Genomic DNA, 404437 nt, shown 5'->3' with positions numbered 1-404437 from the left:
GACCACTTTCAAGTCGTCACTTTTATTGTCATTTCGACCATTACTGCTGGTACAGTGCATTGTAAAAATGAGACAACGTTTTTCAGGACCATGGTGTTACATAACACAGTACAAAAAACTAGACTGAACTACGTAAAAAAAAAACACAGAAAAAAACTACACTGGACTACAGACCTAACCAGGGCTGTATAAAGTGCACAAAACAGTGCAGGCATTACAATAAGTAATAAACAAAATAATGGGGCAGTAAGGTGTCAGTCCAGGCTCTGGGTATTGAGGAGTCTGATAGCTTGGGGGAAGAAACTCACACAGTCTGGTTGTGAGAGCCCGAATGCTTCGGAGCCTTTTCCCAGACGGCAGGAGGGAGAAGAGTTTGTATGAGGGGTGCGCGGGATCCTTCATAATGCTTTTTTTAAAATTTGCAAATGCTGATTTTTATTTCGTTCAAAGACTGGCCTTTCTGACGGTTTGACCTTTACCCTGGTACTAATTCGGGGTCAGGGCGAGGCTCCTCCCATCCCTTGCAATGAGCAGAATCGGTTTGTTTCCATTAAGTTATAGTTTGTGCAATCAATTGTGGAGCGAAGTACGCTTGCGCTGATAGAGTGTGTGTTCCGAGTTGAGTGGTGTTGCAAGTTCGGGGGGTTCAGCTATGTTTGGGATGATAAAAAACTCACTGTTCAGCCAGACTGAACACAGACCCTGTCACACTGTCAGCTCAGGCACCAAGGTAAGTCGCATCGACTGTCCTGCCGATGTTACTGACTTGCCCGCACAACAGCCGCCGGAGAATTGTTGTGCAGAATTAATGACCTCCCTTCCCCCTTTCTGCAGTCTCTTGTGCCCTCCACCCCACTGCTGACTGGGGGGGGGGGGGGGGGCTGGAGCGGTGACAAGGGGCCGAGCGGTCTTTCCGACCAGGAAGAGTGTGGGCAGGGGATCGCTTCGTTTTGCTGTGTGTGTGTGTGTGTGTGTGTGTGTGTATACCCCCTCACACGGCGAGAGGCTGGAATCCGCTTCACCTTCGCAGCCCTCTGGGGGAGCCAGGAATAAATTGGGTGGGGAGCAGGGACGGGAGGACGGACAAAAGCCCCCCGGTAAACCACAGCAAAAATAAAATGCTACCCACACCCAGCAGGTCTGTGGGGAGAAACAGGGTTAAAGTTTCGTAGAGGTCGCGGACATGAATCTTAGTTTTTCCTCTCTCCGCAGAGGCTGTTTTCCTGTCCTGGCATTTCCTTGTTCTATTCTTAGATTTACGGCATTTAAAAAAAAATTCCCTCTATTGTCCAACCCGTATTGCAAAATGAATCCGCGTGAACGAGCAGCTGCTGTTGGACTTTGTGTGTTCCCTGTGTCTGTGGCTGCGTGACCCGTGATCCGAAAGTGCAACACACGCAAAATGCCGGAGGAGCTCAGCAGGTCAGGCAGAATCTGTGGAAAAGGGTCCAGTCGGGCCGAGACCCTTTATCAGGATTCTGCTGGAGCGGAATTCCGGAGTAGAGCCAGACTTGCTGATGGTGCGTGAATTGGGCCTCTCCCTCGACCTGACCCGGACTCCGAAACACAGGAGGGGCAAAGTCTTTTGATTTGCCCTTAGTTCTGCCGCTTCCATCCACAGCACTTGAGGTGCCTTGACTTGATCCCCTGCCCACACTCTTCCTGGCCGGAAAGACCGCTCGGCCCCTTGTCGCCGCGCCAGCCCCTCCCCCCCAAGTCAGCAGTGGGGTGGAGGGCACAAGAGACTGCAGAAAGGGGGAAGGGAAGTCATTAATTCTGCACAACAATTCTCCGGCGGCTGTTGTGCGGGGAAGTCAGGCATAAAGTTGCATAAACTAATGATTAATTTGCGGGAGCTGGTATCCCGGGAAGTGTCGGCAGGAGGCGGTAGTGCGCCACACAATGGCAGAGAACTTTCTGCCCTGTCCCCTCGCTGGTTCGTTTTGTCCCTCCCAAACCCTCCATCGCATTCCTTCCAATCACGGGTACCCCCCCCCCGCTCTGTACCCCCTCCTCAACCACAGGCCCTCACCGGTCGGACCATCCCACTCCCGACTCCTCGGTGACTCACTACCCTGCCCCTTCCATTGGCAGTCTGGTCCGCTCACCCACCCGCTGGTTCTGACCCCTCTGTGACCGCCAGTCCCTCAGTCTTTACTGACCGGTCACCCAATCTGCCTGCCCCACCTGTTCCCCCACTCCGCCTTGACCTATCCCTGCCACCAAATCCAATACCCCTTTAAATGTACCTCCAGGACCAGGGAACCACCAGGTTCTAGAACAGTCTCTGCACCGCTCTTGAACAGACCTCCACTGGATGATCTCCCAGTCTAACTATCACTCTAATTGTCTACCTACTCTGCGCTCTCTCTGTAAATACAACAGTATGTTCTGTTTTCCTCTGTGTTTACTTCGTAAAGACAGCAGGTGCAGGAGTAGGCCATTCAGCCCTTCGAGCCAGCACCGCCATTCACTGTGATCATGGCTGATCATCCACAATCAGTACCCCGTTCCTGCCCTCTCCCCATCCCTTGATCCCGCTATCTTTAAGAGCTCTATCTAACTCTTTCTTGAAAGCATCCAGAGAATTGGCCTCCACTGCCTTCTGAGGCAGAGCATTCCACAGATCCACCACTCTCTGGGTGAAAAAGTTTTTCCTCAACTCCGTTCTAAATGGCCTACCCCTTATTCTTAAACTGTGGCCTCTGGTTCTGGACTCCCCCAACATTGGGAACAGGCTGGAGACTAGCCTCAGCCTCCACCAGCAGGCTGGCTTGCTGTGGTGTTTGGTAACTGAAAGTTGATCTTTACAAACAATTAAAGCTCCCCAACTTCATCGCATCATCATCCCCGAGGCCTGACATGGTCACTCTGTCAGAACCTTCGAAGCAGGAGGTCACAGTAAAACTGACAGTGCCTTGGGAAGACCGGATTGGGGAAGCATTTGAACGTTAAAAAAATCAAGTACCAGGAGCTGGCAGAGCAGGAGTGGAGGGCCTATAGAGGTGGGGTGTAGAGGTTCTGCTGGCTGCCCACTGTGCAGAACCTCCTCTCTCCTTGACATTTCAGGACTGTAAAGAGAACAGCCATCGGGAGCGTCACGGAGGCTGACGAGCGAGCCTCCAGATAGCCGTGAATCAAGAGGTGAGACCCATGGACCAGTGCTGCTGGGGAGATCTGACAGAGCTCTACAAGATTGTGAGAGGCACCAATAAAGAATAACTGTTGTGCAGGGTTGAAATGTCTAGTACAAGAGGGCATGGATTGAATGTTCAGAGGGATGTGAGAGGTTTTTCATAATTTTCTAATTACAATTTATAATTTAAATTTTTATTATATTTACTTCGATTTGTACTTCAGGGAGTGCGAAGCGCAGAATCAAATATCACTGTGATGATTGTGCGCTCTTGTATCAATTGTTTGGTGACAGACTAAAGGTAACTTCTTTTACTCAGAGAGTGGTGGGATCGCTACCTGGTACGGTGGTAGAAGCAAATACATTGGAGGCTTTCAAGACTCTGGTGAAGGGTCTCGGCCTGAAACGTCATCCGTTTACTCTTTTCCAGAGGTGCTGCCTGGCCTGCTGAGCTCCTCCAGCATCTGGTGTGTGTTGCTCAGATTTCCAGCATCTGCAGGTCTCCTCTTGTTTACGAAAGGCTTTTCAGAGACGTTTGGACAGGCACAAGGATGTGAGGAAGGTGGAGGGATAAGGACATTGTGTAGGGAGGAGGGATTAGTGTTTGGACAGGCACAAGGATGTGAGGAAGGTGGAGGGATAAGGACATTGTGTAGGGAGGAGGGATTAGTGTTTGGATAGGCACATGGATGTGAGGAAGGTGGAGGGATAAGGACATTGTGTAGGGAGGAGGGATTAGTGTTTGGGTTTTTTGATTTGTTTTTAAGCTGGTTCAGCACTACATTGTGGGCTGAATGGCCTGTCTTCCTGTACTGTTCTATGTTACCCCGGCTGGGTCACCCGGGTGAGGGTGTCTGATGTGGAAAGACCTGAAACACCCGATGACCCCAGGTTACATCATCGATGATGTGTCCCAGCGCATTCTGGGATGTATCTCAGCATCGTGTAGGGAGGGAATGGTCCATCTGATAGCCCACAAGCAAAAGGTTTTCAGACTCGGTGTGCTACGGTGATTCCCATCCAAGCGATGTGGGTTTCGCACGCTGAGCCAGTGTTTAATTGCTCAGTTGCCTGTGAGAAGATGGCGGGTGAGCTGCCTTCTTGATCTGCTGCAGTCCTTGAGGGGTGGATGTGGCCGTCGTTCTGTTAGAACACAGAACAGTACAGCACAGGAACAGGCCATTCGGCCCACAATGTTGTGCTGAACCAGCTAAAAGCAAATCAAAAACACCCAAACACTAATCCCTCCTACCTACACCATGTCCATATCACTCCATCCTCCTCATATCCACATGCCTACTCAGAACGTTGAGTGAATTTATCCCCTTTGGTTCAAAAGCCTGATGGTTGAGGGGTAATAACTGTTCCTGAACCTGGTGGGGTGAGTCCTGAGGCTCCTGTACCTTCTTCCTGGTGGCAGTAGCAGGAAGGGAGCATGGCCTGGGTGGGGGGTCCCCGATGACGGATGCTGCATGTAGATGTGCTCAATAGTGGGGAGGGCTTTACCCGTGATGGGCTGTGCCGTATCCACTACTTTTTTGTAGTATCTTCTGTGCACATACACAGACCAGGCCATGATCCACCTTGATAATATACTCTCACCACACATCTGTAGAAGTTTGGCAAAGTTATGCCAATTCTTCGCAAACTTCTAAGGAAGTAGAGGAATTGCCGTGCTTTTATCGTAATTTCACTTAGACTGTCCAGACAGGTCCGCTATATGTTAACACCGAGGAATTTCAAGTGGCTGACTCTCTCCACCCCTGCTCCCACAGTGAAGGCTGGCCTGTGGACTTCTGATTTCCTTCTCCTGAAGTCAATAATCAGCTCCTTGGTCTTGCTGACATTGAGTGAGTTGTTGAGTTGTTGAGATCCTCAGCCAGATCCTCACTCTCCCTCCTCTGGGATAGGATTTGAAGGTACTGAGGCAGAGCGTAGACTGGCTTTCATGTTAGATGCGTTGAAGCAAAGAGCTTTCCGATGATCGTGCGAAGGTAAACTCTGATGTCAGAGGAGATTTAAAGCCTGATACCCTTCCTAAGGAAAAGTCAATTAATAAAACAAATTATAGAGAGTAAGAGGCCTTTACAGTCCAAGGGTGACAAAGGGTAATAGAGTAATTGATAGTTAACAGAGTGTAATTACTGAGTTTATGGTCTTATTTGGAGATATCGCACTGTAACAGGTCCTTTGGGCCAACGAGCCTGCACCGTCCAATTACTCCCTTGTGACCAATTGGCTGAACATCTTTGGCAAGTGGGAAGAAACCAAAGCACCCGGTCACAGGGAGCACATGGTCACAGGGAGAGCGCGCAAACTCCACACAGACAGCGGCGCTGTAGTAGTGTTGTGCCAACAGCTTTGCTACAGTGCTGCCCCTAAGAGTTAATGGTGCAATGTAAAAACCAAAGGAAAATGTGTTCAAGTTCAATTGAAATCCTGTGAGGTGTCAAATTCACACGGGAATTACAAGCGTTCTGTTTTAATGAGTTGTTACGTGCTGTGTGAGAGCTGTAAAGATACGAGACAGACCAAAGATGACGGCAGAGATCGCCAGTTACTGTCTTTGAGTGTATGAATGTCTTGATCTGACCCTTTCCTGACTGAGTTTTATTCTGCCCTTCGACTTTCCCCACAGGGAGAGCTGGACTATGAGGAGAGGAGGTATGACCCTGGCAACTACGCCACTGTCACCATCACTGGAAAACCATTCGACGAGAGCTCGGGCGAAGGTGCGGTGAAGCTGCTCAAATACGTCGGAGGGAGCAATGAAGGAGGTATTGGGAGAATGGAACTTCGCCCTGTATTCGCCCCATCCCAGTGACTACAGCCACAAAACAGCAACTTCGACCCATCGAACAGTACCGACCCTTTGACCCACGAGGTGCTGACACTCCACCATCAATCTAACCCTTCCCTCCTACACAGCCCACAACCCACCAGTTTTCTTTCATCCATGTTCCTATCTGAGGGTCTCTTTAAGTGTCCCTGATGTAGCAAACTCTACCACCACCCCTGGCAGTATGTTGGGGGACGGAGGGGAGAGGGGTTCCTGGTGGGTCTAGGAGCGCAGGCCGGTAGAGGGGTGTGGAGGTTGGGGTTAAGGGTAAGGTTCAGGGATGGAGGTGAGGGCTTGGAAGGGATAAGGGGGCCCTGGCAGCATGGCTGGGCCAGAGTTTGTGGCAATATGAGTCAAAGTTTGTTGGGATATGCCCAACAGAGAGATGTGGAGGTTAGGGTTAGGAATAAGGGACCTCTGACATCTCTCCTAAACTTCCCTCCACTCAGAACGCCCTGTACGTAGAGGCAGATACATTAGGGGCATTTAAGAAACCCCTAGGCACGTGGATGATAGGAAAATGGAGGGCTACATGGGAGGAAAGGACTTGGTTGGTCTTAGAGTAGGTTAAAAGGTCGGCATAGCCTTGTGGGCTGAAGGGCCTGTACTGAGCCATGAGCCGTAGATACTGTGGCCAGTGATAAAATAAAGGCAGGGGAATCGGGGCTTCTGATCAGAGATGGAGGGACACTTCGAACTGGAGGCAAAGGAGGCCGCAGACGCTGGGATCTGGAGCGGGCAACTACAAGGCAGGCACAGGGATTTTTAGAAGCATGGTTCCCTTCTGATAACTCTGTAAACAAACTTATCATACAAACCCCTAAATGCCAAAGAAACGCAAGCCAATGGAACTCAAAGGCTAACTGAAGCAGTAGCAATCAGGACCGATATAAACGCGAGCACTCCCAGGGAGAAACACCAACGACTACGTACTGAGGACGTCACCTCGACTGGTGATGAAACGTCTGCCAGCCAGACCACCCCAACATCAAAATAAAAAATCTGCTGGAGGAACTCAGTGGGTCAGCTGATGTTTCAGGTCAGGATGTCTCTGTCGTTACACACCGTGTGATATTTAAAGGCAGAAGATAGGACAGGGAAGGAGGCAGAGACTGCTGGACACTGCACTCTGTGTTATTGCACTTAAACGTACAAATTCCTTTCTGTCTTCCCCCATTTCTTTTTTTTTTATTTTTTATTATTAGTTTTTCAAAACATTTTACAAATTAAAAACCCCAAATCCAAATGAGGAACATTAAAACAGTGCAAAATTAAGCATACAATAACAATATGTTACAAAGGAAGAGAATTTAGCAAAAAAAAAACACCTAAATTAAAGACAAGTAAGCTTAGTGTCCCCCCCAAGCCCCACAACACAAGAAAAAACAACAGCAACTCCAGACCAACCACAACACAATATAGAGAGTATAAGTCAGGACAGCCAAACTCCCAGACTGTGAATACACTCAGCAACAGAGGGTAATAATGCCTTCTAACAGAAAAAAAAAGGAGCTGAAAGCAAGGGACCGAAAAGAAAAAAAAAACCCTAGTCAAGAGGAAGGTTATGAAAGTACTCGATAAAAGGTCCCCAGACCTTATGGAACTTTAGATCTGAATTGAGAACTGAATAATGAATTTTTCGAGGTCCAAACAGGCCATGATGTCGTTAAGCCATTGAGCATGAGTGGGTGGGGCAGCATCTCTCCATCTGAGGAGGATCAAGCGTCTAGCCAGGAGAGAGGCAAAGGATAATATTCGGCATTTGGTCGGACCCAGACATAAATCTGTCTCGCCCCAAAAACCAAACAGAGCAATTAAGGGGTTTGGTTCTAGGTGCTGATTCAGAATACACGATAACGTAGTGAAGACATCTTTCCAGAATTTCTCCAAGCTAGGACAGAACCAGTACATATGGATGAGAGAGGCCACGCCCCTCTTGCATTTATCACAGAGCGGACTAACGCTAGGGTAGAATCGAGATAGTTTAGATTTAGACATATGGGCTCTGAACAATCTTAAACTGTAAAAGGCAGTGGCGAGCACAAAGAGAGGTTGAGTTAACCGATTTGAGAACTGAATCCCAGCTCTCCTCAGATAAGGAGATATTTAAATCCTGCTCCCAGGCCATTTTGATTTTATCCATGGGGGCCCGTCGTAAGGCCGCTAGTTTATCTCGGATGATTGATATTCCCCCATTTCTGGCCCTCTGATTTCCACCAGCCCCAAGTTTTTTTTTGACATCGGATGGTAGGACTGGAACAGATCAGTAGATTACGAGGGAGTGAAACTATGAACTCTTATCCAAGAGGGGCTAGACTGTTTGAGTCTGTATTTTGCAGGGGCTGGTAATCTGATGAGATCCTAATGGGGGGGGGGGCTGACAGGGCAGAGTTGAGATGATTCCCCCTTGTCACAAGTTCACAAGTCAGGGGTGAGGCTACAAAGTGAGATTTTGGTCATTTAAAACCGAGCTGTGTAGAAGTTTCTTTTCTCAGACAGTGGTGGGGGGCGTCACGTGATGACATAGGATCGAGACGTTGGGAATCCAGCTCCCTCGTAAAAAGTAATGAAATAGGGTTTAAATGAAGAAGAGTTAACAAATACCTATTAACTATTTATAAGCAACTCAGGATTATCTTTTGATATGGCTCCTAAACCGAAACAGAAGAAAGCTACTACTTCAAAGACTGCGCAAATTGGCGGGGAAAAAGGCCTAACCATCTTGGCAAAGCCTCGGACTCAAGTTGGATCTCCTCCCGGTGAAGTGCATGGCACTTCTGATGATGCGGGACAGGAAGTTGCAGCAATGTCGGCGGTCTCTAAGAAGAAACGGCAAGAACAACGCATGCGCGGAAGTATGCATAAACAGATATTAACAAAAATACAAATCCCAACTACGGCTGGAAGTGAAATTGGAAGTGAATCGGAAGTAGAAACAGATTCTTTGGGAAATTCAGTGGAAGATGAAGAGGAAAAGAAGGAAGAGATTAAAGGAGACATAAAAGATATCCTGATATATATGACGAATTAATTAAAAGCTGTAAGAACAGATATAAGAAGGATGCAGAATAAACTCGATAATGTGGTGGAAAAACAAAAGAAGATGGATAATAAAGTTAAAGAGATGGAAGTAAAAGTGGAAGAAAACACGGAAAGAATAGATAAGATAGAAGACAATAATCTTGCCTGGACAGCAGAAAGAAAAGGGATGTTGGAAAAAATAGATGCGCTTGAGTACTCTAGTAGACGAAATAATATTAAAATTGTTGGTCTTATGGAAGGTACAGAGGGAGAAAATCCAATAAAATTCTTTCAAGAATGGATTCTGAAAATTTTGGAAATGAAAGAAGGAAGTCAGGTAATTGAAATTGAAAGAGCACACAGAGCTTTAAGACCCTCAACAGGATCAAAATCCAAGATCAATTTTGATAAAATGCTTAAGGTACCAAGATAAAGAAATGATCTTGAAGGCAGCTACTCAAGGTGCTAAAAAGAGAAATGGGCCGTTGATAATAGAAGGGAAAAGAGTTTTTTTTTTAATCCAGACATAAGTTACAATCTTCTGAAGAGGTGGAAGGAATTTAATCCAGTGAAAAAATCTTTATGGGAAAAGGGCTATAAATTTTTATTGAGCTACCCAGCAAAATTGATCATTTTCCTGGATAACGAAGAAAGAAGTTTTTTTGTTGACTACCGGAAAGTGGAGAAATTTGTACAAGAATTACCTGATGTCCATGAAGAGCAGTAAAGAATTATAGAAATGAAATGGACTAATGATGAAGACTGAAACAAGGTTGGACTTGATGGACATTTATAAGGAAAAAAGAATAGTCAAGGAGTATTAATTGGGAATAGAGACAATAATTATTTTCTTTTTTTTCTTCACTAATTTTTTTTTTTGCAGGGGAGCTGGGGGAGCTCCTGATCGATAGCTGCGAGTTTCACATGTACAATCATGGCGATTGCCATGACCCGTAAAATGGGGGGGGGTAATGTTGTGTTCTTATTATTCGCAACATGGATAAGGAGGAATTGATTTATAGATGGAGATTTAATTCAATTTTATTAAAACGTCAAGATTTTTGTGATTTTATGAAAAAAATTCAATTTTTTTTGGATACAAATCTACATTCAGTTGAGGATAAAATTGTATTATGGGAAGTGATGAAAGCATATTTAAGGGGTCAGATTATGTTATACATCTAAAATTAAGAAGGAATAAGCAGTAGAAATAGATCAATTGGAAAAAGATATCATAAAGTTAGAAAAAGAATCTCAAAGATATATGACAGAAGAAAAACAAAGACAACTTGTTAATAAAAAACTACAATATAATACACTCCAGACATATCGTACAGAAAAAGTAATTATGAGAAAACAGAAATATTATGAATTAGGTGAAAGATCACATAAAATTCTTGCTTGGCAGTTGAAAACAGAACAGATTTCTAAAACAATAAATGCAATTAGAACAAGTGTAAATAAGGTTACTTATAAGCCTTTAGAAATTAATGAAACTTTAAAAAAAATTTATACTGAACTATTTCAATCAAAATCACAAAATAAGATTGCTGAGATAGATAAATTTTTATCACAAATAACCCTTCCAAAATTAAATTTGGAAGAACAGAAAGGATTAGATAGGCCCTTTACATTAAAAGAGGTTGAAGAAGCTTTAGGATCACTTCAGAGTAATAAATCCCCAGGAGAAGATGGTTTTCCTCCTGAATTTTATAAAAAATGTTAAAGATTTATTAATTCCTCCTTTTATGGAATTAATATACCAAGTGGAAAGAATGCATAAACTCCCACAATCTTTTTTATACAGCGATCATAACTGTATTGCCAAAAAAAGATAGAGATCCTTTAAAACCAACATCATATAGGCCTATTTCTTTGTTGAATACAAATTATAAAATACTAGCAAAAATTTTATCTAATAGAGTATCTAAATATTTACCAAAATTAATACATATGGATCAAACAGGTTTTATTAAAAACAATCAATGGATAATATAATCCGGTTACCTAGTATAATTAATTTGGCACAAAAAAGAGAGGAAATGAGTGCGGCAGTTGCTTTGGATGCAGAAAAAGCATTTGATAGATTGAAATGGGATTTTTTATTTAAGGTATTGGAAAAATATGAGTTAGGAAAATCTTTTATACAATGGATTAAAACTTTAAATACTAATCCTCAAGCTAAAGTAGTTACAAATAGTCAGATTTCAACACCATTTTGCTTAACCAGGTCAACTAGACAAGGCTGCCCATTATCACCTGCTTTATTTGTATTGGCAATAGAACCATTAGCTGAATTAATTAGAACAGATTCAGACATTGGGGGCTTTAGAGTTAATCAAGAAGAATATAGATTAATTTATTTGCTGATGATGTTTTGATTTATTTAACAAACCCATTGCAATCTTTGCAAAGATTATCTTTTAGATTGGAAGAATATGGGAAAGTATCAGGGTATAAAGTAAATTGGGATAAAAGTGAAATTTTACCCCTTACCAAAGGAAATTATAATCAATGTCGATTAGTAACTCAATTTCGATGGTCAATAAACGGGATAAAATATTTAGGTATTAGAGTTGATAATGATGTAAAAAATTTATATAAACAAAATTATTTGCCATTATTAAAATAAATAAAAGAGGATCTTGATAAATGGATGATGTTACCAATAACATTAATAGGTAGAGTTAATGCTGTAAAAATGAATATATTTCCTAGATTGCAATATTTATTTCAAACTTTACCAATACAATTACCTCAGAAGTTTTTTCAAGAACTGAATAAATATGTAAGGAAATTTCTTTGGAAAGGAAAAATGTCAAGAATATCATTGGAAAAATTGACATGGAAATTTGATTTAGGAGGGTTACAACTTCCAAATTTTAAGAATTATTATAAAGCAAATCAACTTAGATTTATTGCGTCTTTTTTTGAAGAAGAAAAACCGGCATGGATTAGAATAGAATTAGCTAAGATAGGAGAAAATATACCAGAAGATTTCATATATAAATGGGAATCCAAATGGATACGGGAAAAAAAGAATCTCCTATATTAAAACACTTGATTGATTTATGGAATAAGGTAAATATGGACGATGAGATAAAAAAATCTTTATTAGCAAAAAGAACTTTAATTCAAAATAGGCTTATTCCTTTTACAATGGATAATAAACTTTTACATAATTGGTTCCAAAATGGGATTAAATATATAGGTGATTGTTTTGAAAGAGGTATATTGATGTCGTTTGATCAATTAAAAAATAAATATAAAATATCAAGTAACACTCTTTTCTGTTATTTTCAATTAAAAGCCTATTTACGAGAAAAGCTGGGTCAAACAATGTTGATACCAAAACCTAGTGAAATAGAAATATTAATTCAGAAAGGAAAAATTAAAAAATTTACATCTTGTATGTATAATTTGATTCAAAATCAGACAATTAAATCAGGAATTCATAAATCAAGACAAAAATGGGAATCTGATTTGAATGTTAAAATTGATGGAAGAAACTGGTCGAGATTATGTTCTGATAGTATGAGAAATACAATAAATGTTCGACTTAGATTAATACAATATAATTTTTTACATCAATTATATATAACACCACAGAAAATAAATAGATTAAATTTAAATATGTCTGACCAATGTTTTTGATGTAATCAAGAAATTGGTACTTTTTTTCATTCTACTTGGTCTTGTTATAAAATTCAACCATTTTGGATAAATCTAAGACTTTTATTGGAACAAATTACTGGAGTACAACTCCCACATAATCCAATATTATTTTTATTAGGAGACATTGAAGGGACAATAAGAAACTTAAATTGAATACGTATCAGAAAAAACTTATAAAAATTGCATTGGCAGTAGCCAAAAAAGTTATCGCAGTTACTTGGAAATCTGATTTATATTTAACTATGGATCATTGGAATAATGAAATACATAATTGTATTCCACTTGAAAAAATTAAGTATAATCTAAGAAATGAATATGATATATTTTTGAAAATTTGGTTCCCATACTTACAAAAGATAGGATTAAATACATAGATCCTTTGAAGATAAAATTATAAAGTAATTGGGGAAAGTAAAAATAAATATCAAAATTATTTTGAACTCCATGGAGCATGTGGGGATCCTCCGATATCCAGGCACTCTTTCTTTTTTTTTTCTTTCTTTAGATAAGGGTTAAGGGGGGGGGAGGGTTAATATTATTTTTCTTACTATTTTATCATCACATTTATTCTTTGTAATCTCTAAAATTTAATAAATAAATAATTAATAATTGGGGGATAAAGACGGTGGTGAATCCCTGGAATTCTCTGCCTCGGAGATTTATTTAAGGTTGAGATCAATAAATATTTGGATCAAGGAGCTGAGGACCTTGGAAACTGCACAGAAGGGGAGTTCAAAGTAAAATTCATTATCACAGTACAGGAGTCTAAAGACTCACACTCAGCGATACAGGAACAGCTTCCTCCCCTTTACCATCCGATTACTGAAAGGACATTGAACCCATGAACAACACATCACTTTCTTTGCACTGTACTGCTGTGCAAAAACAGCAAATTGCACGATATTTGTCAGTGATATTTAACCTGAGCTGTATGCTGCCTTGAGATTCCTTTTCCTGCGGGCAAAATTCCAGAACAGAGTGTATGAGGAAAGTCTTACATAAACTGGCAAATAGCCAACGTGCAAAGGAAGGCAAACTGTGCTAATGAAAGATAATACTGAGAGCAGGAGTTGTAAAGAGTCTCAAAGTGGGTCTGTAGTTTTGTAGAATCAGTTTGGAATTGTGGTGACTGACGTTATCTCTCTGATGGTTGCACTTATGGAGTGTAACAGAGTTGTGACCAGAATAGATCGGCCAAGACCATATCAAAAGGCAGCGCAGTCTTGAGGAGCCGAGTGGCCTACTCCCCCCCGCCGCGTTTTCTTCTGTTCTTGCAATGGATTTGAAGAATTGTTCTGGTTTCTTTCCACGTCTCAAAGGTGAGCTGGTTGGTCACTGTAATTTCCCCCACCGCCAAGAGGACCACACAACCTTGTCGTTGGGTTTGGAGACAGTACGAAAACCGAGAGGAAGCTACTGACACGATGAAGGAAGCCATGGACACCGCCAGAGATAGAAGACCTTCATCGCTGTCCTAAGCTGCAGTGCGGTACTGGGCAGTGAGTAAGTAATTTTCCCAAGGAGGTAGGTAGGTAGGAGCATAAGGTGAGAGACAGTAGGTTACAGGTAAGTTACCCCAGTGGGAGAGAATATGTTCTGGGAGAATGGGGTTGGTGGGAATGCTCTGGGAGCCTGAATGGAAGATGTCCTTCTTCTGAGTTAGAAGGGAAGGTTCAGCCTCGAGCTGCCTGGGGTTAAGTGTCTAAACGTCCACTGCTCTTCCGTAGGTCTGCAGTTAGGAATGACTGCCCCGGTCAGCATGAAAGTCCACCCAAGTGAGGATGGCAGCCTGCAGCCCTCCATCGAGGTCCAAGTTCGCATCCCCAGCAAATTCCAGGAGAACGCTCCCAAGCCAACGGATGAGAGCATCGAGATCAAGCGGCTGGAGGAGTTCACGGTCTACTCAACGTGAGTAGGTGGGGATTATGGCTGAACAGGTCGGCGCCGTGACTGCTGGTCTCCAGTCCGACTGGCCTTGGGGGGGGGGGGGGGGGGGCTGGAATTCAGCCGGGGAGGGGGAGGGACTGGGTGGGATTTCTCACTTACCGAGGTCACCAGCATCTGTCGGTAAATGGGGACAGGCTTACACTTGTCTGTGATGCCAGGGATCTGGGTTTGAGGTGGCGGGCTGTTCGGCCATATCGCATGTGAGGAGTCCCTCCCTCAGTGCCAGAAGGCGAGGGACACCTACAGATGCTCTGCCTCCTCTGCCCCCCCCCCCCCACTCAGATGGCCCAGTTGGCTGGAGGAGGCTGCTTTGGCCCACCTCCTACCAGCCAGTGGTCAGAGCAGGAGGTGAAGTTTTTCCCGAGCAGGGCATGGAGGAGACCTGCGTTCCCATAGCACCTTTCACCACAGGATGTCCCAGTACCCTTAACAACCAATCAAGTAATCAAGTGGCATTAGAACCAACAGCCAGTTAATCTCCAGAAAGACTCCACAAGCATTAATGTGAAAGTGATGAGAACAGGCTGAGCAAACTCGGCCTTTTCTCCTTGGAGCGATGGAGGAAGAGAGGTGACCTGACAGAGGTGTACAAGATGATGAGGGGTATTGATCGTGTGGATAGCCAGAGGCTTTTTCCCAGGGCTGAAGTGGCAAACACGAGGGGGGGGGGGTTTAGTTTTCAGGTGCTTGGAAGTAGGCACAAGGGAGATGTTAGAAGTAAGTTTTTCACGCAGATGGTGGGTACATGGAATGCACTGCCAGTAACGGTGGTGAGGGTGGATACAATAGGACCTTTTGAGAGACTCTTAGATAGGTACACGGGGCTTAGAAAAACAGACGGCTATGTGGTAGGATGGTTCTAGGCAGTTTCTAGAATACGTTACCATATTGTGGGTCAAAGGGCCTGTAATGTGCTGTAAATGACCATGTTCTATGTTCTAAGCTGAGCTGTGGTAGGTTGATGAAATGAAATTAGCCCAGGATCTCAGAGACAGTTTCCCTCTAGAATAGTGTTGGAGGATTTAACACCTTCCTGGGTGAGAAGATGCGTGTCAGATATAGTTAATGTTTAAATGTTCAGGGAGAAACAAGTAATCTCTACAAAGGTTAATTACAGATATAAAGCACAAAATGATTGTTTGCATAATTACTCACCCCCTTCAAGTCAGTATTTAGCAGATGCACCTTTGGAAGCAATCACAGCCTTGACTCTGTGTGGATGGGTCTCCATCAGCTTTGCACATATAGACTCTGCAATTTTTCCACATTCTCCTTTACAAAACTGCTCAAGCTCTGTCAGATTGCATGTGGGGATGGTGAGTGAACAGCCCTTTTCAAGTCCAGCCACAAATTCTCAATTGGATTGAGGTCTGGACTGTGACTTGGCCACAACAGGAGATTAACTGTTGTTTTTAAGCCATTCCTGTGTAGCTTTGGCTTTATGCTTGGGGTCACTGTCTTGTTGGAAAACAAATCTTCTCCCAAGCCGCATTTCTCTTGCAGACTGCATCAGGTTTTCCTCTAGAATTTCCCTGTATTTTGCTGCATTGATTTTACCCTCTACCTTCACAAGCCTTCCAGGGCCTGCTGCAGTGAAGCATCCCCACAGCATGATGCAGCCACCACCATGCTTCATGGTAGGGATGGTGTGTTTTTGATGATGTGCGGTGTTTGGCTTACACCAAACATAGAGTTTAGTCTGATGGCCAGAAAGCTTAATTTTGGCTTCATCAGACCAGAGAACTTTCTTCCAGTTGACTTCAGAGTCTCCACATGCCTCCTGGCAAACTCTAGCTGAGATTTCATGTGAGCTTTTTTCAACAGTAGCTTTCTCTTTGCCACTCTCCCATAAAGCTGTGACTGGAGAAGCACCCAGGCAACATTTGTTGTATGCCCAGTCTCTCCCATCTCAGCCACTGAAGCTTGTGACTCCTCCAGAGTTGTCACAGGTCTCTTGGTGACCTCCTTAACTAGTCCCCTTCTTGCACGGTCACTCAGTTTTTGAGGACAGCCTGCTCTGGGCAGATTTACAGCTGTGCCATAACCTTTCCACTTCTTGATGATTGATTTAACTGTGTTCCAAGGGATATTCAGTGACTTGGAAATTCTCTTGTATTCATCTCCTGACTTTAAAATAACCTTTTCGTTGAGTTGCTTGGAGTGATCTTTTGTTTGCCTGGTGTAGCTTTCGCCAGGATACTGACTCACCAGCAGTTGGACCTTCCAGATACGGGTGTATTTTTACTACAATCAATTGATACACCTTGACTGCACACAGGTTTACATATAGCCAGTTAATACCTTAACTAATTATGTGACTTCTAAAAGCAATTGGCTGCACCAGTGATGTTTTGGTGCGTCATGTTGAAGGGGGTGGGTGGTGAATACTTAGCAATCAATTATTTTGTGTTTTACATTTCTAAATAATTTAGAATACTTTGTAGAGATTGGTTTTTGCTTTGACACAAAAGAGTCTTTTTCTGTTGATCAGTGTCAAAAAAGCCAAACTAAATCCACTGTGATTCAATGTTGTAAAACAATAAAACACGAAGACTTCCAAGGAGGTTGGATACTTTTTATAGGCACTGTAATCTGATCTGTGCCTGTGGAGAACTGTGACTGGCATGTACACCGCATGATGGGCGGTGTAGCGGAATAATCACTCTGTGGCTGACCCCGGGAGTGTTTGATGGTACCGTGTAGAGGAATAATCTCTCTGTGTCTGACCCCGGGAGTGTGTGATGTGACGGTGTGGAGGGAGATTCACTCTGTGTCTGACACAGGGAGTGTGTGTTGGGCGGTGTAGAGGAATAATCACTCCGTGTCTGACCCCGGGAGTTTGTGAAGGGTCCAGGAGCTTCTCGGTGGTAGACAGCTGCCCTCGGCTGCCGAGGCAACGGTATTTCACGGGTCTCGGCCTGAAATGGCGGCTGTTTATTCCTCTCCATAACCCGCTGAGCTCCTCGTGCGCAGGAGAGACTCCTCCCCTGTTGTTTGTCCCTGCAGGCAGTTCGGTGGCTACGCCAAAGAGGCCCAGTTCGTCGAGTGTGCGGCAAAGCTGCGGGCTGCGCTGGGCAATGCCGTGCCCTACCATCACGACTTCTACTACTGCGTCGGCTATGACCCTCCCATGAAGCCCATCGGCAGGAGGAATGAAGTGTGGTTTTTGAAGAGGGACGATGGGGGTTTGGGTGTGCAGCCGAATTCACAGTGAGTGGAGCTCCTGTGCCTTGAGATGTCCCGGGGGGGGGGGGGGGGTAAGCTGAGACAGATCATTGGTCACCGAATGGGGGGAGAGAAGTGTCTCACTGAATAGAGCTAATCCTCAGGGTTCATCAAGATGGCTGAGTTTGTCATCGAAACATCAGCTATAATCAATTCTTGTTACAATCGATACCTTTCCTTGGTGAAAGCCCAAGAAAAGTGTATTCTCTTCTCTGAAAGCACTAGATCCTTTTTATAATTAACTTTGTCGTGAGTAGCAAGAACACTGAAATGCAAACTGCCTTTCAAGCAGTAGTTATGTGAAATGTACTCACTTGCAAAGTTTTGTTGTGATCACTACTCCCCTTTTGAACTAATCCTCAGAATAAACTATTATCATAAGCATGGATGTGTTGTGGCTTCTGTTTGTATCGATTATGTTATCTTTGCAGTGTGTGAGGAGGCACATCTACCCCCTCACCGGAACGCTTTGGAAACGGAGCAGGAAGAGGGGAAGGGGATACAGTTAAAGTCAAGTTTATCATCACGTGCACGACCGTGTGTACCGTGCGCTGCAATGAAAAACTTACCTGAAGCAGCACCATGGTCATGTCGCAGCTCATAAGCAAAAAACGAATTAAACAAGCTGCTTCCAACACTACCTCTGTAAAGGTTTGTTAGGGGGGTTTGATGCCAAGCCGAACCTTGGACCAGAAAGAGCACAATCAGGACCAAAGTCCACTTTAGTGCAGAGTGATCAAAGTAGTCTTACAGTTGTGTCGGTTGATTCAAGAACCGGAAATAAATGTTCATGAACCTGGTGGTGTGGAGCTTCAGACTTAGTAACCTCCTGCACGATGGTAACTGTGTGTTAATGGCCTGGCCTGGGCAGTGGGGATCTTCGATGATGGACACTGTCTTCTTGAGGTAGTGCCTCCCGTAGATACTGTCAGTGGAAGGGAGGGATTTGCCTGTGATGATTCGAGCAGAGCCCACGGCTTCTTACATTCCTGCGCATTAGAATTGCTGTACCAGACCATGGTGTGGCCATTCAGGACCCTTCCAACACTACATCTGTAAGTTTGTTTGGACTGTCTGACGCCAAGCTGGGTCTCCTCAGTCTCCTGAGAAACTGATCGCGACTGTTTACAGACAGGTGATTAGATATTTTAACACCTCAGGATTTGAACCTGCCACTGCCAATCTGCTACTGCAGACTGGCAAATATTTGCCACCTTTCCCCTTCTGAGGAGTGTGGTTATACCCGACACCCATCGGGTGAGCAGAGCCAGTTAGACCGAGGGATACTCCCTCTTCACTCAATCGCACCTGCACACTCCCTTCTCCAGCACGTTGACTCACTCACCCACGTGTCAACGTTCTGGTCCGAACTACAACACGGAGAGGTTTCCTCAGGCTGTGACGAGCTTTCTCTCTCCCTCCTCCTTACTCTCTTCCCCCTCCCTCTCCCCTCTCCTTTTATCCATTTTCTCTCTCTTCCCTTCTCCTGTTCTCTTTCCCTCTCCTTTTCTCTCTCCACTGCCACTCTCACCCTCTCACTTTCCATTCTTCTCTCCCTGTCTTCTCTCCTCCTCTCCCCCTCTCTTTTTCTTCCCTTCCACTCTTTCCCTCTCCTTTTCTCTCTCCCTTCTCCTCACCTCTCCCCCTCACCCTCTTGCCCTCCACTCTGCTCTCCCCCCGGCCGCGAACCTTCATCACGTGCATCAGGCCACGATGACGACGGGCTTCGGCCATTGAGAGTTCTAGTTCGTCCCATTTGATGCCCACGGACTCAAAGTCCTTTCTAAAGCACGATCCCTGGGGTTTTCCCATCTTCATCTGCCAGTGAACCCACTCCCACTCCTGGATTGAACTGTTCTCCGCCAAGATTGCAAAGAGGTTTGGAAGGACCTGCGGACAGGCTGGTGGAAGAGTGGTCATCCCGCGCATCCTGCTGTCCCCTTGAGTGCGTTACTGACACCGCGGGCTGAGCCCACACCCGTGCAGCTAAGACAATCAGGATTCTCTTCGTTTAAAGCACGAGGGATTCTGCAGAAGCTGGAAATCCAGTAACACGCACAAAATGTTGGAGGAACTCAGCAGGCCTGGCAGTGTCTGTGGAAAGGAATAAAGAGTTGATGTTTCAGGCCGAGACCTTTCATCGGGATTGGAAAGAAAGGGGGGAAGAAGCCAGCATACGATGGGTGGGGGGGGGGGAGAGAACAGGGTAGAAGGTGACAGGTGAAGACGTGAGGGGGAAGGTAGGTGGGCGGAGGGGGGGTGTTGAAGTGAGGAGCAAGGTGGAAAGGATAAAAGGTTGAAGAAGGCATTTGGCAGGAGAGGAGAGTGGTTCATGGGAGATGGAGAGGAAGGACACAGGTAAGAAGAAGAAGAGAGATGAAAGGAGGAGACAGAATGAGGAATGGAAGAAGAGCGAAGGGGGATGGGGAGAAATTGATATTCACGCCGTCAGGCTGGAAGCTAAATCAGGTGCCCCTCCAAGCTTCAACCAGGTCAGGAATACGGGCCCATTGTGAGTGCTGCTCGCCCACAAAACACAACCCAGAAGCAACTAATCTTTTTATTATAAAATGGCACGTGCTGACATTTTTTTGGACTAGAGATGCAGAACAGCAGAAGGAGCAGCCAGGGTTACATTTGCACTTCAGGAGACAGTCAGGCCTTCACGGTCTGATTACGCAGCTGAGCTTCAAAAAAAAAATACCGCAGATGCTGGGAATCTGAGGGAAATTCTGGAAACGCTCAGCCGGCCAGGCAGGGTCTGTGCGAGGAGAAGCAAGAGCTGCAATTTCAGGTTGCCGATCCTTCGTTGGAACATTAACTGAACTCTTTGCCTGTCGTGCTGAGTGCCTGTCTCCTGGAGTTAGTGAATCCACGTTTCACTGGGGTTTTGCCCAGAGGAACCAGCAACACTGAAGATATTGCGTCACAACACAACAAATTGCATTTATAGAATGTCATATTGTCAGAACCGTGAAAACTCACACTCGTTTGTTGATCACTCTTTATTTTCTTTGTGCTCAAGGAGAATAATACAAGCCCTGAGAACCCAGGCGGTCACAGGGAGAATGTACAAACTCCTACAGGCAGTGGTGGGAATTGAACCCGGGTCAACTGTACTGTAAAGCCTCGTGCTAACCACTATGCTATGGTGGCACTCTTCTTCCCCCTCCCCCTTCAGCCAAGCTGTTCTGATGTTTGAACACAGGTACGTCATCTTTATACAGAAATTGACTCGTTGGATACGGGTACTGACCAATTGTTAACCTCGTGGATGTTCACGTTTTCCATTTGCATAATCAGTCACCAATCACTCTACAATGATCGTTCATTATGTGCCGCGCCGTATGACGTGGGCGATCATGGACCTTGATTGTTCTTGGTAAATCTTTCTACAGTTGTGGTCCGCCATCGCCTTCCTCTGGGCAGTTACAAAACGGGTGACCCCAGTCATTATCAATACTCTTCAGAGATTGTCTGCCTGGCGTCAGTAGTCGCACAACCAGGACTTGTGATATGCACCGGCTGCTCATATGACCATCCACCACTCCATGGCTTCACGTGACCCTGATTGGAAGGGGGTGGGAGGGCTAAACAGGTGCTACTTCTTGCCCAAGGGTGACCTGCAGGCTAGCTGAGGGAAGGAGCACCTCACACCTCCTTTGGTAGACACATTTCCTATTACAGTGGTACGAGTGTTAGTAGCCAACAGAATCTGCGTGTTTATGGTCAATAATACTTCAGAGTTACCGACCAATAGTAAATGTAATCCTAGAATCCTTTGTTTGCATCCTTAACTTGTCTGGGTTTCCCAAATGGATCCAAATCCCTGCTGTCCAAAGGGAAGCTGTACTCTCCTATGGTCCACTCTCCTCTCCTTTAAGGACCATTCATCTCCTGTCCTTGACCTTTCCCTCCCACCCGGTTTCACCTATCACCTTCTGGCTGCCCTTTCCCAACTCCACCCCTGCAGATCTTTTTATTCTGACGTCTTCCCCCCCTTCATTCCCAGTCCTGTAGAAGGATCTCGGTGCAAAACATTGTTTGTCCATTTCCATTGGCCTTGCCTGACCTACTGAGTTCCCCTGGAATTTTATGTATGTTACTGTGCAAAAGTCTTGGACACACATATATGATGCTTAAGACTGTAATATTTTTATGTATTGCACTGTACTGCAAAATAAAAACAAGTTTCATGACATGTGAGTGATGATAAACCTGATTCTGTTGTGGACTGAGAGTGGGAAGGGGGCAGGAAGAGGTAGAAAAAGGGGAAGGGAGAGGGGAGAGAGTGGGAAGCTCCAGAGAGACATTCTGTAATGATCTATAAACGAATTGTTTGGAATCAAATGATCTTGCCTGGTGGCTCAGGTCTGGGTGTGGCCTCAACCTGGGTACTCTTTCTCTGCCTCCTGTCCCAAACCCCTCCTATGGCACTCCATCCTCGCCATTCCCAACATCCTCTGCTCTCGCCAAATTTACAAACTCGCTTCACATTGACAAATACAGTACTGCACAGAAGTCTTGGCTATCTATATATGTGCCTCAGAGTTCTGCACAGTACTGCAGGTCACCTTTCTGCCTGGGTTGTCTGCACACACTGTCTGTAACCTATTCTTGTCTGGATGCTCTCTTCCCCCTTGATCTGCTGCAGTCTCTGTCACAATGTCACCTTGAACCATTAAGCAATGATTCACCATGAATTGTACTGACTACTGTAATGCAAACCATGGCTGATTTATTATACAGTGCAAGATTCCAATTGCACAGATGATTTGCTTTGCTGTGATGATATTGAGAGTAGTGGTCAGGACTTTCTATTCTTCCCACAATGCTCTGGGTCACCTTGTGTTCATCCAGTAGGGACTTGGTTTAACTCCCTGTGAGTAACATCATCCGAGACAAGGCAATACTCTACGAGTGGGTCTTGTAGATGGGCTCTTTCCCCAAAAGTGACTGCTTTCTAAACCACCAGACCATAGGTAACAGGTGCAGATCTAGGCCACTCGGCCCATCAAGTCTGCTCCACCATGGCTGATCCATTTCCCCCTCAACCCCATTCTCCCCGTAACAAGAACTCGTCAACCTCCGCCTTAAATACACCCAATGACCTGGCCTCTACAGCCACCTGTGGCAAAGAATTCCATAAATTCTCCACCCTCTGGCTAAAGAAATTAATCCTCATCTCAGTTCAAATGGTCTTCCTTCTATTCTGAGGTTGTGCCTTCTGGTCCTAGACTCCCCCGCCAAATGAAACATCCACTCCACAAGTAAGTCCTCCCTCATTCTTCTAAATTCCAGCAAGGCCCAGAGCCATCAATCGCACCTCATACAACAAGCCTTTCATTCCTTGAATCAATCAATGAACCCTCTCCAATGTCAGCACATCCTTTCTTAAATAATGGGCCCAAAACTGCTCTCAGTACTCCAAGTGAGGCCTCTTATGTTCTAGTCCTCTCGAAATGAATGCTAACATTGCATTTGCCTTCCTCACAGCCGACACAGCCTGCAAGTTAATCCTGCGCGAGGACTCACAAAGTCCCTTTGCACCTCAGATTTAAAAAATTTTCTCCCCGTTTAGAAAATAATCTGTGCTTTTATCCCTACTACCAAAAGAGCATTTCCTGACATTGTATTTGCCTGTTGTCCAAGACCTGATTCTGCATGCAATGCTTACCTGGGTGAGACTGGAGATGGTCTCACTGGGGCTCAGTGGAGATGACCCACAGACCCAGGGACTTCCAACCAACATTGTAGGCCCTCTGAGATTGGTTCTCTTCTTGATGTTGCTTTTCACTCTGCCTCTGGTGTCCCATCACGGATATATCCTAACCCTTTCCTGACATACCCTCACTCTTTCCTGTTTCTCTGTCCCACTCGTCGGTGAGTGCTGACGGCGCCCACTCCGGCAGGCCGCCGTTGTTCCTTCCTCCCCCTGCTTCTCCGTTTCCGAAGAGGGTTTGTGGAAGTTGCGGCAATGCAAGGGTTAACAACGTCCCGGCAAGGATGGTTTGCAGATAGAGCAAAGTCAGCCCAGGCAATAAGGGTCTTTGAGGAGCAAAGCCTCCCTCCGAGCAGCAGCGGACTGGAGCTATTTGGCTTCCTGAGATGAGATAGGGACACAATGGAAGGGGCAGACGCACCAGCGGAGGGATGATGACCAACTTCGGAGTCTCATCGGCGGTTAGCTCGTAGTTTCTGTTGACTTTTAGCGGCCGCATTGTGAAGTCAGTTAATTTTGAATAAGAATGAGATTTCTCAGTTCAGAATGGTTTGGCTACGCGGGGTGAGGGGGGGGGCACGAGTTGCTGTCCTTGTGCACAAGTAAATAAAATGTGATTGGCTAACGAGTGTGAGTCCAAGGTCTCCAAATAATTACCAGAAAAAGAGAAACCCTTGTCTCTCCTTTGGCCACTGAATGCTATTTACCGCAGTCTGAGAGGGAACTAAAATGTTTGTGCCGTGTGTAGCATTTTATTAAACCCTCGTCACAAATCCTCTCCCCTACCTCAGCCCAGTACCTGCTTTATCTCTGCCCCGCGCCATCTCAACCCGCTCTCCACACTCTCTCTGTCTGCACAATGCATGTGAACCCATTGGAAAATATCCCGTCCACAGCTGACTTGCAGCGTCCGAGTCCCCAAGGACCCTGTGCATACAGTCTACAATTAAACAACACCCTTATACCCCCCCACCCCCACCCCGCTTCACTTTACAACCTCGTCCTGCCCCGGAGCGGCAGCAGTCAATTCCCGCCAAGTATCCGCAAGTATTCTGGCTGTTCTCCCTGTGACTGCATGGGTTTCCTCTGGGTGCTGGCGGAGGACCCCCTCCACACCTACTGTGAGCACCTTTGGGCCCCTTATTCTTAGAAAGGGTGCGCTGAAACTGCAGAGGGTTCAATGGAGGCTCATGAAATGATTCCGGGATATTGGACTGCTTGTCACATGAAGAGTGTTTGACGGCTCTGGGCCTGTTTTCACTAGAATTCAGAAGTATGAGTGAGGGGTGACCTCATCGAAACCTATTGAATGGGGAGAGGCTTTGATAGAGTGGATGTTTCCTGTGGTGGGAGAGTCTAGGACTAGAGGGCACAGTCTCGGAATAGAGGGGTGTTGTACTAGGACGGAGATGAGGAGGAAACTCTTTAGGTGAATCTGTGGAATTTGTTGCCACAGGCGGCTGTGGAGGTCGTGTTGTAAATAAGGTCATAAGACATAGAACATATTTCATAGCTCAGTGGCCACTTTATTAGGTACCTCCTGTGATCTGCTGCTGTAGCCCCTCCACTGCAAGGTTCCACATGTTGCGCGTCCTTCTGCACACCCCGCTGTAACGCGTGGTCGTTTACGTTACTGTCGCCTTGAACCAGTCTGGACATTTGCCCCTGACCTCTCTCATCAGCGAGGGATTTTTGCCCACAGAACTGCTGCTCACCGGGTGCTTTTCTGTGCTTTGCACCATTCTCTGTAAAATCTAGAGACTAGTTGCGTGTGAAAATCAGCAGGTCAGCAGTTTCTGAGATATTCAATCCACCCCGTCTGGCACCAACGATCATTCCACAGTCAAAGTCACTTAGATTACATTTCTTTCTCATTCTCATGTTTGGTCTGAACAACACCTGGACCTCTTGACCATGTCTGCATGCTTTTACACATTGAGTTGCTGCCACTTGATTGGCTGATTAGATATTTGCACTAATGAGCAAGTGTACAGGTGTACCTAATAAAATGGCCACTGAGTGTAGATCACTACAGCACATGACCCATGATGTTGTGAAACCTTTTAAACTACTCCAAGACCAATCTAACCCTTCCCTCTCCCATAGTCATCCAATTTTCTATCATCCATCTGCCTATCTATGAATTCCTTATATGCCCTCTACCACCTACCCCAGCAGTGGGTTCCAATCACTCACCTCTCTGTGTAAAAAAAAAACTACCTTTGACATTCCCCCTTTACTTTCCTCCAATCACCTCAAATTTATATCCTTTTGTATTAGCCAATTCTACCCAGAGAAATAGTCTCTTGCTTTCCACTCGATCTGTGCCTCTTTTCATCTTGTATACCTCTATCAAACCACCTCCTGCAGCTCACTCCACCTATCCTCAAAAGGCATGCTCTCTAAACCAGGCAGCTTCCTGGTAAATCTCTTCTGTACTCTCTCTACTATCTTACAATGAGGCGACCAGAACTGAACACAATACTCCAAGTGTGGTCTAACCAGAGTTTTATAGAGCTGCAACGCTATCTTCAGGCTCTTGAACTCGATTCCCCCGACTAATGGAGGCCATCACCCCTCTGGTATTTTGCTGGTGTGAACGTTGCTCACATGTTGTCTGTTTTGTCACCCCTCTCGCTGTGAAACGGAGACATCTCTTTCTCCATTATTAGGGAGAGAGCCTATGGTGTGTCAAATACTGGGTGAAACGCAGTCTTTGGGGTAACTGCAAGTCTGTGTCTTTGCCGTTGCTTTGCTCACGCCTGAGTGCTCGGTGGCGGGGGCCGATGCTTTCTTTTGCCAGTGGGAGGAGGGGGGACTGTTGCTTGCCGCTGCTTACGTGCGGGAGGGAGGGGACTTTGGGGTTTTAATATTTAACTGTCGTTCATTCTTTGGGGGCGCTCCTGTGTTTTTGTGGATGGTTGCGAAGAAAAAGCATTTCAGGATGTATATCGTATACATTTCTCTGACACTAAATGTACCTTTGAAGCTATCAACCCACATCTGGTGGTCATCCAGAGCTTGCTGTACGGGGACGTGTGCTGCTTCATTCACTGAACGGAACTCAATCCTGTACAGTCATTAGCAAATGCCTCAGATCCTGAAGCAGCTGAAGGCGGTGGGCGGAGGACTGACCAGCCTTGAGAGCCTCCTGTATGGACGTCACCCCAGGAGAGGGGAGGGTAGCCATCGGCTAACGTCCATTCCCGCCACTACCACCAACGTAACTTAGCCGCAGAGTTCAACACCTACAAAACACACAGCAATCGTTTGCCCAGTTTCTACCCGCATGATAAAAAAAGTTCACCTCCCATCCCATTTTAAGTTGGACACAGAGTGCTCCAAGACAGACAGTGTCATATATCTATGATAAACTGAACCCCCAGAAATATATGCCCACGTCAGGAATGAAAGCCTGGGATAGGGACATATCTGAATTGGGACGAGACTTCGACTGGGATGCGATTTGGGATAATGCTGCCGGTGCTTCGAGAAACCCAAACCATTAGTATATACACTTGAAATGTTGTCATAGAGCATATCTAACACTGAGAATTAGACATCAAACGGGACTGGTTCCTGACCCACATTGCTCATTTTGCCCCCATTTTGCTCGTGTTGGCTCTTTTATACATGTTGTTTGGGAATGTCCAGGGCTTTTTGGTTTGTGGGGGGAGGTCATCAGTACTCTTACAGAACTAACGGGGGTACAATTACCAATGGCCCCCGCTGTGCATCTTCTAAATCATGACTCCCACCTTTTCCTTACGAGAAAAACACGGAAAGTCTGGCTGAGAAGATTGTAGCCCAGCGTTGGAAACCACCCCCCCCCCCCCCAATGATATTTCAAGTACTCACTGGCTTCAGAGCTTTTTGGACATTTCCTACCTGGAATTATCATCAGCGAGAGTAAATGATGCACGATCAAACATAACCTTAATGTGGACAAACTTGATATCTAACTTAAAAGATCTTCTGTTAAAATAGGAATGCTCTGTCTGTGTATGCACTACATTCAGTTGGTTGGTGGAGGGGAGAGGGGTGGGAGGGGAGAGAGAGGGGTGGAGAGGGGGATGGGGATGAGGGTTGGGGGGTGGCTGGGTTAAACAGTCATAATGTAATCGGCAACTGGTTGTATTGAATGTAATTTGTTGGTGTTGCAATAAAAATTAGTGATTTAAAAAAAAGTTGGCCTCCAATTCACACACTATCGTGAGCTGGTCATCCTGCACTGCGTTGAGCAGCGCAACTGGAGTACATCGCAGGGACGACAGTCCAGGGGAGGGGGGCAGCTCACCACAGTCTGGAGGGGCCATACACGCTGAGCTCACCTTGATGGCCTTGCCTACAACGGTTTGCGTCTGACGCTTGGAATTCCCTCCCTAACCCTTTCCAAATCTCCCTCCTGAAACGTCCCACTTCGGCTCGGTGTTGGATTTTGTTGACTGACTCTCCACTGAAGAGCAGAATATTACGCTTTGCAGTAACACGAAGGTGTCCTTGTCGATGATACTATTTAAATGAAGGTTGTTGTTCTTTAGGATGCGGATTGTTGTGTCAGGATTATAGCAATAGTTTTCAAATTCCCGCACGGGGTTGTGTTCTGGAATGGTGCATTTCACAGCGCCGGATCACACTTGTAACCCTTTGTCGACCACTCAACTCTTCACTGACCCTTGACCCTCGAACTCCTCCTTTTGCTGCCAACAGGTTGTCTCCTTCCCGCCGGTCTCCGGCGAGCAAGGGTCCGGGCCGAGGTCTGCGCTGAAGCGCGGCGGGAATTCTGGTCAGGGGACTGCTTCCCCGGCACCTTCTTCATCACCACGCGCTTGATCTTCACCGGTTTCCCGTATCCCACCTGGGCGACGGCCCGCTCCAGGCCCGACAGAGTCTCGGACAAAGCGCCAAGTCGCCTCTTCAGCACGTGAGCTTCTCGAAACAGATCATTGAGAGCTTCGGAGAAGGGCTGAATCCTGAAAGGAAGAGGCAGGAGACAGGATTAGTGCATGGGAAGGGGAAATACTGTGCCTGGCCCAGTAGCACGGTGGTCAGTTAACATTATTACAGCACCAGCGATCTGGGTTCAGTTCCTGCCGCTACCTGTGAGGAGTTTGTACATTCTTGGCATGAGTTTCCTCCGGGGTCTCCAGTTTCCTCCCACATTCCAAAGACGTACGAGTCGGGTTACCGCACTATGGGCATGGCCACACTTGCCGGCTGCCTCCAGCACATCCTTGGATTGTGTTAGCCGTTCACACAAGTGGCCCATTTCACAATATGCTCAGAGGCGCATGTAACAAATACAATCAATCTTGTCTTAGCTCTTGAGATTGGAAGCAATGGCTAGGTAGAGCGAGGAGGCTGGTTTATTATCCCAGATACACGTTAAGTGTGATATGTTACAGCCTGGGGTTCCCCTTGAAAACTCAGTTTCTTCAGCCAGAGTGTGGTGAAATTGTTCCCACAGAGGGCTGAGGCAGCCAAGTCATTGGGTGTATTTAAGGCAGAAGTTGATAGGTCCTTGATTAGTCGGGGTAAGGGTTATGGGGAGAGTGGGCTTTCTGAGGAATTTGTCGCCTCAAGCGGCTGTGGAGGGCAAGTCATTGGGTATATTTAAAGCAGAAGTTGATAGGTTTTTGATTAGTAAGGACATCAAAGTTTGTTTATTTATTGAAGTACAGCCCAGGGTAGGCCTTCTGGCCCTTCAACCTGCACTGCCCAGAAACCCCCAGTTTAACCCCAGCCTAATCACAGGACAATTTACATTGATCAATTAACCTTTGGATTGTGGGAGGTCTTTGGATTGTGGGAGGAAACCAGAGCTCCCGGAGGAAACCCACGTGGTCACGGGGAGCACGTACAAACTCCTCACAGGCAGGGGTGGGAATTGAACCTGGGTCACTGGTACTGTAAAGCGTATTATTAACCACAGTAATAGCACTGTGCCGCCAAAGGCAAGTGAGTGGGGTCGAGATGGATAAAAAATCTTCCATGATGGAATGGTGGAGCAGACTTGATGGGCTGAATGGCCTAATTCAACTCATATATCTCACAGTGGTGAGGGATCTGCCTCTAGCACCCTCTCAGAGAGAACTTAACCCCCTCTGGGTGTAAGAAAACCTTAACCCACCCACCAACTCTAATCTTCTTCAAGATGCTCTGCATCTACACCGCAGAGTGACTGACCCCTTTACAAGAGGAAACAGACCCTCACAGTAATTCCCAGGCCCCTTAATTCAATCTCCATCCAGCCTCCTACGTTCCAAAGAAAATAACCTCGGCCTGTCCAATGTTTCTTCGTAGCTCATATTTTCCAGTCCTGGCTACGTCCTTGTAAGTCTCCCAGGCTCTGGGAGATCTGTCCTTGAACCTGCGCCAGTTTATATCTGCTCCAAGAGTGGAGTCCACATCTGTAGAAACGGGGAGGGTCATTGGCTTCAAGTGAAAGGTACACAGATTGGTAGTTGTTATTTGTTAAGACAGTTTCAGTGACGTGAACTGAGTGTTAATATGTTGACATGCCCAACGCACAAAGAAAAAGGAACAAGTTTCATTTGCTTAATAACATATTTTTAAAACTTTTTTGCTCATCCCCTACAGTTACTGAGTAAATGCAAATGCCAGAAACACCCATGAATGTTTGGTGTCCACAGGTGATGAGGTGCAAGGTGAGGATGGTGTCAGTGGCAGGGCGAGTGGGGTTTGTGGACCGAGACCTCATTTGCTGTTGAAGAGGCTCTGTGAATACTTTGACCATCCATGCCCTAATATTTAGACATTTATGTCACAACAGTCGCAGGCTGGGCCATGTTCAAGAGCTGAGATCAGAGGGAGCGAGGTTATAGGAGGCTTCCTTCGCAGCACACAACATCCCAACTCCCCGATGTGTCACTGTGCCCTAGGTCTCCCCACTCAACCACACGATTGGAGTTCCTACATCAACGGGAGTTAGGTTCACCCCATCAGTTCAACAGGTAATAGCTACCAGCCTTGACACCAATGCCCACATCCCCCAAAAAAAGAATAAAGTACCGACTCTCTTTTCTTCTCACTTTCATCTCTCTCCCTCTGAACTGATTTCCCTTTTGCTCTCTCTCCCTTTCTTAGCTCACAACTTTCTGTACTTATCCATTTCTCCAACCTCTCTCCCCACTCTTCCATGTTTTCTCCGTCTATTTCCCCTTTGCACTCTCTCTTTCATTCTAACTCAAGTTCCCTACCAATCTCCAACATTTCTTCCTTCTCTCATCTCTTCTGCCTACCTGTCTCCCCCCCTCTCTGTCTCTCTCTCCCCCACTGTCTAATTTGCCTCTTTCTGTCTCCACAACATTACTTTCCCAATTTCTCCTGTGCCTGACTCTCTCCCCTCTCCCTCTCTCAATTTTTCTCCTTGACTCTCCCTCTATCCCCACTCCTTCCTCCTTTCTTTTACACTCTTCCCTCTCTCCCTTTAACCGCAATCTTGTCAGCCCCCCCAACCCCTCTCCCCCCATTTGTTTCTCTCTCCCTGTCGTTCTCGCACTCTCCTCCCCTCTCCCTACCTGGCGTAGTCCGGCAGCACCTCCTGCGGTTTGCTGAGCACAGTCTCCTTAACTTGCTTGAAGATCCGGTTTCCCCAGTGGTCCAGCAGACGGGTTACGCTGCGGACCCCATTAACGTTCACCATGTCGGCTGGGTGTAACAACACGTTACACAGTAAACATAATGAGCTACAACCTGGTAAAATTTCATCTGCCAATTCTCCATGCCACATTATACAGCCCAAAATTCACCACACCCCATTACACTAGCCCCCAAAGCCCCAGTAAACAGCCGGTAATCTCCACATTGGTGGCCATTTTGATCACTTTGTATTAAGGTAGTCTGCTTTTTGTTTTTAATGTTAAAAACGTGTATAATTTACTGTATGTTCCATTTGTATTTTATTTGTGGATGTTCTTATCTGATGCTATTTGCCTGTGATGCTATTTTGAGCTCATTACACCTCTGCAGACATGCATTTCAGCAAATGATAATATACTCATCTTTGATTTTGGCTTTAAGATTGACACCTCATTACACAACCCTACATCCCCACACCTCATTACACAACCCAGCATCCCCACACCTCATTACACAACCCAGCATCCCCACACCTCATTACACAACCCAACATTCTCTACACCCAATTACAAACACAACATTCTCCACATCTCATTACACAACCCAACACTCTCCACACTTCATTACACAACTGAACAGTATCCACACCTCATTACACAACCCGACAGTCTCCACATCACATTACACAACCAGTCTCCACATCTCATTACACAACCCAACATTCTCTATATCTCATGACACAACGCAACATTCTCCACACCACAGTACACTTCTCACCATATTCCACACATCACTATACATTCCAATAATCTTGGCTCCTCACTGTATTATCCAACATTTTGCAGATTAATTGATGCCAACAAATGTTGCCCACATCCGATTATACAACCAATTTATGCACTTATACGCCCTTCATACCCCATTATACATCCTGATGGTATCTGCACTTCGCTGTGTGTGTGTGATGTCTTGACCTCCTACCTCCTTCTCGGTAGTTCCATTTCCAGTGCTCACTGGCCGGCTGCTTCTGGCTCTGAGCCAACGCAAAGAACAGAACCAGGAATACGAGCTGCATAGTCATCCTGGACATAGATCACCCTGGAAGTGCGGAAACAAGTGCATGTTACGCCTGATTCCACCATTGAGAAGGAATATTGCAACTTGACTTCAGTCTCATGGGGAAGGGGTTGAGTACACACCTTGATGACATAATGGAGCCCAGCCATTCCATTGGGACCATGCTGACCCTCAAAGGACCAATCCTATCAATCTGCAGAATGATTTTAATAACTCATCTCCTTCTAACTTAGGCCACGAACTTATCAATCACCCTGGATGAGTTATTAACTGATGAGTTATTAACTTCGAACTTTCTACATAATCACTCAAAGAGTTGAACTGCATGTGCATGTAACGAGAGCTGTATAACTCATCTCCTTCTACCTTAGGCCATGAACTTATCAATCACCCCTCATACATTGACACTGTTGCCTGTAAATGGAGAGGCTGTGGGTGTTGGGGCTTGTTGAGAGGTTCCACACTGGGAAACGAAACCTTTCAGAGGGGCTACAACAGTTTCCACACTGAGTGTCTGAACGGTGCTGCGTGCCAGATTGAGGACGAACGGTCAGGTTGTGACACAAGTGTGAGTGAAAACCTGTGTGAGATGTTTACGGCTGAGATTGTGTCACGGTGGATGAATGGAGTCACTGAGATGCCGAGTCTGAATAGTGTCAGCAAGGCAGAGTGTGAATGGTGTCAGTCAGACTCGGGGTGTGCACCGAGTCAGTCAGACTCTGGTATCAGTGTGTGCGTGGTGTTGTAGAGACTTTGAGTGTGAATGGTGTCAGTCAGACACGGGGTGTGCACCGAGTCAGTCAGACTCTGGTATCAGTGTGTGCGTGGTGTTGTAGAGACTTTGAGTGTGAATGGTGTCAGTCAGACACGGGGTGTGCACCGAGTCAGTCAGACTCTGGTATCAGTGTGTGCGTGGTGTTGTAGAGACTTTGAGTGTGAATGGCGTCAGTGAGAAATAGTTGTGAATGAGTGTCAGAGAGTGTGTTACACTGTTGGTACTGAACTGCGCAATCTGGGATTTTCCACAGCACCGGGTCGTGCCTTTAAACGAAACAATCGCGCAGAAATATTTCTTAGAATAACGACTGCATCCGCAGATCTTACACACTCTAAACCCAGGCAACAAAACTCTCAAATAAAGTCACACTATAACGTTTTTGGACAAACCCTAACCCAAATACAAGCCCCACACCGCCGCCCAATTTCAATCTTTTGACCAGGTCGATTTTACCTTTAGCGCTTCGCCTCCGCGATGTGCTGAGCTGCGAGAAGGTGCCGGGAGCACGGACGGGGTCCAGGTTGTGTGGGGCCGGCGCCTCCCTCCTCTCCCTCTCCCTCTCCCTCTCTCTCTGTACCCCTGCGGTCTGTAATGTTGCCAGTGACGTGTCGGCAGCGGCTTCACTTTCAACTCCAGATGGTGAAAACGTGTGCTAGACACAGAACCGTGAGCCGGAAGGTGCCGACTCCGGTGGGTGAACAGTAACTTCTCTTTAGCTGATGATGGCCTATTGGCGCTGGTTACATCCACAATCCAAAAATACAGAGAAAATTTACAAGGATGTTGGTGGGACTGGATGAAAGCTTCCGTAGGTTAGGACTTTATTCCTTGGTAGGGAGAAAACTGGGATCTGATAGTGTTATACACCGGTATCAGGGGTACAGACAGGGTAAATACAAGCAGGCTTTTTCCACTGAGGTTGGGCAGGACAACAACCAGAGGTCATGGGTTAAGAGTGAAAGGTGAAAAGTCCAAGAGGAACATGAGGGGAGATTTCTTCTCTCGGAGGGTGGAGCGAGCTGCAAATGGTGCATGTAAGCCCGATTCCAAGGTTTAAGGGAAGTTTGGATAGTAGGGTTTTTTATTGGGGGGTACCGGGTGCTATGGTCCCGGTGCAGGTCCATGGGAGAGGTAGTTTAAATGGTTAGGCGTGGACTAGATGGGCTGAATGGCCTGTTCCTGTGTTGTATTTTTCTACGACTAACATTTATTGCCGTGGCACCAAATGGATTAAGACCATAAGGTCATTCCGAATAAAGACATTCCCCCTCACCTGTCTTTGTACTCTGAGGCTGTTCCCGCTGGCCCTTGACTCCCCCACTAGAGGAAATCTCCTGTCTGCATCCACTCTTTCTGGGCCATCCTGCCGTGCGTGTGTCCTACAGCCGTGTCTCTGGGAACGGGGAGGTGGGGGGGCTTCCCGCGGCCCCCGGACCAGAGGAGGAACCACAGCGGCTTTGTTTAGTCCCGGTTGTGACATGGGCCCAGATTTTGTGAGTTCAGATTAACCAACGGCTGGACAGATGCATGGCTATCTCTCGTCACCACGCCATTTTGGCCACCTGCATGGGGTAAAATTGTTATTTTTACACTTTGGGCACTTAATTTCAAGTTAGGCATAGACAGGACCAAGTTACACCACTGTTGTAAACGCCGTCCGTTCTGTCATAAAGTACTGGAAACACGTGGCAGGTCAGGCAGCATCTGTGGAAAGAGAAATTACTAACATTCCAGGCCGAAGATCCCTCATCGGGGCCATTTATAAACCGTTCAGTTGGGGATAATTTTGCTTGTCGTGGTTTCCACTTCTGAGAATCGATTTACCCTGTGAGTGTGGATCTATTTCACCGTGGGTAACATGGGCACCCCTCTGCAGTCAACATCAGCGGCGCGCAGGGATCTCTGTCAGTGTGAAGTTCTCCGCATCACATCATGTCAAGTCGTCACTTTTTATTGTCATTTCGACCATAACTGCTGGTACAGTACACAGTAAACACGAGAGAATGTTTTTCAGGACCATGGTGTTACATGGCACAGTACAAAAACTAGACTGAACTACGTAAAAACAACACAGAAAAAAACTACACTGGACTACAGACCTACCCAGGACTGCGTTAAGTGCACAAGATCACATCATTGCCCAGCCAGCAATGTGAGGGTCCATTCGCATTTGGCAAGAGACACTGAGTTATTTTTTAATTATTATTTATTTATTTACAGGACGAGGGCATTGCCAGCTAAGCCAGCATTTATTGCCCATCGCTAGTTGCCCTTGAGAAGGTGGTGACGAGCTGCAGTCCCAGAGGTGTCGGTACACCCACGGTGCTGTCAGGGAGGAAATTCCATGATTTTGACCCAGCGACGATGAAAGAACAGTGATATGTTTCCAAGTCAGGATGGTGAGTGACTTGGGAGGGGGATTTCCCAGTGGGGGTGTTCCCAGGTATCTGCTGGTCTCGTCCTTCCAGACGGTGGTGGTCGTGGGTCTGGAAGCTGCTGCCCAACTTCGGTGTGTTGTCGCAGCGCATCTCGTAGATGGTACACACGGTCGATGGTGGGGGGATTGGAGGCTGGTGGAAGGGGTACCAATCAAGTGGGCTGCCTTGTACTGGATGGTATCGAGCTTCTTAAGTGTTGATGGGGCTGCCCTCATCCAGGCGAGTGGCGAGTATTCCAGTACACTCCTGACCCGGGCCTTGTAGATGGTGGACAGGCTTAATATCGGCAATAGTTTTTCATTGGAACGCGGGATCAATTCTTCTCCTCCTCCCCGTATATCTATGTTATTTAATTGTTTTATTTATTTAGTGCTACAGCAACAGGCAATTCCAGCCCGCGGACCTTACACCAGGTGACCAATCAACCTAATTATTTATTTATCTGTCTATTGAGGTGCGGTGCAGACCTCCCGATCTTTCGAGCCAGGCTGCCAGGCAATCCCCGATTTAATCCCGGACAATTACAATGACCCATTAACCCATCTACTGGTACATCTTTGGGCTGTGGGAGGAAACCAGAGCACCCGGAGGAAACCCTTGTGGTCACAGGGAGAACGTACAAACTCCTTACAGGCAGCGGCCGGAATTGAACCCAGGTTGCTGGCGCTGTCCGCCTTTCTCCCATCTACCCAAAAGCCGATGACCTGGAGCTAGTTTCTCTGGATTGCATCTGGCTCCAGAGGTTTAGAAATTGCTCCCAGATGGGGTCTCAGCTCCACCTCAATTGCTGGCTGTAGTGAATCCTCTCCTGAAGGGGTATCACACCTCTCAGTGTCATATGTGAAGTATTTGACATGTGTTACACAGGTGTTGCTCTGGTTGGGTCTATGGGCTGACATTGCTGCCCGCTGGGGTTTGGAGCGGGGGATATCCGTGTGGTGTGAAGGCAACTCTCCCAGCTCATCCACATTTCCAGTGCCGAGCAATCTGGCCACCTCGCAACAAGTACTGGGCACTACCTCTGCCATCACCTCCTTCCCCTCCAATCCCTCACCTATTGTCTCCCTCAGTGAGACAGCCTCACCCATCATCGTGTTTCCCTCCCTCACCTTCTCCTCCCACAATGAGTGACTCCCTTACTACATGACAACCTTACCGACCAGCTCCCTCACTGTCCCAATGAGGAACTCCCTCACACACTAACTCTCTCACTGAGGGACTCCCTCACTCATTCATTCTCATTGAGAAGCTCCCTCACACTAATTCTCTTCACACAGTAACTCTCTCATTGAGAGGCTCCTCCATACCCTCTCCCTCCTACTGAGAGTTTCCTTCACACATTAATGCCCCCACTGAGAGGCCATCTCACACATTAACTCTCTTTGAGGCTCCCTCACTAAGGGGCTTCCTCACACATTAACTCTCTTTGAGGCTCCCTCACACACTAATCCCCTCACTGAGGCTCCCTCACACACTAATCCCCTCACTGAGGCTCCCTCACATGCTAACACCCTCACTGAGGGACTCCTTCATATCCTAACCCCCTCACACTCTAACTCCCTTACTGAGAGGCCCCCTCCTACCCAAACTCATTCAACACCTCCCTTTAATTGACTGATTCCTTCCGCCAAAGACTTGCTTGTCAACCTCTTCTTCCCCACCTCCCCCATCAAACCTCGATTTATCGTTTTGTAATATTTCTTATAAGTAAACCTCTTCTGTAAGTGTTTCAGCCTGTTAGATTTATATGGTTTGAAGCTGCTTTAGTTACAAGTAACCATACTTCGAACAGATGCCGGTTTACATAACCCAGACTTGACTCACTCACTGGCTTCCATTTGACACTGGGGCCAGCGGGAACTTCAAACAGCTCCCTTATGTAACATGGGCCATCAACATCAGGAAAGACTCACTCCGAGCAATATGCACCCATTCAGAACTTTTGCGATGATAGTCTGCATAAACTGGTCGAAATGTTTGCTCTTAATCCTTTGATGTTGCTCTTGTGGTGGATTGTTATTGGGATTCGCGTCTGGTTGCAATTATTTCACGGAAACAAGGCCAATATAACAGCTCTCAGGACCCATCAGCCTCATACAGAATGGAGAATGTTAATCAGAGACTGGAACAAGATGTGAGAGATGACAGAAGCTGGGATCTGGAGCCGCACTCAAAACAATGGAAGAACCCCATGGGTTGGGCAGCATCTGCGGAAGGAAACGGGCTGTCAACGCTTCATGTCCAGATCTTTTGTCTGGACTGAAAGCTGGAGGGGGGATGGCCAGTATAAAGAGGTGGAGGGAAGGGGTGGTGAGTAGTAGGAAGATCCAAGTGATGCGGGGGCGATAGGCAGCTGGGGTGGGTGGTGGGAAAGGCTGAACAAAAATCCGGTTCATTCTAAACAAGAGAAAATCTGCAGATGTTGGAAATCCAGAGAATCAGACACACAAAGTGCTGGAGGAACTCGGCAAGCCAGACAGCATCTATGGAAAAGAGTAAACAGTCGATATTTTGAGGCAAGGCCCTTCATCGGGATGACAGGAAGGGGAGAATTCAGAGGAAGAAGACGGGGAGAGGGGAGGAAGAAGTACATGGTGGCAGAAGATAGGTGAAACTGGGAGAGGGGGAGGGAGTGAAATAAAGAACTAGGAAGTTGCTGGAAGAGAAGAGGGCTGGAGAAGGGGAAATCTGGTGGGAGAGGACAGATCTGGTTTATTATCATTATTGGTTTGTTCTTTACGTGCTGTGTTGATGGATGTGGGCAATCACGATCTTTCCACGACCACGATTGTTCTTGGTAAATTTTTCTACAGAAGTGGTTTGCCATTGTCTTCTCTGGGCAGCGTCTTTACAAGACCAGGGACCCCACCCATTATCAACACTCTTCAGAGATTACCTGCCTGGCGTCAGTGGTCGTGTAAACAGGACTTGTGATGTGCACCGGCTGCTCATACGACCGTCCACCACCTGCTCCCACAGCTTCGCATGAGCCTGATCGGGGGGGCTAAGCAGGTGCTCCACCTTGCCCAAGGGTGACCTGCAGACTAGCGGAGAGAATGAGGGCAGAAGCTCCTTTGGTGGAGATGATTCTCCATCCCATCAGCCAATATTATCACTGACATGTTGTGCACTTTATTGTTTTGCATCAGCAGTACAGTGCAGAACATAAAAATTTACTATAAGTTACGATAAGAAATTATGTAAGGCCAGAGCGGGGTCTGTCAGAGACGAGGAGCAGCCCGTGAATCAGACCTGGTTTTATTATCACTGACGTGTGCTGTGAAATTTGTTCTGCGCCAGCAGCACAAGACATAAAAAGTTACAATAAAAATATAAATCGTGCAAAACAGGAATAGTGAGGTGGTGTTCACAGGTTCATGGACCATTCAGAAACCTGATGGCCGACATTAGAAGCTGTTACTAAAATGTTGAGTGTGTGTCTTCAGGCTCCTGTACCTCCTCCCTGATGGCAGAGGAGAAGAAGCTGTTCCTGAATCGCTGAGTGTGTGTCTTCAGGCTCCTGTACCTCCTCCCTGATGGCAGAGGAGAAGAAGCTGTTCCTGAATCGCTGAGTGTGTGTCTTCAGGCTCCTGTACCTCCTCCCTGATGGCAGAGGAGAAGAAGCTGTTCCTGAATCGCTGAGTGTGTGTCTTCAGGCTCCTGTACCTCCTCCCTGATGGCAGAGGAGAAGAAGCTGTTCCTGAATCGCTGAGTGTGTGTCTTCAGGCTCCTGTACCTCCTCCCTGATGGCCGACATTAGAAGCTGTTAGTAAAATGTTGAGTGTGTGTCTTCAGGCTCCTGTACCTCCTCCCTGCTGGTAGCAATGAGAAGAAGACACGCCCTGGATCTTCTCTGAGGGTTGTCCCCTTGTCGTGGTGGAGAGGCTTGTGAGTTCCTGAGACCCTGTGAGCTTAGCTCCTGGTAGAGTCACCCCATGTTGGTAAGGGAAAAGGGGAGGTTCCAGACAAAGAGTGACCCAGCCAAGACCTCGATGGTGGAGCTGGCGGGAGATGATGACGCATCACAACGGCGGTGAAGGTGGAGGGTCCCCGACCCCGATCTGTCAAAGACCGTGCGGTGGGCTGCCCGTGCATCAGCCTTCCCCACGTTAAAGAAAGTCACACACAGGCATTCTCCATCGCCCTAACATCCCGGTTTTGAGGTTCCCGGATCAGCCTCTACAGCTCCCTAGAGACCTAATAGGAGAACGTCATACTCGACTCGAGTGTTTGCACCACTCCTATGTACGCGAGGATCTTTACTGGTGGATGCCAGCCTTCTTGAGGCATTGCCTTTTGAAGATCTCCTCGGTGGAGCGAGTCCGCAACCTTCTGCAGCTTTTACCGCCTCTGCGCCGTGCTGCCTCCCCACCAGATGGCGATGTTCACCCCGGTCGGTACCCCTGTGGCGACCCATCAGCTCTCCTAATGAAATATAACCACGGTTGTGATGGGGTGAAGTTCAGAACCTGCCCTTTTGAAAGCTCATAAAAGCTCATGAACATCTGAAGAGAATACATTCTGATAAACTAAACAGGAACTCGGCTTATTTTCAGTCACGTCGCAAAAATGTTCAGAAATTGGAAGTACCATGGATTCCGGTTAATTTGGCCATCAGTTAAACTGGGCAGCTGCCTATTTGAGGCAACAGACACAAATCAAGCGAAAAGCTGACACCCCCATCGTTTATTTGGAACTCTATGCCATTTAATTGCGGCAGAAGACTGTGGCCAAACAGTTTCTAATTAGCAGCAGTCATGTGCATGTCATGGGGACATTATACATTATACTGTGCTTAGAGAAAACTGTTTTTAAATAGCGTGACCTGCATGTGTTTGTGTTTAAAAAGCAGAGATTTTTTTTCACTGATAGTTGGCAAGTAGCAAGCAGTAAGACAATCCGGAACTGTTTTGCTCACCGCAGTTTCAAGCATTCAGGCTTGGAGATGCCAGAAACGGCCGGGGATGAAAATGAAACAGCTTTTCTACTTAAATAAGTGAGGAACTATGAAGAATTTAAAGGCAGCAGCAATCATCGTGAATGTTACAATGGGAAGTGTAAACTTGAGCACCATCTTCCTGAGCATCCAGAGCACATTCAAGAGGTGATGGCACACAAAGGCAGCGTCCATTATGAAGGACCCCCATCACCCAGTCTTTTCATTACTACCATTAAGGAAGAGATTCAGAGCCTGAAGACACACCCTTAGCATTTCAAGAACAGCTTCTTCCCCTCCACCATCAGATACCTGGATGGACAATGAATCCATGTATATTTCTGCACAACTTATTTAATTTAATTTCTTTATATATATATATATATATATGTAGTACTTATTGTAATTTATAGTTGTTATTAGCATGGCTTATAATGTACTGCTGCGGCAAAACAACAAATTCTACAACATATCCCAGTGATATTAAAAGATATGTATATCTGATTCGGATTTTGTAACATTTGCAGGATGCAGTCTTCAAAAGTGTTGTCTGAAGGCAGTCCATTATCTGCATTAGGTACCTGCACTGATTTTGTTCATTTACAATCTATCAAAAGAACATACATTGGACACTGGATGAATCCCTTTGTTGATAACTATTACGTTTTATAATATTGTAGCAGTTTGCTCGTGTTCCAATATGTTCTACATTCATTTAAATACATAATCTGTTACTCAGTTTGTCTTTTTATACCTTTGTAACTATTGCCATGAAACTTTGTCTAACTGGGGCAGCCACTTAATTGGGCCAAAATGTACTGGTCCTGATATGTCCCAGTCAACTGGAATCCACTGTACTTCAAAACATGTTTGTCAGCACTTTACAAAAGAGTAGTGATTCATATAACATTTCATTGCAATTCATCAAACAAATGGGGCACCTTCAAAAACAGGGCACTGCTGTGGCATTATTACCTTCTTGAAAAAAGCTGTACCTATCATACTTACCATTCACTGTGTAATTCACAGACGTCTTGTTGCAAAAAAAACCAAGTGATCAGCTGCAGAAATCATTAAATACACAGCAGTAAATAAATCGAGTCCCACGCTCTCAATTCTCAACTATTTTGAGAGCTTTGTATTGAGAATGATGAGCAGTTTGAATCCATGCTGTTGCACACAGACGTCAAAAGGAAACCGTGAGACTCTTTTACGTGCTTTTTTAAAGCTGTTTTATAATTCATTGAAGACTCAAATGCTTCATTCAGTAATCACCCCAAGAATATTAGGCATGACATTGCTTATTTGCCAGAATTATTCACAAAGTTTAATGAAATCGTTCCAGGGAAATTATGTGAATCTTATCAAAGTTAAATCAGTCGTCTCCACATTTCTGTCTAATTTGAAGTGCAACATTGACCTTTTCCAATTTCTCTTTGAGTTTGGAAGAAAAGGAAAGAATGCCAGATGATGATCTTCAAGCATACTCTGCCCGCCTGGGTGAGCCGTGTAACGATATGTCAGAGAGATTTCAGAATCTTCTCTCAATCCAAATTCCAGATTGGGTTAGAAGTCTATTCCTGAACACTTGTAATGAGGAAATGGATGGAGGACGAACCAATCTCGCCACAAAATGACTTTGAGCTGAAGCCAACATTCAGAAAGTCACAGCAAGACTTTTGGTTGGAGAAAGAAGAGTCTGAACACTATCCTGTGCTGTAGAAAAAGGTCAAGATGTTCTTTCTTGTCTTTCCAACGCCATGTTTAGCAGATTGTGGTTTTAGTCACCCAACTTCAAAGACTCAAAGTACATTTATTATCAAAATATATCTACATAATACAACTTGGAGATCTGTCTTCCTGTAGGCAGTCACAAAACCCTGTGGAACCAGTTCAAGAAAACATCAAACGCACAGCGTTTGAGAAAAGCACCGATTTCGCAATGGTAAAAAGTGAGGGAACGACATGTGGAATATCAAGCATTCAAAGATTCAAGGTGCATTTATTATCAAATAATGTATCAGTCATACATTTTGAGATTTGTCTGCTTACAGGCAGCCACAAAGCAAGGAGCTCGAACAACCCAATAAACAGGACAAAAAAACCCCACAAAAAACTACTGCGCAGAGAAAGAGAAAAAAAACACACACACACGTTGTAGAAGCAAGTCAATAGCATTCTGGATCACACCGAGTCCAGATTCGCTCCCGGAGCAGCCTTGGCCCCTAGTTTTCACACCAGCAGGGCAGAAATACTGAGCGGCCAGATCAGTTCACAGGCTCTTTGCCGCGGAGAAAGTACTGAACATTCGCAGGAGAGTGAGTGATATCAGCCTGACACCCCCCACCTCCGTACCCAACATTTGGGCTCCCAGTCTATCCAAGCACCAAGCGGTGTCACGTTCCAGGTGCCCGAAGCTGTTCTCAACCTCACTGGATGGAACATCAAACTGGGAGTCCAGCAGTACGCAGTTTGGTTCAGTTCAGTGTTGTGCCGTTAGCTCACTGCAAGTCGCGGAGCATTCTCTGCTGAAGCACCCCAGTCTGCATCTATTGCCCTGATTGTAAACAGTTTTAAAAAAAAGAATAACCCGAATCCAGAAACAGATGCAACATGAACCTCAAATTTGCCCAAAATGAGTCCATAGCCTCGCCGATCAATCCTTGCAAGGTGGATCCCAGAACTCCTGTACTTTCCTCTGACAGCAGCTATCCATAGGGAGTGGAAGACCGGTCAAACCAGTGCCAAACACCCGCCCGTCCTACACTCTTATCCACGGCAACTTCAACCTTGCTCGACCGGAGAGGAGTAATGGAGTTAATCACGGTCACACGCTCCGTCTCCAGACTCTGGGCCGCACACTCTGCTCTAAACCTTGCCAAAGTTCCTCGAAGGCAGCAAAGCACCAGGTTGCTGAATTGGCCCAAAAAAACACACTAACAAAGTGTAGATCACAGGTTCCAGTTGCACGCAGCTCAGTAGCAGAACCATATTTGAAAGAATAAGTGATTTTGTCAACTGTCTGCAGGACATCGCTGTTAGTCGCATTGTTGGCTGGCACCATCTTGAAGTCACCTTCTTTCTCAACTTCTTTCAAAGCAACGAAACAGACTGCAAATTACTGAACGTGGGGATCTGAGACTCGTTCTGAGTGGTGTTTGGCCTGACGCTGAGAAGCTGCAATTACTGTACCAAGCCCATCCCTCTCACTGAAAGATAAAAAAGCAATGAAGTAGTAAGCAGTTGGAGTGCTAACGTACTGTCTAAAATTGTTAACGGAAATTGTTTTTACTGTAACTAAATGAAGAAATAATTTTATTTGTAGCTTTAAATAGATTTGAGTACTGTTTGCAATTATTTGTTACTGCTTTTCATTTGGAGTTTCTAATTTTTTTCATTGCGTTTAGTAAATCTTTTTATCGCTTTTATGTAATGGCTGGAAAGAGAGAGGGAGGTACTGGGGATGTGGTCTGGAAGCTATATTAAGAACAGTTAAGAAACTCATTGTGGACATTAACCATGTTTAAAGACACTGGGAGAGCACCAGGTAGGAAAGGTTTCGGGGATATGGATCAAACAAGGGCAAGTGGGATGAGATTAGATTGCATTCGTGGTTAGCATGGGCCAGTTGGGCTGAATGGCCGGTTTCTTCGCAGTATGACTCTATAACATGTGTTTAAGATTTTTACAGCTAATGTAGAGGGCATTTCATTTAGTAGCTTTCTGCAAATGCAATGTGTCCTGCTGATGGCATGTTTGGGTTTTGGCTAAAGATGAAGGGCTAATGATGTCCAACTTAGGAGCGTTGAGTTAGCCAGTCAGGCTGGTGGAATTGGGAGAACTGTGTGGAGCGAGATTTGTGATGGACAATGGTGGAGTTTGTGGTCTTTTGGCAGGAGATGGAGAGAGAAGATTGTGGGGGGGGGGGGATGGTTGTAGGACTCAGTCTGACGGGATGACACAATTGCAAGGAGTGCTTCGCGAGATGAGGGAGTCCAAGGTGGGAAGTTGGTGATGAGAAATCAGCGCCGTGAATAATGGTCCCACCCAGATTTTGGACAATACAAGCTCCAATGCAAGTCCGCCTTTAGACTGGTTTAATTGTAATGAGGCCTTTTATTTTTTTCCATTTCTTTTTTTCTCTCTTAATAACAGTTTGATAAAGCTGAAATTAGTAAATACACTTTCTTTATAACTGTGAATGACCTGTTATTTCTTGCTGATGGATAGTTGTGTATGGGCAGTACTTAAACAGCATTCACTCAAATCGTGGTTCCGTTAATCGAAACATCCTAACATCCTGTTTGGTTGAACCCATATCTTATCGACCCGAGACGTATATCGTTTAAGAAGGGTGGCCTTCTCGCTGCTGAGCCCCTGGTCATTAGCAGAGCTGGCTAACGAGCCAAATTTGCATACGAGCTCGGAGAGGGGGTTGCACACGGATGATAGAACAATGCAGGGCTATGGAGGAGGGAAGGGTTAGGTTGATATTGGAGTAGGTTAAAAGGACATCACATCATGGGCCAAAGGGCTGGAATGTTCTATGCTCTAAGGCAGAGATTGTCAACCTGATGATGACTGGGTGATTTAAGAGAAGAACTCAGAATAACGAAGGAAACCGATGATGGAATAATTTCCGCTGGAAGCTCGGGCGTCAAGTTCCTTGCTGAGCGGAGACACAAAAGACGCAGATACTGGAAGCAATAATAAACTGCTGGAAGAATTCGGAGGGTCAGGCAGCATCTGTGGAGGCAAAGGGGTTGTCGATGCCTCAGGTGTGAGAGTGTAGAAGGAATGTAACCAATACAGAACGCGAGGGAAGGGTGAGATCGGTGATAGGTGTAAGCAGATGAGGGGGGAGGGAGCTGATGGAAGGGGGAAGTGTTCCACATTTGACTTCACCTTGGCGACAGAGAAGGCCAAAGACAGACAGGCCTGTGTTGGAATGGGAGGGGGAGTTTCAATGACAGGAATCTGGACTATCATTGCAGACAGAGTACAAAATAACTGCCAGGTCCATGCTTGGTCTTGCCGATCTGGAGGAGGCCACATTGTGAGCGTTCAAAATAGTAGACCAGGTCGGAGGAAAAGTACGTGAAAGTCTGCCTCACCTGGAAGGATCTCCTGGTGGCACAGTATGTGCTGAGAAAAGGCTGGATGGAGGAATGGCAGACTCCCATGTACAGGCATAAATAAGAATTTATTCATAGGAGTTGATCTTATGGTCTTATGGAATTCTAACGGAACATTGGTGGCTTGAATGAGTGACACCATGAGCCAAATCATTCCCAAAACTGAAGGACCCTGCGATAAGCACTACTAGGGAGTCCGCTTTAACTAATCACAGTACGGGGAACACCCATGCCAGTCAAAATAAACTTGATGAGATTAAGCAGAAAGCACAAAGGCCTGACAAGATGACAATGAACAAATACAGGTGCACAGGTGTGGTGAACTACATATACCTGTCTGGACACGCCCCCCCGCTGACTGCTCCTGTGGCTCCTCCCACAGACCCCAGTATAAAGGCGATTGGGGACACCGCCCCGGTCTCAGTCTCCAGGATGTTGTGTGGTGGTCAATTGCTGCTTGTTCTTTCTTCCAGCCAATAAAAGCCTATATCTCGCCTCACATCTCCGAGAGTTATTGATGGTGCATCAGTTTTATTGGCTGGAAGTTTTAAAACATGGAGAGTATTTTACATCTGGAAAAATTAGACTTGGACCCTCAAGCTCCAGATGCAGCTCTTGCCTTTGAACTCTGGCTTGCATGCTTCCAATCATACTTGGAAGTGATTCCCGTGACTGAACTTGCCACAATGCACAAAATCCTCCTTTCCAGAGTCAGCCAGAAAGTATTCTCCCTTATCAGGGACCTGTTGACCTACCAAGGGGCACTGGACGCCCTCAAAAGACAGTACCTGCAGCCGGTGAACACCGTCTACGCAAGACATTGCTTAGTGACGCGGCAGTAGCGGACGGACGAGTCGAGCGCTGAGTTTGTCTGGGCCCTACGGACACTCGTGCGGGCCTGCGACTGCAGGGGACTGACGGCGGAACAGCATGCGGAGCTCCTGGTACGAGACGCCTTTGTTACGGGGATCAGGTCAGTGTACGTGCGCCAGCGGCTGCTGGAAAACGCCGACCTTACCTTACGCTGGGCGATCGAGCTGGCCGACACGCTGGAGGCTGCTCTGCATAACGCTGATGCTGTCCAGCCGCGCGATCCCCCGCCGGTTCCGTGGACGCTGCAGACCCCGCCACCCACGAGCAAATCGACCACAGCTGCTGCCAGTCGCAAGTCCGCGCAGTGTTACTTCTGTGGACTCGAAAAGCACCCCCGACAATGCTGCCCGGCCCGAGAAGCGACCTGCTCCAGCTGCGGAAAGAAGGGCCATTTCGCCAAGGTCTGTAAGTCTGAACCACGAGCCGGGTCGAGCAGCGCCGCGTGTCAGGCATGGGGGCCGCCATCTTGGTCGCCACCAGCTTGCCTGCCCGCCTCGTGCAAGACATGGGGGCGGCCATCTTTGTTGGTGCCACCTCGCCCCACCCCCGATCCGCCGGTGTTTACCGGGCACCAAGACGGCGATTCAACTCTGGCCTCTGTGACCCTCGACCAAAGCGCCCCACACCAGCTTGCGAGGTCAATGGTGGACATCCTGGTGGAGGGGCACAGGACTAGCTGCCTGTTTGACACGGGCAGCACTGAGAGTTTTATTCACCCGGACACGGTGCAACGCTGCGGACTCGTGACAGCCGGTAAGCCAGAGGGTCACCTTGGCTTCTGGGTCGCATTCCACAGACATCCGGGTGGGTTGTGTAGCGACATTGGTGGTGCAGGGCACAGAATATCAGGACTTTGCGCTACTGGTCATGCCTCAACTGTGCGACCTGTGCTATTGGGGCTGGACTCCCAGAGCCACCTCGAAATTGTGACTATGGCATATGATGGGCCCCTCCCACCACTCACTGTCAGGAATCCTCAGTTTTGTGGGACTTCATCATATATCCCGTTACTGACCACACACACACACCGACCCACACATCCCACCCAGCGCCATGCCGACAGCTGCGCTACTGACACCAATTGCAGCCTCTCCATCCTCAAGATCCCTCCCCCACCGCTGTTCGCCAACCTGACCCCCGACTGTAAACCTGTGGCAACTAAAAGCAGGAGGTACAGTGTGGGGGCAGGGCCTTCATTCAGTTGGAGGTGCAGCGGCTGCTCAGGGAGGGGATCATTGAGCCAAGCACAAGTCCTTGGAGGGCCCAGGTGGTTGTTGTTCGGACTGGGCAGAAAAATAGGATGGTTGTGGACTATAGCCAGATCATCAATACGTTCACGCAGCTTGACGCGTACCCCCTACCCCGCATCGTGGATATGGTCAACCAGATAGCTCAGTATAAGGTGTACTCGACAATAGATCTGAAATCCGCTTATCACCAGCTCCCCATCCGCCCAGAGGACTGCCCCTACACCACCTTCGAGGCGGGCGGCCCATTCCTGCGCGTCCCATTTGGTGTCACAAATGGTGTCTCTGTCTTCCAGAGCGAAATGGACCGGATGGTGGACCAGTGCCAACTGAAGGCCACATTTCCCTAACTGGATAACATCACCATTTGTGGTCACGACTGGCGGGATCACAACACCAACCTCCAACGATTTTTCCAAGTGGCCAAAGCCCTGAACCTTACTTATAACAGGGACAAGTATGTGTTCGGAACCACCCCACTCGCTATCCTTGGGTATGTCGTTGAAAACGGGGTCATTGGCCCTGATCCCGACCGTATGCGCCCCTGTTAGAACTCCCTCTTCCCACCACCCTCAAAGCCCTCAGACGGTGCCTGGGCTTCTTTTCCTATTATGCTCAATGGGTCCCCCATTACGCAGACAAGGCCCGCCCCCGGTCAAGTCTACCACTTTTCCCCTCTCTGCCGAGGCCTGCGCGGCCTTCAGCTGCATTAAAGGGGACATTGCCAAAGCAACGATGCATGCGATGGACGAGACCATTCCCTTCCAAGTAGAGAGTGACGCCTCCGACTTTGTGCTGGCTGCTACCCTCAATCAGGCAGGCAGGCCAGTAGCATTCTTCTCTTGTACCCTTCAGGGCCCTGAAATTCGGCACTCCGCGGTGGAGAAAGAAGCCCAGGCCATAGTGGAGGCTATTAGGCACTGGAGGCACTATCTCGCCGGCAAAAGGTTCACCTTGCTGACCGACCAGCGCTCAGTTGCGTTCATGTTCAGCAACCAACAGTGGGGGAAAATCAAAAATGATAAAATTTTGCGGTGGAGAATAGAACTCTCCACCTACAACTATGATATCCTGTACCGGCCTGGGAGGCTCAATGAGCCCCCTGATGCCCTATCCCGGGGAGCATGTGCTAGCGCACAGCTCGACCAGCTATACGCCCTCCACGCACATCTTTGCCACCTGGGGGTCACCCGATTTTACCATTTTGTGAAAGCCCAGAACCTGCCTTACTCCCTGGAGGACATCAGGACGATGACCAGGGACTGCCAAGTCTGCGCTGAGTGCAAACCGCACTTCTACCATCCTGAAAAGGCGCAACTTATCGAGGCCACATGCCCCTTTGAGTGACTGAGTGTTGACTTTAAGGGCCCCCTTCCCTCCACCAACCGCAATGTCTACTTTCTCAACATTATTGACGAGTACTCGCGGTTCCCCTTTGCCATCCCCTGCCCCGATACCACTGCCATGTCTGTCATAAAAGCCCTGCGCCAGCTCTTCACTCTGTTCGGATATCCTTGCTATATCCACAGTGATAGAGGGTCCTCCTTTATGAGTGAGGAGCTGCGCCAGTATCTGCTGGCTAGGGGCATTGCTACTAGTCGGACCACGAGCTATAATCCCCGGGGAAATGGACAGGTGGAGAGGGAGAATGCCACAGTGTGGAAGGCCACACTTTTAGCCCTTAAGTCAAAAGGGTTGCCGGTCTCTCGATGGCAGGAGGTCCTCCCTGAGGCACTGCACTCTATCCGCTCTCTGTTATGTACGTCCACCAATGCCACCCCTCACGAATGCCTATTCTCTTTTCCCAGGAAGTCTGCCACTGGGACCACCCTACCAGCTTGGCTGACGTCCCCGGGGCCTGTGCTGCTCCGGAAACATGTGAGGAGCAATAAATACTCCCCGCTGGTCAAGAGGGTTCACCTTCTACATGCGAACCCCCAGTATGCCTACGTGGTCTTACCTGATGGGCGGGAGGACACGGTCTCTGTCCGCGAGCTGGCACCCACAGGAGCAGCAGACCACTACCCCGAATACTCCACGGTAACTATGAACCCTGTACCCGAGGTGACACCGCGCACACCGAGCCCTACACAGACTCCTCACGACACTCCCATACCGGGCGTCTCACACGCGCATATACCAGGCGCCTCACACATACATGAGGGATCACTGACGCCTAGTGGGCTGACATCTCCAGTTAGGCTGGAACCAGCACAACCACCGTCTCCGGTGCAATCACCACCAGCACCTGTGCAATCACAGCCGGTGCTACGTAGATCGCAGCGACAGATTCGACCACCTGATAGACTTAACCTGTAAATATACTTGTAAGAAACTTCGCCCCATGGGGACTCTCTTTTAAAACAAATGGGGGGAGGGTGAATGTGGTGAACTACATATACCTGTCTAGACACGCCCCCCCCCCGACTGCTCCTGTGGCTCCTCCCACAGACCCCTGTATAAAGGCGATCGAGGCCTGAGCCCGGCCTCTCAGTCTCCAGGATGCAGTGTGGTGGTCAATTGCTGCTTGTTCTTTCTTCCAGCCAATTAGAGACTACATCTCGCCTCACGTCTCTGAGAGTTATTGATGGTGCATCACCAGGCCCGCAGGGCGCCTGACAACATGATGGTGCTGGTGGAGATATCTGGAGAGATGTTTCACCTTCTGCAACTGCAGGAGAGGGGAGAGGGGTGAGGGGACTAGGGAGTCCCAGACAGAGTGGTCCCTGTGGAAAGCGAAAAGGAAGGGGGAGGAGGTGGAGGGAAGACACGACCGGTGATGGTTTGTGTTGGAACTGGCAGGAGTGGTGGAGGATGATCGTAAGACATAGAGACAGAGTTAGGCCATTTGGCCCATCAGGTCCGCCATGTCATTCCTTCTTGACTGACTTATTTTCCCTCTCAACCCCACGTTGCTGCCTTCTCCCCATCACCTTCGTCCAATGGAAAGCATCCGGACGTTGCATTGTGGCTGAGTACGGAAACTCCCAAGTGCAGGAACACAGAAGGCAATATCTCGGGAAGCCAACATCCACCATTGATGCACCATCAATAACTCTCGGAGATGTGAGGCGAGATATAGGCTTTTATTGGCTGGAAGAAAGAACAAGCAGCAATTGACCACCACACTGCATCCTGGAGACTGAGGCCGGGGCGGTGTCCCCAATCGCCTTTATACCGGGGTCCGTGGGAGGAGCCATGGTCTGTGGGAGGGGCCACAGGAGCCGTCAGCAGGGGGGCATGTCCAGACAGGTATATGTAGTTCACCGCAACCATGTGGCGTGTCCAGGGCGAGGTAGCGCCCTTGGTCAGGGGGCTGTTCGTATCGATTCTTATCTTTGGTCCCTGCTGGAGACTTAACTCTCACCCGCAGCTTCAAGTAGCTGTTTGCGTGCGACAGCAGCCACTCCCCGATACACCTCTTCAGCAGGCGAGGGTAGCCGGCAGCCTCACACCCCAGTGAGATAGGGACATGCCTGTTCGAGCATGAGAAGTCAACCCTGGTGGGCTGGGCGGATAGATGGATACTCTATTGATCCCAAAGGGAAGTACAGAGTCACAGTAGCATTACAAGTGCACAGACACAAATGTACAATTATTCAAAGAGAAGTAAGAAAGAATAAAAAAAAAGTTACCTCAACCAGTCTAGCAGGAGGGGTCATCACTTCCCCAGCTATAGGTTGACTCATTATAGAGCCTAATGGCTGAGGGTAAGAATAACCTCATATCGCGCTCCTTGGAACAGCACAGTTGTCTCAGTCTATGACTAAAAGTGCTCCTCTGTTCAGCCAAAGTGGCATGCAGAGGGTGAGAAACATTGTCCAGAATTGCCAGGATTTTCCACAGGGTCCTTTGTTCTAGCACAGCCTCCAGTGTGTCCAGTCTGACTCCTGTAACAGAGCCAGCCTTCCTAATCAGTTTATCCAACCAGGATGTGATCTACAGTGAAATCCAACGGCCAGGAAGGTGGTATTGCAATGCTCCACAGCGAGCAAAGGGCACGCAAGGCACAGGAGATGCCATGGCCATCCAGTGCAGCCAAGGCAGACCTCTGTTGTGATGCTTGTTCATACCACCGGACCTGAACTTTCGAGGTCAAGAGAGTGAACTGCCCCACAGTGCAATGGCTTTTCCATTTTGAAAACTCCCCCACACAGGAGTTGGACAGGATGGACATCCATAATGGACTGTGTTGTTGCTACGAGGGGTGGCTTATTGCCCCTATCTCAGTGACCCTGATGTGCTACATGTGGAGGTTGGCGGTGTCCTGTCTGGGAAGGGGAAAGGAGTTTGGGCAGGTGTAGCTGATGGAGTCCTCACATGCATTTCCTCCATTTCCTGCACGTCTGCTCTCACCCGCAACAGACGTGCTGAGCTGTTGGTCGCATATCACTCCAGCTTCCCGTCCTTTGATCCGCAGCCACATGAGGCACAGAGAAAATAGAGAACATCTCTTCATCTTCCACTCAGGTGGCCTACAACCCAGCGCAGCGCATCGCAGGAAAAGCCCGCCCCCCCCGCCATTCCGCACATCTGCAAGGAGCTCTGCCACCAGAAAGCAACATCCATCATCAAGGACCCACTCCATCCGTTCTCTTCTCACTGCTGGCATCGAGAAGGAGGTACAGGAGCCTCAGGCCCCACACCAGCAGGTTCAGGAACAGTTCTTACCCCTCAGCCATCAGAGTGGATAACTTCACTCACCTCAACTCCGAACTGATTCCACAACTCATGGAGTCACTTTCAAGGACTTGACAACGGATGTTCTCAATATCTATTTATTAGCACAATTTGTCTTTTTTTGCACATTGGTTGTTTATCAGTCTTTGTTTATGTAAAGGCTTTCATAAATTCCACTGTATTATTTTCCTGCGAATGCCCACAAGAAAATGAATCTCCAGGTAGCATATGGCTACATAAATGTCCTAAACCAGATTGGATACCCCACTGACCCCAACTCTGAACTGTTTCTAAACCTACGGACTCACTCGCTCATTATGTATCTATCTGTCTATTTATATATGTATCTGCTTATTTATTTATTTATTTATTTATTTATTGTATTTTCACAGTTTGTCTTCTTTTGCACGTTGGTTGTATCTTTGTGTGTGGCTTTTCATTGATTCCATTGTATTTCTTTGTTCTACGGCGAACGCCCGCAGGAAAATGAATCTTAAGGTGACAGATCCGTGTTTTGATCGTGACTTGAGGAACTCAGTGGAGTGTGATAGGGGATCTTAGCGTGAAAAGTCAACTGTTTATTCATTTCACGGGAACATAGAAAACCTACAGCACTTTCTTGCTGGCGTTTGATGTTTATTTTTAAAAGCTTTTTGTATGATGCATGGGTTGTACTCCTAATGGTTTTTCTCCCCCCCCCCACTTTTTTGCTTCGTAGGGGTTTTTTTATTCACAAAATTTTCAATCTTTAAGATAATCTCTTTTTTTTCCTTGAGGCATTGTAAGTGTTGTTCCTTCTATGTACTTGTGTTATTTTGGAATAATATAATAATAATAAAAAGATTTGAAAAGAAAACCTACAGCACAATACAGGCCCTCCAGCCCACAAAGCTGTGCCTGCTTAATATTTTGTCTCCTTGCCCGGTTCCGCCCATCGCCTACCTGCCTCTCTCATCCCCCCCCCCCCTCACTTCGATATACTGCCTCCCTATCGTCCCTGCACCCTCATGCCCCTGAGGTAGGGTCTTGCCTTGAAATGCCAACCCCACCCTCAGCCTCCCTGCTCCCTTGGTGAGAGGCCCACTCAGGCGCCTACCTTCCACCGAGTGTCTCCTTCAGCCACAGAACTCCAGCCTTCCTGGAGTCCAGCACGTAAAAGAACGCAGTGGAATTGAAATTGGTCTATTATTATCACATTATCTAAATACAGTGAAGAGCTTGTCTCGGCTACTGCTCATGCAGATCAGGTCATTACACAGCACACAGGGTAAAACATCGGCAATCCAGAATAAAGTGTAAAAACTACCGATAAAGAGCAGTCACTAAATGATAGTGTAAAATCATAACAAAGTAGATTGTGAGGCCAAAATTCTATCTTATCACACGAGAGTCTGACAACAGTGTTGTAGAAGCTGCCTTTGCCTGTGGTGGCATAGTACTGTGCCAAAGTCTTAGGCACATGTATATAGCTCGGGTGCCTAAGACTTTTGCACAGCACTGTATTTGTCAACATGGGGCAGAGAGTGAGTCTGTAAATCCGGCAGGAGCAAAGGATGTAGGGAATGGCAAGGGTGAAGCACTGCGGGAGGGGTGTGGGACAAAGGAGGAGTACCAGGGATGTGGGGGGGGGGGGGTGGGTGATGGCGGGGGTGAAGACACACCCAGCCCTGAGACACTAGGCATTTGATTCCAAACAACTGGTTTATTGTTCATTACAGAGTGTCTCTCTAGTGCTTCCCACTCCCTCCCCTCTCCCCTTTTCCCTACCATGATTCCCCTCTCCCTGCCCCCTTCCCACTCTCAGTCCACAATAGAGACCCAAATCAGAATCAGGTTTATCATCACTCACACACGTCATGAAATTTGTTTTTTTTTTACTTACAGCATTACACTGCAATACATAAAATTACTACAGTACTGAGCAAAACTATTAGGTATCCTAGCGATACACGGTATGTGTGTGTATATATACACGGTATATGTGTGTGTATATATACACTGTATATGTGTGTGTATATATACACGGTATATGTGTGTGTATATATACGCTGTATATGTGTGTGTATATATACGCTGTATATGTGTGTGTATATATACACGGTATATGTGTGTGTATACAAACGCTGTATATGTGTGTGTGTATATATACACGGTATATGTGTGTGTATATATACGCTGTATATGTGTGTGTATATATACGCTGTATATGTGTGTGTATATATACACAGTATATGTGTGTGTATATATACACTGTATATGTGTGTGTATATATACACTGTATATGTGTGTGTATATATACACAGTATATGTGTGTGTATATATACACTGTATATGTGCCTAAGATGTTTGTACAGTATTTTACGGGCTTTCAGTCTTTTCTATCTTTTGTCTGATGGGAGAGAAGAGAGGACGTCTGGGGTGGGTGGGCGGTCTTTACTGAGGCAGTGAGAAGTACAGACATGGTCCATCGAGGGGAGTCTGGTGGCTGTGATTTGCTGAGCCGTGTCCACACCTCTCTGCGGTCTCCTGTGGTCACGTGCAGAGCAATCGTGACATCAAACCATAATGCATCCCAACAGAATGCTTTCTATGCTCAAGTGAAGTCACGTTTTATTGTCATTTCGACCATAACTGCTGGTACAGTTAAAACAAAACAACGTTTTTCAGGACCATGGTGTTACATGACACAGTACAAAAACTAGACTGAACTACGTAAAAAACAACACAGAAAAAAACTACACTAGACTACAGACCTACCCAGGACTGCATAAAGTGCACAAAACAGTGCAGGTATTACAATAAATAATAAACAGGACAATAGGGCAGTAAGGTGTCAGTCCAGGCTCTGGGTATTGAGGGGTCTGATAGCTTGGGGGAAGAAACTGTTGCATAGTCTGGTTGTGAGGGCCCAAATACTTCGGTGCCTTTTCCCAGATGGCAGGAGGGAGAAGAGTTTGTATGAGGGGTGCGTGGGGTCCTTCATATTGCAGTTTCCTTTGCAGATGCAGCGTGTGGTGTAAATGTCTATAATGGCGGGAAGAGAGACCCCGATGATCTTCTCAGCTGACCTCACTATCCGCTGCAGGGTCTTGCGATCCGAGATGGTGCAATTTCCGAACCAGGCAGTGATGCAGCTACTCAGGATGCTCTCAATACAACCCCTGTAGAATGTGTTGAGGATGGAGTTTGCTGCATTGATTTAAAAAAAAATGGTAAGAGTTGACAGGGACAGGGTGAATTTCTTTAGCTTCCTGAGGAAGGTGGGATTTCTTGGCCAAAAGTCTGCTGTCCTGACACCATGTCATAAAGTTCTCCATCTCCTTCCCGTGTTCTGACTCATCTCTACTTGATCACTACGGTGATACCATCTGCCAGCTTGCAAATGGGAGTCGGGGTAGAATCTGGCCGCACAGCCACGAGCATCTAGGCGGCAGAGTTGGGGGTGAGGACGCAGCCTTGTGGAGCATCGGTATTTAGAATTGTCTGAATACTGACTGGGCAGAAATGATTTCTCACAAGGCTTTTAAAACCCTGGCATACCCTAAATGTAAGGGTGGAGTCAGATAATCAGTTCTCTATTGAAGAGGACGTTGATAAGTCTACAGCAGGGGTTCCCAACCTTTTTTTATGCCAAGGACCAATACCATCAAGCAAGGGGTCCATGGACTCCAGGTTGGGGACCCCTGGTCTGAGGAAATCACGCCGGGGTGTGGGATCGAATAAAAGGGCCCTTTCCAATTACTAGTTTACATCTGGCTCACATTTGCAATATGGGATTCAATAATTACACTGGAATTAAAGAGTGCTGCCAGGCCCCTCAGGACGATAATGGGCCCTGCCAACATAATCAAAGACCCCTCCCACCCTGGGAGATTCACTCTCCTCTCCCTCTGCACAGTCGATATAAAAGCCGGTAGCTCATGGTTCCAGGCTCAAAGGCAGCTTCTGTAGTATGTAGGCCTCCATTAGTCTCAGACCCTGGATTTGCACCTTGGAGCATAAACCTGGGCAGGGTTTTGTTTTAATGGAAGACCGGCAGTTGCCCAAGCTGCAAGACTCCCCTCTCCACGCCACCGATGTTGTCCAAGGGAAGGGCAAGTTTCTATCCCGCTGTAGAATGGAGATCTGGTACAATAAGGTAGACTCTTGACCTCAGAATCCACCTTGTCATGAGCTTGCTCTCAGTGTTGTCCGTCAGCACTGCACTCTCTGCATGGTCGCTCTTTTCCCCAGTACTGACCTGATGAAGTTATCTCCCTGGATGGCACACAATACAGGTCAGATCTGCACCGGAGACGCCGGCTCTTCACTCGTTTCCAGAGCTGCTGCCTGACTTGCCGAGTCCGTCCAGCATTTCGCGTGTGTCGTTCAGGAACGGGACCCCGGTCCCGGTGCCACCGGGTGCGGGAGGCGCCTGTCACTGGTCACGGCGGCCGCGTGGAGTTGTCGCTCGTTTATGGTGGAGGTAGGCATAAGCACCCGGTCCCAGGGTAATGCAAAGAAAATCCGCTTTTATTTAACAGCAGCAACTCAGTACGTCCCAAAACGAGGACAAACAGATGCCAACAAAATTTGAAAACGTTAACATGCACATGGAAACTCCAAAAGAAAGGGGATTTTGTACTTAAACTGTCGTCCCCCCCCCCCCCCGCCGTCCGGAAACTCTAACGAGGAGCTTCTTCAGTGTAAAAAGTAACTGCACTGTGAGAACATGCAGGAACAAGACCTCGTTTACAAAGAGCACCAGAGACCCGTCCCCACAAGACGTTCCTCTATCTTTGCAGAGGAATAACTAGCTGACCCTTCAACTTTCTGAATACGTGTATCAGGACTCAACGCTGTCTTGATGAGGGTTCTCGACCCGAAACTTCGACATCTGATTCCCCTCCATAGATGCTGCCTGACCTGCTGAGTTCCTCTGCATTCGCGTCTGCATTTCCAGCAACTACAGAGTCTCCTGTGTTTAGGTGTTCCCCAGATTTTTTTGTTCTCTCTCTCTCTCGCTCCCTCCCTCCCTCCCTCTCTCTCGCTCCCTCCCTCCCTCTCTCTCGCTCCCTCCCTCCCTCTCTCTCTCGCTCCCTCCCTCCCTCCCTCTCTCTCGCTCCCTCCCTCCCTCCCTCTCTCTCGCTCCCTCCCTCCCTCTCTCTCTCTCGCTCCCTCCCTCCCTCTCTCTCGCTCCCTCCCTCCCTCTCTCTCTCCCTTTCTCTCTCTCTCCCTCTCCCTCCCTCCCCCCTCTCGCCCTCTCTCTCTCACTCACTTTCTCTCTCTCTCCCTCTCTCTCTCTCACTTTCTCTCTCTCCCTCCCTCCCCCCTCTCGCCCTCTCTCTCTCTCTCTCTCACTTTCTCTCTCTCTCACTCCCTCTCTCTCACTCACTTTCTCTCTCTCTCTCCCTCCCTCCCTCTCGCCCTCTCTCTCCCTCCCTCTCTCTCTCTCCCTCCCTCTCTCTCCCTCTCTCTCTCACTTTCTCTCTCCCTCCCTCTCGCCCTCTCTCTCACTCACTTTCTCTCTCTCTCCCTCCCTCCCTCTCGCCCTCTCTCACTTTCTCTCCCTCTCTCTCTCTCACTCACTTTCTCTCTCTCTCCCTCCCTCCCTCTCGCCCTCTCTCTCACACTCTCTCTCTCTCCCTCCCTCTCGCTCTCTCTCTCACTCACTTTCTCTCTCTCTCCCTCCCTCTCTCTCGCCCTCTCTCTCACTCACTTTCTCTCTCTCTCCCTCTCTCTCTCCCTCCCTCCCTCTCGCCCTCTCACTCACTTTCTCTCTCTCCCTCCCTCCCTCCCTCTCGCCCTCTCTCTCTCTCACTCACTTTCTCTCTCTCTCCCTCTCTCTCCCTCCCTCCCTCCCTCTCGCCCTCTCTCTCTCACTCACTCACTTTCTCTCTCTCTCCCTCTCTCTCCCTCCCTCCCTCTCGCCCTCTCTCTCTCACTCACTTTCTCTCTCTCTCTCCCTCTCTCTCCTGAGTTGCACTTACGATGCAATTAAGCATTATCCAGCAGAGGGGCTTTCTACAGCAATTTTTTTTCTCCGTCTTGTGACTTTTTTTTGCAAAATATTTACTTTCTTCTTAGTGGTCGTTAAGGCCTCTCTATGTAACGTATCAACAATATTGCCCGCTGTTTCGGGAAATGTGCCACGTGGCTCTCTGCGCCGCAGCGATGGTTTTAGCCAAGAGTTACTGTTAGCCACTCGGGAGGAGTTGAGACCAGGGAGGGGACAACCCGAGGATGGGAGCCTGCGCTGCTCTCGCCTGCCATCTACTGTTCACACCTGGAAACGTTTCGAAACCACCGACCATCGATCAGAACTTCATTCCTTGCAAAGTTCGGTTGGCCGAGGTCAATTTCCCCCGGAACGACACTCAAGAGAAATTTTCATCGCCTGCTATGAGTTTTTTTTTAATGGCCCTACCACTGTTTACTTGGCAGAGAATCCTCATCTTCTTGAAATGAACAGAATCCTCTATAAATCCCCCGCCCCCAACATTTTCTTGAATAATCATTTTCCTTCAAGCATCTCTGCTTCTCAGAAGTAGTCAATCAATGCTGTGTGTGTGTGTGTGTGTGTGTGTGTGGGAGGGGGGTGTTTGCCGGTCAATTGCCCGACAGAGAATAATAAATCAAGGGGGACAAATGGACTGCCCGATCAGCTCCGTTGACGTGTCACTTCCTCTCCCCTCTCCCCCTCTGCGACTGTCTGTCTGGATTGCAGTCGGCGTCTGGTTCCCTTTCCGCCGCGCTGTCAAGTGTCTGTCTCCTTTTCCCCTCCGAAACAAGTCATGGGATTTAAAAACAACAACTGTGCTTTATTTTAAAAAAAAGTGCAAAGGAATATTTATTACAGTGACTGATCGCCCCTGAAACGTTGTAGCAATATGAAACGCTTGGTTTTATTCCGCGTCTATTTACGACCTCGGTGTCTCCTCCCAGCGTTTTTTTTTGGGTGTGTTAATAGCTCTGATTTTTGAAGTAGTAATAATTCGACCTTATCGCTTTGCTCACTCGCTCTGCAGGTTGGCGCCAGATGTGCTGCCAGCGGTTAGAATCCGAATCGGGTGCGTTGCCACAGTACTGCCCTGGGATGGGATAGTATGAACATGTTGGGCTGAAGGGTCTGCTTCTGTGCTGTGCCATTCTATGATGCACAACGGTTCACAGTCCCTGTGACCCGGGTTCAATTCCCGCTGCTGCCTGTAAGGAGTTCGCGCGTCACTGCGTGCGTTCACACAGTCCAGTTGGTAGGTTAATTGGCCATTGTGAATTTCCCGTGGTCCGGCTAGGGTTAAATCGGAGATTACCGGGCAGCGTGGATCGAAGGACCAGGAAAACACCGATATCTCTCCGGCACCGTAGCATAGTGTTAGCACAACGGTTTACAGTACCTGCGCAGATCTCAGTAATTAAATCTATCTCTATATATCTCAATAAATAAATAATTAAATTGCACTGAATGATCTTTATTGTCATTACACATAGGTACAATGAAACTTTGTTTGGCTTCCTCTCAGGCAATCAAACAAAGCGGTAGATAAGAACAAGACAGTAATATAGAAAAACAGTATTAAATAGATAAGTAGCAGAAAATAAGTTGCAGCAGCACCAGAACGTCACAGTAAAGCACAAAGTGCCATTAGTGCAAGTATTCGAGTCCATGTGTGTGCTCACAGTTTCAGTCATTGTTCTGTGGGAGTGGTGTGATGGAAGCCACAGATCTGGGGTAGTATTGAGAAATATACCTGACATAATCACTATATATACCTGAAATATAATCACTATGTACTAGCTATTTACTATACTATGTAATCACTCCTATGTACTGAATATTACTATGTATTATTTTACTAGACACATTTTGCTATGTATTGTTTTACTAGATACCTTGTATTCTCTTAGCTACATACTGTGGCAGTTAAAGAAGACCTGTTTATCCTTAGCAGCACTAATTAGCTGAAATGTACTCCATATATTATACAACAGCATGGCTTATGAAGAGATAGTGGTGGCAGAGGGGATGGTATGAACAGGAAATGGAATGTGAGGGAGGTTAAGGGAGGCTGACTGAGAAACAACCGTGGCCAGGAATGAGGCCCAAGATGTGAACTGGAAAGAGATACTGGTGGCGCACCGAGAGCTAGGCAAGAACGATTGATTAGTTAATGTATAGATGATATGCAACTAAAAATTGATTGGTTATGCTGATAAAACCGAAATGTAACTGAGATAAGAAATTACTATAAAGAATGCTTTACACCGGAGCTCGGCGGGCTTTCGGTGACAAGTTCATTGATTGCCTCAGCCTTTGTTTGCAAATAAAGGTTTAAACTTCTCGAAGAATTGTCTGCGTCTCCTGGTCATTTCAAGTAACCATGACAGTAGAAGCTGTTCCTCAGTCTATTTGTTCTGGTTTTTAGTGTCCTGAACCTTTTGCTGGAGGGCAGCGGGTCAGACAGGGAGTGGCCGGGGTGTGTGGTGTCTCCGGTTACGCTGATTGCTTTCCCCCTGAGTCTGCCAGAATAGATAGTGTCCAGTCCTGGGAGATCCTTCCTGACAATTTGCTGGGTCACCTTCACCAGGCTACATAACCTCATATAGCCTGAATTTTGATATCTTAATTCAAGCGAGACTTCAGAAAAAGTTACAGAGAAGCAACAGTAGAGGAGGAAAAGGAGGAGGCGGGAATCTCTCTGTGTGGAGACTGACGTTCAACACAAGTTCTTCAAAAGAGCATATTATGAGCATAATTCCTACAATTGGCAACTTTGGAAGAAAGCAGAATATTTCCTCATCCATCTCTTTGTATTCCATCAAAAGAGTAATTTTAATGTTTTTACTTGGAGCGCTCTCCACGACACTGGAACACTCTTCCATGGAAAGAACTCAGAGGTACGTGGATGGTAGGGCTTTGCTGGTCGATGGGAGTAGGCAGTTTAAATGGTTTTGGCATGGACTAGATGGGCCAAAGGGCCTGCTTCTGAGCTGTACTTCTCTATGATTCTAAATCGACTCAGACAGTTTGAGCAACAGTTCCAAAGAGTAATAAACCACACCAGATGTACCAATATCATTTGCTGAAACAAAAGGCAATCATTAGCTGCAACCAGATCAAGTTAAGAAACTTAACAGGTTGGTGACAGAACCTTGGCCTCATTTTCAAGGCTGCAAGTTTGGAATGCAGCTTTGAATTCTTTTCACACTTGTTTCTAATCACTTTAAAACTTATGTCAACGTCTTTCATTGCAGGCATAATTCAACAGTTTTGCTTGCTCTTCCTCAGGTTACGTGAGGACAAGTTTTACATCCACCCAAATTGAGAGATGAACCAAACATTATTTGTCTGAAATGGGAGACAGTTTGTAGGGAGATGTCACTAAGAAACATCATGGAAATGTCTGGGCCTGGAAAAAGGAATAGGAGCAGGATTGTGGCTTTGATATTCGTGAAGATGTGGCTGAACGTGCCCCAGTATTGAGGATATCTTTATGAGATGGTGCTTCAAGAAGACAAGTCAAGTCAAGTCACTTTTATTGTCATTTCAACCATAGTTGCTGGTACAGTGCATAGTAAGAATGAAACAACGTTTTTCAGGACCATGGTTTACATGACACAGTACATGACTAGACTGAACTACGTAAAAAACAACACAGAAAAAAAACTACACTAGACTACAGACCTACCCAGGGCTGTGTAAAGTGCACAAAACAGTGCAGGCATTACGATAAATAATAAACAGGACAATGGGGTGTCAGTCCAGGCTCTGGGTATTGAGGAGTCTGATAGCTTGGGGGAAGAAACTGTTACATAGTCTGGTCGTGAGAGCCCGAATGCTTTGGAGCCTTTTCCCAGACGGCAGGAGGGAGAAGAGTTTGTATGAGGGGTGCGTGGGGTCCTTCATAATGCTATTTGCTCTGCGGATGCAGTGTGTAGTGTAAATGTCTGTGATGGCAGGAAGAGAGACCCCGATGATCTTCTCAGCTGACTTCACTATCTGCTGCAGGGTCTTGCGATCCGAGATGGTGCAATTTCCGAACCAGGCAGTGATGCAGCTGCTCAGGATGCTCTCAATACAACCCCTGTAGAATGTGATGAGGATGGGGGGTGGGAGATGGACTTTCTTAAGCCTTCGCAGAAAGTAGAGATGCTGCTGGGCTTTCTTTGCTATGGAGCTGGTGTTGAGGGACCAGGTGAGATTCTCCGTCAGGTGAACACCAAGAAATTTGGTGCTCTTAATGACCTCTACCGAGGAGCCGTCGATGTTCAGTGGGGAGTGGCTACTCCGTGCCCTCCTGAAGGCAGCATCAATCATTGAGGACTTTCACCACCTGGCACATGCCCTCTTCTCATTGCTGCCATCAGGGAGGAGGTACAGGAGCCTGAAGACCCGCCCTCAGTGTTTTAGGAACAGATTCTTCCTCTCTGGCTCTGCCATAAACTTACTGAACGGTCCATGAACCCATGGACACCGCCCCGTTAGTCGTCTTAGTTGATCTGCCTCTCTACCAGAAGACTTTAGGCTTAGATCAAAGGAAAAATTGTCAAACACAGCTTACTTAAGATTACATATTAGCAAGTTTGCGTCACTCAATTGATCTACAGTCCTGCTCTTCGAGCCTGGCTGAGCCCCGAGCACTGTCTGGGGCTGCTTGTTAAACATTCGTTATAGCTCTGATCATTGCCAGATATCCTTGATTAGTGGTTACACTAAGTAGCTGTCCCATGTAACAAGCACTCCTTTGTTCTTCGTGTCTGTGTCTCGAGCAGACTTAGCAGTTAGTAAGGCTCGATTAGTTATCTTGCATGCAACATATAATGTGACGGGTCACGCTGCAAACAAGTCAGTCAGGTTTTAACCCTTTTTATTCTAGATGTAATTCCTCTTTTGCACACTGTTTATTTTTTTTTGTTGCCATAAGGCATAGGAGCAAAATTAGGCCATTCAGCCCATCGAATCTGCTCCACCATCCAATCATGGTTGATCCTGGATCCCGGTCAACCCCATACACCTGCCTTCTTCCCATATCCTTTTTAGAAACATAGAAAACCTACAGCACAATACAGGCCCTGCAGCCCACAATGCTGTACCGAACAAGTACTTACTTAGAAATTACCTAAGGTTGCCCTCCAGCCCTTTTCACTTACAGTATTTTTAATGTCTTGTGTAATTACAACTGATCTCAGCTTTCTGCACATTTCCATATTCCTAGGCACCACTGTAAACCAGGAAACACTGAGTCCCAGGCTCGGGCGTACTGCACTGTTAAATTGGTAAACATAGTGAGTGTAGTGTCATGGGTTTGTAGTTGAGAGTCAGCTTGACTAGAATTGGATTAAGCTTAAAATCAAAGTACGTTTATTATCAAAGTATGTATACATTATACTTGAGTTTCGTCTCCTTACAGGCAGCCACAAAACAACCCAGGGAAAAAAGACCAACACCCAATGTGCAGAAAGAAAAAAAAAACAAATTGTGCCAACTGCAAGAGTAAGCAAATAGCATTCAGAACAAAAGTGAGTCCTTAGACATGAAGCCCAGAGCAGCCAGAGCAGGCCACAGCCTCAGTTCAGTGCAGAGTGGAGCAACCATCACAGAAGAGAGAGCAGGACCAACCTGACCCTCGGCTCTGGTCCAGACACCCTGCTTTTTCAAATCCAGGCCAAGTTAGATTTAAAGATCTGAGCTCTGACGTAAGTATAGGATTATCATTAGATTTAGGTTAGGTTTATGTTCGGGTAAGATCTCCCATGGTCCACTCTCCTCTCCTACCAGATTCCTTCTTCCTCCCTTTTCATCTTCCACCTTCCGCCTCTCGCTTCATTCCCCCACCCACCTGGCTTCACCTCTCATCTACCAGCTCATACTGCGTCCCCTACCCCCACCTCCTTATTCTGGCTTCTTCCTTTCCAGTCCTGAAGAAGGGTCCATAGATGCTGCCTGACTTACTGAGTTCCTCCTGCATTTTGTGTGTGTGTGTTGCTCTGGATTTCCAGCATCTGCAGAATCTCTCGTGTTTATGTTTAGGTCCAATGTGAAGAAGGGCTGATTATTCCTTGCACTTTCCAACAATGCAGGAGCTCAGATCATCTTAGAACAGAGAGCATTAGAACACAGCACTGGCCCACAATATCATGCCGAACTTTGAACTCTCCACTTTCAATCTAACCCTTCCCTCCGACACAACTCTCCACTAAGATCAATCTAACCCTTCCCTCCGACACAACTCTCCACTAAGATCAATCTAACCCTTCCCTCCGACACAACTCTCCACTAAGATCAATCTAACCCTTCCCTCCGACACAACTCTCCACTAAGATCAATCTAACCCTTCCCTCCGACACAACTCTCCACTAAGATCAATCTAACCCTTCCCTCCGACACAACTCTCCACTAAGATCAATCTAACCCTTCCCTCCGACACAACTCTCCACTAAGATCAATCTAACCCTTCCCTCCGACACAACTCTCCACTAAGATCAATCTAACCCTTCCCTCCGACACAACTCTCCACTAAGATCAATCTAACCCTTCCCTCCGACACAACTCTCCACTAAGATCAATCTAACCCTTCCCTCCGACACAACTCTCCACTAAGATCAATCTAACCCTTCCCTCCGACACAACTCTCCACTAAGATCAATCTAACCCTTCCCTCCGACACAACTCTCCACTAAGATCAATCTAACCCTTCCCTCCGACACAACTCTCCACTAAGATCAATCTAACCCTTCCCTCCGACACAACTCTCCACTAAGATCAATCTAACCCTTCCCTCCGACACAACTCTCCACTAAGATCAATCTAACCCTTCCCTCCGACACAACTCTCCACTAAGATCAATCTAACCCTTCCCTCCGACACAACTCTCCACTAAGATCAATCTAACCCTTCCCTCCGACACAACTCTCCACTAAGATCAATCTAACCCTTCCCTCCGACACAACTCTCCACTAAGATCAATCTAACCCTTCCCTCCGACACAACTCTCCACTAAGATCAATCTAACCCTTCCCTCCGACACAACTCTCCACTAAGATCAATCTAACCCTTCCCTCCGACACAACTCTCCACTAAGATCAATCTAACCCTTCCCTCCGACACAACTCTCCACTAAGATCAATCTAACCCTTCCCTCCGACACAACTCTCCACTAAGATCAATCTAACCCTTCCCTCCGACACAACTCTCCACTAAGATCAATCTAACCCTTCCCTCCGACACAACTCTCCACTAAGATCAATCTAACCCTTCCCTCCGACACAACTCTCCACTAAGATCAATCTAACCCTTCCCTCCGACACAACTCTCCACTAAGATCAATCTAATCCTTCCCTCCGACACAACTCTCCACTAAGATCAATCTAACCCTTCCCTCCAACACAACTTTCCACTTTCCTATCATCTATATGCCGATTTAAGAATTTCTTAAATGCCCTTAATGCATCTGCCTCTACCACCACCCCAGGCAGGGTGCTCTACCCATCCACCACTCACTGCGTAAAAAACTTACCCCTGAGATACCTCCTACACTTTCCTGCAATCACTTTAAAATTATGTCCTCTTGTATTAGCCATCTGGGAAAAAGCCCACTCTGTCCCTGCCTCTTTAATCATGTGCACCTCTATCAAGTCCAGAGCTTCTGCTTTCAATAGAGGCTGAGATATTTGTAGCAGATCCTGTGAGCAGTTCCTCATGGCTGTGGCCACATAAAAGAAACCTCAGGCAGCATGGGGGGGGGGGGGGGCGGTTGGAGTGGCGGGGAAGAGGCGCAAGGTGGGAAAAGTGGATGAGCCGGTTTAGAGCATGTTGGACAACAGCAGGGAGAGAGGCAAAATCAGAACCAGGTTTAATATCAGCACGTAGTCAAACTTGTTGTTTCACAGTAGCAATACACACACACACACACACACACACACACACACACACACACACACACACACACACACACACACACACACACACACACACACACACACACACACACACACACACACACATATATATATATATATAGATAGATAGATAGGCTGGATTTATATGTATAGTATATATGTGTGTATATACGTTTGTATATATAAAGTACACACACACACACACTCACACACATACATATATATATATAAATTCTGTCCATATGTTTAGGGTGGATTTATATTGTGTGTGTGTGCGTGTGTGTGTATTAAAATATACATACACACCTCCTATACCTTTTACCTCCTTTTGTAGAGACATATCTCCACCCTCCACCCTGCCACTATATATATGGTGGTGGGGGTGGAGATACGTCTCTATCCAAGGAGGTGTAAGGCGCTCCTTACCTCTGCTAGCCTGCGGGTCACCCTTGGGAAGGTGTAGCACCTGCTAAGCTCCCCCCCCCCACCCCCAATTAGGGTCACGTGAAGCCATAGGAACAGGCAGCGGACAATCGTATGAACAGCTGGTGCATATCCCAAGTCCTGGTAATGGGACCGCTGATGCCAGGCAGACAGTCTCTGGTGAGTGTTGATAATGGCTGGGGTCACCCGTCTTGTAAAGACACTGCCCAGAAGGCGGCAATGGCAAACCACTTCTGTAGAAAAATTTGACAAGACCATAATCATCCACGTCATACAACACGGCACATAATAGACAAACGTTACATATTCCTAAAACGTTGAGTGTCTGTCTACAGGCTCCTGTACCTCTTCCCTGATGGTAGTAATGAGAAGAGGGCATGTCCTGGGTGATGGGAATCCTGAAAGATGGATGCCACCTTTTTGAGTCTTTGCCTTTTGAAGATGCCCTTGATGTTGGGAGGCTGGTGCCCGTGGTGAAGGTGGCAGAGTTTGCAGCCCTCTGCAGCCCTTTCTGATCCTGCACAGTGGCCCCTCCATACTAGGTGGGGATAGACAATAGGTGCAGAAGTAGACCATTCGGCCCTTCGAGCCTGCACTGCCATTCTGAGATATTTCACCCAATTCATTCTTCAAGGGCCCAACATTATTCTTAACTATCTTCTTTCTCTTCACACACCTAAAAAAACTTTTGCTATCCTCCTTTATATTCCTGGCTAGCTTGCATTCTTACCTCATTTTTTCTCCCTGTATTGCTTTTTTAGTTAAGTTCTGTTGTTCCTTAAAAATTTCCCAGTCATCTGTCCTCCCACTCACCTTAGCTCTGTCATACTTCCTTTTTTTTAATGCTATGCAATCTCTGACTTCCTTTGTCAACCACTGTGGCCCCTTTCCCCCCTTTGAATCCTTCCTTCTCCGGGGGATGAACTGATTTTGCACCTTGTGCATTATTCCCAAGAATACCTGCCATTGCTGTTCCACTGTCTTTTCTGCTAGGCTATCTGTCCAGTCAACTTTGGCCAGCTCCTCCCTCATGGCTCCATAGTTTCCCCTGTTCAACTGCAACACTGACATCTCTGATCTGCCTTTATCCTTCTCAAATTGCAGATAAAAACTTATCATATTGTGATCACTACCTCCTAATGGCTCCTTTACTGCAAGATCGCTTATCAAATCCTGTTCATTACATAACACTAAATCCAGAATAGCCTTGTCCCTGGTCGGTTCTCGTACAAGCTGTTCCAAGAATGCATCCCGTAGGCACTCTACAAACTCCCTATCCTGTGGTCCAGCACCAACCTGATTCTCCCAGTTCACCTGCATGTTGAAACAAGAGTGTGGACAGACCACAGCCCTGGTACAGCTTCTCCTTGGTGTGGACCTGCACTCGATCCCCATACATTGCTCATAGATCTGAAGATGTTTCGAGCCTTGCTGACCTTGGTTCCACCATCCTGCTGAATGATGGTGCCCAGGTAGGTGAATCTGCAGGTGCTGGGTAAGTCGATGCCGCATGCCATTACAGGTGCATTGAGGTAGAACAAGGTAAAACAGTAACAATACAGATTAAAGTGTAACAGTTACAGAGAAAGTGCAGTGCAGGTATACAATAAGGTTCAAGACCAAGACAAGGTAGATCATTGGATCAAAAGTCCATCTTATCTACTAAAGGACCATTTAGTAGTCTTATAACAGCAAGGTGGGAACTGTCCTTGAGCCTGGTGGCAGATCACTACCAAATAAAAAGATTGAGATATGAAATAATATTTAGTTCACAAAATTTATGAGGAAAATTAATCAACAAACATAAAATGTATGCAGAGATCTGAACAACTTTATCAAAGGCAACCATTCAACCATTGCATGCTGCCAGCTGCCAGCAGAGGCCACTGAGGGAATTTGCTTTGGTCTCTGATGGCAGTCTACAGATTGCCAGGTATGATGCTGTGGCCATCACTGAATTGTGGCTGAAGGATGGTTGTATTTGGGAGCTGAATGTCCAAGGTTACACATTGTATCAGAGGGATAGGAAGGTTGACAGAGGGGGTGGTGTGGCTTTGCTGGTAAAGAATGGCCACATATCTGTAGAAAGATGTGACAGAGGATTGGAAGATGTAGAATCCTTGTGGGTTGAGTTAAGAAACTGCAAGGGTAAAAGGACCCTGATGGGAGTTATATACAGGCCTCCCAACAGTGGCTGGGAGGTATACCAGAGATTACAACAGGAAATAGAAAAGGCTTGTCAAAAGGGCAATGTTCTGATAGTCATATGGGAGATTTTATCATGCAGGTCAACTGGGAAAATCAAGCTGATAATGGATCTCGAGAGAGTGAGTTCATTCAATGCCTACGAGAGGGGTTTTTAGAGAAGTTTGTCATCGAGCCCACGAGGGGATCAGCTATACTGGATTGGATGTTATATAGTGAACCAGAAGTGATTAGGCAGCTTAAGATAAAAGAACCCTTTGGAACCTGTGATCACAATATGATTGAGTTCAACTCGAAATTTGATAAGGGAAAGTAAAATCTGACGTAGCAGTATTTCAGCAGAATAAGGGAAATTACAGTGGCATGAGAGAGGAGTTGGCTAAAGTAAGTTGGAAGGAGCTGCTGGCAGGGATGTCAGCAGAGCAGCAATGGTGTGAGTTTCTGGGAAAAATGAGGAAGGTGCAGGACATGTGTATTCCAAAAGTGAAGAAATACTCAAATTGTAAAATAGTGCAAGTATGGCTGACAAGGGAAGTCAAAGCCAATGTAAAAACCAAACGAGAGGGCAGACAACAAAGCAAAAATTAGTGGGAAGAAAGAGAAGTTTTTAAAAACCTACAGAGAGCAACTAAAAGAATCATTCGAAAGGAAAAGATGGCATGTGAAAGCAAGCGAGTAAACAATATCAAAGTGGATGTAAAAGCTTTTGCAACTACGTAAAAAATAAAAGAGAGATAAGAGTGAATACAGGGCCACTAGAAAATAAGGCAGGAGAAATAATAACGGGGGTGAAGGAGGTGGCAGATGAACTAAATGAGTATTTTCCATCAGCCTTCACTGTGGAAGACATTAGCAGTGTGCTAGATGTTGTAGTGTGTGAGGGAAGAGAAGTGGGTGCAGTTACTATTACAAGGGAGAAGGTGCTCAAAAAGCCGAAAGACCTAAAGGTAGATAGGTCACCGGACTAGATGAACTGCACCCTAGGGTTCTGAAACAGGTAGCATTAGAGATTGTGGCAGCATTAGAAATGATCTTTCAAAAATCATTGGACTCTGGCATGGTGCCAGAGGACTGGGAAACTGCAAATGTCACTCCACTCTTTAAGAAAGGAGGAAGGCAGCAGAACGTAAATTATAGACCAGCTAGCCTGACCTCAGTGGTTGGGAAGATGTTAGAATCAATTGCTAAGGATGAGGTGATGGAGTACTTGGACAAGATAGGACAAAGTCAGCATGGTTTCCTTCAGGGAAAATCCTGCCTGACGAACCTGTGGAATTATTTGAGGAAATTACAAGTAGGAGAGATAAAGGAGATGTAGTGGATGTTGTATATTTGGACTTTCAGAAGGCCTTTGACAAGGTGCCACACATGAGGCTGCTAAACAAGTTAAGAGCCCATGGTATTACAGGAAAAATTACTAACATGGTTAGAACATTGGCTGATTGGAAGAAGGCAGTGAGTGGGAATAAAAGGATCCTTTTCCGGTCGGCTGCCAGTGACTAGTGGTGTTCTGCAGGGGTCGATTTTGGGACCACTTCTTTTTATGCTGTATATAAATGATTTAGATGATGAATTATATGGCTTTGTATCCAAGTTTGCAGATGATACGAAGACTGGTGGAGGGGCCGGTATTGTTGAGGAATCAGGTAGGATGCATAAGGACTTAAACAGATTAGGATAATGGGCAAGAAGGTGGCAAATGAAATATAATGTTGGAAAACGCATGGTCATGCACTTTAGTAGTATTAATAAATTAGGAGACTATTTTCTAAAGTGAGAGAAAATCCAAAAATCTGAGATGCAAAGGGACTTGGGAGTCTTTGTGCAGAACACCCTAAAGGTTAACTTGCAGGTTGGGTTGGTGGTGAGGAAGGAGAATGCCATGTTAACATTCGTTTCAAGAGGTCTAGAATACAAGGATGTGATGCTGGGGCTGAGGCGCTGGTGAGGCCTCACCTTGAGTATTGTGAACAGCTTTGGGCCCCTCATCTTAGAAAGGATGTGCTGGCATTGGAGAAGGTCCAGAGGAGGTTCACGTGGATGATTCCAGGAATTAAAGGGTTATCATACAAGGAGCGTTTGATGTACTCACTGGAATTTAAAAGGATGAGGGGGGGGGGATCTCATTGAAACCTTTTGAATCTATAAAGAGTAGATGTAGAAAGGATGTTTCCCACGGTGGGAAAGACAAGAGGGCAAGAGGGCACAGCCTCAGGATAGAGGGGCATCCATTCAAACAGAAATGCAGAGGGATTTCTTTAGCCAGAGGGTGGTGAATTTGTGGAAGTTTTTGCCTTGTGCACCTGTGGAGGCCGGGTTGTTGGGTGTACTTCAGACAGAGATTGATAGGTTCTTGACTGGACACGGCATCAAAGGTTATGGGGAGAAGGCCGGTGAGTGGGGTTGAGGAGGAGAAAAAAGGATCAGCCATGGTGAAGTGGCGGAGCAGACTCGATGGGCCAAATGACCTAATTCTGCTCCTAAGTCTTATGCCGTACCTCATGCACCAATGTAAGCATCTTATTAATTAATAGCCCCTTATCGTCTCCCTCCAATGCAAACATAATTCCCTTTCCTATAGACGCAGGGGTTGGGGGCATTACTGTTTAAAAAAAATTCCGCCGGGACACATCTCCACTTTTCGGATGGATTCCTTTGGCAAGGGTTGTCGTTACAGAAAGTTGAGAACGCGGACTGTTTGCTGGAGTTGCAAACCCTCTGTATCCCGGGGGTTCACTACCCAGTTCCATTGGTCGGGAATCAAACTCTCCGAGTCCGGCCCGAAACATCGACTCTTTGCTCGTTTCCACAGATGCTGCCCGGCCTGCTGAGTTCCTCCATTTTGTGTGTATTACTTTGATTTTCAGCATCTATTGTTAAGTCTCCGGGCTCAGCCCTTTCGTTCACTAAATTATATTCGGTCCAATAGCCCGAAGGGGAACTGATTCACCTCCGGTTAGCGGAAGGACCAAGGTAACAGCTATTTATAGATATCTGAAATCACCGAGGATTCCGAGATGTGGTCACGCACTGTGGTCCATGCCCCGTCCTGCTCACAGCGCTGCGCACAGTCCCCTCTGGACAACGTCCGCTTGCAGGCTGAAGATCGGGAGAGAATCCCCGCAGAATGTTGCTCTTGGCTGTTTTATTAATTGGTGAGTGTGTACACCTCCATTGATAGCCTCGTCGAAGGCGATGGTTGCGGGGAAGAAGGTTCTCCTGTTGAACCACTCAGAACGGATGACAGTTCCTGAGACGCCAGCAGTAAGTTGGGGCAGTGAATGCCTGAGAGATAATTTATGGTCAAAGCAAGCAGTCCACCCACGGGCCTCTCCTCCGCAGTGTTACAGTTCCATAAATGCACTGGGACTGTTCAACAGGTATATGGTTTCCGCTGTCACCCCTAGAAACATTCGGTTAGTGTGGCTGAGGTGTCTGTAATTCCCTGATGGGGGAAAATGAGCGTCGCTTGTTTTTGAGGGGGCTCTAGTGGGGGGAGGGCATTCATGAATCCCCCAACGACCGAGCGCAACAACACCAGCGTCGGGAACGAACGGGACCCCTTCTTACAGGAACCGGAGCTCTTCGAGGGAAGTCCAAACAAGTCGCGGGGAGGACGTGTGAAATTCACACGTCCAGCACCCTGAGGTGCGGAGGAACCCGTGAGGCTGCGGCTCTATCCATCTGGGTGAGATCACCCAAGCCGCAGTTCCACCTGCTAGTAGGAAAGGGATTCTCTTCCCACTCCACCCGGATCTCCCTCAAGGATATTTTATTGCCCCCCCCCCCCACCCACCCCGTTCTCACCCACACGCAACCCGACAACCTGCTGATATTCCATTGACCCTATGCCGAGAATGCTCTTGAGAAGCTTTCGGAGTTCTGCTGTTTTAATCCAGATGGTTGGGTTGAGAGCAATTAGCACTAAACGCGGTTGTTCACATCCTCGTACGCGGCTCAGCTCCCGGTGGGTGCTCCGGTTTCCTGTCACGCCCGGTTTAGGGATGCGATCCAACGGCCGGGACGGCGGCACTGCAGCGCTCCGTGGAGAGCCAAGGGCATGAAGGGGCACTAGGACGTCGTGGTCACTCACTGTGACCCCAGTTTGTGACACCTGTTCGTACCACTGGACCCGGACTTCCGAGGTCGAGAGGGTGGAACCCGCTCTTTAAAAACTCTCCCGCGCAGGTTCCCCGTCGTTGTCGGACAAACACCGTGGGCTGCCGCCGACTGTGTTGGTCATTGACGCAAGCGGTGTACTTGTAACAAATAAAGCTGATATTGATTACTCGTAACCCTGACAAAATCTGCATGAAATCTCTCTTGTGTTGATACTTTTTTTGTGTGTGACTGAACTGTTCAGTTTATTATTTTCATTACAGCCCACGCGTCGGGATTCCGGGAGGCCGGAAACAACGGGTGAAGGAAGTATCTGTTCAGTTTCTCTAACTCCGAAATTTCTGTTTCAGTTCGGGGCACAGAACATCAGAGCGTGGGAGTTCTGGTTAAGCCGCAGTGGGAATATTGTGTTCTGTACTGCAGAGAGTGCCGGGGAGATTTACTGGGATGTTGGTTGTTTTAGGAAAGAATGGATTGTTTTCCTTACAGCAGGTTACTGATAAAATGTTTCAGGAACATAGATAGTGAGAACTTTTCCCTGCGATGCAGGCACCGAGAACCAGAGGGTGTAAGTTCAAGCAGAGGAGTGAGAAAGGAACAGCGGATCCAAGGAAAATCTTAGAATTCACTTAAAATGATTTGATTATCCTTCTGTGCTTTTTTTTTTGAAGAAGCTTTTAAGCCCTCGTTACACGTGATTCAGTCACCTCCTCGTTCAGCACTCGGAGACTCTGTCATATTCACCTGTATAGCTCCTGGACCACATCCACCCACGCACTTCATGCGGTACAAAGAAGGCTCGGATCTGCGATTCAGAAAAGAAGTGGGAAACAGTTCTGATGTGACCTTTGAGATCCAAATTGTAACCATCTACGATTCAGGCGTTTACTCCTGCCGGTATCAGATCTCTAAGTCTGTGCTGTCAAGCCACAGTGATTATGTGCATCTGACCATGACAGGTGAGTCCTTGTACTTAGTTACTGCTCTGACCAAGCTCAGTGTAATCTCCAGGGGAACAATCTCATTCTTCAGCTGGATATATCACAGCCATCCGGAATCAACATTCAACAATTTCAGACCCATTATTGCTGCTCCAAACAGCAAATGGGTTGAAAATTATTTATATTTATCACTTGTTCCGTCATTTCAAAGAGGCATAGTGTAATACAGCAGGAAGACGGGCCCTTTGGCCCAACTAGTTCAATTCGTTTAATTGTCATTCGACCATATATGAGTACAGCTAAATGAGACAGCATTACTCTGGGGTCAAGGTGCAAAACACAGTACCAACAGTCACACACAGCACAATGTACACACAATCAAACCTCCCGCCACCAATCCACAGTCAACCACAATAGAGCCTGTCTCCCTCCGAGTGAACACTGGGGGGCAGCACCAACCCCAGACTGGACGCTACACCACACTGCCCCCCAGTGGTGTGAACTGGCTCTGACACCCCACATCCCAGGTGACACCACTACTTGATGCCCAGTCCTTGCACATATAGAATATCAGCAAAATACAACAGCGCAGAATATACCCGTGTGTAGTCCAGACGCCCACAGTCATGACATCCCCCTGCTAGTCTCAGTTGGCACATGTTTAGCCCATAGCTCTCCTGGCATCCATCCAAATGCTTCTTAAACGTTTCAGTTGACCACTTCCTCTGGCAGTTCATTCCAGGTATTCACTACTCTCTGTGTAAAGTATTTGCCCTTTAGGTCTCTTAAGTCTCTCTCCTCTTGGATCTGTGCCCTCTGGTTTTGGGTGCCCAAACTTGGGGAAAAGACTATGACTATCCACCTTATCCATATCCTTCATAAACTTCCATAAGTTGGTCTACCTCATTCTCCTGTCCTCCAGGGAATAAAGATCCAGCAAGGAAAAACCCTCCTTGTAACCCAAATCCTGAAGTCCAGGTAGCATCCTCATGAATCTCTTCTGCACCCTCTCCAGCTTGGCATTGTCTTTCACAATTCCCTTCGGTTGTCTATCGATTTTCGATGATGACTGAGGCCTGGGCAAGGTTGTATGGGAGACGGGCAGTTACCCATGCTACGAGTCTCCCCTCTCCACGCCACTGATGTTGTCCAAGGGAAGGGCACTAGGTGTTGTCACAGATGGTTGATTGCCTTGCAACACAACACGCTGCCTCAGCTAAGGCTCGAACTAGCGACCTTCAGATCACTAGACTGACACCTTAACCACGCGCCACCTTTCACAATAGCAGGGTGATGGAAAATGTCGAAGTGTGGCCTGACCCACAGTTTTCTTAACTGCAACATAATGTCCTTAATCCCCAACCTGATGGTATTATTATCACAACCAGTTGAAGCCTCTTGTACTGATTGCAATGGACACTTTCCTATTGGTTCTGTATTTATTGAGATACAGAGTGGAATGGGCCCTTCCAGCCCTTTGAGCCTCGTTGCCCAGCAACCACCAGTTTAACCCTAGCCTAATCACAGGCCATTTTACAATGGCCAATTAACCTACCAACCGGTACGTCTTTGGACAGCAACCACTGACTTAACCCCAGCCTAATCATGGGACAACTTACAATGACCAATTATCCCAGCTGCTACATCTCTGGACCGTGGGAGGAAACCAGAGAACCTGGAAGAAACCCACACAGTCACTGGGAGAATGTACAAACTCCTTACAGACGGCAGCAGGAATTGAACCCTAGTTGCTGGTACTGTAAAATGTTAAGCTCACCACACTACCTTGCTGCCCCAATATTCTCCCCTTAACAGCAATGAAGAAAATTTAAATCGTTTGTTGGCGGTGATTCTTACAGACTTTACACCCGCCTCTGCTGTCATTGTTGGCTCTTGCCATTCGCACCTCCTCCGGAGATGGGCTCTGTTTCCTTACATGTCCCTTGCACCATCATCTCTAATGTCATTTCATAACTCCTCCCTTCCACTGATCCTCCCATCAAAAATTTTTCTCCTCTTTGTCACCCATCAACCTTCCCTGTCTCAATACTTGTCATGCCTGTAATTACAGTATATCTCAGATATATTTGTTTTCTGGATAATAGTCACTAACCTGGTCATATATTTGTGTTCTGAATATACTGCAAGTCATTAACCTGGAATATTAACCCCATTTCTCTCACTCTACAGATGCTACCCGGCCTGCTGAGTGTTTTCAACAGTTTCCGTTTTATTTCAGTTTTCCAGCACCCCTTGGTATTTTGCTGGCCTGCAGAGTTTATTTTTGCCTCTGCATGTTGGGTTGGGAATGACAGAATGCTTGTAAACTGAAATCTACTTGCTCTAATTTCTGAAATAATAGACTCTATATCATGAAATTGGCCGCAACTCACTGCAAACTCAGCAGAGGCTGTATGAGATGAAAGGCTGGCTTGAGCAGGTACCTCAGGAAAAATGCCCCTGGTTGAAAGACTTCGGTAATAGATCAAGGTGATTCAGGTAAAAGGGGGCAGCACGGTAGTGTAGCAGTTAGCACAATGGTTTGCAGTACCAATGATCTGGGTTCAATACCCACCACTGCCTGTAAGGAGTTTGTACGTTCTTCCGTGCGGCTTTCCTCCAGGTGTTCTGGTTTCCTCCCACAGTCCAAAGATGTACCAAATTGTAAATTGTCCTGTGATAGGCAAGGATTAAATAGGGGGATTGCTGGGCGGCATAGCTCAAAGGGCCAGAAGAGCTTATTCTGTTTCCCCCATAAATAAACAAACAGATAAAAGGATAGAATTAATCTGTGACCTAACTCACTTGGGAGAGCCTGATTGGATCATAAAAGCAATACAGGGTCCAGCTTTGAAATACAATTCACAACAGTCAAGGGGAGGAAGAATCCCATTCTTGTTTTAATTCCTGCATGTGTGTTAGCTGTCAGAGATTCTAGAGAGTACGTTTATTTATTGAATATGCCGGTAGAAAAGTTAGCTGGCTGCATCTGATTGCACAGCTCAGTGGTGTGATCAATTAGAACTAACAGGTTTCTTTGAGAACAGCATGTGCACTTCGATTGTGCCTTTCACCGGCTCAGGATGTTCCGAAGAGTTAGATACCCCGGGAAACACTTCTGTCACTGCAGTACAGTACTGTAATCGTTTCCGGACCGTGACTCAGATCGTTTAAAGCTGCCAACCCTGTAATCGTGGCTCGATTGAAAGGAGAGACACAAGACTCTGCGGCTGCTGGAATCGAGAGTAAATCAAAAAGTGGAGAGAGAGAGAGAGGGGGTGGAGAGTGAGAGAGGGGGTGGAGAGAGTGAGAGAGGGGATGGAGAGAGTGAGAGAGAACTGGAGAGAGTGAGTAATTTCAAGTTCCTGAAAGTCAATATCTCTGAGGATCTAACCTGGTCCCAATATATCGATGAGCCACAAAGAAGGCAAGACAGTGGCTATATTTCATTAGGAGTTCGAGGAGTTTTGGTATCTCGCCAAAGATACTCGCAAATTTCTACAGATGTTTTATGGAGAGCATTCTAACTGGCTGCATCACTATCTGGTATGGGGGGAGGGGGAAGTAAGCTGCAGAATTATAAAATTAGTCAGCTCTATTATGGACACTAGTCTGCGTAGTATCCAGGACATCTTCAAGGAGCAGTTCCTTATCCATCATTAAAGACCTTCATCACCCGGGACATGTCCTTTTCTCTTTGCTACCATCAGGAAGGAGGTACAGAAGCCTAAAAGCACACACTCAACGATTCAGAAGCAATTCCTTCCCCTCTGACATCTCATATCTGAATGGACATTACCTCACTACTTCTTAAACGTTTCTATTTTTGCACCACTTATTATATTTTTAAATATACATATACTTTCTGCAATTCACAGTATTAAATAATCTATTATTATGTATTGCATTGTACTTTTGCCACAAAGCCAACATATTTCACAGCATATGCCGGTGATATTAAACCTGATTCTGAAAAGGGCCAAATTGCTGGAGGAACTTAATGAATCAGGCAGCATCTGCAGGGGGAAATGGGCAGTCATTATCTCCCTTTATCTGGACTGAGAGGTAGAGGGAGAAAACCAGGGCTGGTGAGGATTTGAGGTGGAGCAAGAGCTATTAAGTTTTAGGTACATCTAGGTGAGGAGGGGTAAAGGCACATGGAGGAAGGAAGAGTGGAAATAGCGTCAGCGGCTGGAGAGTGAGGGGTGGAGACAACCAAAGGGCTGTGAATGATGGAATTACAGCAAAGGAAGGTGGAGCATGAACCTGAATAAGGGAGATGGGAACAGTAGGAGAAGGTTCCAGTGGGATTCAGTGTCGATGACGGGCAGACGGAGTGGGTGGAGGAGGGGAATGAAATGGTGCCGGGGGACTGGGAGTGGGTGTAGGAAGAACTGAGCGGATCAGAATATAGATGTAGGAAAATCAGCTGACCTGGAACTGGAGCATTGAAAGCATTCTCACCTCTGGGCCACTTGAATCTACCTGCACTTCAGGGCTGGCCTGGCATTTACAAGAATGCTGAGGGAACACAGCATTACTAGAGGTGTTGTCGTGTAGGAAATGCTGAGAGAAGTCCAGGGAACCTTTACTGCTGGTCAAAGTTGGCCTGGAAGATCATACAGAAGGAGGGGGGTCACAAATGTGTTGACACCAATTTCCTGGGAATCAAGATGAGACATTAACCATTACAAAATTTACAAAAGCAGGACGAGCTTCAAATGCCCAGCAGGTCAGGCAGCATCTTCAGAGAAAAATATATTGTTTAAGCTTGGTGAATTTTCATCAGAACTGGAAAATTTTATGATGTAGACATTGATCTCGGTGAAAGATAGTACTTTGAGGAGAACAACAGGGCAGATCTGTGGCAGAATAGATTGGAGTAACAATTAAATATCAGAAGGTCACAAATTTTATCTGTAGTCTTTGGGATTTTCCAGCTTTTATTCTTGGGCAGAGCAACAACGATTACTCTATAATTAGTCTTTTTTTAGAGCTCTTGACTTATGATAAGGATCAGAGACTCAGAAAAATAATTATCTCTTTTTTTCCCTTGAAATTGCAAGAAATTTGCCTTGCAAATCTGAATAACGACTAAATTATTTCAAATAGTGAATATTTTCTGTGGATGTTGCCTTCTTGTTCTGAAAGTTAATTATGTCTTTATTTCCCTCCACTAGAAATGCTCTGGTCAGTGGTGGTGGGTGTTCAACTGATGATTGTGTTTATCCTACACATGGTTGTCCTCATTACCTGGATATTATACCCCGACTATGGAGAAGATTCAAAGAAACACAAGGCAGAGATGGCAGTACAAGAAAATGTATAATGTTCACAGATAACTTTAAAATGAATGAATTATTAAATCCCTTAGTACGCTTCTCCAGCCTCTGGCTCTCTGGGCCAAAGTGCATCAAGCTCCAAGGTTTTTACAGCACCTGAATCGGTTAATCGTTGCTTAACAAGAGTCATTAGTCATTTTGAGTTTCTTGTGTTGTTCTCCACCGACTTGTTCTTTGTAATGCGGTCTCCTTGAGCTTTTTGTTTAAACTTGCTAAATTTATTTTGATAGGCTTGGGGATCCTGTGTTACTTGTATTATGTAAGCGGACGCCCTATTAGCGCTAATCGTGGGGTCCTAGTTTTGAGAGTGTTGCTTCTCGCGGTGTTGCCTGGCTGAGCCATCGAGGTTCTGTTGGAATTATTATTGAATAAACTCTGGTTGCCCTCTCTACATCGGAATCTGTCATTTGTTCACACTTGGGTTCTGATATTGCCAGCACACATCATGATACATATGGCAACCAAGCACAAGTTGTTCAAAGACATTGCAATGCTTGTTCATGGGAGTATCTTTAATTTTAATTAGAGGCTGGCAGGTGCTATGTGAGCAAGTCCCAATACTAGACACTTGTCTTTTTCAATCTTTTTATTAATATTAACATATTAAAAATACCAGATATTGATACATAATTATTGGGATTACATTGTTACTAGTTAACATACATGGATATATACACAATAAGTACAAGAGAATTAAGTCTCCCAAAATCATATATCATACAAATATGATGTACACAAAGCAAAACAAAACTGGAATAACAAGAAGAAAATAAAACAGAAAAAGAAAAAAATTTATACCCCCAAAAAACCAATCTATCCAAGGCTAACCACTAACTACAAAAATAGAAAAGGAAAAAGAAACATGGGCTGTTTATAATATCTAAGAAAGCAGACACTTGTCAGTAGCCTCTCCAATACAACTGCTTCTTTGGCCTAATAAGACCAAGAAATTGTCATTACTCAACCGTCATGTTATAGACAGCATTAAATTAATAGCATAAATTAACAGCATAAGTTAAATTATGTTAACTTATATCTGTGAAAACTTAAGACAAGTACAGTATACTGAGTTATCATTGCCTTTTATAGAAAAGTAAAGCACAGAAACAGGCCTTTGTCAGCCTCAGATCTATGGATAGTACACCTCAGAAAACTAGGTCAGTTATGCAGCCGAGAGGTTTTGGACTGAAGCCTGTTTGGGAATAGATCCAACTTTGTGGCTGCATTCAGGGATAGGTACGATGACAGAGTGCAGTGGGGAACGGGGCCAGACGTGTGTCTGGGAACCAAGGACTGGGGTGTGCCTGAGATTGAGAAATGACGACCAAAGCACGGTCAGGGAATTGGGCAGGTGCGCTGAGAGAGAATGAAGGGAGCCAGTCTGTGGGAGGAGGTCACAGGGCTGAAGGGACCAGCAAAATATTAGTGAAAGGGTTCTGAGACAGGCAATCTGTGGTGTGTCAAGGGCAGGATGAAGAGGTGGACTGGATGTGAGGGTGACACCTTTGCCCAAGACAACTGGTGCTTGTATGTAAGTAAAGATGGCGTAAGTGCACCACCTCAGGGAGCCAGGTGAGCGGCAACACTCCTATTGGTTTTACAGAATGTAATTAAAAAAAACTTCTTTATGCGTTGACCATGAATCTAAGAATGAAGAGGCATTGTACAGTTCATTCCTGTAAATATTTTTTATTATGGATCTGAGGCCCTTTGTTGATCAGGGTTGAGAGTGAACGTTGTGTTCCGGCTGTCTATGCGACTCTCGAGCCAGGGCCATGCGATGTTAAGAGCAAGCTGTTACCCATGTGGCAGGCTGATGAATCTAAAGTAACGGCAGAGTCCGATACAGTCTGGCACTAGCAGAATTGCCAGTTAGCGTTGAATAGGGACACCAGCTCCGGATATTTTCCCTCAGGGTTTACTCCTGAAATCTTCTGCATGAGTGAGATGGCTGCGAGGCAACGGAGGTTTGAGATCAGAGTTTTCCTTCTCCTAGATGAGCTGCCAATCACGGCTGATGAGCCCCGTTTACCCAAAGCAACTGGTATTAGGGCACCAGTAACTCGCTTTTGCCCCTTCTCCTGTCAGCAGAAATGGTTCTGCCGGGCTTAGTAACTAAACCACACACAAAGGCCAGGAGCTGGACTTGGTTGTCAGAGGCTATTGAGATGCACACCATTATCCCCACTACCTCCCCCAGCTATGACAACATTAAGGAACCTAATTATTATGAATAAAGTTTATTTTTATATAAAAATATGCATATCCAGTGACACCATCTACACTAATGTGCTATCAAATCTGTTGCATACTTTCTATCTCAATATATATTTTATTCAAAGTTTATTTGTACGGAACACAGAAGACCCAAAACTATGTTATTCCCATTCCCTAATGTTAGCATGGCACCATGCATGAAATGCATGAACAAACAGTTCATTAGGTTTTAGCAGATTACAACTGCTTCATGTGCAAAGGTGGGAGAACCTTAAATTGCAAAGCTTCCCACAAAACCATAACACTTGCTGCATCCAGCCTCAGAACGCAGTCCTGCACCCTATAGTGGACCAGTTTATAGCACTTGGTCATGGACTATACTCGCTGGAATTTAGAAGACTGAGGGGGGGATCTTATTGAAACATATAAAATTCTAAAGGGATTTGGACAGGCTAGATGCAGGAAGATTGTTTCCGATGTTGGGGGAGCCCAGAACAGGGGGTCACAGTTTAAGGATAAAGGGGGCAGCCTTTTAGGACCGAGATGAGGAAAAATTTCCTCATACAGAGAGTGGTGAATCTGTGGAATTCTCTGCCACAGGAAACAATTGAGGCCAGTTCATTGGCTATATTTAAGAGGAAGTTAGATATGGCCCTTGTGGCTAAAGGGATCGGGGGTATGGAGAGAAAGCAGGTACAGGGTTCTGAGTTGGATGATCAGCCATGATCATACTGAATGGCAGTGCAGGCTTGAAGGGCCAAATGGCCTACTCCTGCACCTATTTTCTATGTTACTATGGATAACACCTTGTTCTGGAAAAAAAATGTTGGTAAATCCCAGAAAATTTTTACTTTTACCACATATGACCTTGAGATTAATTTTCTTGCAGGCATTCACAGGAAAAAAAATAGAATTTGTGGAAAACTATAGATAAGAGACTGACAAACAACCAATATACAAAAAAAAAAATTGAAAACAGGAGCTGTAAAGTGCCCTTGAAAGTAGGTCATAGAATCAGTTCAGAGTAGTGGTGAATTAATTTATCCACTCTGGTTTAGGACCCTGATGGTTGTAGGGTAATAACTGTACCTAAACCTGATGACGTAGGATCTAAGGCTTTTGTACCCCCTGCTTGATGGTAATAGTGAGTAGAGGACATGACCTTGGATGTTGGGTCTTTGATAATGGATGTTTGTTTTTTCTTGTGCTAGTGTTTCATATAAATGTATTCAATGGCAGCATGGATGGGAAAAAAAACTTAGCGTTTCTGCTCAAATGCCCTTCAATAGTGTTAAGAGACATTAGGACCTGCTCTGGAAGACCTGAACTTTGGGCAGATTAGAGGGGGCTTTGAGACATTGGTTGACTGGTAACAATTCATACTGATTTCGCTGTGTGTGTTGTCCTTGAAAGCAGTCCGGATGAATCCCCCTGCATTTCCTCCGGATGAATCCCCCTGCATTTCCTCCTGTTACAGGCACAAGATGTGAAGTTTCACTTAACCACAGCCGCACTGAGGGCTGATGTCCATATACCTTGCAGGAATGATCAGATGGGCACTGGCCAAGCAAGTTCATGACACAAAAATACAACTGCAGATGCTGTGGATCAAAGAATACGTACATGACGCTGGAAGAGCTCAGCAGGTCAGGCAGCATCCGTGAGAAAAGAGTAGCCAACGTTTCGGGTCGAGACCCTTCATCAGGAATGGGGGGGAAGAGAGGGCCGAAGCCCAGTAATAGAGATGGGGAGGGGGAAGGGCTAGAGGCGCTTTCTTGATCTCTCTGTCTCCATCTCCAGAGACAGACTATACACTGACATCTTCTACAAACCCACTGACTCCCATAACTATCTTGACTATACCTCCTCCCACCCTGCCCAATGCAAAAATGCCATTCCCTATTCCCAGTTCCTCCGTCTCCACCACATCTGCTCCCAGGATGAGGCTTTCTGTTCCAGGACTTCTCAAATGTCCTCTTTCTTTCAGGATCATGGTTTCCCTTCTGGCGTCATCAAAGATGCCCTCACCCGCATCTCCTCCACCTCCCGCACTTCAGCCCTTAACCCACCTTCCCGTCACCATAACAGGGACCGGGTTCCCCTTGTCCTCACCTACCATCTCACCAGCCTCCGGATCCAACACATTATCCTCCGCAACTTCCACCATCTTCAACAGGACCCCACCACCCAGCACATCTTTCCCTCCCTACCCCTCTCAGCTTTTTGCAGGGATCGTTCCCTCCGCGACTACCTGGTCCACACATCCCTCCCCACAGAACTCCCACCCGGCACTTATCCCTGTAAGCGCAAATGCTACACCTGTCCCCACACCTCCCCCCTTACCACCATTCCAGGCCCCAGACAGTCCTTCCAGGTGAGGCAACACTTCACCTGCGAGTCTGCTGGAGTTGTCTATTGCATCCGGTGCTCCCGGTCCGGCCTCCTCTACATCGGCGAGACCCGACACAGATTGGGGGACCGCTTCGTCGAGCACCTCCGCTCCGTCCGTCACAACAGACAGTACCTCCCGGTTGCCACCCACTTCAACTCTGCCTCTCATTCCCATCTAGATATGTCCATAAATGGCCTCCTCTACTGCCATGATGAGGCCAAACTCAGGTTGGAGGAGCAACACTGGAATTTAGAAGGATGAGAGGGGATCTGATTGAAACATATAAGATCATTAAGGGATTGGACACGCTGGAGGCAGGAAGCATGTTCCCGCTGATGGGTGAGTCCAGAACTAGAGGCCACAGTTTAAGAATAAGGGGTAGGCCATTTAGAACAGAGATGCGGAAAAAGTTTTTCACCCAGAGAGTGGTGGATATGTGGAGTGCTCTGCCCCAGAAGGCAGTGGAGGCCAAGTCTCTGGATGCACTCAAGAGATAGAGCTCTTATAGATAGCGGGGTCAAGGGATACGGGGAGGGGGCAGGAACGGGGTACTGATTGTGGATGATCAGCCATGATCACAGTGAACGGCGGTGCTGGCTAGAAGGGCCGAACGGCCTCCTCCTGCACCTGCTTTCTATTGCCACCTGGGCAGCCTCCAGCCTGGTTTCTGCTCCTGCATCTCTGCAGGTGATACATGCTTATCCCCGCCCCCCCCTTATCCTTCCTCTGATTGGTTCTCCACCCTGACGCCCTCTCTCTCGGTCACGCGCCCGGCGGCTCTCTCGGTCACGCGCCCGGCGGCTCTCCACCTTGAGACCGCGCGTCGGACTCGAGCTCATTCGGAAGCGGAAACAGCGGCGAGTCGGGTTAAAGGTCGTTGCTAGGATGAAGATGGCGGACGGGCGCTGCGCCTGAATTTGCGGGACGTTCCTGAGTTGCGTTCGTTTTTATTTCGGCGGCGGCGGAGGAGGGGGAGAAGAGCGCCGCAAAGATGGGTCGGAGGTCGACCAGTTCCACCAAGAGTGGGAAGTTCATGAACCCCACTGACCAGGCCCGTAAGTTCGGGGAAGAGGGGGCGGGAGAACCGAGGCTATGGCTGGGCTTGGGGGCTGGGGCCTGGGGCCTGGGGCCTGGGCTGGTATATCGCGGATAAAATATCTTGGCTCCAAATTAACCTGTAATTAAACCAGTTTTCATTCTATACACAAGATTCCCAGCATTAAACTGGAGCATTATATGCTGCAGGCAGTCTCTCTAATTTTGCTGATCCGTTGTCCAGTGGGGAGCTTACTAGTCGTAGGTTCACGCAGAGACTTGAACACATTATCCAGGCTGAGACTTGTTTTTGATGAAAGGGGAGCGCCTGGCTCTCATAGGGATTGCGCCGAGGAGGTGCGTTGTTGTAGGTATTGTTGTTGTCTGGCTAGGACTTTAGACTGAATGCAAGGCATCTTCCTAATTTTCCTTAAGTCCAACAATGCGGATTGGGTAATTGACCAGTGGACCACTTGCATTCAGTCTGCAAGGGCTACCAGTAGCTCTGTCCTGGGGTTGGAGTACCACCTTTGTGCATGTGTTTGTGCGTGGGAGAGAGGAACAAAACTTGTTTTGCTGCCGTTGTTCTGTGGCTGTTTTGTTATTATCATTGCTTGTGTTGTTCTGTGAACATTGTAGACAGGCTTGTGGGCACATCATTAGGTTGTGATGGCTATTAACACAAACAGCATTTCACTATGTTTTGATGTACATGTGATAAATTAATGAATCTTAATCTCTTGCGTGCTACTTTAGTTCTCCATCCCACTCTCACTCTGCTCTCTCTGTCTGAGGCCTCTTACAATGAGGCCAAAGGCTTGAAGAATACTTCATCTACCACAAAAGCAACTTGGTGCATTTTGCTTTTAATACTGGGTAATAATTACATGTAACTGTTTCTTTCTGTCTTTCCTGTCAGTAATTAATTTGTGTTTTTTCACTCTCTATTCATCTAATCTGGCTTGCTGCATTTTCCCTGCTGTTAGCAACTTGTAACCCATACAATTTTTTTTTGATTTTAACCATTACTCTGACACATTAGCTTATTTGATCTCACCTTATCAAAGATATTCCCTTTGTTCCACCCACCCCTCCCAGCTGAAAACTAACTAGTTTCTCTCCTTATTCTGTTAAAGGGTCTTGGTCTTGAAATATTAACTATTTCTGTTTACACAGATGCGGCCTGTCCAGTTGATCATTTTCCAGTATTTTCTGTTTTTATGCCAGATTGCCAGCATCAGCAGCTCTGATTGAGGAGGTATAGATAATTGCTTCTCGGTGGCCTGACCATTATTTATTCCTCAATCACCATCACTAAAATAAATTAAGGAAAACTACTGCAGGTGCTAGAAATTAAAAATAAAACCAAAAATACTAGAATTACTGGGCGGTGAATAGGCTATTAAGTTCATGGTGTCAAACAGTTCTTTGCCAACTGGTCCATATCGAGTTGGACACCACCTAAGCTAATCCCATTGGTCCACATCCTTCTAAACCTTTTCAATCCATGTAGTTGTCCTTTAAATTGTGTTATTGTACCCACCACTACTTTGGTTGTTCCATGTCCAGATTGCCTCTGGGTGAAAAAGTTGCCCCTCTTGTTTCTCACCTGAAGCCTATGCCCTCAGGTTCTTGGTTCCTTATTTCTGGAGAGGGGTCAAAGCTGTGAATTCACTACCATCATAATTTTCCCTAACCACTGAGGAAACCAAATAGAAATTTGAAGAACTCCTGTCTCCTTGAATCTCCATTGCATTCCTACTCTGATTGCTTTGCTTTGGGTTGCTATACTGTTTCAGCAACAAGGTTCAGGACCAACATTTTAATGAAAGAAGGCAGGCTTGTGATGGTAGTTGGTTAGAAAGCATTTTCAAGTAAACGTCATTGACCTAGAACATCAGCTCCATTTCTACCTGACTTCCAGTGTATTTACAGATGGATACCTGTCATTTACTGTTTTAATTTCTCTGCTGTATCATTGTCACTCTTGTGGTTTTTGGTTCATACTTTATTATCTGTCCGTTAAACTTTCCCAGGATTGGAGAATCAAGAAGTAGAGGGCACAGATTTAAGGTTAGAGGGGAAAGAGTTGATGGGCTGATCTTGCCAGTTAATGCGTCGAGGAAGATTGAAAATCAGGTGTTCAGTGCCGGTTATCAGTCTCTCATATGCTGCTGCCGGAGGAAGATCTCTACTTGTGGTGGTCTCTCCCTCTCGCTCACTGCTTCCAAAGGAAGGACCCTGCATTCCAATGGTCTCTCCCTTTCCGTTGATGCTGTCATAGAAACATAGAAAATAGGTGCAGGAGTAGGCCATTTGGCCCTTCGAGCCTGCACTGCCATTCAGTATAATCATGGCTGATCATCCAACTCAGAACCCTGTACCTGCCTTCTCTCCATACCCCCTGATCCCTTTAGCCACAAGGGCCATATCTAACTGTCGGAGGATGGTGCCAGAGTTCTGGGTCTTGGGCAGGGTTAATCAATGTGCTTTGTGGATTAGATTCTAATTCACATTATGCTGTCTTTCTGGCCGCTCATTTTTTTTTCTCACTATTTTGGGTGATTTTTGAATCTGTGCGGCCTGCAGACGACAAACATTGAGCTGAACTGAATATGCCTGGAATCTTTTGTTTTATTTCTGTGTTTTTTGCGCTCTCCTTTTTGCCATTTGCGTGATTTTTTTTCCATGTGGGGTGGGGGTAGGGCAGAGTTTGATGTTCCGTGGTTTTCATTGTATCGTGACCATCTGTGGGAAAGGCAAATCTCAGGGTTGTATACTTCATACGGACTTCGATAATAAATGTACTTTGAATCTTTGGAACATGAGGCAACTTTCTTTTTACTCAAAAACTGGCACCTATGTGGAATGAGGTGCCGGAGGAAATGGTTGAGGCAGGTACCACAACAACTTTTAAAATATACTTGGACAGGTACATGGATTAAAAAGATTTAGAAAGTTATGGGAAAATGGAACTGGCTTGGATGGGCATCTTGGTTGGCATAGGAGTTGGGCCTATGGGTCTGTTTCCCTGCTGTTTATTCTGACTCTAAAGACAGCAAAAGCTACATACTTTGAGAAGTTGTTGTTGATTTTAAAGTATGTTAGATTGAAGTCTTGAGGTTGTGAAAGACTTGAATTTGTTATGGAAAACGTATGTGGAAGATTTTTCTTTTCCTTTTTTCTCTTGTTCCAATCTAATTCACAAATTTTCTTTATGAAACAGGAAAAGAAGCCAGGAAGCGGGAATTGAAAAAGGTAAGTCAGCTATCTTTACTGTTTATGTGGCATAGCAGGGCTCAAGAATAAACTTTTGTATGGTTCACCTGTGTCATGGAAGATAAAGGAACTATTACATTAAATATCAAACTGCATAAAACCATGGACTAATGAGCTAACCAGACCTTGCTGTAATGTTGCCTCCATCTTAATTTTCTTGCCTTGTTGTCGTATTTTTTCAACCTCTTCAATTCATTCAAGTTTTAAATATTCAAATGAATTCTGCATAATTGCAAACTAAATGTAAGGGAGTTTTGTCTGCCTTTCTAAATCTATTGCAATCTCAGCCTTTTCTTCACTGATCGCTTGATGGGTTTATGACCAACTTGTGAATATGAGCCATTCCCAGCAGAAGAACCCAGGGTTAATCCTTAGCTCTGCTGCTTTTGCTGATTTGAGCTGGATAGCAGTTACAGTCTGCAGTTAAGTTTAATGTTCCTGGTTTTGGAAGTTGATGGAGAAGAAGCATTTTGTCCTACTTTTCTCTTTGTAACTATCGATGTTACAGAGAAAAATGTTCAAAGAAGCAGCACCTATTGTAGCATGGAAAGAATAGAGAGCAAAAAGATTACAAATTGCAGTGAGAGGGATTGAGACTAGAAACATTTAAAAAAAAACACACACCCAGCTATCCTTCTTCCTCACACCCCCAGCTTTTTTTCTGGCATCTTCTGCCTTTCTTTAAAGTCCCGAAGAAGGGTTCTGGCCTGAAACTTTGACTGTTTGTTCATTTCCACGTATGTTGCCTGACCTGCTGAGTTCTTACAGCTTTTTGTGGACTAGTTGTCATGATCTGATCTGCATGGTACCTGAATTCACATTGTGTTAATCCCGTTGCATTTCTAGCAGTGTTCTTTAACTAATAAGCTGCAGATTATTCTTGTTTTAAATGTAAGTAGGAGTAAATTCCTTGGTGACCTGTGCTCTCTGTGCCTAACAGAACAAGAAGCAACGAATGATGGTGCGGGCAGCTGTGCTCAAAATGAAGGACCCCAAACAAATAATCAAAGACATGGAGAAACTGGATGAAATGGGTAAAGAACAATTAGAATGTTTCAGGAAGAATGACCTTATTTAAGAATGCATTTAAGATATTGGGCTAGCCACTGTGTTTGTGTTAGGAGAAAGCATTTTCGTTATATTTGAATTGTATTGCTGTTCACTTTCATGCTTGGAATAAATTTGTCAAGTGGTTGGTTATCTTTTGGCGTAAACCCCAATGTTCCAATCTCTACAGCGACCATTATGCCATTTAATTCCTATTTTATTTTGTGCATCCACCACTATTAATTTTAGATTACCCAGTGTAGTTAACATATACCTTACTGCTGCCACAAAAAAACCCAACAAATTTCATGACATATGTGAGTGAAGATGAACCTAATTCTAATATGGGTGTCTGTTGTAGACTGAGACTGAGAATGGGAAGGGGGCAGGGAAAGGGCAATCATAGTTGGGAAAAGGGAAAGGAGTGGGAAACACTAGAGAGAGATTGCGTAATCATCAGTAAACCTATAGTTTGGAATCAGATGACCTTGCCTGGTGACTCAGGGTTGCATGCGTCTGCATCTGCATCACCCCCTATCCCTGCTATTCCTCTGGCGGTGCTCCCCCCCCTTGTATTTCACAACATCCTTTGCTCCTGCCAGATTTACAGACTTGCTGTCTGCACCACATTGACAAATACTGTGCAAAGGTCTTAGCTACCCTAGCTATATATATGTGCCTAAGACTTTTGCACAGTACTATATTCAGAATGAATGACAGAAACCTTGAGCTTGGGATATTACAAAGTGTTTCAGAAAGTGTCTAACCTACCTGCTCATTGAAAGCCACTACCCTGTGGGGGGTATGTAAGGAAAGTTGTAGTCCCTCCCATACTTGCCATCTCACTGTGCAGTAGAGTTCAAATCTAGTGCGTGGTAACCACGTGACCTCTTTTACACTCTCTTGGTCACTGTAGACCAGGTATTTGAGGGTACATCTAAGGCTTACTGAATGCCTTGACTTGTAAATAAATAGTTAACGTATTGTACTTGGCAGTATTGAGTCTCGTCTGTCCCCCCTCACCTGACCCGCTAACCTGATTTCATACAACACATTGTGTTGGGGTTTGGCATATTTTCAAATGTTTGCACCGGGTTTTTGATGATATTTAATGTGCAACTTCAGTGTTTAATTCATCAAGGTGCACCATGCTGGATTGATATGACTGACTTTTTCCACAAATCTTCTGCAGAGTTCAATCCTGTTCAACAACCCCAGCTTAATGAGAAAGTATTGAAAGATAAGCGGAAGAAACTCCGAGAGACGTTTGAGCGAATCCTGCGTCTGTATGAGAAGGAAAATACTGATTTTTATAAGGAGCTGCGGAAACTTGAGACGGAATATGAACAGAAGCGATCGCAACTTTGCCAGTTCTTTGATGCTGTGAAGGTAAGGGATGGGGAGAAGCTGTTTCTGTGTTTAAGCTGTTTAATTTTGTTAACTAGAATTATCTTGTATTTGCTTCCATTGAAGGCTGTTGATTATAAAATGGTGTGGTTTTGGAGTGAATGACTATTTTGCTTTATATACCTTGTCATTCCCATGTTTAATTTCCTTTATTGGAAACACACCCTGCTCTGTGCATTTCTGCTTTGGCCTGTATCTCCCTATTGTGCATATGGAATTCAGCAATAAATGAAATGTGTATTTTGTTCAACTTTTAACAAGTTATTAGTGAGTTTGGAGACATTGGGGAATATTTTGCGAGCTGTTTCCTTATCTCTGAACATCATTTGCAAAGATCATGATCTGTCGAGGAATATTGTCACTTTGGTTCAGCGCTACCTCACTCATAGCATTGGGGCATGCTGCTCAGGCAGGGTATGAAGCGATTTGATCAGTAGTGAACTGTGTTGAACCTGACCTGCCAATTTTAATGTGTAACTGAGCTAACTAATCGATTTTAAGGAAATCATGCTCTGATTAGTTAATTTGTGTATAGTTTTGATTACTGTTATTTTTCATTGTTTATAAACTCAATGCTTTGTGTCTAATTATTCTCTGATTTAAATACATACAAAGCAACTCTGTTCATATCATCTGAATGAGATATCTAACTGTGGATTTCATTAATTTGATGCTAGTAAATCTCTAGCAAATTTTTTGTGCTGTCAGCTGTTCTTTTGTTGGCTTCACGATTTTGTAGTTCTCAGGGTAAACCACTAAATGCTCTCCAGGGTATATGGTGCTATGCTGTCTTCACTTTTTCTTTTGCTTCACACCCAATGCTAATGGATAAAATGTAAATTGTGAAACAGATGCTTTCTGTAAACAAGCATCCAATGGATAACTTCGACCTAAATCAGGAAGCAGCATTACTCTGCTGACCTTTTTAAAGGTGCTGTTTACCCACCTTTACTTCCCGTCTTCTGAAAGAAGGCTAATGCCTCAGAATGGAGACGAGGATTCCAACTTTTTCAGTAGAAAGGCACTAGCCCATGGTGAGACTCTCCATTGCAATTATTGCCAGATATTAATTTTGAAGAGACTTTCGCTTAGAACAGTGTTACAGATGGTGTTTTTCACACGGAGCTGTACTGAAATCAGCAGGATGAGTGTAGCTACTTTCTGCAGTCTGGCTATAGTCAAGGAGGTTCAAGGTCAAGGGAGAACTGAGAGCAGGCTCTGAGCACAGTACTTACTGCCCGTTACGGGGCTGGCATTTAGGGAGGCAGTGAAGGTTCTCCATCTCTAGTGGTGTTCAGAGTTTTCTTCATGTCAGTAACTTCCTCTTTGCTTTCACCACTCCCAGTCATGCAAGTCTTGGCTAGAGACTCGGGAATACTGTCACACTCAGAGGTAGAAGGATTCTTCATTGCTGTTTTGGCAACAATTTTGTTTTGCCAGTCAGGGTTGTTAGCTCTGAGCTGAACCCCTGAACTGGCAGGACCACTAAACCCCTCTACTGTTTGACATTTTTGGCATTGGTGACCCTACCAAAAGCCAAAACATGAAACCCTGACTCCAACCAGCATAGCTCTGTAGGTCGTTGTAGCATGCAAGCCTCCAAACCACAACAAGGCTATGGTTCTCTTAGAAGTCTGAGCCCAGTAGGAATGACAGATAGGAACAGTTATCAATGAGAAATATGTAACTAATGATTTCAACTAATATTAAGATAACTGGTATGCCTTTGCTAAGTATTGAGGAGTGCATGCATTTAAAGTAAGTACCTTGTACTGAAACAGTCCCTGATGATAACATTGCTCTCCTTTGGTTTCATTAGAACTTTTAAATATCAAGCCAGTTTTGTCATCCACTGTTTACCACCCTGATCAATGTAAGTGGTAATTATTCGGGAACCACTCAAACTGATCTCTGCTGTTGGAACGTTTGTAACTCCAGTGCAGTTGTTCTTAGATTTCTGCAGACCTCACCTTTGGGAAGCATCCAAAGCAAAGTACATGAATGATTGGAATAATATACATCAAAAGTCATTGTTGGTGCTGTAAGATTGTGATTTTTCCTTTTTTTTAAAAAAATTCTGTGGAGTATTATTTACAGTGTGGCTTGTTTGCTTGTTGTCTGAACAGAATGCCCAGCATGTGGAGGTGGAGAGTATTCCACTGCCAGATATGCCTCACGCACCGTCAAACATCATGATTCAGGACATACCCCTCCCGGGAGCTCAACCACCGTCGATATTGAAGAAAACATCAGCTTATGGGTGAGTAGTAATTAAATTGTACAAGCAGCTCCTTTGGCAAGAAATTGAGCAGGGAATACTTAAAGTTACAAGTATTATGTGTAACCCCCTGGGTCGCCTCAGGCTCGCTCAGCTCGTTCTTGTCTAGGGGGAGCAGCCTTCGGCCCCGCCAAAGTGGGTAATCAGCTGGTGTGGATGCTGTGTGATGTCCCCGCCTCGCCCAAAAACAGACAGTACACCATATGCGATTAAATGAGTACAATTTATAAAGGTTACTATAACTAAGTGATTAATAATGATACAGTATATATGAAGAGAAAATTAAAGAAAAGGCGCCAAACTTATCAAAGTCCAAACCACTTAGTGCACAACCGTTGGAGCTCAATTACTGAAGTCTTCTGGCCACCATTCGATCCCCTCCGAACTCCTCGACTCGCAGCTCAGGACCCTCCGAACCCCTCGACTCTCCAAACAGCTCAGGACCCTCCGAGTGGTCAACCAAGCACATCTAGCTTCATCCCCCCCCTCCTCGGAGAATCTCCCGGCCTCGGACCCCCCTTTGGGGTCCGATCCTCGCCCAGCTTAGAGCATTGCGTCCTCTCTCTCGACCCCCTCGCGCCGATCTGCCCAAAAGCCCGTCAACAAAAGCTTACAGACTCAGAAGAAAGAACATTAATCCCCATTTGGTTTACAAAGGAATACCATTCTCGTTATCAGTAAATTAGCATTCCTGCTAGTTAACAAAAAGAAGAAACCCTCTTTACATATGTTTAGGATATGAAACTCGTACTAGATCTTAAACATATCAAAGAAAAATTTATGGGCACATAATATTTCTTGCTACTTACACCAGGAAAATCCTGATTAAAATGGGTTTGTTAATTAGGACTTTTTGCTGCTTAAGCGTGAGAAGTGGAGTGATGTGAACAGTCAGCTTCTTGCTTATTGAAGCTGCCTGGTACAGATGTAGCATACGGGGTGGGGGGCAGTAGAGGTGCTGTAAGATTGGGGTTTGATACCTACTGCTGTCTCTAAGGAGTTTGTATGTTCTTCCTATGACTGCTTGGGTTTCCACTGGGTTTCTGGTTTCCTCCCACATTCAAAAGGCGCACTGTTAGGGTTAATGATTTTGTGGGCATACTGTGATGCTGCTGGAAGCGTGGCAACACTTACAGGCTGCCTGACACAATCCTCACTGATTGATGCAAATGAGGCATTTCGCTGTGACAAAGTTAGTCTTTAGATGAAAATAACTACTTTAATGGTTTATACCATCCTTTGATCACTGAGAGCAATTACAGGTGAGAGATGTACAATGGCATGAACATTTTGACTTGGATCTTAAGACTTTAGTATACAGTGTCTTTTCCATGTTTGATTGTACAATGAAATATAGTGGAAATGTTTATGATTTTCTTATCCATAACTAGTGATATTACACAGGTAAAATCCTATCTGTTGGTTAAGATGAAGTTGGATGTAATTCAGCCCTCATATTAAAGGCATTGCATTTGTCTATCAGTTCATTTTGGGACAAACTTATAGTAAGCGAGTGGCCAGAGTCTTTAATATTAATATCAATCTAGAAGTGAGAATAAATAAATTGTGTTTTATCATAACTGATACTGACTCCCCATGGTATGTTAGACTGAGTACCTGAGATTACAGACATGCGTGAATTTTAATTTTTAATTTGGACTTTATAGGAGGGGAGAAACTCATCATAAATAACTATTTTTGTTCTCCAGGCCACCCTCCAAACCTGTTACACTCATGCCACTTCCTTCTTATGGGGTTCCACGGTTGCCACCTGGTAAGAAGCCACCTGGTCCTCCACCAGGTCCTCCGCCACCACAGGTGTTAGCACTTTATGCCCGAAGGATGGGCCCTCCTCCAGGTTTACCTCTGAAAGGAAAGGATGACGATAATGTCTATGATCCTGAAACTGGTAAGACATCATCTTTAAGAGAGGCTCATTCAGATACTGAATGACTGTGCTCATATAGTTTGAGAGTGTAATTTTGGGAACGTTCATTCTGTAGTGCCTGTGGATACTGTATATGATTCCAACCTGATCTTTGCCTTTTAGCAATTCAGGATATGCAGGAGGATGAGGAGGAGGAAGACAGTGGAGATGATGATTACAACGATGTCATGGAGCAGGATCAAGATGGAGATCGAGAAGATCAAGACGAAGACAGTGATGATTCAAAGGATAAAGACAGTGATGACGATGATGATTTTCGGCACCGAGATGAAGATGATGACAGGCTGGACGATGATAAGCCAGGTACTTTCATGAGAGTGGCGATTGGTGGCACTTCCTCATGGCTTGACTGCTGTGTTCTTCATTTTATGTTGCTTTTAATAAGAACATTAAAATATTTCAATGCTCCCCCTCAGGACGTACTGTGCGGTTTGCAGATGTGCAGGACAAACACAAGAAGAAAAAGAAAAACATGAAGGAGCTGACTCCTCTGCAGGCCATGATGCTTAGAATGGCAGGTGAGTAATAATACCCCTCATTGAGAGAGCAGTGATCTACTAGGGAATGAAATTATGGTATTGATGCACTTTAAGAGATAGTATACAGATAACTTGTGCAAGCAGTCTAGGTAACTTCTTAAGTAGCTTTCCTATTGTTTCCTTTACCTGGCAAGCCCAGGAAAGTCCAAGCATTGATCTGCAGAAAACGCTGAGTTGGCTGATCATGGACAAAACATTTGTAAAAAGTCAACAGATAATAGGGGAAAGCAATACTACAGCACTACAGATTGGAAACATTTAACATCAGAAATTGAAGTAAACAAACAAAGGCATATTCCATTACGTCTGTGAACCAGTTATTGGATACATCTAAAGAGTGTGATGTAGGGTAAGAAATTAACATGTTATTTTTATTAAGTTGGAGATGTTAGGATCTAAAAGATCTTTATTAAAGTGGTGGTTGCTAAATCATCATCATCATTATCTGCTGTGTTGTATGATGTAGGCGATCATGATTGTTCTACGCAAAATTTTCTACAGAGGTGGTTTACAATTGCCTTCTTCTGGACAGTCTTTAGAAGATAGTGACCCCAGCCATTGTCAATTCTCTTCAGGGATTGTATGCCTGGTGTCAGTGATTATATAACCAGGACTTGTGGTATGCACCAGCTGCTCATATGACCACCCACCACCGTGGCTTCATGTGACTAGGGGGGATCAGGGGGATAAGCAGGTGCCACACTTTGCCCAAGGGTGTCCTGCAAGCTAGTAGAAGGAAGGAATGCTTATACCTCCTTTGGTAGCAACATATCTTCACCCTGCCACCCTTTAAGTAAATGATTTAAGTCATTATAAAAAGGTATTGTGCAAGAACCTGAATTTGCAGAATTAGGAAAAATAAGCAGGAATTGGCCACAGAGCCTTAAACCTGTTCTACCATTTGGTGCAAGAGCTGGCCAGACTAATTACTCTTTCAAAGAGATAGTACCGACCTGATGTTCTAATTATTCTCTTTCGTATTATCTTTTTTTATAAGGTAATTCTGTAATATTGAAATGTATAATTTATTAGCCCTCACATTGGTCTTGGTATTATCTCAGGGAAAATTCAGCTGCTCAGCAATAGCTAGAGATACCTTTACAGAGAAACCTATCACAGGTTTGTCCCACCATGTGAAATAACTACCTGCCAAGGATCACTTGAAGATTGCTCAGCTGTGGCAGATGGCAAAGGATTTGCCTTTGTAATTGAACTGGAATGATAATTGATGCAGTGGAAGATAATTAATTTGGATTGTTGGGGGACGGGATGGTGATGTGTAAAGGAAGTCCTGAAAGGTCAAATAGACATGAGTTAGAAAACACTTCTGTGAAGCAGAAGTGGGCCCTGAAATTCCATAGAGGTCCTCTTATTTAAATATATACATTTTGTATGTTTTCTCTTGAGTTCTTGTTTTCTGTTGATGTTGTAATTGGAGACTGATAGAGATCTCGTAGAATTTTGGAATCTAGTTTAATATCACCAGCATATGTCGTGAAATTTGTTGTCTTTGTAGCAGCAGCACAATGTAATACATAATAAGAAAAATCTTCATGGGTTCAACGTCCATTCAGAAATTGGATGGCACAGGAGAAGAAACTGTTCCCGAATTGTTGAGTGTGTGCTTTCAAGCTCCTGCACCTCCTTCCTGATAGCAATGAGAGCAAGGCATGACCTGGGAGATGGGGCTTCTTAATGGTGGACACCGCCTTTTTGAGGCATCGCTCCTTGAAGATGTCCTGGACACTACAGAGGCTAGTGCCCACGATGGAGCTGACTGAGTTCACAACTTCCTGCAGCTTCTTTCAATCCTGCGCAGTAGCTTCCCCCCCCCCCCCCCCCACAACTGTACCAGACGGTGTTAGAATGCTCTCCATGGTATAGCTATAGAAATTCAGGGCCACATATTTTTATAATTAATGTAAGTCAGCAAAATTTACCCAGGGTAGTGAGTACTTGGCTTAGTTGTGTATGTAATAATACAAACTCTCTCAAGGAATTGTTGCATGAGATTAGGATTCATTGAATTGGGATAATATATAACCACTGGTTGGGTGTTGGTTGATGGAGCAACAGGGTGTCACTGGGTTGAATTACTTCAGGATTACTACTTGCCCTCAGCTGTTTCCCATTCATGGTGATGACCCAAAATATGGAAATAAATGTATTTCTCACCAATACAAAGCTAGTTTGGAAATTAATCTAAAAGGATGCAGTGAAAGGTAGCATGTGTAGCTTCTAAGAAAATTTTAACTAGAAATTAAAATGCAGTATCTGCTTTCTAACAGGACAAGATTTCCCAGAGGAGGAGGAGGAGGAGGAAGAGGAGCCCACTCCTGAGGCAGCCGCTGAAGAAGAGAAGATGGATACAGAGGAACAGAGTCGTGAAAAGCGACAGCTGGAGGAAAGCCAGCCAGAAGGGCCACAGGTACCGCCGCCAACCCAGATGCCCCCCAGAGCACCGATGCAAGCTCCACCAATGCCTGGGCCTCCTCCACTTGGACCTCCACCTGCACCTCCACTAAGACCTCCAGGGCCACCATCTGGCCTACCACCAGGACCACCCCCAGGTAAGAAACAAGACTGAAGCTCCCAATGATGTGACTGTTTATGATGGAAACTGAACATTTGAAATTCCTGTTAATCGCAAATATATTTATATAAGCATCATGCTGTAGATGCTTTGAAGTAGATGTTTGAAGTTGCTCTGCCTAACTCGGGTAGATCTGAGCTAATACAGTTGAAGCACGATGGGGAACTGGAAGGTAAAATGAAACATGGGCTCCTCTTGCCACATCACAGAATTCAAACTTACTCGCAAGCAGTTTACTCTGTGATAACTAGCAGTGCAGTTGGAGTAATAATGCTTCTTTTAACTAACAGTTATGGATAGCTGTTTCTCAAATCTTGTCATTGGTGAAAGTCTGTGAAGGAAGAGTGGCGAAAGTCTTTGCTTTGTGTGCTTATAGATTTCTAAGCCTTGAACAGCTAACGAGCAGTGATGTTTGAGTTGGGATATAATATTACCTGTTAAAATAAAATACAAATAATTGAATGGAGGGAAGTAAATCCAACAGTTTAGTTTTTTTATTAATTGGATGTACATGTTGGCCTGAGGCATATTATTGGCAGTGTGGTGAGACCTGTACTCTGCACCTAACTTATGCTGAGTGTCCAAGTACTTTATTTATCTCACTTTGTGTCAAAAATAATTTCTCCTTTCTTCATTAGTGACAGTTCTCCCATTTATTAGTTTAATATTCAGCCGTGCTTGGTTCAGGGAAAAAAGATCTGCCATCCATAATAAATCTTTGACTCCTGTCCTTTCTCCGTGATTGTCCGGTTACTCAGCTTGCAGGTTGTTCCAGCATACTTGAGAGAGGCATTTAAGGAATGTCCCTTTAAATTAAATCAAGTATTTGAAAATCTAAAAAGCAAAGTGAGATCTTTATGGAACCCTGTAACATTGTAAATAGGAAGGAAAAATGTGTGTAGAAGTTTCATTATTTTGATTAGTTTTAAGAGCAGAGGCATTTGCCCATTTAACTTCTCCATTCACTAAGATCACATATGATCTTTTACCTCAGAGCTACTTTCTTGCACAAACCCCATAATCCATTGATTGCCTTAATATCAGGCGTTTAGATTTTAATATACTGTACTCATCAACAAGAATCAGCGGAGGATGAAGACCTGTGAACCACAAGTTCATGGACTGCATTCAGAGGATCGTGAGCATGAGGGTCAGTGATCCCTAGTAGGGGAGTAGAAAGGGGTTTGGTTTGCTGTATCTTGGCGTCAGTTTGTTTTGTTGGATGTTCTGTCTTACGCTGGCGTCGGAAGTGTGATGCCACTTGTGGGCTGCTCCCAGTACATCACTAGACCGTGTTGGTTGTTAATGCAAAGAATGCATATAACTCAATGTTTTAACTTATGTGTTTTAGAAATGTGGGTTATGACCAAAGTAAAAACTGATTGGAGTCGCCCAGCACTATAGTGCATGGGTGTTTATTAGGTGCGTCAAAAATCAAACTTGCAAAAATTAGTGAAAAGAAAAAAATAGAAGTATTTACAAAGTGATATCTACAAGTAAACACAATAAAGTTCTGTACTTATTCTTGTCCAGTGGTAACTCTTCGCAGCCCCTATCTCTCTCATACTGAGGGCAAAGAGTTTTTTTTAGGCATTGGGACGTATATAAGAGGAAATCTTCAGATGCTGGAAATCCAACCTATGCACACACTGTTGGAGAAACTCAGCAGGCCAGAAATGTCAACTGTACTCTTTTCCACAGATGCTGCCTGGCTTGCTGAGTTCCCCCAGCATTTTGCGTGTGTTGATTGGGACATATATCTTTAATTACCAACAAAGTTAAGACTACACACAAATAAGAATATGATGCACCCGCATGTAGTATTAAGAAATAAACAGATATCTACCTTAAATACGGCATACGAATAACATATACATATTTTCACATCCCCATTACTAAAGAAATGAATATTCCGCCATGTATGATTTCAGGTTTGTAGATAATTGGGCTTTGTTCCAGGGAAGGTGGGATCTGTTCCGAAGGGACGGTTTACACCTGAACTGGAGCAGTACTAACATTCTTGAAGGGAAGTTTGCTAGTGCTTCTTGGGAGGTGGCGGGGAGGTTTAAACTAAATTTGCAGGGGGTGGGGATCTAGAATGTGAGAGAGGATAGCGAGAGGAAGAATAAAAGATAGGTGGGGACAACACGGTTCCGGAATATTAAGTGTGTAGTAGAGAAAGGTGAGGCGGATCAAGTGATAAGGAGGACACATGTACAGAGGGATGGTCTGACAGAACATGGAGTTAAATGTGTTGAAAGATAAGTAAATTTAGGAAGGACAACAAAATTCTAGGGGTGTATAGCCCTATGGGAGTTCGGGGAGCTGGGTTAAGCACAATAGGCAGCGATTCAAACAGAGAGAGGAGAAATGGGCTAAAAATTCTATATCTGAATGCACGAATTGTCAGAAATAAGGCGGATGAGCTTGAAGCTCAGGTGCGAATGGGTAACTATGATGTTGTTGGGATAACGGAGACATGGCTGCAGGGAGATCAGACCTGGGAAATGAATGTACAAGGGTATATGTGCTATCGTAGGGACAGAAATGTGGGCAGAGGGGGTGGGGTGGACATAGGGTCAGGAGAAGTGGAGTCTATGTGGATAGAACTGAGGAACAGTAAGGGCAAAAGGACCCAAATGGGTGTTGTCTACAGGCCACCAAACAGTAGCATGGATATTGGGTGCAAGTTGAATAGGGAGTTAACATTGGCATGTGGCAAAGGTAATGTCGCAGTAGTTATGGGGGATTTCAACATGCAGGTGAACTGGGAGAATCAGGTTGGTGCTGGACCACAGGATAGGGAGTTTGTAGAGTGCCTACAGGATGCATTCTTGGAACAGCTTGTACGAGAGCCGACCAGGGACAAGACTATTCTGGATTTAGTGTTATGTAATGAACAGGATTTGATAAGCGATCTTGCAGTAAAGGAGCCATTAGGAGGTAGTGATCATAATATGATAAGTTTTTATCTGCAATTTGAGAAGGATAAGGGCAGCTCAGAGATGTCAGTGTTGCAGTTGAACAGGGGAAACTATGGAGCCATGCAGGAGGAGCTGGCCAAAGTTGACTGGACGGATAGCCTAGCAGAAAAGACAGTGGAACAGCAATGGCAGGTATTCTTGGGAATAATGCACAAGATGCAAAATCAGTTCATCCCCCAGAGAAGGAAGGATTCAAAGGGGGAAAAGGGTCCACAGTGGTTGACAGAGGAAGTCAGAGATTGCATAGCATTAAAAAAAAGGAAGTATGTCAGAGCTAAGGTGAGTGGGAGGACAGATGATTGGGAAGTTTTTAAGGAACAACAGAACTTAACTAAAAAGGCAATACGGGGAGAAAAAATGAGGTATGAACACAAGCTAGCCAGGAATATAAAGGAAGATAGCAAAAGCTTTTTTAGGTATGTGAAGAGAAAGAAGATAGTTAAGAACAATGATGGGCCCTTGAAGAATGAATTGGGTGAAATTGTTATGGGAAACAGAGAAATGGCAGAAAAATTTAATGAGTACTTCAGATCTGTTTTCATTAAGGAAGACACAAGCAATCTCCCAGATGTATGGATGGGCTAAGGACATAGGGTAACAGAGGAAATGAAACAGATTGACATTAGGAAGGAAACGGTGATGAGTTGACTGATGGGTGACAAATCCCCAGGTCCAGATGGTCAGCATCCTAGGGTACTAAAGGAGGTGGCCCTGGAAATTGCGGATGCATTGGTAATCATTTTCCAATGTTCCTTAGATTCAGGATCAGTTTCTGAGGATTGGAGAATGGCTAATGTTATCCCACTTTTTAAGAAAGGAGGGAGGGAGAAAACAGAGAACTATCGACTTGTCAGCCTGGCATCGGTGGTGGGGAAGATGCTAGAGTCCATTATTAAGGATGAAATAGTAGCATATCCAGATAGCAGTGATAGGATTGGGCTGAGCCAGCATGGATTTACCAAGGGTAAATCATGCTTGACTAATCTGTTGGAGTTTTTCGAGGATGTAACCAGGAAGTTAGACGGAGGGGATCCAGTGGATGTAGTGTACCTCGATTTTCAGAAGGCATTTGATAAGGTCCCACATAGGAGATTGGTGGGTAAAATCAAAGCTCAGGGCATTGGGGGGAAGACATTGACTTGGATAGAAAACTCGTTGGCAGATAGAAAGCAAAGGGTAGCGGTGAATGGGTGTTGCTCAGAATGGCAGGTGGTGACTAGTGGGGCGCCACAGGGCTCGGTATTGGGACCACAGCTGTTTACAATTTACGTCAATGATGTAGATGAAGGCGTTGAGAATAACATCAGCAAACTTGCTGATGATACTAAGCTGGGTGGCAGTGTGACATGTGATGAGGATGGTAGGAGAATTCAGGGTGACTTGGATAGGCTGGGTGAATGGGCAGGTACTTGGCAGATGACGTTTAATGTGAATAAGTGTGAGGTTATCCACTTTGGGAGTAAGAACAGGAAGGCAGATTATTATCTGAACAGTGTAGAGTTAGGTAAGGGAGAAATACAAAGAGATCTAGGAGTCCTTGTTCATCAGTCACTGAAGGTGAATAAGCAAGTGCAGCAGGCAGTGAAGAAGGCTAATGGAATGTTGGCCTTTATTACAAAGGGAATTGAGTACAAGAGCAAGGAAATCCTCTTGCATTTGTACAGAGCCCTGGTGAGACCACACTTGGAGTATTTTGTACAGTTTTGGTCTCTAGGGTTAAGGAAGGACATCCTGGCTGTAGAGGAAGTGCAGCGTAGATTCACAAGGTTAATTCCTGGGATGTCTGGACTGTCTTACGCAGAGATGTTAGAGAGACTGGGCTTGTACACACTGGAATTAAGGAGATTGAGAGGGGATCTGATTGAAACATATAAGATTATTAAGGGATTGGGCAAAATAGAGGCAGGAAATATGTTCCTGATGCTGGGAGAGTCCAGAGGGCATGGTTTGAGAATAAAGGGTAGGTCATTTAGAACAGAGTTAAGGAAAAACTTCTTCTCCCAGAGAGTTGTGGGGGTCTGGAATGCACTGCCTCAGAAGGTAGTGGAGGCCAATTCTCTGGATGCTTTCAAGAAGGAGCTAGATAGGTATCTTATGGATAGGGGAATCAAGGGATATGGGGACAAGGCAGGAACCGGGTATTGATAGTAGATGATCAGCCATGATCTCAAAATGGCAGTGCAGGCTCGAAGGGCTGAATGGTCTACTTCTGCACCTATTGTCTATTGTATGATGAGAAAGGTACCATAAAGCCAACCCCAGCGTATCAGCTCAGTTTAGAATTAAACTAAACCTCAAGACCTCAAGGGTGGTGTTCTCAGGATTGCTGCCAGTACTACGTGATAGTGATGGTAAGAATTGGAGGAGATGGCTGTTGAATGCGTGGCTGAAGAGTTGGTGCAGGGGGCAGGGTTTTGGATTTTTGGACCATTGGGATCTCTTCTGGGGAAGGTGGGACCTGTACAGATTGGATGGGTTGCACCTGAACTCGAGGGGGAGCAATATCCTTGCTGGTAGGTTTGCTAGCATGGTTTGGGAGGGTTTAAACTAATTTGCAAGGGGGATGGGAACCGGAGCGATAGAGCAGTGAAAGAAGTGCATGGAGTAAAGCCAGATCTAACATATAGAGAGGCTTTGAGGAAAGAAAAGCAGAATAAAGGTAGTAAGGTAGAAGGGCTAAAGTGTGTGTACTTCAATGCAAGAAGCATCAGGAACAAAGGTGGTGAACTGAGAGCTTGGATACATACATGGAATTATGATGTAGTGGCCATTACGGAGACTTGGCTGGCACCGGGGCAGGAATGGATTCTCAATATTCCTAGATTTCAGTGCTTTAAAGGGGATAGAGAGGGGGGGAAAGGGGAGGGGAGGTGTGGCATTACTGGTCAGGAATACTATTACAGCTGCAGAAAGGGTGGGTAATCTAGCAGGATCCTCTTTTGAGTCAGTATGGGTGGAAGTCAGGAACAGGAAGGGAGCAGTTACTCTACTGTGGGTATTCTATAGGCCTCCTGGTAGCAGCAGAGATACCGAGGAGCAGATTGGGAGACAGATTTTGGAAAGGTGCAAAAATAACAGGGTTGTTATCATGGTTGACTTTAACTTCCCTAATATTGATTGGCACTTGATTAGTTCCAAGGGTTTAGATGGGGCAGAGTTTGTTAAGTGTATCCAGGATGGATTCCTGTCACAGTATGTTGATAGGCTGACTAGGGGGAATGCCATACTAGATCTAGTATTAGGTAACGAACCGGGTCAGGTCACAGATCTCTCAGCGGGTGAGCATCTGGGGGACAGTGACCACCGCTCCCTGACCTTTAGCATTATCATGGAAAAGGATAGAATCAGAGAGGATAGGAAAATTTTTAATTGGGGACGTGCAAATTATGATGCTATAAGGCTAGAACTTGTGGGTGTGAATTGGGATGATGTTTTTAAAGGGAAATGTACTATAGACGTGGTTGATGTTTCGGGATATCTTGCCGGATGTTAGGGATAAATTTGTCCCAGTGAGGAAGATAAAGAATGGTAGGGTGAGGGAATCATGGGCGACAAGTGAAGTGGAAAACCTAGTCAGGTGGAAGAAGGCAGCATACACGAGGTTTAGAAAGCAAGGATCAGATGGGTCTATTGAGGAACATAGGGTAGCAAGAAAGGAGCTTAAGAAGAGGCTGAGAAGAGCAAGAAGGGGGCATGAGAAGGCCTTGGCGAGTAGGGTAAAGGAAAACCCCAAAGCATTCTTCAATTATGTGAAGAACGAAAGAATGACAGGAGTGAAGGTAGGACCAATTAGAGATAAAAGTGGGAAGATGTGCCTGGAGGCTGTGGAAGTGAGCGAGGTCCTCAATGAATACTTCTCTTCAGTATTCACCACTGAGAGGGAACTTGATGACAGTGAGGACAATATGAGTGAGGTTGATGTTCTGGAGCATGTTAATATTAAGGGAGAGGAGGTGTTGCTGTTGTTAAAATACATTAGGACAGATAAGTCCCCGAGGCCTGAAGGAATATTCCCCAGGCTGCTCTATGAGACAAGGGAAGAGATTGCTGAGCCTCTGGCTAGGATCTTTATGTCATCGTTGTCCACAGGAATGGAACTGGAAGATTGGAAGGAGACGTGTCCCCTTGTTCAAAAAAGGTAGTAGGGATAATCCAGGTAATTATAGACCAGTGAGCCTTCCGTCTGTGGTGGGAAAGCTGTTGGAAAAGATTCTTAGTTATAGGATCTATAGGCATTTAGAGAATCATGGTCTGATCAGGGACAGTCAGCATGGTTTTGTGAAGGGCAGATCGTGCCTAACAAGCCTGATAGAGTTCTTTGAGGAGGTGACCAGGCATATAGATGAGGGTAGTGCAGTGGATGTGATCTGCATGGATTTTAGTAAGGCATTTGACAAGGTTCTACATGGTAGGCTTATTCAGAAAGTCAGAAGGCATGGGATCCAGGGAAGTTTGGCCAGGTGGATTCAGAATTGGCTTGCCTGCAGAAGGCAGAGGGAGTACATTCAGATTGGAGGATTGTGACTATTGGTGTACCACAAGGATCTGTTCTGGAACCTCTACTTTTTGTGATTTTTATTAATGACCTGGATGTGGGGGTAGAAGGGTGGGTTGGCAAGTTTGCAGACGACACAAAGGTTGGTGGTGGTGTAGATAGTGTAGAGGATTGTCGAAGATTACAGAGAGACATTGATAGGATGCAGAAGTGGGCTGAGAAGTGGCAGATGGAGTTCAACCTGGAGAAGTGTGAGGTGGTACACTTTGGAAGGACAAACTCTAAGGCAGAGTACAAAGTAAATGGCAGGATACTTGGCAGTGTGGAGGAGCAGAGGGATCTGGGGATACATGTCCACAGATTCCTGAAAGTTGCCTCACAGGTAGATAGGGTAGTTAAGAAAGCTTATGGGGTGTTAGCTTTCATAAGTCGAGGGATAGAGTTTAAGAGTCACGAGGTAATGATGCAGCTCTATAAAACTCTAGTTAGGCCACACTTAGAGTACTGTGTCCAGTTCTGGTCACCTCAGTATAGGAAGGATGTGGAAGCATTGGAAAGGGTACAGAGGAGATTTACCAGGATGCTGCCTGGTTTAGAGAGTATGGATTATGATCAGAGGTTAAGGGAGCTAGGGCTTTACTCTTTGGGAGAGGAGGAGGATGAGAGAAGACATGATAGAGGTGTACAAGATATTAAGAAGAATAGACAGAGTGGACAGCCAGTGCACCACTGCTCAGTACAGGAGGACATGGCTTTAAGGTAAGGGGTGGGAAGTTCAAGGGGGATATTAGAGGAAGGTTTTTCACTCAGAGTGGTTGGTGCGTAGAATGCACTGCCTTAGTCAGTAGTGGAGGCATATACACTAGTGAAGTTTAAGAGACTACTAGACAGGTATATGGAGGAATTTAAGGTGGGGGGGGGTATATGGGAGGCAGGGTTTGAGGGTCAGCACAACATTGTGGGCCAAAGGGCCTGTAACCTGCTGTACTTTTCTATGTTCTAACCTTTGGTGTCTGATTCTAAATGTATGCAACAATGCAGAAGGAAAACAGTTGGTACACAGACAAAGACATTGAAATGTCCACACTCACCACAACAATAGCAGAATGACAAGCCGATGTTTGTGTGTATGCGAACGTGTGTATGTACAGAGTGCATTTACCAAGTGCTGTCCATCACAATATGACTAATAAACCCATTCTAATCTAATCTAATCACAATCCTCTTAGTTCAAGAATTCATTGTCTTCTAGGTAAGGAAATTTTCTATCCTGATTAGTCAATGATTTATTTTCAGATTGACCCCTAGTCTGGACACCAGGCTGGAGAAACATCATCCCAGCATTTTAACCTGTTAATCTCTCCTGTCTAACAAACTCACCGTTCCAAGAATTCATGGGGTGAACTTTAGCTTTCGTATCTCCATTGCAAGTCCTTTGTTCTGATATCAGACCTACTGTATTCACAATATTCAAAATGGATTTTCACCAGAGCCCTCAATAATTAGAGCAAGACGTCTCTACTTTGCTACTCAAATACTCTTGCAATAAAGGCCAGCATATAAATGCTTTCCAAATTGCTTCCTGTACCTGTAAATTAACTCTGAGTGATTCAGGTACCAGGACACTTTGAACCTTTCAATTTTTTTAATTAAAAAAAGATTCTCTGCCATTTTTCTTGCTCATTTTCATATTTATTCCATTTGCCACGTCCTTGCCTATTCACTTAACCTGTACATATTGCCCTTAGTTACCTTACATTTTCCTGAGGAGTAGGCCATCTACCCATTGAGCCTGCATCACTATTCAATAAGATGGTCAGGCCATGTACTCGTCTCCACCTAACTGCCTTTCCCCATTATGCTCAATTCCCCAACAATGCAAAAATCTATCCAATCCTGTCTTAAATATATTTACTGAGATAGCTTCATCGGGCAGAGAATTCCACAGATTCACCACTCTCTGGGAAAAGCAGTTCCTCCTTATCTCCGACCTAAATCTACTCCCTCGATTCTTGAGCCTATGTCCCCTAGTTGTAGTCTCACCATCCAGTGGAAACAGCTTTCTTGCCTCTATTTTACCTATCCCTTTCATAATTTTAAATGTTTCTATAAGGTCTCCTCGCATTCTTCTGAATTCTAGCGAGTACAGTCCCAGGCAACTCAATCTCTCCTCATAGTCTAACCCCCCTCATCCCTGGAATCAACCTGGTGAACCTCCTCTGCACCGCCTCCAAAGCCAGTCTATCCTTCCTCAAGTAAGGAGACCAGAACTGCATGCAGTACTCCAGGTGTGGCCTCAAATCCCAGCAAATCAGCAAACTTGTCTATATTATACTTGGTGCTGAATTGAAGTCATTGATCTAGCTTGTGAACGGCTAGGTCCCAGCACCACTCCGCAACCTGGTGGCTTGTAGCCTCCAAATCTGATTTATTCCTTTATTTCCTGTTTATTAGCCAACCCTCAATTGATACCAGTAAATTGCCCCCATTCCTGTGTGCTCCAATTTTGTTCAATAGTTTCTTGTGTGATTCCTTTCTCAAAAGCCAGCTGAAAATCCAAATATATCATATCAACTAGTTTTATTTATTCCACTAATCCATTCTTATGAAAAAACACTAACAGATTTGCAGATTCTGCAATCTATTATTTTTGAGCTCTGTTACTATAATAACAGATTGCAGCCTTTTACCCACCATTGATATTAAGCTAGTTTGTCTGTAGTTCCCTATTTTCATTCCTGTCTTTGATAGAGTAATGGTTGTTACATTGTAAATTACAGGATTAATTCACGTATTTGTTTATTCTGACTTAACTGTGTACTGTTTATCACAGGGGCACCTCCATTCATACGACCACCAGGGTTGCCTGGAATCAGAGGACCGATTCCACGCTTGCTTCCTCCTGGACCACCACCAGGGCGACCTCCAGGCCCACCACCAGGACCCCCGCCAGGCCTTCCTCCAGGCCCACCACCCCGCGGACCCCCTCCAAGATTGCCACCACCTGCACCCCCAGGTAAGTTCAAATAAATTGGAGTTGGCGGATGAGATATGCTTATGAACTGCGGTCAAAAGGCTGTTTCAGTTCAGGTGAAGATCCTTGATCCAAAACGTCAATTGTTTCCCTCCCCAGGTGACTTAATGTGTTCCCACAGCAGGTTTTTAGATCCAGATTCCAGCATTTGCAATGTCCTGTGTCTTCTCTGATTGTATCATACCTGTTAGTGGGTCATATATGTCCCACTTAATACAGTTCAAAGTAAATTTATTATCAAAGTACATATATGCCACCATATACAGCCCTGGGATTCATTTCCTTGCAGTCATACTCAATAAATCCATAGAGTACTAACCATAACAGAATCAGTGAAAGACCCTACCAGAATGCAGAAGACAACAAACTGTACAAATACAAAAAGAAAGAAATAATAATAAATAAATAAGCAATAAACGTGGAGATGAAGAGTCCTTGAAAGTGAGTCCATAGGTTGTGGGAACATTTTAGTTATGGAGCAAGTGAAGTTATCCCTTTTGTTTCAAGTGACTGATAGGACTGAGAGGGGTAATAACTACCTGAACTTGGTGGTATGAGTCCTGAAGCATTGTCCCACTCCCTTAACTCATCAGACTTTGAACTTGAGTTCGACATCTGTGCTGCCTAATGTGCAGTCACTTGGTATTCTCGCATCGCCTCCTTCCACATGCTGACTTTTGTGTTCAAGGCTACCTTTTATAGAGCAGATGAAGTAAATTATAAATGCTTGTAAGTGATATTTGTTGTTGCACAGAATCAGTACTTTAAAGAATATGATGTGGAAATAAAATGTATTTATTTGTGTAGTCTTATAGCAATTTCTGTGAGGTACAGTGGAAATAACGTACTAACTCTGAACAAGTTACAGTAAATCAAAAGTGGTATTTGAAGAGTCAGGTGAATCATAAGCACTCTATCTGGACGGTGAAACAAAAGGAAATTTGTATTTAATTATCATTGTTTAAGGAAATGTAATTGTTCATTGATTTTCTGGAGTTGTCTAAATTTCCCTTTCTGTTTTAAGGTATCCCACCTCCTCGGCCAGGTATGATACGCCCACCCTTGGCTCCTCCACTTGGTCCCGCGCCCCCAGGATTGTTTCCACCAGCCCCAGTGCCGAACCCCGGTGTCCTCAGTGCTCCTCCAAGTCTCATCCAGCGGCCGAAGATGGATGAGAACATCACCACCATCGAGAAGAAAGCTATCGCCACGATCAGTGCAAAGCCCCAAATCACCAATCCTAAGGCAGAGATCACCCGCTTTGTGCCTACCGCCTTGCGAGTCAAGCGAGAAAGTAAGAGTCAGGTGCCACTGAAGAAAGGAGAGGAAGAGGTTGTCGCTCCGACAAAGCCAGTACCAAAGGCTTCACCAGCTGTCTCAATTCAAACAAAGGATGACATATATGAGTCTTTCATGAAAGAAATGGAAGGTCTTTTATAACTAACTCAGACTTGGCCCCTCCTTGTCCTAGATTACCAACCTCTCAGCCGTGCTCTTTGAGATTCATGTCTAAATGCATCCCCAAATTTGCTTTTTTAAAATATAAATACATTTCTGTAACATGAATGTTTATGTGAAAACACTGATTTATAAAATTGTTATTCCTATGATGTAACTCAACCCTATAACCTGTGTGGTTAGGAATTTTGCAACTGAGAACAGACCCTTACTCGTGAGCTTTCAAACACTGTGGCTGAAGATTAGACTTGCTGCATGCTTGCAAGCATTATCAAAACCAGAATTAAAAGATAACTGCTTCAAGGATAAGGGGTAATGATTTACAGAGACATTTTGTAGGAAATGTTGGAGAAAATATCATTTTCATTTGTATAATTTAAACACAGGAGTCTCCAACAGTAAGAGTTTCAACCTTTAGCACTGACAGTTAGAGAAAATAGTTTTGGATTGGTGAATTTAAAAAAAGTTTGGGGCAAATTGGGTATCAGAGGTCATGCGTTAGCAGTTATAAAGTCCCTTTCGTATTCTTAGCTCAACTGAATTGCTAAGCTTGTGGCAGGGTGAGAGGGCTCATTCTCCCATTGATGTCTACTGAAACTATTGTCAAAAAATATTCCCTTTTTTTGTGTTGTGGGTGTCTGTACATATAGCCCTCGGTAGTATCTCTGCCCAGTCTTCCTTTAAGTGAATGCTTAACTTCCTATTTTACATGAATAATTTTGGTACTGTATCAGTACTGGTGTGTATACAGAGGCAGAACTTTGACAGGACTGATAATAAGTGGTTCCACTGATCACATCCCTTAATGAATTTCTTGGAAATAGATTGGAGACAAAAAGCTTGATAATTCATCTTTTTGCAAATGTGCAATGTAATGTTAAAAATGTTTGTTTTGTTTTATTAAGCTTTTCTGTGTAAAAGCTGGTAGTGTAGTGGCATCAGCACTGGACTTCGAGGCCAATGGTCTCCTTGCATGCTTTCCATCCTTGCTGGGTTGAGTGTTAAGGTAGCAACTCAGCCTCTTTTTTTTTAAAAAAAGACATGCTAAGGAAATGGAAAAGATTGCCACCCAAAGTGGCACAAGGTGCAAAAAGGAACAAGATCTAACTTTTATTGGCATATCTGTTACAATTGCTCTGGAGCTCATCCAAACTATAAAACCTTCTTTTTCCACACAATTTCACATCTGCATTGCATTAATGTAGGGCATGGATTTTTAAAGGCATCCCTGTACTTGTCTGTTGTCATTATCCATATCTAGTGTTCCAAGGCATACTAGGGTAAATTATTGAATGTTCATGAATGAATGCTATTCTTCTGTGCCACTGCAAGTATATCATCAACATCATGCAAGGGTAGATCTATAACCACCAGTATTTCAGCTTCCTGTGATAGCTTTCTAAACACTCTGTAGACATTACTTGCTTTATGCCAATGTTGCATAAAACTTCAATAAATTTCCTATTTACACATTTTGGAAATGGATGGCAACTCAATTTCAATCAAATAATCCAAGGACCTAATCAGAAAACACTGCAGTTTTAAGACTATTCATTGAGGTGAATTATTGTATTGTTTGATCCTTTTGTGTTACAAAGTAAATAGAATTGGTTCAATTAATAGATCTCTTGTTTTTATTTTGCTTAAAATGAAGACTATTGTACCAATTTTGCCACTTCACAGTACACATCTGTCATAAAGGAGAAGTGAGTGTTTGTTCATAACTCAAAGTTAAGTTATTACTATCTGTGTTGGGTACATTAATCAACATCTGAAGGGTTCAAGTTTCAATTCAGGGATAGAGAAACTCTAAACTGACAAAGTGAAATGGACTGTTGCCGGGACCATCCTTTAGATGAGATTTTGAACTGAGGCCTGTTCTAGGCTTGGCCAATATTTATTCTTCTCTCAATGCTACTAAAAATGATTAGTACAATCCTGCCTAATTGGCAGCCACATTTCCTACATGACAACAAAGACTTGCTTATAAAGTACTTTTTTCTTTTTACAATAAAAGATTTACAGAGTGCAACACATAGATACATCTCAACATAACTTGTGTATATTCATATATTGTAATAAAATTTATCAAAATGTTATAGCATAACACAAAGTTATACCACTCTGTAATCAAAAATTTAAAGATAGGTCATACATCATAAAAAATTTTATATATATATAACATGTATATATTAAAAAGTCAACCCCTTACCAACTACCTAAGAAAAAAGCTGTTGGATGACAATGGATAATTAGAAAAAAAACATGTTCACTTAAGAAGAGAATATGAAAATATGCATAAAAGTCTGTGCACTGTTAAACTTTATAAATTGGAAAAGTAATTTAGGAAAGGTCCCCAAATATCTTAAAAAGATTGTTTCGAATTTCAGTGAGCAGTGGATCTTTTCTAAATTTAAATACGACATAATATCATGTAGCCATTGAAGATGTGTAGGAGGGGTAGACTCCTTCCATTTAAGCAGGATTGCTCCTCTTGCTAAAAGAGAGGTAAAAACTAAAAGCTGTAGGTTAGGAGTATTTAAAGTTATATCTTCATTTGCAATAATACCAAACAAGGCAGTAAGGGGATTTGGGGCAAATTGGACCCTAAAAAGTTGAGAGAAGGTATGAAATACCTCCCGCCAAAGCTTTTCAATTTTAGGGCAAAACCAAAACATATGAATTAAAGAGGCATCAGCAGAGTTGCATTTATTACAAAGTGGAGAAACATTCGGGTAAAAACTGGAGAGCTTCTGTTTAGAAATGTAAACTCTATGAACCACTTTAAATTGTAGAAGAGAATGACGAGCACAGAAAGATGATATATTAACCCGTTTAAGAATTTTATTCCATCTATCATCAGAAATCTGACAGTTTAGGTCATCCTCCCAAGCTTTTTTTATTTTATCTAAAAAGTCTTATCTAGAATCGATCAACAAGTTATAGATACCGGTAATAGAACCATTAACAGAAGGTTTTAAATTTAAAAGATCGTCCAGTGAATTTTTATCAGGACCTATAGGAAAAGTAGCTAATTGGAAATGTAGAAAATCTCTAATTTGAAAGTATCTGTAAAAATGTGATTTTGGGAGTGCAAATTTATTTGACAATTGGTCAAATGAAACAAGAGATCCTGAGATAAACAGGTCCCAAAAACACTTACTACCTAATTCATCCCAATCTTTAAAGACTTTATCATTCATGGAAGGGATAAAAAAAAATTAAGGAGAATGGGAGATGATAATGAAAAATTCGCTAAACCAAAAAATTTTCTAAATTGAGACCAGATCCTTAAAGTTTGCTTAACAATTATGTTATCTGTTGTTTTATTTGCTGAAAAAGAGTATGATCCAAGAAGAGAGATAACAGAGGAATTTTTTACAGAATTAGCTTCTAAGGAGACCCATGATGGGCAATCTTTACGATAAATATAATAGGACCATAAAGTAATATTCCTTATATTGGCAGCCCAATAGTAAAACCTAAAATTGGGTAGGGCTAGACCACCCATCTCTTTATTTCTTTGTAAGTAAACTTTACATAAACGAGCTTGTTTATTATTCCAAATATAAGAGGTTAAAATTGAATCTAAAGAATCAAAGTACGTCTTAGAAATAAAAATAGGTAAGGCCTGAAAAGGATATAAAAATTTAGGAAGAATCTTCATTTTAATTGAATTAATTCAGCCAATTAGGGATAAAGAAAGAGGGGACCGTTTAGAAAGTGTCTTTTTCAAATAATTCAATAAGGGGTTTAAGTTTTCTTTAAATAAATTCTTGAAGTTTTTAGTAATTGTTACACCTAGATATGTAAATTGACTTGTAACAACTTTGAACGGAATTTTGGCATTTGATGACATTAGGTCATTTAAAGGAAATACCTCACTTTTATGTAGGTTCAGCTTATATCCTGAAAAAGAACTAAACTGGGAGATTAAAGAAAGAACCAAAGGTAAAGAAGTTTCAGTGAGATAAAAAGTAAAATATCATCAGCGTATAATGAAATTTTATGAGACGTACCTTCCCTTAGTATACCAGAAATGTCCTTAGATTCTCGAAATGCTATTGCTAAGGGTTCTATAGCTAAAGCAAAAAGTAAAGGACTAAGAGGACATCCTTGTCTAGTTCCCCGCTGTAATTTAAAGAGCTTAGAAATTTGGGAGTTGGTAATAACCTGAGCGGTAGGAGACAAGTAGATTAATTTAACCCAACGAATAAAATTAGGCCCAAAATTAAACTTTTCTAAGGTCTTACAAAGATAATTCCACTCAATCCTATCAAAGGCTTTTTCTGCAACTAAGGATAATATACACTCTGATATTTTTTGGATGGTTAATATATCACATTCAATAACTGACGTATATTAAATTTTAATAAATCCTGTCTGGTCATGTGATATAATAGATGGTAGAATATTTTCAAGTCTTCAAGCGAAGATTTTGGATAAAATGTTTGCATCAACATTTAATAAAGAAATTGGTCTGTGTGAAGAACATTCAGCTGGATTTTTTTTAAGAATAAGAGAAATAAAAGCTTCATAAAAAGATTGAGGGAGTTTAGCTGATTTAAAGGACTCTGATAAAACAGAGGATAAATAAGGTGTAAGTAAACTTATAAGTAAGCTTATAAAGTACTTAAGACCATAAGACATAGGAACAGAAATGGGCCATTTGGCCCATTGAATCTGCTGATCCTCCACAGCCCAGCCCCACTCACTGGCCTTCTCCCCGTAACCTTTGATGCCTTGTTCAATCAAGAAGCTATCAAGTACTGTCTTGTACACTCAATGACCTGGCCTCCACAGCTGCCTGTGGTAATAAATTCTACTAATTACTTGAGAGGCTGAAGTGCACTGGGATATCTTGGAAGAATTGTGAAAGGTTTATTTGAAATAGTAATCTGCCTTCCTTTACATCCAACTCGGGTGTTTTAACTGCTTTCAACAATTTATTTTGAAAATTGTGGAGCTTTGTTTAAATGCAGTATGCATCGTCTTGGCCTTGTATGAAAATCACACAAAATAAATACACATCAGGAAGACTAAGGAAATGGCTTCAGGAGGAGGAAATTGGAGGTCCATGAGCCAGTCCTCATCAGGGGATCAGAGGTTGAGAGTCAGCAACTTTAAATTCCATGCTGTTACCATTTCAGAGGATCTGTTCTGGGTCCAGCATGTACGTGCCATTACGAATGAAGAACAGCATCGGCTCTACTTAAAAGTTTGTGAAGATTCAGCATGACATCTTAAACTTTGATAAACTTCTATAGATGTGATGGACTATATGTTGACTGGTTGCATCATCATCTGTGGAAACACAAATGTCCTTGAACAGAAAATCCTACAAGAAGTAGTGGATACAGCCCATTCCATAACATTCACATCCCCCCCCCCCAATTGAGCACTGTCGCAAAAAAGCAGCATCAATCATCGAGGACCCCCACTATCCTGGCCATGCTCTCTTCTCACAGCTGTTTTTAGAAGAAGGTACAGGGGCCTCAGGACCCACACTTCCAGGTTCAGGAATAGTTATTCATAGTCAACCATCAGGCTCTTGAAATAGTGGTAACTTCGCTCACCCCATCACTGAACTGGACTCGCTTTCAAGGATTCTTCATCCCATGTTCTCAATATTTATTGCTTATTATTATCTTTTTCTTTTAGTATTTGCACAGTTTGTGTTTTTCTCACATTGGTTGTTGTCCTTGTTGGCTGTGGTCTTACATTGATTCATTAGTATTGACGAAGGGTTTTGGCCCAAAACATTGGGTGTTTACTCTTTTCCGTTGATGCTCCCCTGACCTGCTGAGTTCCCCCAGCATTCCGTGTGCGTTGCTTTCATTGATTCTCTTCTTTCTTGTATTTACTGTGATTGCCCACAAGAAAATAACTATCTGGGTTGTATATTGTGTCATATATGTACTTAGATTATAAATTTACTTAGAACTTTGAAAAGTTCGTCACCTTCTATATGAAGAAAATTCTTCCTGTCTCAGTCCAAATGGGCTTGACCCTTATTCTGAAATTGTCCCCTAGCCCTTAACTCCTCAGCCAGGGAAGAAACTTCCTTGCATTTCATCTCTATAGCCTTTTAAGAATACCATAATTTTGAAAGAGATTTCTCATTCTGAACTGTGCCTGTCTACTTAATCCTTCTGTATAGCACATTCATCATCATTATAATTAGTCTCGTGAATTAACATGTCTATGGCAAATATATCCTTGGGTAAGAAGAACAATTGTACACAAGGCTGGTCTCAACAAGGCCTTGTGCAATTGCAATAAGGTATCCTTACTTTTCTATTCAATTCCTTTAGTAATAAAGGTTAATATACCATTTGTGCTCTTAATCATAGTAACCGCATGTTAGTCTTTAGATTAGTCTTTTACCATGCAACGGTCCCCTTGAATATCAATACTACGTAATCTCTACCATTTCACAAATTCTCGTGTTTTTTATTATTTACAAAGCAGACTCCATAAACTTTTGCACATTATATTTGCCTGTCATGTTCTCACTCTCTCTGCTTGTCCACTCACTACTGAAGGGTCTTTAATTCTCTCCTTGGTTTATTATCATAAGCTAACTTGAAATATGACATAAAAATTTTTTTTAAAACAGAAGATGCTGAAAATCTGAACCTTACACTTTTATTGCAGATATGACATTTAATCCTTCATCCCAACTGTTGATAGAGACTGTGAATAACTGGGTCCCAAGTAATGATGCATGTGGCACCCCCTAGTCATAGCCTGCCAAGTTGGGAATCTGTTGATCCCTCATTTCGTTTTCTGATGACCAGTTCTTAATCCACATGATCTACCCTTGTTGAGCAATCTGTGTGAAACTTATTCTAACCTTTTTCCTAAAATCTAAATGCGTCACATCCACTTATTTCCCTTGGTCTGTTGGTTACATTTTTTCAATGAAATCCAGCAGGATAGAAAACATTTTCCTTACATTAATATATTATTCTATTGTTCTGAGGTATTCTGTTATAATATACTTTATTTTAGATTTCTAACACTAGTGGTAGGTTAACTGGTTGATAACTTCCTTCCCAGTGTTACGAATGTGCCACAACTCTGAGGGGCCGAAGGGTACAAAGTCGCCCCCCCCCCCTTTTGAGAATCGCAAGATTGCTATTAATTCGGGTCTGGGGCCTAGGAAATGAGAGAGAATCCACAAGGTTTGGAATGCGTCCTGGCCTCAGTGAAACACAGCCACTGATAACGGCCATTGTCTCTTGGAGACGGAATTGTGTACTGAGTACTGTACTATTCATTGAAGCCCTCAGGGGACAACCAGAGTGAGCTGGTTGAGGGATTGCATCAACCCAACCTGATTGACATCTGAGACCCCGTGAGTAAGGATAAAAGAGGGTCTAGGGAACAACCCCTTTGGAAGCGCCAGGAGAAACGCTGGAAATCCAGTGACAGTGTTTTATAGCAAAAGCCGGTGGGGCCCGTGTGCGTCCTCCCTTGCCTGGGTTGACGGGCTCGCCACAGAAGAACGGCTTAGCTAAAGGAGAGGCCACAAGTGAACTGCCACACCAACGGGACTCCCAACGGATCGAAATCATAACAGGAATCGGCAAGTTGTTCTCCAAATCTCTCTCTCTCCAACCAAAGGCTGCAGCCTGCATGAACTGAGTGACTTTTATATTTCCATCGGACAATACATTATCCCCTAGACAACGATAGAGCTTATTTCTTATTGATTATTATTATACCTGCACTTTTAGATTTAGTACTGACGACGTATATTATCTGTATGTTTGCATTGATATTATTTTTGAGTATCTTTACTAATAAATACTGTTAAAAATAGTACCATCAGATTTCGACGGACCTCTCTATCTTTGCTGGTAAGTGACCCAGTTACGGGGTTCGTAACACCAGCAATCGGTACTCCCCATGATACTTTGATTAGAAGTTCCTACAAAAAGTAGTGGATATGGCCCAGTCCATCACAGGTAACACATCTACAAAGAGCATTGTTGCAAGAAAGCAGCATTAATCATCAAGAACCCCACTCCACAACCACCACCTAGATCATACTCTTCTCACTGCTGCCATCAGGAAAAGAGGTACAGGAACCTCAGGACTCGTATAATCAGGTTCAGGAACAGTTATTGCCTCTCAACCATCAGGCTCTTGAAACAAAGGGGATAACTTTTCTCAACATCACTTGCCCCATCATTATAATGTTCCCACAACCTACGGACCTCACTTTTAAAGACCCTTCATCTCATGTTCTCGATATTTATTGTTTATTTATCTATCTATCTATTTATTTATTTATTTATTTATTTATTTATTTATTTATTTATTTATTTATTTATTTATTTATCTATTTATCTATTTATTTATTTATTTATCTATTTATCTATTTATTTATTTATTTATCTATTTATTTATTTATTTATCTATTTATTTATCTATTTATCTATTTATTTATTTATTTATTTATTTATTTATTTGTTGCTATTGTTTATTTTTATATTTGCACATTTTATTGTCTTTTGCGTACTGGCTGTACGCCCAGTTGGTGCGATCTTTCAATAATTCTATTATGGTTATTGGATTTATTGAGTATGTCCACAAGAAAATGAACTTCAGGATTATATATGGTGACATATCTGTACTTCGATAATAAATTTGCGTTGAACTTTTGAGAAAACCCTAGTGACGGTCCCTTTAAATCCAGGCTCGTAGTGCCGCGGTGACCGCTGGGATCACCATAGCAACTGAAACGCCAACATGGTGGAGTTAAGTGAGGTAAATATGAGTTGCGCGCAGTTTACTGAGTTTTAATCTCGACAGATCTTTCGGACGCAATCTAAAGTAGTTTCGATTACAAATTACAAATTAACGATTCCAACTTTTTATCTGAACTTCGATCTAACAGGTACACTGTACTGTAATCAAATCTGTCGCGTTGCGGGTTTCGACCCGAAACGTCGTCAAATCTCCTTCCCCCACAGATGCTATTCAACCCCCTTAGTACCCCTGGCAGGTTCTGCGTTGATCCGATTTCAGCACCTGGTGTCCACATAATCAAATCTGCGCCTTATTTACAAGCTTAACGAGACCCTGGTTGAGATCCCGCCCTAAGAACTCAGCTATTGGTTTATGAACATGTTAGTCAAAGTAATTCCCGCCCTTTCTGGATAGCCATTGGCTTTTAATTGTGACTGACATGAGATTTCGTACTCTGATTGGCGATCTGGACCAGTTCTATTTTATTTGGATAAGAGCGGAGAAACAGGAGCTTCGGTCTGATCATGGACTGATATCAGTTTATTTTACAAATATTCTTATTAATTCCTCTTGACTAAGAGACGGACCGGTATAAGTATATAAAATTATGAGGCATTGACGAGGGGGTAGTCAAATCACAAACTAAAGAAAATCTGCAGGCTCCTGATGAAGGGTTTCGGCCCGAAACGTCGTCACTACCTCCTCCCATAGATGCTGTCTGGCCTGCTGAGTTCTGTCAGCATTTTGTGTTTTTATTAAAATCTGTAGTTGCTGGAAATCCGGGGAATACACACAAAATGCCGGCAGAACTCGAAACATCGACAGGACTCTTTTCCATTGATGTTGCCTGACCTGCTTCTTGACAAATGCTTCTTGACCTGCTGAGTTTCTCCAGGAGTTTTCTTTCTGTTTTATAAATGCTAGATACCTTCAGAAGTGTTCTAAAGCTGAGACTGGCTATTGCAATGGTCAAGACATCAATGAACTTGAAGCTCTTTATAGCTATATTGTCCTAGTCTTTTGACATGTTAATTTTTTTCTCTCTAATAGCAGCAGACAGGAACAAACCAAACCTACTTGGATGAAGGTGAGTTTGCTGTCGGAACCCGGAGTGGTAAAAATGGGCTTGATAATTATATTTCTTTAAAGATTCAAGATTCACGATTGTTTAATGTCATTTCCAGTACACAAGTGTAAAGGAGAACAAAATCATTGCTACTCTGGATGTTCATGGATTCTTGTGGATAGTTTTCTCCCAGTAATATTCATGATATATCATTGTTGGAAACACAATTCCTGCTGGCAAATTGTCATATCCATCAATGGGTTTGTGCGTAACCTGTAACAAATGGAAAATTAATAATTAATAATCAAACTAAATGGTGATTATTTCAAGAAGGCCAACCATGCCACTAGGGATTTCTGCTCTTCAAGTAGTGCTGCTGGATCAAGGGACGTAGCATTTCAGTTTAGAACATCCAAAACCTGGCATCTTCATTCTCCAGCATCTGAATTAGATTCAACCCAAATTGCATTCTCAGCTATGATATAAATCTTCTGCAATTTTCTGTCCTCTCTTCTCTCATGACTATGAATCAAACTGCTGGAGGATCTTAGTGGATCAATCAGCATCTGTGGGGAGAGAGGAGTTGTCGATGTACTGGGTTGCCACCCTACATTGGGACTGACAGTAGGGTGGAAATGAAGCCAGCACAGAAAAGAAAAGGGGAAGGGGGTCAGTAGGTGATAGGCAGATCACAATAGAGGTGAAGAATGATGGACAGAAGGAAGCAGGTGAAGGGAGGGGTGAGGCTGAAGCAGAGATGCAAAGGCTGCATGCTGGAGTCTGATAGATACGGAGGTGATAATGGGACCCTTTGTGGGAGAGATGAACGGCAGATAGAACCAGGTAGGGAAGGGGATCTGATAATTCCTTTCCCCTCATGGATGCTGGTGTCATTCCAGCAGTTTGGTGTTTGCTCCAGGTTCCAAAATCTGCAGTCTCTTGTGTATCCAGGAAGGGATTTACTTTGTCCAATTAATGAGAAAGTCTGAATTTAACTATAGGACTGTATACGTTTCTTTTATTAATCATGGCAAGATCGGCATGTATTAACTGCCCTTGCAAAGGTGAGCTACCTTCTTGACCTACTGTAGTACTCCCATTGTACTTTTGGCTGGGAAGTTTCAGGATATGAACCAAGTGACAGTGCAGGAAGGATGATAGATTTTCAAATGAGGAGAGTAATGAGCAGGATTATTGCTGTTACTGTGAACCTGGCTTCCATTTCTTGGTGCTGACGGTCTTGGGTTGGCAAGATGCTGTGCAGAATAGCTGACCAAGTGGTTGTGGTAGCATTTGTGGGCAGGTTGGAAATTGGAAGCAAAGTTGGTGGGATTAACGAGATGGGTGGAGGAAGTAGCATCAATGCAGTCATGGGTGTGGCGGAGAAAGAGTTGGGGAGGATTACCAGTGTAGACTTGGAACATGGACTGGTTCACATAGATGACGAAGTGGCAGGCATAGCTGCAGCCCATGTGAGTGCCTATGGCTATGCCTTTAATTTGGAGAGAATGGGAGGAGCTGAAGGAGAAATTGTTGAGTGAGAACCAGCTCCACCAGATGGAGTAGGAGGGTGTTGGAAGGGAACTGTGTAGGTCTGATGTCCAGGAAGAAGTGGAGAACTCTGAGGCCTTGCTGGTGTATGGGGACTGAATGCCCATAGTGATCAGGACCAGGGAATTGAAAGTGATTGAAATAATAGTTAGTGAGTGTAATGCTGTAGGTGTGTTCCTGTAGGTGATTAAGTACTTTGCATTTTATGGACTTTGGCCAAAGACAGAGCAGACAAATATTTAGGGTGCTTGATGGTGTACTGATGAAATGGGCTGCTTTGTCCAGCCTGATGTGGAGTTTCTTGTTGAACTCGTCTTGTGACTCTATCACTGATAGTGATGACATTGGGGAATGCATGAAGTGTGAAAGTGTTCTGTAACAGTGTGATCTTTATTGATGATGCAATTTTTAAAATGTAATACATATTGATTCTGACTTATCCTGGTTTTAAAGCACACTGTAAAAAATGTTTTATTCTTGCTCACCTTAGACCAAGTTATTGAAGAAAACGAAGAGGAAACTGAGGCTGCTGGAGATTCACAGACACAAGAAATCCAGGCATCTGCTGCTGGACCTCTTGGGCAGAAGGATGAACAGGAAGGTGAGAAGGAGGGTGATCTTGGCTGAAAGTCATGATCTTTAAGACGTGAAAAGAACCTAGACGATCTGGAGTGACCCAAGAAGCCATAGGGAGAGCGTTCAGACTCCACACTGACAGCACCAGAGGTCAGGATTGAAACTGTTTGCTGGAATTGTGAATTGTGAAGCAACCCCCAATTTACCCCCGTTTGCCTAGGGTGAACCACTGTTGCCCGCCAACAGTGCAATACTTCGGTGTAAATACGGTGCAAAGCCCCCCCAGTACACGCGCGCAACACAAATACCAGACAACACACCAAATGTGAGTAAATAATTACAACTTTATAGTTATTTCTTAGTGATGGGTTGGTAGAAACAGATAACCTAAAGGTGCCAAATCAGTAAGTCTATCAGTTTGTGCTCATAACATTTTAATACGTCAGAGCTCATGCCTCCGGTTCCATCCACAGCAACCTTCTGAGCCTTCGGCCACCATCCGAACCGCCGATGTCCAGTATCCGTCACTCTGGAACTACTGTCCGCTCCTCACATATCCATCCTCCTTGCTTGCGTCCCGAAAAAGATCGCAAATTCCCGCTCAGCTGACAGATACAAGATAACATAACAATTCTCCATTGGTCAGTTCCCCCCTTATCTGCAGTTATAACCCAAACATTCCAGCTACAGAAACCCATTACAGCATTAAGTAACATTACAGAGAAACCATTTTGTTAGGCTGAGCACTTAACACCACAGTTAAAGGTACTGAGAGCCCTACACTAGTCATGGAGGAATTCTTGGTATATGCTTTATTTTTAAGCTGGTAATTATATTTTCAGCCCAGGTGCTATTGAATGCTGCTGGAAAGCATATAATGTTCTTTTTTTCATTTCAGAGATCCCACAAGAGGAGAAAAATCAAGAGGATATGGACAAAGTAATTGCTGATGATGAGGTGACGGAAGCCATTTTGAACCCTGGCAGTGAAGAAACTCCCCACGAGGTTCCAGAAATTAAAGGTGATGGACCATCGCTGTTAGGCAGAGAAAGTGAATTGAGCAGCTATGTGGGTATGTTTGCCTTTGTGAGTATGAATGGCAAAGCAATCAGAAACTTGGTTATCCCTAGGTGGTGCAGTAATCCGAGTGCCTGAGTGCATTACCTCCCGTGTGGGAGTTTTTGATCTCTGCCTTGGGTATCAAGTAAGCACCAGCATGGTATTTGTGTTTGGCAGGGGAAGAATGGAGTGACTCGAATTTGTTGTTTCTATTGAATACACTTGTTCTTTTTGAGAACAGACTGAAACCAGAGCTATAACAAATAAGGAATTATCCCAGAAATAGAGTGAATTGGCATCCTTAAAGGAAACAAAAATGGGATTGTGGCAAACCATGTATATCTGTCTGGACGCGCCCCTCTGCGGACTGCTCCTGTGGCTCCCCCCACAGACCCTTGGATAAAGGTGATTGTGTCACTGCTCCTCCCACAGTCATCCAACATGGACGTGCTCCGTTTTACTGCTAATAAAAGCCTTTCAGTATTTACTCTACTTCCAGTCTTTTGGAGTTATTGATAACGCATCAGGAATAGGAGCAGAAGCTTAAATATATGTAGAATTAGACAGCAGTTACTGCAGAAGGCATTTTTCGTTCATTTCGATTTTAGTTAATTTTAGCTCACAAATTGTTTAAGGTCCTAGGAGTACACAATGAATTAAACTTCAACATGTGAGAAAAAGACAAATTAAGAAACAATACTTGAAATTCAATGCTGATGGTTTTAACCTGTAAAGTTGTTAGCAAGGTTTAATTGATGTGGTTTGTGGATTGTGGACTGAAACACGTTACGATGTGTTCTGCTTTCTCGTCACTCCTTTCTTTGTTGCTAGTTTGGGTGACTTTGAATCGGGGCTGACTGTGGATAAGGAACACTGAGCTGAACTGAAATATGCCCCTTGATTTTGTGTTTTATATTCTGTTTTTCACTTGCTTTTTTTGTTGCTGTTTGTATGTGTGGGTAGTGTAGGTATTTGATTTTTTTTCTCTTTGTACGGGTTCCATGTTTCTTGTTTGGTGGCTGTCCGTGGGAATCTCAGGGCTGCATAATTAATCAGGGGTGATTAATAAGTTCATGGCCTAAGGTAGGAGTCAATTTTAGAAAACCTAGCACACATTTATTTTTCAACATAGTCCCCTCCTACATTTACACACTTAGTCCAGTGTGTAAATCTTGGACCTCCAGAAAGTGTCCACAGAAGGGGTGATTGATAAGTTTGTGGCGTAAGGTAGAAGGAGATGAGTTATTAATTTCAAACTTTCTGCATAATCACTCAAAGAGTTGAACTGCACGTGCATGTAACGAGAGCTGTATAACTCATCTCCTTCTACCTTAGGCCATGAACTTATTGAATCACCCTTGCTGTGGACTACTTCTGGAGTTCCAAGATGCCAACTTCTACAAAGAAGGGATCCGTATGCTCCACGACCGTTGGACTAAGTGTGTAAATGTAGGAGGGGACTATGTTGAAAAATAAATGTTCTAGGTTTTCTAAAATTGACTCCTTCTACCTTAGGCCACAAACTTATCAATCACCCCTTGTACTTTGAATCTTTACATTGGTGGAGGTTAAATAAGGTGATGAGTTCAGTAGAACAGAGTTGGATAGAAAAGCATGAGAGAATGGGGATGGTAGGGTGAGTCTTGATTTTGATTTAGTTCAATTGAACAAGGAAGTAAAATGTGTAGGGATGAGGAGGAGCAAATAAATTAACTTTGAATTGATTAACTTTTCATTGCTTGTGTTTTTGGAATATTTTATTTTTCTAAAAGCTGTAATCTTAATTGCCTGTTTTCAATTTAATAGAACAAGAGAAAACAGAACCCTTGCAACTGGCTGTTACAACAGTTCCTGTGAGTACCCATTCCTCACTTACAAAAATATTAAGGGAATTAAATTGTGGTAAATAAGGCTGGTGAACTGTAGACATGTTGCTGAGATACATTGTCAATGATGTAACCTAGGGTCATATGGTGGTTTGGGTCTTTCAATATCAGAAACCCTCGCTGAGGTGACCAGGGTTGATCAGGCCTTGGCTTGTTGTCCCAGTAGCACTGGTCCAACGGTTACACCTTTTCATCCACAGCCATCTGGAGGCTCCTCAGCAGCCTCTGTGATGGTCCTGATGACTCTTCTCTTTGCAGCCCCCGTAATTTCAAGGAGAGAGTAGATTCTGCACAGTGAGCAGCCAGCAAAGCCTCTACACCCCACTTCTATAGGCTCGTATTGTGCCCTCCACCCCTGTCTCTGCCACTGCTCTACCAGCTCCTGGTATTTGGCCTTTTTATTTTCAAATGCCTCCTCAATCCAGTCTTCCCAAGGCACTGTCAGTCTACCAGGACCACCTGCTTCGAGGTTTCTGACAGATGACCATGTCAGGCCTCAGTACTCAACTTCCCTCAGGATCAATAAAGTTTGTCTGTCTGTCTGTCTGTGTTGATGATGCGATGAAGTCAGGGAACTTTAATTGCTTACCAAGATCGACTTTCATTTACCAGTCAGGCACTGTGGTGAAAAAGCCTGCTGGTGATCTGGACTGAGGCTGTGGTTGATCTCTAGCTTGGACAAAGGTTTTCTGGAGATAAACCAGATTAGCAGAGGTGCCTACTGCTGTTAATGGCCGAGAAGCTACTTTCTGCCACTGCCCGTGGTAATGGCCTTCTCCCAGGGTTCTTGGGCAGCTGTATCGCAGTTGGATGCGTTGGTGATTGAAATACTTATGACAAGGGTGATGTTAAAATATCAGCAAACGTCAGGTTGAATAACAAACATTCAAAGGGGAGGTGAACGTTAAGTGAGATGAAGTGTGCGCGTGAGAATCAGAATCAGAATCTGGTTTGAGGTCACAGGCTTATGTTGCAAAATTTGTCGTCTTTGCAGCAGCATATTGCAATACTTAGAAAAAGTAGTGAGGTAGCATGCATGGATTCAGTATCCGTTCAGAAATCTAATGGCAGAGGGGAAGAAGCTGTTCCTGAATCACTGAGTGTGTGACTTCAGGCTCCTGTACCCCCTCCCCGATGGCAGACGGGAAGAAGCTGTTCCTGAATCGTTGAGTGTGTGTCTTCAGGCTCCTGTACCTCCTCCCTGATGGCAGAGGGGAAGAAACTGTTCCTGAATCGTTGAGTGTGTGTCTTCAGGCTCCTGTACCTCCTCCCTGATGGCAGAGGGGAAGAAGCTGTTCCTGAATCACTGAGTGTGTGTCTTCAGGCTCTTGTACCTCCTCCCTGATGGCAGAGGGGAAGAAGCTGTTCCTGAATCACTGAGTGTGTGACTTCAGGCTCCTGTACCCCCTCCCCGATGGCAGACGGGAAGAAGCTGTTCCTGAATCATTGAGTGTGTGACTTCAGGCTCCTGTACCTCCTCCCTGATGGCAGAGGGGAAGAAGCTGTTCCTGAATCATTGAGTGTGTGACTTTGAGCTCCTGTACCTCTGTGCTGATGGTAACAATGAGAACAAGGCATAACCTGGATGATGGGGGTCCTTAATGATGGATGCCGCCTTTTTAAAAGATTAGCTGCCAACATAAATGGGAATCCTAAAGTATTTCATTGGCATACAAAAGAGTATAATACAGAGTGGTAACGGTATATGGAAGTGTAGGGTCCATTAAAAAACAAAAACGAGAGCTTGCAGATAAGGAAGAGGTCATTGATAAGGATCTGAATGAGCATCGTCTTCACCAGGGAAGAGTGTGCTTCCAAAGTATCTTTGAAGGAGTAGATGGTCGAATCTCTAGATATATTAAAAATTGAATCCATGGAGGTATTGGAAAAGCCTTTCCTAGGATTCCTTTCCTTACTCTTGTTGAAAAGTAACTCAACAGGATCCTAGGATTCAAGGAGGAAATCATGTGGGCACTGATCGTAATCTTTTAATGCTCTTTGGATAAGTTGTGGTCCTAGATAACTGGGGAATAACAAATGTTCCTCCTTCAATCAGGAAAAAATAAGGAATAAGAATAAGCTCAACAACTAAACGCTAGCCTGCTTAGCCTCACAGTGTAAGGTTATAAGATAAGATAAGGTATTGGAGCAGAGTTAGGCCATTTGGCCCATCAAAGCTGCTTTGCCATTTGATCATGACTGATCCTTTCCCATCTCAGCCTCAATCTCTTGTCTTCTCCCCATAACCCCTCATGCCCTGACTAATCAAGGATCTGTTAGCCTCTCCCTTAAAAATACCCGATGACTTAGCCTCCACTCTGATCTGCGGCAATGAATTCCATAGATTCACCACCCTCCGGCAAAAGAAATTCCTCCTCCTCTCCATTCTAAATGGGCACCCCTTGTTTCCATGGGTGCTGCCTGGCCTGCTGAGGTCATAATTCATACTTTGGAAAACATAACAGAAAGAAAAATCACCAGGGATTTGTTCAGGGAAAACTGTGTTTAATCAATTTGACAGAAAATTTTGAAGAGAAGCAGAAAGAATTGAAGAAGGTAATGTAATCAATATGATGTACATGAACTTCAGGTTTTTAAAGGGCACCACATACCAGGTTCATCAGAAATTTAAAAGCTCATTGGCTGTGCCGTATTCTCTAGTCCTCAGAATCTTCATCAAAGATTCTGCCCATATCACACATCTTCATTGTATTTCTATCAGATCTTCCCTTAGACTCTTTGAGTTTAGAGTTGACTAAAGAGAAGTCAGCAGAGTGTATGGTGGTTAATAGTATTTTGGTCTGGACAAAAAAAAAGTGGCATTCCCCAGGGACTGATATTAGAGCCACTGGTATTTTTTGATCTCTATTAATGACCTAGACTTTGGCAGTGCTTGGCAAATGTTCTAAGTTTGCAGATGACTTGAAACTTAGCAGTGCAGGCTGGAGGAGCAAGTTCTGATGAACCTCCCTGAGTTAACAAATCTGTGATACTGGAGTTCAAGGCCAAATGTTTGGGGTCCCATCAACAGTGAGTCTAGAGATCCTAGTGCTTGGTGATCAGCTTGTCCTGGATTAATGCCATGGATTGAAGCCTAGAGGTCAAACCAGAAGTCCAGAAATCAATGCTCATTGTCTGCGAATCTTACTGAGTTCGCTGGGAAGTTGAATCCCAGTGCCCGTAGGTCCGAATCTGAGTCCGCTGGAGGTTAGGGCCTGGAGGCCAGCCCTGGGGGACAGGGGTTAAAAGACTGTATGTACATGGGTAGGAGGGAGGAACAGGGATCGTTTTGCTAATTTTGTTTTGTTGTTTGGTATATTTTGTGTTCTGTTGACCATGGTGGGCAGGCTATGTTGGAGCCGGAATATGTTGTGACACTTGCAAGCTACCCTCAGCACACCTCGGGTGCATTGATTGTTCATACAAATGACACATTTCACTGTATGTTTTCTTGTACATGTGATAAATAAACTTAGACAGATAAATACTTTATAGATCCCAAAGGAAATTACAATGCCACGGGAGCATTACAAGTGCACAAGTATACAGTATTAGAATAGATGTAAGATGAATAAATAAAAAATAAGTTATCTTAAACTGTTTAACAGGAGGGGGGTCATCACTTTCCTGGCTTTAGGTTGACTCATGGCTGAAGGTATAAATGACCTCATATAGCACTCTTTGGAGTAATGCAGTTGTCTCAGTCTATTACTGATAGTGCTCGTCTGTTCAGCCAAGGTGGCATGCAGAGGGTGAGAAACGTCCAGAATTGTCAGGATTTTCCGTAGGGTCCTTTGTTCTACCACAACCTCTAGTGTGTCCGGTTTGGTTCCTATGAACTTTCTAATCAGTTTATTGAGTCTGTTGGCATCACCCGTGTTGATGCCATTGTCCCAGCTCACCACCGCATAGAAGATTGTACTGGCGACAACAGACTGGTAGAACAAGTGAAGGAGAGGCCTGCATACGCCAAAGGACATCAGTTTCCTCAGGAAGTAGAGGCGACTCTGACCCTCCTTGTACACAGCCTCTGTGTTGTCTGTCATCCAGGTGCATCCCCAGGTACTTGTAGTCCTCAACACATCCACATCCACAGCATCAATAGGAACAGGGAGCAGTGCAGGCTTAGTCTTCCTAAAGTCCATCACCATCTCCTTTGTCTTGATTCTTGAACCTTGTACCTTGTTGTGTGAAGACAGTAGTGACAGGTTATGGCAACTATACAGGACTTCCCCAACCTATGTACAAACCATACATAGGCCACTAGTGGAATGGATTTCTCATCTGCTGGGTAGATGAGTGGCATTTTGGTAGAAAGGATGAGGAAAGGCAACATAGAATAAAAGATCCTGTTGAATTAGAAGGGAAGTTTGAGAGGGGCCTGGGGATACATGTGCATGTCACTGAAGGGCAGATTGAGCAAATGGTTAATGAGGTACGCACAATTTGGGTCATTACCAACAAAGGTGAAGAGTATAAAAGTGAAGAAGTAACGTCAAACTTTTATAGAACAGTGGTCTAGCTTCAGCTGGAGTTTTGTGTTCAATTCTAGTCTCATGTTATGTGAAAGCCTTGGAGAGTGTCCGGAAAAGAGTTTTGAGAATGATCCCTGGGATGAGGAACTGTGGTTACAAGGGTAGTTTAGAGAGTGTGGGACTGCTTTCTTTGCAGAAGAGGAGGCTAAGGGGAGATCTGTTTGAAGGACATAAAATGATGTAGGGTCTGGACAAGGTGGACAGTGGGAAATGCAGTTACTGGTATCTGGAGCTGGTGCAGGGAGAATCGGCTTGTATTTTGTAATTCTACAATCTAAACATATTAGTGTGTCTACGTTTATAATCAAATTTATAACGGAAGATGCTTCAGTAGAATCAGAGTTCCACAGTGTGGTGAAGGTCCTCCCACCCAACCCATCCATGTTGGTCTAGATACTCTCTTGATCCAGTCCTATTTACTTCCATTTAGACCAAATCTCTCTAAACCTTCCCTCCCAATGTGCATGCCCAGATATCTTTTAGTAATTGTACCCACTTCTACCCCTTCACCTGACAGCTCGTTCTATATACCCACTACCCTCTGTGTGGAAAACCTGTTTTTCAGGTCCCTTTTCAGTTTTGCTCCTCTCACCTTAAACCAGTGCCCTTTCGCGTTAGTCTTCGTTGCCCTGGGAAACAGGACTGTGACAATTCACCTTACCTATTCCTGTTATGATTTTTTGATCTCTATAAGGCTCCTTTGCTCCAGAGAAATCAGTCCCACTCTGTCCAGTCTCTCCTTAAAACTTAAGCTGTCAAGTACTTGCAACACCTGTGTAGACCTTTCCTGCACCCTCTATAGCTTAATCACATTTTTCTTTTAGTATTTCAATCAGAATTGCACAGAATACTATGATGTAGTCTCACTAATGTCTTCTACAGCTAATGTTCCAACACTAATACTTACTTACTGCCCATTATGCTGTTGGCATTTAAGGCAGCAATGAAGGTCATCCATCTCTGCCCGTCCATACCATTGCACACAGATATAGAAGGATTCTTCATTGCAGTTTCTGTAACAATTTATCTTTGTCCAGTCAGGGTTGGTCCTAGAGGACCAGTGAACACTTTTAGTCTGGCCTCTACCCTTTGACCTGTTTGGCATGGATGACCCTACCAAGAGCTAAAGCACAAGGCCCTGACTCCAGCCAACATAGCTCTCTGTGTCATTGAGGCACACACGCCTCCAAACTCTATGACAAGGTTGTGGTCCTCTTGGAGGAACATTGATACTTGTCATTCTATAATTACATACTGTATGGTTCTGCCAATTCTAATTCATCAAAATTAAATTTAACCAAAGGGACTTGTTCCTGGCCAGGATAGACTGGTCATAGTTATAGGAGTTATGATCATGAGCTCTTAATTAACCTGCTCTAATATGCCTGTAACCATGGTCATAAACAAGTCCCTTTGGTTAAATTTAATTTTAAAAATAAATTAAGTTAGAATTGGCAGAATTGTACAGGATATGAATATAGTATGGCAAGTATCAGTGTTGAAACATCAGTGATGCAGGAAGTTGGTGAGATTATGATCGCCATACCATAGGAAGAATGTGGTTAAGCTGGAGGGGGTGCAGCTTAACCACAAGGATGTTGCAAGGACTTGACAGCTTAAGTTAAAAGAGGAGACTGGATAGGGTGGGACTGTTGTCCCTGGATCAAAGGAGGCTGAAAATATAGAGTTCAATAGAAGCAACAATGGTTAACAAGGACACTATTCATAATCTTGTGACAAGGTTCCTTTAAACCGTGGAGACTTGACCCTGAGTAATTGAGAGGGATTATGAGGAAACTTCCTCAGACTTGGCTGACCTTAGGATTTCTTTACCTTTCTACATTTGCCATATGTGTAGAGCCATCATGCTTGTTATAAGCAAATATAGAGTCTTAATGAAAATCAGTAAATAGTCATTTGGAGTGGGTTAATGTTTCTCTTGCCTTAGTCTTAGTGCAGAAGTCACTTTGCTCCAGCTTACTGTTTCTGAACTGTGGATCGGACATGATACCAACTGCTCTGTGTTCCACTTTCACATTTACCAATCACCAGAAGAACTAATGAATGTCTTGCAATTGACTACGGAAATTTGAGCAGAATGTAAAATGAGATAGAGAACCAAATGGGCTGGAGAACCTAGTGTCCAGGTGACAAGGAGCAACCTTTCCTTAACGTCAGCTAACAAAAGAGCAGGTCATTGACATCAGGAAGCAGGGCAGAGTACATGCTCTTGTATGTATCAATGGTGGTGAGGTAGAGATGGTTGAGAGTTTCACGTGTGTAATTGTAAGTATCACTAGTAGCTTGCCCTGGTCCTACCACATAGACACTTTGGCCAAAAAAAGCTCATCAGCGCTGCTACTTCCTTAGAAGGCAAAAGAAATTTGAGACGTCCCTGTCTCCATTCACCTCTTGTTATAGATGCACCATAGAAAGCACCACAGCTTGGTATGACAACTGCTCTGTATGAAACTACAAGAAATTTCTGAGAGCAGATGGACTCAGTCTATTGGGAAAACCAGCCTCCCCTCTGTCAACTGTCTACAGTTCTTCCTGTCCCAGGAAAGCAGCAACGTAATCATCGACTCTTCCCAACACAGTTATTCTCTCTTCTCCCCTCTTCCATGGGGAAGAAGATACAAAAACTTGAAAACACACACTGCCAGGCTCAAGGACAGTTCTTATCCTGCTGTTATGAGCCCTTTTGAATGATAAAGGTGAATCCTTGACCTTTCAATACATAGTACCTTGCCATGGCCCTTGTACCTTGGTGACTACCATTACCCTCTCTCTGTAGCTGTAATACTATATTCTGCATTACTTATGTTTTGAAATATCTTTCTAGATGGCATGCAAAACAATGTTTTTCACTGTATCTCGGTACATGTGACAATACTAAAGCAATTCTATAGATGTGTAGTGGAAAGTGATTGACTGGCTGCACTACCGCCTGGTGTGGGAACTCCAACGCCTTTGAGCGGAAACTCCTATAAAAGGTACACCACAGATAACTCCCTCCCAACCATTTTCGTAGAAAAGCAGCATCCATCATCATAGATCCTCACCACCCAGGCTGTGCTCTTTTCTCGTTGCTGCCATCAGGTAGAAGGTACAAGCACTTCAAGATTCACACCAGGTTCAAGAACAGTTACTGCCCGTCAACCATCAGGCTCTTCAACAAAAGGGAATAATTATACTCATCTATTGTGATGTCCCCACAACCAATGATCTCACTTTAAGGCTTCTATCTCGTGATCTCATGTTCTCATTATTTATTGCTGTTTATTTATATTTGCATTTGCACTGTTTGTTGTCTTGTATGCTTTTGCTCGTTCATTGATCCTGCTCCAGATACTGTTCTATAGATTTGCTGAGTATGCCCACAGGAAGAAGATCTCAGGGTTATTTGTGGTGACATGTATGCACTCTGATAGTAAATTTTACTTTGAACTCTGATTACCAATGATCCTTTTTAAACATAAGCGTGATAATAATTGGTAACAAACTGGTAATATTTAAACAATTATATTTGTCATGTATATGACATGTACAAGGCAGTAAAAGAGGCATCAATGTCTATGTGGATGTAATGCAGCTGGGCAATGGCAAATATTTTTGAGGAAAATTACACTTCAACCCACATCCTATTTATTAATATTTTCTATTGCTTCAGTGATTCACCGGTTCTATTTATACGGTTTAATATTTAACCTTTGTCCACAATTAATCAGAGTGAAGAAACTAGTGAGACAGAGAGGCAAACGACTCCTGCTTTCCCTGATACTGAGAACTTTATAGAAGGAGATGACGAAGCTGTTCGTGAAGGTTTATCTCCTGCAAGTACTGAAGAGGGGGAGCTTGCAAATGCTCCATCAACCACGGAACCTGGGACACCAGAGAGTAGAGGTACTGTCACAAGCCTTGTGGATGGTACAGAATGAGACTCGAGATGTTACAGCTTCTGGTTGTGATGGATGATGTGGCTGTTAAGGAAAGAAAAAAACACTTTCATTGGGTCATGCTAGGTTGAAGAGAAAGGATATAGCTTCCATTAAAAGGCACATTATCTCAGGTAAAAAGGACTTGGAAAGAAGAAGGTAGTGGCTCATTGAAACTGGTGATGTAAACAGAACTTGAAAAAATATGCTGCTCTTTCAGCTGAGCAGTAATGTGGCATGGATATTAGCAGTTTGTACATTGGAAATTCTATGGTGATAGCTAACCATGTTAAAGAACAGAAATTTGGTTATTTGGGCACATTATGTAATATGACAATGAAATTCAGTTACAATCAAGTATTCGTTGTAGGTATGTTGTCCTGGTTATGTGATCCTCTCCATGGTAATTACGTTACAGCAAAGCCGAAGGCTTTCACAAAATCTTTTAGATGGTTAATTCAACGCTCGAGATTGCCGAAGGTGAAAAGAATGATCTATAGGACAAATGAGGTTCTAAGTTTTGATTTATATTATGGGATACAAAAGGAAGTAATGCCAAAGTTAGAAATCAAATACAGTTTTGCACTGTTATAGAATTATTAGAGAGACCATAAAAAATTGTGTAAAATATAGTTTAGGACTACGACTAGGTTGTTTGGTTGGTCGAGCCTGCTGTACCATTCGTCAAGATGAATGGCAGATCTGAATGTTCACTTTTACATTCTTCCCTACCTCTGTTAACCATTCCCCTCCTTGGTTATCAAGAGCCATGTAACATAAAAACAAGTCCTTTGGCCACCACGCTCATGCTCACTAAATATCTATCTACACTAATTACTTGGTCCACAGCTTTCCATTCCTTGGCCTGTCTAGCTACATCTTAAATATTGTGAGGGTACCTGCACCCTCCACCCTCTCAGGCTGTGTGCTTTAGGTTCCAATTTCTCAGGGTAAAAAGGTTTTTACTCTATAAACCTCCTACCCTTACCTAAACACATCATCTGCTTTTAGATACCCCTGCAATGGAACTGGTTTCCTTCTATCTTCCCTATCTATCAGTCTGTGTTGGCAGAAACATCGCTACCTCCATCATGCTGAGCACTGACATCTCCCAGGGATTTGTGTTCAGCCTGTTGCTGTGCATGCTGCTGACATGTGATCCAGTTCAACTAATGAGCTGGTGTACAGAGAGGAAGTAGAGTGGGTGGTAAAACAGTGCAAAGCCAACAACTTGTGCCTCAACATGAGCAAGACCAAAGAGATGGCTGTGGGCTTTAGGAAAGTGCAGGCTGACCACATAAACCGATCTTCCACGGAGAGAGTTGGGAGTGCCAACTTTCTGAGAGTGCACATAATGGATGATCTCACCTGGTCAACTCTACCTCTTTGGTCAAGACAGCACAGCAGCGCCTCCATGTCCTGAGGAGACTGAAGTGAGCATGCTAACTAATTTTTACAGGAGCGCCTTTGAGAGGGTCCTGACCAGCTGCATCGCCCTCTGGAACAGGGTTTGCAAGGCATCCGACCACAGGTCTTTACAGAGGGTTGCAAGAGCTGCTGAGAAGACCATCGGGGTCTATCTTCCACCCCTCAGAGGTACTTAGATGGAGCACTGCGTACGCAGAGCCTTTAGCATTGTCAATGATCCCTCTTATCTATTTGACACCCTCCTTGACACCCTACCATCATGCACAAAGTACTAAATCATTAAATAGCAGCTTCAACCCTCAGCCATAAAACTACTGATTTCCCTGCCGCCACCCAGATCTCATCATGTATGAAGTGTCAGTAGCATTATACCAGGGATTCCCAAACTTCTTGGTTTACCACCCCTTGATTCCCAGCACCCCCCCACATCCCCAGCACCCCCCCTCTCCCTTTCCAGCCATTACATAAAAGCTATAAAGAAGTTTGAAAGAACAGTGAAAGAAAATGGGAACTGCAAATCCAAAGCAGTGACAAGTAATTGCAAAAAAAATTCAAATCTATTTAAAGCTACAAATAAAATTATTTCTTTATTTAATTACAGTAACAACGATTTTAGAGCATACATTAGTAGTCCAACTATTTACTACTTCATTGCTTTTTCTACTTTCAGTGAGAGGGATAGGTTTGGTGCGGTGATATCAGGCAAATGTCACTCAGAACGAGTCTCAGATCCCCACGTTCAGTAATTTGCAGTCTGTTTCTTTGCTTTAAACGAAGTTGGGTGACTGCCCTGAAACTGCTCTACACTAAATAAGGAACACCTTGACCTTTTTTCACAGTTTAGGATAGTGTTCAGAGGTTTTCTTCTGCAGCCAAAAGTCTTGATATGATGTTTTGAACCTCAATTTTAGCTCAGAGTCATTTTGCAACGAGATCAGTTCTTCCTCCTGATGAAGCGTCTCAGCTCGAAACGTCGACTGTTTACTCTTTTCCATAGAAGCTGCCTGGCCTGCTGAGTCCCTCCGGCGTTCCGTGTGTGTTGCTTCCTCCATCCTTCCTGTCAATTCCTCATTACAAGTGTTCAGGAATGAATTTATTATCCGATCTGGAATATGGATCGAGAGAAGGTCCTGAAATCTTGCTGACATGTCTTTATGCAGCTCACCCAGGCGGGCACAAACTACTTGAAGATCATCATTTGGTATTCTTTCTTTCTCTTCCAACTCAGATAGGCTCAGAACTTGGAAAAGGTCATGATGGCCAATGTTGCACTTAAATGGGTTAACTTGAAGATTGATTTCATTAAACTTTGTGAATAATTCTGACAAATAAGTAAATTCATGCCTAATATTCTTGAATTGATTACTGACGGAATGAAGCATTTTAGCCTTCAAAGAACAATAACACAGTTTTGAAAAGTTCATCAAAGCATCTCAGGTAGTTTCCTTTTGAGTCATCTGATTTCTGTGTGCAACAGCAAGGTTTGAAACTGTTTATTCTCAATATAAAACTCTTGAAATAGTCGAGAATTGAGAAATGGAACTTGATTTTATTTATCGCTATGATTTTAGACCATAAGATATAGGAGCAGAATTAGGCCACTTGGCCCATTGAATCTGCTTTGACATGGTGTCCCTGTTCACAAGAGATCCCATTAAGGACAGCTTGGTTCTCCTGTGGTCAGGGTTTGATAAGGGGACCATTGATCTTTTTGTACATGCCCTTACCTTGCTGTATTTCCCCTATAAGGTGAACAAACAGATGTAGTGGCCATGGGATCGTGCTTGTCACTGGCTATTGTTAATTTCTACATAGAGGACTTTGAGGAGAGGGCTCTGAGTTCATTGCCCTTACACCTCAGCTGCTTCTTCAGATACGGAAAAATAAGCGATAGCACAACACTGCATTGATAATGGCCATTGGATTGACTTTGACGTCACAAAACTACTAAGCCTCGTCAATGACTTTTGGGATCACCTGGTAAAGGAAGCCATTGAGAGAAACCTAAAGGAAAAGATGATGGTCTCGTTCTAAGAAAGAACTGGAATTTGATTGTAAGCAAGGTGGGAGAGTGGAAACCTGATTGAGTACAGAGCTATAAATGCCACCAGTCTAGACATACCCAGGTATCATCCTTGAAGAAGATGACAGAGTTTGTAATCGGTTATAATCGATACCTGTACCTGACTGGAAGCACAAGAAGATTTTATTCATCATGTCTGCCAGGAAAGCTCTAGATCCTCTTTCATGATTTCTTCAGTCCAGATTTTTCATGATATGCCAAGTACAGAAGTATCACACTACTTTTCAGCAACTATAACACGCTTTGAGCAAAGTCTAAGAGAACGGTGGGTCAGCAAGAGACGAGGTGATTACAGGATCATTGTAATCAATTATGAGGCACCGAGGATTAAATAATAAGTATTTCATTTCTTAAAGTAAGCCTGCCATCCCTCAGTTGCTCCCACTTCCCTGTCAACCTCTTTATCTTCATTGCCCTATTAGAAACTCAAACTGCCTCCAGGGGGCGATATCACCCACTTTGGGAACTGTTGTGTTCTACAGATGACTTTTTAACTTGAGTTGTAAATGCACCTTATTATTCGTTAATTTATTTGTGCTAATGTTACTTTATGTGTTGAGTGTGTGAGTTATATGTACTGTATTGTGCACTTTGGTCCTGGGTAAGTTGTTTCCTTTGGCGGTAGACAACTATACATTTGAATGACAATAAATTGAACTTGAATTTATGAACTTGTGTACCACTGGCTGCTCCCTCCACCACTCCAAGGAAAAGAAACGATACCTATCTATTCTCTCATTGCTAAAATGGTTCCTGGTGAATCTCCTCTGCATCATCTTGTGCAATCATATCCTTCCACTGGTGTGGCAACCAGAAAGTATTCCAGCTATAGTCCTACTGACTGCCCATCATTCCGCCGGCATTTAGGACAACAATGAAGGTCCTCTGTCTCTATCTGTATAGTCTGGCCTCTACCCTTTGACCTGTTTGGCATGAATGACCCTACCAAGAGCCAAAGAACAAGGCCCTGGCTCCAGCCTACATAGCTCTCCGGGTCATTGAGGCACGCGAGCCTCCAAACCCTATGACAAGTTTATGGTCCTCTTGAAGGCCAGCTATAGTCTAAATAATGTTTTATAATGTTGTGCCTCCCAGCTCTTATGTTCTAAGTCCTGAGTAATGGACAAGTGTAGAATATGCTTTCTTCATCACCTTATCTACTTGTGCTGCCCTCTTTAAGGATCCTTGCACTTATACACTGCTTTCTCTGCTTCTCAATACTCTCTCAAGTCCTACCGTTCTCTGTAGAAACCGTTCTAGATTCTCTCACAAGAGGATTTATTGTTTCCACATCCACCCTAGAACTAACAAGTTGCAATCACACTAGCCCTCGCTCTCTAAACTGTGAAGTATACTCTGTACAGCCTCTCCTCATGAGACAACCTTCCCATTCCAGTTATTTAACTAGTAGACCTTACGGACCTGCACTAGAACACCCAGGTCGCTCTGCTTCTCAGACTGTAATAGAGTCATATTTATTTCCTTGTCAGAATGGACTATTTACTTTTCCCATATTTTACTCTACTTGTTAGATCCTCATCTGTTCTCTTAACCTATCTATGTTCCTCACTTAACTCATCGACATACAGTTTACTAGGTACATCTGCTTGTTAATGCAAATATCTCATCAACCAGTCATGTGACAGCAACTCAATGTATAAAAGCATGCAGACATGGTCAAGATGTTCAGTTGTTGTTCACATCAAACATCAGAATGGGGAAGAAATGTGATCTAAGTGACTTGGGCTGTGGAATGATTGTCGGTGTCAGATGGGGTGGTTTGAGTATCTCAGAAACTGCTGATCACCTGAGATTTTCATGCACAGCAGTCTTTAGAGTTTACAGAGAGTGGTGTGAGGAATGAAGCTGGTGGGCGAGAGCAGCAGAAGACCACAAACATGAACTAAGTAATAATGTGGCTGCTGAGTACAGTATGGTCCTGCATAGCCTCCTTATGCACTCTGCACAGCTTACTTTGCTACCTATCCAGCAAATTTAATGTCACTTATCTAAATTGTAACAAATTAAGACTCCTGCACCAATCCTATGGTAATTCTACCCTGCCAACACTCATTCTACCCTGCCAACCTTTATGCCTATTTTCTGTTGTTTATTAGCCAGCTAATCTATCCTCACCAATATGTTATGTTCTACACAATGAACTTTTATTTTCTGCAATAAGCTTTAATGCAAATCTTATCAAATGCCTTCTAGAAATTCTGCTCAATATGCTCACAACATGTTGCTTCTTTAAAATATCTTTAATAAATTAATCTCCATTATACAAAGCCATGTTGACTTTGCTTGATTTTTTTTCTGCTTCACATGTCTAATAATAGTTTCTAACACTCCTCTAGCCAGACATTAAAGTGACTGGCTTGTAGTTTCTTGCAGAATGTGAGGGAGGATAGTGAGAGGAAGAATAAAGGACAGGTGGGGACAACACGGTTCCGGAATATTAAGTGTGTAGTAGAGGAAGGTGGGGCGGAACAAGTGATAAGGAGGACTCATGTACAGAGGGATGGTCTGATTGAACATGGAGTTAAATGTGTTGAAAGAATAAGTAAATTTAGGAAGAACAACAAAATTCTAGGGGCGTATAGCCCGATGGGAGTTCAGGGAGCTGGGTTAAGCACAATAGGCAGCGATTCAAACAGAGAGAGGAGAATTGGGTTAAAAATTCTATATCTGAATGCACGAAGTGTCAGAAATAAGGCGGATAAGCTTGAAGCCCAAGTGCAAATGGGTAACTATGATGTTGTTGGGATAACGGAGACATGACTGCAGGGAGATCAGACCTGGGAAATGAATGTACAAGGGTATACGTTCTATCGTAGGGACAGAAATGTAGGCAGAGGGGGTGGGGTGGCCCTGTTAGTGAGGAATGAGATTCAGTCCTTTGCAAGGGGGGACACAGGGTCAGGAGAAGTAGAGTCTGTGTTGATAGAACTGAGGAACAGTAAGGGCAAAAGGACCCAAATGGGTGTTGTTTACAGGCCACCAAACAGTAGCATGGATATTGGGTGCAAGTTGAATAGGGAGTTAACATTGGCATGTGGCAAAGGTAATGTTGCAGTAGTTATGGGAGATTTCAACATGCAGGTGAACTGGGAGAATCAGGTTGGTGCTGGACCACAGGATAGGGAGTTTATAGAGTGCCTACGGGATGCATTCTTGGAACAGCTTGTACGAGAGCCGACCAGGGACAAGACTATTCTGGATTTAGTGTTATGGAATGAACAGGATTTGATAAGCGATCTCGCAGTAAAGGAGCCATTAGGAGGTAGTGATCATAATATGATGTTTTTATCTGCAATTTGAGAAGGATAAGGGCAGCTCGGAGGTGTCAGTGTTGCAGTTGAACAGGGGAAACTATGGAGCCATGAGGGAGGAGCTGGCCAAAGTTGACTGGACGGATAGCCTAGCAGAAAAGACAGTGGAACAGCAATGGCAGGTATTCTTGGGAATAATGCACAAGGTGCAAAATCAGTTCATCCCCCAGAGAAGGAAGGATTCAAAGGGGGAAAAGGGTCCACAGTGGTTGACAGAGGAAGTCAGAGATTGCATAGCATTAAAAAAAAGGAAGTATGTCAGAGCTAAGGTGAGTGGGAGGACAGCTGATTGGGAAGTTTTTAAGGAACAACAGAACTTAACTAAAAAGGCAATACGGGGAGAAAAAATGAGGTATGAACACAAGCTAGCCAGGAATATAAAGGAAGATAGCAAAAGCTTTTTTAGGTATGTGAAGAGAAAGAAGATAGTTAAGAACAATGATGGGCCCTTGAAGAATGAATTGGGTGAAATTGTTATGGGAAACAGAGAAATGGCAGAAGAATTTAATGAGTACTTTAGATCTGTTTTCACTAAGGAAGACACAAGCAATCTCCCAGATGTATGGATGGGCCAAGGACATAGGGTAACAGAGGAAATGAAACAGATTGACATTCGGAAGGAAACGGTGATGAGAAGACTGATGGGACTGAAGGCTGACAAATCCCCAGGTCCAGATGGTCTGCACCAGGGGTGGGCAAACTTTTTGACTTGTGGGCCACAAAGAGTTCTAAAATTTGACAGGGGGGCCGGACCAGGAGCAGATGGATGGAGTGCTTTGGTAATACACCTCATAAGAGAAAATAAAGTATCATGGGATATGTAAAAAACATGTGCTTTAATTTCAATTGAAAATGAACAAATGCATTACAACAAAATATCTGTCTTTGAAGTCCCAAGGTATTTAGCTATTTATTGAAATGACTTTTAAAACACTGAAAATTAAATGAATAAAATACAGCTTTTTTTAATAGTAACAGTTATTATTTTAAAGCACTGAAAATTCTGTTATCCTTCAAGATATTATCATCATCACTCTCCTCCTGACTGTCTTTATTTCAAAAACGGTAGGAGATGGAGGTCTACTTGTCCTGCTCCTTCTTATTCAATTGTCTCCTGTGCCAAAACTCAACAACGACCAGCACAAGGACAGATCAGTGACAGCGCGCCAGTATGCGGAGCGCGTTATTTGATCTGGAGCGCATTTTTATTTTGAGAACGTACGTGCACCTGCACACTACTCATGTCCATCACTTAACAGAAATGACATGTAACATGTAAGGCTTATTGAAAAAAATATTTTCAAATGCATTTTTTACATAGCACAACGAAGAAACTTATTTTTAATTTCAGTGTTGTTGGTCTCCCTTTTTAGCCAGTGCATCAAAGTCTGGATTTAGTTTTGTTGTGGCGATTCTCAGGATGGATCTGAGGTGTTGGTCAGTTAACTTGGATCTGTGGCTGGCTTTGTTGATGTTCATGATGCTGAACGCCTGTTTACACAAATAGGTCGAGCCGAACAAAGAGTAAAGCGCAAATGTGGAGTAATATGCTGCACCTCAACAAAGGTATATAGAGTGCGTCATCTATTGGGAAAACGCCAGAATTGCGGGGAAAAACGTTAACAAGGTTTATTAATATAATTTCATCAAGTTCTGCGGGCCGGATTAAAAAGCTTAATGGGCCGCATATGGCCCCCGGGCCGTAGTTTGCCCATGCCTGGTCTGCACTAGGGTACTAAAGGAGGTGGCCCTGGAAATTGCGGATGCATTGGTAATCATTTTCCAATGTTCCTTAGATTCAGGGTCAGTTCCTGAGGATTGGAGAATGGCTAATGTTATCCCACTTTTTAAAAAAAGGAGGGAGAGAGAAAACAGAGAACTATCGACCTGTCAGCCTGACATCGGTGGTGGGAAAGATGCTAGAGTCCATTATTAAGGATGAAATAGTGGCATTTTTAGATAGCAGTGATAGGATTGGGCTGAGCCGGCATGGATTTACCAAGGGTAAATCATGCTTGACTAATCTGTTGGAGTTTTTCGAGGATGTAACCAGGAAGTTAGACGGGGGAGATCCAGTGGATGTAGTGTACCTCGATTTTCAGAAGGCATTTGATAAGGTCCCACATAGAAGATTGGTGGGTAAAATCAAAGCTCAGGGCATCGGGGGGAGGGCATTGACATGGATAGAAAACTGGTTGGCAGATAGAAAGCAAAGGGTAGCAGTGAATGGGTGTTTCTCGGAATGGCAGGAGGTGACTAATGGGGTGCCACAGGGCTCAGTATTGGGACCACAGCTGTTTACCATTTACATTAACGATTTGGATGAAGGCATAAAAAATAACATCAGCAAATTTGCTGATGATACTAAGCTGGGTGGCAGTGTGACATGTGATGAGGATGTTAGGAGAATTCAGGGTGACTTGGATAGGCTGGGTGAGTGGGCAGATACTTGGCAGATGGCATTTAATGTGAATAAGTGTGAGGTTATCCACTTTGGGAGTAAGAACAGGAAGGCAGATTATTATCTGAACCGTGTAGAGTTGGGTAAGGGAGAAATACAAAGAGATCTCGGAGTCCTTGTTCATCAGTCACTGAAGGTGAATGAGCAAGTGCAGCAGGCAGTGAAGAAGGCTAATGGAATGTTGGCCTTTATTACAAAGGGAATTGAGTACAAGAGCAAGGAAATCCTCTTACATTTGTACAGGGCCCTGGTGAGACCACACCTGTAGTATTGTGTACAGTTTTGGTCTCCAGGGTTAAGGAAGGACATCCTGGCTGTAGAGGAAGTGCAGCATAGATTCACGAGGTTAATTCCTGGGATATCTGGACTATCTTACGCAGAGTTGTTAGAGAGACTGGGCTTGTACACGCTGGAATTAAGGAGATTGAGGGGATCTGATTGAAACATATAAGATTATTAAGGGATTGGACAAGATAGAGGCAGGAAACATGTTCCAGATGCTGGGAGAGTCAAGTACCAGAGGGCATGGTTTGAGAATAAGGGGTAGGTCATTTAGGACAGAGTTAAGGAAAAACTTCTTCTCCCAGAGAGTTGTGGGGGTCTGGAATGCACTGCCTCGGAAGTTAGTGGAGGCCAATTCTCTGGATGCTTTCAAGAAGGAGCTAGATAGGTATCTTATGGATAGGGGAATCAAGGGATATGGGGACTAGGCAGGAACCGGGTATTGATAGTAATTAATCAGCCATGATCTCAAGATGGCGGTGCAGGCTTGAAGGGCCGAATGGCCTACTTCTGCACCTATTGTCTATTGTTTCCCTCCCTTTTTGAATTAAGGAACAACATTTGCTATTTTCCAGTCTGATTAAGGATTGAATGGTCTGAGGAGCGTCAATTATTGATTGTAACCAGCAGCAGGATATTTGACTAACTAATGATTTCTCTATGCCAAATGATTTCTTTTTTACCGACTGTCAAGGTGGGGGAACTTGAAATAAGAGCGGCATTACATACTATAAGATTGAAACAGTGGATGTTTGCCTACTCATGCTGTGGATGGAGTGATAGCTCGCTCTCCTTTGTTTCTGAGAGAGATGAACACAAGTTTTTGATGGAATCTAGACCATAGTCTCTCTTTGGAGTTTTGCTGTTGCTTTAATTGTGGGTGTTGGGAGCGCTGATGCTTTATGCTAGAATAAATGGGGGGAGGGTTGATATTGCTTGTGTGTGGGAGGGAGGCAGGGGCTTTGCTGTTTTTATATTTTTTCTGTCATTCATTCTTTGGGGCTTTCTGTTTTGAGGCTGTCTGTGGAGAGTAAGAATTTCAGGTTGCATACTGTATACATTCAATGGAGCCACTGAACGATCACTGAGTTTCAGGAATCTACACCATTAAACTTCACAGTTCAGTGAAGTAGCTCCTAGTCCTTATTGGTTCAAAGTTTCATTTTATTATCAAAGTATGCATGTACAATACAATTCTGATATCTGTCTTCTCCAGATAATCATGAATACAGAAAGAATGTGGGAGTGATGAAAGAAAAGATATCAATTCTCCCCCCAACCCCGGCATGAAAACGAAAAAGAAACAAAACTCGCAAAACCCAAATCTTTCACCCCCTCCCCTGCAGAAAAAAAACAGCGACAAACACAATCCCTGACACCTCCCCAGTTGCAGAGACAAAAGCAGCAACAATAGCAGCAAACCCTCACTCCCTCCCCTGCAGAAAAAAACAGCATCAATAACAATCCCCGACCTTTTCACTTGCAGAGAAAGATACAGCGACAATAACAACAAATCCCCAATCTCTCCCCTGCTTCTTGCTCACTAGGCCGTATATACACAAAAAACAAACAGAATAATTCTTGTACTCCTTTCTTTGTTCAGAATGCAGCCCAGTAAAATCATTGAAGGGGTTTTAGCAAATTGCCATAGGTTATATTTTGCTGGCCTGTCCCTAATGTACCACATCTCCTGGATGTAACAAAATTCAGAAAAAGGATCTTGTGCTTTCCTGGTGTATATGACAAATAAACTCTTCTTGGACTTCCAACCGGTAACAGGTATTGATTTTAACCGATGCTTCAATGACAAACTCTGCCATCTTCATCAGGAATGATGCATGGACATGTCTAGTCTGGTGGTATACATATCCCCGTCATCTGTCCTTCTTGATTGGTTAGTCCTCAGCCAATCAAGTTTCCGCTGTCCCACCTTGTTTACAATCAAATTCCAGTTCTTACTTAGAGCAGGACCTTCATCTTTGTTAAAATTCTTTTCCTCTAGTTTTCTTTCAATGGCTTGCTTCACTAGGCGGCCCCAACAGCCATTGGCGCAGCACAGTACCTCGTGCTGTTGAAGTCAATCCTATGGCCATTGTGAACGCAGTGTTCTGTTACTGCTAATTTCTCCAAGTAGCCCAAACGACAGGGGTATGTTTACTGCCAGACTAGACACACCTAAGCATTATCATGTTGAAGATGGCAGAGTTTGTCATCACAAGATCTGTTAAAATTGATACCTGTACCTGGCTGAGAAGCCTGGGAAGAGTTTATTTGTCAAAATTGTACAGAGAGAGTCAAGCAAGGAATCTTGCTTGAGTTTCTTCCTGTTAAGTTTACTAGACAGGCTTCTCTACAATCATGCTTGTTATCCAGGCCAGTTCATCACAGAGAGGAGAATCTATCAGCTAGTTCACTGCAGCCAGGAGAATCTATGCATTATGCTTTGTCAGCCTCTAAGGCTGGGTCTGTCCACAATGCGCTGCACTCGGAAGAGTTGGAGTGAAGTAATTTTATAATTGGAGCACATGCTATTATTAAGGACTGCACATTATAGGTCAGAATTGTAACAATGAAATGCTCATACGTGCCTAGTACTCACTTTAAAGAGGGTTTTTTAAAATGTTTTATTAGTGACACAAGTGATAGAAGTAATCGATGACCAAGACAATGAAGATGACCAAGAACAGAAAAGACAGTATCGAGAAGAATTGGAGTTGAAGTATAAAGTAATTAACCTCTTGTTTGAATTCTTTGATTTTGCATTGCCTCCTTAGTCCCACTCAGTTATTTGGTTTTGTTAGTTACATTCGTTACCTCACATTCCTCTTCTTTTATCGTCTGTTCCTCTTGGTAATTGGATACTCATCTTGCTGCATCTCTTGGATCTTGTCCTCTGAAAGTTTGCTTGGACATCTTAAACCCCACCAGGGGATGAAACAGAAGAATACTGGAGCTGCTCAGCAGCTCTGGCAGGTTTGGCGGAAAGAGAAACTGAATTAGCATTTCAGATCAATGATCCCTCATTAGAGTTGGAAGAATATTGAGCCTACACATATTCCAGGCAGACGTTCGTAAGCCATAAGACATAGGAGCAGACTAGAACATCTGGCTCATCGAGTTTGCTCTACCATTTCATTATGGCTGATTGCATGTTAAGGTGTAAGACCATTTTCAGTTTATAGAACCGTACTGTGCAGAAGGAGGCTATTAGATTGGTGGGAAGTCCAGTTAGCCCAATTTCCTGCCCTTTCCCCAGATCCCAAAGAGAAAGCAATTTAATTTCTACTGAAATCAATTTCCCTGTATTTATTCTGTCTGAACCCTTCATGATTTTTTTTACACTACCAAATTTTCTCTTCACCTGCTCCATCTAAGCTGAACATGGTGAGGTTTTCAACTGTGATTTATAAAGGCACTTAAATTTATGTGATGTGATCTTTAGCTTTAAAGTTCAAAGTTCAACATAAACTTCTTATCAGAGCCCATACATATGTCTTTGCAGGCATTTACAGAACAATAAAGAGACACAATCGACTTTATGAAAGACAATATATAACAAAGACTGATAGATATCCATTGTGTAAAAGAGGACAAATGTACAAATAAATAAATAAATAAATAAATAAATAAAATGAAATAAAAGAGGACAAATAAATAAAAACAGTAAATAGATAATACTGAGAACATGAGTTGTACAGTTGTTGAATTATAGAGTCCATTGGGGCAGCACGGTAGCATAGTGGTTAGCACAACGCTTTAAAGTTCTTGCTGCTGAATGTAAGGGTTGTGTACATTCTCCCTCTGACCATGTGGGTTTCCTCTGGGTGCTCTGGTTTCTTCCCACAGTTCAAATGATCTGTCAGTTGGTAGGTTAATTGGTCAATGTAAATTGTGAGATTAAATCAGGGGTTTCTGTGCAGCATGGTTTGATGTTAAAAAAAAAGTTATCCATGCTGCTTCAGCACTAACAGTTTCTGAATCTGGTGGTTTCATACCTAAGGCTCCTGTACCTCCTGCCCGATGGTAGTAGCAAGAAGAGAGCATGGGCTGTTCTCTTCTCAACCGAAGGCTGCCCTTTGCCATTCTACCACTCAACAGCACTTTCCAGGGGCCAGAGTGAAGAAGAATAGTCCAATATCTAATCTGTTTTAACTTTTATGTAGTTTAAACTATGCACAATGCAAATCTCTTCCCATGACCTTTCAGATTTGTGAGGTTATTTGGAGGCAGATTCGCAATTGTAAAACATGCAGGAAATTGAAGTCCTTTTCTTCCTTCGTTATCCAGGATTTGATTGCAGAACGGGAGAGGTTGATGAAACACAACCAAAAAATAGAGAACAAGCTAGCTGAATATTATAAGAAGAAAGCAGAGGAATCAAAGATTGAGCAAAAGAAGCCCCACGCTGATTATGATCAACGATACTTGAAGTTCATGGGTAAGGCAAAAATTAGGATGTGGGAAGGATTATCTGACAAGGAAATGTCCTGTTAACTCTAGGGAATGAGGGAGTGAATACAATATCTAGGATAGTGGATGTAGATCCAGTCCAGCGGGCTTCTATGCCTTGGAAGCTTCTTCAATATTGTTGGAGCTATAAAGAGCAGTCTTTAAAAGCAAACACAAGGAAATCTGCAGATGCTGGAAATTCAAGCCACACACACAAAGTGCTGGGGGAATGCAGCATCTTTAGGAAGACGCACTGTCGACGTTTCGGGCCGAGACCCTTCGTCAGGACCAACCGAAAGTAAAGATAGTAAGAGATTTGAAACTGGGGGGGAGGGGGGAATCTAAAATGATAGGAGAAGACCAGGGGGAGGGGTGAAGCCAAGAGCTGGAAAGGTGATTGGCAAAAGGGATACAGAGCTGGAGAAGGTAAAGGATCATGGGACGGGAGGCCTCGGGAGAAAGAAAGGGGGAGGGGAGCACCAGAGGGAGATGGAGAACAGGCAGAGAGAGAGAGAAAAAAAGGGGGGGAATAAATAAATCAGGGATGGGGTAAGAAGGGGAGGAGGGGCATTAACAGGTTAGAGAAGTCAATGTTCATGCCATCAGGTTGGAGGCTACCCAGCCGGTATATAAGGTGTTGTTCCTCCAACCTGAGTGTGGCTTCATCTTGACAGTTGAGGAGGCCATGGATAGACATATCAGAATGGGAATGGGACGTGGAATTAAAATGTGTGGCCACTGGGACTTCAACAGCAAGAAATCAACTGGAGAAACACAATGAGTTAAGCAGCATCTGTGGAGAGAGGGTGAGAAGGAACTGTCGAGGTCTTGAGTCAAAACAATGCATCAGGACTGAGTGGAGAGCGAGATGGGTGGTATAAAGTGGGAAGGGGGAATGGTGAGAAAGGCATCCCAGGCGATTGATGGAGTGAAAAAGGGAGTAAAATGACAGGCGGATTGCATCAGGCAGGGGAGGTGAGTGGGCGTGGGAGAAAATGGCAGGAGGATGAGAGATGGAGGCAGACAACGAGAGAGAAAAAGACAGAATATAGAATGAACATATATTAGCGGTCCAGCATACAAGGATGGTGTTCCTTCATTAATTTTACACCCTCAGGAAAGGAGGGGAGAAAGATAGATCAGGACAGATGCCATTGACCCATGTTTGCTCGTCTCTCACAGACCTTCTGGCTAAGGAGCAGGGTATTTATAAGGAAGAGCTGGCATTGTACGAGGAACAGATCGGCCATCTCAATGCCAAGTGTGAGGAGCAACAGCAGCTAACAGATAATGAATGGAAGATGTTTCAGTCTAGGAAGAAAGCTATAGCAAAAACAGCAATAAATAAGCGGCCGGGAAGGCAAGTGGCTCTTCAGGTAAATTGATCCTTACTCAATACAGCTTCGAAGAGCGATAGAGCTTATATTGTGCTGCACAATGTGTTCCATTTATAACAGAACACAGTCTGAATTAACTATCACTGTCCTGTTAATGTCTCTCTTGTTGACCCCCCCTTCCCACAATGCTGGAAGAACTCAGCAGGCCAGGCAGGATCTATGGAAAAGATGCAACCCTTCATCAGGACTGGACAGGAAAGGAGAAGTCAGTGTAAGGAGTAGGAGGAGGAAGAGGGACAAGGTGGCAGGTGAAAACAGGAGAGGGAGAGGGGGTGAAGTAAAGAATTGAGAAGAGCTGACGGGCTGAAGAAAAGGGAGTCTGTTGTGGGAGGACTGAAAACCACGGAATGGGGAAGGGAGGAGCATCAGAGGGAGATGATGGGCAAGTAAGGACAGAATGTGAGAGAGGGAAACGAGAATGGGGTATGGTGCAGGAGAGGAAGGGGGGGGCAACTACCGGAAGTTCAAGAAATCAATGTTTATGCTATTAGATTGGAAGCTAAATTAACTGTCGCTCTCCTGTTAATGTCTCTCTTGTCGACTAATTTAAATAATTTTGTTATGTTTGTCCACAAAGCTTCAAGTTACTGTAAACTAGTGTTATGTAATTTGGTGTCTGAAACTGAAAAACTGAGGTGAAAAGTTAACGTCACCATTGAAGTTAGGAAAGTCAGAAGTCAGAAATAACAGAAGTCAGAAATGGCTGTGGATTTTAAATGTCTCTAGAAGAGAGGATGGAGAGATTTTATGAGACTCTACTACCTATCTGGCTGAGGGTTTGGTCAGAAAATTAAGAATAACAGGTGAAATTCTGGAGGACCCCACTGGTCAGGCAGCATCTATGGAAAGGAATAGAGTTGATGTTTCAGGCCGAGACACTTCATCACGACTGGAATGAAAGCGGGAAGCAGCCATAATAAGCTGATGGGGGAGGGGAAGGAATTACAAGCTATAAAGTGCTAGGTGAAACCCTGTGAGCGGGGAGGTAGGCGGGTGGGGAGGGCTAAATTAAGAAGCTGGGAGGTGATGGGGGCAAAAATCAAAGGGCTGAACAAGAAGGAATTGATAGAAAAAGGGGAGTGGACCTTGGGAGAAAGGAAAGGAGGAGGGACACCAGAGGGAATGGTAGGCAGGTAAGAAGAGATGAGGTGAAGGGGGAGCCATAATGTGGAATGGAAGATGAGAGAAATTGGGGGGAGAGGGGGAGGAGAAACAACCAGAAGCCATGCCATAAGGTTGGAGACTACACGTCAGAGGTGGACAGTGCTAATGCTCTTTTGCAAAAGTGGGTGGGGGTGGGGGGGGCCGTTGCTTTGGCTGCTGCTTGTGTGTGGGGGCGTGGGGGGTAGTAGGGGCAGCTTTGAAGTTATAACGTTTTATCTGTCACTCACTCTGGGGCCATGGATGTCTGCAAAGATCAAGAACTTCAGGGATTGAATTGACTTTACTTCTTATATCCTTCACATCCATGAGGAGTAAAAATCTTTACATTACATCTCCGTCTAAGTGTGCAATGTGCAGTTTATAGTAACTTGTAATAAATAGTATGTACAACAGGACAGTCAATATAGCATAGAAATACAGTAGTGTCAGCGTGAATTAATAATTCTGATGGCCTGGTGGAAGAAGCTGTCCCGGAGATGAGCATTGCCATACATTTCTCTGATGTTAAATGGAACGAGTGAATACGAGGTGATGCCCCTCCAACCTGAGAGTGGTCTCACCTCAGTAGCTGAGGAGGCCATGGACCAACCTGTTGGAGTGTGCATGGGTTTAAATTACTAACCTAACCTGCATTGTCAGTTGGTCCTTCTGTCTGCAATACTTAAACAAAAAACACTAATGGATGGCTATAAGGGGGACACAGTTGAACTCTGCATCCATGGGTGTGGACCTCGTTCAGACCTGCAATTTCACCCAGACCTGGAACTCCTCAGCGTAATTCTGTCAGGTCTGAGGAAGTCACCCCACCCTGCCATCTGCAATATGAAAGGAAAGATACATGTTTCCTATGATCAAGTGGATCTTTAGGACACTTTACTGTCACCACAGCTACTTGCTTTTTCTTGTGGACTGTGAAACTTTAAAAACAGCAGGTTTGTGTTTGCACACCCATACTGTCACAAGCCCCCTGAGCCAGTACTCAGACTGGCTACTACAGTCTTTGCTGCAAAAATTGGTGTTTTGGTACTAAGAAATTCTCAAATGAGGGAAAGGGGACCAGAGCAGTGTTAATCAAATGACAGAATAATTGAAATGGAGATAGAGAGAGACAAGGATTCCTAACCTTTTTATGCCATAGACTAATACTATTAACTGAGTGGTCTGTGGACCCCAGGTTAGGCACAAGAGTACATTCAGCCAGTGACTCATTCCACTGAGATGCAACACTGAGCATCATAGGAAGTCATTCCTACCTGTGGCCATCAAACTTTACAACTCCTCCCTCGGAATGTCAGACACCCTGAGCCAATAGGCTGGTCCTGGACTTATTTCCACTTGGCATGATTAAACTTATTATTTTTAAATTATTTATGGTTTTATATTGCTATATTTCTTCACTATTCTTCGTTGGTGCGGCTGTAACGAAACCCAATTTCCCTCGGGATCAATAAAGTACGTCTGTCTGTCTGTCTGTTGGGAACCCCTGGGCTAGAGGAAAGTAAATATGATTTTAGTTTAATTCTACTAAAGAGTTGAGTGAACTTCCCTTCGTAACGGAATAGTGGTAAAGGTGAATGCATACTCCCACTTTCAAAGGGAGCACAGGTTGGAATTAGAAGGGCAATGGATTCATATTTTCTTATCCAACTGCCTCTCCCTTTCCCCCTCACCAGGAGCACTAGATGATATGTCTCCCTTACTGGATTTTGACAGGAGTGAGCTTTATAGACAAAGATTTGCACGAAAAGAATCCTACACAAATGGTGGCTACAGCCCAGTCCATCACAGGAAAAGCTCTCCCCACCACTGAGCACATCCACAAAACGTGAAAGCACGGACATCATCAAGGGCTCTCACTACCCAGGCTGGGCCCTCACTACCCAGGCTGGGCCCTGACTACCCAGGCCGGGCCCTCATTACCCAGGCCGGGCCCTCACTACCCAGGCCAGACTCTCACTACCCAGGCCGGGCCCTCACTACCCAGGCTGGGCCTTCACTACCCAGGCCAGACTCTCACTACCCAGGCCAGGCTCTCACTACCCAGGCCAGGCTCTCACTACCCAGGCCAGGCCCTCACTACCCAGGCCGGGCCCTCACAACCCAGGCCAGGCTCTCACTACCCAGGCCGGGCCCTCACTACCCAGGCCGGGCCCTCACTACCCAGGCCAGACTCTCACTACCCAGGCCAGGCCCTCACTACCCAGGCCGGGCCTTCACTACCCAGGCCAGACTCTCACTACACAGGCCGGGCCTTCACTACCCAGGCCAGGCTCTCTTCCTCCTGCTGCCATTGGGAAGGAAGTACGGGAGCCTTCAGTCCCGCACTAACAAGTTCAGGAACAGTTGTTGCTATCAGGCTTATATATATTTCTAAAAATTATTTATTTATGTATATATATATATATATATATATATATATATATATTTATATATTTACTTATTTATCTATAACCTCTGTGTTTCTCCATTTATTTATTTATTTATTTATTTATTTATTTATTTGAACAGCTTGTCTTCTTTTGCAATTGGTTGCCTGTCAGTCATTATCTGTGTTTAGTTTTTAATTGATTCTATTGTATCTCACTGACATGAATGCCTGCAAGGAACTGAATCTCAGGATTGTAAATGGTGACAAATATGTACTTAGGTAACAAATTTAAACTTGTAGAAGTGACGAGCCAATTCAACGGGAACACTCTGATGTGAGAAGGCACTAAATGGACGCGTTGGCAGTTTGGAATTACTTCTGGGATTTGTAGAATGATTACCAACTTTTCCTATTAACTTCCCACATGCTTTACTTGTAGCCAGCAAATGAACACAAGAGCATTTAGAATCACAGCTCTTGAAACTCTGAACCTGTGTGCACATCTGTTAGTGAATCAAACACAAAATATTAGGGTTTGGGAATGGAACACATACTGTAACAGTGGGAGGTCCAGAGACAATACTATGGCCTCCCAAATCAAGTCTGGCTTGGTTTCAATACAGTGTAAAGGGTACACTCCATTGCACTATATTCATTGGTTCCAAACATACAACTCAAAACACAAATAAAGATAAATTAAAACAAAACAAAACAACTCATTATCTTATTTTGTGTGTGTGTGTGTGTGTGTGGGCATGTACGTGCAGGAACTAGAACAATTTCAGAATATCGAGGAGCAGAAGGAGAAGGAGTTGAGGCAGATTCGGTTCCTGACTATCAGGATGAAGAATAAGCTGAAGTATTATGAGCATCAACTGAAGGCGAAGGAGGAACTGGCAGGTGGGCTAAATCTGATCGACTATGAACAGCTGAAAATCGAGAACCAGTCTTACAGTGAAAAGATTGAGGAACGTATTGAGGTAAGCAGGGGTAAAGAGCTAGAGAGTGTAATCACACTTACTACGTAAATAGGCCATGTAAGTTACTATTGCAATAATTTGGTTCAACAGTGTTACATTATGCCAAATGAACATTGCAAGTAGTTGTCTGGACTGAAATGTCAGGTTAGCTCAACCTGAATGGTGAGAGGAATGAGTCATACTGAATTTACAGTATTTTGTAAATATAGAAAATTTACAAGGATGTTGCCGGGACTTAAGGATCTGAGTTATCAGGAAAGGTTGAATAGGTTAGGACTTTATTCCCCGGAGCGTAGGAGAATGAGGGAGACTTGACAGAGATACACAAAATTATAAGGGGTATAGATAGAGTTAATGCAAGCAGGCTTTTTTTTTACCACCAGAACTAATTGTAGGTTAAGGGTGAAAGGAGAAAGATTTGGGGGAACTTCTTCACTCACAGTGTGGAACAAGCAGTCAGCAGTACTGGTGGATATGGGTTCCATTGCAACACTTAAGGAAAGTATGGGTGGGGTTCTATGGTTCAGATGGGACTGGGCAGAATAATAGCTTGGTACAGACTAGGTGGGCTGAAGGGCCTGTTTCTGAGTTGTAGCACTGGGATATCCCAACAGCAAGAGGACCTGAACTTCTTTGAGATGGAATTCCCAGTGTAGAAGCAGCAATGTGATAAGCAGAACTGTAAACGTTGGAACTTCTGGAGCATCTGTAGCCAACTACTTCTTGATTTCTATTTCTTTCAAGGAGAGTTTACGTAATCTAGGATTTTATTTTCTGAAACATTGGAGATTGAGTGGCGATCTGCTTGGGATATGTAAGTTCATGAGGAGCATAGAGAGTGCTTCTTCACTTAGACTTCTTCCCAGGGAGGGGAACTAAAAGTGAGAGAGCATAGGTTGAAGGTCAGAGGTGAGAAATTTGACAAGTACATCAGGAACAGCTTCCTCATGCAAAGGGTGATGCCATTTTGGAATGAGCTGCCAGAAATACTGGTTGACACAGGCACCATCTAGATTTAAGAGCCATCTCAATAAGCACATAGAGATTGAAGGACCAAGCACGAGCTGATTGAATTAGTGTGCTGGGCATCACGTCAAGGGTGAGTTGTGCCGAAGGGCCTGTTTTGGTGCTCATTGACTATCACTATCCACAGATCAACGTTTGTGATATATGTGTGATGTTACTGCCTGTTTAGCCACTGGCATTTAAGGCAGTAACGAAGATCCTCCATTTTGGGCAGTGTTCAGGGCTTCCTTCAACATGTCAGTATCCTCCTCTTGGTTTTCACTAGTGTCAGTCATGCAGTTCCCTGGAGGAGACTCAGGAATACCGTCACACTCAGATGTGGAAGGATTCTTCATTGCTGTTTCCGTAACGGTTTTGTTTTACCAGCCGAGGTTGTTAGCCCTGAGCTGAAGCTCCAAACCTGGAGGACCGGTGGACCACTCTCAGTCTGACCTCTACCCTTTGACCTGTTTTGCATGGGTGACCCTACCAAGAGCCAAAGGATAAAGCCCTGACTCCAGCCAACATAGCTCTCTGGGTCATTGAGGCAGGTAAGCCTCCAAAACCAAAGAGAAGGTTGGAGGTTGGAGTGATGAGTGGATGCTAGTTCCCAATATCCTTGTGGTGTAAGGACTTACTTGAAAGTAGAGATACAATGGAAGAATATAACGATAGATAAGACAAGAAAACATTTGTACAGCAGCAGGACATTGAAGTTCAAAGTTTTGCACAAATGAGGTCCCTGCTTTTCATTTTACAGTCTTGGTTTAATTTTACAGGAAGTCACCAAATTGAAGAAGAAAATAGCAGCTACCATTGAAGTGCTGACTCACACCAAGGAAAAGCTGGAGTATGTGGAGAAAGAGAACGAGAAGAGGAAAACCGAACTCAGGGAGGTTGAGGCCACTGTGGCACAGGTAATGTTGATAGGGGGTGGCGATGAGAAGGGAAGTTGCTGGAGGTAGCAAGCACTGGAGGGAGAGAGTAGGACTGCAGGTGTGCTGAGGATAGGGGACATAGGCAGGGAGAGTCTTTTGTAGTGGGTTCAGGAAGTGGGATAGGTTGGAAGGGATGGGTAAGTAGGAGGTGTGAGTGTAGTAAGCTGAGGGAAAGGGCAGGTACTGGAGAGAGAATGGATGCAAGGAGAACATAGAGGTACTAGAAACAACGGGAGCAGAGTCATGTAGGGTTTTAGTGATTTAGAGGATCTTTGCTCCCTCGTGTTATACAGTGACAGAGCTGCCCTCTATTACACTATCCCAGTGTTATTACACTGAGAAACCTGTACGGTACTCCAATGTTATACAGTGACAGACCTGTACGGTACTCCAGTGTTATACAGTGAGAGACCAGCTCCCACCAGTGATACGGCACCCCAGTGTTACGAAGTGCCAGACCACCAACACTGTACCTCTGTGTGTAGAGGTACAGATCTATTCCCAGCAGTACTTCATCCCAATGTTACGCAATGACAGGCCTTTATCTACCAGTAACTGTGCCCTATTGTCATACAGTATTGGACCTGTGTCCACCATTGCTGTGTGTTGTGCTCAGAATGGATATGGTTGATACTGTACATGGAAATGAAAGGGTTAATGCTTAAGGAGTGTTTGATGACCTGAGCCTGTACTCACTGGAGTTTAGAAGAATGAGGGGGATCTTATTGAAACCTACCAAGTACTGAAAGGCCTAGATAAAGCAGACATGAAGAGGATGTTTCCAATAGTGGGAGAGTCTAGGACTAGAGGGGAGATTCTCAGAATAGAAGGACATCCCTTTACAGCAGAGAAGAGGAGTAATTTCTTTAGCCAGAGAATGGTGAATCTGTGGAATTCATTGGCACAGATGGCTGTGGAGGCCAGGTCATTGGGTATATTTAAAGTGGAGGTTGAGTGGTTCTTGATTAGTACGGGCATCAAAAGGTACAGGGAGGAAATAGAAGAATTGGGTTAAGAGGGAAAATAAATCATCCATAATCAAATGATGGAGCAGACACAATTGGTTGAATGGCCTAATTCTGCTCCTTAGGCCTGGATTCAGATTTATGCCTGAGATGGTCCATGCATCTCACCCATCCCAGTGTCTCCAATTGTGACATTAGGTGTGACATGGGAACTGGACTATCTGCAGTGGTGTTGTGATGTTCCTCTTGACTCCTACACAGATCTGCCTGGCAGACAACTTTTGAGGAACTGGAGTTGCCATGGTGATTCCAGGGAACTGTTGGCCATCCTACAGCTGGAGCAGCTGGCAAGGCTTTTGTCCAAGCCGGACATAAGTGAGCCATGTAGATCAGGTCCCTGACCCTGTAGACAGAGTTCTTGCAGAGAAACCGTTCCCGTTCATGAGGGAGAAACCAATTAATTCCTTTGGCATGAAAGTGAATGAAATGTTCTGTGAAAGTACAAAAAGTAAAGTGAGGTGAAGTTCTTTCTGCATCGTGATTGTAGACTGAAGACCCAGACTCAGTCTTAGGAACAGCTTCTTCCCCACCTCTATCAGATTTCTGAATGGCCCACGAATGCTTCTCCGTTATTTGTCCTTTGCATTATTTATTTATTTGTATGGCTTGTTGTAATTTTTATGCCTTGAACAGTACTACTGCCCACAAAGCAACACATTTCATTGCATATGTCAATGACGATAATGCTGTTTCTATAAAACTCTGTGGGGTTGGGTGGAGGAAATAGGTTCGTATTGTGACATCTGAAAGAGAAATTGATAAGTCTTTGAAAGAAGAAAGTGAAGGGCTGAGGAGAGTGCTCGGGGTGCAGTGGGTAATTAACATTGAATTGGCACAGACTCAATGGACTGAATGGTCTCCCTCCACGTTGGGATTTCTGATTGTGTAACCCAGCTTCCATTTGGTGTTGTTACAGAAGAGGGAGATCTTGACCAAGACAAAGCAGGCACGGGACAGGGTCCGGACTGCCAACGTCAAGCTGAAGGAGGAGTGTGGTTTGCTCTGCAACAAGCTGTTGCTTCGTGACCTCGAAGACAATGTGGACGCCAGCGAGAGACTGCGGCACAAGCTGGAGGAGCTCAAGAGGCGCCACACTGACTTAACTCTCAACTCCTACGGAATCAAGAGGAAAATTGAGTGGGTAAAGACGGGGCAGTTACAGGCTCAGTGAGTGTCCCTCAGGAGGCAGGGAGAGGAGCATTTTCACTGCATTCTGTTATGATAAATAATAAATAAGATGGTTTCTGACTTTACTCCGAATTCTTAGTTGTGACAAGCAGGCTTTCCCTACAGAAATGCAAGACATGAAATGAGTACAACAGTACTAGTTCCAACGAGACTTGGGGTAAAACACAAAAAAAAACTGGAGGAATTCAGCGGGTCAGTGACGGCTCAAAAGCCCAGTTACAGTCCGTTTCCCTCTTTGGATGCTGCCTAACCGGCTTTCCGTTGCTCCAGACAGGTTTCCAAGGGGAAACCAGATCTTCATCCATTGCATGATCCAATTTTTGTCCACTTCAAAGACAATAAAAGTTTAAAATCTTTTTTTTAACATTTTCATTCTCTACATGTTAGTGGACATTCCTATTTCACACAGCTTAGGCAGCTAAATGAATTCATTTGGAGGTGTGAGAGAAACCTTTCACAAACAAGAGAAAATCTGCAGATGCTGGAAATCCGAGCAACACACACAAAATGCTGGAGGAACTCAGCAGGCCAGGCATCATCTATAGAAAAGGGTACAGCCGATGTTTTGGGCCGAGACCCTTCGTCAGGACTGGGGATCTCGGCAGGCCAGGCAGCATCTATGAAAAAGAATACAGCCGATGTTTTGGGCCAAGACCAGGACTTTAGAAACTCAATTGAGTTCCTCCAGCATTTTGTGTTTGTTGCTGGGCGAAATCTTTCCGCACGTTTCTCCTGGAGAGAATCCAAACCGACTTTTTAATGAATGGAACAGAAAATGACCAATGCAATAATCAAAATTCTGTACTAAAAAGTAGAACTTTACAACTTTCCAGAAATCCACAAAAGCAATTAAACCCATGAATATGTATGGTGACTATACAGTGCCCTTCACAGTCGTTGTATGAAAACTGACAGCTACATTAATGTTCAGGCTTCAGATGGTGAACAGTAATGGTGAAGTACAGCACACAGTGGATTCTAATAGTAACTCTGCTCCTTCCGCCTCACTAGGATTAATGCTGCAGCAGAAACACCAGCTACTCCCTGAAGTTCGGTCTGCATTTCCCTGCCTGTGTCAGACGATTCCATATTGAGCCAGCTCGTGAAGCTCCAAGTGGCTGAAAGCTTCCCAGGGGCAAATCACAGTAATATCTGAAAGCAGAGTGAGAATTAATCAAAATTCCTTCCATGGATACAATCAAGAATTGTTATGAGGCCCCTCTGTTTCTCATGCACCCCACCATTCAGAGTATGTGTCCTGCACTTGTATATTGTAATCCCTCTATTCCTCAATACTCCCTACTAATTGTGGTGTTAGTCTTTCCCTTGTAAACTGACGTCCCCCTTTTCTTTGATACTCCCTACCATTCATTCACCAAGGTATCTCTCAACGTCAATGCTCAATATGGTGTGTGTCCTGCCCTAGAATGCTGAGGTCCCTTTGTTCCTCAATACTCCTCCCTGTTCACCATCTGTGCCCTACCCTTGTACACTGAGGTCACTCTGTTCCTCAATACTTACCATCATTCACAGTGTTGGTCCTACACTTGTATACCAAGGTCCTCTGTTGCTCACTAACACTCAACTTCCATGGTGTGTGTCCTACCCTCGTATGCCAAAGTCCTCGCTTTTCATGGTGTGTGTCCTACCCTCGTATGCCAAAGTCACCCCCGCCTTTCATGATGTGTGTCCTACCCTCGTACGCCAAAGTCACTCCCGCCTTTCATGATGTGTGTCCTACCCTCGTATGCCAAAGTCCTCGTCTTTCATGGTGTGTTTCCTACCCTTGTACAAAACAATTATGGTTATGCTGGATGCTCTCATATTCTGGACTGTTGTTTAGGAAGTTCAATATTCCACTCTGTATTACTAACTATGTATAGGAAGGATGTAGAAGCTTTAGAGAGGGTGCAGAGGAGAATTTATCAGGATGCTCCCTGGATTACAGAGCATATCTTATGAGAATAGTCTGAGTGAGCTAGGGGGAAGGAGGATGAGAGGTGACTTGATAAAGATGTACAAGATAATAAGAGGTTTAGATCTGGTGGGTAGCCAGAGAATTTTACCCAGGACAGAAATGGCTAACTTGAGGGAGTATAACTTTCAGGTGATTGGAGGAAAGTATGGGGGTTGTCAGAGGTATGATCTTTACACAAAAAATGGTGGGTGCGTGGGATGCACTGCCAGGGGTGGTGGTAGAGGCAGATATACATACTAGAGAGATTTAAAAACTTTTAGATTGGCATGTGGATGATAGAAAAATGGAGGGCTAGGCAGGAAGGAAGGGTTCAATTGATTTAGGGTAGGTTGTGGGTTGAAGGGTCTTTGTCTTTTGACCACTTGCACAGCATATTCTCCAGCTTTCAAAGGTTTATGCATTTAGTCAATCTAGGTCCTTTGTTCCAGCACACTGTTCAGAACTGTGCTACATAATTAATCTTGTATCTCCTCATCCTTCCTTCCAAAGTGCATCCATATCAGTTTTCTTTAAAGCACTGTGTCTTTTACCAGCGCCTTGGCCAGCTAGTCACGCTGAAGCAGCAGCAGTTTGTCTGACCATGGAGAGCCTCGTTCACCACTAAACAATGGAGGGTACGCGTGTGATACGTGTGTGTGTAGACTCCAGATGTTGTTAGAGAATGGCTAAGAATGATCTGCCCACGTACCTGTGCCGAGTCCCTCCATCCCAGGGATATCATCGCCAAACCTGCAGGAGAACAAGAATCAATGTCTGACGCCCCCAAAAAGTCAGCAGAATATCAGGAACTCAAAAGGAAAACTCCGATCATAGTTGACCAATGGAAGACAGAATCATGGAGTCCAGACTCGGGCACTTTGGGCCACTGCATCTGCACCGAACATCAAGCACCCTTTTACCCCACTGCTGTAAGTTCCCCTAGCGTATACACAAGTGACAGGATCTGGGGGAGTTAATGGGATTGTGGAGAGAATAATAAACCAATACCAACAGCAATTGATGATCAGCACAAATTCTGTGAAGAGTATGAATTTCAGGTTGTATACTGTATACGTCCTCTGATATTAGATGAACCTTTGAACCAATAGTAATTGATGATCAGCACATACTTAATGGCTAAGGGATCTGTTCCCGTGCTGTATGACTCTTTAATCCCAACTAAGAGGTGACACTTATAAAACTAAGTCTTACACAAAGTATTAACATGACTCTTTTTGCTCTAGCAGGTCATTTCACAATGTTGTTAAAACTGTAGTCAAAATTACATCATCTGGACACACTAAATCTTGGTCTACACATTTCTGACTCTTTTCATCATTACTTCACTAGCTCACAGGGTTTCAGCGGCATAGTCAAGTTACTGAATTAAAACAAATTGCTGGAGTTAAGCAGCATAAGGGTGGGGTGTGCAGGGAGGGAAGGGAAGGAATTCAGTCGATCTGCTGAATTCCTCCTGCAGTTTGTTTTTTTTTGGTCCTGATTCCAGCTTCTTGCAGTCTCTTATGTCTCCCTAAGTTACTGAAGTGGTATCCAGGGGTTAAAAGGTGGGAATTCTTAGCAGGTGACTCATCTCGTGATATCCTACCAAGCACAAGGCACATCAGGAGTACAATGGAATACTTGCCACCTGCTTGTATGAGTACAGCTTCAACATTCAAAAGAAGTCAACATAATCCAGGACAAAGCAATTCATCTCCTCAAATTATACCAGCGTGATTCAAACTTCAAAAGTTCAAAGTAAATTTTATTATTAATAACCATTTATTTATTTATCTATCTATCTATCTACCTATTTATTATTAATAATTATTGTTAAATTATTATTAATATATGTCACTGTATACCACCCTGAGATTCATTTTCCTGTGGGCATACTCAGCAAATCTATAGAACAGTAACTATAACAAAATCAATGAAAGATCAACTAGAGTGCAGATAACAACAAACTGTGCAAATTGGGGTAGCATAGTGGTTAGCACAACACGTTACAGTCCCAGTGACCTGTAAGGAGCCCCAGCTGTCTGTAAGGAGTTTGTACGTTCTCCCCATGACTGCGTGTGTTTCCTCCAAGTGCTCCGGTTTCCTCCCACAGTCCAAGTACATACCGATGGGTAGGTTAATTGGTAATAGTAAATTATCCTGTGACTAGGGTAGGGTTAAATCAGGGCATTGCTGGGTCGCACGGCTCAAAGGGCCAGAAGGGCCTATTCTGAACTGTATGTCAATAAATAAAAAAAAATGCGAACACAAATAAATAGCAATAAGTGAGATAATGAGATAAAGAGTCCTTAAAGTGAGACCATTGGTTGCGTGAGCATTTCAATGACGGCCAAGTGAGTGTAGTTATCTCCTTTTGTTTAAGAGCCTGATGCTTGAGGGGTGTGTTGGTTATAAATCACCCAGGTTGCTTTAGTAGCACCTCCTTAACCTGAAACCGCACCCTCCAGGAAGGACAATGGAAGCGGTGTCGAGGAACGGTATCAGATGCAGGCTCCTCTCTAAGCACACCCCGACTCATTTTGCCCTGCTTGTCCGAATGACCTCGCATTTAGTTCAAGGTCAACAAGCAGTAAGTGTTCACAGCCTTCAGCAAGCATTCACAAACCATGCACAGATAATGGAGCCAACACACACTTGGGTATGACTGCTTCTTTGTTAAAGGGACAGACATTCAGCCATGCACATAGCAGAATGAACACCGGAATGGGCAACATGCAGGGAATGGAGGAAGGAAATTCTGAAGCTGACTGTCTAACTACTGGGAGGCTACAGAATGAATGTTGCCGATCACTATGAGGTGAAGACCGTGTTTTAGTGTTGCTCCATTTGGCCGGGAAGTACAGAAGCCTTAGGTCCCACACAACCAGATTTAGGAACTGTTATTACCCTATAGCTGGCATGTGGCCAAGCGGTTAAGGCATTGGTCTAGTGATCTAGTTCGAGCCTCAGTTAAGATGGTGTGTTGTGCAAAGCACTTAACCACACATTGCTCTGTGATGACACCGGTGCCAAAAGCTGTATCGGCCCTTGCCCTTCCCTGTGGAGAGGGGAGACTTGCAGCAAGGGCAACTGCCAGTCTCCCATACAACCCTGCCCAGGCCTGTGCCCTGGAAACCATCCAGGCGCAGATCCATGTTCTCACCAAACTCCTGAACTGGCATGGATTACTTCATTCACCGTTCCTCTGAACTGATTTTATGATTTTATACACACTCAAGGACACTGTCCGCCGCTCATGTTTTCAGTATTATTTTAATTTTAATTTTCAAGTTTGTCTTCTTTTGCCACTGGTGTTTGTTAATGTACAGTTTTTGTAAAGATTTATTGTATTTTTTTCTCTGCAAATACTTGCAAGTAAATGAACCTCAGAGTCGTATATGATAATAAACACACACACTCACGCACACACGCGCGCACACACACACACACACACACACACACACACACACACACACACATATATATACTTAGATAATAAAAAAAATCACTTTGGACTTTGAGCATTCTGAAAACTGCACATAACTCATAACGTAACTTTGCCCAGGCTCTAATATACATATAAGATTCTAGTTCATACCCTTTCACGCCTGCCTTTGGGGGTTTGCTCTTGAACTGTCGGGTTGCTCGTTGTTTGAACTTCGGCGGTCCTTTCCTAGGGGATGTGGGGCCTCCAGCTGTTTTGGTTGGCGCGCTGATGGAGTTCATTCTGGTGAGGCAGAAAATTCTTCCCACAGAGCTCACTGGAAGAGAGAAAGAAAATCCTAGTTAGAGCAGAGGGGATGGCCAACTCCAATTCCCCAAATTTGGGACAAGTTACCTGAGTCTGGATAACAACTGCAAAACTGAGTAAATAGAAAGTTATTCCCATTGTGGCAGTGTGCAGTATATACCTGGGTTCTCATTTACCAGATTTGCTCTGTTTGGACAAGTGTAGAAAGCCCCCTTTGGTTTTCTTCTTAGAGCCATAGAAGTGTACAGCACAGAAGCAGACCCATCTTGTCCATGTAAGGAGAGATAGGAAGGAGCAAAGAGAGTAAGGAGGCAGAACAGATCAGGCAGGAAATTCCAGAGTTGAAGAAATAGTGCAAATGGTGGAAAAATTAAATTCTTTTTCTTCTTCCTCATCTTCTTCTTCTACTTCTTCCTCTTCTTCTCCTCTCCTTCTCCTTCTTCTTTCCCTCAGAATCGAGGGTGACTTATGTCCACTCTACTCTGTGGGTTCTAAGGTGCTGGATGAGGCCAACAGACTCTCCTACAGAGGGGCAGAAAATACCTGAAAGGGTTGAAGGGTAATTAGTTTGAGGGGTGTTGAACTCATTCTGCTCACCTACACAGAGATTTCTTCTGACCCCAGTGCATGGATTCAGGGATCTTGATGCCATCCCAAGTGCTTCTTTTCCATTTGAAGAGATCATGAGCCAGAGATTCAAAGATTGCTGTAACCTAATCTAACGAAAGTCACCAAACCCACAACAGAAATTTGAGTGTGGGATGAAGAAAAGGTAGCTGAAAGAGGTGGCAGTAAGGAAGAGGCAGCGAAGGAGAGAGAGTGAAATTTTTACTAGAATTTCAGATGGTGACGAGGAGGCATACAGGAATGAGATGGACCAGCCGGTTGAGTCACAGCAGCGACATTGAACACAATGTCAGTAAGACCAAGGAATGGACTGTGAACTTCAGGAACGGGAGGTTGAGGGAACACACACCAGGAATGGTAAGTTGAGGGAACACACACCAGTGCTCATTGAGGGATCAGCAGTGGAAAGGGTGAGCAGTTTCAAGTTCCTGGGAATCAACATCTCTGAAAATCTATCCTGGGCCCAACATATTACAAAGAAGGCATGACAGCAGCTATATTTCATTAAGAGTTTCAGGAAACTTGGCATGTCACCAAGGACTCTTTCAAGTTTCTATGGATGTACCGTAGAGAGCATTCTAACTGGATGCATCACTGTCTAGTATGGAGGATCAACTGCATAGGAGTGAAGATAGCTGCAGAAAGTTGCCAACTCAGTCAGAGTCATCATGGGCATTAGCCTCCCCCATCCTTAAGGGCATCCTCAAAAGATGATGCCTTAAAAAGATAGCCTCCATCATTAAGGACACCCATCAAGCAGGATATGCCCTCTTCTCATTGCTACCATCAAGGAGGAGGTACATGAACTTAAAGATACACATTCGACATTTTGGAACAACAACTTCCCCTCCGACATCAGATTTAGGAACAGATAACAAAGTCAAGTACCTTTTTTTCTGCTCTCTTTTTACACTTCTCATTTGTATTTAACGTATATACCGTGGAGTCCAGTTAATTGGGACACATCAGGACTAGTACATTTGGCTCAATTAAGTGGCTGCTCCAACTAGCCGAAATAATTAAAAAGGTATAAAAAAGAAAAATGATTAACTTTCAAATATTTGAATGAAAGACAGAATAAATTAGAACACCATCCAATAGTACAACAGTACTATAAAATTATATTATTTCCTAATGTTTATTGACAGAGGAATTCACCCAGTGTATACAATGATCAAAATCAGCTCAGACTCTGAGTGTAGATATCGGGCTGTCTTCATACAATGTTATTGACAATTGCAACCTCCAAATCTTCATTTTCTTTGTAATATGCAAGAGGATTTATTGATATCTTCAAATTCTTCATAGTTTTTCACTCCTGGCTGTTTCTGGCATCTCCAAGTATAAATGCTTGAAACTGCAGCAAGCAAAACAATTCGGAATTGTCTTATTGCTTATTTCTCACCAACAATCAGAGTCCAAAATCACAGTTTTTTGAACACGAACACATGTGACTGATGCTATTTAAAAACTGCTCGAAGCACGGTGTAATGGCTAATGGCCAAACAAGTGCATGTGACTGACACTAGTTAGAATCTGTTCGGCAACAGTTTCCTGCCCCAATTCAGCAGCAGAGTGTCCTAAATAAATGAAGGGAGTCCTGGCAATTTCCTTGAATAGTTTTTGTTCTTTAAGAGTTGTCCCAAATAAGCGGCCACCCCAATTAACCGAAATTTGCTGTATTTTTTATTGTAATTTGATAGTTTTTTATCGTTATTTAGTACAATGTACTGCTGCTGCAAAACAACAAATTTCACAGCATATGCCAGTTATTAAACCCGATTGTGTGTGTGTGTGTGTGTGTGTGTGAGAGAGAGAGAGAGAGAGAGAGAGAGACAGACAGACAGAGAGAAACAGAGACAGTGACAGAGAGCGAGAGAACAGAAAGAGAGAGAGAGAGAGAGAGGAATAGAGAGAGAGAAAGAGGGGGAGAGATGGAGAGAGAGTGAGAGAGGGGGAGAGAAAGAAGGGAAGAGAGAGAGAGAGACAGAGGGGTGAGAAAGAGGAGGAGAGAGAGTGAGAGAGAGGAGAGAGAGAGAGGAGGGAGTGTGTGTGTGTGTGTGTGTGTGTGTGTGTGTGTGTGTGTGTGTGTTCAGGGAGACATCTGCACCTAGACTCTTCCGCTAAGGAAAGAAGTGTCACTGTAGTATAGAATAGAATTTAAGAGTACATAAAAAAAAGGGAGTGTTTAGTAAAGTTAGCAATCACACAGATCCAATCTACAGCATATTAGTCAAAGAATTTTGAAAGTTCAATGTATGGCTACAGTGATGGTAAATTCTCAGCTCTGAGTTTTCTCAGCAGATGACAGGGGAGTTTATTCCTGTGGTGAACTACATATACCTGTCTGGACACGCCCCTCTGCTGACTGCTCCTGTGGCTCCTCCCACAGACCCCTGTATAAAGGCGATTGGAGGCACTGCTCCTCCCTCAATCTCCAGGATGTTGTGTGGTGGTCCCTTGCAGCTAATAAAAGCCTATCATTTGCCTCCCGTCTCCAAGAGTTATTGATAGTGCATCAATTCCTGAGAGGGTTTGAGGGATATTACAGACAATCTATCGCATAGGTGTTGAGACACATACTCTGAACCTGAGCAATAATAGTGCAGACAGGTACACTGAGTTTTGAAACACACTCAAACCTTCTGATTATGTAAAATTAACCTTTATCATAGCCTGCAAGTGTTGTGTTTATTTCGATTTTATTCCCCTTAATTTATTTAGTGTAATTTTGTGAGAGTTTGTACTCTGCTGGATTAACCTAATGCATATAAATTGGACTATTTACAGATTAATGCATGACATCTCTCTCACGCATGCTCTTGCCCATTCTCTCTCTCTCTCTCCTTAACAAGTATCTCAGCTAAAATTTGTCAAAGGCTGAAACTATAAGCAGATTTTCTGCAGGGGGAAAAATACCACATCAATGGAAAGGTAATTTAAACTGGAACACATGTGAAAATTTAAATGTCATTCGCCACAGATTTGTCTCACACTGAACACAAAAGCAAGGATTTTACAGAAAGTTCCACCGAGGGAATAACATAGCCAGACCATAAAATATGTTCTGGTGTTCCTCTCCATGTGAGCTATCTTGTTTAATCCCACTCTCTGCCACACCCCATCTTTTTAAATATCCTACTTAATTGAATGCTATTCCCCAATTCTCCATATTCTCTTTAGCATCCCATTGAGTCTAACCCACTCCGTCTTGTTTGCCATACCTTTCATACACGCACTCCTCTTCATACTCTTCTCCCACCTGCCATCTGGGAGAAAGCTCCGAAGCATTCGGGCTCTCACAACCAGACTATGTAACGGTTTCTTCCCCCAAGCTATCAGACTCCTCAATACCCAGAGCCTGGACTGACACCTTACTGCCCTTGTTTATTATTTATTGTAATGCCTGTACTGTTTTGTGCACTTTATGCAGCCCTGGGTAGGTCTGTAGTCTAGTGTAGTTTTTTTTTCCGTGTTGATTTTTACGTAGTTCAGTCTAGTTTTTGTACTGTGTCATGTAACACCATGGTCCTGAAAAACGTTGTCTCATTTTTACTGTGTACTGTACCAGCAATTATGGTCGAAATGACAATAAAAAGTGACTTGACTTGGCTTTAGTTACCAGCCCCTATATTACCACTCTTACTTCGTTGCCAATTCCCACTCAGTCTAACCATGTGAAACACTCTGCTTTCCTCGGCTGTGTAAGTCTGGGGAAGACAATCTCTGGCCCCTCCAAATGTGTGAGATTGAGGCACAAGCCCACCCCGAAACCCCTGTTTGGATAATAAGTTACCCTGAAACAAATGAGTGCCACAAAAAACAGACAGAACTCCGCATAAAATTAAAAGATTTAGCTTTATAATTCTTAATGCGACTAAAGGGTTAGTAAAAAAAAAAGAACCAAATTGAGAAAAGGGCCCATTTTAATGAATCAGTCAAACGTGCACAAGTTGGAGCTCACAGGTTTCCCGTTGCCGATCGTCCACAGATCTCATCCCCAGCTTCATCGAATCACAATGGACCTTACGATCTCTTCTCATCTTTCTCCAACAGAAAGCCCCGAGCCCAACCTTAGTGTCCCTCAGCAGAGAAACCTCCCCTTAATCTGGCCATCCTAACAGTTCTCCTATCTCTTACCTTCAACAGTAACCCCAACGCAAGCTGAAGAACCAGCAGCTCGCACAGAACAGCTCAAAATGAAACACAGTAAGAGCTTAACAGTAAAAAATATGAACCAGGGCATTACACTGGATTTTCCTCTCTCTCTTGAGTCCAATCCCTCAGTCTAATTCCATTCTCTTCTCAACATACAGTTTAACATTCCACACAGTCCAACCTCGTCTGTTCTCCGTATTTTGACCTTTATTATTTTTTTTATTATTTGTAGCGGACTTCATCCTAGTCTCATGTAAAATAAAGGAAATTGCGGGGCGCTGAGTCTCAATGTATGCCCCGTACCCTATCCAAGAATCAGCTTATATTAAACTGTTTAATATTTAACTTAATAATATCTCACCAGTTTAATTTAAATAACCAACAAATTTCCGTATGTTATTGCCTGGGTAATTCACAAAGGTTAGTGTAACGTCTGAAAAGGAGCGGAACTGGGATTATTGGATGCTGGTGGAAATTTTTTCCCTGGAACTAATTTGCATGTTACTATGGAATTGACAGAATTGGAGAAGTTTATGGTATTGAACAAGATCATTCAGATTATTGTGTTCATCTCTGCAAAAGATTAATGACTAATCCACCTCAGGTCTTGGTCTGTGATCCATCTGGTGCCTACGTAAACCTTATCTTCCCTTTTCCCCGACTGCATTCCAATCTACCTACTAATTAAACTAAAAACATTCATTGAGCCACGCTGCCCTGCAGTCCCACGATTTAATCCTAGCCTAAACACAGGACAATTTACAATGTCCTGGGGTAGTTGGGGGGGGGGGGGGGGGTGGCATGGGTGCAAACACACTCAGCCCTGAGATACCATTTGATTCCAAACAACTAGTTTATTGATCATTACAGAATGTCTCTCTGGTGCTTCCTGCACCCTCCCCTCTCCCTTCCCCTTTTCTCAACCAGGATTTCCTTCTCCCTGTCCCCTTCCCACTCAGTCCTCAATAGAGACCCATATCAGAATCAGGTTCAGGTTTATCATCAGAATTTATATCAGGTTTATATCAGAATCAGGTTTATCATCACTCACATATGTCATGAAATTTGTTTTTATTTGCGACAGCTATATAGTGCAATACATAAAATTATGACTACTGTGCAGAAATCTTAGACGCTTTAGCTGTATAAATGTGCCTAAGACTTTTGGTACTGAATGCATATGACTGCAGAATTCTGTACAAATCAGTTGAAACTTTCCTCAAGCATCTTTGTTTCATAATATAATGACCCCAGTCATAGCAGTCTGTTCCCCCCCCCCCCCATGACTATAATTCTCTACACTGGCAATATTCTTGCAGTCTTTAGCCCATTCTTCTAATGCTATAGAATTGTAACCCTGGTGCAATAATTAGGACTTTAACTATGGGTGAACTAATATTTAGTTCAGATCAAGCATTATTTTCCTATTATTGTATACCAAATCTTCTTTATCTTCAGCCTCATCTTCCTGCCCCCTCTGTTGTTGTCTATGGTCATTCACTTCAATTCCTCTACAATGTTCTGCATCTGACCATTCCCCATGTGTTCCCTCTCCAGGTGGATTTTCCATGTCTTCCAAAAGTTTTCCACCTACCTGACCAATCTCTTGGCATCTTCCTGCATCCTACAAATTATTTGTGGGAAGGGAGAGCTTCTGGGGCTTCAATGTTTCTATCATTCATTCTATGGGGGTGGTCTAGTCTATGCGGCAATGACTCTATGACTCTCTAACTCTTGTTTTGTGGACATCTGTGAAGAGTAAGAATTTCAGTTTGTATACTGAATACATTCTCTGATGTTAAAATGAACCTTTGAACCTCCTCAACATCATCCTCCCCGTCACACTTGGTATTATCTCAAACCCATACTCCTGCATTTAACTCATTTGTATATACCACGAAAGGTAAGTCCCATAACTTAATGATATGCCCGATTTGGAGACTGATGCAATTGCACGTTAGAATGTGAACTAAATCAGTGCTGATCAGTCCCATTTCAACCACTAGCTAATAGCATTTCAGGATTTAATTTCACTTAATGGATTTGACTAATCATCTTGCTGATCTGCCCATCCAGTACATGTACAGTGTTGATTCTGATTTCAGGTAATCCTTGTTTATCTAGCTAACTCACGTGGTAAAGGACTGAGTACTTCTTCGGAAGGCTATATCCCACTTACATGAAAGCAGAGAGTACTGGAAACACTCAGCATCTGTGGAGAGAGAAAACTGAGTCAAAATTTATAAACATAACAGATTCTGCAGATGCTGAAAGTCCAGAGCAACACACACTAAATGCTGAAGGAACTCAGCAGGTCAGGCAAGCAGAGGAATAAACAGTCAACGTTTTGTGCTGAGACCCTTCATCAGGATTTGGAAAAAACAGTCGATGTTTTGATCAGGACATCAAGTCCCAAAGAAGGGTCTTGTCCCTAAGCATTGTCTGTTTATTCCTTTTCATAAATGCAGCCTGACCTTCCGAGTTCCTCCAGCATTTTGTGTGTGTTGCACAGAATCAAAATTGCCATTTTTTTTGAACATCCCAGTTTCACCTGCTCCAATATTCCTCCAACAGAATTTGCCTACCAAGCATGGAAATAACTGTGGGTCCAGAGAGACACTGACAACTAAAATAACCAGGCAAGTTTAGTATGTCACCAATGACTCATAGCAGTGGGTGACCCCTCGCTTAATGGTATTGGTCCATGACATTAAAACATTGGGAACCCCTGTTCCAGAAAACTTATACAGATACACATGGAGAGCATTTTGACTGGATGCATCACCCAGCCAACTCTATCATGGGCACTAGCCTCCACCATCAATGACATCTTCTGAAGGCAATGCCTCAGAAAAGTGGCATCCATCATTAAAAAACACACAGGTCATGGCCTCTACCATCAGAGAGGAAGTACAGGAGCATGAAGACACAAAGACAATGTTTCTGGAACAGCTTCTTCCCCTCCACTATGAATGGTCCATGAACCCATGAACCATTTGCTGATGACATAAAGGTTGGAGGTGTTGTGGATAGTGTGGAGGGCTGTCAGAGGTTACAGTGGGACATTGACAGGATACTAAACTGGGCTGAGAAGTGGCAGATGGAGTTCAACTCAGATAAGTGTGAGGTGGTTCATTTTGGTAGGTCAAATATGATGGCAGAATATAGTATTAATGGCAGTGTGAAGGATCAGAGGAATCTTGGGGTCCAACTCCATAGGACACTCAAAGCTGCTACGTAGATTGACTCCATGGTTAAGAAGGCATACAGTGCATTGGCCTTCATCAATCGTGGGATTGAGTTTAAGAGCCGAGAAGTGATGTTGGAGTTGTATAGGACCCTGGTCAGACCACACTTGGAGTACTGTGTTCACTTCACTACAGGAAGGATGTGGAAACCATAGAAAGGGTGCAGAAGAGATTTACAAGGATGTTGCCTGGATTGGGGGAAGATACCTTATGAGAATAGGTTGAGTGAACTTGGCCTTTTCTCTTTGGAGGAAAGGAGGATGAGAGGTGACCTGATAGAGGTGTATAAGATGATGAGATGCATTGATTGTGTGGATAGTCAGAGGCTTTTTCTCCGGGCTGAAATGGCTAGCACAAGAAGACAGTTTTAAGGTCCTTGGAAGTAGGTACAGAGGAGATGTCAGGGGTAAGTTTTTTACGCTGAGAGTGGTGAGTGCATGGAATGGGCTGCTTGTGACGGTGGCGGAGGCAGATATGATGGGGTCTTTTAAAACTCTCTTAGATAGGTACATGGAGCTTAGGAAAATAGAGGGAAAATAAAGCCTAGGTAATTTCTAAGGTAGGGGCATGTTCAGCACAGCTTTGTGGGCCGAAGGGCCTGTATTGTGCTGTAGGTTTTCTATGTTTCTATGTTTTTAACGCTACCTCACTATTTTGCTCTCTTCTCGCCATACTTATCAATTTATCTTTTGTGTTTCTTATTGTCATTTTTTAATATATTGGACTGTACCGCTGCGGCAAATTGACAAATGTCATGACATATGTCAGTGACAATAGATTTTGATGCTGATTCTGCTGTTCTGTGTGAAGTGGGATCATAGAGATAATCTGAAGAGGATCTGATGGAGGCATACAAAGTTATGAGGGGCATCAGTAGATAGGGTGGATAGTGAGACACTATTCTCTGTAATAATGTTGTCAGAAAGAACACAGTTTTGAGGAGAGGGAGAGAGAGAAGGAGAAGGAGAGGGAAAGGGAGATGGAGAGGGAGAGATCTGAGGCAAGTTTTTTCACCCTGAGGTGAATGTATTCTCTGGGAAAGTAGTGGAATCAGGTACTTTCACAACTTTTAAAAAGTATCTTGATGGTCATCTGAATCACTGAGACATGGATGACCATGGATCGAGGTGCTGCTAACAAAACTATGAAAGGTATAGATTGCGTAAATGCAAGCAGGCTTTTTCCACTGAGATGGATGGGACCACAACCAGAGGTCATGGGCTAAAGGTGAAAGATGAGAAGTTTAAGGGGAAACTTCTTCACTCAGAGGGTCGTGAGGATGTGGAATGAGCTGCCAGCATGAGGGGTGCATGCAAGCTCGATTTCAACATTTAAGAGAAGTTCAGATAGGTACGTGGATGGTGGGGGTCTGGAGGGTGGTCCTGTTGTGGGTCGATGGGAGTAGACAGTTTAAATTGTTTTGGCATGGACTAGATGGGCCAAAGGGTCTGTTTCTGTGCTGTACTTCTTTATATCTCTAACTAGGAGTGGTATAATTGGGCATTTGATGGTCGGAATGTTCATTATGAGCCGAAGGGAGTTCTGTTATGTTGTAATACCCTGTGATCCCTGAGAGAAAATCCAAATAGTGAAGAAAAAAGTTTGTAATTTACTCAAAGTCTAGAGTCTGGGGCTCAGTTACATCGTGGCACACAGAGACCAAATGAACATTAACCTCAGTGTTACTGTTACACAGTGAGACCCATGACATTGCTGTTAAATTTACAGCACTGGCTGTAAGCATTTTAACTCTTAGTGAACCCCAGTGCTCTCCTGACTCTTAATTCTTGACTAGGTCTTACATCATTAAACCATCAAATGCAAGGGCTGCTGCAAGCGGTTCCGATTATTGAATCTGTTCTGTTATTTAGTCACAGCTAGTTCATATCTTCACTAACTAAAGTTCAATGGTGGAGGTATGTATCCACAGTGAATGGACAGTAACACCAAGGCTAGTCCTAACTGAGCTTGACTTGAAACATTAAATCAGTTTCTCTGCAGAAAACGCCTGATCTGCCAAATGTTCCCAAGATTTTCCATTTTGATCTCAGATGGGTTTATCCCGTTTAGAACGGCGATAATCCCTCACGATATGACATTGCTTTTTGTTTTCAATTTCTCCTGACGTGCAAGGAAACCGTTCATACCAGTGAGTCCATGTTGGCATTCAGAGCATTCCATACCCAGTCCTTTTCGCATGCCCATTAATACCACTTTGACTCTCCTAACACCCACTGAAGCTGGGAACAGTAACAGAATAAAAATAGAAAAAATAAACCATTGAGTCATAGAGAAGTACAACACAGAAACAGGCCACTCGGCCCATCTAGTCCATGCCAAAACCGTTTAAACTGTCTACTCCCATTGACCAGAACCGAAACTATAGCCCTCCATACCCCTACCATCCATGTACTTATCTAATTTTTCTTAAACATTGAAATCAAACTTGTGTGTAACACGTGCTGGCAGTTCATTCCGCACTCTCACGACCCTCTGAGTGAAGAGGTTTCCCCTCATGCTCCTCTTAAACTTTTCACCTTCCACCCTTAACTCATGAGCTCTGGCTGTAGTCCCACTCAACCTCAGTGGTAAAAAGCTGCTTGCATTTACCCTGTCTATACCCTTCATAATTTTGTATAACTCTATCAGATCTCCTCTCAATCTTCGACATTCAAAAGAATACATTCCTAACCTATTCAATCTCTCCTTTTAACTCAGATCCTCCAGACCCGGCAACATTCTTGTGAATTTTCTCCGAATGCTGGAAATCTAAAACAAGTCTGGTAAATGCTAGTGACATGTGCAGGCCTGGCCACTGTTGGTCCCATTGGAGAAACAGAGTTAACTTTCATATCGAAGAACTCTGTGTTCTGTTTCCAAAAACTCGGGATGGCAGTTTTGAGTCTGTGATTGAACACACATAGGGAGCTTGGTAAGCAGAGGTGGGAGGGAGCTGACTCCCGATCTGTACACCTTCTCCAGCATCGTATGGTTCCCACCTCCAGTCATCCAGACCTGGAGAATTAGCATGTAAACAGGTCATCCCCAATCCTGAGGGGCTGTTGGAGAAGAAGACTTAGCAGTCGCTGCACTATCATAGGGGATTGTTAAGGAGTGTTGTCAGAGCAATGCCTCCAGAAGGAATTATCCATCATTAAGGACCCTCACCACCCAGGACATGTTGCCTTCTCACTACTACCATCAGGGAGGAGGTGCAGGGGCCTGAAGACCCACACTCAACGTTTTAGGAACAGCTTCCTCCCCTCCTCTATCAGATATCTGATTGGATAATTTGCTTCTTTTTTATATTTCTTACAGTAAACTTTTAATGTACTGCACTGTACTGCAAAGCAACACATTTCACAATCTACGTCAGTGACAATAAACCTGATTTTGATAATGGTTCAGTGCTGTCGTGCAGAGGGCTGCAGTGTTGGACAGACAGTGCCAGAGAGCGTTGTAGACAGTACTGCAGAACGTTGCAGTATTGGAGTACTGCAGGTGTGTTGCACGGCTGCTGAAACAGTACAAAACCAATTCCCTGTGGACGGGCAATGCCGAAGGAACGTTGCATTGTCAGATACACCACCCTCTGTAATAAATTTCCATAATTTGGCACGTCCAGCCCATGCAGTTTAGACACTCCCCGGGTCCCCGATCTGTCTGCTTGAGAGAGATCAATAAATGAACAAGTGAATTACTTACAATAAAGTGATGTGGAGGCTGAAGGTCCCAAAGCGTCAGCTCTGTGCAGAGCTCAGAGAATGTCTGACTAATCTGTGGCCTCTCCTTTTAATACCCTCTCTCCTAATCCTGTTTATCTAACGGTGACACTGCTGCGGTTGGCAGTGCCAGCTCTTCACCTGTATTTCTCCTGTGGTCAGATGTAGAGGTTTGCTTTGGCAACCTGCCTTCTCCTTCCACCATCTGTCACTGAATAAAACACACAGACAGAAGGTGTCATTTACAAAGCTGCTATGTATCAAGAACAAGAGCTTCTCCATTTATAATCCCTCATCCTGGGAATTAATCACTAGTTCCATCTTGTAGCAAGTCAAGAAGTTCCCCTCTTCACTCTCTGGATGGTCAATTATCAGAGATGATCTAATCTGGGTTACGAAGGGTGGCACCAAGTTTAGATTTTGATCAGTGGCTACCTAACTCCACTGTGGACTGTCCAAAGCCCGGCTGCCAAAGGAGGAGAGCTGGGCAACCTCATCTCGTAAACATCCAGAGTCACAAAAACGCCAACAGAAGCTCATCCCTGGGAAAGGAAGGATCTTCTCCTGGAAGATTGTCTCTGATTTCCCCTCTGCCGGGGAAGGGGGGGTGATTTTGGGGTTTGCGAGTTCTAATTCTTTTTCCCAGGGTGGGGGGGGGGAGTTGATGTCTTTTCTTTCAACAACTTTCTGTATTTCATGACTATCGGACGAATGTCAGAGTTGTACATGCATACTGCGACAACAAAATGAAAATGAACTTTCAAGGTGAATGAGGCGAAGCCACATGGACAATCAACCTTCTATCAGCCCAGGATGGGGGACTCCCGGCAGCCTATGCCCCAGCGGGGGTGAAGGGCTTGAGAAGAAGAAGTGGCTCCCTGTACCTCGGGATCAGCCAAAAGTAATAAAGAATTGTATTAATGTAGCTTCTTCAGCATCCATTCATGAAGTGGTCACTCTTAACTCAGGATATCCAGCAGGCAGTGAGTCACCTCAACCACGTGTGGGTTCTGCTTTACAGATATCCATAAAACAATTTTGTCCAGGAGTTTAAAAATGCGCAAAAATCATTTTAGATAGTAACTACAACTCCAGATTGTTGTAATAAACGGTATCAAACGCACATAGGGCCGAAAAGGAGGAACAATTCCTCAATGTGGAGAAAGAAGGGAAGCAGGTTCTGCCATTTATAGGGACACATACTTGCAGGTATGGTCAATTTTGAATTTAATTTTATTTTGGGAGCTCATCTGTGGTGTCCATCAGTCAGGTGTTTGTAACCCGGGGATAGCCTGTATTTCTATTCCATGAGCACCAATATGGGTTAGATTTTGGCTTGGAATCCAGTATCCAACAGAGCTTTCCTTTTCATCTTTGGAATCTTTTAAGCCCACCTGAGGTCAAAAAAGATTTAGAGCAGCACTTGAAAGATGGTCCCCTTCACAGTGAGGCACTCCCTCAGTACTGTCCCTCTAACACTGTGACACTCCCTCAGTACTGTCCCTCTGACAGTGAGGCACTCCCTCAGTACTGTCCCTCTGCTGGTGTGACACTCCCTCAGTACTGTCCCTCTGATAGTGAGGCACTCCCTCAGTACTGTCCCTCTGACAGGGAGACACTCCCTCAGTACTGTCCCTCTGACAGTGTGACACTCCCTCAGTACTGTCCCTCTGATAGTGAGGCACTCCCTCAGTACTGTCCCTCTGACAGGGAGACACTCCCTCAGTACTGTCCCTCTGACAGTGTGACACTCCCTCAGTACTGTCCCTCTGACAGTGAGACACTCCCTCAGTACTGTCCCTCTGACAGTGAGGCACTCCCACAGTACTGTCCCTCTGTCGGTGTGACACTCCCTCAGTACTGTCCCTTTGACAGTGTGAAACTCCCTCAGTACTGTCCCTCTGACAGTGAGACACTCCCTCAGTACTGTCCCTCTGACAGTGAGGCACTCCCTCAGTACTGTCCCTTTGACAGTGTGAAACTCCCTCAGTACTGTCCCTCTGACAGTGAGACAGTACTGTCCCTCTGACAGTGAGACACTCCCTCAGTACTGACCCTCTGAGAGTGAGGCACTCCCTCAGTACTGTCCCTCTGACAGTGTGAAACTCCCTCAGTACTGTCCCTCTGACAGTGAGACACTCCCTCAGTACTGTCCCTCTGACAGTGAGGCACTCCCTTAGTACTGACCCTCTGACAGGGAGACACTCCCTCAGTACTGTCCCTCTGACAGTGAGACACTCCCTCAGTACTGTCCCTCTGACAGTGAGGCACTCCCTCAGTACTGTCCCTCTGACAGTGAGGCACTCCCTCAGTACTGTCCCTTTGACAGTGTGAAACTCCCTCAGTACTGTCCCTCTGACAGTGAGGCACTCCCTCAGTACTGTCCCTCTAATGGTGAGACACTCCCTCAGTACTGTCCCTCTGACAGTGAGGCACTCCCTCAGTACTGTCCCTTTGACAGTGTGAAACTCCCTCAGTACTGTCCCTCTGACAGTGAGACACTCCCTCAATACTGTCCCTCTGACAGTGAGGCACTCCCTCAGTACTGTCCCTTTGACAGTGTGAAACTCCCTCAGTACTGTCCCTCTGACAGTGAGACACTCCCTCAGTACTGTCCCTCTGACAGTGAGACACTCCCTCAGTACTGTCCCTCTGAGAGTGAGACACTCCCTCAGTACTGTCCCTCTGACAGTGAGACACTCCCTCAGTACTGTCCCTCTGACAGTGAGACACTCCCTCAGTACTGTCCCTCTGAGAGTGAGACACTCCCTCAGTACTGTCCCTCTGACAGTGAGACACTCCCTCAGTACTGTCCCTCTGACAGTGTGACACTCCCCCAGTACTGTCCATCTGACAGTGAGACACTCCCTCAGTACTGTCCCTCTGACAGTGAGACACTCCCTCAGTACTGTCCCTCTGACAGTGAGACACTCCCTCAGTACTGTCCCTCTGACAGTGAGGCACTCCCTCAGTACTGTCCCTCTGACAGTGAGGCACTCCCTCAGTACTGTCCCTTTGACAGTGTGAAACTCCCTCAGTACTGTCCCTCTGACAGTGAGGCACTCCCTCAGTACTGTCCCTCTAACGGTGAGACACTCCCTCAGTACTGTCCCTTTGACAGTGTGACACTCCCTCAGTACTGTCCCTCTGACAGTGAGGCACTCCCTCAGTACTGTCCCTCTGACAGTGAGGCACTCCCTCAGTACTGTCCCTTTGACAGTGTGAAACTCCCTCAGTACTGTCCCTCTGACAGTGAGGCACTCCCTCAGTACTGTCCCTTTGACAGTGTGAAACTCCCTCAGTACTGTCCCTCTGACAGTGAGGCACTCCCTCAGTACTGTCCCTCTAATGGTGAGACACTCCCTCAGTACTGTCCCTTTGACAGTGTGACACTCCCTCAGTACTGTCCCTCTGACAGTGAGGCACTCCCTCAGTACTGTCCCTTTGACAGTGTGAAACTCCCTCAGTACTGTCCCTCTGACAGTGAGACACTCCCTCAATACTGTCCCTCTGACAGTGAGGCACTCCCTCAGTACTGTCCCTTTGACAGTGTGAAACTCCCTCAGTACTGTCCCTCTGACAGTGAGACACTCCCTCAGTACTGTCCCTCTGACAGTGAGACACTCCCTCAGTACTGTCCCTCTGAGAGTGAGACACTCCCTCAGTACTGTCCCTCTGACAGTGAGACACTCCCTCAGTACTGTCCCTCTGACAGTGAGACACTCCCTCAGTACTGTCCCTCTGAGAGTGAGACACTCCCTCAGTACTGTCCCTCTGACAGTGAGACACTCCCTCAGTACTGTCCCTCTGACAGTGTGAAACTCCCTCAGTACTGTCCCTCTGACAGTGAGACACTCCCTCAGTACTGTCCCTCTGACAGTGAGACACTCCCTCGGTACTGTCCCTCTGACGGTGTGACACTCCCTCAGTACTGTCCCTCTGACAGTGAGACACTCCCTCAGTACTGTCCCTCTGACAGTGAGACACTCCCTCAGTACTGTCCCTCTGACGGTGTGACACTCCCTCAGTACTGTCCCTCTGACAGTGAGACACTCCCTCAGTACTGTCCCTGTGACAGTGAGGCACTCCCTCAGTACTGTCCCTCTGACAGTGAGACACTCCCTCAGTACTGTCACTCTGCCTGTGTGACACTCCCTCAGTACTGTCCTTCTGACATTGAGGTACTCCCTCAGTACCACCCCTCCAACCATCCTTGGAAAAGCAATGAGTTAACAGCCTGCTACATGTTGTATTGAGAACCTCCACCTGAGCAAGTTGTTCACAGAACACGTTGATTGCTATCTGTAGGTTTTCATTGATTCTACAGTCTTTTTCCGATCTACTGCGAATGTCTGCAAGAAAATGAACCTCGAGGTTGGATATGGGGACATGTAAGTACTTTGATGATAAATTAATTTTGAACTTTGAACTTTTAGGTGGAAGAGGTTAGCACTGGAGACTCACTGATGACAACAAGCCTGACTAGCAGGCAATGCAGTTGCTGTGTGTCAGGTGTGAATGTGACGCAGGTAGTAGGTGTGAAATTGGTGTGAAAGTGACTCACAGGCACTGGTGTGAAGTTGGCAGCCGTGCCTCCAGTCATATCCTGAGGTACTGTGATGCCATTTCTTCAAGGTGACCTTCCACCTAATTGAAGGAGATTAGGGGATGAAGTGGACGGGAGCAATTTACAGCACGAGGCCACTGAATTAGAAGGAACAATCTCAGAGGAAAACCCAGTACGGCTTAATTAAGCTTTCAGTACATTCGCTAAACCAGTCGCATACATTGTTCAAATGTGACAGAGGTTCGGATGACGTCCTTGTTAATCTCTTTACAGAGAATCTTTATGGGCTGATCACCTCTTGCTCGGGAGATTAGTGAGGTGAGGCCCAGGATGTTCTCTCGGTGATTTAGTGCTGATCTTTTCCACAGCTTGCAGGCCAAAAACCATCGCAAACATCAGGGGCCGTGCCGGTGAGACCGTTTCACTCGGATTGCACGATTCAATGTACGTCGGTAATCTGGAAGGTTCCAGAACCCACCTGATCAAAGCAGCTGACCTCGAGCACCGTCTATGGCCGCCACAGTGGCCTCCGCACCTCGAGCACCATGGTGATGCAGCCGGTAGAGATGCTGCCTCACAGGGGCCGTAGGACCATAAGATACGGGAGCAGATTTAGGCCGTTCGGCCCATTGAGTCTCCTCCGCCATTTCATCATGGCTGATCCATTTTTCCTCTCAGCGCCAATCTCCTGCTTTTCCCTCATATCCCTTCATGCCCTGACCAATCAAGAATCTGTCAATCCCTGCCTTAAATATACATAAAGACTTAACCTCCACAGCAAAGAATTCCACAGATCCACCACCCTCTGGCTAAAGAAATTCCTCGTCGTCTATGTTCTAGAAGGATGTCCCTCTATTTTGAGGCTGTGTCCGCTGTTCTTAGACTCCCCCACCAGAAGCAACGTCCTTTCCACATCCACTCTATCAAGGCCTTTCACCATTCGATAAGTTTCAGTGATGTCACCCCTCATTTTTTCCAATTCCAGTGAATAGAGGCCCAGAGCCATCAAAAGCTCTTCAAGCAATTTAACCCTGGAATCGTTTTCATGAACCTTCTTTGAAACCTCTTCAGTTTCAGCACATCCTTTTTAAGATAAGGGGCCCAAAACGGCTCAAAATACTCCAAGTGAGGCCTCACCAGTGCTTTCTAAAGTCTCAACATTACATCCTTGCTTTTAGATCCTAGTCCTCTGGAAATAAATGCTAACATCAATTTGCCTTCCTCACCACAGACTCAAGCTGCAAATTAACCTTTAGGGAATCCTGCACAAGGGCTCCAAAATTTGTTTGTGCCTCAGAGTTTTGTATTTTCTCTCCATTTAGAAAATAGTCAGCACTTTCAGTTAACACTTCCTGATACTGTGTTCCACCTGCTATTTCTTTGCCCATTCTCCTAATCTAAATCCTTCTGTAGCCTCCCTATTTCCTCAAAGCTGCCTGCTCCTCCTGTCTTGGTGTCCTTGGTAGACTTTGCAAAGAAGCCATCAATTCCATTATCCAAATCATTGGCACGAATCGGTCCCAACACATTCCCGTGTTGAACACCATGAGCCAGTCAGAAAAAGCTCCCTATATACCCAGTCTTTGCCTCCGGCTTTATCCATGCTAGAATCTTTCCTGGAACACCATGGGCTCGTAGCTTGTTAGACAGCCTCATGTGTGGCACCTTGTCTGAAAATCCAAGTACACAACAACGACCAATTCTCCAGAGGCCCTGATTCAATCCTGACCTCTGGTGTTGCCTGTGTGGAGACTTTAATTTCTCCTCATCCGCAGTAGGATGCGATGCCTCAAAAAGGCGGTATCCATCACTGACACGAGGAAATCTGCGGATGCTGGAAATTCAAGCAACACACACAAAATGCTGGTAGAACACAGCAGGCCGGGCAGCATCTATAGGGAGAAGCACTGTCGATGTTTCGGGCCGAGACCCTGCGTCAGGACTAACCGAAAGAAAAGATAGTAAGAGATTTGGAAGTAGGAGGGGGAGGGGAAAATGCAAAATGATAGGAGAAGACCAGAGAGGGTGGGGTGAAGCTGAGAGCCGGAAAGGTGATTGGCGAAAGGGATACAGAGCTGGAGAAGGGATCATGGGATGGGAGGCCTAGGGAGAAAGAAAGTGGGAGGGGAGCACCAGAGGGAGAACAGGCAGAGAGAGAGAGAGAGAGAGAGAGAGAGAGAGAGAATAAAAAGTCCATCACCGAGGGCCTCTATGCCTTATTCTTATTCCTACCTCCTCCAGGAATGAGATACAGAAGCCTGCAGGTATACGACAATTAGGATCATAACCCACGAACTCTACCTCACTAATTTTTTAATTTTTATTTTTGCACCTCTTATGTAATTTAACTATTTAATGTATCTGTGCTTCACATAATTCACAGTTTCTTTTCTCTGTTATTGTACTGCCGCTTGACAATAAATTTCACAACATACGCTGGAGTGAGTTTCCTTGAGGGCTCCAGTTTCCTCCCCATCCCTGAGACTGGTGCAGGACGGCGGGTTAATTGGTCAACGTGCTATGTTGCTAGTGTGTAGGTGAGTGGTGGAATCCAGGTGGTGGTGGAGAGGAGGTCAATGGAAATGTGTGGAGACTGGGACTAGCACAGGTGAGCTTCTTGTTCAGCATGGAGATGGGCCAAAGGGCCTGTTACTATCCCATATGAATCCAATGCAACAAGACTAATGTAGGATTGACGTAAGTGGGCGGTTTGTAGTGACGATGGACTTGTGGACCGAAAGGCCTAGCTTCTGTGCTGTATCTCTCCATGATATTGGAACCAGAATCAGATTTATTATCACAGACAGATGGTCTTTGTTGTTTTGTGGCAGCGGTACAGTGCAAACATAAAAAATGAAAAGAATTAGAAAAGAATATATATGTATATATATATATATATACAGAGAGAGAGAGAGGAAGAATAGAGAGAGACAGAGAGAGAGAGAAAGGGAGAGAGAGAGAGAGAGAGGCAGAGACAGAGATAGAGAGACAGAGAGAGAGAGAGAGACAGACAGGCAGAGACAGAGAGAGAGAGAGAGAGAGCGAGAGGGAGAGAGAGAGACAGGCAGAGACAGAGAGAGAGAGAGAGAGACAGACAGGCAGAGACAGAGAGATAGATAGAGAGAGAGAGGGAGAGGGAGAAAGAAAGACAGAGGGAGAGAGGGAGAGAGAGACAGAAAGAGATAGATAGACAGACAGAGAGAGAGAGGGAGAAAGAGAGAGAGAGACAGAGACAGACAGAGAGACAGAAACAGAGAGGGGGAGAGAGACAGACAGAGAAAGAGAGAGCGAGGAGACAGAAACAGAGAGAGAGAGAGAGAGAGAGAGAGTGAGAAGATACTGAGGTACTTTTGATGGATTCGTGGACTTCTCAGAAATCTGATGACATGGGGTATGAATTGTACCTAAAAAACTAAGTGTGGGTCTTCAGGTTCCTGTAACTCCTCCCTGATGAAAAGAGGGAATGTCCTGGATGGTGAGGGCCCTTAATGGTGGGTCTCTCCACTGGGTGCAATTAGTTCAGTCACAAGGTTCCAGCAACGGATGGCTGCCATTGCTTTGCTCTTTGCAGTGCATTATGGTTAGGATTCAGCTCCTGCACCTGAAGCACGGGATCAAGGTTCAAAATAAACTTCTTATCAAGGTACCATATACTATGCTGAAGTTCATTTTCTTGCAGGCATTCACAGTAAAATCAATACATACAATAGAATTTATGAAAAACTATAAATTACAAAGAGTGACAAACATCCAATGTGCAAAAGAGGACAAATTGTGCAAATAATAGATAAGAAGTAATAAATAATACCAGAAGAGTTACAGAGTCCTTGAAAGCAAGACTACACAGGGGTTCTCGACCTTTTTAATGCCATGGACCCCCACCATTAACCGAGGGGTCCGTGGAACCTCCCCCCCCCCACCAGACTGCAGGTTGTGGAGTCAGTTCAGCACGAGGTGAGCAAGAACAAACCTCTGGCACTGCAGACTCCCTCCAAACTGTACAAGGTGAGCCTGGATTGAATACTCAAAACTGTGAGGACACGGATGTCTACTGAGTCAGTAAGGAGTTACTTCCAATGAAGCTGCTTCCCTCTGATGTTCCCACAGGGGAATTAGAAAGTGTGCCCAGAGGGAACGGCCCACATCAGCCCACAGACGGGATTTGAGGAAATTTCAGGAAGTTTACACTATAGAGTAGCAGCAACGACAGAGACTCAGAGACGCAGGCTCAGGCAGAAACACATGTTGGTAGAGAGAGAGCCAGGTAGGGAGTCAGAAAGTATTAAACAGAAGCACAGAGAGAGAAAGAGAGAGAGAAATGGTGACACTAACAATTGCAGCAATGTAGGGAGAAGCATTCTCCTTTAAGTCCTTATTTTCCCTCATAGGCAAGTTTGCCTTATGTTGTATGTTTCCGTCTTGATCCGATCCCTTACACAGACATTTCCTCTGAGTGTGTGAGTGTGAGTGTGTGTGGGAAGTGCAATGTTTCAATAGACAATAGGTGCAGGAGTAGGCCATTCGGCCCTTTAAGCCAGCGCTGTCATTCAATGTGATCATGGCTGATCATCCACAATCAGTACCCCGTTCCTGCCTTCTCCCCATATCCCTTGACTCCGCTATCTTTAAGAGCTCTATCTAACTCTTTCTTGAAAATATCCAGAGAATTGGCCTCCACTGCCTTCTGAGGCAGAGCATTCCATAGATCCACAACTCTCTGGCTGAAAAAAGTTTTTCCTGAACTCCGTTCTAAATGGCCTACCCCTTATTCCTTAAGCTGTGGCCTCTGGTTCTGGACTCCCCTAACATCAGGAACATGTTTCCTGCCTCTAGTGTGTCCTGTCTCAAGATAGTAAGAGACTGGGGTAATGTCTTACTATCTTTTCTTTCAGTTAGTCCTGACGAAGGGTCTCGGCCTGAAACATCAACTGTACTTATTCCTATAGATGCCGCCTGGTCTGCTGCTGGCTGGACAGGCCGAATGGCCTACTCCTGTGTCTACTGTCTATTGTTCCACCAGCATTTTGTGTGCTCTGCCACCACAGCCAAGGCAATGAATTTCACAAATTCAACTAAATAAATTCCTCATTGGATTCCATGCCACTGGAAGATGCTTTATATGTAAAATCAAAAGGGGGAACAAACACAACCCAACGAATTTCCTTTCCAGAGAAGGCCAGGCTGCAGTTCCCGGTATGGCCGCAGGTGGCAGGGTGGAGCCGCTCTGCGTTTCCCGGTGTTGTCTGGCTGCAGTTCCTCGTGTGGCCGCAGGTGGCGGGGCGGAGCCGCTCTGCGTTTCCCGGTGTTGCCTGGCTGCAGTTCCTCGTGTGGCCGCAGGTGGCGGGGCGGAGCCGCTCTGCGTTTCCCGGTGTTGCCTGGCTGCAGTTCCTCGTGTGGCCGCAGGTGGCGGGGCGGAGCCGGCCTCCGTTTCCCGGAGTTGCCTGGCTGCAGTTCCTCGTGTGGCCGCAGGTGGCGGGGCGGAGCCGGCCTCCGTTTCCCGGTGTCGCCTGGCTGCAGTTCCTCGTGTGGCCGCGGGTGGTGTCGTGGAGCCGGGCTGTAGTCCCCAGCGCGGCCACAGACGGCGCCGTCGTCCGTTCCTTGTCGAGCTGCCGCCATTTTGTGACCGTGTCTCCGCTGTGGCCCCGGATCCGGCTTCTCTCGTACGGTGAGTCCCGCCACCGTCTCGCGTACCCACGCCTCGGCTGGCACGGTGCGCCGGGTGTCCTCCCGTGATACCTCCGGGGCGCTTTGCTGCTGGACTAGCGGCCTGGGCGGCGCAGATTGCGCTGGGCTGCATCGGGACTGGAAAGGCCGAGGCTGTGCGGCCTGGACCCGCTCCTGCATTCGGGGGGGGGGGGGGCGGTGTTGGTGGTGAGCAGAGAAAGGCCGAGGCCTGGTCTCCAGGTCCGGGCACTGTTTGTGATCCCTGCTGGACTCTGATCCAGAGGACGATTCGACCTGGGTGCTAGCGTGGGGAATGGTGCCCTCAGCTTTTTTTTTGGGGGGGGGGTGCACCGTTACCATGGGCAACGGCAGCGAGGGGACCCCGGTACTAGCTCACCGATGCCTCTGTGCTGCAAATGCAACACGGCAGTGTACAGAGAAGGTTCAGACTGCAACGCGATGTGAGAATACTCTGGGCTGCATCTCCAGCTACTACTTCTGTGCCAGGGCTTTCGGGGACCATTTATTTTATCCATAACTAAGGAAGAGGAACGGGGGTGTTTGTAAGAAGTGCACAGGCTCCATCCTGAGGGTCTTTGTGCACTTCACTGCACGCACGCTGATTGTTTCCGTGTGAAGTGGCTCTGGTGAGAGGGATGTTAGGCTTTGGAGAGATCACAATGAACTTCGAGTGAAGTGGTTCACTTCTAGCAGGGCAGCTCCTGTTGTATAGCTGGGAGCCCAAACATGTCAAAGTGAGGTCTTTGTTTGGGACCAGAGCAACATTCCGAGTAAGTTACGAACTACACAAGAGTAATTTGTAAGCAGAGGCAATAGGCGACGTGGAAGAAAGAGCAGTCTGCATTCCGATTGTTCTCCCAGTATGTTTTGGAACGAGAACATGAGCATAATAACATTCAGTAAAATGCACACACGTATTTACAAACAGCCCTACTGCACAAGCAGGATCTAGTAACAACAATAGACCAAGCACTGTACTTTTTTCTGTATGCTGATCAGTGTTGCTTCTGTGGCTATCGTCGAGTAAGGAAGTTCACACTCGAATACCCTCCCCCCCCATCCCCCGCTTGTGGGCAAATGCTATTGTTGGCAGCTCAGTAGTAACACTTTCCTCTTGTTTTGAAATAATGTTTTGTTTGGGGTTTTGACAGATTTCTACCCACAAAAGTTGGTTCTGTGCTGTTCATCCATCAGATGTAATGGACTGAGCCCACAAAAAAAGGTGGAGTGATTAGGTGAATGTTAAGTGTGATAGCATATTGATTTTTTTGTACTGTGGTAGAAAACATGAATGGTGACTTCTGTGTGAGTGCAGTCAGAAACAATGCACATTTAAATGGCCAGTAGGAACCACAGTGCAGAGGATGTAGCAGAGTCTTTAATGTCCAGTAACAGTTGACGTGATCCTCTTAGCCACCAGTCCCTTATTGTTTTTCAATCTACCTCATATTAGGACCAGCTTACTCTGTTGTCAAGGTATTCTTCAGAATAGACTTAAGATTTTGTCCTTCAGGGGCATTCAAGGATTCATTCAGTATCAGAGAATGTATACAGTATACAACCTGAAATTCATATTCTTCACAGACATCCACGAAACAAGCCCTATAGACTGAATGATAGAAATATTGAAGCCCCTCCCCCTTTGCACAAGCAGAGCAAAAGCTGCCTCAGTTACATTTATTAAGGCAGTTCAGACACGTACCGGTTGGCAGGTTAGTTGGTCATTGTAAGTTCTGTGATTAGGCTAGGGTTAAATCGAAGGATTGCTGGCCAGTGTGGCTCAAGGGGCCAGGAGTACCTGTTCCGTGCTGTATCTCAATAAATAAATACAATTTTCAGTGTCCATTATATGCTTCATTTCGGGGGATTTCACTGTTTTTAAATGTTCGATAAAATTAATTAATTTTGGTAACCAAGTCAAGCTGTATATCTGCAATAGTATGTCACATCACATGGACCGGTGCTGGCACCTTTGTTCTTATACACACATTGACAACATATGTAAATGAGTAGTAAGTTTACTGACGACACAGGAATTATTGATATTGATGAAGGTAATCTTGGGTTGCAGAATGATATAAATCAGCTGGTAAATTGAACAGATCACTGACAGGTTGATTTTACTCCTGATAAGTGCAAAGCAATGCATCGTAAAGGTGTTTGAATAACGAATAGCGGGGCCCTGGGGATTATTGTGGGGAAGGGGAACCTTGGTGGACAAATCCATACATCCCTGAAGGTAGAAACATAGATAAGGTGGTGAAGCAGATAAATTGCTCTTATTAGAATATAAGAGTATGGTGATCATGGTTTATAAGTTGCTGGTTTGGCCACAGCTTATGAATTGTGTGCATTTGGGCACACCATAGGAAAGAAATGATGAGTGTGTGGAGATTTTCCAGTGTGTTGTCTGGGTTGGAATGTTTCAGCTATGAGGAGAAGCTGTGTGAACCTGCTTTGTTTTTCTTGGAGCAGAGGAAAGATTGGATAGAGGTACAGATGGATCGTCTAGTTTTAGATCTTTCCATGACGGAGATATCTAAAGCCAGGGAGTCCAGATTCAAACTGATGGCTAAGATGTTCAGGGAGATCTGATGAAAAAGTTTTTTTTCACCCAGAGGATGGTTAAAATCTGGAACACGTTGTCCAAGAACATGGTAGGGGGAAGGTATTCTGACAATATCTAAGGTGTCAGGATGAGTGTGTGAATTTTGAGTATGTAGAAGGCAATGGACCAAGTGCTGGTAAATGGGACCAGTGTAAATGAATACTTGTATGATGGTTGACGTGAACCCAGTGGGCAATGGACCTATTTTAGCATTGTATACTGTCTGACTCTATTCAGTACCTGTGAATGCTCTGTGTTGATGCTTTTTCCAACTTGTCTTGTTAAATGTGCATCTTGCACTATTTCCAGGCTTGGCAATATTCCTGTAATATCAAAATCAGGTTTATTATCACCAGCATATGACGTGAAATTTGTTAACTTAGCAACAGTAGTTTAATGCAATACATAATCTAGAAAGGAAAAATAATAATAAATATACAAATAAATCAATCACTGTTACATATATTGAATAGATTTTTAAAAGAAGTTCAAAAAACAGAAATGCTATATATTAAACAAAGTGAGGTAGTGTCCAAGGGTTCAATGTCCATTTAGGAATCGGATGGCAGAGGGGAAGAAGCTGTTCCTGAATCGCTGAGTGTGTGTTCTTCAGGCTCCTGTACCTCCTACCTGATGGTAACAGTGAGAAAAGGGCATGCCCTGGGTGCTGGTGGTCCTTAATAGCGGACGCTGCCTGTCTGAGACACCGCTCCCTAAAGATGTCTGGGTACTTTGTAGGCTAGTACCCAAGATGGAGCTGACTGGATTTACAACCTTTCAGCTTCTTTTGGTCCTGTGCAGTAGCCCCTCCATACCAGACAGTGATGCAGCCTGTCAGAATGCTCTCCATGGTACAACTATAGAAGTTTTTTACTGTACTTGTTGACATGCCAAATCTCTTCAAACTCCTAATGAAGTATAGATAGATGCTGTCTTGCCTTCTTTATAACTATATCGATACGTTGGGACCGGGTTAGATCCTCAGAGATTTGACACCCAGGAACTTGAAACTGCTCACTCACTCCACTTCTGATCCCTCTGTGAGGATTGGTATCTGTTCTTTCATCTTACCCTTCCTGAAGTCCACAATCAGCTCTTTCGTCTTACTGACATTGAGTGCCAGGTTGTTGCTGTAGCACCACTGCACTAGTTGGCATATCTCACTCCTGTACGCCCTCTCATCACCACCTGAGATTCTACCAACAATGGTTGTACCATCAGCAAATTTATAGATGGTACTTGAGCTTTGCCTAGCCGCACAGTCGTGCTCTATAGAGAGTAGAGCACTCGTTGGCTAAGCACACACCCCTGAGGTGTGCCAGTGTTGATCATTAGTGTGGAGGATATGTTATCACCAATCCACACAGTTTGTGGTCTTCCAGTTAAGAAGTCGAGGATCCAATTGCAGATGGAGGTACAGAGGCCCAGGTTCTGCAACTTCTCAATCAGGACTGTGGGAATGATGATATTAAATGGTGAGCTATAGTCGATGAACAGCATCCTGACATAGGTGTTTGTGTTGTCTAGGTGGTCCAAAGCTGGATGGAGAGCCATTGAGATTGCGTCTACTGATGGCCTATTGTGGCAATAGGCAAATTGCAATGGGTCCAGGTCCTTGCTGAGGCAGGAGTTCAGTCTGGTCATGACCAACATCTCAAAAGCATTTTATCACTGACAATGTGAGTGCTACCGGGCGATAGTCATTAAGGCAGCCTATTTTTCTTAGGCACTGGTATAATTGTTGCCTTTTTGAAGCAAGTGGGAACTTCTGCCCATAGCAGTGAGAGGTTGAAAATGTACTTGAATATATTCCCACTATTTTGGTTGGCTCAAGTTTTCAGAGCCTTACCAGGTACTCCATCGGGACCTTCTGCCTTGTGAGGGTTCACTTTCTTTAAAGATAGCCTATCATTGGCCTCTGTGATGGAGATCACAAGGTCATCCAGTGCAGCAGGGCTCTTGGTAGCAGTAGTTGTGTTTTCCCTTTCAAAGCGGGCAAAGAAAGCATTGAGTTCATCTGGTAGTGAAGCATCGCTGCCATTCATGCTATTGGATTTCACTTTATAGGAAGTAATGTCTTGCAGTCCCTGCCACAGTTGCCATGGATCCAATGTCATCTCCAACCTCATTCGAAATTGTTCCTTTCCCTTGAAATAACCTTCTGCAAATCATACCTGGTTTTCTGGTAAAGGGCTTTTATTCTTTTGTCATAGAACATAAATACGACACACAGGATTGTTATGTATCTTAACAGCTTTCTTTTAATCATTTGTCATACTCACAGAATCATTTTCAAAAATCCCTGGCAAGTACTTGTAAAACTTAAGATAAGACAGAAAATACTGGCGGAATTCAGCAGGTCAGGCAGCATCTAAAGGGGGAAGACACCAGAGTAAATGGTGGGGGGGTGGGGAAGTTGGATAGCGGGAAGGTGATAGGTGAAGCCAGGTGGGTGGGAAAGAGAAAGGTCTGGAAAGAAGGAAACTAATAGTAGAGGAAAGAGAAAGGAAAGGAAAGGGGGGACCCGGGGGAGGTGATAGGCAGGTGAGAGGTAAAAGGTCAGAGTGGAGAATAGAAGAAGAGGGGAGGAGGAAGGAAATTTTTTTTACCAGAAGGAGAAATCGATATTCATGCCACCAGGTTGAAGGCTACCAACCTTGTAAAACTTGTTGCAGGGGGCTTCTTTGGGAAATAATTGCAAAGTATCCAGTTCCTTAATTCACTGTGGTTTCTGCTCAGCTAAATTCACGAGTGGCCTGCTCTTCCTGAGGCTTCCTTGTCCTTTTAGTTGTGGTAGTGTACAATTCTCTAAGTTGAGACTGAATTTAAAAAAAGCTCATACACACTCAGTTGTTATTCTGGAAACCTGGCAGTTGGTTTTGTTAGTGACCGCAGAAATGAGACTGATCAGCCTTTCCCATCAGCATTATTTCAGTAAAGTCCTCATTTTCGATTGTGTATTATTTGTCTCTTTTGCTTTTTGTCCCTTTTTTGTCTTGTGATTGTGTTCTGAAGTTTATTGCTACCATCAGGCGACTGATCAGCCCATTCCATAGACAAATGGGATTGGTTGGTATACTGTGAGTTATAAAAAAACATATGTGGCACTCTGAAAGAAAAAATGTGGGTATTTATCAGCACAGATAAATAAATAAACCTCTTTTCCAAATGCCTTTCTGAGATCAGGAAGCCCACTTTAATAAACTGAAGCTTGTTCTTTACACTCAGTGATGGGAGCTGTGATTTGATTGGAACTTTGTTTACTTACAAACCGAGTTAAATCTGGTTCACTAGAGCTGCAGAAACGTAGATGAATGATGTTCCTTCCTGCTTTATTATGGTTAAAATAAAAAACTTTTGGCTCAACCAATATTCATCAGAAAGATCCTAGACCAAATCCTAGTTTTGTACTCTGTTAATCCATAAAAAAGAAATTCTGGTTGTCTGGGTAGCATAAGTATCAATTTCTTAGTAAAAAAATATTTTTCCCTCTCCCTCCCCTCTTCTACTTACCCACTCTGGCCTCTTACCTCTTCTTACCTCCCTATTACTCTCCTCCTCCTTCCCTTTCTCCTATCTCCTCTTCTATCAGATACCTTCCTCTCCATCCCTTTATCTTTCCAACACACCTGGTTTCACCTATCACATTCCAGCTATCCTCCCTCCCCTCCCCCTACTATAAACATAACTTTCCAACTTATATACTCAGTGCCCTTATTTATGAAGGTCTGCATGCCAGAACCCTGTCTACCTGTGACAGTACTTCAGAGAACCATATACTTGTACCCCAAGTTTCCTCTACACTATCCAGGGTCCTGCTGTTCAGTGTGAAAGTCCTACCTAGATTTGATTTTCCAAAATGCAACATCTCACATTTATCTGAATTGAGCTCCATTTGCTATTCCTCAGCTGATGAAGATCCCCCTGTGGGTTTTGATAACCTTTGTCATTGTCTATGATTCCACTATTTTCGCCTAATCTGTAAACATTCATTGTGCCTTATACAGTGTTATTCAGATTGTAGATGAATTTCTATAGTTGATATAGAAAAATTTTCGATTTATTTCATTGACCTATGATTCAGAGGTGAAGCATATTAACAGGCCCTTGCAGCCCAATGAGCCCATAGCCAGTTATGTGACCAATTAACCTACGAATCTGTATGTCTTTGGACTGTGGGAGAAAACTGGATCACCTGGAGGAAACCTACACAGGTCATGGGGAGAATGTACAAACTCCTGGCGGGAATTGAACCCAGGTCACTGGCACTATAAAGTGTTATGCTAACCTCTGCTGCCAGTAAAGACTTCCAGTTCATGTTTAGTGAATACTTATGAAAGAGAAGGAACACATATACACCCGATGGCTGTGGTGGGATTTGAACCCAGGTGTCCATGGGGCCTGGAGCCTTCATCCAGAGCCTTAGACCACTTGGCCACACTACTGCATGGCATTCATGCTTTGAGTAAGAGACAACAGGTTCTCTGTCTGTCTGGCAAGGGAGAGGGAGGTGTCCCCCATTTTCACAGTGATCGGGAGACATAACAACAACCCACTGGTTTATGATGTTAAAAGTCTATTTCATCACTTTTTTTTGAGCTCTGTGTCCAAAGCTCACAAAGACCTCGGGTCTTTGGGCCCACAGCGAAAGATTTTCCGGCCTCCCCGATGACACGAGTCTCCTGCCGTGACACTGACCCTCGATCCACCCGACTCCAGAGCCCCGAGATCTCAGGCTTCTGAACACAATCGAGATACTCAGGCCTAACCCTTGGCATGTTGAATAGTGGCTAGTCGTGGAACCCCAAGAATGGGTCCCATTCCCGCAAAGAACTGAAGCCTGTGTGTAACTGCAAGTTAGGGTCTTCAAAAGAGGCCTGAAAGGGAAAAATAAGGATACTAAAGGTGGATCTAGACCTGTTTCTGAAGATGCAAGCAAAGGAGTCGCCGTTAGGTGCCATTAATCCTCCTAAGCTCCACCTTCATTAAAAATCAAGTGAGAAACTGTATTGTCTTCATTCCGGAACCAAGATTGCCCTAACTTTCCTCAACTAATGTATCGTAAATAGAAACTTTCATACTTGCACATTCAGAAGTTGCCCTAAGTCATTGTTGAATCCTTCATCAAAACATATAGAGAGTGGTTCGTGAACATTTGGAAGGCAACTGTTGTCTAAAGTCTACTTCTGCCGCACGGCATTGTCCCCTGACAAGCAGGTCCATGTTGAGACCTTCGAAATTGTAGATTGCTTCCCATTTCTTGCGAGCCGCCTTTCAGCAAAGAGAGACTTCTGTGGCAAAATTGACCATCACTTCCCTGCAGCAGCACAGCCTTTGGCCAGCTGAAGAAAAGGGTATTTTGAAGACCAACTGAGCACCAAGCTTGTAGTCTACCGAGCAGCAGTGATCTCTGCCTTTTCTATGCTTCAGAGACAGGGGAACTTAAAATATGAAGAAAGATCACCAGTGATGTCTCTGCAAAATCTTCCAGTCATTGGTATGTATAGTTGAGATAGTGTTAATATTCTCTTCCAGGTGGACAATCCACATAGAGCAAACACTGCATCACATAGACACTTGACCTCCAAAACAAGTGCTCTATTGAGGAGATCTCCAGGACAGAGAGGATATTTTAAGAGCATCCCCTGTGTCTCCTTGGAAAACTGTAGTATCTTCACTGATTCTTGAGGGATGCCTGACCATCCACTTGAGATGGAATTGGAGTTTGTGGGAAGGTACTATGCGTTTCAGCTCTGTACAGTGGGTTTGCTGAGAGGCCAAGCATGATTTATAGGCGGGTACAGCATCCCAAACATTCATTTCTCCTGACTACTTTCGTAGTTTTATTTGCAAAGGACTCTTCGGGCACACAGAAGTTCAAAGTAAATTTATTTTCCAAGTACATATGTGTCACTGTACACTACCCTGAGATTCATTTTCTTATGGGAATAGTCAATAGATCCAATAACCATAATAGGCTTCATGCAAGACTGTACCCAACAAGGTGAACAACTAGTGTGGAAATGATAACAAATTGTGCAATGCAAAAAATAAATAATCATAATAAACAATAAATATATATTGAGAACGTGAGATGAAGTCCTTGAAAGTGAACCCATATGCGAATGTGGGGATACATAGTAACCAGTTTTCTGCCCTGTTGCTGTCATTCACCTTTTGCATTTTTGTGACATGTATAGTGTAAAAACTGTCAAAAGGCTTCATAAAGCTATATTCTTAAGCTAAGAGGGAATATTGGGAACAACACAAAAGAAGTTGGAGAAACTTGGCAGGAATATGGAGGGAAATGGACAGTCAATCTGGGCTGAGACCCTTATAGACTGATGATGGGTCCAGATGAAGGGTCTCTTCCAGAATATGTAGCCTCTTGTTGTCTCCAGAAATGTAAAGAGGTGTTTGTGGTAAAGTCACCAACCTTCTGTTCACAATCTGGATTATTACAGATTATAGTATAGCTGAGAAAAAGGTTCTTCATCCCATTATGCGTCATGGAAGTGTAGAGCGATGCTGCTGTTGCTCAGGGTTTCAGAGTTCAATACTGACGTCATCTATAAGGGGTTTGTACCTCTTCCCCACAGAATGCGTGGGTTTCCTCTCGCAGTCCAAAGGCGTACTGCTTAGTAAGGTTAATTGGTCATTGTAAGTTGTCCTGTGATTAGGCTACGGTTAAATGGGTGGATTGCTCTAAGGGCCAGAAGGGCATATTCTGCACTGTGTCTCTAAATAAATACAATAAATATGTGTGCTGACCATGATTGCAACCTGCTTGCACACAGATTGTATCCTTCTCTTCCCTGCCTAAACGTGTGCTATCTAAATGCCTTTTAAACATTATTGTTGTATTGTAGTGGTGTGCAACATGCAGCGCTGAAATATTGACACGGAGTCAGTAAACTGCAGTTAAAGAAGATTTTATTCGAACTTCGCGGCTTCGCTTTAAAGCCTCCCTGATCCCGCCCTCCCCGGGCGTGGATGCTGTAGGAGGCACGTATTCACAGTCCCGCGCGAGCTTTTCCCTTTGTTAGTAAAGCAGACCTGGCCTTTATGCCGGCGCGCTGGCTATTTGTGAGCTGGTTCGAGTGCGCTAGGAAGTGGGTTGCCACAGTATCTCCTTTTCCTACTTCCCTGGTAGTATATTCCATGTAGCTATCATGAAGGGGAGGTGGGAAATATTTGACATGCAAATCTTCTTTACATATTCCCCTTCTCACCTTATATCAGCTCTTGTATTGATTTCCACCCTGAAGCAAAGGTTCTGGATCTGCCTCTCGTAATGTTACGTACTGCAATCAGTTTGTCTCTCAGCCTCCTGTGTCTGCCCACCTCTCCCTGCAGTTAATTTGCTTCAATCCAGACAGAATCCTTCTGCACCCCCTCCAGAGCATTCACATCCTTCCTGTAGTGTGGCTTAACTGAAGTTTTATACAGCTGCAATGTGATATTTTTATAACTTTTATAATCAACTTGACTAATTCAAGATTCAAAATTGTTCAATGTCATTTTCAGTTCTCAAGTGTATAGGAGAACAAAATTTTTAGTCTGATGCAGCAGAAAAAACACTTAAGATAAAGAACACAATAATAAAAACACAATCAATATGATTACATAAAGATAGCTTATATACATAGATTGTATGTTCATATAGTGACGCAGGAATCAGAATCAGGTTTTATATCACTGGCATACGTCATGAAATTTGTTAACTTTGTGGCAGCAGTACAATATAGATGATAATATAGGAAAAAACCTGTTAATTACAGTAAATATATATATTTTTTTGTGTGCCATACTCTGCCAGAGCCTCGGCAACTACTTTTTTCCCAAGTGGTTGTCTTGGAGGAAAGGTTCTGCGAATGTTCCCCCACGTCCTTCTCGCAGCACAGTTTTTTTTTACGAGGCCGAATTGTGAGCTGGATGCTCATGGATGGAAAGTGTGTCCTGGAGCGGCCTGACTGGATTTGAATTTGGGAACCTTTGATCTAGAGTCCGATGCTGATGTCACTGCGCCACCAGCCAATAACAGTGAATATATATAGTAGTTCAATAAGTAGTGCAGAAACAGAAATTAAAAAGTAGTGAGGTAGTTTCTGTAGGTTCAATGTCCATTCAGAAATCAGATGGCAGAGGGGAAGAAGCTGTTCCTGAGTTGCTGAGTGTGTACTTCCTTACATTTGGTAACAATGAGAAAAGGGCACGTCCTGGGTGGTGGGGTCCTTAATGATGGATGTCGCCTTTTTGAGGCACCACTCCTTGATGATGCTGTGGATACTATGGAGGCTAGTACCCTTGATGGAGCTGGCTAATTTTACAGATCCTTACAGCTTATTTAGATTGTATGCAGTAGCCCCCTCCCCTCACACACACAGTGATGCACCGGTTAGAATGCTCTCCACGGTACATCTATAGAAGTTTGCAAATGTTTTCAGTGACATACTGAATCTCCTCAAACTCCTAGTCAAATAGAGCTGCTGTCCTGCCTCCTTTATAGCTGCAATGCTATGTTGCCCTCAGAGATATTAACACTCAGGAACTTGAAATTGCTCACTCTCTACACTTCTGATCCCTCAATGAGGACTGGTGTGTGTTCTTTCTTCTTACCCTTTCTGAAGTCCATAATCAGCTCTTTGCTCCTGCTGATGTTGAGTGCAAGGTTGTTGATGCGACACCACTCAACTGGCTGATGTATCTTGCTTCTGTACACCCTCTCATCTCTCTCTGATATTTTGCCAACATTGGTCTCATCAGCAAATTTATGGATGGCATTTGAGCTGTGCCTAGCCACACAGTCATGGGTATAGAGAGAGCAGAGCACTGAGCTAAACTCACATCCCTGAGTGCGCTAGTGGATTGTCAGCGAGGTGAAGAAGTTATTTCCAATCTGCACAGATTGTGGTGTTCTGGTTAGGAAGTGAGGATCCAGTTGCAGAGAGAGGTACAGAAGCCCAGATTCTGTAGCTTTTTGATCAGGACTGTAGGAATGGTGGTATTAAACGCTGAGCTGTAGTCAGTAAACAGCAACCTGACATAGGTATTTGTATGCAGAGCCAATGAGATCATGTCCGCTGTAGACCTATTGTGGCGTTAGGCAAATTGCAGTGCGATACCTGTACATAAGATGACTCTGGCAGGAAATGATAAAGTTGTTGGGGGGGGGGGGAAGGGTGTTGACAGTTGGTTATTGGGTGCAGGTGTTGATCAGCTGATCAGCCATGCTGCTTGGGGAAGTAACTGCTTTTGAGTCTGGTGGTCCTGTTGTGGATGCTATGTAGCCTCCTCTCTAGTGGGAGCAAGCATGCTGTAAAACTCCTGGCGAAGTTTTTGGCCCAAAATGTCAACTGTACTCTTTTCCGTAGATGCTGCCTGGCCTGCAAAGTTTCTCCAGTATTTTGTGTGTGTTCCAGCATCTGCAGATTTTCTCGTCTGTGTATAACTTCTTTCTCACCTTATCCTCCTGTGCTGAGTGAACTATATTTACCCAGATGAACCGTGCTTTTTTTGCAAGGTCTTTGCTGCTGTCAGTAATTAATTGTTTCACCTCATAAAACAACAGGTGAGGCAAGCTGCGGTAAGACATACGATTGGTGTATGTTCCTAAGTTGATGTGCAAAATAAAATTTATTACCAGAGTACTTGCATGTCATCTTGAGATTCATTTTCTTGGAGGCGTTTACAGAAAAATAAAGAAAATGGTAAAATTCATGAAAAACTGTACATAAAGACGAACAACCAACCAACAAGCAAAAAAGGCCAATTGTTCAAATAAAAAAATAAAATTGAGAATGAGTTGTCAAAGTCCTTGAAAGTGAATTTGCAGGTTGTAGAATCAGTTCAGAGTTGTGGTGAGTGAAGTTATCCACACCAGTTCAGGAGCCTGATAGGTGTAGGGTGATAATTGTTGCTAAACCTGATGGCGTGGGTCTAAGGTTCCTGTACCTCCTTGCTGATGGAAGTAGCGAGCTTTCTTGTAAGTTTACTCGAGGGTAAGGCTTTGCCTGTGATGGACTTGGTTTTATTCACCATTTTCTGTAAATGTTTCCATTCCTCTGCATTGGTGTTTCCATATCAGGCTGTGATAGGATAGGATACTCTGTACTGTGCATCTATAGAAGTTCATGAGTGTTTTTGGTGACATACTAAATATATGCAAACTTTAAAAAAAAGTAGTGCTCTCATGCCTTCTTTCTGATGCTGGTCCAAAGACAGATCCTCTGATATGATAACACCAAGGAATTTAAAGCTACTGATCTTCTCCACTTAAGATACTCTACATGAACCTCATGCTGTATTACACATACAAAGTGCTGGAGAGACTCAGTAAGTCAGACAGCATCCACGGAGAGGAATAAAGAGCCGACATTTTGGGCTGAGACCCTTTGTCAGTCACGAAGAACTATGACTAGATTCAGGCAGAGTTCCATTAGATTGGAAATAGCAAGTGTAAGTCCTTTTGTTCAAAAAGACAAAGCAGGAAACTAGAGGCTGGTTAGTTCAATGTCTTAGAACCAATTATTTATTAAATTATTCCGATACATGAGCTGTGCTGCCCGGCAATCCACACATTTAACATTAGCCTAATCACAGGACAATTTACAATGACCTGTTAACCATCTTTAGACTGTGGGAAGAAACTGGAACACCTAGAGGAAACCCACATGGTCATGGAGAGAACGTGCAGACTATGGACTGTGCTAGAATTGAATTCCGAAATCTAACACTGTTGCAAAAGGGAATGTACAAGAAAAAAGATAATCAGGTAAAGTCAACATGGCTTTGTGAAGGAAAATCATGTTTGACCAATTAATTGGAGTTAGTTGAAGAAGTAATGTGCTGTAGTGGTGTGCTACATGCAGCGCTAAAATAACGACACGGAGTCGGTAAACTGCAGTCAAAGATAATTTTATTCGAACTTCACAGCCTTGCTTTAAAGCCTCCCTCATCCCGCCCTCCCTGGGCGCAGATGCTCCAAGAGACATGTACTCACAAACCCCCGCAGGCTTCCTCCATTTGTTGCGGACCTGGCCTTTGTGCCTGCATGCTGGCTATTTGTGAGCCGGTTCGAGTGTGCTAGGAAGTGGGTCGCCACATAACTCCCCCCCCCAGAACTGGCGATGCACCCCCCCCCCCCCCAATGTCCACAGTCTGGCCCGGACCCTGTTTGGGAGGTCGGCCTCTGCGCTGCGGTGCCGGAAACTCGACCGGTTGCTCCAGGTCCACATGGGCCGGTTTGAGTCGGTCCACCGTGAAAACCTCCTCTCTCCCCCCAACGTCCAGCATGAACGTGGACCTGTTGTTCCAGAGCACCGTAAACAGCCCCTTATAGGGCCATTGCAGCGGTGGCCGATGCCCGCCCCTTCGTACAAACACAAACTTACAGTTCTGCAGGTCTTTGGGTACGCAGGTCGGGTTCTGCCCACGCTGCGAAGTGGGTATGGGGGCCAGGTGACCAAGCCTCTCGCGTAGTCTGCCCAGGACTGCTGTGGGTTCTTACTCTTGCCCCCTTGGGGCTGGTATCCCCCGGGGACGACCAGGGGTGTGCCGTACACCAACTCGGCCGACAAGGCGTGCAGATCGTCTTTGGGCGAGTAGGACCCAGGGAAGCTCATCCGCCCAGTTAGCTCCTCGCAGGCGGGCCATGAGAGCCGAGTTAAGGTGACGGTGGAAACGCTCCACTAGTCCGTTCGACTGTGGGTGGTAGGCAGTGGTGTGGTGCAGCTGAGTCCCCAAAAGGCTGGCCATAGCTGACCACAGGCTGGAGGTGAACTGGGCGCCTCTGTCGGAGGTAATGTGGCCCGGTACACCAAAGCGGGACACCCAGGTGGCGATCAGTGCCCGGGCGCAAGATTCGGAGGTGGTGTCCGTGAGCGGGGTCGCCTCTGGCCATCTTGTGTCCACGATAGTCAGGACCGCCGGATGATCCCCAATTCCTCCATCCTCTTGAACTCCTCCTTTGCCAGTCGGAGCTTGTCCAGGAGAAGCCGCTGAGCACGGGCATGGAGGGGTGGTCCCTGGGTCGGGATGTGATGCTGTATGCGGTGTCGGGGCATGGCTGCCGTGAACTGCGGTGCCAGAACCGATGGGAAATCCGCCAGGACCCTGGTGAAGTCGTTGTCGGACAGCGTGATGGAGTCGAGATGAGGGGCTGGCAACTGGGCTGCACCCAGGGAGAATGTCTGAAAGGTCTCGGCGTGGACCAGTCTCTTCCTGGGCAGGTCAACCAGTAGGCTGTGAGACCGCAAAAAATCCGCACCCAGAAGCGGTTGGGCTACGGCGGCCAGTGTGAAGTCCCATGTGAACTGGCTGGAGCCGAACTGTAGCTGCACCTGACGGGTGCCATAGGTCCTTACTGTGCTGCCATCCACAGCCCTTGGGGGGGACCCAGTGCTCTGTTGCAGGTGTCATAACTCGTCGGAGGTAAGACGCTGATCTCGGCACCGGTGTCGACCAAAAAACGGCGTCCCAACCGCTGGTCCCACACATACAGGAGGCTATCCCGAAGGCCAGCCGCCGTAGCCATCAGGTGGCGGCTGTCCCTGGCGTTTCCCGGGAACTGGCAGGGCAGGCGACAACGGCGGGCTTCTGCGCCTCACCGCTGGTGGTAGAAACACCATTGTTCATTGGGCTCCCCACCCCGGCCTCTGGGGTTAGCGGGCTCTGCGACCGGGCCTGGACTGGTTTGCTGCTGGGAGCGTGGCCGGGTGATCTGTGTGATGGACGCCCCACTCACCTTCTTGGTGCTCCACAGCAAGTCCGCCTGGGCTGCCACCTTCCGGGGGTCGCTGAAATCCGCGTTGGACAGCAGCAGGCATATGTCCTTGGGCGGCTGCTCTAGGAATGCCTGCTCAAACATGAGGCAGGATGTGTGTCCGTCGGCCAGAGACAACATCTCATTCATTAAAGCCGATGGAGGTCTGTCTGCCAAGCCATCCAGGTGCAATAAACGGGGAGCTCGCTCGCGCCGTGAGAGTCCGAAAGTCCTTAGGAGCAGGGCTTTGAATTCCGTGAACTTGCCGTCTGCCGGGGGAGACTGTACGAACTCCGCAACCTGGGCCGCTGTGTCCTGGTTGAGGGAGCTCACCACATAGTAGTAATGGGTGTCCTCTGAGGTTATCTGCCGAACGTGGTATTGGGCTTCTGCTTCTGGAAGCATAGGTGAGGTCGTAGCGTCCAGAAGCTTGGCAGTTTCAACAAAACCGCATGAACAGATGCGGCGTCAGTCATCTCCGGTCCAAAATCGTTTGGACCGTTGGGGTCACCAATTGTAGCAAGAAAAAAGATAATCAGGTAAAGTCAACATGGCTTTGTGAAAATCATGTTTGACCAATTAATTGGAGTTAGTTGAAGAAGTAATGTGCTGTAGTGGTGTGCTACACGCAGCGCTAAAATAACGACACGGAGTCGGTAAACTGCAGTCAAAGATAATTTTATTCGAACTTCACAGCCTTGCTTTAAAGCCTCCCTCATCCCGCCCTCCCCGGGCGCGTATGCTCCAAGAGACACGTACTCACAAACCCCCGCAGGCTTCCTCCATTTGTTGCGGACCTGGCCTTTGTGCCTGCATGCTGGCTATTTGTGAGCCGGTTCGAGTGTGCTAGGAAGTGGGTCGCCACAGTGCTATCTTTAAAGGGAAGTTAGTGGGTATACTTTACTCAATAAGGCATTCAATTAGGTACTACATCGAAGATTATGGTAGTTAATACTCATGGTTTGCGAGTGAACACTGGCATAGATGAAGGATTAGATAGCTAAAGAAAGAGTTTAGATAAAATGCGCAATTTCCTTTCTGGTTGTCTGTATGGTTGAGATTGTGAACCACATCGAAAATAACAATAGGTAAAATAGGGATGGTCCTTCACCATGAATTTAGGGAAGTTTAGTTCACAGGTTAAAGAGCAGGATCTCTATGGTTGAGCAACAACACATACAAAATGCTGGTGGAACACAGCAGGCCAGGCAGTATTTATAGGGAGAAGCGCTGTCGACGTTTTGGGCCAAGATCCTTCCCAGCAGCATTTTGTGTGTGTTGTTTGAATTTCCAGCATCTGCAGATTTCCTCGTGTTTGATCTCTATGGTTGAGATTCTCTCTGGTCTATTTCTGGTGCCATATGCTAGTGAGTACAGGGGTAGCATATCAAGTCAAATAAATGTGTGATTGAAGGGAAGGCTTTAGATTTCCAGATCACTGGAACCATTTCTGGGAAAAATGGGATCACTGCACCTGACTGGAACAATGATTCTTTATTTCCCAAGAAGATTTAATTGACACTTAATTATAATTAAAATAAAAAAAAATTATTTAAGAAGAGTGACTTTAAAATACAAAAAGGAGTTAAAGCTCATTTTGTATTCTAGTTACTCTCTACCGTTTTAACACCAAAGACAATAGTTGGCTTACTGTGCAGCACCATGTATGTATGTATTTATTTATGGAGACAGGCCCTTTCGGCCCTTCGAGCTGCACTACCCCCTATCTAACCTTAGCTTAATCACAGGACAATTTAATATTACCAATTAACCTACCAACTGGTAGGTCTTTGGACTGTTGGAAAAAACCGGAGCACCCGGAGGAAACCCTTGCTGTCGCAGGGAGAACGTACAAACTTCTTAGAGGACAGTGGCGGGAATTGAACCCTGGTCATCTATTTTGTAAAGCGTTGTGCTAACCACTATGCTACGGTAGTTTATTAATAAACTGTGAGCAAGAATTGGCACCTTGTAGGATGTTCCAAAGCTTCAGATACTTTTGAAGTATAGTCAGTCATATTACTGGACAATATTCAGAAGCAACTCTAAAATAAATGACCAATTATTTTGATGCTGTTAAGTGCAGTGCTGAACAGGACATTAGGTAAATTCTGTGTATCTTTAAATAGCTTTGTGAGGTCATTTACTTTGCCTTTAGTCGTTGATCAGCTCCATTCTGGTCTCAATTCAAAATTTGATCAGCATTACTGCTTTGAAGAAAAATCAGTGAATGTTACTGTGTATTTTCTTACGGAATTTTGCCCAGTAGTTCCATGCCAACTCAGAGTAATGCCATAAATCTCATCGTCTGCAACCTGTTCCTGCAGATAGCTTTCCTTCTTTACCACCCATATGTGACAGAACTTAGCAACCAGAATGTCTTTGGGAAGTTGGAGGAAACTAGAGCTCTTGGGGAAATCCAGGCAGTTCCAGGGTGAATGTGCAAACTCTTCACGTATAGCATCCAGGAGGGTGGGGGTGGGGTGTGGGGGAAGGTACCTGCCTTATCACTGTGCTGCCATTAAGCCCTAGAATATTTGTTTATTTATATTCATTGTAACATGGTGTGGAACAGGTCCTTCTGGCCCTTCGAGTTGCACCACCCAGCAGTCTCTCGATTTTAATCCTAGCCTGGTCACAGGACCATTTGCTGTGTCCAATTAACCTACCAACTGTGTATCTTTGGACTGTGGGAGGAAACTGGAGCACCCAGAGGAAACTGACATGGTCACAGGGTGATTATTATGTATTTCCTTAATCATTCATTGTTGTTATTTATGTGGTAAATGTTACAGAATTCTCGGTAATTTTAGGGAATGGCTGAAATCCAGTTAAAAAAATATTATGTTTGTCCAAAACTAAGTATTAAGTTGTTCACAGACTAAACAGGAGATTTTTTGTTTGCATTTGTTTGTTTGTTAGATGGAAAGCAGCAGGACATAAGGATCACAGTTCTCACCTTCAACCTGATTTCACCCTTAATCACTTGGATCACTTGACTCCAACAATTATTACCTGAAACTTGTAAGAGCTGACCAGGCTGAGTAATCAACTTCTACAGAGTTCAAAACTCAGTCCTCTTTCCCATTTTAGTCCTAAATCCATTACTGCATCAGCCCAGAACCTCTCTTTACACTGTAAACCCTTGTTAGTTTATTCATTCCTTACGGCATCTGGTCACCCCAGTATAGGAAGACTGTTGAAGCTTTAAGAGGGTGCAGAAGAGGTTTACCAGAATGATGCCTGGTTTAGAGGGCATATGCTATCATGAGAGACTGGATAAACTTGGGTTGGTTTCTTTGGAGTGGCAGAGGCTGAGGGGAGATCTGATAGAGTAGACAGGGAGTATCTTTTTCCCATGGTAGAAATGTCTCATACCAGAGGCCATGCGTTGAAGGTGAGGGGGGGTAGGTTCAAAAGGGATGTGAGGGTTAAGTATTTACTCAGAGAGTGGTTGTTGCCAGGAGTTGCTGCCTGGTATGGTGGTAGAGGCAAATACATTAGAAGATTTTAAGAGATACTTAGATGGGCACATGAATATGAATTGTGTAGGTAGGAGGGATTAGTTTGTGGGATTTTTTGATTTACTTTTTAGCTGGTTCGGCACAGTGTTATGTATGGGGTGAAGGGCCTGTTCCTGTGTTGTACTGTTCTATGTTCAATCTGTAAGGATAACAATGCATTTGATACTCACGGATAGCCATCAATATCAACCTTGCTCTTTTTTTTGTGAATTCAAAAACTGAATTGTGAGACACATATCTTTCTCCTAATTATTTCACATTTTTTCTCATCGTGCTTAGTTGACCTTATGAGTATCCGTAAGTTTTCTGCTAATACAGATGTTCTTGCCTACCTCTCTTCTGTGCTATTTTGTAGCCTTAAAATATTTCCCTCCCTTACATATTGGAAGTTATTTGTGGCTATCTGTTTGCAGTTACTGTCTGTGCCTCCTTTCTTTGTACTTCATTATTGATTTGTGCATGACCTTTATACTTCTGCTTTCTTCCTGCTACATAGTTTTTTTAATTGAACCTAATTAGTTCCACACCTCCTTGACCTGCAAAGGTCACATACAGTTGGATTCTGTAACTAAAGGCTCCTTGTTAAATATCCTCCCTTTGATCGGTTACTTATATATGTTGCATTGTTTTCATGCCAAAGTTTTTTATTTGTCTAAATAAACATTCCAAATAACTGATTATGGTTAATGCTGTTATCTTTTTTTGAAATGGGGCAACCTGTAATGAACACTGAGCTGAACTGATCTGAAATATGTCTTTTGATTTTGTGTTTTATATTCTGTGTTTTCCCTTTTTTCTGTTGCTGTTTGCATGTTCTAGGGGGAGGAGAGTTTGATGTTTCTCTTTGAATGGCTTGGCTCTGCAGTTCTTTGTTTTGCCACTGTCTGTGGGGAAGACAAATTTTAGGATTGTATAGGGCATACATACTTTGATAATAATGTCCTTTGAGTCATTTAAGTGAAGTTTGGATAGATACACGGATAGTAAGTATATGGAGGACTATGGTCCAGTGCAGGTTGATGAGAGTAGGCAGTTTAAATAGTTTTGGCATTGGATAGATGGGCCAAAGGGCCTGTTTCTGTGTTGTACTTTTTATATGACTCTGAGTCTAACCTTTGAATCACTAATATGCTAAGTGGTATCATTAATATCTGTGACAATGCAAAGCTATGGATGAATTCTTACATTTTTTTCAGTTCTATAAATCATTCCACCATGAAGTGTCCTTATGTCCTTTACTTTTGCTCTGGACTTTTTCAGTCTGTAATATATTAAGATAAATTTTATGCACTTTGTTGAGTCAGATTTGGGTTTCATTTAGAAATGTGTGCAGAGATGTCTCAAACGGTGTAAGGTATTGATTTAGTTCAACTTTGATAGATTCCAAATGTTAATAACTATGACTGAGTGTGAATATCAGTCAGCTTTCTCTTTCCCAATCTTGCTAAGGCTTGTGTTTAGAGCAGGACATAGCTTTAGGTATATATTTTATGCTGTATTTCTTCTTTCCATCCCTTGTGGTGGCAGTATTCATTGATTGATCTGATTCAATGATACAATTAGTAGCTCTCAAATTAACTCGAGACTTCAGCACAGTATGGGTAGAATGGAACATACATGTTATGGTTTAGATTTGTTTTGATTAGGAATCTATTTTTCTACATGCCAAATGTTGTTACGTAGTGATTTCCAAGTCATACATTACCTTAAATTATCCCTATCAGTTGGGTTTCTGTCACCCGATAATCTTGTTGATCAGGGTCCATAATCGGTAGTCCTAACATGAATCTTACTTCCTACAGTACTTACCTTTATTACACCACACCTTTGCTCTTTGATGCCATCATTATCTGTAGATTGGTTATGTTCCATACATGTGCTTTCTTAACTCAGCTCTGTTTAACTGTACTAAATTCTTCTTCACCTTCTCTGTAATCCAATTCCTAAGTTCCCACACAACATTCTGCTTTCTTGATCTTTGTTATGTAAACAGTTTTAGTATATCCTATTGACTTTAATCAATGAATCTTACCAATGAATTAACAGACTATTGATTTAAATACTATACCCAGCTACTTTATTCATTACTTAATTAGTCTGCAATTGTTATCATTATCATTTATTCTAGTATGAATAAGATGGACTCTTGACCTCACAGTCTGTCTTGTTGTAAATCTTACATCTTACTGTCTTACCTACACTGCACTTTCTGTGGACTGTAATGTTTTATTGTACACTGGTATTATTTTACCTTCTACTTCTCAATGAATTGAATGGACAGTACGCAACACCTTTTTCCACTGCGTCTCGGTACATGTGACAATAATAAATTAATTCACTTCCTAGTTCTTTAACCATTTCCCCTATTGTGTGGTAATGTGTATATCATTAATATACAATCACCAGTATGACAAATAATAAAATATATTTCTTATCTAAGGATGTATATTAGTATTTATCCCTCAGTTTTTAAACTGCCCTTGTTTGTCTCCATTGATCCTTATTTCACTGGGGAGTTATTTTATGAGAGCTCTAGATTTATAAAGCCTGTGGAGGGAATGAGCTACAGAAACCGTATCTTTCGCTAGGATTTGTTCGTATATCATAATCAAGAGAAAATCTGCAGATGCTGGAAATCCGAGCAACACACAGAAAATGCTGGAGTAACTCAGCAGGCCAGGCAGCATCTACAGCAAAAGGTACAGTTGATGTTTTAGGCCGAGATCCTTTATCAGGACTGGAGGAAAAATGCTGAGGAGTAGATTTAACAGGTCAGAGGAGGGGGAGAGAGAAATATCAGGTGATAGGTGAAACCTGGAGGGGGAGGGATGAGGTAAAGAGCTGGGAAGTTGATGGGTGAAAGAGACAGAAGGCCAAGGAAGAAAGAAAAAGGGGTTAAGAGTACCAGAGGGAGGCGATAGGTGGGCAAGGAGATAAGGTGAGAGAGGGAAAAGGGGATGGGAAATGGTGAAGAGGGGGGATTGTGGGTATTTTATATGTTTATAAAAGACATTTTTTGTGAAGTTTTTTAAACTCCCAGTTGGTGTCTTTTTAAAAAAAAAATTTTATTAGTTTTTTTATACATTTTCTACATCGCTACAGATAAAAAAAACCGCAGATCGAAATGAAGAACATTAATACAGTGCAAAAATAAACATACAATAATAATATAATACAAAAAAGGATAATTGAGAAAGCACCCAAATTGAAGACATGTAAAATTAGTATCCTCCCCAAGCCCTGCAACAAAAAAAGAACTCCAGACCAACCACAACACAATATAGAGAATATAAATCAGGACAATCAAACCCCCAAAACTGTAAATACACTTAGCAACAGAAGATATTAATGCCTACTACAAAAAAAAAGGAGCTGAAAGCAAGGGACCGAAGAGAAAAAAAAAACCCTAGTCAAGAGGAAGGTTATGAAAGTACTCAATAAAAGGTCCCCAGACCTTATGGAACTTTATATCCGAATTAAGAACTGAATAATGAATTTTTTCAAGGTCTAAGCAGAACATAATATCGTTAAGCCATTGAGCATGCGTGGGCAGGGCAACATCTCTCCATCTAAGGAGGATTAAACGTCTAGCCAGGAGAGAGGCAAAAGATAATATTCGACACTTAGTTGAACTCAGGCGTAAATCTGTCTCACCCAAAAAACTGAACAAAGCAATTAAAGGGTTAGTTTCTAGGTGGTGATTCAGAATATACGATAATGTTATGAAGACATCTTTCCAAAATTTCTCCAAGCTAGGACAAAACCAGTACATATGAATGAGAGAGGCCTCGCCCCTTTTTCATTTATCACAGAGAGGACTAATATTAGGGTAAAATGGAGATAGTTTAGATTTAGACATATGGGCTCTATGAACAATCTTAAACTGTAAAGGGCAATGGCGAGTACAAAGAGAGGTTGAATTAACCGATTTGAGAATTGAGCCCCAAGTCTCATCAGATAAGGAGGTATTTAAATCATGCTCCCAAGCCATTTTAATTTTATCCACAGGGGCACGTCGTAAGGCTGCTAATTAATCACGAATAAATGATACTAAACCTTTACCTAGTGGATTAATAGAAAGAAATAAATCCATAACATTTTTCTCAGGCATTTCAGGGAAGTTAGGAATTAAAAGATTAATAAAGTGTCTAATTTGGAGATATCTAAAAAAATGAGCATTGGGCAGATTGAACTTAGCAGAGAGCTGCTGAAAAGATGTGAAGCGATTATCAATAAAAAGATCTTCAAAATGTCTAATGCCCTTCCTATACCAATCATGGAATGCTGAATCATACGTAGTAGGTAAAAAAAGGTGATTATGTAATATAGGGCTAGAAAAGGAAAAACCATGGAAACCATAAAATTTCCTAAACTGAGCCCATATACGCGGTACAGAGCCAAGAAGTGCAGAAATAGATAAATCTTTAGTGGAACTCAACTCCATTGTCACCCAATTTGGGCACTCGGGTTGGCCATGGAAAAAGACCAAAAGGTAGCACAACGTATATTGGCTGCCCAATAATATAAACAAAATTTAGGTAAAGCCATGCCACCCTCTTTTTTAGATTTTTGGAGATAAACTTTATTAATTCTAGAGCGCTTATTCTTCCACAGATATGACAAAATGATAGAGTCTAAGGAATCAAAAAAGATTTAGGAATAAAAATTGGGATTGATTGAAATAAATATAAAAGTTTAGGGAGAACATACATTTTAACAGCATTAATACAACCTACCAAAGACGTAGATAGAGGTGACCATTGTAACAGACTCTGTTTTATAGTATATGAAAGATTGGCAAAATTTTCACGAAAAAGATCTTTAAACTTCCTTGTGACTGTAATCCCAAGATAAGTAAATTGATTATGAACTACTTTAAAAGGGAGATCACGGAATGTTAATTCTTGTGCTTCTTTATTAATTGGGAAAAGTTCACTCTTATGTAAATTAAGTTTATAGCCAGAGATCTGGCTAAACTGATCAAGAAGTGAAAACATTGGAGGTAAGGATGTAAACGGATTTGAAAGAAAAAGTAATAAGTCATCAGCATAAAGAGAAACTTTATGCTCAACACCCCCTCTCCAAATCCCGGTCAATTCAGAACAATTTCAAAATGCTATCGCCAAAGGTTCTATAGCCAAATCAAAGAGAAAGGGACTTAAAGGGCATCCCTGATGGGTGCCGCATTTGAGGTTAAATAACTGGGATTTCTGAAAATTAGTCAAAACAGAGGCAGTAGGACACAGATACAGCAATTTGATCCAAGAGATAAAACTTCGACCGAGGTCAAATTTTTCTAAAACTGCAAAAAGGTAGTTCCACTCTATACGATCAAATGCTTTCTCTGCATCGAGGGAAATAACATATTCAGGAATCCAAGTTGGAGGTGAATATAAAATGTTAAATAAACGCCGAATGTTAAAAAAAGGAAGACGGTTTTTAATAAAACCAGTTTGATCCTCAGAAATAATAGAGGGAATAACAGTTTCCAATCTATAAGCCAAAACTTTGGCCAAGATTTTAACATCAACATTAAGCAAAGAAATCGGCCTATACAAGGAACACTCTGTTGGGTCTTTACCCTTTTTTAATAAAAGAATAATAGATGCCTCATTAAAAGAGGGTGGCAATTTACTGTAATTAAACAAATCATATAATACTGAGAATAACTGAGGAGAAAGAAGTGAAGAGAATGATTTATAAAATTCTACGGGGAACCCATCAGGTCCTGGAGATTTCCCTGAAGACAATGCAGAAATTGCAAAAGATATTTCTTCAGATGATATAGGCGCATTAAGTTTAGCTTTAAAATCAGATGAAAGCGAAGGAATATTCAGATTATTTAAAAAATGATCAACAGAGTTATTCTCATTCAGAGATTCAGAGGAATAAAGTCGAGAATAAAAAGTTTTTAAATGCGTCATTGATTTCTAAGTGATCCGACGTAAAGTCTCCATTCTCCTTCCGGATCTTTGTAATATGTTGTTTGGCTTTGGAACGCCTCAGCTGATTGGCTAGAAATTTACCAGATTTGTCACCATGAATTAAAAGCAACTCTTACTTTCAAGAAGTTGGCGTTCGACAGGTTGAGTAGACAGAAGATTAAATTTAGTTTGAAGTTCTACACGCTTCTTGTATAGTTCAGGATTCTTAGTTTGAGCATACAGTTGATCCAATCCTTTAATCTGATTAATGAGGTCTAACTGATCTGCACAGGACTTTCTATTAAGATTTGCTGTATAGGAGATTATTTGTCCCCTCAACTATGCTTTCATGGCATCCCAGACAATCTGGGATGACATTTCAGATGATGTATTGGTGTTAAAATAAAAGGTTATCTGATCCTTAATAAATTTTAGAAAATCATCATCCGATAATAAAGTCAAGTCAAACCGCCAGTGTTTATTCCTCTGAGGGAGACCAGGAAGATTTAAAGACAGAGTAATTGGGGCATGGTCAGAAATCGCCAATTGAAATCGCCACCCAATATAAGAGAGTATGAGTTTAAATCTGGTAGTGAGGAGAAAAAACGTTCAAAAAAATTAACATCATCAAAATTGGGAGCATACAGGTTTGCTAGTACAACTTTAGTATTATATAATTTACCGGAAACAATAATAAAACGGCCATTTGTATCAGATATCTTATTATGGAGTTCAAAAGGAATATTTGAGTTAATAAGGATGGAACCCCCCCCCCCCCCCCCGCCAGCTTTGGCGGCAAAGGATGAATGAAAATGCTGACCCGCCCACTTTGACAAGAGCCGAGAATTATCAAAACTACGAATATGAGTTTCTTGAAGGAAAGCAATGTCAGTTTTGAGTTGTTTAATATGTGAGAAGACCTTCCTTCTTTTAACAGGATGATTCAGTCCCTTTACATTCCAGCTCACAAGTTTAAGTGTCTTAACCATTATCAATTGTTAGTGCATAGAAGGCAGCAGGCATATAAAAAATCAAGCAGTACAGTAACAGTCTGGGAGCAAAAATGTAAACATAGATCCGTAGAATCAAAACAGAGACATGTCCTGAATAACAAAGGAAAACAAAAGAAACAGTGAATAGCGTTGGAACTGGAGAACCTATCGCACCCTTGCAACCCAAAACTAGATGGCTACCTAAAAAAGCAGCTAGCTCTACCAAAAAAATTAACCCAAGTATGACTTACAGTTCTGTGTCGTTAACAAAAGTTATGTATAAATACTATAGCATATAATAACTAATTTATGCACTAGATAACAGAATTACAAATAGGAACAACTTCAACAGAAGTATAAAACTTAATACAAAGAAAATCAGAAGAAAACTAAAACTAACCTACCCGCGAAAAATTATAAAAGATTAAAAGAAAAAAAAGGAGGGAGAAAAGGGGGAAATTATAAATTCAAAGAGAATACTTATCAACCATTTACAGAAAAAAAAACAAAACTTAAACTATGAATCAACCAGGAGGCCTTCAATAAAAACTCCAAACCTTCTAAACAAGTTAAAGTCAATTGTAGATCTCTACAGATAAAGTTATACAAAAATAAAATAGATTACACAAGTACAATCTAAAAGTTCACAGGGAAACATTAAACTTAGATTATCTATTTAGAAAAAATGCATCAAGTCCAGGGAGAGATTGACTACAGTCCTTAGAGTTTCAATAGATAATGTCTGAATTACTCAAGTAAAGTCTGAGTTCGGAAAAAATAGTTTTACTTCGAGAAGTACTTATCAACCATTTTAGAAGGTCAGGCCGGTTCTGAAGAAGATGGGGTGGCCGGAAGACTTCCAACAAATGCCTCAGCCTCCTTCACTGATTTAAACCACTTACAATCTCCGGCAGTAAGTGTAATTCGAAGATCGGCTGGATTTCGGAGAGAGGTTCTGAATCCGCGATCAAAAAGCACTTTCATTACACCTTTAAACTCAGCACGCATCTTCAGAACCTGGGGGGCATAATCCTCCACAAAACGAATGACCGTATTTTGAAAAGCCAATGTACTTCTGCGGCGTGCCTCCATAATCAAATGGTTTTTCACCTGGTATTGATGAAAGCACAAAATTACCGGCCGTGGATGGGAACCCAGAGTTGCACGAGGAACATACATCCTGTGAGCCCTTTCAAGCTCAGGTGGAGTCGGAAGAAATTCTTTCCCAAAAATCTCACAGAGAAAATCAGAAAAAAATTCAACGGGAGAGCCCTTTTCGGTGGCCTCTGGCAAACCAAGAATTCGTAGATTGCAACGTCTGCTCCGGTTTTCAAGATCCACCATTTTGGAAAAAAGTTTACTGTTCTCCTCTAGGTTGGAGTAGAGAGTTTCAAGATATTGAACATGGCGTTTTAAATCTTCAGAAGTTGAGTCAATGCGAGATAAATGTTCAGCATGTTCATCCACTCTAGCATTGATCTGATCCAATTTGAAATCCAGCTGGTTGAAAGAAGTTCTAACTTCATTTCTTTTTTTTGAAATTTTTTAAATTAGTTTTTCAAAACATTTTACAAATTAAAAACCCCAAATCCCAATGAGGAACATTAAAACAGTGCAAAATTAAGCATACAATAACAATATGTTACAAAGGAAGAGAATTTAGCAAAAAAAAACACCTAAATTAAAGACAAGTAAGCTTAGTGTCCTCCCCAAGCCCCACAACACAAGAAAAAACAACAGCAACTCCAGACCAACCACAACACAATATAGAGAGTATAAGTCAGGACAGCCAAGCTCCCAGACTGTGAATACACTCAGCAACAGAGGATAGTAATGCCTTCTACCAGAAAAAAAAGGAGCTGAAAGCAAGGGACCAAAGAGAAAAAAAAAACCCTAGTCAAGAGGAAGATTATGAAAGTACTCGATAAAAGGTCCCCAGACCTTATGGAACTTTAGATCCGAATTGAGAACTGAATAATGAATTTTTTTGAGGTCCAAACAGGCCATGATGTCGTTAAGCCATTGAGCATGAGTGGGCGGGGCAGCATCTCTCCATCTGAGGAGGATCAAGCGTCTAGCCAGAAGAGAGGCAAAGGATAATATTCGGCATTTGGTCGGACCCAGACGTAAATCTGTCTCGCCCCAAAAACTGAACAGAGCAATTAAGGGGTTTGGTTCTAGGTGCTGATTCAGAAAACACGATAACGTAGTGAAGACATCTTTCCAGAATTTCTCCAAGCTAGGACAGAACCAGTACATATGGATGAGAGAGGCCTCGCCCCTCTTGCATTTATCACAGAGCGGACTAACGCTAGGGTAGAATCGAGATAGTTTAGATTTAGACATATGGGCTCTGAACAATCTTAAACTGTAAAAGGCAGTGGCGAGCACAAAGAGAGGTTGAGTTAACCGATTTGAGAACTGAATCCCAGCTCTCCTCAGATAAGGAGATATTTAAATCCTGCTCCCAGGCCATTTTGATTTTATCCATGGGAGCCCGTTGTAAGGCCGCTAGTTTATCTCGGATGATTGATATTAAGCCTTTACTTAGTGGATTCATGGAAAGAAATAGGTCCATAGCATTTTTCACAGGCATTTCAGGGAAGTTAGGAATTAAAGGAGCAATAAAGTGTCGGATTTGGAGATATCTGAAAAAATGAGCTTTGGGCAGATTGAACTTAACAGAGAGCTGCTGAAAAGAAGCGAAGCGATTATCAATGAAAAGATCTTCAAAATGTCTAAAGCAGGCATGGGCAAACTACGGCCCGCTGGCCATAAGCTTTTTAATTCGGCCCGCAGAACTTGATGAAATTATATTAATAAACCTTGTTAACGTTTTTTCCCCACAATTCTGGCATTTTCCCAATAGATGACACACTCTATATACATTTGTGACGACCCATTTCCTGGCACATCCGAACCGGCTCACAATTAGCCAGCGTTCTGGCTAAGGGAGATAGCCTGCGGGGATTTGCGAGCACAGAGCTTTGGAGCCTCTGCGCTACGGGTGGCAGGTTGAGGGAGGCTTAAAAGTGAGGCTGGGGATTTCGAATAAATTTTTTTTCTTCGACTGCAGTTACCGACTCCGTGTCGTAATTTTAGCGCTGCATGTAGCACACCGCTACACATTGACCTTTGTTGAGGTGCAGCATATTACTCCACATTTGCGCTTCACTCTTTGTTCGGCTCGACCTATTTGTGTGAACAGGCATTCAGCGTCATGAACATCAACAAAGCCAGCCACAGATCCAAGTTAACTGACCAACACCTCAGATCCATCCTGAGAATTGCCACAACAAAACTAAATCCAGACTTTGATGCGCTGGCTAAAAAGGGAGACCAACAACACTGTTCCCACTGAAATTAAAAATAAGTTTCTTCGTTGTGTTATGTAAAAAATGCATTTGAAAATATTTTTCTCAATAAGCCTTACATGTTACATGTCATTTCTGTTAAGTGATGGACATGAGTAGTGTGCAGGTGCATGTACGTTCTCAAAATAAAAAATGACTCCAGATCAAATAACGCGCTCCGCATACTGGTGCACTGTCACTGTTCTGTCTTTGTGCTGGTCGTTGTTGAGTTTTGGCACAGGGGACAATTGAATAAGAAGGAGCAGGACAAGTAGACCTGCATCTCCTACTGTTTTTGAAATAAAGACAGTCAGGAGGAGAGTGATAATGATAATATCTTGAAGGATAACAGAATTTTCAGTGCTTTAAAATAATAACTGTTGCTATTAAAAAAAGCTGTATTTTATTCATTTAATTTTCAGTGTTTTAAAAGTCATTTCAATAAATAGCTAAATACCTTGGGACTTCAAAGACAGATATTCTGTTGTAATGCATTTGTTCATTTTCAATTGAAATTAAAGCACATGTTTTCTGCATATCCCATGATATTTTATTTTTTCTTATGAGGTGTATTAACAAAACACTCCGTCCATCTGCTCCTGGTCCGGCCCCCCTGTCAAATTTTAGAACCCTTTGTGGCCCACAAGTCAAAAAGTTTGCCCACCCCTGGTCTAATGCCCTTCCTATACCAAACCTGGAATGCTGAATCGTATGTAGTAGGTAAAAAAAGGTGATTATGAGCAATAGGGCTGGAAACGGAAAACCCCTGGAAACCATAGCATTTCCTGATCTGAGCCCATATACGCAAAGTGTGTCTAACAAGAGGATTAGCTATTGATCTGGGCAGACTACTAGGGAGTGCAGAGCCAAGAAGTGCAGAAATAGATAATTCTTTGGTGGAGCTCAGCTCCATCACCACCCAGTTAGGGCACTCGGGTTGGCCATGGAAGAAAGACCAGAAGGTAGCACAACGTATATTAGCTGCCCAATAATATAAACGAAAGTTAGGTAAAGCCATGCCACCCTCTTTTTTAGATTTTTGGAGATGGATTTTATTAATTCTAGAGCGCTTATTCTGCCACAGATATGACAAAATAATAGAGTCTAAGGAATCAAAAAAAGATTTAGGAATAAAAATTGGGATAGATTGAAATAGGTATAAAAATTTGGGGAGAACATACATTTTAACAACATTAATACTACCTACCAAAGACATAGATAGAGTTGACCGACCTACCAAAGACATAGTTAGAGGTGACCATTGGTAAATTCATTTCTAAAATCCATTAAAATATCTTGTCGATGTTGTTCCAAAACAGCGAGAATGTCAGCCGGCAAAGCCATAGAAGTTTCCTTTTTCCCTGTTTTAGTACTTTTGGTAGCCATTATAAGATAGATGTGTTCGCAGGCAGGTAAAAGAGAACTAATAAAATACCTAACTAAGGTTTAAGAAGGGAGACATATAGTGCAAAGATAGGAAGAATGACGGAGCAAAAGTTCGGAGCAACTAAACAATCGCCATCTTGACTCCCCTTTAGTTGGTGTCTTTTAAAATTGCTTTGAACATAGGCCCTGTTTCTCCATTCCTCCTCTAGCCAGATTAGTAATTCCACATCTCCTTGATATGGAGTGCATGGCACAATTTACTCTCCTCTCTAAGACAATGCTTCCCATTCCAAGTGATACACACACACACACAGAGTTGGCTCTCCTTATCCGTGGGGGATTGGGTCCGAGACCCCTCCGCGAATACCAAAAAATGCGGATGCTCAAGTCCCTTATTTAACCTGCCTCAGTGCGGTGGTTTTTAGGACCCAGCGGCGCAGCTCTGAATCCGCAGTGTTACTGTTCACGAAAATGATCATGATTGAAAATAAGGTGGAAATAATAAAGCGATCGGGAAGAGGTGAAATGCCATCAGTCATTGGAAAAGCGTTAGGCTACAGTCGGTCAACGATTGGAACAATTTTAATGGAGCATGTGAAAGGCCCTGCCCCGATGAAAGCTACAGTTATTACTAAGCAATGCAGTGGTTTAATTATTAAAGTACGTATGTTTCTTAAGTGTTTTATATGCGTAGAAAGGTAAAATATGTATTATATACTAAGAAAAACATTTGACTAACTGACGCTAAATAATACCGGATGTTACCTGTTCCGATTTCAAATCCGACTTAAAGATGGACTCAGGAATGGTACTCATTCATAACCCGGGGACTGCCTGTACTTTTAAGTCATTTCTAGATTACTTATAGTACCTAATACAATGTAAATGCTATGTAAATAGTTGTTATACTGTATTGTTTAGGAAATAATGACAGGAAAAACTAGTCTGTACGTGCTCAAACAACGAGTGCTGGGGAGAGAACTTCCAGGTTTTCCTGATCCGCGGTTGGTTGAATCCGCACATGCGGAATCCGCGGATAAGGAGGGCCGACTCTGTGTCTGTGTGTGTGTAGAGAGAAAGCACAGTACTATATTTATCAACATGGAGTGGAGAGTGAGTTTATAAATCTGGTTGGAGCAAAAGATGTTGGGAATAGCGAGGGTGGAGTGCTATTAGGTGCAGACCCATCCAACCTGAGATACGTGGCAAGATTATTTGATTCTAAACAATTGTCTTATTGATCATTTCTGAATGTCTGTCTGGTGCTTCCCGCTCTCTTCCCCTTTTCCCAACCATGATTCCCCTCTCGCTGCCCTTTCCCACTGTCAGTCTACAATAGAGACCCATATCAGAATCATGTTTATCATCACTCACATATGTCATGAACTTTGATTTTTTTTTGGTAAAATTATTAATCTACTGTGCAAAAGTCTTAGGCACCCTCACTATATATATGTGCATGAGACTTTTGCATAGTACTGTATATTGAAAATAGGATATCAAAACCCTGATAATCTAATATCCTCGTCTGTGAATCTGGTTACTCATGAGGTTGGCCAAATATTATTGTGTTTGTTGGCTAAATGTGGAGCCTGAACCAGTGGTTAGGAATGTGAATAGGTTTCTGGCCAGAGCTGGAATCCAAAATATGGGTTAGAAGTAGGATCTAGAGTGCTTCAACATTTCAGCTTGTGTGTTTGATAAACTGAAACTCAGTAGGTTTCTCTTTATTTTTTTCAACTACTGGATAGCATGTTTTAAAAAAAACTAAAAAGTGTGTTGGGGAGAAAAATGTTTAACATCGAATAGTTTGGAAAATTTGCTTGATCCAATGCCACCAAGGTCCTGAAGGTGCTGAGTTATCAGCTTTATTTTAATAAGCTTTGTGAAATGGTGAGTCATTACCAAGATTAACCATTATAAAATAAATATTCTCATTAAAGCAAAGATTTATGATTACAGTTAATTGAAAGTACTTACCAAGATGCGGGTAATTTTATATCTGGAAATAGAAATTCCTGCAAAATTCATAATATTAACTGGAATTGCACATAATTTCTGAATAGAAATAGCTGTAACTCCACAATTTTAATTTTTATTAATGTTTATATCAACTGAATGAAACACAACTAAGAGAAAAGCAAGGGATCTAGAGTGAAATGTTAAAAGGAGCACATGCTTAACACAGAGACAAACAAGTCACCGGCTTGTGTTTTCTTGCTTTTGAAACTTTTCAAATACCCGTTAAAAGAAGAAATTTGTAAATTAGAGCGTTACGCACACAAGAATAAACAAAAGTTGGTGGAGCTTTACAGATCTGTCATGTTCACACAGCTTTTTACTAGGATACTACTTATTTAATGGCTACCTGGCTATTTCTCTCTATTGAGCTACAATGATCATTTCATAATATGCTGTTCTTAAGTAACTGAATATTTATTTAGTGATAAAGAGCAGATTAGGCCCTTCCGTCCCTTTAAGCCGTGCTGTTTCAGCAACCTTGTTTGAACCCTAACCTAATCACAGGACAATTTACATTGATTAAACTGTTTTGTCCATCATTGGGTAGTGGGGGGAAATTGGAACGTCCGGGGAAAATGTATAATTTGTACCAACTTCTTGTGCACTTCAGTTTGCTGCCTCCTTCACAACCAGTCCAATGTTAAATGTGTTGCCAGATCCCAGCACTATGTCACAGGTGCCTTCCAATGCCGAAGTACATTGTGACTTTGTTCTCTTCCCATTTTAAAATTAGAAACAAATTCTATTGTTGAACTGGCAAATTTTGTCTTTTTCCCTGATTAAAGAATGAAGGAGCTGTCAAGTAGAAATTGTGCACATATCCATGCTGGCAGCATTTCAAATAATGTAAAAATGATAATATAAAATGTTTTTCCCCACTATCTTCTGAACACTGAAAATCTTTACAAAATCTGAGATCCAGCACAGAATAGAGCAATTAAAATTTAAAGCCATAGCTATCATCTTTAATTAATCAAATTCTTGGTTTCTTCTTTCCTGAGATTTTGGTTGCAGGAGAGGCAACCCCCAAAAAACTAGTTCTTGGACTTGCAGGAATTGAATTAAGTGTTTGATTGAATCAAAACTAAATATTGGCATTTATTTTAATTCAGGCAGGATGAAATTAAAAGAAATTCTTATTCTTAATTGAACTACAAAACTTTGTAAAATCTCCATTTCCAGACTTCATGGCCAAATTTTTTGATCTAAATCCTTGTAATTCTGTTTCACAGGTGATTATCCCTTCTAATTTCTCAAGTGTTTCCAGCCAAAATCTGTCAAAGTTGCCTTTTGCATGCACCTGAAAAATTGTAAAGCCAGATATAACATCTACCAATTTATTGTGCATTCATTTACTTCAAACCAAATATAACTTACTCTAAAAGCCAAGCCCAAGACAGTATAAAATGTTAACAGGCATCTCAGAAAGCTTTGAAGGCTTTAATGCACAAGAATGCTAGAACACATTGATCATATAAGGACACAGATTCAAACATATCCACATCAATCAGAATTCCAACTACAAATCCCCTGTAGCAGTTTTAAAAATTCCATTTGTTACAGGATAATATATCTATTAAAGTTTGCAATTCAAATTTGCAGGAAGAAGTTTGTAAACCCTTTGCAATTGCCTGGTTTTCTGCATTAATTACTCATAAAATGCGGTCTGGTCTTCTAAGTATCTCAGTCACAGTAATGGACAAACACAATCTATTTAAACTAATAACACACAAACAATTGTACTACCGTAGATTCCGGACTACAGAGCGCACCTGATTAAAAGCCGCATGCTCTAATTTTAGAAAGAAAATCAATTTTGTACTTGTACAGGCCGCACCGGATTTTAAGCCGCAGGTGTCCCACGTTGTAATATGAGATATTTACACAGAAAGATATTACACGTGAGGATTTTTTAACTTTTAATTAAATCCATATGGTAACATAAACAAATACATATTGCAAATGCTTTTTTTCGAACAGTGCCTGTAACACAGCTACTTTTAAATATACACACGTATCGGTAACACACAAATTACGATGCGTATACTTTTTTACTGAACAGTGCACGAACAACATTCCAATATCTCCTAACGTCTGGTAAAAAAATATATATACTGCAGCCTACCAGGAAAAGTTATTGATTGCCTTCTTCATCTTCCTCCTGCGCACTAAAACCATCAAAGTCCTCTTCTTCAGTGTCCGAATTGAACAATCTCAGGATCTCGTCACTCACTTCAGTCTCTTTGTTGTCGCTCTCACTTGAGCGCACGTGGTCCTCTTCATCACGCAGCAGTCCAGCCTTTCAAAACCCGTTGGTGATGGTGGATGTTGTGACACGGCTCCACGCATTTAGGATCCACTGCCAGACTTGAGTTAAAGATGCTCTTTGCATGCGCCCTGTTTTGGTAAAGGATTTCTCGCCGCTCGTCATCCAAGCCTCCCACTCAACGCGCAGCGCCACTTTAAATGCCCGGTTCACGCTGATGTCCAGTGGCTGCAAATACTTCGTGGTGCCCCCAGGAATCACAGCTGGAATTGAGTTTGTACTCTTGATGGCAGCTTTCACTGAATCTGTTATATGGGCCCTCATGCTGTCCATAACGAGCAATGCTTTTTTTCTGTGAAAAAATCCCCCTGGTCGCTTGGCGTAGCACTCTCTCAGCCAATCCTTCATTAGACTCTCCGTCATCCAACCTTTCTTATTGACTTTCACCATGATTTCTTTTGGGAATTTTTCCTTTGGCATTGTCAGCCGCTTAAAAATCACCATTGGTGGAAGCTTTAGTCTGGATGCTGCGCAGCTCAGAACACAAATAAAATGCGTTCTCTCATGGCCACTTATTTTCATTGTGATGGACGAGTCACCTTTTTTATCAACAATCCGAGTGAGAGGCAGGTCAAACGTCAAAGGTACTTCATCCATATTTACGATATCATCTGGCCCAATGGAATTCTCCGCTATCTTTGTTTGAGTGAATGTGCGGAAGTTAACAAGTTGTTCCTTGTGGTCGGGAGGGAGCTGCTGACACAGAGTCGTGCGTAACCTGACGGACAGGCCTTTTCGTCTCATAAATCTAAAACACCACGATGGCCCACCTCTAAAATCTTTGATTTTCATTTTGGTGGCGATTGCTTTAGCCTTCAGTCTGATCTGCACGGTGGAAACACCGCGGCCGCCTGCTCTCTGTGTGTTAACCCAGTCTTTAAGAAAGTTTTCAAGTTCGGGCCATCTGCTATGATTACCTCTGAAAGCTTTTGTCGTCTTTTTGCATTGACTCAGTTCTTCACGCTGGCGTCTCCACCATCTCACCTTCGATTCATTTATGCCAAGATTATGTGCAGCAGCTCGATTTCCTTCTTCAACCGCCAGATTGATCGCCTTTAACTTAAAAGCTGCATCATATGCTTTTCTTCGAGTGTTTTCCATGTTGATGAGGGTGAGTACAAATGACTGATTTACAATGATTTAATTGTGAAAGTGCGCTTGATTTATCGTACAATTTCATTGGACCTCTGTGAACTACTCATCAATTTTATTGGTCTTGCTATGATCCCAGCCCCCTCCTTTGTGAGAATCGCAAGAGCACCCGTTGGGGGGGGGTGTCAGTAGACCCAGTAGGAGAGAGAGAGAGAAACGTGCCAAATTGCACATTCCACCCGGGATACAGAATAAGACGACAGCGACTATTGTCTCATGGAGACCACGTGAAAAGCCCTCGGGCAAGGTGGGCTGGTTGAGAGAGAGATTGCATCATTCCAACCTGACTGACTCCTGCGACCCCGTGAGGAAGTACAAAGGAGAGTCTCAGGGGGGACAGCCCCCTCAGACGCACCAAGAAGACACGAGAGTGTTCCTGCAGCAGCGGGAAGCCATTTTGAAGGAAGCCACGTGCGTTAGATTCCGGGATTGGAATTTGTGGCTGGAATCACAGAAAACCGCTTTTAACTAACATCGGGGCGAGGAAACCAATGCTCCCCCGATTTCATGGAAGATTCATCAAGACTCGGCAAGTTCTTTCTCTTCTCCCCCAATCTCTCTCTCTCGGTTGTCCCACGTGAAACCCAGCAATTTTCAAAGGGCTGAGGCCTGCAGACTTTCTGAGTGAGTTTTGTATTTCCAACGGACAATCTATTAACCCCTAGACAACAGCAGAGCTCACTTCTTAATGATGATTATTACTATACCCGCGCTTTAGATTGAGTGTTGATGATGTTCACTATCTGAATGTATGTATTAACCCTACTTTTGTGTCCCTTTATAAATAAAACGTTTGAAAATAGTGACATCAGACTTCAACGGACCTCTCTATCTTTGCTGGTAGGTTCTCCAGTTATGGGATTCATAACAGTCTACTGTTACGAGGCAAAATGTTTTTGGCGGCATGAAAAAGAAACATGCATTAGCCGCACCATAGTATAGGCCGCAGTGTTGCTGCAGTGTTCAAAGCACGGGAAAAAAGTAGCGGCTTATAGTCTGGAATTTACGGTACTTCTTGTCAATACTGTGTGCATCATTTAAACAATCACAGGCAAGAAAATATATGAACCTCTGGTGTAATGTCTTCTACAAAAGCTATTTGGAGTAAGGTGTTCCAGTCAATGAGATGAGATTAAATGTGTGGGTTGTAGAGGTGCCCTGCCCTATAAAAAAGACACATAAAGTCAGGTTACTGACAGAGTCTGCTCTTCTCAAGAAAGATCTGTTTATTTCCACCATGCCTCGATCAAGACAACTTTCCGAGCAAATTAAAAGAAGCATTTTAGAGATGCACGAAGCTGGAAAAGGCTGCAAAAGCATTTCTAAAGACTTGAGTGTTTATCAGTCCACAGTAAGAGAAATTGTTTACAAATGGAGGAAATTCAGTACTGTTGCTATTCTCCCTAGGAGTGGAGTGGGCGTCATGCAAAGATCACACCAAGAGCACAATGTGCCATGCTGAAGGAAATGAAGAAGAACCCAAGGGTAACAGCAAAAGACCTGAAGAAATCCCTTGAACTTGCTAAAGTCTCTTCATGTGTCCACTATAAGAAAAACATTGAACAAGAACGGTGAACAAGAGAAAATTTGCGGATGCTGGAAATCCAAGCAACTTACATAAAACGCTGGAAGAACTCAGCAGGCCTGGCAGCACCTATGGAGAAGAGTAAACAGTCGACTTTTTGGGCTGAGACCCTTCATCAGGACTAAGTGTTCATGGAAGGACACCACAGAGGAATCAGAATCAAATTTATTATCGCTGGCATGTGTTGTGCAAACACTGCTCTCCAAAATAAAATATTGTTGCATGTCTCAGGTTTGTAAAAGACCACCTAGATGTTCCAGAATGCTTCTGAAACAATTTTCTGTGGACAGATGAGACAACAGTTGAACTTTTTAGCAGAAATGCACACCACTATGTTTGGAGGAAAAAGGGCACTGCACACCAAAACCAAAACCTCATCTCAGCTGTGAAGCATGGTGGAAGGAGCACCATGGTTTGGGGCTGCTTTGCTGCCTCATGGCCTGGACAGCTTGCAATTGTTGAGAAAACGATAAATTCTAAATTGTATCAAGACATTTTATAGTAGAATGTCAGGGAAGCAGTCAGGAAGCTTAATAGAAGTTGGAAGATGCAACAAGACAATGATCCGAAACAAGAGTAAAAAGAAGAAAATTTGTGTTTTGGAATGGCCAAGTCAGAGTCCTGACCTTAACCCACTTGAGATGCAGTGGCATGGCCTGAAGAGGACTGTTCATGTGAAGTATAACAAATGTGGGCTGATACTGTTCAGTGTCTTGAAGTGTTGTTGGAAAGAATGAAGCTCATAATTTTGTTGGCTGCTCAGGCGGGCGTTTACCTCAGATCCTAGTCGTTAACAGCATATCTATTGGGTTTGAAAAGGAAACCTCTAAAAGTTTGAATGAGAAGTCTTTAATCTGAAATGTTTACTGTTTCTCTTTTCACAGATGCTACCTGATCTGGTAGGTTTGCCAGCATTTTAAGTTTCCGTATCTGCAAATTTCATTGGCAGTTTAGTCCCAATTAATCTTATTTCTTCAATTATTTTCACTGCTCTGTCACCAGAGGTGCCCCTAGGCTGAAACCTGACACTACTTAGGTGATTTCCTGTTGACATTTTCTGTGATTGCACCTCTGTCTTTAATTGCCTTTGAAGCCTGTTTTGAAGGCCTAAAGATCTTTGTTCAGTCTTGAGACTGTAAATTGGCACATTCAGCCTTCTTTTCTATCTGTGTCTGGAATTGACTCATGCATAAAAAGTGAATAGTGCTGCTTTAAATTTTTATTTACTTTTGCCTTTTAATCTTTACTATTTTACCTTTTCTTTATTTCTGCCTCACTTGGTTATTCTCCTTTTGACATTTCTCTATTACTCAAAGATGAAGCAACTGTGGTACCTCTTTATTAAATCATATAGCTTCAAGCATGTACTTAAATTATATAACATTATTTAAATCATGTATGGGGTGACGGGGTAGATAAGAGGTTAGCGGAATCACTTTACAGTACAGGTGATCACTGATTGGGGGTTCAATTGCAGCCGCTGTCTGTTAGGAATTTTTATGTTCTCCCTGTGATCGTGTTGGCTTTCCTCTGGATGCTTCAGTTTCCTTGCACATTCCAATGATGTATGGTTAGGGTTACTAAGTTGTGGGCGTGCTATGTTGGCGCCAGAACTGTGGCAACACTTGTGGGGGCCCCAACACAATCCTCACAGATTTGATTTGATGCAAGCAACATATTTCACTGTATGTTTTGATGTACATGTGACAAAATAAAGTTAATCTTTAAAAAAAACTGTAGTTGCCAAGTCTTAGCATCCTTTAATTGTTATGTTCAGATGTTTGCTGGCTTGCATGATTTTTACAGTGAACTGAAGCCCAATTAACAATCTGTCTCCTACAGGGGTTCCCAACCTCGTTTGGGTCATAGACTTCTAACATTAACCGAGGGGTCCGTGGACTGCAGGTTGGGAACCCCTGTCTTACGTTGTTTTAGCACCACTTCACCTTCTGCTCATTTCTCCCATTATTAGCAAGAATTTGTCGCAATTTTCCAAAATCATGTTCTGACTTTATGCTGCATTTTAGTAGAGTAGACATAGAATGCTTGTTTGGTTTTTTATTAAAATATTTATTCCAGGAACAAGCAGTAAGTTTTCAGAATCTGTCCAACTCTTAGCTGTTCCTGGCATCTGTTGATCAAGCTGAGCCAGATCTGAATTCCAGACTTGGGATCCTGCCTTGTATGTTGGTCCTAGGTTTGTGGTACTGAACCAGCCGAGACCCTTGTTGCATATATATTGTTTAGTACTTCGTTTAGCCTGGTTTGGTTATACAGGTCCACAATCCCTTATCCGAAATTCTGAAATCCAAAAAGGTCCGGAAACCAAAGTTTTTTTCACCAACAGCTGACGTCACTCAGGTGTGACGTGGCAGCACTCGCAGAGGCCACCAAACGTCAGTTGTGGCTCAGCACTCATACTGGTTACATGTGCATTTGCTGTTCGCTGATATTTTGTGTTCACTGTTGACTTTGTGTTTAATTTTACTGTGAAAATGTCAAAAAGAGCTGCAGATACCCCTATGGGTAACAGTGAGAAAAAGAGAAGAAAGCACCTATTATTATCAATAATGCAGAAAGTGGAAATATTGCAGAAGTTTCATTGTGGTGTGTCTTACTGAAGAATATGGTGTCGGAACTACCACTGTATATGATTTAAAGAAACAGAAAGACAAGTTACTGAAGTTTTATAGCGACAGTGACGTTCTACATTTACTCCAATAAGTCATTTACCATGTGTTTGATTCAGTTCGTTTGAAGCTGTATATTTTTATGTTTTATTGAATGTTTTTTTCTTGTCATTATTCCCTAAGCAATACAGTATAACAATTATTTATATAGCTTTTACATTGTATTAAGTATTATAAGTAATCTAGAGATGATTTAAAATATACGGGAGGATGTGCGTAGGTCTGGTGGTCTTAAAGTCCACCCGCACTGAGGCAGGTTAAATAAGGGACTTGAGCATATGTGTTTTTTGGTATCCGCGGGGGGTCCCGGAACCAATAAGGAGGGATTCTGAAATCTGAAAAATTGTAAATTCTGAAATGCAACTGGCCCCAGGGATTTTGGATAAGAGATTGTGGACCTGTACTTATATATAATGTAACTCAGTCATCAGCCTTCAGGTAGTGTAGTGGCATCTGTACCAGACTTCAAGGCAAGGGGTCATGGGTTCGAATCTGGCTGGCTCTGTGCATGCTTTCCATTTGTGCTGGGTTGTGTGTTGAGCTAGCAACTCGGCCTCGTAAAAAAAGCAGACAAAAATAACCAATATGCTGCAAGGTGTGGAAAGAAGCAACTAAATTCTGAATTCAAACTCTGAATTGAAAGCTACATAGCTCCCTCATAACTGACCTCCATCTCATCATGTTTAATTATCAAATGTCCATGTAAAGTTTGGTTTTCTAGTGACAATGACCTTCTTGTCCATCTCTATTATTTTTCAGCCACAGGATCATTCCCAATTTCTTTGCCTCCCCTATGTATTAGAGTCTGTGTCTCCATTGTTCATTCATGCAGGTGGACCAGTCTGACCATCATACTTGGTTCCTGCTGTTTCCTATTACAGTTTTTATTACTGTACCTAATTAGATCCTGACACACTTGACTAACAAAGCTCACATACTGATTTTGCTGAATTCCTAAACTTTGCATATGCTTGCTATGTCCTAGTGGCTCCAGTGACTCCTGTGACCCATCATCCCAGTAGCCACTACAGCCTTGAGTCCCCAGTTATCACAATCCCTTTACTGCTTTATACCAGTGTCCAACAGGGTCTTGCAATCTCAATAAAAACATCTCAGATAATCACTTGCTTAGTTTGTTGGATTGTACACTATTTTGGTACAACCCTTCAACCATCAGGATCCTAAAGCAGCGTGGATAACTTCACTCACTCTGCACTGATTCCACAACCTATAGACCGACTTTCAAGGACTCTACAACTCATGTTTTCAGTATTTTTTCTCTCTCAACCCCATTCTCCTGCCTTCTACCCGTAATCTTTTAACATCCTTACTAATCAAGAGCCTATGAACTTCTGCTTTAAGTATACCCAATGACCTGGTCTCTACATCTATCTGTGGCAATTAATTCCATAGATTCACCACCCTCTGGCTAATTAAATTCCTCCTTATCTCTGTTCTAAAGGGACTTCCTTCTATTCTGAGACTGTGAACCTCTGGTCCTAGACTTCCCCCATTATAGCAAACACCCAGGTCCTCAATCTAGGGCTTTCAATGTTCGCTGGCTTTCATTGAGATTCCCCCCCACCCCCATTCTTCTAAACTCTAGGCCCAGGCCCAGAGCCATCAAATGCTCCTCAAAAACATTATCCCTTTGATTTGGGAATCATTCTGGTAAACCTTCTGTAAATCCTCTTCAATGCCAGCATATCCTTTCTTATCTAAGGGGCCAAGAACCGCTCACAGTACTCTACGTGTGGTCTGACCAGTGCCTTTTAAAACCTCTGCTTCATGTGACTCAGATCTGTTGTTACATTCCCCCCAACACTAACTCAACTCATGATACCCACAAGCCAATATACTCAAGTTAGGTAACCATGCTCTATCAGTGATCCACTTGTCTCTGCAGTCCCTGTTATCCGGGTAACCCACTCACCTGCTGCCTCCTTGGTCCTGATACCCTGGTATTTCCTTTGCCCTTTACAGTGTTCCACTGCAACACTCCACATCTCTGATGACTAGTTACCTTGTTACTTTAATCCTTTTGTCTAGTTTCTCTATGGCCCCTTCGCCAAATGCCCCTGTACTTGTAAGTTCCTCTTACCTGCAGTCTCTATAATCGCTGTTGCCTTGTGTACACCTAACAACTTTGCAGACTTCTGCTACCAGGTGGACCTGCATTATTCATCGTCTCTAAACCCCACTTTCCCGTCACCTCTACATTCCTTTGCGGACCCTGCTACCTCATTTTCTTCATTCCTGTAGTCCATTATCATGATAGTTTTTACAGTAAATAAACCAGCAATGGCGGCTGTTAGAAAACACCAAATACTGGCAGCATCAATTTAAAAAGGAGAATTGATTTTCAGATTCAAGATGTTTCTTCACTGATGTCGCCTGACCTGCTGAACATTTGCAACATTTAAAAATATTTCACATTTGTAGCTTCTACAGTTTAAAAAAATTTCATTGGTTTGTTGGTTTAATTGAACATTTGTTGAACATCAGTAGCACTTTATGCTGCTTGAGGAACTGCAACTAAATGTATTTGCATGTTACACCTTGATGTGTTCTTTTCACTGGGAAGCCAAGCGTTACCTGGTTTGCCCGTTTACTCTGCAGAAATACAAAACAGTTCCGGTCCACTTGAAAATGCAATGACTAATAGGTGATGAATTTCACCTTGAATATTTCCTTTGTTTTTTAAAATTGAAACTCTATGTTGGCAGGATGTGTCTGATTTTGTACCTCAGAGTGGGAAGCTCTTAGATAATTGTTGTGTAATTCAATCAGCCACAAGGTGGGAAAATTGGAGAAGTAGCAAGCTATTCAAGACTGAAATGAGCAGAAATTCAGCAGGCTATTCAGTCCCCTGAGTCTGTTCTGTCATTCAGCAAGGTCACGATAAACCTTCTATATCATGCCATTTGCCTGACCCCTCCACATATTCTTCGATTTCGTTAATTCTGACAGATGTATCTGTCTCAATCATTGACGAAGTATCTATGGTCAACCAAGGTAGAGGAATCCAGTGGATCAGCATCCTTTCAGTGATAAAATTTCTGTTCACTTCAATCTTGAATTACTTTAATGGCTTATTCAGGATGAGTGAATGGAAATGTATTTGAAACACATTTATCGTATTAATGCTGTTATAGCCGCAGTGACCAAGGTTCATTTCCCACTGCTTTCTAAGGAGTTTGCACATTTTCCCCATGACTGCATGGGTTTCCTCCAGGTGCTCCAGTTTCCTCCCACAGTACAAAGATGTATGGATTAGTAGATTAATTGGTCAATTAATGATTAATTGTAGTTGGGCAGTACAGGCTTTTTGGACCAGAAGGACCTGTTGCTGAGCTGTATCTCTAAATTAAATATTAAATGAACCAAATATAAGTTTGATTTGGGATACTTTTGGAACATTAATTTATTTTTATCACCTTATAGGGAGTGAATAGGACCATAATTGTGGTCATTTGTATGATTGGATTTGTAGAAAGGAGTATTGTGATTTTATGCAACTATGGGATCTCTCTATCTCTGTCTCTGGAGGTAAGCCGTCAACTGACATCTTTTACAAACCTACAGATTCCCATGGTTATCTCAGCTATGCTTCTTCCCACCTTGCCTCTTGTAAAAATGCTATTCCCTTTACTCAGTTTCTTCGCCCCTGCTGCATCTGTTCCAGGGCATCAGAGATATCCTCCTTTAAAGAACAGGCTTTCCTTCCCTCTACTATTGATGCTGCCCTCACCCACGTCTCCTCTATTTCCCATACATCTGCACTCACTGCATCTTACGCCTCCTAATTGTGATAGAGTCCCTCTTGTCCTTACCTACTACCACATCAGCCTTTGCATTCAACACATCCTCTGCAACTTCCGCCATCTGCACAGGCATCCCTCCCATCTCTAAACGTATCTTTACGACTCCCTTCCCTCCACTTTCCGTGGGGATCGCTCCCTCCATGAATCCCTTGTCCATTCATTCTTCCCCATTAATCTCCCTCCTGGCACTTAACCCTGCAAGCAGCCTCAGTGCTACACCTGCTCATACACCACCTTCCAGGTGAGGCAACATTTCACCTGTGAATCTGCTCCCAATGCAGTCTCCTCTCCATTTGAGGGACCAATTATAAATTGGGGGACTGCTTTGTTGAGCACCTCTGCACCATCCTCCACAAGTGTGACTTCCCAATGCCAAACATTTTAATTCCCATTCCCTTTCTGACATGTCGATTCATGGCCCCCTCTTGTGTCAGGGTGGAGCACTAACACCTTATGTTCCATCTGGGTACCCTCCAATCTGATGGCACCACCATTGATTCCTCCTTCTGGTTAAAAAAAATTCTACCCCCTTCCTCTATTCCCCACTCTGACTTTTACTTCTTCTCACCTGCCCATCACCTTCCCCTGGGACTTCTCCTCCTTCCCTTTCTCCTATGATCCACACTCCTATCAGATTCTTTCTTCTCCAGCCCTTTATCTTTCCCACCCACCTGGCGTCACCTGTCACCTTCCAGCTAACCTCCTTCCCCTCCTCTCACATTTTTATTCTGGCATCTTCCTCTTTCTTTCTCAGACTTGAAGAAGGGTCTTGGCTCAAAATGTTGACTGTTTATTCATTTCCATATACGTTGCCGGACCTGCTGAGTTCCTCCAGCATTTTGTGTGTGCGCTGTGGTTATTGGAGACTGGGAAGCGGAAGGGAAGTGAACGGGGAAGGGGGCAGAGAATACTGATGTGTGATATTCAGTGATATCTTTGCAGTTTGGCATAGCATTCTTACTTTGAATGCTCTGAATTGGTCAGTCAGGCTAGCAGTGGGAATGTGATTGGCATTGTGTGATTTCACCCCACACTGAGTCACTTTGTTCTCTAGTACCTGCACATTTAAGTGAAATTACTGCAAATTGACTTCTGTAGATTTAATGCTGATTGTGCTTTAGAGAGAAATTAGAAGGTAGATAACAGAACCCATGGAAGCAATAGAAAATGAAAGCAGGAGCTGATAGCGGCAAAGGTCATTTGTATGTGGTTTATGAAGGCCTCCCTGTTCTTCACGGTGTGAGGTATAACAGGTCCTCTGAAGCAAATAAAATAGAATTCAGGAGCTGCAAAGTGGAATGCACGTTTATAGATCATTCACAAATTAATTATTTATTCCCCCTTCCTTAACACGTTTGGTTAGTTGAACAATGTCTTGAACATGGAAATTTTGATTGTGACTAAGTTGATTAGTGCATTTGTGAGAGGCTTTGTTCTGAGGGCTGGGGTGGGTGGGGAAGAGGAGGGGCATCTGCCTGGGCCAAGGGCTTGTTTTCCTTTTTATTCCAAGCCTTCATTCTTTGTTGTAGGAACTGGCAGATAGAAGTCTGGAGCATGTGTTTTGTTTTTTTAGTCAACTTTCCTTTGGTGCTGTGTGAACTCAGAGACCAACATTGTGTTAATAGAAGAGGGATTGGTCTGTGATTTATTGTGACATAACATGAGTATTATTGACAGAACCAATAGATGCAGCATTGTTGATGACCACATTTGTGACAGATTAGCTTTGAAAGAGAAGCGTGTCTTCAAAGCACAGCCAAGATTTGCCACAAGCAGTGAAAGCTTCTTGACTAGGAATAGGGAATATACACTAACAAGGCTTGTTCACTAAACATACTCCTGTCTTTTATTTCTCTTTTCACTTTTATATTGTACAGGAGGGGTTTCAGGGTGGAGCCTACCAAAGAAGGTGTAAGGCCCCCCTCTGCTAGCCTGTAGGTCACCTTTGGGTAAGGAGCAGCACCTGAGCAGGGTCACATGAAGTCATGGGAGCAGGTGGTGGATGGTCGTATGAGCAACTGGTGCATATTACAAGTCCTGGTTATGTGACCACTGACACCAGGCAGACAATCTCTGAAGAGTATTGATCATGGCTGGCTGGGGGTCATCAGACTGCCCAGAAGTAGGCAATGGCAGACCACTTCTGTAGAAAAATTTGCTAAGAATAATTATGGTCATAGAAAGACCATGATCACCTTCGTCATACGACCTGGCACATAATGAATGAATTGTACAGGAGGCTAGAGTTACTGTAGGTCTGACAGAAGACATCAGGTGAGAACAGTTCTGTTATACTTCGTAAGGAAAAGATGTTGATATAAAATAGGAATAATGAGCAAATAGTGGACTGACAGGTAACTCCAAGGTAGTGTATGCTGCAAAGAGTCAATAACTAGGGAAGCAAGGAAGGCAAGAAAAATAAGAAAGGGCAGAGTTATTCAAATTCCACCACAGGTCTGAGCATACAGTAAATCAGATTCTAGGGATGGGCAGTGAAATAATCAGATTCCGAGATGGTATTGTGTATTTAATTGTGCTATAGTTCCATTGTAGGGTATTTGATGTTCAAGTTCCTGGATGTCAGTATGTCCCAACATATCAATGCAGCTACAAAGAAGGCACGCAGTGTCTATATTTCTTTAGGAGTTTGAGGAGATTTGGTACATTACCAGAGACACTCTCAAATTTCTACAGATGTACCGTGGAGAGCACTCTAATTGGCTACATCACCATCTAGTATGGGGGGGGGGAGCTACTCCACTGGATCAAAATAAGCTGCAGAGGGTTGTAAACTTAGTCAGCTGTATCATGGGTACTAGCCTCCATAGCATCCTGGACACCTTCAAGGAGCGATGTCTCAAATGACAGCATCCATCATTAGGGTCACCATCACCTAGGACATGCCCTGTTCTCATTGCTACCATCAGGAAGATGGTACAGGAGCCTGAAGACACATACTCAACAATTCAGGAACTTCTTCCCCTCTGCCATCCAATCTCTGAATGGACATTGAACCCATGAACACTACCTCACTACTTTTATTTTTGCCTTACTTAAGTAATTTAAATATTTTATTTTTATATACTGACTGTAATTTAATTTTTAAAAATATTATAAAGACAACAAATATCACAACATATGCTAGTGATATTAAACCTGATTCTGATTCCAAATGTAGGCTTTTCTCTATTTGTGGTCTAGTTCTAGAGATAGTGTTGAGTACTTGATCAGTCTAGACCAGGGGTTCCCAACCTGGTGTCCTTGGACACCTTGTTTAATGGTACTTGTCCATGACATAAAAATGTTGGGAACCTATGCTTTAGAGATGTTATAAGCTGGTTTGAGAGAAAGCTCAGATTCTAGAGATGGTGTTACGTATTTGATAAGAATCTAAAGAAGGTGTTGTAAATGTATTTATATTTTAGAGTTGTGGATGTGTATTTGGTATAAATCTAGAAATGGTGGTACAGGTTTCCCCAGCTATCCGAAAGTAGAGTGCTCCTATGAAATCTTTCATAAGCTGAAATGACATAAAGCGAAGAAGCAATTACCATTAATTTAAATGGGAAAAATTTTTGAGCATTCCCAGACCTAGAAAATAACCTACCAAATCATACCAAATAGCAGATAAAACCTAAAATAATACTAACACGTAGTAAAAGCAGGAATGATATGATAAATACACAGCCTATATAAAGTAGAAATAATGTATGTACAGTGTAGTTTTACTTACCAGAATCAGGAAGATTTGGCCAAAAACCGATTTGTAGAAAAAAAATCGGCATGTACATGTCATGCATGCGCACACACCTGCCTACACAAGGCTTCACAGTCATGGTAGTCTTTCTTGGGGTAAACACAAGTTTAAAGCGAGAATCCTCTTTGGATTTCTTTTGGTTAGTGAAAACAGGTACTAATGTAGGTCTTTCATAAAAGCGAAGTGGCGTAAAGCGGGGGACGCCTATATATTTTTAATCTGATTGTTGGCAGAGTATTCTGATTTTAGTTTAGTAGAGGCAAAGTTGTGAATTTATATTATTCTGGAGAGAGTACTGTATTTCGCCAGGTTTTGGAGATCATTTGGCCCATTTAATCATCTAATGATGGAGAATGCATTGTTTAGACCATTTTCTTAAATGGTATTGTGCATTTAATCAGAATTCAAAGATATGTGTTTAACCAGATTGAAAAGATGACATATGTAATCAAATTCCAGACCGGGTACTTGCTATTTGCAGATTTTTGGTGCAGATTTAATGCAATTTATTGAGTTAGATTCTGGCAATGGTATTGTGTACTCATTCAGATGCAAGAGACTGTGGTCCAGTTCCAGAGGAGATGCTGAGAATTTGTTAGAGAAAGTGCTGTCAATTTAATCAGAATCTAGAAATGATTCTATGCATTTAATAAGGTTCTGGAGAGGTTGCTGAATATTTAAGCGGATATGAAAGAGGTTGCAGTGCATTGAATAAAGCATCTGAGAAGTAGCGGAGTTGGTGTTTTACATTTATAAAGATTCCAGAAGCATTGCTTTTTATTGTAGTAGATTATATATGATGCTTTGTCATTTAATCTAATGTTGGCAAAAGATTTCAGGGCAGTACTATCAGATTCTAGAGGCATCTTTTTAATAAATCAGATTCTAAGGGATTCTGCTGTCATAACATCACCACTGTCACCTCTATTATAACACAAATTTCCTTGGGTTTTGGAGATGGTGCTGTGTATTTTGCATGAAATTGGAAATGGTACTAAGTAGTTAATCAGTTTCTAATGATAGTATATTGTAGGTTTTTAACTGGATTCTAGAATAATACTCTACCTTTAATCCGATTCTGGAAACAGTGCTGGTGTTTTGTCAGATTCTGGAGATAGTGTTATGGATTTCCAAGAACATTGCCACTTGGTGATTCTGAAAATAGTGCTCCAAGTTTAAGTAGTATCTTGAACAGACTTGTCTATTTAATTCCAGCAACAATACCATGTAATCAGTCAAATCTCAGAGGGGCTGTTGTGGATTTAATCAATTTCTATAGACATTTTTGCTCAGATGCTGTAGATTTATTTATTAACGTACTTATTTAGAGATACAGCGCAGAGTAGGTCCTTCAAGCCCTTCAAGTATGCTGCTCCAGCAACCCCACAATCCCGATTTACCCTAACCTAATAACGGGACAATGACCAATTAACTTAATTTCTTTGAACTGCTTGATGAAACCGGAGCACCTGGGGAATACCCATGCATTCCATGGAGAGGGCATACAGAGACTCCTTGCGCTACAGTGCTGGAATTGAACTCTGAACTCCGGAATGCCCTGAGCTGTAATAGTGTCGTGCTAACCATTACCATACTGTGGCGCCCAGAATGCTGCTTACTAGATTCTTTGGACAATATATATTAAATTTTTGGAGATGATATATTTTTAATCAGATTTTGGAAAGGTCGTGTGTGCTTAATTGAATGCTGAAGCCAGTATTTCGCATTTAATTAAATTATAAAGATTATAATCATATTCTGAAGGTAGTGCAGTGTTTTAAAATCAACCTTATGTTGCATATTTAAATGGATCCCCAAGTTTGTCTATTTATTTATTGAAATACAGTGTGGAATAGGCCCTCCTGGCTCTTCCAGCCGTGTTGCCCAGCAACCTCCAATTTAACCCTAGCCTAATCACAAGACACTTTACAGTGGCCAGTTGACCTACTAACCAAAATGTCTTTGGAATGTGGGAAGAAACTGGATCACCCAGAGAAAATCCACACATTCCATGGGGAGGATGTGCAGGTTCCTTAAAGATGGTGAAAGAATTAAAGAACAAACTCCTGACACCCCAAGCTTTAATAGCATCATGCAAACTACTACGCTACCATGGCACCTTATGCTGTGTATTCTGTCAAGTTTTAGAAAAGACCTTGTATTTAATCAAATTCCATTGACCTTGTTGCGTATCAGATCAGATTCTGGTATGGTGTAATGCTGTAAGAAATAAAAATTACAGTGGACGACATACTTGAGCCTGCCCTGGCATTCTATAAATCCATACTTGAAACAGTTTTCCTTATTTCTTTTTTTCTCTCCCTATCTTCATAGTCTCTGGTTTCCTAACTGAATAAAAAGATCTTATTTATAATATCAGCTTTAAATATGATCAAGGGTTCAGCTTCCTCAGCTTTCTGGGGTGAAGAATTCTAAAGACTCCCCTCTCACAAATCTTTTTGAAAAATTATTCTTCCTCACTTCTGTCTTAAATCAGTTCCTTATATCTCCATAATGATACTCTTTGGTCGTAGACTCTCCCACAAGGGAAACATCCTCCCAGCGTTAACTCTGTTAAGCTCCCTCAAAAAGCTTACATCTTCTGATAATTTTGCTTTTCATTTTTCTAATTTCCACTGAGTACAGATGCAAACTTTTCAACCTTTCATTATAGAACTTGGGATCATCTTGTGAACCTTATCTGACTAGCTTTCAGTGGTAATATATCTTTCCTTTAATAACTTTGTGGAAACTGTACTCTAGACATTGTCTCACTGGTGCTTTGTGTAGTTAGAGTGAGACTTGCACATTTTCATACCCAAATCACATACTCAAATCTACATGAAATAAAAAAACAGCAGTTTTTTTTTAGCTGATCTGACTAGTTGCTGCTGGTGTTCTGTGTTTTGTGTACAAGGATAGCCAAACTCTTTGTTCTGCAGTTTCCAGCGGTCTTTGTCCACATAAATAATAATCTGTTTTATCATTTTCCCATCTGATATGAATAGCTTCACTTTTTCCCTTATTGTATTAAGTTTCTGTAAACTGTTGAATCTTTCATATAGCTTTTCAGTGCTTTGGTATCATCTGTACATTTGCCAAATCATTGGTAGATATTGTAAACATGAAGCAGGATTGCCAACTTGGAAATGTCCCCTTTATCCCTACTTACTCATTAGCCAGTCCTCTACCCACAATCCCCTATCATGCAAGGTGCTTATTGTATGGCAACCTTGTCAAATCACTTATGAAAATCCAGCTTTATTACATGTAATAAATTTATTACATGTAATGAATCTGCTCGATTCATTACAATGATACTTCCTCAGACAACTGTAATTTTGTTTTGTCAGATGTGATTTCTCCTTCATGAAGCAATGCTGACTTCGGTGATCGTATTTTCATTTTCAAAATGCATTACTGTTACTTCCTTATTGTTTACAACATTTTTCCAAAATAAATGTTAGGTTGACTGGAGTATGGTTGCTTGCTTTTTGCTTTCCATACTTTTTGAGTAAAGACGTCACATTGGTATTTTTCTGATCCTATGGTTCTTTTTCCACAATGTAAGGATTTCTGGGAGATTACAACCAATACATGTGCTATCTCTGTAGTCACCTCCTTTAGGATGCAAAATGTCAGGCCTGGTACATTGTCAAGCTTTTAATTTGTCAGTTATATTAATTTGTTCAAAACTAATTTTCTAGTGGTGATAAAAGATTCATTTATTATCAAATAATGTATAAATTATACAGCCTTGAGATTTACTTGTTCCCAGGTGGCCACAAAGCAAGAAACCCAAAAGAACCCAATTAAAGAAGAAAAAAAGAAAAGAAAAATAAAAGGCCAACACCTGATGCGCAAGAGAAAGAAGAATAATTTTTAAAAACTCATGCAATTGAAATGAACAACAGCATTCCAAACCAAAAAATGAGTCCTCAGATCCAAACCCTGGAGCAGCCCAAATTAGGCCCAAAGCCTCTCTTATATTAGCAAACACAGAGTGCATCAGCCAGGGCAGTCTTCATAGCCTCAGCACCATGGAGATGACCATTACAGAGAGAGAGAGCGAAATCGGCTCTCATCCTGATCAACACCCTGTCTTTTCAGTCTGTCTGAGTGATATTGATACTAATTTCTTCCCCTGTAATATTTAACGTTATTGGGTGTTCGGGGCATCTTTCTTTTAAACCAGCAATGACACCAAGTTAATGTTTTAACCCCTCATCCATTTATTTGATTCCCATAACTATTAAAATGTACAAAGGGAGACAAATCTTTGAGGCCTGATCAACTCTATCTAATAATGCTCTGGGAAGCTAGAGAAGAAATTGCAGGAGTCCTGGCTGAGATAGGACAAGTGGGGTGCTGGAAGACTGGAAGGTAGCTAATCTCATGTCTTTATTTAAGAAGGGTTGCAAAGAGAAGCATCTGGGTAGATAAATTATTGGAGGGAATTTTGAGTGATAAGCTATGCATGCATTTGGAAAGACAGGAGTTGGTTGGGGATAGACAACATGACTTAACACAATGGAGATCATTTCTTTAAAATTAGATTGAGATTTTGAAGAACTTTGATGAAGGCAGGCTGGTAAAATGTAGTTTGTATGAACTTTATCAAGGCATCTGATAAGGTCCCATTTGTAATCTGCTTTGGAAAGCTAAAGCACATTGGATCCAGGAAGAGACATCTAGTTGCATGTAGAGTTGAAATGATGGTAGGAAGCAAAGGATTATGATAGGTTGTCTTTTGGACTGGAGGCTGTGACAAAGGTGCCTGAGAAGTTGTGCTGGGCTTATTGTTATTTATCATCTAAATCAGTGATTTGAATGAGAATGTATGAGGCATAGTTAGTAGTTGATGCACAGTTTCACATGACAGGAAAATAAATGGTGGCAGAGTGAAGAAGATTTTTTGGAACCATGGTAAGATCTTGATCAACTGGGTAAATGGGCTGTGCATTGGCAAATGGAGTGTAATTCAGGTAAGTGCAAGGTTTTTCAATTAGGAAGTCAAACCAGGATAGGATATTGACATTGAATAGTAATGCCCTAGGGAGTGTCATAGAACAGACACACCATGTGTACAAATATTAGTTCCTTGGAAGTGGTGTTACAGGCAGACAGGTGATAAAGAAGGATTTTGACATGCTGATTTTTATTAGGACATGATTTATTAGGAACCTGAGGGGCAACTTTTTCAAATAGATGAATCAAAGCTCAAAGTACATTTACAGTCGGCCCTCCTTATCCACGAATTCCGCATGCGCAAATTCAACCAAACACGAATTGCAAAAACCCGGAAGTGCTCTTCCAGCACTTCTTGTTCGAGCATGTACAGACTTTTTTTTATGTCATTATTCCCTAAACAATGCAGTATCACAACTATTTTACATTGCATTTACATTGTATTAGGTATTAAAAGTAATCTAGAGATGATTTAAAGTATACGTGAGGATGTGCGTGGGTTATCGTGGATTGGGATTGAAAAGAATCGGAAGTTCTCTTACTAATTAAATTGGAACAGGTACATCTGGTATTATTTAGCGTCAGTGTGTCAAGCGTTTGTCTTAGTATATAGTATATATTTGACCTTTCTATGCACATAAAATGCTTAAGAGCTTATGTTTCAGCGCCGGGCTTGGGAACGGAAGTTCTCGAGTTCGATCCAGTGACAGACTACTCCCGAGTACGCTCTCCACCGTGCCAGGTTGATGTGGAGGATCAAAAACCCAAAAACCCAAAACCCAATAAATAAAACTACTGTGTTGCTTAGTAATAATTGTAGCTTTCATCGGAGTAGAGCCTTTCTCACTTTATCCTTTAAAATTGTTCCGATCGTTGACCAACGTAACCTAACGCTTTTCCAATGACCGATGGCGTTTCACCTCTTTCTGATCACTTTATTATTTCCACTTTATTTTCAATCGTGATCATGATTATTTTCATGAACAGAAACACTGCGGATTCAGAGCTCTGACGCTGGGTCCTAATGTCTAACGCATTGAGACAAGTTAAATAAGGGACTTGAGCATCTGCGAATTTTGGTATCCATGAGGGGTCCCAGAACCAACCCCTCACAGATGAGGAGGGCCGACTATTATTTAACTGTCTGCTGTATACAATCTTGTGATTCATCTTCTTGCAGGCAGTCACAAAACAAAGAAACACAATAGACCTGTCTTAAAGAAAAAACCCAGACATCAAGACCATCAAATACCCAATGTGCATAAAAAGAACAAATTGTGTAAACAATAAAAAGTAAACAAATAGTAACTATGGAGCACAACAAAAGTGAGACGGTGGTATGTATATGGCCCAAGCTGTTGGAGGAACTGGTTGTTGCAGGAACAATAACAAAGTTTAAGTGATATTTGGACACGTACATGGATAAGACAGGATTAGAAGGATGTGGGTCAAATGCAAGCATATGGGATGAGCTTAGATGCCATCTTGGTTGGTATGGATGAGTTGGACCAATATTATATGATTATAAGTATCTTCCTAACCTTATTCTTTAAGAGGTTTTATGTTGGTATTGACTTAAAGAGTCAGTGTACATAAAGAGACTCTCAGTTTCAGATTTCTTGCTAGTTTGCTTGCATAGTTTATTTTATCTTGTTTTTTGTTTCATTCTGCTGGATTCTGAATTGTTCCTAGTCCTGTACAAGAGTGAGATTAATAGACTAGTTCAGTGGTTTTGCAGCAACCTTGCACTCAGTGACAGTAAGGCCAAGGAATTGGTTTTGGACTTCAGGATGGGGAAGTTGTACACACACCAGTTCATATCAATGGGCAGTGGAAATGGTGAGCAGTTTGAAGTTCAGTCCGAAATATCGACAGTACTTCTCCCTATAGATGCTGCCTGGCCTGCTGTGTTCCACCAGCATTTTGTGTGTGTTGCTTGAATTTCCAGCATCTGCAGATTTCCTCGTGTTAGCAGTTTGAAGTTTCTGGGTTCAACATATTTATGCATTTATAAAGAAGGCACGCCTGCAGCTTTATTTCATTATGAGTTTGAGGAGATTTGGTATGTCATCAAAGACTCTAGCATTTTCTACTGTTGTACTGTGGAGAATAGTCAAACTAGTTGCATCACAGTGTGGTATGGAGTGGCAACTACTCAGCATCAGAAAAGGCTGTGGGGGGTTTCAAGCTCAGCCAGCTCCATCATGCATCCCCAGCATTGAGGACATCTTCAAGAAGGCAGCATCCATCATTAAGGAACTCCATAACGCTGGATCTGCTCTCTTTTATTACTCTTATCAAGGAGGAGGTACAGGAGCCTTAAAACACACACTCAATGTTTTAGGAACAGCTTCTTCCCCTACACCATCATATTTCTGAACAGACAATGAACAAACCCATGATTGGGTGCCACAATAGCTTAACAGTTAGCTCGACGCTATTACAGCAAGGAGCATCGGAATTTGGAGTTCAATTCAGCCATCCTCTGTAAGGAGTTACAGAGTTACATCCTCCCTGTGGAATGCGTGGGTTTCTTCCGAGTGCTCTAGTTTTCACCCACAATCCAAGAATGTACTGTTTGATAGGTTAATTGGTCATTACAAGTTGTCCCATGATTAAGCCAGGGTTGAGTCGGGTTACTGAGGCAGTACAGCTCAGCTCAAAGGGCCAGAAGGGCCTACTCTGTGTTATATCTCAAAGAAAAATGAACACTACTTTTTTTGCTCTCGTTTTGCAAAACTTACTTAAATTTTTAATATACTATATATTTCTTGTAATTTGTAGTATTTCTCTGGCCACAAAACAGCAAACTTCACAACATATGTCAGTGATGATGAGCCTGATTCTGATTCATTGAGTTTACAAATAACTTTGTATATTTTCTCCTTCAACCTAATGCCCTCTGATTTCTTTCATTAGTCAAGGTTGTTTTATCCCCCTCTAAAGGGATACAAATGTTGCTTTTGTTCATCACTTGTTTTACCTGCTAATTAATTTGCCTATTCCACTTTAGGCAATTCCATCATTCCTGGAATCATGGCAGGGCTGTCTTACGCAGAGAGATTGGAGAGATTGGGCTTGTACACACTGGAATTGAGGGGATTGAGAGGGGATCTGATTGAAACGTTTAAGATAATTAAAGGATTTGATAGGATTGAGGCAGGAAATATGTTCCAGATGTTGGGAGAGTCCAGTACCAGAGGGCATGGATTGAGAATAAGAGGTCAGTTATTTAAAACAGAGTTGAGGAAGAACTTCTTCTCCCAGAGAGTTGTGGAGGTGTGGAATGCACTGCCTCGGAAGATGGTGGAGGCCAATTCTCTGGATGCTTTCAAGAAGAAGCTAGATAGATTTCTGATGGATAGGGGAATCAAGGGATATGGGGACAAGGCAGGGACTGGGTATTGATAGTGAATGATCAGCTATGATCTCAGAATGGCGGTGCAGACTCGAGGGGCCGAATGGTCTACTTCTGCACCTATTGTCTATTGTCCTTTTGTAACTCCCTCATTTAAATCTAACAGTTCTTTTCATACCCAAATTTCTCACTCCTAAGGGATCTTTTATCCTGACATCATTTCAGGCATCATTCCAGATGCAAGCTAGAAGTCCACTAGTTGGCTGGATAATATATTGTTCAATAAAACTAACCAATATATATACTCTGAATTCATTTTCAAGACTTCCATTACCGTTGGATTTATCCAGTATACTTGCAAATTAAAGATACCTACGATTAATGCATTACTGTTTTTACATGCACCCATGATTTCTTTATTTGTACCCTTTCCTATATCATGGCAAATGTTTAGGGACCTGTGCTTTCTGTCTGTGCTGCTACTTTTTATCTTTAACGTGTTGGAAAAGATTTGTAGCTCAGGTTGAGGATGTTGTTGTTGAGTGGCTCGCCGAGCTGGCCTTTTAGCTTGCAATCGTTTCGTTACCCAGTTAGACATCAACAGTGCAACTTCGAATAAAATGTAGGTGATCTACATTGTTTGTCTTTTGTGTGTCCTGTGATTAGTCCGTTTGTGTGTGTGTGTGTAGGTATATGTACCATTTCTATTGGTTACAGATGATCTAATCTGCGATTTGTTCTTAAAATCCGTATAGGTGATTTCTACGACCGTTTGACATCACAGTAGCACACAAACCTACAGCCACATACGCTAATGTATATCAAGAATAAAAGACCCCCTACCTATGATGCACAGAATGAACACCATATATAAAATTCCATGTGCCAACTGTGACAAACATTATATTGGACAGACTGGTAGGAAGCTGTCAACGAGGGTACATGAACACCAACTGCCTGTAAACCGTCATGATCACCTTTCCCTTACATTGTGACAACAGAGCACATCAATTCGACTGAAGCAATGTCACTATCCTAGGCCAAGTCCATCAACGACAATCCCACTTCAGGGACAAGTCCTCAGTCCAGAGCCAAGAACCAATTCACACCTGATTGCATGCCTCAATGAGGAGACACACAGCCCGGGACAATAATTATCACCTAATTGTATTTTAACAAACCAGTTGTGGATTACATAATTGGTAACCAATAGAAATGGCATGCACACAATGCATGCAGGGTCTAATCATAGGACACATTAAAAGACAAACAATGTCGATCATCAACATTTCATTTGAAGTTGCACTGACAATATTGCCTAGCTAGGTAATGAAATGTCTGCAAGCTAACAAGCTAGCTTCAAGCCACTCAACAACAAATTTTTATCTCTACCTAAATGGACTTTGCATCTTCTAGGCCCATATCTTCTCTCATGGCTATAGTTATAGTATTTCTCTTTTTAAGAGTCATTTATACAAATACAGTGCATTGAGTTCACAGCATTGATTTTCTTGTAGCTCTTTCTCTGCTATGACTAACAGATCATACCTATTTATGTTTATACTGTTCGTTAAAATCTAGAGCTTTTAATTTTTAATTTATTCAATTTAATGGGTTAAATTTTACCTTTTTGCCTTTCTATATTCTGTTATTTCTATCTTGAACTGCTGTGTGGTTGACCTGATTCTAGGGACACTGTTACGTACTGCCTTATGATCTTATACTATAAAGACCAATGATGTGCAATTAGATTCCAACAGAGAAGCAGCAAGAACTATACGGATCAGTTGCTGTTATTCCAGCTTGCATCATCACACAGAAAATGTCTTGAGTAAACACCAACCTCCCCACTTTTAAAGACTTGGAAATCAGCCACAGACACACGAAAATTCACACGTTATTCTGGCGGTTGGTATTGACCTCCCTACTGTAGGTGCAAACCCACTGTCAGATGGAAGAATCTGTGGGATGTGCAAGGATCAAATACTTCACTGTCGACCTTTCAGTAGAGATTACTATCTTCAAGCCTCCTCAATTGATCTTGAGCAATATGGCCACCTAATCTGTAAATGGGAGACATTTGGTGATCCAAAACCCGATTGTGATCCCTGGAACAAGGACTAGTTAGGACAAAATCAGTTTTCTCCACTAGGAAGTATTTGCTTTGATTGTCAGTTTGGATGTACAAGTCACAGTCTTGCTTTGGCAGTCTGAGGTATGCACCTGCTTCCAGCAGGCTGTAATTATACTGGTGTGTAAGAAGAACTTTGTAACCTGCCTCAGTGGCTGTTGTCCAGTAGCACTTACATCCACAGTATTAAGTGTTTCGAGATATTTCAGCTCCTGCTTGGATAGCAACTTGTACAACAAGTCTGCATCTGATGCTATTTCTTGACTTTTCACTCCTCCCGGAACATTTGGACAGCAAAGCTGTCTACATCAGGATGCTCTTTATCAACTAAAGCTTGGCATTCTTGCCATCATCCCCTCAAAACTAATCAGTGAGCTCCAAGACCTTGGCCTCAATACCTCCTTGTGCAATTGGATCCTCAGTTTCCTCACTTGAGACCCCAGTCAGTTCAGAATGGTAACAGCATCTGTTTTCCCCTGCTCTACTTGCTTTATACTTATGACTGTGTGGCTAAGCACAGTTCCAATACCATATAAGGAGCTGATTATTGACTTCAGGAAGAGGAAACCAGATGTCCATGAGACAGTACTCATCAAGGGTTCGGTGGTGGGGAGGCTAGTGACTTTAAATTACTCGGGGTTATTATTGCAGAGGATCTGTCCAGGGCCTACCACGTAAGTGAAATTACAAAGAAAGTATGGCAGCGCCCCTTTAGAAGTTTATGAAGATTTGGCATGACATGTAAAACTTTGACGAACTTCTACAGATGTGTAGTGGAGAGTATATTGACTGGCTGTAACACAGCCTGGTATGGAAACACCAATGCCCTAGAATGGAAATTGCTACAAAAAGTAGTGGATATGGCCCAGTCCATTATGGGTGAAGCTGTCCCAACCATTGAGCACATCTGCACAGTGTTGTCGCAGGAAAGCAGCAGCCATCATCAGAGTCCCTCACCACCCAGGCCATGCTCTCTTCTCACTGCTACCATCTGGAAAGGAGGTACAGGAGCCCCAGGAACAATTATTACCCCTCTACCATCAAGTTCCACTTTAATATGGCACTGCTGAAGCTTAGCAACTGCTTGCTGGTGGCAAATCAAACAAAGAAAACAACTAAATACTTCATTAATTGCACTTTTTCTGCTAAACGATCACTGCAAATAATAGACTGTAACTTCCCTGTTGGAGTTGAGCTTTTGAACCGCCTGTATGACTTGGCATTTTTGCAGTGGGAACTGAAGTCTCAAAAGGTGCAGGGTGGCTGCGGCATGGTGTGTAGCTAGATCAGGGTAGAGTCCAGGCTGGAGAGCGGTGAATGAGCCAATGTTTGGCCATTCCTGGAGTGAACGTGGACAATTTGATTCGTCAGATCTGAGCCGAGGTGATGTAGAGTTGAGGCGGCGGGGCCTGGGCTTGAGAGAGAGGAGATGCCCGAAGTTTGATTGATTTAAGCACCGTGCTGAATTGGAGAAGTTGGGTACGGGCCGAATTGAGGTGACGGGCCACCAGCCCGAGAGTATGTCGAAGCGGCAGGGTCCAGAGCAAGGTCTGGAAAATTTGAGTGCAGGGCCAGATTGAAGAGGACAGGGTGCTAGGGCTGGAGGAGAGGCACTGGCCGGTTCAAATTGCTGTTCCGCGAGGTTTACTTGGCTCTGCGCTGAACTTCAATCCGTTACTCTGCAAAAGTCACTCATCTCTGCACCAAGCTGTGTCTGTGGCCTGCATCTATTACACTTCTGTGAACTTCAGATCTGAATGCTGTTTGCTTACTTTTATTATTTGCATTTTTCCCCCTTTTTTCTCTGCACTTTGAATGTTTGATGGTCTTTTGTTTTAATGGGTTCTACTGGATTTCTTTGTTTTGTAGTTATCTGTAAGAGGACAAATCTCAAGGTTATATGAAGTATGCATACTTTGATAATAATGTACTTTGACTTTGATCAAGCTCTTGAACCACAGAGGATAACTTCACTTGCCCCATGAACTGTTCCCACGGCCTCTGGACTCGCTTTCAAGGGGTCTTCAGCTCAGATTTTTGATATTTATTGTTTATTTATTATTATTATTATTATCATCATTGTTCTATCTTTTTGTATTTGCACACTTTGTTGTCTTTTACACACTGTTTGCCCGGTCTTTCTTTGATTCTATTATGGATATTAATTTATTGAGTATGCCTGCAAGAAAATGAATCTCAGGGTTGAAAATGGTGAAGTATTTGTACTGTGTTAATAAATTTACTTTGAATTTGAGGTATTTCATGCCATATGAAAGAAGTAGATTAAATTCTAGAAGTACTGCTTTTGAAGCAGATTGCTGAGATGTGGCTGTGTAATTAATTGTACAGATGACGAGTGTTTAATCAGCTTCCATGCAGAGTGCTTCACATGAATCACTTTCCAAAAACTAATTAAATTCTACAGAAGGTGTTGTGTACTGCCTTCTGGAGATGCTGTGTATTGAGTCAAATCCTTAAAATGCTGCTGTTTATTCAATTAAATTCTAAAGTGTTTAGTATGTATTTGATCAGAATCCAGAGAGAGTGCTCTGTACTTGATCAATATTTTATAATGTTGCTGCATATTTAAGCAGATTTAAGAGAGGTGGGTTATTTGATTGGATTCCTGGGATGATTCAATCAAAATTTGAAGCTAGTACTACATAGCTAATCAGATTTTGAAGATGATATTATCTTTAATCAAATTCAGACATCACTATGTATTTTTATCAAACTTTTGAGACAGCACTGTATCTGATCAGACTCTAGAGATGATCAAAATACTAGATCAGAACAGGAACCCGTGTGCCATCTACAGGTGACACCTGGGTTTCTGTTGTTCCAATAACAGAATTTTACAGAATTCATAAAGTCCTACCCAAAAATTTGCTCACACTGAAGTTTTTAGGAAAAGTAAAGCAAATTAATGCTATTTTTTTCAACTCAGTTTTTTTTAGGTTCATAGGGGTGGTGTGGGGACAGAGACAGGAGTTAAGAGTCAGGTTAGGGTCTAGGGATAGGAATTAAAGGTCAGGCTTGACATTCGAAGGCTAGTGACATGGATGTCGGACAGTGTGGTTGGATGTTGAACCAGCAGACCAATGTGGACCAGGGCTCATTGCAGCCCCCCCCCCCCCCACCAAAACTCCAAACTCTCCCCAGGGTCAGTGATTTGGCAGCAGGCTCTGTAGTTGGAGTTCCGTGAGAGTAAGAAGAACAAGGTCTGATGTCCCCTGGGTATGTAAATCAGTGAGACTGGAGATAGAGGCTGTTTTGAGTTCCATCATCAGATTTTGAAGACTAGTGTATGTAATGGGCAGTTCCTGGGGTCGATGTTGAGGTTCAAGGTCCAAAGGTCAATCAGAAATTGAGGCCCAATGGCTGGAGCTCCAACACTGTCTGCGAGTCTGAGTCCACTGGGACGGGAGGCTGAAGACAGCCTGTCTTGGGTTAGGGGACTGTATATGTGTGTGAGTGGGGGGGGTGGGGTGGTGAGAGAGAACTTTATTGTGTTCTGTGTTGTTCTGTCTAGCATTGTGGTATGCTGTGTTGGCACCAGAATGTGTGGCTACACTTTCAGGATATCCCAGGACACCCTCAGGTGTGTTGGTTGTTAACGTAAACACTTGATTTCACAGTATGTTTCGATGTACATGTGATAAATAAATTTGAATCTTGAATCAAATTTCTTGGTAAATGCACAGATGACATGGCATCACATTAAATAAAACAACATGGACATAAACCAGCACTATCCCCTGCTCTCCCAAACTGTAGCATGAGGGTTGCCTGCGCTGCATTTGGGATGTCTTCTAACTGGCGGTTTGCAAAGTCTTTTTAGGCAAGGATATGCTTTTTTTAAGTCGGGTCTTCTTCCTTGTCATAAATCCCATTTTTTGTGCAAGGCTTTAGAGATTGTGGAGCTATGTACTTCATCTCCAGTTGGAGTCACTGACTTCTGCAGCTCCATCAGAGTGCGTGTTGGCGTCACAGTATCTCCTCTTCCAAGTGCTGTTCTTCTCTGGCGATTATATTTAGAGAGGTGGCCTGAACTAGGCAGTTTCATATCTTTCTCACTTTTTTGTGATGGATTGCAATGTTCAGTGCCTTTGATATGGTCTTTTATCTTCAGTTTGGTTTGTTGTTTTCATGACTTTCTGTGCCTTGTGACACATTGGGCGACAACTTTGCAATTTTTTTGTCTTTTTTTTAATGAGGCCAAGTTGCTAGCTCGATACACAACCCAGCACGGATGGAAAGAGTGCAAGGACTTGGCTGGATTCAAAACCCGGGACCACCTGCCTTGAAGTCTGATGCGGATGCCACTACACCACCGGCCAGCTGTCATTTTGGTTTGGTGTATTGAAAATCTACCACACTGTAGGACCTTGCAGAGAGGTTTTTTTCCATTCTTATGAATTTACTGAAAACAGTTGATCTCCAATATTCTCTATCAAAGTTACCAAGTGGGATGAATACCTTTTCAGCCGTACAATTTTGGTTTTTAAGTTTTAGTAAATTGTTGACAAGGTTTGAATTCTTTCTTTTGATTTGACATGATGCACAGTGTTTTATAGATTAGCTAAAAAGTCCTGCTTCAGTATATTTTACACTTAGAAAATGAGACGGTAAAATGTTAAAGTAGTTGTGGGGGCTGAATACTTTTTTAAGGCACTGTAGAATTTGAGTTATGCATTCTTTTTTTAAGCCTAGATTTATGACATTATTTGTAGTTTAATTTTCATGGAACTATTTTAATTTTCAAAGCAGGTGTGAGGTTGTGTTAACAGGACACTCACATGCAATTAAACATAGGTTCTAGTTGCACATGTAAGTTACTAGCTCATCATTCTGGTCAGCATGTAACTACAGACTGCAGTTAGAATCCAGTTGCCTGCACCATGCAGTAACAGAAAACCCATGACTGTTGACTAAAGTATATATATAAAACAAAATCTTGGGGGAATGAAGGGATTCAGTTCTAACTGTAGCTTGGAGGAGTGAGTTCCAGATTCTAATCAACCTCTGTAATAAGTGATTTTTAAATTCTTTCAAGGATGAATCTATTCCCATATACTTGAATCATAACATTGTTTCCAGATTTTTGGTTGGAGGATGTATTTTACTGAGTCAACATAAATTGTATTTACTGCCAACCTAATGAACATTTTGGGATATATGTAGGATCTTACTTTAATAATGTAGTGTGTCAGTTAGTGAAGCACAATAACATGAAATGGATTGAAATTGAAAATCATTTCTGAAAACTCAAAAGCAATTTGATTGCGTTGTACAATACAATCCTCTCAGAATTCTGTAATTGAATCTTGATTGTGAAATTATTGTATTTTACAAAATGTACATTGATTTGAAGTTTTGAGTTAAAGACATAGTCTTTTTTTTGAGAATTTCACCATATACGTTAAACTTCTAAATCTTAGGGTTTGGCGATTAAGATCAGTTGACTATTTGATTTGATTTCAAGCAATCCCGTGCCATTTTAAATTTCGCGTACCAGTTGTTGGTCACCAAAAACACATTTGGTGAGGTGAGAAAAGTAAATTGAAGCAAAGATACGATTAATTTGGAGTCTACTGCATTCCTTCAGTGCTGAGGCAATGGGATGAAATGAAATGGAGAAATTATCTTCTGGAGGGACAGAACTGTAGAAAGAGATGGGACAAGGTACTTGCTCAAACATCATGGGAAGTTGGTACTAGGCAAGAATGTGTTGACAATAGCTTATGTTGATTGATATAAAACAGTTGCAGTTGGTTAAGAGCATTATCTGTCACTTTCTAATTTAGAGAAATGTAAGCTCCTAAATAACATACAATACGGCAGAAATGATAGTGCATATCTAATTATGATGATGATGTTGCGTGTTTGACTGAATACTTTGTTGTTGGTGCCTGTCTATCCAGATAGTGGTGCTTGTCCAAGTTCATTGTTATTGGAGCATGCCCAATCAAGTTCATTGTTATCAGTGCCTGGGTAATCAAGTTCATAGCATAGTGGTTAGCACAACGCTTTACAGTACCAGCAACCTGGGTTCATTGCCCACTGCTGCCTGTAAGGAGTTTGAACGCTGTCCCCATGACTGCGTGGGTTTCCTCCGGGTGTTTCAGTTACCTACCACTGTCCAAAGACAGTAGTTAGAGGGTTAATTGGCTACTGTAAATTGTCCTGTGATTAGGTTAGGGTTAAATCAGGGGAATGCTGGGCGGCGTGATTTGAAAGTCAGGAAGGGCCTATTTTGCGCTGTACCTCAATAAATCCATAAGTAAGTTCATTATTGTTGGTGCCAGTAAGTTCATTGATCTGTGCCTGTGTAACCAAGCTCACTTGTAGATGCCTGTGTAATCGGGCTGATTGTTGTCTCTACCTGTGTAATCAGGCACATTGTTATCCGTGCCTTTGTAACCAAATTCCTTTGGTTACACTGGTGTCTAATCATCAAGTCCATTGATGTTGCCACCTGTCTAAGTACGTATATTTTTGGTAGTGCCAGATAGATTGACGATGTGTGGCAAAGCAGACTAATTGATGAAGATGTATGTGCAACTGATGATCATGCATATCAAATCTGATTAATTGTTGAGTGCCGGTCAAAACAGATTCATTGATAATGGTGTTTGTTTGACCAGATTGTGCACATTGAATCAGATTTATTGTTGATTATGCCTTTCAAACCTGCTTTAGAGTTGATGCTGTGCATTCCAAGCAGATTCCTTGATGATTCTGCATATCTAAATTAAATTCAATGATAATGATGCACGTTCATTCAGAATAATTAATCATTCATTGAATGGTCAGTGATTCTTTGCATGGGTGTAATACCCTTGTTGCTGTTTTCTGGGTGGGCGATATGTTAGCTTTTTGTGTGAGGGAGGGGTTGGGATTTGGGATTTGATGTTCCAGCTGTCGTTTTCTGTGTGGACAATCTTTTTATTTTTGTGCGAGGGAGAAGTTTTGAAGATTAGGGCTTGCGAGTTTTTGGGGGGGTTTTTGTGCAGGGGTTGATAACGTATGATTTAATGTGTTTCGTGGCTATCTGGAGAAGACAAATTGCAGAGTTGTATACTAGATACATAGTTTGATAATAAAATGAACCTTTGGTCAATAAAGGCAGTTCAGTGAAATAGTTTCACCGTTTTAAAGATGTTTTACAAGGGACATTTACAGGTAGTCCCTGAGTTACGAATGTCCGACTTACGGACAACTTGTACTTACGAACTGAGGAAGGAGGACGCTGTCCGCCATTTTAAGTCGTTACTGTTGACACTGTGTTGAATGTTTAACTTTGTATTTAGCTTAAATTTTTCTTAGTAAGATTCACCCTGATCCTGCCCCCCCCCCCCCCCCCCCACCCATTCCAGTTGGTGCAATGAGATCAGCGCCAGGCTCGAGAACGGAGATTCCCAAGTTCGATTTAGTGACAGACTGCTCCCGTGCCGGGTTGATGTTGATTCAGTGACTCCCGTACCATCCGGGCCAGGTTGATGTCGAGCTCGCAACTCGACCTCATAAAAAAACCACTGCCACCTCCTGTTTGAAGTCCCATGCAGAATATTGTGGAGGATCAAATACCCAAACCCAGCACAGCCCCCACTTGTCCCATTTAACCTGTCTCAGTGCGGTGGACTTTAGGACCTGGGGAAATCAGTGCCGTGGTCCTTAGGACGCAGCAGACCTCAGAGCCGGTGAAGGTCGGGACCCACTGCCCGCAGTGTTTCTACTCCATTGACGGGAAGCGATCGTGACTGAAAATAAAGTGGAAATAATAAAGCTTTTGGAAAGAGATGAAATACCATCGGTCATTGGAAAAGTGTTAGGCAACAGTCGATCAACGATTTGAACAATTTTAAAAGATAATGGATAAAGTGAGAATAATGGAGCATGTGAAAGGCCCTGCCCCGATGAAAGCTACAATTATTACTAAGCAACGCAGTGGTTTAATTATTGGAATACATAAGTTTCTTAAGTGTTTTATATGCATAGAAAGGTAAAAAAGGTAAAAGGTGAAATGCTCGTACATTGGAGTAGAACAATAACAGTGCAGAATAAAGTGTAACAGCTACAGAGAAAGTGCATTGTAAGTAAACAATAAAGTGCAAGTCATAATGAGGTAGATGGTATGGACAAAGGTATTGTACTAGGGAACCATTCAATAGTCTTATTATAGAGGCATAGATATCTAATTGGCTAAGGGACGGAAACAGTATTGATAAATGGCTTCTTTTTGTATGAAGGGTATAATTATTGATGTTAAGCAGGGAAATGAAGTAAACAGTAAGCATAGCATTAGACTATTGTAGGTTGACAGTTTGAGAATGTACAGACACAAGGCAAATGAAATTTAAGTGAAGGATGTAGTTAAGGAACAATAAACAGTAATACTAAGTAATATTTAAAAGCTTATGTAGAATTAAAGATATCTGGAATGTTTGCACACATTTTTCAAGATGGCACTGTCAGTTGAGAAGGATAAATGGGTGGCATTCTTAGCACTATTTAATCTGCATAAATTATATAAGTGGGAAAATTATGCAGTGTTCTAATAAAGCACTAGGTGGTTGGGGTATAGTGTTAAATTATAATTATAATTCAAATTATAATCCATAAAACTGCCTTGAAACTAGGTTAGTGACTAAACAAAATTAAAATCAACAAATGTAAACAGGTGGTGAATAATTTGAATGTTAAGATCCCAGTTTGAGTTAAGTATTTTAGAGTGAACTGCTTTAAAATGGAGAAAAGAGTTAAAACCTCACCATTTAATTTATCTCAAATAATTTGTCAGGTAAGTTAACTGAATCAAAAGTAAACAGTTATTTTTTATTTGTAGTGTTTTCTTTGAAGGACAGATGATGCTTTGAACCTATAGCATGTTGGTTTGACCTGGGGAGATCAAATCTGCAGTAATTATGAGTTTGAGTCACTTTGGCTCAATGAGGCTTAGAGGCATTGGGGATCTAGAAACCTAGACACTTTGTTCCAAGTGGCATTTGCACCCATTAGATTAAATATTACAGAATTTCTCAGTTAAGTGTGGCTGTGATTGAGGCAGATTATGAGGATGCATGAGGTGGTATAGGAGTTTTAGCTTCTCCATTTGACCAACAGCTTTAAAATTCCTGTTATCCCAGACATGAATGAGCAAACTGACCACAGCACCTAGATTGGGTATGCATCATGTTCTATCACTAGCACATTCCTTTTGACTCCATTAAATTAGAGGGAGCCAAAAGAAATGTACTAATGGTAGGATTCAGTATACACTCAGAGGCCACTTTATGCACACCTGTGCGCTGCATTTTAATGCAAATATCTAATCACCCAATCACATGGCAGTGGCTCAATGCACAAAAGCTTGCCGACGTGGTGAAGAGGTTCAGTTGTTCCGACCAAACATTAGGATGGGGAAGAAATGTGATCTAAATGGCATTGACTATGGAATGATTGTTGGTTCCAGATGGGGTGGTTTGAGTATCTCAGAAACTGCTGAAATCCTTGTATGTTTATATACAGCAATCGCTAGAGTTTACTGAGAATGGTGCAAAGAGCCTCCAGTGAGAGGCAGTTCTGTGGGTGAAAATGCCTTGTTAATCAGAGCGATCAGGGAAGAATGACCAGACTAGTTTAAGCTGACTGGAAGACGACAGTAACTCAAAAAACCACGCATTACACTGTGGTGCGCAGAAGAGCATCTCTGAATGCACCACATCAAACCTTCATATGGATGGGTTACAGCAGCAGAAGAGTACGCTGGGTTCCACTCCTGTACCTTTGAGTGTATTTAGAAGGGCAACTGTTTTCTACTGTGGTGAATATGAATCCTTATGTTTTCCTTCCCACCTCTGAGTTTGGGATTGAAGACATTTTAGGGCTGAATAGGAATGTGATGGGAGGAAATATGTGAACCTATGGCAAAGATCAAAGAAGGAATTTCTGATTAAGGAATTCAACTAGGATCCAAATTAAAAAGTAGAACCATAAAGATTATAGTCTGGATTGCTATCTAAATCATGTGGAAATTTACCAGGGTCAGTAGGATTTGTGGATTGGATATATGGCTCAAAGACTGGTATAGTGAAAATGGGTTCAATATATTGAGCAACGGGGAAAAGAAGAAGCTTTGGAGTAGGCTTTACTAGAGTTGAGCTGTGAGTAGCATTCTAGTGAACTGAATAGATAGGACTGTAAATATAAGGCATCCAATAAATGCCACCCTATTACCGATCTTCGCATTATATGATGAATTTTGCAAGTAATGATATATATTCAGTAATGAACTATTTTTAAATCAGAATTCTATAAATGATAAGACGTATTTGATCATTCCTCTTAAGGAGTGGGCAACTTATGTTAACAGGGAAGGAAGGAAGTGAAAGAGTGTTGCAGGAGAATAATATTTTATTAAATTTAGGATCGTGGTGTATTCAGTAACTGAGTCCTGGATTAGATTCCTGAGAGTAATACATGCAATTCCATCAAATCATTTTCACCATGAGCATATGAGCAAATCCAGCAGGGATTCGGAGACATTCCATCTACAACTTAATTTTATGTTAACCTGATGTTAAGGATTATTGGATAAACCGTGTCAGAACATGGAGGAGCATTGCAAATATTTCTCTTCTGAGACCTTAAATATTAACTAAGAAATTGATACGCTTTCCTTGTGCCTATAAAATGTGAAATGAAAGAAATCCCAGGTAAACCAGAAGATGAAAACAGGTAATACTGCTGTTCAACCAACACACACAAAATGCTGTGGAATGCAGCAAGCCAGGCAGCATCTGTAGGAAGATGTTTCAGGCCGATAGCTTTCGTCAGGATTCACTGAAAGAGAAGATAGTAAGAGATTTGAAAGTAGGAGGGGGAAAATCCGAAATGATAGGAGAAGACCGGGGGGGGGGGGGGGAAGGGGAGGAGGGATGAAGCTGAGAGCTGGAAAGGTGATTGGCAAAAGGGATACAGAGCTGGAGAAGGGAAAGGATCATGGGACTGGAGGCCTAGGGAGAAAGAAAGGAGGAGGGGAGCACCAGAGGGAGATGGAGAACGGGCAAAGAGTGATGGGCAGAGAGAGAAAAAAAGAGAGGAGGGAAAATAACTAAATCAGGGATGGGGTAAGTAGGGGAGGAGGGGCATTAACGGAAGTTAGAGAAATCAATGTTCATGCCATCAGGTTGGAGGCTACCCAGACGGAATATAAGCGGTTGTTCCTCCAACCAGAGTGTGGCTTCATCTTGACAGTAGAGGAAGCCATGGATAGACATATCAGAATGGGAACGGGACGTGGAATTAAAATGTGTGGCCACTGGGAGATCCTGCTTTTTCTGGCGGACAGAGCGTAGGTGTTCAGCGAAACGGTCTCCCAGTCTGCGTCGAGTCTCACCAATATATAAAAGCCCGCACCGGGAGCACCGGGCGCAGTATACCGCACTGGTGGACTCACACGTGAAGTGTTTCCTCACCTGGAAGGACTGTTTGGGGTCCTGAATGGTGGTGAGGGAGGAAGTGTAAGGGCAGGTCTAGCACTAGTTCCGCTTACAAGGATAAGTGCCAGGAGGGAGATTGATGGGAAAGGATGAGGGGGACGAATGGACAAGGTAGTCGCGTAGGAAGCGATCCCTGCGGAAAGCAGAAAGGGAGGGAGGGGAAGATGTACTTGGTAGTGGGATCTCATTGGAGGTGGCGGAAGTTACGGAGAATTATATGTTAGACCCGAAGGCTGGTGGGGTGGCGGGTGGATGGGGTGAGAGCAGATATGTGTGAAATGGGAGAGATGTGTTTGAGAGCAGAGTTGATGGTGGAGGAAGGGAAGCCCCTTTATTTAAAAAAGGAAGACATGTCCTTTGTCCTGGAATGAAAAGCCTCATCCTGAGAGCAGATGCGGCGGAGACAGACGAATTGCGAGAAGGGGATGGCATTTTTGCAAGAGACGGTGGGAAGAGGATAGTCCAGGTTAGCTGTGAGAGTCAGCAATTTCTGATCTGTGAACATTGTTAATATTTTCTGTATGTCCATATTTGGTAGCAATTGTTGTTTGGTAGATTCTTCAATCCAGAACATTGGGTTAATTAGAAAGGTTTCTATTGTTGCAGTGTGGCTACTAGCTTTATTCAATGTAAATTCTTCTGTTTTCCCTTTGTGCTGGTACTTTGAGATTAAGAAATATCTTGTTATTTGGACAGGAACATTACCCCCTTGTGATAGAGAAAAACTCTCTGTTCTCCAAGTCTGAAGGATGGTGAAGGTGCTCTGGCAGTGCCCATTGTATGGGGATTTCCAGTGTACTAATCCCGCAAAAGTTTTATGTTTTTTTCTTTGTCGTGATACAAACCAGTGAAAGTGCTTTGGAATTGGAAGAGCTGTGAATGGAATCATCAGAAACTAATCTCATGCTTAACCTTGTTCAGAAAGTAGTTATTGAAGCATCATCTATAAATCTTTGGGTCTCAATAACTCCCAACAACTATTTTCCTTTCTGTCACTTATCAGGCAACCCCAAATGTTAAATTGAGCTACTTTCTGTTATCATTAAACAATTTGCTATTTATAGAGCTTTGCTGTTATATGAATTATCTGCTGTAATCCCATGGTTTAGGGTATCATAATGACTTGATGAGCAATTACCCAAGGATATTTGTTCTTTAACACAAAAAAAAACAATTTATGTTCTTCCATTGTGTGATGTATTACCTGGCATCTGTACTTGGTTAGGTATCAAACTATTAAAGCTGATTGCCAGCTAGAAAGTTTGGCCCAGTGGATAGATAGCAATGAGATATTTTTTTTATGAGTGTTAGAGATATGTGTGTGGGGCAAACTGCTTTTAGTAATTAAACAAAAATAAAAAAGAGAGCGAGGACTCATCACATAGATGTATTTTAGAATCCAAGAGCAATCCATTTCAGAAGGAGGCCTTTTTGGTTCTTCAGTAGAACCCAGTTGTCCTTTCTTCCCACAGTTTCATTGTTATTTCCTTGTTAAATGTCCTTGTTGAATCTGTTTCTGCTGCCTTCACCACAATTTACTATTTGTCCATTGTATGTCTTTGAATCTGTTATCAAAGCTTTTGTCAGCGGAAATGGCATCTTTATTTAATCTATCAAAATCATTAATAATTTTTGAACATTTCTCCCAAATCTGATTCCGAGAACTGCTCATTGACTTCAGGAGGTCAAGAAGGATGGAAGTTTCAGTTTCCTAGGAATGAACATAACTAATAGCCTATCCTGGTCCAGCCACATAGATGCCACGGCCAAAAAAAAATCTCACTTCCTCAGGAGTCTAAGGAAGTTTGCCATGTTCCTTTGATCCTCACCAATTTTTATTAATGCACCATAGAAAACATTCTGCCTGGATACAAAACAACTTGTAATGCAACAGTTGTGCCTGAGACTAGAAGCTGCAGTGTTGTGGACATAGCTCAGCACAGAACCAGCCTTCTTGCCATGAACTCTGTGTATTGTTCTTGCTAGCCAATTTCAGCCAACGTAATCAAAGATCCCCAACCACCCTGCACATTCTCTCTTCTCCCCTCTTCCATTCGGCAGAAGCTATAAAAGCCTGAAAGCACATATTCCAGGCTCAAAGACTGTTCCAATACCGCTGCTCTAAGGTTATTGAACAATTACTTAGTGCGATGAGATGGATTTTTGACTTCATAATTTACTTCATTGTGGTCATCCACCTTATTTTCTGCTTTTGCTGCACTTTCTCTGTAAGTGTACCTTTAATCTGCATTTGTTATAGTCTTCCCTCATACTACTTGTATACACTGTTGCAATGGAACGGTCTGTGTGGATGGCATACAAAACGTTTTCACTGTATCATGGTGCATGCAACAATAATAAACCAAGTTACCAGTCTCCCCTGAATCAGATCTGCTCAAACAAGAATAGAACAGGGTTCTCTAATTTCGTTACATAGCCAAATCAATGCCCCACCTCCTGGGATAATTCTGTCCTCTTCCAGCACATGACATCCTTCCTAAATTGAAGGATATGCACTCAGTGCCACTCTATTAGCTACTTCCTATACCAAATAAGCTGGCCACTGAGTGTATGTTCGTGGTTTTCTGCTGATGTAGTCCACACACTTCAAGGTTCAACGTGTTGTTTTCTTCTGCATACCGCTGTTGTAACATAAGGTTATATGAGTTGCCTTCCTGTCTGGCCATTCTCCTCTAACCTCTCTCATTAACAAGGCGTTTTTGCCCACACATTGCTGCTCACTGGATTCTTTTTTGTTTTTCACACCATCCTCTGTAAACTCCAGAAACTGGTGTGTGTGAAAACCCTAGTTCAGCAGTTTGAGATACTCAAACCACCCCATCTGGTACTTCTTCCTCATTCTGATGTTGGTTTGAACAACAACTGAACCTCTTGGCCATGTCTGCATGCTTTTAAGCATAAAGTTGTTTACACATGATTGGCTGATTAGATATTTGCATTAGTGTCCAAATGTAGAAGTGTACCTCATAAAGTGGTCACTGAGTGTATTCTTGAATGCGGTGAGAAAGACTAATATTGTCTTGTGCTCAGTAAAATTGCCCATTCTTAGTTTGTAAGGATCATGGACTCATCTCTGTTCCTGGTTCAGCATCTGCTATACTGAATATTGGTGGTTAGTTCTGTCTTTCTCAAAGTACAATGGTTGATGATCATCATTATCACAAGCCTGGGCAGAAGTATGGAGATCCTGAGATGCCCAGTCATCAAGATCCCCCTCTTGGCCTCACCGGTGTAGTCCAAAGGAAAGCTTATGGAGCAATACGTTTGACACCAGCTTGGCTGCAGGAGCTGCCGGAAGGATGTTCAGTGATGTCCAGCTGCCTTAGGGGGCACCGCTCCAGATTTGCTGTCTGGGTTTACTTCTATAGCCTTTGTCTCTCCTGAGGTTGCTCACAAGGCAGTGGGGCTATTTACCCCTAGCTGGGGATCTGGTTTATAAGCACTGAGGTGTGTCCACACACTGGTAGGCTACACTACCACACTAGACGAACAGTCTGCTGAATATTACATAACCCAATAACTGATCAGGATCCCTGCTTGAGCTTCACGGTCTGTTATACTGAGTAATTTAGTTGAACCACACAGTGGCTACTGACTCAGTAAACACATTGCAAATTCAGAGAGAGGTATAAATAAGCAAATCTTATTGAGAATATAAACCACACATAGAATTAAAATTCAAGCTTTGTTGCAAAATTAGATGGAGAGGTTGTGTGCAAGTAGGAATTTAGTTGGGGAGGCACAGATGGCATTTTATCATAGTTTCTATTATACCATCTTTATCTTTGGGTTGATCACAAGGTGTCAGAGGATATTCAGATCATTATTGGTAAAAAGCACTGACTCTGCTAGATTCAGGCCAACATCTTGACCAGAGATCCCCCAACATTTTTATGGTATAGGTAGAAGTATTGTCAATAAACCAATCAGAGCAATAATTCTAAACCCTTCTGTAACTAAATGTTCACAAGCACACAGTCTCTGCCTGTAATCTGCTTTTCTATTTATGATGTAATATCTACTGTAGGAGTCCATGTGGGGTATCACTGTGGTTCAGTGATAGTCATCAGAATCAGGTTTAAATATGTTGTGAAATTTGTTGTTTTTGGAGGAGCAGATCGACTTCTTCTTCTCAACTAATTCTACAGATGATATTTCCTGCGGAACACTTTGGGACACTTTTAAAGCTTATATACGTGGACAGATTATTTCTTATTCTGTTGGTTTGAGGAAACGTATCAAGATGGAAACTCTTTTATTGGTTGATAAAATTAAAGAGATTGATAAGAAATATTCGATTGCTCCTAGTAAGGAGCTTTACAAACAAAGGGTTGAACTTCACATGGAACATAGTTTATTACTTACATCCTCGATTGAAAATCAATTAATGAAAACTAAATCTGATTTTTATATACATAGTGATAAATCTGGTAAACTGTTACCTAGTCAATTGAAGAATGCTCTGGTTAAACGTCAAATCACTAAGATTGGTCAGCAGAATGGGAATCTGACAGTTAATCATGATAAGATAAATAAGGCATTTCAAGATTTCTCCCTGTATCAATCTGAATTTCCTCAAGATTATAATACCATGTCTGATTTTCTGGGGAAATTAAATTTTCCAAGGTTATCATCTGATGATCTTTTGATATTGGATACTCCTATTACGGATGTAGAAATTAAAGGGGCTATTTCCTCAATGAATTCTGGGAAAGCACCGGCTCCAGATGGTTATACAGTTGAATTTTTAAAATTTTTTTCCGCTACTCTTTCCCCTTGGTTAGGTAAGGTTTTTGAGGAGGCCATTAGATTAGGGAATTTGCCACAATCTTTTTATAGAGCTTCCATTTCTCTAATATTGAAGAAAGATAAAGACCCTACTAATTGTGCTTCTTATAGACCTATATCTTTATTGAATGTAGACTCCAAGATTTTTTCTAAGTTACTGGCATCTAGATTGGAGAAGGTATTACCCAAAATTATTTCAGATGATCAAACTGGCTTTATTAAAAATCGTTATTCTTTTTTTAACATTAGGAGATTGTTGAATATTGTTTATTCTCCCTCACATGATACTTCAGAATGCGTGATTTCATTAGATGCGGAGAAAGCATTTGACAGAGTTGAATGGCCTTACTTATTTAATGTGTTGGAGAAGTTTAATTTTAGTCCGATATTTATATCATGGATTAAATTGATTTATCATACTCCAGTAGCCTCAGTGATTACCAATAATCAAAGATCTCCCTTTTTTCGCCTATTTCGGGGCACTAGACAGGGATGTCCTCTTAGTCCATTACTATTTAACATTGCCTTAGAACCTTTGGCAATTGCCATCAGACAATCACAGGATATTTTGGGTATTAATCGTGGGACAGATATTCATAAGTTATCTTTGTATGCAGATGATTTATTACTATTCATTTCTAACCCAGAGAAATCCATTCCAGCAGTTTTATCATTATTGGCTCAATTTAGTGAGTTTTCTGGGTATAAGTTAAATCTTAATAAAAGTGAATTGTTTCCATTAAATAAACGGGTCCCAATTTATGGAAATTTACCCTTTAAATTAGTTAATGACTCTTTTACTTATTTAGGGATCAAAATTACAAAGAACCATAAAGATTTGTTTGGATTTAATTTTTTACCCTTAATTGATCAGATTAAAGGTTTGTTTACTAAGTGGTCACCTTTGTCTCTATCTCTAATAGGCAGAATTAATGCTATTAAGATGTTTATTTTACCTAAGTTTTTATATATTTTTCAAGCGATACCAATTTTTATCCCGAAATCTTTTTTTACTAATGTTGACTCTAAAATTTCTTCATATATATGGCAGTATAAAAATCCCAGGTTAGGTAAAACATATTTACAGAAGACAAAAAAGGAAGGCGGGTTAGCATTACCTAATTTCAGATTTTACTATTGGGCAGCTAATATTAGATATTTGTTATGCTGGTTGAAAGATGGGGGTGGATCTTTTGGCCCTTGTTGGGTGAGTTTAGAAACTAAATCGTTATCAGCTTATGCTTTGGGTTCTATTTTAGGGACTTCTCTCCCTTTTGCTCTTTCTAAATTGCCGAAACGAATTGACAACCCGATAGTTAAACATACATTGCGTATATGGTTTCAATTTCAGAGATTTTTTGGGTTGACTCAATTCGTTTTAAATAGTCCTATTGTATCTAATTGTTTTTTTCACCCTTCCATTATAGATCAAGCTTATTTAGCTTGGAAAACTAAGGGATTACTAAGATTTTCTGATTTATTTTTAGATAATTGTTTCATGTCTTTTGAACAATTATCCAACAGATATAACTTGCCGAGATTTCATTTTTTTTAGATATTTACAGATTAGACATTTTTTAAGTTCTGTACTCTCTACGTTTCCAAATTTTGTGCCTTCAGATACTTTGGAGAGTTTATTTGAATTAGACCCTTTTCAAAAAGGGCTTATTTCAAAACTTTATAATATAATTATGAAGATACGTTCAGAGCCCCTTTATAAGACTAAACAGGATTGGGAAAGAGAGCTTAGTTTTAGTATTTCTAGTGAGAATTGGGATAGAATTCTTCAATTAGTTAATACATCATCGTTATGTGCCAAACATTCACTAATACAGTTTAAGGTTGTACATAGGGCCCATATGTCCAAGGATAAATTAGCTAATTTTTACTCTCATATAAGTCCTATTTGTGATAGATGTCATTCTGAAATTGCGTCTTTAACTCACATGTTTTGGTCGTGTTCATTTTTGGAGAAATATTGGAAAGATATTTTTGATATTATTTCTGCGGTTTTGAATATTGATTTACAACCTCATCCTATTACCGCAATTTTTGGTTTACCAATGTTAGATTCACAGCATTTATCTTCTTCAGCCCGTCGAATGATTGCATTTCTAACTCTGATGGCTAGAAGATCTATATTGTTGAATTGGAAAGAAATTGATCCTCCCACTGTATTTAATTGGTTCTCTCAAACTATGTTATGTTTAAATTTAGAAAAAATTAGAAGTGGTACTTTTGAGACTTCTATTAAATTTGAAAAGTTATGGAGACCATTTATTCAACATTTTCATATGATGTAATATGACCCTGTGCCAAGTACATTTGATTTCCTAGCTTTTAGCTTATGTATTTTGAGAGGACCGGAAGTGACGGCATTGATGAATACTTATTTTTGTGAGATATTATAAACAGCCCACTTTTTTTTTCTCCTTCTCTTTTGTTTGTTTTTCTTTCTTTTATATTACTTATTAGTTATAGTTATTAGATTAGATTAGTTAGTTTTGCATTATATAAAATTTTTTTTGTTTTTTTTCTTTCTTTTTTCTGTTTTTTTATATTATACATTATGAAATATTTAGATTTACTATGTCCATACATATATCTTATCGCTTATGTCTTGGTAAACTCATTTATATTGTAACTATTATGTATGTTTTTTTTCATATGTAATGGAATGTGTATGTTGGTAATTTCTTTATCAATATATCATCTGTATTCTGTCCATATTACTAATATTAATAAAAAGATTTAGAAAGAAAGAAAGAAAGAAATTTGTTGTTTTTTGTGGCAGCAGTACAACGCAATGCGTAATAATTTTTAAAAACTGTGAATTACAGGAATTGTTTTCTCTTAAATAGTTAAATTAAATAAGTAGTGCAAAAAAAGTAGTGAGGTAGTGTTCATGGTCCATTCTGAAATCTGATGGCAGAGGAGAAGGAACTATCCCTGAATTGTTGGGTGTCTTCAGGCTCCTGTATCTCCTTCTTGATGGTAGCAACGAGAAGAGGGCATGTCTTGGGTGATGCAATTTCTTTATGATGAATGCCACCTTTTTGAGGCATTGCTCCTTGAAGATGTCCTGGATACTACGGAGGCTAAGCTAGTGCCCATAATGGAACTGACTGAGTTCACAACTCTGCAGTTTCTTTAGATCTTGTACGGACGGTAGCACCCCCATACCAGCACCTCTGTTCCTGAACTTCTAGGGGACTCAACTGAACAAAAACTTATTTCTGGAAATGCAGCAGGTCAGGCAGAAAGGAAAGTGCAGTTAGTATTTTAGGTCAAGCACACTTCTCACCTGGGCCGGTACTGGTATCATGTACTGATGATGCAAATAGAGTATAAAAATCCTGCGAAATATTTTAAAGTTTATCAGGATGTGCAACAAGAACATTTCTTTAAAATGATCACCTTATTTGACTTTAAGGAATCTATCTGTTTTTAGAAGGTTGTTATTCATCTCATTGAAAATGTCAGAACATTTAATAGCAGTGTGGAACAGCTGATGGTTATTCTAAGTGATGCAATAAGCCATCATTTAAAATTTTTGAGTACCAAGTTGCAGCAAGGTTCAGTGTCCAGTAGGCTGTGTGTCAAGAATTCAGTGTCTGTATCATGGTGTGTCAGAGCCTGGCATCTGTATGTTGGTGTGTCAAAGCTCGGTGTCCACGTTGTGGTATATCATATGCTTGTGTCCATATGTTGGTGTTTCAGAATTCAGTGTTCGTGTGGTGGTGTGTCAGAGCTCGGTGTTCATGTGGCAGTGTGTCAGAGTTCAATGTGCATGTGTCAGAGCCCGTCATCTCTGTGGCAGTGTGTCAGGCTATGGCATCTGGATATTGGCTTCTGTTAGTTATTTAACAGTGAATTGAGTTAGTGAGCTTGTTGAGTTGTGTTCATCTATAGTCTAGGAAGTGTAGGTGCTTCATTGCGTCAGATAATAATATTTATCAGCATGGATTAGAATATCTGTGCTGCTGTTTGTAGCCTTCTGAACTGGAATGATTGGCTGCAACTCACATTGTGTGGCAAGGTCTCACCAACTGCATCAATCCCCTAAGAGAGCTCCCTTTCCAAAAGAAAATTTGGGTCCCAAGTTACTGAGGAGCCCAAAGGATAGGTTTCAGCTATGTTCAACTGTCAATTTCGGTCACCTCAATGCCTGAAAACTGCTGGAATTCAGGCAACAGGCACAAAATGCTGGTGGAACGCAGCAGGCCAGGCAGCATCTATAGGAAGAAGTACGGCTGACGTTCCCTCAGGACTAACTGAAAGAAGAGGTAGTAAGAGATTTGAAAGTTGTGTTTCTTTCATAGTCGTAATTTTGATAGTAAGCAGAGTCAAATCCAGATCTTAAATTCATTAATCCACTTTACAAAATGAACTCCCATTGTAATTTTGAGAAAATAAGGTAATTGATAACAGACTGCAAGAATGCTTCAGATAATTTGTCTCGTATATAATGGAGGAAAAGATCTCTATGAAGTGCAGTGTAAGGGCAAGTGTACTGTTAATCATATACTGACTTATATATAATCATATAAGTACTTGCACTACTGTACTTCCCCTTTTCTATTTTCTAATTATGATTTATAATTTAAATTTTTATTATATTTACTTTGATTTGTATTTCAGGGAGCGCGAAGCGCAGAAACAAATATCACTGTGATGATTGTACACTCTAGTATCAATTGTTTGGTGACAATAAAGTATTTGTATTTGTATTCATGAATTTGTTACTGTTATGCTCAATATCATATTGTGATCAATGTAGTAACTTCCCTCAAATTGTTTTATTAACATTATTTTTCAAGTAGCAATGACAGTTAGTTCAATGATAATTTATAGTTTGGACTAACAAATAACCAGCTTAAACTGAAGCTATCTTTGTCATATCATGATAGTCTTCAACTATTCTCAGTTAATAGAACAGTAACAGCACAGTTCAGGCCTTTTGGTCCATGGTGTTGTACTGACCTTTTATCCTATTCCTCGATCAATCTTAAAGCTTCCCTCACACACAGCCTTCCATTTTACTTGTATTCATGTGTCCATCTAAGAGTTTCTTAAATTTTACTAATGTACCTGTCTCTGCTTTCACCCCTGGTACCCACCACTCTCTCAATATACCTCTGACATCCTTCTATACTTTCCTCCAATAACCTTAAAATTGTGCTGCCTTTTCAGCCATTTCCACCCTGGGAATAAGTCTCTGGCTCTCCACTAATCTGTGCCTCTTATCTTTCTTATATTCCTCTATTAAGTCACCTCTCATCCTCCTTTACTTAAAGAAGAAAATCCCTTGCTCACTTAGTCTATTCTTATGGGCTGTATTCCTGGTAAATCTCTTCTGAGTGTGGCTTCATCTTGGCACAAAAGGAGGCCATGGACTGACATGTTTGAATGGGAATAGGAAGGGAATAAGAATTAAAATGGTTGACTACTGGGAAATTCTGCTTTGGCAGATGGAGGTACTTGATAAAGTGGTCTCCCAATTTACAGCTTGTCTCACTAATGTAGATGAGACCACATTAGGAGTGTCAGATACAGTAGACGACCCCAACGGATTCACAGGTGAAGTGTTGCCTCGCCTCGATAGACTGTTTGGGGCCCTGAATGGAGGAGAGGGAGGAGATGGTTGGACAACTGTAGCACTGGCCATTTGCAGGGATAAGTGCCAGGAGGGAAATTAGTGGGGAGGGATGAAAAGACAAGAGAATCACAGAGGGAGCAATTCCAGTGGAAAGTGGGAAGTAGGGTGGGGGAGATAAAGATGTATTTGTGGTAGGATCCCTATGGAGATGTTGGATGATAGGCTCGTAGGGTGATAGGTTAGGACAAGAAGAATTCTTATTACAGTTAAGGCAGCAGGAAGGTGGGGTGAACGCAGATTTTCGGTAAGTGCAGGAGATGCTGGTGAGGGCAGCTTCTATGCTGGAGGAAGCAAAACCTTGTTCTTTGAAGGAGGAGGACATCTCTCATGACCTGGAAAGGAAAACCTCTTTCTGGGAATAGATGTGGTGGAAATGAAGGAACTGAGAAAAGGGAGTAGCATTTTTATAGGAGGCAGGGTGGGAAGAGGTATAGTCATGATAGCCAAAGGAATCAGTAAGTTTATAAAATATGTCATTAGATAATTTGTCTCCAGAGATGGAGAGAAAGGAGAGGAGGGGTGTTTGAAATGGACCAAGTGAGTTTAAGGGCAGTATGGAAGTTGGAGGCAAAGTTGTTGAAATTGCACGAGCTCAGCATGGGTGCATGAAGCAACACCAATGCAGTCGTCAATGTAACGAAGGAAGAGTTGGTAAGCATCACTGGGGAATGTTAAAATGAAATGTTGTTTTCCCTGTGCCCTCACTGAAGTCCCAGAATGAGTTAGTGGTCCTGTTCTTAACTGGGGTCTTGTGCAGTGAGGCCTCCCTCTACTCTACATTCTGATTACAGTTGGCCCTCCTTATTCGCGGGTTCCGCATGCGCGGATTCAACCAACCGTGGATCGGCTAAGCCCGGAAGTTCTCTCTCCAGCACTTGTTTTTGAGCACGTACAGACTTTTGTTTCCTTGTCATTATTCCCTAAACAATACAGTATAACAACAATTTATTTAGCATTTACTTTGTATTAGGTACTATAAGTAATCTAGAGATGATTTAAAGTATACGGAAGGATGTGCATAGGTTACCACGGATCGGGATCGGGTATCGAAAAAAAATCTGGAAGTTCTCTAAGTTGGAACAGTTACATCCGGTATTATTTAGCATCAGTTAGTCAAACGCTTGTCTTAGTATATAGTATATATTTTACTTTTCTATGCATATAAAATACTTTAGAAATGTATGTATTTCAATAAACCACTGCGTTGCTTAGTAATAATCATAGCTTTCATTGGGGCAGGGCCTTCACATGCTCCATTATTCTCACTTTATCCTTTAGAATTGTTCTGATCGTTGACTGACTGTAGCCTAATGCTTTTCCAGTGACCGATGGCGTTTCACCTCTTTCTGATCGCTTTATTATTTCCACTTTATTTTCAATTGTGATTGTTTTCCGCTAACGGAGCAGAAACACCGCAGGCAGCAGGTCCTGAGCTCTGTCGGGTCCTAAAGTCCACCTCACTGAGACAGGTTAAATAAGGGACTTGAGCATCTCTTTCTTTGGTATATGCGGGGAGGGGGGGGGGTCCCGGGACAAATCTTCCGCGGATAAGGAGGGCCGACTGTACATTAAGAATGCTTAGAGTCCGTATCCTTGTCACCAGAAATCACATTCCAACATAGAATTCCTTTCAGCCAAAGGTTCAAATGTTCAAAGGTTCATTTATTATCAAAGTATAAGAGTTCTGAAATTCTTTGATTCTCTGGGTAGCCATGAAACCAGGAAAGAAATGAGAGGCAGCACAATCAACAAACCCCAAATTCCACCTCCCCGAAAAAAAAACAAAAACGGAAAAGATACATCAACCCCCAAATCTCTCTCCCACATAAAAACTGAGCAAAATGGATCAGGCACATTGACCCCCAAATCCCTCATCCTGCACAGAAAAAGTGAACAAAACAGATCAGCATCTTTGTGATGGAGCCTATTGGTTAGTGATTATATCTGTCCAGTCTGAAAAGAAGCTTAATGGCCAGCTACAGCAGCATTATCTTCCGGATGAGCTGGCCCTTTGTCAGACTTTTCTATTTTTTGTTACATTGTGTCAAATGGTTGGCATTTACAAAATATCGGGTTGTGATTCTTCAAATATGTTTGCCTATCAGATGTAGGTGTCAGATTTTATCTGGGTTATGGTGAATTGGGTAGTGATATGCAGATAATTAAGCAAAGGTAACTGTGTTAATGAATGTGTCACATGGTGGCTGTTGCGGTGTATTGGGCTGAAATATATTACAGTATATTGAGCTGAGAGTCAATTACAGCACATGGGTTATGTACTTGATTACATCTCTTATGGTTTCTCCTGTGTGTTTCAACCTGATCACTGTCTTTTATGGTCTGTAAAGTTGCTGACCGTAATTTCTCTCTTGCAGCGCACTGGAGCATGGTTTTAAGGCACTGACTGATCGTTCAGTCATGGCTGATAAAAGGAAGTTACAAGGTAAGATATTGTTGTGTGAAGTGTGACATTTTGTCAGGAAAGATGATGAGCACGTGGTGTATTAGTACTGTTTCTAACACCTCGTTCTGAAATATAAAGTGTCTTCATGTCTGCCTGTGAAAGTGTTCTGATAAAAGATACTTGAATTTTTTGGAGAATGTGACAGATTTTTGATTTCCCTGATTCAGACCGTTGGGCAAATCCCCTCAGATGGTTCAATCAGGTCACCATTCAGGATTAGAAAACACCATCAGGTTAATGGTAATAGCATTTTGTAAGTGGCTCTTATAAATTTCTCATGGGATTCTTATTGAATGTCAAAAGTTCAAAGTATATTTTAATATTAAAGTACGTAAACTTTATACAACCTTGAGATTCGCGTCCTTACAGGTAGCCATGAACCGCAATAGAAGACTGTCCAGACACCCAGTGTGCAGAGAGAAAAAAATCAAATTGTGCAAACAAACAGCATTCAGAACTGAAGTTCACAGCGCCAGGCATCACTGTAGCCGATTCAGAAGTCCATTAGTTGCAGGTCACAGCCACAATCCAGCTCAGAGATGAGCAAACCCCATGGAACAGTGCGCCAAACCGGCCCGTCTCCTGCCTTCAACCATTACAAAATGGCCCAGTGCTTAAATTATCCAAACCTTGGGTCAGATCTATTCTTGCGTTAGCTACCCTAATTGCCAGCTCCTCCTCTGTATTATATTCTCCAGTGACAGGTTCAGCAGAAGTCACAGATCAGTGAAAAGTTAATTGAGGCTACTTTAAAAACAAACACGAGGCACTAATTCTTAATGGAAGGCAAAGGGACTTTTAGAATTACATCTTAGTACCTTCTTGGTTATCAATCTACCAAATGTGTTTATTAAACTCCTATTAAAGCTTGTAGCAGATATACTTTTTAGAATTATTTGGATCAGAGACGCTATTATTAAAAGGTTTAGTAAAAGGCTATGCCTGTCGACTGGATGATGATCAATGTATATGCTGGGTATGGTCCTCAGTCTACAAACACGTTTCAGTACGAAGAGAGTTTTCCAAACTCTAAATTTTACTGTTGTGCGTTATGGCACTGTAGAGTTCAAGCAGGCTCTCTGAGGGGAAAATAGGTGCAAGAGTTGTTCAGGGGACCAGGGAGGAAGTGGTGAAGGAGGAGGAGGAGAAAGCATGCAGAGGGTTTGAAAAGGAAGTACATAGGGCAAAATAGGCAATTCTAGTCTCTGGAAAAGGTGCCAAGTAGAAGGCACAATCTTGCTGAAGTGCGGAGAATTTGGAAAGAGATATGGAGAAAAGTATTCTGCTAAAATGAATAATAGACTGCAGAGAGGTATTTGATATATCAAATACAATTGTACATTATTTGGAATATGGATTTGTAAATGAATTTTATGCTGTTTTTCAGCAACACACACAAAATGCTATTTAAACCCAGCAGGTCAGGCTGTATCGATGGAATTGTGTAAAACAGTCTCAACGTTTCTGGCCAAGACTCTTGTTCATGTCTGGAAAGCAAAAGGGCAAGATGCCAGAATAAAAAGATGGTGGGAGGAAAAGAGGCTAGCTGGAAAGTGATATGTGAAGCCAGGTGGGTGGGAAAGGTCAAAATTAGAGAAGGAGGAATCTGATAAGAGGGGAGAGTGGACCATAGGAGAATAGGAAAGAGGAGGGGACCCAGGAGGAAGTAATAGGCAGTTGAGAAGAAGTGAAAGGTCAGAGTGTAGAATAAAGGAGGGGGGATTTGTTCATTGGCAGGAGAAATTGATATTCATGCCATCAAGTTAGAGGTTACCCAGACGGAACACAAGGTGTTGCTCCTCTACCCTGAAGGTGGCCATTGACCAACACTTTGGAGTGAGTTTGGGAATATTTCGTCTGGATCCCCTCCAACCTGATGGCATGAATATCGATTTTTCCTTCCAGTAAACAAGCTCTCCCTACCCCCTCTCCTCTATTCCCCACTCTGACCTTTTACTTCTCACCTGGTTATTACTTCCTTCTGGATCACCTCCCTCTTCCCTTTCTCCCATGGTCCACTCTTCTCTCCTATCACATTCTTTCTTCTCCAGCCCTTGACCTTTCCCACCTACCCGGCTTCACCTATCACCTTCCAACCAGCCTCTTTCCTGGCCCCCCACTTTTTAGTTCTGACATCTTGCTCTTTCCTTCTCAGTCCTGAATTGAGGGTCTCGCCCTGAAACGTCATTTCCACAGATGCCGTCTGACCTGCTGAGTTCCTCCAGCATTTTGTGTGTGGATTTTTAGGATCTGCAGACTTCCTTGTGTTTATTCTATACTGTAATCAAAATGAGTGATTGTAATTCTGTTCACTGCTGAATATACATAGATTATGTAAATTTATACTTTAAAATTTTGTTTGGGATGGATGACTTTCCAAGCTGAGTTTCCATTAGATTTAATGTAATTTAGAATGTTTGACCATTGCAAACTCATGGAAACTTCATTCCGAAAGAAATGCTCATTCCTCTTTTTTTGTATTCTGCAGGAGAAATTGACCGCTGTCTGAAGAAAGTCAGTGAAGGTGTAGAAACCTTCGAAGACATCTGGCAAAAGGTAGAATTAATGAAAATTATCTGCTTTGTTCTTGTGACACTTTGAACTTTCTTCATTTTGTGTTCTTTTCTAGATTTACCAGTTATGTTATACCCCATCAGCGTACATATGAAATTTTTAATCTCTTATATTCCCAATATTATTTTTATATTAAAGACCATTAAATAATCCTTAAAAATGCCCAATTTCTTTCTGCTTATCCTTTGTAAAAACACTATTATCCTTTCTATATCTTGCTTAGTTAGTTTAAACTGGATAATAATTCAGGGGTTCATCTTTGAATCTGAATGAATATGCCACAGTTGTCACGGACCATCAAGATCTGCCTGGATAAATGTGCCTTCGAGAACATACTGGACATAACCAAACCAAAAGCCATGGATGAACCAGGCTGAGGCTAGATCTGTGCTATTCAGGACCGGTGATTCACCACTGTACAAGAAGTCCAGGTACGACCTACATACAGAAGGCTATTGTAAGAGCAAAAAGCAATTCTGATTAAATTTAGAGAATTGGATACATATCCGCTCTGGCATGTTTTGTAGACTATTACTTCCTACAGAGCGAAACTTAATATTACAAATGGCTGTGATGCCTCACTCTCAGTTGAGTTCATCGTCTTTTATAAATGCTTTGAAAGGGAGAATAAAACTACAGCAGTATTAATCCCTGCAGCATCTGTTAACCCTGTCTCAGAGGCTGACATCAGAAAATCTTTCAAGAGAGTAAACCCTCATAAGATGACAAGCCCTTATGATGTACCTGGTAGGATGCTGAAAATCTGTGCCAACCCAACTGGCAGTGTTCAAGGGCATCTTCAGTCTCTCTCTGCTGCAGTCAGAGTTTCCCACCTGCTTCAAAAGGGCGACAGTCATACTAGTATCCAAAAAGAGCAGGGGGAGCTGCCTCAACGACAATATCCCAGTTATACCTGCTGTGATGAAGTGTTTTGAGAGGTTGGTCATGGCCAGAATCAACTCCTGCTTAAGCAAGGACCTGAACCTGATGCAATTTGCTTATCACCACATTTGGTCTACAGCGGATACAATCTCACTGGCTTTCCACTTGGCCTTGGATCACGCAGACAATAGCAATACCTGTGTCAGGCTGCTGTTTATTGATGACAACTGAGCGTTTAACACAATTATACCTTCAGTTTTAATGAACAAGTTCCAAATCCTGGGCCTCTGTACCTCCCTTTACAACTAGGTCCTTGACTTCATCACCGGGAGACCCCATTCAGTGCAGACTGGAAATAACATCTTCTTGCTGACAGTCAACACTATGCACCTCATGGATGCATGCTTGGTCCACTGCTTTATTCTCTCTATACCCGTGATGTGTGGCTAGGCAAAGCTCAGACACCATCTATAAATTTGCTGATGACACAGCTATTGGCAGAATTCCGGATGGTGATGAGGAGGTGTACAGGAGCAGGATAGGTCAGCTGGTTGAGTGGTGACGCAACAGCAGTCCTACACTCAAAAGACCAAGACATTGATTATGGACTTCCAGAAGGGGAAGACAAGGGAACATACATCGAAGGATCAGCAGTGGAAAGGCTGAGCAGTTTCAAGTTCCTGGGTGCCAACATCTCTGAAAATCTATCCTGGGAACAACGTATTGATGCAATTATAAAGAAGGTACAGCAACAGCTACAGTATATTTCATTTGGAGTTTGGGGACACTTGGTATGTACTAAAGACTCTTCTTGCAGCTTTCTACAGTTATACCATGGAGAACATCTTAACTGATTGCATCACTGTGTGGTGTGGAGTGGCCACTGCACAGGATCAGAATAAGCTGCAGAAAGTTGTAAACTTGGGCTCTAGCCTCCCCAGCATTGAGGACACCTTCAAAACCTGATGCCTCAAAAAGGCAGCATCCATAATTAAGAACCCCCATCACCCAGGACATGCCTTCTTCTCATTGATATCATCGAGGATGAGTTGCAGGAGCCTGAAGACATGCACGCAATATTTCCAGCTTCCCCCATTAGAGTTATGAATGGACAGTGAAACCACGTGCAGTACCTCACTTTTTTCTTTTTTTTTGCTCTTTTTGCACTAATTTAATTTTATATGTATTTCTAATTATAATTTGCAGTTTATTTTATAATTATATATTACAATGCACTGCTGCAACAAAACAACAAATTTCAAATTTCACGACATTTGCCAGTGATATTAAACCTGGTTCTGATTCTAAATGTGTTGGCCTATTTATACCTCCCTTGCTAATTGTTCCGTCTTTCCCTAACTTTGCCCTTGCCTCAGTTTATAATCAAGTAATTGCTGTCTGTGTCCACTCACACTTGAATTAATTTTGAAAGACCAAGCTTTACTGTATTAAGAAGCACAACAGTGTTAAGTTGCACAAAAGTTCGCAGAATACTCAAGCAGGAATACTCAGACCCCAATTATGTACTTAGTTCTACAAAACTTTGTTTATTAAGACAGAATAGCAAGCATTAAAATATTTATTCGGGTATACACAGGCCCTTCTTATTGCAGCACACCTACTAATCTGCCTGATCCATTACACCGTTCTCAACCAGCCCCAAGAAACTACCCTCAAGCCCCCTACTGCTCTACTTTTATACCTTTTCCACTGATATGAAGTGCTGCGGGAAGAGGACCATTATCAGAACCAATCATCTCTTGCCACCACTCTTCATGAGACCCACCTCTGTATTCACCTAATTTTCATGTTCCCACAACTATATTCCCACGGTGTAATCGAAGCTCCTGTGGCCAGTTCTGCTACGTTCAAGGCCACAATGGTAAGCCATTTGACAAACACAACAATTAACCCTTTACAATACAAACATTAATTTAACTGATTTCTCAAGAAATTACTAGTGTAAATGATACATAAATATGTCTTATTTGCACTATTAATTTGACTATGTGCTCTTTTTGATCACCTAAAAACTGTTATGGATTTGAATTTCCTATTGTGACTGTTTATCTACAGTGGGAAACACCTCTGAAATGCTGGTACAAACTAATTCACACACGGATATTCTACAGATTTTCAAGGACAGAGCCACACTCCCAAGAGTAGTGTCATGGTGGCTGACTCTCTGAGTACACAGATCTTCCAGCTATTGATAGACATGCTAAGTGATAATATACTATACAAGAGATAGTAAACAGCACCAAATTTCTTGGTGTTCACCTGACGGAGAATCTCACCTGGTCCTTCAGGTCCATAGCAAAGAAAGCCCAGCAGCTTCTCTACTTTTTGTGAAGGCTGAAGAAAGTCCATCTCCCACCCTCCCCATCCTCATCACATTCTACGGGGGTTGTATTGAGAGCATCCTGAGCAACTGCATCACTGCTTGGTTCGGAAATTGCACCATCTCGGATCGCAAGACCCTGCAGCGGATAGTGAGGTCAGCTGAGATCATTGGGGTCTCTCTTCCTGCCATCACAGACATTTACACTACACGCTGCAAAGGAAACAGCATTATGAAGGACCCCACGCACCCCTTATAAAATCTCTTCTCCCTCCTGCCGTCTGAGAAAAGGCTCCGAAGTATTCGGACTCTCACGGCCAGACTATGTAACAGTTTCTTCCCCCAAGCTATCAGACTCCTCAATACCCGAAGCCTGGACTGACACCTTGCCTTATTGTCCTGTTTATTATTTATTGTAATGCCTGCATTGTTTTTGTGCACTTTATGTAGTCCAGTGTAGGTCTGTAGTCTAGTGTAGCTTTCTCTGTGTTTTTTTATTACGTAGTTCAGTCTAGTTTTTGTACTGTGTCATGTAACACCATAGTCCTGAAAAGTGTCTCATTTTTACTATGCATTGTACCATCAGTTATGGTCGAAATGACAATAAAAGTTGACTTGACTTGACTTGACTCTGGTCTGCAAGCTTCATTGAACTCAGTTACAATAGTGCAAATAAATTAGCCATAGTTGCCTGGATTGATGTGTGCCTTTTAACATTATCCCGTTGTCTTAACGTTTGGCTGATGCATATGCGGAAGTCTCACAGTCACCACTTCACAAGCCATATCTCTTCCTAGCCAGACCTCCTGCTGTGGGCCAGCCTGTGCTCCACAGACAGTATTGTTTATTTGTAAAAGTGTTCTTTTAGCTTGAAACTGATATTGCTTGCTTGCAATTTACATTAAGCACTGGAGGCTGATTCTCATTTGAATTAATGCCTGCTAAACTTACATAATTCCATAACTCATCAATAATCCCTAACAGTCCACATATGACTGCACCTTTATCCAAATGATGTCCTCTTTTCCAAATTCTTCAGGCTGAGGATAGAGCCTACTAGCATCAACCTTGTCAGAAACCTGTATACTTCATTCCTACAAGTTACAATTAATTTAGATCAATCCTATTCAGTTTTTCTTCTCATGCAACAAACCCCCTAACCTCAACAATCAGGTTAGAGAATCAGGGCATTACTGACTTCCAAGGCAAATACATCCTTCCAGAGCAATGAGGATTCAAACTAAATGCTATATTCTAAAGCTGGTCTCAAACAATACCCTGTAGAATTTCAATAAGGCTTTATTTTGTAAATACAACTCACTGGCGTATCTCCTTCCAGGTTGTTTTTTGTTACTGCATGAGTATCTGCAGTTCTAGAACCTGTCCCTCAAGACTCACTTGCATGGTGCTCAGGAGAAATTCCCTGTTGTGCAAACGGGATTCTTCTGTAATGTTCTATGGTTCTTATTTAACATGGATCAGTGCGGTTGTCTTTAGGACCCAGCGGAACCCCGGACTTTATTTAACATATCTGCGTGCAGTGGGTCATCACACCATTTTATATATTGAGATGCAATATGAGGGTGCACCAGGAACCTGGGATCACCATGCTGGGGAAAGCTCTGCAGCTAAGAAAAGAGAATGGTAGAACTTCCCTTTGATAAAACAAATCACAAGAAAAGATACTGTGGCATCTGGTGGTCTGTCAGTTGCTGCTAGTCCTTCTCAATGGCCCAAGATTCCTGTACTGGCTGGGATCACCCCAGCGCCACCACATCCACACTGTCTTTCCAGCCACATTGCCTTGGTGGTTCATTCCATGCGGTGATGAGATTGTAGCTTTGTTGCTACAGGAATGCTGGATTCCTGGCAGAGAAGTATGGAGAGTGAATGGATGTAGCTTTAAAGTGTAAGTGCAAACCTGTTTGGACTCCAGGACCAGCAAATCAAGTCAAGTTTACTGAAAAGGAACAGGAGGAGACCATGAACAATAAGTATCATCAGAGCTAATGCTTCTAAGCATTAAAGGTAGTGAAATTATCTATACAGTTGGCCCTCCATATCCGCGGGGGATTGGTTCCGGGACCTCCTTGCGGAGACCAAAATTCGTGGATGCTCAAGTCCCTTATTTAACATGTATCAGTGCGGTGCTCTTTAGGACCCAGCAGAACCCCAGACTTTATTTAACATGTCAGTGCAGTGGACATTAGGACCTGGTGGCAGACTTTGAATATGCAGTGTTTCTGTTCATGAAAATAATCACGATCGTAATTGAAAGTAAGGTGGAAGTAATAAAGCGATCGGAAAGAGGTGCAATGCCATCGATCATTGGAAAAGCATTAGGCTACAGTCGGTCAACGATCGGAACAATTTTAATGAAACATATGAAAGGCCCTGTCCCGATGAAAGCTGCAATTATTACTAAGCAATGCAGTGGTTAAACAGTGTATGTTTCTTAAGTGTTTTATATGCATAGAAAGGTAAAATATGTACTATATACTAAGAAAAACATTTGACTAACTGACGCTAAATAATACCGGATGTACCTGTTCCAACTTCAAATCCAACTTAAAGATGGACTCAGGAATGGAACTCATTCATAACCTGGGGACTGCCTGTACTTTTAAGTCATTTCTAGATTACTTATAATACCTAATACAATGTAAATGCTATGTAAATAGTTGTTAGACTGTATTGTTTAGGGAATAATGACAAGAAAAAATAGTCTGTACATGCTCAAACAACGAGTGCTGGAGAGAGAACTTCCGGGTTTTCCCAATCCGCGGTTGGTTGAATCTGCGGATAAGGAGTGCCGACTGTATCCACTTACTGGAATGGAGGTGTTTCTTGCTGTGTAAGCAAAATAATCAAAATGCACACTTGCTCACTGGTGATACAAGGCTGCAGGTAGGCGTCTGTGTAACTTTAGTTAGCTGTTTGCATGTGATATACCCCAGGTACACCACTAAACCAGGTGAAGGTAGCTGGTGAGCCTCATACCCCAGTGAGATAGGGATGTGCCTGTCCTAGCATGTGAAGTCAGTCCAGCAGACTGGACAGATGAGGACAACAGTGAGATCCAATGGCCAGGAAGCCGGATCTGCAAAGCTTCGTGTTAAGATTAAGGACACGACAAGGTACAGACGAAGTCATATTCATCCACTGCAAACGAGGAAGACACCAGTTGTGACGACTACTCATACCAGTGGACCTGGACTTCCAAGGTCAAGAGAGTGGAACTGCTGCAGTGCAATAGCTTTTCCTTTTCAAAAACTCTCCCACGCAGGTCTCCTGTCATTGTTGGATATGATGGGCAACCAACAGCTTCATGTAACTTACCCCAAAAAATAGAAAATGTTGCTTAGTCTGGACAGCCTATTTGACAGTTGTATGATCCACAACTGAAGCAGATTATGGAGGTGGTGGTGGATCTTGAGGTTTGGACTGGGTGTGGTCCCCCACTTCTTTTCCCCCCCTCGACCATCCCATGCTGAGTTCTACCAGCATTTTGTGTTTTTTATTTATTTCCAGCATCTGCAGATTCACTCGTGTTGCCTTTAAGACAATTATCTTGTTTTCATTGCTCTTCTAACACTTTCTGTCAAAAGTGGGGGGGGGGGGTGCAGGGGTATCAATGGAGGTCTGTGAGTTGAATGTTCATGCCAGCAGGTAGGAGGCTACCGTTCATACCCCCACCCCCCTTACCCTATCCCTATCTATAATTTTAGTCTGGTTCTCTTTTTCTCTCTTTCCCCCCTCACTATAATCTCCCTCCAGCCCTACCTTTCTTTCTCTTTTATTTCCCATAATTCTCCACCTTCCCCCTAGCTCATTTCCCTTCAGCCTATCACTTCCCAGCTCTCTACATCATCCCTCCCCCACTTCTTATCCCCCCCTCAACCATCCCATGTTACTTCATTCCGGATGAAGGATTTCGGCCCGAAATGTCGTCACTACCTCCTCCCATAGATGCTGTCTGGCCTGCTGAGTTCTGCCAGCATTTTGTGTTTTTTGTAATTGTCTTAAAGTCAGTTCTTTAAATATACTTGCTGAGAATTTTGAGATTTTAATAATTTTATTATCATAGAATGTATAAATTATACAACCTTGAAATTTGCTTGCTCACAGGTAGCCACAAAGCAAGAAACCTGAAAGAATCCAATTAAAGAAAAAAAATTAAAAGATAAAAAACCAACACCTGATGCGCAAGATAAAGAAAAAATACAAATCATGCCAATAATTGAAGTGAACAACAGCATTCCTAACCAAAATTGAGTCCACAGATCCAAACCTCAGAGCAGCCTGGAGTAGGCCCAAAGCCTTGGTATCAGTTCATCATATTAGCGGGCATGGAGCACAGCAGCTGGGCAGTGCTATATAATGCTATTTAGAATCAGAGATATGCAGATTGTAAACAGATCAGGACCCACAGGGTCTGTACTGATTATCAAATTCATATCTTATACAGATCCCACTTTATTTCTCTTGTAATTCCGTTCAGTTGCCCTCAGACTAAGATTTAATTGCAGATTAACACATAAGAAACTGGTAGTGCTAAATATCATGACTTTGGTTATCGAAGCTGCATTTTAGCTAGCTGTAAAATAAACAGAAGCCCTAGAGGAGTGCAAAGCTGATGAGGTGTTGAAGGTAGCATTTGTTGAATAAATACCCATTCTAACAATCTTCTTGTAATCAGGTTCACAGCGCAGCAAATGCAAATCAGAAGGAAAAATATGAAGCAGACCTGAAGAAGGAAATTAAGAAACTACAGGTGAGCCAAAATAAACAAAGCATTTTTTGACCATGCACTACCTATGGAGCACTCACCTTGGAACTCTGTCTGGTAGTTTGAAAGTTTGGTGCAGCACTTGGTGCAAGTGTGGAGATCACTGGTGTGAGCATAAAGATTGTGATTTTACATCTCTTATCACTGCACCAAAAAACTTATGCTTCTTTCCCATTCCACCCTGTCCCTCAAAAATTGACAACTTCATTTCCTGCTTGTGTGTCAAAGGTTAAATTATCCAGCATTTCGATGACTCAGATAGTGTCAGAACCTTTTCCGCACTCTTCATGGGAATGCAGTGCATGTTTTATGCATGGCACAGAATGACAAAAATGTGTGAAATCGTTATGTTTGTTTTTGCTAAGAATACTTTCCATTTCCTAATACTCCTGGTTACTCATTGTTACAAGTGCCATTCAGCCATATTGTTAAGGTAATTTAAAAGTGTTCAGTCATCAGTAACAGGAATATGGCTGAAAATTTTGGTTGTGGTTAGAGCATGAATGACTTAATTTTGTCAGAAATTGTGCATTGTGACACAACAGAGCAGCTTTTCACTGTTCTGACATTATGTCAGACCCATTGTCTTTAGGTTTGTCAGTGGCTGAAAAGTTCTGTTGAGATGCTACATTTGCAGCTTTACAGGCCTCACCTTAAACTGCTCAAGCCACATAATGGCAGGTCATGTTACAGCAAGGACCTAGCATTAATTGAAGGATGCATTTGATAAACAGGTTAGATAATAACTGGACAAGATGTTTTGATGTATTTGTTGTAGCCTGCGTTTTGTATACCTTCGTACTAATCCTTGAGAAAATGGTGATAGCAAACAAATTGTTGGAAGGACTCAACAGGTAAGCAGTGTCTGCAGGAGGAAAGGCATTATCAATGTTTTGGGTCAAACCCCTGCATTGAAGTTCGAGGGGTGATTGATAAGTTTGTGGCCTAAGGGAGAAGGAATCAAATTTAGAAAACCTAGCACATTTATTTTTCAACATAGTCCCCTCCTAAATTTACACACTTAGTCCAACGGTCGTGGAGCATACGGATCTTGGACCTCCAGAAAGTGTACACAGTAGGGGTGATTGATAAGTTCATGGCCTAGGGTAGAAGAAAATGAGTTTTTAACTTCAAACTTTCTGCATAATCACTCAAAGAGTTGACCTGCATGTGCATGTAATGAGAGCTGTATAACTCATCTCTTTCTACCTTAGGCCACAAACATATCAATCACCAATCTGGACACTTTCTGAAGGTCCAAGATCCGTATGCTCCACGACTGCTGGACTAAATGTGTAAATGTAGGAGGGGACTGTGTTGAAAAATAAATGTGCTAGGTTTTCTTAAATTGACTCTTTCTACCTTAGGCCACGAACTGGAGAAGGGGGAAACAAGATGTTGAAGTATGAGGAGATGAGTTTGGTGGGGCAAGAGCAGGCAGAAACAGTGGGTCTACCAGGGCAGTCCTGTTGTGGATCTTCAGTAGGAGGTAGGAACACAAAGTGTGGGGTTGAAGCACTGTCAGCTTAGAGGCTGTGAAAATGTGGGTGGCAGATGCTGGCTTAGTGTTTATCGATAGGGTCATTGTCCTTGTTTGTTGGCAAGGTTACGATTGGTGTAAAGTGAATGAAGGGCTGTATGTACAGAGGAGGTGAAGTTGGGGTGGGCCAGCAGAGTGAAGGAGTCAAGATGGTTGATGTCACAGTGGTAAATGCAGATACAAAGGTTGAGAGAGAGTAAAAGGCCCTAAGGGAGTATCCAAGACAAAAGGGGGTGTTGAAGGTAATGAGAAGGAGTCATCAGTGGGGTGTGTTGACTCATTGTCAAAGAAATAGTCATGGATGTGGAGGAGATGGAAGAATTCCACATCATGACTGGCCCAAAACTTGTTGTATTGGCACAGAGGTTCAAACATGAGGCCTTTGATGAGGAGAGACTGCTTTGGAAGGTCATGGAGAATGATAAAGACCTGGCAGTGTTTGGAGCTGGGGACAGAATTAGGATCAGAAGAAAGAGGAGAGGATAATGGGAGAGGAATTTAGGGGAAGGGGGGGTGGAATGAGAAGAGGGTGGGATGGGATTTCAGGAGAAAGGCCAGAAGGAACTTTTATTTATTTAGAGATGCAGTGTGGAACAGGCCCTTCTGCCCAGAAATCCACCTATTTAAACCTAACCTAATCACGGGACACTTTACAAAGACCAATTAACCTACTAGCTGGTACACCTTTGTAATGCAGAAGGAAACTGGAGCACCGAGAGGGAACCCAGGTGCTCATGGGAAGGATGTACAAACTTCCTAAAGACAGCATCAGAATTGAACTCTGATGCCCCAAGCTGTAATAGCATTGCGCTAACCGGTACTCTACGTGGCGTCCCAAAATCTATCTCTGACTAGTTGGGAGCCTTTCTTTCACTTTAACCCCAGTGGAATCACGAACACCAAAACAGGCCCTTTGATGCTCTGAGTTCGTTTACACACAGCAAACGCCAGTTTACATCAACACCATTTTATTCTCCCCACGCTCCCCATCAACTTCACACCCCCCTCCCCCCAGATCCCAGCCCTCACCTACATAATTTACAGGGGCCAATTATCCTTTCAACTCGCTCATCTTTGGGATGTGGGAGGAAATTGGTGCTCTCGGGGGAATCCTACACTGTCACGGAGAGAATGTGCAAGCTCTACAGACAGCACCCGAGGTCAGGATTGAATCTGGGTCACTGGAAATATCCCACCCCTGGGTGGGATACGAGATCAGAAGGTGGGGGCTGTGGTGGGAACAGAGGTGGGGGGAAGGAAGAGTAGTGTAGTGTTGATGGAGTCCACCTTCTGTTTGTCTAGTAGAGTGTTGGGAGCTTGAGGCTGGGTGGGAGAGCAAGCTGGTACTGACAAAGTTTTAGGAGCCTGAAGTTGGATGCAAGAACAAGAAAGTCCAGAAATGGTCCAGGTGAATATGAAAGCTTATGAATCTTTGGTTCCAATTTCCAATTTTTAATGGAAGTAGGAACATTCCCCATCAGCAAGGTCTTAAAAGCCTCCATTTCTTTCTACAACAAAGAAACATTCAGTTCCCCTCTACCAGCATTCTCATCTGCCTTTCTTATCTTGTTCTTACTCTGAACAAACTTTTCATTTGATTCCATTCTCTCCAAGTTGGAAGCGTATCCACATGGGCCCCAGCTATACCTGTTTTTTTGATAGCCATATGAAACAGTCCTGGTTTCAGACCTTTTCTTGTACCACTCCCTAACATTTTCTCTATTACACTGATGACTGCATTTGTGCTGCTTCTTGCAGCTGTGCAGAACTTAGCCATTTTATCACCCTCACCGCGAATTCTGTCCTAGTTTTCATATTCACCTGGACCATTTCTGACACCTCTTCTTTTTCTAGATCTCTCAGTCTCCATCTCAGAGGCAAACTATGCGGTGATATTTACTATAAACCCATCAACTGCTTACACTACACTTTTTCCCACCCTGACCTGTGAGAGTACAGTTCCTTTCTTCCAATTTCTCTATCTCTACAACAAGCCCTGCAGATGAGGCTTTCTCTTCTAGGACATCTGAAATGTCTTCCTTTTACAGGATGTTTGGCTTCTCCTCTGCTGTGGTTGATGGAGCCGACCTTCTGTTCATCATATTTCTGATCTCACCCCACTTCATCCCATCCAGAACAGAGATGGAGTTCCCCTTATCCTCATCTTTCACCCTATGAGTATCTGCATCCAGAATATCAGTTTCAAACAGATCCCATCATCAGCCACATATCCCTACCCCCTTCCTCCTATCATAGTGACCACTCCCTGATCTGATCATCCCTCCACACCTATTCCTCCTTGACCTCTGGCACTTCCTCCTACCCTTGTAGTTTTTGTAACACTTGTCCTCTTCTCTTCCTCTTCACTGTCCTGGGCCCTAAACAGTCCTTCCAGGTGATGCAAAGGTTCACATGCTTCTCGTCCAACTTTGCTGAATTTGGATTCTTGTATGTGGGTGGAACCAGTGCAGACTGGGTGACCATTTCTCAGAATGTCTAAGCTCTGTTTGAAATGGCCATCCTGAGCTCCCAGTTGTAGACCAGGTTAACTCCTCTTACTAACCTGTCCCTCCTTGGCATCTTTTCTGTCTGTGCAAACTGGAAAAACAGCACCCTCTATTCCTCTCAACTGAGTCAGCTGGGGTGATATACTGTTTCCGGTGCTCCCGATGTGGCCATTTATACAATGGGGAGACCCGCCGCAGACTGGGAGACTGTTTCACCAAACACCGGCGCTCAGTCCTCCAGCAGTGGCGGGATTTCCCTGTGGCCACACGCTTCAATTCCACTCCCACTCCGACATGTCTGTCCATGGCCTCCTCTACTGTCAAGATGAGGCCACACGCAGGTCGATGGAGCAATACCTTATCTCCCGCCTAGGTAGCCTCCTACTTGCCGGCATGAACATCCAACTCACTGACCTCCGTTGATACCTCTGCCCCCCACCCTTACCCCCATCCCTATCTATTATTTTAGTCTGATTCTCTTTCTCTCTCTATTTTCCCCCCTCACTATAATCTCCCCCCAGCCCTACCTTTCTTTCTCTTTTATTTCCCATAATTCTCCACCTTCCCCCTAGCCCATTTCCCTCCAGCCTATCACTTCCTAGCTCTCTACTTCATCCCTCCCCCCACTTCTTCTCCCACCTCGACCATCCCACGTTACTTCACTCCTGATGAAGGGTTTCGGCCCGGAACGTTGTCACTACCTCCTCCCATAGATGCTGTCTGGCCTGCTGAGTTCTGCTGGCATTTTGTATTTTTACCCTGTATTCCTCCTGGTTAAGTTTTCCAATTTTAGGTAATCTTTCTTCCCCCCCAACCCCGCTATTGCCACCTCCCTATTTTATCCCCTTCCCCTCTTCGCTTAATTTTCTCTAGGCTTCTCAATTTTGTCCCCTTTCCGGCACACACGCCCAGCCCCTCCATCCATAATAAAGGGAAAGAGAGGTGTCCTTTCACAGTGAGAAGCGAGACATAACAAAGCAACTCACTGATTTGCGAAGATAAAAGTCTTGCCACGTCACTTTCCTTGCACGTTCTCCAACTTGAGAATTGGCAATAAACTTTTCCCCCATCAACAAAAGAGAGAACACGATTCGCTGAATGCAGGGCCTCTAACTGCTAATTCCTGATGTTCTGATTTCTCCTGCGCTGCTTCAGTTGGCGACACCAGCATAGAATCAGCTCGTCCACTGGGCCACGAAGCCTTGGAGCCCCGAAGGCTGCGTCCATGGGATTTCAAATAGCGGCTGATCGTGAGCCCCCGGGAGCAGGTGCCACCACTGCAAAGAACCAAAATCTGAGTTTAACTCCAGGTCGGGGTCTCCCAACAGAACCCCATCCACCCTGGAAAGGGAAAACAGTGACATCAAATGTAGAAATTAATCTGTTTTCGCAGATGAGCTCAAATGAGTTGTTAAGTGCCATCGTAGCTCCATGTGTTTAGTGTCATTCTTTCTAGATGGCATAGGTCAGGAGTTTGTGCGTTTCAAAGGATTCATGGGAGATTATGATGCATTTTGCCAGAGACGTACTGAAGACATGGTGTGCTGATAATCAAATGGCCTGCTTGATCTGAGATAGTGCTGATCTGCATGAGTCCTGCTGGATTTGTACTCATCCAAGCAATGGAGATTATTAAGTCACACTTTTAATTTGTTTTATTGTAGAGGATGACAGGGTAGTAGCATGTGTGATAAATACCCGTTATCCATTTACTCATGTAGCCATAATTTTAACATGGCTGCTTGAATTAAATATCTGATCTGGATGAATGCAGGAATGTTGAGGGTTTTCTCTGTGTTGTATCAAAGAAAAAATGAAGACCATATTAACAAACAGAAAGGTGAGCATGTACACTAGAAACAGAATACTGCAGTGCTGCATTTATTCCATGCTGACTTAGGAAGTGAAGAGACTGGAAGCGGCTGAATTATGGTTCTACAGGAAAATGTTAAAAATATCATGGACCACACACACATCACCCAAGCAGTTAGGTCACTCGTACCAACAATAAGAGAAAGACAACTCAGATTCCTAGGACACATCATGCAGAAAGATGAACTAGAAAATCTCATACTCTTTGGAAAGATCGAGGGGAGCAAACCTAGAGGCTTATGTACATCAAAAGCCTAACCAGGTGGCTAGACATCAAGGAAATGGAAGTCGTCGAAAGAACAAGGGATCGATCTGTGTGGAAAACCATGGTCACCAGCGTCCACATCAGATATGTTACCTAGACAGTATCAAAGAGATTTAGTGTACAATGAAATGAACAACTTTAGGTTCTAAATAAATCACTAGTTTAGTTTAGCCTATATACTTTCCAAGTTTCAAAAGAAAGAATATTACAAAATGTTTGAGCTCAATTTTTTTTTACAAGGTTGAACCATCTTGAAATTTGCAAATAAATTCTGGCATTAAGTCAACAGTGTAAAAGGTGGAAGAGAATCTAACATGATAGAGTTTGGTGAAATTCACTGCTTTTAGATGTGCCTGTAATGTTTACCAGAACTTAAAGTGAAGCTATTTTGAGTTGAACTTCTACTCAAATATAAGAAAAATATTTGTGAGTCTGTTAAAATTAAAAAAAAACATTTAGGGAGAAGTATTGGCATTCAAAGTTACAGACAAATAAGGAGACTATTAAGAGGACTGTCATCCCAACTTTGGAACTAAAACATTTTCTGGTAAACTTTAAAAACATATCCAGGAAAAATCTGTTTAAGAATAGATTTACATTAAAAAGCAAAACATTATAAGCTTTTTCTGTAGCATGCCACTGTCAATTTGACTTATTTAAAATTATTTTATGTTTACAGAGGTTGCGAGACCAAATAAAGACATGGGTGGCCTCCAACGAAATTAAAGACAAGAGGCAGCTGCAAGACAACAGGAAACTCATTGAAACGGTAATGTATCACCATGCATTCCTGCAGGATCAATGTTCCATTCCATAACACCTGTTTGCTCAGTCAGGCACGTGGTGCTTGGTACCTCCTGATGCTTCTCTGTACCACAAGCTCATCATATGATGTATTTTTGTGTTTTGATTTAAAACATCATGTACTTACTCTTGAGAACTTTCCCCCAGAATTTTCTCTCATTTGCAATGAATTTTATCTATATCAAACAATGAGGAAGATTTGACACCTACCAAGTTGCTCTCATGTAAGATCATAATGCAGTTGAATTTAGTATGAACTCAGTGAGGTTAACACAACCTGAACATTCTGTGTTGTCTGGTCTGGACTTTGTAAATTTCCCCCTATCATTTTCTAGAAACTCCTTCCCTTTGGTTCGAGTGTCTAGCCTAATTTTGCATGACTATCTCCAGTAAGACTGAGCAACTTTTTGTACGTTTACCACTGTTGTGTAACCCACTCTTGAAAGCCCCACTTCCTTGGCTGCTGCATATAAATTTCATAGAAGTGTGTGCATGACATTTGGCCACTGAATGTGAATGTGCTTTTTATTTAAATCATTCGTGTGACATATTTTGGTGGTAATATTTGTTGTATGATTAAATGCAATTGATGTCTGAATAGGCTTTGTGCATTCCCATATTACCCGGAGGTTTCAGGCTTGAATGCTGGGTCATCTTGACATTCAAATCTGCTGACTTCTGTCAATGGGAGCTTGACCAATTCTCCTAATGTTTGTCTTTGATTGTTCAATCTTCCACCTGAAAAAGTGAGAAGATCATCTGCCAATTCCCTGTGAGCATAGCTCTCATGTCATTCAGTCTCAGAGGAATCTGTGGCATGTCTTCATCAGCTGAAGGAGGTTGATCATAGAGAAGGAAATGGGTTGGGTGGTGAAGAATTCAGGGTACAATTTTTAAATCTGAGTGTGCAGTTCAAGTATTTAAATCTTTTTTATAAAGCAAATGGAAAGGTTCAAGATAGTGGAGAGAGAAACAAAGACCAAAGCCTATTCAAAAGAAGGGCTGGGATCGGCGACAAAGGTGGATCCTGCACAGAAGGAAAAAGAAGAAATCTGTCAGTGGTTGACGGTAAGTGATTGGCAGAGCAGCCAGAATCTTTCCAAAGACACAGTTCCGTTTGCAGACACACTTTAGTCAGCTTGAGAACTCCCGATGCTACTGTTCCCAGAAGTCAGTAAACTTCAGGTGAAGAGGAGAGAAAAGTAGTGAGTCTGAAGCTCTCACTTCAGGGATGCTGCTAGATTCTGTCTCTGGTTTTCCTTCACCTTTATCTTTAAAATTCTTTTTTTTGAGACCTGCTTTCCTTTGCCCCCATTATATTTCAGTCTTTTTATGCATTTTAAATTGTCACCTTTCACCTGCCTGGGGAATGTTAACATATTGAAAGCATTATATAAATGCAAATTGTTGTTGTTTATGCACAGACCTCATTTAAAATGCTGGTAGTATAATGTCAGTGTTACCTCTGGGGATGATATATTTTCTACTGTTACGTAGTCAACCCCAGGTATGGACTTACTGACTGGAAAAAGCCACAAACTGTTTGCCTGCAAGTGGCCGCATAGGGCAGTAAATAGTGTATTCAGACAATGTTGTGATAGAATATTAGGAGGGAATAACATTGATATATGTGTTAGTGCTGCAAATTGTCATGAAATGTCCCTGGATTGAAAGCCTGTTCCAATTAGAATTCTTATCTGAAAAATGTCTGAATTGCAGTTAAGGTTTCTTTGTAACTATTGCCTTCAACTTAACTAAACTTTCAAAGCAATTAAGTTTAAAAGGAAGTGCTAGGTATATGAGACTAATCCACACAATGCACAGTTTGCAGCAGTCACTCTAGAATAATTGGACTCAGTCCTTTGACTCGGGCACAATAGTGTAGCAGATTTCACAACGCTATTACAGTGCCAGCAACCCCATTTCAATTCTGCCGCTGTCTGTAAGGAGTTTGTACGTTCTTCCTGTAGCTGTGTGAATTTCCTCTGGGTGCTGTGGTCTTCTCCCCCATTACAAAGGTGTACGGGTTAGTAGGTTAATTGCACACGATAGTAATTGGATGACAAGGGCTTGTTGGGCTGGAAGGGCCTGTAACTATGCTGTATCTCTAAATAAATGGTGGACTAGGGTGATGGATTAGTGCTTTGTTATGGCCATAATGAAAATATGTCTCTACTTACTAATGCTTCCAATATATGATTGTCAGCGTAACCTGCTCTTCTGTGTCTCACCCTGCACCATCACCCTCTGGGAAAGGACTTTCGATGTCAGTCTAATGAATCTAAGCTGTTAATTAAGAAAGTGATTCTAATTAATATTATACATCTCTTTTTTCCCCTCTTTCCCCACAATCTGTCGTCTTCCATTTCAGAATACGATAGACTCATTAAATATGCAGGTGAGTTGAATGGCTAATTTAGTTTGAAGCTTTTTTCATATTGTAATTGCAGTTGATTAATTTTTGAGTCTCCTGCTATGCCGTGCAGATCAGTGAAGGTAATCATGTTGCCGTTCCCAGGTTGATCTCTTTGAAAGTGAAATGGAAACGTTGTCGGCAGTGACGAGGAAAAAGAAGGGCGAGAAAGAGGTGGGAATAAGTGCTTTTGTTTAGCCCACGTTTAATATGAGCATGTGCCTATTATTTTGCGTTGTTGAATACATTTATCATACTCCTTACAGAAAATCTTTGTTCATGTAACTCAGATTTATATTATTGTACAATATCCTCGCCTTCCTGTGTTCATTGCTCACATTATATTAACGTGCAATCCTCTATACATCTCACATTTTTGTTACTGTGTACTCTTATGCACATCTTATACTGCTGTCTGCATGTACTATGTCGTACATCCCTGCTATTGCGCAGTCTACGTCTCATTATTCTTATTAGTGTTTCTGTCATTTTTTTGAGCTTCTGTCACTATTGTAATTGCTTTACTGAATAGCTCTTATGTTTTCTTTCTCACACTTGTTACTTTAAACTCCATGGGTAAGTGCCATACTCAGGAATTGTTGGTTCTTGGCTACTCGTTCCCGATTACAGTATTCTTCCTTGTGTTAATTGTGGTGTATTGCTGTGAATAAATATTTCCTATTTATTCAATAAGTGACAGATGCCCCAACAATGTGTTGGAAATTCCTGAAAAATCCTTTATTAGACATTGGGAAAACTGAAACCATCATCTACAGTTCTTGCTGAAGAACCTTTGTCTCTTTGCCACCAACCTCAACTCTTTCCTCCGACCCCAGTCTCAAACAGAAGCAGACAATTGTAGAACTCTGTTCAGCTCAGAGCTGTGCTCTTATCCGCTGTCCTTTCCAAAAAAAAAACCCATGGTCATGGTACTTCTCATCCAACTCTGCCATACTGGTGCTGCCCTCCCCTAGGTCAGCTAATCCAAACTGCTTTGACCTATCAAAGCTTGGGACATCTCAAATACTTGCCCTGAAACCCTTCAGGATACAAACATCACCATACAGGTGTAATCCCAACACTAGACCTGCAGATATCAGATGGAGTCACAGCTGCTTGAAGGGTCCCTGCTTTGATGAACACAGACGTGCTAAGTTCTGGTTTTGTATGCTTGGTTGTGGGTGTGCTTACAGGGCCCAATTCTGAATGTGCAAGAGTAGGACTGACATTGATACAGAGTTTCCTATGGCCCTAAGGGACTGGGTAAATTAAAATGATCAGGACTTCACTTCTCATGCAGGACAATTGTAGAACTCTGTTCAGCTCAGAGCTGTGCTCTTATCCGCTGTCCTTTCCAAAAAAAAAACCCATGGTCATGGTACTTCTCATCCAACTCTGCCATACTGGTGCTGCCCTCCCCTAGGTCAGCTAATCCAAACTGCTTTGACCTATCAAAGCTTGGGACATCTCAAATACTTGCCCTGAAACCCTTCAGGATACAAACATCACCATACAGGTGTAATCCCAACACTAGACCTGCAGATATCAGATGGAGTCACAGCTGCTTGAAGGGTCCCTGCTTTGATGAACACAGACGTGCTAAGTTCTGGTTTTGTATGCTTGGTTGTGGGTGTGCTTACAGGGCCCAATTCTGAATGTGCAAGAGTAGGACTGACATTGATACAGAGTTTCCTATGGCCCTAAGGGACTGGGTAAATTAAAATGATCAGGACTTCACTTCTCATGCAGGAGAATTCCTAGGTTTGCATATTCTGCTCATCATCAAGTCTGATCACTGGTCTCCTGATGCCTCATACTTAAAATTTTCTCGTTTTGTTTTCATTTATGCACGCAGCAACTTATTTTTGCAATTTGCTAACTCAGCTATCCTTTTTTCCCCCACATCCACTAGTTTTTCACTTTGACACAATCCCAACTTATCCCACTCCAACTCTCCACCCTCAGACCCATTCTTTTCACCTTTTCTAACCTATAACCATTCTCTTTATCACTCAACCCAACTCATCCTAACCCTGTCAAGTCAACCTGTCCTTCCTTCAAATTGTGATCCTTGTTCTCTCTGATTAACCGTATAATCATATACAATTACAGCACGGAAACCGGCTATCTCGGCCCTTCTAGTCCATGCCGAACGCTTAATCTTACCTAGTCCAACCTACCTGCACTTAGCCCATAACCCTTCTTTCCTTTCCTTCCCATATACCTATCCAATTTTTTTTAAATGACAAAATCGAACCTGCCTCTACCACTTCTACTGGAAGCTTGTTCCACACAGCTACCACTCTCTGAGTAAAGTAGTTCCCCCTCATGTTACCCCTAAACTTTCGCCCCTTAACTCTCAACTCATGTCCTCTTGTTTGAATCTCCCCTACTCTCAATGGAAAAAGCCTATCCACATCAACTCTATCTATCCCCCTCATAATTTTAAATACCTCTATCAAGTCCCCCCTTAATCTTCTACGCTCCAAAGAATAAAGACCTAACTTGTTCAACCTTTCTCTGTAACTTAGGTGCTGAAACCCAGGTAACATTCTAGTAAATCTCCGCTCAATACTCTCTCTATTTTGTTAGATATCTTACCTATAATTCGGTGACCAGAACTGTGCATAATACTCTAAATTTGGCCTCACTAATGCTTTGTACAATTTTAGCATTACATCCCAACTCCTATACTCAATGTTCTGATTTATAAAGACCAGCCTACCAAAAACTTTCTTTACCACCCTATCCACATGAGATTCCACCTTCAGAGAACTATGCACCATTATTCCTAGATCACTCTGTTCTACTTTCCCTTCTGTCCTTGGATCATTCCCTTGCTCTTCACACGGTATCTTCATCGCTTCTCTGTTCTTCCTCCCTCATGTGTCCTCGTATCACCCCCACAGCACCACGTCCTCTGCTTGATTTTGTATCCTCATGTTCCCCTCATCTACTGATCCTCATTAGTCATCTGTCTACTTCACAAAGCAAAGTGCTTGATCACCCCTTCTTTGGAACAACAGAAAATCTCTTTTGTTCATAGAAGGGAATGGGAATTCATTTCCATGTCAGAAACCTGTTCTCATTCTTGGCTTTGATTGTATTCCTGTACCCGTTGTGTGTCAGCTGTGCCTCTGAATTAGAACTGTTCAAAGCTGAACTAAAAGTCAGGTCTAACACTTCATTGCAGCATTGAGGGAGCACAGCTTTGCTGGGAGCACCATCTTGTAGATGGTATAGCTCCTCAGATGAATGTAGGTAAGACCATGACACTATTTTGAAGATGGGTAGGGAAGTTGCCAGTGATAACTAAAGAGTATTCACCTGCCTTTGTAACCAAAATAAACTTTACCTGCACCTTGCCGTGTTGTTGTTTGTGGGAGCTTGCTGTGTGCAAATTGGCTGCCAGGTTTTCTGCATTATAACCTCCAGCGTACTTAATTAGCTAGAAAATGCATTGGGACATCCTGAAAGGAACATGAAAGGCGCTGTAAAACTGCGTTCTTTTTTTAAAAATCTTTTCCGCGTGGGATGTTTATCCATGTCAAAGGTTCTGTATAAATGCAAATTGTAATTATTTATGGTCTGAATTAATACAATTGCCAAAAGTATTGTTTAAAAACAAGAACCTCTTACACAACTTATTTATTGCAGTACTTTTAATGAATGTGTTTTCAAACAGTTTTTAGGACAGCATTGTGAGTGCTGAGCATACTGTTTGGCATGTCATACCCAGTTTAAAAGATGCATCGTGACATTTCAGCCTGGCAGCCACGCAACAGCGGATTATTCGCCGAGGTGCGTAGGACCTCCGCCAAGGTTCCATGTCAGAAACCCCCTGTGAATATGTCTTGGATTGAGGCTGTGTTGGCTTGGCACAGTTCTGGGCACTCTCACTCATGAGTTAGAAGATTGTGGGTTCAAGCCACATTCTTGTTTCGAGCAATGAGCTTCATAATCTTTGCTGACACAACAGTGCAAGGCAAAGTGATGTGCTAGATCCTGGATGAGACATTAAACTGAATCAGCATTTCCCAATTCAGGTGGCCATAAAATACACCATGGCGCTTTTTGAAGAAAGTCAGTGTTTTCTTCCAGTGCCTTCAGCTAACATCTCCAAAACAGATTAATTGATTGGGCTTCTCACACTTTGTGTGGTCTTGATTTGTATAATTAACTATTGTGCTTCCCTCTGGAGTGACTGTAAAAACATATCAAAAGCCTTTAAATTGCCTAAGGATTTGGAAAGGGACCTAAATGCAAGCCTGTTTATTTTAATAGGATACATCACAAGTCATAATTAATGGACTAATTTAATGTTGTTTTCCAGTCTTTCCCATTAATGATACTAAATTAGTGAATGTACACTAGTCTTGAAATAATAATTGAAGACTGCCACTGATCAGCCTTTAATGAATGAGATTTAAGTATAATCTGATTTCTGTTCCTGCTGTCTAACCGTGGTAATCCTTCTGCAGAAACAGGACAGGCTAGAAGAATTGAAGCATTACATCGAGAGGCACAGGTACCATATTAAAATGCTGGAAACCCTCCTACGTATGTTAGACAACAGCACAATAGAAGTGGACCAGATTAAGAAGATCAAAGATGACGTTGAATACTATGTTGATTCCTCTCAGGACCCAGACTTTAAAGAAAATGAGTTTTTATACGATGACCTAGACCTTGAGGATATAGGTAAGGCTATTTTCAGTGAATGACAAAGTTACTTTAAACTAGCCAATGGTGAGCCCTTTGCGAAAACGTATTTTGTGTATGTTAAACTTGTCCCACTAGTGGAAGAATTTAACCTTGTGAGGTTTTTAATCTCTTGATTTCCACAGTCTGAAATAAATTCACTCTTTTTTTGCTGAACGGATTTGCAACGTTCCATTTTTTGTATAATGTAAAATGACCAGGAAACAATTTGCTCAGCTGTTTGTGGCAGTGAATTCCAAATATTCACCACCTTCTGGTTAAAGAAATTCCTCCTCATCTTTGTTCTAAAGGGATGATCTTCTAATTTGAAGCTGTGTCCTCTGGTCCTAGACTCTTCCACTAATGGAAACATCCTCTCCATGTTCACTCCATTGGCCTTTCAATATTTAGTAGGTTTTAATGAGATTCCTCCCCCCACCCCCCAACATTCTTCTAAACTCAAGCAAGTACAGGCCCAGAGCCATCAAATACTCTTCATACATTGACCCTTTCATTTCTGGCATCATTCTTGTAAACCTCCTCTGGGCTCTCTCTATTGCCAGCACATCCTTTCTTAGATACGGCACCCAAAACTGCACATAATATTTCAAATATGGTCTGACCAATGCCTTCAGCATTACATCCTTGCTTTTATCTTCTACTCCTCTCAAAATGAATGCTAACGTTACATTTGCCTTCTGACTCAACCTTCAAATCAACATTTAGGCATTTTTGCAGTAGGACTCCCAAGTCTGTTCGCACCTCCAGTCTCAGAATTCACATCTCATTTGGAATATACTCTTTGCCTTTACTGCTTCTACCAAAGTGCATGACCATAATACTTCTCTATACTGTATTCCAACTAATAAACCTAAGATTCTGCTCATACTGGATATCCTTTGCTCATTCTTCTAATCTGTCCTTCTGCAGACTCCCTTCTTCCTCAACACTACCTGCCCCTCCACTGATCTTAGTATCTTCCACAAACTTGGCCTCAAAGCCATCGATTCTGTCATCCAGATAACTAACATATAACGTGAAAAGTAACAGACCCAAGCGGAACTCTGGAGCTGTTTAGGATGAATGTGCAATAGTTTATTTATTATTGGGATACAGCGCGGACCAAGCCCTTCCAGCCCTTTGAGCCTCATTGCCCAGCAACCCCCGATTTAGCCCTAGCCTAATCACGAGACAATTTATAATGACCAGTTAATCTACTAACTGCTACGTCTTTGGACTGTGGAAGGAAAATGGAGCATCCAGAGAAAGCCCACACATTCCACAGACTCCTTACAGATGACGTTGGAATTGGTCCAAACTCCAACTCCCCGAACTGTAATAATGTGGTGCTGACTGCTATGCTACTGTGACATTGCTAGTAGGTTCTTGGACATGTGTTCAAAGAAGTTGTCCTTCAAGATGTAAATTGAATGGCTCTTGATGGCAGGTCATTATAACATAGTAGTCTGAAGAATTAGCTTTGTGGATATTCGTTGTGAGGCTAGGAGATACTTTAAGAACTTTGAAGAGAGAGAAAGAGATTATAGTGATAATGTTAAAGTATGTATTTCATGCAGTTCAGGTTGCCTCACCATAGGAAGGATATTGAGGCTTTGAAGAGGGTACGGAAGTGGTTTACCAGGATGCTGCCTGGTTTAGAGGGTATGTGCTATCGTGAGAGGGTGGATAAACTTGGGTTGTTTTCTCTGGAGCAGTGGAGGTTGAGGGGAGATCTGTTAGAGGTTTATAAGATCATGAGAGGCATAGGTAGCGTAGGCAGGGTGTATATGTTTCTCAAGGTTGAAATGTCTAACACCAGAGGGCACGCATTGAAGATGAGAGGAGGTAGGTTCAAGTGCATGTGAGGGGTAAGTTTTAACTCAGAGTGGTGGATGCCTGGAATGCCCTGCCTGGTATGATGGTAGAGGCAAATGCATTAGAGAATTTAAAGAGACATTTGGAAAGGCACATGATGTAAGGAAGCTGGAGGGATATGGACATTGTGTAGGTAAGAAGGACTCGTGTTTGAGTGTTATTGATTTGTCTTTTAGCAGGTTCAGCACAACATTGTTGGCCAAATGGCCTGTTCCTGTGCTGCACTGTTCTATGTGCAGAAAAATAAAAAAGTCATGGGTTTGACAGATACTGCCATGAAATAGAGTTAGCGGGATGTGTTGTCCGAGATTAAAATTAACCGAAGTAGAAAACGACATCATCACCTGAGACACTGACGATTCAAAGAGGTAAAATTTAGTGGTTGAAAAATGGCAATGTTGAATGTTTGGGTATATTGGTATAGTAATTAACACACACTCTCAATATTATGAGCAACAAACAGCTACGTAGGTACTAGATCAATTAATTTTTCTGGGCCAGAGGTTACCATTACCAGAGACCTGTAACGTGGATGACTAAGACTGAGAGTTAAAGGAAAAAATAGTTTTCTAATTAGCAAACAGCTGAGCCTGTTCAGATAGAAAGACTCTAGATTAGCTTATCTTGCTGGTTAATGAACTGTTGAGTACAGCACTGTGATTGGTTGCTGTAGAGTGTCACTGACTAATCAACCATCGTTACTCATTCCAGTTGAGATTCTGCTTCCAATTAGAGCAGAGCTTCAGCTGGTGCTAATTTAGCCCTGGGGCCTGAGGACTGGGGGTGGTGGGGTGAGGAGGGGGGAGGTCGTTTTAACAGTGCTGAGTTCAGAGGGAGTGTGTCCTCTGCTCCTGTGGAATGACAATGCCTTGTTGGAGATGGACAGGAGCCTGACCAATTCCACTTTTCAGTGTTTTTAAGACTCTCTTCCATTTTTTCAGCACAAACATCAATAATGGCAACATCACCAGCAAGCAACAGTAATAGCAATGTGGAAGATGAACTTTTTAATCAGTGTAACAGCACTCCCACCTCTACGACCTCAAGTTCTCCTGTACCTCTCAGCCCAGCCAACCAGTCTGTGGTGAGTATTTGCATGTCCTTTGTGTTAAAAGTGAAGATCCAAATTTGCAAGTCATTAAGACCAGCTTGTCAGCACAGTAAAACAATGTCACCTGTCTCATTAAGGCCTGAGAGAGTTGTCAAAATGCTGATCCAGGCACTCAGATCTGTGTTCTGAGACCTCCCTTCACCCCACTGCAGTCTGTATCAGATGGTGGGTGTATTTTTACTGCATGTTTCCAGGTCAATGCTTCTGAGCTGGAAATGAGAGAAGATGTGATGTATGAAGTTATGACAGGACAGCTCTTGTTGTATTTGCTCTTCTTGCTTAAGGTCTGGCACTGGTTTTCAGTGTAAATGGTCTCCCATTTAAAATGCTTTCAATTTGGAGTAGTGTCATTTTTTTCTTGAAAAGGTGTTTCTCCTGATCTGTTTCTTCGTCCATAACAATATACCAAAAGGTGCTTCTGTAGATGGCAACAATCAAATGATTATTAGCTGGCTGGTGGTGTAGTGAATTTGGCCTCATTAAAAACAACAGACCAAAAAAGCAGCAAAGAACAACAAATGCGAGTGTTAATAGTCATGTTATAAAGCCACCGAGTCATGCAGCATGGAAACAGGCCTTTCAGCCTAATTGGTCCATGCTGACAAAGATTCCCAAATAAGCTAGTTCCACTTGGCCCATATTCTTCCTTTTCCTATCCAAGTGCATTTAACAGTCGTTAATGTGCCACTTCATCTGGTCGCTATTCCCATATACTGACCCCTGTCTGTGTGAACACCCTGTTAGACCACTTCATCACAATCAAGTCAGCCCTTATCTGCTGATGGGCTTTCTGCAACAAATGAATCGCAAACCTTTTGTCATCCCAAACCCATCATGTCCATTTGGCCCACGTGCCGGGGGTCCTTTCAAATCAGACTCTGGATGAATACTTTCCTGAAAGAGTATCTTACCAGAATTTCTTAGAAGGGGAGCATTGAACTGTGGAGTTACTGTGAGGTTGGGCTATTTTTGTGCTAATTTTAAAATCTTTATTTCAGGAAAATCATGAAGATGAGCGGAAACGGAGTAGGTCAGACAGCGAAATGAGCATGGTCAGTCTGCTTTCTGAGAACGCAAATTGCACAGTGTTGTAATGAATGTGTGTCATTAAATTCAGCTCGGGTCCCAGCTTGTGCAATGCATAAAAACTGCACGTTGTTGCAGATTGAGACATCCATACTAAAATCCACTTTGAGAAATGTCAAATGTGTTCATCTTCTGCAGCCTCAAATTTATTTCTTCCACATACATCAAAACATGCAGTGAAATGTCATTTGCATTGACAGCCAGCACTGCCTAAGGAAGTGCTGGGGGTTGTCTTAAGTGTCGCCACACATTCCAGCGTCAACATAGCATACCCACAGTTCCTTGTTAGTTTCTCACTCTAAAAGGATGGTAGCTTTACCCCCTCTGGGACAGCTCCTTCACTGAATGCTAAAAGAGCCACATTCTCCCTCTGTCCTTGAGAAAATACCTGTCTTTCATTTTTACCTGTGATGGACTTGAAGTTTGCAGTGCCGGGAATTGTAGCTCACTGTCAGGGATCTCACTATCTTGTCAGGTTCCTTTTTTTTCGTCATTGAATTTGAAATTAAACCTATATTAAGTGAAGTACTGTCGACACTGGAAGTCTGAGGTGGCTGGTTGAAACATTGGGTTCGTACCAGCCTCGTGCAAACAATCCAGCAATTCCTACTTCTCTCAAAGCTTAAGCTTAGCAAATTCTTTCCTTTCAGATGTTTACTTAGCTCCTTTTTATCACAAATGTGTTATATATCATTACATTTAGGCAGGATTCTGACGGAGTTGTTCAGTGATAATCCTGCGGATAGTAACTTCATATCACTTGCTCTTTAACCATTTTCCAAATCTGCCTCCAGTATTTATCTGCTAGTTCATTCCACAGCATAACCATTCATTGGTTTAAAACAATATCTTCCTGTCACTTTGGGTTCTTCATTCAACAGTTTTTGATCCTTCTGCCAGTGGGATCAATGTCTTTAACGCTCTATAGTTAAGCATTTCATGTTTTTATGTTCCTTCAATTTGGAGGAGATGACCCAGGCTTCTGTCTCTCCACATAATTCATGTCCTTCATTCATGGAATCTTTCAGGTTTTCGCTAATATTGACACCCAAAGCTCAGTGCACCATGACGATTCTGGTCGAACCAGTAAAGGTTCTTCATAACACTTTTGCTTTTGTATTCTATGCCTTTGTTTTGAATGCTCAGTATTCTGTCTGCTCTTTTTTTTGAACAACTTGACCATAATACAGGAGCAGAATTAGGCTATTCAGCCCATCAAGTCTGCTCCACCATTTCATCATGGCTGATCCTGGATCTCATTCAACCCCATACACCTGCCCTCTCACAATATCCCTTGATGCCCCAACCAATCAGAAATCTATCAACTTCCGTTTTAAATATATCCATAAACTTGGCCTCCACTGCCGTCTATGGCAGCGTTCCACAGATTCACCACTCATTGGCTAAAAAAAATTCCCTTGTGATCTAAAAGGCCAATTTTGAGTCTGTGTCCTGTAGTTCTGGATACCCCCACCAGAGGAAATAGCCTCTCCACATCCACCTTATCTGGTCCTTTCAACATTGGTAAGTTTCAATGAGATCCCCAGGCATTCTTTTACATTCCAGTGAGTACAGGCCCAAAGCTGCCAAACACTCCTTGTATGTTAACCCCATTCATTCCTGGAATCATCCTTATGAACCTCCTCTGGACTTTTTCCAGTGACAGTACTTTTTTTCTGAGATGAGGGGCCCAAATCTGTTGACAATACTCCAAGTGCAGCTTTACTAGTGTCATATAAAGCCTCAGCATTATCTCCTTGTTATTATATTCTACTCTCCTTGAAATAAAGGCTGACATTGCATTTGCCTTCTTTACCACAGACTCATCCTGTGAATTAACTTTGAGTTCTCCTTTGCACCTCTGATGCTTGAATTTTCCCCCATTTAGATAATAGTCTGCACTATTGTTCCTTTAACTAAAATGTATTATCATACATTTTCCAGCAATGTATTCCATCTGCCACTTTTTTGCTCATTCTTTCGACTTGTCTAGGTCTTGCTGCAATCGCGTGGCTTCCTCAGCGCTACCTACCCTTCTACCTATCTTCATATCATCCACAAACTTTGCCACAAAGCCATCAATTCCACTATCTAAATCATTGACAAACAATGTGAACAGTAGTGGTCCCAATACTGATCCTGGAGGAACACCACTAGCCACTGGCAGCCAACCAGAAAAACCCCCCTTTATTCCCTCTTGCTGCACTTCTTTCTTTTCTTTCTAAATCTTTTTATTAATATTAGTAATATGGACAGAATACAGATGATATATTGATAAAGAAATTACCAACATACACATTCCATTACATATGGAAAAAAAAACACATACATAATAGTTACAATATAAATGAGTTTACCAAGACATAAGCCATAAGATATATGTATGGACATAGTAAATCTAAATATTTCATAATGTATAATATAAAAAAACAGAAAAAAGAAAGAAAAAAAAACAAAAAAAAATTTATATAATGCAAAACTAACTAATCTAATCTAATAACTATAACTAATAAGTAATATAAAAGAAAAAAAAACAAACAAAAGAGAAGGAAAAAAAAAGTGGGCTGTTTATAATATCTCACAAAAATAAGTATTCATCAATGCCGTCACTGCTGCACTTCTCTCAAGCTTGGTCAAGTTGTATTGCTGTCTTCATGAGCAATCTTCTAGGATTATGCCCCCAGTCCTCTGCTTATATTCTGCTTTTCCTACCAAGATGTAGCACTTCAAATTTCTTGGCATTCCGTTTTATTACATCTTAGTTTTATTTCGGTAGTACGGACCCCTTGGGGATTTCACTGTGCACTTCTCTCAAGCTTTAAGTCAGACTTTCATTATTGACTTTTCCCTGTACGTCAGGCAGTTTTGTGCTGCAGCTGCCTTTATTCTATGGTGTTATATGATCATTTCTGATCATAAGCCCAGTAAGTGCACCATATCACAAGCATTTTGGTGGTCTATATATAACACATTAACTGCATTTCCTTCATTGACAGTTACTTCATTAATAAAGTTAATTAAACAGTCTAACATTCTGTACTGGCTTTCTGTTAGTCCACGCTTGTCCAAGTGATGACTAATTTGGTCCCTGATTATATTTCCAGAACTTTTCCCACAAACAAAATTAAACTGATCTTGTGGTTCCTGGGTTTGTATCTATACCATTTTTTTTAATGTGAGTGTACTGTTGCACCACCTCAATTGGATGATTATGGTCAAGTTCTTTGCAGTTTCCTCTCTTAGCAACTGAGGATATATTGCTTCTGGGCCAGATGATTTATTCACTGCAGTTGCTATTTCTGATCTCTACTTTCACAACTCTTGACCCGTTCATAATCACAGCATCATCTTGCTTAGAGATTCCAGCAATTGCTTCTTTAAGGTTCATTTGTTTTCTTAACCATGCTCTCTACCTTTGAACTAGATTTCTGATTCGGTCTCTGATCAGTCTTGCCTCCCCCTTTACAATGCATTTCCTGTTGATATGCCAGTAGAATATTTTTGGACTTTCTTTTACTTTCACTGTTGCTTCTTTTCTGTTTCCTTTGCCTCTCACTTCAGTTTTCACTTCTCTCCTGAGCTTCATGTCATCAGCCTGATCCCTGGCTGTGGTTACAGCCTGTCATCTATCGTGCTGTTTTTCCCTGTTCTGTTTTCAACCTTATTTTCATCGTCCTTAACTTTTAATTTCCTGACTATTCCTTCATGGGAATGTGTCTACTCTCAAGATAAAGGCCTTCTCTGATTTAATTAGATTTTGATTGCCTAGCTTTGACTCTAATTTACCCAGGCAGGGCTTTTTCTCTTATGACTGTTTTTACCTATGGTTGGTCTATAGCGGTTAGAGTGATGCTATTACATCTTGGGCGTTAAGAGTTGAGATTTCAATCCCGGTGCCTCTAAGGGGTTTGTACGTCCTCCCCGTGGAATGCATTGGTTTCCTTCCACAGTTCAAAGATGTGCCATTTAGTAGGTTAATTGGTCATTGTAATTTGTCCTGTGATTAGGCTAAAGATTAAATTGGTTGGTTGCTGGTGGCGCAGCTCAAAGGACCTATTCCCTCCTAAATCTCTAAATAAAAGAAGGTTTTGAACATATTTCAGAAACCGCCTCTCTGTGCCCATTAACGTGCCCACTAGCAAGTATGCGTCTGGATATTTGAAGTTCCCAATTATAGTCACTGCTTTACTTTTGAGCATTTCCTCAAATTTGCCTCTCCATATAAACATATTATAGCAAGCATCTATTAGGTCATGCATTGATTGTGGTTAATAAATACTATTTCAGTTTGATATAAGAATTTGTGATTTGGTAGAATGTGTATTTGGGAACATAGTGGAGGAAGTATGATACAGAATGATTTGTAAAAGGGTGGAGGGCAAGTAATTAAAATGTCTACCTCCTTCCCATTTGCCATTCACATCTCTTTCCTGCTTTTTTTTCCATCCTGCAGTCCCCTGCAAAGGTTCTTGGCAAGACTCATCATGGTAACAATCTCCCTCCATCCATTTCTATTTCTCAGAGTGCGCAGGGGTCGAACACAAAAACACCGACCCTGCCCTCAAATGGATCCAGCAACGGTGGAAGTAAACTGCTACAAACCAGCAAAAGCTACTCTCTGTAAGTGCAGATACCTCGGTGAGGTCATCTAGGATACATGATTAACCCTCATCTCGCAGTACTGTAAAATATTTTGCTCTTTAATATGGGCTTTGTACATTTATAGAGAAGTACCCTGTCAGTCCCCCTCAGGAAAAAATTAGTACTGTATAAATCATTATCAATGAGGCATACTCAGGGCTGGGTTTGTTAGATTTGATTTTGTTTTACACTTCAGCATCAAATATTGAGGAGTTCATTCCCTTCTCCAGGGGTTGGCCTGTAATCTAAACTGATGGTCTAGTGCATTACTGAGGGAGTACTGTGTTACCCAAGACTCCATTTTGTCTGGTGATTCAGTCACTATTACAAATCTTATTGCGTGTTCGTAGAACATAATCTTTTGAATACACGGCTTAACTTCTCTCTTCAAAGGGTTTTTAAACTATTCTTTGCTGTTTAGTGGCCTTGTTGCATCTTAATTGGCATCTGTTCTGTTGGTACTATATGTGTAATGAGAAGTGGATGCAGTTTAGGAATAAAGCAACCTCCCATTGCTGTAGAGGTTCTGAAGCCAGCTAAGATTAATGCAGTAACATAACTAGACTAGACACGACTGGACTAGCAGGCAGAGTTCTGGATCGGTGATCTAGTTTGGAGTTTGTATTCCACTATGGCAGCTGGGTGATTAAGTTTAAGCATCCAGAATCTGGAATTTAAAAAATATAGTAGAACCATAGTGAAGGCACCCAGAATAAGATGGATGGTTAAAAAAAGCAAAGATAGTGTGCCAGTCAGACTAGGCTGTCAGGAAGGGTGGGCAAATGATAGGACAATATTGTTGCCAGGTGGGTGAGTATGTCAGAAGGGGCACGTCAAAAGATCAGTGTTATAGACAATAGGTGCAGAAGTAGAACATTCGGCCCTTTGAGCCTGCACCACCATTTTGAGATCATGGCTGATCAATTACTATCAATGCCCGGTTCCTGCCTTGTCCCCATATCCCTTGATTCCCCTATCCATAAGATACCCATCTAGCTCCTTGAAAGCATCCAGAGAATTGGCCTCCACTACCTTCTGAGGCAGTGCATTCCAGACCCCCACATCTCTCCGGGAGAAGAAGTTCTTCCTTAACTCTGTCCTAAATGACCTACCCCTTATTCTCAAACAATGCCCTCTGGTACTAGACTCTCCCAGCATCTGGAACATATTTCCTGCCTCTATCTTGTCCAATCCCTTAATAATCTTATATGTTTCAATCAGATCCCCTCTCAATCTCCTTAATTCCAGTGTGTACAAGCCCAGTCTCTCTAACCTCTCTGCTTAAGACAGTCCAGACATCCCAGCAATTAACCTCGTGAATCTACGCTGCACTTCCTCTACAGCCAGGACGTCCTTCCTTAACCCTGGAGACCAAAACTGTACACAATACTCCAGGTGTGGTCTCACCAGGGCTCTGTACAAATGCAAGAGGATTTCCTTGCTCTTGTACTCAAATCCCTTTGTAATAAAGGTCAACATTCCATTAGCCTTTTTCACTGCCTGCTGCACTTGCTCATTCACCTTCTGTGACTGATGAACAAGGACTCTTGAGATCCCTTTGTATTTCTCCCTTACCTAACTCTACACTGTTCAGATAATAATCTGCCTTCCTGTTCTTACTCCCAAAGTGGATAACCTCACACTTATTCACATTAAACGCTATCTGCCAAGTATCTGCCCACTCACCCAGCCTATCCATGTCACCCTGAATTCTCCTAACATCCTCATCACATGTCACACTGCCACCCAGCTTAGTATCATCAGCAAATTTGCTGATGTTATTTTTTATGCCCTCATCCAAATCGTTAATGTAAATGGTAAACAGCTGTGGTCCCAATACCGAGCCCTGCGGCATCCCACTAGTCACCACCTGCCATTCCGAGAAACACCCATTCACCGCTACCCTTTGCTTTCTATCTGCCAACCAGTTTTCTATCTATGTCAATGCCTCCCCCCGATGCCCTGAGCTTTGATTTTACCCACCAATCTTTTATGTGGGACCTTATCAAATGCCTTCTGAAAATTGAGGTACACTACATCCACTGGATCTCCCCCGTCTAACTTCCTGGTTACATCCTCGAAAAACTCCAACGGTTTAGTCAAGCATGATTTACCCTTGGTAAATCCATGCTGACTCGGCCCAATCCTATCACTGCTATCTAAATATGCCACTATTTCATCCTTAATAATGGACTCTAGCATCTTTCCCACCACCGATGTCAGGCTGACAGGTCGATAGTTCTCTGTTTTCTCCCTCCCTCCTTTTTTAAAAAGTGGGATAACATTAGCCGTTCTCCAATCCTCAGGAACTGACCCTGAATCTAAGGAACATTGGAAAATGATTACCAATGCATTCGCAATTTCCAGGGCCACCTCCTTTAGAACCCTAGGGTGCAGACCATCTGGACCTGGGGATTTGTCAGTCTTCAGTCCCATCAGTTTTCTCATCACCGTTTCCTTCCGAATGTCAATCTGTTTCATTTCCTCTGTTACCCTATGTCCTTGGCCCATCCATACATCTGGGAGATTGCTTGTGTCTTCCTTAGTGAAAACAGATCTAAAGTACTCATTAAATTCTTCTGCCATTTCTCTGTTTCCCATAATAATTTCATCCAATTCATTCTTCAAGGGCCCAACATTGTTCTTAACTATCTTCTTTCTCTTCACATACCTAAAAAAGCTTTTGCTATCTTCCTTTATATTCCTGGCTAGCTTGTGTTTTTCATTTTTTCTCCCCGTATTGTCTTTTTAGTTAAGTTCTGTTGTTCCTTAAAAACTTCCCAATCATCTGTCCTCCCACTCACCTTAGCTCTATCATATTTCCTTTTTTTTAGTGCTATGCAATCTCTGACTTCCTCTGTCAACCACTGTGGACCCCTTCCCCCCTTTGAATCCTGCCATTGCTGTTCCACTGTCTTTTCTGCTAGGCTTTCCGTCCAGACAACTTTGGCCAGCTCCTCCCTCATGGCACACCTCCGAGCTGCCCTTATGCTTCTCAAATTGCAGATAAAAGCTTATCATATTGTGATCACTACCTCCTAATGGCTCCTTTACTGCGAGATCGCTTATCAAATCCTGTTCATTACATAACACTAAATCCAGAATAGTCTTGTCCCTGGTCGGCTCTCATACAAGCTGTTCCAAGAATGCATCCCGTAGGCACTCTACAAACTCCCTATCCTGTGGTCCAGCACCAGCCTGATTCTCCCAGTTCACCTGCATGTTGAAATCCCCCATAACTACTGCGACATTACCTTTGCCACATGCCAATGTTAACTCCCTATTCAACTTGCACCCAATATCCATGCTACTGTTTGGTGGCCTGTAGACAACACCATTTGGGTCCTTTTGCCCTTACTGTTCCTCAGTTCTATCACACAGACTCTACTTCTCCTGACCCTATGTCCCCCCCTTGCAAAGGACTGAATCTCATTCCTCACCAACAAGGCCACCCCAACCCCTCTGCCCACATTTCTGTCCCTACAATAGCACGTATACCCTTGTACATTCATTTCCTAGGTCTGATCTCCCTGCAGCCATGTCTCCGTTATCCCAACAACATCATAGTTACCCATTCGCACCTGGGCTTCAAGCTCATCCGCCTTATTTCTGACACTTCGTGCATTCAGATATAGAATTTTTAACCCAATTCTCCTCTCTCTGTTTGAATCGCTGCCTATTGTGCTTAACCCAGCTCCCCGAACTCCCATCGGGCTATACGCCCCTAGAATTTTGTTGTCCTCCCTAAATTTACTTATTCTTTCAACACATTTAACTCCATGTTCCGTCAGACCATCCCTCTGTACATGAGCCCTCCTTATCACTTGTTCTGCCCCACCTTCCTCTACTACACACTTAATATTCCAGAACTGTGTAGTCCCCACCTGTCCTTTATTCTTCCTCTTGCTATCCTCCCTCACATTCTGGATCCCTGCCCCCTGCAAATTTAGTTTAAACCCCCCCCCCCCCCCCAAGAAGCACTAGCAAACTTCCCTGCAAGAATGTTAAGATAGTCATATGGGAGATTTCAATATGCATATTGATAGGGAAGATCAGGTTAGTAATGGATCTCAAGAAGAGAGAGTTTGTTGAATGCCTATGAGATGGCTTTTTAGAGCAGTTTGTTGTTGAGTCTACTAGGGGATCAGCTATACTGGATTGGGTGTTATGTAGTGAATTGGAGGTGACTAGGGAGCTTTAGGTAAAAGAACCCCCGGGGGCAGTTCTCACAATATGATTGAGTTCAATTTGTAATTTGGTAGGAAGAAAGTAAAGTATGACGTATTAGTGTAGTCAAGGAAATTATAATGGTATGAGAGGGGAGTTGGCCAAAGTAAATTGGAGGGAGATGCTGCCAGGGATGACAGCAGAGCAGCAATGGTGTAAGTTTCTGGGAAAAATGAAGATGCAGGATAGATGTATTCCAAAAACAAAGAAATACTCAAATGGCAAAATAGTACAACAATGGCTGATGAGGGAAATCAGTTAATATAAAAGCAAAAGAGAGGACATACAGCTGAACAGAAATTAGTTGGAAGACAGAAAATTGGGAAGCTTTTAAAAACCTAGAAAGCAACTAAAAGAGTCATTAGGAAGGAAAAGATGAGATACGAAAGCAAGCTAGCAAACAATATCAGAGTGAATAGTAAAAGCTATTTCAAACATGTAAACTCAAAAGTGAGAGTGGAAATAGGACTGCTAGAAAATGAGGCTGGAGAAATAATAATGGGGGGACGAGGAGATGGCAGGTAAACTGAATGAGTATTTTGCATCAGTCTTTACTATAGAGGACCCTAGCAGTGTGCCAGATGTTGAAGGGTGTGAGGGAAGAAAAGTGAGTGGAGTTACTATAACAAGGGAGAAGGTGCTCAAAAATCTGAAGGACCTCAGGTTACCTAAGTCGCCTGGACCAGATGAAATGCACCTTAAGGTTCTGTAAGAGGTAGTGGTAGAGATTGGCCAGGCGTTAGTAATGATCTTTCAAAAATCATTGTACTCTGGCATGATGCCAGAGGACTGGAGAATAGCAAATGCCACTCCACCCTTTAAGAGAGGAAATTATAGACCAGCTAGCCTGACCTTAGTGGTTGGGAAGATGTTGGAGTCAATTTTTAAGGATGAGTTTATGGAGTACTTGGTAACATAGGATAAGATCAGCATGATTTCCTTAAAGGAAAATCTTGCTTGATGAACCTGTTGGAATTCTTTGAGAAGTTTACTAGTAGGATAGATAAAGGGGATGTAATGGATGATGCATACTTGGACTTTGATAAGGTGCCATACATGAGGCTGCTTACCAAGTTAAGAGCCCGTGGTATTACAGGAAAGTTTACTGGTATGGTTAGAGCATTGTCTGATCGATAGGAGGTAACGAGTGGGAATAAAAGTATCCTTTTCTGTTTGGCTGCCAGTGAGTAGTGATCTGCAGGGGTCGGTGTTGGGACCACTTCTTTTCCTGCTGTATATCAATGATTTAGATTAAGGAATCGATGTCTTTGTTGCCAAATTTGCAGATAATACAAAGATTGGTGGAGAGGGGGGTAGTGTTGAGGAAATGGGTAGGCTGTAGAAGGACTTACATAGATTAGGAGAATTAGCAAGAAAGTGGCAAATGAAATACAATGTTGGAAAATTCATGGCCATGCACTTTGGTAAAAGAAATAAATACGCAGACTGTTTTCTAAACGGGGAGAAAATCCAAAAGTGAGATGCAATAGTCTTGGGAGTCCTTATGCAGAACAACCTGAAGGTTAACTTGCACGTAGAGTTGGTGGTGAGGAAGGCAAATACATTGTTAGCATTCATTTCAAGAGGTCTAGAATAGAAGAGTAGGGGTGTGATGCTGAGGCTGTATAAAGTACTGGTGAGGCCTCACCTTGAGTATTGTAAACAGTTTTGGGCTCCACATCCAAGAAAAGATGTGCTGGCATTGGAGAGTGTTCAGAGGAAGTTCACAAGGATGATTCCAGGAATGAAAGGGTTATCATGCGAGGATCATTTGATGACTTTGGGTCTGTACTTGCTGGAATTTGGAAGGATGGAGGGGGCAATTAATTGAAACCTTTCAAATGTTGAAAGGACTAGACATAGTAGATATGGAAAGGATGTTTCCCATGGTGTGGGAGTTTAAGACAAGAGGGCACAGCCTCAGGATGGAGAGGTTTCCATTTAAAACAGATATGGACACAGATACTTTAGCTACAGGGTGGTGAACGTGTCATTTATTACCACAGGCAGCTGTAGAGGCTGGGTCATTGGGTGTAGAGCTTGTTAGGTTCTTGATTGGACACAACATCAAAGGTTATGCGGGGGGGGGGGGGGGGGAAGACCGGTAAGCGAGGCTGAGGAGGGGAGAAAAGGATCAGCCATGATTGAATGGCAGAGCAGACTCAATGGGGCAAATCACTTAATTCTGCTCCCATGTCTTCTGGTCTATGTATACTCTAATAATAATCAAAAAAGTGTTAATGTGCTTAAAGCCATCTAGTGTATTCAGTAGTTTCATGGTTCAATTAAATATCAGAGAATGTATGGAATATACAACCTAAATTATTACTTTTTGCAGACATCCATGAGACAGAAAAATCCCAATGAATAAATGACAGAAAACATTAGAACACAAAGCCCCCTCCCTCCCTCCACTTCAGCAAAAGCAACAACCTCCCAGCACCCACCATGAAAGCAATAGGAAAGCCCCCAGAAACCATGATTTAGAGTCCATCAAAAGCTGTCCATCCCATCACTTCAACAGCTCAGACAGACTCTCTCTCCTCTTCTCACTGTTGCAGGAGTGAGATCTCTCCCACACTAGTGAGAGGGGAGACCAACAGCTCGCTGTTTCAGTGTTACAATCTACACCGTCGCTTATTGAGTTCCCCTGGCTCAAGGACCAACTATTAATGTTCTGCTGAGAAAGAAATCTGTTATGTTATTTTTCTGATCTGTTTGTGTCTGTAGAATTGCCACTACACACAACTAACTGCCACCTGATTTCAGGGGATTTAGGGATGGATGATAAATGAGCTGCTACTGATTTCCTTGTCCAATTAATGGACAATTTCAGAATCCGGTTTATTATCACTGAAATGTTGTGGGGTTTTTTTTGTGGCAGCAGTACAGTGCATGACAAAAATAACTATGTTTTTAAAAATAAAAGATGCAAAAGAGGAATAACGAGGTAGTGTTCATGGATTCATTGACCATTTAGAAATCTGATGGCAAAGGGTAAGAAGCTGTTCCTGAAACATTGAATGTGGGCCTTCAGGCTCCTGTACCAGCTCTTCGATGGTGATAACAAGAAGAGGGCGAGAGGATAGTGATGCTACTGCCTTAAGGCACCACCTCTTGAAGATGTCCTCAGTTATGCAGACGGCTGTGCCCCTGATGGAGCTTGCTGAGCTTTTTCTAATCCTTTGCATTGGAGTCTCCATACCAGGCAGTGATGCATCCAGTTAGTGTTCTCTGCTGTACATCTGTAGAAATTTATGGGGTCTTTTGGTAAAATCTCACACTCTTAAGGAAGTAGAACTATTACTGTTGTGTTTTTGTGATTGCATCAGTAATTGGGGCCCAGCATAAATCAGCTGATACGTTGCTGCACAGGAACTTGAAGCTGTTCACCCTTTCCACTGCTGACCCCTTGATGAGGATGGGTGTGTGTTCTTCTGACTTCCCCTTCCTGGAATCTATAATTAATTCCTTGGTCTTTCTGATGTTGTTGTGACACCACTCAACCAGACAGTCCTTACACCACCCTGTTGCCATTTCAGATTCTGCCAACATCCTTAGTGTCTTCAGCAAATGCGTAGATGCTGTTTCAGCTATGCTTAGCAATACAGTCATGAGTGTAGAATAGCAGGCTAAGAATGCCTCCGTGAGGTTCACTGTGTTGAATGTTAGATGTTATTACTGGTCCACATTGACTGTGCTCTCCTAACATCCAGTTGCAAAGGGAGGTACCGAGGCCCAATTTTGAAGTTTGTTGTTTAGTACTGAGCGGATGATTGAATTGAATCAATGAACAGCCATCTGACGTATGGTTTGCTATTGTTTAGGTGCCCCAGAGCCAAGTGGAGAGCCAGTGAGATTGTCTGCCATAGACTAGTTGTGGTAGGCAAAGTGCAGCAGGTCCAGGTCGTTGCTCAGGCAGGAGTAGATTTTAATTGACCAACCTCTTGAAGCACTTCATTACAGCAAGTGTAAGTGCTATCAAGTGATAGTCTTTGAGGCAGCTCACCCTGCTCTTCTTAGATATTGGTATGATCACTGCCTGTTCGAAGCAGGTAGAAACCTCCAACTGCAGTAATGAGAGGTTGAAGATGTTCTTGGACACTCCAGCCAGTTGGTAGGCACAGATTTCTGGTACCCTGTCGACTAAATGGCCTGACATTTGCTGTTCATGGGGTTGACAGATGCTATGGGGATTTGCACCAGTGTAGTATTATTCTCTCTTTCAAAACATGCATAAAGGAAGTGCAGCTTTGCTACCATTTATGCTATTGAGTTTTGCCTTATAAGAAGTAAATGCATTAAACCCTGCCACATCTGTCATGCACCCAATTGCATCTCTAGCTTCACCCAGAATGACCTTTTTACTCTCATGATGTCTTTTTGTGGGTTGAATCTGGACTACTTGTGTGACTCTGGATCACCAGTCTTGAATCCTACAGATATAGCCCTCAGCAGCCTGGCTCATTCATGGTTTCTTGTTTGGGAAAACTCTTGTGTTCTTAAAAACAGGCAACCATTTACTCAGGTACTGATGAAGTCAGCAGGTGTTGCATGTTCATTTGGATCTGAAGATGCATTCCTGAATATGGTCCAATCTACAAAGCAGTCTTGTTAACAGTCTTCTGCCTCCTTTGACTATACCTTCACTAACCTCATTGGTGGTAAAGTTCTCAGTCTGTGCCAGAAGTAGAAGTATGGCCAGGTGATCGGACTTGTCAAAGCATCTTTGATGTTGAAACAGTTGTTGTGTTGAAACTTCTCTGATTCTGCAGGTTTAGTACTGAAGTGATAATGTGTCAGATGTTGGTGATAGTGTCATATTTCTTCAGGCTAGTCTGGTTGAAGTTCCCCTTGATTATGAAGGCATCAGGGTGTGCTGTCTTGTGACAAATAACCATGCCTCTCGGCTTCTTTGGTGCCAGTTGAATGTTTGTCAGGGTGAAATGTACACTGCTACCATGGAGAACTCCCTCGGAAGATAATATATGTATCACTTGACAACCAGATCTTCAAGGTTGGGGGAGCAGGATTGTGAGCTGCTACATCTATGCAGCACAGAGGGTTACTCATGAATCAAATGCTGCCACCTCTCTTTATCTGATGCCACTGTCTGGTCCGTGCAGTGGATGATGAATCCTTACGACTGGAGTGGAGTCCTAGGGATGAGACATGTCTCTGAAGCAGAGTCCACAGCAGTCCCTATGTCTGTCTGGTATTGTAGTCTTGCTCTGAAGTCTTCAGTTTTATTTTCCAGAGAATATGTTGGCAAAGAGGATGGTAGGGAGGTGGGGGGGGGGGGGGGAAGAGAGGGGCTAATGACCCAACATTTCAGTTTCACCTGCAGTCACCTCCTTACCCTCTCCCTTCTGGCAGCCATATTTCCTGAGATAATGCAGACATGTCCTGAACTTTCAGCTGCTTCAGTTGCTCCATGGTGGTCTGGATTCATGGGTCTGCAGGTTCTGAAATCCCTAGCTGTTTGAATTAATCTAAAAGTGTTACTACAGTGTACCTGTCTGCAGATTTCAGCTGTTTTAGTTGTAACGGGATTGCAGTGGATACCGATTAACTGGGACACATCAGGACCAGTACATTTTGTCCCAATTAAGTGGCTGTCCCAATTAGCCAAGGTTTAATGGAAGTAGTTAAGGTATAAAAAAAGAAAACTGAGTAGCACATTACGTATTTAAATTAAATACAGAACAAATTACAATACTACCATTGGTACCACAGTACTATAAAACTGCATTAGTTACTAATGCAATATCACATAGGAATTCAGTCAGCATACGCAATGAACAAACTCAACACAGACACCTTGTACAGTTAATGGACTGCCTTCATACAATGCATCCTCCAAATTTTCATTGTAACATTCAAGATGGTTGACGATAAATATATTCAAATTCATTGTAGTTTCCTAACTTGTTAGTGAAATTGTTTCATTTTCACTCCTGCCTATTTCTGTCATCTACAAGCCCGAATGTTTGAAACTAAAGTGTGCAAAAAAATTCAGAATTGTCTAGTTGCTTATTTCTTGCCAACTATCAGTTAAAAAAAAATCACTTTTTTGAAAATGCACCTGATGCTATTTTAATGGTTCTCTTTAAGCAGTGCAGTGTCTTAATAGCCTCACAAGTGCACATGACTGATGCTAATTTAGAACCTGTTTGGCTAGTCTCCTGCCCCGTTTAAGTGGCGTAGATACACAAATAAACAAAGGGAATCCAAGCAATATTCTTGATTTGTTTTTTTGTTCTTTAAGAGTTGTCCCAAATAAGCAGCTGCCTGATTAACCGATGGTCCAATTAACCAAAATCCAATAGTCCCTTTGGAAGCTCCAAACTAAGGGCACTCTTTTCCCCCCATTTTTTTCTCACTGCCTTTTTTTAAAATTTGAAATGTAATCTGTCTACTTCCAGAGAAAAATAAGTATAAAATTCAGTTGTTCTTAGTGTGGTTCAAGCCTGTGTTATGGTATATCTAGACCGAAGATGCAGAGATAGTCACAATGACAAGGTTAGGAAGTGTCGAGGAATGCCTGCTTACTTTCTCCAGATTCAGGTTGGCTTTTATTTTGATGGTTACTGAGCTGCATTTGCAGAGTTTTTGCCAGCCTGTCCACCTGTATGTGAGGCCAAATATTGGGAGAAAAGGAAATGTAAATGTACTTCATTACTAGCTCCTTTTGGGAATGGTTAAATTCCCTTTTGCCTTAGAAAAGGCAAATGGAAACTCACTGTGGTTTATGGAATTATGAGGCTTAATTGACAATGATTTCCTTTGAAAATGTTTGAACTCTGCTTTGGTACCCTCTCTTTCTGAGCTGATGGTGTTGGTGTAGCTGTCCTTGTATGAAGGGTTTTGCATTTATCATTCCCTAAAACAATTCATGGGACTATTGGGAAAGATACCAAAATGGCTTTGAGGTATTTTAATGTGTACAAGAGATAACTATTTGGGATGGTGATAATATTTCAGTATTTTTGTACCATTCTAAAACCTAAAGATTGGTGCTTTAGTCTACAAAAACATGAGATTGTACGGATGCTGGAAATCCAGGGTACAGACACAAAATGCTGGAGGAGCTCAGCAGAACAGGCAGAATCTATGGAGAAGAATAAAGAGCAAACATTTTGGGCCGAGGTGTCTTCGTCCTGATAAATGGTTTCAGACTGAAGCATTGGCTCTTTATCCCTGTCCATAGATGCTGCCTGACTTGCTGAGTTTCTCCAGCATTTTGTGTGAGTGTGTTTCTGCTTTAATATGATGGTTCCAGAGATTGGATTTATGTGCATTCAAAACAATATATTTGGGTGGTAATGTAAGGATAATTCCTCAGCATCAAAACTGAGTTATAAGTAAAACGTATTTTCAATCAGAACAAGAAAGCCCAGCTTAAAAGCGGACTCTTGATGTGGTTATGGGAGAATTACTTCATACTGGACTGTAAAACCCTGCAAAAACTGAAGTTGAGAGTTGGTAGAACACTTTACCATTGGGATTCAGTTAGGCTTAGATGAGCATTGCTGCTGACCCGAGATAATGGATTAAAGCTGCAAGTTATCTGATCGACAGATTTGAAAAACATTGATGGACTAAAGATTTGTTTCTTAAAGAGGGTGGTCTAAGTTAACAGGAATTGGAATGGGCAGAGTAGGTTGATGGGCCAGCAGCCTGGATCAATCTCAGGACGAAGCATGTTGTGATGCTCTTGTTCAGATTGGTTCAGTGATTTGAGGAAATGGGTGTCATTGAAGATTTTCTCGTACCTATTTTCCAGGACGCAAGGGACGAACTCAGTTTCTGCCTATGCAGCTGCTGTGGCAGCAGGAACCACCACAATCAACACCACCAGCTCATTCCAGTCAAGACCTGCCAATGCGGTGCCCATTCCCACCAGCAAGCAGCAAAATGGGACTGCAAGTATGTAATACTGTCCACTTGCTCTGCACTTGTTCTGCCTTGGCAAGTATACTCCTGAGGATTATTGGTGCAAATTTGGTGGGGACAAAATGGTGCAGTGCCTTTCCCATTAATCCAAAAGCTGAATTTAGACCCATGTCAAATGATTTTGGAATAATTGCAATTGAGACAGATGGGTTAGATGCAGAGTGAACATCCATCACTATGCTTCAATAATGAGCCTTGTCCTCCACTCAAGGTAAAACTCGTGGTGGGAGATTTACACTGTATCTGACCCATGATGTTCCTTGCTTTGAGTGTGTGCTAAATATCTGAAACCCACTGCCCAGTTTTACTGAATAAAATGCATATAAGCTCGGTGGTAGTGCATTCACCTCTGAGGCAGATGATTGCAAGTTCAAACATTTCTAAAACAGATTATTTTTGTTATTATTGTTTATGGGACCATTCTATGTTCAGTGACATCATGTTGCCACAATGCTGTAATAACTGTACTTTGAAAAGTGGTTATGTGCAAACATTTTAAAATGAGATAATGAAAGATATGATATAAAGCTAGATGATGAAGAAGAGGTAAAGGTGATTTGGGAATGTAGATGAATGGATGAGGACTTAGAAGATGGGGAGTAATGTAGAAACTGAGGCTCCATTTTCAAAGGTGAGTATTTTCTTTCAAATGGGAGGAGATTGAAAGATGTTCAGAGGGATCTGGTTGTCCTTGTATTTGAGTCACAGAAACTTAATGTGCAGACACAGCAAGCAATTAAGCACATCGTATGTTTTTCCTTCTGAATGAGAATTTGAGTAACTATAGAGTGCTAATGAAACCAGGTTTAAATGGGACAGATACAAGGTTGATGATTTCTCTGGCTGGGAGTGTAAGGAACCAGGGATCACATTGTCAGAAAAGATGAGAAGAGACTTCACCCAGTCGGAGATAAATCTGTGAAGTTCTGTTCTGAAGACTGCTATAAAGACTCAGTTGTACACTCCAGATAGAGGTCGATGGATCTCTAAATGGAGATAGTGCAAGAAAATTGTGTGAATGTAAGGGATTAACCATGATTGTCCTGTGGACCAGCCATGAAAGATTGAAGGAGGATGCGAGGTGGTTTGCTTAAGGTGAACAAGATGGTAAGAGGCATAGATCGAGTGGGAAGCCAGAGGCTTTTCTGGTGGAAGTAGATAATACAAGGGAGAGTAATTTTAAGGTGATTGGAGGAAATTATAGGGTGAATGTAATAGGTAAGGCTTTTTTTACATTGTGTGGTGCACTGCCAAGGCTGGTGGTTGAGCAGATGTGTTAGGGGCATTTAAGAAACTTTTAGCTGGGCACATGGATGAAAGTAAAATAGGTAATTGTATAGGAGGAAAGGTTAGGTTATTCTTAGGGTAGGTTATAGGTTTGGTACAACATTGTGCGCTAAAGAGCCTTTACTGCGCTGTCATACTCTGTTTACGAATGCTCTACTCCTGTTTCTCAAATGCAATTCATTAGCATTCATAAGAAACAAAGTTCGCATAGATGGGTGTTTTCCCATTCAAAAAAAAAACCGTCCCAAGTAATTATGGTAACTTCCTTTTTGGATTTTTGTAGAGCCCCAGATATTACTACTGAGCCTATCTAATTTCACTACAGTTAATTCTGGGCACTTCCACATAAGCTGCGTTATGTTTTACAGGTTATAGTGCTGTTGTTGCTGAGAACAGTGTGGAACATCAAAATAGCTACAGTCTTCCCTCTAGTACAAACAGTCAGCCAAGTGGCACAACACCCATCCAGAATAATGTGTGAGTATCTGAGCACAAGTCCAGTCTGTTACACTCTTCCCTGGTACTGCAGGAAACAGTAGTGGCACATTGAACAACTGACTGATTCGTTAATCCTCCCAATGTTGTAGCCTTGCCCATTTATGCCGGTACTTATTAAAATAATCAAAGAGAATTCTTAATAATTTGATTCTTGGTGGCCCACGCTGTTCAGTTCTCTGCTTTGGGGTTGTTGGGTTAGGATGTACCCCTCATACAATCTCTTCTCCCTCCTGCCATCTGGGAAAAGGCTCGGAAGCATTTGGGCTCTCACAACCAGACTATGTAACAGTTTCTTCCCCCAAGCTATCAGACTCCTCAATACCCAGAGCCTGGACTGACACCTTGCCCTACTGTTCTGTTTATTGTAATGCCTGCACTATTTTTGTGCACTTTATGCAGTTCAGTGTAGGTCTGTAGTCTAGCTTTCTGGGTTTTTTTTTAAATTACGTAGTTCAGTCTAGTTTTTTGTACTGTGTGATGTAACACCATGGTCCATGGAAAAACGTTGTCTCATTTTTACTATGCACTGTACCAGCAGTTATGGTCGAAATCATGATAATAGTTGACTTGAAAAGGTTGCAAAGTTCAAATCAAGTCAAATTTATTGTCACTTCACTGTATACATGTATATAACCATATAATTATGTAACATGTGTACTATATAATGTATATAGAAGTGAGACAGCATTTCTCCGGACCAGGATGTAGAGCACTGTAGTACACATGATGCACAATAACGTATGAAAGTAAGAACAAAATCTGCAGGTGAATCACACATAAATAAAGAAACTAAAGTGCATAAATTAAACGTTGTATGGTACAGAACAGATTAACCAGTGACACTTCAAATGCAATTTGGCAGAAAGTTCGGAAGCCTAATGGCCTGAGGGAAGAAACTGTTTCCTGTCCTGATTGTTCTTGTTTTTATGCATTGGAGTCTCCTGCCTGATGGTAGAAAGTCAAAGAGGATGCTGGGCGGTTGGGTTACAATTGGTTTTAATGTGTTCAGCTGCTTGTAATAAAATAAAAACTGAAGATATTGGGGTTGCTTACTAGGTCAGGCATCATCTGTTAAGTTACATTTCAGATCATCCATCTTCAAAACTCAGATGAGTGTCATTAATCAGAAACAAACTTTGTTCCCTCCTGCATCAGCTGTCTGAGTAGCCATATTTCATATTTCCAGAATTTATACTTATGTTTTGTAATCAGTGGATTGTCAGGTTGTTAGTTTAAAAAACACAATTTATTAATTCATGAGGGAATTCTTTTGTAATTCATTTGGGCCTGTAGTTTTGAGCATGTGATGTCTTCACGGTGCCGTAGCAGACTACCAATTTGTCAAGAATGGTCCTGCCCTTGCTGCATTATTGGCATTCCAGGAGCAGGTTTATAAAAGTACACTTACTGTCAGATTTACTGCTGAATTCTGGCCCATCTGACCAATGCACTGTAAACAGACCACAAAGCTGTTCATGAGGCATCCAAGTTAAATAACTTGACGTTCATGTCGATTGGTGCTAATGTAATATTTTCTTATTGTTAGGTCTTCTAATCTTTTTCGTGAATGATTGCTTTAATTCTGTCATGCAGGAAAGAACCAGTCAGCGTATCTGTAGCCAGTACCACAAGCATTATCCCTGTACTTGCAGCCAGTCAAGTCAACACACAAGCCTCCAACTTTTCTGATCTTAAGCCAACACCAGCCATGATGAATGGGCCTTTGCCGTTTGTCTCCCAGGAACTGAAGGTACGTTTAAGATGGTTAAAATGGACAGCTGATGCTGTTCTACATTTGACCCACTTTTGCTTTCCATAAACTCTGCAGTTGGTGCTCTTTCATACTGGAATGCTAATAAGGAAACGCTTGGTCGTCTTTACACGGGCATCAAAGGTCCAACATTGACATGAAGAGTATCTCTTGCAAGTATTTATGCAAGGACTATAGCTTAGCAATTAGCATAACAGTTTTACAGTGCCAGCTGTACCCGCTGCTGTTAGAAGTTTGTACATTCTTCCTGTCAGCATGTGGGTTTCTGGTTGCTCCAGGTTCCTCCCACATAACAAAGACATACAGTTAAAGTTGGAGAGTCAGAAGCATGACACTTGCTCAGCACAACCTTTGCTGATTTGATTTGACATAGATGATACATTTCACTGTATATTGCAATGTACATGTGACAAATAATGCTAATCTTATAACAAAAGTGGCAGTCACAACAATATTTCACTGAACTCTTGCATTTCCACACTTGACACACTGTTCATATTTTTATCATTGTTATGTGCCATCCTGCAATTTGTAGCTAGTCTCACTGGTGTAACTGGGTTTGAAACTTGGACCCTTTGGGGTGATTTTGGGCTTTGTGAAAGCATCGCTCTCTCCAACAGCGGCCATAACAACTTGCAACAATGAAGTGGTACAGTGCCTCCACTTTTCATAAGCTCAAGAGATTCTGCTGGAAATCCAGAGTAACACGCACAAAATACTCGTGGAACTTAGCTGGTCAGGCAGTACCTGTAGAGGGGAATAAAGAGTCAACATTTTAGGCCGAGCCCCTTCATCAGCACTTTTGTCTCTCAGGACCTAATGAAGGGTCTCTGCCCAAGATAGTCATTGGAAACTACAGTACAGATACAGGCCCTTTAGCCTATCAAGTCCGTGCCAAACCATTTAAGCTGCCTAGTCCCATCAACCTGCCAGCCGTGCCACAACTTCCCATACGTCTCTCAGCCATGTACCTATTCAAACTTTTCTCAAACATTGGAATTGCATCCACCACTTGTGCTGACAGCTAGTTCTCACCACCCTTTGAGTGAAGAAGTTTCCCCTTAAACATTTCACCTTTCACCCTTAACCCATGACTTCTGGTTGTAGTCCCACCTAACCCCAGTGGAAAAAGCCTGCTTGTATTTACCCTGTCTATACCCCTCATAATTTTGTATAACTCTATCAAAAATATCAACAGTTTATTCCTTCCCATAGATGCCTCCGTTTTTTGCACTTGCTTTCCCAATGTTCTTAGTGTAATTCTCAATTTTAAATCAATCGCAGGCCTTCATTTTAAAATTTCAGGTGATGTCCTTGGAACTTAGAGTGAACATTTGAGCGATGTGTGCCTCTATAAATTGAAACAATTTTTGTCAAAAGAATTGAGCATAAACTAAGAGGACACTCAACTGGGTTTTGAGTAGAATTCTCATTTTCCACATTCCCTCTTTTCTCTCATGCCTCAATTGCACCCCTGACTGATTCCCCTTTGCTCTCCCTACCCTGTGGATAATTTATACTCAACGAACCTACCAGCTAGCAAGACTTTGGGATGTGAAAGTAAACAGTAGTACTCAGGAAATGCAAACTCCATATAGAGAACAACCTCGGTCAGGATCAAACTCTGGAGTAGAGGCAGCAACATTAACTGCTATGTCATTAGATATTCAGGGTTTACAACTTTCTGTTAAATAGTTCAAAAGTTATTTAATAAAATTTAAGTTTGTCATCTTTTTCTGAGACCTAAAACTTGCTTTCATTATGGTAGGGATTTTCAACACTTTCCTGATGAGAAGAAATAGTCCCAAATTATAAAAATGAACAGAGAAAGTAGATTTATTGCACAGATGCGCCACCTTCAGGCTGGTAAGGATGTGCCGAGATCCAGCGTGCTTGAGCAGATTTGAAGCCTGCTCCAAAGTTTATCCTCCAGGAGATAGTTGACTGACTCAGACCTTTAAATGCAAGTTAGCTTTTATTTCCTTAATGTTTTGATGTGTTGAAGAGCAGTCCAATTTATTATTTTTCATCTAGAAATCAAACTTTAATCAAATTTTAATACATGGGGACACAAGACTGCAGATGATGGAATCTGGAGCAACAATCTGCTGGAGGAATTCAATGTGTCCAGCAGCATTGGTGGAATTTTAAGTCCTGATGCAGGGTTTTGCCCCCAAACCTCTACAGTTTCGTCAACACACAGGATTCTGCACATGCTGGAAATCCAGAGAAACGCGCACATAAATCATTGCAGGCTGAGACCCTGTTCTGATTAAAGGTGTTCTGATAGAGGAAACATCAACCATTTCATTCCATTGATGATGCCTGAGCTCATGGGTCCCTCCGGTGTTTTTTGTGTTGTTTCTTTCCTGTCACGAAAGTTACTCAACCCACTGACTTCCTCCAGCAGATTAATGATGCTGTCTATGTTACATATTTTGTATTCTCAAAGAGCAGCAATGGTACAAAGAAATGAGGGAAATTAAATATGTAGTCCTGATTTGGGGCTTTTATTTATGAAGATTTTCATCAGGGTGGAAGCTAACTGTAGGCAGAATAGTTCTATTAGGAAAATCGACAGCTTTTGGAGAGGCATAATATGATTAGGAATAGTGAGTATGGCTTTGTCAAAGGCAGGTCATGCAGGTCGAGCCTGATTTAATTTTTTTGAGGATGTAATGAAACACATTGATGAACGTAGAGCAGTAGATGTAGTGTATATGGATTTCAGCAAGGCATTTGATAAAATACCCCATGCAAGGTTTATTGAGAAAGTAAGGAGGCATAGGATCCAAGGGGACATTGCTCTGTGGATCCAGAACTGGCTTGCATGCAGAAGACACAGTAGGCGGGTCATATTCTGCATGAGAGTTGGTGATCAGGGGTGTGCCTCAGGGATCTGTTCTGGGAATCCTACTCTTCGTGATTTTTATAAATGACCTGGATGAGGAAGTGGAGGGATGGGTTAGTAAATTTGCTGCTGACACAAAGGTTGGGGGTGTAGTGTATAGTGTGGAGGGCTGTCAGAGGCTACAGTGGGACATTGATAGGATGCAAAACTGGGCTGAGAAATAACAGATGGAGTTCAACCCAGGTAAGTGTGAGGTGGTTCATTTTAGTAGGTCAAATATGATGGCAGAATATAGTTTTAAAGGCGAGACTCTTGACAGTGTGGAGGATCAGCAGGATCTTGGGGTCCGAGTTCACAGAACACAAAGCTGCTGCGCAGGTTCACTGTGTGGTTAAGAAGGCATACGGTGTATTGGCCTTCATCAGCCGTGGAAATTAGCTTGAGCCGAGAGGTAATGTTACAGCTATATAGGAACCTGGTCAGATCCCACTTGGAGTACTGTGCTCAGTTCTGGTTGACTCACTACAGGAAGGATGTGGAAGCCATAGAAAGGGTGCAAAAGAGATTTACAAGGATGTTGGTTGGATTGGGGGCATGCTTTATGAGAATAGGTTGAGTGAACTTGGCCTTTTCTCCTTGGAGTGACGGAGGATGAGAGGTATTGATTGTGTGGATAGTCAGAGGCTTTTTCCCAGGGCTGAAGTAGCTAGCACGAAAGGGCAGTTTTAAGGTGCTTGAAAGTAGGTACAGAGGAGATGTCAGAGTTAAGTTTTTTTACACAGAGAGTGGTGAGTGTGTGAAATGTGCTGCCAGTGACAGTGGTGGAGGCGGATATGATAGGGTCTTTTAAGAGGATCCTGGATAGGTATGTGGAGCTTAGAAAAATAAATTGCTCTGGGTAACCTGAGGTAATTTCTAAAGTAAGTACATGTTTGGCACAGAATTGTGGGCTGAAGGTCCTGTATTGTGCTGTAGGTTTTCTATGTTTCTAACATGCTTTTTATTTTACATGGTTATTACATTTAATTGGCTGACATAGAATCCCCCATGATCTCTGGTGATTTTTTTTCCACTGGGTTTTCATGTTCAGTCTTGTAGAACCAGCTGCTTGCGCCATCTCCTGTCTATACAGAACCTTTTCTATTTATCAGTATTGTGTTCACATTTTTCATCAGCCCACACTTGTAACCTCTCCCAGTTCACCAACCTGTTTTTTTGTTGTATTGGGTCTTGTATTGGCTGTCAAAACAAAAATGCAAATACCTTTCTTGTCTGAATACTAAATTGTTAACACTGTATCTTCAAGCCCACTTTGTAGTTAACACCAAGTCCATTCAGCCAAATATGAGATGTTTCAATCAGGTGAAAATAAAAAATAATTGATTTCTTGGACCCAGTAAATACTGTTGTGTTTGCTCAGATTTGGAATTTTGACAAGCATTTTTTAAAACTTGCATTTAATAATTTCTATTATTCAATCAAGAATGTATTTTAAGCAGTTCTGACAAATCACATTTTTAATATTTTTTATTTGCGCCTCATACCTTAAGCACAACTGATTCTGCTAATCTTGTACAATTAGCAAGTTTTTTTTTGTGTTGTTTGATCCATTCCAGTGAATGAAACCTGAAGCTTTTATGAGGTCACTACTGCAAGTGTGTGCTGATGTACAAAATAGTTTATTGCATGCCGTCACTAAGTTCTTTGAAAGTTTTGGAAATATGCCCAGTAGCTGACCAGACATGCATCGTTTTTTTTGAATACTAAGAATCTTGGATCCATTCACAGTGTAATGTTTGTCATTCAGTAATAATGACTGTAAGCTATTGAGTGACCTGGTCAAAGAGGAAATTTGATCTATGTACAAAAGTACACTTTTTCAATCATTGACAACAATCTTCATTGTATAATTTTGACAAGGTGCATATCCTAGGATATTTGTCATTTTAATTCGGTTCATAAACTTTCTACTGATGTACAAAATTTTCATTTAATATTAGGAATCAATAGAAATTTGCCCAGGGAAAAAATTGTGTTCAGTAATAGCAATAGTATATTGGGAGATGCATGAAAATAATTGATTTTGGCCTCATAACGAGCCCACAATATTTTCACAATTTAATGTTATTTCAGTGCACAACAGTTTGTTTAATACTGTTGCTGCAAAAATTATTTTTCTGTAAGTTATTGTCCCTGTTACATTGTAGTTGGCTTACTTGTATAGCATAATATAAATTCTGTTCAAATCCAACAGAAGCAGTCTTGTCTTGGGGAAATCTTGCTTAATGATATTGGTCCATGGCATAAAAAAGGTTGGGAACTCCTGTTATCTAGCTTGTCTCCGTTACCCTCCCCACCACCTTATTTTGGCATATTTCCCCCTACCTTCCAGTCCTGATGAAGGATCTCAGCCTGAAATGTTGACTATTTATTTCCATAGATGCTGCCTGATCTGCTGAATTCCTGCAGGATTTTGTGTGTGTTGTTCTGGATTTACAGTATCTGCAATATCTTTTGTGCTTTCAGAGTTGTTTAGGGACTTCCAAAGCGGGTTTATCTGCTATAGTGCCAATCAGAGTGCAGAACCTTGGGCTTGGTTTACTGAAGACTTCTCATGCCAATAAGATGGTGTCCTAGCTAAGTGTTTGCTGCAGAGAACATTATAGTTGTACTATATCTGTGAGGACTCAAATAAAATTTGATAAGATTTTGTTTGAAAGGCTAAGAACTGTTGGTTAGAATGTTCTGGCTGTTTACGTCACAATCTGTACTGCAGAAAGGGTAGCAGTTTGAAGGTAAACTCCAGTTTGCGCTGAATTTGGACTAGGAATTTCCTAATGACTATCAGCGAGCCTTTTGCAGAAAAGAGTTATTCTTCCTAATGGTTTGTTTTTTTTCCATCTTTTTCCATGGGGTAAGTTAGTTTTTTTAAAAAAAAAATTGGAGCATATGAATCTTTTAACCCTTTCCTACTACTACACCCAACTCTTGTTTTCAATATTCTGACCTGCTCATTGTGAGAATTACTGAGAATGCTTATATTACAGTTCTTGAAATCTATTACCTCAGCAAAATGTACACTGTCATTGTCATACTTTGCTCTTTAGCTTTAGAGCTGTTTGCTCATTAAAGCTATCGTCACCAACTTGTTAGCGCTTTCACCTGAGTCAGAAGGTTTTAGATTCGAGTTCATTTGCAGATTTTTGGATATAATCTAGGCTGATGTGCTATTGGTATGCTGTTGCAGGCAATGTCTTTAAAAAGACATTAAACCAATTGCCATCAACCTGGCATACAAGGCCCTGGGAGCACATTTCAAAGCCCAGGGAAATCCTAGCTGATGATAGTCCCTCAGTAAAGATCTGATCAGTTCTATTTAAATTGCTCTTGGTGTGTGCAGAAAGTCATTAAGATGATACATTGTGTACTGGGTAAATATTTGAGAAGTCTTTGTCTTTGTGTTAACATTATTTGATTTCTGTACGTTCAGCAGGCTCCAGAGGCACTGAGCTCTTTGAAAAGTATGGCGGAACGAGCAGCTGTGAGTGCAGGATTGGAAGAGCAAGTCCAGTCTTTGCATTTGAATGAGAGGGGTAAGTACCTGCATACACACATTGCTGGGAAGGGATTGAAAAATTTTAATGTACTTGCAACTGTATCTCATCTGAATATCGGTACTAGAAGCTTTCCTTCCAGGATAAGCTAGCAAAGGTTGCTTCCACAAGTTAGCTGGCCCTTCCCAGGGTCAGATTTGATGTATGGTAATTGTCCTCTTCACCCAGCCTGGTACAGAGGTGAAAACTGACTAGAGTTCCATCTAGTAACTGTCCAGTTATCTATCTTGGCATATAGATGTACTTGATGTACCTCAGCAGGGGTCAGGGAGAAGGAAACCCGGTGATGTTTTGTAGCCTGTGCAAAGTGTTGACCAAGTTTTAGAGTAGAAAACCCTATAGATAGGAACTCTCTGGGTTAAAATCTCATTAGCAACAGAAAATCGAGGAGAGCAGTATTAGCTGTGTGCCAGCCTGGCCTAACTGGTATATTCCTATTATACGCCAGAGATGTCAGGGGTAAGTTTTTTTACGCAGAGTGGTGAGTGTGTGGAATGGGCTGCCGGCAACAGTGGTAGAGGCGGATACGATAGGGTCTTTTAAGAGACTCCTGGACAGGTACACGGAGCTCAGAAAAATAGAGGGCTATGGGTAACCCTAGGTAATTTCTAAGGTAAGGACATGTTCGGCACAGCTTTGTGGGCCGAAGGGCCTGTATTGTGCTGTAGGTTTTCTGTTTCTATGGCCATACCTAGATCATTCTCTGCTGGGCAGTCCTCCTGATGCTTTAATCTATATTTGAAAGAGGAAAAGTTTTTCTTAAACTCACTGAACTGTCGATCAAAGTGGTCTTTAATTATCTGAGCATACAACACTGTGCACAAGTCTTAGACATATAGCTGGGTGTCTAAGACTTTTGCACAATACTGTATCGAACAACAAGAAACTAGAATCAAAAGGACTAATGGCATGGCAACAAAGTGATCAAGTGGCTCATTTGAGGGGAGATTTTCACTTCTGTTTTTGCAAGTGTTTAAATACATTTTCCATTGGAAAATACCCAACATTTATTTTGCTCAAGGTTTTATCCTAACCACATAATAAATAATACCCAGCACCTAAAATATTGTGAAAATTCCACAATTGAGAAATAGCACACTTAAATTTGCAACGCAAGAGGTTCTTAATCATTGTGCGTTCAGTGATTCACGTCCTACAAATTTGACTCCATTTCAGGGCAGACTGAATATAATTCACATTCAACTGAGCCTCTATCTTGCATTTCCATTGGTCATTTCAGGTGCATGCTGATTGGAGTTGGCTAGCTTTTAAGATGAGCTCTGCTTTGTGTAGGAAATCAGTTTTAAATGTCCATTATCGTTCAGTTAATAGTTTAGCAGCATGTTATAACCTTTGTTCATTCAGCACTGATTTATATGCTTTGATAACTGAAGTTTGAACTTTTGTACTCAAAGATGATTATTTTGAGTTGATCTGGCCATCCATAGTCAGCAGAGCTGGTTCCGGTTATCCCTGTATTAATTGTAAGTCACCCCGAGGAGGTGGATGAAGTTATATAGCTGTTTCTATTTAATGTGTGTTAAAATTTATATTTTTCTTTCCCCCAGTTCTCCTCAGCACCCCATCATCACAGAACAATTCGATGACATCTAACGTTCCACAAACAACAGAGGTTCATCTCCAGCCTATGCTGGGTGTGTGCCCACTCAGCCCAGTACATCTTTCCAAGGACCAAGAATATCAGCTGCACATGGTGGAATCAGCGTGGCTACACATGCCGCACCCGTCAGACTCTGAGAGGATACGGTCAGTGGCCACTCATAGACGATAAAACCAGGGAGAAAACTGAAAGATTAACACAGATGTAGGAGTATGTTAAGACACTCCTACGTCTACTGTCACCTTGTGTCTATACAATCAGTCTTATGTATATAAAGACGCACTCAACGGTTACTTACATAGAACAGTACAGCACAGTACTGGCCCTTTGGCCCACAATGTTGTGCCGACCCTTAAACCCTGCCTCCCATATAACCCTCCACCTTAAATTCCTCCATATACCTGTCTAATAGTCTCTTAAATTTCGCTAATGCATCTACCTCAACCACTGACTCAGGCAGTGCATTCCACGCACCAACCACTCTCTGAGTGAAAAACCTTCCTCTATTATCCACCTTGAACTTTACACCCCTTAAAGCCGTGTCCTCTTGTATTGAGCAGTGGTGCCCTGGGGAAGAGGCGCTGGCTGTCCACTCTTACCGATTCCTCTTATATCTTGTATACCTTTACCGTGTTTCTCCTGTATTGACACTCTCCTTCAGAATGTCAATAACGAATCTTGAGTGGAAACAATGAATGATGTTTCAGACTTGCTATATCTTGCAAGTAGATCCCAGTAGGTCAGTTCATTTACCAGCAATGGCTTTATAAAGTAGCTGGAACTACCCAGCAGATCAGGCAGTATCTGGAGAGTGGATTAACATTTCTCACCTCAACCATATTAGTGAAATCAGATTCCTTTGATTGTTAATGGCTTCCAGTGAAGCTAGGTTACATATTCCTGGTATCACTGAAGGTAAAGCTGTAGAACAACTTTAGGTAACTGGAAAACCTGCTTCATATGTTTGGTTTATATTGGAAATGTATTCTGTTTAAGTAAATCCATAGTCCACCAGCTGAGAATACTGTTTTGGTAGCTGCTCTAATGTTCCTGGTGGGTGGACCTAGAAGTATTAATCCAACAAGTCAAATATGGTCCAAGGACTATGGTATTATGGCAGAAAATCACTTAGTTTCTTGAACTGAAATGTTATGAGATTTTATTTTTTCAGGCCGAGGCTGACAGTATCTTGAGCATGTTGTCATGGTTTGTGATACGGGGCAGGTGACATGTATTTAACTGTGGTTAAATGTTACAACTATATAAAGGTGGTGTCTGCGTGCTGTGGGATTTCAGCTGTTAAGTTTGGAGACGCTGATAGTCATTCATTTCGTCTTCCTACGTTCTGTATTTGATCACTGATCAACTGCAGACCTAATGTAGAAAGTGACCGACAAGGGGCTCCTAAGGCAGGTTTCTGGATGGTTTGTTCTTGTGTTGCTACGGGCACATAACAATGGCGTGAGCTGGGTGCAGAGAGGGATATGTACCTCCCTGTTAAATCTAGTAATATACACCTTGGCCTTGATCCCAGTGTTCTGATAATGTTATTAAACTTAGAATGTTTAAGGTATTGTCCTAATCTGTATTTTTTAAATATTTTCATAAGTTAGCATTGGTAAATCCATTCCTGGGTGTTACATTGTTTCTGAAGAAAATGTTCTTTTTTTAAATTTTTCCCTACAGACACTACCTCCCTCGTAATCCATGTCCTACACCGCCTTATCACCATCAGGTACCCCCTGTCCATTCGGACACACTGGAATTCTATCAACGGTTGTCCACTGAAACACTCTTCTTTATTTTCTACTACTTAGAGGTGAGTATTCACAAGTTTATAAAGAGTTACACCACACAGAAACAAGCCTCTTGGCCCAACTCGTTCATGCCAGTTAAGATCTAAGCTAATCCCATCCTTGAGCTCAGATGATCCACAAAGGGTAGTGGGCATTGCAAGAATTTTGCTCTATATTTGTATCCTTGCATTGGATCATTCGATTTGTTTGAGTGGGGCTCCAAATTAAAGTGCAATTCTTTGATTTTAAGGTGTGAGGCATGCACTTACAAAATAAATCACTTCCTTTGAGGGGAGGACAGAAAACTGGTTAATAAAAGAATGGTTCTATCTCTACAACATCATTCCTGGCTTGGAAAGTGTGTCAAGTATGTGTCCCACAGCTGTGCCTGTGAGTAGCATTCTAGACATCCATGCTCTGCCAGGTAGAATGTATTTGAATGGTTTGCTTTGTCTCTTGTTCCCTATATTGAACTCTGGGTACTGTAACTTGGGAAAAGGTGTCACAAACATCGGTTATGCTACATGCTATAATGTTCTGTACATGCCCTTGGGCACAGCTCATGGGTTCTTCAAGGTAAAGATTAGTGCAGAGGTTTCTGCTAGGATGGAAGTTTCTCATGCAGTGGGGAACTTTTTAAACCTGGAACTTTTTGGCCCATTACATTTGCACTAAAGGGCTCTGATCACATGTTTCCTTCCCATCAATAGACTAGAAATATCTTGCAGGCTATGTGTTGGGAATATACCATACCATGTCACGTGAGCCAGCTGGTCTGGGGAATAATTTGTAGTGTGTGACAGCTCTGCACTGGCTATACAGAGAATAGTTCCATGGTCTGTGACTGGCCACTTTTAATGCTGCGTGTAATGCGCTACATTCCTGCATTTAGGAAACACAAATTCTCAGATGTACAGTACATGGAAACTTTCCATTTTTGCAACAGATATTGAGTTCCCCTCAATGGTTGGAGCTTTCAGAAACGGCCTTTTCATATATTTTTATATTTCATATGCAGTGAAAAAACATCTCCCATATTCTGAGGTTGATGTGATTATTGGACTATATATTGGTTTCCTTCAGTTTTTTGGTGTTTTCTTTCTTGTGGACAATTGGCAGATGGGTGATCTGTTAATTTTTGTGTGTGGGGGGTGAGTTTGGGGCTTTGGTGCTGTTCTTTTCTGTGAGTGAGGGGATCGGGATTCTTATGTGTAGAAGATAATTTTGGTGGATGGTTTTTGCTGAGCGCGAGGGGGTGGAGGGATTTTGAAGTCTGCAAGTTTTGGTCTTTATGCCAGTTGAGGGGGAGTTGATGTCTTTCAATTCCCATGGTCCTTCTGTATTTAATGGCTATCTGGAGAAGACAAATATCCTCTATTGCACATGCATACTTCGACAATAAAATGAACCTTTTGAAGGATCGAGATTTATACAGTTTTTCACTACCTTTTTGCATTATAATTTTTTTTATGTATACAGTACTTATTGTAATTTTTATTACTACGCATTTCTGTGTACTGCTACTGCAAAACAGCAAGTTTCACGACATATACAGATGATACTAAAACCTGATTGTGGTTTGTACTGAGGCAGTTGTGCAGTCTAAAAGTACTGAAGAGCCACTGGACCCTAGAGAGTTGGAGGAAAGGGGGATATCCAAGCTTCAACTTCTCTGTTTAAGAAGTATAACTGGGCTATTGTCTCCTGATTTAAAAAAAATCTTGCTGACAGTTAAGCCCTCATACCTTGACAAGGAAGTATACAATTCAGGAGGATTCAGCATCTTTGCAGGAAATAGTTAAGAAAAGATGGGGAGATGAGAATAACAGAGACTAAGCTTATTAGCTGAGATCACCTTCGCTTAGTTTATAAGGAAATCCAGCAGGTTTCCAAAGGTACAACACATTTGACAAAGTAGGATGAAGCTGAATACTTAAGCCAGCATAGTAACTCGATAACAGATTAACCACACAAAATGCAGGAGGAACTTGGCATCTATGAAAGTGAACAAACAGTCGATATTTCAGGCCGAGACCCTTCATGGGTAACAGATTTCTGGAAGGGAAGGGAGGAAGAAGGTTATTTTAAGAGTTTCATTGTTGGAAAGGACAGTAGACAGATTGCATAATAAAGTGAATGAGATGCTTGAGGGTGTAGAAGTAATTGGAGAATGCAGTCTGAGCTGACACAGCAGGTGGCTCAGATAGCTGCTTTTACTCTGTGATTCTGTGAACTATTCTTGCTCTGCTTTCTTACAATTATCTTTCTGCCTTTAAACAGGGGACCAAGTCCCAGTATTTGGCTGCTAAAGCTTTGAAGAAACAGTCCTGGAGGTTCCACACCAAGTACATGATGTGGTTCCAGAGACACGAAGAGCCAAAAACAATCACAGATGAATACGAACAGGTACGGATGGATCTGATCAGCATTCTCAGTCTACTGATGAATTAATTTCTCATCCTTTGTAGGTTGGGTCACCTGGAAGCGGTCCAGGGCAATCAATCAAGTATAATAGAATTCCAATCTGCCAATTTTGTGACTTCTAGTGCTAATGGATGTGCTTCATATTTTCCAACACACCTTCAGTTCACTTATTTTCAAAGATGTTACGCAATGCCACATTAGCATCTCCAGTGAACTCAGTGGGAGTGTAGGGAATGGGGGCCAGGAGTCAAGTCAATCAATTATGAGCACTCTGTCACTTGTGACCGTTGACAAATGTAAAGGAAACTGGCTGGCTTTGCAGCAGTTTGTATTTTTGTCCATAATTTAAGTTCAGAAAGGTGAAATCATTAGAGCAAATAAGGTTGGGTTGATTTAATGGTGGTTAAAATGGGGAGCTTTGGATACAGTAGATATAAATTGTTTCCACTGCCAGGAAAGTTGCAAAGAGCAGATTCTTCGAGACAGCTGAGGATCTGCATTACCCAGGACATGCCCTCTACTCATTGCTACTATCAAGGAGAAGGTATAGGAACCTGACATTTCAGGAATATTGCCCTCAGCATCCAGGGCTCCTTCAGAAGGCGATGCTGCAAAAAGGTGGCATATATCATTAAGTTCCCCCATCACCCAGTACTTTTCTTTGAGGAGGAGGTACAGGAGCCTGAAGACACACACCCAGCGTTTCAGGAACAGCTTCTTCCCCTCTGTCATCACATTTCTGAATGGGCAATGGACATCACCTCAGCTTTTTACCCTTGTTTTTTGTACTAAGTATTTATATTTTGTAATTTAGTTTTCTATTGTGTATTATAAGGTACTGCTCCCACAAAACAACAGATATCACGACATATGCCGGTGGTATTAAACCTGATTCTGATTCTAAAAAGAGAATTGAGTTGCTGCGGGAATATCCTGTTTGAAAGGATCATGGAAGTAGGATGTTAACTTTTAGAAGTGAATTGGGTAAATGCTCAGGAGGAAAAGATTTGTAGATAGTGAGCAGAGAAGTAGTGTAGGTGCTAGCTGTAAGAATAGGCAGAGGGAATGGAGCTCTGGCTGAAGGGGTTAAGGTTGTGTCATCTGCAATTGGCCCACAATAGCCAGTCAGCAAGTTTTGTACTTCCTGGGTTGAGTACTCTCATAGCCTTTGAGATACAGTTGGAATGTGGTATGACTGAAGTTGCTTTTTGTCAAGTTCCCTTGTCATAATTTCCAGTCAATGTCATCTCCACATTTTTATCTGCAAAGTTTCCTGATACTGTAAACTATTTGAGGCTCATACAGTAGGCAGTGAAGAAAGCTAATGGCATGTTGGCCTTCATAACAAGGGGAGTTAAGTATAGGAGCAAAGAGGTCCTTCTGCAGTTGTACAGGGCCCAGGTGAGACCACACCTGGAGTATTGTGTTCAGTTTTGGTCTCCAAATTTGAGGAAGGACATTCTTGCTGTTGAGGGAGTGCAGCGTAGGTTCACGAGGTTGATTCCCGACATGGCGGTTCTGTCATATGTTGAAAGATTGGAGTGACTGAGCTTGTATACACTGGAATTTAGAAGGATGAGAGAAGTTCTGATTGAAGTATATAAGATTATTAAGGGATTGGACATGCTAGAGGCAGGAAACATGTTCCTGATGTTGGGGGAGTCCAGAACCAGAGGCCACAGTTTAAGAATAAGGGGTAGGCCATTGAGAACAGAGTTGAGGAAAACAGAGTTGTGGATCTATGGAATGCTCTGCCTCAGAAGGCAGTGGAAGCCAATTCTCTGGATGCTTTCAAGAGAGAGTTAGATAGAGCCCTGAAAGATGGCAGAGTCAAGGGATATGGGGAGAAGGCAGGAATGAATGGGTTACTGATTGTGGATGATCAACCATGATCACGTTGAATGGCGGTGCTGGTTCGAAGGGCCGAATGGCCTACTCCTGCACCTATTGCCTATTTGGTATTAATCCAATCCTCTCCCGCCTTTTATATCTTGTTCCCACTGCACATAGTTGTTTTCACCATTTGGGTTGGAACGTACACTTGCAGCATCTCATCTCTCATCATACTATCAGTCTCTAGCAATATACACTCAGTAGCCACTTTAATAGGCACAGGAGTGGAACCTGGCATGGTCTTCAAGGTTCGACGTGCTGTCAGTGATGCTCTTCTGCACACCACAGTTGTAACGTGTATTTTGAGTTCTGTCAACTTCCTGTTAGCTTGAACCATTCTGGCCATTCTCATCTGACCTCATTAACAAGGGATTTTTGCCAGCAGAACTGCTGCTCATTGGATGCTTTTGTTTTACATAGCATTCTCTATAAACTCTAGACAACATTGTGCATGAAAATCCCAGGAGGTCAGCTGTTTCTGGCACCAACAATCATTAATCTAACCATACTAGTATTTGGTCTGAACAAATGAATTTTTTAACAGGCTTTTATGCATTGAGTTGCTGCCACATGATGAGATAGTTGCATTAACAATGCAGGTGTCCCTAATGTAGGCCTCCGTTAGTCTTGATAGACCATGGATTTGCGCCTTGGAACAAGCCTGGGCAAATTTTTTTTTGCAGCCTAAGCTGCAAGTCTCCCCTCTCCACACCACCGATGTTGTCCAAGGGAAGGGCATTAGGACCCATACAGCTTGGCACTGGTGTCGTCACAGAGCAATGTGTTGTTAAGTGCCTTGCTCAAGGACACACACGTGGCCTCAGCCAAGACTCGAACTAGCGACCTTCAGATCATTAGATCAACACCTTAGCCACTTGGCCATGTACCATTTGTCACTAATAAAGTGGCCACTGACTGTAGGGAAGAGTTTGAAGTTTCACACTGAAGATAACAGTGGAAAGAGGAGATTCAAGTAGATTTTAGTGGCTTCTACAGTGTAATATATTAGGTGCAGGCCATTGCTTTTGTGTGTGTGCATTGAATCTGATATACTTAATGCATCAGCTAGTACTGGGCTGCCTTGCATTGTCTAAAGTCCAACCTTGGTGTTACTGGGTGGAATTATGCTTGTGGGTGGGGATAATCAGTACTCTTAAATGGAAAAGGAATTAGATGTTAAATGTGGTACTTCCAGTTGCAAATTAGGGAAATAATTTTAGGAACTGATCTGAAAATGGTGCTATAAATTTGTTTGTATCTGACATGCCTTTCCTTCTGACCCACAGGGAACATACATTTACTTTGACTATGAGAAATGGGGCCAGAGAAAGAAGGAAGGCTTCACATTCGAATACAGATACTTGGAGGACAGGGACCTGCAGTAACCAGGAAGTATACACCCAGTGCCAGGGTGGGGAAGTGCTCCCCACACCACTGACTGAACCTCAGTAATCCAGAATCAGGCTTGCAGTCTGAACACATAACTGTTCTTGGAAGAGAGCTTTGTTTAGAGACCTTGTACAATTTTGAGGAAAAAAAAGAAGAAATCAAAAAAATGTTGTACATCATGTATTTTGTTCTAACCTGTGCATAAGATATTGTATTGGAAAATACTTTGTCAGGAATCTGTACAGTTCTGCGTTTAAAAAGCAGCTAGTGCTTGTATGAAAAAATAAAACATTTTTCATGTATACCTGATGGTTACTTTGTGCTATTCTTGGAGTTTCCTTGTTTGCCACTAAGTAATATTCTGATTATCCAGCACCCTTGGGACTTTGGACTACCAGAGTTTCTGGACTATTGAATGTAATTCATTAATACCCAAATCCTTATTTCACTCTTTGTCCCCTGCATACTACAAGCATAACTTTCCACTGAGCCCAGTGAATTCAAGTGGAGCAGGAAACGTACAAGTATTCTGGGGCCAGAGCATATTTGTACCCAAGAGCCTGACACTTGGTATTCCGAAAACCCACAATCTGAGCCCCTGGTTCCTGCCACAGCCCCACTTGCACTTGGACCTTTGGTTCACAGTCTGAATTAATGTGATAAAGATGCTGGTCCATCGGGTTTTCCAAATAATTGGATTTTAGTTGATCGGCGTATAGTAATAGGTCATTTCAGTTGTGACCAAGTGTAATTTGGTGAAAGGGTTTCTAACTATGTGATTTCTCATGGAACGTTTTCTGTGCATTACCCTTTGTTCTCATCTCAAGTGTTAATTCATGTTACAAGATACTGGAATGAAATTCAACTGAGCAGCAGATGAGGGCCCCCCACCCCCAACATCTCTGAGCTTGTATTTAACAAACCATCAAGCATCAGTTAGGAGTAAAAATGTGAAATCCTTTTAAACATTGTGGGAAGAAGGGAGCAAACTGCTGGCATCAGACATTGTAGCTTGTGGCCATAGCAAGAGACACTAAAGGAAGTAGGCATGTGGGCTCAGCACCATATATAATGCAGAACAGTACAGCTCAGAAGCAGGTCTTTCAGCCCACAATGCCAAATTAAGCTGAGTTTCCTCGCCTGTACTTGATTCATAAGATACAGGAACAGAACTAGGCCATTTGACACATTGAGTCTGCTCTGCCATTCCATCATGGCTGATCCATTTCCCTCTTAGCCCCAATTAACTTCTCAATGCATCTGCCACTTCTTTGCCCCTTCTCCTTTCTAAGTCTTTCTGTAGCCTAACTGCTTTGTCAAAGGTACCTGTCCCTCCATTTATCTTTGTATCGCTCACAAAGCCATCAATCCTGTCATCCAAATCTTTGACATATAACATAAGAAATGGTCCCAAAGGAATGCCATGAGTCACTGGCAGACAATCAGAAAAGGCTTCCTTTATTTCCTCTCTTTGTCTCCTGCCAATCAGCCAATGCTCTACCCATGGTAGTGTCTGTCCTGTAATACCAGGGACTCTTGTTAGCAGCCTCATGTGTGGCACCTTGTCAAAGGCAGCCTGAAAATCTAAGTACACAACATCCACCCTCTCTCTATCTTGCTTGTTATTTTCTTAAGGAGTCTAACATCCCTGCTTATTCAAGTGTGCCTATCTAAATAATTATCACACCATTTCTTTGTCATTAGTGGGACAAAACTCTGGAATATGCCACAGAATGATAAACTGAGAGTACCTTCCTCGTGAGGGTTCACGATGTCTCACCGCTACTTGGGAAATAAGTGCTGGACTTGCCAGAGCATAATATTCTGTAAATTGAGCTATAGGTTATAATAATTGCTCCATAGGAAATTACCACAAGGACAATGGATTGCCCATTAGCCACACCCACAGCTAGTTCTCCATGTAATCTTGTGCCTGTACATAAAGTTACACACAAAAGGGTGGAGCAAGTTAGCAAACAAGGCAACATCAATGGGGGCAAATGGGCAGTTGATATATTCTCCACTGATGCTGCCTTGCCTGCTGAGTTCCTCATCTCCTTTGTGTATTTCTCCAGATTTACAGATCCTCCAGCCTGTTTGTGAAGATTGAGAAGAGCACAGTTTTCTCCCACATCAGGAAATCCTCTCACCTCTTCAATCTATCAAAGCCCCTCATAATATGAAACTTGCATAAATCTCACTTGGCTTTATCCAGTTCAAAGCACGTCCTGTGCTTGGTCTCTTGGGTCGGCATGTGGATGAAAGTCAAACTGAGGGCAAAATAGGAGGGAAGGGTTAGATAGATATCGGAATAGGTTAAAAGATCGGCAGAACCCTGCTGTACCATGTTTGATTGCAATAATGAACATGTTATTTTTACTCCTATCGATAGTACAGCCGAGGTCAGTTTTTGTCTACCATGTTTCCCTTTAGATTCTGTGGCCAGGCCATTTGAGAGAGCAGTGAAGAGTTAATTGCATTCCTGCGGGTCTGGAACATCAGACTGGAATGGATGACTGAATTCCTCAACACTTGGTGAACTGGACATCCTCCAAGCCGTTAATGGGGTACTCAAAGCTGAATTCAAGTTATAACTGCTTAATTGTGCCCTGACCTGTATTTTATATAAGTACATTATTTTTATTTGTAACCACTGCCCTTACATAAAACACAAAATTCTGTTGCATTATAACCGTCTTATTAAATAATAACCCTTAATGTAAAATGTTACCATACTGCACTGTGCCTGAACTTCCCACTTAGCTGCTATTTGGTCCTTCCTATCATCATTATTCTTTTGTGTTCTCAGAAACTTTAGTAATGTTTCCTCAGGCAGTCTATAATAACACAGAGTAACACATACAGAATGCTGAGGAACTCAACAGGTCAGGGAGCATCTGAGACCCTTCATCAACACTGTTTATTGTCCTGAAGAACTGTCTGGGCCCAAAATGTCGGCTGTTTACTCCTCTCCTTAGATGCTGCCTGACCTGCTGAGTTCCTCCATCATTTTGTAGCATCTGCAGAATCTCTTGTGTCTACATAACACATACAAGTGAACTCTAGTTGGAATAGACTTCCAACCTGAGCCAAGTCTTGTTTCCCGTCTTCATGTGATATCTGAGCTACACTAATTGGATCGGGATCAAAGAAATTAAGCCTGCTTAGTTGATGTTCATTATGGCTTGTTGTAATTGCAGCTGAACGTGCTTGTGTTTGAAACTATGAAGAGCTTTGAACCACGTGTTGACGATGCCTTTTTCTAGCTTCACTATATTAGCTATTGAAACTTTCTTAACTTCCCTAGCACACTTCCACACTCTGTAAGCCTGGGATTGTTGCCTAGAACTGCAGTCTGTCTCCTTACCATTTTTCCAAAGAACTCTCATCCTTTTCAAGTTCCATCATGGCCTCAGTCTTTGTAATCCCCAACGTCCTGATATCTGCACTCAAACTCTGTCCTCTTGATCATGGCTCCCCGTTTAGCCTTTTTTAAAGATTAGCTTTATTTGTCAAATGTACATTGATGCATACAATGGAATGTGTCATTTGTGTCAATGACCAACAAAGTCCGAACATGTGCTAGGGGGCAGCCCGCAAATGTCACCAGCATAGCATTCTCACAACTGACTAACCCTAACCTGTACATCTTTGGAATGTAGGAGGAAATTGGAGCATGCAGAGGAAACCCAGAAAGGCAGGGGGGATAACTCCTTACAAACAGTGGTGGGAATTCAACCCCGATTGTTGTCTGTTGGCAATGTAATATTGTTGTGATAACTGTTCCCACTGTGCTGCCATTAGCTGTCAGGGGCCTCACCTCGGACATTTCCACTTCTCAAATTCTCAAAAGCACTCTATGAAAACCATATCTTTGATTAGGATTACAGACATCTGCCTTGGGATCTCCAAATGTTTGTAACACTCCTGTGAACTAAACATTATTAGAGATTCTATGCTATTATATTTTACTTTATTTTTAATTATTTACCACAAATCAAACTTGATTGATACTCTTGACAGGATGCACATTTAAGTCTCCAGTGGAATATTCCCCCCACCAAAAGAAATGATTAGGTGTTGTTAATAACTTATGTGTAATCTGATTTTTTTTTTCAGTTTTTAAATAGTCTTCTTGGTTAAAATTATCCCTTTTCATTCAAAGTTTAGTAAAAAATCTTTTAATTTTTAACCTTTAACCATATATGGAGCTCTGAATGAACAAGTCCAAACAAACTTAACTTCCCACTTCACCTGTAGCTCTGGTGCGGTTGACAACATGAGGAGCAGGGTGTTGTTTTCAGACTTCAATGTTAAGACTGCATTTCACCAACGTGCAAAATCCACCAGGAGTTTTTGAGCAGGGTCTCCTATCTTGTTGGTTCATCTGAGACCAGGAGAGGCTGCTTGAAAGAGTGTTGAAAGTAAATTCTGTAATCGGGGTACATGTATGTCACCACATACAACCTGCAGGCATACTCAGAGAATCTATAGAATAGTAACTGTAAACAGGATCAGTGAAAGATCAACTAGAGTGCAGAAGGCAACAAAATGTGCAAATGTAAATATAAATAAATAGCAATAAATAATGAGAACATGAAATAACAAGATAAAGAGTCCTTAAAGTGAGACCATTGGTTGTGGGAACATCTCAATGGATGGACAGGCGAGTGTAGTTATCACCTTTTGTTCAAGAGGCTGATGGTTGAGGGGTAGTTCTTGAACCTGGTGGTACAAGTCCCGAGGCTCCTGTACCTCCAGTGAGAAGAGAGCATGGCCTGGGAGAAAAGAACGAGTGTGGAAGGCAGCTGAGGTTTCGCTCTGCAAGCTGTGTACCCAGATGAATGGCTGGTCACTATGTTATCTCAGCACACCGTGTTGAGTGTGTGTGTGCGATTAGCATGCCAATTCAGTGGGCTGAGAAATGAATGGTATGTTTTCTGTTACAGTAAGTCTGTTAATACATTGCAGCTGTTTGTGTCTGGATTCATTCAGGAAAGAGAATAATTGTTGCTTTGCTCTAAAATGAATGAATTAAATATGGAAGCAATCCTTCGATGAATTAATGATGAACCACTTGTACATTCTTTCTCATTTATTACTTTAGAAAAGATTCTACCCGTTACCAGATATCTCAATTCCTAGACTTGGTGATTGTAAAAAGACCGTAGAGTACATGTCACCACATACAATTTTGCAATTCTTCTTCCTGCAAAACAGTAACTGATTTACTAAGTATGCCTGCAAGAAAAAGAATCTCAGAAAAAAAATGTTGACATATATGTACTCCGAAAAATAAATTTTACTTGGAACTTTGAAAAGACAGATTCCAGTGAGTTTAGTCATGCCGTAAGTGGATATCAATGAACGTAAAGTCTGATGTAATCATGTGCTATTGCATAAACAACTTGGTCTCTAACTAACTCCTCCCAACCCAGATACCAGTGAGAGATGATGATGGAGCAAATCAGTTGAAACCAGATGGGAACCAGGCAGATTGTGAGCAATTTATAAGGAATGCGTTATCCTGGTGAATTGTAATCTTTTTGATATACTAGATAGTTCCTGGGTGAATAAAGTTGTACCTACCTCATCATGTTCTTCTTTGGGAGTCCCTCGAGATTTCGAATGACACACTCCACTTAAAGACATAAGACGTAGGAGCAGAATTGTGGCATTTGACATATCGAGTCTACTCTGCCATTCAACAATGGCTGATATATTATTCCTCTCAATCCCATTCTCCTGCCTTTCCCCCTAACCATTGACATCCTGACTAATCACGAATCTATCAGCCTCAGCCAGTGACTCAGCCTCCACAACCATATGTGGCAATGAATTCCACAGACTTACCACTCGTTGCCTAAAAACAATTTCCCTCATTTCTGCTTTAAGTGGATGTTCCTCTCTTCCAGGGGTCCCCAACCTGGGGTCCACAGTTGGTAAGGGTCCACGGCATAAAAAAGGATGGGGAACCCCTGCCCTATTCTGAGGCTGTGCTCTCTGGTCCTAGACTCACCCAGGATTGAAACCATCCACTCTATCTAGGCCTTTCAATATTTGATAGGTTTCAATGATCGTCCTTCTCACTCTTCCGTGAATAGTGTAAGTGGTGACCGATGGGGGAAGGAGTGTAGGCCATTTACAAGGTAGTCTGATCTACTGATGCAGAGTCTGTGTGGTCCCAGTGTTTAGTCTTAAGGTTCTTGGTGCTCTGGTCTATGTGGTCGCTGCAGAGGTCCCCAAAAATCAGTGGGGATTCTTTCTTCAAGAAAGGACTACAACAGTGAACAGTAGATATCTGGGAGTGTTGTAGAACAGGGGGACCTTGGTTCATGGTTCACCCTTAAAGTGGAGTCGCAGGTGGACAGCATGGTGAAGGAGGGCTTTGGGCACATTGATCTTTATCACTGGGTCTAGAAGCTGGGATGTTATGCTGCAATGGTACAAGACATGAACCATCGGGGTATTACTTGGAGTATTGCTTTCGGTTTTGGTCACCCTGCTAGAGGGAAGGTGCCTCAGGGTTCAGTTGCACGTCAGCCCCACGCTCCTGATATATAGGCATCTTGTATGGAAGGGAGCAGGTTGCTTGGAGGATCTGCTGGTGGCCTTACACCTGGTCCTAGGTGGTGGACAGTTGAGGGCTCTGCCAGGGCTGACTGCCTGCCTCCCTTCCGGAGAAACGTTCATCCCCAGGTGTCCTTGGAGAAGGAGCATGTGGCCATGGTGGGTCATGTGGGGGAATTTCAGGAACAGTGGGCCTTCCAGATAATTGATTGTCTTATAGACAGTAATAATCATATTTTAATTTGAATTTGTTCATTGTAAATACTTGACATTTGTATTTTGTGTATTTTTCTGTGAATAAACTTTTGTAGTTTTGTAAAAGAAAAGGAAAGATGTCACGAAGCTATAAAGAATGCAGAAAAGATTTATGAAAATGTTGCTAGGATGAGCTTATAAAGGGCCAAATATAGGGTGAAAGGACTTGGTCTTTCTCTTGGGGATAAACTACAGGTTTAAGGTGAGTGGGGAAAGATTTAATATGCACATGAGGGGCAACCTTTTTACACCAAAGATGATACATACGTCAAGTGGCCACTTTATTAGGTACAGCTGCTCATTAGTGCAAGCATCTAATCATGTGACAACAACTCAATCCTTAGAAGCATGCAGGCACGGTCAAGAGGTTCAACTGTTGTTCAGACCAAACATCAGAATGGGGAAGAAATGTGATCTATGTGACTTTGAGCATGTTGGTGTCAGATGGGGTGGTTTGAGGATCTCTGAAACTGCTGATTGTGATGGTATTCTTGAGTCTCCTCCCAGAACGTCCATGATTGACGGTAGTGAAAACTGAGAGGAAGCTACTGACACGATGAAGGAAGCCCTGAACACCACCAGAGATGGAGGACCTTCATTGCTGCCCTAAACACCAGCGGAGTAACAGGCAGTAAGCCAGTAAGTTTAACCTACCAACCTACTCATCTTTGGAGATGGGTGGAAAATGGACCACTTGGTCATGGGGAGAACGTACAAACTCCTTACAGATAGTAGCAGAGTTGAACCAGGGTTGCCCGCACTGAAATAGCATTACACTAACCACTATGCTGTCATACCGCCATCATCATTGTTACGTGCTCTGTTGTACAATGTGGGCAATCATGCTCCCATGACCATGATTGTTCTTGGCAAATTTTTCTACAGAAGAGATTTGCCATTCCCTTCTCTTGGGCAGTGTCTTTACAAGATGGGTGACCCCAACCATTATGAATACCCTTCAGGGATTGTCTGCCTGGCGTCAGTGGTCGCAAAACCAGGATTTGTGAAATGCACCAACTACTCATAAGACCATCCACCACTCCATGGCTTCACGTGACCCTGATCTGGGGGGTGGGGGGTGTGCTAAGCAGGGCTCCGCCTTGTCCGGGGTGACCTGCAGGCTAGCGGAGGGATGGAGCGCCTTACACCTCCTTTGGTGGAGATATATCTCCACCCTGCCACTCAATATAGTGCCACAAAAGACTAAATAACAGAGAACGCAATCAGCAGAAACCAGACTGAGATTACTCAAATACCCAGCTTTTATAATTTATGTTATAGGCACAATTTAACATTAAAGGTTTCTTTTGAAAAAAAAACAATGGGATAAATTAAAGCAGGGAAGACAACTCTTGGTATATTTTGTGTAGCGCCTCTGTGATGCCATTGGTGTATGTTCCTTTCTTGTAGCAGAATTGTTGCTCACTGGCGCACTCTGCTGTCAAAGACCAGCTACTGCAGCAGCAAATTAAATACACAGCATACCCTAATCCATCCGCCTTTCAAAACCAGTCTGTACTCGAATTTGATGGAGGGATAAAGTGTTTATTTATCTAACCAGAAGTCCTTGTTATTTGCAAAGGGCAACTTCTATGGCCAAAGTTTGTCTCAGATAATTATGAAGTCACGAGATACCGCAGATGTTGAAATCTAGAACAGCTAACTGAATTGAATTGAACTGACTTTATTACTTACATCCTTCATATACATGAGGAGTAAAAATCTTTACATTACGTCTCCCTCTAAATGTGCAATTTATAGTAATTTATAATAAATAGTATGTACAACAGGACACTCAATATAACAGAAATAAATTGTATCAGTATGAATTAATCAGTCTGATGGCCTGACTTTTATGCTACCTTTTCCAGGATGGTAACAGCTGGAACAGTTCGTGGTCAGGGTGATTCGGGTCCCCAGTGATCCTTCGGGCCCTTTTTACACACCTGTCTCCGTAAATGTTCTGAATAGTGGGAAGTTCACATCTTCAGATGCGCTGGGCTGTCCGCACCACTCTCTGCAGAGTCCTGCGATTAAGGGAGATACAGTTCCCATACTAGGCAGTGATGCAGCCAGTCAGGATGCTCTCAATTGTGCCACTGTAGAAAGTTCTTAGAATCTGGGGGTCCATACCAAACTTCTTCAACCGTCTGAGGTGAAAGAGTTGCTGTCGTGTTTTTTTCACCACACAGCCAATATGTACAGACCACGTAAGATCCTCGGTGATGTGGATGCTGAGGAACTTAAAGCTGTTCACCCTCTCCACCCCAGATCCACTGATGTCAATAGGGGTTAGCCTGTCTCCATTCCTCCTGTAATCCACAACCAGCTCCTTTGTTTTTGCGACATTGAGAGAGAGGTTGTTTTCTTGACTTCTCTGACTTCTTCTCTCTGTAGGCTGACTCATTATTATTTGAGATAAGGCCAATCAATGAAGTATCATCAGCAAATTTAATTAGCAGATTGGAGCTGTGGGTGGCAACGCAGTCATGGGTATACGGAGAGTAAAGGACAGGACTAAAGACACAGCCTTGAGGGGCACCTGTGTTGAGTGTCAGTGGGGCAGAGGTGAGGGAGCCCACTCTTACCACCTGCTAGTGATCTGACAGGAAGTCCAGGATCCAGCTGCACAAGGCAGGGTGAAGGCAGAGGTCTCTGAGCTTCTTGGTGTTGAATGCTGAACTGTAGTCAAGAACAGCATTCTCAAATAAGCATCCTTCTCCTGATGTGTAAGGACGGTTTGTAGAGCTGTGACTATTGTGTCATCTGTCGATCGGTTGTGTCAGCAGGTGAACTGTAGGGGGTCCAGTGTGGGCGGTAGCAGATGTAGTCCTTGACCAGCCTCTCAAAGCATTTGCTTATTATTGAGGTGAGAACAACAGGACGCCAGTTGTTCAGACATGTTACCTTGTTAGGTACAGGGACAATGGTGAATAGTTTGAAGCAGGAGGCACTCTGCACTGGAAGAGGGAGGGTTTAAAAATGTCTGTAAACATACCTGCCAGTTGTGCTGCCCACATCCTTAGTTTCTAGCCTATGATGCTGTCTGGTCCTGTGGCCTTGCGACTGTCCACTCATTGGAAGCACCAGCGTACTTCAGCCTCAGAGGTGACCAAGGTGCAGGTCACCTCGGCAGCTCTCCTCGGGGACTCAGTGTTGGCGACATTGAACCGAGCGTAAAAAAGATTTAGCTCATCTGGGAGAGAGGCAGCAATGTCGGAAACACCACTGCATTTACCCACTGTGTCCACCCACCGCGAACCTACTGATGAATTCAGTGGGTTCAAAGTTCAAAATAAATTTATTATCAAAGTACATTCATGTTGTCATATTCAACCCTGAGATTCATTTTCTTGCAGGCATACCCAATAAATCCATGATAGAATAATAATCAGAATAGAATCAATGAAAGACCGCACAATGTGGGTGTTCAACCAAACTCTAATACAACACGAGAGAGAAATAATAATCATAAATAAATAAGCAATAAATATCGAGAACATGAGATGACGAGTCCTTGAAAGTAAGATCCATAGGCTCAGGGAGTACTTCAAAGATGGGCAAGTGAAGTTTTCCCCTGATGGTTGAGGGGTAATAACCAGGTGCTGTGCGTCCTGAGGCTCCTGTACCCCTTCCTGATGGCAGCAGTGAGAAGAGAGCTTGTCAAGAGTGGTGGGAGTCCCTGATGCTGCTTTCCTGTGGTGATGCTGTGTAAATGCGCTCAATGCATCAGGGAGCATCTGTGGAGGAAAGTGGGCAGTCAATGTTTTGGGTCAAAATCCTTCATCTGGACTGGAAGAAGGGAAACGGCAAGTATAAAGAGGTGGGTGGGGGGAGGAGGTTCACAAGAATGATCCTGGGAATGAATGGGTTAATGTACGAGGAGCGTTTGATGGCTCTGGGGTTGTACTCGCTGGAGTTTAGAAGAATGATGGGGGATCTCATTGAAACCTACCAAATATTGAAAGACCCAAATAGACTGGACCTGGAGAGGATGTTTCCAATAGTGGGAGAGCCTAGAACCAGAGAGCACAGCCTCAGAACAGAAGGTCGCTCGGCAGAAGACCAGCTGTATTGTGCTCAACTTGCAGATTCCTGCTGCACTCACGGACTCGGGGTGAGGACTCTTTTTTTGTGTTGTATTTTACTGATATCCTTCATGTGTTTGCTATCTTGTACGTGCTATGTGTGTTTTGTGCCGTGTGTGACTGTTGGTACCGGATTTTGCGCCTTGGCCCCGGAGTAATGTTGTCTCATTTGGCTGTATTTGTGGATATTTATGTATGGCTGAATAACAATTAAACTTGAATTGAATTGAAATTGATCAGAGAGGTTCAAATTAGCAAAGTTATGCTTGGATTGGTTACTGTTCTGTCCTGATATGTTAGTTTCTCCCAAAATAATATACAATATGTTCCTTGAGTGCACTGTTTAAGCAGCCAGTGATCAACAGGAACCTGTGTCAGTTAAAGAAACAGCAGGCATGCCTTGTAAACTCAGGCACAAGCACGTGTGAAAACCTAACAACAGGAGATTGGTCTCCACCATTCAGCTGGGTCACAGCCTAGCCTGGCCTTTCCCTTCTGGGAAGGACTGGATTTTAATGAATGCAAAAAAAAGGTGATTTTCTTTTAAATATTTATTTGGTGCAGTTTAGCTTTGCTGTTAAATTGTCATAACGTTGCAGCTTTCATTTGCAGTTGCTAGAAGCTAGTGAGCACTGCCAGTTCTTCTTCCTCTTCTATTTACGGCAATTTAGACGCATCTAGGCACATTACTGCCCTCTGCAGGATGTGCAATTCATTACAAAATTTCAAGAAACTCAAATATAAACTAGTCCCGCGTAGAAACAGAATAATAAATTTTTCAATCAGATGGTGGTTCTGGTGGCCAGACAAAGATTTAATAGAAAAACAAAGCACACTTAAGTCAGACAGTCTCTTGAACAATATTCTTCTTTCAATTTTATATCGATTATAACTTAGCAAAACATGCTGAACTGTCTCTGGACTACCACTGTCACATAATCCAGTAGGATGTCTTCCTATTATCTTTAAGTAATAGTTTAGCCCACAATGCCCCAACCTAGTCTTGTTAATTTCACCGTATCTCTATGATTTAAAGAGTAACAGTCTGAGACCTTTTTAACTAGAGGGTGACTAGAAAAGAAATGCCTTCCCTTAAATTCATTTTTCCAATCTTCTTGCCACTTCCTCTCTCTGCCTTTTTTTAATCCTACTTCTCAATTCTGCTCTGCCCAGGGGTATTTTAATTCCTACTTGCCCACTCTGTGAGGAAGACTTTGCAATGCCATCCACAATTTAATTTCCCTCCGCCCCCTCATGCCCAGGCATCCATGTAAATCTAACTTCACAACCCATCTTCCCTATTCTAAACAAAACTAAGAGAATCTCAATAACTAGGTCAGGACGAGCTTTTGATTTATTCCCTTTTATAGCCTCTAAGGCAGCAGCAGAACCCGAACAGATGATAGCCCTGCATGGTCGAGAGTCTTCTATCCACCGTAAGGCCCAGAGGATTGCTAAAAAAGTACTGCCACTTACTTACCAGTCTCCCATTTAATTAGGTAACCATATGGAACTGGTTAAGTCAAGTGTCTGTCAGCTGACTCAGGATTTGTGGCATCAAGGAATGTAAGTCTGGGACATTCAGACTGTGGATTTTGGTGAGTTCATGACCTCAGTGGGAAAGAAACAACAAAACAGCCAGAGTCAAGTTTAATATCACTGACGTACAGTACTATTGCAAAAGTCTTCGGCACACACACAGTTTATAGTTCGGGTGCCGGAGACTCTCGCACAGTACTGTACTTGCCAACCTGGAGTGGAGAGTGAGTTTGGCAGGAGCAAAGGATGTTGGAAATGGTGAGGGTGAAGCACCGTGGGAGGGGTGTTGGACAGGGGGCAGAGGGGCACTAAAGGGCGACGGGTTGGACACCCCTAGCCCTGATACAGCGGGCAAGATCATTTCATTCCAAACAATTGGTTCATTGATCATTACAGAGTGTCTCTCTGGTGCTCCCCACTCCCTCCCCGTCCTCTTTTCCCAATCATGATTCCCCTCTCCCTGCCCCCTTCCCACTCTCAGTCCACAATAGAGACCCATATCAGAATCAAGTTTATTAGCACTCACATATGTCGTGAAATTTGTTTTTTATGTAGCAACAGTACAGTGCAATATATAAAATGACTACAGTATTATGCAGAAATATTAAGCACACTAGGTAGGCCTCCATTAGTCTCGATATACCATGGATTTGTGCCTTGGAAAGTTTCCAGGTTTTTTTTTAATGGAAGACCGGCAGTTGCCCAAGCTGCAAGTCTCCCCTCTCCACACCACCGATGTTGTCCAAGGGAAGGGCACTAGGACCGATACAGCTTGGTACCGGTGTTGTCGCAGAGCAATGTGTTGTTAAGTGCCTTGCTCAAGGACACACACGCAGCCTCAGCCAAGGCTCAAACTAGTGACCTTCAGATAACTAGACAAACGCCTTAACCACTTGGTCATGCGCCAACACACTAGCTCTCTATATATATATATATATATATATATATATCTTTATACGTCTTTTGTAAAAGTACTTTATATCATGAAAGTTGTTTTCTTGTGGCAGCTGTACAATGCAAGACTTTATAAAAATTATAATTTACAATAAGAAATATATATTATATTTCTTATTGAAATTTGTACGCTCAGTGGCCACTTTATTAGATACACCTGTACACCTGCTCATTAATGCAAATATCTAATCAGCCAATCAGGTGCCAGCAACTCAAGGCATAAAAGCATGCAGACATGGTCAGGAGGTTCAGTTGTTGTTCAGACCAAACCGTGGAGTGATTGTTGGTTTGGTATCTCAGAATCTCTTGGGATTTTCACGCACAACAGTCTCAGGAGTTTACAGAGAATGGCACGAGAAACAAAAACCATCCAGTGAGCAGCAGTTCTGTGGGAAATGAGAGAGGTCGGAGGAGAATGGCCAGACTGGTTCAAGCCGACAGAAGGGTGACAGTAACTCAAATAACCAGGCATTACAGCGGTGTTGTGCAGAAGAGCATCTCTGAATTGCTCTTGTTGAAGCAAGCCCACATCTGTGCTGACTCATTCTGGCATAGTGCAGGGACATCCTCTCCCTTCTCTCCTGCCCTTCGTAAATCTGCAGAGACTGCCCCGAACTTCCACCACGGAGCTATCTGCTCCTATTGTTGTGGATCGGAAGGCACCTGTTGATAGTGAGGTTGCTGCCGAGGGAGATGATGTTTCCAAAACAGCCAGCCCTGCCCAGCCCAGCCTCCCGCATCGCTCTCCCCAGCTGCTCGTGGCTCAGTAAACAGCTCCCAGCCTGTGCCTGTTTCCACTGGAGATGCCCCTCGAGACTTCACCACATCCCCTCAACAGACAGTCTCTACTTATTGCCAGAGTCGTCAATCCTCCTGGCCAATTAAACACGCTGCATGCTCGCAGCTCATTATCTGATTGGGTGGTTCCTGGTAGACTGTTAAATAGCTCCCACCCTCCAAACCGCCTTCTAATTAGCAGAAGGAACCGTCAAAGGAAAATGTGATAACCACCTCCCACGATCTGTGGTGATGTAATGGAATCCCTCGATTGTTACTGCTCCCATTCGGAAGTGATTTTCACAATCTAGTCAACTTACAACTCTCATGAGCTTATATACCTCTGACGAAGGGTCTCGGCCCGAAACGTCAACACTGCTTCTTCCTATAGATGCTGCCTGGCCTGCTGCGTTCTGCCAGCATTTTGTGTGCATTCCCTCACATCTTACTTGAACCTACCCCCCTCATATTCAATACGTGCCCTCTGGTATTAGACATTTCAACCGTTGGAAACAGATACTGTCTACTCTCTCTATGCCTCTCATAATCGTATAAACCTCTATCAGATCTCCCCTCAGCCTCCGACGCTCCAGATAAAACAACCCAGGTTTATCCAGTCCCTCACTCTTCCCGCGGCGCTCCACCCTTGCCATTCCCAACACTTTTGCTCTTTCCAGATTTACAAGCTCGCTGTCTGCTCCACAATGACAAATACAATACCGTGCCAAAGTCTTAGGCACCCCATATATATACCTAAGACTTTGGCACGTTACTGTACAAGAAAGGTACATTGTTTATTTGATGAATGATTGCCTGTCTCCTTTCGGTTGTATCGTCAAGCATATTCCTCATTGATGTGACCATAAATTAACATTAATTCCAATACTAATACCACCCCCACTACCAAACACCCTTCCCCCAGTCCCTCTGTCATTTACCATAACACCTTAAGATATAGGAGCAGACTTCGGCCGTTTGGCCCTGGCATTTTATCATGGCTTATCCATTTTCCTTCTCAGCCCCAATCTGCCGTCTTCTCCCCCTATCCCTTCATGCCCTGACTAATCGAGAATTGACCACCCTCTGCCTTAAATATACCCAATGACTTGTTCTCCACAGCCACCTCTAGCAATGAATTCCACAGATTCACCATTCTCTGGCTCAAGGAATTCCTCCTCATCTTCATTCTAAAAGGATACAGAGGCTGGGTCCTCTGCCCTTAGACTCCTCATCATTAATTCGGTAAGACAACTGTGACAGTAGTGTGATTGTGTCAAGATCTACATCCGTGTAGATACCTCAGCCAACAGGTAACTCTGATTCAGTTCCAGGGACAACACTTTTCTTACTAGACCATTTTCATTGCTCTCTTCCAGTATGTGAGTACACCGTTAGGCAGTAGTTCATGAACAACACAGTTCCTATTTATCAGCTGGGACTTCGTAGTATAAACCAGCCTCAAAATGAACAGCAAGCAATTACTAATCTCACCTACACTGCCCCCTCCAAGACGTGTGAGTGCGCGGCCACACAGTAGCTGAAATGCTCCCACGCGCATACCCTTCTTTGCCACGCTCCCGGTATTTTCTTTTATTTAACGCTAATAGAAAGTGCTACGTAGTCTTCAGGCCATGTAAAAATCTCCTGCTCGTATCAATGGTTGGTCCGCGCAGCTGTTTAAAAAAAAATCAGAGCTCATCTGCCCTTCAGCCCCTGAAGTCGATCCATCTTGCTGCATCTCCCCTGGCCATCTCCCCTCTTTCCTTCCAGTCCTGATAAAGGGTCTTGATACGAGGTCGACTGTCTGTTTCTCTCCACTGCCTGACATGCCAAGTTCCTATGCCTGTAGTTTCCAGAAGTTTCCTTGTTTGGATGTCTCTGTAAGCAAAAGAATTAACTCTTAAATCACTTCCTTTTCAATCAAACCGTAAGTTGCACAACAGCCACAGAGGATTAAGGTCTACGTCTTGGATGCCTGAGTGGGCAAGTCCTGAAGAAGAGCGTCAACCCGATACGGCGACTGTTTGTTCATCTCCACAGACGCTGCCTGACCTGCTGAGCATTTGCGTGTGATGCTCTGGGCTTCACCATCAATGCCAACATAACCCGTGGTAACTATAACCTTGAGTAAGAAAGGAAGGGGGAGGGGAAGGAATCCAAACCGGCAGGTGACAGGTGAATCCAGGTGAAAGGTAAGGTAGGTGGGTGGAGGAGAGGGGGATAAGTGAGAAGCTGGGAGGTGATAGGTGGAGAAGGTAAAGGGCTGAAGAAGAAGGAATCTGATAGGAGAGAAGAGAGAACCAATGGTGAAGGGGAAGGAGGAGGGGCTCCAGTGTGATGGGCAGGTGAGGAGAAGAGGAGAGGTAAAAGGAGAGCCAGAATGGGGAACGGAAGAAGAGAGAAGGGGGAGGGGGAGAAATCACCAGAATGTAGACAAATCAATGTTAATACCATCAGGGTCTCAGCCTGAAACATCAACTCTTTATTCCTCTCCACAGATGCTGTCTGACCTGCTGAGTTCCTCCAGCATTTTCTATGTGTACTCCAGATTTCCAGCAACTGCAGTCTCTTGTGTTTATAACAATAACCTCAACGCCCAAATCGAGACGTGAGAAGACATTACAACTGGAACATGGGAGGAGGAGATTAACAGTAAGCATAACACTATTACAGCTTCTCTGTCAGCATAGGCAAATATTTCTCTTGCCCAGCTAGCTTCTCCTGCAGCGTCCCACAAGGTTCCATCCTAGGTCCCATTCTTTTCTTGCTTCCCCTCGGCCAAGTCATTCAAAAACATGGCATTTTCTTCCATTGTTATTCTGACGACAGACAGCTTTATCTCTCCCCTGAAACCAAAGCCTCATGAATTGCCTTGAGGACATAAAGTGTTGGATGCCACAAAACCTCTTACAGCTGAATGAAGGCAAGTCTGAAGTTGTCCTATTTGGACCCCCTGACTCCATCAAAGTGATTTCCAGCAGTCTTGGTGACCTGTCCACCCCTGTCAAACTCCATGTTAAATCCCATGGTGTGATATTTGATTCCGCCTTTAAGTTTGACAAGCAAGTTAATGCAGTGGTAAAAGCCAGTTTTTTCCAACTTTGTGCTATTGCCAAAATCAAGCCGTTTCTCTCTTTCAAAGATCTCGAGAAAGTCATCCATGCCCTTATAATCTCCCGTCTGGGCTGTTCCAACTCCCTGTATACTGGGACTTGTCAGTCGTCCCTGTCTCGTCTGCAACTGGTCCAGAACGCTGCAGCCTGACTCCTGACAGGGGGCTGGAAGAGGGACCATATTACTCCTAACCTGGCCTCTTTCCACTGGCTGCCAGTACGGCTTAGAATTGTTTTTAAGGTTCTCCTGTTTGTTCATAAAACCCTAAATGGGCCGGCCCCCTCCTGTATCGCAGACCTTATAACCCTTTATTCTACTTCCTGGTCCCTCAGGTCGGCTGACTTGGGGCTCCAGGCTGTCCCACGATCTAAATTTAACTTCAGGGGTGACCGCGCCTTTGCTGTTGCAGCCCCCAGACTGTGGAACAGCATTCCCCAACATCAACTCTTAAATCCAGGTTCAAAGCTTACCTTTATTCACTAGCGTTTGAATCTTCCTGATGCGGCTGATTTTTGGCTTGTGCCTAGGCTCATGTGTTGTTTATTTTGCGCCTATAAGCTGCGTGCCTTGTTGTTTATGTCTATGTTGTATTTGTGATTTTTAGCTACCTGTTATGGTTTATACAGCACTTTTGGTCAACATGGGTTGTTTTTAAATGTGCTTTATAAATAAATTTGACATGACTTGACAGCGTCAAACGAGCCAGGTTCAATTCCCGCCACTGTCTGTAAGGATTTTCAGTCTTCCTGTGACTGTGTGGGTTTCCTCCCACAGTCCAAAGATGTACGTGCTAGTAGGTTAATTGATCTCATTTGGCGGTGTGGGCTTGTTGGGCCGGAAGGGCCTGTAACTATGCTGTACCTCTAAATTTAAAAAAAATATTCGCCCTTAAATTCTCTTCTGTGCCATTTCCCCAGGACACCTAACTCCTCAATCTCTCAGAGATTTAACTAATTCCACATTAAACGTATTTAAGGATCCAGCCTCCTTCACTCTCAGGACCAGAGAATTTCAGGAATTCTAACACACCTCATATTTAAATGAGTAACACTTTATTTTGTAAATATGCCCTCTGGATTGTGATGAGTGGAAACATTTCACACCGACCCTGACAAGCCTCGTTAAGGGATTTATATGTTTGTCCTCATATTCAACAATTTTAGAGCAGTAAGGTGTGTGCCAAGATGTTTGATCACACTAGATTGGAGGCGTGGTCACACTAGCGTGGTCACACTAGATTGGAGGCCAGTCAATGATGGGATATAAGGCAGGGTGACTTGGAGATGAGGGAAAAATATTGTTCAGGATGCTGGGGTTAACTCACTTCTCCTTTTCAGAAAGGCTTGGGGATCATTTATATCATTGGAGAGTGCTGGACGTCAGAATACCTCAGATAAAAGGGGGCTGATCTCACAGTACAGGACACCTGCATTATACGCCCTCGCACAGTACAGGATTCCCTCATTACACACCCTCCCACAGTACAGGATTCTCTCATTACACACCCTCCCACAGTACAGGACTCCCTCATTACACACCCTCCCACAGTACAGGACACCCTCATTTCAAGCACTCCCACAGTGCGGGATACCTTTATTACACCTCCGCCCCCACAGTACAGGACACCCTCATTACAATCAGTCCCACAGTACAGGATTCCCTCAATACACACCCTCTCAAAGTACAGGACTCTCTCGTTACACATTCTGTCACGGTACAGGATACCCTCATTACACACCCTCGCACAGTAAAGGATTCCCTCATTACACATAATGAACAACAGAATGTAATTAGACATTAATTAATTAAACTTGACTGGCTTGAGGGGCCAATATCCTGTATCTGTTCATTAGAATTCCTGTCATTTAAAAAACTATGACTGAAGTACGTACATCATTGTCATTATGTGCCACGTCATATGACATAGCTGATTGTAGTCTTTCCGTGACCATGATTGTTCTCGGTAATTTTTTTCTATGTAAGTTGTTTGCCATTTCCTCCTCCTGAGCAGGGTCATTTCAAGATGGGTAACCCCAGCCATTATCAATGCTCTTCAGAGATTGACTGCCCGATGTCAGTGATCACATATCCAGGACTTGTGATCTGCACACCGGCTGCTCATACGACCATCCACCACCTGCTCCCATGGTTTCCTGTAACCCTGATCGGTGCAGGGGTTGGGTAAGGCAGATGCCTGAGGATACCTCACACCTCCCTTGGTGGGAACATAGCTCCACCCTGCTACCCTTTGGCAAAATTAGTAATATCATCGTTGCTAGTTTTAATCCTGTACTTTTGAATCTGATAATATTGGGGCTCTCTTATTAGATGCTTCAGTAATAACTCCAAGCTATGGGTTCAGAGCCCAGTAATGACATAAAACGCCATTACCCATGTCCTCTTGTCCTCTGCCGACTTTACCAACTGAAATCAAAGCACATGAAATCCAGAAGGAAGTGGTTTTGTGTTTGTTCCATGCTGAATGTTGTTAATCATCGACCGGGCTCCTGGGTGAGTCAACCAATGATGAAATTGCCACTCATGCATCGATGACAGAGGTAAAAGGATCTCAGTCTTTATTGGGACTTGTGCCTTGAAAGAAACCTCAACACAGATCAACATTTGGACATCTACCACGGCAACTAGAATTTGTTCATAAGGGTGTGCTAATTGCCTATGAAATACCATATTTCATATATATATATGATGAAATACTTCCTTTGTTTTGTAAACAGGTTGAAAATCTGCAGATTCTGGAATTCCGAGCAACACACACAAAATGCTGGAGGAACTCAGCAGGTCAGGCAGCGTCTGTGGAAAAAGTTTCAGTTGATGTTTCGGGCCGAGACCCTTTGGCAGGCCTGAAGGAAAAAAAGATGAGGAGTGGAGTTAATGGGGGGGGGGGGAGAGAAACACAATGTGATAGGTGAAACTGGGAGGGGGAGGAATGAAGTAAAGAGTTGGGAAGTTGAATGATGTAAGAGATACAGGGGTGGAGAAGAGGGAGTCCGATAGGAGAGGACAGAAGGCCGTGGAAGAAAGAAAAGGGGGGAGGAGCACCAGAGGGAGGCGATGGGTAGGCAAGGAGATAAAGTGAGAGAGGGAAAAGGGGATAGGGAATGGTGAAGGAGTTGGGGGAGGTGGGAAGTTTGAGAAATTGAGGTTCATGCCGTCAGGTTGGAGACTACCCAGATGGAATACAAGGTGTTGTTCGTCCAATCTGAGTGTAGCCTCATTGCGACAGTAGAGGTGGCCATGGATTGACATATCGGAGTGGGAATGGGAAGTGGAATTAAAATGGGTGGCCACTGGCAGCCGAAGATGGAGCTTAGGTGCTCGGCAAGACGGTCTCTCAGTCTACATCGGGTCTCACTGATATACAGGAGCACTGGACACAGCATATGACACCAACAGACTCACAGGTGAATTGTCACCTCACCTGGAAGGACTGTTTGGGGCCCTGATTGGTAGTGAGGGAGGAGGTGTAGGGGCAGGTGTAGCACTTGTTCTGCTTGCAAGAATCAGTGCCAGGAGGGAGATCAGCGGGGAAGGTCGATTGGACAAGGGAGCTGTGTAGGGAGCAATCCCTGAGGAAAGCAGAGAGTGGGAGAGGGGGTGGTTGGGAAGGATGTGCTTGGTGGTGAGATCCCGTTGGAGAAGGCAGAAGTTCCAAAGAATGTTTTGTAACCGTGCGGAATGATTCACTGAGAACATACACTCCATGGCCACTTTATCAGTTGTACACCTGCTCGTTAGTACGAATTTCTAACAGCCAATCATGTGGCAGCAACTCAAGGCATAAAAGCATGCAGGCATGGTCAAGAGGTTCAGTTGTTGTTCAGACCGAACAGCAGAATGGAGATCTAAGTAATTTTGACTGTGGAATGATTGTTGGTGCCAGACGGGGTGGTTGGAGTATCTCAGAAACTTCTGATTACTGGGATTTTCACACACCAGAGACTCTGGATTTGCAGAGAATGGTGAGAAAAATAGAAAACATCCAGAGAGCAGCAGTTCTGTGGGCGAAAACGCCTTGATAGTGGGAGAGGTCAGGGAGAACGGCCAGACTGGTTCAAGCTGACAGGAAGGCGACAGTAACTTAAATAAACACGTGTTATAACAGTGGCGTGGGGAACAGCGTCTCTGAATGCACAACATTCGAACCGTGAAGCGGATGGGCTACAGCAGCAGAAGACCATGAACATCCACTCATGGTCACTTTATTAGGTACAGGAGATACCAAATAAAATAGCCACTGAGCATCGATAATATTAATCATAGACTGAACTCCTAGGTGAGTCTACCGATGTTGAAATCGCCATTCTTCCAGTGATGAGAAAGGCAAATAGATCTCAGCCTTTACTGGAACTCCTGCCTTGAATCAAACCTCAGCACAAATCAACAGTTGGACATCTACCATGGTAACCAGAATTTGTGATCAAAGGTGTGCTAATTGCAAACTAAACTGATGAAATACTGCCAGTATTTTGCAACCATGCAGAATGATTCACTGAGAATATAGATACATTGCATAATTTGTGTTACTTAACTGAAATGGAGTAATAATAATAATTAATAACGTGTTGTCATTGTTTCCATCGGGGAGGAGGTACAGGAGCCTGAAGGCACACACTCAACGATTCAGGAACAGCTTCTTCCCCTCTGCCATCAGGGAGGAGGTACAGGAGCCTGAAGGCACACACTCAACGATTCAGGAACAGCTTCTTCCCCTCTGCCATCAGGGAGGAGGTACAGGGGCCTGAAGTCACACACTCAACGATTCAGGAACAGCTTCTTCCCCTCTGCCATCAGGGAGGAGGTACAGGGGCCTGAAGGCACACACTCAACGATTCAGGAACAGCTTCTTCCCCTCTGCCATCAGGGAGGAGGTACAGGGGCCTGAAGTCACACACTCAACGATTCAGGAACAGCTTCTTCCCCTCTGCCATCAGGGAGGAGGTACAGGGGCCTGAAGTCACACACTCAACGATTCAGGAACAGCTTCTTCCCCTCTGCCATCAGGGAGGAGGTACAGGAGTCTGAAGGCACACACTCAACGATTCAGGAACAGCTTCTTCCCCTCTGCCATCGGGGAGGAGGTACAGGAGCCTGAAGACACACACTCAATGATTCAGGAACAGCTTCTTCTCCTCTGCCATCGGGGAGGAGGTACAGGAGCCTGAAGACACACACTCAATGATTCAGGAACAGCTTCTTCTCCTCTGCCATCAGGGAGGAGGTACAGGGGCCTGAAGGCACACACTCAACGATTCTGGAACAGCTTCTTCCCCTCTACCATCAGGGAGGAGGTACAGGGGCCTGAAGACACACACTCAACGATTCAGGAACAGCTTCTTCCCCTCTGCCATCAGGGAGGAGGTACAGGAGCCTGAAGACACACACTCAACGATTCTGGAACGGCTTCTTTCCCTCCGCCATCAGGGAGGAGGTACAGGAGCCTGAAGACACACACTCAACGATTCTGGAACGGCTTCTTTCCCTCTGCCATCCAATTCCAAATGGACATGGAACCCATGAACACTATCTCGCTACTTTTTTATTTCTATTTTTGCACTACTTATTTAATTTAACTATTTTATATACTTAACGTAATTCACAGCTTTTCTTTCTATTACTATATATTGCATTATACTGCTGTCACAAAGACAACAAATTTCACAACAGATGCCAGTGATATTAAACCTGATTCTGATTCTGAACTTTAGTTATACAGCGCTTTCGTACAGATGATGCATTTCAAAGGATACAACAGGATAAAAGTACAAACATGAAAATAAAGGTTGGAATAAATATAAAATTAAAAAACAAAATGATACTGGTTTTGCAAGGTTTTTATTTCAAATGAATGAATGAAATTTTGTTTCGGTCAGTAACAGGGTGTAGGCTGAAGCTACAGCTTATTACACCTACCCCTCTTACTTATACAAAACATATTTGGCATCAATCATCACATCAAAACAAAAAATGTCATAATCTTTTAACACAAAATCCAATTCCAAGTATCATTTATTTACATTACTCCCATTCATTTTAAGTCATGTATTTTATATTTGTTCATTAAATTATTTTTAAATAATTTTTAAAACTTGTTAAGTGTGGTTCATGTTTGTAAATTCTCATTACAGCTGTTCCATAGATTCACCCCTCTGAATGAAATACAATAATTTTTTACATTTGTTCTTATGCTTTGTTTTTGAAATATACATGTTCCTCTGAGATCATGTTGACTTTCTCTCATTTTAAACAACCTTTGGATATTTTGTGGTAGCTGTCCATTTTTCACTTTATAGAAAATTTGTATTATTTAAAAACTATGAAATCTCTGAATTTTAAAGTGTTTAGTTGAATAAATAATAACTCATAATAACTTGTCTTATCATAATAACTTGTCATAATAACTTGTCTTATTTACAATTCGTATGGCTTTCTTTTGGAGTAGAAAAAATAGAGTTAGAATTTGTTTTGTATGTATTTCCCCATACCCCTACACAGTAAGTCATGTATGGGACTATAAGTAAACAGTGTAATGTACACAAAGATTCCTGATATAAAAAATCTTGCACTTTGTACAGTATTGCAATAGATTTTAACATTTTTGCTTTGACATAATTTATATGTGGTTTCCAGCTTAATTTATTATCTATTACCACTCCTAAAACTTTTGTTTCAGATACCTTATCAATTTCAACGTCATTTATCCTGTTTACTCTATGAGTTTGGTACACGGTTTCCAATTATTATGAATTTAGTTTTATTAGATTCAGTGATAATTTGTTAGTATCAAACCATTTCTTTAGAAATTTTAGTTCTTTCTCCACTGTATCCAGAAGTTGTTTCAGATGTTCCCCACTACAAAATATAGTTGTATCATCAGCAAAAATATACATTTTAATGTCTGAGAAACGATACATATATCGCTTATATGCAAAATGAACAGCAATGGACCAAGCACTGAACCGTGTGGAACCCCACAAGTTACCCTCAAAAGTTTCGAAATCAAGTTGTTTATATGTACATACTGATACCTTTCTTCCAAATAGCTACTTAACCAGTCATATGGCACCCCTCTAATACCATATCTTCTAATTTTGTAAATAATAATTTATGGTCAATGGTGTCAAATGCTTTTTTTTTGATCAAGGAATATTCCCACTGAGTATTCATTTCTTTCTATAGCGTTTGATATTTTTTCTACAAAATCTATTAATGCTATTGCAGTGGTTCTATGTTTTTCTGAAACCATATTGCTGTTCACAGTGTATATTATGTTTTGTTATAAAATTATTTAACCTTACGAATATTTTTTTCCAATATTTTGGAAAACTGTGAAAGCAAAGAAACTGGTTTATATTTTGAAAATAGACCAGTTAAATAAATAGGTTTTGAGCTGGCATCTGTAAGTGTCAACACAGTCTGCGTCCCATATAGTTCCTGGTGTTGAATTCCGTGATTTAGGAGCATAGTTCAAAAAGGCTGAGTGTCAATTATTTTTTGAAAGAGAGCGTAGTTTTAAGGTGCTTGGAAGCAGGTATAGAGGAGACGTCAGGGGTAGGTTTTTACGCAGAGAGTGGCGAGTATGTGGAATGGGCTGCCTGCGGTGGCGGTGAAGGTGGAAACGATAGGGTCTTTTAAGAGACTCCTGGATGGCTACATGGAGCTCTGAAAAATAGAGGGCTATGCGTAAGCCTAGGTAGTCCTAAGGTAGGGACATGTGCGACACAGCTTTGTGGGCTGTAGGTTTTCTATGTTTCTATTCCAAAACCTCGTTATCTCTAGTCATAACCCAAACACTGCTGCTACAGAGAAGCCATTACATTAGCAGTGAATCCTTACAGCGTGTTACGATTACATGACAGCAACGAACGCATCTTTGCAACATTTCTTAAGTGCAGAAAAGCTGCTCAGGTCACTTTCTTTATGTGGGATTTAAAATTCAAATCCGGATCGGGGAAAACGCCCAGGCTTGTTACTTCTGACGTTACAAGGGGAGCCAAATCTTCAAGTTTATCTCTTTTGGCTTTGGGACCAACCAGAAGTATTTCAGGTTTACCTTCATTTAGTTTTTGGAAATTATTGCCCACCCATTTGTTTTTTGCAACCATATCAGAAGTCAGAGAGATCAGGTGTTATCATCATCAGGCTCAACCGAGATATACAACTGTGTGTCTTCCGCATAATTGTGGAAACAAAGATTATGCTCCCTAATGACGTCTCCTAAGGGGAGCATGTATAAGGAGAAGAGTAGGGGACTAAGACAGCTTCCCTGAGCAACACCTAAAAGTACCTTGTATCTCTTAGAAAACTGGTCTCCAAGACAGACAATGAATTTTCTTTCTCAGATAGATGAATGAAACTAATTAAGGGCACTACCAATGATGCCAACCCCATTCTCAAGGTGATCGAGGAGAATGTTGTGGTCAATTGTGTCGAAGGCAGTACTTAGATCTGAGTGCCGAGCCTAAAGTTGCTGACAAGTTTGGTAAGGGCTGTCTCTGTGCTCCGTTTTGCTCTAAAACCTGACCGAAACTTTTCTGGAATATTTTTTCTCATTCAGAAAATCGTTGAGTTGGTTGAAAATTACTCTCTCCAGGAATCTTGCCCAGGAAGGGAAGATTTGATATAGGCCTATAGTTAGCCAGTACCTCACTATCAAGGTGGGGTTTGAGAGCTGCAGATTTGAAGGCATTTGGAAAAACTCCAGCTTCAAGGGATGCGTTAATAATTTTAAGAGAGTTGAAAGCGTCCTTAAAATACGTGGCAGGGAGTTTGTGCTGAGCTGTGGCTGGTCAGTCTCTCCTCAGTCCGCTCCATGAACACAGTCATCCAGCGGTCCTGAATCAGTCAGTCCCTGTCGTCATGCCTGTGACTTTTAGCTTGCCTTCCTTCTACCCTTCTGGCGCAGCCGCCCAGCGTTCTCACTGGAATTACCTCTTTAACCTCAGCCCCTTCCAAAAAAACCATCGCCAACCCATTTCAAATCAACTTCCCATTCCATTAGGACAGGTCGGTCCATGACCTCCTCTACCGTCACGATGAGGCCACACACGCAGTTTGAGGTGGGGCAGGGCATGTCTCAGATTTTGCCGAGGCAGACTCTGACCTGACAGCATGTACATCGATTTCTCCTCCCTCCCCCTCCTCACTTTGTCAATCCCCCCCACTGTGGCTCCCTTCCTGCCCCTTCTCTACTCCTCACTTGCCTGTCAACCCCTCTGGTGCACCCCCTCCTCCCCTTTCTCCTGTAATCCACTCTCATCTCCTATCAGATGCCTTCTACTTCAGCCTGTCACCTCCTCACCTATCAACAAATCTCAGGGTTGTATATGGTGATATATGTATACTCTGATAATAAATTTGCTCTGAAATTTAATTTACTTTGACCTATTTCACCTCCCAGCTTCTCGCTTCATCGCACTCCCCCACCCACCTTCCCCCTCACCTGATCTCACCGATCACATGCCAGACTAAACTCCTCCACCTCTGCCCATTTTCTTATTCTATTTCTTTCCCCCTTCCTTTCCAGTTCCAGCTCAAACTGTTGATTGTTTATTCCTCTCCGCAGAAACTGCCTGACCTGCCCCGTTCTTCCAGAACTTTGTGTGTTGCTTACCAGCACAAACTTGGATTAAAGTTTGTGGTTTAAGTGGAGTGCCAGTGATTGCCAAATCTGCAGGGTGGTCCTGGAAATTTCAAGAAAGGTGCGTTTGATCTGCTGTTTGTTTCTCGGAGGAAAGGAAAGGTAGAACATTACAGAATATTTAAAAATACAACCAGCTCCTGTGATCATGTTGATGCTCCCTAAGGGCAGGTAAAGAGGTGACTCTCCGTGGGATACAGTTCCCGTTGTCTCTCCCTGGGGTACAGGTCCTGATGTCTCTCCCTGGGATACAGTTCCCACTGCCTCTTCCCGGGATACAGTTCCCGTTGTCAAGTCAAGTCAAATCACTTTTATTGTCATTTCGACCATAACTGCTGGTACAGTGCATAGTAAAAATGAAACAACATTTTTTCAGGACCATGGTGTTACATAACACAGTACAAAAACTAGACTGAACTATGTAAAAAAAAACAGAAAAAAAAACTAGACTACAGACCTACCCAGGACTGCATAAGGTGCACAAAACAGTGCAGGCATTACGATAAATAATAAACAGGACAATAGGGCAGTAAGCTGTCAATCCAGGCTCTGGGTATTGAGGGGTCTGATAGCTTGGGGGAAGAAACTGTCATATAGTCTGGTCGTGAGAGGCCGAATGCTTCGGAGCCTTTTCCCAGATGGCAGGAGGGAGAAGAGTTTGTATGAGGGGTGCGTGGGGTCTTTCATAATGCTGCTTGCTTTGCGGATGCAGTGTGTAGTGTAAATGTCCGTGATGGCAGGAAGAGAGACCCCAGTGATCTTCTCAGCTGACCTCACTATCCGCTGCAGGGTCTTGCGATCCAAGATGGTGCAATTTCCGAAGCAGGCAGTGATGCAGTTGCTCAGAATGCTCTCAATACAACCCCCGTAGAATGTGATGAGGATCGGGGTGTGGGAGATGGACTTTGCTCAGCCTTCACAGAAAGTAGAGACGCTGCTGGGCTTTCTTTGCTATGGACATTGGTGTTGAGGGACCAGGTGAGATTCTCCGCCAGGTGAACATCAAGAAATTTGGTGCACTTTACGATCTCTACTGAGGAGCCGTCGATGTTCAGCGGGGAGTGGTCGCTCTGTGCCCTCCTGAAGTCAACAACCATCTCTTTTGTTTTGTTCACATTCAGATACAGCTTGTTGGCTCTGCACCAGTCCGATAGCCGCTGCACCTCCTCTCTGTAAGCTGACTCGTTGTTCTTGCTCCAGCACCAGATTCCTCTTCTTCAGCACTTTACCTGTTCCACCCGTCACATCTCAGCTTCTCGCATCATGCCCCCCAATCCCACCCACCTGCCTTTCATCTCACCTGGACTCAACTATCACCTGCTCGCTTAGACCATAAAACTATAAGACCATAAGGCATAAGAGCAGAATTAGGCCCTTTGGCCCATCATGTCTGCTCTGACATTTAATTAAGGCTGTTTTTTATTTTTTCTCCTGCTTTTTCCCTTTAACCTTTGACACCCTTACTAATCAAGAACCTATCAACCTCCACTTTAAATATACCTAATGACTTGATCTCCACAGCCATCAGATTCCACAGATCCACCACTCTGTGCTGAAGAAACTTCTCATCTCAGTTTTAACGGCACTTCTACTCTACCCACGCCTTTCAACGCTTGTGAATGTTGCTGATACTGCACCCTCGCAGCGTTCAGCAGAAGAACACAAAGCACATCAACAAGAACACAACGACAGGGACAAAGGAAGTCAACAAGGGCAAAACAAGTTCTGTTCCTCCCTCCTGCTTCCAAATCCAGTATAGGCAGCTGTCGGTTCCAGCCTCCAGTGGACATGTAGGACATCCGACTTCTCCAGTGGACGTGTAGGACGTCTGACTTCTCCAGTGAACTTGTAGGACATCCGACTTCTCCAGTGAACTTATAGGATGTCCGACTTCTCCAGTGGTCTTGTAGGACGTCCAACTTCTCCAGTGAACATGTAGGACGTCCGACTTCTCCAGTGAACATGTAGGACATCTGATTTCTCCAGTGGACGTGTTGGACATCCGACTTCTCCAGTGAACTTGTAGGACGTCCGACTTCTCCAGTGAACTTGTAGGACGTCCGACTTCTCCAGTGGACGTGTAGGACGTCCGACTTCTCCAGTGGTCTTGTAGGACGTCCAACTTCTCCAGTGGACGTGTAGGACGTCCGACTTCTCCAGTGGACGTGTAGGACGTCCGACTTCTCCAGTGGTCTTGTAGGACGTCCAACTTCTCCAGTGGACGTGTAGGACGTCCGACTTCTCCAGTGGACGTGTAGGACATCCGACTTCTCCAGTGAACTTATAGGATGTCCGACTTCTCCAGTGGACGTGTAGGACGTCCGACTTCTCCAGTGGTCTTGTAGGACGTCCAACTTCTCCAGTGGTCTTGTAGGACATCCGACTTCTCCAGTGGACTTGTAGGACATCCGACTTCTCCAGTGGACTTGTAGGACGTCCAACTTCTCCAGTGGACGTGTAGGACATCCGACTTCTCCAGTGGTCTTGTAGGACGTCCAACTTCTCCAGTGAACATGTGGGACATTTGATTTCTCCAGTGGACGTGTAGGACATATGATTTCTCCAGTGGACGTGTTGGACGTCCGAATTCTCCAGTGAACTTATAGGACGTCCGACTTCTCCAGTGAACTTGTAGGACGTCCGACTTCTCCAGTGAACATGTAGGACATCTGATTTCTCCAGTGGACGTGTAGGACGTCCAACTTCTCCAGTGAACGTGTAGGACATCCAACTTCTCCAGTGGACGTGTAGGACATCCGACCTCTCCAGTGGTCTTGTAGGACGTCTGACTTCTCCAGTGGACGTGTAGGACATCCGACCTCTCCAGTGGTCTTGTAGGACGTCTGACTTCTCCAGTGGACGTGTAGGACATCCGATCTCTCCAGTGGTCTTATAGGACGTCCGACTTCTCCAGTGGTCTTGTAGGACGTCCGACTTCTCCAGTGGTCTTGTAGGACATCCGACTTCTCCAGTGAACGTGTAGGACATCCGACCTCTCCAGTGGTCTTGTAGGACATCCGACTTCTCCAGTGGACGTGTAGGACATCCGACTTCTCCAGTGGACTTGTAGGACGTCCAACTTCTCCAGTGGACGTGTTGGACATCCGACTTCTCCAGTGGTCTTATAGGACGTCCGACTTCTCCAGTGGACTTGTAGGACATCCGACCTCTCCAGTGGATGTGTTGGACATCCGACTTCTCCAGTGAACTTGTAGGACATCTGACCTCTCCAGTAGACGAGTTGGACATCCGACTTCTCCAGTGGTCTTGTAGGACGTCCAACTTCTCCAGTGGACGTGTAGGACGTCCAACTTCTCCAGTGGTCTTGTAGGACGTCCAACTTCTCCAGTGGTCTTGTAGGACATCCAACTTCTCCAGTGAACTTATAGGATGTCGGACTTCTCCAGTGGACGTGTAGGACGTCCGACTTCTCCAGTGGTCTTGTAGGACGTCCGACTTCTCCAGTGGTCTTGTAGGACATCCGACTTCTCCAGTGGACTTGTAGGACATCCGACTTCTCCAGTGGACTTGTAGGACGCCCAACTTCTCCAGTGGACGTGTAGGACATATGATTTCTCCAGTAGACGTGTTGGACGTCCAACTTCTCCAGTGGACGTGTTGGACATCCGACTTCTCCAGTGGTCTTATAGGACGTCCGACTTCTCCAGTGGACGTGTAGGACATCCGACCTCTCCAGTGGATGTGTTGGACATCCGACTTCTCCAGTGGACGTGTAGGACATCCGACTTCTCCAGTGAACTTGTAGGACGTCCGACTTCTCCAGTAGACGTGTTGGACATCCGACTTCTCCAGTGGACGTGTAGGACGTCCGACTTCTCCAGTGGACGTGTAGGACATCCGACTTCTCCAGTGAACTTATAGGATGTCCGACTTCTCCAGTGGACGTGTAGGACGTCCGACTTCTCCAGTGGTCTTGTAGGACGTCCAACTTCTCCAGTGGTCTTGTAGGACATCCGACTTCTCCAGTGGACTTGTAGGACATCCGACTTCTCCAGTGGACTTGTAGGACGCCCAACTTCTCCAGTGGACGTGTAGGACATATGATTTCTCCAGTAGACGTGTTGGACGTCCAACTTCTCCAGTGGACGTGTTGGACATCCGACTTCTCCAGTGGTCTTATAGGACGTCCGACTTCTCCAGTGGACGTGTAGGACATCCGACCTCTCCAGTGGATGTGTTGGACATCCGACTTCTCCAGTGGACGTGTAGGACATCCGACTTCTCCAGTGAACTTGTAGGACGTCCGACTTCTCCAGTAGACGTGTTGGACATCCGACTTCTCCAGTGGACGTGTAGGACGTCCGACTTCTCCAGTGGACGTGTAGGACATCCGACTTCTCCAGTGAACTTATAGGATGTCCGACTTCTCCAGTGGACGTGTAGGACGTCCAACTTCTCCAGTGGTCTTGTAGGACGTCCAACTTCTCCAGTGGTCTTGTAGGACATCCGACTTCTCCAGTGGACTTGTAGGACATCCGACTTCTCCAGTGGACTTGTAGGACGTCCAACTTCTCCAGTGGACGTGTAGGACATCCGACTTCTCCAGTGGTCTTGTAGGACGTCCAACTTCTCCAGTGAACATGTAGGACATCTGATTTCTCCAGTGGACGTGTAGGACATATGATTTCTCCAGTGGACGTGTTGGACGTCCGACTTCTCCAGTGAACTTATAGGACGTCCGACTTCTCCAGTGAACTTGTAGGATGTCCGACTTCTCCAGTGAACATGTAGGACATCTGATTTCTCCAGTGGACGTGTAGGACGTCCAACTTCTACAGTGAACGTGTAGGACATCCAACTTCTCCAGTGGACGTGTAGGACATCCGACCTCTCCAGTGGTCTTGTAGGACGTCTGACTTCTCCAGTGGACGTGTAGGACATCCGACCTCTCCAGTGGTCTTGTAGGACGTCTGACTTCTCCAGTGGACGTGTAGGACATCCGACCTCTCCAGTGGTCTTATAGGACGTCCGACTTCTCCAGTGGTCTTGTAGGACGTCCGACTTCTCCAGTGGTCTTGTAGGACATCCGACTTCTCCAGTGAACGTGTAGGACATCCGACCTCTCCAGTGGTCTTGTAGGACATCCGACTTCTCCAGTGGACGTGTAGGACATCCGACTTCTCCAGTGGACTTGTAGGACGTCCAACTTCTCCAGTGGACGTGTTGGACATCCGACTTCTCCAGTGGTCTTATAGGACGTCCGACTTCTCCAGTGGATGTGTAGGACATCCGACCTCTCCAGTGGATGTGTTGGACATCCGACTTCTCCAGTGGACGTGTAGGACATCCGACTTCTCCAGTGAACTTGTAGGACGTCCGACTTCTCCAGTGGATGTGTTGGACATCCGACTTCTCCAGTGAACTTGTAGGACATCTGACCTCTCCAGTAGACGTGTTGGACATCCGACTTCTCCAGTGGTCTTGTAGGACGTCCAACTTCTCCAGTGGACGTGTAGGACGTCTGACTTCTCCAGTGGTCTTGTAGGACGTCCAACTTCTCCAGTGGTCTTGTAGGACATCCGACTTCTCCAGTGAACTTATAGGATGTCGGACTTCTCCAGTGGACGTGTAGGACGTCCGACTTCTCCAGTGGTCTTGTAGGACGTCCAACTTCTCCAGTGGTCTTGTAGGACATCCGACTTCTCCAGTGGACTTGTAGGACATCCGACTTCTCCAGTGGACTTGTAGGATGCCCAACTTCTCCAGTGGACGTGTAGGACATCCGACTTCTCCAGTGGTCTTGTAGGACGTCCAACTTCTCCAGTGAACATGTAGGACATCTGATTTCTCCAGTGGACGTGTAGGACATATGATTTCTCCAGTGGACGTGTTGGACGTCCAACTTCTCCAGTGGACGTGTTGGACATCCGACTTCTCCAGTGGTCTTATAGGACGTCCGACTTCTCCAGTGGACGTGTAGGACATCCGACCTCTCCAGTGGATGTGTTGGACATCCGACTTCTCCAGTGGACGTGTAGGACATCCGACTTCTCCAGTGAACTTGTAGGAAGTCCGACTTCTCCAGTAGACGTGTTGGACATCCGACTTCTCCAGTGGTCTTGTAGGACGTCCGACTTCTCCAGTGGACGTGTTGGACATCCGACTTCTCCAGTGAACTTGTAGGACGTCTGACCTCTCCAGTAGACGTGTTGGACATCCGACTTCTCCAGTGGTCTTGTAGGACGTCCAACTTCTCCAGTGGACGTGTAGGACGTCCGACTTCTCCAGTGGTCTTGTAGGACATCCGACTTCTCCAGTGAACTTATAGGATGTCCGACTTCTCCAGTGGACGTGTAGGACGTCCGACTTCTCCAGTGGACGTGTAGGACGTCCGACTTCTCCAGTGGTCTTGTAGGACGTCCAACTTCTCCAGTGGTCTTATAGGACGTCCGACTTCTCCAGTGAACTTGTAGGACGTCCGACTTCTCCAGTGAACATGTAGGACATCTGATTTCTCCAGTGGACGTGTAGGACGTCCAACTTCTCCAGTGAACGTGTAGGACATCCAACTTCTCCAGTGGACGTGTAGGACATCCGACCTCTCCAGTGGTCTTGTAGGACGTCTGACTTCTCCAGTGGACGTGTAGGACATCCGACCTCTCCAGTGGTCTTGTAGGACGTCTGACTTCTCCAGTGGACGTGTAGGACATCCAACCTCTCCAGTGGTCTTTTAGGACGTCCGACTTCTCCAGTGGTCTTATAGGACGTCCGACTTCTCCAGTGGTCTTGTAGGACATCCGACTTCTCCAGTGAACGTGTAGGACATCCGACCTCTCCAGTGGTCTTGTAGGACATCTGACTTCTCCAGTGGACTTGTAGGACATCCGACTTCTCCAGTGGTCTTGTAGGACATCCGACCTCTCCAGTGGTCTTGTAGGACATCCTACTTCTCCAGTGGACTTGTAGGACATCCGACTTCTCCAGTGGACTTGTAGGACGTCCGACTTCTCCAGTGGACTTGTAGGACATCCGACTTCTGCAGTGGTCTTGTAGGACGTCCTACTTCTCCAGTGGACGTGTAGGACATCCGACTTCTCCAGTGGACTTGTAGGACGTCCAACTTCTCCAGTGGACGTGTTGGACATCCGACTTCTCCAGTGGTCTTATAGGACGTCCGACTTCTCCAGTGGACGTGTAGGACATCCGACCTCTCCAGTGGATGTGTTGGACATCCGACTTCTCCAGTGGACGTGTAGGACATCCGACTTCTCCAGTGAACTTGTAGGATGTCCGACTTCTCCAGTGAACTTGTAGGACGTCCGACTTCTCCAGTAGACGTGTTGGACATCCGACTTCTCCAGTGAACTTGTAGGACGTCCGACTTCTCCAGTGAACTTGTAGGACGTCCGACCTCTCCAGTAGACGTGTTGGACATCCGACTTCTCCAGTGGACGTGTTGGACATCTGACTTCTCCAGTGGTCTTATAGGATGTCCGACTTCTCCAGTAGACGTGTTGGACATCCGACTTCTCCAGTAGATGTGTTGGACGTCCGACTTCTCCAGTGGACTTGCAGACCAAGGATTCAGCTTGTGGACTTGCTGACTTTGGTCTTCAATCTAGCCAGACTCTGCTCGCTGTGCGTTTATCACAGTCATTGATCCTACTTTGTACTACAAGCCACGGTATTTAGAGGAATTTTGAGTCTTGTTTAGAAGGACAGGTAAAGTTTACTTACAGTGGGCCACGGTTTACACTTGGGGAGTTCCCAGTGTTTGCGAAGGCTCCCACTGTGAGAGTCTACTCTGGACTTCTGTAAGCAAAGTGTTGCCATCAGCAACCAAACTGAACATGGATCGTAGATTAAATTTTAAAAGCAGGCCTGGACAATAGTTTCCCGGAGCTGCGGACAGCAGATAATTGAAAAACCAGACAATGTTGATTAGCGTTCATTTTGGGTGTCTGGAGAGTGGGTGCGAAGAAGGAGGTGTGAAGATTATATGTAATTCAAAGGAAGCATTGTAGATGTAGAACTGCCCTTTGATCTTTAGCATATAAAATGTCACGTAATGTTGGGTCAAACAGTCCGCTTCCTCTGACAGGGTCTCAATATGATGCCTGATCTTGTTTTTGCTGAACAAACCACTTGTGTATCCAGAAGCTTCAGTCTCTCTCCAGCGAATTTGTTCACATTACAACCGCCCCAGTCAAATAAACCCAAGTACGGCATGAAAATTGTTCAGGGATTTTCCAAGTGATACAAAGAATTCCTGAGGTTATTTAAGTTGTCATTACATACCAAGAGACTGCAGATTCAGTAATCTGGAGCAACAGACGATCTGATAAGCTTATCTTTATTTCTCATAGGCACTCCGACTCCTCCTGGAGGACCACAACCTTGTTGTTGGATTGGAGGCTCAATGACCCAGAATGCTACATGTTGGCTGGAGTCAGGGCTTTATGCTTTGACTCTTGGTAGGGTCGCCCAAGCCAAACAGGTCAAAGGGTAGAGGCCAGACTAAGAGTGGTCCACCGGTCCTCCAGGTTCAGGGTTCAGCTCATGGCTAACAACCCTGACTGGTCAAACAAAATTGTTATGGAAACAGCGATGATGAATCCTTCTGCACCTGGGCGTAACGGAATTCCTGAGTCTCCACCTGGGATTTGTATGACTGACGGCAGTGAAAACCGAGAGGAAGCCGCTGACATGACAGAGGAAGCCCTGAACACCGCCAGAGATGGAGGATCTTCATCGCTGCCCTAAATGCTGGTGACAAAACGGGCTGTAAGTAAATACATGAAACGATTGAAACGCATGGTGAAATGAAGTGTTGGCATCAACGGCCAACATGGTGTGAGGGTGTGCTGGAGGCAGCTCATAAGTTTTGCCATGTTACCTGTGCCAGCACAGCGTGCCCGCCCGTCTCTGGAACTTATGTGGGAGCGAACCGAAGCACCCAGTAGAAAACCACGTGACCGTAGCGAGAACGCGCAGACTCCTCACCCGCAGTGGCCTTTGAACCCCAGTCACCGACGCCATTAAAGCATCGCCACCTGAGCTCCGCTTGGAGAATCTGACTTGGATTCAACTTGGAGCGGCATCCGTGGAGGAGAAAGACTTGTTGACGTTTCTGATCAAAACCTGGTCCCGCTGCAGCGAACCGTCAGAGGATGGAGGTTCTGTGTGCTCTCACTGTTGAGGGTGTAATGGCTAGGCTACTGGTCCAGCAACCAAGGTTATAGACCAGTGATGTACAGACATCAATCTGAATCCCAGGAGAGCAGCTGGGACAGTTACATTCAAATAAGGAAATAAAGCTGGAATTAAAAGAAAACAGCAATAGTTACTGTGTCATCTTAGAAGCCTGTTGGAGTCACTAATACCCTTCGGGCAAAGGCGGTGAATCTGTGGAGTCTGATTCACTGGGTTTTATTGAAGGTGGAGGTTGATAGGTTCTTGATTAGTCAGGGTGTCAAAGGTTACGGGGAGAGGCAGGGGAATGGGGTTGAGAGGAGTAATAGATCAGCTGTGATTAAATGACGGAGAAAACTTGATGGGCTGAATGGCCTAATTCTGCTCCTATATCTTATGAATATGAGCTGTTGCTTCTCATTCTGTACCCTGCCTACGCTTTTCATGATCAACACCACCAAGAACTGCTACAGACAGCTGCGGAGGCCAAGTGATGGGGTATATTTAAGGCAGGGGTTAATAGGTTCTTGATTAGTAAGAGTGTCTAAGGTTGCAGGGAGGCTAGTGAGGTTAAGAGGGATAATAAATCAACAGTGATGGAATGGTGCAGCGGTCTCGATGGGCCAAATGGCCTAATTCCTCTTCTATGGTCTCATGATCAGGGAAGGGAATCAACTGTTTGGGTTGTGTGTGACTCCAAGCCTACCACAGGAGCTGACTCCTGACTGTCTTACCAATTCAGGGGCAATTAACGATGTACAATAAATGCTGGCGTTGCCAGTGGCAATCTACGTCCTGTAACTAAGCAACCAATACAACGTAAACACGAGAGATCCTGCAGATGCTGGAAATCCAGAGCAACACACACTCACACACAATGCTGGAGCAACTCAGCAGGTCAGGCAGCATCTATGGAGAGGAATGAAGAGTTGACGACTCAGGCCCAGACCCTTCTTCAGGACTGGGAGGGAAAGGGGAAGATGCCAGAATGTGAAGGTGGGGGAAGAGAGGAAGGAGGGCAAGCTAGAAGGTGATAGATGAAGTCAGGTGGGTGATGAAGTAAGAAGCTGGGAGGTGATTGGTGGAAAAGGCAGAGGGCTGAAGGAGAATGAAACTGATAGGAGAGGAGAGTGGACCACAGGAGAAAGGGGAGGTGGAGGGGAACCAGGGGGAGGTGATAGGCAGATGAGGAGATGAGTTAAGAGGGCAGAGTGGGGAAGAAGAAGAAGAAGACGGGAAGTGAGGGGGAATTACCGGAAGTTGGAGAAATTGATACATTTCCATCGGGTTGGAGGCTACCTGGATGGAATATAAGGTGTTGCTCCTCCAACTTGACGGTGGTCTCGTCATGGCCCAGGAGGAGGCCATGGACTGACATGTTGGAACGAGAATGGAGAAAGGAATTGAAATGATTGGCCTCTAGGAAATTCTGTTCCTTGCGGATGGAGCTGAAGAGCTCAACAAAGCAGTCCCCCAAACCATGTTGGGTCTCACCAACGTTGAGGAGGCTGCATCAAGAACATTGGATCCAGTAGATGACCCTGACAGGTGAAGTGTCACCTTACCTGGATGGACTGTTTGGAAATGAGGGAGTAGATGAATGGGCAGGTGTAGCACTTTGGCCGCTTGCAGGGATAAGTGCCTATCTCTCCGATGTAGCCAGCCATTTCTGCTTTTTTAAAAGAATAAATATAATTATCACTGTTTATGAAACTGTCAATAAAGCCTCTCTACCTTCTCTGAAGAAAAAAAAACGTGCTGTATTTCAACAGGTAGGTACAGGTCGACCTTCACTAATCCGGCACCATTGGGATCTGCGGAGTGCCGGATTAGTGAAAATGCCGAATTACAGAAGGATCACATTAAGTAATAGCTAACCGCCTCATCATGAAACAGAAATGTTAAGTGAGTAGCAAGTGAAATTTTTAAAAGGTAATATACTGTACAGGCACAGATAAAATAAAGGGTACAGGTAAATGTACAGGAGTTAACTTATACAGAACAGTTGAGCACTTCCGCTTCTAAGGTGAGACGTTTAATATACCTTCAGGCAAATTTACATGTCTGCAAGTGTGGGGTTGTCAGGATCATCAACATCTTCAACTTGAAAAATGAATGAAGCATCAGGAACTGGTGCTGAAACTGGCACAACAGTTTCTTCAAAAACTGTTGATGTTGGTGGCAGCACATCTGGGTGAGCAGAAGCGGAAGTCGGAGAAAGGAGGTCTTCTATACGCCACATTTCATGCAACCGCCAGGCGGCTGGGGATTCGGCACTGGGCTCTTCCCCCTTCACTCGCAGTTACTGAGGGAATCCTCGTTAGTTTCTTTTCCTCCGCTTAGTAAATTCAGCCAGTTGCCACACCTGATCTGAGGTCGTAGGCAGAAGAGAACGGAGGGCAGTGTGTGACTGCCGGTAGGCGGGCGGGCAAACATCACGCAAATGATATTAATAAATGCAGGAAAACAAGCAGGAATCGCCTGTCTGTGCTTACAAGAGCGCGCCAACACGTGAACAGATCTAGCGCAACCAAAACAATGTGCAGCAGATTGGTACGGTGGCCCAGGAAATTTGAAGTTATAGTTGCACAGAAAATTTGAAATCAGTGCCAGACTATTGAAGGAACCGGATTACAGGTAGTCGGATTAGTGAAGGTCGATTGAAGTCATCTTGGGTTCTTCTTAACTCATCATCACTGCTCTGTTTTTTAATTCCAAAAATTAATCAAAAGAACAACATGGGAGCCAGGGAATAATGTGTGTATATTGTTTTAATCTAAAGCACTCACATATGATGCAGTGGCGTAATAACGTATACCATTCATGTACTTTTACATATAACCCGTTCTGAATTACTGTATGTAAAGAACAAAGAATGCTTGATCAAACAATAGATGTTCAAAATTATTGAAATATTACTGAAATAGTAAATGTACAAGTAAGGCTTTTGCTTTGAATATGAAGGTGAGAGGCAGGATTAGTAAGTTCTCAGATGACACAAAGATTGGTAATCAGGAGTGTAGTCAGGCTACAGGATGAGGTGCAACATCTCATATTCATTAGACATAGGAGCAGAATTAGGCCATTCAGCCCATTGAGTCTCTTCCCTCATTTCAGCATGGCTGAGTTATAATCCTCTCAACCCCATTTTCCTGCCTTCTGGCTGCAACTTTTGACACCCTTACTAATTAGGAACCTATCAATCTCTGCTTTAAATACACCGAATCACTTGGCGTCCACAGCCATCTGCAGCAGTCCTTCTGTTGTGATGCTTTAATGGAAAGAGTTCAGGGATCATAACAACTATTTACTATATATCTTAGTGACCTGGAGAAGGGATTGAACACAGAACATAGAACAGTACTGGCCCTTCGGCCCACTATCTTTAACCTACCCCAAGACCAATCTAAACTTTCCCTCCCATTTAGCCCTCTATTTTTCTATCATCCATGTGCTTATCTAATAGAGATCTGATAGAGGTTTGTGAGACTATGAGAGGCATAGGTGGAGTAGACAGGGAGTATCTGTTTCCCAGGGTAGTAATGTCTAATACCAGAAGGCATGCATTGAAGTTGAGAGGGGGTAGGCTAAGTTTTTTACTCAGAGGGTGGTGGATGTCTGGAATGTGCTTCCTGGTATGATGGTGGAGGCAAATACATTAGAGGCTTTCAAGAGACATTTGGCTAGGCACATGGATGTGAGGAAGATGGAGGGATATGGACATGGTAGAAGGGCGTTGTTGCGTGAATGAAATCGCCAGAGAAAAGTACTGGTAGGTACAAAGCAGCTTCTTTATTCGACACAAAGAAGATACACGCGCATCATAAGGGGACGCCGTCAGTCTAAAGGTCTGGCTGGCTTGATATTTTACGTGCTAAGCATCAAAGGACAATTCCATATTTACAATGTAGCCACAATGCTTTCTTTGAAACTACACACGAGCTTCACACCTCCCGATTCGCACCCACACCAAATGAATATTGATCAACGTTGTCTGGTCTGGGATCCACGGCTTTTAGGGACCCATTGACCAGAAGTGCACTCCAAATTAAATCCACAGACCTGCAGACTGGTGGCTGAACTCACTTGCTCAACGTTGGTGTGCCAAACCCCAAAAAAATTGCTCTTAATCAGGGATTAGAGTTGGGGTGTTTTTGATTTGCAGTTTAGCTGGTTCAGCACAACCTTGTGGGCCAGAGGGCCTTTTCCTGTGCATGTTCTATGTTAAAAGTCTTTAAAACGCTCCGAATGTATCTGCCACATTGTGGGATTTTGAAGCATGCTGATGATAGGTTGTGATGAGGACGTTGTAATTCTGTGACAAGATACAGGGGCCGATTGAGAGATCGAGTGCAAAACTGGCAGTTGGAGATTAAGGTGGGGAGGTGCGAGGTCATGTACTTTAGTAAGGAAAATGAAAGGGAGATTAGTGTCTGAATGGAGTGAATTCAAAATGATCTAAGTGTTCTTGTGTATTATCCATAATAGGTAACCAGCAGGTCCAACAAGTGCTTAAGACGACAATTAGCATTTGTACTTTATCACAAAGAGGTTGGAATTTTAAAATAGGAGGGTTTTATTACAGCCGTGCAGAGTGTTGGCAAGGCCATACGTGAAATGCTCAGCATGGGTTTGATCCAAATCCTTGCCTCAATAATGACACAGAGGGTCACACACACACAAAATGCTGGAGGAGCTGAGCCGGTCAAGCATCATCTATAGAAGGGTATAAGCAGCTGACGCTTTAGGCCGAGACCCTTCATCGGGACTGACCTACTGAGTTACTTCACTATTTTGCGTGTGTTACTCCTGCACCCACTCGCCTTAACTCACTTATCACCTGTCAGCTTGTACTCCTCCTCCAACCCCTTTCTTATTACCCTGGCTCCTGGCCCCTCCTTTTCCAATCCCGAAGAAGGGTCTCGTCCTGAAACGTCAGCTCCATGCCTTTCCGCAGGTGATGCCCGGCCCGCAAGATTTCCTCCAGCGTTTTGTGTGTCTGTTTTTCCTGGAGTTTCAACATCTCGTAGCACTGATCTAGATCTCGTAGCACTGGGGTGCATGGGGTGTCCAGGGTAGGGTGGCACCTCTGGCGAGGGTCCATTCTGGGCAGCTCACTCACCTCCGGTCCCCACCAGACACCTGTGGTTCCAAGTAATCATTTGCTTCTTCCGGGCCCCGAGACTACTGAACTCCCTGCCACCACCTAGGCCTCTTGTTAATTTATTTGTGGTAATGTTACCTTATGAGTTGTGCGTGAATTATATGTACTGTCCCGTGCACCTTGGTCCGGTAGAACCATTTGGTGGTATACATGTACGGTTGAACTTGAACTTGATGGGCTGAGTGGCCTGCCCCTATTTTCTTCTGCTCTGCTAGCTCTTGGTTAGTCCGCACTTTCAAAGCGCTGAGCTTGTTCTCAGTATTTCTGACTTTTGATTCCAGGCAAAATGAAACCCAAGTCTGACTCTCTTGTGAATCCCAGTCTTGCTGAAGATTCAAGGTTCAAGATTCAAAAACTTTGTTGTCATTCCAACCATACATCAGCTCTGCAGGGCAGAATGAGACAGTGTTTCCCAGGGGCAAGTGCAGTCATAGCATAAAAAAAAGCAACAAATAGTGAACACAACAATAAATAGTAAAACACAACAGCCACACGTCGGTTAAAATCAAGTTGTTAGTGTCCAGTGCAAGTTAAAAGTGACCAAAGCAGAGTCAGGTAGAGCAGCTATTTAGCAGTCTGACTGCCTGTGGGAGGAAGCTGTTTAGTAGCCTTGTGGTTTTAGTTTTGATGCTCCTGTAACATTTGCCTGATGGCAGAAGAACAAACAGTTTATGGAGAGGGTGTGAGGGGTCTTTAATGATGTACCGTGTCTTCTGGAGGCATCAATTCTGAAAGAGGTCTTGGACAGAAGGTAGGGAGACCCCAGTAATCTTCTCTGCTCCCCTAGCCACCCTCTGCAAGGCTTTTTTGTCGGGAGTACTGCAGCTGGAGTACCAGGTTGTGATGCAAAAGGTCAGCACACTCTCAACCACGCCTCTGTAGAATGTAGTTGAGATGTTAGTGGGGAGTGATGCTTGTTTAAGCTTCCTCAGGAAGTGCAATCTCTGCATGGTTAAAAGCATGGGAAGTCAGTGGGAGTGAAAGGGTTCACCTGAGTAGACATAGAACGTAGAAATCTACAGCACGTTACAGGCCCTTCGGCCCACACTGTTGTGCTGACCACCTACTCTAGAAGCTGCCTAGAATTTCCGTACCGCAGAGCCCTCTACTTTTCTAAGCTCCATGAACCTATCTAAGAGTCTCTTAAAAGACCCTATTGTATCCGCAATATATTCTGTATACAGAATATTCTGTGCCTTACTGCAAATCTTTCTCTCAAAGCTTACACTTCAGAGGTTCCTTAGAGTGACCCTTATTTCCTCAAGACAAAGGGAACGGCCTTGTTAACGTAGATTCAACTAGTCACACTGTTGCAGTGCTGGGGAGCTCCAGGGTTTAAGAGAAGTTTGGGTAAATACATGGATGGGATGGGTATGGAGGGCTACGGTCCTGGTTCTGGTCAATGGGACCCGGCAGGGTTACAGTTTAGCACAGACTAGATGTGCTGAAGGATCTATTTCTGTTCTGTAGTGCTTTATGACTATGATTCTAGATCCAGCCACAGTGGAGAAGCACTGACATATTTCCGTAGAACACCAGTGTGCCGCCTGTAAGGAACCCCCTGATGATGGCAGTACTGTGCACAGAAATCTGAACTTGATGGGTTTTGGAGTGACTGACATGTACCCTTAATGTCATGGAATGAACATATCCATGTAGCGTGGGTCATTTGGGACAGAAAGACCTATAATCCAAAGGACCATAAGATTTAGGAGTAGAAGTGAACAGGAAGGGGTCAAAAACTTTACCGGGTGTTTTTTATAGACCGCCCAATAGTAACAGGGGTATCGAGGAGCAGATAGGGAAACAGATCCTGGAAAGGTGTAGTAATAACAGCGATGTCATGATGTGAGATTTTAATTACCCAAATGTTGATTGGCACCTCACTAGAGCAAGGGGTTTAGATGGGGTGGAGTTTGTTAAGTGTGTTCAGGAAGGTTTCTTGTCACAATATGTAGATAAGCCTACAAGAAGAGAGGCTGTACTTGATCTGGTATTGGGAAATGAACCTGGTCAGGTGTCAGATCTCTCAGTGGGAGAGCATTTTGGAGATAGTGATCACAATTCTGTCTCCTTTATTGGTGAGAGATAGGAACAGGCAAGTTAGAAAAACATTTAATTGGAGTAAAGGGAATTATGAGGCTTTCAGGCAGGAGGCTTAAATTGGAAACAGATGTTCTCAGGGAAAAGTACAGAAGAAATGTGGCAAATGTTCAGGGGATATTTGTGTGGAGTTCTGTACAGGTACATTCCAATGAGACAGGGAAGTTATGGTAGGGTACAGGAACCGTGGTATAGAAAGGCTGTAATAAATCTAGTCAAGAAGAAAAGAAAAGCTTACAAAAGGTTCAGAGAGTGAGGTAATGTTAGAGATCTAGAAGATTGTAAGGCTAATAGGAAGCTTAGGAAGGAAATTAGGAGAGCCAGAAGGGTCCATGAGAAGGCCTTGGTGGGCAGGATTAAGGAAAACCTCAAAGCATTCTACAAGTATGTGAACAGCAAGAGGATAAGACATGAAAGAATAGGACCAATCAAGTGTGACAGTGGGGAAGTGTGTATGGAACCAGAGGAAATAGCAGGGGTACTTAATGAATACCTTACTTCAGTATTCACTATGGAAAAGGATCTTGGTGATTGTAGTGATGACTTTCAGCAGACTGAAAAGCTTGAGCATGTAGATATTAAGAAAGATGATGTGCTGGAAAGCATCAAGTTGAATAAGTTGCCGGGACTAGATGAGATGTACCCCAGGCTACTGTGGGAGGCGAGGGAGGAGATTGCTGAGCCTCTGGCAATGATCTTTGCATTATTAATGGGGATGGGAGAGGTTTCAGATGATTGGAGGGTTGTGACTATTATTCCTTTATTCAAGAAAGGGAGTAGAGATAGCCCAGGAAATTATATCCATTGAATCTTACCTCAGTGGTTGGTAAGTTGATGGAGAAGATCCTGAGAGGCAGGATTTATGAACATTTGGAGAGGTATAATATGATTTGGAGTAGTCAGCATGGTTTTGTAAAGGGAAGGTCGTGCTTTATGAGCCTGATTGAATTTTTTGAGGATGTGACTAAACACATAGTTGAAGGTAGAGTAGTAGATGTAGTGTATATGGATTTCAGCAAGGCATTTGATAAGGTACCCCATGAAAGGCTTATTGAGAAAGTAAGGAGGCATGGGATCCAAGGGGACATTGCTTTGTGGATGCAGAACTGGCTTGCCCACAGAAGGCAAAGAGTGGTTGTAGACGGGTCGTATTCTGCATGGAGGTCGGTCACCAGTGGGATGCCTCAGGGATTTGTTCTGGGACACTTTCTCTTCGTGATTTTTATAAGTGACCTGGAAGAGGAAGTGGAGGGATGGGTTAGTAAGTTTGCTGATGACACAAAGGTTGGGGGTGTTGTGGATTGTGTGAAGGGCAGTCAGGTTACAGTGGGACATTGATAGGATGCAAAACTGGGCTAAGAAGTGGCAGATGGAGTTCAACCCAGATAAGTGTGAAGTGGTTCAGTTTAGTAGGTCAAATACGGTGGCAGAATATAGTATTAATGGTAAGACTCTTGGCAATGTGGAGGATCAGAGGGATCTTGGGGTCCAAGTCCATAGGACGCTCAAAGCAGGTAGACTCGGTGGTTAAGAAGACATATGGTGTATTGGCCTTCATCAATCGTAGAATTTAATTTAGGAGCCGAGAGGTAATGTTGCAGCTATATAGGACCCTGGTCAGACACCACTTGGAGTATTGTGCTTGGTTCTGGTCACCTCACTACAGGAGGGACGTGGAAACTATAGAAAGGGTGCAGAGGAGATTTACAAGGATGTTGCCTGGATTGGGGAGCATGCCTTATGAGAATAGGTTGAGTGAACTCGACCTTTTCTCCTTGGAGCGACAGAGGATGAGAGGTGACCTGATAGAGGTGTTTAAGATGATGAGAGGCATTGATCGTGTGGATAGTCAGAGGCTTTTTCCCAGGGTTGAAATGGTTGCCACAAGAGGACACAGATTTAAGGTGCTGGGGAGTAGGTACAGAGGAATGTCAGGGGTAAGTTTTTTACTCAGAGAGTGGTGAGTGCATGGAATGGGCTGCCGGCAACGGTGGTGGAGGCGGATACGATAGGGTCTTTTAAAAGACTTTTAGATAGGTACATGGAGCTTAGTAAAATAGAGGGCTATAGGTAAGCCTAGTAATTTCTAAGGTAGGGACACGTTTGGCACAACTTTGTGGGCCAAAGGGCCTGTATTGTGCTGTAGGTTTTCTGTTTCTGAAGTAGGCCATTTGGCCCATCTAGTCTGTCTGCCATTTCATCATGGCTAATCCATTTTTCCTCTACAAGACGATAAGATATAGGAGAAGACAGGCCCTTTGGCCCATCTAGCCCATGGCAACCTATTTAAACTGCCTATTCCCATTGACCCGCACATGGACCGGAGACATCCCCACCCCTCCCAACAATACACTTATCCAAACTTCTCTTAAACGCTGCAATCAAACCTACTTTCAGTACTTCCTCTGGCAGCTCGTTCCACACGCTCAGCACCCCGTGAGTGAAGAACCTCCCCCTCATGTTCCCCTTAAGCATTTCACCTTTCACGCTTAACCCGTGAGCTCTGGCTCCAGTCTCACCGAACCTGCTTGCATTCACCCCATCTCTACCCCTCATAATCTTGTACACCTCTATCAGATCTCCCCTCATTCTCCTCTGCTCCAGGGAATAAAGTCCTAACCTATTCAACCTTTCCCTATAACTCAGGTCCTTAAACCCCAGCGACATTCTCGTAAATTTTCTCTGTACTCTTTCAATCTTATTGGTATCTTTCCTGTGGATGGGTGACCAAAATTGCACAAAAATACTCCAAGCTAGGCCTCACTTGCATCTTATACAACTTCAACGTAACATCTGTACTTAATGCTTTGATTTATGAAGGCCAATATACCAAAAGCATAGTGTACATTGAGTGAAGTGACACCACTCTCAAGGAATTATGGATCTGAAGTGCAGCGACCCCATCCCATCTTTGCGGGTTGGGGGGGATTGACAGCGCTGCCCTTTGGAGGTCATGGGTTTTGGGAGGAGCTATCGAAGAAGTCTTGGTGATCGGATCTTCTCCATGGCCTGCACTGCAGGCTGGGTGCAGGGGCAGTTCAGGTTGTGAAGGCTCTAGGCCAGGGGTCGGCAACGTTTACCACTAAAAGAGCCAATATGGACCCATTTCCCACAGAAAAGAAAACACTGGGAGCCACAAAACGAAATAACACTGCATACAACGGGTTTTTTTTGCCTTTATGCTATGTATAAACAAACTATAATGTGTTGCATTTTTGAAATTGATGAACTCCTGCAGAGAAAACGAAATTACATTTCTGCATGCAACAAAAACATTTTGAACTCCGAAAAAAAGGTTACTACATAGGTAGCCTACCTTGGATCGAAGAATTAAAAGAAAGCGCACACTGGCGGGTGTCAGGCATTGGCAGTTGTGATGTATATTAATAGCGATAAAAAACACGTTGTAGCGATGTAGCGCTACACGCAGCGCTAAAATAAAGACTGCAGTCAAAGGTAACTTTATTCGAACAGCCTTGCTTTAAAGCCTCCCTCAACCCGTCCCCATGGGCGCGGATGCTCCAAAAGACACGTACTCACAAACCCCCGTAGGCTATCTTCCTTAGTCGGAACGGTGGCTAATTGTTCGGATGTGCCAGGAAACGGTGTCTCCGCAAAGTACAAGATCACCATAATCTTCAAATTTCGAATTACATTTCAAAAGCTAACAAACCACGGGGAGCCGCATCACAGAGATCAAAGAGCCGCATGTGGCTCTGGAGCCGCAGGTTGCCGACCTCTGCTCTAGGCCGTTGATCAGAAGACCTGCTTGGCTCTGCATGCTGCCAGGCTTCTATTGTGTTGTTAGGGCTGAGAACGATATAATTGGAAGCGGAGCGTATTCTATTACACTCTGGAAAGAAGCCTTGAAGAGCTTGAGGAATCAGGTTCTGCAGGAATTGCAACCCTTAAGCTGGTGCTTTCAAATTGGTAAATTACTGTCACCATTGAGACTGGGGGTGGGGTGGGGTGGGGGTGGAGATAGCTCTCTACCAAAGGAGGTGTAAGGCGCTTCTTCCCTCTGCTAGCCTGCAAGTCAGCTTGGGTAGGTTGTAGCCCTCCGGTTCAGGGTCTCGATAAGCCACGGGAGCAGGCGGAGGATGGTCGTATTAGCAGCTGGGTGCGTGTCACCGTTCCTGGTTATGCGACCGCTGAGGCCGGACAGGCAGTCTCCAAAGAGTATTGACAATGACTGGGATCGGCCAACTTGCAGAGACACTGCTCAGAAGAAGGCAATGGCAAACTACTTTTGTAGAAAAATTTGCGAAGCACAATCATTGTCAGGGGAGCATGACCGCCCACGTCATATATCACGGCACATAATAACGATGGTGTACTGATATACACTGAAAGGCTTTGTTTTGCATGCCATCCATACAGATCATTTCAGAGCATTGAGAAAGTACAAGGAAATCATTAAAATAATACAGAATAAAGTGTACAATTACAGAGAAAGTGCAGTACAGGCAGACTATAAGGTGTAACATATAAGAACTGTGACACACAGAAATGAGGTAAACCATGAGACCAAGACTCTACTTTATCACACTAGATCATTCAACAGTAGTGTTATGTTTTTATTTATTTCGACAAATAAAGAGGCCATTCAGCCCATGACGATTTCACTGGCTCCCTATGGTGCAAACCAATTAATTATATTCCTTCACTTTTTCTTTAGGGTGACGCAGTAGCGGAGTGGTTAGCACAATGCTCTCCAATACAGATGACCTGCGTTCAACTCCCGCCGCTGCCCGTAAGGAGTTTGTACGTTCTCCCCGTGTCTGTGCGGGTTTCCTCCGGGTGCTCTGGTTTCCTCCCACAGTCCAAAGACCTACCAGTTGGTAGGTTAATTATTCATTGTAAATTGTCCCATGACTGAGCTTGGGTTAAATCGGGGGAACTGCTGAGTGCCGTGGCTCGGAGGTCCAAATCCACGCTGTATCTCAATAAATAAGTAAAATTAAATAAATAAGTTATGCCCTTGCAAGTTAATCTCTGTATCACACACACACATACTCACTACCCCTGTAATCTGTAATTTTTTTTTGCTACTTAGCTACACAGAAGGGAAATTCACTGTCGCCAGGCAACATGTTATTAGGAAGTGGATGGAATCTGGAGAATCCTCATGGAGGGAAATGAGTGAACTCCACACACAGAGCACCCGAGGTGGGGATCGAACCCCTCCGCAGAGCCGGGAGGCAGCAGCACTACCTGCTGACCCACTGTCCCATCTTTCTTCGCTTTTGCTGCACAAGTTCCTCTCCCTGGAAGCCATTTTCCAGTTTCAGTGAGACGGGCTGAATGCAGTAAGGGTGAGGAGCTGTCAGGTAAGGGAGGGGTGAGGGTGATAATGGGGACCATAATAAAAAAAAAACAAATTGTCTGAAGGACTCCGCGGGTCGGGGGGCATCTGTGGAGGCAAAGGGGATAGGTTGGATTGAGACCTTCCATCTGGGCTGAAAGAGTAGAGGAGAGATGGCCAGACTAAAGCGGAAAGAGGGTGGGGTGGCGTAAGCGCTCACTAGTGATTGGTGGATCTGGAAAGAGGGAGGGGTGTGGTAAGAGCTCACAGGTGATTGGTGGATCCGGAAAGAGCGAGGGGTGTGGTAAGAGCTCACAGGTGATAGGTGGATCTGGAAAGAGGGAGGGGTGTGGTAAGTGCTCACAGGTGATAGGTGGATCTGGAAAGAGGGAGGGGTGTGGTAAGAGCTCACAGGTGATAGGTGGATCCAGAAAGAGGGAGGGGTGTGGTAAAAGCTCACAGGTGATAGGTGGATCCAGAAAGAGGGAGGGGTGTGGTAAGAGCTCACATGTGATAGGTGGATCTGGGTTAGGAGTAGTGATTGGCAGATGGAGTAGATATGGGAAGAGCAAGAAACTGAGTGAAAGTGGGGCTGGTGGTGGTGAGTTGGGTGTGTGTAAGTGGAAATGGGTAGACCAGAGCTGGGTGGGGTGGTGGGGTGGGAGAGAAAGGGACAGAAGTGGAGCAGGTTACCCAAAATGGGCAAAATCATTGTCCAGGCCATTGGTGCATGGCTTCCTTCCTGAATTGTCTTGATGTCACAAGACATCATAAAGTCAACCTCAATTGTCCACCATTGCTTCATCACCTCAATCCAGGTGGTGGGAACAGGATGTCGACAGGAACCAAGTTGAGAAGGTAGGATATTGTCTGATCAGTCGGACCGCAATTCTGGGCTCCTTTTCCAAGAAAGTTTGTGCTGGAATTGGAGAGGGATCAGAGGAGGTTCATGAGAATGATTCCAGGAATGAAAGGGTTAACACACAAGGAGTACTTGATGGTTCTGGGCCTGTACTCACTGGAATTTAAAAGGATGAGGGGGGGATCTCATTGAAACCTATTGAATATGAAAGGCCCAGACAGAGTAGATGCAGAGAGGACGTTTCCCGGAGGAGGGAGTCCAGGAAGAGAGGGCACAGCCTCAGAATACAACGACGTCCATTTAGAATGAGATGAAAAGGAATTTCTTTAGCCAGAGGGTGGTGAATCTGTGGAATTCATTGCCAGACACAACTGTGGAGGCCAAGATATTGGATATATTTAAAACAGAGTTTGAAAGGTTCTTGATTAGTGAGGGGGTCAAAGGTTATGAGGAGAAAGCAGGGGAATGGGGTTGAGAGGGATAATAAATCAGCCATGATGGAACAACAGAATGGACTTGATGGGCCAAATGGCCCAATTGTTTTCCTATGTGTGATTCTGTGCAAATGACTAAGGTGGAACATCGTTTCACCGATTGGTAGAACGTCCCTAGAAATTTAAACATCACAAGACCATAATAGGAGCGGCATTAGACCGTTTGACCCATCAAATCTGTTCTGCCATTTCATCATGGCTGATCCATATCCCTCTCAGCCCCAGTCTCCTGCCTTCTCCCTGTATCCCTTCATGCATTGACGAATCAAGAATCTATCAGTCTTTATCACCAGACGACCATAAGGGGAAGTCTTTGCTATATCCGGAGCCGTGGCAAATGCTGGATAGTCCATCTCGGTTTATCCACAGAGGCTTCAATCGACAGAGTGCTTTGACAGATCCCTTAAGGGGACTGTTACAACCACCGCATTTCTCTGACCCACAATTACCACAAACGGCTCAAGAGGGGAAGCAGGTATTCCATCCCGAGGAACGTGGGGGCAGGGGAGATCAGAAGAGGTGGGGGAAGTTAGGTGGGGTCGGGCGTTTTGAGTGGTGAACAAAATATGATAGCACGTAAAACATTACAGCATAGGAACAGGCTGTTCAGCCCACAATGTGGTGCTGAGCCAGCCAAACAGCAAATCAAAAAACACCCAAACACTAATCCCTCCTACCTACACTATGTCCATATCCCTCCATCTTCTTTACACCCATGTGCCTATCCAAACGTCTCTGAAAAGCCTCCAATGTATTTGTCTCTGCCACCATACCAGGCTTCCACCACTCTCTGAGTAAAAAACTTATCCCTCACATCTCCTTTGAACCTTCCCCCCTCTCTGCCCTCCGGTATTAGACTTTTCAACCCGGGAAACAGATACTCCCTGTCCACTCTATCTGTGCCTCTCATAAACCTTATCAGATCTCCCCTCAGTCCCTTCCCTTCTAGAGAAAGCAACACAAGTTTACCCAGCCTCTTGTGATAGCACGTGCCCTCAAAACCAGGTGGCATTCTAGTAAATCTCTTCTGCCCCCTCCTCAACATCCTTCCTATAGAAGGGCAGCCGGAACTGTATGCAGTACTCCAGATGTTAGGCTCCTTAAGACTGTTGTAGCCCAAGGCCAGCTGGTGCGACACGCTAAAAAAAAGCCCAAGGTGGCAATGGGGATAAGATTCCACCACCTATGAAATGGACAAGTCCAGCTCCCGGCTCAGCTACGAAGCCTGGCGGAACTGCTTCTACCGACAAGGGAGGGGGCAAAGATGTTCTACTGCCACCTTAAAACCAGTCGCTTCGGGCAGAAGGGGCTCGCCAGCCGGCATTGGCAGCTCATCTGGGAGAAGCAAACCTCCGCTGCCTTGCGGCTGTACTCGCTCACGGGGAGGGCTTCGAGTGGAAACCTGGAGTCCCTAAGGCATTGAGTTCATCGCTGACCGGCAACTCCTGCGACACCGCTGGTACCAAACTGTGTCGGTCTCTGCTGTTCTTTTGGGCTCATCAGATGTGTGGAGAGGGGGAGCTTGCTACGTGGACAACAGCTTGCTCTTGTGGTGAACTATATATACCTGTCTGGACACACCCACCCTGCTGACTGCTCCTGTGGCTCCTCCCTCAGACCCCGGTATAAAGGCGATTGGGGACACCGCCCCGGCCTCAGTCTCCAGGATGTAGTGTGGTGGTCAATTGCTGCCTGTTCTTTCTTCCAGCCAATAAAAGCCGATATCCCGCCTCACGTCTCCAAGAGTTATTGATGGTGCATCAGCTCTCCATATCGTACTGGCCAGGTTTGCATATCCAGACAGCTAAGATGCTACACCCATGGACAACCCTGTCCGACAGAGGCCTCATCATCACCTTACCAGAGTTTTATAAAGTTGCAACGTAACCTCTTGACTTTCGAACTTGATGCCTCCATTAATAAAAGCAAGCATTCCGTAAGCCTCCTTAACTGGGGGAGTCCAGAACCAGAGGCCACAGTTTAAGAATAAGGGGTGGGCCATTTAGAACGGAGTCGAGGAAAAACTTTTTCACCCAGAGAGTGGTGGATATGTGGAATGCACTGTCCCAGAAGGCAGTGGAGGCCAATTCTCTGGATGCTTTCAAGAGTTAGATAGAGCTCTCAAAGATAGCGGAGTCAAGGGATACGGGGAGAGGGCAGGAACGGGGTACTGATTGTGGATGATCAGCCAGGATCACATTGAATGGCGGTGCTGGCTCAAAGGGCCGAATGGCCTACTCCTGCACCTGTCGACCTGTGTAGCCACTTTCAAGGGGCGATGAACTTGGATCCCAAGATCTCTCTGCTCAGCAACACTGCTAAGGGTTCATGACTTCTCCTTGTGTTAAAATAATAATCCAATCAAAGGCATCTTTATTATATAAATAATTAAATTTTATTGCGACTACAAAAATGCTTAAATAAAGTTTGGCATAGGAGTAAAACACTGACATCTATTGCTGTAAAATAGATAAATAATATTTACATTAAAGTTACACATGCAATTTACAGTTACATGGAAAGAAAAAGATTAAGATTAGATTTATTTATCACATGTACATTAAAACATATGGTGAAATGTGTTGTTTGCGTCAAATCCAATCAACCGGGGAGCTCGCTGGTGTCGCCACACGCCCGGCGCCAACATAGCATGCCCGTAACTCACTAACCCTAACCCTACGCCTTTGGAGTGTGGGGTGGGGTGGGATGGGGGGAGAGCCCGGGTACTCAGAGGGACCCCACATGGGGAGAATGTAGAGATTCCTTGACAGACAGCGGTGGCAATCAGAGCTGGGCTTACGGCTGGCACCAGCAGCTATTTTACAAGGGACTGCAGATGCTGGAACCTGAAGCAAGAAATAAAACAAACCGCGGGAGAGACTCGGCGGGTCAGGTAGCATCTGTGGAGGGAAATGGACAGTTGACATTTCAAGTTGAGACCCTGTATCTGGACTGGAGGGAGTGTACCCTAATGTCATAGGCCCTGAAGGCAGGATGAAAAAGGCTTAGCTGGAATTCTCTGCTGATTCTCCCCCTCTAGACCTGGGTGGTTTACTATACAATGTCCTCAGAAAACTATTACCAGATTCAAACACATTGCGAACCAGCGGCCGGCCCATTTTACTGGCTACAGTATGGAGCTACAGATTCAAACACATTGTGAACCAGCGGCCGGCCCATTTTACTGGCTACAGTATGGAGCTACAGGAGAAAGAAGCTGCCCCAGTCTCAGGGAGACAGTGGCCTTCCAATGCCTGGTGGCCGACAGGGGCATCGTCCTGAACACTGGTTGCCTCCGGTCAGGCGATCGGAGAGGCGGGAGGGTGCTCTGGAGGTCCGGCCGCTCGAGATGGAAGCGGGCGCGAAGGGGGGTGCCGGGGAGCCAGGGCAGGCGGAACAGCTGCCTGACGGGCTGAGACTGTGGTAGTTACCCTCTGCAGCGCTGGGGAAAGAAGGGAGGCAAATGCAAGTGGCGGGACCCTGCAAGCATTCACAAGTCCAGCCGTTGACATTGCTGCTGGCGTGTCACCGATAATACACTTTAGGGGCAGTGAGATGTGAAGCACCAATCTCAAGGGCTCGTCTATCTAATTCGTACTGCAGATCAAACCGCTCGCTAGCTATACCTTCCCCCTTGGCCAACCTCTGTAACTCTGCCTGTCAGATAAGCAGGCTGCGATAACCAGTTGAACTTCCCGCACCGCTGGGTGACTGGCGAGAGAATGAGTCGGTATGTAAACAGTCGTGTGCGAGAAAGGCTTACATCTTAATCGTCTGACAGTGTGGGGGAACGGTTTGTAGCAGGGACGAGGAGTCGCCCGGGCCCCAGGAGCTCTAGAACACTGTCTGTCTGGTCTGATAGCTGAGATAGGGATCTTGTAGGAAAGGCGTCGGGTAGTAGTTGTTCTTCGTCTGTGGCCGAGGGATTGTAAACTCTTGCGGCGCGCTGTACATCTATAACATAACGCAAGAGGGTTTAGATCAGTCACATGAATAATAAATGCAAGTCTGCACATGGAACAAGACAGAAACAAAATACCGGCAGAGGCCGGGAATCTGAAACATAAACAGGGAGCACCTGAAACACTCAGCAGGTCAGGCAGCATCTGTGGAGAGAGAGGCAGGGCTAATGTCTCTCTCCACAGAGGCAACCTGACCTGCTGCCTATTTCCAGCACTGTCCCTGTGACCCACATGGAAGCTGGTGATCCTTTGACTTCACTTTTTGTTGAACTGAGTTTGTCCAATTGACGTTTTCATTGTGATTTGGGCGGTTTATAGGCCACGCTCTCGGCAAAGGGCTCCACTGTAGCCTGGATACTCTCAGAAATAAATATTCACAGAAACAATTCCACCTTAATAAACACCCTCCTGTCAGCCCCTTTTGAAAGATCACTCTATGGAGTCCCCTGAACTTTCTGTTTGGAGTTTGTTTACGTAGCCTCCTACTCTGGTCAGAGTGTGAGTTCGACCCACAGGTTCCCTGTTGACCGTGCGCAGTGTTCAGGATACACTGACCCAGCAAGGTGACCTTCCTCAGTCAGCTGAGTGAGTCAGGCAGGGGTCAAGGTCGGGATTTGGAGAGGGCTGGGGAGTGGAGGTGGTGGCTGGTGTGCTGTGACGCTTTAAACCTTCTATGAGGTGATTGGACAATATGTGGAATAGAGCAAGGAGCCGCGTAGAAGCTCTGATCATTAAACCACACAGATGAATACAATAAAGGGACCATATTTTTGCAAGGGTTAGGGGGACTCATCACAGATAAAATTCTCTGGTGAAGTATCTGCCTTTTGATATTCCAAAGTTAAAGTACACAGAGGCAAAGAAAGATACAGCACTGAAACAGGCATTTTGGCCCATCTAGTCCATGCTGAACCATTTAAACTGCCCATTCCCATCGACTTTAACCCACCATATCCCTAACATCCATGTACCTATCCAAACTTCTCTTAAATGTTGAAATCGAGCTCACATGCACCAACTGTGCTACTGGATCATTCCACCGTCTGAGTGAAGAAGTTTCCCCTCATGTTCCCCTTAAACTTCTCACCTTTCACCCTTAGCCCATGACCTGTAGTTGTAGTCCCACCCAACCTCAGAGGGTAAGTGCAAGCAAGCTTTACCCTATCTCTACCCCTCATAATTTTGTATACTGCTCTCAAATCTCCCCTCGGTCTTCTACGTTCCAGGGAATAAAGTCCTGACCTATTCAATCTTTCCGTATAACTCAGGACCTCCAATCCCGGCAACATCCTTGTAAATTTTCTCCGCACTCTTTCACTTTTACTTACATCTTTCCTGTAGGTTAGTTACCTAAACTTCACACGATAACTCTAAAATACGCCTCACCAAATAATATTGAGAACGTGAGTCCTTTACTGAGTACGTAGGGTTGTAGTGAGTAAAGTTATCCCTGCTGGTTCAGGAGTCTGATGGTGAAGGCTCCCGAGTCTGTTAACACTCAGCAATGGTAGATTGGAGCAACTGCCTCGATATTTGGCTCGATATTTAACACCTTGTACCCTTTGCCCAGCAAGAACCCACTGATGCAGAATCAAAAGCAGAGTACAGAGGCTGGTTATGGTAGCAGGTAAGAACTTACATTGTTCTCCATTGCGATGGAGTTGCTGTAGTGAGGCGAGGAGGCAATGCTGGGATGAGTCATGGCAAATCCTGCGGAGGCAAATAAATCAGGGGTGAGTGAAAGCTGAGGTAATGGTTTCCATGGCTTATGCCAGCTATCCACTTCAATAAATCACAACCCCTCATTCGTATCTCAAACGTAAGAGGGCGGAAATCCAGAGAAACACACGCAAGGTACCAGAAGCACTCTGCAGGTCAGGTGACATCTTTGGAAATGAATAAATAGTTGATGCTTTGGGCTGAGACCCTTCATCAGGAAGTGAGCACGAGGCAAATAAAAAAATGAGGAGGGAGAAGGGGGAGGAGTACCATGCCCCTGCAGCAACCCCCGACAACCCCAATTAACCCTAGTCTAATCACAGCACTATTTACAGTGACCAATTCACCTACCCGGTAGGTCTTTGCACTGTGGGAGGAAACCAGAGCACCCGGAGGAAACCCACGCATTCCGTGGGAAGGACGTACAGACGGCACCAGAATTGAACTCTGAACTTTAACATCCGGCATTACGCTGACCGCCAGGCCACGGTGCCACCCGCAAACCACCCCACTGGGCATCAACATTTCACGGTCAAGATCACTTCGGTCACATTTATCTAGAGGAGCAGAGTGGAACAGGCCCAACGCACTGCACCGCCCGGCAGACCACCTTTTTAACCCGAGCCCAATCACAGGACGATTTTATAATGATCAATTAACCTACTAACCGGTACGTCTTTGGACCGTGGGAGGAAAGCCACACAAGTCACAGGAAGGGCATAAAAACTTCTTACAGACGGTGTTGGAATTGAGCTCCAAATCCCAACGGCCTGAGCTGTCAAAGCGTCATGCTAACCGCTATGCTACTGTGGCGCCCCATTCCTTCCCCCATTCTGTCGTTTGGTCTGGACAATAACTGAACCTCTTGACTGTGCCCGCGTGCTTTTACGCACTGAGTTGCTGCCACGTGATTGGCTGATTAGATATTTGCATTAACGAGCAGGTGTACTAATAAAAGTGACCACTGAGTGTATGATTTCCTCTCTGTCACTCCAGTGAAACCACTGCGTGGGTTGAAAGGGGCTGAGCCATCATTTTGAACTTTGACCTCCCCGAAACACAGTGTATAACATTAAAACCCTTGAGATATTGGAGCCTTTAAATTCTAGCAACCCGTAGTGAAGGGATGTGGTTGTAAATGTGGGACACAGGGTTGCACTTTGTGGACTTCCTGGATGGTTCAGCTTGTATTCGGAATTTCAGATTGCTGGGCGCTCCTGGGTCTGGTGGGAGAATTTGTAAGTGTTGAGCTTCTTCGCTCTCTTAAGCAGGTTTGATAACGTAGTGTGTGGAGTACTTTTATCAAGTTCCTTAGCTGAAGCTGCTTAAGACGTTGGTGGGGCCTAATTTGGTGTATTGTGTGCAGTTTTGGTCACCTACCATCAGGAAAGGTGTAAATAAGGTTGAAAGAGTACAGAGAAAATTCACAAGGATGTTGCCAGGCCTGGAGGACCCGAGTTACAAAGAGAGATTGAACAGGTTGGGACTGTATTCCTAGGAGCTTAGAAGACTAAGAGGAGATTATGAAGGGTATGGATAGGGTAAATGCAAACAGGATTTTTCCACCTGAGGTTGGGTGGGACTACAACTAAAAGTCATGGGTGAAGGGTGAAAGGTGAAATGTTTAAGGGGAACATGAGGGGAAACTTCTTCGCCCAGGGGGTTGTGAGAGCGTGGAACGAACTGCCGGCACACAGTGATGCATGCAAGCTCGATTTCAATGTTTAATAGAAGTTTGGATAAGCATATGGATGGTAGGGTATGGAGAGCTATGGTCCCAGTGCAGGTCAATGGGAACAGGCAGTTTAAATGGAACAATAGACAATAGACAGTAGGTGCAGGAGTAGGCCATTCGGCCCTTCTAGCCAGCACCGCCATTCACTGTGATCATGGCTGATCATACACAATCAGTACCCCGTTCCTGCCCTCTCCCAATATCCCTTGACCCCGCTATCTATAAGAGCTCTATCTAACTCTCTCTTGAACGCATCCAGAGACCTGGCCTCCACTGCCTTCTGGGGCAGAGCATTCCACATATCCACCATTCTCTGGGTGAAAAAGTTTTTCCGCATCTCTGTTCTAAATGGCCTACCCCTTATTCTTAAACTGTGGCCTCTAGTTCTGGACTCACCCATCAGCGGGAACATGCTTCCTGCCTCCAGCATGTCCAATCCCTTAATAATCTTATATGTTTCAATCAGATCCCCTTATATGTTCAATCAGAACAGCACAGACTAGATGGGCCAAAGGACCTGTTTCTGTGCTGTACTTTTCTATGTCTCCAATATTAACAATTTGAAATAAATGAAATTGTGCATGTATATTAACCAAGCGTGCATTCACGCAATACCTACTCTCTAGTCAGTGAATATTTAAACTGATATTCTAATGAAAAATGATCCAAATGGAAATATATAGGAGCATTAAAAACTTTCTTTTTCCAGGAGAAGTATTTAAATCTAGAGGGACTAGAAGGTTTAATTATAAACTTTATACAAATGTTTGTATTTGGTCCAGTGTTGAAGCAAATTAAAATAATGGGGTTTTTGTAAAGAAATTATTAAAATTAAAATGAAAAACTTAACCTTAACGGTTAGAGAAACAAGATCTCTGCAGAATCTCTCGTGTTTATGATTTGCTGCTCCACTGCGAAGTCACTTCGAAGGATGCCTACCTGAAGAAGTTTAAATCTTCTCTTCATCTGGAGTTCAGTGAGACTCTTTCTCACTGCTCCCCTTCTCTGATCTCTGCTGCCCTCTGATTCTTTGACTGTGCGCTCACCCAGACCTGCTACCTCAGCCAAATGTACCTTCCATCTTGTACTTCTTCCCCCACCCACTTATTCTGGCTACTTCCCTCTTCCTTTCCAGTACCGATGAAGGGTCTCGGCCCGAGACATCGACCGTTTACTCCTCCCCACAGATGCTACCCGACCTGCCGAGTTCCTCCAGCAATTTTGTGTGTGACACTCTGGACTTCCAGCATCTGAATAACCTCTTGTGTGAGAAATGAGGATATTTTCCCACTTGAGAGAGGATTTCTGGAAGAGACCCATACTGAGAAAGGAGTCGGGGCGGGGGAGAAATGGAGAGCAGAGGAGCTGTGTCATATCCTAATAGAACAATCGAGCAAGGTCCATAGACGTCTTTCAATACCGCGCCTTTCTCCTGAGTTGAAGTGGGACTTGCCAGTACAAAGCACACTGTTTATTTCACAAGAGCAGGTATTAAAGCTGGGTTGAAAACACATTATTTGCCTGCAGGTGATGGGTTAGGTTATTGAATTACCTTGTCAGCACACAGGCACAGATGTGTGCTTTAAGTCACCTGTTACTGCATCCATTCAGTGCCTGACCTTTGTTCACCTTGTACCAATGGTGAACGTGTATGTCCCGGTGCTGAAGGAAGTCTGCCAACAGTCAGTTATTTATTTATTTAGTGATACCAGCCCACCGGGCTACCCTGTTCAGCAACCCACCCATTTAATCCTAGCCTGATCACAGAGCAATTTACAATGACCAATTAACCTACTAACCAGCACATCTTCGGACTGTGGGACGAAATTAGAGCACCCGGAGGAAACTCACGTGGGGAGAACGTACAAACTTTTTTTAAACAGAGGACACCGGAACCAATGCTCTGAGCTGTAATAGTGTCATGCTAACTACAACGCTACCCCCACACCCTCCCCCCAAAAAAAACACCGACTCTGGTAGGGCATTGTCAGCTACCGGAAGCTCATTGATTATTTCCAGTGTCCTCTTGTAAGCATCTGATCTGGGAGCATCAGATGAATTTGTTTCACAGTGAATAGTGTCAGTATGCGAGGCCATCACTGGCTTTGGAGAACACAAGAAAATAGAGGCAAGAGTAGGCCACTCAGCCCATCGATCCTGTCCTATCATTCAATAAGATCATGACTTATCTAAAACATGAGGAAGTCTGCAGATGCTGGAAATCCAAAACAACGTGGACAAAATGGTGGAGGAACTCAGCAGGTCAGGCAGCATTTATAAACAGGCGACATTTCGGGCCGAGACCAGACCTCTCCTCTTCCAAGCCAGATCCCCACCGATAAATTTTCAGAACTGTGTCTACCTCCACCTGAGTAACACACACAAAATGCCGGAGGAACTCAGCTGGCCAGGTGGCATCTACGGAAAAGAGTAAACCATCGACGTTTTGGGCTGAGAACATTCTTCAGGAATCTCCACCTCAAATACTTGGAAACGACATAGCCTCCTAGGGCAGAGAATTCCAGCAATTCAGCACCCTTTACAAAAAGAAATAGTTACGCGTCTGTTTTAAATGAATAGGATTTGAACTTGTTGGGGATTCCCTAAATGGTGAAAATGTTCCAATGACGACTCTGTCAAGATCCCTCAGGGTCTTATGTTTCAATAAATTACCCCCACCCCCCCCCCATTCTTCTAAATGCCAAATAATACAGATCCAAGTTTGGTTTCTCTTGTCTAACCAGTTATTACTTTGAAGTGAGATGTACTCCCATTCATTACCAGTTACTTTGTTCTGTATTATTCAAGGCCAACCTCAGCCCCAGGAAACCACTCGCTGTTAGACTCTGTTTCCAACTCTGGAGGAACTCACAGGTCAGTCAGCATCTGCGGAGAGGAATTGACATTTTGGGCCCAGATGCTTCGTCAAGGTTGGAAAGGAAGGTGAAAAAGCCAAGGTAAGAAGGTGGCGGGGTGGGCGGGGGGGGGGGTGAGTGGGAGGAGTCCAAGTTGGCAGGTGATATGTGAGACCAGGTGAGGGGGAAGGTGGGTGGGTGATGAAGTAAGAAGCTGGGAGGTGATAGGTGGAGGAGGTACAGGGCTGAAGAAGAAGGAATCTGACTGGAGAGGAGAGTGGACCATGGGTGAAAGGGAAGGAGGAGGGGCATCAGTGATAGGTGGAGGGTAGGTGAGGAGAAGAGAAGGCATGAGAGAGGACCCAGAAGAGGAATGGAAAAAGATATTACCAGAAGTTAGTGAAATTGATGTTCATGCCATCAGGTTGGAGGCTATCCAGACAGAATGTGAAGTGTTATTCCTCCAACCCAAGAGTGGCCTCATCATGGCCGTAGAGGAGGCCAAGGGGCAACATGTTGGAATGGGAATGGGAAGTAGAATTCAACTGGGGGAGCCGTTGGGAAACCCCACTTTTTGCAGTGGACGGAGTGAAGTTGCTTGTCAAGGTGGTCTCCCAATCTACATCAGGTCTCCCTGATGCAGAGACCCTGTGGAAATGTTTTGACAGCAAATCAGGACCAACAACCCCTGGTCAAAAATGTCACAGCCGGTAAGACCGTGAAACTGAAGCAAGGTTCAGTTAATAGGCTCACGCACAGCGTAGCACACACAAAATGCTGGAGGACCTCAGAAGGTCAGGCAGCATCTACGGAGAGGAATAAGGAGCCCGTGAAGAGTCTCAGCCCAAAACAATGACTCTTCATTCCTCTCCATAGATTCTCCCCGACCTGCTGAGTCCCTCCAGCATTTTGTGCATGTTACTCTGGATTTCCAGCACCTGCAGAGTCTCTTGTGTACTCCTTTCAGCTCCTGTAGCAGCTTTGATTTTCAAAGACAACCCCGTTAGACCCCTGTACTTTCAAACACTCCAGCCAAAGCTTGCTTAACAGTTCCCCCCCACCCCCCGCCCCCACAGCTGCTGCCTGACCCGCTGAGTTCTTCCGGCATTTTCTGTTTTCATTTCCATTTTGATCTTTCTCAGCAAACAACATTCCTGCATCAGCCCAGTGAAGCGTCACAAGTAATCATATGCTTCATTAAGACAATTTCTTCTTACCCCCGGGGAGTTTAGGCCCTGTCTCATCTCTCAGTTTGCGATATAGAATGGTTTTTCTAACCTCGTCCCTGTACCAGGTTGCAGGGATTCAATATCAAATTCCACAACCTATTCCCCACCCCCAGGGCACAGATACTGCTAACCCTACTTTCATTGTCTTTGCATGTCCCTTAATCAACCCCTTCCACTTCATGCCATTATTAAGGTGTCCCTGCTTTCTTCTCCATCTTTGCAATTTGTTCATCCCTGCACTGTCCCCCTGCTCCAATGGTGGAGGGGTGTTGATGCTTTTACAGGAGCAAGTAGAGGGAGGGTTGTTGCTTTTATTGCTGTTTGTGCATTGGAGGATGGAGGGGGGGCATTTATGTTCTAACGTTTTCTGTCGTTCATCCTTTGTGGGGTTTTTTTCTGTTTCGTGGACGCCTGTGAAGAGTAAGAATTTCAGGTGGTCTACTGTATTGAACCATTGAAAGTCACTCCCCTGCGACTGTAACTCTGTTCCCCTCCCTGTGAATGCTGAGCATTTCCAGACCTTAACTAAGTCCCAGGGAGCACAACTGCACATTGATGCAGCTACCAGAGCCGCTGCCTCACACCTGCGGCGACCCTAGTTCAATCCCGACCTCCAGCGCTGTCTGTGTGGAGTTTGCATGTTCTCCCTGTGACTGAGTGGGTTCACTAACCCCTCCCGAGTGCTCTGGTTTCCTCCCACATCCCAGAGGAGGTTAATCAGCTTCTGCAAGTTGCCCCTTCATTCTGACGCAGAGCTGAGTGGTAAGTCTTCGGTTCCTAATGCACTGTAACAGATCTTTGGGAGCCACACACAAAATGCTGGAAGGATTCAATAGGTCAGGTAGCATCAACGGAAAGGAGTAAAGAGTCAACATTCGGGCTGAGACGCCTCATTGGGACATCCTTGGTAACGTAAATGACACATTTCATCTTCTGATGTCCGTGTGATTAATGAGCTGGACACTCAACGACTCAGGAACAGCTTCTTGCCCTTTGCCATCCGATTTCTCGATGGATATTGAACCCACGCACACCACCTCACTACTTCTTTATTTCCTAATTTTTTGCACCACTTATTTACACAAGATCACAAGACAAAGGAGCAGAAGTAGCCCATTCGGCCCATCGAGTCTGCTCCACCACTCCACCATGAGCTAAACTATTCTCCCATCTAGTTCCAATTTCTGGCTTTTTCCCCCACATCCCTTGATACCCTGACTAATTAGATACCTGTCAATCTCCTCCTTAAAAACCCTCAATGATTGGGCCTCCACAGCTGCATGTGGCAAAGAATTCCATAAATTTAATTCCATAATTCAATTGAACTATTCACTGTAGTTCATAGTTTTCTTTTTCTCTCTCTATTATCATGTGCCATCGTTAACAAATTTCACAGCATATGCCGATAATATTAAACCTGATTCTAATTCTGAAACTGAATCTGGAGAAAGTGGATGGGAACGTGGAGAGAATAAAGTGTAATTAGTGTAAATGATAGTACGGACTCACTGGGCCGAAGGGTTGGTTGTTTGCCTCTACTTGAGAAGATCTTTTTGGCCAACTCCTAGTTCAGAGTTTTAAGCCGAGATCTTCCACCCTGGAGATATTCATAGCTGCTCGTCTCGCAAGAACCCCTCACTCACCTCTGTTTGGCTCCTCGTATGTGAACGCCTGGTTGTCTACACCACCCATCACTCCACTGTGCAGATTCGGAGGCACGGTCTCCTGAGGGCCGTCTTCGGGCTTGGCTGGGCAGGTGATGTGCCGGAGCTGGGGGATGCTGTAGAACAGGAGGAAGACCCAGCCGTTGGCGACCAGCGCTATGCTGAGCGTCGGGTCGTCCCACAGGGGGCTCCTGTCCAGCGCCGCGTTCCCGCGCACCAGCATGACTATCCACACCACCCAGATCGCAATGGAGAGCAGCATGGTCACAAAGACGTGCACACCATATTTCTTCCACTTGTGGTAGCGGCCGCAGAAGGTGAACATGGACAGGAAGAAAGTCAGCGCCATCAGGAACATGACGTAGATGAGCAACATGGAGAAGTCAGTGCTGGTGTAGGTACAGCTTTGATTCATTCGGTAGATTAGCAGCACCAGAAACTCTATGTCAATGATGACTTGGACCAGTGTCAGGCACAGAACCACGGCAACCATGCAGCACCCAGACGGACCGTCTCCTGACCGCACCAGCTTCAGCACTCTCCAGACCTGGGCCAGCAAGCAGGAGAAGCAGACGGCGAAGAGGACACCCCAGAGGAAGATCCTGGTGGGGCACGTCCTCTGATCGAAATTGATGATGACGGCGAAGGTTAGGCCGAAGATGCCCATGGTGCCGAGCAGGAAGATGCAGTGGATGGGAACGGAAGCCTTCTTCCTGCTGTCGACGATGAACGGGGTGAAGCCCAGGAGCACCACGACCAGCACCAGGCTGGTGACGACCCCCAAAGCAGCGAATGCTTCCAAGACAATCCCCCAGACTGCATCCAAGTCACAGAGTTTGAAGTAAGCGTTTAGAAGGTTGGGACCGCAGCCTCTGGGAGGAGTGCTCTGAGCAGATCCATAATTAAACACACACAACAGGAAGGGCAGCGCCGCGATCATCTTCCAGTTCACCCTAAAGGAGAAACTGAAAAACAAAACCAACCATTTAAAGTGTAGCTTCTCCTTAAGACCATAGGGAGGTCAGAATCAGGTCACGGCCCATCATGCCCTGATATTTCACCACGGCTGGTTTATTATCCCTCCCATACTCTGGTCTGCTCCCCGTAACCTTTGATGTCCCTACTAATGACGAACCTATCAGCCTCCGCTTTAAATACCCCCAATGACTTGGCCTCCACAGCCATCTGTGGCAATAAATTCCACAAATTCACCGCTCCTCGGCTAAAGAAATTCCTCCTCATTTCTGTTCCAAAGGCACACTTTTCTATTCTGAAGCTGTGCTCCTGGTGCTAGACTCCCCCCCCCACTATAGGAAACACCCCCTCCACATCCACCCTACCTAGGCCTTTCAATACAGGTGTCCCCTGCTTTACAAATGCTTGCCTTACGCCACTTCGCTTTTACATCTATTTTTAAATTAGTAACCTGTTTACTAAATGAATGGTTCTTCGCTTTACGCCATTTCGGCTTGGGAAAGGTTTCATAGGAACGCTCCACCTTTGTAAAGTGGGGGGGGGGGGGGGAGAGACCTGTATTCGATAGGATGAGGTCCCCTCTCATTTTTGTAAACTCCAGTGAGTACAGGCCCACAGCCAACAAACTCTCATCCTACATTAACCCTTGACTTTAAAACATAGAACATTACAACACAGTACAGGCCCTTCAGCCCAAGATGTTACCTCCATTAAGTTAGATCAACCATGTACCTATCTAAGAGTTTCTTAAATGCTCCTAACGTATCTGCCTCTACCACCACCCCTGGCAGGGCAACTCACACTCACACCACCCTCCATTTAAAGAACCTACATCTGATACTCTCCCCACCCCTCCCATACTTTCCATAAACACCTTAAAATTATGCTTTCTTGAATAAGCCATTCCTATCCTGGGAAAAAGTCTCTAGTTATCTACTTTATCAATGTTCCTTATCATCTTGTACATCTCCATCTTTCATCCTCCTTCACTCCAAAGAGAAAAGCCCCAGCTCGCTAACGTATCTTCATAAAACATGCTAATTCATGCAGCATCCTGGTAAATCTCCTCTGCACCCTTCTGCATCCTGTAATAAGGTGACCAGAACGGAACACCATGTTCCAAGTGTGGTTTAACCAGGGTTTTATAGAGCTGCAATGTCTCCCTGGGGCTTTTCCAATGAAGGCCAACTAATGTACGCCTTCTTAACCACACTATCAACTTGTAATTTCGTATCTCATTTCCAGGAGAAACCGGCCGTAAGCTGCACTAAATGACTGTTGCCTCTTGCAACATGTTTAAGGTAAACATGATTCACCTTGACCTTGACTCAGAGTTTTGGTTGGGATGGTCTCCCAAGGGTGTGGATTCGCCCTTTACACATCGGTCGACAACGCCACTCAGCCGAGACTTTAACAGTGCACACCATTAACCCCCGCCGCTCGCAGAAATCCAAATCTCTGATTAAATGGAGTGAGTCTCGATGCTTTGTTTTTGCCCCCTGTGCTTGCTACACAGCTGGTATACAGTCACGGGTTGGTTCTAAGTGGGGTCTCAGCAAAGGTGGGCACTCAGGGGGCAACACACAGGATTAGGTGAGGCAAGTAGCATCTCTGTCCCTGGAGGGAAGGGACATTCGTCCCCAATGTATCACAGAGACATGAGATGAACTATAACACAGAACCTCGGTCGGCCCCTGATGGCTGGTATCAGCTGTGACCTACTGACAAGGTAAAAACAAATCCTGTCATGCAGATCTTGGAAACCGAGCAGCAACGGCGGAACAGGGGCAGAGGTCAACCCCTCAGCCCGGTGGCGGATGGTCAGATGGAATTGCTGACCGCCACCAAGAAGGGTCCAATCAATGTATAGGGCAGAGGAGAAGATCTACTGATTGGGGGCGGGGGGGGGGGGGAACTGGTCAACACACGAGTCATGAGCAAAGATCTATTGAACAGATGGGGAAGGGTGGGGGTGGCAAGGGGCAAGTTTGGGGCTGGCAGACAAGAAGCTATACAACGAGTGAATCACCTGCAAAGATGCCACCAATGGAGAAGGCAGGGGAAGGATGTCCTGATCCTGGTAGATCACTAAGCGGAGATCTGTTGAACAATGGCTCTCGACAAGAGGGCTGTCTGTGTGTATGTGGGTGGGTGGGAGGGAGGAAAGGGGCTTGCTTTCTCGAGCTCGTTATATTTAATTTGTCGAGTCCGGTGTTGTTCAGTGGGAGCACTGTGGGCATGCTATGTTGCCCCCCCCCAACACCCCTAACTGGGGCTGGTTATTAACAAAGATCTTATTTTACTTAGTGTTTGGATATACACAGTAGTAGTGTAAAAACCCACGCCAGGGACCCGGGTTCAAATCCCGCCGCTGCCTGTACGCTCTCCCCGTGACTGTGCGTGGGTTTCCACCGGGCGCTGCGGTTTCCTCCCACAGTTCAGAGTCCTACCGGTTGGTAGGTTAATTGGTGATTGTAAACTTTCCCGTGGTCAGGCCAGGGGTTGCTGGGCGGCACAGGGCTGGAGGGGCCTACCCTGTATCTCAAAACTAAACGGACGTGATGAGTAAATGTGAACCTGAAGTGCATCGACCAGCATGTATCAGTGTGGGAACGATCTACCGGGACCGTGGCGGGGATGGGGTCGGGGATTAGCTGGGATCTAGTCGATGATACCGAACCAAACCGGAGTTAACTTTCCGCCGGGAAAGCGGACGGGACGGCATCACAGATAGACAGCTCCCAGCCCCCGGCGTCTATTGTCCACCTGGTCCTCGCCAAAGCCCGGGGAGGGTCGGGGGACGCGCGAACCCTTCGGCTTCACAATCCCGGTCTGAGGAAGGACAGCAAGCGGACCCTACTCCGGCGCCCCCCGGCTTAAAAAGAAAATAAACTCAGGAGGGAACCGTGATTTCACGCCTCAAAGTAGAGAAGAAAAGAAAAGAAAGATTTCAAGTATTCCTGAACCCAGCTCCTTCGGGGCCAGGTTTCCACGGGAGGGGGTCTGAAGGTGGTGCCTTACCTTGGCGTTGCCCCCGCCATCTCGCTCTCTGTCTATGTCGGAGCTGCCTCCCTGCTCTCCTTTTATTGCCCAGGTGTGCCCAGGTGTGTCAGCTCCTGCGTCACTTCACCCTCCCAGCCTGACGTTGCCGCACAGGGGCGAATGAATACCTGCCGACGTTTTGTCTTACCTGGAGATTCGAGTTTCTCCCGCCAAGCTCAGTTTGCTGTCACCCTGCTGAGCTGCATTTCCTTAGCGCCTGCCGAACTCCCCAGTGCGATTTCCAGCCAATGAAGCCGGCACTCATAATCACAGCACGGAAACAGGCCATCTCGGCCCTTCTAGTCCGTGCCGAACGCTTACTCTCACCTAGTCCCACCGACTTGCACTCAGCCCATAACCCTCCACTCCTTTCCTGTCTATATGCCTATCCAATTTTACTTTAAATGACAATACCGAACCTGCCTCTACCACTTCTACTGGAAGCTCGTTCCACACAGCTACCACTCTCTGAGTAAAGAAATTCCGCCTCGTGTTAACCCTAAACTTTTGCTCCCTAACTCTCAACTCATGTCCTCTTGTTTGAATCTCCCCTACTCTCAATGGAAAAAGCCTATCCACGTCAACTCATCTATCCCCCTCATAATTTTAATTACCTGTATCAAGTCCCCCCTTAACCTTCTACACTCTAAAGGTTAAAGACCTAACTTGTTCAACCTTTCTCTGTATCTTAGGTGCTGAAACCCAGGTAACATTCTAGTAAATCTCCTCTGTACTCTCTCTATTTTGTTGACATCTTTCCTATCTTTCGAATTTCCTATAATTCGGTGACCAGAACTGTACACAATACTCCAAATTTGGCCTTGCCAATGCCTTGTACAATTTTAACATTACATCCCAACTCCTACACTCAATTTATAAAGGCCAGCATACCAAAAGCTTTCTTCACCACCCTATCCACGTGAGATTCCACCTTTAGGGAACTATGCACCATTATTCCTAGACCACTCTGTTCTACTGCATTCCTCAATGCCCTACCATTTACCATGTATGTCCTATTTTGATTATTCCTACCAAAATGTATCACCTCACACTTATCAGCATTAAGCCCTGGCACCGGTCCGGTTTGTGCTATGGTTGCAAGAAAGCTGGGGTAGACCATTCGGCCCCTCCAGCTTGTACATTAGAAATTGAAGCCTCTCCCTCCCGGACTATCACTCAGTAAGATCATGATGGGTCTCTCACCTCTCCATCACTTTCCCCCCTTTAATCTCGAATCTCAAGATTCTCCTAATATGGAATGAAGTTTCAGTTTGTGTCTCGGACTTACACGGGGACTGAACCAGAATACTCTGGTAGGAAATTGCAAAGATTTACCAGTCTAAGTTAGAAAGAGTGGCTGGGTATTTATTTATTTACTGGGATACGGTTTGAGCCACAGCACTCACCAATCTCCTGATTTAATTCTAGCCTAATCTCAGGGCAATAACCAATTAACCTAGCATCTGGTACGTCTTTGGACTGCGGGAGGAAACCAGGACACCCAGAGGAAATGCGGTCACGGGGGGGGGGGGGGGGGGACACATGCAAACTCCTTACGGGCAGCGGCGGGATTTGAACCCGGGTCTCTGGTACTGTAAAGGGTTGTGCTAACCACTATGTTACTATGCTGCCCATGTTGGGACCTTTATCCCTAGAGTGGAGGGGGCTGAGGAGATGAGCTTACAGAGGTTTATAAAATTATGTGGTGGACGGTCACAGTTTTTTATCCCACCAAATTAGGGAATCTGGAAACTCTAGGTTTAAGGTGAAAGGACACACGATGGGCAACTTTTCCATACAAGGACAGGAAAGGTTTAGAATACGGGACAAATGCGGACAAACGGGATTAGCTCAGGTGGACAACTTGGTCGGATAGGTCAAAGGTCCTGCTGTAACGCTGTAGGACTTTCTATGACTCAGAGAAGAAACCTCTTCTTGTTTTACCCTGAGTCACTGACCACTTATTCTGAGGCTGTGACCCACGGAATCTGACACCCATCCCTGCATCGTTTTCTACTGGAGGGTTCCGGAGGTTCAAGATTCAAGATTCGGGTGCATTTATTATCAAAGAATGTACAAATTATACAACCTTGAGATTTGCCTGCTCACGGGTGGCCACAAAGCAAGAAACCCAAAAGAACCCAATTAAAGAAAAAAAAGACCAACACCCAATGTGCAAGAGAAATGAGGAAAACAATAAAAATCATGCAAACAATTGAATATGTGGAAGGTAAAAACTGAAACATCCTTTGATATTAATTTAATAAGGTTCTGGAGGTTCAGTCCTTGTGTATGTTCAAGATAGATATTGAAATATAGTGCAATGTTAATTTGACAAGGCTCCATCTCATTTTACTAATCTTAAGAGAACACACGCTAACTTCTACCCATACAGCAAGCCTGCCGTCCCAATAATCAGTCTTATAAACTTACACCACATCCCTTTCAGTGCCAGTTTATCCCCCCCTCTTTGATCGGGATACCAGAGCTGTGACCAATATTTCAGAAGTAGTTTTAATTTCTTAAAATTTTGTAATTGGAGAGATACATCCCTAATCTTATACTCAAATCCTCCTTGTATTGTACCCTCCCTTTCTAGGAGCTGTTTAAGGAGCAGGGAGATACACTTAAAGGAGACCTGGGAGTTAATCTGATTAACCCCACCCCAGCCCCCTCTATCTTTTAAACCCTGTCATTGCAAGCACTGTAAACACAAAACCACTTTTTATAATGCTGTTTACATTGGAAATACATGCTGTTATTTAATGTTCAATGCTGTGGAAAAAGCTTAGGCACACAAGTATATAGCTAGGATGCCCAAGACTTTTGCGCAGTCCTGTAGTAATTTTATGTATTGCACTGGATAGTTGCCACCAAAAAAAAACAAATTTCATTATCTATGTGAGTCATGATAAACCTGATTCCAAAATGGGTCCCTATGGTGGACTGAGAGTGGGAAGGGGAATCATGGTTGGGAAAAGGGGAAGGGAGAAGGAAGCACCAGAGAGACATTCTGTAATGATCAATAAACCAATTGTTTGGAATCAAATGACCTTGCCTGGTGTCTCAGGGCTGGGTGTGTTTGCACCCATGCCACTCCATGCCCTGACACTCCTTCTCTGCCACCTGTCTCACACCCCACACCCCACCGCAGTACACCCCCCCTTGCTCCCACCAGATTTACAAACCCGCTTTCCACTCCATATTGACAAGTACAGTACTGTGCAAAAGTCTTTATATATTTATATATATATAGTTAGACTTTTACACAGTACTGTATTTTATGCACATTTAATTCCATATCCTTACTTTAGCATCTAACTTTATTTCTTTATAGAATTCGTTACTCTTTATAATTGCTGAATGCGCCTTTTTTTGGCTGCACGTTGTGGTCTGACCAACACACCACAGCAAATATAAAATGTCTACGGTGAATAAAGCTACTGCTTGATCCTCAATCCTTGGGGAGGTGAGGGTAATGAGCTACTAAATCAGAAGAGTTGAGGCCCAGGGGCAGGCAGCAAGGGATACAGGCTAAATGGGACTGCCCCAGTTAAACAACCTGGCCAGCACAGATGTTGGGCAGAAGAGCCTGTTTCCATGATGGGTATTGCTGTGCCTCTATGATTCAAAGATATTTTGAATGGGACTGATTTCAGGGGCAGGGGACTCAATCCTGCTTCTATTTTCTTGTTTTCTTTTGTTTCTTTCCCTTATCAATTCCTTAGCACAGAAGCAACCCGATGGCATGAACATCCATTTCCTTAACTTCTGGCAACTTTCACATTCCCCACTCTGGCTCCCCTCTTGCCCCATTTATTCTGCATCACCTCCCTCTGGTTTTCTTCCTCCTTCCCCGTTCCTCCATGGTCCAATCTCCTATCAGATTCCTCCTTCTTCAGCCCTTCACCTGTTTCCACCTATCACCTTGCAGCTCCTTAATTGATGGTTCTCCTCAACCCACCCATCTTCCCTCACACCTACCAATTTTTACTCCTCTTCCTTCCCCCCCCCCCTTCTCCTCCTTTCCCCTCCTTCCCACCACCTTCTCATTCTGGGGTCCTTCGCCTTCTTCTTCAGTAACAAAGAAACGTTGACCATTTGTTCCCCTCCTGCTGACCTGCTGGGTTCCTCCAGCGTTTTGGTGTGTGTTGCTCAGACTCACTTAGGTAGCCCAACGGTTCAACTGGTAGAGCTGCTGGCTCACAGCTCTAACGACCTGGGTTTCATTCCGACCTCGGGTGCTGCCTGTTTGGAGTTTGCATGTTCTCTCTGTGACCCTGTGGGATTCCCTTGGGTCATCCGATTTCCTACACAGCCCAGGCGCGTTCAGGTTGGTAAGTTAATTGGCCGCCGCGATTTGGTTTTACTGCATAGGCTGAGGGAAGTAACGTAGGGGGAGAGGAATGGATGAGGACCTGAGGAGAGTGGAATAGACTCAGAGGGACAAATGGTCTATGACTTAAGCAAATGTGAATACAGCTTGCAACTGTTTTTAGGGAACTTTATAAACCTTTTCCTTTTGATCTAATAATGTCTTT

The 404437-nt window shown here is 43.5% G+C and overlaps 6 protein-coding genes and 2 long non-coding RNA genes across 12 annotated transcripts; 6 read left to right on the top strand and 2 right to left on the bottom strand.

The window, feature by feature from the left end:
* Positions 1-551: 551 nt before the first annotated feature.
* LOC132382988 (heme-binding protein 1-like) lies at positions 552-18227 on the top strand. The gene is made up of 4 exons (XM_059953640.1): positions 552-730; positions 5775-5913; positions 14399-14579; positions 17625-18227. Exons 1-4 carry the CDS (start codon positions 653-655, stop codon positions 17830-17832), a joined length of 606 nt encoding a protein of 201 aa, XP_059809623.1. The 5' UTR covers positions 552-652; the 3' UTR covers positions 17833-18227.
* A 17056-nt stretch (positions 18228-35283) lies between these two features.
* On the top strand, positions 35284-53766 carry LOC132382987 (uncharacterized). The gene is made up of 3 exons (XR_009508515.1): positions 35284-35421; positions 49460-49691; positions 52072-53766. It is a non-coding gene; the product is annotated as an uncharacterized LOC132382987 (long non-coding RNA).
* Positions 53767-84724: 30958 nt separating this feature from the next.
* Positions 84725-111582, top strand: LOC132382986 (WW domain-binding protein 11). Its single transcript, XM_059953638.1, has 11 exons — positions 84725-84924; positions 88131-88162; positions 89124-89217; positions 90423-90619; positions 92764-92897; positions 94625-94824; positions 94966-95166; positions 95280-95381; positions 97691-97972; positions 108308-108490; positions 109533-111582. Exons 1-11 carry the CDS (start codon positions 84861-84863, stop codon positions 109946-109948), a joined length of 1905 nt encoding a protein of 634 aa, XP_059809621.1. The 5' UTR covers positions 84725-84860; the 3' UTR covers positions 109949-111582.
* Positions 111583-118702: 7120 nt separating this feature from the next.
* Positions 118703-157509, top strand: ccdc96 (coiled-coil domain containing 96). 2 transcript variants are annotated; one of them, XM_059953636.1, is made up of 12 exons: positions 118703-118744; positions 119777-119813; positions 121834-121944; positions 122818-122940; positions 124785-124831; positions 133131-133305; positions 145555-145649; positions 147211-147361; positions 148555-148748; positions 153069-153281; positions 155066-155203; positions 157166-157509. In XM_059953636.1, the coding sequence occupies exons 1-12, from the start codon at positions 118727-118729 to the stop codon at positions 157418-157420; spliced, it is 1557 nt and encodes a 518-aa protein (XP_059809619.1). In that variant the 5' UTR covers positions 118703-118726; the 3' UTR covers positions 157421-157509. The 2 variants fall into 2 exon arrangements, with proteins under 2 accessions (XP_059809619.1, XP_059809618.1); XM_059953635.1 differs by having other exon boundaries at positions 122818-122991.
* A 415-nt stretch (positions 157510-157924) lies between these two features.
* Positions 157925-190895, bottom strand: LOC132382985 (retinal cone rhodopsin-sensitive cGMP 3',5'-cyclic phosphodiesterase subunit gamma-like). Its single transcript, XM_059953637.1, has 7 exons — positions 190417-190895; positions 188001-188083; positions 175042-175111; positions 170110-170142; positions 162993-163155; positions 160104-160144; positions 157925-158589 (listed from the first exon to the last, which is right to left on the bottom strand). Exons 3-7 carry the CDS (start codon positions 175103-175105, stop codon positions 158513-158515), a joined length of 378 nt encoding a protein of 125 aa, XP_059809620.1. The 5' UTR covers positions 175106-175111; positions 188001-188083; positions 190417-190895; the 3' UTR covers positions 157925-158512.
* Positions 185038-332814, top strand: LOC132382983 (CCR4-NOT transcription complex subunit 3-like). 4 transcript variants are annotated; one of them, XM_059953634.1, is made up of 20 exons: positions 185038-185132; positions 267863-267930; positions 270440-270507; positions 278448-278522; positions 285401-285490; positions 286465-286593; positions 287897-287923; positions 288044-288112; positions 292420-292639; positions 295456-295598; positions 296624-296677; positions 301165-301331; positions 313366-313508; positions 315191-315299; positions 316914-317070; positions 323433-323535; positions 325125-325323; positions 326864-326996; positions 329254-329379; positions 332577-332814. In XM_059953634.1, the coding sequence occupies exons 2-20, from the start codon at positions 267906-267908 to the stop codon at positions 332673-332675; spliced, it is 2136 nt and encodes a 711-aa protein (XP_059809617.1). In that variant the 5' UTR covers positions 185038-185132; positions 267863-267905; the 3' UTR covers positions 332676-332814. The 4 variants fall into 4 exon arrangements, with proteins under 4 accessions (XP_059809617.1, XP_059809616.1, XP_059809615.1 ...); XM_059953633.1 differs by having other exon boundaries at positions 185039-185132; positions 301234-301331; XM_059953632.1 differs by having other exon boundaries at positions 185039-185132; positions 323436-323535.
* A 12028-nt stretch (positions 332815-344842) lies between these two features.
* On the top strand, positions 344843-349498 carry LOC132382761 (uncharacterized). Its single transcript, XR_009508454.1, has 3 exons — positions 344843-345190; positions 348795-348973; positions 349361-349498. It is a non-coding gene; the product is annotated as an uncharacterized LOC132382761 (long non-coding RNA).
* Positions 349499-385405: 35907 nt separating this feature from the next.
* LOC132382982 (G-protein coupled receptor family C group 5 member B-like) lies at positions 385406-399986 on the bottom strand. The gene is made up of 4 exons (XM_059953629.1): positions 399876-399986; positions 395859-396844; positions 388317-388387; positions 385406-386669 (listed from the first exon to the last, which is right to left on the bottom strand). Exons 1-4 carry the CDS (start codon positions 399893-399895, stop codon positions 386550-386552), a joined length of 1197 nt encoding a protein of 398 aa, XP_059809612.1. The 5' UTR covers positions 399896-399986; the 3' UTR covers positions 385406-386549.
* Positions 399987-404437: the final 4451 nt, after the last annotated feature.

This window comes from Hypanus sabinus, chromosome 29, assembly GCF_030144855.1.
Source record: "Hypanus sabinus isolate sHypSab1 chromosome 29, sHypSab1.hap1, whole genome shotgun sequence".
NCBI classification, from domain to species: Eukaryota; Metazoa; Chordata; class Chondrichthyes; order Myliobatiformes; family Dasyatidae; genus Hypanus; species Hypanus sabinus.
Note: the sequence above shows the minus strand (reverse complement) of the source record. Positions and strands in the feature narration are given on the sequence as shown.

What these genes read in the sequence shown, in the direction of transcription:
- LOC132382988 (XM_059953640.1), top strand. Translation starts at nt 653, where the DNA reads ATGTTTGGGATGATAAAAAACTCACTGTTCAGCCAGACTGAACACAGA. An exon ending in CGGAGGGAGCAATGAAGGAG is followed by an intron (nt 5,914 to 14,398) that starts GTATTGGGAGAA and finishes GCTCTTCCGTAG; the next exon opens with GTCTGCAGTTAGGAATGACT. An exon ending in GAGTTCACGGTCTACTCAAC is followed by an intron (nt 14,580 to 17,624) that starts GTGAGTAGGTGG and finishes TTGTCCCTGCAG; the next exon opens with GCAGTTCGGTGGCTACGCCA.
- LOC132382986 (XM_059953638.1), top strand. Translation starts at nt 84,861, where the DNA reads ATGGGTCGGAGGTCGACCAGTTCCACCAAGAGTGGGAAGTTCATGAAC. An exon ending in AAGAAAACATCAGCTTATGG is followed by an intron (nt 92,898 to 94,624) that starts GTGAGTAGTAAT and finishes TTTGTTCTCCAG; the next exon opens with GCCACCCTCCAAACCTGTTA. An exon ending in TGTCTATGATCCTGAAACTG is followed by an intron (nt 94,825 to 94,965) that starts GTAAGACATCAT and finishes TTTGCCTTTTAG; the next exon opens with CAATTCAGGATATGCAGGAG.
- ccdc96 (XM_059953635.1), top strand. An exon ending in GCAGAAGGATGAACAGGAAG is followed by an intron (nt 121,945 to 122,817) that starts GTGAGAAGGAGG and finishes TTTTCATTTCAG; the next exon opens with AGATCCCACAAGAGGAGAAA. An exon ending in ACGATACTTGAAGTTCATGG is followed by an intron (nt 147,362 to 148,554) that starts GTAAGGCAAAAA and finishes CGTCTCTCACAG; the next exon opens with ACCTTCTGGCTAAGGAGCAG.
- LOC132382985 (XM_059953637.1), bottom strand. Translation starts at nt 175,105, where the DNA reads ATGGTGGAAGGAGAAGGCAGGTTGCCAAAGCAAACCTCTACATCTGAC. An exon ending in CCAGTACTCTCTGCTTTCAT is followed by an intron (nt 163,156 to 170,109) that starts GTAAGTGGGATA and finishes TCTCTCTTCCAG; the next exon opens with TGAGCTCTGTGGGAAGAATT. An exon ending in GATGGAGGGACTCGGCACAG is followed by an intron (nt 158,590 to 160,103) that starts GTACGTGGGCAG and finishes CTCTGCTTTCAG; the next exon opens with ATATTACTGTGATTTGCCCC.
- LOC132382983 (XM_059953634.1), top strand. Translation starts at nt 267,906, where the DNA reads ATGGCTGATAAAAGGAAGTTACAAG. An exon ending in TGATAAAAGGAAGTTACAAG is followed by an intron (nt 267,931 to 270,439) that starts GTAAGATATTGT and finishes TGTATTCTGCAG; the next exon opens with GAGAAATTGACCGCTGTCTG. An exon ending in TCACAGATGAATACGAACAG is followed by an intron (nt 329,380 to 332,576) that starts GTACGGATGGAT and finishes TCTGACCCACAG; the next exon opens with GGAACATACATTTACTTTGA.
- LOC132382982 (XM_059953629.1), bottom strand. Translation starts at nt 399,895, where the DNA reads ATGGCGGGGGCAACGCCAAG. An exon ending in ATGGCGGGGGCAACGCCAAG is followed by an intron (nt 396,845 to 399,875) that starts GTAAGGCACCAC and finishes TTTGTTTTTCAG; the next exon opens with TTTCTCCTTTAGGGTGAACT. An exon ending in CCATCGCAATGGAGAACAAT is followed by an intron (nt 386,670 to 388,316) that starts GTAAGTTCTTAC and finishes GTTATGTTATAG; the next exon opens with ATGTACAGCGCGCCGCAAGA.